Genomic DNA, 530,427 nt, shown 5'->3' on the forward strand with positions numbered 1-530,427 from the left:
GTGTGGATCATGTTCTGTTTCTTGATCTGGATGCTGGTGACACACGTGTGTTCACTCTGTGAAGTTTTGTCTTGCTCTACACTTATGACATAAGTACTTTTAAATATGTATAGATACTTCAATAAAACTGACACAAACCAAACAACTACTTAACGTCAATCTTTCTTTCTCTGAGCACCCTCCCACTTACACCAGGCTGATGATCACGATGGTTACATTTATGGAGCACCTGCTGTGTGCCAGGCTCTGCTGATTCTCATGACCTCGGGGCAAGGTGGCAGGATGCTTGCCCCATTTTATGGGTGAGGTGGCCTGTCCACAGCCCTCCCAAGCACATGCCCCTGCCGTGCAGCTCACTGCTTCTCCACTGTGCTCAGTCTCTTTTCCTCATCTGCAGCCTGGGTAAGTGGTCCTTTGCCAAGGATGTGGCACTTCCCTGTCCCCTCCCCTCTGCTGCTGTCCCCAAGATCCAGGTTGGTAATGCTGAGCAGCTGCCGCCATCGCCAAGCGCCCCAGAGGGCAACATGTTGTTCCTTGATGACAAGCCTCAGGGAGCCATGCAGTCACTGCCGGCCACACGGGGGTGGTCTAGGATTCTGGAACTTGTTCTTCCCCTTGTGCCAGTCTCTCCTGAGAGAAGTATGGGCGGTGCTTGAGGGATCTGCCAAGCCAGGGCCCACAGGGGCAGGGAGGGAGGGCTTGTATCCAGGACTAGCCCCTTGTGGTTACCTGCACTGTTGCACCATCTCTGGGGAGAGTAGGTTCAGAGCCTCTGGTTAGTCTAAGCCCTTGTACCCCAGATGGCTCATAGAGGACACTCCTGATGTCCTTGGGGAGGACCCTTCCCCAAGCTTTGGGAATATTGTGCAGGTGCATGTGTGTGTCTGGTGTGCTCCCTGAAGGCAGGTACTGCCTCATTCTCCCCTACCCTCAGACTGACACTGGCAGTGCCTGGCATCAGCAGAATGAAAAGAAGTGCCAGGTATGGACAGATGAGATCAAGAAAGATACACTGTCCCTGCCCTCAAGTAGCTTATAGCATTGGTGATGATAGCAACTGACATTAAGTAATTTATTTATTTATTTATTTATTTTGAGACAGAGCCTGACTCTGTCACCTAGGCTGGAGTGCAATGGCACAATCTCAGCTCACTGCAACCTTGGCCTCCCAGGTTTAAGTGATTCTCCTGCCTCAGCCTCCCAGTTTGCTGGGATTACAGGCACCTGCCACCATGCCTGGGCTAATTTTTAGTAGAGACGGGGTTTTACCATGTTGGCCAGGCTGGTCTTGAACCCTGACCTCAAGTGATCCACCTGCCTTGGCCTCTCAAAATGCTGGGATTACAGGTGTGAGCTACTGCACCCGGCCCACAACTAACATTTATTGAACACTCACTATTTGCTGAGCACTGTTCTAATTTCTTTCTTTTCTTTTTTTTTTTTTTTTTAGACAGGGTCTTACTCTGTCACCCAGGCTGGAGTGCAGTGGTACAATCATGGCTCACTGCAGCCTCAACCTCCCAGGCTCAAGCAATCCTTCCACCTTAGCCTCCCAAGAAGCTAGGACCACAGGCATGTGCCACAATGCCTGGCTAATCTTGAAAAATCTTTTGTAGAGATAGGGCCTCTATGTTTTCAAGGCTGGTCTTGAATTCCTGGGCTTAAGCACTCCTCCTGCCTAGCCTCCCAAAGTGCTAAGATAACTGGTGTGAGCCACTGCGCCCAGCTCTTATTTCTTCATAGACGTTGTCTCATTGAGGTCTTAAAACAACTCTTTGAGGCAGGTCCTATTGAGTCTCATTTTGCAGACAAGGGAACTGAGACTTAGAAGTTTAAGGGACCTGTGGTAAGCAGCCTCTGAGAGGGCCCTGGCATCCCACCACCTTATATTCATGCTCTCCTACAGTCCCCCTCCAGTCCAGGGTGGACTCTCTCCTACTGAGCAGAACAGGGCAGAGGTAGTGGGATGCTGCTCCTGAGATTGTTACTCAAAGACAGTGGCCTCCATCCTGGGTGCTTTCCCACTCTCTTGGGTCACTTGCTTCAGGGGAAGCCCTCTGCCGTGTTGCTAGGCAGTCTCACGGCGATACCCTCACGAGCGAGCTTGGACCCCGTTCCTCTCTTAGTTGAGCCTTAAGGTGGCTGCAGCCTTGGCCTGCATCTTGACTGTAACCTCATGAGAGATCCTGAGCCAGAACCACCCAGCTAAGCTGCTCTCAGGTCCCTGCCTGACCCACAGAAACTGGGAGACAGTAAGTGGTTGCTTTAAGCAGGCAAACACTGGGGTAATTTGTTACATAGTAGTAGACAGCTAACACTCTTGCCTGTCCTCACAAGGCCTGTCTCTGATCCTGCTGGAATCTGAAGCCAGTTATGTCTGACCTCAGCATCCATGCTTTTTAAAAAAATTTCAAATTTTATTATAGATTAAAGGGTACATGTGCAGGTTCGTCACTTGGGTAAACTGCATGATGCTGAGGCTTGGGATCTCAACAATCTCATCACCCAGGCAGTAAGCATAGTACTCAACAGGTGGTTCTTCAGCCCATGCCCACCTCCTCCCTCCCCTCTCTAGTGATCCTCAATGCTATTGCTTCCATCTTTTTCATGTGTATTTGATGTGTAGTTCTCACTTATAAGTGAGAACATGCAGTATTGGTTTTCTGTTCCTGCATTAGGTCACTTAGGATAATGGCTTCCAGCTCTATCTATGTTGCTGCAAAGGACATGATTTCATTCATTTTTATGGCTGCATAGTATTCCATGGTGCATACGTACCACATTTTCATTGTCAATTCAGTTGATGAGCACTTAGCTTGATTCCATGCCTTTGCTATTATGAATGGTGCTACAGTGAGCATACAGGGGAATGTGTCTTTTTGATAGAATGAACTTTTTTCCCTTGGGTGTATACCCAGTAGTAGGACTGATGGGTTGAATGGTGGTTCTATTTTAAGTTCTTTGAGAAATCTCCAAACTCGAGTCCATGATTTTTTTTTTTTTTTTTTTTTTTTGAGATGGAGTTTTGCTCTTGTTGCCTGGGCTGGAGTGACCTTAGCTCGCTGCAACCTGTGCCTCCTGGGTAAAAGTGATTCTCCTGCCTCAACCTCTGGAGTAGCTGGGACTACAGGTGTGCACCACCATGCCCAGCTAATTTTTTGTATTTTTAGTAGAGACAGGGTTTCACCATGTTGGCCAGGCTGGTCTCGAACTCCTGACCTCAAATGATCCACCCGCCTTGGCCTCCCAAAGTACTGGGATTACAGGCGTGAGCCACTGCGCCCGGCCGCATCCATGCTCTTAACCACTCCCCTATACTGCTTCCCCTGCATAGAAGAAACATAGTCAGTGCTGCTTGGACTGAATTGAGACTACCCTGAACTGATGAGAAAGCTGAGGGATGCCTAACTCCGGGAGATTCTTAACCATTCGGGGCCGCAGTTTTCTCATATGAAAGATGAAAATGATAGGTTATTGTGAGGAGTAAACAAGTTTATAATTGTGAAGATGAAGGTCTTCGAGCAATAACAGCCATTATTAGTATTAGATGAAATAATGTACGCAAACTTTTTTTTTTTTTTTTTTGAGACGGAGTGTCTTGCTCTGTCACCAGGCTGGAGTGCAGTGGCACAGTCTCGGCTCACCAGAACCTCCGACTCTCTGGTTCAAGTGATTCTCCTTCCTCAGCCTCCCGAGTAGCTGGGATTACAGGCATGTGCCACCATGCCCGGCCAATTTTTGTATTTTTAGTAGAGATGGGGTTTCATGATGTTGGCCAGGATGGTCTCGATCTTCTGACCTCGTGATCTGCCCGCCTTGGCCTCCCAAAGTGCTGGGATTACAGGCGTGAGCCACCATGCCCAACCTAATGTATGCAAACATTAAGTGAAATAATACTTGGCTCAAGCTCCTCTGACAATCAGTGTTCTCCTTTGCAAAATGGAGATATCAATATTGTCATTCCTTGCTGTCGGGATTAGATGGACTGGCCCAGTGCCTGGCAAATACTAGAGGCTTAATAAATGGGCCAGGTGAGGTGACTCACATATGTAATCCCAGCAGTTTGGGAGGCCAAAGTGAGTGGATCACCTGAGGTCAGGAGTTTGAGACCAGCCTGGCCAACATGGTGAAAACCCATCTCTACTAAAAAAAATAAATAAATACAAAAATTAGCCAGGCATGGTGGCAGGCATCTGTAATCCCAGCTACTTGGGAGGCTGAGGCAGGAGAATTGCTTGAACCTGGGGGCCGGAGGTTGTAGTGAACTGAGATCACACCACTACATTCAGCCTGGGCGACAGAGTGAGACTCCGTCTCAAAAAAAAAAAGTTAATTAATTAATTAATTAATTTAAAAAATGGCATCCACAACATGATACATCAACAGATTTTTTTTTTAATTTTTTTAATTTTTATTTTTAGAGATGTTGTCCTGCTTTATTACCCAGGCTGATCTCTAAATCCCAGCCTCAAGCTATCCTCCCACCTCAGCCTCCCAAAGTGCTGGGATTACAGACGTGAGCCACTGCACCCAACCCATTGACTGATGTTTGAAGGGCAGCACGTGGCAGGTGAGTGATCTGTAATAGCTGTTACAGGGCACCGCTATGGATCCTGCTCATTGGAGACACCCCATTTCCCTGCCCTAGAGTCTGGGAGCTGGCTGAAGGTGGAGGGCAGGGTGAGGGGTGTGGCATGAAGAGCTTGTGGTTCGAGGGACATCTAAGAGGCTTGGCCCTTCCTCTTGGGCCTTGGGAATGTGCTCCTTCAGAGGCCCACAGCAGGCCCACTGTGCTGGCTGCTGGCAGGACCCTCGACTCTCCAGTGAAGGGATTATGTTAACAATCCCAAGAAGGAAATTGATTCCATGAAAATCCCCAACCCCTGGGGCTGGGAAACTTAATGAGTCCCAGCACAAACGAGTCCCTGCCATTTCTCGTTCCAATTGGATCTTTCTTGCAATGGCATGGTTTGTGCTTCAAATGTGCTCCAAAAGAAATAAATGAGTAAATAACACAAAAAAGATGGGCCTTACTCTGCAGCCCTATGTGGAAACGTTTGGGAAATTGTGATGACCATCTTTATTCAAAGATTTGGAGATTTGTGAAACATGCTTGTATAACTTCTTTTGCCAACTTCTTGTTGAGTTTTTTTGGCATATTGAAGTATGAAATATCATAAAAGGGAAAACAAAAAACACATAGCCCCCAAATGACACTGGAACATACTTATTCAAAAAGTTCATCTGCAGAGCACCCCAAACTTTATCATTTTCACTGAGGTGGATGTTGGCTGTGAACTTAAGGATGGGAAAGGTGAGTTGTGATCTGGCTGGGACAGATCACTTCCCTTCTTGAATTTTCTCATCCACTAAGTATCAGGCTTGGACCTGATCAGTGGTTTTCAAACTGGGTTCCTTGAAGCTCCTAGGGGTGCCCTGAAAGGGCTGCCAACCTCTTACATCCATTAGAACTGTTTCCCTTTCGTCAGCCTCACATTTTAGAGATGAGATTCTCTAACTGGGAAAAGGGATTTTCCTGCTTAGGAAAAAAAGGCTCGAAACTTTCTTAGATCATCTGTAAGCTCCCGTGAAGTTCTGATATTGTGAGTCTGTGTTCAAAAGAGGGAAAAGGGATTGAAAATGGGATGCAAAGTATAAAGTCAAACTCAAAAAAGAACTTCCTAACAGCAAACAGCATAAGTCTCTGTCACAAGCAACGTGGAAGGAAAGCTGAGGAGTTTTCGTTTGCAGGGCTCTTTGAGGAGAGCAGCAGAAGAGTCTGGACGCAGTGAGGAAACTGCCCGTGGCTGGAGGATTCCATACTCCTGTGAAATTTCTAAGTGGGCCGAGCAATTCCTAAAAGGGGAAAGGCCTTGCAAGCCACAAGGCAAAGTCTACTTTTCACATTTCTTTCCTTCCACCTGGACTTACTCCTCCCATATTTCCAACTCGAGTTGTGCCCTTGACAAATGTTTGCTGAGTGCCTACTACCTGCCTAACGCGATGCGCGTGCTCGGGAGACAGCGCTGAACAAGTCAAGAATCGCTGCCTTCTCGGAGCTTCCCTTCTCTGGAGGCAGAACCGGAACTACCAGCCACAGTCACTTAGCGATGCCTGTGCCAGGACTCAGAGGGAAAAACATAGAGCAACAGAACATTTCCAGGGAAGTCGGACACAGAGGGCTCCTGGGATAGGCTTCCCGGAGAGGTGATGTTTGAGAGAAAACCAGAAAGACAGGTGAGAATTAACCAGGTGGAGAGGGAAGGATCCCTGCAGCGAGTGAGAAGCCCTCTCCAATGAAGGAAGTTATCGTGGCGCCCCAGAGATGGCTTCTCTGATGCACACATGCTGACCATGCCTTGTGGGTTTAGCTCGTTTACAAGTTCCAGATCAATGGATCTTGTAAACGAGAGTTGTCTCGCTATCTGGATTAGCTCCCTCCACCTCCTCTCAACCTGCTGCAGACCTGCCTGGCTTTTCTCTGTGGCTCCCTGCCTCCTCCTGACTTCTTATTTTGGCTGGAACCCGAGGAGTCCATTTTCACATGGTTGTCACTGCAGGGACCAGGGACAGGAGACAGAGAAAGAACCAGAGAGGATAAGGAAGGCAGGGGTGAAAAACAAGTGGGTTTCACAGATGAGCAAGCTGCTGGCCCGAGTGGGGGCAGGATGGACCCCATGGGAGTGAACTCCGACACTTGGAGGGGCTTTGAGCTTTGGAGCTTCTCCCACCTTTGGAGCCCAGGACCCCTTCCCAAGCCAAGGGAATGACTCCATCCGAGGCTTTTAGAGGCGCCTCTACGGAGCGGGCATGTTCAGTGGATATTAGCAGGGTTGCTGTGCTGTGAGACACTTAGCCAGCATGGCAAGTGCTCAGTACAACATAGTTCTTTTTTTTTTTTTTTTGAGATGGAGTCTTGCTCTGTCACCCAGGCTGGAGTGCAGTGGCGCGATCTCGGCTCACTGCAGCCTCCGCCTCCCAGGTTCCAGCGATTCTCCTGCCTCAGCCTCCCAGGTAGCTGGGATTACGGGTATGCACCACCATGCCCGGCTAATTTTTTGTATTTTTAGTAGAGACAGGGTTTCACCATGTTGGCCAGGCTGGTCTCGAACTCCTGACCTCAGGTGATCCACCCACCTCAGCCTCCCAAAGTGTTAGGATTACAGACGTGAGCCACAATGCCCAGCCCAACATAGTTCTTAACAACAGCCACAGTAGCGGATCTGGCTGAGAAACCGATCTCATTGCGGAGACTGAGCCAGGATCCCACCTACCTTGCCCAGCTGTGAAAGCAGAGGCAGGCAGTAGGACTTCTGTTTTTGGCTGTTTTGTTTTTGTGTTTGTTTTTTGGGTAGTGAAGATTTAGGAAACAGAGATCAGCAGCATAATTAAAAGAAGCTAATAACAAAATCAATCTGCCATGTAATTATATATGTAGCTGCTTTTTGCTGCATGGTAATTAGTCATAAATAATAAACAGTCAATAAAAACAAAGGTAACTGATTTGCCTTTCACACAGCCAGGCCATGGTCACAGCCTTCCTCCTTTTGTCTTCTTAGTGCCCCTAGACTGGCCATGGATCAGGGCTGAGTGTTTACCTGATGCCAGGGAGCGTTCAAGCATACTCAATGCTGACACTCATCCGTTGTGCCTCAGTTTCCCCTATGCCCCAGGCCATTCCTTTCATCCTCTCATCAACCCCAGAACCTGCCCACATCCCCCCACCATGGGGGTGTCTCTGGCTCCATTCAGCTGCCCCTTTGTGTCTGCTCTGACCTCAGGCTGCCTTCCTCCTCCAATGATCAAGCACTCTGTGTGCCCCCCCCCCCCGATGTGCCAGGCTCTGCAGCAGGTGCTGGAGGGACAAAGGTGAAGGATACCAGTTAGATTATCAGGAGAAAACTGTGAAACATTTGGGTGTATGATGATGAAATATTCTTGTTCTGTGATGTCTCTATACACGTACATATTATTGCTCGTGACCAAGATATTTTTGTAGGACTCAAAAAGGGTTATTTTAAAAGAGAGAGAGAGAGAGATGAATAAGATCCAGTTCTTGATCAAAAGGAGCCAATAGGCTGGGAGAGGAAACAGCCTCTATACAGCTCATCCCGACGCCCATGCTAGAGGGGCGTCTACAAAGGCCGCCGAAGCAGATGTGCAGGCAGTGTTTTCACCTGGGTGAGAAGAAAGGGGTTGGGAGACAGCTCAGAGCAAGTTTCATTGAGTTGCATCTTGAAGGATGAGGAGTTTGGCAGGTGGCAGAGGAATTGTAATAATAGCTCACATTTATTGAGCACTTATGAGGCACCAGGTGCTGTTCTAAGAACTGTATGTGTGCTGACCCATGTAACCTTTGAAACCACGCGGTAAGGCAGATGTTATTGTCTTCATTTTTAGAGGAGGAAACGGGGTGTAGTGAGTTGAGTTTTGTTCCTACCAAAAAGATGCGTCTAGGTCCTAACTCCTGGTCCCTGTGACTGTGACTTTATTTGGAAATAAGGTCTGCAAATATAATTAAGGATGGAGATCTCATTTTCAGATATTAAGATCTTATTATGAGATTACAATCTCATTTCTTGATGAGATAATTTTGATTTAGGGTAGGCCCTAAATGCAATGACTGGTGTTCCCATGACAGAGAAGAAAGGAGAGGGGGATTTAAGGCACAGAGACACAGGAGAGAATGCTGTGTGAAGGGAGGGGCAGATACTGGAGTGAAGCTGCTGGAAGCAAAGGAAACCTGGAGTCTCCAGAGGCTGGAAGCGGCAAGCAAGGGTTCCCCCTAAAGCCTTCAGGGGTAGCATGGCCCTGCCTGTAGCTTAGTTTCAGAAGCCATAGAACAAGCTCTCCTCTGGAGAATTATTGGCTTGAATCACTGTGAATGATCACCACCCCTTTTTCTCCCTCCCCCCAATAGAGGTCTTTCAGTTCCACATCAACGAAGGGTAAGGCTACCCCCTTTCCCCAGGGTAAAAATCAATGACCCAATGAACCAGGTCCCAGACTTGCTTTAATGCACTACAAACAAGAACCCTATGAGCTGATGATCCTTTCCCTGAACAGCAGGCTGTTCCCACTAGTGTGTGCCTGGGCCACCAGCAACAGTTTGACTTCAAGAGTCACTCAGTAGGGGCAGTCCTAGGGCTAAGGGAGCCCCCTAAGTGGAGAGACAGGAAAAGGCTGGGCTCCTGCTTTGGGGAGGAGTCTCAGGGCTTTAGGCCAGCAGCAAGCTTGGCTGCCTGTCCTGTCAGGAAGAAGAGAGACTCCCTTGCAGGCTGGTCCACACCTCTAGTGCCACTGGACTATTCAGATGGACGGTGCTGGAGCAGGCAGAGCTTTCAGGTGGACAGTGCTGGGGCAGGCAGGGCTTTCAGGTGGACAGTGCTGGGGCAGGCAGGGCTTTCAGGTGGACAGTGCTGGGGCAGGCAGGGCTTTCAGGTGGACAGTGCTGGGGCAGGCAGGGCTTTCAGGTGGACAGTGCTGGGGCAGGCAGGGCTTTCAGGTGGACAGTGCTGGGGCAGGCCAGGGGGCGGGACTTGGGCAAGGGGCATGTTTCTGCATCTCCACCGTGTTTTTGTGTTTTCCCTCCTTTGTCCTGATTCTCAAGGGACGGCTGGGGACTGGCTGTTTTTTTCTAGGGAAGTCAAGTCTTGCGGTAGCAGGAAGGAGACTTGGTGCTTTCATGGGAGGTGAAAGCAGCAGCCAGGACCTGGAGAACCCGAAGATGAGGGCGGGCAAGGTTTGGAAGCCTGTGGAAAAGAATCATATCATGTTTCCTGGGCCCCTGAGCGCTGGGCTTGGGAACTAATGGACCACAGGGACACGCAGGTGCAGGTCTAGAAGCCCGTGAGTGTGCTGAGCAGCTCCACTAACCTCTCAGTGGGAATTACCCCCACGGAGGGCCAGCTGCCCAGCTCAGGGCCTTCATAGGGCTGAATAGGACTGGACTCCTGTCAGGGCAGAATGCAAGCAGATTTCCTCCCTTCTTTGCTTAGATTCTCCATCTACTGGTCCCTGCCTGGCATGCCTTCCCCTCCCAGGGTAGCTATTACATTTCTGCCAGGGTCTAAGCAAGAAAACAACATGGCTCCATTGTGTCAGGTTCTGGGAATTCTTTTTGTGAGCGTCAGGGTGTCAGTGTCCCTAGGAGGGGCTGAAGGAGCCTGCCAGTCCCAAGGGAAAGGGACTCAGGCTGCAGGTGCAGAAGGAGCTATATCAGGCCCTCAAGGCTAGCACTGAGCAAGATGGCAAAAATGAGGAATAGAGATGTGGGGGTTTTATCATTTTATGGGCACTTGAATGGATTGCTTTATGTTTGTGACGACAAAGGGAAGAGGATTTCATTGTTGAGCGCTTACTTTCTCTGTGTGATCAAAAGATTGACTTCAAAACGAGAGTTCTATCTCCAGGCATTTGCCTATTGCGGGAGTTGTTTGGGCTCTGCCATCATGTGGTGCTCGTGGGTAACCAGCTTGGGGGCCAGGCTGGGCTGCTGCAGCTGAAGTGATTCAAGATGGTGAGAGAGGGGCTGAATGCTCAGCATGGGGCACTGCAGCCTGGGAGTTACAGTAAAAGCAGTAGAATTAGCACAGTCATGAAAGGTGTAAGTTCTGGAACTCCACAGCCTCCCTTTATAGCCAGGCTCTACCACTCACCTGCTGGGTGATTTTGCACCAGATATTTAACCTTTCCTCAACAATTCCTGTTTCTTCCTCTGTAAAATGGGAGTCTAACAGTATTGATGTTGTAGAATTATTGGGATAATTTCAGGAGTTAACGCATGTGAAAAATATGAACAGTGCTTGACACAGTACACGCTGAGCAGTATCAGCAGTATCCCCTGTGGTCCTGGGCAGGGGCAGACACCTGGCTTTGGGGATTTTGGGGGAGGAGGGGGAAGCATGTCCTGAGATCCTGGGTGACTCCTGGGTGGAGCCCAGCCTGGGCCTGACTAGTGCCTAGCAGCCCGATGAGTCTTGTCACTTAGGGGAGTTCCTGTCCTCAAGGGTCGGAGGCATTGGCACCTCTGGGCCCCACTGGGGGTAGCCTGTGCACACGTGCTATGTCCTGGGACCACAGAATGGGGAAGTGGCTGAGGTTTCTGCAGGGCCAGGAGAGGAGGCCACAGTCTCTGCTCTCCACTGAAACAAACTCAGCTGTCTTTGACCATTTCATGAGCTAGGGAACAGGGCAACCCTGCAAACGAGGTATCACTTTCTCTCTATTTTTTACATAAAAGAGGCTCAGGAAAGTGGTGAAGACAAAAAGTGGAGCAGGAATCAAACTCAAGGCCCAACTCCAAAGCATCACAAGGCTCTGTCTCCAAGGAACCAGGCAAGGGCTGGGAGATTGGTATTGGGCAAAAATAGAACCACATAAGTCAGTGATATAGGGTACTCAAGAGGGGTGCGAGAAGAAGGGAGATAACTCAGAAGACTGAAGAGTGAAGAGAATGAGAAACTGAGGGAGGAAAAGGAGAAATGAGGTCTCTGCTCTGTCTCTGCTGGAATGGAAGGCCCTAGGTATGTGGAGCTCTAAATCCAGAAATCTCCAAGGCCCAGGCAGGGAACTCAAATGAACGCACAGGCCTGGTGAGGTGACCCGGAGAACCCATTGGTAGAAAGGGGACAGCCTCCACTCAGTCCCCGCGGGTGTGCCGAGGCGTGCAGGAACCACGCCCAGGCTTGCCGGAGTGCCACATCTTCTTTCAAGAGAAGCAGGAAATTCATTTTTTAAAATGTGAACTCTCATAATTTTAAAATGCTGGTAACCAAAACAATTTAAAATATCATTTTAAGAAAAACAAAAACAAAAACAAAAAGCCCACCGGCTGCGAGGATACAACTTCTGCTTTATGCCACTTGTTTACATGAGGGGCTCATGGTCAGATTGCAAGTCAATCCAGGGCTTCTCAAGACCCCGGGAGGAGCAGAGTGTGTGTGTGTCAGGGCGGTGAGAATTGAGGACTCTGAGGAAGAAAGCATCCAGATTTCCAGAGAGAAGGAAACAGTAAGACCAATGCATTGCTACCAGAAAATGCAAAAGGGACATTTGCCTTTGACCACCGAGGTGCCTTCCACCAGCCCTTCCCTGTCACAGTGGGGCAGGGACTTCAGCTCCACTGGAGGATATGAGGATACCCGTGCAGAGAGGGCTGAGGGAGGCAGGGAGGAGGGATGCTTGGGGGCGGTGGAAGCCGCTCAGCTGGGCTGCTGAGGAGTGAATCACATTTCCATGTGATAGGTGCAGTTCACACTTTGTAAGGGAGCAGGGAGCCTGACTTTTCTAAATATACCAGGCGAGCCAAACAGCCACCTGGCTTGGGATTGACATTCCTGACAGGAGGCTGGGCAAGCCCTTGGATTCCATATCTGTAGGCTGCGCCTCAGGATGCTGCTCTGACTGGGGGAGAGTGGCTGAGGCAGGAGCTGGGCCTTCTGGAAGGTGCCCACAGATATCAGTTCTTGGGTAAATACATGTAGGAAACTTGGGAAACTCTCACAGGCCCAGATTAAGCTGCGCAACCACGAGCTTCCAGAGGGGTTACTGGAAACTCCTGGCGGACTTCCCTCTTTCTGTTGCCCTCAGTCCTCCCAGGGCTGCCTGAAACAGTGGTCCCCTGGTTGTGTCCTCCAAGCTTATTCAAGCAGTATTCACGACATCCTTCTCAGGGCCTGGGAGGAGTCCCCTCTAAATCCACAATCTCCCGGAAAGTCCCCACCTGAGATCACAGTGTGGGCAGCCTTGACTCTGCCTGCCTTTGCAGCAAGCTCAGGTCCCTGGAGGAGTAGGAAGTTACCTACTTGGCTTACCCTGAAATGCCCGGCATGCCATCCTGCAGGCTGTAGGGTGGGGTGGGGGGGATGAGGAGTGGCTCCTATCCCTCTGTTGCCCAGGCTGGAGTGCAGTGGCGCAATCTCGGCTCACTGCAAGCTCCGCCTCCCAGGTTGAAGCCATTCTTCTGCCTCAGCCTCCTGAGTAGCTGGGACTACAGGTGCTTACCATCATGCCTGGCTAATTTTTGTATTTGTAGTAGAGACAGGGTTTCACCGTGTTAGCCAGGATGGTCCTGATCTCCTAACCTTGTGATCCACCCACCTCGGCCTTCCAAAGTGCTGGGATTACAGGTGTGAGCCACCGTGCGTAGCCAAGTGGCCCCTATCCCTCTTGGCATCAGTTTCCAACTCTGTACAAGTGGAGACTGAAGGTGACAATGCCAGTCTGAGGCCCCTTCCGCGCCTGATATGGCATCGTTCCCTCAGGTACGATGTGGGCTGGGGGCTTGTGGTGCTGTAGCAGGTAGGGGCAGTCTTCCATGGAGCGGGTGGGGCTGCTCCTTGGCTTACTTTGGGCATGAGGTAAAGCAGCCCGAGCTGTGGGCAGGCAGTGTCAGTGTCTGCTGCCGGGCCCAGAAGGGCTTTCAGGGAAAGCTGGGGCTTGATGAGCTGTCCTAATGCTGGGAAGAAGAGGCAGCAATGACCCAAAGAAACATAGGCAATGTAGGCTTTAGGCCGTGGGCACAGGTGCCCCTGGCATGGCCCACCCAGCCCAGCCCTGGGGAGGGGGCTTGGTCCCAGGCTGCTGCAGATAAGGACCTGGAGGCCTGTGAGAATCTTGTGAGCAGAATCCGAGCTGCCAGCAGCTCTGCTAATGACTGGTACCCGAGGGTGATGCTGGGTCCCAGGAAAGTCAGTAAAGTTTGGAGCTCAGATGCCCAGTGCTCCGACTGCAGCAGCCATGGAACGGCGCTGCAGCCTGGGCTCCAGGAAGTGGGGTCCTCCCAGCACCTCGCCATCTTATCACATTCACCGTGCTTGTCAGGAGCCGCAAGGGCTCAGAGAGGACTCCAGTCTCTAAGGAGCTTCTGCAACCTTTGAGAGGCTGCCTTGGTAGGCAACTCACATGATATTCTGCCACAAATGAGGCTTGACCCTGGTGGAGGGAAACAGTTGTGGGCTTTGGGGTCAGTGAGATCTGGTTCAAACCCTGAGTCACTCCTCAGAGAGACTTCACCTGACCACACTTTCTAACACACCGGCTTTCTAGGTTTCTTCACAGTCCCTTAAACTACCTGATTTAATCATCTGTTTATGAGCTTCGTGACATCTCCCGAACCCCAGTGAAAGGCTGGGCCCTGAGAATACAGTGGGAAGCAAGTCTGATGAAGTCCTTACCCTTGGGGAGCTTTCCGTCCTTGGTGGGCAAACAGGTAAGAGGCGGCAACGAAGACTGTGACGGGGAAACATGCTCATTGTCACAGAGCGTTAGCAAATTATTTAAAGTGTTTTTTTTTTTTTTTTTTTTTTTTTTTTTTGAGACGGAGTCTCGCTCTGTCGCCCAGGCTGGAGTGCAGTGGGGCGATCTCGGCTCACTGCAAGCTCCGCCTCCCGGGTTCATGCCATTCTCCTGCCTCAGCCTCCTGAGTAGCTGGGACTACAGGCGCCCGTCACCACACCCAGCTAATTTTTTGTATTTTTTTTAGTAGAGACGGGGTTTTACCATGTTAGCTAGGATGGTCTCGATCTCCTGACCTCGTGATCCGCCCACCTCGGCCTCCCAAAGTGCTGGGATTACAGGCATGAGCCACCGAGCCTGGCCTAAAGTGTTTTTAAAAAAATTATTATGTTTTTGTAGAGTCAAGGTCTCACTGTGTTGCCCAGGCTGGTCTTGAACTCCTGGGCTTAAGTGATCCTCCTGCCTCAGTCTCCCTAAGTGCTGGGATTACAGGTGTGAGTCACTGCACCTGGCAAATTATTAAGCATGTTGCTGGACACACACTTATGCTAAAAAATTCTTCATTATTGTCTGAAATTTAAATTTAGCTGGGCTTATTTGTTTTGACAACCCTGGCCCTGTGGGAGCATCTAGGAGGAGCACCACAGCCAGTTCTGGGACCTGGGACAGGTATTTCCTGGAGAAGGGGGCCCCAGCCACACCTGAAGGATGGAAATGAATTAGCAAGGTGGAGGGGGAATGAGTCTTCCAAGTAGAGGGAATGTGGTGTACAAAGGCTAGTACGTGAGAGCCAAGCACGCTGAGAGCCTGATAGGCTTTCTCAGGATGGGGAGCGGAGGGGCTAGGGACACAGGCAGGCAGGCACAGGTTGATGAAGGTCTTAGGTCATGTTCGGGAGTCTGGACTTTGCCCCAAGAACAACATACTTACTGAAGGCTTTTAACTGGAAAAAACATGATCATCTCACATTTTGTTTTGTTTTGTTTATTTGGGTTTTTTTATTTTGAGATGGAGTCTCGCTGTGATGCCCAGGCTGGAGTGCAATGGCTCAATCTCTGCTCACTGCAACCTCTGCTTCCCAGGTTCAAGCAATTCTCCTGCCTCAGCCTCCCAAGTAGCTGGGACTATGGGCATGTGCTACCATGTCTGGCTAATTTTTATATTTTTAGTAGAGATGGGGTTTCACCATATTGGCCAGGCTGGTCTCAAACTCCTGACCTCAAGTGATCCACTCGCCTTGGCCTCCCAAAGTGCTGGGATTACAGGCATGAGCCACCACGCCTGGCTACATCCTGCATTTTTAAAAGTTGATTCTGGCTGCTGTATGGAGAATGAATTTGGGAGACCAGAAGTGGAAGGTGAGAGGCTGGTTAGGAGGCTTCAGCTGCCGTCCAGCTGAGAGATGATGGTGGCTTGGACAAGAAACGAGGCAGTGGAGGAGGGAAGTTGATAGATTTGATAGATTCAGTCCATCCTCAGCAGACAGAATCAACAGGATTTAGCTACTGATTCAAAGTGAAGGGGGCTGGGGGCCAATCAGGGAGCGGAAGAGGAAAAGTGACTCCCAAGTTCTTGACTTGAGCAACTGGATGATGGGATGCCATTCAGCGAGGTGGGGGAGACAGGAGGAGGGGAGGAGGAGGAAGAGGAAGAAAAGATTGGTGGCAGAGGAAGAGGAGGGTGCTTCATTTTGGATAGGTTGAGCCTTTGGTGCTCATGGCATACCTCAGTGGCGATGGCCAGCAGAAGTCTGAAATGATGCAGGCTTAGACAGAGGCCTGAGACACTAGCATGGAGATGCAGCTGGAAGCCGCGGGAGCCTTGCTGCTCCTCTCCACCTCCTGCTTCAGAAGCCTGCAAGGCTGTCTGGGCAGGGACAGGGCTGAACCAGAGTCTCTGGACAGGAAGCACTGGGGCCTAAGCTGAACCCTTTCCCTAGTGCTCCATCCAGTGGGGCAGCTCCCCCTGGTCCTTGCGGATGCCTGACAGGTAGGACTGTGGACTCCTGCAGCCTCATCTTCTGATTTTTCTTAGATGGTTACGTGATGTATCTCAGTTTTAAAGTTTTTATAACTGATTCCATTTTAATACAATGTGGGCAGAACAGAATACATCTACGGGCCAGATCTGCTCTGGGGACCACTGGTCAGGGGCCTGGGGTTTGAAGTGAGAGGAGATGCTGAACAAAACCCTCAGGATCAGGCACCTTTAAGGCAATGTTCCCCCAAATTAACCCATAAGCCCCTGCATCAGAATCACCCATGGAGTGTGCCTAAAAATGGAACCCCAAGCTCTGTCTCCAGCAATTCAGATTCAGAAGGCCTGGGGAAGGTCCAGGAATCTGATTTTAACCAGCGCCATAGATGCACACTCAAGTCTGAGAACCTCTGAGTTGGGGAGTTGGCAGGGGAGACAGAGAAAGGTTGGCTTAGGCAGGAGAAAACCAAAAGAGCAGGCTCTCAAAAGAAAAGGTCATTTCAGGAAAGATGGCCGGCTGATGGGAGGGAAAGATGTTGGCTTCCTGGGAAGGATTCCAAAGTCCATCTTCATTCTTCTCCAACACATCTTCGTTCCTCCCTAAGGAAGAGGAATGTTGATCTTAATGTTCAGTTCTGAGGTTGTGATGGAGCTGCATTTGCTAGTGGGAGTGATGGAGCCAATGGGCATTAAGAGGTCTGTGCACAGGGGTGTGGTTCCCTCTTCTGTCTCTCCAGTCCTAAGTGGTAAGTGGAGCGGGGTGGGCGCTCTTCTTGGATGCTTTCCTGTCCTTCCTGGCCCTGGCCCCCACCAGCTGAGCATGGTGGCACATGCACTCAATCTTTATGAATTTCTGTCCTGGAGCTGGGGGTGTGTCGGAGCAGCCTTTCTCCCCATTTCAGTGGATAAGAGCTAAGTGCTAGGATGGAGAATGGGATGGGGTTGGGTGAGAGGTGAATTGAGCAGGTCTCACAGTTTCCTGTGCTGAAGCCACTACCTCTCATTGGTTTAGGAAGCAGGAGTGTTCTTCTATGAGGTTCTGCCCAGACTACCACAATCCTACCCTAGGGCTCAAGCCAGTTAACTGCAACACTAGTTTGCTTGCTTTCCATTGATTCTTTTGTATACAACTCCACTGGGAATGCATCGAGGAGAAATGAGAGTTCTGGGCTGGGACTGGGCATTGTTGGGCCCCCCAGTCTACTCCAAAACCGTATCATTATTTCTAACATCCAGCAGGACTGCACCCCAACTTCAACCATAAGACAGAGACTAAAAAGTGTGCACTGGCTTTCATAACAAGGTCATTAGTGACCTTGAACAGAGAGGGATGATAGGAAAAGCCAGGCTAGAGTGAGACAGGAAGAGTGCCAGATAAGAAAGAGAGAAGTGGGCTGGGCAGGGTGGCTCATGCCTGTAATCCCAGCACTCTGGGAGGCTGAGGCGGGTGGATCCCTTGAAGTCAGGGGTTCGAGACCAGCCTGGCCAACATAGTGAAACCTTGTCTCTACTAAAAATACAAAAATGAGCTAGGTGTGGTGGTGCATGCCTGTAATCCCAGTTACTAGGGAGACTGAGGTGGAATCGCTTGAACCGGGGAGGCAGAGGTTGCAGTGAGCCGAGATCGTGCCACTGCACTCCAGCCTGGGTGACAGAGCGAGACTCTGTCTCAAAAAGAGAAGTGCTTCATAGGTATCTCTTCCAGAGGACAGGAGAGAGGTGGAAGTAGCGGAGGACATGGGGTCAAGGCCAACATGGGAAGAGCTGGCAAAAAGGAAGTACAGAGAGAGAGAGAAGGATAATCGACAGAGTGAGGTCTGTGAGGAGAGGGAAAGATAAAAGCATCCGGAGCACAAGGTAGGGATTAGTTTTGGCGAAAGGTCACCCCATCCATTCTAACAGCAGGAAAAGGAAAGGATGATCCCAGCATGGGCAAGTTTATAGATTTGGTGACAAAAAAAGTGGAAGGAATTACTATCTGATGGCTCTGTTTTCTCTGTGAAATTCGGGGTGATATCCTGAGCTGATAGTAAGAGATTGAAAGATGAAGTTTAAAGGGAATTACAGTGTCCCAGGCAGGCAGCCCCAGGGTGAGGCCCAGCAGATTGATCCCAGCACCACAGCTGCTGCCAGTCCCAGCCCAGTCTGCTCAGACAAGTTCACATCAAGTGGAAGCCTCCAGCCAGTGCTGCCGACACCTGGGTTCTCAGCCTAATAATTCAATTACCTATTTGATGATGGTGATTTCTATATATTTTTAAAGCCCCAAGGGGCTGGGCATGGTGGCCCATGCCTATAATCCCATCACTTTGGGAGGCCAAGGCAGGAGAATAGCATGAGCCTAGGAGTTTGGGGCCAGCCTGAGCAACATACCGAGACCCCAGCTCTACCAAAAACCTCCAAAATTATTCAGGTGTGGTGGTGCACACCTGTAGTCCCAGCTATGGGGGAGGCTGAGGTGGGAGGATTGCTTGAGCCTGGGAGGTTGAGGCTGCTGTGAGCCCTGATCATGCCACTGAATTCCAGCCTAGGTTATAGAGCAAGACCCTATCTCAAAAGAAAAAAAAAGATCCCTAGAAACAACAGAGCAGAAACAAGGAGAAATCTTCCTAGAGCCCAGGCTAAACCCCCACCTCTCATTTTTCCCCTTGGATAGGTCAATATTCCCTGATGGGGACAGCTACCACCGATAGATTCGTATTTTTCAAAGTGTGTTCAAAGAACTTTAGCCCTGAAGATGTTTCAAGGATAAAGGTGAAAAACAGGTTTGGAAAATCCTGCATTAATACTCCTCTTGGAGGTTGCATTCATATACAGAAAGATCTGAAACATTTAGCAGGAGAGAAAAACTTTAATTTTTGTTTCAGTGTTTTAAACCACAGACTCCTCTCCCTAACATGCCCATGTTCCCATGATCACTTGGAACTAATAGTCTGTGGATTTCACCTTAACATACATTCGTTAAGTCAGCAGATCACTTGAACATGACTATCAGCCCAAGCACAATCAACTAGTTGTGGTTAGTGAAGGACATTATCCATTTGGTATGTCCAAAGTGGTTGTCATTTAAACAACTATCTCTTGAGGAAGATTTTCAGCCTGTTGCAGAGTGAGAATAATCTGTGGCATGAACAGAAGTATTTTAAATCTGTGAGAAAACTCACAGTCCAAGAGTCAAGTTAACTGAAATCTACAGAATAGACTGAACATGCTGCAGACAAGCATTCTTGGTCCAGACACCGCCTTATAAGGTGGCCTGACATTTTCTCATGGCCCAGGCCACCCTCCAAAAATATCCAGAGACAGAATAAGAGTGGGAACTGGCCTCCCTGAACGTTTCAAATATGAACAAGCAGGCTCTCCATGAAATAGGAGGGCTGACACCTGCTTTGCAAGCCAGCTCCAAAAGCACTCTGCTTTTCAAAACCAAGTAGTTGCAGGGTCTGCGATGGGGAGGAGGGCTCTGCAGCTGGGAGAAAATAGATTGAGCCTTGAAGCACGCACCCAAGCTGGTTTCTTTGCTCCAAAAAAAGTGTTATTTCCTGTACTACTCCAGAATATGCTTTAAAATCTGTCTTTGCTTTATATGGACAATAAAAGATCCGTGACTGATTTTCATTAGAGTGCCTCTGCCCCTTTCCGTGTCCTTGGGATGAAGCTGTTTCCCAAACTCCTTTGGCTCTTAAGGCCCCGATCGCTTGTGAGGTGCTGCCCCCCAGCGGGGAAGCCTGGCTACGACAACACCGAGGGGGAAATACAGATCCTGGCTTTAACCAAGTGCAGCATCTGGAAACACATCTGGATTGCCTCCACCCAAAGCCAAAGACAGATGTGGAAGCACTACCATGGTAACAAGTCTATGCTCTGGAATTAGGGAGCAGAAAGCATGACTTCCAAACATGAAAATATTTATGAAATGGGCACTCTAGGTGCTTATATACACAGCCTTTCACATTCTTATTTTTGCTCACCAAATGAGATTTTTAGGGTGAATTGCCTTTTGTGGGAAGGATTAATTTTGGTATCGAGACTTGCCCTCATAGCACTAATATATCTTTAAATTAAAAGAAGTATTGGTCAAATAACCACACTGCTCTCTTTTCTAACTCTGGTTCTGTTACAGGCAGAGAAATGTTAATAGGTATGGCTAATTTTGGTAATAGTTGCTTAGACCAGTTTCTTCACCATTAAACTGTATGACAATGAGCCAGGCTATTTGTGAGGCTGGGATTTTTTTCTTTTCAATAATAAAAGGAATTGCAAAGCTAGTCCTCATTCTTGTTAAAGGGAACAGAAAAACACAGCAGTATTTTTGGAATGCTGTATAACAGTAGGTCTCTTAATTATACCAATGGTAATTCCTCCAGGCTAAGGCTTATATTAACATAGTACACATAATTGCCACAAAATATGACAATGACAAATTGGAAAGCTCTGGTCTCCATTACCATGATAACATTGTAAAGGTTGTGTTTTCTGAGTAGCCTCTACTATTAACTTTACCATCTGTTCCTCAGTTTCAGTTGCAATACTTTTTTCATAAATGAAAAAGCCAACCTCTGAAGCTGAATAGGCTCTACACAAGGAGAGAGGTGGTCTAACCTCTGAGCTGGGAACATCTAGGCCGCGATCAGATGGCATTTAGAAGGGAAGTGTTCTCCTTTGGAACACAGACCACACTCTTAGGCTGTGGTGATGATCTGAGAAGGAGCCGGCAGACTCAGGTGGGGAGCACATCACTGCTGCAGGCACCATGATCAAGACGTCACTGGGAAAAGTGACTAGGACATATCCAGCACCAGAGGCCTAGAGCTAGATCAGCTGTGACCCAGCGGAGGACACCCCAAGGCAGTGTCCTTCCCACCACTTCTTACTGCGAGCCTGAGTAAGGGGGGGCCACTCCTGGGATTCCTGTGTTTGGAGGCATTTTCAGAATGAGGTACTTGAACTTCACCACATTTTGCTTTAATATAAGATGAACAGTGCTGGGCAACTTCTGTTAGAAGTTGAACTTCTGAACTTCTGTTAGAAAAGTTACACTAACAGGCTGGGCGTGGTGGCTCACATCTGTAATCCCAGGCGTGGTGGGAGGCCAAGGCGGGTGGATCACCTGAGGTTAGGAGTTCGAGACCAGCCTGGCCAACATGGTGAAACCCTGTCTCTACTAAAAATACAAAAAATTAGCCAGGTGTGGTGGCAGGCACCTGTAATCCCAGCTACTTGGGAGGCTGAGGCAGAAACATCGCTTGAATCTGGGAAGTGGAGGTTGCAGTGAGCCGAGATCGTGTCATTGCACTCCAGCCTGGGCAACAACAGTGAAACTCTGTCTCAAAACAAAAAAAGAAAAATTACACTAATAAAACCCCAGCTTGTTATAAGCAAGGGTCCTCAACCCTGTGCTGATTAATATCTTAGATTCCCCGGTCACTTGCATGAGGAACCCCTTGTCCCTCTGCAGCCAGCTTGCAGACTGGCTTAGCCTGAAGACTGACTGGCAGGGAAGGACTTTTTGGAAACCTCTTAATATAATCTGTCTTTCCTGTAAGTGCAGAACCATTATGAATAGCAGAATTAGATTTTAAAGTTGTCAAAGAGCTGGAGTCCATAATTGAACTGAAATTCTCCCATATTCCTGCAACACCACATTCAGGCCTACTGACTATGAAAAATCACTGCACTCACTGGTAGGTATTTCAAATCCAGGCAGAGCACACACCAGTTTATTTTGAAATGCAACACAGATCAGTATTTTATGAATACAACTTATTACTACATTAACATTATCAGGTAAAAACAGCTTTCAAATGCATGCATAGAAAGTTAAGCGTAGTCTCTGGACTCCTTATTTCTAAATATACAAAAAATACATTTAAATTATATAATTTTAGTGAATCAAAGACTTATAAAATTACAATTTTGGTTTTCACAACATAGAAAAAATACAAAAATGACTATATATACGGTTGTATAATTTTTTACCCAAATTTCAAAGGAGCAGTATGTATTGAATTTAATGTTTTATAATGTTTTATCTGAAACTCAGAACTGCAAGTAATTTGCAGGTTGTACCACATCAATGCCAACCTTTTATTATAAATGAAAAACCAAAAAAGTAAGTGAAAAATGAGGGCACGATCTCTTCTTACACCTCTTCAACTCTCCAGCATCTAAACCTTTCCTGTCAGAAGTCTGCTCTGGAGACTTTTTTCATCTGCAAGGACACTGCTTTATTCCATGACTAACTCTCCATGGTGCCTCTGGATAATGGTTGGTACGTGTTAAATGAATGAGCCCAACCTCAGCAAACAAAACGCAGCAAGATGTAGATTAGCAGTCTGTGCTGACAAAAGCACTACTGCGGACCTCAAAGAATTCTCTCCGTCAGAAGGCCCCCACGGGGGGATCTGAAACACATAATCAAGTGGGTAGTTGGGAGGATGATGCCTTTGACTATGCCCTGAAATGAAACCTCTAAGTCTGACAAAATACCCACAAAAACACAACATTCCTTGTTCACACTTTATAAGAAGGTGTGACATTTGGTGGTGTGGTTGTTCTCAATTTATAAAATAATAAATGACTTCAAAGGAGAAATGAATTCATGTTAGGGATAAAGAAACCAGTTACTGAGAGAGGTTATTGAAGGACACAGTGACATGCCTTACTTATCTGCCATAAGTATTCTAAATGTTGATGTACAAAAATACACACTGGGGTTGAGACCCTTTTTGAAAAGGGAGCTGTGTGCTGTGTTCTCATTGCCAAAGTTCAATTCAATGCAACACCACTGTTTGCAACAGAATGTTTTTTATAAGTAGTGACAAATTATAATAAGGAGGCCCAAATAAAACCCGCAGTCCAGCAACCCTGGAAAAGCTGCATTTTTCATCCTGATTTCTAGAATTTTTCCAAAAACAACTGAAAAAATCTAACAGAATAAAGTAATATGACAAATATAACCCAAGTTGATTCTATTTTATAGTAGAAATACATTATGGAAGAATAAAATGAGAGAAAAGGCATGAAAAAAATCTTTCCCACATATTTTGTCTATCAAATATTAGAACAGATTCTAATTTCAACATGTCCAAGTTGAGTGCTGACTTTAAGAAGCAGAATTTTAATGTTCAATTCAAAAATAATTTATTACACACCTGCCTGCATTAATTCAAAGTTGTATAAAAATAAGCACTTAAAAATTTAGTTTTCCAGGGGTTGGGCACAGTGGCTCATGCCTGCAATCCCAGCACTTTGGGAGGCCGAGGCGGGTGGATCACGAGGTTAGGAGATCGAGACCATCCTGGCTAACACGGTGAAACCCCATCTTTACTAAAAATACAAAAAAAATTAGCTGGGTGTGGTGGCGGGCACCTGTAGTCCCAGCTACTCGGGAGACTGAGGCAGGAGGATGGCGTGAACCTGGGAGGTGGAGCTTGCAGTGAGCCAAGATCGCGCCACTGCACTCCGGCCTGGGCCACAGAACGAGACTCCGTCTCAAGAGGAAAAAAAAATTTAGTTTTCCAGTATGAGTTTTCTGATATTCGCAATTATATTTTAAATGACAACTACTCAATAAGCGAAACTTTTAAACTCTTAAAGTTCAACATCAACCCCAAAAAAAGAAAAAAGGAAGCTGCAGGGGATGGGGGAGGAAAAAAGGCTCCATAAAGAAGATACCGTGCTATTTAATACTTAATGCACATCTAAACTTGGACTTTCACATTTTCATCCAACTCTTTCTTTCTTATTTTCTTTCAGTTTACCTACAGTTGCAGTACCAACCCTTTCTTGAGGAGTTTTAAATGCATGGTTGAGCAATTAAATTGTATGAGGATGTGACATGGATTAGACAATGTTGGTAGTACCAAACTATTTCTTGGCTGCTCCAACATGCGGAGATGATACTGCTTTTAGCTCATGATGGCCCAAGTGGAATGTTTTACTGACTATAGACTTATAGCTTGGTGGAAATTAACATAGGACCTTAATTAGCAAAAGTATCCAAACAGAAGAGTGAATGAAAATTAAAAAAATAAAACAATAATGGTGTATAAATCTATTCCTGAATGTTTTTCCTGACTACCTTTCTAAAGCAACACCTTCCATGTGCTTTCACTAACAGAGCCTCCTCTCCTATGTGACTGGATTGGCTTCTTCAGGGCCATCAGTGCATCAGTGAGAATAGCTACCGGCAAACACGTTACTCAGAGGTGTTCTGAGAACGGTGCTGTGAAAAGGACTTGTCACTTATGAGCTATTAAGCTCCCATTTTCTGAGACCTGTCATTTTGTTAAGACATGATTGAGGCTGAGCTCCAGATAAGATATATTCTTTACGGTATACACATACTTATTAGATTCAAGCACGTTTCTTAGTGGCAGGCAGTAATGACTCAATTGGAAACAAACAAAAGGGTTCTAACTTGTTTTCTGATTATGGGCACTACCCCGAAGCTTCATAGACATATACATTTTATAATTCATTCATTAGATATGAGGGGATAGGTCCCAGCCATAACTTCAGAGCATTCCAGAGAACAGAGTTTGCCACTTCAAAAATACAAAGTTTCCAGCATGCAGTCAAGCACTTTGACAAGGGAATGCTAAACACACTGCAGACTGAAACATAACTATACTGCAAGCTGGGCTATTCAGCTGGTACGACTTCATTATTCAGACTGTAACTCTCAAGTACGTAGTGTTACAGGTCTTCATTGATCAGATACATGAAGGACACAGAAGGACATAAAATGCCAAATCCCTTTCTAGTGCCATCATAAATGTTAAGAACTTCTGGTTGAAAGAGCATGCTGAAATGAACTGGCCAGGGTGTTTTATGTAACAACGTTTTTCTAAAATAAAATCTCAGGCCCATGTGACACTGGATTTTTGTTTTAGTTTTGTTTGAATATTTTAAAAATAGTTCTTACTTATTTTCTATGAAACGTATTGGGAACTCAAAAAATCTGCAGCATTTTTTGATCATTGAAAAGTTTGTTTTGGTGAGAGGTGCAGAAAGCAGGAACTATTCAAATTTCTTGTGTTCTTCAGTATGAGAAAGGATCTTTCTTCTCTGGTGTATCATGTGGAAGTATAACTGGGGAAAAACTGAAAAGAAAAGAAAAATTGGTTAAGAGGATGGTTTAAAATTGCATATGCTCTATTTAAAGCATATGAAGTTGAGGTCCTCTCTGACCCTCTGACTAATTTCTCATCCAGCAACCAAGGAAGGTAACAAAGTGGGCTTGGAGAAAGGAAGAAAAAACACAGAGAGACTTACCTCCTTTCTTTTCCTGCTTTAGCTGAGGGAAGAAGTGGTGTGGAATACAATGACAGACACTATTGTCACTATCATGACCTATATTGATGCCACAGAACAGCCAAATAATATTCTTTACACTCATTCATGTATTATCTCCACATTTATTCTGATTAACTTCACAACAACCAGGTGAAGAATTCTAGTGATGAAGTTATTATTCCTATTTCAAAGAGGAAGAATTTGAGCCCCAGAGAGGGTAAGCAACTTGCCTAGGGTCTCACAGTAAGCCACAGACAGAGTTGGGTCCAGGCTGTTGGCTCCTGACCCTCAGCCTAGCCCCATCTGGTCCCAGGACAGGTGATTCTTTGGGAAGAGCAACCTCTCTTGGGAAGTAGTTTCGGGTAAAGACTTGAGGAGGAGGAGGAGGAATGCCACAACATTTGCTTTGAACACAACTAAGCCAGGTTTGGATGTAAAAAAAAAAAAAAAAAAGCCTTATGAAAAGCAAGCCAGTGTCTTAGGCACTGGGGATTCTTCTGTTCTTGGTCATTTCATAGAATACTTTAGAAAGCACTGGTTCTCAAATGAATGGGATAGTACTGTCTCCCTCGGAACTATTTGGAACTATTTGGATAGTCTGACTATTTGGAAATAAGGGAGAAAGGGAAAGGTTACTGGCATTTGGCATATGAGACCAGGGATGCTAAAACATGCCACAATGCATGACAGTACCCACTACTAAGAAGTATCCCACCCAAAATGCCTATAGTGTCCCTGCTAGGAAATACCACTTTGAGCCACCTGGCCTTCACAAGGTTACTGTGTGTAAACAACTCCAGGTGAAATGCTCTTTGTTGTACAACACCCTTCTTCTCATCTCTCCAACAGCTCCAATCTCTATTTTATTGTTATTATTTTTTTAGACAGGGTCTTACTTTGTCACCCAGGCTGGTATGCAGTGGTGTGATCTTGGCTCATGGCCTGGACCTCCTGGGCTCAGTCAATCCTCCCCACTCAGCCTCCTGAGTAGCTGGGACTACAGGTGCACACCACTTCACACCCAACTAATTTTGTATTTTTTGTAGAGATGAGATCTCCTACGTTGCCCAGGCTTGTCTGGAACCCCTGGGGTCAAGGGTGTGCCCGCCTCAGCCTCCCAAAGTGCTAGGACTATAGGCATGAGCTACCAAGCCCAGCCCAGTCTCTCTTTTTTATACTGTCACAAATATTTTTTGGAAGATAATTTCTACTACTCCCAACTCTCTCCTGACAAGTTTCTTCCTTTTTAAAAATGGGTTCCAAGCTGGCCAAATTTCAAATGATGCTCCCAAAGTACGCCGGGACACCAGTGCATGTGTGACAAAGATCTGCTAACCTGCAGAGGAGGCAGCATGTGGAACAGGGCTGCCATCCACGCCACTGCTACTGCCAGGCAGGACGTTGTTCACAGAAAAGACCCCACTTAAGCATATAATTCAACAGGCAGAGAACTATTTTGGCACGAAAGCCAGAAAATCTGACAAGCTCTATAATCTAAAAACTGGAAGTAAAGATATAATTAAACCATAAGGAATGTTAATGGTAATCATTTAAAAATGTGGGGCCAGTCCCATTTCTATAGATTGACTGTAATGAAGGGAAACTGTGAGCTGGGCATGCACAAGACCTTCCCACTGGTTGCATTTGTGTTCACACAACCCCACAGCGGGTGGCTGCAGTCTCACAGCTGGTTCAGAGGGCCCGGGGAAGGAGAATGACCTGGAAGTCATGCATTAAGCCCTTGGTGGCAGTTCAAGGAGGAAGATGGCCACACAGACCTTCATTTCCATGGGCAGGGCCTGCCACCTACCAGAAGGGTCAGATGATGGCGCTTTCACTCCTTTACATCTCCCAGAGATTCCTCAGTACCCAGAGAAAGGAATGTGGATGGGAGGCCAAGGGCCTAGGGTGTCTGGCCTATTCTCCACAGTTCAGGCAGTGGCTTCTGGCTGACCAGAACTGTGATTCTGTCTCCATCTGAATCACCTACATGTTCAGACTGAACCCGACCATGAGACTGAAAGCTTTTCAGATGCACGGCTGCTACTTTTAACAACATGAGCTACACTGAGGAATAGCACTGAAAAAACCCCTCAACCCAACAACAGGCTATTGAGAATTCCACCTTCTGCTCTCCCAATTCAGGGAACACAGAATGGGGACACTGCTGGGCACGTGTGTGTGTCGGTCCCTGTGTGTTGGGGATGAGGGGGGTGTGGGTGCTGCTGGGCCCTCGTTTCTTTAAGAAGATGGCCAGCCCTCTTGGGGCTCTATTCCCCTCTGGGGAGAGAACTGTGGAGGACGACAGCACCAGATATGCTCTCTGCCTGGGCCAAGTCTCCTTGGTTTCTCTAAAAATCAGAGGTGTGGTTACAGTCACTGACAACCTGGAAAGCGCCAGCTTCTCCAGGTCCTCACCCCTCATCAATGTATCTTGCCCTTTTTTGGCTCCCTCCACCATAACCAATTTTCACCAATTTGGGGGTGGAATGTAAACAGGCCTTAGACATCTACTGAGTCCTGCAGGGACTGTGTTGTACTAATCCTGTATATATTGCAACTACAGCAGAACAGGAGAGGAGCACCTGGCCAGGGCACCCCAATATGAGGAAACTCCTGGGGTCAAGCCTCATGAGCCACAATTTAGGCTATGTGTGCAACAATGCAACAACGGATGAGGCCCATGAAAAGGAGGTGTTACTTTATATAATACATGTGTATCATCAACTTGCCACTAAAGATTAAAAGAACGCTACCTTGTTTAGAAAGAAAACCCAATTTGGTAAAGGAGACTGCATGTCAACAGCAACCTCTCCTAATTCTGCATTTTCTTCTGATAAATACAAAGCTTTGGAAAGTTGGAAATGTGCAGCTGGCCAGAATGAACTGTACACTCTGGCCTCAACAGTAACAACCTGAACCACTGAGAACATCCAGAGCTGCTGGCTCAGGCCAGAGCACAGTGAGGCCAGCAGGCACCAGGGTGACTCGCATCAGGAGAGGTGGTCTGTGTGCCATCTTGAACCTGGGTGAGGAGTCAATGGTTTGCAGGGAATCTTTTAATCATTATTTGAGATCCGCCCTTTTCTCTGGTCTACAAGAGGTGAGCTGCCTTAGAAAAAGAAATTATGTTAGACTTTAACTGATCCAAGTTCTCTTACGAAAAGGAGGCTGAGACTGCAAGGGGGAATTACTTAAGGTAAAGAAAGCAGATCTGTTGGGAGCAGAGTCCTTCCCTACTCTCTAAAAGAGGGGTCCCCAACCCCCACCTGTTGGAACAGAGCTGCACAGCAGGAAGTGAGCGGTGGGCAAACGAGCATTACTGCCTAAGCTCTGCCTCCTGTCGGACCAGCAGTGGCTTTAGATTCTCATAGAAGTGTGAACCCTGTTAAACCGCACATTCAAGGGATCTAGGTTATATGTTTCTTATGAGAATCTAATGCCTGATGATCTAAGGTAGAACAGTTTCATCCTGAAACCATCCCCCCCCACTGCCCAGGGAAAAACTGTCTTCCATGAAACTGGTCCCTGATGCCAAAAAGGTTGTGGGGACTGCTGCTCTAAAAGACAGCTGGCTCTGGGGTCAGTATCTTCTCTTTCCTCTATCTCTTTCAAGACCAAGATGAAAAGCTCACAGGAGTGGGTTTCCCTCAGGAATGCTATCGTCATGGAGGCTGCCTGTGGTACCCAGGCACTGTCACTACACCAAGAGCTCAGAAGGAAGAGGCAAAGCTCAGCACTGGTTGGCTACCAGAGCACAAAGAGACAAACATGCACAAAGAGACAGATGGAGGCTGCCCTGGGGAGTGGTTCCTGGAAGGAAGCCCTGCTTCCTAGAGAGGTTGGAAGTCTTGCAAGAACTCTCAGGTAGGAACCCCTAGATTTTTGTCAGTGTGGAAGCAGCTTGTTATGGATCTGATTTCATAAAAACCTTCCTGCCCCTTTCCCAGTCACCCAGTATGGTACATATCTCCTATTCATTTGACTATGGTGAATTCAAATAAAGCCTGTGGTGCCCACTGGGATAATACGTGTTAGTTACTCTGGGTGTGGTAAAACTGCAACTGTGAACTGTTACTCTAGAGACTGGAAAATGAAACTCTAAAAAAAACAAAAAACAAAATTAGGTGAAAAACTATTAGTTAATTTTTATTACTTAAAAGTTTGGATGATTTCACATTTATCATCTGTTTGAAAATCAACTACTTTTTACATTTGAAAAGAGATGGCCGCTGGTCGCTATGATTCCAGCACTAGAGAGGAGGACTCAATCATGAATAAAGAGTGGAAAATGAATCATGAAGCAGAACTGCATCCAAGAATTTCTGCAAGATAAACACTCACATGAAATCTGGATGTAGTTTTTTTCTCACAATGCATGAAATGCAATTTTCCACAGAGGGACACATGTCGCTTTGTTAGGGTGATTCATTCTGATGATGCCGTGGAATGAAGAGAAGTCAAACCCTGTTTGAATTTAACCTGGGGTTTAGGGAAGAATACAGTACCTTTTCTAGATTAAAATAAGATTCAGAGTTACAATGGTTATAGAAATAGCAAAATGAGAAGAACCACTAACATTGTATGTCCTTGGTTATAAGAAGATCTTTTGGTATGTAGAAATCAATCATAGGATTTATAATTGAACATCAGAATTCCAGCAAAGGACTAAACTCCTCATCCTCAGAAAGTAGGGCTCACTTCACAGAGACATCAAACATGTCTTTTTCTCTGTCACTGAATACACTGATAGGCACATTTGATTATCCATATACTTAAATCTTCAGCAGTACTATTAAAATAATTGGAAACCATCTTGAAGAGAACACTGTATCCCAATCAGTGCTCAACAAGAAAATGAAAAATTTAGAAAAAAAAAATCTATTATTATTTTGTTATGTTTCTAGTTAACTACCAATCCCTTCAAAATGAAGTTAAATGTCTATTTCGATATAGTAACCAATGCAAAAATCTTTTTATCATGTTTTTCAAATACCGTAACAAGCAGTTCTTGTTACACAGAAAACTACAATCAAGGTAAGGCCTTTAATGGCTTTTTTGTTTTCCATTCAGTACTTTCCCCAATATATACTTAACCTAGCCTGGCATTCAGTTTCAAACCTACACGCTGAGAAGGGCTGCACTTTGGCAACTGTATTGAGAAGGGTTCATCTTTATTCAATTACTACTGGAAAAAATTCCTTTTGATAGTCAGCATTCAATAAAAACCAAGAATTCCCAATAAATGAGATTTACATTTACTTGGATATAGTGCAAAAACAGTCAAAGATATTTAACTCTAGTTATTGTAGAGCCAAATTTTAAAACATAATTAAATATACACATAACTGTTTACTTACTTGGAATGTAGGAGATCATTATTAGAATCAGGAATGCATAGTAGTCAAAAGAGAAATTGTATTTGTTGGGTAAACTGATGGAATATAGGCCAGCTTGTCTGACAAAGGGCAGAGCTGCATATATTGTGAGCAGTTCTCCTGACACTCCCATTGGGTACAGCACAATGAAAAGTGTGTACCTAAAACGAAACAAAATATTCATTACTGAGGCTCAAAGTCAGCTTTAGGAGGAAGCTGCACTTCCCACCCTTCTAATCAGTACTGGTCTTTTAGAAAATGATTGTTTATACATTTTCCTGTTTACCTGCTATTCAAATTCAGGTTTTACAAGCCAGTTTTTGAAACCAGCCTACAGCAGGTATACGTTTCCAAATGTTCTAACGACAAAATAAAGGCTGTTCAGGCAGCCTCAAAATTTGGTCTGACAAAATAAACAACTCTTCAAAATTATGCTCTAAAATAACTAAAGTGATGCCAAATGCTGGTAAAGTAGGGGAACTGAGTCATGGTTTATACTGAAGGGTCCTGCCCTGTGGGTCTTGGGATGGGGTTGGGGTGGTAGTGGCGGAGGTGTTGGAACATGTGGTCTAGGAATTCCACACCACACACAAAGACTGAACAACAAAAAAAATAGCACAAGCATCTGTATACTGCTACTATTTTTCAAATGTTTGTACATGCTATTGTGAAAAATCAAATATATGCAATTAAAAAAATTTAAAATTCATAATAGCTTTTGGTTACTATGTAATTTTCCAATCAAAACACCCCACAATTACAATTATCGTCACATGGGAGGGGAATCTGCATAATTTTTTTCTCTTTAAAAAGCAGTTCTCCATATTCCACAAAGAATTCAGAGAGCAGTCACTGCCCCATGGAACTGTAAGCCACTGTAAGTATTGCTAAAGGAATCATCAGCTCAGACTTTAAACAGCCTTTGGCTGTTTGTGGCTCACAATGTGCAATGGACTACAAACTTCTGGGCACAGGAATTGTGATGAAAATCTCTGAAGTGGAAGGGAAGACATATTCCCCACTGCCAATTTTAGCCACACTAAGTAGGATGGTGGAAAAAAATCTTTCAGAGGCCATGGAGAACAGTGGATGAAAGAATCTTTCTCCAACAGTAAAATCAGGGCTTGGTCAACAGACTTCCCTAACAACCAGGGTAAAAAGCTTTCACAGTGGCTGTCCAGGTTGGTTAGTAACTGCTATGTTTCCCATTCTTCCCCTTTCCTAATAAAAATGTTCATTGCAAATGAGAAAAATAATAAAATAACGGAGTTCCCATACTTGAAATGTTGGAAACAATCAGATTATTTCCCTAATTTAATTACTGAACTCATAAACAGTCTAGGAACCACTGCTTTCCTTCCACCAAATAAGGCATTTCAGCTCCAGGGACAACTTGGATCCTTCTGCTTTGTCACTCTCCCTCAAAGTCCTTCCCAGCTCAGAAAACTGACTACAACTGTCTCATGGACTCATTAAAGTAAGCAGATGAACTACTAGCCTTTTACCAAAGTCATCATTACTTGTAAAAACAATCAAAGCAAAATAAAAGTGATAAGCTAAAACTGCCATGTAATGTTTGTCATTACCTAAAAATTAATTTAAGAGTCACAACTTCTTGGCAAAATTGAGTCTAGGAGAATAGGACTTGGTCCAAAAAAACCCATCACAATGGCAGAAGCTCATCAGTAAAATGTGATGATGTGGACAAAAAAGGGATGTTATGGCAAATCTGTATTGACTGCTACTTGGTGATGAAATTTTCTTAAAAAAGAAAATGCTGCATTAATTTAATTGAAAAGAACTGATCCCAATTAAAATAATTTAAGTAAAATATAAAAACCTTAAAACAGTATTTCCGTTAGTCAAAGTTAAGTACAGACTCCTATTCTGATGAAATCTACAGACAAGATTTCTACCCAACCCCTGTCTCAATTTTATTTTTAGAAACTTGGAGGCAATATTTAGGCAATAAAGGGCAAATGCAATGACAGATCATTTCAAAAGTGAGCCTTTTGAAATGTGCTTTTTTACCTGGCCCATTTGATGAGGTAAGGCAGATGGTTTAATAGACTGAATGTATAAAAGGAGTAACGGATGATTTCCGTGATCGTCCAGGCAATAACAAACAGGAGGACACTGTCTTCACTCTGTACCTGAAGGAAGAGGAAAACAAAAGAAAAAAAGCACACAGACAACGTTAATGAAGACAGTGTGCAGCACCCAGCACAGCCAGGGAGTGAGTTGGCACAGCCGCTGGTCTCTATCCTCAGGACCCCTGTACAGCAGAAAGAGCTTACATGTGGAGCTGGGGCCTAGGATGACAGCTGTGTACATCCCAGAGATGAGGGCCAAGTGCGAAGGGCCTCAGTCACCAGAAGCGAGAGCAGCAGGGTGGGGGTAACAAACACGAGGGGTGGGGATTTGCAGTTTTGCCAGCCTCATGCGGAGAATGTGGACTGATGTCAGCGGTCATGCCTGTAATCCCAGCACTTTGGGAGGCTGAGGTGGGTGGATCACATGAGGTCAGGAGTTTGAGACCAGCCTGGCCAACATGGTGACACCCTGTTTCTACTAAAAATACAAAAAATTAGCCAAGTGTGGTGGCGCATGCCTGTAATCCCAGTTACTCAGGAGGCTGAGGCGGGAGAGTCGCTTGAACCAGGGAGGTGGAGGTTGCAGTGAGCTGAGATAGCGCCACTGCACCCCAGCCTGGGTGACAGAGTGAGACTGCCTCAAAAAAAACAAAACAAAACAAAAAAAGCACAACTGAAGATGAGGCTAGCTCACAGAGCAAGAAGAATTCCAGTGCGGGGAGGGCTCGGGACCATCTGCAAGGCAAGAGCCCATTTATTTCCTCCCATTAGAGACTTCCTCCCCCAAAGGAGGCCTGCATTAACTCCTCCATGATTAGGGAAGCTTCCATGCTGTTCCCAGGAGGCAGTTAGAGCCAGAGAGCTTTGAAATCCCCAGCCTCCTCTGAAGTTGTTTTTATGCTGAAAAAAATAATAAAGGTTTAAAAGAGCCCCTAGGTGATTTTTAGGAGGTATTCTCTTGTGTTGAAAATTTACTGCCGTGGCTTTAGCTTTCAGCACCTCCCCCAATCCCTTCCCAGCTGGGTTTGTAATGACCTTTTGTGCTTGAAAATCAGCAAGAAATACCCTTGCACCCCAATTCATATTAGTTTCCATGCATCAACAAAACAAAACAAAACAAAACAGTTCAAGAGTCGGACGTAAATAAGAAATCCCACCCCATAAACCGAACAATCTTGATGACAAGATGGACTTTCTGTCCCACTCCTAATACCTAATACAGCAAGGGAATGGCATTCTAGCCTTAACTTTTGCTTCTTTCCATTTGCAATGTTAATAGTTTTTAGCACTTATATTCTTCCTCAGAAAGTGTACATGGAGCGATCCACCTACACAATGAAATAAGTAGTCATTTACATATCTATTAACAAAATTGCTCTGACAAAGAATTTCATAAATGCAGTTACTATTCTCTAAAAATAATAAGAATTTTATACTGTCAAGAGCAAGAGTACTTTCTGTTTTCCTGGTGCTCTCATATTAGCCAAAGTAAAGCAAAAGCTAACCATCTCTAAAGCTTTCATGGTGAGCTTTTTCAGTCTGTCTCCAAATCCTTACTTGAATACATCTATAACAAAATATAATATAAATATAAAAGCACACTGTGCTTTTTGATGTATTTTATAATCCTCCTTATCTTAAGGAGATATGTTTTTCCAGCTATGAGTGGAAGCTTTGCCTAAAGAGCTCTGGGTTATAATAGGAAGTTCCTCTAATATTTTGTACTGTAAACATCTTGAAAGCAGGGAACGTGTTTTATTCATCTTCTGTTTTCCAAAAACACTTTGTGCTTTTCACAAGTAAGAGCTCAATAAATAATTGCGGAGCAAATGAATTCAGTCCTAATTGGGTTACTCCGAGACTCAGTTCCCTTCTTTATGGTGCCTGATAGCTTCTGTGTAGTCTTAGTGACCTTCAAATAGGTAAAAAACAAACAAACAAAACCTGAAACCGCCCAAAACCTCCTGCTATGACCCAGCCTAGAGGTTGGTTATTATTCACCTCCCATCCATCCCCAAGTTAGACCTTAGCCAAAAGAACTATGACAAACTCAGACTCAGGCTAAGTATGAAAGCAGTCTGTTCCCCGAGTCCAGCTGTGAAGACGATGGCATAAGTCTTTTAAAAAAGACTAGGGATGCAGGAAATGACCATTTTGTGCAAAATAATTTCTCCCAATCAATAGGAAATGCAACATTGTTATCAAGAAGGGATTTGGATAAAGAGATTGACCTTATGTGATTTATAGATAATTGTACAACCAATAACACAAAATGGACAAATGTAATGCATAAGTTAAAACCAGTATGATCAATGAGACTCGAAGAGATATTTGTACACTCATGTTTATAGCAGCATTATTCACAGCAGTCAAAAGGCAAAGAAACCCAGGTGTGTACTGATGGATGGATAAACAAGATGTGGTCTATACATACAGTGGGATATTATTATATACATACAGTGGAGTATTATTCAGCCTTAAAAGGGAGGAAATTCTTACACATGCTACAACATAGATGAACCTTAAGACATCATGCTAAGTAAAATAAGCCAGTCACAAAAAGGTGAATACTGTGTGATTCTACTCATATGTGGTACCTAGGGTGAGGCAGAGACAAAGAGTAGAGACAGAAGGTTGCCAGCAGCTGGGAAGATGAGAAATAGAGAATTATTGTTTAATTGGTATGGAGTTCCAGTTTGGAGGATTAAAAAAGTTCTGGAGATGGATGGTGATGACGGTTGCACAACAATGGGACAGTATTTATGCAACTGAACTATACACTTAGAAGTGGTAAAATGGTAAATGTTGTATGTATTTTACCACAAAAAATAAATGAAAAAACCCCCAAACAACCCACAGTAACATAAATTTAATAAGTCTAAATGTAATTACATGACTTAGCAACAACAAAATGACTCCAGATCAGAATGGAGAAGACCCACCTCATGAAATCAAGAGATCTGGAGTTTTTGGTGAACCATAAGCCTCACAGGAGCCAACACGGTGTGAGGTGGCTGTTCAAACAAACAACACTCCAGGATTCAGCCACATTAACAGTCTTATCCCAATTACTACACTGTAAATAGATGAGACCCCATTTAGGGAAGAGTCTGCTAGAAGAACTCTTCAACTAGCAGAGCTGACTTTGGAAAAGGAAAGAGAGGGTAAGTACTTTAAAATATGTAAAAGGATACCATCAGCAAGAGGCATATGGACATGAGACTGGTAAAACTGGCAGGGAGTAAAATGCTGGGTTCAACCTAAGAAAAACTGAGTAACAAACCAGGTGACTAATCACATAGGCCACCACACAAAGTTGTGTGCTTGTAGGCCCTGGACATATCCAAACCAGGACTGCCCAGGAAGGTCCTACCAAGGACAGGGGGCTGAGCTGGCCTGGGGCAGCCAGGGTTGCTGCTGTTCTTTGGAAAGATGTGTGCCCATGATCCCTCCACAGGCAAGGTGTGAAACGCTGGCTAATACTGACTTCCTTGCATGAGCTGAAATTATTCTAGTTGGTGAAAAAAATGGGTAGAGGCTTTGATAATGCTTCTTAAAAATAATTTTTTCCTTCATCCAAAAGGCCAGAGAGGAGAGAATAACTGACATGCTCTCCTGTCATCATTACTGACCGCTGAGCATGTGAAATGTGAACAGTTCTCTGGCAATTACTCCCTGCTTGATGGCAAGGTCTTCAAGGGCCCAGGTCTCATCATTTGGCTTCCTCAGTCCTGACACAGGTCTGGACACAGGGATGTGTGGAATCAATGCCCCTTAAATTGGATGATAACTTATATTTTTCTTTTCCTCCCCATTTTTTTTTTCTTGAGACTGGGTCTCATTCTGTTACCCAGGCTGAAAGGCAGTAGCACAATCACAGCTCACCACAGCTTCAACCTTCAACCTCCCAGGACAGCCTCCTCAGGACTGATCCTCCCACCTCAGTCTCAAGAGTAGCTGGGACTACAGGTGTGTGCCACCACACCCAGCTAATTTTTTTTTCTTATTTTTTGTAGAAATGGGGTTTCACTGTGTTGCCCAGGCTGGTCTTGAACTCCTAGACTCAAGTGATCCTTCCTCCTCGGCCTCCCAAAATGCTGGGATTACAAGTGTGAGCCACTACGCCTGGCCACTTTTCTATTTTGAAAGCAACAATTGGGAACATTTTTATAGTAAGTGGGGAGCCTCCTTTCTATTAAGTGCCAGTGACTCATCAATAGCCTCAGAGAATTAAGAAAAGCTAATTTAGCTCAGGAGGGGCAACGGATTTGGATTATAAGAAGTTCTACTCAGCTGCTTTTTGAATTTATAACTAGAAACATATAAACATATGATTTTATTAATTATCAACAATAAGAGGCTCATGACTGAGTGGCTCCTGCCTATAATCCCAGTGTTTTGGGAGGCTGAGGCAGGAGGATCACTTGAGGCCAGGAGCTGAGATCAGCCTGGGCAGCATAGTGAGACTCCGTTTCTACAATAAAATTAAAAAGTAGCCAGGGTGGTGGTGCACCCCTGTGGTCCCACCTACTTGGGAGGTGAGGTGGAAGGATTGCTTGAGCCCAGGAATTTGACGTTAAAGTGAGCTATGATGGTGCCACTGCACTCCAGCCTGGGTGATGAGCAAGACCCTGTCTCTTAAAAGAAGAAAAAAGGAGATTTAATAAGTCTGCTCAAGATTTTAATGCAAATGTTCATAGAGTATTAGTCATAATTGAAAAGTGAAAACAACCCAAATATCCATCAACTGGTGAATGGATAAACGACAAGTGATATATATATATACCTGTACAGTGGAATACTATTCAGCAACATAAAGGTAAGAAATATTGACACATGCTACAACACAGACAAGCCTCTAAAACATCATGTTGAATGAAAGAAGCCAAAAGCAAATCATCATACATTATATGATTCCATTTATATGAAATATCCAGAAAAGGCAAATCTAGAGACAGAAAGTACAATAGTGGTTGCCAGGGGCCAGGAGTCGGAACTAATTATAAAAGGGCATAAGGTCTCCATGATGTGCTTATTTCACATTGCATCCCTATATCAAAACATCTCATGCACCCCATAAATACAGATACCTACTATGTACCCACAAAAATTTTAAAAAATAAAAAAAATTTTTAAAAAGGGCATGAGGGATCATATTGGGGTGATGGAAATGTTCTAAAGTTAGATTATGGTGATGGTTGCACAGCTTGGTACATTTACTAAAAACCATTTAATTATACACTTAACATGGCTGAATTTTGTAAATTATACTTCTGTAAAGTTATTTAATAAAAAAGTATCTGGGAGGCTGAGGTGAGAGGATAGCTTAAGGCCAGGAGTTCGAGACCAGCCTGTGCAACATAGTGAGACCCCCCCTCTCTTAAAAAAAGAAAAAAAAAGGAGTTTGCTTTAAATACGTATTATTGCCTTTTAAGAGAAAAGGGGCATTTAGGGCAAAAAGGGAGAAGGGAGATGATGAAGATTTACCAAGGATTACTAAGGGGAAGAGGGAGACAAAAGCCAGGTTTAGGATAGGTTGCCAAAAATGCCATAAAGCCATGTTTCAAAGATGCATATTCAGAACGATGGGCACAAATAGGGGAGCGGGTACCATGAAGCCCTTCCTGTTAGGGAATCTTTCTTTGCCTGGCACAGTGAGCTGTGTATTGGATACTCCACGCTGCAGACGGAAGGTTTCCACCCCCTGCTCTAAAGCGAGGGAGGAGGCGGCTGGGTGTAGGCGGCTTGTGTAATTTAGCCAAGGGAGTTTACATAGAAATTCAAGCTGGAGAAACAAATGGGTGCAAGAGAAAAACCTTTACACACAAATAGCATCATATGTTTGACTTTAAAAGGCGCAGGGAGTATCAGTACATGAAAAGCTGTCATTTTTATTACAGTCAAAGAAAAACAGATGGTGCCACATAAGAAAACCACTATTGTAGAAACCCTATTCTTCTTAGCATTTTGGAACCCACTGCTTACTGCGCTGGTTATTTCAAAGAAATTCCCTGACCAAGCTTTACAGCAAGCATTCTTTCCTCTTCTTAAAACCCCTTTCATTTGTGAAGAGATTTGGTAAAATCTAAGAGGGTAGGACTAGGCTTTGCTATTGGAAAAACTGTACGTTTGTCTTAGTCTGCTCAGGCTGCCATAACAGAATACCACAGACTGGGGGGCTTAAACAAGAGAAAAGTATTTTCTCACAGTTATGGAGGCTGGAAGTCTGAGATCAGGATGGCAGCATGATTGGTTTCTGGTGAGGGGTCTTTTCCTGACTTGCAGATGGCCACCTTCTAGATGTGCCCTCCTTCACATGGTATCTTTTTTCATAAGGGTGCTAATCCCATCATGAGGGCTCCACCTCCTCATGACCTCATCTAAACTTATTTCCCAAAGGTCCCATTGCCAAATACCATTGCATTGGGGGTTAGGGCTTCAAGGTATGAATCTTTTGTGAGAGGAGACACAATTCAGTCCATAGCAATGCTCTAGACTAGGTGTTGGCAAACTTCTTCTGTACAAGGCTAGTTAGTAAATAATTTAGGGTTTGTACCACATGTGGCTGTTGTAATATATTCATCATTGTTTTTTAAACCCTTTAAAAAATGCAAAAACTATTAGCTGGGCATGGTGGCATGTGCCTATAGTCTCAGCTACTCAGAATCACCTGAGCCCAGAAAGTTAAGGCTGCAGTGAGCTGTGATTGCACCGCTGCACTCCAGCCTGGGCAATAAGCAAGACCCTGTTTCTAAAAAACAAAACAAACCCCACCAACCAACAAAAAAAGTAAAAACTATTATAAATTGCAGGCTAGATTTGGCCTATAGGCCAACCTCTGTTATAGATTCATTTAACCCCTCCAATCTTCCCCTTCCTGTGACTTTTTTTTTTTTGAGATGGAGTCTCGCTCTGTTGCCCAGGCTGGAGTTCAGTGGCGTGATCTCAGCTCACTGCAAGCTCCGCTTCCTGGGTTCATGCCATTCTCCTGCCTCAGCCTCCCGAGTAGCTGGGACTACAGGTGCCTGCCACCATGCCTGGCTAATTTTTTTGTATTTTAATAGAGACGGGGTTTCACCGTGTTAGCCAGGATGGTCTCGATCTCCTGACCTTGTGATCCGCCCGCCTCGGCCTCCTAAAGTGCTGGGATTACAGGTGAGCCACCGTGCCTGGCCCCTGTGACTTCTTTAGCATACAAATGTTATTCTGCAACATTTCTTTGACAGATTGTGTGGGGAGGTGGGGAGAAGGGAGTCAATGTCTATCACCAATGGACACTATGGGGGAAAAAACCTTGTAAGAACATGTATAGGTAGGTTTTTCATCTTACTGTCATTTTAAAATCTCAGTAATTTCTTTGTGTGTGTGGATAATATAAAATAAAATGTATCATTTAACAATTTTAAGTGCATAATTTGTTGGAATTAAGTACATTCACCATATTGTGCAACCATTACCACTATCCATTTCCAGAAGGATTTCATCATTCCAAACAGAAACTCTGTACCCATTAAACAATCACTCCACATCTCCTCACCGCCCCCAGGTAACCACTATTCTATTTTCTATCTCTAAGAATTTGTTTATTCTAGGTGCCTCATGTAAGTGGAATAATACAGTATATGTCTTTATTTTTTTGAGATGGAGTCTCACTCTGTTGCCCAGGCAGGAGTGCAGTGGTCCAATCTCGGCTCACTGAAACCTCCACCTCCCGGGTTCAAGTGATTCTCCTGCCTCAGCCTCCCAAGTAGCTGGGATTACAGCCACCCACCAACAAGCCCAGCTAATTTTTATATTTTTAGTGGAGACAGCATTTTGTCATGTTGGCCAGGCTGCTCTTGAACTCCTGACCCTCACATGATCTGCCCGCCTTGGCCTCCCAAAGTGCTGGGATTACAGGCATGAACCACCGTGCCTGGCCTAGTATGTGTATTTCTATGTCTGGTTCATCTATGTGGTAGTATGTATTAGAATTTCCTTCCTTTTTGTGTCTGAAAAATATGTCATTGTTGGTATATACTACATTTTGTTTATCATTTGTTGATGGACATTTGGGCTGTTCCTATCTTTTTGGCTATTATGAATATGCTGCTATGAACATTGGTGTATAAGTAAGTTTAAGTACTTGCTTTCAGTTCTTTTGGGTATATTCTTAGTAATGGAGTTATTGGACCATATGGTAATTTTATGTTTAACTTTTTGAGAAACTGCCAAACTGTTGTCCGCAGTGGCTGTACCATTTTACATTACATCCCTACCAACAGTGCGCAACAAGAGTTCCAATTTCTCCACTGCTCATTTGCTGTGTTTTTTTTTTTTTTTTTTTTTTTTTTAAATAATAGCTGTCCTAATGAGTGTAAAGTGGTATCTCACGGTAGTTTTGATTTGCACGTCCGTAATGACTTGTGATGTTGAGCATCTTTTCATGTGCTTATTGGCTGTTTTATATCTTCTTTGGAAAAATATTCAAATCCTTTGCCCATTAAAATTTTTTTAGTATCTCTTTTTAATATTTATGGTGACAGCAGTAAAAATAATTATACCTAATTGTTACTGAGCTCTTACTATATGCCAAGCACTTTTTAACATATATTACCTCATTGAATCCCCATTTTACAGACAAGTACAGTGAGGTTTACAGAATTTGAACCCAAGGTATGTCTCCTAAACCTGAACAGCTCTGACTTGTCTTCTAGGGCTTGGGGTCTCACATGCATGTGCACACACACACACACATACACACACACACGTTATGTGGTAACAATTATCTTTCAAAATCAATAACTATTGGAAGGAACCCTACACAAGAAGAGCCTAGAGAACAGATAAGGTAAATGTGATGTTTACTTAGTGTCAAGAAAGCCATTAGTTCTCCAATAAATGTTGCCTACCTCTGAAAAGGGAATAGAGAATAATAGGATTTGGACTTCAGGGACTGAGTGGAAGAGGTTTACTGAGAAAGACTGAGTAAAGCATAAAAAACTACAGGTCACTAGCACCCAGAGGTATCTTTAATATGTCCATGAAATGACTTCTAGTTGTGCATCAACTGACCCAAGTTAAAACACAACATGAGAACTTGAAACAAACCCTAATGAATTACCTAAAGTTAATGTGAATCTTCTTCCCTGAGTCTTGTTTTGCTAACATCATTTCTTTTTTGTTTTGGCCCTCCTATGGTTAGGATATTTGACCCTCCAAACCTCATGTTGAAATCTGATCCCCAATGCTGGAGGTGGGACCTGGGGAGAGGGTGAGTAAGTCCTTACTGTTAGTTTCTGATCTGCTGGTGAAGAGCCCATCGTCACCCCCTAGCTCCTCTTCGCCTTGTGACCTCTGCACAGGCTGGATCCCTTCACCTTCCCCCATGAGTGGAAGCAGCATGAGGCCCTCACCGGATGCAGGTGCTGGCGCCATGCTTCTTATACAGCCTGCAGAACCATGAACCAAATAGACCTCTTTTCTTTTTAAATCATTCAGCCTCAGGTGTTCCTTAATAGCAGCACCAATGGACTAAGATGAGCCCTGTTTATTTCTGGATTTAACTTATTGTCAAGTCCCCTAAAAATCTATCTCGAAAGCTTGTTTCTCTTTTCTATCTCTGCTAAGCAGAAATTGAAATACAAAATATGATTTCAATTCAAAATGAAAAGAAACTCATAAATACAAATATTAAAAAAAGAAAACAGGAAAAAAGGAAGAATGAAATACTTCACTAGGCAAGCTTCTGGTTTTCCAGAGACCAGCCCAATCATCTCAAATATGTCTTTGGATAAGACTCACCTGAGACTCACCTCTTTCCCTTCCCCATGTGAAGGACACAGTACGGTGGCTGAAAACTCAAGGTGGTGAGGACATGGAGAGGTGAGGGAAGGTGGTGGGCTAACACAGGTATGAACCAGAGGCCTGCAGTTGAGAATGGGGGTGGTGAAGGAGAGACAGAGGTGACAGGTGGAAGAGATGGCCAGTGTGGCTGGAAAACCAGTTACATGGAGCAAACAGGCAAACTGAGCAAAAAAATCAATATATTAAGAAAAATGGACTTCTTGCTGTTGGAGGAGGTATTAACAAACATGGAAGGGAAAATGCTAGAAAGAACACTGAGGTATTAGACTGTGGTTGGAGGGATCAGTATGAACCCATGATTTATATACACACACAGCTATATAAATACTTCCAGATGTAAATGTGTGTGAGTGTATATGTGTGTATATGTATATGTACCCAAGCTTTCTCTAATGAGAGGGTCTAGAAGCAATGACATCTCAGTAGCAGTGAGCACCTCATCTACCCAGATCCTGGATCCTAAGTTACCATCCTCTACTAAAAGGAACCAGGCAGGGCTCTTTGGTAAAATGGCTGATTCCAGGGCTGGGGCTGGGGAAGTACAAGATGAATCTGGAAATCTTTTTCTGCCAGATCATAAGGAAATACTCAATGGATGATGGAAGGAAGTTAAGAGGACCAGGAGGAAGAACTCCCACTGGCCAAATCCTAGATAGTTTTAGCATCAAAATAAATAATAGACTATAACCCATTGAATTATACAGGAATTCATGAGTCCAAACAGATATAAATAAAATAAATGAATGGGAGAAAGGGAAAGCTATTTCTTATAGAATGCCAACTCCTATGTGTAAAAGAAACGACAGAAATAGACAGTTGCCATTTGATAACCATCACAGAGGTGGCTGACACAGGCAGGAGTTATTCCCACAAAATACGAATTAATAAAAAGGAGGTGAACTGGAGGTGGAGAAACCCGGCAGATACTAACAGGAGCAAGTGACAGAGGTCAACGTCACCAGGAGTGGGAAGGGTAGTCATGGCGTGCCTCCTGAGAAGAGCAGGCATGGCTTGAATTGGTTATCAGGGAACACTGAATGGACCTAGGCTGAGAACTTACAGCCTGTACTCTTTAAAACTGGCACAAGGCCATGAGGGACAGGGCAAGGCTGAGGAGATCGTCCAGACTGAAGGAGTCTGGAGAGACCTGACAAAGAAACATCACACAGATGTGGCAGGAACATCACAGCAACCGCGTGTCTCCTTCTCCCATGAATCCCAGTGCTCAGCACAAGACCTGGAACGCAAAAGATACTGATCATTTTCTCCATTCCAGAATGGAGAAAAAAGACATTGTTTGGACGTTTAGTGGAATTTGAATGGAGCATACTGGATTAGACAGTAGTGTTGTATCAAGGCTGATTTCCCAATTTGGAGAGTTCTATGCAGGTAACATAGGAGTGTCTAGAACACATACTCAAGTACTTATGGGTGATAGGATGTTACACACAGGTTGCTCTCAAAGTTCAGAAAAAATAAATGATAATGCATATAAAAACACAGAGAGGCTGAATATGGTGGCTCATGCCTGTAATCCCACCACTTTGGGAAGCTGAGGTGGGCGGATTGCTTGAGCCCAGCAGTTCAAGACCAGCCTGGGCAACATGGCGAAACCCTGCCACTAGAAAAAATACAAAAATTAGCCGAGCGTGGTGGCAAGCGCCTGTGGTCCCAGCAACTCAGGAGGCTGAGGTGGGAGAATCGCTTGAGCCCAGGAGGCAGAGGTTGCAGTGAGCCAAGATCTCGCCATTGCACTCCAGCCTGGGGCACCAGAGTGAGACTTGTCTCAAAAACACAAAAAACACAGAGAGTAGGAAACGAAACAAATGAAGTAAAATGCCAATAATTGGGGAATCTGAGTGAAGAGAATATGAGTTCTTTGTACTGCTCTGGCAACTTTTCTCTAAGTTTGAAACTACTTCAGAAAAAATTATTTTCTAAAAATCACCTAAATACTAAGCAACCACTCTGGGGATACAATGAGAAGGAAATATAACTATTATCTGGTTTTCTAAACATATTATTTTGGGTGTGAGGCCTCAGGATCTGCTGGAAGAGGTGGGTTTTATAACCATAAAGACACAACATTTATAAGAAAACATATCAACAAGGGTACACGAATGGAAGGTGACTTGAGAGGGAACAGCAGAATGAACACTGGCCCCAATCTACCTCCCCATTAGTATTGTCTTAGACTGTAAACAAGCCGAAGGCAAGGTCACAAACTTGCTTTGAAGAAGGGCTAGCTTAGTTATAAGGCAAAATCAAATTCTTAATAAATGCTTTAGATTGGGATAATAATGATGATTAAGATAATGATAGTTCCCATTAGCAGGGCTAATTATTCCTTAAGAATGATAAAAGTAATTATGCATAAATTTTCACCAGCTAACTGTGAAACTATTTTAGTATGTATAAAGAACATATTCAGTTCTGTGTGAAAAGCCAATTATATCTCTGTTAGAAACCTCAGGACACAGAATTCAAAACAGTTATACAGAAATTTGTCATTAAATTTTTGGGGAAAGATTAGGTTACATTATACCCAGTACGTAGCTAAGATTTATTGAGCACTTACTAAGCACCAGGCACTGTTCTAAGTGCTTTGTATGTGTTAACTCGCAGACCACCCCATGAAGGGAACCACGGGGCCTGGGAGACTGGCACAGCTCCCGAGGAACCGGAACAGCCTACTCCGCCCTCAACTGGGCAACTGAGGGATGACCCAGGGGTCACAGCACTGTCATCCCTCTGCCTTAGCAGTTATCCCACCATATGGTGTTTGCTGTCTGCTGGATTCTGCTTGACTCATACTAGGCTGGAAGCCCTGTGAGGGCAACAACTGCATCTCTCCTTTTCTCATGTGTCTTACTTAGTGCTTAGCACAATACCTGGGGCACAGAAGATACTGAATAAATATTTGTTGAGTGAACAGGAATGAAGAAATAATAGATGGCGGCAACCCAACTGCAGTCTCAGCAAATGTGCTGTGACTCAGCTGGAACAGCCTTGGGTGGGAGGGCAGCTCCTAAGGGGCTGCAGTGCTGGTGCCAGTTGGTCCGTCAGCTGAGGGCTTGGGCTCGAGAACAGGACAGTTCTGACGACAATCTCGGTCCTTTCTCTAACTTGATTAAGCTTTTTTGAACAAAAATATAAGTCATTTGGTTATTTATCTAAAACGAATTTCATCCTTGATACTGAAATGTAATAGTAATAGATACACACATGGTGGTTTAAAAAAAAAAGATATTTGGATGAGTATGTTGGGGTTTTTTTTTTTTTTTGAGACGGAGTCTTGCTCTGTCACCCAGGCTGCAGTGCAGTGGCACAGTGTCAGCTCACTGCAATCTCCGCCTCTCCAGTTCAAGTGATTATCTTGCCTCAGTCTCTGGAGTAGCTGGGGACTACAGGTATGCACCACCATGCCCGGCTAAATTTTTATATTTTTTTGGTGGAGACGGGGTTTCACCATGTTGCCCAGGCTAGTCTCAAACTCCTGATCTTAAGTGATCTGCCCTCCTTGGCTTCCCAGAGTGCTGGGATTACAGGCATGAGCCACCGCGCCTGGCCTAGTATTAGTCTTTTCACACAACAATTTTATGTATAAAGTGTCCTTTGTAATTTATTAAAAATCCATGATAAAGTGCCTGCTAAACAAAATACTATTCCTATTTTATGAAAAATGTGAGTTATAAAAATATTAATATTTCTTCCCCTTTAAAGGAGAGAATAATGTGCAACATAGTTTTTTTTTTTTTTTTGAGATGGAGTCTCGCTCTGTCACCCAGGCTGGAGTGCAGTGGCGCGATCTTCTGCTCACTGCAAGCTCCGCCTCCCGGGTTCACGCCATTCTCCTGCCTCAGCCTCCCGAGTAGCTCGGATTACAGGTGCCCGCCGCCATGCCCGGCTAATTTTTTGTATTTTTAGTAGAGATGGGGTTTCACCGTGTTAGCCAGGATGGTCTCGATCTTCTGACCTTGTGATCCACCCACCTCGGCCTCCCAAAGTGCTGGGATTACAGGCGTGAGCCACCATACCCGGCCAGATTTTTAAAAAAATCCTACAGTGACAAAGGAAACTGGTTAAAAAGTTCTTACCATTACAACACCAATCACTTAGAACTATTTTTTTGATGTGAATAATGGCCTAGTTAAATGTTCTGGCCTATCAAAACAACTCTTGGTCACGAAGTAAACTTTTCTGAACATGCAATGAAAAGATATATAAGCATGCAATCAACAAGCGATACATGATCGAGTCTGCATTTATGACAGGCCAGACATGCAGAATGCTAAAATGTTCCCATTAGTCCAACTTTAATGGTTCCTATGTGTTCAGCCTGTTTTCTGGAAAACATGAAGAAAGGATGGTCGGTACCTCAACTAGCCTAGCTTCACCACCACTGGCCTCTACTCCAATTGAGTGCAACTCTGGAATCAAACAGATCTCCAGACTTCCTGGCTGCATGTCCTGAAGCAAGTGACTTATCCTCTCTGATCCTCAGCTTCCTCATTTGTAAACTGGAGAGGTCAGAAAAACATATTAAGTGCTTAGCAAAGCCCTTGCCATTTTAGCAGTTACCATTATTATTCCATGAAGGGAAAAATTCAATTTACTGAGATCCTACTATCTATGCTAGTCACTGCTGAGACTCCATACAACCTGATGGCTGTCTCTTAGGCTTAATTACAAAGAAATGCTTTTTGTTGTTCTTGTTTTGCTTTTTGTTGCCTAAGTATTGTTTAAAAGATGCCATCTCTCCCTCTACTTGAAGGTTAACATACATCTACCAACTCTGAGATGTCTAAGGATCTCACCAGCTGCTAGTCTTTCCCAATATTCCTCCTTAGTCCTGTTTGATTTGCTCACCTCCAAAAAGCGTGTTACTAACTGAAAAGCTTTCATGCAACTATTACCTTCAACTCAATTCAAACACAGACACTGCATCAGAATGGAGTCATATTTAATCCCAACCTTCATCACATATATCTAATCCGGTCTAAATATTCTACGAAGTGATAGTCCTTTAACTCCAGCAATGATAGCCCAGAGAACAATATTCTCAGCAATTGGTGACTGTGGCCCCAAGGAAAGAGCTGGGGCCTACTCATCCCACAGTCCGCCCCCAAATCTCCAAATGCAGTATCCCAATGTGCCCACCCAACACTCCAGAGGGGAGAAGATTTACCACTGACAGAAAGGTAAGTGAAATGTCAAAAGAACACGAAACTGGCAATGTATTTTGTGAAATGTCATGGTTCTTTCTGTTCTATGACAGTGTAATAATTGCAAAAATTTCAAAAGGTGGGGAAAAAAAGCTATGAACACCATCTCTTGGAGCAGAAATATCAAAATGGTGACCTACGGTCCCTGACCACAGATGTTCTGTTTGGGCTTGTACAGTGCTTTAAAAATATTTGAACCAGTTTTTAAAAATTAGGGGATTTCTCATTTTAAAAATCGACATTTCTGCCTTTTCTCAAAAAAATTAGATTTTGCACTACTGAATCTGCCTGGCAGTCTCTAGCAGAGGTGCACACTGACTGCTTGTGTGAGATGACATGCACCCTCCAGTCACCATGCTTTTCTTCCACATTCTTTTAAAATCCTGTGGGACAGACCTCTGCCGCCAGTAGATAGCCTCTGCTACAGATTGTAAAGTGCTACACAAATGTCTTGCAACATATTTGAAAACTCTAAAGTTTTAAAAACTTTAGTTATTTAAAAGTGTTATTTAAAAGTCTGATTAGTTTTTACACTTGAGGCTCTGAACATACTTTTCTTTAAGGCAATGACCTTGGCAAAAGATTCTTTAAACCTGACCTAACAAGTCAGCACCAATGCAGAAGGCAAAAGAGATTCACAATTTTCACATTTTGGGTTATTCTGGCAATAAGCCAGAGCAAAGGCCGGGCGTGGTGGCTGATGCCTGTAATCCCAGCAACTTTGGGAGGCCGAGGCAGGCAGATCACAAGGTCAGGAGTTCAAGACCAGCCTGGCCAATATGGTGAAACCCCATCTCTACTAAAAAATACAAAAATTACCCGGTGTTGTGGTGCGTGCCTGTAAGTCCCAGCTACTAGGGAGGCTGAGGCAGGAGAATCGCTTGAACCAGGGAGGTGGAGGTTGCAGTGAGCTGAGATCACGTCACTGCACTCCAGCCTGGATGACAGAGTGAGACGCCAACTAAAAAAAAAAAAAAAAAGCCAGAGCAAGAGGAAGTGAGAGGGAGAAGGTGCCAAAACTTGTTCTGCTAAAAAACAAACATTTAAGGTCTGAAGAAAACAAAAGCTAAAACTCTTTAATGTGGCAAGCCTAATAATTAATTTTTCTGAAGAAAACAAAAGTTAAAAATCTTTAGTGTAACAAGCCTAATAATTAGTTTTTCTTCCCCTCTAAAATGCAAAGCATCCCCTTAGCATGCATACACACAAATCCACACATGTACACCAAGGCACATCTTACAAATTCCAGAAGTACACCAGGGTTTTACTCCAGACTTGAAAGAGTCCTCTCTCTGGAAAATGCAGACAGCTTAGTCACATGCTTTATTTTTTCTGTGATGCATCTCAGTTTGCGGTGAGAGTGTTTGACTACAGGGCTTCTTGATATGGGTAAGTTTAAAAAGGTTACTCAACTCTCTTCCCTGAAGAAATGGAAATACACTGTATGGATATTTCACAGGAGTGATGGGGGATAACTTTTTCAGGTTCCTCTATGGTCTTTAAGATTCCCAAAGAGATCAGTTACCTGACTGAATTCACTGTGCAGGACAACTATCAAGGGTTATAGGTACTGGTATTCTTGTCATATTTATGTATTTTTAATTAAACTCTCTGATATCCCCTATTAGTATTTCAAAATAGATTTATTTTGAAAAGCTACACTACATAAAGGACTGACATTTTGGCAAAGAAGCAGGTAATGAGAGAGTTCCTCCTCCCGTAAGTTTTCAAATGAATATTAATCAATGCTTTAAAAATGCCACCTATTGTACCGTGGAGCACATCTGCTTAAAAGTAGTTTACAGGTAATAGTTTCTAACTTTTCTTGGCTTTGCTGACACAGTTTAACATGCTCACGATGCATGCCAATCACCTCACTTTTACAGTGAGAAATGAGAATCTTCAAACTCAGTGGGATAATAACGCTGACTGTACACCTATGGCATATTTTAACTCAAATAGGAGAGAAAAGGCATATGAAATGGTTTCCAACAAAGGCAAACTTATCAGGTGAATCCATTGCAGAGGCCAAGCTGCAGCCCTCTGAGAGGTGAGGCCTGTATGGCCTCCTGACTCACCATCTAACCAACTGCTACCTCTGCAGTGCATGAGGAGAACACCGTCAACATAATTTCCCACACCTGCGATTAGGATTTTTATGACAATTTAATCTAGAGTACTAAAAAAAACCCTTAATTTAAGGAATACAACATACCAAACATACCTTATAAATTTTCTTTTGTTCCTTTAAAAGAAAAATTATACAGTCATTCACATACACATAAGATAAAATATATGAAAACCGAATTGCCTAAAATCAAGAGAATGGTAAATAATGTCATACTGAATAGCCAGAGCTACACTGTCTAATAGTGCAACTTCTAGTCACATGTGGCTATTTAAAATACAATTAAACTGAAATTCAATTCCTCAGTCACATTAACCATATTTCAAGTGTTCACATATGGCTAAGAGCTACTGTATTGAAGAATGCAGATACACAGAACATTTCCAGCAATGCAGAAAGTTCTATCGGACAGTGCTGGGGTAGAGGAAATACCCACAGCAAACATGTTGGTAACCAACATCTTTCCATCACTGTATGGTACTAAAAAGTTACTTTTTTGTCTTGGAATAAACAGTCTAAATAAGCACCTTAATTCATTTCACTTTGAAGCCACGGATTAAAGCTGGTTTGAATGTCAGGATTCACTTACTGGTGACTCCCCACTGATAATACAACTTGACAACATAGTTTAAACATAAAGCCTTGTTTCCCCGTGCTATTCATTAATTTAAGCTGATCACATATAACTAAAGCTAAAACCACACAGGCTCCTAGCCTGGAAATCTCGTGTGCTTATTTGGAGAACTACTATTTTAAGCCCAAGGTAATGATTTTTTTCTTCCTTCACTCTCATTCCTTTGCTATGACAGTTTCCTAAAGTGAAAAGTCAAGCATCTTTGTTAATCCCAGAACTGCAAGTAACCAGATTTAGCTCTAAACAGGCTTCCCACTATTGGAAAGTAGCATCAATACATATGTTAAGATACCACCCAACAGTATAGACACATCTTATGCTTGAAGAGAATGTGTTCCAACAAGCTTGTCAAAAATTTCACCATCAAAAATAGGAGTAATGTAGGAGACCCCATGGATACATCCAGAAGATAAATTAAATGAGAGGGGGTTAGTATCGTATTTTACAAGGCTAACCAAAATGCTAAATGCACTGAAAAACCTATAATCTGGAAGTCCTGGGGCAGAGGGAGAGGAAGAAGTTGATCAGTGCTCAAGCCTGAAGGGACTGGCGTCTGCCAGGACAGTCTGGAATGGGGTAGGCTAGGGCAGGGACAGCTCTGAGTCCTAGGGGAACCTCAGGACAGTGGGACATTTTTCTCTGGGGCTACTAGGTCAGGACCTGGCCCTTCCTCTCCTGAATGAGATTTCCCCAAATTAAGATAACTGTGCAGACTTCTGGTATAAACGTCCCTTCTTGCGTTAGAATTGACAACTAGGAATGGTGTATAGCAGATTTTAGCCCTTGAGGTGAGAGAGCCAAAAAAAAAAAAAAAAAAGGCCCTGAGAAGCTTCCCACGTCTAGGTGTTTTCAGGAGCAGAGTCACCACGGAGAGGAGGGTGCAGGGTGCAGTGGAGGTGAGCCCAGAGCAGAAAAAGATTAACATTAAAGACAAGTGAAACCAATTTCCTGACTTTGCTGAGCTTGGAACCTATCCAACTATTACTTGACAAAGAGGTCCTGTATAAAGTACTGTATAAAGTGGTGGTAACATTGGATTCTGTGGTTTAAGAAGACGCTTGCTTGCTTTCTCTTTCTTTCTTTTACATGTAACTAACTAAATTATCATCAGGGGATATTATATTTTAAACAACAACTGAGTTCTGGTGGAATTTTTCAAGGGCTATAAAGGAACTAAGACAACAGGAGAAAGATGCAACATGGGATGACAGAAGTGAGCCCCCTCTTGGCCGGTGTGGTGGCTCATGCCTGTAACTCCAGCACTCTGGGAGGCCGAGGCAGGAGGATTGTGTGAGGCCAGGAATTGGAAATGAGCCTGGGCAATGGTTCCAGACCGTGCCTCTACAAAAATAAATAAATAAATAAATAAAAAATTAGCTGAGTGTGGTGGTGTGCACCTGTAGTCCCAGCTACTCAGGAGGCCAAGGCTGGAGAATAGCTTGATCCCAAGAGTTTGAGACTGCAGTGAGATGACTGTGTCACTGCACTCCAGCCTGGGTGATGACAGGATGACAGAGCGGGACCCTGTCTCCAAACAAAAAAAAAAAAAAAAGAGAGAGAGAGAGAAGTGAATCTACACTGAACCTAAAAGATCTAAATATTTTTTCAATATTTTGAAATAAAATCTTCATACACAGTACAAGGAAAATGTTGGAAAGGGACAGGCAGAAAAACACTGAGAGAAAAATAGACATTCTGATTTTGCCAAAACCATCTATGCTAAATATAGGTAATGGCAAAAGGATCCAGCTAGCTATGAGATAACTAACACAATCTTTAAGTGGAAATGCCACTAAGTGCTGCTGCATTTGTCTAGGAGCTGCCTCAAGTTTGACAGTGTCTGATTAACAATCAAATAAGGAGAGTTTTTTTTTTTTTTTTTTTTTTTTTTACCTTTAAGAGAGGTGCTATTTTAAAATGAAGGTGATGTAAATCCACCTACAAGAATATTTAAAATAGAAAGTAACCAAATAGATGGAGTAGGGTGGAGGATTTTAGACATTCAGCTTTTAGGGGGGACAAAGGATACTGAATATAACTCAATGGCCTTTGCTAACTGAGCTGCAGTGTCACTGTGGAAAGGGCACTGGGGCTAGACAACAGGATGGCACAGCTTTGGTCCAAGCACAGGGCCCAAGGAAGAAATGACGTGCCCCTGATACAGCATCTCATCTCCTCATCGAATGATGGGGGTAAGAAGCTGCCTTTCTGCCTCACCATGACACCATGTTCACAGATGGCGCATGCTGGGAAGTCCACAACACAGCCATCAGGGATAACACAGAAGGCGTGCGGCCACAGGAGACACGCCAACCAGGGAAGTGGCCTCAGAGGCAGGAAGAACACGAGCACACTGTGACCCAGCTCGAGGACCCAGCAGGGAGGAAAAACCCCAACAACGAAAACAGGTCTGGAAGCAGGGGCATTAGGACATTATATATCTGGTGTTTTGGCTTCTACAAGAGTTGAACAGAAGAGGGAAAGAGGAAGAAAGGAAAACCGTGTTCTCTCCCTGAAGGAAGTGGCACTCCTCTGCACATAAGCCGCTGGCTGCTTTGTAAGGGTTTCAGAAGCTGCTCAGTGAAAACCTGCATGCTGGAGACCTTGAGTTCTCTCTCGATAACTGGCACCTTTTTCTCATATATCCTTCTCACTTCATCTTCACAAAAACGGCAGTATAGCAGACAGGTCAGATATTAGTAGTATTATTTTACAGATGAGAAAAATAAGACTCGGCAAGTTGAAGTGCTTCATCCTAAGTCACAAGGTAAATGTTAAAGCCCAAACTCGTCAACCCTTCACCTAAATTTTGGGTGCTAAACCTCCACGTTCTACAATACTGAGTTCTAATTACCTAGAAAAGAATAAAACTGTCCAGGTGAGGTGACACTTTTGAGGAATCCCAGGAAGAGGTGTCGGCACTGTGTTACCTCAGGTGGGAATGGCCTCTGAACCGATCTCCCTGACGGCTGGCCCACAGCATGAAGCACGTGCCCGCTACAGACCCTTCACAGCAGCTCCACCCCAGTGTGAGGCAGCTGGATTCCTTGGGCCTCTCTCTTAAAAACAAACCAAAGCCAGTCTTGCTTCTTCAGTGCAATGATTTCAGATCTTCCTCTGCCTTAAGGCAGGCTCCTCAAGCTTCCTCTTACCTAGTCATCAGTAAAGACGCTGGATTTTGGACACAGCACCAGAAATTCCACAGTATCTTTACTTAGCAGTTTAAGGGAACTCTAAGGTTTTCATTCTTCAAGAATGAAACAGTGGCTCTTGGAGTTAGAAAAGAGATGCTGAGATTGGGTTAGGCTTCAAGTAAACTAAGTAGAAAAGTAAATTAAATCAAGGGAAGGTCACAAAAATTACAGCATAACACATAGGTATCTTAGATCATTTCTCAAACCTTGGAATTCTTAAAATTATTTGAGAAGCCTAATAAAGATTCAGATTCCCTGGTCTTACTCCCAGACATTCTGTATCCAGTGTAAGGTGGGTCCTGGAATATGCGTTTTTAATAAGGCCTCTGAGTGATTCTCGTCCATACATCCTAGTTTGAGAAAGAGTCTTAGAACTTTTAAGGAGAAAGGCTAATTGGAAGGAGTCATCTCAGAGCACTTGAGCAGTAAAAAAACAGAGAAGCAATGTGTTGCAGATAAGCACCTAGGGCCCACAATTGATGTGTACATCTGATGTACAGATGATTTAGCAGGAGAATCATATCCTAATGTGAATATGGCATGGTGGAACTGTTGAGGAGGAAAAGCACCTATGGATCTTACACAGGCATTTCCACTCCATAGGGGAGTGACAGAAGTCAGCACAACAAAAGTTAAAAACATGTTTACGTCAGGTTTTCTTGTTTTTTGTTTTGTAGAGATGAGGTCTCACTATGTTGCCCCAGCTGGTGTTGAACTCCTGCCTCAGCCTCCCAAAGTGCTGATATCACAGGTGTGAGCCACTGTGCCCGGCCGTCATCATGTTTTTCAAGGGTGATAAGGTGGCAGCTCTGATGCAGCAGAAACACCCTGGATTTAGAATCCAATCCTGACTCTGCCATTTATTGGGTGTGCAATAGTCATTTTGCTGCTGTAGCTTCCAAACTCTAAATGGAGACTACAAGCTACCTATCCCCATGGTTGTTAACAGAGAATGATCATAACGTACTTTAATAAAGCCCTCTGTAAACTATAACATATCAAACAAAAACCAATGCTATTATAAAAAATATAAAGGAGGTTACTTTCTTAAACACTAATTACAAGATTTTTGCAAGCATCCTGCTGAAAAGTTGGTGAGAATGGTAAGTTAAGTGTCACAAAGCCCAGCAGTAAGCCAGAAAGGGGCGAGACACAGCTGACTTGTTTTGCCAGAGCTTTTGTTTGTTCACTTATATGGTCTCTTGGAAAGGAAAAAGGTGGATGGGGTATTTGCTATGTTAGGTCAAGGAAAAGCATTTGAGCATATGGATCACAATTCTTTTTTTCTTTTCTTGCCTCTGTGTATTGATTCAAATTTTTTCATTAATATCCTGCTGATCAAGGTGTCACACTAGCTGATGGGTAGATCCTTATACATAAGAGAAAACCATCTGATCACTTTTTAGTTTCACAATGTACATGATGACATTTATGTGACTAGCATTCCATGGGGTAGAGAATTAAAACGACAAGCAATGATGCATGTCCCATAGGGCTTCTTAAAAGGAAATATACCTCACGTGAAAAAAGTAGAGTCTAGTCTGAAAAGCTTATATAGGCTACACCCTAGCACATCATGTACAGGTACAGAAAAACAAGGGAGATGAGCAAAGGAAACATGCAGGGCAGAGGGGGTGGAGCAGGATTCCAAATTCACATGCAATGTGATTAAAATGAAGAATTCTTGTCCACTTTAGAGGGGAATATGATATAAAAAGAAACTGAGAAATGATAGTAGTGTGAAAAGAATTTGAACATTACTACAAGAAAGTGAGATATATGTGATTAAGCAGTTATTTCTAAGGTCAATTTCCTTATGCATTAATTATACGGTTCCCACCATTAAAGTAAGCAGAGTTGAATATTAAGGAAAATAAAGATATTTTTAAGATGCTTCAGGAAATCGAAGAACAGAAGTCATATGTGATGTTGTACAGAACAAATTGAATTATAGCTAATATGAAACTCCAAGGCAGAAAAATAGCATTTGGCCAAGAGAAGGGCCCAGGGAACAGTTGACAGAGAGCAAGCACTGGCCTCTGGGGGGCCACAGCAACAGGCTTTTCAAGGTGACATATAGCAAGTACTGGCCTCTGAGGGGCCACAGCAACAGGCTTTTCAAGGTGACATACAGCAAGTACTGGCCTCTGAGGGGCCACAGCAACAGGCTTCTCAAGTTAGCTGTCGAAGACATAGGGCAGGGATGAAGGCACCTACTGCTCTAAACAAAACCATGAATGAGGAGTTCTGTGCAAAGAAAAAGAGAATGAGGAGAAAAGAACCATGATCCTAGGACAGCAGAAACGCTCAAGTCCAATTACAAGTGAAAAGAGTAAGTCAATTCATCAACAGTGCATATGTAAAAACAAGAGGATCCAAAAGGCGATGAGAAGACAATAAAATATACTGAAGAATGTACTACATTCTTCAGAAAATGATATGCCTTTTCTTTTTCTTTTCCTTTTTTTTTTTTTTAGCAGGTAAAGAAAACGATATGTTAATGTTAGCAGAAATTGAGTCACTCTGGTTGTAGAGAAACAATTTTGAATATGGAAATGTAATGAGTATATTACAAATTACTGTAAAGCTCAAATGTGATAATGTATGTGAAACCGTCTGTTATATGTTAAGTCCTTTGCATCTGGCAGGCAGCATGGTTATGGAGGATGACACCAAGTCCATGTACCTATAATCCACAGAGACATTTAATAGCTTTGCAAGCCAACCAGTTTCAATGATCTACACAGGAAATCCTGGCAAATGTTGCTAACAGCAACTTGACTAATAGAATTGCTTGATTTGAGTTGTAAAGCATTTTTGACGTACCTGTCTACCTGCTTTGGCAGATGTGCTCATAAGCCGAGGAGTGGTCACTAAGTGGAAGGGAGGAAGCAGAGCCCATGAAGAATCTATCAACTGGTGGATTAGCACCTGGACAATTAATATTTGACTATATTGGCAAAGTGATTGGATATTTCATAGTGAACAATGCTTTGACTTCATGTACCTAGCACTTAATTACTGAAACTACATTAATTATCTATTTAAGAATGTAAATGAGTTACTACTAGGAAGAAGTTTTAGGTCACTGGAGACTATTGGAAGATAAAATTATGAGTTGTTGGTTAAAATGAAAAGGAAATGGTATCTACACAAAAGTATGAGAGGAAGAAATATCACAGTCCTTGCTTATCTGGAGTTTCACTTTCTGTAGCTTCTGTTACACCTGGTCAACCACAGTCCAAAAATATTATATGGAAAATTCCTGAAAGAAACAATTCCTAATTCTTAAGTTGTACACTGTTCTCAGCAGCATGATGAAATCTCATGCTGTCCCACTCTATCCCACCTAGGACACGAATCTTCCCTTTGTCCAGTGTATCCACACTGTATATGCTACTGGCCCATTAATCACTTAGTAGCTAACTTGGTTATCAGTGCTTGTGTTCAAGTAACCCTTATTTTATTTAAAAACAGCCCCAAAATGCAAGAGTAGTGATGCTGGCAATTCAGATATGCCAAAGAGGAGCCATAAAGAACTTCCTTGAAGCGAGACAGTAAAAGTTCTCAGCTTAATAACGAAACAAAACAAACTGTATGCTAAAGTTGCTAAGTCCCACGGTAGGAACAAATCTTCTATTTGTGAAATTGTGAAGAAGGAAAAAGAAATTTGTGCCAGTTTTGCTGGTGAACCTCAAACTGCAAAAGTTGCGGCCACAGGGCATGATAAATGCTTAGTAAATATGTAAAAGGCATTACATTTGCGGGTAGAAGGCATAAACAGAAACGTGTTTCGGTCAGCAGCAATCGGGTTGTGTGCTATCCATGGTTTCTGGTATCCAGTGGGGGTTTTGGAATGTATTCCCCTTGGATAAGGGGGAACTACTGTATAGGTTTAAAATGATGACTTGGGCCAGGTGTGGTGGCTCATGCCTGAAATCCTAGAATTTTGGGAGACTGAGGCAGGCAGATCGCTTGAGCTCAGGAGTTCGAGTGGCCTGGGCAACATGATACGAACAAGATATCAGAAAAATATAACTGAGTTGCAGACCACATCCACACCATCTGAACCTCCATGAGAACTCAGATTACAGGACTTTACCATTTAATCAGTCTTCTCTTTAACAACACTGCATATCTGGGATATGTTTCCCACTATTAACCCAGTTCCTACAGTGAATGTGAGCTTTATCTCAGCTATACTGACATGACCTGGAACTCTGACCTGGAACTCTTTAGCCATAACAAACATGTGAATCAGAAAAGCTGACTAGTGTTTGTTAGTGTTGACATTATTTTAGTCTATATAAACACTTACCTCTTTGACGCTGTGTGTTACTGCCCATATTAGAAAAACTCTTGACATCACCTGGAAAGAAGTCAGGACAACAGAAGATGGAACAATTCCTGAAAGAAATTTTAGGATGGATAAATAAATGTACTGTACTAAGTTTCAATATATGATATATTTTCTAAAACATTCCAACTTAAATGTTTAGAACCAAAACGATCTTGAGCAACTGAAAGGTGTCTATATTGCTATAGAAAGTTTTCAATGTAGTCCGCATTAAAACAAAGCTTTCTCCCTAAAAACAATAATATTTTTAATGGTATTACAAAACCATGGGATCCAGGTACCTTTCTTAAACCTCTCAAAACCACTGACCAAGTACAATATTTTTTACACTTACTGTATAGATGGAGAAAGCAAAACCACTACCTAAACTTTAAAATAAGACTCATTTTACAATATGGGTTTCAAAACAAATAGGAAACAAAGGATGAGAAATCAATCCTATTCGTGTCTAATGAGTGCTGGAAGCTCATGGACATCAGACTTGATACACTATCTAATGGTTAAGTTAGGTATCTTTTATTATCTACTTGAATATTTTGCCAACAAGCATAACAACATAAAAGACTATCTTTAAAACTGTTTTTTTTTTTTTTTTTTTTTTTTTAATCACCTTGTTCATTACAAGCCCTGGCACAATTATCCTCCCAATGTCCTCGAGTTATAACACTGGAATCATCTTTGATTATTTATTTATTTTTTGAGACAGAGTCTTACTCTGTCACCCAGCCTGGAGTGCAGTGGTGCAATCTCAGCTCACTGCAACCTCCACCTCCCAGGTTCAAGTGATTCTTGGGACTCAGCCTCCCAAGTAGCTGGGACTACAGGCATGTGCCACCATCGCTGGCTAAGTTTTTGTATTTTTGGTTAGAGATAGGGCTTCACCATATTGGCCGGGCTGGTCTTGAACTCCTGACCTCAGCTGATCCGCCTGCCTCGGCTTCCCAAAGCGCTGGGATTACAGGCATGAGCCACCACACCTGGCAGTGAGTTATATCTTAACAAAGCTGTTACTAAAAAAATAAATGGCCAGGAACAGTGGCTCACGCCTGTAATCCCAACACTCTGGGAGGCTGAAGCAGGAGAATTGCTTGAGTCCAGGAGTTCTAGACCATTCTGCGCAACATAGTGATACCTTGTCTCTACTAAAAATAAAAAACATATTAGCTCGCCATGGTAGCGTACGCCTCTAGTACCAGTTCTAGGGAGGCTGAGGCAAGAGGATTGCTTGAGTTTGGGAGGTTGAGGCTGCAGTGAGCTGTGATCATGCCACTGCACTCCAGCCTGGGTGACAGAGTGAGGTCCTGTCTCAGAATAAATAAATGAGTAGAAGTAAATAAATACATAAATAAATGTATAAATGAATTACAAAACCTGGTTATATAATTGTGTAATACAGCTAAAAAAGCTAATTAGTAAGTCAAACATTTAGTGAATATATTTAGCCACATCACACTTAGATGGGACAATATGCAGTTGTGGATTTCCTCTAGAAACCAATTTAAAAAAAAAAAAAAACATATTGAAGATGGAAAGCTCATATACTGCAAAACAAGGCTTATGTTTTAAGCCATTCTTGTAAAATAATGTTTAATATTTAGGAAAATGGCAGAATTGTACTCTTCCATATTTCTATTATAATAGACCTATTTTGAAAATCATATTTTGCTTATTAACATGTTAAGTTTCATTTTGCTGGGAGAGGTGGATTAATGAGGTTGAAGCAATAACTACCTAGGCACCTGTAAGGAAAGCACCCATATAGAGGAAGCCTTTGATTTCTTTGATTTCAAACAAACAAACAAAAAGAAAAGAACTGAGAATTAAAGGATTTCTTTTTTTAAAAAAAAAGACCAGATTTCACTCTGTCACCCAGGCTTGAGTACATGACGCCATCATATCTCTCACTGCAGCCTCAAACTCCTGGGCTCAGGCCATCCTCTTGCCTCAGCGTCCCAAGTAGCTGGGACCACATGGTGTGCCACCATGCCCAGGTAATTTTTTTTTTTTTGGGATGGAGTCTCGCTCTGTCGCCAGGCTAGAGTGCTGTGGGGTGATCTCGGCTCACTGCAACCTCCAACTCCCTGGTTCAAGGGGTTCTCCCACCTCCGCCTCCCGAGTAGCTGGGATTATAGGCATGTGCCACCATGCCCGGCTAATTTTTATATTTTTAGTAGAGATGGGGTTTCACTATGTTGGCCAGGATGGTCTCGATCTCCTGACCTTGTGATCTGCCCACCTCGGCCTCCCAAAGTGCTGGGATTACAGGCGTGAGCCACTGCACCTGGCCTGCCCAGGTAATTTTTTAAAGTTTTTGTAGAGACAAGGTCTTGCTATGTTGCGCAGGCTGGTTTCGAACTCCTAGGCTCACACAATTCTCCTGCCTTGGCCTCCCAAAGTGCTGCGACTACAGGCGTGAGCTCCCATGCCCAGCTAAAGTAACTGTTTTTTTTTTTTGTTTTTTTTTTTTAGATGGAGTTTCGCTCTTGTCGCCCAGGCTGGAGTGCAATGGCACAATTTCGGCTCACTGCAACCCCTGCCTCCTGGGTTCAAGTGATTCTCCTACCTCAGCCTCCCGAGTAGCTGGGATTATAGGCACGCGCTACCATGCCCAGATCATTTTTGTGTTTTTAGTAGAGACGGGGTTTCACCATGTTGGTCAGGATGGTCTTGATCTCTTAACCTCATGATCCGCCCGCCTCAGCCTCCCAAAGTGCTGGGATTACAGGCGCTAAGAGTAACTTTAAACAAATGGAACTAGAAGGTCTAGGGGCAAAAACTGCAATTCAGCTGAACACAGGTTTATTAATTATTCTCTCTCCACTATAAATCACCCTTCTCTAGGGAATATCAATTTGTATTTGTCTCCCTTTCAAAAATGCCATACATAAATTAACAGTGTTTTTCTTTTCTTTTTTTTTTTTTTTTTTTGAGACAGTCTTGTTCTATCGCCCAGGCTGGAGTGCAGTGGCACGATCTTGGCTCACTGCAACCTCCGCCTCCCAGGTTCAAGTTATTCTTGTGCCTCAGCCTCCTGAGTAGCTGGGATTACAGGCATGCACCACCACGCCTGGCTAATTTTTGTATTTTGTTAGAGGCGGAGTTTCAGGTCATCTGAAACTGACCTCAGGTCATCCACCCGCCGCCTCGGCCTCCCAAAGTACTGAGATTACAGGTGTGAGTGAGCCATCACACCTGGTCAACAGTGTTTTTCTTAAAAATGCTTTAGTATCCACACATACACACAATGATTTATTTAGTGTATTTCTCACCAGTCTTTTCCTCTAAGCATATTTTAAGTCAGTTTAACTTCTACTGTTTATATTGTCTTTGCTTTTCTCATTTAACATTTTAAGAATTTTCCTTCTCTTCTTCAAAAGATTTTAGCTTAAATTATGATATTCCTTTGAGTTAATATATTTGTTTATTCTCCTTCTGTGGGACATTTAAATTGCCTCAAATTTCCTGATACTATAAATGAAGTAATGAAGCATTACAAATAACACTCAAAATTTGAGGCTTAGACCTTTTTTTAAAAAAAGGATTATTTCCTTGGGACATTTTCCCAGAAGTAGAAGTACTAGGTCAAATGGCATGAATGTTTTTAAGGCTCTTGAAATGTATTGCCAAATTGCTTTCTAAGAAGTTTATTATCAATTTATACTCCCATCAGCAATATACAAAAGTGTCTGTCTTAGCACACCTTTGACAGTAAATTTAAATCTTAATAAGTAGTGAACAAAAAGCTGATCAATACTTTCTAATTGATGTAGATGTCAAGATGTTTCTGGCCTTGCCTGCAGGTGCTCCTACCGTCTCTATCCAGTGAACTCACCTACTTAGACACCTTAATTTTCTCCAAATCATGTCATTCAGACCAACTGTCACTTAGTTTCTCTGTAGCATAGACAACTACTTCAACCAGTCACCCAGCAAACAGCAGTTCAGGCCCTCACCTGACAGCACAATCTCAAAATGCCTGCTCTACTGGACCAGTCAAAAGGCCAAGAGCTCTATCCCTGAATTTAAGCTAAAGAACAGAAGGCCACATAGGTGGACATTATCTTAGCTCTGAACAGAACTGGCATCATCAAGTTGGGCTTATCATTATTATCAGGTGAATTTCATAAGAAACTGTCAAAAAAGGCCAGGTGCAGTGGCTCACCCTTGTAATCCCAGCACTTTGGGAGGCTGAGGTGGGCAGATCACCTGAGGTCCGGAGTTCGAGACCAACCTGGCCCCTGGTCAACATGGTGAAACCCCGTCTCTACTAAAAATACAAAAATTAGCCGGGCATGGTGGCAGGCACCTGTAATCCCAGCTACTTGGGAGGCTGAGGCAGATCTCTTGAATCCAGGAGGCGGAGTTTGCAGTGAGCCGAAAACGCGCCACTGCACTCCAGCCAGGGTGATAGAGTGAGACTCCGTCTCAAAAAAAAAAAAAAAAAAAACTGTCAAAAAGTATTAATATTACCTTATTTGCCGTAGGAACAGTGTACAGTATAATGTCCACCCTATCACTCAAAGCCTCTCATACAGGTAGGACATGTTTTAGAGCTCAATGTTAAGAATTGAACAATGAGAACACATGGACACAGGAAGGGGAACATCACACTTCGGGGACTGTTGTGGGGTGGGGGGAGCGGGGAGGGATAGCATTGGGAGATATACCTAATGCTAGATGACGAGTTAGTGGGTGCAGCGCACCAGCATGGCACATGTATACATATGTAACTTACCTGCACATTGCACACATGTACCATAAAACCTAAAGTATAATAATAATAATAATAAAATAAAAAATAAAAAATAAACTAAAAATAAATAAATATTTATCCCTCTAAAAAAAAAAAAAAAAAAAAGAAATGTTTGCTCCTTTCCAATAATAAGAATTATATAACTCAGTCACCCTCTTTAACTTGGTAGCCAGAAACCTTCACGCCAGATCTGAAGCATACTATAGTGTGATATTTTGTGTATGAGCTACCACAAATCCTTGTAGAATGTGGAATACAGATAGACAAGACAGACTAGATTCTCTCTTTGATTAGACAGGGTCTCACTCTGTTGCCCAGACTAGAGTACAGTGGCACAATCATGGCTCACTGCAGCCTCGACCTCCTGGGTTCAAGCTATTCTTCTGCCTCAGATTCCCAAGTAGCTGGGACTACAGGCATGTGCCACCACACCCAGCTAATTTTTGTATTTTTAGCAGAGACAGGGTTTTGCCATGATGCCCAGGCTGGTCTCGAATTCCTAAGCTCAAGTGATCTGTCCGCCTCAGCATCCCAAAGTGCTAGGATTACAGGCACGTGCCTGGCAGATAGATCCTCTTTCTTTCTGGCACTTCTTGCAGTCAATCCCACTGTTTTTGCATTTACATGCCATTACTTCTTATTTGAACACAATGGCATAGCATGTTAAAACCCAAACTACAGATATTTTTCTTGTTGGCTACTTAAATTGGTTGTTTACAGATGACAGAGAGATTCTGGAATCTTACTAGTAAACTTTCACTAGCCTAAAATTCATTCAAAAAAGATGTACTAGACATTTACTATTTGTTAATATTTGTGGAGTGCCTACTCTGTGCCAGATACCACTCTCCACACTGGGGATGCAAAAGGAAGACAGTGTCCCTGGTGAGCTCACACTCCCAGGCTATGACTGATATGTTTTAGCATAGTTCTCAAAAATAAGACTTTTTCCTGAAGGTGACGAGGGGTGACCAAACATTTGTAAACAGGAGGACGGCATGATTACATCTTGGTTTCAGAAAGATATCTCTGTCAGTAGTGCAAATCTTTGGCAAGGCAAGGTTATAACTTGAGAAATAAGTTATGGGAATTTATGTTGAAAGGGCAATGAACTTTTGAAGTAAAAACACTGGCAGATAAAAGAAACATAGCGGTGTTTGTGTGTGTGTGTGTGTGTGAAGCAAAAGCTGTATAAAGGGGATCTGGCAATTGGTTGCTTGCTTCCCCAGAATGAGGGTGCTCTGAGGACTCCCCAAACCACTGAGTCCTGCAAAGCTGGGCAGCACTAGAAATCCTCCCTGCCTGGTGCAACCTTCAGATGGGGCAGGTTAGTGAAGTTGGGAGACTGGCTATGGCTATACCTGACAAACACCAGGTTGACAGTTGAGTACAGTCAAGCACCACACAATGGCATTTTGGATAACGACGTACTGCATATATGATGATGGTCCCATAAGACTGTAATGGAGCTGAAAAATTTCTGTTACCTAGTAATGTCCATTGTTAACATTATAATGCAACTCATTACTCATATGTTTCTGATGGTGCTGGTATAAACAAATCTAGTGTGCTGCTAGTCATATAAAAATATAGCACGTCATATAAAAGTCATATAAAATATAGCACAGTGCATTATATACAGTACATAATACTTGATAATGATAATAAACGACTATGTAACTGGTTTATGTATTTACTATACTGTAATTTTTATTGTTACTTTAGAGTATAATCCTTACTTAAAAAAAAGTTAAGTGTAAAACAGATTTAGGCAGTGTAAAACAGATTCCAGTCCTTCAGGAGGTATTCCAGAAGAAGGCATTGTTATAGGAGATGGCAGCTCCATGTATGTTATTGCCCCCGAAGACCTTCCAGTGGGACACGATGTGGAGGCAGAAGACAGTGATAGTGATGATCCTGTCCCTATGTAGACGTAGGCTTGTGTGTGTGTGTGTGTGTGTGTGTGTGTGTGTGTGTGTGTGTGTGTGTCTTAGTTTTTAACAAAAAAGTTTTAAAGAGTAAAAAAAGAAATTAAAAATAGGAGAAAGCTTATAGAATAAGGATGTAAAGTATTTCTGTACAGCTATACAATGTGTTTGTGTTTTAAGCTAAGAGTTTTACAAAAAGCAAAAAAGCTAAAGAAAATTAAGCTTATAAAGTAAGAAGGTTACAATAAGCTAAGGTTAATTTATTATTGCAGAAAGAAAAATACATTTTATAAATTTAGTAGCCTAAGTGTACAGGGTTCATGAAGTCTACAGTAGTGCACAGCAATGTCCTAGGCCTTCACATTCCCTCACCACTCAATGATTCATCCAGAGCAACTTCCAGTCCTGCAAGCTCCATTCATGGTAAGTGCCATTTTAAATCTTGTATACCATACTTTTACTGTGCCTTTTCTAAGTGTAGATACACAAATACCAGTGTGCTACACCTGCCGTACAGTCCAGTAACCTGCTGTAGAGGCTTATAGCCTAGAAGCAACAAGCTAGACCATATAGCCTAGGTGTGTAGTAGGCTAACACGGTAACAAGAGAAATCAGATCACAGAATCTCCCTAACCAAATACGAAATATACTGAATCAAAAGTAATAACATTAAATCACAACAACAGCAACAACTACAAAAATTACCAGCAGCAACCAAAAAGGAATAGGCACAACTTAATGCCATGTATTTTAAAACATGCTAGTCAGGACAAGAAAGAGATTATGGCACAGTCTCTTCCCCCAAAAGTAATATTGGTGAATCAACAAAATCCTGAATGTTCATTAATGAGCCACATTTGGAGAGAAATACAAATTTCTGGATAGAGTGTAACAGAACTGGAGGCTGAACAGCAATGGTGAAGTGGGGGAAGTGACTAATTAGGAGCCACCTCATCCATGCTGAGCCTTCCAGGCCCCAAACTGAGTCGGAGACTGATACAAAATTCTCTATGGGAACCAGGGACACTTCCTTCAGGGTTGAGGAATCCTACAACAGGGCAATTAAATCTCAGAACAGAAAGCAGTGCCCACATATTTAATACATAGCTCATTCATGTTGCTTAAGATTCAAGAAGTATAAAAAGATACACAGAGAAAATTCTCCCTCCCAATCCCATCACTACCCAGGTCCCTTTTCCACAGGTAACCAATTATTAATTCCTTGTCTAGCATTCGGAGATAAAGTATATAAAGCAAATATGCAGGTGAATGTATAAAGACACATTTATATACATTCTTTTTTCAATTTTTTATATAAAGGAAGCATTTTATACACATTCTTCTATACCTTGCTTTTCTTCCCTTAAAATTTATCCTGAAAATCTTCCTATATCAATATGTAAATTTTAATGACTGAGGCTTTATAATGTTTTCATAACCATACACTCTCCTAACCTGTACCCCCATGTCCTCAGGGTGTAGAAAAATGTGTAAAACAGAAAAACTCAAATCCTTAAATTGTAGCTCAGAGGGGAAAACAACTGAATCTTCAATACTGTGGAAATGCAGGCAGGGAGAATTTGGTAATACCTCTATCAGAGCAAATAAAATTGCTGGACAGAACTGCTAACACTTCAACAAGATGAAGAGACATGGCAACAACACAAACCGAATACAAGAAAGCAAGGAAACAAAAGGAAACCACCCATTGCATCCAGGGGGAAAGTCAAAGATTAAGGCAACTGGAAGACACTATGGAAAACGAAGACAACCCAACGTAAGGATAACTGTTATCCCCAACGTCGGGGACGCAACATGGAACAGAAACCTGAAATGAAAAAACTAAATCTGCACTGAAAGAATACACTGTGTTCCACGTAACAACTGATAGTGAATGACTAAAAGTGAGAAATTTCTTGGTTACAAAAATAATACTTCAGAGATCCAGACCAAAAAAATTACCTATGAAGTAGTAAAAACTCAGCCTGAGTTTAGACTTCTCCACAGCAACATCCAAAGTAAGAAGGCAATGAAGCAACACTATAAAGGTCTGAGGCAAAGAGAGTATGTTCGAGGATATCATACCCACCCAAGAGGTCATTTCAATACTACAATAAGGCAAAAGGTAGACATTACCAAATATGAAAGAACTTCATGTATAATGCTTATGTGACCTTGAGAAACACAAGCTGTCAGAAACTCAGCCAAATGAAATAAATCAAAATAAAGAACTCAGGAATGGAGAAGTCATAATAAAAATGCCCATGGTGGGCACTAAATCCATTCAAATATAATATTAAGACTAAACAATTATGGTAATTATGGTCATAGACTATATTATAAATGCTATGAACAATAATAAATTAATAACAATTTAAAAATAGGAGTGAGGGAAGAGATACTAATTTCCTTAACAGAATTAAGAGTATTGTCTAAATGTCCTTAATAAAGAGATGTTATGTAAAATGAAAATATAGGTAAACATAATTTGAATCTAGAATTTTCAAAACTTTTTTCTTAGATCTTTTAGTAAATAGTGTTGCCAGGCATGGCAATCCCGGCTCTTTGGGAAGCCAAGGTGAGACAATCACTTGAGTCCAGGCTGGTTTGAGACCAGCTTGGATCACACAGTGAGACTCCACATCTACAAAAAATTTTTTTAAAAAATAGCCGGGCATGGTAGCGTGTGTCCGTAATCCCAGCTACTCAGGTTGAGGTGGGAGGAACGCTTGAACCAGGAGTTTGAGGCTGCATTGAGCTATAATGGCACTAACTGCACTCCAGCCTGGAATGACAGCGAGACCCTATCTCAAAACAACAACAAATACAAACACACACACACACACACACACACACTCACACACACACAAACACACGGTTAAAAAAAAGTTTTAAATTTTTTTTTTGATGAACAATGTTTTTAATGAAAAATGTCTTTTTCATGATAGTATAAGCTATGTCTGTCTGCCTACTTTTTCTTTCTCATATTAATATATATGTGAAGAGAATGCTCTCTGGAATGACATTTAACTAATACTAATGAAGATTAGCTCTATTGATAGAATTTAGAATAATTTTAAACTCTCCTCTTTGTACTTTTCCACATTGCCTACTTTTAAAGAACACAAATTAAATTTTCAAAATTAAAAAAAATCATTATTCTTAACAATAAATTAAACTTTTGGCACTAGCAAAAAGATAATTCTAAAAGTGAACCACTTCTAATCTTAAACAGGAATTTTCTTTCTTTCTGTTAGAGTACAAGCTAATCTCAGGGTAACAGAAAATATTTCTGACCAAAACGGAGAAGGATGGGATATAAAACAGGAGCCAGAGCAGATTCAAACATCATGGGACTCAGAGAAGAGGATGGCTGGTGTTTTCAGGGGACTGACAGAGGGCAATTCTCTTTTCTTTTTTCCCGCAACATAGAAAACTGGCCATGTCTCTCGGAGTTGCAGCTCCCGAGCACCCCCAGAAAGCAATATTCAACACATTTCACATAACCACACTTAGGTTATTGGGTTCTGACAAAAGAAATTTGTCTTAGACTGAAATCAATAGCAAAACTATGGTATTTATAAGTTCTGTGGATTTACTTGAAGTTGGCATTTCTGAAATATGTACTAAACTTTAAAAGGGCATTATATTTTCTTTGTGCTAAAAGGATAGTGTTACTACATATATTCATGCTTAATTGTAATGTAACAGAAATGAATATTAATGGAATATTAATGGAATATTAAATGAATATTAAAGGAATTATGTTCCTTCTTCAGAGTTCTACCAAACTATGTAGGCAGGGAAAGAAGACTGGAGATAATATTTAGCTGTACTAGAAGGTTGTGAAAAAAGGCATCCATGGGAAAGATTCTCTATGTAAGACAGCAAGGAACTGCTGGGGTTAAATATGGTGCTTTTTTACTAAGAAAATGTTGGCTGTCAGAGTTGGAAAGGATCCAAGCGATCAAATTCAGTTCAACACTTGATAGATGTGAGGTTGGGAGAAGGTAAAGTGACTTGCCAAGCTTACATAGATAGTTCAATATAACAAATTGGTATGTATGTTTAACATTTGGTGGTGGTCACTCTCTAAGAAGGTAAATTAATGGTCTTTATATAACTAGGACAAAATCAAATATTTGCAACCAATGTTTGAAATGTTCACAATGTAAAATGCTTGCAACGAATATGACAACAGATTAACATTTAAAGTAGATAAAGAATACAAATTGTTTTTATCTTAATAAAATCAAGATGCTAATATGCAAATGAGCAAAGGGCATAAATAGACAATTCATATAAAAATGGCCACAATTAATAAACAAACATATGGAATTATATTCAACTCCACAATTAGCAATAAAGCGCATCAAAGAAACTATTAATACTTATGATTTTTCTATAAGTAACTTAGTGAATATTAAAAAAGAATCATAATACCCAAATGCTGGTACTATGTTGAAACAACCATACTCACATTTTGCAAATGAGCACAATCCTTTGGGAATTGAATCTGGTAATATTATTTAAGAGTTAAAAGTATATTCATATGTTTTGAATTAGTCATTACACATAAAGATGTATGCTAAAGGCATAAGCCAAAGACTAAAACATCTATCTATCAACAGAGATGCCAAGGGCATAAGCCAAAGACTAAAGAGTGTATATTATCGACATAGACATTGGTTGAAAAATTATTTCTAATATTTTAAAAATGAGAACAACCTGTTCTCCACTGAGAGAGACATGATGATACATCTCATTATCAGGTATTTTGTAGTAATTTAGAAGTATTAGTGAATACAAGATGAGCTGAAACATTCTGTCATACCAGAAAGCAGAAAATTATTAAAGATCACTGGGGTCCTTTCAAAAAGGACTCAGAAGATAATCTGAAGATGCTCCAACTGGCCAAGAATGGGCTAATATGAGCATCAGAAAGAATCGTTAAAATGGATGGAATCACATCAAATATGTTAAAAGCTATGAGATTATGACAAAATAAAATGAAAACCTTCACTGTCCCTTTGACACTCTGATTCTTGCTGTTTTGGGGGAGGGTGTGTGTATACGTCAGTATTAGTGCCTGCCTGAGTTGGGAATATTACATTCCAGGTTCTGTACGAACAGAGGGCTGTATAAAGCAACAGGAAACACTAGCCCTCATTCTGTTTTAAATTACAGACCAATGTAAAACTAATTTAAGCTGGATTTCCCCCCCTCAAAATGGAAACAGTTATTTTCTTTTAGAGTTAATGAAGTATTGGTAGCTGAAGCCAATATGACCGTCAACGGATGAGAGGCATTGCTGTCTGATTTCAAACTAAACCCTGAACCTTTTTTTAAAGAAACCAATAAAACACATTTTACATGGAAAAAGAAACCCTACACACTTTCACTGGTCTTCTTTAGAGGATTCCAGGAAACCAACACATTATCCTGAAAACTTGTAAACCAAGGGAAAGAATCAAAGTAAAAAAAAACAAAGAATATTGTTATATCACAAGAAATGAGGAAAAACTGTTACCTCTGGGGAAGGGCACTGGATGGCTGGGGGACTGGGGTGGGAGAGAGACTCACTTTCCACTGCATACCCTTTTATAGCTTTTGCATTTTATACCATGTGAATGAATTACTTATTAAAAAAAAAACTCATTTAAAGTGTCACTATAAAGGATCACATAACAAAATGGAAAAATGATTATAATAAAGGAAAAAAACTGTCAGAATCCAAATGATAGCTACTCGAATTATAACAACATAGACACTGGATATGAATACAGACCAGGTCTAAAAGGAAACACAGAAAAATAAAAATTATTGACCAGAATTGCAGAATATGCGGGCATTTTTTCTTTTTATTAAAAAGAATTCCGTTGCTATATTTATAATTTATTTGTCTAATAAGTAATGTTACAGTGGCATTTAAATGGAAAAATACAGTCTTTTTTCCCTTTCTGTCATCTATACTTTTAGGAAAGCTTGGCTTTTTGAATCTTGAGCCCATAATCAAGGCACCAAGAACTGTTTGGGGTAACAACTCTGAGTGCAGGCGAAAGATCCAAGAAGGATAAAAGAAAGGGCCTCTTGAGTGCTGTTCACACAGATGTTAAAAGTACAAATGACTTTGCCCAGCTCTGCTTTCCCATGCTGTACTAATACGGGGGTGGTGGCAGTGGTGGCATTCCCCGAGTAGGAGGCCCACAGAACATGGAAAGAGCCTGTCGACAGCGCATAAAAGACATACACTGAAAACACTGCTTGCAGGAGGAGTGAAGCTTGTCAAAGTACTGCAGAGGCTGGGAAAGTGAAGAGAAAGAGCAATTATAGCCCGCACCTAACAATTCCTCAGCTAAATTTAACTGGAGAGGTGGAATATATCTGCAGCTTGAAAACGATAGGCAAATGAATGTTCAGGTACAAGAAGACCCAACCCACACAGAACATTAAATGGTCATTGTAAAAAAAGATATTTTTTCATATCAATCATCTGCTATTATTCTGATATTTCCATTGTCATGCCCCAAAATAAATAAATGGCCTCAAGAAGGAATAAGGAAATCCTAGGCTCAGAGCAAAAGCTTTTATTTCTTCTTAGAAGATAAATCAAAATCAATAAGAATTTATCAATGTCAGATTTTTTCAGAAATGCTACCTAAAAAATTTCCAGCTATAAGTAATGGAAATAAAATGTTAACTTTTATTTACTTTTTGAAGGTTTCAATGGAATTATTTATCTAAAGTTTTTCAAATTTTTATGTCAAGAGATATCTCAGCTAATATACTTATTCATACTGAACTATGTTCACCAAATAATTCCAAATATAATTTCTAAATTTCAAATGCCATTTTTGTTATGCACAGAAATGTATTTCAAGATGGTAACAGAGGCAGGAGGAATGCTTCAGCTCAGGAGTTTGAGACCAGTCTGGGGAACATGGCAAAACCCTGTCTCTCCAAAAAATACAAAAACTAGCAGCGTGTGGTGGTCCCAGCTACTCAGGAGGCTGAGGTGGGAGGATTGCTTGAGCCCAGGAGGTCGATCCTGTAGTAAGAGAGACCCTGCCTCAAAAAAAAAAAAAAAAAAAGATGGTAAAAATATAATTATTTCTGAGTAATGAGATCAAGAGTGTTTTTTACCTTCTTCTTTAGTACTTTGGTACTAGCTGATTTTTTTTTTTTAAACAATGTGTATGTGTTACTTTTATTAGAAATAAAGTCTTTTGGCCAGGCGCAGTGGCTCACGCCTGTAATCCCAGCACTTTGGGAGGCCAAGGCAGGCAGATCACTTGAGGTCAGGAGTTTGAGACTGGCCTGGCCAACATGGCAAAACCCCGTCTCTACTAAAAATACAAAAATTAGCCGTGCGTGGTGGCACATGCCTGTAATCCCAGCTACTCAGGAGGCTGAGGTGGCAGAATTGCTTGAACCCAGGAGGCAGAGGTAGCAGTGAGCCAAGATCATGCCACTTGCACTCCGGCCTGGGCAACAGAGCCAGACTCAGTCTCAGTAAAAATAAATAAATAAATAAATAGAAATAAAGTCTTTTTACTTTAAAAAAAAAAAAAAAGACCACAACTTGATTTAATAGCCACCATATTGCCAATTCCGTTAAAAATAAAAATAGGTACAATTTCCACTGAAACAATATACAACAATCATTTTCATATACAACTTATTTACAATCATTTTACCAAAAATATATATAATAAAAAGATTTTTTTTTTTTTTTTTTTTGGAGACAGTCTCCCTTTGTTGCTCAGGCTGGAGTGCAGTGGTGCGATCTTAGCTCACTGCAACCTCCACCTCCTGAGTTCAAGTGATTCTCCTGCCTCAGACTCCTGAGTACCTGGGATTACAGGCACGCACCACCATGCCCGGCTAACTTTTGTATTTTAGTAGAGATGGGGTTTCATCATGTTGCCCAGGCTGGTCTCGAACTCCTGACCTCAAGCAATCTGCATGCCTCAGCCTCCCAAAGTGCTGGGATTACAAGCATGAACCACTGTGCCTGGCTCAAATATAACAAAAAAACATCGAAATGGAAACAGCTTTTGGAAGAGTTTATTTATTCAACTACCCCTTATTATTAATGAGAACTTTGATGGGAGGAAAACAAGATCACGTACAAGGTCATTATTGAGATTTATGACCACGTATATTACCTAGGGGTAAACTACTCTGTGTTTTTGCTTCTGGATTCCAACACTAAAGATATAGAGCTGATTCACTACTTACACTGAGTACTGTACTATCACTATGTGCTATTGCCAAGTGGATGGACTCATAGATTGCTCTATCGGCTCAGGACTTGAGCAACCATCCAAACCCTTGTGGCAGACAATACCATTTGCTTACCCACTATACAGTGTCCCTTTCTGCCTCACTAACAGAACACTGATCTCATCTGGGTTAGCAATTTACCCTGCTAAAACACTAGCTTTCTTGGGATCCCATGCAACTTGAGGAAGCCACCTAAGCACATTTCTGACCAAGGAAACATAAACCAAGTTTCTGGAAAGCCTTGCACTTTCTGCCTGGAATGTAAACATGACACCATATTAACTCATCACAGACATCTTATAACTATGAGACTACAAGTAGAAAGACAGAAGTCCCACACTAAGGATAGTAGAGCAGAAAGGCAGACTTCCTGTTGTGTAGGAAAAATAAATCCCTATTTCATTAAAGCCACAGCAGTCACAATTCTGGTATGCATAACCAAATGCAATCCTACTTACCCTTTTATAGTTGAGAAAATGAACTCAATATCTGAAGAGAATCTGGGTGGACTTAAGAAGTCAAACCATCAGAGTGCAGGACAAGGCAACACTTTTAAAAGAAGCCATTTCAATTACACTTTTCAGTCATGGAAACTAATGACATCAATAAGAAAAAATATGGTGGAAATTTGGTGTAATAATTTTTTTCTGGTAAACAATCTTCTGAATCATCTATAAAACAGAGTTCATATCTAAAAAAATTCGCTAGTATATTATGTCCAAAAATTTTTAAAAACCTGCTTTCTCTTACAATTTTGACATGTAGTATTCATGAACATCTTTTAAAAACATCTTTCTAGAGCCAAGAATGTGGCAACTCAATGCCAGGTCAAGATCTACCACATATAAATGAAGTATTTAACGAATGTACTTAACTATTATAAATAGTTGATTGCCCTTTAATAAATAATTATCCTTTAAAAGTGTTGGAATTGTGATTACGCCTTCCTCCACACAGATTATTTTAAGGAAAAATTTTCCACCCATAAGCATTATACTCTAACCAACTAAGCAAATCAGCCCCAGATCTAAGATGAAAATGTTATATGAATAAACTCTAAAGAGCTAGGACATATATATTTCCCTTGATTCTGCACAGTAGATAAAGTACTGTGGGAATTACTTTGCTTTGAATTCCAAGGACGTTTCATAAATATTTACGGACTGAAAGTGTGAGTGAACGTGGAGAACACTGAACACAGCTCACAGGTCCCAGAGCAGGTTCCTGTCAAGTTTAGGAGGAAGCCCTTTCCAAGTGAGAGTTCTGGAAGGGAAAGGGATATTCCTTACCATGTATCAATAAGAAGCTAAGAGCCCTCACATGCCATACCACTACAGGTGGAGTCTGCACTGAGAGTCATCAGCCCACTTGGCTCCTACCATGTATGACCTACCAGGATGACCAGAGCCTGTATGAGGTGGTATATGTTAGACCAAGCATTACGTTAGATTACATAGAAATAAAGGGAGAAACAAACTGGGCTATATTGCTGTTCAAACAACAATAACGATACTAAAAGTTAACATCTATTAAGAGCATTCTATGTATCAGGCCCGGATCTACATCTTTTACTTATATTAATTAATTTACTTCTCACACACTTCTGTGAGGTAGGCGCCATTTTCCTCAACGCATACATGAGGGAACTGAGGTCCAGAGAAGGCAACTCACACTTATTAAAGCACACAGTAAGCAAGTGGAAGAACCAGAATCAAAGCCAGGCAGTCTAGCTTCAGAACCATGCTCTTAACTACTAAGCTGTACCACCTTCAACCTAGGAAGAAAAAAATCAGGAAAAACAAGCCTGTGGTGGGTGGTGCTAACAATACGTCCATGAATTCTTTGATACTCCTCCCTTCACAAGGTAGAGCCTAATTATCCTCCGCTAGGGCGTGATGTGGGCTTAGTAACTTGCTTCTAACAAATAGAAAACAAGCAGAAGTAATGGTATGTGACTTAAGAGACTGGATCATAAAACGCACTGCAGCTTCCTTCTTGCCCTCTCTTAGACCTCTTCTCTTCCTTGAGGAAAACCAGCTGCTATGTCACAAGGGACATTCTAGCACGTGGTGAGGAGCCAGGACCCCCTGCCAACAGCCACCCCCAGTTCTAGTCCAGTCTGCAGATGACTACAGCCCTAGCCAACACTTTGACTGCGACTGCATGAGAGACTGGGCCAGAACTACTCAACTAAACCGCTCCCGAATTCCTGACCCACAGAAACTGAGAGATTGGAAACATTTTGTTTTAAGCAACTAAGTTGTAAGATATGTTTTAATGTATCAATAGAAAACTACTACTACTACTATCCAAAAATAGATTACAACAGGCAGAACCTTTTATCAGTGCCAGTTTTCTTTTTTTTCTTTTTGAGATGGGGTCTCCCTTGTCACTTAGGCTAAAGTAAAATGGTACAATCACAGCTCGCTGCAGCCTCCACCTCCTGGACTCAAGCAATCCTCCTAACTCAGCCTCTCTGAGTAGCTGGAACCACAGGTGTGTGTCACCATGCCTGGCTAAATTCTTTGATTTTTTGTATATATAGGGCCTCACTATATTGCCCAGGCTGGTCTTGAACTCCTAGGCTCAAGTGATCCTTCAGCTTTGGCCTCCCAAAGTGCTGGGGTTGCAGGCATGAGCTACCGTGCCCAGCCCAAGATTTTCAAGATATTTAGATCAGCTATAAGTTGTGTAATTACTTAATGAACTCGTATGTTTGCTCACTCCCTGGAGGCAATACCATTTTGACCATTGCAGAAGGGTAGAACAACATATCCTTTATGTCCCTTCAAAAGCATAATGAATAGAACTAATTAATATCTGAAATTCTACCCTACTTACTTTATTAAAATTAAACAAGGAGTATATTAAGGTTAAAAGATTATTCCTGCCTTAAATTGTCACATATTCGCTTTTTTAAGTCAATAAAAAAACAATATATTCCACCTCCAAAAATCTATAAGAACAAGCTGTCTATTCAAGGTGCTAATCTGCCATTATTTATAGACCCTTGACTCCCCTCTGAGCAGCCGTCATTAACAGAACAATTTAGGAGTTCAAAATACTCTTTATTGAACTCAACTGCCTTCTGAAGTTATTAGTCATACTTCTCAAGGCTACAGTGTGATAAGTGCTAAAGATGAACCGCATCTCAAGAAGGCTGTGAAGAAGAGCCACCATCAAAAGCACCAAGATCAGGGCTGGGAGCGGTGGCTCATGTCTGTAATCCCAGCACTTTGGGAAGTCAGGGCAGGCACATTTCTTGAGCTAAGGAGTTTGAGACCAGTCTGGACAACATAACGAAACCCCGTCTCTACCAAAAATACAAAAATTAGCTGGGCGTGGTGGCATCATGCACTTGTGGTCACATCTACTTGGGAGGCTGAGGTGGGAAGATTGCTTGAGCCTGGGAAGTTGAGGCTGCAGTGAGCTGTGATCACGCCACTGCACTCAAACCTGGGTGACAGAGCAAGACCCTGTCTCCAACAACAACAACAACAACAAAAACACCACAAAGATCAGCTGCTGCTTGCAGACTGACATACCTCTAAAGCCCTCCTTCCTGATCATTCAGGTATCTTTTATTAGGTTTGAGGATTTCTGGGGGTGTTTTCTGCCTCAAAATTATAACTGTAGTCTTCAAGGCACCCCAGAGTTGTCATTTGGGAATCCAGGTACGCTCAGAGGACAAATACTGGCCTACCTCTTGGTGTAGAAGGGAAAGAGAAAACAGTAAGTTGGATTTTAGTCTAGAAGTATTTAAGGCTGAGTGTGGTAGCTCACACCTATAATCCCAACACTTTGAGAGGCTAAGGCAGGAGAATTAATTGAGGCCAAGGGTTCCAGACCAGCCTGGACAACATAGTGAGACCCTGTTTCAACAACCACAACAACAACAAAAAAAGTATTTGATACTTTGCTTACCCCATTCTCCCATGCCCCAGGCTTTAGAAATGGCCAGCCTCAAGCTGTCCCATCGAAACTCAAATCCCCTAAAGGAAAAAGAACAGGAGCAAGATCAAGATTGGTATCTGGGCAGTGAGGACTGAGGAGAGTGTGAACAGGGAATGAGAAGGAACCACTAGAAAAGCAAGAGGAAAATGAGAAATGGAGAAAATGAGCAGCAATGAAGCGGCTAGAAAAAGAGAAAGAAAGGGCAAGAGGGAAGAGAAAAGGAGGAGATTTAGAGTAGGGGATGAAGGCAAAAGAGGTTTTGTTTTTTGTTTTAAAGAACAGAAACACAAGTGGCAGAGAAATGATGTTCCCTGAAAGGAAAAGAGGAAAACAGAGAGGGCAAATGGTGAAAAAGACAAAGGCTGACACCCCAGGTTCCTGATTAGGAACGAGGTAGAAACTGGTCGTGCCACTAGCAGATCCAGAGTACAGAGGAGAGCAGGCTGGGGAACAATGATGAAGTGGCTTCTGCACATGTTGAGTCTGCGGTGTCTGCAGAGGAACCATGTGGAGATGTCCAGGTGGGCAGCTGGGACAGAGATGCAGGAGAAGGATGTGGCCCAGAAGTGGTATGTGGGAGCCACTGAAGCTGTGGGAAAGTACAGTGGGACCATACAGGGAGACTGCAGAAGGGAAGAGAAACGTTATGGGCCAGAGCCCATGGAGCACCATTTGTGGGATGCAGGGAGAAAGAAGAACCCATGAGGGAATCTCAGGACAAAGGCAGGTGCCTAAGGTGCAGGATGAGAGCTGGGAGAGAGACTGGTAGGGTGGGAGAGTGAACGGCCTCACTCACCTTGAGTGGCAGCAATGTCCTCAAGGAGAGTCAGATTTTCATAAGGTAAGAAACTGAGGATGTTCGTACTCTGTGAGGACAGAGGTGACCTTGTTTATAATGGAAAAGGGTTCCAGAAAGCCCTGCAGCCTTCCTTCTGTGTTCCTCTACCTCTTTGAACTTACCCTTTGGGCGAAACATTGTCACACTGTCCCTCTGTGCTTCATGTTTACCTCCTGGGCTTAAGGGCAGGTGTGGGTCAGACCGAGTTTTGTATCCTCGGTGCTTTGTCAGTGCCATGCCTGCCACCCAGCAGAAACCCGATAAATGATAAATATAGGTCAGGTGTGGTGGCTCACACTTGTAATCCCAGCACTTTGGGAGGCCAAGGTGGGTGGATCATTTGAAGTCAGGAGTTTGAGACCAGCCTGGCCAACATGGTGAATCCCCTCTACTAAAAAAAAAAAAAATACAAAAATTAGCCAGGCATGGTGGCGGGTGCCTGTAATCCCAGCTGCTCGGGAGGCTGAGGCAGGGAATCCCTTAAACCTGGGAGGTAGAAGTTGCAGTAAGATGAGATTGTGCCATTACACTCCAGCCTGGGCGACAGAGTGAGACTCTGTCTCAAAAAAAGAAAAAAAAAAGAAAAATTAATAATAAATACTTGTGGGTTTTCTGGAGGGACACTGGGAAGTCTATATTAGTAAAAGCCTTTAAATATATAACTTTTGACCTATTTCTGGAAATTTATCTATAGAGATTAATCACAGCTGTGTAAACATTAAGCTACAAGTAGTTATAATCTGCACACTTTAAAACCACCAACATATTTAACAAATAGACAACTGGTTAAAAATCACAATATATCTACATAGCTGAATATTAGAAATCCTCCAAAAATCTACACAGATCAACAGTAACAAATACAAGCATACAAATCCCACATCTTCAGCACAATTAATTGACACAGACTACAGACTCAATACACCTGTAAGTAAAAATAATAAACACCAAATTCCAAGCACAGCTATCTCCTGAGGTCCCACTGCAAATCTTTTTGGAAAGTGAGGAGAATTTGGAAAAATGGCATGGAAGAGAGAAGAGCAGAACAGAAGGCCTAAATCTGAGCCAAAATCACTCCTGAAAGAGACAGTCTACCCTAATTATAAAAACACTGAAAAACATCTTATTTGGAGCACTAACCACAGGGAAGAGACAGAGTCTGTGGGATGCTATGGCAATCTGAAAAAGGCATTGCTTCTAAGGAAGAAATGAGTAAAAAAGAAGGGAGAGGAGGTGCCCTCTAGTGACTGGATGGGGAAGGAGAAAGAGGCAGGAGGAAATTTAGATTCCTGTAACACAAAGGCGAGGTAAAACAATCAGGGGCATATAATTCCTCCCCCACCGACCTCTTCAAGCAAAAAGCCATCCACTAAAGAGACTATACTTCACAGCATTTAAGGATTACAGTGTTTGCAAACTAGGGATCTTATAAACCAACCCAAACTTCCAATCTTGTCTACAAAAGGAACAGATGCAAGTAGTTTACAACTATACAAAACCATTTTCAGGAGAAAACAGAAAAAGAAGATCAAAACATTTCAGCTAATGAAAATGCCCTCCAAAAAATCACAAAGGAAACTTTAACACAATAACCCAAACTGAATTAAATATCCTTAAATAGGCATTTGGGCTATGAAAAAAATATATGTTTAATCAATTCAAAAACTGAAAATAGAAATGGGCTAAAAGTGGGCAGAACTGAACAAAAAATTGATTGAATCCAGTAAAAAAAAAGAAAAAGATAAAATTATATCTGAAATGAAGACTAAATTTCAAAGCGCCCAAAGGAGAACAGATTCAAATAAAAATGTAATAAAGAAAATTGAATAATAAAAGCAAAATAACTATGAGAATGAAAATAAGATAAACGAAGAAGAGGGATCAGAGATAAAGCAGTTGAAGGGAAGGAGGCAAAGAAGATCCAACACACATATGTTTGGAATCCCTAAATTAAAAGAGAAACAAAATAATGAAACAGAACTAAAATTTAAAACTATAGTCTAATAACATTTTCAGAAACAAAAGAAGGCCCAAATCTACATACTGAAAGGGCCTATTGGGTATCTGGGAAAATCACCCTGTGAAGCTCAATTGAGGCATGTCCTAGTAAAACTATTAGACTTTAAAAAGTATGTATATTTACAGAGACAGAGAGAGAGAAAGATCTCAGAGTTTTATGATAAAAAGACCACATATCTCAAAAGGGTAAGATAATTAGGTTGGCATCAGACTCCCCAAGGGAAACATAAAAACAAGGTGACAATGGAGCAGCATTTTCAAGAAATTTAAGGGAAGAAAAAGTCAACTAAGGATTTTGTATCTAGCAAATCAGTCCTTCAAATATCAAGGCTACAGAAAAAGTCTTAAACATGGATGGACTCAGAGAATACTATGCCCACAGCCCTTCTTGGGAATCTTTTGGGGACAGGCATTCTGCCATGGGCCCTGGGCATTCCTGCTAGGTATGCCAAAAAAGGTAAGCTCCTGACTGCTCTTTTCCCAGGTCATTTCTTAGGCTTGCGTTTTCAAGGAGCAAACTGGAGGGATAAGGCAGCACTGATTCCCAAAGAGCTTCCGTTTACTATAAAGACACTAGATTCCTCAAGTGCTCTAACATAAACCACTGCATATTTAGATATTCATCTGGATGCACATGTGTCATCCCCATGGGACTTGGAGGACGTGGAGAAATGATGCAAATGAAGAAGGTGTTCTGGCTATTGTTTTTGCCATGAGTAATATGGCAATATATTTGTATCTGGCCCAAGAGTCTCATGTTTTCTGTCAGGATCCATGAAACGCTAACAAACTTACTAGCTTGTGAGTAAGGTGACATCTCCAATGTGTCACAGTTCCTGACACTACTAGAGAATGAGCTTCATCCAACTAAAAGAATAATATATATTATTCTTTTATATAATATATATTATTCTTTTATATAATATATATTATTCTTCCCCTGACTTTTTCTTCCCTTAAATTTCTTGAAAATGCTGCTCCATTGTCACCTTGTTTTTATGTTTCCCTTGAGGAGTCTGATGCCAAACTAATAATATATATTATTCTTTTATATAATATATATTATTCTTCATCCAACTAAAATCATAATATATATTATTCTTCTGCCCTATCCCAACCTTTGTTTTAGTCTTAAGACCACATTTAAATATATTAAATGTTCACTGTCTGTAAATATATTTAAATGTGGTCTTAAGACTAAAACAAATGTTGGGATAGGGCAGAAGAATAATATATAAATGTTATATGTTCTGACAAACTATAAATAATGTAAGTTTAAAAATGGGAGAAGGGAAAGAGGAAAGTAGAATAAGCTCACTGTTGTACTGGCAATAGGTGGGAGTTAAAAGACAACCTTTAAAAACTGACAAGCTTGAGAGTAAAAAATTAAATAAGAAAATAGAGGACTAAGGGCATTTAAAAAGATATAAAGACATATCAGTAGCTGGACATGGTGGTACACATCTGTAGTCCCAGCTGCTTGAGAGGCTGAGGCAGAAGGATCGCTTGAGCCCAGGAGTCCAAGGCTAAAGTGTGCTATGATCACTTATATGAACAGCCACTGCACTCCAGCCTGGGCAACACAGCGAGACCCCATCTCTTGAAAAAAAATAAAGAAAATAAAGAAAACACATCAGATAGGCAAATACAGCAAATATAACAGAGTATGTAGCAATTATAACATAAATGTAACAGAGTAAGATAAACATATCTGTCATATCAAAAACTATGAATGGGCTTAACTCACCTATTATATGAAAGATTTTCAAACTGGCTCACAAAACAAAACCCAACTCTATGCTAATATTAAAGTGATTGATTAAGGGACACAAAATAAAAGAACGCACAAGGGCATATCAGGCAAATGGAAACAAAAGAAAGTAGAGGGTCATGATTTTGATTCAGATAAAGTAAGATTTAAGACAAAAAAGCATTAAATCTGACAGACTTTTTAAAATGCTAAAGTCACAACTGACAATGAAGAAATAACAGTTACAAATATTTATGCATCAAATAACATAGCAACAACTTTTGCTAAAGCAAATGCTATAGAAGATGCAAGGAAAATTAGAAACACATTAATACTTCGAGATGTTAACAACATTATCATTCTAAGTGCAAGACAGGTCAAGCAGACAAAAAAATAAGGATACAGAAGAACTTAAAAAAATAGACATTGAATTTTATACTCTGATAGTAAAAATGAAGTAGAAAGTGTATATGCCTTCAAAATTGGTTGGGGAGAAAACTGAGCTAGGAATAATTTTATCTTATTGAGTAAAGAATATGAAGAATGTCATACTGGAAGTCTTAGCCAGTGCAGTAAGACAAGAAAAAGAAATGAAAGGTAAATAAACTGAAAAGCAAGAAATAAAACTGTCTTTGTTCAAAGATGACATGATTATCTAGAAGATCTCAAAGAATCTACAAACACACACACACACACACACACACACACACACACACAATCCTAGAACTAATAAGCAAGTATAGCAAGGTCACAGGATATAAAATTAATATATGAAGGTCAATTGCCTTTCTCTATACCAGCAATGAACCACCAAAATTTTAAAGTTAAAAAAAAATCATTTATACTAACACCAAATAAAAACACATATAAATCTAACAAAACAGAGAATTGCTATGTGAAAAACTGCAAAACAATGATAAAAGAAATCAAAGATCTAAATAAGTGGAGAAATATTACATGTCTGTGGATTGAAAAAGTCAATATTGTTAAGATGTCAATTATTCCCGACTTGCTCTATAGGTTCAACACAATCCCACTCAAAATCCCAGGAAGCTATTTTGTAGATGTTGACAAAAAGATTCCAAAGTTTATATGGAAAGGCAAAAGACCCATACAATACTGAAAAAAGAAGTAATAAAGTTAGAGGACTTCTACTACCAGATTTTAAGACTTATAATCAAGGTAGTCCTGGTATTGGCAAAATAATAAACACACACATCGATAGAACAGAGGGGCCAGAAATAGATTCAGCAATAACTGATCTTTGACAATGGCATAAAGACAACGCAATGGAGAAAGAATAGACTTTTCAACAAATGGTGCCAAACAACTGGATGACTATATGTAAAAAAAATAAATAAATAAAACTAGACACAGACCTGACACCTTTCACAAAAATTAACTCAAAATGGATCACAGACTGAGGCGGGAGGATCACCTGAGGCCAGGAATTTGAGACTGGTGTGGGCAACACAGCAAGACCCCATCTCTAAAAAATAAATTGAGGCCGGGTGCAGTGGCTCATGCCTGTAATTCCAGCACTTTGGGAGGCCAAGGCAGGCAGATCTATTGACCCCAGGAGTTCAAGACCATCCCCGGCAAAAGTCCCATCTCTACAAAAAGCACAACAACTAGCCAAGTGTGGTGGTGTGCGCCTGTAGTCCCAGCTGCTTGGGAAGCTGAGGTGGGAGGATCACCTGAGCCCTGCAGATCAAGGCTGCAGCGAGCCATGACCATGACACTGCACTCCAGCCTGGGTGACAGAGCAAGACTCCGTCTCAAAAAAAAAAAAAAAAAATTGATATACAATAGATGTGCATATTTTCAGGGTACATGTGATATTCTGTTATATTCATGTAATATGTAAAGATCAAATCAGGGTAATCGAGATATCTATAGTAACAAGTTTTTAGACACAATACCAAAGCACAATCCATGAAAGGGAAAACTGGTTAAGTTGTACATTATTAAATTTAAAAATCTGTGCTTCCTCAAAGACATTATTAAAAGAATCAAAAGACAAGCCCCAGAGCAAGAGAAAATATTTGCTGAACACCTGTCTGATAAAGAATTTGTATCCAAAATATAGAAAGAATTCTTAAATCTCAACAAAAAAAAATCCAACTGAAAAATGAGCAAAGACCTAAATAGACACCTTGCCCCAAAAGATGATAAATGAGCATATGAAAAGATGTGCCATAGCATTTGTCATTAGATAAATAAAAATTAAAACAACTACCACTACACACCTATTAGAATGTCTGAAGTCCAACAAACTGGCAAACTGGACTTGACTAAAATTAAAAATTTCTGCTCTGCAAAAGATACTGTAAAGGGAATAAAAAGACAAGCCTCAGACCGGGAGAAAATATTTGCAAAAGATAATATTTGACAAAGGACTGTTATCCTAAACTTAAAAAGACCTTAAAACAGGGATCCCCAGTCCCTGAGCTGTACAGCAGGAGAGCAGCAGGTAAGTGAGTATCACTGCCTGAGCTCCACCTCCTGTCAGATCAGCAGCAGTGTTAGATTCTCATCGGAGCACGAACCCTAGTGTCAACTGTGCATTCAAGGGACCTAGGTTGAGTGCTCCTTATGAGAATCTTATGCCTGATGATCTGAAGTGAAACAATTTCATCCCAAAACCACCCCCTCCCCTTATCCCCAGTCCATGGAAAAAATGTCTTTCATGAAACCAGTCCCTGGTGCCAAAGAGGTTGGGGACCACTGCCTTAAAAGATACTTTACCAGGCTGAGGTGGGAGGATCACTTGAGGCCAAGAGTTCAAGACCAGCCTGAGAAAGATAGCAAGATCCCATCTCTACAAAAAATTAAAAAAATTAGCTGGGCATGGTGGCTCACACCTGTAGTCCCAGCTACTTGGGAGGCTGGGGCAGGAGGATCACTTGAGCCCAGGAGTTCAAGGCTACAGTGAGCTATGATTGCTCCACTGCACTCCAGCCTGGGTGACAGAGTGAGACTGTCTCAAAAAAACAAACAACAACAAAAAACACCTCATCAAAGAAGACCTACAGATGCAAATAAGCATATTAAAAGATGCTCTGCGTCATGTATAATCAATACACCACTACACACCTATTAGAAGGGTAAAAATCCAGAGCACTGACAACACCAAACGCAGCAGAGGATGTGGAATAAGAAACTCTCATTCATTACTCTTGGGAAAGCAAAATGGTACAGACACTTTAGAAGACTGTTTGGCAGATTCTTACAAAACTAAACATACCCTTAGCATATAATCTAGCAATCATGCTCTTTGGTATTTATCCAAAGGAGTTGAAAACTCGCATCTGCACAAAAACCTGCACACAAATGTCCATAGCAGCTTTATTCATAATTGGCAAAACCTGGTAGCAACCAAGATGTACTTTACTAGGAGAATGGGTAAATTGTGGTACATCTAGACAACGGAGTATTATTCAGTGCTAAAACGAAATGGGCTATCAAGCCATGAAAAGACATGGGGAAAACTTAAACACATATTACTAAGTCAAAGAAGTCAGTCTGAAAAGGCTGTATACTGTATGACATTCTGGAAAAGGCAAAACCATGGAGACAGTGAAAAGATCAATGGCTTCCAGGGCTTTGGGGGATAAACAGGTAGAGCACAGAAGATTTTTAAGACAAGCCCCAGAGTGGGAGTGAAAACACTCTGTATGACAGTATAATATTAGATATATGTCATTATAAATTTGTCCAAACCCAACGACTGTATAATGCTAAGAGTGAACTATGGGCTTTGGACAAAAATGATGTGTCAACGTACACTGATCAATTGTAACAAATGTACTACTCTGGTTGGGGATGTTCATAATGGGAGACTATGCATGTGTGGAGGAAGGGGGCGTATGGGACATGTCTGTACCTTCCTCTCAATTTTGCTGTGAACCTAAAACTGCTCTAAAAGAAAAACACATTTTTAAAAATTAATGGAAAGATATTTACAGTGAATGAAGAGAAAAAAATCCTCTCCCAAGAAAAGGAAACTGAACTATAAAAATGACATATCACGGTCATACAAACTTTCGGAAGTTTTCTTGCTCCCTTTTAACACATTGTAACCATTCAACTCCTGCCACAGAAGCATAAATCAAATCATTCTTTGGCTAAAAGATGACTCAAGCTTTCACTTTTTGGTTCAACAGGATTTACTTAACTTGGTAACTACTTGGTGTTTCCAACTTTGCAGAACTAACCTTGCTTTTGAAGCTAAGAATAGGTGGAAGGTTGACTTCAGACTATCACAAACCATCGCACCAAAGAACTGCGGAAATGTGGCACCCCTTTTCATCAAGCAAATCAAACTCATCTTGGATTTAAAGGTATCTTATGCTTTACGATTAAGAAATATTTATAAAATAATCTCCCTCAGGGCAATGTAGAAAGCTCCAGCTTTTCCTTACCTCGAATCTTAAGGCTGAAGTCATCAGACAGTGATAGAAAAACATCCATTTCTATTTTCTCTGGTTAACTTGCTCATTCCTCAGTTTCAGCTATTGATTAATTACTATCTATTTTTATTAGAAGTCATCCCGAAGCCCTGTAATTTCTAAGAGAAAAATCTCCTTACTAATACAAGGGTGCCATCTAGTGGTGACCATAGTAAATGTCTGTTACAGAAAACGTGTATGTGCGTGTCCTCTCTCAATTCTGCATTCTGATGGGATTTTCAGAATTTATCTAGAGGGGAAAAGGTAGTAGAACTACTGTACTTGAAACGAATTTCCAAACACTCATGCTTTGGCACATTTAAAAATCTAGCGTACCCTCCTTTTACATCACTCCTCAGATCATTGACATTCATTTCTGAAGCAACATCACATTTACAGGTTCACAGAATTTCAGAACGAGTGGCTGTAAGGAATGATAGAGATCATCACGTATTCAGTCCAATGCCCTCGTTTTTCACATGTGGAAACTAGGCCCAGAGGGAAGGTGCCTGACTTGTCAAACGACTAGTAATGTTTCCAACAGGGTGTGCCCTGGGTTGATTTCTGATGGACTGGACAGCCAGCTAATATTATCTTATAGAGAAGGCACCTTAATGTCTCAATAATAGGTTTCCATTCCAAAGAAACACTCAGTTGTTCCCGCAGGGACAGCAGAGGATAAAATTCCCTGATCTGGGCTCTCTTCATAGCTTTCCCTTCTGAACTCCAACTAGGCACAGAAATCCTCGGGGACTGTTTTTGCCTCATACTTGGGTGCTGCTCACTGAGTGCTTGCAAAGTGCAAGGTACCAGGTGGTATATACCTGGGTAAGTCTTCCACCTTCCCTGCTCAGGCTCTTTAGGCTACAAATGAGCATGCTCTATTTCTCTCTTCCTTTCCTTCATCTCAGTTACATTCATACAGAGCAGGGAACAACTAACAGAGCTTGGTGTTCCAGGCCAAGGAAACCATATGTACAAAATTATGGAAGTGTGAAAAAGCAAGGTTTATTCAGAGAACAGGGGCTGAAGCTTTGTGTATCAGGAGCACAAGATGCAGGTGCATTTTCTTCTCTCCTTATCTGGAGGGGAGCAGGGAACATTTGATCAGGAGACAACAGAATGAACCAGAGCCAAGGCAGAGGGAGGCTACTAAGCTGGTCTGGTCTGAAGGGCTTAACTGATTTGGGAAAGATTAAAGTTTGAATATGACCACTTATGGTCTTGACTGTTAGAGCTCCATTGTCAGGATGCTGGAAAACTACTGTATTTGAATAAATGACAAAGGCAGAATTAATTGCAAAGAAGGGGAAGGTTGGATTTGGCAACCTCCTACCCAGGCCTCCAATCTCCCCAGGCGGCTCTCCAGGGGTCAGCGTTAGAAGCCTCTAAGCAGGGGAGACAGGCTAGCTTGCCTGGCTAGTTTACAACCCTTTCTCCCCCATCCCCCTGCCATCTCCACCACTAAACATGCTCCCAGGCAGAAAGCAATATTTAAATCTGAATAAGAAATGCTTGTTATCCATATTTGTGACAGGGGTCCCGGTAAGAACAAAGCTTAAAGAGAGCCAGCAGAAGCTGTGCCAGCCCCCAGAAACTAAAAGGGAGTTAGAGCTTTGGATCAGAAACTTGTTCTTTGGGGATGGTGGTTTTTATACTGTACTGTCTGTATTTTAGGTAATTATTCCCTTTTGTCTTTTTCTTATAATTTGGTAGGGTTCATTTTTAAAATGTCAGCTAAGTGGAAACAACACAGTAATGTTTCTGTGCCCAGCCACGCTGCTGAAGGCTGGGCACAGGTGTGAAAGCAGAATTCCAGGAGAGAGAAATTTGGAGGAATTCCCCCCTTCCCTCTAAGATGCTCTCCTTCCAGAGTTCTCTTCTGCTAAAATTTGGTGGGTTCTGTGTCTGGTTTTAAAAATAAGTGATGGCAGTTCCTTTACAATATTGCATTGTGAATGACTGATAAAAGCTTGGCCCTCTCAAAGTAGGGGGGCAGAGGAGGGAGTGTTATAGTTCAAGGGAGGATTTAGTTAGCTCTAATTAGTGGGCTGGAAAGATTTTTTTGGTAGGAAGAGACGTGGGTCTCCCTAGCGGCTGCTCTGCTTCCGACCTGGCAACCTTTGTTACCTAATCAAATCAGTCTGGAGCCATATGCTACCAATGAATATTAAGGCGATTATGATTTTTTTGGAATTCACTTAAAAATTTTTAATAAAGTGTCTTCTGTTTGAGGGAGGAGTGCAAGCTGGCACACACAGCAAATATCTGAAACCACAAATCCAGGATATCCAAAGTGAAAGGTCTTTTGTCCCTGCCTGTTGATGAAATTAAAGTGCGAATACTAAACTTTAGATATAACTCTCTAGGCTGTGACTGAGCTACAATTTTCTATCAAAAGAAAACTTCTAGAGTTGGTAGTACAATTTCTGACATGAAAGTTCACTAAATGCACAGTGTTACATCTTACCAAGAGTATCTTCTTGCACTACCTGCACCTCTAATTCCCATCCACAAAGAGGGGAACCACATTGCAGAGTCAGCTGAGAACCATAGCCCCCATGCCTCTTTCACAATCTAATCTTGAAGACGACACAGAAAAGATATAATACTTCTTCATACTTCATTCAACACAAATCACACCACATGAATAAAAAACCACAACTCTTCTTTGCCGTATTATGGAAAAAAAAAAAAAAAACGTATCTCAGGGTGGGTTTTGGTGTCTGTTTATTTTTTGAGACAGGGTCTCACTCTGTCGCCCAGGCTGGAGTGCAGTGGCACGATCTCGGCTCGTTGCAACCTCCGCCTCCTGGGTTCAAGTGATTCTCCCACCTCAGCCTCCCGAGTAGCTGGGACTACAGGCGCCTGCCACCATGTCCAGCTAATTTTTGTACTTTTTGTAGAGACGGAGTTTCACCATGTTGGCCAGGCTGGTCTCGAATTCCTGACCTCAGGTGATCTGCCCACCTTGGCCTCCCAAAGTACTGGGATTACAGGTGTGAGCCACCATGACTGGCCTATTTTTAAAAATTCTCATTTCTAAAAGGAAAAACACTGAATAAATATAAAAGCTTTACAAATCTTAGGTTGAGGGCTGCAGCCACAGCATTTGAGAAATCCCATCCTTCTATTATCAATACAAAACAAACCACCTACTTTGAAAAAGTTGAGGTGTGGGAACTCATTTATAGCTACACAGAAACGAGCCCCTCCATGGATTTTAGCTGATTGTTTCTGGAGGCCGTATTTGCCAAGTTGCATTGTCACAACCGTGAGGAAGATGCAACTCCAACTCATACTAAGAATGAAGGGCCCTGAAGTGCTCACTTGCAAACAAATTATAATTTAAGAAAATTAAGAACATGAAAGAGTTACATTTATATATATCTAAATATTGAACATTACAGGAACAATAATCTTTTAATATTCTATGAGATTATGTTGCTTAAGTAATAATAACAGCTACCATTTTATTGGGCAATTTTCAATACAGCCATGTTTCACACATTGTGCCGAGTGTTCTTCATGAATTTTTCCATTTAATTTTCACAGCAACCTGTGAGGTAGGTGTTCTTATCCCCCTTTTACTGATAAAGAATTAAATGAGCACAAAAATTGAGTTACTTCCTGGAATCACACAGCTAGTGAGTAACCCTAGTCTGACTCAGGTCTATACTTTTCATCAACAATATGTAAACTAAAGGTATCTCAAGGCTTTAAAATAAGTTTCTGAAAGACTAAGTTGTTGTAGTGAAAACTTTCAGAATGCTACCGAAAAATAAACCATCGTTCCACAAATAAACTTAAGTGATCTAAGTAAAAATGAAGCGTTGCCTTTAGGTTAATGCTAGAAACAGCTTACTCCTTATTGTTATCTCTAATTCCTTTAAGGAACTGAAATCACTTTGAAATAAGTTTTGGAAATTCCCACCAGAATTTGGTAAGATGATGATCAAATATTCACCAAACTCCTGCTAAGTGCTATGTACTTACTGTTAGGTACCAGGATACAGAGATCAATAAGAAACAGAAAATATTCAGTGGTACTGGTGGGGACATGCGTGCGGTGCCAGACCACACATAATACATTGTGGAAGGTATAATACTGAGTGAGGTGCAAGGTATTATGGAAGAGTGAGGAAGGGTCCCTACTCTAGCTGTGGTAGGGAAGTTTACTGGAAGAGATGCATAGAGCTGGCCAGCTGAAGGGGCTGGGCTGCTCATTCCAGGCAGAGAGCAGAGCCTGGGCACAGTGTAGATGAGCATGGAGTGGGAGGCAGGGAGTAGGCACTGGAAAGACTGGAGAAGTGGGCAGGGCCCAGATCATGAAGAAATTTAAACCAGCAAAAGGTTTTAAGTAGGCAAATGACATGCTCAGAATGGTCCTATAACTAAACCCACAAGAGCAGTGTGGAGCATGGACTTGGAGCCACACAGCCATAGGTTCAAGTCCTGGGCTAGGGCTTAGTGCTGTGTGAACTTTGGCAAGAAATGATACATTTCTTCTTTTTTAAATTGACAAAAAAAAAAAAATATATATATATACACACACACACACACACACACACACACAAACTTATGGTGTACAACGTGATGTTATGAAATATGAATATACTGTGGAATGACTAAATCAAGCTAATTAACATATGCATCACCTCACACATTTATTTGTGGTAAGAACAAAGACAGGAAACCTTCTAACCCTCAGTCGCAGCTGGAAAATGGGAAGTAAATGAGATAATGAATATAAAGCACTGGAATACAGTAAGTATTCAAGAAATGGTGGCTCTTATTATTATTATTATTATTGCTATAAGCCTAGAAATTCAGGAAGATACATGGGAATCCAGATGAGACATACTGAGGTCCCAAGCAGGGATGAAGAAACAAGACAACCTGAAAGACATTCAGGAAATTGAATTGACAAAACCTGATGAGTGCCTGGCTACAGGCATGCCGGTGAGAGAGGAGGAGACACCATCGACAAGGTCTCGTCTGGGATGAACGACTGAATGGCTGGTGGCCGGTGGCAGCCCTGACAGACAGAATAGTGAGGCAGAACGAGTCTGGGAGTGTGGGTCATGCTGAGGAGGTGCCTGTGTGCACCCAGGAGCAGACGTCCAGGAAATCAGTGGACAGGGCTGGAGTCTGGGATGCAGGTATGGCTTGGAATTGGAAAAGTATGCATACCTCATGCCATGAGAAGAGATCACCAACAGAGGGTATGTTCAGTCAGAAGGGCAATGAGCTAAGACAGAACTCCAGAAACACTCACGATTAAGGGACAAGGAAAGAAAGAAAAGCACCCAAAGAAAGAAAAGGACCACAGAGGACAAGGTATTCCAGCAGGGCTCAGTACAATGAAGGCTGAAGGACCAGGATCTCCAGGAGGGAGTCATCAGCGGTGCCCCATGTAGCTAAGTCCAGGAACTTCCAACAGTGTCCTCAGAATCCAGTAGAAATTGTTGCTGACTTTAGACCAGAGGGTGATTTTTTGTAGAACAAGGGGAACAGACACCCAACTGCAGGGTTCAGGTATCGATGGGCATGAGGAAGTAGAAAGAGCCTACCATAAATCTGGGAAAAGGGACGGAGAACAGTTATATAGTAGTATAAGGGAAATACAGGGTCAATGGTCAGGTTAAAAGATTTTTAAGACAGAGTGCTCTGAGCACTTTGTGCACTGAGAAGGAAAAGGCAGATAGCACAGGGTGATGAGGCAGGAGCAAGAGATGCACAACAGAACAAGGTCCTTGAGGATATAAGAAGGATCCTGCCACTGGGCTCTGGGGATGCAGAGCTTAATTAAACAGAATCTGCCTTCAAGGAGCTCAGAGTCTGAGGGGGAAGCAAACCTGCCAACCCTCTGAGCAGTATGTGATGTGCACACCAGTCCTCAGGATGCACTATACCAGAAGAACTCAGGGGATGCCCATCTGACTGTGGGTTTCCTGGACCTAAGTCGGAGCCCATTCACCTCTCTACTCCCACTGCCCAACAGCCTCTGGTACGCACACATGCTAGGCATTCGATAATTTTCTTGGTGTGAATGAAAAAATATACTTGTCAGAAACTTTATTTCCAGGGGTAGAGAAATTTTATAAAGACATATAAGGGTATATTTTAAGACAGATAAAGGGATTTGGGGTATTAAAATAAAACTAACATTAAGTAAAAATCATAGTACACATGCTTGGTGCTGTACCCTGAATATCTGTGTCCCTCCGAAATTCCTATGTTGAAACCTAATGCCCAGTGCAACAGTGGTGGGGTATTTAGGAGGCGATTAGGTCACAAGGGATCTCATGAATGGAGTTAGTGCCCTTATAAAAGGCCCAAGGGAGCTCACTTGCCCCTTCCACCATGCAAGGACACAGTAAGAAGCTACTGTCTATGAGGAACAGGCCCTCACCAGACAGGCAATCTGTCAGCACCACCTTGATTTTGGAATCCCCAGCCCCCAGAACTGTGCAAAATAAATTTTTGTTATTTATAAGCACCCAATTTATGGTATTTTGTTACAGCAGCCAGAACCGGCTAAGATACTTGGAAAAGACGCATCTGAGAGCTTTATACAGAGACAGCTAAAGGTTAAGAGAGTTGAGGAAGAATGAGGCAGGGTTCAGTCATGTGGAGAAGGCCTGAGAGGTTCCAGAACTCTCTCTGGCCAAATATATCCCCCAATCTGCTAGGCTGTGCTTAAGATTTATTTAACTATTTATGAAAGGATAAAATTTTTCATTTCAAAATTATAAAGGACTAAAAAGGAAATGTGTGTAAGACTGCACAAAAGTTAACACCCATTCATCATAAAATGAAATCAGGCAGGTGTCAGACTGACCTGTCTCCAAATGAGCTTCCCCATTTACCAGCTGTACGAGCTGGGCCAGGCCACTAGTCTTCTCCGGGAAAGCAGACCATGGGACAGATAAGCCCCCAAGCTGCTTTCAAATCTACCATTCAAAGGTTCTAAAGCAGTATTTCCTAGCCTTTTGGGAATCACAGACTCCTCAGAGAATCTAATTGAAGCTATGAATTCTCTCCCTACCCGCCCCTCCAAATAAACACAGAAACATACATATAAAATTTTGCACATCATTTGAGGGGGTCCCTGGACTCTCTACCCATAATCCCAGGTAAGAAGTGGGAAACCAGCAGAGGTGCAAATCTTTTAAATCCTTTTTTTATTTTTTAAACAGAGATTCACTCTGTCTCCCAGGCTAAAATGCAATGGTGTGATCATGGCTCACTGAAGCCTCAACCTCCTGGGCTCAAGCCATCCTCCCACCTCAGCCTCCTGAGTAGCTGGGACCACAGGTATGCACCACCACACCTGGCTCGTTTTTTATTTTTTGTAGAGATGGGGTCTCCCTGTGTTGCCCAGGCTGGTCTTGAACTCCTGGTCTCAAGTGATCCTCCTACCTCAGCCTCCCAAGGTACTGGTATTACAGGCATGAGCCACCACACCTGGCCCAAGGTGCAATTCTTTATAAGGTTCTTGGCCAGGCGTGGTGACTCATGCCTGTAATCCCAGCACTTTGGGAGGCCAAGGTGGGTGGATCACTTGAGGCCAGGAGTTTGAGACTAGGCTGGCCAACATGGTAAAACCCCATCTCTACTAAAAATACATAAATTAGCCAGGCATGGTGGTGCACGCCTGTAATCCCAGCTACTCGGGAGGCTGAGCTATGACTGCATCAATGCACTCTAGCCTGGGACCCTGTCCCTAAAACAACAAACAAAGAAGGTAATGGAGCCAGATATCGCAGTGACCTCTGCTAGACCCACAGTGGACAGTTTGGTGTTCTCTATCTATGTGCCCATCTGAACTGTAAGTTTCCCTGAATATAGCAACTACTCACTTTAGTTATGGATTAAACTGATGGGGCCATAATGGTGTAGATTTGCAGTTCTCAGATTTTTAGACCTTCAGTGCTTCTGACTAAGTATCAACTTCAAATCCTCCCTTTGGGAGACATACCTGGAGTGCACAGCAATCACTACGGGCTTGCTCTATGGGGTCTATCAACTTTCCAAGAAGGGTCTAGCCACCCCAAACTAGACGTTATGCCTCTATTCCACAGCAATATTTGATAACTCGTCCCTCCCCACAAAAAGAAAAAGAAAACATATTGTATCCGCTTTTAGTAGAAATCCCCTACATTTGTATAACCCTTTATACTTAGTACTTTTCTAATCCCTCTCACAAACATGTAATATTCACCTGGGAGGTAGGCAATACTCCCATTTGAAAGATAAGGAGAGAGAATGATACCATTTAAGTGATCACAGAGAGGGCTTTTCAATATAGCCCAGCACCAGAACTCCAGCCACATTTTTATAAACATGCTAATGTTTCTATTACCCTTGCACTGAGAAGGTGGGAGATACCTCTTTTAAATTAACAGAACAAAATAGCTGTGACCTTTAATAAAGTGTTCAGTCATAACATCTAAATAGTACCTATGATTTCAGAAACTGAAAGCCACTCTAATTTCAGCAATTTCATATATGATGACTAAATCATTTCATTTTTTCAATATTTAATAGAAATCAATCAAGCCTATCATCTATGACTTTTTAAACAAGCAGAATTCACTGTACATAGTAGGGGGGAAAATCCATACTTACCTATAGCACAATGTAAAATCTAGAGGAAAAAAGGGAAAAAAGAGGAGAATTAGTAAGAATCAAGATATTAAAGTTTTATTTCATATAAACTAATGTTTCAGTAAGAATAGAGCAGCGTCTGCCAGCAGTATTAAATATGAAAAATGAACATTCCATTTTTAAACTTGGCTGCAGGCTATTTAACAAAGTGTAAATTCTTGCTCAGTTTTGTTTGTTCACTTTTAGTTTGTGTATCTTTGAAGGATTTTCTGAGGAATATTTACTCTTCCTGCTCAGTGGTTTATCAGATATCAAGGGCTCTTTTATAATGCACAAACTTGTAAGAGCAATAAGTGTACAGCATCTCCATGTCCCATACGCTATAGAACAGAACCACCACGGACTCCGGAACACGGGGTGAGAAGGGCCTTTGTTGGCTCTTCTTGCCTGGCAGGCCCTTCAATGCAGACATTCATTCTACTAAGTTCCACCCTCAGTCCCCATCTTGCCTCATTCAATGATCTCACTGCAGAGGTGCTCCCTGGTCCAATCCAACCCTGTCTCCTGGGGATCTGGGCCTACATCCCAAGCTGCCTCTGGACAGCTCCATCTGGGAGTCACAGCAGTGGCTCAAACACAGCCTTAGTGGGAAGCACACGCTTTCCTTCCATCCCGCCCGTTATGACTCTTGATAAGCAACCTCCCAGTCTTTGGGGTTCAACAGTCCTTCCTTCCCCTTATCCTCAAGTACAACCAATTTCTAAGTCCTGCTGATGATTCTGGGGTCTGATGATTCTGGGGTCTGTCTTCCCCATTTTTATTTCCAGTGCCTTGAGTGAGACTGCCATCTCCACTCCATCTCAATGGCCATCCAACTGGCAAATTAAGTCCTTCTAAATCCCCTTCCAACTCATCCTTTATATAGCAGTGATTTAACTCTGGTGGTGGTGGTGGCAAAAAAGTAATTTGAAGCCATTTATAAGATTGATTTAATGACCAAAGCTTTTCTAGATGCTATAACCTAACAGCTATTGTAGGGCATTTCAGAATTTTTACATTTCTCTAGCAGTCTTTATATCGTTTGATCCTAACAATTACCTGGCAGATAGGCAGAACAGAAAATCTCTATTTGCAGATAAGAAAACCAAGGCTCAGAGAAGCCACACAACTTCGCCAGGGCAGTAAATGATGGTCAGGACCAAGAACTTAGGTTTTACTTCTATTCTATCATATTATTTCATTGTGCATTAGTTATGAGAGATCTACAGAGTCAGAACTTGACAAGACTTAGCTTATCTAAAACACGCCTGAGCCTGATAAGGCTCTGTGCTCAAAAACTACTATTTCACTCAATTTGTGGGGGAGGGAAGTGGGGAGATTGGATTGAAAAACCAAACCAAGCTGCACAATGTTGCTGGTAACTGACAGGAGAACAAAATAATTACCACATTGCAAATCTTACCATCTTTTTCAATAGAAAACACTGTTAAGTAGATACTAAAGTGTAAATATGATAAGCTACACCTCCTGCTGCAAAGTTGAGGAAAACTAAAAGACAGATCTAGATCAAAATGGGGAATGAAAAACATTCTTTGCAACAAGAAGACAGATGACAGCTTCTCGACAGAAAACCTGTTCTTTTTTTTGGACACAGGATCTTATTCTGTCACCCAGGCAGAGTGCAGTGGTGCAATTACAGCTCCCTGCAACCTCAACCTCCTTGGACTCAAGCGATCCTCCCACCTCAGCCTCCTGAGTAGCTGGGACTACAGGCAATTGCCACCATGCCTGGCTAATTTTTGTATTTTTTGTATGGACAGGCTTTCGCCATGTTGCCCAGGCTAGTCTTGAACTCCTAGGCTCAAGTGATCCACCAGCCTTGGCCTCCCAAAGTGCTGGGATTACAGGCATGAGCCACTGCACCCGGCCTAGAAAACCTATTCTGTCCATGTATGCAGCAAGACACCCAGACTGGCCGGGCATGGTGGCTCACGCCTACAATCCCAGCACTTTGGGAGGCTGAGGCGGGCAGATGACCTGAGGTCAGAAGTTTGAGACCAGCCTGGCCAACATGATGAAACCCCATCTCTACTAAAAATACAAAAAATTAGCTGGGCATAGTGGTGCATGCCTGTAGTCTCGGCTACTCAGGAGGCTGAGGCAGGAGAATCGCTTGAACCCAGGAGACAGAGGTTGCAGTGAGCCGAGATCGTACCACTGCACTCCAGCGTGGGCGACAGAGCAAGACTCCGTCTCAAAAAGAAAAAAAAAAAAAGACATCCAGGCTGCTGATTAGCAATAGGACACTGCAGGAGAGGACACACAGCAATGAATGGCTAGCATGTCTTCTTTGCATGACAGAGCAGTAGGTCTGTCCTCAGATGCACTCTCCCCTTTTTAATCACACATATTTTATAATGCCTCCTCTACCATTCTGAAAAGAAATTCATAGATAAAATGACCTACCTACACAAAATTTTCAAAAGCAAATAAATACAATGTCCCAATTGATATGCAAAGAAGAAATAAAAAGAAAGTAATTTATTTTTCAAAATATGTATTTCAACTTGTAAATGATGCATAATGATGCAGTCAGATGTACATAGTAAGTTATGATAGATAAGTCTGGATTTAAAAATGAGAGTAACAGAAACCACTGTGGACAAGCATAGGAAAATAAAAGGGCAGATGTAGAAGTACAGCCTAATACTTGGAAAAAAGAGTATTAATAATAGAAATAAAGAAGTAACCTTATACGAAGTTGGAATAATATGCTAAAGTAACAGTCAAAGTAGAGAAATTGAAGGAGTACATTACTGTTTCAAATCAGCTAGGTCTTATTTATTTATAAAGTGTCAAAATAATCTAAATAATCTCCTAGTTTATGTCATGGGATGGGGTCGGAAGAGAGTATCACAGAAAATCTATCCTTCTGCCTTGAAATCCTATTGAGACATACAACCAGTGTACGGTCTGTAAAAAGACCTTGAAAATGTATTCTTTAAATGGTACAATAAGGAATAGAAGAGGAATTAGATGTAAAAAACTGTAATGCAAGAGGCAATAAAGCCGTTGTGTAACAGAGGATACTTTTAGGACAAAACAGAAGATGAGCTATCCCAAAATAAAATTTACATTTCACAACCTAGATTTCATACCATTACACACACACACACACACACACACACACACACACACACACAGGCAATAATATGAAATATTAGTCTATATTAAAGAAATCCAATGAAATCCCTACATATCATGTGTCTCCAATAATTTAATAATTGAAGTCTAAACAGGAATCTGAAAACTGATTTTCAATGATTTTCACTACTGTGCTGAAATCCTTTTCAACTAAATATGCAAACTAGAAATGCTGTAATGCTTACAGAACAGAATGTGCAGAGAGAATAAATTACTTAATTATTTTGAGACAATATCTTCATTTCACTTAAGCTTCTCGCTTCATACCAATGATGGTGGTAGGGCAGCATTCTTAAGGCGATCCCCCACAATTACTGTTCCTTGGCTATTCAATCAAACACTAATCTAGGTACTGCAGTGTAGGGATTTTGCAAGTGTAATTAAAGTCTCAAGTCAATTGATTTGAAGATACATATATTATGTGGGTGGACCAGACCCAACCAGATGAGCCCTTTAAAAGCTGTTTCCTCTGGCTGGTGGCAGAAGGGGAAGTCAGAGATATTCAAAGAACAAGAGGGATTCAGCAGGCCACTCTGGCTTTGAAGCTGCAGGGGAATCATGTGCAAGGCCTGGAGAGCAGCCTCTGGGAATGAGGAGTAACCTCCTACTGACAGCTAGCAAGGAAATGCGGACCTCACACCTACAACTAGATTCAGCCAATAACCTGGATGAGCTTGAAAGTGGATTCTTCCCCTGAAGCCTCCAGATAAGAAATCAGCCAGCTTGGCTGACAACTTGATTTCAATCTTATGAGACCCCCGAGCAAAGAACCCAGTCAAGCCCAGCTTCTGACTTACAGAACTGTGAGCTAATCGATGAGCACTGTTTTCAGCTGCTAGGTTTGTGGTATTTTTGTTTTACAGCAACAAAAACTAAGACCACAACCTTCTTCTAACTTAATAAGCTTTTTAATTTCTCCTGAAGATTTTTCAGTATTAATATGTACTACAAAATGGTCAATTTATATTTGTAGAGGGGTTGGCCTGGGGAGATATGCAGAAGCCAAGGAGGATGCAGAACAAATCTTCATGAAGTTGGACTGTCTCACATATCGTAGGACATCTAGCCAGTAGCATCTCCAGTCATTGTGGCAATTGAACTACCCTCACAATTTCCAAAATGCACTCTGAAGTGGTGAAGTGAAGTGGTGGCACTGCTTTGTTGAGGTCCACTAAGAATCACTGGACAAGAATAAGCACACCTCATCAAAAAAAATTTAGATGACTTGCCATATTCAAAATCTCCCTTGAAGATACATGTTGGACCAGGCACAGTGGCTCATGCCTGTAATCTTAACACTTCGGGAGGCCAAAGCAGGAGGATCACTTGAGGTCAGGAGTTCAAGACCAGCCTGTACAACACAGTGAGACCCCATCTCTACAAAAAATTTTAAAAACTAGCTGGGCCTGGTGGCAGGTGCCTGTAGTCCTAGCTACTTGGAAGGCTGAGGCAGGAGGATCACTTGAGCCCAAGAGGTTGAGGCTGTAATGAGCTACAATCATGCCACTGCACTCCATCCTGGGCAACAGAGCAAGACCCTGTCTTAAAGAAAAGAAAAGAAAATATGAACCATAAACTCCTCTCTCCTCTTGTGTCCCTTCCATTTCCATTGGCAATAAACTGATTTTAGTTTTAAAATTTAACCTCAGTGTAAAAATGCCATTTGCACAATAAATTACTTGGAAACATCTTTTCAAAGTTTCTAAAATTTGAACTAGGGGAATTATTTTTGTAGGTTACCAACAATTCTGTTCAATTTCATTTTTAATCCAAGGTAAAACAATAACAAAGCCCTAAAACGTTTAACAAGTCTCAAAGGGAATAGAAACCCAAGCAACTTTCAAGACCTCAGCTGCAGCCCATGGACTTAATGTGATTCAGCTATAGTGATTCCCCATCTCTGCCTTTCAATTCAAAATTCCAAATTCTTGGGAGGAAAAAAAAAACTCGACTAGCCCACTTTGGGTCAGTTAAGCACCCCTGGATCAGCCAGCTATGGCCTAAGATGCAGAATCAGGGAACAGAGATGTAGCTGCTAAGGGTCCAGCCTTGAGAACCAGACAAATTCCAGAGAGGATACGCTGAGCTGGGCAGCTCCACAGACATGTCCACCACACTTGTTTTACGGTGCAGAGGTCCATAACCAATTTGACTTACATCTACCCATATTTGATTTGTTTTAGGAATTATCATATTCTACACATATATGATTTCATTCTTGCTTAAAACTTACCAATAATAATAATATATAGTCTTCAAGGATAGAGACCAAAATGTTAACAGTGGTTACCTTTAGATTATGACTGCTATGCATTTTCTTCTGCATCTGAGTTTTTTCTACAATGAATATATAGTACTTATTACTGGGGAAAACACCTTTCCCCTCTCTTCTGGTTTCTATGAGGATGGATTTCCACCACATAGTACTAGTCTCCTTTAATTACTTTACCTCTGGAAAGGATGACTCATTTGAGCGTAAATTTGGGAAGAATAAATGGGGTGTGTTCAATTCAGCTCCACTCAAGAGGTTTCATAGAGAACCTCAAGTTTTCATGGTTTCTTCTAAGACAGCCCATCTGCTGCTGCTCAGGACAGGGTGAGTGGTGAGTCTAACTGTGGAGTTCAGTTAGCAAACCCATTTGACTCGCACACTAAAGCATGTCCTCAGCCTTTATCACTAATAAAGGTGATTTTTAGGATCCTTATGTAACTCCTTTGAGTTATTGCTCAATGTTCAGAACATAAACAAGAAAAAGGGTGTTGGTTATTCATTGGGCTCCCTCAGACTCCAAACATGTTTTCAAAATCCTTTTACATCCAATTTTTAAGGAGGAAATAGGTAAAAAGATTCCTCAATTATCATTATTTTTCCTTTATCACTTAATTTCACCTTTCTTGCTATTTCCACCCCTATAATTTACAAATTCATTATTTGCTTAATTTTCATATTTTGATAGTGAAATGTTGAAGTCTCACAGAACTTAGAAGTGGAGAAAAATGTAAGGTCATCTAATCCAGTGTATTCACTGCACATAATGAATTGAGGGCGAGAGAGGTTAAGATCAAGGTCACAGGGCTAATTAATGGCAAAACCAAGTCTTCATACCCAAACCGTGACACCTCTTAAGAACAATTCTATTTTTTAACTTCTATAGCATTTCTGCCAGCTTTTTACATATTTTGTTTCTCTGTTCAGATAATCATTCATTCATCATATGATTTCACCAACATGTGTCTCCCATGTTTTTGCTACTGACAAACTGTGAACTAAGGTTCTCTTCAGCTTCTGCTCTGAAATCAACTTTATCTTATGCTGTAACTGGGTAGTCCTGCCTTTCTTGACACTTGGTCATGGCAAGCTGGTTTGTCCCTTAGTAAACTTAAAGTCAGTCTCATAAACAACAGATTGTTAGACTTTAGTTTTTAACCAGTAACCATCATTTCATCTTTTTATCTTGATAAATTTAATCAGTCCATTTGCATAAACATAAAAAATGATGCATGTTTACTATACTCTATTATGCTATAGGTTTATTATTATTCTCCTGCCATTAAAAAAATTAACAGGATTTGTAGATGTAAAACTCTATTTCTCTTTAAATAAAAAAATAAACTAAGTTGCCTATTGTCTTGCTTTTTCAAAAAACTTTAAAATCTTATTTTCCTCATTCATCTTGTTTTCAATTACATATAATATAGAATTTTATTTTTAAAAATTATATGTTTCATGTAAGTGATACATAAATACATACTAAAGTATATTAAAAGTGGTAATCTTTTACTCCCCCCTTGCCCCAAAATACCACGCCCCTCCAGAGGTAAGCTCTAATTAACAGTTTGATATATACTCTTCCATACCTTTTCCAGTATCTGCAATTGTGCTTTTATTCCCTATTGATTTTCCTAATCTGAAAACATCAGCATATAACTATTCTCATTATCATCAATTTAAAAATTTATAAACTCTGGAGTGATACAGAATTTACATCGTTATGTTTGTCCTCTTTCCCACTTCATTCTATCCTGGTAAAATCTGAAATCTTATGGGATTCCACATGATCACACTGCATTCTGTACCGTGGTCTAAAGGCTTACCCTGTGCGGCCACTAGCCATATGTGCCTATTTAAACTTAAATAAAGAGTAAAGAATTTTCATTTTTTTTTTTTTGGAAAACAAGGTCTTGCTCTGTCCCCTAGACTGAAGTGCAGTGGAGTGACGATAACTTACTTCAGCCTGAAACTCCTGGGCTCAAGCGATTCTCCTGCCTTAGCCTCCCGAGTAGCTAGGACTAATGTGCGTCACTGTAGCCAGCTAATTTTTTAAATTTTTTGCAGAGGCGAGGTCTTGCTATAGTGCCCAAGCTGGTCTTGAACTCCTGGCCTGAAGTGATCCTCCCACCTTGGCCTTCCAAAGTGCTGGGATTACAGGTGTCAGCCACCACTCCTGACCAAAAGTAAATAAAATTTAAAACTCAGTTTCTCAGACCCACTAGCCACATTTTAAGTGACTAGTGGCTACTGTTTTGGACAGCGTTCCAACGTTATCATTGCAGAAAGTCCTATTGGACAGTGCTAGTCTGAAAACTTGGTTAATTTTATTTATTTATATAACAGTTACTCTTTGATAACAGCTAACTACTCCGATTAAAGTTAAATACTCTTTGGTAAGGTGCTTTCAAAGTTCCATTAGTTTTTCTAAGTGTTTTCAAAATGTTTCCAACTGTAGGAAACTGCATGATCTGTTATCCAGGAACCTAATATTTCCTACTACACGGGAATTTTTTCTTCTTTCAAGTTTAAGGTCCCAAGTTGTTTTTAACTATTACATTTTAAAATCTGCTCTTTTATGCTGGAAATCGTTTAAGTACTCAGGAAGGGAAGAAATTTTTTTGTTGTGGAACACCATAAACTCTCACTAACCATAGTGAGGTGGCCTTTCAGTTCAGCAAAGTTTTCTATAACTTTTCTCCTTGATTATTTATAAGCTGTATATTCCAACCTTTTCTACTTCTTCTGGTAGTCGTACTTTCTGAAAGCTTATACACCCTCATCAGGTATTCTAGATACATTGGTTCTATACATATTGTTTTTCTGTTATAATGTTTTATAATGTTTCTTTTACATGCTGAACTTTGAAAATTTCCCTATGACTTCTGTTCTGCAATTGATTTTATATGAGAATGTGAGTGGAAACTCCCGCCTTTTTTGAATCCTCAGTATCACCTATTTCTTGCACTGTGGCTCCTTCCTGCCCTATATTGCCACCACTGATATTTTTAGTTCCTTTTTTTTTTTAATTTCAGCACATTCCTTTCTACAGATGTTAGCTATTGCACCTCTTTGAGTACCACATCATTTTGCTTCTATTTGCTTGAGTCACCAAGCAGTAAGGCCTGTGTGGGTGAGTTCCTGTTTCCTTGCGGCTCCCTCTTCCCTTCTAATGTTGTGACACTTATTAATTTTAATCAAGTTAGAGTTTTCCTCTGGTTTTCACACTGTTTGAGAAGCTGGTTTTTCTGGGATTTGTTGTCATTCCTATTTGTGTTAGATATCTCCACTATGACTTGCTCTTGCTAGCTTTTCAAAAGCCTCTTTTAGAGATGTGTTTCCTCAAAATGGGTCCAGAATAAAAGGAGCCTAACATATGCATGTAGCTTGCATTTCAGAAGTTCCTTTTTGAGACTATTACTGGGAAATCAGAATGTTTCCACAAGAAGGAAAAATATAACAGACAATGGTTATGTCCTCAAACCAGTTCACAAAAGCAGTCTGAAGCACAATACCTCCATGGCAAAAATCAGTTAGTGTTTGAGCCATAAAGAAAAACTGGCAGGGAGATAAGAAGGGATCTTTCTTCTTAAGGACACTGCAAGTTCCTAAGACTTTGCTATATTTTATAGAAATACCCAAAATCAGTTTCCTATTCATTAAAGGATCTGAAGAGCATTGTGAAGCGAGGTCTGCAGAGTGAGACCGGAACACACAGATGGGGCTGAGAAAGTGGTGGGGTTAGAAGACTAACAAAAGCTGTCTGCTGTCTCCCACCACTTCTCCAGACCCTGCCCTAGATCAATTCTAGGACACGATCAGAAATGAGATTGGGTTGTTTATTCATTTTTGTAGATAAGGGGTTTTAAGCCGAAGAAAGATCTGGAAGAGAATGGGAAGAAAAAGGAATTCCTGTGGTCCATCAGGCAGTCCCAGATGCACAATGGTAGGTAAATGACATATACAGCAATGTACATATGTTGAAGACAGCCTGTATCAATCTCAACAGTTAACCTCTTTGCAGAGCAATCTTTAACCCACTTGAAATCTCACTGCCAATCACAGGGGCGTATCCAATCATGAGTATTTGAAAGTGTCTTTAGCCGGGCGTAGTGGCTCACGCCTGTAATCCCAGCACTTTGGGAGGCCGAGGCGGGTGGATCACGAGGTCAGGAGATCGAGACCATCCTGGCTAACACGGTGAAACCCCATCTCTACTAAAATACAAAAAAAATTAGCCAGGTGTGGTGGCGGGCGCCTGTAGTCCCAGCTACTCAGGAGGCTGAGGCAGGAGAATCGCTTGAACCTGGGAGGCGGAGCTTGCAGTGAGCCGAGATCGCGCCACTGCACTCCAGCCTGGGCGACAGAGCGAGACTCTGTCTCAAAAAAAAAAGAAAGTGTCTTTGCTATAATTACAGTCTTATGTTAACCAAAGATATTTAGAAATCCAAATTCTCTCAGACATAATTTTAAACTGCCATAACTGCATTAATCCGCTAATTTTTAATCTAACTATACTTGACAAATATGCAAAGATGAGATCTGCCTTATCAATGAATATCATGGACTCCAAAAAATGAATAAAGTAGAAAACACCCACAGCTCATTACAGAGGAACTCGTTTTTTAAAAACTGACATATAATTCACATGCCACAAAATTCACAATTTTAAACTGTACAATCTAGTGGTTTTTAATATGTTCACAGAATTGTGCACCCACCACCGCTATTTCAAGAAAAATATCAACACCTTAAAAGGAAATCCTGTACCATTAGCAGTCACACCCCACTCTCTCTCCCCACAGCCCCTAACAATTCCTCTACTTTCTGTTGCTATGGATTTGCCTATTCTGGATATTTCTTATAAATGAAATCACACTATTTGTGACTTTTTGTATCTGCCTCCTTCCACATGCATTTTTTCAAGATTTATCCAGGCATACCATATATCAGTAATTCATTTGCTTTTATTAATTTTATGAATGTTTATACCCATAGACCACATTTTATCCATGAGTAGCATTTTATTTATAGATACTTTTTTTTGGAAATGGGGTCTTGCTCTGTCACCCAGGCTGGAGTGCAGTGGCATGATCATGGCTCACTGTAGCCTTGAACTCCTGGGCACAAGTGATCCTCCCGCCTCAGTCTCCTGATTAGCTGGGACTACAGGCATGTGCTACCATGCCTGGCTAATTTTTTAATTTTTTGTAGAGATGGGGTCTCGCTATGTTTCCCAGGATGGTCTTGAATTTCCGGCCTCAAGCAATCCCCCCATGTCAGCCTCCTGAAGTGCTGGGATTACAGGTGTGAGCCACAGTACTCAGCCAGGCTTCCTTTTGTACCTCACTACTACATGCTCCTTTGTACTTGCTGGGTAAATGTTTTTATGTCTTTTAAAAAGCAAAGTGTTATTATTTTCCTAAGAAGATGTGAAATTGGAGAACAAGTAATTTCGATTTCCTTTTTAAGTAAACTCCCACAGAACCTAATAAAGAATAACATTTAGCATAAAGAGATATAAATGAGTAGCTGCCTTCCCTGGATTCATTTTCTCCTCCTGTAAACAGGATATATGTCAACACTAATAATTCCCATCAGGATAACTTATGTGTAATTAAACAGTACCACACACATCTAATTATTACACAGCGTAGATGGGGTAGGCAATGAAAAACTCCTCAACCACAGAAATTGTGGTTTTAGCAAGCCTGCTCTATCGCCCAGTCCAAGGGATTACTTCCATCACTGACCTTTGCAATGTTAATTGCCTGCATGTTCCTGGGAGTCTTCACTTCCTTATGCACAGACCTTTTCCCAAAATCAAATCCAGGATTTGTCACTTAATTGGTTCTTAGTGGGGATAACAGAGATAAAACCAAAAATCCAAGATATTTTCCTAAATCCCTATTAAAAATTCTATAAGGATAAACAGGCTAATCCTTCAAAGTCTAAGACTTGGTTCCTCAGTGGATTTTAAAGTATGACACTGTTTAATGTCCCTACCTTCCATAAGATATACTTAAATTTTAAAAATTATACTTCTAACATTACCAACTTTTTTTTTTTTTTTTGAGACAAGGTCTCACTCTGTCATCCAGGCTGGATTGCAATGATGCAATCATAGTTCGCTGCAGCCTCAAACTCCTGGGCTCAAGCTCAAGCCTCCCATTTCAGCCTCTCAAGTAGCTGGGACTACAGGTACCCACCACCCAGCCCAGCTAAAAAAAAAAAAATTTTTTTTTTTTGTAGAGATGAGGTCTTGCTATGTTGCTCAAGCTGGTCTCGAACTCTTGCCCTCAAGTGATCCTCCTGCCTTGGCCTCCCAAAGCTCTGTGATTGCTGGGACTATAAGCATGAGCCACTGTGCTCAGCCCTAATATTATGATGTTTTAAAGAGACAGAAACCCCTTTAAATTATTGAAGTATTCCAACTGGGGACAACCCCCTACTATATCAAGTACTGGGAGTCTAATGGTCTTGACTCCAAATTTGCTTCTCTGTAGCTTGTGGGAACTGTACTGGCCAAGGCTCTGAAAGAGAAAGTACTACTTATTTACTAGTGTCCGCTTCCAAAAAAAGTTCAAGCCTCTAAGTTTAAAAAATGGTTCACATTAGGATTTGTTAAAATTTCCTCACACTCAAATGGTTAGGGTAGTAAGGGACTTTAGAAATCTACTTTAACTTAATTATTTACAAATGAAAAGGAGGTGGATAAGAGAGAAAAGACTCGCCCAAATCTATAGAGTCAGTTGGGAAAACTATTATACTTAAAATAAAAAGGTACTCAGGCTTCCAGCTGGAAGCTCATTTCATCATACCACCTACTTAAAATGCCTAAGTATGGACACTATTGAAATTCCTCTGTGTTGCAGTGAGCCGAGATCCCACCACTGCACTCCTGCCTGGGCAACAGAGTAAGGCCCTGTGTCAAAAAAAAAAAAAAAAAAAAGAAAAAAGAAAGAAAGAAAGAAATTCCTCTGCCTTCTAAGAGAAAAAAACAAAAGCAAAATGGATAACTTTCTGATCTAGAAAGTGAGAGTGGATCCAGCCTGGGCAACACAGCCAAACCTCACCTCTACCAAAAATATAAAAATGAGCCAGGCACGGTGGTGCACGCCTGTGGTCCCAGCTACTTGGGAGGATGAGGTGGGAGGATGAGGTGGGTGGATGGCTGGGGCCTGGGAAGTCAAGGCTGCAGTGAGCAGTGATCACACCACTGCACTTCAGCCTGGGTGACAGAGTGACCCTCTCTCAAAAACATAAATAAATAAAGTGAGAGTGGGCTGGGTGCAGTGGTTCATGCCTGTAATCTCAGTGCTTTGGGAGGCTGAGATGGGAAGACTGCTTGAGCCGAGGAGTTTGAAACCAGCCTGGGCAACACAGGGAGACCCTGTCTCTATGAAGTTTTAAAAATTAGCCATGTATGGTGGTGCAAGCCTGTGGGCCCAGCTACTCTGGAAGCTGAGGTGGGAGGACTGCTTGGTCCCAGGAGTTCAAAGCTGCAGTGAGCCACGGCCATGATTGCACCACTGCACTCCAGCCTGGGCGACAGAGCAAGACCCTGTCTCAAGAAAAAAAAAAATTGAGAATGAAAGGTAGAGGTATCACATTTCATTTCATAAGATAAACAATTTTTTTTTTTCTTGAGACAGAGTCTCGTTCTGTCGCCCAGGCTGGAGTACAGTGGTGTGATCTCAGCTCACTGCAACCTTGCCTCCCGGTAGCTGGGACTACACGCCCGTGCCACTACACCTGGCTAATTTTTGTATTTTTAGTAGAGACGGGGTTTCACTGTGTTAGCCAGGATGGTCTCCATCTCCTGACCTCGTGATCCACCCGCCTCAGCCTCCCAAAGTGCTGGGATTACAGGCGTGAGCCACCGTGCCCAGCGAGATAAATTATTTTTTCTTAAGTATCATTCCATAGTTCAGGTTTTAAAAGCTGCCAGTAAAGTATAAATGTTATGATGGTCTTGCCTGGAGGCTAAGCAAAATGAACCAGATCTTCCCTGCTATCTGAAGGTTTTTCACCATAATGAACTATGGCGGCTATTGATTTTGTGTGCCCAAAGCTATCCCCATCCCTCTTTTTCATAAGCAAAGTCTATAGTCCCTTGGACAGAAGAACGGGCATGTGTCCTAAGATTGGCTAATCAAGCACCTCACATCACTGGCATAGTCTAAGTAGGGCCAACCAGAATCCTCCCTGGGAACTGTGTGACACAGATGCTGAGAAAAATAAACACCCTCCCTGTTTCCCACCATGTGGAGAGCCCAAGACCAACATTCAAAGAAAAACAGACAAGCAGAAATGAGAGAAAGCAAGAGAATCTGGCAGTGTCAACTCCTTGGTTCTCATTCCTGAGCTAGTTTCTTTGTAAATTAATCCTGTATCTGTATCAACTACAGAGGCCAGAAAATTCCTTTTTTGCTTAAAATAGTTTGAATTGGGTTTTTGTCCCTTGCAATTCCAAAATCCTAATCTATACTTACCCCAAGAGAGAGGGCTGGATATACATTGCCCTTAATTCAGGGAAATCAATACATTTTTGTTAAATTTTTAAAATTTGGACGCCTCTAGACAGGCTCTCTATAATGTCTTCTATCTATCACTTCCAATATCCTACACTCACCAACTTCACTATTTCTATTACATAAACCCTGAAAGCATCTGATTTTGCCAGTGCTTCCCCAGGATGTCCCTAGAATTTTTTAAAATCCTCATATAAGCTTGTTTCAGTTGATTTCCCAAAAAAGTCGAATATAAAATACATTCAAGGTAACATAAGTTAAATGAGATTTTACCCAATCTAGAACATCAAAAAGCCTAGGTATCAACACTTTATTTAGTATGTGCGGAGGCAAAATTTCAAAATTTAACATGAATCCAACGGGGCTATGCTACTTCAGTATAATTTAGTTGCATGTTTTTCTTTATACCAATGGAAATCAATAACAACAATAAATCTCAGGACCTACCTCCAATAAGGCTCCAGTTTGAAAGAATTTCAAAGGCTTTTCAATTGAATAATAAAGGCTATGGTAGCTACCCTTAGCCAGGTAAGCTCGGACCAGACCAACCGCTATAACCAGCCACCTAGTAAAAGAGAAAACAGCAATCAGGAAAAAATAAAAATAAAAAAAAAGTAGAATTTAGGTTAATAGACAATAAAAGATATTGTCTTTTATGTGGCAATAAAAGATATTGCTAAAGGTGACCTCAAGCATGAGTAACCTGGATTTATGGACGATAGCTCTCAAATGCCACGCTGTAATGCACTGAAATGCTGCAACACCAACAGCACCTTACCAAGAGGGCTCAGTGAAAGCATAGTGGCACCTCACCCATCTGGAGCTCATTTTTTGGCAACTTTGCTATTGAGATCAAGGCCAAAAGGAAAGGAATAAGCTAAAATGGTCCTTGTGCCGCTAAATTAGGTGCCAAGAAAATCTAAGACGAGAAAAAAACAGTTAAAGGAAAATTTTAAACAGCCTGTGCAGTTAAAGGGTTTTTAATAATTACAGGGTGGAAAGAAGATGCTTTAAACTATTGTTATAATTGTCTCACTGGAACAATTACCCATACCTTAAAATCTATCCTTTTAAAATTAAGAATAAAGGGCTCTTGCTAAAAAAAAAAAGTTTTTTAGCCAAATTTCCTAAAATCAATGCAGAAATGAAAGCCAGATCAATACAAACCACAAAACAGGAAAGCACTTAAGCATACAGCTGTGAATGTTATATTTTTGTTCCACTGTCCTTCTCAAAAATAAACATAATGTTTTGTTAAGTTCCATAATAAAACAAATGGACCTTTTTATTAAGGTATGTCTCCTGGAAGGATTTAGATAAATGTATAGTATCAACTAGGCAATGGGGTGTGTGTGGTCTATGCTATTTCCAAAAACTATCATATAAGGACATCAAATAAGAGTTTGTAAAAGAAGAAATTATTTAATGGTGTAACTGGTACAACCATTAACAGCCTTAAAAAAAAAAGCTTACTTTGCTCTCACGATCCCAATTTATCTTCCTGGTTTAAGACACCACTCCTTACCCTCCACCCCATTCTCTATGTTCATTGCTCAGGAATAGACTTCTTTCTTCTTACCAATGTACCTCAAAATCCTTCTCCAGTCCAATGCCCTCACCGGCTCTTGCTAAGACAACAAGAATTTTATATATAAATATTAATACACACAGTGAGATTCCTGGATGTTCTTTTAAAAATCAATCTATGTGACCACTGATGTGATATAAAGCTTGTAACTGTACTAGTTCTTCATTGACCTGTGAGTCAAGAGAAATGATTTCTAGATCTGGAACTTCTGCTAACAAGTTCTATGATCTCATGCAAGTCACAACTTCTCTGAGCCTAGGTTTCAACACCTACCATTTCTAATACTAGCAATACATATATGATCCTCCCACGATATATTTTCTTTTTCGTGAAAAAAAAGCAAGGTGCTGAATTGTAAAAATATATTGGCATTTGTCTTATTTTAAAAAGGGATAGGGGGATGTATAAACATATTTGCTTGCATCAGCATCTTAAGGATACACAAAATTAACTGCCTCGAGGGAGGGGAGCTGGGTAGAAGGGAAAGGTGGGAGGAAAGATTTTCACTGTATTCCCTTAGGTTTTTCATTTTTAACCCTACCAATGTATCACCTACTTTAAAACTAAATAAAAATGGATGTTCACTATACAATTCTTTCAACTCTTCTGTACGTTTGAAATTTTCATAATAAAATGTTAGGACTTCTTTAAAAATTACAAATGAAGATAACTTAAAAATATATAACAAATTGTCTGATGCTGTGATCCTCCTCACCAAAATGACGAGATAAAGAATTGCAGAGCTGAAGAAACCTTCATCTCCCAGACCAGCCCTTTAGTTTTACAGATGAAAAAACGGAGGCTAGAGAAATAAGATGATTTATCCAAAGTCACACAGCTAGTTAGTGTCAGAGCTTGAACTAAAAACCCGCCGGGATAAGGGATGGACTGAAATGAGGGAGACAGAAAATGGGTAAAACCGTTTCGAGGGTCTATTCTCCCCCTTCCCAGGAACTCTGCCTTCTACTCCCCAGTTTCTTCCCCACCCCAACCCATCCTAAAAGTCTAAACTCATCTAAAGCCCAGCTCTGCTCATGTCGCTGGCCAAAAACTTTGAACGCTTTCCCAATACCTTTCAGATTAAAGCGCAGCCCAGATTTTGAAAACAGCCGCCCAAATGAATGGTCACTCTGCAGCCACAGCTCCTCCACTTCCCACGCTGGCGCCGTTCACCATCCGAGTCTGGCCGCCCAGGATGGGCTCCGCGCCGCAGGTCGTCCGGCCGCCGCCCCCGGCCCCGCACCTGTGGCCAGCCCCACCTTTCCTCCCGCGGCCCTCGCGAGCCAGCGCCCGGCAGCCGTCCCCGCGCCCCAGTGCCTGGGAACTTGGCTCGACCCCCAGCGCAGGAGGGAGCTCGCGGGCAGCCACCAGGGCCGATTCAGCGCTCGGCCGCCCTCAGCGCCCAGGTACCGGGTCTCGGGCACCGCCCGCCGGGAATGCACTGCCTGCGGCGGGCCGCGCCGATCCTATCCACCCCGCCGCTGGCCGCAGGGCTCCCTTCCCGGCCGCGCTGGCTCCCCGCCTCCCCGAGCCCCAGCCTCACCCGGCTGTCATCACCACATTGTAGATGACCAGGTACGCCGTGGCCAGGGGCCCCGGGCCCTTCTTCTTCCTCGTGCCGCTGGCGTCCCCGGCCCCGGCCCTGCCACCGCCGCCCCCATTCCCCTTCGCCGCTGCAGTCGCCGCCGCCGCCGCCGCCATGTCAAGTGCCCGAAGCCCGCTCTCCTAGCGCGAGCGCTTCGGGCCGGACTATGCGAGGCGAGGGGGCGAAGGGAGGGACGAGGGGGAGGCGGGGCCAGGGCCGCGGGGAGGAGCCGGGACAGGGTCCACGGCAACCGCCATCTTGGCTGAGGGCAAAGACGCTCCTGGAGCTCCCGTCCTTCGGCTTGCCTCAGTTGCCACTGCCATCTTGGATCAGGGTAATTCCCGCCTCTTGGGCGCTCCCGGTTACAACTTCGGCGCCATCTTGGATTACTTCAATGTGGCCATCCTCGCCAGGCCCGCTGCTTCTGCCAGCTGGATGTTGCGTCGTCCCTCGCTATTCGCCCTCCTATAATCACTGCTTCCATGTTGAATCAAAACAATTATGCTTTCGTTCTCCCTTCTTCAATGGCCCTATCTTCACACCCAAACACTATTGCTCCGGCATCCTGCCATTTTGGATCAGGGCGGTTGACGGTGGATTCGCTTCCCATCAGCCCTTGAGGCTGCAGAGACCAGCCCTTTGCTAGGTGCGCTTTGCTTCCTAACCCGTAGCCGGTTTGGAGATTCCATCTCCGAAGTTTTCTTTCTGACTTTTGATTTTACATTCCTAGTACAGTGGAGAAGCCTAGGCGGCCTAGAATCCAGTGTCGTCCGTGAGTGCTTGGCAGGTGTTCAAGTGCATCTTCCAGCCTGAGACCGCGTGGACTCGCTCATCGTGAGGGCGAGAGGAGGATAAGCCCATTGGGCTGTCGGCTGAGAGTGAGGTGCGGGGTAAGGGAGTAGATTTATAGCTATAGTGACTAAAAATAAAAGGATGTTGGCTTAGGTGGAAAACCTGTCTGCTTTGGGAAGCTGGAGCAGCTTGTGGGCATTGCTTCAACCAGCTGACCCCACTTTCCATTCATTGCTTTGTTTCAGGAGGTTCTTTATTTGTAAACGTCCCCTGCAATTTTTTACACACCCAAGCAGCTCCTTAAATGTATTACTGTATATGTGGTAGTATAAAATATTTATGGGTTCATTCCAGCAAGTGTTTATGGAGTGTCCACAAAGTTGCCCTGGAGTTCATGGCACTAAGTGAAAGAGACAAAGTCATCAGTCTCCCAGGGATTATATAGAGCAGCGGCCCCCAACCTTTTGGTCACCAGGGACCGGTTTCGTGGTGGGGGGGAGGGGTGGATGATGGTTTCAGGATGATTCAAAGGCATTACATTTATCATTAGATTCTCATAAGGAGCACACAACTTAGATCCCTCCAATGCGCAGTTCACAATAGGGTCCCTGCTCCTATGAGAATCTGATGCCACCGCTGATCTGAGGGAGGCAGAGCTCAGGAGGTAATGCTCCCTTGCTTGCTGCTCACCTCCTGCTGTGCCTCCTGGTTCCTAACAGGCCGGGGACTGGTTCTGTCCGCAGCCTGGGGCTTAAGGACCCCTGAGGGAACCAGACGAAAATGCTCGTATTAGTTGGTGAAAAGTGGTATCAGGAAGTTATTACAATAATCCAGCCATGGTGATAGTGGTGTGGGCCAGAGTGGTGGAGATCGAGGTGATGAAAACAACAATGAATTCTGTGCGTATTTTAGAAGTAGAATCATAAGATTTGTAGATACATTAGTTTTGGAGTGTGAGGTCAAAGGCGTTTTGAGCAACTTGTAAGAAACCATTTTTAAGGCGGAAGTCAGGAATTTTGTTTTTTGTATGTTGAATTTGAAATCCTTATTAAACATCCAAGTGGAGAGGCTGCATAGACAATTAGATTTAGACCCTGAGGTTCGGGAAGGAAGTCCAATGGGCTAGAGATATAAATTTGAGAGTTGTCAACCTAAAATAATAAAAAAGGTAAGAATCTAGTTTAAAAGAAGTTTATTCAAGCATAAAGGTTGAAGATGGCTACCTGGGAGCATAGATTCAAGTTACCCTAAATATACACTCTGATTAGCAGCAGTTATGAGTGGGTTTTTAAAGGAAAAAGAGGCAGCTTCTAAGTTGTTTACTAAGAATTTACATTAAAATTACATTAGCTATTGATTGGCTATAAACTATTCTTTGTATCACAGATTCCAGGAACATGAAGATAATGGGTGAGGCTGCTAGTCAGGAACAAAATGTCTAAACAATTTCCCCCAAGCAAACTCTTGTCTCTCTGGGCCTGATAAGTTTTTGCATACTTCACATAGCTCAGACAGCTCAGAGCTGTCTGAGCTATTATCTTTTCTCAGAGTTCTGAGGGTGGTGGTGGTATTTAAATCCATGACATTGTAATCACCCAATACGTTCTTCCTGCCCACTGCACAGACAAAATCAATTCATAGAGACCATGGCATTACAATAAAGAATTTAATTGACATGAGATTGGTCATGGAGATGGAGTTATTACTCAAAATCTTCCCCAAAATTCAGAGGGTAGGGTTTTTCAAGAATAGTTTGGCTAAGATCTGAGAGCTATAGTCAAAACAAAACAAAAGAAAACACACACACACACACACACACACACACACACACACAGTTTGGCAGGCAGGAGGCTGGAGGAATGGGTGCTGCTGATTGGTTGGGAATGCAATTATAGGGGTGTGGAAAATGGTCCCCCTGCACTGAGCCTGCTTCTGGGTAGAGGCCACAGGACTGGTTGAGCCAAGAGTCAAAGGTCTCAGTGGGGTCGTCAGCCATCCGAAATGCAGAAGCCTGAAAGATTATCTTAAAAGGCCAATCTTAGGTTCTACAATAGTGAACTGGGGAAGCTGCAAATCTAGTGACCTCTGGAATAGTGGCTGGTAATCATTTAACTTAACGAAGCCTATGTCTTAGCAGAATTCAAGCTCCTCTTATCCTTCTAACCTGGTGGCTTTTCATTAGTTTTACAAAAGTGGTTTAGTTTTGGGGAGGGGCTATTATCACTTAAACAGTAAAGTTAGCTTGGTGCAAGCCCAGGAATGACCAAGGGCAGTTTTGGAGGTTAAACATGAGAAAGGAAAATCCCAGATTCACTGAGCCAAAGGGAAAAGTCAAGCTGGGAACTGGGTCACACAAACCTGCCTCCCATTTGGTTCCTAAATAAGATAGCTACAAAGATAAAAGCTATATACTTCCCTCACATTTTACCCACAAGGAAATTCCTTTTAGGCCCAAAGATCTTTACTCTAAAACAGTTCTGTTGAATTTCAGCCTGACAATGTAAGTTGATATCTTCACAGGTATGGGACATAGGACAGAACTCAAAGTCTTCCCTCTCCTCACCTGAGACAAATGCGTATCTGATTGCTTCCTCTGCACTATTGTCTACATTATCTTATGTAAAAATACAGATTAACTGAGCCAGACTAAGCCATGAATATTTCCTCCACTCCCAACTCACATGAAAATTGTGTATTCAAAAGGATGCAACTGTTTTATCTTTTTATCTACTGACACAATTTAAAAATATTTCTTGGCTGGGTGCGGTGGCTCACGCCTGTAATCCCAGCACTTTGGGAGGCCAGGCAGGCAGATCACGAGGTCAGGAGTTTGAGAACAGCCTGGCCAGTATGGTGAAACCTCATCTTTACTAAAAATACAAAAATTAGCTGGGCGTGGTGGCACGTGCCTGTAGTCCCAGCTACTTGGGAGACTGAGGCAAGAGAATCGCTTGGAGTTGGAGGTTGCAGTGAGCCGAGATTGCGCTGCTGCACTCCAGCCTGGTGACAGAGCGAGACTCCTAAATGATTGAGACTTGCCTTGATCGTGTTCTTTGATTTACAGAGTCAAGATGGGGACTGGTTAGATCAGATGTCTCTCAGTCATAATTTTCTCACTGTTAGAATTTTTGCAAAAGAAGTTTCAAGACCTCAAGAGATGAAGTGAGAGGCATAAGTTGACAATTGTCAGAGTTCCATCCTTTCCCGCCATTGCAGATTGTTTAGAGATTCTGTTGCTTTGTTTTCCTGAAATTTTTTTTTTGGAGATGAAGTCTTGCTCTTGTCCCCCAGACTGGAGTGCAACAGCACAATCTTGGCTCACTGCAACCTCCGCCTCCCGGGTTCAAGCAATTCTCCTGCCTCAGCCTTCCAAGTAGCTGGGATTACAGACGCCTGCCCCCATGCCCGGCAAATTTTTGTATGTTTAGTAGAGATGGGATTTCGCCATGTTGGCCAGGCTGGTTTCAAACTCCTGACCTCAGATGATCCACCCGCCTCAGCCTCCCAAAGTGCTGGGATTATAGGTATGAACCACCACACCCGACCTTCCTGAATTTTTTAAAGAGAAAGTTGGTGAGCCCAAATTGCACACTGTGATCAGAGGGCACAAAAATTTCTTTGCAAAAGAAATAAAGAAGTGAACCATTTTACAAAACCAAATAATCATCTAAAAGCTTCTTTCATTCATTTGACTGATTTTTTTTTTCAATATAATCTACTTAATGGGAAAGTAGGAGGAGGCAGGAATGCATAAAGTTCTGTTCAGTTGGAAATCGATTTAAAACTCAATGTATCTTCTTGCAGTCACTTAGGCCCAACTCCAGTCTGTTCTTTATAGCAGCAATCTCCAGCCTTTTTGGCACCAGGGACTGGTTTCATGGAAGACAATTTTTCCATGGACTGGGGAGGGAATGGTTTCAGGATGAAACTGTTTCACTTCAGATCAGCAGGCATTAGATGGAGGCTGCAACCTAGATCCCTCGCATGCACGGTTCACGATGGGGTTCATGTTCCTATGAGAATCTAATGCTGCTGTTGGTCTGGCAGGAGATGGAGCTCAGGTGGTAATGCTCACTTGCCTGCTGCTCACCTCCTGCTGTGTGGCCGGGTTCCTAAAAGGCCATGGACCTGTACCAGTCTGTGGCTCAGAGGTTGGGGACCCCTGCTCTACAGTACAGCCAAAGTGATCTTTTCCACATACAACCTTGTTCGTGTCTACTACCTTCCTCTGCCCCACCCCTGAAGATATTTAAATGGCTTTTGATGACACTTAGGATAAAGCATAAAACATTTAATGTGGTATACAAAAATCTGCATAGACTAGACCCTACCTGCCTCCTCAGTCTCACCATGCCCCTCCTAGTCATACTGGCCTCATCTTAGGTCTTCCATCGAGCAGTACTCCTTTTTTGCCTCAGGGAATTTGCACATGCTATTCCAATCATACCTTCCCAACAGTCCCCCAAAGTCTTAACTCATTCCAGCATTAACTCAAAAGTCCAAGTTCAAAGTCTGATCTGAGACAAGGCAAGTCCCTTTCACCTACAAGCCTGTAAAATCAAAAACAAGTTAGTTACTTCCAAGATACAATGGGGGTACAGGCATTGGGTAAATTTTCCCACTCCACATGGGAGAAATTGGCTAAAACAAAGGGGCCACAGGCCCCATGCAAGTCTGAAACCTGGTTGGGCAGTCATTAAATATTAAACCTCTTAAATAATCTCCTTTGACTCCATGTCTCACATCCAGTGCATGCTGATTGAAGAGGTGAGCTCCTAAGGCTTTGGGCAGCTCTGTCCCTGTGGCTCTGCAGGGTACAGTCCCAAAGGCTGCTTTCATGGGCTGGAGTTGAGTGCCTGAAGCTTTTCCAGGTCCAGGGTGCAAGCTGTTGATGGATCTACCATTCTGGGGTCTGGAGGACAGTGGCCCTATTCTCAGATCCACTAGGTAGTGCCCCAGTGGGGACTCTGTGTGGATGCTCCAACCCCACATTTCCCTTTTGCACTGCACTAGTAGAGGTTCTCCGTGAGGGCTCCGCCCATGCAGCAGACTTCTGACTGGACATCCAGTCATTTCCATACATCCTCTGAAATCTAGGCATAGGTTTCTAAACCTCAACTCTTGGCTTCTGCACACTTGCAGGCCCAACACCACATAAAAGCTACCAGGGTTTGGGGCTTGCACCCTCTGAAGCAATGGCCCAAGCTGTACCTTGGCCCCTTTTAGCCATGAGCTGGAGTGGGTGGGACACAGAGCACCATGTCTTGAGGCTGCACACAGCAGTAGAGCCCTCGGCCTGCCTAGCCCAGGAAACTATTTTTGCCTCCTAGGCCTCTAGGTCTGTGATGGGAGGGGCAGTTCTGAAGACCTCTCAAATTCCCTGGAGACGTTTTTCCCCATTGTCTCAGCTATTAACATTCGGCTCCTTGTTACTTGTGCAAATTCCTGCAGCCTGCTCGAATTTCGCCCTGGAAAATGGGTCTTTGTTTTCTACTGCATGGTCAGGCTGCAAATTTTCCAAACTTTTATGCTCTGCTTCCCTTTTAAACATAAGTTCCAATTTCATATCATCTCCTTGTGAACGCATATGACCGTTTGCTTTCAGAAAAAGCCATGTGACATCTTGAATGCTTTGGTGCTTAGAAATGTCTTCTACTAGATACCCTAAATCATCTGTCTCAAGTTTAAAGTTCCACAGATCTCTAGGGCAGGGGCAAAATGCTGTCAGTCTCTTTGCTAAAGCATAGCAAGAGTGACCTTTGCTCCAGTTCCCAATAAGTTCTTCGTCTCCATCTAAGACCATCTCAGCCTGGACTTCATTGTCCATATCACTATCAGCATTTTGGTCAGAATCATTCAACAATTCTCTAGGAAGTTCCAAACTTTCCCACATCTTCCCCATGTCTTCTTCTGAGCCCTCCAAACTGTTCTGACCTCTGCCTGTTACCCAGTTCCACACTTGCTTCAACATATTCAGGTATCTTTATAGCAGTGCCCCATTCCCAGTACCAATCTTCTGTATTAGTCCATTTTCACACTTCGATAAAGAACTACCTGAGACTGGGTAATTTATAAAGAAAAGATGTTTAATTGACTCACAGTTCTGCATGGTTTGGGAGGCCTCAGGAAATTTACAATCATGGTTGATACAATTAGGCTTTGTTTCCACCCACATCTCTTCTTGAATTGTAGTTCCCATAATCCCCATGTGTTGTAGGAGGGACCCAGGGGGAGGTAATTTAATCGTGGATGCGGTTACCTCTATGCTGTTCTTGGGATAGTGAGTGAGACTCATAAGCTCTGATGGTTTTATAAGCATCTGGCACTTCCCCTGCTTGCATTTGTCTCTCCTGCTGCCATGTGAAGAAGGATATGTTGGCTTCCATTTCCACCATGATTGTAAGTTTCCTGAGGCCTCCCCAGCCATGCAGAACTGTGTCAATTAAACCTCTTTCCTTTATAAATTACCTAGTCTCAGATATTTCTTCATAGCAGTGTGAGAAGGGACTAATACAATGGTGGACAGCAAAGGAGAAGCAAGCACCTTCTCCACAAGGCAGCAGGAGAGAGAGAGAGCAAAGAAGGAACTGCCAAACACTTATAAACATTAGACCTCATGAGAACTCACTATCACTAGAACAGCATGAGGGAAACCATCCCCATGATCCAATCACCTCCCACCAGTCCCTCCCTCAACACGTGATGATTACAATTTGAGATGAGATTTGGGTGGAGACACACAGCTCAACCATATCACTCCTTTTTTTCATTTATAATTTTTAAAATATCACTAATTCTTCCCCCTCTACTCACTGGAATTTGTACATCTTGCTTCTCTTCTTTTATTGGTTACTATAGAAATTACAGAATGGATCATTAACTCGTTAAAGTCTAATATTAATCAGTATCTTTATCATTTTCCTAAACAATACATAAACCTTTCAAATCTGTCTGGTCATTTTTAATAATCCCTTGTTCCTTGCCTATATGAATTTTTATGAATATATAATACCATGTATCTGTCATGGCACATTGTACATAATAGTTTCACTGCCCTAAAAATCTGTGCTTTACCTATTCATCCCAAACCAGCCTCCTCCCACACCCATAGTAACCATTGATTTTTGACTGTCTCTACAGTGTTGCTTTTTCCAGAATGTCATATAGTTGGAATTACACAAGATGTTGCCTTTCCGTTGTTTTTTTTTTTCACTTAGCAACATGCACTTAAGGTTTGTCTGTGTCTTTTCATGGCTTGACAGCTCACTTCTTTTAATCAGTGAATAATATCCCATTGTCTGGATGTACCTTCTTTTTTTTTTTAACCCGTTCACCAATTGAAGGACATCTTGGTTGCTTCCAAATTTTGGCACTTATGAATAAAGTTCCTATGAACATTCATGTGCAGGTTTTTATGTGGACATAAATTATGTTTTTTATTTCATCTTTTATTTTCTTAAATATTTTATACAGGCTTATTTTATTTTCCCTATATGATAATTCCAATATTTGAAGTTTCTGGGGGACTAAATCATTTTTTTGTTGTTGTTGTTCACTGACTCATGGTGGCTTAATCTCCCTGTAATTTTTTATTGTAAGTTTGTTTTATTGAATTTAAATCAATGGAAATTCCAAGGGCCTACACTTAGGATGCTTTCCTTCAGAAGGACTTTTATATACCTCTGCTAAAAGCCAGATGGCATCTGGACCACTTTAGTGCGCCCTTCAAGGATCCTGGAGCTTCAGCTTCCTCATATTGCCATGGCTCCAGGTTTAGCTTCTCATTCGCAGAACTGGTTTTGGCATTTGCAACATAGTGAAAACTCCCATATCTAATTTTTTAAAAAATAGAAATTAATACAGAAGAATATGACTTCAAAGGTATAGAATTTTAAAACTATCAATATCACCAACCATAAATGAGAAGATTCGTACATTTGACTATATTAAAATAGAGAACTTTTGTTTGCCAAAAGATAGCATGAAATAAGCAAAAAAGCAAGATACAGAGTACAAGATATTTGCCACATGTATAATTGATAAAGAATAGCCTCCAGGATATATGAAAACTCTTTCAGATCAATAATAGACAATCACATTGAAAAAAATGAGCAAAGACTTGAACAGAAGAAAATATAAATGGTCAATAAATGTGCAAATATGCTCAGTCTCTTTATTAATTAGGGAAATGCAAGTATAACCACAGTGAGATACCATTAACTGTCCTCTAGATTGGCTAAAATTCAACAGTTTGATAACACCAATTGTTGGCAAGGGTGTGATGCGGCAGAAACTCTTCAGACTGCTGTTGGTTAATTGGTGTGTTCAGTTTGGGAAACAATTTGGCATTATCTAGTAAAGTTGAAGATACATATATCCCGTGATGGTTATTCTACTGCCAGGTCGATGACCTTAAAGACCTCCTAGGATACGTGCATCAGGATATTCAAAGCAGCATTGTTCATCATACCCCACACTGAATACAACACAATGTCTACCACAGTAAAATAAATAAATACATCATGGTACATTCCTATGATGGGATACTTTAACAGCAATGCAAATGAACAAATTGCAGTTCTACTCAACAACATGGATGAATCTCATAAACAAAATATTGAATGACAGAAGTAAGGCACAAAAGAATATACACAGTATGATCCATTCATCTAAAGTTCAAAATGAGGCCAAATGAAATGATGTTATTTAGGGATACAGACCCAGGTGGTAAAACTGTATAGAAAAGCCAAGAAAATGATTATCACAAAAGTCAGGATAGTGGATACCTCTGATGAAGATAGAGGAGTTTATGACCAAGAGGGGGCAAATAGCAGGGACTGGGAGAGGGTATGAGGAGGGGTTCTGGGAGTAGGAAATGTTTTATTTCCTCACGTTGGTATGGTTCTGTAGGTTTTCCTTTCATGATGATTCATCAACATGTGTATTTATGTTTATGTCAGTTATATTTCATAATTGTTTTAAACAAAGGAATGATCAGCACAAGGAGAGGCAGAGGTATGACATCCAGGAAAAGTGCACAGGTAGCTTCACCATTGTTGGTGATGTTCTTAAGTTAGGTGTGGATTCATGAGTGTTCATTTTTATGCTCATAACTTACATATACTTTATATGTTAGATACATCTTATATGTTAAATATGCATAAGCAATTTATAATAAATTAAAAGCAGAGAGGAATCCTGATAGTAGGAAATAGGATGGTTTGCATCAGGATTGTCATCTAGGGAGCTATCGTATAGTTAATCTGGACATAATAAGAATGTTAGAGACTGGAGTCACTGCCATCTCTTTCAGGGAAGCCCTATTGACAGACAGGGGCCATATTTTCCACCATATTATTCTCATTCCCCTGACTACATACATAGATGCTAAGACTATACAGCAAAACCATGAAATGTTTATCACAAAAGTCAGGATAGTGGATACTTCTGAACTGGAGGTGGGCACCCCTCTTTCTTATCTTTTTGTCTTCATAGAAAAGGCACAAAAAGACGTATGTACTAACGAAATTTCCAGGTTCCTAAATAATGGAGACTAACTCTTGGTTAGTTAGAGAGAAAATGAATTTATTGAAAGGACATTAGATAGCTCACAAAATTGATGGAAAAGCTGAAGAATGAGGCTTGGAACTTGGAAAGGAGCCATGGGAAATTAGGCAGCCAGAAATAGAGACCAAATCAATACACATGAAGCATCTGGTTAGTATCCAACTGCGTCTGTCATTGGCACAACCACCATTGGACATTAGACAGTACCCTTATTGCTTCCGCTTCCACCTCTGGAAAGATTCTAAGTGCCATTTGCTTCTTTCTGTTACTCCAGAATCAAGGTCTTATGTAGGAGTGTCTGATTGGAAGGTCCTGTGCCCAAATTCTAGAGATAAGGGATCTGGAAAAGGGGATATTTGTCCATACTTGAGCTTCTTTATTGGAATTTTTTCCAAATAGGAAGTGTGTTTAGATACTAGGAGGCCAAAAATGAAAAACTCCTATCACAGGGAATATTAGAAATAAACATATCTGGCCTCTGCCTATTCACAGCGAGGAGAAAAGATTAATAGGATCAGTTAAGATCTGTGAAATTCACAGGGCCATGCTTTTACTTGGAGACAAGGGATTCTGCATAGTCACTGAACTGAAAGGCAGCCAGGCTTTCTCTTCCTTCTGCTTTGCAGTGCACCACTCTTTCTCTTTTCTAGTCTTTCTGCCTGTGATTGGCAGTGGGAACTTGGGTGGAATTCTGATCAGTCCTGTCAGGCCAGGAAGCTATCTTCAATTCAGGAAGGTGAGATGTGACCCTGCTGCCGTCTCCAAACTGGCCAGCATCAGAGAACTCTTCAAGGGTATGTTTTTGGGTGCCTGACCAACCATGAAGACAACTGACATTTGGGCCGGGCATGGTGTAATCCCAGCACTTTGGGAGGCCAAGGCAGGAGGATCGCATGAGCTCAGAAGTTTGAGGCCAGCCTGGGCAACATAGTAAGACTTTGTCTCTACAAAACATAAAAATATTAGCTGGATGTAGTGGTACATGTCTATAGTCCCAGCTACTTGAGAGGCTGAGGCAGGAGGATGGCTTGAGCTGGGGAGATTGAAGTTGCAGTGGATGGCAGGCAACAGAGCAAGATCCCATCTCAAAAAAAAAAAAAAAAAAAAAAGACAGCTGACATTTGGATTCTTGTTTGGCTGATGATCTAGTTTTTCTGTCATGCAAAACCCTGGAGGAAAAGAGGGATGGGTGATAGGATTCAGACTCTAAATTCCACCCTAAACTTCCAGTTAGTGGTCCCTTAGACTGGCTGGTGATACAACATAATATGAAATGGCTATATCAGATTCATCTCTTTGAGAATCTGAACTTGGAAGAACTGAGCCCTCAGCAGATGTGGGGAGAGAAGAGACATATGTGAGAGGCTGTGTGATAGTTGCCTTAGTATTTGATGACTCTGCGATCAGCTGCAGGCCATAGTCTCCCTACAAATAGTTAATGAACACACTAATGAAGTTCAATCACATTTATGAATAAACACTGATTAAAACAATGAGATAGATGTCTTCCTCTTCTTCTTTTTCTTTTCTTATTCAAAGTGTCAGTGACACTGTTGGCAGGGGTATAAGAACAGTTGTGTTCTTACACTTTGCTACTGAAAGTATAGATTGATAGACTTTCTGGAAGACAGCTTGGAAATACATAAATGCATACCGAAACTTTAAAATTATGCGTGTCCTTTGACTCAACAATTACACTTCTTGGAACTTTTTTATTTTTATCTGTTTTAGAGATAGGATATTGCTCTATTGCCCAAGTTGGCTTCAGACTCCTGGGCTCAAGTGATTCTCTCACCTCAGCCTTCTGATAACTGGGACTACAGGCAAACGCCACTGCACCCAGCCATTGGAATTTATCCTAAAGAAAGAATTTAGGATGTGAAAAAAGATTTAGTTATAAAAGTTCATTCATCACTATGCTATTTACAATAAGGATATTTCCAAACTGTTGGAAACAATCTAAATGTCCAGCAGTATAGACTGACTAAATTATGATGGACGCTTAAAATAGTATATTCAGCCATTAAAAATGGTTTTGCAGAAACTTACTTTTAAATGAGGCTTCTGAGTCAAAAACAAAAACAATTAATCATTCATAGCAAAAGCAGCAGCCCAAGCAACATCCTATGTTAGTTTCCAAGGGTCATCGTGAGGGCGAGATGGTACCTGCACATGCAGTAGGGTGCATTACAGGAGAGGAGCCCTGTAAAAATTAGGAAACTCTGATCTTATATATAACTGCCAGAGACCTGCCCATCATCCCCTCCAGAGAGAGAGAAACCTTAGTTTACTCTGGAATGTAAGCAAGTCTTGTCCAGAAAGGGAGGAAGAAGAGTTCTTTATCTTTACTGTCCTGGACCATCTCCAGGGAGGTAAACATCTCTACGCTTTGCTATCCTGAGATGTCTCCTTATATAAGTATTCTTGAATTGTTTGCAATTGCCTTTGATCAGAGGACCTGAGCCATGCAGAAAAGTGAGATGTTCAGGGTAAATCTTCTAACATTGTTTATATGTGAAGGGCATAAGAGTGTTTATGAAACTGTCAATTTTTTTTCTCAGTTTGAAAAAGTTTTTATGTTTTATTTCCTATTTTTTAGAGACAGGGTCTTTCTCTGTTGCCCAGGTTAGAGTACAGTGGCATAATCACAGCTCACTGCAGCCTTGAACGCCTGGGCTCAAGCCTCAGCCTCTCAAAGTGCTGGGATTATAGGCATGAGCCACCATGCCTGGTTTTGAAAAAGTTTTAAGAGAAAGTTTGGGAAAATAATATTGCATAGATGTATTTGACATGGACGTTGTTTAGAATATGCTAAGTAAAAAAGTGGATTATACATGGCATGTAGTAAGATCCCATTTTGTAACAATTAGGTACAGGTATTTGTCTATGGCGAAAAAAATCTGGAAGAGGGTATACCAATATATTACTAATGTTTATTTTTGGGTGAGAGACAGCATCATTTATTTTAAAATGTTCTTTCTGTTTTGCTTTTTCTCCAATGAATGTAGTAGTTTTTGTGATTAAAATTTCTTTCTCTTTCTTTTCTTTTCTTTTTCTTTCTTTTTTTCTTGACAGGATCTCACTCTGTTGCCCAGGCTGGAGTACAGTGGTGCAATCATAGCTCACTGCAGCCTTGAACTCCCAGGCTAAAGCAATCCTTCTGCCTCAGCCTCCTGAGTAGCTGGGACTACAGGTGCATACCACCACATCTGGCTAATTTTTAAATTTTTTGTAGAGACAGAGTCTCCATATGTTGCCCAGCTGCTCTTGAACTCCTGGGCTCAAGTGATCCTCCTTCCTTGGCCTCCCAAAGTGCTGGGATTACAGGCATGAGTCACTGCACCTGGCCTTAAATTTTTTCTTTGTATCAGAAACTATAATTCCTCTTTTTCTTTCTATCTTCTATTGAGGGTAGATATCAGTAATATGGGTTTTTTGTTTTTCGTTTTTTATTTTTGCTAGTTTAGCTAAATCTTGGATAAACTTAAACTTCCCTATATGAGGGAAGAGAAGAGGGTAAGAGGAAAATAACAATACTAAGAGAGAGGATGGAGGCCGGGCAAGGTGGCTCACACTTGTAGTCTCAGCACTTTGGGAGGCTGAGACAGGTGGGCTGCTTGAGTCCAAGAATTTGAGACTAGCCTAGGCGACATGGTAAAACCCCATCTTTACAAAAAATACAAAAATTCGCCAGGTGTGGTGGTGGGCACCTGTAGTACCAGCTACTCAGGGGACTGAGGTAGGAGGATAGCTTGAGCCCAGGAGGTCGAGGCTGCAGTGAGCCTTGAGTGGGCCACTGTACTCCACTGCACCAGACAAAACCAGAGAGAGCATGGGGGAAAAGTAAAAACAGGGAAACTTGGGAGAAGACGCAGGTCTTGCGGGGGTTTGAAGCGAAATGCTGATTGATATAAACTCCTTTATCCACATCCCTTACAAAGTCAGTAAATTCTTTGATGTTTTTGTATGAGTGGAATTTTTAGTGGGAACCTCAGAGAAAAGGAAGAGGAGACAATAGTAATACAGGTTGCATTTTGGGTGTTGTATAGGAGCTTCAAATGAATGTGCTTAGCTATATTTAGATTAAATGATCACCTAGAATAGTGGTTCTCAAACTCTTAAAAGTTATTGAAGATCCTAAAGAACTTTTTCTAATGTGACTTAGAACTCTGTATTATTTATCATATTAGAAATTAGAACTAAGAAATGTAAAATCACAAGAAAATATAAGCCCTCAGAATGATGACATCGTTACACATCGGGTAGACTGTGGAAAACTCCCTTCTACATTTGTTGGTGAAAGAGGGTGAAAAAGACAAATAACAAGTTAGCATTATTATTAAAATAGTATTGACTTCATGTTCTCCCTAAAATGCTCTTGGAGTTCCAAACCACACTTTGAGAACCACTGACCTAGAAAATTAATATTTTGTGAGGTAGGATATTGACTTCTACTTTTGCCCCATTTTCTCTTTTCTCTCTAGTGTTCTGTTGTTTGTATATTGGACCTCTTCTGATTCTTTTATCTTTTCTCTTCCGTTGTTCATTGTCGTCTTCTTGTTTTTCTTCCCCTCCCCCCACTCCTTCTCCTCCTCCTTCTTATTTTTTCTTCTTCCTTTTTCTTCTTTCTTCTTCCTCTTCTCCTTCCTCCTCCTCCCTTCCTAATCTTCCTCTTCCTGCTTCTCCTTCTCCTCCTTGTCCTCCTCCTCTTCCTTTTTTTCTGAGACAGGGTCTTACTGTGTCACCCAGGCTGGAGTGCAGTGGTACAACCACAGTTCACTGCAACCTTGACCTCCTGGGCTCAAGTGATCCTCCTACTTCAGCCTCCCAAGTGGTTGGAACTACAGGCACACACCACCACACCTGGCTAATTTTTTTTTAAAATTTTTTGTAGAGATGGGGTTTCATTATGTTACCCAGGCTGGTCTTGAAATCTTGGGCTCAGTTGATCCGCCTGCCTTGGCCTCCCAAAGTGCTGGGATTACAGGTGTCAGCCACTGTGTCTGGCCTCTTTTTTTATTTCTTCCTGGGAGATTTCTATAATTATGTTTTCCAACCTAATTCTTTGAATGCTTCTTTAATTTTTCATTTTTATTTTTTGTATATAGCATCCTGTTTGGTTTTGGTTATAATATTTTCTTACATTTCTTTGAGGATATGAATTATTGTTTTCCTCTCCTCCCTATATGATCTCTATTTCTTCCAAGTTCTTTTTAATGCTTGTTGTCCTCTTTGTCTTTTGTGTTAGAAAATTTTCCTCAAATATCTGATGTTATTTAGTTGTTTGCCTGTATTTAAGAGTGAAGCACTAAAAACTGAAACTGTGTGACTAGCTGGGGCCTGTTTACTGTGGGCCTTGCTGTAGAATGCTCATAGTCATTAGAATGACCTTAGCACTATCTGACAAATCCATGATAATGCAGAATTCAGTTGGATGTCATTTAATGTCCACAGGGGTGTGACCCTACCATAAAGAAGGGCATGAAAACATTTTGGGATTCTACCAACTCCAAAAAGGTTTTAACAGACTGTGATGGTTAATATTGAGTGTCAACTTGATTGGATTGAAGGATGCAAAGTATTGTTCCTGGGTGTGTCTGTGAGGGTGTTGCCAAAGGATATTAACATTTGAGTCAGTGGACTGGGAGAGGCAGACCCACCCTCAATCAGCTGCCAGCGCTATCTAATCAGCTGCCAGGGTGGCTAGGATAAAAGCAGGAGGAGGAAAGTGGAAGGACTAGACTGGCTTAGTCTTCTAGCCTCCATCTTTCTCCTGTACTGGATGTTTCCTGCCCTCGAACATCAGACTCCAGGGTCTTCAGCTTTTGGACTCTTGGACTTACACCAGTGGTTTGCTGGGGGCTCTTGGGCCTTTGGCCGCAGACTGAAGGCTGCACTGTCAGCTTCCCTACTTTTGAGGTTTTGGGACTTGGACTGGCTTCCTGGCTCCTCAGCTTGCAGACGGCCTATTGTAGGATTTCATCTTGTGATTATGTGAGCCAATACTCCCTAATAAACTCCCTTTCACATACACATTTATCCTATTAGTCCTGTCCCTCTAGAGAACCTTGACTAACACACAGACTTAAATAAGAATCCTGAGGATCCAATGGAATGACCATAAGTATCTTTACAGGTAGTTGGAAAACATTACATATCTAAGGAGAATTGAAGAAATGTAAAACCAAGTAGTGATGAAAGATGTTAGCTACAATATTTTTTTTGAGACAGGTTTTCACTCTGTCACTCAGGCTGGATACAGTGGCACGATCATGGCTCACTGCAGCGTCAGCCTCCTGGGCTCAGATAATTCTCCCATCTTAGCCTCCCGAGTAGCTGAGACTACAGGCACACACCACCACACGCAGCAGTTTTTTTGTATTTTTATTTGGGACAGTGTTTCACCATGTTGCCCAGGCTGGTCTCGAACTCCTGGGTTCTAATGATTCACCTGCCTTGGCCTCTCAGTGCTGGGATTACTGTGCCTGTCCTAGCTACAATCTTATTTGGGGTTGCAAACTCCAGGAATAAAGGAATGTTTAGGACTGAAACTCAAGAACTGGATTTTAGAATCCAAAATGTAGTGACTACAGAAAGGAACTTAGCTTGGCAATCAGAGTCACAAGAAATATTTCCAGGGTGTCTTATAATTCCAAGTCTCTTGCTCAGCTGAAGTGTTTGGTCAGAGTAAACTCAGCCAGCTGAGAAGTTGATGTTCCCCTAAGAGGAAAGGCAATGTTTCTTCAAATAAACAACTTTCTTTAACTTTATGAAATTTAGAATTTAGAAAAATTACAAAGTAAACATATGGTATTAAATGTTAGTTTAAAATCCTTATTTTAGGTACTCCTTTTTATTCTTTTTTTAGAGATGGGGTCTTGTTCTGTCCTGTCAAGGAGCAGGTGTCCCTGAGAACCCAAACATTCCAGAGAGTATCTGAGAACCTACCTGGGAAAAAAGTCCCATAACACACACAGTAGGCAAAGAGCCAGAAAATTAGTTCAAAAGCAGCATAGGGATGGGAGGCAGCATGGGTCTCTACAGCTGTCCTGCTGCTGTGCGGGAGTACCTCCTATATAAGTCCTAATAAACTCATCTACTTGCCAAACTGGACTTGTCTGAGTCATTTTTTGGTCTCTTGGCTCCCTCCCAACTTGGGGGAAGGTTTTTCTATATGATTCCAGGTTTTTCTCATTACAGGCATGATATCCATGCCTGTAGTCCTGAGCTACTTGGGAGGCTGAGGCAGGAGTATTGCTTGAGTCCAGGAGTTTGAGGCTGCAGTGAGCTATGATAGCACCACTGTATTCCAGCCTGGACGGTACCTTGCTCAAAAAAAAAAAAAAAAAGGGCGTATTAGAGAAACAGATTAGCCTGTGATTCCAATTTAACATATAAATTGTGTAACTGACTTAGATTTGGGATTCAAGATTTAACTCTTACTAAATTTATAACAGTATTAGACCATTTAAGAGACATTAAGTCTTTTTGTATTTATAAATTTAATTACTATGAGACTTATTTCATTTGAGAAGTTATTTGTCGGAGCTTTTCTTGGGAAGTTTTGTTATAAGCCAATTGAAGAATTTAAAATGAAAATGAAATTATTATACACTAGTAATAATTTTCATTTGTTTGTTTGTTTGTTTTGAGATAGGGTCTCACTCTGTCACCCAGGCTGGAATGCAGTGAGGCCATATCAGCTCATTACAACCTCTGCCTCCTGGGTTCAAGAGATTCTCCTGCCTCAGCTTCCTGAGTGGCTGGGATTACAGGCACACACCACCATACCTGTCTAATTTTTTTATTGAGACGGAGTTTCACTATTTGGCCAGGCTGGTCTTGAACTCCTGACCTCTGAAAGTGCTGGGATTACAGATGTGCACCACTGCACCAGCCATGTTTGTTTGTTTTTTGAGACAGTCTCACTCTGTTGCCCAGGCTGGAGTGCAGTGGCACAAACATAGCTCACTGCACTCCTGGCCTTAAGCAATCCTCCCACCTCAGCCTCCCAAGTAGCTAGGATTACAGGTGTTTATTACATTTATCAACATGATTTAAAAATGATTAAGGGAATTAATTAATTAGATGCTAAAAGTTCCCTTAAAAGTTAATATTGCATTTTGGTAGATTTTATAAACCTACCAAATCAGATCTGGAAAGTGAATTTAAAAGTTTAAGGAAGAACTAGGTTTTAAAATTTGCAATAGGTAAAATATGAATTAAAAAGAACAAAATGGTCTCTGAATAATTTTTCTGTGTGCAAAAATTGCCATTAAATGCATAAAGTACCCACATTGACAATTTGATGAGAATTGGATGTTTTTATTGAGAAATTCCCATATGACAGTATATGTGGGTCATTTCTCTAGATTGTCCAGTTTCCAAGAACAGTCCTTCAATCCCTTGCCTGTGCAGGAATAACCTGCAGCAGGGCTGGCTTCATGGGCCAGCATCCCATGCAGTCTCACAGGGCCTTGCTCTTAGAAGGACCTGACACTTGTTCTAATGCTCTGCTCAAAAAAAAAAAAAAAGAAAAAAAAAAAAGGCATATTAGAGAAACAGATTAGCCTGTGATTCCAATTTAACATATAAATTGTGTAACTGACTTAGATTTGGGATTCAAGATTTAACTCTTACTAAATTTATCACAGTATTGGACCATTTAAGAGAAATTTTGCCATCTTGAAAATTTTATTTTAAACAAGGAGCCCTACATTTTTATTTTGCACTGGGCCCTGCAAATTCTGTAGCCAGTCTTGCCCTGTAGTCAGAGTTCTGGCAGCCAAGCAGTAGGAGAGGGCTGGAGTTTCAAAGGTCAGTGTGCAGACTCTCCCCAGTCCCTAAGTTTTCTCAGTTGCCTCCCTCACCCGCCAAGTTGTGCCTGTTGTCCACTAGTCCGTGGTCTCTCCAGTCCAACTTTAAAAGATCCACTTTCCTGCCAGGGTTGGGGGGAGGGACTGTCAGCTGGCCATATGGGCTAGAGGAGGAGGAGATGAGGGGGATATCCAGTTCCTCTGCTTTTGCTAATTCTGTGGTAGGAATTACCTTGCCTTTTTCATTTGTGTTTTTGAGACAGGGTCTCATTCTGTTGCCCAGGCTGGAGTGCAGTGGCATGATCATAGCTCACTGAAGCCTTGAACTCCTGGACTCAAGTGATCCTCCCACCTCAGCCTCCCGAGTAGCTAGGATTACAGGTATGCACCACCACACCCAGCTTGAATTACCTTGTTTTTGAGGCTTTCTCCCCTGCAGACACTTGCAGAATGGAAAAAGTTGAAACTTAAAATTAATTACCAATTAGCCTATTCCAAAATTTTGCTGACATCTCAACTCTAATGTATCTCCTTTCTCATTCTTTGCCCTTATGGGTTTATGCCTTTTGTACCTTTATTAAGGTTTTGGGAGAGACAGGAGAAAATGCGGGTGTTCAATCTGCCGGGCATGACAAGTAGTCTCAATTTAGCTTCCATAGAAACAACTACTTTTCTCCTTAGTACTCGATTTTTGTTGCTTTATGTAATACTTAATCAAATGATATAATTACAATGACAAGTACAACTGGCATAAATAAGTTTAAGAACAAACCCATTTTGGCTGGGTGTAGTGTCTCACGCCTGTAATCCCAGCACTTTGGGAGGCCAAGACTGGCAGATCACGAGGTCAGGAGATCGAGACCATCCTGGCTAACATGGTGAAACCCCGTCTCCACTAAAAATACAAAAAAATTAGCCAGGCATGGTGGCGGGCGCCTGTAGTCCCAGCTACTTGGGAGGCTGAGGCAGGAGAATGGTGTGAACCTGGGAGGTGGAGCTTGCAGTGAGCTGAGATTGTACCACTGCACTCCAGCCTGGGCGACAGAGCGAGACTCTGTCTCAAAAAAAAAAAAAGAACAAACCCATTTTGACTCTTGGTAAATATGCACCTCAGTTAGTGGGGACAGAAGTATGCGGGCATTAGTCATTTTACAGAAGGAGTGAGAGTTGTGGTTAAGTTGGGCAAGTTGGATTAAATGGAGATTAGTCAGCTGAGTTTCTGTTTTAAATAAATGAATATAAGGCATTCATTAAGAGGGTGCATTATTGAAAGTCTAAATGATTTGGCTTCTTGGACAACCAATTTAACTTTAAAGAAGCTAATCTGTCTTTTTTTTTTTCTTTAGAAAAGAATGGGGTTTCATTCTTTTTGCCCAGGCTGGAGTGTAGTGGTGTGATCACAGCTCACTGCAGCCTCAATCTCCCAGGCCCAAGCGATCCTCCCTCTTCAGCCTCCCAAGAAGCTGGGACCACAGACACATACCATGACATCCAGCTAATTAAAACACTATTTATTTTTGTTTTTATTTTTTTTTGTAGAGACGGGGTCTCCCTATGTTTCCCAGGCTGGTCTTCAAGGCTCAGGGAATACTCCTGCTTTGTCCTCCCAAAGTGCTGAGATTACAGTTGGGAACCATCGTGCCCGGCCTAATCGGTCTTTTAAAAAGCCTTAAGCAAACAAATGCCTTTCTGGGATCGGAGTCTTTTCTGCACTTTGACATGGGTAGTATCGAAGAGTCTAGAGTAACCTCCTGATTCTTAGCCCCTGCTCTGTCCTAACTCCCAACAATCCCTGCCTCTGCCTTGATCTCCTAGTGGACTTTTGAGCTGCTTTGACCTCAAAGACCTTGGTTTGCATGTATGAGTCATACCTTGTGAGGCTCCCTTTCATAGGTACCTGGCTGTCTAGCCTCTAGCCTTTGGGGAATTCAGGGCAGACTGACTTGTCTTTCTATTGGCTTCCTCCTATGCAGGATGTTAGCTTCAGTTTCTCTGCTCTACGTCAGTTATCCATTCTTTGTTTTCCATCTTCCATAATTCTGATATTTTCCATCTGTCATCACCCGTATTTGTCTTTATATTTGAAGAATTTACATCTCCCTTTATTTTATTTTATTATTATTATACTTTAAGTTTTAGGGTACATGTGCACAATGTGCAGGTTTGTTACCTTCATAGGTGGGAATTGGACAGTGAGAACACATGGACACAGGAAGGGAAACATCACACACCAGGGACATCTTTTTTAAAAACATTGTTATCCCTTTACTATCAGTTTAATGAAAGTTCTGAGGGGTAGAAAATCACTGCTTCTCTTGAGTAATTCATGTTTGACTTTCTCTCTACTGTGGTAGGTTCCTATTTCCTAAGCTGATATTTCCTTGATCTCTTGATTCTTCTGAAAACAAGAGTCTCAGTTTTTGGCTTTCTAGACAATTTGAAAAAGACATCTACTCAGCCTTCAGAGCCCTATTTGTTCTGGGATAATATGCAGCCAGAAAGAAGTCAATGTAAGTCAGCTTTTGCAAATATCAATTAGAACTTAGGGGATGTGTCAGGATAAAAGTTAAAGCGTAATTAGTTTAAGTCAAGCTAACTCTGGGAACTTTCCTCTTGATAGAAAAATAATACTCATAAGGTCAGATGAGCTTTTCTCCTTTGACTGTGAAGAAGGGAATATTTAGGGACTGGAAGTTAAAACTTTCCTTAGAACGAGATTTAGATTTGTAACATTTCCTAAACTCACAGCAATTGTTTTTTTGTACAATTGCATGGCACTTTCAGTTTCAAAGATCCTTTTTTTTGGGAGGTGGGTAGAACTTAAAATAATACCTTCCATCTTTAGTACAGTTGTTGGTGGGGTATTGGTTCCAGGACACCCCCACAGATAACAAAATCTGCAGTTGCTCAAGTCCCTTATATAAAATGGCATATGTAGTATTTGCATGTAACCTATGCACATTTTCCTGTATGCTTTAAAACATCTCCAGATTACTTATAATACCTAATACAATGCCTACACATCACTTCTTTCGCATAGATTCAATGTAGTACTAGGTGAGCAGTAAATTCAAGTTTTGCTTTTTGGAATTTTGTGGAACTCCCCACCCCCAAATATATATATATTTTATATTATATATATATAATATATATATTTTTATATAATATATATATTTATATAATGTATATAATTTTACATATATAGTTTATATATATATATATATATTTTTTTTTTTTTTGAGACAGCATCTCGCTCAGCCACCCAGGCTGGAGTGCAGTGGTGTGATCTCGGCTCACTGCAACCACTGTCTCCCGGTTTCAAGCAATTCTCCTGTCTCAGCCTCCTTAGTAGCTGGGATTACAGGCACCTGCCATTATGCTCAGCTAATTTTTGTATTTTAGTAGAGACAGGGTTTCACCATATTGGCCAGAGTGGTCTTGAACTCCTGACCTCAGGTGATCTGCCCACCTCAGCCTCCCAAAGTGCTAGCATTACAGGCATGAGCCACCATACCTAGCCTCCCACCAAATATTTTTCATCTCCAGTTGATTGAATCCATGGATTTGGAACCCATGGATACAGAGGGCTGACTGAATATAACTTTTTCACATATTTGGTTTTTTTTTTTTTTCTGCAGAAATGTAATCAGTTCTTTCAGAGTAGAGATTGTTTCTGATACATCTTACCATCTCTGAGTGCCAGAATGAGGGCGTACCATAAGGTCAGGCACATAGAGCTTGTTTAATCTTTCTATCAAGCCATGAGTGAGGAACTACTATAACTCTAATTTTGTAGCTGTGGAAACTGAGGCACAAGCTACACAGCTGTAGTAAGAGGTAGAGGTAAGAGGTAGTAACTTATTTTACAGAGGGAATGAAAATGGTGGGTAAGTTGGACAAGTTGGTTCCTAGGATAGCACCAAGAGGAACTGACTCCACTGATTAACCAGCTTAGCTGCCTCCTACCCAAGCACACTGCAGGATTTGCCTTCAGTGACAACATGCAAGGTGCTTTCTGGAGAGACATATCTGGGACTTCATGGAGCTTGCAGAATCGGTTGTATGACTGCTGGCTAATAGGTGTTTGACAAGTTTGGCCTGAGACTATCTCTGAAACATACCACCTGAAGCGTGGTTGTGGAGAAGCCCCATAGCTCAATCTATATCTTAACTATTGGAGGCTACTGATACCTGCCTTAAAGATGTTATTAATAATAAATATGAATGACCAAATTGACTTAGGTTAATTTGTAACCTCCTTCTCCCTTAGTTATCTCCAGCCAAAAGAAATCTAGTCTAAGAGAGTCACAAAATATCTTGTGAAAATTTACCACAGGCCTCAAACAGAGACTCGGGGGGCTGAAGTCTCTGACATGAAGCGCTTCCTGCAGGGTATAAGCATTTGGAACACGGGTAAGGCCTATGGGCTAAAATCTCCAACCAGCAGCGGTTAGAAATTCAATGTTGTCCCCAAGCACTATAGATCTCCTGAGTGTTTTGAATTCCAGTAGGAAGGGAGTTCTGATAAAAGGCAGCTGAGTTTGGAAGGATTGTAGCCTCAGGATGGCTCCTCTCCCTTTTGACCCATGGTTGAGGAAATTCTGCCTCAGCAGCCCTGTCTCTCTCCCTTTCTGCATCCATCTCATAGTCCCTACTGGTGATCCCCCATCTCAAGTAGCAAATTCCAAAGACGTTGGAGAATGTTGGCCTTGTTGGTTGTCTCATATCAGAAATAATCTGAGTTGCTTGTGAATTGCAGGACTATTTAGATTTTGAGGTCAGAAGCGTAGAACTGGTACTTGTTTTTTGTTTTTTTGAGACGGAGTCTCACTCTGTCACCCAGGCTGGAGTGCAGTGGCGCAATATCTGCTCATTGCAAGCTCTGCCTCCCGGGTTCATGCCATTCTCCTGCCTCAGCCTCCCGAGTAGCTGGGACTACAGGCGCCCACCATCATGCCCGGCTAATTTTTGGTATTTTTAGTAGAGACGGGGTTTCACCGTGTTAGCCAGGATGGTCTCGATCTCCTGACCTCGTGATCCGCCTGCCTCGGCCTCCCAAAGTGCTGGGATTACAGGCGTGAGCCACCGCGCCTGGCCAGAACTGGTACTTTTAAAATGTCTTTTTATTTTTTAATTAATTTTTTTTAAAGAAATAGAGATGGGGTCTTGCTATGTTGTGCAGGCTGGTCTTGAACTTCTGGCCTCAAGCGATTCTCCTGCCTTGGCCTCCCAAAGTGCTGGGACTACAGGTGTGCACCACTGCACCCAGCCTTTAAAATGTCTTAAAAAGTGAAAAACTATATTTGAATATAAATAAAGAATTAAGAGCAACACTTGAGTATTGAGACTATATTATCCAATACAATTGATGAAACTATAGACCATACTCTCTAGACTTTCACACAAGCTTTTCAGTTTTAATTTCACATAATTTGAAAAGTGATGTACATGTGACTATAGAGCATTTGAAATGTAACTCATATAACTGAGGAACTGAATTTTTTATTTTATTTATTTTAAGTAACTTAAATTTAAATAGCCACTTGTGAGTAGTGGCTACCATCCTGGTCACCACACATCCCGAACATGGTGATAAGCCTGTATCAGGACAGTCTAGGTTATGTTGCAGCCACAGAGAACCCCAAAATCTTGGTGATTTATAAGAAAAAATGTTTATTTCTTGCTTGTGTTATGTCCCCATTTTGGGTTGGCTAGAGACCCAGATGGCTGCAGCAGCCACCATCTCATGTGTTGCTAGTCATTATGGAGAGGCTTGTACCAGCACATAAATGCTCTGGTCCCGAGGGTACATACATCACTTCTGGTCACAGCTCACTGACTAGGACTAGTCACATGGCCCCATCTAACCAGGAAGCCGAAAGTGAAGCCCTAACTCTGTGCAGAGATCCTTAGCAACAACTGCCACCAACATTAGCCCCCCCTTTCAAAATACAGAGAAGGAGTCCCAAGGGATAAAGAGAGTAGTGCTACTTGTGTTTTCTTGAAAAATGGAGAATTGGGTTTCTCACAACTCAATTATTTATTACCTCCTATGTACTCATTAGCACAGATTTATCAAAAACGGGTGAGGTGTGGAGCAAAAAGCAAATTTCAAACATTTTAACAAAAATAAAAAATCTTTACATAAATTTAGAGCTGACAACAGTCAGCATGTCTTATTAGTTGCAAGTAGGAAATATCTTTTAATAAGATATGCAATGCAAGGAACAATCAATGGATTATTTTTTATATGTTTGGGATGAAAATGAATGGAAGAAACTATATCTGTTATTTTTCCCAGTGCAGCATATAAATTGTACATTTTTCACTAGCAAGGAATAAAAAGTCATTTTCTTTAAAAATAATAAATTACTAGGGACATTTGTGGATTGTGATTGTCTTAAAAATGAAAACACTAAATATTTATTAACTGGACAATGGATTGTTTCTTTCCAGACTACATCAAAGAATCAGAGAATTATCTAGCCCTACATTTAACAGCATGTCTTAAACTCTTTCTAGACCATCCACAATATTGTTTGAACATCTGAAGACATGGGGGACTCGCCATCTGATATCTGATAACAGACTTCCTGTAAAGCAGGACTGGTAGTTTCCTGATAGCAAATTCTTCAATATGAAGATATGGATAAAGCATTTGGCTGCCAATAATGAATTGCACCAAAGTCACCAATTCAAACCATGCCCTGGTAAATAGTATCAGTGATGATGATGATGATGATGATAATGTCACGTGTTAAAAATGTCATATAGATTTTAGCATTTTGAGAACTTGATACTCTGTAACAGTGGTCCCTAACCTTTTTGGCACCAGGGACCACTTTCATGGAAGACAGTTTTTCCATGGACCAGGAGAGGGGGTGGTTTTGGGATTATTCAAGCACATTATACGTATTGTGCATTTTTTTTCTATTATTATTACATTGTAATAATAGATTTTATTATAATATAATAATTTTATTATTATTACATTGTAATAATAATAAAATAAGTATACAACTCATCATAATATAGAATCAGTGGAAGCCCTGAGCTTGTTTTCCTGCAACTAGACTGTCCTATCTAGGGGTGATGGGAAACAGTGACAGATCGTCAGGTGTTAGATTCTCATAAGGAGCGTGAAACCTAGATCCCTCACATGAGCAGTTCACAATAGAGTTTGTTCCTGAGAGAACCTAATGCCGCCGCTGATCTGACAGGAGGCAGAGCTCAGGCGGTAATGCAAGCAATGGGGATCAGCTGTAAATATAGATGAAGCTTTGCTCACTTGCCCACTGCTAACCTCCTTATGTGTGACCTGGTTCTTAACAGGCCACGTACTGGGGGTTGGGGACACCTGCTCTATAAGATATCCTTCTAGAATGATATCGTACTAAGCTGATGCTCAAGAGAAATTTTGAACTAAATGTGTAAATTCGGCTACCTATAAAAACAAGAACTTCCTAAATCATTCTGTTCCATAGTAAAACACAACCACATAAGCCAGTTCTTCACATCTAGGCACCACAGTGTTTGTTTGTTTTTCATTTCCAAGATATAGCTGTGTCCTTTACAACTGGTAGCATGGAAAGAAAGAGAAGTCTGCAAAGATTGAACAAACAGCATGCACTGTGGTATCCTTTATTTAAAAATTGTGAGCTGACTACAGTTGTAGTGTTCTCATTTACCATTCTGATGGCATAATAAACCAAGAGAATATTAACACAATTCCAAGAAGGCATTAACCTGTAACACACATATACGCCACACATGCACACACACAACATACATGCACACAAAGGTTATATTCTGAACACAAAAGTGATAGAAAAAAGCTTTGAATGCTCTAAATCAAATAAAAACCCTTTATTATAAGAAACTGTGGCAATACTGTGGCTATTATGAAAAATATTGTAACTATTTTAAAAGCAAAAGGAAAAATACTGGAAGTTTGAAACTAGCAGCAAAAAGCAGATAAAAATAGAATGGAAGATAACATAAGACTAATATCAAAATTCTAATGTTGATACTGTGTAGGATTGCACTGAAGTAATTTTAAATTTGTTCTTAAGGAACTCTTAAAAAGTCCCTTAAAAATATTAAATTGTTGCACCTTACAAACAGTGGAAAAGAAAAAAAAGTATGGAATGTTACACACACACACACAGAGGAAATGTATTAGGTCTATCAATTATGGTCTTTGTTTATGACCTTCAAAAAGTTTTATAAAGAAAAAATTTAAGTGCCAATGTAGTGAAAGAAAGTTAAAAATTCCTAAAGACGCAAGTCTGAGTGCATTTACCAGGTCTAAGAATATATTTAAAGGTTGGGGGCAAGGCATGATTGATGCACATTTAAGAAGAAAAATATGGAACCCATAAGGTAGGTCAAGTTCTTTGGAGAGTGTTGAGAATGAAGACATATTAAACTCTGGCTATCTTGGAGGAGATTCCAAAGTACATGGAGTTCTCCAGCTCTTTATCAGTTGAAATCTGTTTCATCGTGGCCAATAGATAATTAAGACTAACTTTTCAGCAAACTGATTTCTCCTATATTCAAACACAAAAATCTTTACCACACATTCAGAGCTGATATTCTATAACAGCACAAATAAGAATCCTGGTTTACAAAGGAAACCACATTAGCAAGGATTTTTTTTTTTTTTCTCCATGGGTTTTAACCAAATGTCTGAAGCTGCTAGATATCTGCAAAGAGGGGATAAGTTTAGATTTCCTACTGATTTTGGAAGAAAAATATTTTCCTAAGGAAGCCGGAGTCATCCATGAGCAGGGACCTGTCTTCAGAATCTAAGAAGCATAATGTCCTTAATGCTTAAACTCATGACAAGTTGAGATTCAGCAAAACTGGCAGGTGGAAGGGGAAAGAGAAATGGAGAGTTTGAACATCTGCAGTGTACTTTGGAATAAAGTGGCTCAACTGCTTTCAGAAATGAATTGCTGGAGTACTGGGAGAAAACCCAGTTCTCTAGAGTCGGGGGTGGGGAGAGAGAGGCCTCCCATCTCCAGGGACCCTCTGGGCTGAGCTGTGGCCCAGAACCCTTATTTTGGCCTTATTTTTCATGAGCGCATTCAAGTGGAGAATTTATGACTTTGCCCAGATAAATATTTGGTTTGGTTACTTTCTCTCTAAAATCAATTGGTCAGCCAAGTTACTGGTGATTTCCCTAAATGAAATCTAGCTGCACTAGTATCTTAAGGTGCCAGCTAATGTAGATTAATGCCCATCAATAACGCTGCTAGGTATCAACTGCTGTTTCTGAAGAATCAACCCACAAATGACCTAACTAGATAATCTATCACACTAGGTGCTTTTACTATCTTGAGTTTTTTTGTTTTTTTTTTTTGAGTTTTAGAGAAATAGTCCTTTTAATATGACTTAGAAACTGCTTTTCTCTGGCTTTGTTTCACTCTTCTTCCTCTTCCCCTTCCCCTTCGCCTTCCTCCATCGTTTCCACAATGAGCTCTGCTGTGCAGGTGGCTTCTCCAAGACTGTTGACAGCCTTGCAGGTGTACTTGGCATCGTCATCCCCGCAAACATCACTAATAATTAAAGAGCAGTTCCCGTCCTCATCGTAGTCTATCTGGAAGTGGCGGGACTCCCTGATTGACTGGTCGTCTTTGAACCAGACAACCTCAGGGTCCGGGTATCCTGCATCACAGGGAGAGAACACAAGTTGCAGGAACTGTTATTCAAAATTTCTTATCAACTCATGCAAGCAACTCGTAAGCTACCACTATTGATTAAGGTGGTTAAGGAGAAAATTTTGATGTTGGCCTTTATCAACTGTTTTGATATCTACCTTAGAATATGGACATGTCTTGTAAATACCAATATCTGGAACCCCAGATAGAATATTTTAAAGTTGTTCCATTTCCCACACATGTTGGACTAGCACCACATCCCACCTATTAAAAAACTTAATTTTTTTTTTTTTTAAAAGTGATGAGTCTCACTCTGTTGCCTAGGCTGGAGTGTAGTGGCATGATCATAGCTTACTGTTGCTCAAATTCCTGGGCTCAAACGATCCTCCCTTCTCAGCCTCCTGAGTAGCGAGACTATAGGCATGAGCGACCGTGCTCAGTTAAACATCCCACCTTTCACTTTTTGGGGGGTAGGGGGGCAGGGTCTCGTTCTATCACCTAGGCTGGAGTGCAGTGGCATGAACATGGCTCACTGCAGCCTCAACTCCTGGGCTCAAGCGATCCTCCTCCCTCAGCCTCCCAAGTAGCTGGAGCTATAGGTACATGCCACCATGCCCGGCTAATTTTTTAAAAAGTTTTTTTTTGTAAAGACAGGGTCTTCCTTTGTTGCCCAGGCTGGTCTCAAACTCCTGGGCTCAAGTGTTCCTCTGACCTTGACCTCCCAAAGTGCTGGGATTACAGGTGTGAACCACCACACCCACCCATCTTTAAACAGACATAGAGTACTACCTGAGGCTAGGCATGGTGGCTCACACCTGTAATCCCAGCACTTTGGGAGGCCGAGGTGGGCAGGAGTTCAAGACCAGCTTGGCCAACATGGCAAAAAATGAAAATAAAAAATAGAGTACTGCCTGAAATACTGCTCCAACTCCAACTCTACACCCAGATCTGAATACCTTCTTAGATTGAAAATACAATTTTCTTTTTCTTTTTTTTTTTTGAGACAGAGTCTCACTCTGTCACCCAGGCTGGAGTGCAGTAGCGTGATCTTGGCTCACTGTAACCTCCACCTCCTTGGTTCAAGTGATTCTTGTGCCTCAGCCTTCTGAGTAGCTGGGATTACAGGTGTGTGCCATGACACCTGGCTAATTTTTGTATTTTTAGTAGAGACAGGGTTTCAGCATGTTGACCAGGCTGGTCTGTATCTCCTGACCTCAGGTAATCTGCCTGCCTTGGCCTCCCAAAGTGCTGGGATTACAGGTGTGAGCTACCTGTGCTCAGCCGAAAATACAATTTTCTATCTTTTTTTTTTTTTTTTTTTTGAGACAGAGTCTCACTGTGTTGCCTAGGCAGGAGTGCAGCAGCATGATCTTGGGTCACTGCAACCTCCAATGTCCAGGCTCAAGTGATCCTCCCACCTCAGCCTACTGCGTAGCTCAGACTACAGGTACACACCACCACACCCAGCTAATTTTCATATTTTTTGTAGAGATAGATAGGGTTTCATCATGTTGCCCAGGCTGGTCTTGATCTCCTGGACTCAAGTGATCTGCCTGCCTTGGCCTTCCAAAGTGTTGGGATTACAGGCGTGAGCCACTATGCCCAGCCTAAATTTTCAATTTTGTATAATAGTTTAAGTTAAATAATTTAAATGAAAAATAAGAGTCAAAACAAAATGGGAACAAGGGATCTTTTTGGAGTGATGAAAATGTTCTAAAATTGGATTGTGGTATAAATTCATTAAAAATAATTGAATTGTGCATTTAAAATAGGTGAATTTTATAGTATATAAATTATAACTCAATAAAGCTAATAACAGGTATATAAAACAATTTAAAAGAGCTGATAATATTGCTAAGAAGAAGAAAGCAATATTTGTCTTAGTCTGATCCAAAGCAGGTAATTTGCCTATGGACAATTGGAAATGAACCTCACCAATGAGCCTTTAGGCATTAGTCATATCTCTGCAAAGTTCAGCATTAAAAAATAAAATACACATGCATATAAAATATATATTATATATGTTTAATGTGTATGTGTACATATATATGTACAGAAGCATTACCAACATTATGCATTTTGTTTGCAGGTACATGGTATATACACGTACCCCGCTTTCAAAGTCATATATATACATACCTTTAAAACTATACAATATATTCCACCTGACTTTCTCTTAAATGTTGGAGAAGTATTTTTACAGGAAAAAAATTGTAGCCCTGATACGGTTTGGATATTTGTGCCCCCTGAATCTCATGTTGAAATGTGATCCCCAGTGTTGGAGGTGGGGCCTGGTGGGAGGTGTTTGGGTCATGGAGGCGGATCCCTCATGAATGTCTTGGTGCCCTCCCCGAGGTAATGGGTGAGTTCTTGCTCTGTCAGTTCATGCAGATCTGGTTGTTAAAACGTGGCACGTCCTTCTCTCTCGCTCTCTCACTTGCCATGTGACATGCCTGCTTCTGCTATGATTAAAAGCATCCTGAGGCCTCACTGGATGCAGATGCTGGCCCCAAGCCAAAGAAGCTTCTTTTCTTTATAAATTTTCCAGCCTCAGGTATTCCTTTATAGCAATGCAAACAGGCTAATATGAGCCCTAACCAGAATAAAAATTATACATAAGAAATCAAGAATTCTAATGTTTTCAATGTTGTTTTTTCAAAATAATTTTAGAAATTGTTTTTTCGAAGTAATTAGGAACACCCAGACCATGAGGAAAATTGGGTCAGGAAGAGCTGGTCATAAAGTACCCTGTACTCCCATGCCCTGCACTCTCAGTGCAAAAGTTTCAATTTTGTTTTTATCAAAACAGCATCCATATGCTTTAATTTCTCATCAGAGCTCCAGGCAAAAGTTACATAAATATCAATGAAACAATTCCAAAGAGAAAATTAAGTACAAAACAATCCCAAAGAGAAAATTAAGTACAAAATGATAATCATTATGTTATTTTAAAACATTCAAAAAGGAAAAGAAACTTCAGAAGACCCAAAGGCAATGGTAATGGTGAGAATTGCAAGCAGTGGCTCCAGAGCCTTCAGCAGAATCCCCAGTCCGAGAATTTTCATATTATCAAAGGCAGCACATCCACTTTCTTTTAATTGAGTGAGGAAAGGAAAATGACTATGGTAGGTGAAGCATTGATAAGGCACTTTGATAATATAAAGATGCAGAAGAAAAACTACTTTTTCCATTCCTAACTTTCAGTTATTTTACTCAAAAGGCATTGTCTAGTCACATTTCTGGAGAATCAAAGAAAGTGGCAGGCACAGTTTGTTCTGACTGCTGTACTGTACTATGCGGCCTTGGGAAAGCTGCCTAATAAACTTCTGTGCTTTATTTGGTCAGACCAAAATGGGCGATAACCCGCCACCCTGGTTGGCAGGTGAAAGTCACAGACTTGAAGCAAAGAGCCTGTCTTATCTTGTCCCTTCTCTTTCTAGACGGTTGCAATCTATATGAAAATGGAAACGCTTTGTGTCATCAACTTTGCTCATTTCTCAGGTGCTATGCCATGACCCCTTAAGGTCCCTTGAGCTCTGACCACTGACAGGTCTGTGGCTGCATTATTCCCAGGGGACAGATAAGCAGCCTGGGGAAGATGGCGCCGGCTGAGTGCTTTGTCCCGGGTGCCTGGCTCCCAACTGGCTTCGGTCTGAAGTCACAATGCATGCGCTCTCTGTACCTGCCAGTCCCACAACTTTTCCCTTTGCTCTGTGACATCTTTACAAGATCTAAAATGTTCCCCCTTCTCACATATGTCCCCTCACAGAATCCCCAGAGCCACTCCATGACTTAGCTATCATCTTACAGCAGAGGGACTGTAACTCAGGGGAGTTGGACCACCGTCCAAGGTCACACAGCCTGTGGATGAGTAGCAGAGCCTGCCGACTCCACATCCTATGCCTTTGTGCCAGCCTTCCTTTGAGGGCCTCGTATGGGCAAGTCACATGCTTTTCAGCAGTTTGCAAAGCTCATTTCACTAAGCATGTTCCAAAGCCAGGTAAGTCCATGCAAGGCCATTTCTAAACTTAGGTCTAGTGGCTGGTGTAAGTAGGTGAAATTTCAAATGTGCCCCCTGGAGAAGTGACTGAAGGACACACCTTCAGGAGGTGGGAGTGCAGGGCATCGCCCTTTATGAGCAGCTCCTGCTGACCCAGTTTCCCCCAAAGCTTGGTGGTTCCTCATTGTCCCCAGCTGCACAGAACTGACATCTTGCCCAGGGTGCATGGTAGGGACCCTACCATCCAGCCACACCCTATTCATGGTGAAGAGAAGCACAGCTACAACTTACCTTCAATCTTGCAGTCAAATCTAGCAGCACTTCCCTCCACGACTTCTAAATCACGAATGGTCTTAGAGAAATAGGGTTTTACATGAGGCTTTTCCTCAGCAACAGCCTCAAGGAAAGCTTGGGACACATCTTCTAGAAGACAGAGAAGAAGACCAGGTCATTTCTTCATTCCTTCTTCTCGCCTCGCCTCTAGCTTAAAGAAACTAACTTTTAAAAAAGTTGCTATGATTTAGCAAAGAAGGCAGCTTTGAGAACTGAATCATAAGCACGCCCTTCTCCTGGGGACAGGTTGGCCTGCTGCCAAATGGTTTTTGGCAGAAGAAGGAACTGTGCCCAAGCTGAGGAATTGATCAGACTCCCCCTTCCCCTTATGCTGACATGTTGAAAGAGGAAATCATCTTTAAAAAGGATTTCTGGCTGCATTTCATGCTGCTTTAGGATTCAGCTGAGGGTATCTAAGCAGGGCAGGACCTCACCAGCCTTCCTAGTCTTGATATCCCTCTGCCTTCCTTCTGCAGCAGATGTTCCACCTGCTTTTTACAAGGGAGGAGTCAGGTCCTAGCCGCATCTTCAGCTTCCAGTGGCTCTTTCTCCATGCTCACACTGCCTTCATGCTGTGTGACTGTGGACCAGGATGTGGGATTGGTTCAGGGAAAAGTTGTAACTTGGAGGGACACCTATATCTCCTCCCTCCCCTTCAGGCTATGTCTGGGTCATCTGAGGAGGGGCAGGAGTGGCTCAGGAGGGACCAGGCCTGTGTGCTGCAGTCTCTATCCCTGGTTGCGAGGAAACTTCAGAGCAGGCAGTTGCTGGCCTCACCAATAACCCTACCTTTGCTCACCAAAGGGATCTAAACTCAGATTCTCACCTGTGGACACAAAAAGCACCCGGCAGGGAGGGACAGAGGGTGTCTCTGGCCACATGAATAAGGGCCTGGCCCTGCATGCACCTGAAGCAGGAAAAGGCTGGGGCTTTCACTGAGGAGATGGACGGGACAGCATCTAAGACAGTGAGCAAGTAACTGACCCTGTTAGTCTCCAGGAGGAGACCTGCCAGTCCCAGTCTGCCCAGTTCAAATGACACGATTCAGCATCACGAACAATGCCAAAGAATGTGGACCATATGAGTTAATTTTTATTTAAAACAAAACCACAAAGATGATACAAAATAGAATATTTTATAAATCTTACACAACTACATGTAATTTTAATGTTATTTTTGCCTATTAATATAGCATATCACTTTTGCCATAAGAACAAAGGAAGATTTTAATAAAGTCTTTGTTAATTTTAACACAAAATATATGAAAAAGCATAGCTGAGGTCATCTAATTCTATTAGACAAATAACTTTCCCTCTGAAAATGGTTAAGCTTAAGGTTAAACGATTAAGAATAATTATTAGACTTAGTAATTTTCAGGGAAACCCAAAATTACTTCTGAATTTATCTTTGCAGGGCATATTAAAAAAAAAAAAAAAGAACAAAACCAACCAAAACCTCAAAATGCCCCTTTGTTCCCCAACCCTTTCTTTCTCACCAGCTGGCTGGAGAAACTTCTCCTTACCTTCAGATTCTAGTTTTTCTGCATTGAGCGGGCTGGTTGGTGACCCTGTTGAGGATTTCCTGCCACTGAGCCCTGAGATCATTGCCATAGAGGACAGTCTTCCAATGGCTCTCACAGCATTGCCCGTTTTCTGGAAAATAGACACGAGGGTTGGACTCAGGCGTTGTCCCTGGTTCCAGCTGGGTAGTGCGAGGGGCTGCGGGGAGTAGAGCCCAGGCCTGGAGGAGCAGCTGTTCCCCGGAACAAGGACCTCCTGAGAGCCGAGGTTCTGCCAGAGGAGCGAACCCAACCTTGCTCTGCTCAGCACTGTCAGTGTGTCAGAAGATGTTCAGAGAATGGAATGGGGCCTGGAACTGATGTGTGCGTTAATGTGACTAAACAAGGTCAACATGAGACAAAAACCCTTTTCATACAGTGCTTCAACTCCCATAAAAGGGATAGTTTATATAAAGCAACTGCAGGCTGAGACAGCTCCAAAGACTTATTGCTGACTGGGCCTAGCGGGGCTATTTCTCGTAAAACAATGCCAGTGATGTGATTATAATTGGCCAAGAGAATAGTTACTACAGATCCCACAAGTCCTGATGCAAAAATAATCATAATAATAATAACACAGCATCCTGTTGACCTTGGGCAAGTCACTTAACCACTCTGAGCTTCAGTTTCCTTCTCTAGAAGGAGGGGGCTGGACAAGATGATCTCCAAGGTCCCATTTAGCTCTGTTTATAATTCAGAGACTTAAAAGATTTTGAGAAACACTCTGGCTGGCCCCAGCACAAGTCTGTGATGCAGTGAAGCTCTGGAGGGGAGCTCTTCCCTGGTGTGCATTCAGGCACCAAAAGGAAGCATCGAAGAAATAAAAGGCAACGGCACTTTGCTTCTCAGTGACTAGACTTGGGAGAGGAAAGAATTTCTGCTGAAAAGGATCAGAACTTGAGATGTAATGTATTTACATTGCGAAAATTCTACCAAGCATGGGATCCCTAATAATGTACAATTGTGTCTTATTGTTTCTTATCTTTCAATAAGTTTTTCACCTTTTTTCTAAGGTTAACAGGAATGACTAAGATAAGAAAACTAAGGCACAACCAAGTCTTTCCACCCCTGCACCCAAAGCATCTTTTTTAGGCATCTAAAAGCTGTGCATCCAGACAACAGATGTCACCGCAGACTGGCTACTTGTCCCCCCGAGAGAGGAAGGAAACAGCCTCTTCATAGGCAAATGGCTTGTACTCATTGCACCTCAAACTCTGCCGGCAAAGCCATTTTCCTCCTCAGTTCACTTCACATGCTCAAGTACTTCAGTAAAGCCTCACAATTTAGGACTAGTTGGAAAGCCAGTAAGCTTCAGTAAAAAGACTGATCATTTTGAAAGTAAATAACTTCTGGGTGCTAAGGAAACATACAGAAAATTGTGTGCGTGTGTTTATGGTTAAAGAGGAGACCTACTGTGGTGAGCGGGATGACCTTACTGTCATGCCTCCTGCCGTCCTTGCTACAGACTGCTCTCATGCACTTTGGACAGACATTCCACCTTACTCTGTCCCCTGGCCATCCCTTCTCACACACATCACTCTGTATGGTGTGGGTATGTTTCTGGCCTCTGCCACCAGAGTGAGGCTGGGTCGCTGAACAGAATCCACGCAGTCCCAGGTGGAGGTGATGAGGAGGGGAAGATGGTGAGAGATGAAAACTGAACAGCTTAACTGTGCGCAGAACCACCGTGTGGCCCTGCGGAGAATGCCTCTGCAGGCTCAGGCCACGTGGCAACCTTTCTTGCTTTTCTGGGAGATGTTACTGGTTCAACCTGTTTGTTGTGCTAGCCAGAGTGTAGAGAGACCCATTTCTTCCCATGGGAGGTTACCCTGCCCTCAGGAACAGGTAAGAGGTGGTACCAGCCATGGCAGCCCTCCCTATGTAGTCAGTGTCAGACCAGCCTGCTTCCTAATCAACCCGATTCTCAGACTCAGCCCTTCTCTTCTGTCCATTCCCTTTATCCAGCACAGATTGGTTTGTCCTGGGCTAGGAGCCTCTAAACCCAGAGGGTTCATTTCCAGCAAGGGACAGGTTAGTTCTCTAACCCTAATTGCTGGGAGACCTTGTGCAAGTCAGTTCCCCTCTCTGGGCCTCAGTAGCCTGGGAACAGAAGATTCTAATCTTCCTGCAGTTCCAGACCTCTACAGAAAGACTCTGGTTTATATCCATAAACGTGTAGCAAGGAACACCTGCCTTGAGCCCATGGGCTCCCCAATTCCAGACATCAGGATTGGGACTGATCAGGACTGTCTTCACCTGTGTGGTGTGGCGAGACAATGTCTTTTTTCTTCCAGATTTTATTTCATAACAAAATGACTAAAATGAAGCTATCAGAATGAGGAAACAAAAGAGTTATGGTATTTCAGAGGAAGTAGTAAATATATTAACAAATAAATATGTCTCACATAGGGAGAACTTTTCTAAAAGATAGAGATATCCAGCATATAATTTCTAAAACACAGAAAAATATTTGGAAATTGATTTGTGAAAAAAATTGCTGAGGAAGTTATTTGTCAAAACTAGAAATGAATATATCAATATGTTCTAGTCTTCCAGTTTTATGCCTTTGAGCTGACAATTGGTTGTTGCTTTACTGACCAAAGACCTTTGGAAATTTTTGGAACATGAAGATAGCCAAGTTTTAATTTTGTAATTTCTCCCTTTTTCTTGCTTGAGGGCAATTGCCCAGGCTGGGTTCCTGTGTCGCTGGTGAGCAGTATCTGCACCAGCCTCCTTCATGCAGCACAAATTCCCTGCCCCTTGGAGAGCTTGTGGGGCCAGCCATCCTGGCTTGCCCAGGCAGGCTTGTGGAGTTTCCCAGGATTAGGGTCTTTTGGCACCAATACTAAGACATTCCCTGGCAAACATACAGCAAGCTGGTTACCCATCAAAGCCCCCCATATATACCAATAGCCCCAAGACTACAGTTTCCCCTGAGCAGTGCATACCATCCAAATGGGATGGCCAAGAATACTCCATGCTATACTGAGTCCAGTGTTTTCTCCCCTAATGCCCTTGGTCCATACTGCTGGGGTCTTTATGGTTCCCAGAAAATAAAGATGGCTACCTACGGGCCTCTGATGTCTAGTCTTTTGCTTCCAGTGTACATGCAGAAACCCTGTTAATCTGCTCAACCTACCTGCTGCCCCCATTGCTACACCTTTCCAACATATCTTTGTAAAATTCTTTTAATATAAATTTAAAATATACCTTCTTTCGGAATAACTTCATTCTAAGATGAGTAATACGATTAGTCATCTATACCCAGCCTAGCTTTGCTTGTAGGGATTTGTTCCCATGTCACTTCATTCCTTCTAGGGCTTTTTATGAAAACCACACCAGAATAACAAGAAGGTGCCTTCTCTGGCACAGCTGCAGAGAGTTCTGGGCCACCTGAGCCTGCTCTTCCCCTCTCCCTCTGCCCCCGCCCACAGCCCACTCCTTCCCATTCCACCCCACTGCACAGAACCTTGGCTGCTGCAAGAGGGAACCCCCATATTCCAAGGGGAGCTAAGGCCCTGGTGATTGCAGTTAAAATGCAGAAAATGTTTTCCTGAGGGAGCAACGTAACATGAAATGGTTAGAGCTGTTACCAGGGAAGCTACTCTTCAGGGAAACTACTTGTTGAATGGGATTTTTGTGGACAACTTTTTGTGTGCAATTTTGTGGAAAAATCATTTCCAAATGTCGCCATCTATACTAAAATATAAAATTAAGGTTCATTCTCTGAATTCTACCCTTTTCGTCCCCTGCCCTTCCAGAAAACCCTATGGCTAATAATGCCGTAAACAAGAAGAAAAAAAATTGATTAAAATATCAGCATAGGCTGGGCACTCAGCACTTTGGGCAGCCAACACAGCAGCATCGCTTGAGGCCAGGAGTTCAAGACTAGTCTAGGCAACATAGTGAGACCCTGTTTCTACCAAAGGAGAAAAAATATTAGCTGGTCTGGTGGCATATGCCTGTAGTCCCAGCTACTCAGGAGGCCGAGACGAGAAGATTGCTTGAACCCACGAGGTCGAGACTGCAGTGAGCTATGATTGTACCATTGCCCTCCAGCCTGGGTGACAGCACGAGACCCTGTCTCTTAAAAAAAAAAAAAAAAAAATCAGCACCACTATGATTCCCTGACTGATTTAACTGAAAAATTCCCTTTGCTTCCTCTCCTGTTTCCTCATCTCTTCTCTGCTTCTAGCCCCTGGGTTTAGGCGTCCTCCTGGCTTTAGTTCATCTGCAGACGTTCCCAGGTGATAAGGCTGCCCCTTAACCTATAGCTTCAGCCAAGCAATATCCACTTAGACTCACTGCTCTGAGGACTGCCCCACCCTGACATCAGCTTCCCTATCCTTTGCAGAAATATTTCTTTGAGACCTGCTGGCCACAGGATTATTAATACAGCTGACTTTGATTTTGTAGATCCTCCCCCACTTTTTTAAAAAGAATATTTGCTACTCAGATCCTAGTGGCACCAAAAGGTAAGCAGCTACAGATGTTTCAACTCACCTTGCGATTGAGGGAGGCCTGGAGACCCACCTAAACCTTCCCATGAGGGGTGTAGCCAGGAACTGACTTCCATGGTGGAGGAGCACAGCTGATATGTGCTCGGGATGGTGGTCACTTAAACTCCACACTTGTGGCCCCCATTCACCTTTGCTCCCTCTTTCAACCTCTGAGTGACACTCTACTTTTTGAGGCAACCGATTTAGTCACCTGGTGTGGTAAATGACCAGTGTTCCAGTTGCCTCCAACACAGTGATTTCCCTTTTCTTTGCCACCCAGGCAAAGTCTCAATGCCCCTGGGTCCCTTGAATATCCAGCTAAAAGACTCTGCTCCTGTCCAGCCAAGCCCAGCCGCAATGGGTCCGGCTCCCACCTCTGTGCCTTCTCCTCCACCTGTGCAGTCCTCTTCTCTGTATTCTGACTGAGGTTCCACACCTAATTCAAACTCCTGCACCTGGGAGCATTTCCTCATAATCACATCCAACTCTGGTTGCGACCAGGTCCGTTCTATCCATACACACCCATGGCTATGGAGAACTATCCAGGTAGTTTATACATCTTGGTGCGTGTTATATCCTTTCATGTCTAGTTGCTTCAGTTCCCCATTGCACTACGTGGTTCTTGAGTATGGAAACCATGTCCTCTCAATCGCTTGAACCTGGGAAGCAGAGGCTGCAGTAAGCCGAGATTGTGCCACTGCACTCCAGCCTGGGTGATGGAGTGAGACTTTGTCTCAAGAAAAAAAAAAAAAAAAAAAATGAAAGAAACCATGTCTTCTCCAGCAGCCTAAGAATTGTAATTCTAGGTCAGGAGCGGTGGCTCACGCCTGTAATCCCAACACTTTGGGAGGCCGAGGCGGGTGGATCACGAGGTCAGGAGATCGAGACCATCCTGGCTAACACGGTGAAACCCCGTCTCCACTAAAAATATTAGCTAAAAAAATTAGCGAAAATATTAGCTAAAAAAACCCCGTCTCCACTAAAAAAATTAGCTGGGCGTGGTGGTGGGTGCCTGTAATCCCAGCTACTCGGGAGGCTGAGGCAGGAGAATGGCGTGACTCCAGGAGGCGGAGCTTGCAGTGAGCCGAGATCGTGCCACTGTACTCCAGCCAGGGCAACAGAGCGAGACTCCATCTCAAAAAAAAAAAAAAAAAGAATTGTAATTCTAATTGTGGTAATAAAAATGATAAAATAGGTGATGATGGTGATAAACTGTGGTTTTGGATAATAATTTTATCCACCCATGCCTTTTATCAGAGGCAGTCTTGGGGTTAAGACTATGTGTTTTGCAGTCAAGCTCTGGGTTTGAATGCTGGCCCTTCTGCTCATTAGCTGTGTGATCCTGGATGGTTTTCCTAACCTTTTCTCTGCCTCAATTTTGTCTGTAAAGTGGGGATAATAATAGTACCTGCCTCCTAGGGTTAAAAGATTTAGTGCATAGATAGTTGCTTTAAATTGTCCCTGACAGATGGCCTACCTTAATACCTATTAGCGACTGGGATCGCTTCTAGACACTCACCATGTGCCAGGCATTGTACTACTAAAGGCCACATGAGGATGATCTCATGTAATTCTCATAATTATCACAACAATGCTGTGAAGTTGGTACCACTATTATCCCCGCTTTATAGATGAGAAAAATCCACAGCAAGGTTACGTCATTTGCTAAGGACACATGGCTATTAACATACAACCTTCCTAGATGGTGGGACCATGTCTCTGTCTTTAGATCATGTGCCCTCCTCCTTCATCATAAAGAAATGTGAGACCACCATACTACCATCCCATTCTCAGGGTTGACAAATGGACCTTAAAGTGATGTTGCTCATCCCAAGCCATGAAGACACAAAATGTCATTGGCTTAACCTGAGTAAGGGTTTACGGTCCCCTGGGGCAAAGGTGAGCAGGAATAGAGAGACAGCTAAGCTAAGAATCCATCCCATCTCCTCGAGAAAGGGACTCTGCACTCAGGACTAAGCACACCACTGTACCTTAATCAGCTGCCTAAATTGGTCCCAGACTACTTCAGAAATAAATTTAAACTTTCTTGGTGTGAGGCCAGGGCAAGCTGGGAATGAAAGTGGCTTGAACAACACAAATATGAGGGGCAACATCCCAGTCCAAACTGACCCTCGCATTACCTGCCATTTCCTTCTTGCCATGTACTTCTTCATCCTGTCCTTGGAGAGTTTCTTGGCCTCCATGTTCTTGGTATCTTTCATTAGCCATGGATGCTGAAGGCACTGCGTGCAGTCCAGGCGGTTTCTGACAGAGGCAGAGATCAGGAGATTTTTGTGCAGGAGGAGACCTCAGAGACCACTGGTTAGTTCAGAAATGGGAGGCCACCTGTCCGTGGTCACGAGGGCAGAGCCCAGGGCCCCCTGCTCCCGGACCAGCCACCGTGATCAGGATCACTGTGCTCTTCACCTTTCTCCTCACTTGGTCTGGGTCACACTAACCAGAACCAGCATGGGTTGGTGTTATGAAAGCCCAAGCACCAAGGAAGTGACTGGGCTCCATGGCCTGCTCTTGGGATCGAGGAAGAGTAAGTGCTGCAGGACAGACGTTTCTGGGATCGGCTGGCACCCTATTCCAGGGTGGCGTCATTCTGCTGCTCCCATGAGGGCTGGGGCCCACAGAGCCTAATCCTCCTTCCTGCCACCCTATCTGGAGGAGGGGAGAGTTAAACCCTAGGATAAAATCTCCGACAATCACTGAACTTCCATGTTTAATGTCTTACGGTGTTGTTGAATATCAGGTTTTTCCTGTTACAACTCAAAGAAGTAGGTCCTGCCTATAACCTATGAATTATGACTGCTTTAGAACTGCACTGAAACTCACTTCATCTTTCTGAAAGCTCTGGGGATCTAGAAACATTTTAGAGCCATTGCCTTAACTGTAACAGGACTAAGAAAGCCTAAAGAACCAAATGCTAACATACATAGAAAAATGACTGTAAAGAAGTATAGCAAAATGTAGTGATCTTTAGATAAAGGGATTATAGATGATTTAAATTTTATTATATTCTTCAAATCCTCTATACTTTTCATGCATTACTTTTATAGGAGGAAGGAATTTTTTTTTAAAGTGCTGATAGGTGGTGATTTCTGGTAGAAGAGAGGCTGGGTATAAGAGTTTATGGGAATTTAGTGTCTTGGTGTATTTGAATAAGATCAGTTCTTTGGTGAATCCATTTTATGAGCACAGAGGGATCCAATACAGCCTGTTACTGACTTAATTCAAGGTCAGATGAGAAAATAAGATATATACACACACAATACCTTGTTTACCAAATCTTCAGTGAATAAAGCTTGGAGGACAAAAGCCATCCTTGTACCAGAGTTACTGAGGAGGTTTCCATCTCCTGAGGCACCTTGGGTGTGGGGGTCCCTCATATTGGAAGAGAATTTAGACTTCCCACAGTATCTCAGTTCTCCTTGGGTCATGCCCATTTCTGATACAGACTGTGACAGCAAAAGGCTAAAAAGATCTCATTGTCAAGGAGTGTAGAATGTGGCCTCTAGGGGAGTTTGGCCCTGAACTGGCTAAAAAGGACTGAGAGTGGGGTGCATCACAGGAAAGCCTGACAGAGCCATCTGAGACACTCCAGTATTGCTCCTTCAGCAACTAACTGCACCTTCCTGCCCCGAACAGCCATTCTTCCTCGGGGGAGCCATCGGCAGCCTCGCAAGGCTGCAAAATCACCTGGGAGTGCAGAGCCTCCTGCCTGCCCTGGAGCCAGGCCCCTCCCCTTCTCTCTAGCACGTCACCCATGTCAACACCACCCTTCTTGGCAAGGCTACAACTGCTCCCTGGGATTGCCAAGTATAGCTCCAAGCTCCTCAGCACCCCTACAGTCAGACCCTGCCTCATCTAGTCACCTATTTGCAGAGTGGGTGAGCTGCCCAATAGGCCAGCTGTTCTCACCTGAGTCCCACTGCTCCCTTTCCCTGGGCAGCTCTCCCTACACATGCAGAGCCCAGGACAGTTCCTTCCAGGAGATTCTGTCTAGGCACACCCACTGCCCACCTTCAGCCAACCTCCCACTCTGGTCTCCTCTACAACTTCAAGCTCCAATCTTCTACTGAAACCCGGAGGGCTTGAGTGCCTGACCTTTCCCCACAGCCCATGCATGCTGACCTCCTACTGTTCACTTCCCTGTGTTCACAGCTGCAGCAGGCACAGGTGGGGAACCTCAACAGAGGAAGAGCTGGGAGAGGGCTAAGCCCAGTGGTCTGTGATCATAGCCTCCCTTTGGCCAGATGTTAGAAGGTACCTGGCTGTATTCAAGCAGGCAGTTATTAAATAACTGAGATATTAAAAAAAAAACTAAGCCAGAATAATAATAATAATCTGGGGATATGATCAGGACCCACAGAGAAGTTCTAAGATGCCCGTGTCCTCTGCTCTTGCTTGTTGAGAGGGTCTTTCCCCTGCAGCCCCTGAAGAGGGCTGTGGCTGGCCACAACTGTATCCAGAAAATAAGAAGGGCAGTCATTATTCATACAGAACAGCTGCCCCTCGCTCTGCAACGTGGTCAAGTGTCGCTTTTCAAGTCAGGTGTCTGAGCCTCTGAAGGTGAATCCCATGTCTAGCTCCAGGGGCCAGGGCCTAGGAAGTCGCCTCCCCGACCCACATGCACTCGGGTCTCTTACCATGCCCACCCTCCCTTCCTCAGGGAATGCTAGGAACGACCCAAGGCGGGGTGGCAAGGAGGGCGCCCCAACAGGCAAAGGAATCCCCCTTTGCTTCCCAACACTGGGCAGGGAGTAGGGAAGCAAAGACTGAAATCCCAACTCATTACTTCATATCTTTCTTCAGCAGATTGCTGATGAAATCCTTGGCATCGTCGGAGATCTCATCGAATGCCTCGTCGTCGAAGTCCCAGGTGGCTGACGTAACGTTGGCCAAGGTTTCATTATCGTTGTCTCCCATGAAGGGGGAAAGGCCACTGACTCTGGAGAGACAAGAGCAGGAGAGCAGGTGTGGTTAGGAGAGGGCGCGACGACCAGGTGAGTGCTAACTGAGGTCAAAGGCGAGGGCCGGCCAGCCTCCCCACCCCCAAACTCATGCTCTGTGGGCCTTGCACCTGCCTTTCTTCCACTTGTGGAAAGAAAAGGGGGTGTGGTTCACAGCCCTGTCTTTTCTTGGTCACCTGCCTCTTGGCACCACCTACCTGTGAGGCTGAGGTGCAGCGGGTTGGCTTTAGATTATGGGCTTCTGCAGGGTACGGGGCAGGGCTGATAAGTCCCTCTGTCCCGGTCTTCTATTATTTCCCAAAGCCCAGGCTAGAGCCTTCTCCAAGCCCCTTCCTCCCGTGCTCCTGCCTCCTCTCTGTGGACTGGGCACATGGTAGTGATCACTACTGCACCCTTCTGTCCCCTCCCTCCCACCTCTCTCCACACACCTTCAGCTCCAAGAAGAGGGCCCAGCAAATAGGAGAGGCTCAGCAAGTGAAGTGTGTGCCCAGTGGATAGGCAGACTTTGAATCAGCAATGTAGGTTCAGGGAACTTGAGGCATTTACGCCAAACTAGAAAACTTCCCTATGAGGTGCCATGGCAGAGGACAGAGTGCAGCCTCTCCGCTTGCTGGATGGCCTTGGACAATTTCCTGATCTGTGTCAGTTTTCTCCTCTAAAATGGAGAAGCTGCCATTTAACTATAGGGTGGTGACTTCTTCATCCTCATCATCATGATGGCAGCAGACATTCATTGAACTTTTTCTATGCGCCAGGCACTGGGTCAAGTGCCTAAAACAAGTGAACTCACTTAATCTTAACACTGCCCTATGATGCAGGTAATTCTTATAACTTTGTGTTACAGATGAGGGAATTGAGGCACAGCCCAGGCTCAAGTAACCTGCCCAAAGATTCGCAGCCAGTGAGATTGGAACCCAGGTATCTGCCTCTAGAGCCTGTCCTCTTAAATGCTATACTATCCTAACATTTCTGTGAAGATGAAGTAAATTGCAGTGTTCAGCACTGGCACCAGGCCTGGTCCACAGTAAGGAGGCAGTCCATGCCTGGAGATCTCATGCAGTTCTGCTGGGTTTCCTCCACTGCCCCACCAAGCTGTGAGTGCAGGAATGACTTTGTGACCAGCAGCTTAAGTCAAATAAACTTTATAAGGTAAAGAATTTCAAAACAAAATAGATCACATTTGTGGCTTATTGACCTTACCTCTCACCTCTGTGCACCTCACCTTCATAGCAACAACTCACCCCACTGTTCATGCGGGCCTTGTGAGTCAGCCTCATGGGTGTTTGACCAGCACAGTTGCCCACAGTCCCACCCTTAGACAGGCCCTGTGCTTGGTTTAATGCTCTGTTGCTGTCATCTCAAGATTCTCAATAAGGTTTGAACAAGTGGCCCCACCTTTTATGTTGCAAATTATATAGCTGTTCCTGCCCTGATCTCAGCTGAGCCGCATGAGATGGGTCTAGGGGCCAGGCGTGATGGCTCATGCCTGTAATCCCAGCACTTTGGGAGGCCGAAGATGGATGGATCACCTGAGGTCAGGAGTTTGAGGCTAGCCTGGCCAACACGGTGAAGCCCTGTCTCTACTAAAAATACAAAAATTAGCTGGGCATGGTGGCAAGCACCTGTAATCCCAGCTACTCGGGAGGCTGAGGCAGGAGAATCGCTTGAACCCTGGAGGTGGAGGTTGCAGTGAGCCAATATCGCACCATTGCACTCCAACCTGGGCAACAAGCAAAACTCAATCTCAAAAAAAAAAAAAAAAAAAAAAAAAAAAGAGAGAGATGGGTTTGGGGCCCTCCTGCCATCAACCTGTCAAGTTAGGGCTTTACCAATGTCCCTTCTCTCAAATGCTTATGAATCCATCATCATAAGCCAAGCACTGACAGCTTCAGGAGTAAGGCTTTGGTTGAGTTTGACAGAACAAACCCCACTTGAAATATTGGGAGAAAAAGCTTGCCATGGGAGGAACCCTCTGGTGAAACCTTTTGTAAAGAGAAGAAAGCTTTTACAATGTGAATTATCTCATCCTAATCAACATATTTGTGTTTCTGAATAATAGATTTTTGTGGATGGGATTTTTTTTAAAGCAAGACCCTGATTTATATTTTAAGAAGGCAAAGAGAATCATTCTCGGTCATGTCCCCATGAGGGAAGGGTGGGCATTTACCTGTCCCCAAGTCTGCACTGTTATCTGCTGCTCCTTTCTCCTCTCTGGGCCTCAGTTTCCCCTTTTTTTTTTTCTTTTTTTTTTTTGAGACAGAGTCTTGCTCTGTTGCCCAGGGTGGAGTGCAGTGGTGCGATCTCCGCTCACTGCAAGCTCTGCCCTCTGGGTTCGTGCCATTCTCCTGCCTCAGCCTCCCGAGTAGCTGGGGCTACAGGTGCCCACCACCACACCCAGCTATTTTTTTTGTCTTTTTATTAGAGACGGGGTTTCACAGTGTTCGTCAGGATGGTCTCGATCTCCTGACCTCATGATCCGCCTGCCTCGGCCTCCCAAAGTGCTGGGATTGCAGGCGAGCCACCACACCTAGCCAGTTTCTCCTTTTATACATCAAGGGGACTGGGCTAGATTTCCTAGGGGCCTCCCAGCTCTCTCTGTCTCTGTGACCCTGACCCCCATGTGGCCCATGCAAGCCCCATCAGGAAGCAGCCTATCTCTTGCCTGTCAGCCACCTGCTGCTTCTTTACATTTTCCACTGGAAACAGAGAGGGGGGATGTCCGGCAGTACTCCAAAAGATGGCAGGAAAAGCAAACAACCCTGCTGTGGAATGCAGAAAGTTCCCCTTCTGCAAACCTCCTTTCCTTATTAGGAACTATAATCCTGCAAAGATAGGTCTTAATCTCTGCAACTCTGGGCACAGTCAGGGAGAGCCTCCTTGCCTCTGGCACTCCTCCTTTCTGGCAGCCTATCCATCTGAAATACTCTCCTCACCCTGCCTGGCTCCTTGCCTGCCCAAGTTCCCCCAGCATTCTCCCTATTAAAGAGCACGTGTCTAGAATAAAAAATATAATACATACACAGCATGTTGACAAAGAGGGTGTTTGAATTTTCAGTAATGCTGTTGCTGGGTGGTGGGGTTTTACAGGATTTTTAAAAACCTTTTTGGGGAACTTTTTCTTTATTGCCAGAATTTGCATAAGGGATCATGTCTTTTAATTTTTTTTTTTTTTTTGAGATGGGTCTTGTTCTATTGCCCGGGTTGGAGTGCAGTAGTGCGATCTCAGCTCACCGAACCTCTGGCTCAAGCAATCCTTCCACCTCAGTCTCCTGAGTAGCTGGAACCACAGGTGCGTGCCAACACACTTGGCTAATTTTTTGTATTTTGGTAGAGATGGGGTTTCACCATGTTGCCCAGGCTAGTCTCAAATTCCTGAGCTTAGGCAATCCTCCCACCTCTGCCTCCCAAAGTGCATTACAGGCATGAGCTACTGTGCCCACCCTTGTCTTTTTATTTAGATAATAATAATAATAATTATTATTATTATTATTTTATTTTTTTTGAGACAGAGCCTCGCTCTGTCACCCAGGCTGGAATACAGTGGCATGATCATGGCTCACTGCAGCCTCAACCTCCCCAGGCTCAGGTGACCCTCCCACCTAAGCCACCCAAGTAGCAGGGACCACAGGCGCACACCACCATGCCCAGCTACCTTATGTATTTCTTGCAGAGATGGGGTTTTGCCATGTTGCCCAGGCTGGTCTCAAACTCCTGGGCTCAGGCCATCCACTCACCTTGGCCTCCCAAAGGGCTGGGAGTATAGGCATGAGCCACTGCGCCCAGCTAGATAACAGTAATTATTTGTTAAAAAAATCAACCGGTCAACAAATAATGTTAGCATTAAAACACCTCTTTATCTCCCTGGTCTTATCTAGTTTTTAACTAATGGATTGATCTGTTTTTCACAAAATTGTAATCAGTCTGGGCAAGTCCTTGGATGCTTTACTTTTTCTTCACTGGATGTATCAAGTACAGCCAGACTCTACATGTTGATTTTTAATGGTCAAATATTAGTCTTTGTGCTGATGAAACACAATGGTCATGAATGCAGGGCATTCTGATTTCTTAATTCTCAGCTCAATGCAAAAGAAATTTCCCAAGGGAATCTGATGTGGAGGCCTGTTTGGCTGTGGGGGCAGAAGGTTAGGAGAGCAGAGGGTGCAGAAATGCCTCTTGGACTACACTTTCTGTGTGTGTGTGTGCATGTATGTGTGTGTGTTTTAAGAAATGGGGGTCTCGCTATATCAGCCAGGCTGGTCTTGAACTCCTGACCTCAAGTGATCCTCCCATCATAGCCCCCTGAGTGGCTGGGACCACAGGTGCACACTACTGCACCTGGCTTCTGTGTTGTTTCAAGCAGCAGACAGATGCCCCGACTGTACCAGTGGCCAGCTAAGGGGACCACACATCTGCTAATGGAACTACTGACTGCTAGGAAGGGGTTAGTCTTTTATCCATATTAGCCATCTGATACTCTGGTGGGAGAGCTGAGAGGGCTGAGTAGGTCCACAGGAAGAGCTGTGCATCATTTTGTGGACTGGCCGAGGAAGCAGCGACCTGGGGTTTAGTTGTGTTAGTAAAAGTTGAAGGTGGTGGCTGGGCTTGGGGAGGGAACAGGGATCCTAGGGCTGGAATCAGAGCGTATTTCCAGGCTCAGCAGCAGAGAGGGCAGCGGCAGTCCCAGGTCGGGAAGGCAGAGGTTACTGGATCTTGCTGAGGAGCCCTGCAGTCAGACCCCGGTCTGAGGACGCCCCCGATGCCCCGGCACTGTGACCGCTCCTCAGCTGACTGGGCAGCTGTCACCAGAAGAGCTGACCTGCCTCCCCGCCATACACACCTCTCCTCCCTCCTGGCATCTCCCGACCACACACCAGGGTGGGGAGGGACAGCTGACAGCTGTCTGCACCACGGTGGGTGTTGGACAAACAAGCATGAATGGGAAGGCTGTGCTGCTGGGCCTGGTCAGGAAGAGGCAGGAGGAGGAAGCAGAGCAGCCACTGCTGGTTCACTCTGGCTTGAGGGAGGCTGGGAGAGAAGGCATTGTGGAGTAGGGTGAGGGAACGGCTTGGAGAAGAGCTGTTGTGGCCTCCCCACAGGCAGCAAGGGAGTACCAAGTCCAGGAAGTAGGGGAGGGAGACAGCAGCAGGAGGAGGGCTCTTAAACGGAGATGGGCTTAGGATTTCTTCCGTATGGAAGTGTGGCCTCCAGCTCTCTGGTATTCTCGCTTCTTGCCAGAAACCACATGGCTATTGCTAACTTCAGAAGGTCTCTAGGTACTCACACAACCTACTATCTCCTTTCAGGATCCAGGGTAAGAGTGTGGGGGCTCCACGACCCCATCCTGCTCCTTCCCTATAAGGCCAGGAACTGCCCTGATGGCTGGGCTGGGTGGGAGAGAGTAAAGTCACATCGTCCTATGGTGACACGGTCTGTTGCCTTCCCTTCCAACTCCCTGGCCTCTCCATCTCTCACTGGCCCCAGAAAGGAGAACAGGAGGGGCTCTCTGGAACAAAGGTAGAAGTCGCCCTGACAGGGACTGCCTGACAGATGACTAGGCTCCAAAGAGAGGGATAGAGTGGGCCAGAGGATGCCATGAGGGCCACCAGAGAGCCTCTTTTGGGTGCTCTCAGCAGTGGCTCCAGAGTTCTGCATAGCAGGCGCTTAAAGGAAACCATCTCCTTGGCACCAATGTTTGTTTTCAGCACCACTCTCTGCTGAGAGCCCTGGCTTGGGAGGGGAACTCCCTGACTTCCATCCATGCTGAGAGAGCCAGCCTGGAAAAGCCCCAGAGGGCAGTGGCTCACAGTGGGGGTCCAGGAGCTAAGATGTGGCACAGGATTGATCCAGGCTGAGTCTGTGCCACCTGGCCTGGGTCCTTGCCACACACACCCCTCCTCCCTCCTGACACCCTTCTGCCCAAGCACCGGCAGCATCAAAACTATCTTCTCCCCATTTCCAAAACTCTGCCCTAGTTCTTGGTCTTTGCTTTAAAAGTAATCTGGTAAACAAGGTAGCATAGTGCCCAAATTACTATGTTCCTCCACCTAAAAGAACTCTCATTTGACAATAAAGTGCCCTATAACCCAGTTATTCTAGTTCTAGATTATATATCCAACAGAAATGTACAAATATATTCACTGAAACACGTGAACCAGAATGCTTCCAATGGCCAAACTGGAACCCACTCAAAAGCCTATCAAAGCAGAACGGATAAATTAACTGGATTATATTCACACAATGGGATACTACATAACACTGAGAATAAACAGTCTACAATGACACATAGTACTATGAATGAATCTCGCAAACGATGTCAAGCAAAAAAAGCCAGACACTTCTTTCTGTATGATTTCATTGACATTAGCCATGAGGATAACGGTAACCTCTAGGGGTTGGTAACAGCGAGGGGTGCCAGAGGGCTGTGGGGGCCTGGCAGTGCTTGGTTTCTTGATCCGGGTAGAGGTTACACCGGTGAAAACTTAGTGAGCAGTCTAGTCACTGCTCTGTTACTAACCAGTAAAGAAACCAACTGTCCTGGTTTGCCTGAGACTGTTCCCATGTTAGCACCAAAAGTCCTGTATCCTGGCAGACTGGGACGACTGGTCCCCTGGCCCGACTGTGGGAAGTGGGCAGCCACATGGGCTTCCTTGGCCCCTGTCACCTCAACGCCACATGAAGATGGAATCCCTGCCATGACCCACTCTTGGGTTTGTTCTGAGGATCAAACAAGGTCCTATGTGAAAATCTGTAGCTGCAGAAGATCCTGACGCCATGGCAGTGGGAAAACCCACTGAAGAATAAACAGCAAGGCAAGTCTCCATGACGGCTGGAGGGGGACCCTGGGACCAAGCCAGCCCACAGGGCAGCTGGGGCTGAACAGAGAGAGCTGACCAAGGACTGCTTCTCAAGGGTCTGGTGTTTTTCCCAGGGCCAGAGGTTAGCACTGCCCAGGCCTGGGGCCGCCCTGAAAGGGGCAGGCTGGCCCTGCCCCCTACCCTGCTGTTCCTTACTTATCTAGGGAGCCAGGAGTCAAGCTCCAGTCCAGCTGCTGTCTTGTCAGTGCTCCTTCTCCAAGAGGGGGCGGGGCAGGGAGACAGGCAGGGAAATGTACACCTGGCCCATGGTTTTTCTGCTGATCTGGGGAAGGCTGTGGTGGTGGGGCTAATCCCAGGCAGGAAACAGGATAACTGTCTGGGCTACAATGCCTGTGGCACAGGTTCCACTGAGGGGACTGTCCTAACAGGCCACAGTGAGTAAAGCTCCTGAGCATGTGAAAAAGTCACATTGCACAAAAGTCACCCCACTTCTGCTAAAGTTTTTGTAACACTGGTTTCTAAACCTGGCTGTGCAAATCGCCCAGAACCTTCTCTCACACTGGAGTCTGAAGGCCCCAGGGGTCTAAGAAAGTATTCACAGAGGTCTTCCTCATTTTCTATGAAAATGGTAAATTTTTCCTTTTGTTTTGACAGTAAAAACATTATCAAATGAAAGCATACGCATCTGCATCTTTGGGGACACCATCCCATAACTGCATGTGGCCACACAGGTTCAGGGGCTGCCACACAAGTTCTGCGGCTAATGACTGTCCGCACCCTGGGGCTTCAGGGACTAAAGCAGCCAGACCCCACCGAGAGAGTGTTCTCAAGCCTTGTTACTCAGAGCGCAGTCGTTGAACCAGCACATTCGCAAACCTAGAGCCTGTTAGAAATGTGGCTTTCCAGGTCACCCAGACCTGAACAAAAACCCTGCAATGTAAGTAGCCGCCTAGGTGAGTCAGGCATGCTAATGTTTGTGAAGCGCCGGCCTAGATGGCTGGCCTCCCCTCTCCTGCATTATTGTTCATTGAAATGGCTTTGGATTTCCCACCTGATTTTTCAGTTCTAATTACTGTGTTACTTTCTTTTATCTGTTAGTCCCATTGAAGGCTCGATCATCAATAGTGTTTATTAATTCATCCATATACTAGACTCAGAGATGAGGCTGGTAGTTGGGGTCCCCATGCCATGGGGATGGAGTGCTATGCCCTGAAGACAATGAGGATGCCCAGAGATTCGGCCCTGGCCTCCTGCCCTCCTTCTTTGTGGACCCACACAAGTGAGGTTTTATTACTTGGTGCCAGCCACATTTCCCACCCTCCTGACCAAAGGCCCCAGGCTGGCCAGCCTTGGGGATGGTGAGCGCCCAGAATGGGGATCTTGGCATGTGTAGCTACATGATGCTACAGAATATGCATGCTACTGACTTCCTGGGAGCCCAGGAGCAGGGTGGGCTGCCAGGGATGGGAGGGGAGCCTGCCACCTTCCTGACTCTGGGGTGGCTCCCCATCATGACAACGGCAGGGCAGCCTGGGGACCCTCCTGTGGAACCCTCAGCCCCCACCCACCGGTCCACCAAGTGGTCCACCGGTCCACCAAGTGCCCCGGGACTCACAGGATGTAGCAGATGACCCCGATGCTCCACATGTCTGTGGCGTAGCCGATGGGCTCATAGTTGATCACTTCAGGAGCCACAAACTCCGGGGTGCCAAAGAGGACCTTCAGAGACCCCGCGTTCTCTGAAACCAGGATGGAGAGGGATGAATTGCCAGCACATCATGGAGCCAGCTTGAGGCCAGCAGCTGCCCAAATCTGTGTGTTGACCCCAACCTGGGAGGGGCCAGACACAGGCTTCGGCACAGAGAACAGGCACAGAGACATCTGACCTCTTTGTTAAACAGGTGTGTCAACACGCCAGTGAAACCAACAAACTGCACACTCACCTCAAATGTCCTGTGCAGGGTGGGCAGGGGGAGAAGAGGCCGTTAAAGCACCCGCCCCTGAATGGTCTTTTTGTGAGTCTGTCTCTCTCATGAGTTAGTTCCCCTAGGCAGGGACTGTGACTTATGCTTAATAATAATCTCTAGCATTCACTATGTCCTATGTACCCCACCGGCAGCTTTATAAGGGTTCTTACCCACCCTAAGGGGTAGGCATAATGCCCGCGCTACTGAGGACGTGAGTGAGGCCCAGGGAAGTGCAGTGATTTCCCCACCCGGTTAACAAGTGGTGGTCAGGACTCAAGCGCAGGTAGTCTAACTCCTGAGCCATGCTTACCACCGCTCCTCCCTCCTGCCTCTCCTACTCCTCACACAGCTTCATGGCTGTCCTCCAGGAGCTGCTGGGAGGGTAGTCGGGAGAGGCTTCAACCCCAGGGTGGTACCTTTTGGCCATAAAGGACCAGAGATGCCTGTTAATATGTGCAAAAGGCAGGTACCTGTGGGCTATATCTGGTCTTGCTTAACTTCACAGAGCTCACAGCAAATGTTCTAAAACAAAGCATTTAACAGCCCTCAGATGTGAAAGCTCTGCTCCAATTCCTGCCTCTCAGCCCTTTCTGCTACATTTTAGCCACTTCTCAGTTCTCTGGTCCTTGATGGACACGGTTGTTCCCACAATATCCCTCACCAGTGGAACCTGGACATTGTGTTCCCTGGGCTCTGACAGTGCTGACTCGTGAGGACAGCAGCCTCTCTATTCGTTTAATTTATTGATGGTCACTGTTCAAAGGCAGGCCCTGTACGCCAGACACTGCCCCTCCTGTCCTGTTAGCAGGAGTGAGCAGAGCGGGCACACGCGCCCAGTGCCGAGGCAGGTTTCTCACCTGACTGCGCTGACCACCAGACCAGTCATGGTCTATCGGAACCTCGCCCCCCGTTGCCCCTTTCCTCTTTATGACCAACACAGCCTCAGCCAGCACTGAGCGTCCTGGGAGATGTTTATTGGTCCCTCCTTTCTACTCCCCGCAGGGTGGTGAAATAAAGTCAGCTCACCCCAGCCCTAGGGCTCCTTGCTAGCAGGGCAGTGGCTGAGAAGGGAGGATGAAGCTGTTTCCTCAATCACTGGGACATCAAAGGGCTGCAGAGGCAGGCTGGATGCAGGCGGAATGTGAGCCAGGCAGGCACCTACCAAAGGGCTTTCAGGGCTGGCCTTGAGACCCTGACCGCCTCCCCTCTGTGACCTCTCTCCTGGCTAGCACAAGAATCAGAGGTGCTGCAGAGCACCCTGAGCAAGGTCTGGGGTCCTTGTTCCAATCCCAGCACATCCCCTGGCTCACAGTGGGACCTCCTGGGCAAAGCTATTGTAAACCTTTGTTTCCTAGTCTACAAGTTGGGGCTCATAAAATCTACCCTGCTCACCTCATGGTGAGAATCATAGGGATTATTTTTTATGTGAAAGTGCTCTAGAGACTGTACAGTATGATGCAGATGTGCAGAGCCACCATCACCAAAATGACTTTTGCTGCTAATGGCACCAGAGTGAAAAACAAAAGGGGATAATCATCATCATATATACAGCTAACACCTAAGCAGTCTCACTATGTGCAAGGCACTCTTCCCATCCCTTTACCTATATTAACACATTTGATCCTCCTAACAAATCTGTGAGTTAGGTCCTACTATGATCCCACTTTTCTGATGGGGAATTTGAGGCTTACTGTCACATCTAGTATGTGGTAGGGGTAGGATTCGAACCTGAGAAGTCTTCATGGTCTCGGATTTAACCCCAATACTGTATGTTTCCTCTCACACTCAGTGTGAGAGGAAACGGCCACTGCAATATACACTGGTGTCCATGGGAGAGGCAGATGAGCCTTACCCAGCCTCCTGGCCAGACCAAAGTCGATGAGCTTGATCCTGGTGCCCGTCTTGTTGACACACATGATGTTCTCCGGCTTGAGGTCCAGGTGCACGATGCCCTGCTTGTGGATGTACTCCACCCCCTCTGAGATCTGCCGCATGTACTTGATGCACTCGCGCTCCGTCAGCTCAAAGTCCTCGTCAATGATGCGCTCAAACAGCTCACCTCCTGACACGCTGCGGAAACATGTGTACGGGGTGGTCAGGCCACAAGCTCATGGAGGCCAGGCTGGCAGGGAGTCTGGCCAGGGTAGGCTGGGGGTAGGAGAAACTGGCAGGAAAGCCCAGGGAATGGGGGTGATGGGCAATTCCTGAATCCCCACCCTCCAACATGGGAGAAGGGTCAGGGCCTCCTGGTTTCCCGTCAGGGAACCCTGCCCTGCACCCTCTAAGCTGCTGGGGACTCAGGGAAGCATCTACACTAGGCAGTTTCAGAGGTGGGTGTGAACACAGAGATCCAGACATGATCTTCTTAGCAAAAACAGTGCCCTCTAAACAGTCTCTTTCCCTCAAATGACCACACATGCCTAAGGGAACATTCTTGTACCCTAGCCGTGTCTTTTAGTCACAGGGAACTCAAGTTCAAAATACTCACAGTTCCCACAAGCATTTGTTCTGCATAGCCAGGAATGGAAAAATATCTTCAATCTTCAATAATGAGCCTCAGCAAATTTTCCAAAATTAGTTGGCTTTAACTCATTATACCTACAGCTGTGGCAGATTTGCTTACTCTGGCCAGGCCTATAGTATTCGTTTACTCCCTGGAGTCATAATTAACTGGTCTCCCTTGGACCCCTTCCTTACCCCAGCTGTGTAATCCTTTCTACCTGGATAGGCTTTGGATCCTGGCTATTTCTAGTGAACTTTGCTTCTGCAGCCACAGGCATGCATGCTCTGCTAGGGACTGCCCCCGGGGTCTCAGCCATCAGCATATTGCCCTTCAGTGCAAATGCATGGCCCCGCCAGCTGAGTTGCACGAGTCCTCTCTGTTCCCCTGTCCTAGCCCTCTGACCCACCTTTCTTGGTCTCTGCTTAGCAAGTTTAAAGCATCTCTCTGGTAACTTATGCAGCACCCAGATATCAGTAAGCTTGCTTTTCTGTTTTTCTTTTTCAATTTTTTTTTTTTTTTTGGTAGAGACAAGGAGTTCAAAGTTATGTTGAGCTATGATCACACAAGCCTGGGTGACAGAGCAAGACCCTGTCTCAAAAGCGAAAGAAAGGAAAGGAAGGAGGAGGGGAGGGGAGCCCAAGCTGGTCTGGAACTCCTGGTCTCCAGCGATTATCCCACCTCAGCCTCCCAAAGTGCTGGGATTACAGGCATAAGCCATCATGCCTGGCCTATAACCAACCAACCTACCTATCTTCCTTCCTTCCTTCCTTCCTTCCATCCTGCCTTCCATCCTGTCTGCCTCCCTCCCTCCCTCCCTCCCTTCCCTCCCTTGCCTCCCTCCTTCCCTCCTTCTCCCCTCCCCTCCCCTCCTCCTTCCTTTCCTTTCTTTCGCTTTTGAGACAGGGTCTTGCTCTGTCATCCAGGCTTGAGTGCAGTTCTGTGATCATAGTTCAACATAAATTTGAACTCCTGGGCTCAAGCGATACTCTTGCCTCAGCGTCCCAAGTAGCTAGGACTACAGGTATGTGCCACCGCACCTGGCTAATTTTTTTAATGTTTTGTAGAGACAGGGTCTCTCTCTGTCACCTAGTCATAAGCTCATGTTTCTGCAGTGGCCTGTAGGTCCACCAGTTGAACAAGGCCGGGTGGGTTCTGGACCTGTCCTCTTGCAAGGTTATTTCCTCTCCTACAGAGAGTCCTCACGAAGAGGAAAGGAGCTGAGTTTGAATCCTGCTGCTGCCTTTTATGAGCTGTGTGACATTGGGCAAGTTGCTTAACCTTTCTGAGTCCCAGTTTCCTTATCTATCCCTGCCTCATAGAGTTTTTAGGAATGTAAGAGGCTTTGTAAAGTATCATGCCTAACACACAGAAGGTGCTCAACACTTATTACTTATCGTTTGATAAGCAGTGGTGGGCTAGGTGGATCTTGTCACTGACCCCTGCAGGAGACAGACAGGGATGCACTGTGGGGCCCAGCATACCACAGCCTCTGCCACGTGACACACACACTCCTGGAAGGGCTGAACTGGAGAAGGTCAGTCTGTGACAGTGACAGCTGGAGGGAGCTAGAACTCACACTTTAAAACCCATCTGAGAAGAAGGTCCCCAAATGGCCAGCAGGTGGCGCTCTTGTCCTTATGCCCTCCATTTCTATTGCTCTCTACCAAGTCAAACTCTCATCTGTATTCTTAGGTCTCAGCCAGTTCTTAACATCTCTGTGCTTCATTTTCCTCATCTGTAAGATGCAGATGAAAAACAGCCTCACCTCAAAGGGTGGCTCCAAAGACTAAATGAGTCAACACAGGTAAAGTGCTTGGAAGTGTCTGGCACACAGTCAATGCTCAATATTAATGATCAATTTTCTATGTAAAGTATCACTTGGGGCTCTTATTAAAAATACAAATTCCCAAGCTCTTCCTCTGGAGATTCTGATTTAGAAAGTCTTGGGAGAGATCTGAGGATCTATACTTGTAATAATTACTCCAGGTCATCCTTATGATCAGACAAATTTGAGAAATACTGGCTTACTCAACTACCACTCCTGGGAGGCCAGCTTGAAATCACGCACTCCGAAAACGTCACTCCCCATTTCTTCACATGGAATGATCCTTCCCTCACTGGGCATCCATGGCCTTATGTCCACAGCCTTGTCTCTGCACTTTCCATGGCCTTATGTCCATGGCCTCGTCTCTGCACTTTCTGTATCAAGTTGGCTTTGCCTTGAAGTTCTGAACACATGACAGGTGGCAAGCTCATCTCTAGACCCTTATTTGCCTCCGACTATATCTGGCACAGACAAGGTGCTCCAAAATGTTTACATTTAAATTTTAAGTATTCTGAAAAAGCAAGCAACCATTGTTTTCAATGCCCTTGGGAACGTCTGAGGCAACGAGTGGTGGGAATCTGCGCCATGGAGATAATTCCTGCTGCATTTCTGGAGGAAACCCATTCAATATAAATTCAAATAGGTTCAATCCTATTCAGACATACTTATTATATTTTGAAAACTGTTCCTATGGTTCAACTTTCTAAGATGGAAGGGGTTAAACAGGCAGGATTAATGGTTCTGTGGGTTTCTCTTCAAAATACTCAATGCTATGGGTGGAAAATATTGGTTTGATAGAGAGAAACTGCCACCCACAGAAATGGGATAATGCCAAGGGCCAAGATTAGACTTAATAAATTAATGGTGAGTGAGTGAATGACTAAATAAATAAGTGATCCCTATCTTAAGGAATCAGATTCATCCCCCAAACCCTAGACCTTGGCTAGCCCTCATAGGAAGCAAGAAGGAATGGTGCTATCAGGGGACTTGAGACCCTCTGCTCCTTGCCCTATGGCAGCCAGCTGGAACATTCTTTGATAAATTTTGCTAATAGTAGCACAAACATGAGATGAGCCATGGATGACACAGCTTAAACTTCACATTATCTTCAATGCTCAGGGTCCCACCACCACCTGGAATGTCCAAAGCACTTCCAAAAGGACAAGCCCAAGTAGGCCAGGGGCCTGAAGGAACCGCTGTGTCAGACCAACTGCTATATGGTGGGGGCTCATCCAGTAATCAGAAGTCAGAAAGGCTGAAGACACATTCATTACTATTTCCCACTAGACCTGAGGCAACTGAACTTAAGGCTGGGACCCTGGAATATATTTCCATTGCCAGGCATCATCCTTCTTTTTTCTATCGCCAGGCATCATCCTTCTTTTAATCTCAGTTTCTCCATCCAACAAGGTTAGCACACTGCACTGGTGAAAATCATCCTTTCCCTTCTCAGTGGTCAAATCTCAGAGTGTTTAAGCCGGAAAGGATGGCTAGGAAAGTATGTATAGATGGAATATGAACCTGTTCCCTTAGTTCTTACCAAGTTCCTACTCTTGGCGACCTGACCAAGGTCCCAAGTGCAGGCAAATCTTCTGGTGTCTGGGCATGGAAGACCTGCTGCTGTCCACAGGGGAGGCATGGGGTGGAGGGATGAAAGCCAGACCAGCTGAAGCTTTCTTACATTTTCTCTTTGCTTTTTCCATCCAGCTTGCCAACTCCCAATTCCAAGCTAAGTATGGTATTCTGCCCACTGGTGCTGCTGCCTGGCCTTCCCCAGGCCCTGTGACTCCTGCCCTCCCTGCACCCTCTCAAGAACTTGCTCAAGGTTTAACTTCTAAAGATAAGACATTTCTTCACATGTCCTCACATGCCCACAACTGCCTGGACTAAGCAACCTGTTCTGGAATAAATGTGAAAAGATGCAGCCCACGGGGCTATTGTGAGGGTATAAAGAATGAGGCCACAGACGTGGGCTACGTATTTCCTGAAAATGGGGAGGAACATTTGAATTTGGGGCTGAATGTAGATTGTAAGATACGAATGGAAATTCTTCACCGCATCTTTTATGGTTCCATGACATAGTAGAATCTTATAACCAAAAGGGGCATCTTGAGATTGACTGTTCTAATCCAAGTACTTCTTCGTGCTGGTAGGATTTGACAGTTGCAAAATCATGACTCAATAGTAGCAGAAACTGAAGCCAGGCTTCCTGAATACTAGGGAGGATTTGTTCCACAACACCTTGTTGGAAGTTAAATGCTCAAAAAGTCCTTTTAAGTGGAAAAAAATACAGGATACAAAAGAAGTCAATGTATCATACTACTAGCAATAACTCCCCATTATAGAGCACTGTGCCCTATATGCATTATTGCATTGAATCCCACAGCGTTCATGAGGTGGGCGTCGTATCTACATTTATGGATAATAAAACTAAGGATTGGTACAATAGAATAACTTACTCAAGGTCAAATAACAAGTTAGAAGCAGAGCTGGGATTTGAAGTAAGGTTCATCCGACTCAAGCCTACACTCGTAACTACTATTGCCTTTCCTAAGGAACACATATGGAAAGGAAATGCTTGTGTGCCAGAATGTTAATGACATGAGGGGAGAGAAAAGACTAATATTCCACTCATATATACAGCTTGGGGATGTCTTACTGGCCTCGACTTTCCTGGGAAAGAATTTCAAGATGCTGATAGAGCCCTCACCAAGGACAGAGACCCCCGAAGTTCAGGATGAGCATTTCAAGGATGTTGAAAGCAATTTCACAATATCTCTAAAGATTTCAAATGTGCATACCCTTTAATCCAGCTCTCCCTCACTTCTGGGAGTTTATCCTATAGATATTCACAGGCATGAGTGAAAAGATGTGTGTACAAGGTTACAAACGATGCTTGTTTGTAAAAGCAAAAGGCTGGAAACCACTCAATCTCTTATCAAAAGAAGGCTGCTTAAATAAATTGTGATTTTCTATACAACAAAACCCCATAGAGCTGTGAGAATGAGGAAGCTCACTAGGTAGTGAGATGGGTCTAACTCCCATACCAATTTGCTGAAAAAGCAAAGTAGGTTGGGTGCGGTGGCTCACGCCTGTAATCCCAGCACTTTGGGAGGCTGAGGCAGATGGATCGCTTGAGCCCAGGAGTTCGAGACCAGCCTGGGCAACATGGTGAAATCCCATCTGTACAAAAATACAAAAATTAGCTGGGCAAGGTGGTGTGAGCCTGTGGTGAGGTGGGAGGATCGCTTGAACCTGGGAGGCGGAGGTTGCAATAAGCTGAGATGGCACGACTGCCCTCCAGCCTTGGCGACAGAGTGAGACTCTGTCTCAAACAACAACAACATCAACAAACAAACCAAACTAAAAAAGCAAAGTATATGATAGTGAGTATAAGAAGTTACTTTTTGTGTTAAAAGGCAAGAAAATAAGAATATGTGTGTGTGTGTGTATACACTTATATTTTCATAAAGAAGCTTTGGAAGGATAGAGATAAAAGCCAATAAATCTGTCCATTTGTGTTGGTGATGGTCGTGGTGTTTAGGAAAGGATAGACAGGAATAATGGTGGAAATTAGACTTTTCACTGTGTATTTCCTAACATTTTTTGAGGTGATTGTAGCATATATTCTACAAATTCAGATAAAAAAGGAAACTGTTAAGAATGCAGATGCTGTGGGGGATGCCTGGCTTGCTGATGCCAGTGTGCATGCTTGACTGTGTGTGTGTGTGCATGTGTGTGTGCGTGTGTACACACATGCACCAACAGCTCAGAGGTGAGGGAGGTAGAGGATTCAGGTGCAGAAGAAACAATGGATTCTGGGAAAGGCTTGGCTGGAGGTCATCTGATAGTCCCCCTGCCTTTGTACAACCCCATAGGGAAAGCATCACTCTTTAGTGAATGAGACGTCCAGAGAGTACAAACAAGAGTAGACCAGGGGCACGTGGAGACACAGGAGGGGACTGAGGACCAGAGCGAGGCTTCCATCCTGGATTTCGAGCCCCCAGCTAGGGGCCCCCTTATCTTTCATAGGGAAGTCAGGAAGCTGCCCTGTCCCTCCCCTAAACCACCTTCAGGTGTGAATGCCCCGAATGAAACCAAGGAGCCTAGGGATAGCTTTGGCCCTTTCATGGGGAGATGAGAGTGAGAAAAGTGCCAGGGTCCTCAAAGATCTACTGGTTTGTTTTGGAAATAAGCACAGGGCTGCAGCTGGGCTGGTGCTCAGAGGCTCAGGGCCAGCACTGTGCACAGACCTTCGGTTCTGTTTGGTCAGTCCTAGCTGTATGACTGGTGAGCATCTTACATATCACACTCCTGTCTGCAGTGCTTTCCATCTTGGGGCAGAGGTGGCTGGGGTAGGGCAGTAGGGGAGACACATTTGGGGGCTCCCTGCGGTGCCCAGGCTGCTGGCAGTGAGCCACTCACATCTCCAGGACCATGACGATGTTGGCCTTTTCTTCGAAGGCATCCACACACTGGACCAGCTTGGGGTGGTGGAGGCAGTTCATGATGCTGATCTCCTGCCGGATATTCTCTTTCTCTTTTGCTGAATATGCTTTGAAGAACTTCCCTGCCCAGACTTTTCGAGTTTGTTTTTCTACAAGTCGAAAGACCTGTCCAAATTTCCCACTGCAAATGAAAAGGGGAGGAGAAAAAAGCCACATTTAGCCAAGCTTTCCACTAACTTGGGGTTGGCAAATTATGGCCCATGGGACAAATCTGGCCCACCTCCTTTTATAAGTAAGGTGTTATTGGAGCACAGCCCTGCCTGGCTGTTTGCGTGTTGTCTATGGCAGCTTTTGTGCTACAGTGGCAGAGCTAAGTAGTTGTGACAAAGGCATATCGCCCATAAAATCTAAGATATCAGCCTTTATGAAAGGCCCAGACTCCTGCTCTAGAGCAATGAGGCACATTTGTTTTTTCTTATCTTTAAACATTTTTTTTTTTTTTTTTTTTTTTGTAGAAATGGGGTCTCGCCATGTTGCCCAGGCTGGTCTAGAACTCCTGGCCTCAAGCAATCCTCCCACCTTGGCCTCCCAAAGTGCTGAGATTACAAGCGTGAGCCACCACACCTGGCCTTTGAAGCACATTTCTAATGTTGACAAACCTACTGTCAACCTTGGCTGACAGCATCTCTTCCCCTCCCTGTAGTGGAACCCATGAAGATGGGTGAATTCAGCCCTTCCCAAATGCAGAGAATTACTGAGCAGTTGCCTTCCTTCCTTCCACTCCCCCTACCACTGATCCCCTGGTGATGGCCCAGGCAGGGTCCTGCTTCCCACTGCTGAGAGAGGGGAGAGTGGGGCTCCTCTGTGATGGCACCGACTCCTTTCTGACACTGTTACCCAGTTTGCATCACTCCTTCATTTCCCAGAAACCACTGGAAATACAAGTGGAGTCCCACTCATTTCTCTCCCACCTCTTCTATTCCTCCAGGGACAGGGCTAAGGGCAGATGAACAGCTTGGCTCAGGGTTGGGGTCTGAGCCCACTCTATCCTCCATGCCCCAGGGAGAAGCCAGAGTAAGCAGTGCGAGCCAAGTTCATGAGGGAGCTTGATGACTGCTGCGCATTTAATGGAGCACTAACGCAGGCATTGCTTTACAGTGAGCACTGATCAGGCTCCACTGACTTCTGTGGATCAAATGGAAGGGATACCAAAGATAATCTGATCCAGTCCTCTCATTTTATTTTATTTTAAAAAGTATTTTATTTTATTTTTTTAAGTTCCAGGGTACACATGCAGGATATGTATGTTTGTTACGTAGGTAAACGTGTGCCATGGTGGTTTGCTGCACCTAACACCCCACCACCTAGGTATTAAGCTCAGCATGCATTAGCTCTTCTCCCTAATGTTCTGCTCCCTGCACCCCCTGCCCTCCCCCGACAGGCCCCAGTGAGTGTTCCCCTCCCTGTGTCTCATTTTGGTCCTGGGCTCTGAACAGAGGCGCAGAAAAAGAAAGACTTGCCCACAGCCTTTGTAGAGCTGGGACGGTGCAGGACCACATGGGCAACTCTGCAGAGAGTCCTGGGTGAGTGAGTGATGCTTTCGTGGGTCAGTCCTTTGGATCCTGCAGGACTCTCAGTCTGGGGAGGAGGCAGGGCCCAGGGAGCAACAGGAAGCTGAGGCACTGAATCTAACTGTGAGACCCGCACCACCCTCACCCTGGGAGCCCAGAGGCAACTTCCCACCCCACTTACGATCCTAATCTCTCTTCAATGTCGTAGAAGTCAGATACTTTTTGTTCAGTATTGATTGTCACTGTCCGGTAATCAACCTCGGGCTCCTTCTCATCTGTGGGGCACAGGTCAGGGTTGGTGCGAGTCTCAGATGCCCCCACTCAGCCCCCTCCACCCCAAGAGCCTGACCCGAGGACGGGGGCTGCACTCACCATCGTCTGACACCTCCACTTCATCCTTCGGCTCTGGGGGGGCACAAGGAAGGACAGAGAGGACACAGGTGATTAGTACTGAAGGCCCACTGAGAGCAAGATGTGCTGGGGGCCCTGCCAGGCCTCAGCCTCCCCAGGCAGACGACTACCAGGCCCAGAGCTCTGGGCATCCCCTGGGGCTGGTCAGTCCACATAGCAAATAGGGCCTGGTGCAGACTGGCAGGTGCCAGCCTCCTCCCTCCACTCAGCTCCACTTCTCCACCAGGTCTCCCCTCTGTCCCATCCTCTCTAGCCTCATGGTCCCCAGATATACCCTTCTCCACATCTCATCCAACCCTTCCTGACCTTCAGAACCTACACACAACTGTGACAGTCTCTTTCTGCCCTGGCTCAAAAGTCAGCAACTTATAATTGCTTCTAGTGTCAAATCCATGTAGCCATTCGTTGAACGTTGTTGATGGCATCCCAGCACTGGACCAAGCATCTTGAATGCCAGTTATTGTGGGCATTCAAAACATACTACACAGAAGGCATGGTCTGTCCTTTCTTGTAGCTTATAATTTAGTTCAAGAGGCAAAAACATATATACTTGAAGTAACAATTTACAAAGTGTACCATAATCACGCACATATCACCATGGTTCAAAGTGAATACACAACAGAGGAGGGTGACACAAAATGGGGCAATTGTAAGTGAGAGCAATTATTCTTAGAAGAAATAGCCTTTGAGTTGTGTCTTACAGGAAATGATGGAATACAATGAAGGGGTGAGTGACGTCACACAAATGAAACCAACAGGTATTTGTGAGGCAGGGCAGGGAGGGACACAATCATGCCAGCTGCTCCCATGGCCGTGTCAGGAGTGAACAGGGTCTGGGGAACAGGAGGGGTTCCCCGGAACAGGGGGGCATCCAGCACAGCACACCCACTTCAGAGCTCCAGGCCTTCCTTTGCCTTGATACAGGTTTGTTTGTTGATAATCGAGCCACTCTGGCTTCCTGACCTTGGCTGATTGCCTTTCCCTTCCTGGGCCTTGGTTTCTCCGTCTGTAAGAGGAAGGGTTGCACCTGATGTCTCTGGCCCTGGCTAGCTCTGGATGCCACGCTTCATTGTGTGCTGTGTGTTCCTCAGCCATCGTCTGGGCTGCATCCTGGCTGACAGCTGGACAATGAATGGGAGGTTTCCCGAGGAAGCAAAACAAAGACAGGAGCATAGAGAGAGGAAAAGGATTTTTTTTTTTTTTTTTTTTTTTTTTGAGATGGAGTCTTGCTCTTTCACCCAGGCTGGAGTGCAGTGGCGTGATCTTGGCTCACTGCAAGCTCTGCCTCCCGGGTTCATGCCATTCTCCTGCCTCAGCCTCCCGAGTAGCTGGGACTACAGGCGCCCGCCACCGTGCCTGGCTAATTTTTTATATTTTTAGTAGAGACGGGGTTTCACCGTGTTAGCCAGGATGGTCTCGATCTCCTCCTGCCTCGGCCTCCCAAAGTGCTGGGATTACAGGCGTGAGCCACCGCGCCCGGCAGATTTTTAAAGTGTGAGTGTGTGTGTGTGTGTGTGAGAGAGAGAGAGAGGTGGGCATATGAGTGTAAGTGTGGGTGTATCGGTGTGAGTGTGAATGTGAGTGTGTGTTTAGAGTTCTTAAAATGCTGCTGACAAAGCTTAGTTTAAAAAAAAAAAACTAAAACTAAACATGAATGGGATTGGAAAGTATATTTTATCATAGAAAGGAAGCTGCCATGGAAAAATAAAAAAGGATGAGATAGACAGGGACACCCAGTAGAGTCTAGCTGAAGTATCAGAGGTGGGTTTCACAGTTACTGTCGGGATGTGGGCCTAACTGGTCAATATTCCTAAATTCACATGTTGGAGAGTTAAGAGTGGCATTGTCCAATTCACAGGTGGAAAGGATGACCTGAGAGCAATGCAACTAGAAGCCAGGAATGGAGTTAGTGTTCAGGAGAATCTGATCATTCTACCTTTTAGGGTGGTGAGCCCTAAAGTACATAGTTAAAACCCAAGACAGAAAGAGCAGCTCCTCAATCTACTGCTCGGGCTGTCAGATGCCGTCATAGGGCAAAGTGTACATGGGCCCCCAACAGGGGTGAGTACTGGGTAGCTGTTGAGAGCGCCCTGGGCGCCTGCCCCGGAGCTCTGGCTGTCGGCAGTCCAAAAGCCACGATGGAGCTGGAGGTGGCATGCAAGGCCACTGAAGGGAGGGGCTACGTCTTAATCAGAAAAGATGAGGCCTCTGAGGTTGGGAAAGAAGTCTAAAGAGGACATGACTTTAAAGAGAATCACACAATCGCCAAGGGTGAGATGAGGGTTTCGGACTTTTCATCAACTCATGACTATTGCACCTTGGGGGAACCATTTAGTGTTCTACCTCACGTAGGAGGAAGGCTGGAGGGATATGGAACTCACACATGAGAAGTACCACTAGAATAATAAGTATGTTCAACAGACATTTAGGTTAGTTCAGTGATGATATTATAAACAGGGTTTTAAGAGAACCAAAAATATTGGAGTCAATGAGTGATGGGACACCAGGTGGACCAGTCACTGGACTAGGTCTTTGACACAGAATCATCCTATTTACTGTCAGGGAGGCCCCTGTCTTGACCTGTGGTGCTGCTGCCTGATATAGTGGTTCACCAGTTGAGTCATCCTTTATTTCTTGTTCCTGTGCCACATTTTCCCGGCATGGCATGGAGACCAGTGTATTCTGAGCAGCAGAGTGAGAGGGAAAGGAGAGGGCAGCTTTCCTGGCATGGTGTCAGGAGGAGCAGTCTTGCCAATGGCCCGGCAGCAGAGGGCTTTCCCTGCGTGCCTTGAAGGGGGCATCCAGTCCTAGAGCTGGCCTCTGCCTGCCTGTCACTGTGAGTCCAGGTAGACAACCACAGGGCTAGCCTCTGGCCTCACTCATGAGCCCACATCCACGCCTCACCTTCACCTCTCACCCCAGAGGTCTGCGGCAGATCTGATTCTCCTGCTAATGCTCTGGGGGAAGGACCTAGATCATTCTCAAGGAATTCCAGCCCCTCTTTCTAGTGCACTGTGTTCCTTTATGCTGTAGGAAACTCGGATCAAGAGTCCGGACTAAGCCGGGAGCAGTGGCAAGTGCCTGCAGTCCCAGCTATTCGGGAGGCTGAGGCGGGAGGAATGCTTGAGTCTAGGAGTTCAAGTCCAGCCTGTGCAACAGAGTGAGACCCTATCTCTTTAAAAAAGAGAAAGATTCCAGGCTGCTCCATCCCCTTCTGCTTTTCCGTTCTTGTCCTGCTTCTCTTCTATTTGACCACAACGGGAGGAGTGAGAGAGAAGTAGAGGAAAGACCACGGTTCAATTAGTAGAGCTCTTGGTGCATAAAGGGTTGTTGAGAAAGGTGAACTGGTTTCCATCTTTCCACTAGGGAAGGGTCTTCCACTGAACTTAAAAAGAAAAATCTGTTCAGAATGAGCATTGAGATCCATGAGCTAAGTGGAAGGCTATTTGGAAGATGGTTCTGAGATATTTCTGCAAACAGATGAGAGTCTTGTTACCCTGCAGTGTTTGGGAGAGGATCAGCTGAGTGCTCGGGACCCTCACATGGCACAAGTCCAGTCAGTCCCCTGGACAGAGTATTGTCCCTTCCTGCAGCCAAGGACTGTTGCACACCCAGAGAACACTAGAGGGCACCCCAGCCCCGGAGACGGCCTCTGAGGCCAGGGTGTAGCTGCAGCCTGGGATGGGAGCGGTACAGGCTTTATATCTCGAACTGTCCTGGGGATTGCAAGAAGCCTCAGTCACAGTAGCTGTTTTGCTAACAATTATACAGACTAGAACAAATTAGGGTTAGGAGCAGGGATGGAGTGGATTTGAGTGACATCAGGATTCGAGGAGGAGTACAGTTCAAGACCTGGCTGGGCTGGGAGGGAGCAGGGCTGTGGTAGGGTTCTGGCTCTGTGCACTTGGGTTTGGGAGTGCATTGTTAGTTCAGGGACCCTAGTCTTAGGAGTGGCTCTGGCATAGAGAAGCCACTGGAGCTCCATGGGGAACCCATGCTTTGTCCCCCACTGTATCCCCAGTGCCCATGGCAGTGCCTAGAACACAGGAGGGGCACAGAACACATGGTGAATGGATGTGGGATGAGGGCTAGGGTACAAACAGGGATGGAAATGAGGCATGAGAATGAAGTAGAAGAGCGAGAGGCAGGAGTGGCAGTGGCTGTGGTGGTAGTGGTGAAGGTCAGAGCCAACATTAGCTGGGCTTCATGGAGTGTGGGTTAATAAGCACTGCCTTTTTAATATGATCCCACCCCAACTGCTCCACAGAAATGACCTACAATGACCTCTCACTTGATCCCACCTCTCTGCCAACACACACACACACGTGTCTGAACACACACGCCACTTCCCTGAGAGCCATTTCCCTCTTCAGCAGAGGGATGGCCTATGAAGCTTTATAACTAACAAGCATCTGAGCAGACCGCGGAGGACTTTTGCCTGGAATCCCCTCAACCAGAGTCCTCTGCCCTGAGGCCTAACACTTGCCAACTGTTCTGCCCTCTTCCTCCTCCCCCTTGGTAATCCAGCCAGCCTCAGCTGGGGAGTAGCTTCCTGTCTGGAAGCCCTGGGTGGACTGGACCCCTCCTCTGGATTTCAAGTGATTTCAACATTGCCCTTTGTCTATTCCCAGCTGGGAGGGATGGAAGCAGGGAAGGGGAGTCTGAAGGTCCACAGAGGGTTCAGCGGGCTGATGGCAGGGAACAAAGGAGAGGCCACTTGCCCCAGAGAGGCAGTCCCAGCTCTTCCTCCCAGCAGAGTCTCCCCACAGCCCTGGCAGCAGCTGTCCTAGACCCCTGGGGGCCACATCTTGCAGCTCCCGTGGCCTCTGGTCCTGTTGCCTGGGGTTAGTCAGGGATTCTCCAGTCTCTCCTTCTTTACACCATAGCAGAGACCTGGACGATTTCCTTTCCAGCCAATGAACATCTTCACACTGAAATCTTATTCCTTTTCCTGTCACTTTTCCAAGTAACATCCTAACAACACAGACTGGAACTTGATTGCCCCCTGGGACCCACACTCTATGCAGCCCCCACTCTGCTCATTTCAGAGGAACGTTGTGTGTGTGTGTGTGTGTGTAAGAAGACAGCGATGGCAGTTTTGTTACTCGGTGTCCCCCGACAGACATTTGGGAGTGGCTAGTGGTTGGGTTCCCTGTGAAAGCTGTCCCAGGAGCAGGCATCACGCCTCCGTGACTTGCACCATATCTCTCAAGGAGACCTGCTCTACGCATATTGACATGGCTCAACGGGTAAAGGCCGCCTGACACACAGCTGCTAGCATAAAATTGTAAAGTTGGTATGTTTTCCATTGGTACCCTAACTTTCTTTCTTTCTGGAGCCCTTGTTTAATTGAAAGTAAAGTTTTAATACCTGTTTTGTACCTAATTTTCAAATTTTTTTCAAAACTAAACAGGGTCATTGAATCAGATGACAGTTTCCACACTCACAATGGCTCTAGCTCCCTGGTGATGCCAGGCCTGCTTGCTTTCTCGCTTTCTGAGCTTTGCTCAGGTTCACTATTTGCCTCACTTGATTTCTAATTCCTTGTAATTACAAGGAGTCAAATACATTCTCACCTAGTGATCAGTTTTGGTTTTCAAGTGACACTCTGCATGTGGCGCTCAGTCTCCTTTGATACTTGAGTCTTCTACCATCTGCCTCACAACTCTACATTCTCCTGTTTCCAAGAGCAATCTTCCCTTGATGTCCCTCCACCTTCTCTTAACCCCAACCTTTTCTTATTCTATATTCTTTAATTCATTTTTTTTTTTGAGACGGAGTCTCACTGTGTCACCCAGGCTGGAGTTCAGTGGCGCAATCTTGGCTCACTACAACCTCTGCCTCCTGGGTTCAAGTGATCCTCCTGCCTCAACCTCCTGAGTAGCTGGGACCACAGGCGCATGCCACCATGCCCAGCTAATTTTTTGTACTTTTAGTAGAGATGGGGTTTTGCCGTGTTGCCCAGGATACTCTTGAACTCCTGAGCTCACGCGATCCACCCGCCTCAGCCTCCCAAAGTGCTGGGATTACAGGTGTGAGCCACCACGCCCGGCCTCTTATCCTAAATTTACAATGTCCTTTTCCTGTTCTTCACGTAAAACTTCTTGAAATAATATTCCATGCTTCTGGCCTCTCTTTCTTCCATTTATCCCTTTAACCAGGGCAACCATCTTTTCACTCAGTGGAAACTCTACAGACTTTGATCACAAAGATCACTACAAACCAAAGGACTAAATCCAAAGACCGTCTGAGTCCTCATCTCCTTCATTTTTATTTAGCATTGGATGCAGTTTATGAAGCCCTCTTTGCACCTTCTCCCTCCCCCGTTTCTTTGAGACTCCAGCCTCCCCTTGGTTCTCTCCCCTCTCAGTCCTTTCTGCTGGTACTGCAAGTTCCTTCTTTATGGTGTTGGTATTGACTTTCTCTACCACACTCTCTGTAACCTTATCAATGCCCATGGTTTCAATTATTAATTAAATAGTGAAGACTTCCAAGCCTGCAACACTAGCTTAAACCTTTCTCCTGGGCTCTAGACCCAACAGTCTTAGGATACCTTCCCTTGGCTAGCCCTTAGATGCCTCAACTCAGCAGGGCTGAAACCACAGCTCCCCTCTCCTCCCAGACTCCCTGTTACGTAACCTCCAAGTCACTCAAGTCAGGAACCTGGAAGACAGCCTGACCTCTTCCCTCAGTCTAACCAAAGGAGCACAAGCTTCAGGCCAGACAGCTCTGAGCTCAAGCATCAGCTCACCAATGACAAGCTCTGTGACTTTGGGCAAGTAGCTTCTCCCCTCTAAATCTCATTTCTCCTATCTGTAAAATGAGGGTAATAACAGTATCTGCTTCATTGGGCTATTGGGATTGGATGAAATGATGCATATAAAGTGATTAACACATCGTAAGCTTAGAGTAAGTGCTCAATACATGTTAGCCACGGTGAATTATAACAATAAACCTCTAGCTGGCTCTTGAATTTGTTTTCAGTTACCCCAGCCAGGAACTGTAAGTCATCTCAGAATCTTCCAGTTCTCTTCCTCAACTCTCTATGCAAAAAGTCATCAAGTATGGTCAATTCTACCTCCTGAGGCTTGAAGTTCATGCCCTTTCCATCCCTCCCTTGGGCTGTCATCCCACAGGCCCATCTGGTATGGCTGACTGCAGTCTCATCTCCTCTGACCCATCTGCCACTCCAGTGCTTCTCAAATGTTCGTGTGCGTCTGAACCCCCAAGCAGTGGATCATTTTCAGTCAAGGCCCAGAAGGGCCTGAGGGAGTCTGCTTGCTAAGAAGCTCCCAGGATGCCAAGGCTGCTGGTCCACAACTGCACTGTGAATAGCAAAGCTTTGCTCTTTCCCTAGTTCTCTAAAAACCAGATCTAATCATCTTGATCCCCTGCCTGAGAATCTTTGATGAATTTCACTTTACCTAAAATGCCCTTTTAGTCTTACTTCCTCCTGTTCTGTCTCACACAACATATGCCTTGGCCACACACGAGCATCTGAAAATGCCACACACTGCCATGGCTTTGTAACCTTTGCTCATGCTGTTTCCTCTTGTAGAGTGCCTTTCCGTATCTTCCCTGCCTTTTAGAATCCTATCCCTTTTTCCAAGACTCAGACTAAGTGTCACCTTCTCCAGAAAGCCTTCCTTGGTCTCCATGGAAAAATGCTCCATGCATTCTGTTATGTCCCCTTGGTTCTTTTTTTACCCAGCTATAATAGCATGCATCCCTTCTCATTATAGTTAGCCATACACACCTCTGTTCCTCTAGATTTTAAGCTCCATGTCTTATCTTTGTGTTCCAAGAACCTGACACCAAGTAGACACTCAAATATGGATACAAGAGGAGGAGAGAAGGGGTGGAGGGTGGAAGAAGAACATGAGGCCTGCTTGAACTCCTATGCTCCTGAGTAACACACCATCACCCCCGGTGGCAGCATGCCAAAATTGCTGGTTCAATGTTTTTTGAAATGTCCTAAGTATTAATACCTTTTTTGAAGAATGGCTCAACATCACTGTCTTGGAAACCAAGACCCCAAAAGACCCTGCCAGTCATCATTAATGTTTCCTCAGTTCCTTTTCACCCCTTTCAGTACAGTCTTTACATACACAAGGTCAGTCATGCACATTTATTTCAAGCCACTGATGAAGTGATGGCAGCCTACCTTCAGGTTTCTCTCCTACCGTTGTGAGTTCAGACTCCTGGCTTGGCTCACTGGTTCCATACACATTGATTGCACGTACACGGAACTTATATTCGTGGTCAGGCAGCAGGTCCTGGACGTTGAAAGAGGTGCTGCGGCATGTGGCTAGTTCCTTCCACATCTTGTTGGCTGAGTCCCAGATCTCGATGCTGTAGGACTGTACAGCGCTGCCCCCATCATATGAGGAGCCGTACCAGGACAGGGTCAGTGAGGAGCTCCGAATGTCAGAGGCACAAGGTGTGCCAGCTGGGGGGTCTGGCTTATCTGGGGATAGAGAAGCACAGCATCACCCACACTTTCCAGAATTGCAGGCAAAGGAAGTTTTTGAATTACCTGTGTCATGGGGGGAAGGCAGCCTAGAGAACCCACTCCGAAGTCCCTGGTCCTGCGTCTCTTTCCCTCATCCGCACATCACAGTTAGAGCTATGTACAAACCCACCTGTACGGAAAGCCCCATGTATAACTATTTGCTCCAAAAAAGGCCCCCCCTTTTTTTTGCTAGTTTTCCAGTCTACATGCAAGTCATGATTTCCTGTACTTTGCCCAAGTCATAAACATATTTGTCAGAGTAAACAGATCTAGGAAGCTGCCCAGAAGGCGTGGACTATTTCCCATCGAAAACATGTTTTGAGAGACAGAGTTCAACATGAGTGTGTGTGTCTGTCCTTCAGGCCCTTGGCCAATGACCTGTGACATAACTAGGGGTCTGCCTCTACTTTCTCTGGGTCTTGAGAAATGCCTGCCCCACCAAGGGGCGGTATAGTGCAGTGTTTGTGCTCTGAAGTCAGACAGATTCAAGTTTGAACACAGATCTGTCCCCACACAGTAGCTGTTAATTGCCCTGTGCCTCAGTTTCCTCATCGGTAAAATGTGAATAACAACAGCACTTGTATCACAAGTGGTTGTAAGAAATTCTTAGAAGAGTGGCTGGTTTGACTAGTCATTACTATCAAGATTATTGTAGGAGTTTATTTCTAACTTTATATACTTAAAAATTACTCCTACCCTACCTCTTTTATTCTTAGAGGGCTGTTGAGATATAAATAATTTCAACAGCAAACCGCAATAGCAAATCACAGCCATCCCTGACTAATGGACAGAAAATGAGCTGAGGACACAAATAAGAAGTGGCCCTTTTGGCTGGCTGCCTTCTCATTCAGATGACCTGGCCTCAGAACTAGCAGTACTGCCAACTTCAAGTCAAATCATGTAGCCAATACTTTAATGAGGCTCTTGAGTTTTGCTGATTTTATTAGTTGCTTATCTGAGCAAAACTCTCCTATTTTTCAGATTTAGTTTTTGCAGATGGTTGGTTAGTTACAGATATCTGTGTTCATTAACCCTTCATCTCCCTCAATGCTGTTTGAGTTCATGAAGCCTCACAAACTAGCAATTGAAACCATGCTTTTAAGCTATGTCAGCCCCAGCAAATTTGAAACTGGTTTGTTTGCCTGACTTTCTCATTCAGAGAATGGTGCTAATATGTTCCTACCTCTTAGGGTTTTTGCAAGCATCAAGTAAGCAAACATAGATAGATAAAGTACTTGACGGCTACTCTCCCACCCCCAGCAAGGCAGGAAGGCCAAAGGCAATTCCTGCAAATGACCCTGTGTATATAGAGAAGAAAAATCTGCATGTATATACATGTGTATATGAGTATATATACTCATACTCATATTCATTCTTGTCCCCTCTCCCAGCCCTGCTGATCCACATTCCAGCCCAGAATGCACTGCCCAGAAACTGTCTACCCCAATAACCAAAGCCCTGGGAATGATTCTGGGATTGTGACAGAGCCACTTCCCAGTGCTGGCAGTCATGCCAGAGGCCTCCTGTGATGGAACCACTTTCGCTGGCTGTTTAATATGTTCTCTTAGAAAAACTGTTTGTTCTGAGAGATATATTGGCCTTTTTTGAAACATTTCTGGTTTTGGCTAAGATGTTTATTACTCTAAACTCTCTTAAAGACAAGTGGTTCAAGTCCTCTCAAGACCCAGCTAAGGAAGTAAAAAAACCTGAAGAGGGATGGAAGACAGACCCACTACTCCTCCCAGAGAAGGCTGCCTGGAAACCATGTGATTGGCCACGGTTGGAGTCCTGTGGGCTTATAAATGAATGCACTCTGCCAACTGATCTTCCTTCTGCTTTGGTCAAGAAAATAAAACTGAGAAATAGGTGTTGCAGAAGAGGTGCCATTTGTACCCTACCCTGTTACAGATGTCTCTTGGCTGAAAATGAGAACCTATACATGACATATGTGATATGTAAGACTTGTCACACAAGAGAAGATGCAAAATTTGGGGAGAGGGACTTTAATTCCAAGTAAAACTCCAACACTTTTAAGGAATTTGCTACCAAATTAAGGAGTTCAGAAAAGACCCAAGTCAGAAGTCCTAGGAGATTGGAGGCCTCACACCCCTCCACCTGCCTTTAGAGCTGTGGGCTGCACCTAATGCTTTCTGTTCTTTCTAAGCTACAAGCCCCATGCAGTGGCTGAACTAGTAAAGGGATGAAAACCTTCAGAAAAGAACAGACGTCCTTAGAACAGGGAGCTCCTGTGAGCCTGTCCTCCACGGCGACACACTCAGACTGGGAGGGAGACCCTGAGCGTCTCTGGGCAAAGGAGACTCCACATTTCCTCTGAATTCTCCCAGGGCTCCCTGGAGGCTTGACTAACAGAATAGGAAACTCAGCTGAGTCTAAGACAAGAGTCTCCAATGGCACCAGCTCCAGGATTTTCTCCTCAGCAAATGTTCTAATTCCCAGGAAAACGGAGGATCCTGTCCTACAGCTTCCCACTAGAGTAACTGCCCTCGAGGTCTCTTGGTGCTCACTTATTTGAAGATGACCAGTGGCTATGCCTAGCCCCACCTGGATGTCCCTTCCCTGGGACTTCAGCAGCTGCTGGAAGGGCCCCCAAAGGTCATCTACCTGGATAATCCTAGCCCTTGGGAAATGGGTCCTCAGCAGCTATGGCATTTTTCTTATCAAGAAAACCCAGTAGTCAGTGGCAGAGCCAAAAGGAGATTCCAAAAAGCCTCTGGACCCTCGCTCCAGGGCTCAAGACTTTCCAGGCTATCAGGCAGAATGAGCTCAAGAAGGCATCTTGCTTAAGCCTGAGCTGAGCATTAAGATGGGAAATCATGCAAGCTCCAAACTCAGTTAGTATTTGGGGATTATTGGGTATTTGGGGTTCTCTCTACTTTGTTTTTCTCCTGTAAAGATATGAAAAGAGACCTGCTTTTCTCGTGCTGGGTGAGTGACCTTAAGGAATCCATCTGGGTGTGCTGCTCACTGTCCCCTCCCTCATTCCCCGCAGGCCAAGACCAGGGGCACATGTGCAGGAAGAGGCTCTGAGCATTGCAAATTCCTGGGCTGCCTTTTAAAATATAACAATAATAAGTCTCCAAAATAGCTAAATATCACTCATTTAAGCTAACAGAGGGAAAGGCTAGTTTTTATTTTTGTTTGAAAAATAGGAGTCAGAGATGATCTGAAAAGAAAGTGGCCCTTTAAAGAATATACAATAAGAGAAGTTTGCTGCTAACAAGAAGGAGTTGTATTAAACTGGCCTTATTTAGCTGGTCTGTAAATGCATGAAAACTGTCCGGAGCAGACCAAGTGATTCCTGTTTTACCTCATGTACATTTTACATCTGCTTAATAAACCCTGATCAGAGAATACAGAGATGTCCCTGGAGATGCACAGGTAAATCTGAGCTTCATCCAGGTTTACTTTGAACTAATTCTAAGTGCATGGGCTCTGAATGAATGTGGCTTTGCTGTATCCATCAATGTGAGTCCTATTTTATTGAGCAATTCTATTCTTAGCTCTTTGAGGGGGAGGCAGACAGAAAGCCTCGGTTCCCCTCCATTCCATTCCCCTCCCAGGACGGCATTTAACATGCTGCTCCTGCCAGCTGGCAGACAGCCACGCCAATGGCCCTGTCAGCACTGGCCGCAGAGAATAAGAAACTAAACCATAAAAGGCCAGAACTGCAGCCCGTGCAGTGGTGATCGGAGGAGGGGAGTGCATGGCACCGCGCAGGAGCTGGGCATCGTGGGGGCTGGGGGGAGGGACGGCTGAGTACAGAAAAGCAGTTCAAAGAAGCTGACCCCAAAGTTGCTTAAGGAGGAGCAGATGAGAGAGAACATCAAAGAAAAGTTTAAAGTGATGCTTGCTGATAGGACGGGAGTACAGAGCCAATCAGTGCTTCAGAACAGATCTAAATGTACCAGTAAAGTGGATCACTAGCACCAAGCCTCCACAGGTTCCTGACTCCTTGGGAGGAAATTATTCAAATAAACACCTGGAGTCACCAAAAAGAGACAGAGCGAGAAAAGGGTTGTTCTTCTCCTTTAGAAATGAAAAACCCATTCTCTGACCCCTTTGTACACCAGTCTTCCCCGATCTGAAACTTCTAACTGAAAGAAACAAAAGAACGGGGGTCAGAGGAAGGAAGACAAACAGAAAAGAGGGGACACGGGACAGGGTGACAGACACTGAGAAATGGCTGAAACAGAACACGGGGTGAAGAAACAAGGCCAGGGAGAGGAACAGAGCAAGAGAGAAGGTAAAGAGAAATATGGACAATTGGGGGTGGGGAGTGGATGCTGGAGCTCAGTCCTCTGTGAATTCCCTCTCCCGGGTCCCCTGTGTCCAGGGACAATCTTCCAGGGGGCTTTGCAGTACTTCCTGTCCGGGGAGTCGGGCCAGGATGTGGAACCTGTGGTCTGTTCTGGTAGCTGGCATGGGCGCAGCTCAATGGCCACCTAATTTGTCTTCCCAGCTCTGTATTACTTTGACCTTTATCCTCATGTCTTCCCTATTCACCTGGTTGGACGAGGACTTCTTCTTCCCCAACTGCTTAGGGGCTGGAGGGAAGTGCTACAGGGCTTCCTAAGGCTCAGCATGAGAAAAATGGAGGCACAGACATCAACGACTCCCTGGCATGTGGACAGCTCCCCAAAAGGCTTGCATGTCCCCCTCAAGATGAATTTTGCAGCCAGAGTGTTCCTTTACCTTTTGGGACATTCTGTACCTACTTCACACTCCCATGAGTGGCACTGGAGGACAAGTGTTTGAAAGTTTAGAACTAGTTCCCATGTATCCCCTGATGCACTATGTTACTTTGTTCAGATTAGGCCTCAGTTTCTCCTGCGTAAGGCTGGAAACATCCGTCCTGTCCATCCTAGTCCTAAGGTGAGGGTACGAGATGAACATAGGGGAGAAAAACTGCTTGAGAACTAAGTAAGGAATCAAAGGAATCACAGAATGTCAGAGAACAAAGTCAAGGAATCACAGACGACCAGAGAGCAGAGGTGAGGAACTGTAGAATGTTAGAGAATAGAGTCGAGGAATCAGAATGTCAGAGAATAGAGTTGGGGAATCATAGAATGTCAGAGCTACAAGAGACCTTAAGAGTCAATGTCTCCAACTTCTAACTTCATGTCTAGATACTTCCATAAGAGAGATTCTAGGGGAAGCCTTCTAACCACCATAGCCACACAAGCCCTGTTACCAACAGATCCTTTTGTTCTGTGTGCCCACGTGTGTGTGCACCAGGAACACACAGGAAAGGCTAGGAAGTTAAGGCTGGGATCAGCACACACAGCTGAGAGTTTTGTGCACTGCATAAAAGGGGCCTAGTGGGGGCATCTGGGCCAACCTGTCCTCCCCAAGGCCAGGTCATGAGCTCTGAGGTGAGGCTGGGGGTGCTGTACCCTTTTCACTCTGCCCAGCAAGGCCCCTTTTTCTAATTTTCACAAATGTATCCTATAAACTTGAAAGCCAAGGACAAATGGAAAACCCGCTAGGGTCTCGTGCACATATCAATAAATGCCAGGTCAAAGGCTTTCACATGCACAACATATGAAGGCCCACAAATGCACGAGGCATAGAGTCTACTCTCTCTCTCTGTCTGCTCCTCTGCCTGCTCATTCTTCTGCTGTCCCAAGTGCCTGCCACACGGGGAACAACTGGAGCAGAACATGACAACAGCAGGAGACTGGTTAGAAAACTCTCTTGATGCTCCAGGAGAGAGCTGACCAGGTCACGAAGACAGTGGTAAGGGAGGAGAGGAAAAGTGAACTTGAGAATCGGTCTGGAGACGGACCCCACTCAATCCTGGGATGAAGGAGGTGATAAGGAAAAGCCAGTGGAGTCAGGATTGGGAGGTCATGGTGACCTCAGAAGAACAGTCCCTGCAGACGAATGGGGAGTGGGGGTGAGGCCATAGGAAGCTGGAGGGTGCTGGGGGATGAAGAAGCAGAAGTGCAGTAGAGACTCACCCCTGTGAGAGACAGAAGGTAGGGTGGCTAGAGTGAGAGAGAACATTGCAGGAGTTATTAATGCCTGTGCATCTGGCTAAGATGGCGACACTTATGGGCTGCTAGAAGGAGCCAGGAGAGAGGAAGAGGTTGAAGAGAGAAGTAGGGATGGTGGAGCCCCCAAGGACCTGGGGTCCAGAGCACAGGAGAAGGGAGCAGCCTTCGGCGGAACCAAGGTGGGCCATCCCCAGAGCCTGGAGGGTGGAGTCAGGATGGGGACAGATACAGACACCTGTGGCGTGGGGGCCAAGAAGTTGACCAAGTTTATGCCTCATGTCCCTTATTTCTCAAATAAGCTAGATGCCAAGGCTTGAGGGTGGGGAACTCCAGGAACAGCTATCACAGAGAGGTGTTGATAGAGACAGGGAAAAGGATTTCTGCCCAGCTTTGGCCCCTCTGCTGAGCCTGGAGGTCAGCAGGGTCTAGCAGGGAGTCTGTGGGTTGCTGTGATCTTCTTTCTGTGGTGCCTTATAAATCAGGCACAGGACTGGTGAGAGATAATGGGTGATGAAGTCCTGAGGCCCATGTATCTTGCCTGGGGCCTCCCTGCCTTCCCGTTGCCCCAAGCTCCATGCCGCCCAGCCACCAGACTCACCCACGACAGTGAGGTTGACCTGGGCCTGCCTGCTGCCCAGCTTGTTCTCCACCAGCAGTGTGTAGCAGCCGCAGTGCTCCTGGCGCGCGGCCAGGATGGTGAGCTTGCTGCCATTCTCGCTGCTCTCCACCTTCATGTGCTCGCTTTCCTGGATCTAGGGGCGGAGGATAGAGCAGGTGCTGGAGCCTTGGGCCCTTGGGCCAGGAAAGGAAGGGGGCTCCTCCCCATTCCCTACTTCCTGAGGATGCAGCTGGACAAGCTGTGGGGGGCTCGGTCTGGTCTGGACTCTGTGCTTCCCCCTGAGGCCCCTTCTCTCCTGCATCCAGAGTCCGGCTTCCCTGAGGGTGCCAGGTCTGGGGTGGGCAGGGAGGGTGTGGAGCAGGGGCAGGATGGATGAACTAGCTGAGCACTCACTGCTCCCAGAAATATCCTGGTCTCCCTCTACCTCTCTGGAATGGGATGATAGGAGAACACATCTCAGCAAAGTCATTCATAAGGTCCACTCCAGTGGGTTCTAACCTCTTCTGTGCTGTCCAATGCTGTAGCCTCTAGTCACATGTGGCTATTTAAATTTTAATTAGTTAAGTGGAAACAACCCAGATGTCCATCAACTGATGAACAAATAAACAAAATATGGTCTATCCTGACAATGGAATATTTATTATTAATTCATTTAAAGGAATGAAGTACTGATTCATGCTACAATAAGAATGAGCCCAGAAAAGAGTATGCTAAGTAAAAAAAAGACAAAGCTACACAGAGAGAATGACATACTGTATGATTCCATTGATACGAAATGTCCAGAATATGCAAATCCATAAATACTGAGAGTAGGTGAGTGGTTGTCAGGGCCTGGGGGAAGGAGAGGAATGTCTGCTAATGGGTCTGGGGTTTCTTACTGGGATGATGAAAGTATTCTAGAATTAGATAATGGTGATGCTTGCACAACCTTGTGAATCTACTGAAAACCACTGAAGTGTACACTTCAAGAGGGTTAATTTTATGGTATATGAATTGTATCTTAACAAAGCTGCTATAACAATTTTTAATTAATTAAAATTAAATATTCAGTTCCTCAGTTGCACTGGCCACATTTCAAGTGCTCAATAGCCCCATATATATGGCTGGTGGCTGCCATATTGGATAGCACAGAGATAACACTTTCATCATGGCAGAAAGTTCTGAAGGACAGAGCTGGGACTTGGCTAAATGTCTCTGAAAAGTGATGAGACTCCATCTTATTTCAGACAACAGTAGTCCAGATGTCGCTCAGGGCAAACATGCTCTGGGATGCTAAAGGCGAACTTCTCATTTCCACCTTTTGAGACCAACCCTACTTTCCTCCCTGTTAGTACTAAGTGTTCATCTCTGGGGCTAGGAGAATTTGAGTGATTTTAAAACAGAGCAACAGAGGGCTCAGAATAAATCTTCACAACTTCCCACTCCTGTGCCAACCCACCATTCCAGGGTCTCTGCTGATCATGCATACGGGCACACACTACCACCGTGGATTGGTGGAGCTGCTGGGCTCCCCAAGTCGTTTCAAAGATGGTTGTCTGGAAATTCAAACATTTTTCCATAGGAACCATTATGATAAATTGTAGCTAGATTTCTGGGTCAGTTAGACACAATTCTATTTGTCATACAATTCTATCCAAATACTCACATTTGCTTTTGTCTCTTCAGCATGTGGCAAGTTTAAGTGGTTACAACAGGAATCAGTGGGCTGGCACAGAATCACAGCAAGCTCATGGAGTCTAAGGGTCATCTTGGGTCACAGGCTCGACTTTCCTGACTCTGAATAGGATTCTAGACTGTGCTATCAAACCAGATGAGGGCCATGGATGGTTTCTACTTTTCCCCCTCACACTTTTCTCTATTACACAAATTGTCTACAAAGGCAGGGATTATTGGTAGATTCAGAAGCAAAGGTTAGCAAGAACTCAGGTTTGGCAGGTGAGCGATGGGTAGGGGAGTGGCCTCTCCCATTTCTAAAGCTATGAAGAGTGAGGCCATCTCCAGCATGGCATTTCTCATCCCTTTCAGCCCAAAGGCTGTGTGGGTTATTCCCAGCACCCCCAATGCCCACCCCGTACCGTCACTGACCTGCTTTCGGAACTTCATCCAGGTACAGGTGATGGGCTGAGTGCCTGTCACTTTACCAAACAGCTCCACTGACTCTCCTGCGCGTACCTTCTGGTCCTCGGGGAACTGGATGATCTGAGGGGGCATTGCTGAGGGAGGACAGGGAGAAAGTGAGCGAGGCAGAAGGGTCTCAGGCATTCTGATCACATTTGACGCCATTGTCCACAGTGGTCTGTTGGCTTCTCTCTTGGCTTCCGGAACCTTCAGGGTAAGACTGAGGGGCAGTGATCCTGCTGCAGGACATCCAAGTTCATGGACCTGCTAGGTTTGTTCACCTCTTCATTCTGATTCCCTCAGAAGTGACCCACACGACTTACATGGCATGATTCTCCATTTATGGGTTGTACTGGAATTTGTGTCTTACCCTAATTTTTTGAATTGAGGTCCTAACTCACTTATGAATTAAGCAGCACCTTGCCTTCTAAACTCCAGGTCACCCTGGCTGGCAGGCTTGATTCAAGTCCTCAAGTGTCATCCAGTGGAAAACAGACAAGGGCTCCATATAACAAGGACACACAGAGCCGGGCACAAAAATAGCCCTGAGAGGGTCATGTACACAAGAGTAGAGCAGAGGATGGACGGCAGGGCAGAATTCGTAGAAGGGGCAGGCAGGAGAGCTGCTAGTCCTGTGTGATGCCATCAACATGGGAGGCAGATGGAAAGATAAAGCTGTGGAAGGGGAGTGGGAGCCAGGCTGTGTGCAGAGGCTCTCTACGAGCAAACTCAGCCTGAAAAATGCAGAGCTGGAACTGAGGGTGGGGGTAGGGTTGCAGTGGGGTGTCTCCGGGATCACATACCCAGGTGTCAGTCTAGCAAGGTAAAGGCAAAACCCCCATGGTAGATGACTTCTTTGACCCCAGATAGTGCCATGGCCAATTACCTGCCTTTGGAGGTGTCTTGGGGGCAGGTTTCTTTTTCACAGTCGCATCACCTGAAACAAAGAAGTCCACAAGTTATTTCCTGTAGTTCTGTTTTTTTCACAAAGCTCCCGATCCTAGGAAGATGCAGTCTTGTCCACTGGACCCTCATCCAGGGAGGACTCTTACTTGAACATGTCTTTTCAGGCTGAGCACGGTGGCTTACACCTGTAATCTCAGCACTTTGAGAGGCTGAGGCAGGTGGATCACTAGAGGTCAGAAGTTTGAGACCAGCCTGGCCAGCATGGTGAAACCTCATCTCTACTAAAAATACAAAAACATTAGCTGGGCATGGTGGTGTGCACCTGTAATCCCAGCTACCCAGGAAGCTGAGGCAAGAGAATCGCTTGAACCTGGGAGGTGGAGGCTGCAGTAAGCAGAGATTGCACCACTGCACTCCAGCTTGGGTGACAGAGTGAGACTCTGTTTCAAAAAAAAAAAAGAAAAACGAAAGTAAATGAATATGTCTTTTGAGGGATCACCTTGCCCTTTCACACAGACAACCTCACAGACAAAAAAGAATATCAGTTCTCAGGGACCTATGAAAGGGTCCCTGAAGCCTCCAATGAGATTAAAAACTCTCCAGAATGCTTATGCTCCCATAGCCCTTTTTGAAGATGATAATGCCACACTCATTAACCACTCTCTCACCCTAACTTTCAGGAAACTCAGAAAGGAAATTATGTCATGTCAGATAAACCAACTAAAATTAGCCTTTGGTGTGGATCCAAGGGTCGCAAGCTTCCTTTGGGTCACAGACTGTTGACTGGTGGCTTTCATTTTTTTAAAGTTTGTTGGATGGATGAATGGATGAATGAATAAATGGTCTCCTCCCTTCTTACTCCTACTTCCTCCAAATAACTCAAATGAGAAAAATGACTCAAACAGAAAAGTTATGCAGCACAAACCTATTCACTTGGCTAAATCACAATATAATGCATGTGCAAAAACATCTTGAGCTGTCTTCACGGCTGGTTTCATATTTCTTCCAGTTCTTTGCTCAAAAGCCATCTAACCTATCTATCCAAATGAAATGAAAACCTACAGGCACACAAATACCTGTATGCAAATATTTGCAGTGGCCTTATTCATAATTGCCAAAAACTAGAAGGTATCCAAATGGATGAACTGTGGCACTTTGATGCCACCAATAAAAAGGAAGAAACTACTGATACACAGAACATGGATGAATCTCAATGATTTATCTTTTTCTTCTGCTCAGAGAAGCCAAATTCAAAAGGTCACATACTGTATGATTCCATTTATACAACATTCTAGAAAAGGCAGAACTATAGGAAGGGAGAACAGATTAATGAATGGTTGCCAGAGGTAGGGTGGGGGAGGGGTGGGCTGCAAAGGGGCACAGGGAAATGTTCTGTGGTGACAGAACCAGATCTGCACCATGCTGGGAGTCACATGATGACATTAATTTATCAAGACTCACGGAACTGTGCACTAAACAGGGTGAAGTTCGCTGCAGGGAAATTATACCTTAACATAAAAAATGAGGAAAAGCCACTTCACCAGTGAGGTCTTCCCTAACCACCCCATACAAATGGCAGCCCTGCCCCCAGCACCCCTCATCCTTCTCATCTCGCTTTATGGTCCCCCCACCCCATAGCACTTATCATCATGTGAAAAACTATATCTTCACTTATTTATTTACTGTCTGCCCTTCTCCTCCTCCTAAACTGTGAGCTTTTTGAGGCCAGGGACTTTTTTGGTTCACTGCTGTATATCAATGGGCCTGGCACACAATAACAATTTGTTGAATGAATGAGTGGGCTAATATTAACAATTATTCATCCAGATAGCTTCACCTCTGCAGATGAAGGGGAAGCGGTGTCATTGGCTTGGATATGGGTTCCCCTGTGACCACAGGCAAATTAGTAACTTGTGGAACTTGTGCATTTCCATGACAGGACATGTGCTGCTGCCCAGTGAATGCCCCAAGAGGATGGCGTGAGGCAGCGATCCCTGGCAGGGGCACACTGAGATCACCGAGCTGATGGCTGCCGGCTGTGTGGTTAAGCCCAGGGTGAGGGCTTCCACCAAGTTCCCTCTGGCTCATTGTCATCATTGATCCATCTGTCCATCTCCAAAAAGTTACTCAGGGCTTACTGTGTGCCAGGCAAATGCCAGTCAGTACACACGACTAACCTGGGTACTGAGGAGGAAACCAAACAATGTAAGAAATCAGGCCTCAAGGTCTTAAATGTCAAGACATGTGGTCCACAGGAAGGAGAAAAGGCTTTTTTTTTCTCTTTTGCCATAAAGGACATTTATAGGATAACTGGCAACATCTGAATAAGGTTAATAAATTAGAGGATAGTATTGGATTAGTGTTAAGTTCATGTTTTGATCATCAAACTGTGGCTTTATAAGAGATTGTTCTTGTTTTTAGGAAATACACACTGAAGTATTTAGGTGTAGAGGGTATCTTGTGTGCAACTTACTTTCACACTGTTCATAGTATATACGTATATATATGTGTGTATATATACGTGTATATATGTGTGGAGAAGTAGAAGGAAGAGAGAAATGGAAAAAGAGAGGGAGAGAAAGAATATATGAAAAAGCAAAGGCAGGTGCGTTGGCTCACGCCTGTAATCCCAACACTTTGGGAGGCTGAGGCGGGTGGATCACTTGAAGTCAGAAGTTTGAGACCAGCCTGACCAACATGGCAAAACCCCATCTCTACTAAAAATACAAAAATTAGCCAGGTGTGGTGTTGTGCGCCTGTAATCCCAGCTACTCAGGAGGCAGAAGAATTGCATGAATCCGGGAGGTAGAGGCTGCAATGAGCTGAGATCGTGCCACTGCACTCCAGCCTGGGTGACAGAGCGAGACTCCATCTCAAAAAAAAAAAAAAAAAAAAAAAAAAAAGCAAACATGGTAAAATGTAACCTTTGAGGAATCTAGATGAAGGGTATATACAATAATTTTTCATGCTATTTTTACAATTTTTTTCTGTGAGTCTCAAATTATTTCAAGATAAAAGTTAAATAGAAAGTTATAAAAAAAGATGTGTTATTCAGTCAACGTGATGTGGCTGTTTGAATGGAAAAAGAACACTGTTGGTGGAGGAGATGGTTAGTTAGAAGGCTGAAAGATAGGAAGTGAGATGGACCTGAAGGCTAGGGAAGGTCTGAACTGGAGAAAGGGGAGAACCCACAGGTCAGGAATAGACAGTGGCTCAGAGGTGAGAATCAGGGTGATGTTTGGTGGAGGCTGGCAGAGCACAGGGCTGATATTGGACAGCAGTGGTATGACGATAGTGGGCACTCTAAATTAAAGAAAATTAAGGTGAGTTATAGTGGCTCGGCCTGTAATCCCAGCGCTTTGGGAGGCAGAGGTGGCAAGATCACTTGAGGCCAGGAGTTCGAGACTAACCTGGGCAACACGGCAAGACCCTGTCTCTGTAAAAAATAATAGAAACAGCCAGGTATGGTGGTGCCTGCCTGTAGTCTCAGTTACTTGGGAGGGATTGCTTGAGCCCAAGAGTTCGAGATTACAGTAGCTATGATTTTGCCACTGCACTCCAGCCTGGGTGACAGAGCGAGACCTTATCTCAGAAAAAAAAAGAAAGAAAATTAAAAATTTGGTTCCTTGGTTGCACTAGTCACATTTCAAGTTCTCAACAGCCATATGTGGTTAGTAGCTATCACATTGTGTTGACATAGGACATTTCTTTCATCACAGAGGGTTCTGTTAGACAGTACTGGCCTCAAATGCTAAGCTCAGGAGCTAAGGTTTTGTCCTGAGTGAACAGCGAGTCATCACTCAAACAGCAGTCAGGCTGGGCTAGAGGTCCCTGATAGGTCTTTCCAGTTCTTGGGGGACAGATCCAATTAGGAGGCTATTGCCGTACCTTGGAAGGCACTGATCAAGATCCCTGCAGAAAAGAAGATGCAAATGAGAGGCAGAGGAAAGTTAAAAGAGTTTAAGAAAGCTGAAACTGGATCCTTTCCTTACACCTTATACAAAAATTAATTCAAGATGGATTAAAGACTTAAATGTTAGACCTAAAACTATAAAAACCCTAGAAGAAAACCTAGGCATTACCATTCAGGACATAGGCATGGGCAAGGACTTCATGTCTAAAACACCAAAAGCAATGGCAACAAAAGCCAAAATTGACAAATGGGATCTAATTAAACTAAACAGCTTCTGCACAGCAAAAGAAACTACCATCAGAGTGAACAGGCAACCTACAAAAGGGGAGAAAATTTTTGCAACCTACTCATCTGACAAAGGGCTAATATCCAGAATCTACAATGAACTCAAACAACTTTACAAGAAAAAAACAAACAACCCCATCAAAAAGTGGGCAAAGGACATGAATAGACACTTCTCAAAAGAAGACATTTATGCAGCCAAAAGACACATGAAAAAATGCTCATCATCACTGGCCACCAGAGAAATGCAAATCAAAACCACAATGAGATACCATCTCACACCAGTTAGAATGGCAATCATTAAAAAGTCAGGAAACAACAGGTGCTGGAGAGGATGTGGAGAAACAGGAACACTTTTACACTGTTGGTGGGACTGTAAACTAGTTCAACCCTTGTGGAAGTCAGTGTGGCGATTCCTCAGGGATCTACAACTAGAAATACCATTTGACCCAGCCATCCCATTACTGGGTATATACCCAAATGACTATAAATCATGCTGCTATAAAGACACATGCACACGTATGTTTATTGCGGCACTATTCACAATAGCAAAGACTTGGAACCAACTCAAATGTCCAACAATGATAGACTGGATTAAGAAAATGCAGCATATATACACCATGGAATACTATGCAGCCATAAAAAAAAATGATGAGTTCATGTCCTTTGTAGGGACATGGATGAAAGTGGAAATCATCATTCTTAGTAAACTATCGCAAGGACAAAAAACCAAACATCACGTGTTCTCACTCATAGATGGGAATTGAACAATGAGAACACATGGACACAGGAAGGGGAACATCACACTCTGGGGACTGTTGTGGGGTGGGGAGAGGGGGGAGGGATAGCATTAGGAGATATACCTAACGCTAAATGACGAGTTAATGGGTGCAGCACACCAGCATGGCATATGTATACATATGTAACTAACCTGCACATTGTGCACATGTACCCTAAAACTTAAAGTATAATAATAATAATAATAAAGAAAGAAAGAAAGAAAGAAAGAATTTAAGGGGCTAAACAAGAAGGAGGTACACAGATTACTTCGAGATTTCTTGCATAGATACACGTGGAAAGTCATATTGAAGGAATATAGAATTAGGAGTACAAGATTAATATTTCAGCTTGAATCTGTTTGTAGGTTAGAAGCCCAGGATCAGAATTCCAGAGGGAGGTTTGTGGAGACTGGAAGTGAAAGATTCCAGAATTAAAGAAGCCATTAGAATGGAAACCTTGAAGATGGGTCAGTTCTTTGGGGAAAGAGAATGCAATGAAAAGAGGAGCAGAGGCCAGGGTTTGATCCGAGGTGTTCCACAGTAAAGCAGCCGAGACACGGGAGAGGGCTGTGGAAGGACCCTGAGAGCAGGAGGAGTGTCGCCACAAGCAAGGGTAGAGGAGGACAGATGCTGGGAAGAGCGCCAGGTGTGCCCAGCATGGAGTGAGAGATGCTGATGCTGGAGAGGCCAGGTTCCATGGGACAGCATGGTCCAAAGTCAACCCAGAAGAGATTCTTGAGCAAACAGTGGGGAGTGAAATAGTCAAGGATGCTGGAGATGAAAGGACAAAGAGAAGCAAGCAAACAAGAGGGAATATGAAGCTCAGGTTTCTTCTGAGGTGAGAGAAGAGAGAAGATGACAAGGTGGAAGGCAACGGCTAGGGCACAGTGGAGAGGGAGAGCCCAAAGACACTAGAGGGAAGAGCGTGGGGAGCCAAATCCTTTGGTGGGGGAGACCAGATGGGATATGGGATGCCTGTGACTGGCTGAGCCACAAAGGCCCTGCCCCTCTTTGTCCAGGACTGTTGGGAAGAGAGAAGCCCTCCAGGGAAGAAGAGAGGGCTTCTACCGGAGCCCAGATCTGATCTCTGGAAAGAGGAGGCCATCTGTTCAGAGGAGCTACGTGGAGGGCTGTTGTCATGGGCTGAACTGTGTCTCCCCAAATTCACATGTTGAAGCCCTAACCCTTGGTACCTCAGAATGTGACCGTATTTAGAAATAGGGCCTTCAAAGAGGTAATTAAAACGAGGCCATTAGGGTGGGCCATAGTCCAATTTGGTGTCCTTATAAGAAGAGATTAGGAAGAAGAGAGAGAGACGGGGAGAGAGAGAGAGAGAGAAAGGAGCGAGAGAGAAAGAGGGAGGAAGGGAGAAGGAGGAAGGAGAGCGAGAGAGACCAGACAAATGCACACACAGAGAAAAAACCATGTGAGGACACAGGGGAAAGACTGCCATTTTCAAGCAGAAACCTCGATCTTGGACTTCTAGCCTTCAGAGCTGTGAGAATCAATTTCTGTGGTTAAGCCACCCAGTCTGCCATACTTTGTTAAGTCAGCCCTAGAAGACTAACATAGCTGTGGATGGGCATCATCAGTGGGGTGGACACCAGTGGGGTGGGCACCAGAGGGTGTGAGAAGGAGGTTGACAATCCCTGGGGTGATGAGCTAGGAGCGCAGCATGAAATCAGGGGACTCCAAAGTCCTGCCCCATACTTGGTGGCTCTGGGTAAACCCATTTGACTGGAAGAGAAGCCCTAACTAATCTTTCAGTGTCATAGTTAAATAGGATTGAAGGCCAAATTTTTATGTTTGTTCTGTAAATTTGGAGCTACCATTGTTTGAATTGGTTAGCATTTGAAACTGGCTTGGTTCCTACCAGTAAAAACAATTTTAAGTGTTAACAATGTTTTATATCCTGTTCTATACATATTTTATACGACCATCTGCTGAAATCCACTAATTGTGTGCTGGGCTTATAGGGGAAAGCACCTGGTTCTAAAACCCGGTTTCTCAGAGGGAGCGTTTCACTTGGTTCTTATCGCAATCAAACACAGCAGGGAGCATCATAATGTTTCCATTTTATGAAAAAGGAGATGGCATCTCGTAAAAGTCTGGTGACTTGCTTGGTTCATAAAACCTGATGTTCTGGAGCTGGAAATGGGACCTGAGCCTCCTGCCACCCAGGGTATGGAATAAATAAAATTTGTTGTAAAGAGTTAAGGTACATTGTAAAGAAAGTATAGCATATAGTGCATGTTCTTTTTTTCCTCTTTCTCTTTCTTTCTTTCTTTCTTTCTTTCTGTCTCTCTCTCTCTCTCTCTTTCTTTCTTTCTTCCTTCCTTTCTTTCTTTTTTTTTTTTTTCACAAGGCCTTGCTGTGTCACCCAGGATGAGTACAGTGGCATGATCACAGCTCACTGTTAGCCTCGACCTTCTGGGCTAAAGTGATCCTCCCATCTCAGCACCCACCCAGCTAATCTTTTGTAGAGACAATGTTCCACAGGCTGGTCTCAAACTCCTGAGCTCAAGTGAGCTCCCACCTCGGCCTCCCAAAGTGCTGGGATTACAGGTGTGAGCCACCATGCTCAGCCTCAGTGCATGTTCTAACATCAGCCCCTCCCCCCTCCCCACTCTCCCCTCTCTCTGAAACAAACAGATCCCCAGAGGACTTCTCTGTCTTTTGGGACAAGTTTGGCACCTTCAGCTATGTGGCGCACCACCCTGTTGGTCAGTTCAGCCTTACACTAACCTGAGAGCTCTCATGTGGCACCTGTGCTTCTTCTCCCCAGTCCAGGTCCTCCAAAGAGGGGACATTCTGCTGGTCCAGATGCCCAAACTCACAGTACTCCTTGGCTCACTAACTAGTTTCCTCTCCTCTGGAGTCACTCTTATTATCTTATTATTCCTGTCAGCCCTTTGTCTCTCATCCCCTTCTGTGACACCCTAAACTTTCTGTACCAGCCAGTCAGAGAGGAACATCCTAGAAGGAAAATAAAACCCAACCACCTTTGCAAACTCCATGATGGCTGCTGGCCATGGGACAGGCAGGAAGGGCAGAGCACGCCCTACTCAGGCTGCTCCTCTGAAGAGGGGCTCAGCCACCTCCTTTAGCCAGTCAGCCCACGCAGCACATCCTTCCTGGTAGAGCACTGCCCTGGGGTATTGTACTCACCGCTGCCCTTTGAGCTCCTCTTTCCATCCCGTATTCTCTTGCCTCCATTTCCCCTGAAGCCAGACCTCTCTCCTGAGCCCATACCAATACATCCAACTAACCATCATCTCCCAGGGAGATGCCAAACACATACTGCCAGCCCAACATGTACAAAACCAAATCCAAGACCTTTTCCCCAAACCTTCTCCCTGTCCCCATTTCTCCCAAGGCCCCCTCCCTGCCCATATCCACTGACTAATGCCTGTTGTCTACACCAACTAAGTACCTCCTCAGTCTGCCAATTTCTACCTTCCCACCATCAGCATTGTAGTCCCAACTGCATCACCTCCTAGGCTTCTGGTCCCCTGTCCCCCATCACATTTGTCACTCTGTGGCCAAAGTGATCTTTCTCAAATGCAAATATGATGTCACTTCACTGCCCGAACCTGTTCAGTGGTTGCCCACTGCCACTCAGGATCAAATTCAACTCATCTTACGAGGTCTTTGAGCTCTGTCCCTGGCTTTCATCCCCAACTTTCTTGCTTGCTTTCCCAAGAGGGAACAACTTTCATCACAACTTCAATACTCAAAATCAGTGGTTCTCAAAATTTAGCCTACATTATGATTGCCTGAAAAACTTAATAAAAACATAGATTCTTGGCTTCCAGGTGCTGGTGCTGCTACTGCTGCTGGTCCCTGCACCTTCCTTTGGGAAGTACTGCTCTGTAATCTACATGGAATGTCTTTCAGTTTCTGCAACACCAGGCTCTTGCCTTCGCTCCTTTGCACATGCTGGGCCCTCTTCTCTTGGATGGCTCTTGCATATTCTTTGGGCAGGTCGTCCCAGCTCATGCATCACTAATGCCCCACTGGGTTCATGGCCCTCTGAGGTAGCTCCATCACAGCATTCATCAGGCACTGCTATTTCAGAAACCTGTCCCCAACATGGACACACCATGGCAAGCTTCTGGGGACAGGGACAGGATCTACCTTCTGTATCTGCAGTGCCTAGCATAGTACCTGGCACATGCCTGATAAATGGCCATTAAAGGAATGAGTGAAACCCTCAAGGATTTCTGTTAACCTGGGAATTCCCAAGGAACATTCTCACCCAGCCCTGGGCACTGATGCTGAGAAATATAGCCCTGGGGCTTGAATTTTTATATAACTTTCTATGAAAAGGATCAGTCTCTGCTGTCCCCTCTGGGATCAAAACTGCCAGGTGCTGAGCCTTCCACTCTAGATAGGAGACTGATATTAGAGGAAGTGAAATAGCCCAATAAAAACATGAATCAAAGCATTGGATCTGGAAGCCTCCTGGGAAACCTGGAGCAGAGGTGGGGAGGCCAGCCTCCTAATTGTTCAGGTAATCTGTTCCAGCTGACCCAAGCCCTAACCTAGTCCTGGGGAAAAAAAAAGGTCAGTAACCCACAGAAGTTTCCAGATGCTCAGTCTGAAGGCACCTGAATGCCTCGCTCTGAAACATGGAAAATCAGCAGGGCAGAGAGACCAGAGTAAACATTTGCAAGATAGGTGCAGAGCCTGAAGGTGGGTCTCACAGAGTCAAAAGGTCTGAGATAATGGAAAGCAAAGGAGAATTAGGGAACTAGCCTTACCAGCCTTGGGTACAGGGAGGTCCCTGGATGTCTGCCTCTCTGGGGACATTTCCCTTTTTAGGTAGGTAGTTAAAAATAGACATCAAATCCTTCACAATTCCCAAAATCAGCATGAACTTTCTGCCAAAGGCTCCTGAAAAGGACTCTGGCTGGGTTGAGCATGGAGTGAGCACCCACCCCAAGAGGCTGTATCAGAGCAGGGAGGAGGTGGGGGCACCTGAGGATGGAAGGCTGAGTCCTACCACACTGGCCCTGGGTGACCTGACCCACTCCCCCACTGCACACACTGGCCTCATCCAGTACATCCTTAGAGATATGTGGAGAAATATTGGTCATTTTCCCAGAATTAACATCTCTGGGCAAATTTCTTTCTCATCTTCCTCAAAGCAAGGGCTGTCACACAAGAAGATTCCAAAGAAACACTGCTCCTCTGATTACATCCATTCCCAAACCCCCAGGACACAGAGCATCAGGATGGTTGTGAAAGCAATGCTGGCCCAGCATTGCTTGGTGGGTGCCAGCATTGCTTGGTGGGTACCCTCCATGTCCCCACTCTGGCCAGTTCACTGGCTTATGGGAGACACTGGGAGAGTTGGGAGGACTAGTGGTTGGAAGTCATAGGGTCACATACCTGTGGGTGGGAATGTGCCAGGTAGGCACTATTCCTCCTCCCAGACCCACACTTTGGTTGGGAGTAACTGGGAGTTGGTGCCAGCTTTCAGAAACATTCATGGAAATAGCCCAGCCTCTCTCCCAGGGCCCCACATTTTTCACTGTCTGTCAAGTCTTGATGCCAAATCCCAACCTCTCTTCCAGCCTTTTGAATCCCATCAGGATTGAACATTCCCCAAGACCTGAAGAGGAATATTTAAAAAAAAGATTTGATCCTGGGGAAATCTTGCATGGAAAATGGACAGTTTTTAATATCCAGAGATACTTTCAAATTGACACAACTTTCCATTTTAGAGGCAGACACATATGGGAGGTCTAGGCAAAGATATCTGAGAGTCTCATAATCTGGGATGTTCCAAAGTGACTGATGTCAGAGGCGAAGCTCAGGCCAAGGCTAGGCACGGACTGCAAAGGGATGCTCCACTGGCATCATCCCCAGTGACAGAACCAAAGTGGAGGCAGGGACCCTTGGAGCATAGGAACTTATGAACTGGTTTGAAAAATCAAATATTTATTATAAACCTACTGAGGGACCAGCTACTGAAGTTTTGGAGATGCACAGGACCCAGTTTCTGTCTTCAAGGTGTAAAAGCCCCACATGGATGCCCATTTATGTCTCTTCTGAAAGACCATCAGCTTATACAGACTGCTAGGAGGAATTCCTAGAGTCTGGTATCAAACTGGCATCACCTCATGTGCATTTCCTAAGGCCATTTCTTAAGCCCCATCAATGCCTCCTTTACACAGCCAGCATGCTTGTCTCCCCTCACACAAAATTCCCAAGAACTCCCCTGGCCATTTGGGCCCCCTCCAGCTGGGACTCCCCTAAACCTGTATGCTTAAGGCCTCTTTCCCTCAGGACACTTTTGCTGCTGTGTGACCTAAACTATACTTGCTGGAGCTTTGGACTCCTTCACACTTCAGATGATATGAAGGAGAGTTATTAATCTCAACTGAACTGTGTCACTCAATAGCTTTCCATCCAATGGGCTGATGCTGATGTCAGAGTTGGGAAAGGCCTGGGGTCAGCTGGAGAAACTCCCCATCTGACTGGCAAGGAAGCCCAAGTCCAGAGGAATGAAGGGCTTTGACCAAGGCCACATATTTAACTACTGGGAGAACCAAGACCTTCGTCTCCTGCTTTCTAGCTCATTGGCTTTCTTGCTGTGTCTTGTGCCTGAGTATTGCCATAGAACTGATCATAGTAAGTTGGCACCTGGAGTCCGACAGGAGTATTTCTGTCTCCCCATGCCCTACTCAGCTTAGGTGAAGAGTGTGGGGTGTTTCTCCCCTGGGCCTGTGAACTTCTTTCCTGTTCCATCTCCAAAGGGAGGAGAGGACCCACTCTGGGCTGGAGGAGTACATGAAGTGTTTTGGGAGTGTTATTATCAAATATTCATCAACAGGAGAAAAAGCCATAAAGAACATTATTAGAACAATTGACAATAAATGTAGATTATGAATCAATTAGACAACAGTATTGGTTCAATGTCAAATTTACTCTTTGATTTTGATTTCAATAATTGCATTGTAGTTATGTTCTTAGGACAACAGGATAGTTAGAACTCAAGGGCATGATGTCTCCAATTTGGCCTAAAATGCTAGGTACCTATCTCTATCTAAATGAATAAATAAATGAATATATATAGAGAGAATGATAAAACAGTGAAACAAAATGTAAACAATTGGTAACTCTAAATAAAGAGCATACAAGAGTTCCTTGTACTATTGTTGCAATGTTCCTGTAAATTTGAAATTATATCAAAATAGGTATAAAAAATTCCTATCAGGAGGCACACAGCGAACAAACACTGAGAGGTCTCAAGGTCCAGGGAGGCAAGCTGGCTGCAGCTCTCCTTCCCCCCAGCTTTAGTGGCAGCCAGACCTCTGCCAGCCCTATCAGCCAGTCCCCACCTCCTGCTGCCCCTGATGAGCCAGGAGACGTACTGCCCAGCCACGTGTGGACAGCACAGAGTACGTCCTGAGATTGCGACTAGCCCAGGGTGTAGTGGCCAGAACGCAGGTCAGGGTTGGCACCACAGTTCCACATCTTACTAGCTGTGAGACCCTGGACAGGGCAGTTTAGTTCTCTGAGGCTCTGTTTTGCTCATCCCTAAAATGGGAACAGCTATTTATAGCACAGTTGAGTGAGACTCAGCTGAAGTGACATAGATCAAGCTCCTAAGGTGCTCCCCGTGCACAGGCACTTGGTAGACTCTGATTTTATTCAGCCTGCAGCTGTCCTGAGACAGGTGCCTTCACAATCTTCACTGCAGCATGTGTGTGGCTCCTCCCTGTCTGCCTTCTCCCCAACTGATGTTATCATTTTCTCTCCAGCCAAACCACATAAACTACATTCCTCTCCTCCTCCTTAACCTCACCCCGTTTTCCTCATCCCAAAATCTTCCCAAGCTGCTCCCACCTCCCTCCTGCACTTGTGAGTCGGTGTCTGGCAGGTTAACTTGTACTTCTGTCCACTTTCTCTCACCCCGTCCTTGCTTGGGTTGGGGTGGATGCCCTTGGCTTTTCCCTCATGCTCCTCAGTGCTCAGCAGGGAGGGAGGTGTGCAGAAGAGGGACCTAGTCACGATCTGTTTGATGAGAAAATCACTCAGCCTCACCTCAGGAAAGATGGATTTCCCTCTTAGACTGGGTACTTCTCAGCCCTTGACACAGATGAACACACACACACACACACACACACACACACACACAGCCAGATCACTCATGGAATCAGAGGTGTCTGGGACTGGGGATGGCAAAGCTAAGAAAAAAAGGCAAGTTGCAGAGGTGTACAGACTGTGCGATTCCATCTCTGTGAGGCAAAAATCCAATTGAGGTACTTGTGCATGTGTATAAAAATGCACATGAACAAGTCACTGAGTATTTTTGGGGCATGAGTAGAACTGGTAGATGAAAGAGGACTTTCACATTGTACATAGCATATTTCTATATTGTTTAAAATGGTTAAATAAGAATGTGTGCATGTATAATATATATAATTAATAAACTAACAATTACCCTCCAAAGGGAGAAAAGAATGGGTGCAAACCTAAAAGACATCTCCAGCTGGGTGCGGTGGCTCACGCCTGTAATCCCAGCACTTTGGGAGGCTGAGGCCAGCGGATCACGAGGTCAAGAGATAGAAACCTTCCTGGCCCACACGGTGAAACCCCGTCTCTACTAAAAATACAAAAATTAGCTGGGCGTGATGGTGTACACCTGTAGTCCCAGCTACTCGGCAGGCTGAGGCAGGAGAATCACTTGAACCCAGGAGGTGGAGGTTGCACTGAGCCCAGATTGTGCCACTGCACTCCAGCCTGGTGACAGAGTGAGACTCTTCTCAAAAAAAAAAAAAAAAAAAAAAAAGACATCTCCTTCACTTCCCATCTCTGGGCAGCTGCCTTCTCAGGAGCTTCTCAGGAGGCTCCAGAAACAAATCCCAGGGCATCTCTCAGGCCCCCAGGGTACAGGCTTCTGAAGGACAAGAGTGCAGGGGTGCAAGCAGGTGGAGGGCAGCTACAGCCAGCCTGGCACGGCTCTCAGTGTTGGGGTAGCAGGTTTGGAGTGACGGGGATTGGGGGGTGGGCCAGCAAAGGGGTACAAAGTGGCCATGACTTTGGAGTGTGTAGAGACACACACTCCCATTCTTTCAGGGGCAAGATGTGTTAAATTCCAACATGGGGGCTCTGCACACAGAGTGAAATCCAAGTGGGGTCTACTGGAGTTAATCCAGTTGTGAATGTGTATTTTCTGTAGAGATGAAGCACTTGCTACCAGCCTGCTGCTCCCCTACTAACTCAGACTGAGCTTCATTCCCTGCTTCCAGTCTCTCCACCACAAGGTGCCTTGTTCTGCTCTCTGGGCAACATGATACTCTGAGGATGTTGATGTGAGGGTCCTCGAGGTGGTTCCACACTTAACAGAGGCAGCAGGGGAGACCCTCTTCTGCTTCTCAAGACCCACAGTGTGGGCACCAGGTTTCTCCCTGGAACACCTGGTTTCCAGCTTGACTGCACATGGGGTGACCTGGAGCTTGAACAAATACTGAGGCCTGGCACCCACTCCTGAGATTCTGGTGTAATTGGTCCGGGGGCAGGGGAAGCCTGCGTGGCAGTGGTTTAAAAGCTCCCCAGGTGAATATAACATGCAGCCAGGGGTGTGAGCCGCTGCTCCAGACTTGGACAGTGACAACTTGCATGGGGTTTCCACAGCCTTCCGTTCTCAGGGCAGAGAGCCCAGCTCCTGCTCTGCTCATCGTCTCAAGCTTGTTTTCCTCCTCCACAGCTCGGCTCTGACCCCATCTCACCTCCTCAGGGGCTCACTGGAGTGGGTGTGCTGGAGCTGAGGGCTGGAGGCCGCCCACCAGATCAATACCTGCACTGCAGCTTCTGCACCCAGGAGTGGGGGACAGCCATGCCATAGCCCCAATTCGCAGCCCCTGATGCTCTTCCTACATTCTCTATCTCTTCTGCTCACGGTTTTCCATACCAAGTATACCATGGGTCCAAGGAATATTTTTGGAAAATAAAATTATTAACCCATTCTCACTAGATTTTTATTGGTATTATGTATGAATTTCCAACAACTTATTAAATGTCCATTCTTGATATTCTCAGGCTATCTACCTTGGTTAAGTATCAATGAGAAATTAATTCCAATTTCTCTGCCCCAACATACTGAAGGCTGAGTTCCCCCAACAGCCTGGCTGGGGTATGTTCGAGGAACCCAAGTTCATCATTAGGAAGGTAAGAATAAAACAAAGTCACAAAACACTGCGTTGTAATGGAAAAAGATTGTAGTCTGAGTTAATCAGGCTCAATTACTTTGTTCTATCAGTATGGGCAATTAGGAGCTTATCTTGTTTTTTGTTTGTTTGTTTTAAAACACAGCATGTGCTGGGGATGTTCAAGCAACTCTGCACCCTCTGTTGAAATTGTAGGTTTCAAAGGATAGTTCTGCTGTCAAAGTTAGATTAAAAATTATAAGGGAAGCCAGGGTGACATTGTGACTTTTGAGGCACTTCTGCCTTTTAGCCCCCTCCTCCACCAAAAAAAAGTACATAGATTTAATTATATATCAAGTATTATATTTGAATTATGTAAATTACACTTTACAACTGCATGGGTATAAAGATGAATATATTCATATTATGAATTAAAACATTGTCTTTGACTTAAAAGTTCACTTTTTTCTTCTTATTTTATAAGATATTACAGCATTTGGCAGGCCTGTAAAAGCACTGTGGACCCTACGCGTGGTGCCTAATGGATGTGTGGGCTATGGGGAAGCTGAGATTCAAAAAGAGGGCGGTAGCTGCCTATGGTCATGGAGAGGCTCCTTTCTCTCTTGGCTTTTTATACCACACTGCTATTTGATTCTAAGAGAAACTGGGAAGGGCCTTCCATGAGCAAGGCGCAGCACGTGTCATTCTGAAAGGTAATCGCTTGACCAGACCCTGTACAATGGAGGAGGGAGGATGAGACCCAGATACACCTCCGTGACATTGGGAAGGAGGTAGTGGAGGAGCCGGGTGCTGACACTGTGGGAGCTGAGGTGAGGAAGAACTCAGGGATGAGGGACTTTTCAGAGGAGTTTGGCAGAAAGGTGTCCCATGGAGAGAGGTGCCAGAGAAGGCATGAAGGAAGGAACTTGGGGGCTGTGTAGTGCGCAGTGAAGAGCTCAGTTTGGCCTGAGTATAAAATAGAAGTAAAGGAGCTGGGGGCAGCACCAGGAAAGACAGGCGGGGGGCAGGCCACATGTGGGACCACGTGTGCACATGTGAGCTAGGTGTGTCCTGGGCACTAACATGTGGAGCTTTGCTACTGGGTTTTGCGGGCTCTGGGGGCCACTACATATTTCAACCAGGAGTGATGAGATCAGAGTTACAATCCAGAAAGAGCCCCTGGGAGGGCAGGGTCAGCTGGGGAGAAATTAGGAGGAGCTCTCCTAGAGTCTTGGTGGGAAGTGAAAGGGCATGAAGGAGGTTGGGCAGGGGAGGTGGACAGGAGGACAAACAAGATGTGCAACACCACCCAGGCTGGAGACAGGCTGGGAAGAGCACTGGGATGGGGTGAGAAAAGGCCACTGGCTCTGTTATTGGGAGTTCACTGGGCACTTCAGGGTGTGGGCAGACATCAGACTTCCAGGGATTCGGGCAAGAGTGAGTGACCAGGAAGTGGGGGCTCTGAGGCTGCCCTCAGTCCCTGGGGTGCCTGCCCCTGCCTCTGCCTCTGCCTCTGCCTGGTGAAGCTGGGCGAGTACTCACTCTCAGTTCCTAGCACGGGAGGAAGAGAGCTCTTGGGCCTCCGGGATTTCATCTCTGGGGCCTTGGTGTTCTCACTGGCTGGAGCATCTGGAATGAAACAGGTAACAATAAACATTAGCAGCTGCTGAGGAAATGAGCAGAGGGGGTCTCTCAGTCAAAATCCCACCTCAACCAAACTCCTCCCCCAACTCTGAGGGCCCTTTGTGCCCACTGGGCAGAACAGCGCCTGTGTCCAGGCAACCTCTTTTACCCTCCATGAGAGCATCAAAGAAGGACCGTCCACTATCCTGGGCCTGATTAATCCAGTGGGGACAGCACCGTCACCTTGGCAAGATGAGCGCACAGGCTGCCCTGGGAGCTTGGGATGCTCCCCTGGAATGCCATTGCTGGCAGAGTTACCCCTTGCTCACCTTCCCTGGCTTTCTCCTCCATCAGGCCTTGTCTCCCTCATGCTAGACATCCTGGGTCTCCTCTCCAACAGGGGCAGGAGGGGACAGGGTCCCTGCCCTTGGGCTCATGGACTAGAGGTGGCGCACAGCCTCTGATTTCTCTGACTTTCTTCTGCAGACCAAACTTTGCAGTGACAAACCAAACGGAGGCCTCTGAGCACACATCCAACATGACTCCCACCTCTGAGATGGGGTCCAGGCCCCACTGTGGGGCTTCTGCTAGCCCTCCCCCAACAGGCCCAGTGAAGCTGGGCACAGCTGCCTGCTGGGCGGACCTAAAGATGCTGGGCGGTGCCTGCCCTCAGGCTCTGCTCCACACTCCCTCTGCCAGAGGAAACCCTGCCTCATGGAGGGCAAGCAGGGCAACATCACTTGGCTGGGCTGGGCTGGGTGGAAAGGCCCTCACTGGCCCCCAGGACACTGTGGGGAAACCATCCAGGAACTGGGATAAGGAGGAGCTGGTTGAGTGGCTATCACTGGGCCCCAGCACTTTTACTGGCCTTCCTTTCCCCACAAGGAGCACTCTTTGGGGACGGTGCTGAGAGAGTCTCCCCCTTGGAGCCCCCTCCCTGGGCATCCTTTTCCTGCTCCTGAGGAGAGGAAGCTCAGTGGGGGTGGGGGTAGGTGGGGGGACTTTCCAGCGGAGGCTCCGCCACATTCCTGAGGCCTGGCTGGGGAGGAAGAGCCCTCTCATGGTCCGCCTCCAGGACTGGCAGTCAGGGCTGATCTTGCCTAGACTGGGCTCCTGGGGCTCTGAGGGGTGGGCGCAGGGAGCAGAACTGGGGGCTGGGAACATACTTCTCCCAGCAAGTGGACTCTGAGCTGCCTCTGGATGCATTTCTCCTTCTGGGAGGCATTTAGGCCCCTCGCCTTCTCCAGAACATGGATCTGCCTGCATAAGTCCCTCTGCTTATCATCACCCTGATAGGCTTCCTTCCTAACCTAGTGCCTGCCTCCTCTCTGTTATGGGTAATCCAGGGTGGAGGCCCTGTGCGGGTGTCGCAGGCTTATGGCAGCTCAGAAGCAGACAGGCCTCCGGGGGCTGTGGGGGCAATCCCCCACCAAAGACAGCCGAAAGCCCTGCATGCACCATTGTGGGCCTTAAGTAGGACTACTTAGCAGTATGTGACGGGGTGTTGGGGGGAGCAGACAGCCAAAGCAACCCTTTCAAGTAGCACTTGACACCCAAACACTCCCTTGCCTCCACTCCCCACTGCAAGCCGGACTCCTGCCACCTCCCATACGGGCAAAGGAGCCCCAGATGGCACATCAGGGGTCCCTGCTATTTGGAGTGGACACTCAAGCTCCTCAGGAGGCTGCCTGTAACCCAGCACGCCAGTTCCATGGGGACACAGAGAAGCAGAAAGCCATGGGGCAGGGATGATTTCATTTTCTTACGCTGGACATTTTCCCCAAGGATCGTGGTCATTCTCAGCTACAGAAAAATCCTCTGGACATAGTTATTTGTCAGCCTCGGTGGATCTCAGCCTCAGCTGTATGTTAGAAGCACCTGTGCCAGGGTATCACAACCCACAGGTCCTGGTTTCATTGGTCTGGGTTGGGGTCTGGGCACGATATGACCCAGAAGCTCCATGGATGACTGATATTTGGCCAACAGAAAACTCCTCGTCTCTCCTCAAGCACAGGGAGTGCACAGGGAGTGGCTCCAGGACTATTCCAAGAGGCAGAAAAACCTGGCAGTGCCTCCCCTTGATATCTGGGGATAAGGGTGCCATAAACCAGGGGCATGGAGTCAGTCTAAGCTTCCCTTGTCCAGGCCTCTCCCTTCTTCCCTTCCTTGAAGACCAGCATTTCTAACAGTCATCAATGACAATGTAAAGAAAGGTGTACCCAGTAATTGTTTTGTTTGTTTGGCTCCCTTTTTTTTTGAAATGGAATCTCACTCTGTCACCCAGGCTGGAGTACAGTGACATGATCTCGGCTCACTGCAATCTCTGCCTCCCAGGTTCAAGTGCTTCTCGTGCCTCAGCCTCCTGAGTAGCCTCTTGAGTACACGCCTGACTCATTTTTCATATTTTCAGCAGAGATGGGGTTTCGCCATGTTGGCCAGGCTGGTCTTGAACTCCTGGCCTCAGGTGATCTGCCTGCTTCGGCCTCCCAAAGTGCTGGAATTACTGGCATGAGCCACCGCGCCCGGCCCTTCTTAAGGAAGAGGAGTACACGGCAGAGTATGTATGCAGTTCTGCACTCCTTGGCTTCAGCACTTATTCTCCTGGTGAGTCTTGGAGCATAGAGGAGGGAGAAGAAGAAGGATCAGGTTTGCCTTTTTAACTGATGAGTAAGCTGAGGCACAAGAAAGCAAAGTATAAGAGGCCCAGTTTTCCTAGGCTCCTGAAAGCAGGGCAGCAGGTACTGAGACTCCTTTTGTCCTCATGGGGTTGTGCTGGGCTTTACTTCCAAGCATCACCACGGTAGAGGCCAACAGAGAACAGCTCTAGCTTTGGCTTTGTCATCAGCAATCTTGGGAACTTGGGCAAATAATTTAAACTGTCCCATGTCTCTGTTTCCACATCTGTACAAGGGAATCACTTATTTTCTCTACCTCATGGTGTTTCGAAGCCCAAAGGAGAGAACACATGCAACTGTGTTTTGGAAAGCAGGAAATGATCGTTGATCAGCCCGGCGTGGTGGCTCACGCCTGTAATCTCAAGACTTTGGGAGGCCAAGGCAGTAGGATCACTTGGACCCAGAAGTTCAAGACCAGCCTGGGCAACATGGTGAAACCCCGTCTCTACAAAATTTACAAAAATTAGCCGGGCACTGTGGCATGTGCTTACAGTCCCAGCTGCTTTGGAGGCTGAGGTGGGAGGATCACCTGAGCCCACAGAGCTTGAGGCTGCAGTGATTGTGCTGCTGCAGTGATCATGCCACTGCACTCCAGCATGGATGACAGAGTGAGACCCTGTCTCCAAAAAATGAAAAAAAAAAAAAAAAGAAAATGAAAATGATCACTTACTTATGAATTAATTCCTCTTGATAGCCACATTCCCTTACTTCCTTCTGAATCAGCTTTAAAATTTTCCACCTTCAGAAAACACTCCCTGCCCTGCCCCATCTGCCTCTGCCTCCGTCCTTGGCCCTAGGGTGCTGGGTTTTCACTGGACATGTCAGTACGCTACTCTGTAATGTGCTTTGAGTCTTATTTTTAGAAGTTCCTGCAGCACTTTATCTTTCCATCTGGCCATAAGGAAAGGGGCTCAAGCCCCGCTTTCAAACTAGGCACACCCCAGACTCGGAGCCCCAGGGGGTGGCTGTGCTCCACCTAAAGTGTCAGCACGGTGGGGCTGTGCATGCACCACAGGGCCCTGCCAGGGATGCGGAGCCAGCAGACCTCCATGCGAACTGCAGCAAAGAGTGGGCTCGAAGGGCCATGTGCCTAATCAAAACCAGCTTTGTGCTCACATGGCTGCCCAGGGGATAAAAATAATAGTAATATAAGTTTAAGAGCAGCTTGTATTTTCTATTTTAATCATTTTGTGATGAAATTAAACTCCATTTCTAGATCTAGGCCCCCAAGGCTGAAGTCCTTTGCTTGTGTCCCCAAAGAAGTGTGGGGGAGGAAGATGGAGGTGTGAGGAAGTGGGGGGCCTCTACATTGAGAGGAAAATGTGTCCTTATTTGGACAATGCCTCACCCCTTCCACTCCTGGGCTCTGGACTCAAGCTCTCTGGGCAGCATTTTTTTTTATCTCCCGCAAGAGGCTGATTCCCTGAACTCTGACCCCACACAGGGGGTGTGAGGTCTTGGGAAGCTTCTGGGAGGGGTCCAACTTCTAGGGGCCCCCAGTGGGGCAGGGCAGAGGGGCTGGGCTCCAGCCTCTCCCTGGGTTGGCTCATCCCCCCTTGCTGGCCTCTCTCTCTGACTGAGTGCAAGCAGTGTGCTAGTGTAGTAAGGAAGAGAGATCAGGATGCTTGCGCTCCTTTCTGGCTCTGCTGCTTAGGAGCTGTGAGTCCCTGGGCAAGTTCCTGAACTTTTCGGAGTCTGAGCTTCCTCACGAGGAAAACGGAATTAACACCACCTCAATAGAAGAGTGAGGGAGGTGTGGTCAAGTCGTAAGGTGACGGCTGACATTTACTGGGTATTGACTCCATGTATGCACAGTGCTAAGTGCTTTGTATGCTCAGATCAGGTTGAACTATACCATTCGCCAGTATTGAAGTGTTTTTGACCTACAAAAACAGCAATTTTATTTAGTTCCACATAATACCCATTAGTTGTCTGTGATGATTTAAAGAATAAATGTGGGCCAGGTGCAGTAGCTCATGCCTGTAATCCCAGCACTTTGGGAGGCTGAGGCGGGTGGATCACCTGAGGTCAGGAGTTTGAGACCAGACTGGCCAACATGGTGAAACCCCTTCTCTACTAAAAATACAAAAATTAGCCAGGTGTGTTGGTGGGTGCCTGTAATCTCAGCTACTTGGGAGGCTGAGGCAGCAGAATGGCTTGAATCCAGGAGACAGAGGTTGCAGTGAGCCGAGATCGCACCACTGCACTCCAGCCTGGGCAAAAAGAGTGAAACTCTGTCACAAAAAAAAAAAAAAAAAAGAATAAATGTGGGGGTGGGAGCAGACTTATTAATACAGCAGGGCCGAGGCCAAGAAAGGAGGGTGGGTCAAAATCTGCTCAGCAATATCACAAGTGCCCAGGGGCCAAGGTAACAGTGGACCACAGTGGTTAGGAACCAAGGCTTGGGTTTAACTTCCCACTCTGCTAGTTAGGGTGACCTTGAGCAGGTGACTCAGTCTCTGTATGCCTGAGATGAGGCTATTGTTACTATCACTCCCCTGAAGCCCTCTTGCAAGGTCACCAACGACCTCAATGTTGCCAAACCCAATAGCCAATGCTCAGGCTCATCTTTATTTGGCAGCAGCACCTGACCCTTCCTTTCTTCCTTTTTTCTTCCTTTTCTTCCTTTCTTCTTCTTTTTTTTTTTTTGGCAGGGTCTTCCTCTGTCCCCCAGGCTGGAGTGCAGTGGTGCAATCTTGGCTCACTGTAGCCTCAACCTCCCATGCTCAAGCTGTCCTCCTGGCCCATCCTCCTGAGTAGCTGGGACTACAGGCATGCCCCACAGCATCCAGCCAACTTTTGTATTTTTTGCAGAGACAGGGTTTCACCACGTAGCCCAGGCTGGTATTGAACTCCTGGCTCAAGCAATTCACCTGCTTCTCAAAGTGTTGGTATTACAGGCGTGAGCCACCACACCTGGCCTGGCACATTAATCTTGATCATTCCTTCCTTTTTGAAGTTCTTAGCATTTGGTTTCTGGGACACCCCCATCTCCTGGGTTTCTTCCCATCTCACTGGAGTACTTCCTTCTTGGTCTTCTTCGCAGGCCCCTGTCCTGCCCCTGCCTCTCTCTCTCTTCCTTTTCTTATCTCCACCTCTGTACTCTCCAGGGACCTCATTCAACCCCAGGGCAGTGAATGGCCTCTGTGTGTGGATGGCTCCCTGTATCCCACCTCCAACTCTGACCTCCCCCTCAACTCCAGGTTCACCTAAACACCTGCCTATGTGACAGGACCGCTTGAGAGGTCAGATGGGCATCTTAAACTTCACATGCACTAAACTCTTGATCATGCCCCCCAGCCCCACCATTGATCTTCACTCCCCCATGAAAACTAAGAGTCGTCTTTAACTTCTCTCTCTCTCTCTCCATACCCAGCTCATCAGCAACTCCTATCAGCTCTACAGCCAAAGAGGTTATGAATCTGATCACTTCCTGTCCCTATTGTGGCAACCCCCCACTGTGCTCCCTGCTTTCCCTCTGACTCATCCTGGGTCTGGTCATCACATGGACATGAGTGATCCTTCATAAATGTCCAGTGTTGGCCCATAACACTTAAAATAAAACCTCATTTTTTTTGTCATAGCCAACACTGCCTGGATCTGGTCCACGGTCCTCCTCAACCTCACTTCCTACCAACCTGCCCCTTGCTCATGGCTCCACCACCCTGGCCTCCTGCCTCCTGAAATGCTTTAAGCACAGTGTCCTCGGCTCAGGGCTATGCTCTCGTTGTCACCTTGTCCCTCTTCCTTCCCTGCTTCCTTCAGCCTCTGTTCACATGTTCCTTCCTCAGAGGGGCCTCAGTGACCACCCCCTCCAAAAATGGTATTCCCTCCCCCATTACCCTGCTTTGCTTTCTTCGTAGCTGGTGACATTACCTGAGGATATGACACAGCTGTTCACCTGCATTACTGCCTCTTTCCCACTAGAAAAGTCCCAAAAGCTGGAACTTTTCCTACTTCATTTACTGTTTTAAAACCAGCTCCTACGGCAGTGCCTGGCACAGGTGGGCACTCAGATATTAGTTGAATGACTGAGTGATGGCATGAATACCCACTGGAGTGTCCCTTCCTATCACAATCATGCATGACCCTCTGTGGTCACAAAGCCCTGGTCTCACTGGTACCAAAAGCTGGATGCCCTGGCCAGGGTAGCTGGGGACAGGAGGCCTGAGTTGAGAATGACTGGATGAGCCAGTGAGGATCTAAGGTGTTTTTTGACTCCTCTCATGGGATTCTGGCCTAGGAAGGACTTAGTTTCCTCACTGCTCATCTGGGTCGGAATGAGAGGAAAGGGGTTACTGAGTCCCACGTGCAAGAGGACCTCCCCGCAGGGAGGGCTGTTACTCAGGGAGGTCTGGATCACTCTGGGAGCGGGCCCCGCCATGGTAATTCACTGCCCAGGGAGGCTGCGTCAGGCTGTGGAAAGGAACAGGTTTCCGAGCCAGAACACTGAGTCCTGCCAGGATATTTCACATTGTAATTCACTGTGCAGGGTGGAGCCCCAACACCAGATCTATGCCTACTGTCTGTGGGGCCTGGAAGGCAGCTGACCCTTGGTGAGCCTCAGTTTGCTCACTGAGAAAGACACCCTGCCCAACTGTTGCATAGACTGAAAATGCAAAGTGCACAAGAGTCTCTGGCCAGGGCAGGCATTGAAGGTCAGCTTGTTCTCCTCCTGGGTGAGTTTTCAGGCAAGTCCATGTTTACTCTATGTTTTAGCTCCCTTCTGTGGGGCACAAGTTAACCCCTGTCTTCTGCTGAGTTCAGAAGGAAGGGTGATATGACCATAATCAAGAAAGTACATAAACACCCTTTTTCTTAGGAAAAAGACCCAAACACATGATTAAAATAGCCGGCTGTGCTGTATTATAAAGATTACATCCTTTATCTTTATGATATGAGGGAATCAGTAGTGTGGGTAATGCAGACCAGCCAATGAGCCCCATTTGCCTCATTTTTATGAGATTTTGAAAGATATGTTGGCCTCAGATGTATGGTCTTGATGGTGTTTGGCACAGGATGAATGAATGATAGTGACTTTCAGGGGCCAGGCCAGCCCTGCTGAGTAGCTGGGGAAGCCAGTCTGAAGTCAGCACCAGCTGTAGTCCCATCGCCTAGTGGAGATGGACCTCATTGCCCCATAAGAGGGATGAAGGCCTGGTTCTATGCAGAGGTCGGGTGGGCAGCTGCAGCTGGAGACAGGCTGGAAGAGCCCACACAATGGCTGGGCTTGAAAATTCAGTCATTGTTGCTGCTTAGGGCAAGTAGTTCTTCAATGTATTCTGATTCATGACTCCTTTTGAGAATTCGACTAAAAACTATGGACCCCTCTCTTCAGAAAGATGCTCCAACCCACATAATGCAACATTTTGCCTGTAATTTCAGGGGATGCACAAACCCACTGGGATCCCCAAGTCAACTATGATGCCTTGGGGAGTAGGGAGAGCTGAGGGGATGAGGGGACAGAATGAAGGCAGGAGACCTAGCCTAGCCAGTGGAGTGGAGCACCAGACGATAGAAAGGTGGCAGGGGAGCTGTCAAGGTGACCACAATCCTTTACTACTTTCCTAGAGAGGCTCTTGATGAAAAAATAAAGCTAAATGTGGGCAAACGCCCACCCGGCATACAGGATGCTAATATATCTGCAAGTATAGCAACAGGGAAAGAAGAGCAGGGGTAAGAGGTGGCCCTTATCCTTTCTGTCAACAAAACCAAACCCAATGGACTGAGAGTCAGTCCTGTTATCTCAGCTGGGCTCCCTCCTATCACTTTTCTAGCTCTTCTTCCAAGACCCAGCTCCCAATTTGCAGCTGGAGGCCTAACTCTGCATTTGAAGGAATTAGGGATAAATAATGATGGTCATCAAGATTAGTGGAGAGGACAAGGGAATCTGCCAGCAGATTCTGGGCAAACAAAGCCTTTTAAGTTGCAGAATGAATTCCCCAAACCTTATAAAAAAAAAAAAAAAAAAAAAAAAGAATCCCCAAGTGTATTCAGTAGGGGAAAAGGAAATTTCATCTTGAAAACAAATCTGGAAAAGGTGCTGACATTTTACAGATAAGGAGAATAAATTGCTCTCCTGCCTTCAGCTAGCCATGTAAATAGGACCTAAAGAGGCTCTGAAAGCCAATAACCTCCTTCACTAGCTCGGGAACCAGTGTGAGTCCCAAATGAGCAGAGGGGTGTTAGAGGTGGGCTTCAAGGATCAAGTTTTCAGAAACGCTATACTTTACAGTGCAGCACCTGTACAGAAAGAAGCAGGACTGTGATCTGGGTGGGTGACAGCCTGGGTGAGGAGAGACCCCCACACAGGAGTCATCAGCCACAGCATTCACTGTGCAGAACCTCAAAACGTGTCCCATGCCCCCTCTGAATTGACCATAAAGTTGGACCCATCAAGTCCGCTTCCTTAGACTCAGAGCGCCTATAGCACATATACGCACGATCTCCAAGGAGAAGTATACAGTATTAGATGAGTTCAGCTTACCTTTCGGCCATTAACAATTAATTCATGCTGCCATTGTGTTTTTATAAAAAAGACTTTCTTTTCCACCTCTCTCCCATTCATCATGTTCCATAGAGCTCAGCTTTGTGATCAGGAAACCGATTGTAAAGTCCAGAATGAGGACACGGGCTCTACATGGTGTGGAATGGCAGTGAGACAGGCTAGGACTTCAGAACTCAACTGATCACACGCAGTAGGGAGAAGAACAACCAAGCTGGGCTTCAAGATGCCTTATTTGGACACTAGTTTTTGATGTGTCTCTGATGGTTATTAACCAGACATTTCAAGGGCAAGAAACTATTTCCCAAAAACTACCTTTTGAGACATTTCCAGGTAAGTGCCAAATACAAAGAAATGATCCTGGGTTGTGAGTCCTGGGATGGGGTTCTGGCCCTGGCTCGGCCCTAAATGGGCCAGAGAGCCCCCCTCCAAAATGCATTTCCTCTCTGGATGCCCTCAGTTTCTCATCTGTAAAATGAGGGTGTTCATCTAAATCATCACGAGGTTCATCCTACTTCTGAGGTTCCAATTCTATACTCCTCAGGAAGGAGAGAAAAAAGAGTCATGAATGCACTTCCTGCATTTCCTTAGGACAAAGCCCAGTTCCTCGCAGCTTGGTACTGCCTCTTCCTAACACAGAAACTCCACTAAGACCCGGCAGGCCTGCTGTCTCCCCGATGTGTCCTCCCACCTCCCTCTGCAGTATTATTATTATTATTATTACTACCATTTTGTTTTGGCAGAGGCTGCCCTGTCCTCTCTATCCAGAGACTCAACCCCGACTCACCTCCTCTAGGAAGTCTCCCACATGGGCCTCGCTCTGCTCCCTCCTCCTCACGGCTGACCCTGCTGGGTCGTCCTGCCAGCTTGGACACTTGTTTGTTGTGGCTTTTGTAAAATACTCTGTAGTCATTTTCCTGTGGGTGTGTCTTTTCTACTGCCCAGTGCCCCAGCTTCCCAGCTCAGAAGGTTCTGGGTGTGGGGGTCAGGACTGGGAGGGGGACAGGACGGCCAGGGGAGGGGTGAAGCCATGTAGGTGATCAAGTAGGGCTGCCACTTTCCTTCCTGTCTCTTTTTCTTTTGGCAAAAGATATTCATTCATCCAAAATGAATGCCTTTGGGTAGGGAGGGCAGTGTTGGGGGCAGTTCTGTCTGACAGGCAAGGTATGGTAGGGAAGGGAGGGGCTGAGAAATGGGACCCCTGTGTATGGGTGGTGGCGATGGGTGGGCACGACCTACCGTCCACAGTGACTTGGCAGGAGCACTCAGCCTGGCCAGCGTCATTCTTGGCTACACACTTGTATAAGCCTCTGTCCTCAGGCAGTGCCTTCTCGATGGAGACGGAGCAGAGTGAGCCTGGGGAGGAAGAATTGTTGAGTGAACCAGGTGTGGTCATAGTACCTGCCCTGGCATCTGGAGCACAGCAGGTGAGGGTTACTCACACGGGCAGCCTCTGGGAGCCCAGAAGCCAGAGGCCTTGTGGGAACCAATCCCTCACTCCTCACCAAAGCCAGGGCACTTTCTGCTTATAACCCATGTCCAAAATAACTGATCCCTAAATACGTTCCTTCTTGATACCTCCTCCCCTACTCCAAAGAGTCCTCTTGTGGGGACATAATAGAAAGCTGCAAAAGAAGGGAGAGAAATAGCCTCTGCCTTTGGAGGCCATCCAATACAATAGAAGGAGATGCACACAGGCCCTGCCCCCGGACGTCACCAAAAGAGAAAAGGAGTCTGACACAGGGTTACAGACCTGTGTTAGGAACAGTGACTGGTGAGGGGGTCCCACTCTGTTCACAGCAGTGATGCTGTGACTGCATTCTGGAAAAGGGAGCTTTGAAGCTTTGAGCAAAGAAGTGGGTGGAGGAGGCTAGGAGCCCTTGTCCAGGAGGGGCACCGGCCTGTGGGAAGATCTGTTGGGAGATGGTGACTACAGCCAGGGCCCCAGGAGCTGACTTTTTAGGAAAGGTGTCTGAGCTGGAGAACCATGGCCAATGAGGGGCACTGGGCCTGCAGAGGGGCCCTCTAGGGCTGCCTCTCTTCAGAGTTGGGTCTTCTGGTTGCCCCAGAGAGAAGTGGGGGTGGCCTTCCTTCTCCCCTGGGCCTGCCTTCACTCCCAGCACCATCTTCTGGCCTGGTTTGGGGAAGGAGGTGTCAGCTAGGCACACACAGGAATCTGGGGTCTGGTCCTGGCCCCTGCCAGCTCTCTCATCCCAGAGCTGGTTACTTCTCCTCTGGGCCCCCCCTTGGGGAGGTTCCCTCAGGGTGTGGAAGGAGGCCTGCTGGGCCAGGCAGAAGGGCAGCAGTTCCTAATTCTTGCTTTCAGATGCACAAACAAGTAAATAGCAGGGCATCCTGCTCAAAGCTGCCCCTGTTGTCGGGGCAGCAGCCGTCACACAGGAGGACAGAGCCAGGTCCACGTGCACTTTGCTGCCTGGAGCTCCCATCTCATGTCCCACAAGCCACTGGCATTGGGAGGGAAGAGCTGGGTGCATTCTGAGTGGACACCAACTACTGTCCCTGTCCCCCATTACACAAATGCACAGCCTTGACCAGCAAATACAAGGAGCTTAGAAAGAGGAAGGGTGATATCAGTTCTGCCCAGAAAACCTCACTAAGGCTGGAAGAGGAAGGAAGGGTGTAATATTCCCCTTTACTCCTTGCCACCTGGGTAATGGTTTAAACAGAGAAACCTTCATCCTATAAACCACCTGGAGCAAGAGGGCTGATCTGCACCCCACTCCCAACTTCCTATACCCTAAACAGACCCCAAACCTCGGGAAGGCTTCACTCTGTTCTCTTCCCTTTGTAGTTAGGAGTCAGAATTTGTAGAAACTGTAACGGAGAGGATTTAGGCTGGAATTTTAGGAAGTCTGTCATAAGAGTAAGAATTGTGAGGCACAGGAGTGGGGAATGAAGATAACCATGTCCTGGAGAGAGAAATTTCCATTCATCTGGGTGGGCGGGAGGATGCCAAGATGACCCCTAGCCCCAACTAGAGGGGCTCAGAGGTTTAGCAGAGACCAATCCCATCTGGAAATTTTCCCTCAAGTCAGGGTGGGGCTAAGGCTTTAGGAACAGATATCCCACCCCCAACGCACATCCTGTTCAAATCCTTGATTTTCTTTCAGTTTCAGTCCCTCAGCTGCCTTGAGTCTTAAGTCAAAATGATACAAGCTGCAAAGACAGTACACAGAGAGTAGGGGGGCATGTGGACCCGGCCCCCGCCTCCTCTCCCGGGGCAAGGCATGGGGCAGGCAGCTTTTCCCATCTGCCCAGAGCCTGGACCCCTGGCCATGTGCATGGGCTTGGGGAGGCCCCCCTGGCAGGCTTGCAGGCTTGGCTACCCCCGATGAAGAATCTGGTATTTCCTGTGGGACAGTTCATTCTTGACCTCCAGAAGAAAAGCTGTTTCCCAGAGGTTTTTTTTTGAGAAGCCTCAACCTAGTGGGGAATTTTGAGAGGGAGATGAGGGGGATGGGAGAGGTCAGCATCACTGCAGAGCTCCGCCTGGGAGAGCCCCTCAGGGCTGTGGTGGAGTAAGTGCTCCTGGGTCTGAAGCTCCCCCAGCTCTCTCCTTTTCTGAGTTGGGGGCAGAGGGGAGGAAGGGGATGTGGATGGAGGGAGGGAGCTTCCTGGAGGCTCTGCTATAGGGCTGCCTCAGTCAGCCTACCCAGCCCACCTGGCAAGCCCAGACAGTACAATTCATCTCCAGGTCACCCCTGCAGGCATGGTGTCCTCCTTGTTCCCCCTAATCCCCCAGGCCTAGGCGGACCTCTTCTGTCCTCCCAACTCCGAGCTCATCCATGTCAAAGCACGGCTCACAGGGCCATTGTTGACCTGCATGCCTGTCTCCCACACCAGCTCTCGGAGGGCAGTGACCCTGTCTAACACCACTGTTTTTCCTAAGCCTGGAATGCAGTCACAGTAAAACATATTTGTCATTCTGAGAAGGATGAAGGCATATTTCTGTAGCAGGTGATCTGGTAGGATCTATGTAAGAAAAGGTCACAAACACTTCGTTAAATATAACTTACTATTGAAAAAGATAATATATAGTTTCTAAAAAAATAAAATTCAGAGTTCTTCAAGTGGATTATGCACACAACAAAGGGGGTTAGAATAATGCCTTGCTCATAGTAGATGCTGCATAAATCCATTTTTCGTAGGATGAACTTAACATGGGTTTTTAAAAAGCCTTTGCAAAATTCTGCCCTGAAGGCAATTAAAAATGAATCACCTATTCACAACAGCAACAAAAATGCATCCTCGTTGTTAGACTTGGAAAAGTGTTTTGCCAGGAGGAGGAGCCTGGCCTGGAGACAGGAAACAAAGCATAAAGATAAAGCCCTTCTCAGGCCACCACAGAGGTCCCCTCAGCTCACGGGACCATCGGCCTCCCACTCCTCAGCAGAGGCAGGTCCCGGAAGGGCTGGGGAAAGACTTGGGGGCAGAGGGCAGGCCCAGTTGGTGGTAACTCTGAACCCCATCAGCCCTGCAGCCCTAGGGGTGCAGGAAGAGGAAGGACACCTCCACGTGTCTGTGTCCTGCCACAAATCAACTAGTGGTGAACTCCAGCCCATGGCTGTCATACCTCTTCTGCTTTCCTCAGCATGAAAGGGGGTGAACTAAATGGGGTGATATAATCCTGTTTGGGGGGGGGTCTGTGGGCTATGAGCCCTATCTAAGCTACAGACATCAGAGAAGTCCCGTGAAACCTATAAACAGCGCGTCCACTAGCAGTTGGTGCATGCAGATACACAGGTTGATGGGGAGGGGACAGTGCAAGAGTCTCTCGTGGCCAAAGGTGGGTGACAACAGGAAGGCATCCTGGAGGAAGTGAATTTTGTTTGTAGCAGAGCTGACAGGGTGGGGATCAGTGCAGCGGAGCAAAAAGGGCTCGAAGTCAGGAAGCCAGGGGCAGGGCAGGTGCTGAGCTGAGTGTGAAGTATGCAGGACGGGAGGCCAGCAGAGCCATTCCCTCACTTCCCCTAGAAACCTCCTCCAACCACCAGCTTCCTTATTCCCACTGACACCACCACTGAGACCCCAGCCACTCAGACACCCATACTTAGTGGTCTTCCATTCCTTCATCTTCTTTACCTACCCCCACCCCCATTCTGCCCTTCCAAGCCAGGCAACAGGTGCCATTACTTCTATCCTTGCTTCTCGAACTGGTCATTCCCTGTCTGTGGTTGTGGCTACTATGCTAGTCTAGGCCTCACCATCTTCCTCCCGACCTCTTCAGTAGGCTCTGTATTTGTCTTTTGGGCACAGAGTCCACCAAAACCCCTAAACTGAGCTTCATATACAGTGCTCCTCATTCCAAAATCTTGCATGATTCCCTACTGCCTTTAGACTGGAATTCCTTGGCAGGATATAGGATGAAACTGGGGCCATGTCATCCTCTCCAGCCCAGAACAAGCTGTTAGCAGGGCGCCTCTGCTGCTGCGGGCCCCCGCCTGGAAGCCCATCCCCTCTGGCCTGCCTTCAGGGCTTAGATCAAAGTCCAGCACTCAGCTCCCTCTCTTCCCACTTCCAGCAGCTCCTCCCGACACACTCATAGCACTTGTCAGCACTTGGCTCTAACAATTTTATCACTGTGAGTGTGTCTTCTCTTTCCAGATCTATTGAGAAAAGACTCCCTCCACCTCTCAGAATGCCCTACTGCCTGAGGAGGGACCTGCTTAAGTGGTGACTGATAGACAAATCCTTAAGATAAGCTTTTTCCTTAACAAAACACCAGGCTCTTGAAGTCTTGGTGAGTGAAGGGACAGAAGGTGAGGCCGATTTTTTGAGACACCGCACTCTCCTGTATTGAAGCAAGACAGGCCCATTGCAAGGTCTGCTTCCACCACTGCAGGGAAAATACCAGAAACCTGGCAAGGCTAGGGGCACCATCAGTGTTTCAACCTTCGGACAACTCTTAACAAAATCGAGGAGTAAATAGTCATTAATGTTTTCTGTTGATAGACAAATTCTCAGCTGCCACCAGTATCCTGACAAAATAATAGGAATTAACTAAGAGGTCATATAGCACAGGGGTCTAGGCACGGGAACTCAGCCACCTGAGTTCAAATCCCGGCTCTGTTACCCCCAGCACCTCACATTTGGCGAGGTACTTAACTTCTCTGTTAGGTGGACAGTACAGTCGTTGTTGGGAGGATTAAATGGGTGAAAAGTGTAAGAGGCCTAAGATAGTGTCTAGCACGTAGTGTTCAACAGATGTCAGCTATTCTTTAAACACAATTTAAAAATATTTAGAAGATGTCTTACAGTTTGATTTGGGGCTCTCTCTGGAATCCCTTCCCACCTCTCCTGGTCTCTCTCTCCCCTCCGTGTGCAGCCTTCCTTGGATCATTTCTTCTGCTGCTGCTCTGGATCTGAACTGCTCCCTCTGGGATGGTTTCCGTGGGAAGGGAGGCTGGAGTGGCTAGGATCTCTAGGCTCTTTACCACTAAGGGACCAGCAGGGAAAACATACTGCAGGCACTCAGGGCACGAGAAGACAGTGGCTAATGGCTCAGAAGGGTTTCTGAGACCAGGCCTGGGGTCTGCCTTACATCGCTTAGTTGAGTGAATTGTTTGTAAGTGGCTGTTGATGGCTCTGGGTTTAAACCCCATGCAAGCCCAAGAGCAGCTGCCCCCAGCCGACTTAACCTCAGTTTCCCTGAGGCTGGAGCAGCCACAGACCTCCCAACACCAAGCCTGCTGAGACCCTGAAGCCCATGGGCAACGCCAAGCCTGATGAGAACCTGAAATCTGCTAGCAAAGAAGAATTCAAGAAAGACGTTAAGAATGATGCAAACTGCAAGAGAGGCCATGCAGGGACCACAGATAATGAAGAGATCAGAGAGCCAGGGGACAGCCCCAACCTTGTCCTGAGGATGGTGGATGCCACCCTGCATCCTGCCTGGAGAGATCACTGTAGGGCGACCTGGGAAATGCTCCCAGTCAGGGTTTCCAATCAGTTTTACCAAGGACTTTCCAAGTGGGAGAGCCCCACAGGGGCGGCAGCACAGGCTGTGGCGTCCGCTCCTCTGAACGTCTCACCCCAGCCCAATAATCCCGCATGCCTCAGGGGAGGGGGAATGAGCCAGCAGAGGTGGGGGATGGAGGAGACGACTTCTGCAGGACCCTGCCAATCTGAGGATATCCACATGGAAAAGTTACTGCGTCAACACATTAGCAGAAAATAACACACTTTTCTCTCTGCCAGCCAGTGTCCCCTTCACTCTTTCAGCGCTGAGATTCAACGTACTCAGCTGCTCCAGGTGTGCTGTCCCAGATGTAGAGGGAAGACGGACCCTTACTGGGGGCTGAGAGGGATCCTGTGATCTTCAAATGCTCCATTCTGCTTGTGAGGGGAAGGCAGGAGCGTTAGAAGGTGAGGGAGGGAGTGGGGAGGGTGCTGCCAGGGGACAGGGAGGGGAGCAGCCCATGGGGAGAGCACTCTGACACCTCAGCTGACTCAGATTTGACAGGACCTGTCCACTCCGGCCTCTTCTGTGGCTGCCTTCTGCCCCTCAAGGGTGAAATGTCACTTCCCAGGAGCTTCTTTGTACCCTGCCCTGGCTGGAGCCACCAGCATCGGCTCAGGCAGGACTCTGTTCTGCGCTGGCAACCTAATCCTCCGCTGGCTGCCAGAATCGGGTGTGGAGGTCGCCGGCCTCGGAGCTCCCACCCAGACTTGGGATTTACAAAAGCACTTCAAACCAAATTGAGGGTCCAGAGAAAATACTCCTGTGTCACCCCCATCTCTTCTCCAAGTATAAACTGGCCCATCTGAAAACTCCAGACCCCAAAAATCCACACAGATGGAAGGATTTGGGGCCCCCCTCCTCTCCCCACCATCCAAGAATGTGAAATACCAGCAAACAAAAGTCTCATCCAAATTAGGAAGCGAGGAGCTCTGTCTACCCGTGAGTGTGTACTGTATGGGCTGTTTTGGGATTTTGGCTTTCCCGACAGATCCCTTCAAACCCACAGTGCTATCAAGACTTAAGTTATTGTTGACCCCAACTCAGAGCTCTGTGCCATTTGGTCACTGCACACCCTTCCCCAAACCTAAGACGCTTCTCTAAACAGCTCTTTACTCAGAGCTTCTCCCTGGCTCCAGCCTCCGTGTCCCCCACCTCCAAGCCTGTGGACAGAGCCCTCTCCATGCCGGAGCTGGGAATTAACTCAGGCTCAGGTCTCCTCTGGTGAGCCACAGGTGGCGGTGCCATGAGAGGGCTCTGCCAGACGGGTGCCGAGATGTGAGCATGTGCCACAAGGACCAGGATCCCAGCCCTTAGCCCCAGCCTTGGTGCATGTACCCAAGGCCCCTGAGTGGGGACCTATCCTTGAGTGAGCAGGAAACAGGGGCACGGCCCTCCTACCCAGGCTATGGGCTGCTAACGGGTCAGCGAGACCAAGGCTCCATGAGCGAGCAGTGGCCCTGGTACAGAGGCCCCTTCTTCCCCAACCCCCACGCTCATTTACCTTCCTGGGAGAGGATGATGAACTTGGTGGTCTTGAGGGTCTTTCCATTCAGCGTCCAGGTGATGGTGGCTGGGGGGTCAGAAGACACCTGGCACTGGAGCAGCAGCTTCTTGCCCTCTGCCACACGAACATCTTGCAGCTTCTCCTTGAAGGCTGGGGCTGTCCCCTGGCTCTCTGATCTCTTTTCATTATCTGTGGTCCCTGCACGGCCTCTCTTGCAGTTCACATCATTCTTAACATCTTTCTTGAGTTCTTCTTTGCTAGCAGATTTCAGGGTCTCATCAGGCTTGGCGTTGCCCATTGGCTTCAGGGTCTCAGCAGGCTTGGCGTTGCCCATTGGCTTCAGGGTCTCAGCAGGCTTGGCATTGCCTACGGGTTTCAAGGGCCCTGAAGGCTGTGCATTGCTCAGGGGCTTGGAACTTTCCACTGCCTTGGCGTTCAGGGTCTCAGCACTGCTGCTACCATTCTCTGCTGGTAATTTCTTCTTGCCACCCAGCACTGAGCGAAAATCCGGGGTGGCAGGTTTTGGCAGTGGCACCTTCTCAGGCACGGGGGTCTTGGGAGTCCCCTTCTTGGCCAGGACAGAGCGGAAATCGACCTGCTGGGGGCTGTGCACCTTCCTCTCTTCCTCGGACACAGTCTTTGGCTTCACTTGCCGCTGCAGGTTGGCACGGAAATCCATCTGCTCGGCTGGGATCTCCTTCAGGTCGTCTTCTGATAGGGTCTTGGTACTCACCTTCTTCCCCAGGAGGTCTCGGAAGTCCAGCTGCTCCACCTCCTGCTGACGGATCGCCTCCTCAGTGTGCTGCCTCGTCTCCACGCGCCTCTTCAGCACCCCTCGCACGTCCTCGCCGTCTTCCTCCTCTGGCCAACCCTGCCCTCTTGCTGGCCAGCCAGGCCTCAGGGACCCACAGCGGTCACTACCACCACCATCAGCACCAACTCCTCCACCACAGAGGTCCTCACAGCTGGCAGGCTCCCTCCCCCTGCAACCAGTGAAGGGAAAAAGGAAAGTAGCAGGAGGAAAAGGGGCTGGGTAAGAAAGAAACGTCAGGGGAGAGCAAATCCCTGAGGGTGGGAGGGTAGAGGGGAGCGGGAGGGGAGGGGGGAGGCTGGCCAGGCTGTGTTTATAGATGGGAACATTGGTGAGAGGCGCTCGCTTGCTTAGTTGGTTTATTACATCGGTAATGACTTCAGTAGCCTTATAAGGGTGTGTGCAAAAAAAAAAAAAAAAAAAAATCACCCCCTCCTTCCCCTGCTCTCTCCCTCCCTCATTCCCCTTCCAGGCTCTCCCTTCTGGCTTTGGCAGCCTCAGCTGCAGGACACAAACAACTAGGGCTGCTGGGCTGGAGCTGCTGGGGCCAGGAGGAAGGTGGGGATGCGGGCATGGCCTGGTGGGGCAGCTCCTGGGGGCACTCACCGTGGAAGGGCTCTGGCAGAGCTGTTCTGTAACATCAGTGACACCTGGCAACTGCATTCGCCAACCCGGTTCCTGAGGAATTCCAAAGATCAGTCAAGATCAAGAGGCCCTCTGGGCAAAGGGCCTGTTCAGTGTGGACTTGATCACAGGCTGCTGGCCAGCGGGGAAGATGGAAATTGCTGGCTTGGCTGTGACATTCACCCCAGCCTTAGATTTAGGGCAGGACCCTCTCACTCTGTGGTCATCCTTTATTTTCTCAGCTCTTATTTAAAAAGAAGAAGAAAAAAAGAATGTCTGGACAACAGCTAAGGCAGGCATCCAGAAGTAGGAATACTTTTCTGTAAGTATATAATATAATCATTGAATCAATAAATCACTCACTCAACCAATAAAAGGGGAATGAGAAAGGCTAACCCTGCTGGGGACTGTGATAGAGCAGTTTGGTCTGGACAGATAGGCCCTGGTGGTGGGCCTGCCCAGTGACCTTGACTCTGACTCCATGATCCCTTAACACAGAAGTAGTTCGTTTCCCTCTCTTGCTCTGGAATGGAAGCACCCTTAACCTCCACTCATTGATAATGCTCTCAGATCAGAACTTTTTGTGTTAAAAACCCAACAAGTGTTTTCCTACATGAGTGGCCCTTTCTCTTCTTCCTTCAGGTGGGGAGGGCTCTGGATTCTTCGTGTCCATAAACCTGGTCAGTCTCCCGCTGGTGCACAGAGGCTCAGGCCCTCTGCTCAGGGGAGGGGCTGTACCCTGCCTGGCTACAGTGCAGTGGATTTGCAGCAGATTGTCCCTCCAACCCCATAAGGCTGCCACCTGCTGGCATTTCTGAGCTCTGACCAGCCAAGAAGGTTCTGCTCAGGCTAGGGGAAGGAGTGGAGGCAGGTCTGTGAGCCAGAGATGACTAGTGATGGTTATAACAACTGCATTTCATACAGCACCCTACAGCTTTCATGATACCCACACGCAATTCTTTCTTGATATCCACAGCATGCCAGAGAGGTATAGAATACTGCCATTCCCAATTTAAAGATAAGCAAAGGGGGATCTGGGGTGGGACCCTCAGGGTCTCTGACAACGGTGCTCCCACTCATGCCCCTGGATGTGGCCGTCTCACTAGCACTCAGACCCAACAGCAGATGTGCCAAGCTCTGTGACAGGTTCTTTACATGAGCCATCTCATTTAATCTTAGAACAGCTCTGTGAGATTAGAGTCAGCACTGTTTTTATAAGGTAAGAAAAATAAGGCTTATAAAGGTAAAGTAGTCCAGGCGCAGTGGTTCATGCCTGTAATCCCAGCACTTTGGGAGGCTGAAGTGGGAGGAATGCTTGAGATCACGAGTTTGACACCAGCCTGGGCAACGTATCAAGACCTCACCTCTATTAAAAAATAATAATACTAAAGGTCAAGATTAAGTAATTTGCCTAAACTCACAGAGCTTGCTAGTGGAGGGAGGGGTTGGGACCTGTGACCCTATGACCTTTGCACCCCACCCTACTGTGCTTATCAGTACAAATCTGGTCTGGGACATGTGTGCATCCATGCACATATGTAGATATCAACCATACACATGATACACACATATACTGGTCTAGCTGGTGGGCACCTGCACCTGGAGGTCCGTGTTTGGGAATATGTGCACATATGAGTTACATCCACCTGGACAGGCATCTGAGCATGCATTCTTGTGCATTCTGCTGGTGTATGTGGGTCTCCACCTCACTCTACAAGGCCTCCCTCCCAGTGGATGGACACTGGCAGCCCATGGCCTGGCCCAGGATTCTCAGGGGCTCTGGGGTGCTGCTCACCCTTGGGTGCTGGCACCCATTTGAAGCAAGGAGAAGCCAATCGTTGCTATCCTCCAGCCCTCCTCTAGCCTGCTGGGCTCCCCTCCTTTGTCCTTCTCCCCAGTGCCCTCGTGCTGTCCCAGGCTGTGCTGGTGCAGGTGCCTTCCTGACTGCCTTAGCTCTTTCACTCCTCTCTCCACCCTGGCCATGCATCCCATAGCCTGTCCCCTCCCAGCCACCCTCCTCAATGCTCAGGCTCTCAGAGGGCACAGATTCAAGGTGCAGGGAGTCTCAAGTCTGGAGAATTTTGAGTTCAGGGTGTTCCTTTGCTCAACAAACAGCAATTAGAAACCTCATGGGTGCCAGGCCCTGGGAAGATGAAGAGGTCCTCAGCGTGCCCCGAGTTCTCAACACTCAAAAAGGCTTATGGGCTTTGGGTGAGCTTGTAGAATAACCATGTGAGGTCACCCTGCTTCTGCCAGGCTGCTGGCCAGTGTCAGGCCACTCTTTTACTACTTTTAAGCACAGCCTTGTGGTGCCTGGGTTGACATGGAGCAGGAAGATGAGATGCCCAAGGGCTGTGTTTGCCTGGCAGCCCTTTCAGCATCTCCTCAGCAGAGTGTCCTCCTGTCACCAGTAGAACACAGCCCAGATGCAAACATCAGGAGCAGACACTGCCCAGATGGCTGCTTTACCCCAGCTGGACTCCTCTGAGGCTTTGGTGGTAGCCAGCCCTGTGCCCCAAGCTGGAGTAAGCTGTCTCTCCCCATGGGGGAAGCAGGTAAGGGTTTCTGTCACTTTCCATGACCTGTGCTCAAGGTGGGGAGCACAGACTCAGATAAGCCTCTCAAGGGCTCCTGCCCAATCCAGCCCCAGGCCTTACCCTGTGACACCCAGCAGTCTAAGGGGTCAGAGGAAGGTGGAGGACTTGGGATACCAAGGCTGACCCATTAAGTGGATCAGCTGGTGGCAGGGTAATAGCAGTAACTATTCCTACAGCCATACCCTTAAATCTCTGCTGGGCCTTTAAGGCAAACCATGGGTTCATTTGCAGCCTACAAAGTTCATAGTGGCCTCCTGCCTGGGACCCACATGTCAGATCACCTAAGCTGCTGGAACAGGGCCTTGGGGCCATCTTTGACATCTGCACGTACCCAGTTACAAAATCAGGGCTGGGGCTGAAGATGAGGCCCCATCCCAGGAGCTGCCACAGAGCATATGGGGCTATCATCTTATAAACTGAAACTTTCACAAACAAAGAGTCCTTTTGCCTCTGCTTACTAAGCCCTGAATAAGAGTCCCACTCTGGTTACAAAGCCTTGGATCCTGTCCCACCCTGAATCATCTACCTCTTGGATGGGTTCTATATGGAAAAATTAGTTTAAAGAACTAATTTCAGCCGGGTGCGGTGGCTCACACCTGTAATCCCAGCACTTTGGGAGGCCGAGGCGGGTGGATCATGAGGTCAGGAGATCGAGATCATCCTGGCTAACACAGTGAAACCCCGTCTCTACTAAAAATACAAAAAAAAAAAAAAAAAAAAAATTAGCCGGGCGTGGTGGCGGGCGCCTGTAGTCCCAGCTACTCAGGAGGCTTAGGCAGCAGAATGGCGTGAACCTGGGAGGCGGAGCTTGCAGTGAGCCAAGATCGTGCCACTGCACTCCAGCCTGGGCGACAGAGCGAGACTCTGTCAAAAAATAAAAAAGAAAAAAGAACTAATTTCCTGGCAAGTATCAAGTGTTTCAATTATTCCAGCTGGAATTTTGAGCTGACTTTTTGTCATTTCCCCTTTTGGTACAGTAGACAAGAGCTAGGAAGGGAAGAAAGGCAGAAACTACCCATACATACCTGCCTCACAACCCTAGCAGGGACAGGCAGGATCTGCCCAACCCTCTGCCCCTGCACACAGGACCCCCGGCTTCCTCCCAGCCATCCAGTCGTTCCCCTCGAAAGGCACCCTGCCTTAGATCTAGGTCGCTGGAGGAGCGAGGTCTCTGGCAGGCCTGCCACGTACCCTCAGGAAACTCTCCACTGACTTGCTTCTTCTCAGGTAGGGACAAAGCCAAGGCCAGGGCAGTGGCCTCTGAAAGGAATGAAGAGGCTGGACTTTGGGGAAGAAAAAGAGGCAAAGGCTGCAGGCTGGAGGCTCTAGTGTGGTTTCCCAGGTCCTTCCAGTTCCCTGTGCACTTGGGAGAAACTCCCCATGCAGAGCCATAAGGAATGGAAGAGCATCTGATTTATGTCAGAAGATGAGGGCTTGAACTTGGGCTCTGTTACTTGCCTTTGGGTGGTCACAAGCAAGTCCATGACCCTGAGACCTCAGTGTCCCCCGTTATTAAATGACGATGAGGCTGGATAACTTCTGAAGCCCCTTTCTGCTGGGACAGTCTAAATTTTATGACTGTCCCCAGCTGGCCCCAGACAGTCTGCTTGCCGACCTCCTGGTGCACGCCTCCTCTCTGGCCTGGCAAACTTCCCACAACCCTTTGCTTGACTCTGCCCCCACCCCACCCTTTCTTGCTCGGCCTACTCAACAGCTCAGCCTTATCACATTTGCCAAGACTCAGCTTTCCTTTTCCATCAAAATCCCAAAACAAGCTCATCTCCTCTAGGATGTCTGGCTTGAGTAATGTAAGTATTATCTCAAAGTGCTACTCCTTCTATACTGATGAGATCATCAGCAGGTATTTTTACACATCATCGGTTTCCATTCTTTGTACTGACCTAGGAAGTAAGCGTGTACCTTCTCCCCATTTTGGAGGCAGAGTGGCCTTCCTGGTAATAACTAGTTCAAGCATAATGCAAAGGCAGTTGATGCATTCTGAGTGTACTGCTAATAATAGTAGGGTGACCAGCAGCTCACAAGCATCCCATCACTTGACCGCAACAGGCATGTCGTTGAGCTCAGCTGAGAGCTGATTTAGCCTTGCCTAAATCAGCAGAACTTTATAGGAGACCCAAAGACTCCTAAGAAATAATGAAACTGCTTTAAAAAAAACTAGCTATTTTTAATAGTTATTAAGTATTGGGGTGGTTTGTTATGCAGCAAAAGATAACTGATACAGGTATAAAGCACATGGTCACAAAGGACCTAAGGGGATGGGGTACATATTGGGTTTTGCAGTAGCCTTGGCATTTAGCTCTAGAGCCTATTTGTAGCTCAGAGCTGTGAACATGATGGGCTCAGCATGGGGAGATGATAAAGTACAGGCGAGAAAGCCCCTTGCAAAGTGGTCAGGTACCCGGGCCAGGACAGGTTTAACCATCCTCAGGATGTGGCACAACCTCCTATTTGTAGGTTAGGTGCAACAAATCCTCTTCTTCGATGCTTACACCAACCCCAGGACCCACAGAAGGCATTCTGTCTCCATCAATCCAGGGCTGGCATAGGATTTTAAGAGACAGGGCATTTCCAAGGTAAAAGAGCATTTCTGAATCACATTCATCTAATAAATAGCTACCCAGTGTGGACTATGGGCTCGCCACTGTACTAGGCCTGGAAATGTAGCAGTGTGCCTCATGGAGCTGACCTTCCCATGTAACCTAGCAAGCCCTTGAAAAGGAGAGAAAAAAGCAATGGGGAAAGGTAACCTCCCTGTGGTAGTTTAAAAATGTCTGCAAATTCTTCTCTCCAAGAGGTGGAACTGAATTTACCTCCCCTTGAGTATGGGCTGTACTTAGTGACTCACTTCTAACAAAGTCGGAAGTGATGGCGGTGGCTTCCAAGGGTAGGTCTTAAAAGACACTGCAAGCTCCGACCTGGGCTCCCTCTTCCATCACTGGCTCTGGGGAAGCCAGCTGCCATGCTAAAAAGACACTCAAGCAACCCCACGGAGAGGTCCACAAGGCAAGGAGCTGAGTCCTCCCACCAACAGCCAGTGAGGAGCCGAGGCCTCCCACCTACAACCAGTGAGGAGCGGAGGCCTCCCACCTACAACCAGTGAGGAGCCGAGGCCTCCCACCTACAACCAGTGAGGAGCCGAGGCCTCCCACCTACAACCAGTGAGGAGCCGAGGCCTCCCACCTACAACCAGTGAGGAGCCGAGGCCTCCCACTTACAACCAGTGAGGAGCCGAGGCCTCCTGCCACAGTCACGGGAGTGAGCCTTGGAAGCGGATCCTCCAGTGTCAGTCAGGCCTTCAGAGACTGCAGCCCCTGCCGACATCTTGACTGAAACTTCAAAATCATCCAGCTAAGCTGCTTCCAAATTCCCAGCTGGGAGATGATAAATGTTTCAAGCTGCTAAGTTTCAGGGTAATTTGTTACACAGCAACAGATAACAAATGCATTCCCTCTATCCCCCTGCTTTTCCTACTTTAATCTATTCCTCCTTCCTTCATACCATATACCACATAATGGGGGAACAGGGATGTAACAAGACAGGATTCTGGGGAACTGAGCTCAAAAGGGAAGGTTCTAATGAACACTTGCTATACTGAAGTGGAATCAGCAAAAGCCTGTGAGCAGCACTGAGCCCGCACTTGCTTTACCTGGAAGTCCAAACCCCACAACGGTTTATGTTTCTTCTGGCTGCCCAGACCCAGGTTAGGGGAGCTAGGAATTTGGAGGGAAGGGTTAAGGGAGGCTGGCCGGACATGCAGACTCACTTGAGCAGGATCTCATACTGGCCGGCATGCCAGGGCTGCACCTTCTTTAGAACCAGGGTGAACACGTCCTCATTCTGAAGCACCTCGAAGTGGCCAGTGTCTTTGCAGAGGGCTTTGCCATCTCGGAGCCAGTGCACGGTAGGAAAGGGGTCACCAGCTATGGCGCAGGAGATGAGGACACTCTGGCCCAGGGAGGCTGTCACTGAGCGAGGCTTACTGATGAACCAGGGCTGGGTGCCATCGTGAGGCTCTGGAAGTTGGCAAAGGGCAGAGCTAAACAGGGAGGCCCCTCAGCAGGCAGTGTCCACTCAATTCTCCATGGAGGTGAAGGATGGGAAGATAGCATGTCACCCAAGTAACAGCTTGTCCAGAAATCACTGTGATTGGATACACAAATGCAGCACACCCTTCTCATGGCATATCCATCTCGGATACATTCTCAGAGGATATTAACATGACTGTATATCCAATGTAAAGGGAGGTAGCCCAGAAGGCACAGGGGCACCAAGCCAGGTGCTAATGATCTGTGTCCAATGCGTGTGATTAAGAGTTGTCACTCACTTTATGTGTGCTTAACTTGCCTCTCCTCTTAAATATGTTATCTAATGGCAAGGACCCTGTTAAGCCCATAACTCACCTCAAAATCTATCACTGCCAAATTGTTAAGTGTATTACAGATTTCCCTCTTAGTACTCTATGCACCTTGGCACCAGTAACCCAGAGAGGGCAGGGACTTCAGAAAGCTGGGAAGGGCAGCCCCATTCAGTCAGAGCTTGTGATGTTGGACAGGGAGCTGGCCTCTGGGGCTGGGGTGGGACTGAGGGAGGAGAGGGCCCACAGTGGGAACAAAGTAGCCTCATGTGGTTTCCTTGCCTCCAAATCACTTTTGGAGAGGCTGCAGCAGCATCTCCTTCGCACTCACTCTGAGTGGGTCAGCCTCACCTTGTACCGTGAGCATGGCCTGGGTGCGGACCTCTCCAGCGCTGTTCCAGGCCTCGCAGGTGTACGTGCCTGTGTCCTCTGGGAACACTTCCTGGATACAAAGGCTGTGCTGAGTGCCTCTCTGTTCAAAGTGGAAGTCCTCTGACTCTTGGATCTCATTCCCATTGTGCAGCCAGATGACTTCAGGGGGTGGATTCCCTGAACCAGGAGGAGGGGAAGGGGGATTGGTTAGGGAGGTCCTCCCCGGCCATGCAGCAACTCTGCACTGAATGCAGTGATATTGGATGAAACACTCCAACAACTCTCTATGCTTCCACTTCCCCATCAGTAAAATAGGAATTCAAATAGGATCTACCTCATGGGTTTGTTGGGAGGACCTTAAAATTTGAATAGAGCAACTAAGAACATCTGAGATTTGGGAAGTTCTCACATAATTGTTTTTTTTTTTTGAGATAGTCTTTGCTCTGTCGCCCGGGCTGGAGTGCAGTGGCACGATCTCGGCTCACTGCAAGCTCCACCTCCCAGGTTCACGCCATTCTCCTGCCTCAGCCTCCCGAGTAGCTGGGACTACAGGCGCCCACCACCACACCCAGCAATTTTTTTGTATTTTTTAGTAGAGACGGGGGTTTCACCATGTTAGCCAGGATGGTCTCGATCTCCTGACCTCGTGATCTGCTGCCTCGGCCTCCCAAAGTGCTGGGATTACAGGCGTGAGCCACCGTGCCCGGCCCATAATCTGGTTTTGTACCAGTCTTCAAAACCTTCCAGCTACACTTGCCACACTATATTTTCAAATTAATCTCTCACTGCTCTAGCTCTATGGCCATCTTCTTCCTCTGGATCATTTAATCATGAATCCAGAAAATCCTACCCAGAGAAGGCAGAAAAGAGAGGACAAGAGTCTCCATTTCTTTGGGTCCATCACCTGATGGTCCCATCTGATTTTCTGGTGGATCAATGATCTGAGTGGGTCCTCAGAGAGCAATACCCATTGCAACCAAGACCATTTTCATGTTAATCCCCAAGAGAGAGCTGCAGAGACAGACCTGACACTTGGACAGTCATAGTGACCTGGCTTCCATCCATGACTTTGAGATCAGAGAGGCCCTGCAGGAATACGGGTGCAGTGGGCTTGTTGGGAGCCACAGGCAGAAGGTACTTGCTCTTCCCGCTACTCTTCTTTTCTGTGTGGTAGAAAACAGAACGTGGGGTGAACATTCATGCATTCATTCAACAAACACAGACTAAATGACCACTTGGTACATGACTGTGTTGATGCTCAGGTTCCCATCAGAAACTGGCAGCTAACAGATAAAGAGTGTTTGGAGTTTCTAGAGATCATTAGGAACAAGATGCCTCTGCTTGGCAATGACAATGTTCTCGCCTGATAGCCAGGAATGAACAATGAGTTCTTATAAGTTTGTGAGTTTTAAAAAATATTTTATTTATTTTTCAGATAAATGATATGCTCACATGGCACAAAATTCAAAAGGTACCAAAGAGTATGGAAAGTCTCCCTCCCACCCCATCCCCCAGCCACCAGTCGTCTCTCCTCAGAGGCAACGAGTTTTCAGTTTCTTGTTCATCTTGCCAGAAATGATCTACGTGTGTAACATATAGAAGCAAACAGGCATTTATTTTCTTCTTAAAAAAGTAAATGAAAGCATGTTACACAAAATGATTGGCATCTCTTTAATTTAACAATACATCTTGGTGTCTCTCATAAGACAGAACTGAAGAGCTTCTTTGTCATTTTCTATAATTATATGGTGCTCCATTCCCATCCTAGGAGGTTTTAAGCACTTCACAAAAGCCAAAGACACCACACTCATTAGAATGGCTAAAAATAAAAAGACATCACATCCCAGGAATTGGTCTTGACAAGGATGTGGAGCAACTTGCAACTCTCATACATGGCAGGTGGTACAGAACCTTCTGAAAACAGTTTGGCAGTTTCTTAAAAAGTTAAACATATACTTCCCTTAGAATCTAGTCATGCTACTCCTGGGTATGTCCCCGAGAGAAACGCAAGCACATATCCATACAAAGTCTTGTACACAAACGTTCAGAGCAGCTTCATTCACAATAGCTGCAAACTAGAAATGACCCAAATGTCCATTAACAGGTGAGTAAAACAAATTGTGATATATCCACACAATGGAATATTACTCAGCAACAAAAAAGAATGAACTACTGAGGGTACCACAACAGGGATGAATCTCACAATAATTATGTTGAATGAAAGACACCAAGCTGTAGTCCCTGCTACTCGGGAGGCTGAGGTGGGAGGATCACTTGAGCCTGGGAGGTTGAGACTGCAGTGAGCCATGATCACACCACTGCACTCCAGCCTGGGAGACAGAGCAAGACTCTGTCTCAAAAAAAAGGAAGATGCCGAAGAGAGAGTACATGTTGGATGACTCCATTTATATAAAATTCTAGAAAATGCAAAGTCCAGTGACAGAAAGCAGGTCAGTAGTGGTGTGGGGCAGAGGACGGAGGGTTGGATTATAAAGGGGCATGAGGAAATATTTGGGGGCAATGGGAATTTCACTTTTAAAAATCATGGCAAAGGTTTCATGTGTGTGCATACGGCAAAACTTATCAAACTGAACACCTTAAGTCTACGTAGTTTATTGTACATCAATAATACCTCAGTAAAAACTAGGAGAAAAAATCAATTTCTCTGAGAGAGGGAGTGCGTCGGCAAGTCAAGGAGGAGGGTGAGAGGCCTGGCCCCTCATTCACATTCAGTTTCTTGTGGAGGTGGGTGAACAGCATTTCCTCAATTCTTGGAATCCCCGCCTCACAGGAGCTGAAGGGGAGGGGGCAGCAGAGTGGCTGGCCCTGCCATCTGCATCTCACAGGGGACAATCCTGGTGCAGGACAAGCCATGGCTGCCCAGCGTCTGGTCTCTCTCTTGGTCCTGTGAGCCAGGCAGCTTGACTTTTAGTAATGCCATTTTCGCGTTTTTTGTTTTTGTTTTTGGCAGGTGCAACTGTTGAGAAGGGGAGGGTTAGGATATCTCTAACTTAAACCCTAAGTTTCTGGGGAAAGGGCCACTGGCATTTTGGGTTCTTATCAACACAGGACCACAAATACTAGACCTTCTTCAGGAAGTGGAGCCATGGGGAGGTTTCCAGGGTATGTAATATATCTGGGTAGGTGTCATCTCCAAAGTTGCCACTGAATTTTTATCCACTGCCACAGAAAATGAAAGCAGGCCTACTGTAGAACTCTCCTAGCCCAGCCTCTGGGAAACTGGGTGGGGAGAGGCTGGGAAGGCCCAGGAGGCTGGAGGAAAACTTCCCCCAAAGCAGGTGCAGTTGAAGGGCATGGAGCCTGAGTGTGAGAGCAGGTAACCCCCCACGGTCCCCTTGGAAGATGGGGCTCTCAGGCCCCTGCTGCTCTCCGGTGCTGCTGACTCAGCGTCGCAGCCTTTGATGGAGGGCCGCCAGGGGCCTTGGCAGAAGCACCAGGAGCGGGCTTGGGGACACAGGATTGGAAATACATAGATCTATCTCGTTTCTCTCACTAGGCTGCAGCAGTCAGGAGAGCTGGCTGCCTCGGGAGAGTTGAGGAATTTCCTGTCTTGCACAGACTGAGAAAGCTCAAGGACAAAATGTTTTTGTCTTTCCACAGCACTCCCTGTTCCTGCCTCTCTGCAATCTCAGCGAGTCCCCAGCCTTACAGACCTTCATGCAGATGGGCTCAAATTCTTAGATGCTATGGGAACGTCACCAATTCCAGCGCACTCCCCTTTAAACCTGTGGCAGTCTCCTCTTCAACCCCACCTTCTCTGGGTTCTTCCCACCGCCCCTGTTTCCTGGGGGTTTGGCAAAGCCAAGTCACCCTGTGGGTCTCAGCCACTGGGGAGTAAAAGCCTATCTTCCTCTCCCTCCCCTGGGAGCTCAGAAGTACGCATGAAAGGGTGGCCTGGGAGCTGCCTCCCACCTGGCAGCTCACTGGTTCCACCTGCAGCTGTGGAGGGGATCCTGGCCTCAGGCAAGTCTCTGCCTCTGTCTGAAGCCCCACTTCCTCATCGGTCTCTAGGGGGGAGTCGTGGTATCATCACAGGACTTTGGGTAGTTTTAAAGAGATAATAGGTAAAAATACTTTGTACAACCATTCATTATCAATGAGAACATTTGTATGAGCCTAGCATGAGAACCGACTCACATCTATCCACTCGGGGTCAATTACTCGATTGGTTTATCAGCAGCCAAAGAACCAATGGAGTCTGAACTTCACCCAAGGATTATGGACTCATTTTTATAGGACCTGAGGCAAATACTGTTAGGAATACAAATGCGTTGCTTAAAATGATCATGGGCTATATCTCAAAGTAAATTGAGGACAAGCTTTCGTTGCACCCCCTCCAGGAGATGAGTGAGTGAACTTGGGGGAAACTGGCCGATCGGCAGACATTTAGTTCAGTGTCACTCATTGCCCCTGGCCCTGTGTTTTGTTCCCCAAAGCCCTACAGCAAGGAAGAAGGGAAGATAGAAATGATTGGGAGTGAATGTTCAGAATGAGCCTGTTCTCAGACAGGCAAGATGGGACCCAGTCCCAACTCACCATTCCACTGTACTGGTTCAGAGACAAGGAGAGACTTAACTAAGAGGAAGTGACTTGGCTAACATCATGGGGCCAGTGTGGGCAGACCCAGAGCCTTCTGACGACAAGGCCGGGATGTTACGTAGGCGTCTCTTCAAAGGGAACCCGTCTCCTCCAACGGTGCCCATGGTGACCGCTCCAGGACAAACACACTGTCAGCTGACCCACATCCTAGATCCTTGACAACTGAGAAAAACTAAAGCAGAACAGAGACAAGCCAGGTGAAAAAGGCAACACGTGTGTGTGTGTGTGTGTGTGTGTGTGTGTGTGTGTGTGTGTGTGTGTATTTCAATTCATTCCAAAGCCAAACAAATTATTCTGGCTCATCTCTGGCCTCTAGACTCTATCAGTTTCTGCTCACTCTTCTGTGGACTTAGGTAAAATACGAAGGGACAGATGGAAACTGCCATTCTTAACTCATGGCCCTGGCTGTGTGATCTGAAGCAACTTTCCCAAAGCAAGCCTCGGTGTTCTCTCCTCCAAACTTACGGCAACATAATACTGAAAAGTATAATGTCTACATCATCAATATACTGCATGGTAATATTGCAGGGTTTTAGATGATTAAAAAGTAACAATATAAAACAGCTAGAACAATACATGGCACACAAGAAGTATAAAAATCAATGTTTTCTGACTTTTCCAACCCAACTAACTCCTTTGGTTGTGGAAATTCGACCTGATAATAACTACAATGAGAAAACCCCCCAAACCAGAACTTTCACATAACGATGATTCCTTATAAAGCCCAGTGCTCCAGGATTCTAAAAGATGTTCACAGCTCATTCAGTGTTATCCTCAACATCTCGGAAGTATTGGGCAGATTGTGTCCATTTTACAGTGGAGAGAGCTGAGACTCAGAGAAAGAAGCTCGCCTGTCCTAAGGTCCTGGGGCTGCGATGCCCCATGAGGAGGGAGATGCTGCTGGCGGGGTCCTGGTCTGAGTGCTTTCCCTTGACTGTTCTGGGAGCAGAGGCAGGTCTCAATTCTGCGAGGAGCTTTCTGTCATCATTCATATTCATGTCCAGAGCTACCCATTACCCTGGGAGTCACTCCTCTCTGCTTGTCCTTGGCCTCCTTCTAGCATCATCCTGGTTTAAGGACTAGGGTCTGAGGCAAGAGGCCCCCAGTGACAAGGTTGTCTCAGAGAGCCCGAGCCTTCTTCGTCTTGGGAGGACACACACTGGTCATGGCACACAAATAGCAAGGGATGCTTTGCTGGGACCCAGTGACAGACTTGCCCAGCTCAAATGGGGCCACACTAAATATACCCTGGGTTTCCCCACAGCTGTGCTTCCTGCTGCTCTGCTGAGACTGAGCCCAGAGAGGGCCTTCTTTCTGGAGTGCAGAAAGGGCTGAGTCTCCTTGCTTTCCTTGCCTAGGATTAAGGATCTAAAGTGCATTTATCTGTTGCTCTGTTACTTGGTATTAGCCAATTCACTCCCGGACTCAGTCATTAAACTGCCACTGTCCTATTTTGACAGAATGGAAAAGGATTGATCGGGCCATCCTCCCATGGAAAAGACAAGCACAATGACTAAGAATAAGCCAAAGCAGATGCTGACAAGTGAAAACGATGCCATATAGACGAAGCTGTTAATAGGACTTAAGAAAGAGCAAGAATGGAGAAAGGGAAGAATACAGAGAGAGAAAGAAAAAGAGGCAGTGTGAGGAAGAGAGAGGGGGAAAAGGGAAGCAAAGGAAGGGGAAGAGAATGAGAGACAGACAGATAATACGCACTCTCCCCTTTATGATTCTACTGACCCATGGAGTTTTTCCGTCCTTGCCATTTTGGCTGTTTTTGACTCATTAGAAGTTGTTTTTGAAGCCAGTTCCTAGTCATGAAACTAAACATGAAATGATCGCTCTGGTGAAGCAAAAGCATCAAACGAATGACCTATCAGGATCCCAGAGCAGCCACACAGAAAGCCCATGGGCTGAAGCAGGTGGGGGCCTGGTGCTGCTGCTGATCGACTGGGCTACTGTGGCAGCTGACATCACCTCCTGAGCATCACTTTCTTCATCCGTAAAGTGAATTCGGAAGTGTCAAGTGGAGTTGTTGTGAGAATTAAATAAAACAAGCCAGCTTTTCTAGCCAATTAGACTTTTCCTATCAAACAATTCCTTCTTAAAAACAAATTGATAGTGGTTTTACTTTAAAAACCTAATATAAATTGATACCCAACATGGCGTTTTGGAAAGCTTTTATTTAGAGGAAGAGTTAGGAGCAGTTTGTTACCTCTTGCACTAATTCTTCTTATAAAATAACCAGTAAAGCCTCTTCTTCAAACCCAGCACCAGGAGTGAGGCCTTTACCTCTTCTAGGACCTGACACTAGGAACCCACTGCTGCCTTTGTCCTGGTGGCTGGCCAGGACCTGGCATCTCCTTCTGCACTACAGTAACTCTCCTGTCTTCCCTTCACAGCCCTTCCTTTTCTTTCTGTGGTTTTAGCAGGAAAAACAACTAAATTCTGAATTTCTCCTTATAAGTGTGTTTTTCTACCTGCCAACATTTGCTGGTCAACTTGCTACTTTCTGAGGACCCAAGCTCCTGGATCCAAATTTGCATTCAACACATGTTTGCCTTAATCTTGGATCTACCAAATATTTTCCTTAGGCTTTGAACATGAGCTGTATTCCTTAGTTATTACAATGCAAAATACCATTCCAGCAGCAATTCTGATTCACTCCAAACCCCGTTATACTATGGAAATTCAACAGATCACCAATTGAGGGGGCACCATGGAAGCACAGTTCCCCCATCTTTCTTTATTTGGAGTTGAAAATCCAGCATGGTCCAGGGATCACCACCAGCCTCCTCCTTTCCCTAAATATCGGGATTGTTAACTCTGGAGGATTCATCAAAGGAGAGTTACATTCTCCCTGCTGACGCGCCGTGCAGCCCCTTCCCATTTCCAGGGGGTTTGTGCAAGCTGTAAATCCCCGGGGCATCTGAATTCCCCTTAAACAAAAGGCTGTCTCCTAACCAAACAGAACCTTCTTGAAGTCAGCAAAATGGATACTTTGTGGCATAAAAAGGATTTTTCCTCCCATAGCCTTGTTTTCTTTTGGCCTCCCTTCCTCCCAGAACTTAAGAAGCAAATGGGAAGAGAAGTGTGCGAGGAAAAGAATGAAAAGAATAATGACGTATAATATCCCAAAAAAGATCTCTGACCAGTAATGATAGGGTTGCTAGCTGGGAAGCAAGGATCACTGAAACCACAGCCTTTTCACTGTCTTAGAAGCTATAATCACACTCTCAACATAAAGGTATAGCATCCAAACCACCCACTGCTCCCTCCCGGTGCGGGCCTGGAAGCCACACTCTCAGTTACACTGTCATCACACAGGTCACATTTTGCCGCTGGGAGTTCAATGCTGCGATTCTGGATGGCATTCTTGATCTGGGTCTCCATGTAATTATGACTGACTATGGGCTGTAGAGGTGGAGAGTTATAAAGCTCTATAATGGCCCTATTAGTAAAACGAGGCTCAAGTTCTATGGTATGGGCACATACGTACACGTATATGCTCAGAAGTCTTTCTGTAACACAAAGAACCCACGTGGTACACAAACCCAATTCTGTACTCAACCTACATAAAATGAAAATATTAGTTATAAATTTTAACATGTAATTAATTGCTTGCCTTCTTAGAGTTTAAAGGCTTGTGGACAGATGTTTTGAATAAACTAAGCTTCTTAATATATATAAAAAAGGCAAGTTAAAATTGGTATTTATTCTTCTTCAATATATTTTTCTGTAGCCAATGTAAGTATTTAAGAAGTTGTCAGTGTTTTTAAGCTTAAGGAGGTCAGGATCCATACATTATGCTAACTAGATAGATTGTATAGTGTCCAAAGTACCTGGGCATAACCAGGGAAGACAAAGGAGGTGGCTCCAGGCTGCCCCGCAGAGTGCCTGGTATTAATCTGAAAACAAACTCTGCCTCTACTCATTGCCAAGCAAACGCTGACTTCGCTGGTGCCTGTTGTCTTCATTAGAAGCTCTGCATCAAAACAAATACTCTAATAAATATGCTTGTTATATTTTATTATCTATTCTAGAGATCATCTTTTCATCTTTTTAACTTACCCACATTTTATGTCCTTAGATGCCTTAAACAGGCCCATCAGGCCTTCAGTTAAATAAACAAACCGTTAGGCTGAGAAACTATGTCAAAATGGGCACAACTAGCAGGCTATTAATAAATCTAGACACTTAAGAATTTTAGCCTTGATGGAGATACTCCAGGGGCAAAAAAATTTAAAATATTCTAGCCCAAGGAAGCCCCCAGCAATGACTCAGTCCAAACACTGTGAAATATATACTGTATTTCAGATATTCCTGGGCTCTGCAGGAATTTGAATTAATCATCTTTTAGACTCATCCTGGGTCAGGAGGAAAGACATTCATTGCTTGGTTAACTACAGGTGAATTTTTTTTCCCTAGCCTGTGTTGGGGAAAGAAGGAATATTTGTTGAGGGACTCTTTTTTTTTTTTTTTTTTTTTGAGACAGGGTCTTGCTGTGTCATCCAGGCTGGAGTCCAGTGGTGTGATCACAGCTCACTGTAACTGCAGTCTTGACCTCGCAGGCTCAAGCAATCCTCCTGCCTCAGCCTCCTGAGTAGCTGGGACTAGAGGCATGGGCCACCACACCCGGCTAATTTTTGTGTTTTTTGTGGAGATGGTGTGTCACCATGTTGCCCAAGGTGGTCTCGAACTCCTTGGCTCAAGAGATCCACCTGCCTTGGCCTCCCAAAGTGCTGGGATTACAGGCATGAGCCACTTCGCGTAGCCCTGTTGAGGGACTCTTTAAGGTAATTTACAGATTTCCTGCACGCCCTAATGGGCACTGAGTCCCCAGAAAAGCGAGGAATTCTAGGGAATGCCTCCCTGCACTGCAGGGGAGGTTCGGCAACCTCTGTGCTCTCATCCATTCAGGGAACGCATGCTCCCATGGCAGGCCTGCCTCTACACACAGTATGACGTGGTCCCTCCCTGCAGGGAGCTTACAGTCTGGAGAGGAAGATAATTAAGCAAGTAGAGTAAAATGAAAGTGAATTTTCACGGAGTTAATTGTTTTCTCCTCTCCTCCAGAGGCCTGGCATGGTGTGCCCCCGCCTTCTGAACTCACTTTCTATCACACTGCCCAGTCTACTTTGCTGCAGCCACAGAGGCTGCCGTCTTGCTGCTCCTCGAATGGGCCAACCTTGCTCCTGACTCAGGACCTTGCACTTGCTGTGCTGCCCACCTGGAGCTCTCTTTCCCCAGGCCATGGACACCTCTGAGGCTTCCTCACAGCACTAAAGGTACACCCTCTCACCCTCCTCGATTCACACACCCCGCTCACTGGCTTTTTCTCTTTATAATTATTCCTTTGTGACCTGCTCATGTTCTTAACAGCACGTGCCAGCATTTGAAATGAGGCCGGTGCTGATTGCTGCCGGCATCCTCATCAGAATGTAAGCACCCTGCAGGCAGGGCCCTCAGCTGTCCTGTCTACTGCAGTTTCCCCAGAACAATGCCTGGCACTGATCAATACAGGCGCGCAGCAAAGACTTGTTGATAAGTAAGTGTAATACTAGAAGCACACGGTGTTCAGGGAACGAATTCTGGGGTGATTAGGGTAGGCTTCCCAGAGAAAGTGACATTTGTGGGAGTTTCCAGGATTTGGAGAAGAAGATAGTCACTGAGGAGGGGAGGCAGAGAAAGCATGAAGGGCTGGCTGCAGAAATCGTGTCTGAGGGCTGCACCAGCAATCTCGATGATTGCAAAATATCGGCAAAAGGCGAGAGGTGAGAAAGAGCCCCTGCATCTGGCCTTTGGCACAGTATCTGCTGAGCTCTCAGAATAAGCTTGCTTCCCCTAGAGCTGCCCCTCAACCACCCCTAGAGAAGACAACTGGAGGGACACTCATTGCTGCATGGCGCCACCTTGTGGCCAGAGCCCTTGGAAGCAGGCGCGTGCGTCTATGGCTTGTATCTGGCTGGACACCTCCCTCCTCTGACTTTCTGATGGCCAAACAAACACACAATACTGTAGCAAAGTGGATCCTTTGGGAAAACCCCTCCTCAGTCTTGGCATTTGTAAGGATTGTATCTTGTTTAAAGGTGGGCTCTGCTGGACAATCATAATCACAGCACATACCTATGGAGGGTATGTGCTATCCTACGCTCTGGGGATACTTTGCACATTCATTCACTTAATCCTCACAGTACCGCGACTGTCAGCATCTCCATTTCACACAAGAGGAAGGTGAGGTCTGGAATGCTAACTAACGCCAGGTTGCAGGGCTAGTAAGTGGCAGAGCAGGACTCACACCCAGGCCGCTGGCTCCATATCCGTGCTCCCCACCGTGGCCCGGTGCCACACTAAGGGCAAGAGAGGGCTGGACCTAGGCAGCTAAGGGAGAGGTGAAGCAGCCATCAGTGCAGTAGGGAACAAACACCTCCACTGTGATCATCTCCCCCAGCCCGTGCTGTCCCGCGAGGACCCAGAGCCAATGGGGCTGCCAATCAAGTCAGAAAAACTCCACAGCAGAGGACAGTGCAGGGAGCAGCCCCGAGCCTCCTGAGTGTCTCAGGGCACCGTGCCAGGGGGTGTCACTGTGCCAGGCTCACCCTGCTCCAATCCTGTGCCAAGAGCCCAAACGCTGCCGGGCCTGAGCATGTGGCTGCGTCCTCAGCCTTGTTCACCATTTATGGTATCTGAGCCTGTCTGGTCTTTATAGCCCAGTGCATCCCCCACACTGGGAGGGGGTTCTCTCATGCAGGCCTCTTCTCAGAGCAAATCCAAACTTCCTTGGCAGAGTTTTTGCCTGGGACCTCTCTGTGCATTTTTTTTTTTTTTTTTTTTTTTTGTGGATGGGTGGTGATCCTTCAGGCCCCAGCACCCACAGGCCTGGGAGTCAGGAGGATGGCCCTAAAGAATTCTTGATCCTTTGCCTGGGACTCCCACCTCCTCGGTACTCTTAGCTCAGCTGGGTCACTCTAATCCAATCTAAACACAGGCAAGCCAGGACAGACATTGGATTAGTCCTTGGCTGCGGCTGTGGAGGGAGTATCGGAAAACAGAGGGCTGAGCCACGTGGCTCTACATGCAGCATTCTGACTCTTGCTGCCCCTTACTCGACTCTGGGGTTGGCCACACTAGCCTCCAAGAAGAGCCCCCAGGTGGAAGGTGAGTCCTGCCCCCTGACCCTCAGAGACAAGGTTCTCAGCAGTTCAGGTTTCCTCTGAAGTCTCATTATCACAATTTCCTGAGCTCCCCACCTGGCTCCCAGTGAGTCACGAAGTTAGAGCTATGAGGATAAATGAGTAAGTTTGTAAACCAGAATCTGGCTGCAAATTCCCAGAGGCCAGAGCTGGGCTCTGAACCCAGTGTGGTGGGTTTCCTGGAAGGAAGGGGTGGACAAGTTTTTCATGCTCACTCCTGGCAGAGAGCCTCACAGAGCCAGCGTCAGCCACATTCTCCATCAGTGCCAGTTCCTTCATCCCTAAGGGACTGACATCGCCCAGCCCACAGTGGCCAGTCTTCCCCTTTGGGCCAGGGGATATGTCCTCTGAAAAAGGTCAGGGCATAGGAATGAGCGCAGACTTGAAAGTCACAGGCTGTGGGCTCCAGGGTCCAGCTTTGCAGACTAACGTGATGCGCTTAGGCAAGTTACATTCAATTCCCGAGACTTCCAGAGCCTTCTGTCTGAAATCAGGACAGCATCCTTGTCCCCTAGGCTACTGAGGTCTCAGTGAGAGAATACGGGTGAGGTGAAAGTATTTAACACAGTAAGCCACAAATGTTTCTTCCCCTTTCCTTTTCCGCGAAACTTCCTCCTGCAGCCTCCCAGACAGTGGCTACTCATAAAATACAGAGATGTTCCTGACAGGCCTGAGCCCTGGGGAATGGAGAGATGTATTCTCCTGCTTGTCTGATGGGAGACCAGTCACGCTGCACTCAGTGCTAGCATCAGAGGACCCAGTCACGCACAGGAGCTGGGGGCATAGGCTCAGGGTGAGGGTGGGATCAGGCTTACCTGAAAGCCCTGGACCCAAGAAGCACTTCCATGGGAACTGTCACCAGGCCTGCTGATACCACAGCCCAGACAGATCTGTCTTGAGTCTGTGGCTCCCTGCAGTTCCTGGGGACTAAGTGCTTGGCTGATGAATGGATGACCGTGATAATCAGATTACTGGAGACCAGGCTGCTGATGTGTAAAAACAAGCCAGGGCCGGTGAGTAGAAGAGGGGCAGAAAGGGGACAACCTGTGACCCTCTGGAAGCCTCAATATGCACCCTGTGACCCAGGGGTCCCCCAGCATGTAAGGGTCGCTGGTGAGGCCGCTGACTGCTCAGGGAATATGTGAGTGCTCTCCCAAGTCTTTTTGTAGTGTGTGAGGTTTTCTTCTGACCGGACCTGGAGCTTCTGGAGCTAAGGGAGCCCTCATCTCTTTCCCCCATATCTTTCCATGGCCCCAGTGGAGTGAGGGGGTGAGGAAAAGGCCACCTCTGATGGCAGACCCTTGTCGCTGTGAACTCCTGGAGGTCATCTCCCTCACTTCCTACCTGCAGGTGCAGCACTTTTTAAGGACCCTCTCCTCTGCCCCTAAGAGGTTGCAGCAGCCACTCCTCTGTCACGGCACCTGCCGCTGCCAATGGTGTGGAGTAGTGCCATGTGCACCTCTGCTCCCTGGATTGTCACTCATGATACCATTTTCTACAAATGTGCCCTTCCTCCAAAGCAGAAGTGTCTGCAGGAAAGGTGCTTCTACCCAGGTGCCCAGAGGCTCCTACCACGGACGGTGACCCGGGCGCTGCAGGACACCTGCCCCAAGGCATTCTTAGCCAGGCAGGTGTAGGTGCCATGGTCCTCCGGCAGGGCATCCTGGATGTGGAGCTCAGCCACGCCGGCCTCACAGGTGGAACGAGCGTACTGGATGGGCTGCCCTGTGGAGGAAGCACAGGAAGGCTCAGGCCAGGCAGCACTGGCAGTAGGGACGGGAGCCCTGTCCTCAGCAGGGCTGCTGCTGTCATGACGCTGAGGCTTGTCATGCTTGCTCAGATCCATTGAGGGCTAATGATGTACCATGCACATCTCCAGCCAGCTGGACAGAGGCTTATGGGCTGGAGAAAGAGCCAGGGGCTAAGGAGATGAAGGAAAGGGAGTAATTGTGTGGTGGAGGAGGAAGACGGGGCCTAGAGGGATGGGGGAGGGAGAATCTGGAGGAATTAAAAAATGCAGGAGGGAAAGGGACAGAGTTTTGGGCATTCTGTGTTTAACAGTCTCCAAATCCACATCCTCAACTTCACAGAATTCTGAGCCTGGAGAGACTCTTACAGGGTTATCTGGTCCATAGCCCAGCCTCAGGCAAAACAGAGCTTTCCCGGGCTGAACATGGGGTGCCCAGCTCCACTTAGATGTCTCCAGAAACAATGATTCCATTTTCCACTGTAGATATTTATCAAAAAGCAATTCTGCATCCCCCACCCAATGTTGCAGTTAGGTGCATTTCTTCTATGCAATTAGGTGTATTTTAGGGTTCACAGAAAAGGTAAATATAGGGAACTAAAATGACTCGGCTCCTTTTTTCCAGAGTCCCTTCCACGTGACATTTCCAGGTCACATAAAGTCCTGCATGGAGACAGGAGTGCATGCAATGAGCTTTAGTGGTTTCCTTAATGCTCTATGTTCCTGGGAGTTTATCATTCTGGGATGTGACTTTTCATTTCCAGGAAAAAAAAAATCTCATTACTGAAGAGTCTGGCCTCGGAGCAGGAATGTGTCCAGCTGCCATATAGGAAGCAACTGTCAGTTTCTTCCCTTGCCAGGCCCCAGGGTCCTGGTTTGCACTTCATAAAAGTGGGGGTGGCCAGTGGGGGAGGGAGAAAGTACAGAAAGAAGTCGTCTCCCTGCAATGCAGTGTTTTCTTCTGCACATAGCAACACTTCATGTCTCCATGACAGTTTGGCAAAGAGACCGGCAAGCACACCATAGGACTAGAGGGGAAGATTCCTCTCAACCTATTGCATTTCATAAAAGTGGGTCCGGGGGCTGGGAAAGGCAGGGGCCTGGATCCTGCCACTGAGAGAAGTGAGCACTGCTCTTTGTTTTTACTTTTTGTCACAATGGTACCCTCCAAACCTCTCTTCCTTGACAATACCAGTGTATTCCCTGACTGCCGCCAATGTGTCTCTTCTGTCCAAACATGTGCTGACAAGCCTTTTGAGAGCTCTCCTTTAACTGGAACGTAACTCACTGTGGCCCCACAAACATGGGATGGGATGGAGGCCCCAGAAAGGAGCTGTTGGCTCAGGGCACATCACAATTGGGAGACATTAGGCTCTCCCAGCTCGGAGGCTGGGTTCAACTAGAGTTAGCAGCCAAGGAAACCCAACTTGAGCATGATCGCCCTCTAGTGGAACGGGTGTGGAAAAGCTAAGAGTCGCTGAGAAAACACAGTCTTGAGTGATGCATAAACTAGGAGACAGCAAGCTATGGCTCCTGGGCAGAATCCTAACTGCAGCTTGTTTTTGTAGCGCCTGCAAGCTAAGAATAGTTTTTACATATTTTAAACGGCCGAAAAAAATAAAGGTAATATATTTCATGACATGCAAAAATTATGTGAAACTCACATTTCAGTATCCATAAAGTTTTACTGCAACATAGCCACACTCATTCTTTCACGTATTGTCTATGGCTTATGTACTGTCTATTCTTTTATTTTTTGAGACAGGATCTCACTCTTATTACCCAGGTTGGAGTGCAGCAGCTAAGTTTTGCTAAGCCTGGCTAAGTTTTGCTTTTTTTTTTTTTTTTTTTTGTAGAGACAGTTTCACTGTGTTGGCCAGGCTGGTCTTGAACTCCTGAGCTCAGGCAATCTGCCTGCCTTGGCCTCCCAGAGTACTGGGATTACAGGAGTAAGCTACTGCGCCCAGCCTCCTATGGCTGCTTTTATACCACAACAGCAGAGCTGAGAGTTGTTAAAGAGGCTGTATGGCCTGAAAAGCTGAAAATAGCTACTACTTGGCCCTTCATAGAAAATGTTTGTTGATACTTAGTCTAGACTCCGTTATTAGTCCTTAACGCCCATATTGTGTTCCAGCCACAAGGAGGCTGCCTCCTTGAAGTCAATCACTGGATCCAGTAGGACTTCTGTCCTTTGCGGAGGGCTGGGAGGGAAGGCAGACCTCAATTCTCACGTACCTACCCAAGAACACTACATGTAGGAAGACTAGATGGCACTTCCTCTCACTCACTAAAGACAGCTTCTAGCAAAGCCTGAGCAAACTACACCAACAAGGAAGGTTCACAGGCAATACACCAATGACGCAGACACAACTGGGGACTATTTGGTGCATAAGTGTTGGGGACCACCGCTCGTTTGCTCGCTCTTTCATTTATTTATTTATTTATTGATTGATGAAGCTTTGCTCTTGTCGCCCTGGCTGGAGTGCAATGGCACAATCTCGGCTCACTGCAACCTCTGGCTCCTGGGTTCAAGCGATTCTCCTGCCTCGGCCTCCGGAGTAGCTGGGATTATAGGCACCTGGCACCATGTTTGGCTAAGTTTTGTATTTTTAGTAGAGATGGGGGGGGGGGTCTCATCATGTTGGCCAGGCTGGTCTCGAACTCCTGACCTTAGGTGATCCACCCACCTCAGCCTCCCAAAGTGCGGATTACAGGCGTGAGCCACCGCACCTGGCCCACTGCTGTCTTAAGGAGCATATTCTATTAGGTGTGAGAGTGAGCTGAGATCCCAAACCTTCTTTTCCACCCTATCTTCTCATAGATAAAGAAGCTGGTACCCCAAGGGGTGAAGTGTCCAAGGTCACCCGACCACTCAGTGGTGGAGAAGGACAAGTGCCTGTGTCTCCTGACTCTCAGCAGGGGCTCTTTCACCCTCCCTGGGGATCCCCACAGTAGTCCCTGCTCCATCTTATCAGCTTAATGGACAGTTCTCAGTCTTTCAAGGTCAGAGTTCTCCCACACTGTTGAAATTAAATGGTCCTTTAAAAAGAAAAGGGTGATAATGTACGGCAAATAATTTTTTAAAGGACCTTACTTGACAAAAAAAGAGTTGGCAAGTCTCTATAGGACTATCAGTTTAAAAAGAATAACTGGTCTGTGAGTCCCAGAACCACCTGCCACTAAATAAAAGGTAAGATCCCTCATGCGACTTTGAGAGTGGTTCATTAGTTTATTAATTTATTTGTTCATTTATTTACTCAACAAATATTAATTGAGGGCCTATTATGAGTTTGGCCATATGAAAAGAAATCCAACTGCTCATGCCCCTATGTGTCAGGCATCTCATTGACCACTTTATAGAAATGATCTAATTTAATTTCACAACCACCACCCTGCAGATAGGCAGCATGATTCCCGCCATGTAGACGGAGAACTCAAGGCTCAGACAGGAGTAGTAACTTGCTCAGCCAGTCGGGAGCAGGATCCCAGTGCCCGTGCTCTCTCTGTGCCCCGTGCTTCCTTCTCATACCACCGGGATGTCCAAGGCATAAATGGCTCAGAGGGATAAGTGAGGATTCAGGCAGCACCAAAGGGCCCAGGGGATGGGAGCAGAGAGCTGAGGCAGGAGGAACTCACCATTCAGCAGCCAAGTGATCCGGGGCACTGGGGTCCCCTGTATGGAGCACTGCAGCACAAAATCCTGGCCCTCAATGACGGTGCAGTCCTTCAGGACACTGGAGAAGGAGGGGGCCACCTCCATCACGGCAAGCCCTGTGAGGGAAAAGGACAGGTCAGCTCAGATCACAGCTTGCCCGCTCTGGTGATGCCTGCAGTCACCCCAGCCTCCCAGGCACGCCTCACTGTCCTGGACACCTGGGTACCCTCGGCAGCCTGCCTTTGCCTTATCTCTCTTCACGCTTAAGAAACAGGCAGTACCAGTGATGTAGGGACCTGGAGCCTGAAGCAGATTTACCCGCAGGGGCTTTCTCACAGTCACAAAACACCCTAGCCCTGGGGTGCTTAGAACCTGGGCCTGCCTTCTCTCCTCTGTGACTCAGGTGCCTCCTGTTTTGCCTTGGCTTTTGCTGCCCTCGAGCCTCTGGAGAGCTCCTTCCTGCTTGTTGGTCCTACTCTACTTTCTAGTGTCTCTTATCTTCTTTAATATGTCCCATCAGTGATTACACAATCTTGTGAGTATCTTTTTACTTGTATAAGCCACAGGCTCACAGGTGAGGACATCAATTTTAAATTATTACAATGATTTTTTTCCAATTCCAGGACTGAATCATAGGACTCACATGTGCTCCAGTTTTCTAAGCACAGTTTGAACCCCATTCTAGGTCAAGGGCTCAGAGCTGCCGGGGACCTGGGAATATGCAGTAACGATGCCCTTGTGTGGTTTGAATGCACATTCTGGTTGAGAACTGCTGAGCTGAACTTTCCAAAAGCCTTCTACATCAGTGAATTAGGGGACATTTTCTAGTTTGGGGACCTTAATTAAAAGCAATAGGGATAATCTCTTCTATGACAACCAGAACATGCTGTACATGTGTCAAGGTGGCTGATAGCTGAGAAAAGGTGGAACTGGATTTGGTGCTTAGAAGATATATCACTGGTGCTTTTCAAGAGAGCCTATTCAATACAGAGATGAGAGGAAATGTCATATTATACTGCAGGGGTTTATGGGCAAGAAAGCTAATAAGATTTGAGGGCCTACTATGTGCCAGGTACTTTTCCAGATGTGATTGTGACAATGCTATGAGGTTGTTCTCTCGAGTTCATTTTACAGACGAGGTTACTAATTTCCCATAGTTGAACTCGATGCTGAAGCCAAGTTTTACAGCCAGCTCTGACTGTACAGCTGCGCTTGCTCCTCCAGATCCTAGGGGAGGGTAGGTGATGGGAGAGCAGCGACAAGACAGAGTGATGGTGTACCTGGACAGGCCTGGCACTGAGGAAGGGTCAGACAGACCACCAGGAGGGTGTGGGGAGGCACCCTCTCCATCCCTTCCCTTGGCCAGTGTTGAACTCCCTCATTAGAGAAATGCCTTTGGGAGTTATCAAAAAGGATATAGGCTTCCATGCCAGGTCAGTTTGGGTTAGAAATACGCTCTCTTTTTACAAGGCATGTGAACTTGGACAAGTCATTTAACCTTACTGAAGATCAGTATTCTCATCTAGAAAATGGGTATGATTTTCTTGTAAGATTGTTGGGATAACTAAATGAAACAATTCAGGTAGAGCATTTAGCACAAAACCTAGCATAGCACATCCTCAGTGAGTGTTAGCTGTTATTATCAAGTAGAAGCTGTGCATAGAGACTCTACTTGTGGCAAATATAGTCTAGGGATGAAAGAGAGTGGAGGGATAGAGTAGGAGCTCGAGGGGCTCTCAAGCGGAAGGAAGATTTTCTTTCCTTTTTCAGCATAGGGACAACTAGAGCATGCTTGTAGGGAGAAAAAAGAGGTCTCTCAATAAGGGAAGGGGAAAGATTGAAGTGGTGGGAGAGTAAATCATTGTTAGATCAGATCCTTGTGAAGACGGGAAGGGCAGAAAGAGAAGTCTTGGGAAGGGAAATAGACAGGTATTCTGTAGTATAGGAAAACAGAAAGAGAGAAGTATGTAGGAGGAGCTAAAAGAACACCCATCAGATGACCTATTTCGTGGTAAACTCATCTTCCAAGAATTAGCTAGGATGTTTAGGAACTGGAGAAGTTTTAGAAAAGCGAGTGTCTTCATCAAGAAGATAGGATGTGGAATGGCAAAGTAAAGACCTCTGAAGATCTACTCCTCCATAAAAGCAACAACAATACTGGCAAAAAGAGTCAAAAGCAATGGTTTCAGGAGCCAGAAATTAACCACAGGCTTGCAACATTCTGAGGAGCATTCAATAAAAACAAACAAACATCCAGGAGTGGTGGCTCACGTCTTTAATCTCAGCACTTTGGGAGGCCAAGGCAGAAGGATTGCTTGAGCCAGAAGTTTGAAACTAGCCTGGGAAACATAGCAAGACTCTTGTCTCTACCAAAAATAAAATTAAAATATTAGCTAGGCATGATGGCATGTGCCTGTAGTCTCATTTAGTAGGCTGAAGCAGGAGGATTGCTTGAGCCCAAGAGTTTGAGGCTGTAGCAAGCTATGATCACGCCACTGCACTACAGTCTGGGTGACAGAGTGAGACTCTGTCTCTAAAAAGTAAAAACAATAAACAACAACAAAAGACCCCAACAACAATACCCTGCCCCTCCACCCTCCCAAAAAACAAACAACAACAACAACAACAAAAATATAGCTGAATCTTGGTAAGAACAGCAAGCTATGTGCTTTTTCACTCTTGTGCCCCTTGCCCCAGCTCTGGGGTAACTCTGAAAACCAACAGTATCTATGGTACTTGTGAAAATCAGCCACTTAGCAAGGGGCAGGATGGGTTCAGAGCTCCTGAAAAACCCCATCCATAAGAGAATGGTCACTATTTGCCCTGTCTGGCAGCTCCTTCAACAACTCCATTTTCAGGGTTGTCTTTGTTTAACCCGACTCAAAGTTTACTCTGTGTGGATGGCCCTGTCTCCAGGGTGTTTGTCAAAATCAATCAGTAGCAATTGTTTAATATTACAGCTACTTGAGACAGCAATATCATTCGGGGCTGAGAAGAGTCTGACCAAAAAACTTAAAAGGAAAAACTGGGGAATGAGATGTCCAGGACTTTGAAAAGCTCTGACAGATTCCTGAGAACTGAGAAGCCCACATGGATGTGCAGGGCTGTGAGCCTGCCCAGGAAAGATGTAAGAAGGCCCTCCTGTCTCACCTCTGGCTGACTTGGAGCTTTGGTGCAAGCAGAAAGTAAAGGCTAAAGCAGAGCTGTAAACTGCTGGCCAGAGCACTGAAAATGGGCGTAACACACACACACAGCCCCTTGGCAAAGGCTGGGAAAAGTATTAGTTCAAGGTGTTTAAGGAACTCTCCATCCAATCAATTAGCTGATCACTAAACTAACTAAGCAGGGACTTCTGTGGCCACACATGACAAATAATCCAGCCTTTACAGAATGGGAGAGGATTATTGTAAATCATGTCTGGTAAATGACTTGTATCCAGAATACATAAAGAACTCTTGCAACTCAACAATAGAAAAGTAAATGATGCAATTAAAACATGGGTAAAGTATTTGAATAGGCATTTCTCCGAAGGAGATATACAAATGTCCAATAAGTATATGAAATGATGTTCAAAATCACTAGTCATTAGAGAAATGCAAATCAAAATTGCAGTCAGGCTGGGTGTGGCAGTTCATGCCTGTAAACCCAGCAATTTAGGAGGCTAAAGTGGGAGGACTGTTTGAGCAAGGAGTTCAAGTCCAGCCTGGACAACATACTGAGACCTTTTATCTACAAAAATAAACAAAATTAGCTGGGTATAGTGGCATATTCCTGTGGTCCCAGCTACCCAGGAGGCTGAGGTGGGAAGGATCACTTGAGGCTGGGATGTTGAGACTGCAATGAGCTATTATCATGCCACTGCACTCCAGCCTGGGCAACAGAGTGAGACCCTGTTTCCAAAAAAAAAAAAAAATCATAGTCAGATGATTGTGAATGGCTATAATGAAAAAATAGAAAACAGGCTGAGTGCAGTGGCTCATGCCTATAATCCCAGTGCTTTGGGAGGTTGAAGTGGGAGGATCACTCAAGTCTAGGGGTTTGAGACAAGCCTGGGCAACATAGTGAGATCCCCGTCTCTACAAATAATAAAAAAAATTAGCCAAGTGTGGTGGCAAGCACCTTTAGTCCCACCTACTCAGGAGGCAAGGCTGGAGGATTGCTTGAGCCCAGGAGTTCAAGGTTACAGTGAGCTATTATCATGCCACTGCACTCTAGCCCCATTGGCAAAGCAAGACCTCGTTTTAAAAAAAAAAGCAAGCAAGCAAGCAAGCAAGCAAGAAAATAACAAGTGTTGGTGAGAATGTGGAAAAACTGCAACACTTGTACATCGCTAGAAGAATGTCAAATGGTGAAAAACAGTTTGTTAGTTCCTCAGAGGGTTAAATCCAGAATTACCTTATGACCCAACAATATATGTGGTCTAAACATCAAAATTGAAAACAGGTATTGAAAACAACTCATACATAAATGTGCATAGCAACACTTTTCACCACAGCTAAAAAGTAGAAACAACCACATGGACCTTAACTGATGCATGGATAAACAAAACATGCTATGTCCATACGATGCAATATGATTCAGCCACATGGATGAATGAAGTACTAACACCTGCTACAACATAGATGAACCCTGAAGACATTAAGCTAAGAGAAAGAAGCCAGACACAAAAGGCCACATATTGAATGATTCCACTTAACACCAAATGTTCAGAAGAGGAAAACCCATAGAGACAAAAAGTAGATTAGTGGCTGTCAGGGGTTGTGGGGATGGGAGAACAGGGAGTGACGGCTGATGGGTAGGATTTTTTTGGGAGGGGTAGTGAAAATGTTCTGAAATCAGATGATGGTGATGGCCACACAACTCTGTGAATATATTAAACACCACTGAATTGTGTACTTTAAAAGGGTGCTTTTTATGTTATGTGAATTATATCTCAATAAAGCTGTCACACAAAACACAACAAGATAGGGAATCAACCTGAGATGTATTACCCCATGACGCGAACAGGCTAAAAATAGTCTTCTATGAGACTTAGATAAATTCACAGCAGAAGAAGCCACAGGAGAATCTAGGCCCTCTGGATACCCCATTAACCTGTGGTGGACCTGACACCATATTTCTGTCCCCTGTGCAGGGATAGAGACCTGGCCTGGATGATGAGGCTTGATCTCCTAGACCTGTGAACTTTGCCTACCAGCACTCCCACCTGCAAATGGCATGGATAATATTTCTTGTAAAGGAATTCACAAGGATAGTAAAAATTCCAGTTAAACAATAGTTAAAATCCCAGTGAATCAATAGTATATAGTGAAAAGTAAGATGCCCCATTCCTTCCTGTGGACCCCTGGTTTCCCCTTCCTAGAGGGACTTTTGTGCTCTTCCAGAAATGATTTGTGCACACACAGGCATCTTTTGCATGTGTGTACACAGATCTTTTCTTCCATTTACACATGAGCCTGTACTTTGCTCCTCTCCCTTCCTAGTGCATCTTGAACATGTTTTAGCATCAGTCTACAGGATATTGTCTGGCATTCTACTATATGGATACATCACTAAGTCTTTTTTTCTTTTGGAAATGTGCATTTTGAAAATTTTCAAACACACACAAAAGTAGACAAAGCAGTGTAGTGAATTCTTATGTACCCATCTCTCAACTTTCATTTATATCAATATTATTTCATTGATACCTCTGCCAGTGCTCCCGAAACATGAATTATTTCTAAGTCAAATATAAAAAGCCATATCATTTCACCAGTAAATAACTCAGGATATATCTCTCAAACAGACGAACTTATAAAAAAAAAAAAGTAACAAGACCACCATCACATCTTAAAACACCACGAATTCCTTTATATTAAATCTTATCAGTGTCCAAATTCTCTTGATGTTCCCACAAAAACTTTTTAAAGATTATCTCAGTCAGGATTGGCAGAAGATTATCAAAAATTATTGTAATTGTTGATGTTACTATATACCTTCTAATATAAGTTTTCTATAGGTTGTCTTTTTTTTTTTTTGCTTGCAATTTGTATGTGGAAAAAAAATGGGTGAAAGTTATTTGTTCCACAGTTTCCAGCAGCCTGCAATTTGCAGATTCTACTCTTGTGGTGTTTGTTAATGCATTTCTCAAGGGTATGGCATGGGCCTGGGGCTTACATATGCATTTAGAGTAAGGGGGAAATTTTATAGAGATAGACAGGTACAAGAATATTTATCATAGGTATGTTATAATAGTGAAAAATGGAAACAATTATTCAACAAATAACAGCATATCTAAATTAGATACAGTCATTCCATGCAATATTATATGGCTACTAAAAGTCATGCTTTCCAAGAATTGTATAAAAAGATGTTAATATCACATGAGCAAATTAGGATAGAAAGCAGTATACAAATACCACAATGGTAAGTTTGTATAAAAACCATTAAAATATAATTTATTTCTGAGTCATAAGATTATATATTGTTTAAATTCCCCACAATGAACATGCATTACTTTTATAAAAAGACAGTACAATAAACATAAAAGATGTGGGATCCCACATCATCTCACATTACTCTAAACCTGTATATTTAATGAATACTCAGTTCTCTGTGGTTACAAACGTGAGTCACAGCACTATTCAAACAGCTGAGGGACCTAGGAAAGGTAGCTGTCAGTTGGGCTGGGCGTGGGGCCATGCATGTTTATTTTGAGGTGATTCTGATGTAAACTCATGATTATGAATCACGGGCCTAGAGCAACACACTTGGCCTTGGCATGTGATTGGGGGTGACATTTCTGTCGGGCTGTGCACCAAGGCAGGGGGCTGTAGGAGATGAACCATCTGCAGAAGGTGAAGCACCCCATGAATGGTTGTCCCACAGAGAATGCAGGGTGACCCGGAGAAGTGTACTCACTTTCCACTTGGAGGGTCCAGCTACAGGACACCTGGCCTTGGGCGTTGGAAGCAGTGCAGCTGTATTTCCCACTGTCCCTGGTCCGGGCTTTCAGCAGGCAGAGGTAATGGGAGCCAGCATCTTCATAAACCTCAATGCTGCCTTCCTGTCTCCTCACGGGGGTGCCTTCCAGGAACCAGGCCACTTCAGGCTTTGGAGTCCCGGAAACTACAGGGCCAGGTAAAGAACATGAGCTCCCTATGCCCTGGAGAGAACCCCGTGATTGTGAGGTAGGTGGGGAAGGCGTGAGCTGGAGGAAAGGGCTCAGTTTGGTGTGGAGCTGCCCTCCCACCTCTGAGTCTGCTTCCTCACCCTCAACCACACTCCACAAGACAAAACCTCCTGAGAGAGTCAGGGGCCTTGAGGAGGATGAATACAAGGTGATGGGCCAGGTCTCCAGGTCAGCCAAAGCCAGGCAAGGGGAAGAAAGGGCAGAGGACACCATGAGGTTTGCTTTCTGATGTTGGCGATAATGAGGGTGTTTCTTCTAGGGTGGTAAGAACTAGGGCCAGTGCCAGTACTCTATCCAACAGCAAACAACAGGCTACTGTTAGGGGTCTCCCTAGAATAAAGGGCATTTCTACAATGAGTCCCTCCTAAGGGGAAGGCCCTTGTAAGGTGGTTTTCTAGGGGAGCTAGTCCAAGAAGATGAGTGGATATAGGTGGTGCAGACCAGCTGGGTGCTGAAGGAAGGGAGTGGCCACCAAGGGGCTACATTTTGGCAATAGGTGACCCTAATTACCTCTACTCACCTTCACATCTGAACTTGACAGTTTGATTTTCCCTGACCTCCTGGCTTTGGGGCTTGCTCTCAAATTTGGGGAATGCTGAATTCCTCTGGCCCTCTATGGGGATTCTCCTGGTAGCAGCCTTGCTCACAACGTCTTGGCTCCCCAGGCCAGGCTGCCTGGTGGGGAAGGTGGCTGGACGGGGAGCAGCTGGGCTCTTCCTCTCTTCTCCAGAAGGTGATAGGACCCCCAGGCCTGGTGCTCTTGGTTCTGGCTGAACTCTTGCGGCCTGCAGGGTGATGGAGCTGGAAGTCTTCTGAAGGACCGGGGTCTGCGGGGCCATTCTGGGCGAGTCCTTGTATGACTCCAGCTTGGACTCCCTTGGGGGCTGAGGCTGGCTGTTTGCAGCCCAGGGTGGGGAGCCACCTCTCTGGGGGCTGGAGCAGTTCTTGCTTTCGGCTGCAGCCTCCAGACTGTCCAGCTTTGACTCCTTTGAGATTACATTGGTCACCTCTTTCCTGACATCTGAATTGGTGGCTTTTGTTTCTCTCCCAAATGACCTGTGTGGTGGTGAGGGTGGGGGTAGGGTGGGTGAGGAGAGGGGAGAATAGAATGATCATCTGGTTACTCACAAACATTACTCATCACAAGCACGGATTCCAGGGATCACAAAAGCCCACAAGTTAAGAGCAAGTAAGAGCATCTTTCTCTGCAGTTTGCCCAGTTTCCCAAGCCACAGCACAAGCAGCCATTACCAACACTTGCCTGTCCCGCAGCCCTGCCCAGAGCCCTCTTTCCCTACATTTCCCTTCTCCACTGGTGCCTCCCTAGTTCAACCCCTGCCACCGGTGTCCCGTGTCTACTCTGCCCTCGTTAATCTATTTTCTTTACAGCAACCATAGTTGATCTTTTGAAAACATTAATCAAATTATGTCATTTCAAGCCCGAGGATTTTTCCAACATCTTTTCCACTACTTTAAGAACAAAACTGAGCCCCACAAGAGGGCCCACAGGAATGCCAGCTCCTGATCGTACAGACATTGGCCCGCCATTCACCAGGCTGCGGCCACACTGGCGTCCTTCTGGGTCCCCATGGGCCCACCTCTTGGTTCACAGCTTGTACACGCTATCCCTGCTGTTTGGAGCACACTCCCTGAGCTTTTCTTCACCAGCTAACTTTCCTTTGCACAGGTCTGAGCTCAAATACCAAGTTCCCGAAATGGCTTCCCTGCCCCTCTATTCTAATCAGTGCCTTCCTATTGTCCTTCCTCACAGACACATCCCAGTTGGTAACGTGCATTCGTGTGGTTTAAGCCCTCCTCTACGCCCACCCCTGCACATCCAGCGTCTAGCGCTGAGCCTCACACACAGGAAAGAGGCTCCTGCTGGGTCTGGGCTGGATGAGTGAACAGACTCTGCCCTGGAATGAGGAAGGCAGCCTTCTTAGAGCAGTGTTCTTCCTCAGGATGCTAACCAGAGAAGAGACTGTGTAGATACTGAGAAAGGTGGCGACACTGAGTTTTCCAGTCTCAATATTGACAGCAACCTGAGACAGAACCCGTGTGTCATATTATAATAGGAGAACAAGACAAAACACCCAAAATAAAACAACACCCTCCAAACGGCCAATTCTTCTGCCCCATAAGATGATTCAGAAATTCAGGGCATTTCTCGATAACATCCCTTCTTTCCTTGCAGGGCATTTCAAGAGGGAAAACGTAAAAGTCACAAAGCCTAGACATACCTATTGGCGCTGTCCAAACCTGGAAAAAGGGGGAAGGGTGGAAAGACTGTTAGTAGAATGCCGTATACACCAAGCTTTCCCTCCCCAGGCACTTCCCCATCACCGTAGTTCCACCCTGCTGGCTCCTTCCAGCTTCCCTGGTGCTGAACATCTTTGGCCTTTGAATTCCCCCCAGCCCTAGAGTACATTGTCAAAGCTTCAGATGCTGTCCTTTGGGCTTTTTAATAGTGGCTGGTGCTACCATACCCTGAGGGCATGGAATCTGTTTCTGTTCACTAAACAGAAGGAAAAAAAACCAATCCAGGGACAAACAAACATCTACTGAAAATTCCAAACCCAAATGCTATAACTTACCATTGTACAGAAAAGCATATTTTTAATGTTATCCAGTTCTTCAAAGAAAAAACATAAAATACATATTTTTCCTGCTATATTCTTTCTCAAATTTTATCATGGTAAACTTCAAAATATACAATAGTAGAAAGAGATAACAAACCCTGAAAGCCATCACCACGATTAAGGAGATACCACATTTTGCCAGTCTTATAAATCCATTTTTGTTTTCTTTTGTTTATTTGTTTTTGAGTATTTTAAAACAAATATCGGGCAACATATTTTGTCATGAAGTCCATCAGGAAGGAACAGTATTTAACTCAACGTCAGGGCAGGCACACATTGCTCTGGATGTCTGGTGGCATCTCCTTATCCAGCAGTGAGCCACCAAGTCAGGTTCTCTGGTCAGGATCAGGATTTCTTGTTTTAGTGGTGTCAAGTGAAATAGAGAATACCAGCATGCACTGCACACAGTACAGTCAGGATGGTTTCCTGAAACTTGTTTACCTACGTATACACATTCTGGGTTGCAATGTACTGTGAAATATATTTCTTTCTGTAGATTGCAAAAAATACCCAGGCCAAAAAAAGTAACAAGAGCAAAGAGGAATCGTTTCTAAGAAGAAGGAGATGAAGAAGAAAAAAATCAGAAGAAAAGGGGGGACAAAGAAGGAGGAAGGACTGAAAGCCACTTCCCTTCCTGATCCCCGAGTTCTTGCTCCAGTAAAGTGACATGCAGCCCCTTCCCCATCCCTGCACTCCCTCCTCAGCCTGGACTTGAGGAACCAAGGAACTGTAAGGAGGAGATGTGTTCAACAAGACTTCCAAAGAAGAACTGACAGGGCTGACAACTCAAGGAGAAAGAGGCAGGGTTCAAAAGGATGCTGGGAAGTCCAGTCTGGGTGTGAAGGAACATGAGAACCCTGGTAGAGGGAGTCAAGTCGAAGGATCGCCGGACTTGAAAGACAGAGTAAACTATGAGTAAATTCTGGGCAGGTTAAATTTGGGGTGATGGCAAGACGTTAGCAATGTTCATTCTTCCAGTTGGCAATCACAGATACAAAAGGGAGTCCGGGTGAGAAGAAAGGACTGAAGACATGGTGGGGGAGAGTACGGGTACACAAGAGAAGGTGGCAGCCAAGCACAGGGCATCTTCCCTCGTGGCCAGGTCTGTGCTGCCCCTGCTCACCCTTTCTTCTTGTCAAAGACCTGCCCCTGGTGGCCGGGCGTGGTGGCTCATGCCTGTAATCCCAGCACTTTTGGAGGCCAAGGCAGGCAGATCACTTGAGGTCAGCCTGGCCAACATGGTAAAACCCTGTCTCTACAAAAAATAAAAAAATTAGCCGGGCGTGGTGGTGCGTGCCTGTAGTCCCAGCTACTCAGGAGGCTGAGGGAGGAGAATCGCTTGAACCTGGGTGGCGGAGGTTGCAGTGAGCTGAGGTCATGTCACTGCACTCCAGCCTGGGTGACAGAGCAAGACTCTGTCTGAAGAGAAAAAAAAAAAAAGACCTGCCCCTGGGGAGTGCCTGGGTGTGTGAGTGGGCCACGTGTATACACACACAGGTGTGCAGTGAACAAGCAGCTCCTCTAGGAGGGTGCGGCACCAGGCAGGGATCGTTCTGCACTAGCCCTCCACTGGTCAATACCTTGGATGGAAAGTTCAGCTGACATTGAGGCCTTCCCCGACCCGTTCACCACCAGGCACGTGTACACTCCCACATCATCTTGGCTGACTCCATGGATTTCCAGAACCTGCATCCCATTCTTCTCAGACATAGACACACGGGCACTCGGCTGCAGTGGAACATTTCCCTGTGGATGGCAATGGGGTAACTTGGTCATACAAATCTGCTTACTTTCTGGCTGTGTCCTCCTGCCTCCTGCCAATCCTAGTGGGACAGACTCCAGGGCCTGGGCAGCAGCGCCCTCTGCTGTGGGCCCTGTCAATGCGCTCAGAGAGCCGACTTTAAACAGTTCAGGGGCCCTGACTTGAGGTTTGTGGATGTGGTGTGGTGCTCTGTCCCACTTAGAGCAGTTGCCTGGAAACTGTTTCAAAGGAGCCTGAGTTTGAGGTAGGCAATCCCATATTCCTCACTTCAGTTTTTCCTTACCTCCCCATTCCTTTTAGTCTTTTCCTAGGGGAGTTCAAGAGAACTAGGAAGCAGGTAAAAGGTGTCAATACCCACTTTTACCCAGGCATTCCATCTCTGAAAAACCTATTCCCCTGGCCATGATTCTACCTGTTCCCCTTGGATCCTCACTGCCCTGTTTAACAGCCATCCCCAACCCCATGCCACTGCCTCCCTGCCCGCCCACCTCTCCCACTTAAGCTTCACTTCCCCCAGCCCTGAATGATTTATAAATCCCTTCTACATGGAGCCTCCTGACAATATTTTGAGGTAGGTGGTATTATTTCTATCTCACAGATAAGGAAACCAGGGTTCCAAGAAATCAAATGACTTATCCAGCTTCACAGGCTTTATAAACCAGGGAGCTGTGGCTTGACACCTAGAACCCTAACTTCACAGTCCACTCTCGAGATTGTCAGGCTTGTCTTGACTCAGAAGTTTTCTGCCATTTTGTGAGTGTGAGAATTGTCAGAACACTGTGGTCTGAGTAACAGAGGGAGAGTTGTAATAGGGACAGGAACATGCATCACTAACAAACATACAGAGAACCCCTGAGAACTGCCTGAAACAGGAGGAACAGAATGGAAAGACTCCTACTAGTTGAAAGGTCTAACCCTGAATTTTCAGGGTCCCTAGGGCTGTGATATAGTTTGGCTGTGTCCCCACCCAAATTTCATCTTGAAATGTAGCTCCCATAATTCCCATGTGTTGTGGGAGGGACCCAGTGGAGAGTAACTGAATCATGGGGTGGGTTTTCCCATGCTATTCTCATGACAGTGAATAAGTCTCATGTGATCTGATGGTTTTATAAAGAGGAGTTCCCCTGCACATGCTCTCTTGTCTGCCGCCATATAAGGCATGACTTTGCTCCTCATTCGCCTTCTGTCATGATTTTGAGGACTCCCCAGCCATGTGGAACTGTGAGTCCATTAAACCTCTTTCCTTTATAAATCACCCAGTCTCAGGTACGTCTATTAGCAGCATGAGAACAGACTAATACAGGCTGGATCAGGGTCAGGGCAGACAGAAACCTCACCTTGAGCCAGGTGACCTGCGGTTGGGGTCGGCCAGTGATCTTGCAGGAGAATCGTCCCATCTGTCCTTCTTTGACCATAACTCGGCCCAGCTTGGTAGCAAACTTTGGTGGGCACTCCCCCCAGATGCTAGGACGAGTCTCCACTGCTGGAGCTGAAAATCTATCCCTGTAAGGAAATTGGCAGAGAATCCAGTCCCAGACAAGGCAGCAATTCAACCATCCTCTCTCCACCTCACCCAAAGGCACTAAGTTGAGGTCAGAAGCCATCAAAGTGTAGCCTTCCCAATTTTATGACTCAGAAACTTTCTCATGCTCTCTCTAGAAAAATGTATGGCATCAAAACCTATTTCCTTTACCTCTTGGACATGCAGCTAGACTTCGTTTACTAGCCTTCCTTGCAGTTAGGCATGCCTGAATTCCACTGAGTTCTGGCTGAAAGCCTGGGTTTTGGCCAGGAGACCATGAGCAGAAGAGCTGTATGCCACTTCCAGGGCTGACTCATAAGAACCTCCTGTGAGGCTCTGCAGTCTCTTGTCCACTCTGCTGGTGAGATACAGAAGGCCCAGTGGGGGCTCAAGGGCCTAGGAGATGAAGCTATAAAATGGAAGAAGCCTGGGCAACTGGAAGATAATGTGGAGGGCTCTCCCCATGTTCCAGGATATCTGAATTGAACTTTCCCTGAGTAAGAAACAAACTTTCCCTGGGCTGAGCCATTGTGATTTGAGGCTTGTCTGTTACAGCAGCTACTGTTACCCGCCTCTTCTAGCCTTGCTTATTTCAATCTTCTGACTATTGCCTTGATTGTCAGAGTCCACTGCAGACTCTGGCCACCTCTCCCACTTCCTTAGCATTTAGCACCTGGGCCAGTCAAAGGGGCCAATCACAGAGGCAGCCAGGTCAGGAGGTGCTGCGTAAATGACACATCTCATTGTACTAGGCTCCCGCCCTTTGGTTATTATAACCTAGGAGAGCCAAGACTTACTCCCCAGACCTATCCTGCTCAAGTCAGCAGGAAAGCAATCCAACCCTTACTCTGCCTTGAACATCCAGGACTTACCCTAAGGTTTTGGAAACAACAGGTTGACCAAGCTGCTTCGCAAAACTTCCTGCAAAAAAAAAGGGTTGATGAGACAGGTCTGAGCCACCAACTTGGAGCAATGAAAGTAAAAAAGATTCAACAGCAGGGGTGGGTGGGATAGTGATGGTGATCATTAATCTTGACTGAGCATGGGCTGTGTCACTATGGGTACTATGGTAGGTGTTTACATACATTGTCATGTGAATTTGTTGCAATAATTTTATGAAGCTGATACTACATTATCCTATTTTTTAAACAGATGACAGAAATAAGATTCAGAGAAGTTAAGTCATCCATACAGGGTCACAAAGTCAGTAACAGTGCAGAAATTCACCCAGGTCTGCCAGATTCTAGAACTCTCAACCACCCTGCTGAGTTGTTAGAGTGGCACGATCTACCTTCCATTTTAGGGATTATTTGGGGGTGATTCAGGACCTCTCCAGAACATTTTCTCAGTTAAAGGGAGGGAGGGAAAGGCCCATGCCTATCTCTTACCACACCTACTCTTGACTGACACAATCAACACTCCATTCTTCCACTTAAGGCCTGGCAAGCAGCAGCAAGCTGAAAGAGAGCAGGGCAGGTCACTGCAGATGAGCTAGAGTGAAGCCAGCAGTTCCTGCAGAATCTGCAGTGCTGCCACACTGAACACTGCCAGTCCTGGGCAAGGCGCTGCTATGCTGGACACTGCCAGTCCTGGGCAAGGTGCTGCTATGCTGGACACTGCCAGCCCTGGGCAAGGTGCTGCTATGCTGGGCACTGCCAGCCCTGGGCAAGGTGCTGCTATGCTGGGCACTGCCAGTCAGTCCTAGGTGAGATGATGAGGCCACGGTAGGCGCTATCCTACTGGGCACTGCTGATCCTGGGTGAGCTGCTGCCGTGCTAGGCAGGAGGCCATTAAATAGCAAAGCCAGCAAGGCAGCTGGGGTTAGCTCCTTTCATCCAGCTTCTGCAGCTGGGAGGGACAATTCACAATGTGACCACGAAATAACTCTAAAGTAGTGGGAGTTTTATTTTGAGGGGTGGGGTGGGAGGAAGAGGTCATTTTTGAGAGGATGATCACCCTGAAATTTGTTCTTTTGCTGCAAGCTGGGGGTGTTTATAAAACCCTATCCTAGGGAGGGTAGAGTCATCCTCTGATGTCAGCAGACAGTTGCTGTGGGGAATTTGCAGGGAGTTTACTGCAAAAGGGTAAACTTCCTTAACTTTGACTCTGATCACATTTATATGACTGTGTAAGAACATGTGTGGAGGAGAAAAATCATGGCTGAGTATTTTCGTCAGCCACATCCGGTTTAAGATTCCACCAGAACTTTAGTGAAAAGGGAATAACAAACACTCGCATCGCATTTAAGTTGTGGCTCCATATAATTGGTGATTACAATACAGGCATTTCTGTTTAACATTACTTAGTGAGCTGTGTCTAGTTCTCATTCCTGAAAGTGTTTTGGTTTTTGTCATTCCATTCTCTATTCAAAAGTAAAAGAACTTCTAAATTGATAAAAGGAGAGACTTGTTTCGAAAGGACTCAACTGACAGTCAAGATGCTGGGCCCTCAGATGCTGCTGGAGGCAGAGCCAACTGTCCAGTCCTCCTGGAAATATTTGAGCGAGGAAAAATCATAAGCTTTAAAGATGCTCTGCTCTTGGGCCAGCACCTCCATTTCTGTGACTCCATTCAAAGGAAACGACGCTAAAGTTAGAAAAGAAAGTTTACACAGCTATTCGCTTTGATCTTATTTGTAATAGTGAAAGTTAGAAGAAACATAAATGTCACTCAGTAGGAAGAAAGTAAGTAGTTAGGTAAAATGTACAATTAGACATCTTATTCTGTCATTAAATTATGTTTAAGAATATCTGAAACGTGCAGGTACACGTTAGGATATTATCTCATTCGTTCCTCAGCACACTCCAAATGGGCTATGATCCTCTCTGCTCCACTGGGCTCCATCCCAACCACGATCTTGTCAAACCGAATGGTTGACACTCTGTCTCCATCTCACTCAGATGCTCAGTAGCAGCATTTGACACAAGGTCCCACTCCCCTTCAAAGCACTTTCTCTTCTAGACTTTCCTGCTTTTACCAGGTTATCCATCTTCTCTCAACCTCCTTCTCTGCTCAACCTTTGCATGCTGGGGCACCCTAGGGCTGAGTCCTGGGCCTCTCCCCAGCTCCATCTAATTTCCCCCAGGAGGTCTTAGTCCCATAGCTTTAAATATCATCTATATGCTAAAGATCCCAACCCATATGCCCACTGGAACTTCTTATTCACTCATCGGGGTATCCAGAACAAATCCCAGCACATTGTAGGTATTTAAATATTTGTTAAATAAATACATTTTGTGCAGCGTACAAAATTACCTATTTAATGTGATCATAATTAGTTAAAACTAAAATACCCAAAGACAGGAAAATGACCAGAAGAAAAGGTATCATGTTATTAATACTGATTATTTTGGGGGTTGTGGTACTCTGAGTAATTTTATTCAGCTGTATTTTCTAAAACCTATAAATACAATGGTAAAGAAGAAACGAAACATGGAAAATATAATCTAGTTGCAAAAATAGGGGCGGGGAGGAAGAAAGTAAAATCTGGCATCCAAATAGAGGATGGATAGGGCCTTCTAAACATGCTCTATACAACAGCATTATCCAGTCTCTAACACTTCACCACAAAATATCCGTGTACCATCCATTGTACTACCCACACTACTGTATCACTCATTTCATCTGGGAATAAAGATTTTATAAAAATTAGACTGATTAACTGATAAATGGATAAACGAAATGTGGTGCATCCATACAATGAAGTATTATTCAGCTGTAAAAGGAATGAAGTACTAACACGTGGTACACAACATGGATGGACATTGAAAAAGTGCATTAAGTGAAGGAGCTCAGACCCAAAAGGCCATGTATGATAGGATTCCGTTCATATGAAATGTCCAGGAGAGGCAAATCCATAGAGAAAGATGGTGGTTCGTACTTGCCAGGAGCTGGGGGAGGAGGGGATGGGGAATTAATGCTCAATGGGTATGGGGTTTCCATTTGGGGTAATAAACAAGTCCTGGAATGAGATAGCAGTGATGGCTGCACAACACTGTGAATGTATTAATGACAATTGTACACTTTAAAATGGTTAAAATGGTAAATTTTATGTTAGGTATGTATATTTTACCACAATAAAAAAAATTAGACTGAGCATTTTAAAAAGTCTTGGGAGCTAAATATCTTAATCCAAAAGGCTTAAATTCCTTTGTTCCTTAAAAAATAAATAAAAGCAAAAACATGGCACTTCCCCAAAGAATAGCAAAAGAATGCTGGGGAGAGAAACTTCTATGTCAGGGTAAGAGGGTATGATGAAAACGTAACACATAAAGCAGTCAGCTAAAAATGGAATTGATGGATGCTTATTTTAATATGAGTTAACAGAGAGTTCACATCAAGACAAAAAGAATTTAGGCTAAAATTACTAACAGGGTCTATTTATAGGAAATATTTGAAGTTGCAAATTGTTAGATAAGGCAAAATTAATTTTGTAAAAGTATGAAAATCTGGCAGAACAGTAAGGTTATGTAGAAAAATAAGTGGAAAGGGGATTAAAATAGAAATGCAAAAAATAGGAGAATGAGTTAAGAGAATTGGTGAGGACAGAAGCAAGTTTCTGAGAAGAAGGAGAGGCCAAGACACTGACGGTATTTGATCTTAGATTTTTCAAAGACAAGTAAAAGAGAATGCTGGCAGGTCTTAGGATTGGAAAGTTCAGTGGTGGGAGGGATAAGGTAGACCTAGCTCTGTTTGTCAGATGATACAGAAAGACTGAATTGGGTCAGAACATACTGCTCAAAAAGTGAATAATGTGATCAAAATTGAAAGGAGCTGAAATGCTTCTAAAAACGTGCGGTGATATAATTTATCATCCAAACACAGACTCTCAGCACTGACAGAGATGCAATTAATAATCATGCCAGGATAGCAGGAGAAAGCTAGGACTGTTCCAGGAAAAGTGGGGAGCAGTCACCCTACTTGTAGCCAACTTCAAAGTGTTTTTGAGGATTACTTAAAATAGTGGTTCTCCACTCTATCAGAACAAATATCCGCTTTTTATAACACGTATTAACTGATACTCCCATGAGACCCTGATCAAAATTCCCTTCTAATCACACATACACATATGTGATAATTTCTTTTTTTTATTATTATTATTATTATACTTTAGGTTTTATGGTACATGTGTGCAATGTGCAGGTAAGTTACATATGTATACATGTGCCATGCTGGTGCGCTGCACCCACCAACTCGTCATCTAGCATTAGGTATATCTCCCAATGCTCTCCCTCCCCCCTCCCCCCACCCCACAACAGTCCCCGAAGTGTGATGTTCCCCTTCCTGTGTCCATGTGTTCTCATTGTTCAATTCCCACCTATGAGTGAGAATATGCGGTGTTTGGTTTTTTGTTCTTGCGATAGTTTACTGAGAATGATGATTTCCAATTTCATCCATGTCCCTACAAAGGACATGAACTCATCATTTTTTATGGCTGCATAGTATTCCATGGTGTATATGTGCCACATTTTCTTAATCCAGTCTATCATTGTTGGACATTTGAGTTGGTTCCAAGTCTTTGCTATTGTGAATAATGCCGCAATAAACATACGTGTGCATGTGTCTTTATAGCAGCATGATTTATAGTCCTTTGGGTATATACCCAGTAACGGGATGGCTGGGTCAAATGGAATTTCTAGTTCTAGATCCCTGAGGAATCGCCACACTGACTTCCACAAGGGTTGAACTAGTTTACAGTCCCACCAACAGTGTAAAAGTGTTCCTATTTCTCCACATCCTCTCCAGCACCTGTTGTTTCCTGACTTTTTAATGATTGCCATTCTAACTGGTGTGAGATGGTATCTCATTGTGGTTTTGATTTGCATTTCTCTGATGGCCAGTGATGGTGAGCATTTTTTCATGTGTTTTTTGGCTGCATAAATGTCTTCTTTTGAGAAGTGTCTATTCATGTCCTTCGCCCACTTTTTGATGGGGTTGTTTGTTTTTTTCTTGTAAATTTGTTGGAGTTCATTGTAGATTCTGGATATTAGCCCTTTGTCAGATGAGTAGGTTGTGAAAATTTTCTCCCATTTTGTAGGTTGCCTGTTCACTCTGATGGTAGTTTCTTTTGCTGTGCAGAAGCTCTTTAGTTTAATTAGATCCCATTTGTCAATTTTGGCTTTTGTTGCCATTGCTTTTGGTGTTTTAGACATGAAGTCCTTGCCCATGCCTATGTCCTGAATGGTAATGCCTAGGTTTTCTTCTAGAGTTTTTATGGTTTTAGGTCTAAAATTTAAGTCTTTAATCCATCTTGAATTGTGATAATTTCAAAAAGAAAATAAATGTAAAGCGTTAACTAAAGCATTACGGTGATATAGAGGGAAAGTGAATTATAAAAATATGGATTTCAATATGCAACTGTTCAAGCATGACCATTTCAATACGTAAGTGCTCAGGCACATTAGATGACAATGAAATGGCAGATTCTTGCATTAACTCCTAATGCATGTTTAGATTTAAAAGTGAGTGATGAAAAATCATACTGTACAAGTAGCACAGCAAAGTGAAAGAGCACAGGTCTACAAGTGGACACTAGAATATTCAAATAAAAAGATGTATTACATAAAAATGAAAGAAGAAAATAACTTTAAAATAAGATAACATAGCAAGACAAGTTACAGACCACTGAAGTAGAGAACATTTTTAGAAAGATGATTAATGTATTAACGTGGTGTTAAAACAATTCTCCGTTTTATGATGTGGGGTTGAGTAGTAAAAAAATTATCACAGTAAAAGTTATCACAGGATTTCAAGGTAAAATCCCACCTTACCTTGAAATACACATTCAGTGAATGGTTTGGATGAAGGAACAGTGATAATACCAAGAGACTATAGAGAAGCCATGTGCTAGGATGAAAACAGCAGTCATCTCCAAAAAATAATGGAAATACATAATCTTCTTACAATACAGATTTATTACTGTTCCCCAAAGTTTTAAAAATGTGAGATGGCAACAAAATTCAATAATGCCTACATTTTATGCATCTCCATTAACTTAATACTATTTGCTTCTAATATTAAGAGTTTTAAGTCTCCTCTGATCCACATTTTCAGGGCAATAGTGTAGTAACAGCACTATCTATATATACAATTATATGAGGTAATTATATATATATAGATAGAAATGTTATATTTCATTTAGTAGAAAATTTGTGCAGAGTAAATTTTTCAAAAATTTTGGAGCTATAGCTTCATTCCTTTTAATCTTCCCTCTAAACGATGACCATTTCTTCAATTACTGGGCTTGTTTTACAATGTCTTGAAGACTTTTTTTTGTATTATTGAAGACTAAGGAACCACCGATTTATATATTTGTGGTGTCTGTTCTGGTAGGACTGTGAGGAACTGGGAAAAGATTCTTGCTGTGAAGCCCATCCTGTACCCCTAGTGCTTGCCCCCTAAATCTGGCAACACTCCCAATCACTTGGAAACCAAAAGGGCCCCCATGAATCTCCTAAGTGCCCCCTAGAGGGTGGTACTGTCTCTGTTTAGGGCCAGTGGCTTAAGAAAACCTCTGGAGAAGTGCCTAGAACCAGAATTTCTCGTTGAATATTAAACTTGGTGTTGAAGAAAAAAGGAATGAAAAAAGTTAAAACTAAAGGTCACTGAAATTGCTCAATGTGAATAACATTTTTGCCAAAATTCTCCTCTTTGAAGCACTCTGCCTTTCTTTTAAGGCTCAGATATTATTCTGGATTTTGTTGTACATGTTAGTCTACTTGTTGAAGCTCTGACTAGTGCTTATATATACTAGGAACGGAATCCCTTTCTTAGTACAGGGGATGAAGTACCAAAGGCAGCTACGGAGGCAGTCAACAAATATTTACTGAGCTCTTTCTACAGGCCAGACCTATCATGGCTCAGGCCCTGTGCTAGGTTCCTTACACTGGGGATTCAGTAACTGATAAAAAGAGACATGTCTTGCCTTCATGGAGCTTACGGTTCTAGTGGAGAAGAAAAACATTTAAAATACTTATTTATAATTTATTTATTTATTTTTATTTTTTACATATTTTTGAGATGGAGTCTCACTGTGTTGCCCAGGGTGGAGTGCAGTGGTGCAATCTCGGCTCACTGCAACCTCCCCATGCTGGGCTCAAGTGATTCTCCTGCCTCAGCCTCCTGAGTGGCTGGGATTATAGGCACCCGCCACCACATATGGCTAATCTTTATATTTTTAGTAGAGAGGGGTTTCACCATGTTGGTCAGGCTGGTCTCGAACTCCTAACCTCAAGTGATCTGCCCACTTTGGCCTCCCAAAGTGCTGGGATTACAGGCATGAGCCACCACCATGCCCGGCTTTATTTACAATTTAAACACAAATAAGTTCAAGTATAAAGAACTGTGAAGCCAGGCATGGTGGTACATGCCTGTAGCCACAGCTACTCAGGAGGCTGAGACAGGAGGATTGCTTCAGGCTAGGAGTTTGAGCTTTATTGTTCTTTATATCCCAGCACAAAGTTCAATAAAATCTGAGGAATGAAGAAGAGGCTAGAACTAAGAGCAACTGGGAAAAGCCTAAATCCACAAAAGGCCAGGGGTGGAGATGGGAGAAGGAGGTGGAGGAATATGAGATGGAAAAAGAAGGAGGCAGCATCAGTGGCAAAAATCTAAGTTGGGCCAGCAAGGGCAACCTGTGTGTATTTTGGAGGGAAAAAGAGGCAAAGGCAAAGTGGATGGTGAAGATAAAGGAGGGAAGAGATTCCAGCTAAAGGAAATTTGGAAGTCATCCTTCAAGAACAGAATGAGACCAAGTAACTTTCCAGCTAACTCTTTTGTATACTAAATGAGTAAGGCTGCTTCTGCAAAGGCAGTCTTGAATACACAACTATTTTACAGCAAAGAGTCTGTGGGGCAAAAAGAATAATTTTCCTTTCTATCACATTTGTATTGTTAACTTTAATGAGACAGAAAAGGACAAAAACTCAGAGCATTTTAAGATTCTGCCTAGATTTTAAAAAATAGGGTATATACCCCTAGAAATTGAAGTCATTGGGAAGTTTTAGAGGTTGAAAAAACATTTATAAAGAACATAAATGGGAAATATAATTATAGGTCCTTCCGATGGGTAGAAAAGTTAGATAAAGGAAGACAGCCCAAAAGAAATAAGAGCAAAAAGAACCAAAAGAAGAACCATGACAAACATCCAGGAGGAACACAGTAATTTAAAACTCAGCCAGTATAAATAGACATGGCCTAAAATTGTATAATGTCATCAATCCAACCCAACATGAAGATAAAAGGAGTCTGAGACATCTGCCCCTGAAAATGGGGAGTGGCAACAAAAGATGGCACAGGAGCATTTCCTATGAATTCAAGGTGGCCCAAGAATCCTGGTGTCAGTGGCACCACCAGAGCTGCATTCGTGGTCACCAGGGCTACTCTCCTCCCTTAAATCTCGTGACAGGGGGTCATTCTCCCTTCTGCTGTCACAGTCTAGGTGACCCGCTGGCTGGCCCTCTCTCTCTCATATAGTCAGAGCCTCAGTCTGCACCGCAGTGGTTTCATGTGGGTGTGGATAGCAGGAGCTGCGGCACTGAGGGCTGGCTGGGGGTAGGGAGGAGGTGTGCTTGGACCATCTGGGAGGGGAGAGCCAGGCAGATGGCTCCAGCCCAGTGTTTTCAGCAGCCCTCCAGGTGATTCTGATGGATGCTCAAGTTTGAGAATCACTGTACTAGGTGGAATATATCACACATGTAATTAAACCCCTCCTTGCTACTCCAAGAGTGGTCTGTGGACCAGCAGCATGGCATCAACTGGCAGCTGGAAATGCAGACTCCCAGGCTCTGCTCCAGACCTATGGAATCAGCGTCTGCATTTCAACCAGATTCGCCAGGTGATTTCTATGCACATGCATTTGCACTAACCAATCCTGTAAGGTGGGTGATCCATTTGAGGTCTGGATCTCCTCTGGGGGCTGCCAGTTTGGCTTTCCCTGGGCTCCTGTCCTTAAAGTTAACCTTTTATTACCTGAAGTGACTCTCTGGTCCTTGAAGAGTCAAGGGCCTTCTCAGATTGAGACCACTGGGGCTGGGGCACACCCAGCATTTGGGCACTCACTCCACCTCATGTCCGAGGCTCACTGTGCGGATGTGTGATGACCCAGGACTACTCACCACCTGTTAGTCTGTTCTTGCATTGTTATAAAGAAATACCTGAGGCTTGGTAATTTACATAGAAAAGAGGTTTATTTGGCTCGTGGTTCTGCAGGCTATACAAGAAGCATGGCACCAGCATCTGCTCTTGGTGAGGGCCTCAGGAAGCTTACAATCATGGAGCAAGGTGAAGCAGAAGCAGAAATGTCAGATGACAAGAGAGGGAGGAAGAGAGAGAAGGGAGAGGTCCCAGACTCTTTTAAACAACCAGATCTCACGTGAACTAACTGAGCGAGAACTCACTCATCACCAAGGGGATGGTATTAAGCCATTCATGAGGGATCCATCCCCATGATCTAATCACCTCCCAGCAGGCCCTACCTCCAACCTTGGGAATCACATTTCAACATGAGACTTGGAAGGAACAAACATCCAAACCCTATCAACACCTGTTCATCCATGTGGCTTTCTCTTTTTGCTCTGTGTAAACCTTGTTTATTCCTATTCAGGTGGCAGCTTCTAGAACTGCACTATTCAAAAGAGTAGCTGTTAGCCACTTGTGGCTATTGAGCACTCGACATTATAGCTGGTCTGAAGTGAGGTGTGCTATAAGTGTAAAATATATCCCAGATGTTGAAGAATGTAAAATATCTCATTAATAATTTTTATATTGATTATACATTGAAATGGTAATATTTTGGATATAATAGGTTAAATAAGTATTTTATTAAAATGAATTTTACCTGATATCTTAAAATGTGGCTACTAGTAAACTTAAGATTACACAAGCCTGGGCAATACGGTGAAACCCCATCTTTAAAAAAATAAATACATAAGGCCGGGTACGGTGGCTCACACCTGTAACCCCAGCACTTTGGGAGGCTGAGGTAGGCGGATCACAAGGTCAGGAGTTCAAGACCAGCTTGGCCAACATGGTGAGGCCCCATCTCTACTAAAAGTACAAAAATTAGCTGGGCGTGATGGCACACGCCTGTAATCCCAGCTACTTGGGAGGCTGAGGCAGAAGAATTGCTTGAACCCAGGAGGCAGAGGTTGCAGTGAGCCAAGATCGTGTCACAGCACTCCAGCCTGGGTGACACGGCAAGACCCGGTCTCGGAAAAATAAATACATACATACATACAAATACATAAATTAGCCCAGTGTGGTGGTGCAGGCCTGTAGTTCCAGCTACTTGGGAGGCTGAGGTAGGAGGATCGCTTGAGCCCAGGAGGTCGAGGCTGCAGTGAGCTGAGATTACACCACTGCACTCTAGTCTGAGCAACAGAGCAAGACGTTGTCTCAAAAAAAAAAGATTATATATGCGGCTCACATTAAATCTCTACAAGACAGGTCTGTGGTCCTCCACTGGAGAGGAAGTTCTCAGAGGGCAGGTACCACGTCTCTTCCTTGCTCTGCACCAAGCCTCATGACCTGTCCTCTGGAGGTGGGCAAGTGTCAGAGCTGTCTTCAGAGAGTCTTCCAGGGGCTCAGACCAAGGTTGATTTCCATCATGTAAGGCCCTGAATAACTGCATGGCCCTCATTAAGGCACTCGTTCTCTTGGGGGATCCTGAATGTTTCTTGGGCCTGATCACTAAATTAAAAGTCAGATGAGGAATCTTTCTCTCTTGCAGATTTCCCTTTTTAAGTAGCTCTAAGGATGCTAATGCCAGTTCAAACAATGATGAAGCTACCACTTTCTGGGTGCTATTTCCTACTAGCTGTGCTTATCCTTATACCACACTGTGGGGCAGCCATGAACTCCAAGTCACAGAAAAGGAAGTAAGGCTTAGGAAGGTTGATTTCTCCATAGTTAGAAATTAGTAGAGCTAAAATTCAATCCAAGACCATTTGACTTTCTTTCCATTGCACAACACTGCCTCCTAAACTTGACCACTAAAGGATTACAAAACTCCACATATGAATTACACTCCGAATTCCTGGATCTCTGCTCACTCCAAGTAAGAAGCATAGCACAGAAAGCTGGAGGGAAGGCAGGTGGGCTGCTAGGTTTCCTTTGTAAAGGGTTGGGCTAGCCTGGCACAGCCAACAACTTATCCATGGCAGAAGGGCCCAGAGTGGACTCCTTCAGGCCTAGGTCTGTGGGGTGGCCCCAAATCACACATTAGCTTAAAACCGGTCTTGCTGCAGAAGCAGAATGTACATAGGACTCACACACATTTAAAGAGCTGCAACCTTTAGGCTGTTCTCTATCTCCTAGAGTTAGAAGACAGAAAGCATCTTACATTTTATCTTAATTTTATTTTAATTAACTGTATTTTAATTTTAATTTGAGGGCCTGAGTCTCCCCAAATGAAAACCAAAGGGGAGGGGTGGGGTTGAGAGCCTTAGCCTGCTCTCCTTCCTCTACAGCCCTCAGCCTGATTTCCTTTCCCCTGCCCTGAGTACCATGAGCTACTAAAAATTTTCCTGCTTGGTCATGACATCAGATCTCACTTCCTGAACAGTGGGGATTGAAGAAAAGGTTTTCATATTATCTAGGTTTTATATGCCTCCCCTGTATTCCTAACAGACTCCAGTCTTCCCTTAATTGGATCATAGAAAACAAGGGCTAGTCCAGGTTGTAGAGACCACCAAAGTCAAACCCTTTATCCTGCAGAAAGACAGGTGCAGAGGTTTAGAGTCACACATCTTATTGGCGCAAACTCATAACTCAGTGCTTTTTCAACTTCCCCAGCTCTAAACAGTACTCAGAAGAGGGAACAGGGTAATTTTTATTTGTAGGCATCAACACAAAGTTCAGGCATTGAAAGGGGGTTCATGTAGGGGAAAGCACAGCACCAGGATGGCAGAGCTGAGGTCCATCCTGAGGCTCTGAGTAGGGGCCACTTTCCATCTGGAATGCCCCAGCCACAAGCACTCAAAGGTCATTAGAGTAAGTGAGTCACTCAGTTAAAGAATTTAAGGAAAGCATCCAAACTATGCATGCTCCACTCTGTGAAACAGCCTGTTGGCCCTTCTGTGGTGTGGGGAGACAGGGTAAACAGGGCAAAGGGCGGCCATTGGCCCAGGTGCACCTCGCCCCCTTCTGGAACCTTCCCTGACTACCTTAATTCTCCATCTAGTGTCCCCTGAAAACCAGATTGGGAGGACAGTCTTCTGAAAGAGGAGAAATGAGTCTGAGCCTTGGTTTATAAACTTACAGTCTTAGAAAGACCGGGAAGGGTCAAGGGAACCTTGTGTTACTTCTGAGGGGCTGACAGACCCCATGTCCTTCCTGATATCAAGGCTTTAAGTGTCAGCCAGGGGCCTGAACTAGAGATACTCTTTCCAGTGGAGTGGCTTCAGCATGGCAGAAGGACACACTAGTAGCAAAAAATATTTTACTTATGGTCCAATGTTTCTCCTAGAAGTTTTAAAGTTAACAGAATTTTTTAAAGTACAGAGTGGGGAAAAAGACAAAAATATTAGGTTGGTGCAAAAGTCATGCGGTTTTTGCAATTACTTTTAACTAATATGTTAACACATTGATGTGTTTACTTCCTACGTATTTTTCTGAGTTACATAATTTTTAACAATGAGCATGTATTATTTCATAATGACGCTAAAGATGATGTTAATGAGGATAAAAACATTGTTCATTCATTCCTCAAATATTTCAGTATCTACCATGTGCCAGGAAGCTTTCTAGATGTTGGAGATAAGGCAATGAGCAGAGAAAGTCCATCTCCTCCTAAGTCTTCCATTTAGTGGTAGGGGATGGAGGAGACACTGCAATGTGAGATGGTAATATGTCCTAAAAGAAAAACCTCGAGTGGGGTGAGAGGATGGAGAGTCATAGGGCTGGGATGGTTGGGAAAGGGCCTCTGAGGAGCAGACATCTGAGAACAGACTTGAAGGATGTGAAAGGAGCGTCAGGTGAGAGGCTGAGGGAAGGGCTCTGCTTTTACAGAAGGAACAGCAAGGGTGAAGGCCCTGTAGCCTTGCTCAAAGAAGGGCCAGAATTGGGTGTGACCACGGTGGGCTGAACAGGTGCAGAGTGGCAGAAGATGGGTCTGAGAGCTAGGGAGGGGCCAGATTGGGTGGGGCTCTGTAAGACCATCCTAAGGAGTCTGATTTCAGCTGCAGTGTGAGGGGACGCCATGGTAGGGCTCAAGCAGGAGACAGGTGATACCTAGTTTGACAAACATTGTCTCCTGGATGCCTCCCTTGTTCGCAGGGACCACATCTCTCCCATTAGATTGGAAGGTCCTGAGTTCAGGGATGGGGTGTGTTTTCTCTTGTCAGTTCCTCCATCCTTCAAGAGAGGGTTAAGGCAGGAGCTGCAGGCCTTGGGGAAACTGAGAGCTCAGCTCCCTCCTGGACTCGGGCCTCCTGGGACTCACCTTCTACTGTCAACTCCACTGTCACCTGGCGAGCACCACTGCCATTGGTGGCTTCACAGGTATACTTTCCCCTGTCCTCCTCATGGACAGCATGAATCACAAGGCTGAAAGTCCCCCGGATGCCACAATCCAGCAGGAAGCGGCCCCCGCTGGTGATGGGTTGCCCGTTTCTGTGCCATGTCACCTGGGGCTCTGGGTAACCCCGGACCTTCAAGAGAAAGAAGAAAGGGTAAGAGCCTGTATTTCCTGAGTATTCTCTCTGTGTCAGGTATTGTTTGGAGTGCTTTACATGTGTTAACTCATTTAATCCTCATAACACCCCCATTTCATCCTTATTTTACAGATAAGGAAATCAAGGTACAGAGAGTTTTGGCGATTTCCCAAGGTCTCAAAGGTAGAAGGTGGCAAAGTCAGGCATCCTGGCTCCAGAGCCCACTATGCAAATGACTCTCAAGCCCGGCTGCATTTTAGAATCATCCAGGGGAGCTTTAAAAAAACACTAGTGCCCAGGTCCCACTTTAGACCAATTAGATTAGAATCCCAGGGGGCCAGGACTGAGTACAGGGATTCTAGACCAGTGCTTCTCACTCTAACATGCTAATAAATCACTTGGTGATCCTGTTAAAATGCATATTCTGCTTCTACAGGTCCGGGCTGGGGCCTGAGATTCTGCAGTTGGGACAAGCTCACAGATGCTACTGATGCTGCTGGTCCCTGGAACTCACCTTGAGTAGCAAGGTTCAGGACCTGCACTGCCCAGCACGGTAGCCACTGGCCACAGGTAGTGATGGAGCACTCGAAATGTGGCCAGTGAGACTGAGTTGCACTGTAAGTGTGCGTTACACACTGGGTTTCGGAGACAATACAAAAAAGGGCAAAATATCTCAATAATTAAAAAAATGGATTGGATGTTGAAAAGTAGTATTTTTGATAGGTTGAATTAAATGTATTCAGATTAATTTCAGTTGTTTCTACTTTTTAATGTGGCTACTGGAAAAGTTACAGCTACACCCAGGCCTTGTGACAGTCCTATGGGGTAGTGCTGCTCTATAGACCACTTGCCTTTCTCTAACTGTAGTTAGCAGCTGACATTTGCTGAATGCTAAGTGTTCAGCACTTCTCTAAGTACTTGGCTTATCTGAGTTTCCTTTTTTTTTTTTTTGAGATGGAGTCTTGCTCTGTTGCCCAGGCTGGAGTGCAGTGGTGCAATCATCTGAGTTTCATAGCAACACAATCAGAGAGAAGACATCTCTCAAAAGAGGGGAAAATGCAGAGATAAATTCAAAGAAAAGAATTCACTTTGAGTTTTAGAGAAAGGAAGTCCCCCAAGGGCCTTCAAACACTTGAAACTCAGTAGGCTCTTCAGAATTAACTCATCTTTGGAGGAGTAGGGTTCAGAATGGCTCACTAATGCACAGCCAAGGACCCAGAATTGGGGATTTTAGCACTGGAAAATAGAAGGCATCATAGGAGCTTCCTGAGAACAAAGTTGTTTGCATTACAAAACAGTGGTAGCAATAGTTCTATCCATGTATCCACTTCAAGAAAAGAGAGAATGGATATGGATGAAACAAAACCAAAATTCAGTGAATGACCCCCAAATTGCATTTACAAAGAAAGGCTTCACTGATCTGTAGCAATAATCCTCCTCACACCCCTCTGCAAGGTCACAGAGTGATGCTATATTGGCACATGTGCACACAGGCCTGAGCATCCAAATACAGTCTCTTCCCTAAGCATACTAAGAGAGGAAAGGGCTATGCTAAAAAGTGCCCGTCGTTGTCTTTGGACTGTGCTCAGTTTCCTTCCCAGGTGTTCAGCCCCTAGCCCACCCTTAGACCACAGTCTCAGTAACCAGGATGCAGATTTCTTCCTAAGGAAGGAAGCCTTGAATAACAGGGAAAACTCCCAAAGTGAACAATCCCTCTTTGATTATTCCATATAGTCACCCCTCAGTGCCAGTTTGTGAATCTCGCAAGACTGCCTTTCTGTCCCCACTAATTTGGGGTCAAGCTTCAGTGAAAAAGAAACAACAACGAAACTCCAAATCAATATGGTCTATCTTATTTACAATGTCTGGAAACAAAAATATATCCCTTTCCTATCAAAATCTAAACTATACTCATGACGGAGATTGAGTACTTTGGAGGAAATGCTGAGACTCTGGAGTGGATTCCCCAAAAGCCATGTGAACAATGGCTGAAGCCATTGTAGCCTCACCAAAACAAGTGTTCCAGACCTTAGGCTGACAGTGTTGAAGGAGACCGCATCCACTGGGATACACAGGGTCTCACAGCCACTGTAATATAAAATGGTGTGTTAACAGCCGTCGTCTCTGGGTGGTTAGGATTGTGAGTCTCCTCCTTTCTTTTTAGTTAACTATTAGTTTCTGAGAGTTCTGCAATAGTACACCTGGTCTTTGCAAAACAGAAAAAAGAATTTTACTTAAAAAATGCATTTCTTTTATATTAGTGTGCTGTATAATGAATGTATATAGCACATTCATTAATTTGTTAAGGGCCTCAAGGAATTTAAATCTAGTAGTGGAAATAAAAGAGCCATGCAAATAAATGTTATGCATGTTTAAAGGTGACAGAGGTCATGCACCCATATAAAATCATGTCATCTTGTGGCCCTAAAGGCAGAAAGGTTCATGCATGGGAACATCAGACAACAATTACACTGTTAAAGCATTCTTCTCATGTGAAACCCTTTCCTACAGAAGGTAGCCCCTCAGGACTCTGCTCATACAGTGAATCTGCAAACCATCATTGTCTTCTCCCGCACTCCATTAGGCAGGGCTGGTCTACCGGTCAGAAGATGATCACGCAGCCCCCTATCAGCTTCAGAGAAAGGGAGCACCAGGCACTGCAACCAGGAGGAGGTAAATCATTAACTGCGCCAAAGGCGTCCTGGCATTCCATTAGCAAGCATACTGGCCCCCTGCAGCAGGGCCAGCTCTGGTGGCTTACTGGGCTCTGGGGCATCAATGATTAACTGGGGACATTGCAAACGTTCCAGACCTCAGGAACACGATCCTTCTGTCTCTTTCTCTTTTCCTCTCACTTTCTACACATACCCCAAGCTTACCTCTGAAATGCCCTCTTAAAATAAATATTTAGGATTTGAAAATATGCTGAAACTGGCATCACTTAAGAAAGTTGCAGTTCACTATGATACTTTTATAGCACATTGGACCTGAAGCAAGGGCAGGAATTTTTGTGACATCGTTCAGTTCCAAGGTCTGAATGATTTGAAACTTTAATACTTGCCCTCCCAGTATGGAAAATCAATCTGTTTTTACTGTCTGCCACTACCCTGGACCTCTGGGTGGTGAAGGAATAAGCCTGGGTTCACATCCTTGGGATGCATGACAACAGCCCTGCCCTCCCAAGTTGCCTTATCTGCTGTCATCACTGGCCTTCCACCAAGAAGTCATAGCTGGGATTTTTACAGTCAGGATCTTCATCAAGAGCACAGTAAAAACTCTTTGATCCTGTAGTTTTCAGAGGGCTGCCATGTATAGACTCTTACTTGATTCCTGCAGCTATGAGGGAGATGTCTTTGGTTTAGATACCCAGAAGCAGAACCTCAGATAGGGCTTCAGAGACCCCTGCCTGCAAGTCCTCGCCAACACTCACAGCAGCTGGGAATGGGCCTAATGAAGGTATACGGGTAGGGCACCAACAATGTCCACAACAGCTCACAAAGCCAGTCGTATTACTGGGCCCATGTAGCCTAGAAAAGAGGCCTGGAGAAGTAGATGGTTTGCCATGATCTCACATGGCAGCTTAAATGGCAGATTGGAGACCATAATTTTGGTTTCCAGGTTGAGTGGTTGTCTCCATGCCTCATCGTAAATTCATGTTTTTGGTGAGGTAAGTTCTGTAGAACTAAAAGTATTCATAAGCGTCTATCTCCAAGAGACACCAAATCCCTTATAGGTTAAAGCAACAACCGCTCCCCACTTTCAGAAAATGTCAAATGGTTCACCAAGGTTATACTCACACCATAAGCAAGTCTTAGGTTATTCCCTTGTTTTCGTAATAGGACAGGATTGGTGCCTGCCAGATGTGTACCTAAGACACCCCTAGGAGAGTCAGTGTGGTACAGAGATACTAGTATGCAAGCCAGGGCCTGCACACTCTGGGCATGGCTTGGTGTCCTAGCTTCCTTGGGTTGTAATTCCTCCCTTGTATTAAGGAGGAAATTGCTGTTGGTATCTAAGGTTCCTCCCATCTCTGAAGTATTATGGTTTTAAATGGTGACCCACTTAGCTTCTTAGAGAAGATTCTTTCCTTTCCCCTGCATTCTCCTCTGGGTCCAACCCACAGCCTTAGTACCCTCTAATCTTCCATATGAGAAAACCAAGTAACCACAAGAAGAAATGCTCACAAACATGAATAGACAGCCCTGAGTTTTCACCACAATGAGTTTTGGAAATGGCCCCAAAGAGGGTCACTCTAAGGAGAGAATCGCATTCTTGACACAGTAACCACATTTAATTGGAGGTTGTATTCTCGAACAAAAGCCCGGTATCAAATAAATCAAGGGTATAACCAACAACTTGTCATAAAAATAAAGATATAGTCACCATAACCCCTATAATAATTTTAAATAGTAAAACTGTGCTCCAGCTTCATAAAATGTCCTCAAAAAACTTTATGGCCTCAAAAGGCCTTTAAAAGGAATGAGGGCTCATTCTGTGCTTGCTGAAGGTTGAGGAGAAAGCTGAGCTGAAGGCAGGCAGCCGCTTGGCCACTGCATTCTACCTGCCTGTCTCACTTGAGAGGCAGTTTCCAGAACCTGGTGCTGCCTTGAGATTTACTTAATGACTAAAATCAAAACATCTGTTGGAGGACTAAACATTTTGGTTTTTCTGTAACATATATCAAGGGCTTTCAACTTATCCCCAGTTGCTTAGGACAGACTACCATAGCCTGTGCTCAGAGCAGTGGCAAATTCTTTGTCCCTATAGCTCCTCCAAGACTCAAAGCAACATATCCATCTTCTCCAAGCTTGGTGAGTAGCAGAACGGAGGTGATTGTGCTGATTCTGCAGATCTGCTGCATGTCTTTTGTGTCTGGCAGGGCCTGGCGCAGTGCACGCACTACAAACCCACACAGCTGCAGGGCACAGCTGCGGTGGCCCAACTGCAGATAGGTCACATGAGCAGGAAGAAGGAACTGAGGCTCTGCCCACATCAGGGATGGAGGAAGACCAGGAAGGAGAGAAAGCAGGATTGAGCTGAGGCCAGGGAGAAAACAGACTGCCCAGCAGGGCACTGGGGATTGGGAAGATGCACCAAGAAGATATGAGCAGTGAGCTCAAGAATCTTTAGGGCTAGGAATAACAGACCCGAGGGGTTGCCAATGAGTATTTACTTGATTGTTAAGTAACTGAAGGGATGCTGGGAAAGGCTGGGCCTGGAGGAGGGGACATTAAGGAATTCTTCTAGATGGACATCTCCCCTAAGCTGACAAAGCCTCATTCTGCGACACTGTCTATGTATTCATGATTGTTGCCTGCCTGCCTGTAACACATTACTCTGAACTTCTCACCCTGTTACAAGTGTTGTTTCTCCTATGATAAAAGACTAGAAGAGGACTGGTGATTAAAAACTGAAAAATAGTAGGAAATAAAATCAATGGTGCTGAGGGATTAGTTGAAGAAGAATCAATCTTCTTCTGCCCCATCTCCAAGTATAAGCTCACTCAGATAATAAATGGACGTGGTTGCACACACAAAAAGAAGGAAAACATTAACACCCCAAACAAATCAGACCACAGAAAATGTCTATAAAACTTACCTCATGGGTATGTTATGAGGGTGAAGAGTGAAGGGTGAGCCAGGGGCATGGCATGACCAAGCTTCAGAGCCTGCCTCTGTGTCAGCAACTGGCACTCAGCCCCATAAGCAGGCAGGCACTTAATTAAGGCTTTGAATAATCCCATTGCCAACAGTCAAAAGCCTTAACTGAACCCACAGAACCCATCAGGAAGAGATCATACCAACTAAAAACAGCAATTAGTGAGAGGCTTAAACTGCTGGATGCTCCCCACCCCCATGTCCAACTTGTAAACCAATGAGGACAAAAGTGCTTCTGTGGAAATAAAACCAGAATGCAGAGAATTGTTCCTCTGAATGGCTCAGCAAACACCATGTGGGTCTCCAGGGACAGATGCTCAAAGTCTCTTTCTCTGTGATCAGCCACTCTCCCTTCCTATATGCTTTCTTTTCCTATGACCCGAGACATAGGAATCCCTGCACCTCGACATCTGCAAGGCTGAGGACTTGTTTCTGTCACTGAAAACACAAGGCAAGTTATAGCTCTGTAGCTGAAGGTTACAATTCAAGCCCTTCTGGACCGCTTAATCAAAAAGATCTATTTCCTTTTATCAAGACCAACCTTATCAATACATGCAACTTTTTGATTCCCTTTTAATGATATAAGCATCTAAAACCCTCTGGAGCAGCCAAACAAAGACACAGATTTTTCTTTCTTTCTTTCTTTTTTTTTTTTTTTTCCTGAGACAGGTTCTCACTCTGTTGCCCAGGCTAGAGTGCAGTGGCACAATCAGCTCATTGCAGCCTTGAACTCCTGGGCTCTGGTGATTCTCCTACCTTAACCTTCCAAGTAGCTGGGACTATAGGCATATGCCACTATGCCCAGCTAAGTTTTTGTACTTTTGTAGAAATGGGGTTTTTCCACGTTGCCCAGGCTGGTCTTGAACTTCTGGTCTCAAAAGATCTGCCTGCCTTGGCTTCCCAAAGTGCTAGGATCATAGGCATGAGCCACTGTGCCTGGTCAAAGACATAGAATTTTAAGTGTGATGGGCAACCTCTCACGTTGATACTTTCCTTGTTCCCCCAAATGCATTGTTTTCATAGCAAAACAGATGTCCTTCTGGTTTAACTCCCAGCCCTTCTGGGATAGTTGTGGGGCTCCAGGCTTTCCAGAACCTCTACACAAAACTTTGGGGTTCTGGCTGTACTCTCTCTCACCATGGGTCTCCACAGATACTGTGTCTTCAGCTGGAGGAGCAAGCCCAGGAGATCACTCTTCTGTGGCAGCTCTCCAGTTTCTGCTACCAAATAGAGATGCACTCTCAGACATATCAAGTATTAATGAGAGGCATGTGGCATTGCAGAGGTTTAACAAATTAATGTTGTGGTTTGGCGTGGTTTTGATTTGCTAGGCTCTCCTGCCTGCCAGTGTAAGCAGCATTCCTCTCCTTTGGAGGAAGTGCCTCCTCCCTTTCCACCCATTATGTGTGAGACCCGGTGGGGATGCCAATTGGTAAAATGCCTCCTGGCCAAAGCACTTGGTCTCAAACAATGGGCATATGTTCCAAGCCAGCCAATGAGAGATCTTCCCTGCAACTTTATCTTTGAATATTGAGAGACCAAAGCTGTCTCTTTTCACAGAGACCCAAAACTGGGAAGATGTAAGACTTTGGCTATCTGCAGTCATTCTCTCCCAAGCCCCATTATCCATTTTCTTGCCTCCTCCCAAAAGGAGGAAGCCATCTGGAGAATAAGAGCTGATACATACAGTGAAGAGAAGAAATGGAGACAGAGTTGACAGAGTTGTGGTAGACTCTGGACTCGCTCAGGTATACGAGACAATACATATCTTTTGCTTAACCTAGCTGGAGTTTCTGTCACCTGCAAAAAAAGAGTCCCACCTACTTACTTCAGGAAGGTATATGGCCTTTGGAGTCAGACACATCTATGTGTGGATGTGGGCTGCATCAATCATCAGCTGCCTGACATTGAGCAAGTTACTTATTTGGCTCTGAGTTTACGTAACTGCAAAGTGCAGATGATATCAGAATCTACTTCCATGGAGAAGTATGTATGTATGTATGTATTTATGAGACAGAGTCTTGCTCTTGTTGCCCAGGCTGGAGTGCAATGGTGTGATCTTGGCTCACCGCAACCTCCGCCTCCAGGGTTCAAGTGACTCTCCTGCCTCAGCCTCCTGAGTAGTTTGGATTATAGGCATGCACCACCATGCCCAGCTAATTTTGTATTTTTAGTTGAGCCAGGATTTCTCCATGTTGGTCAGGCTGGTCTTGAACTCCTGACCTCAGGTGATCCATCCGCCTCGGCCTCCCAAAGTGCTAGGATTGCAGGCATGAGCCACCACGCCTGGCTGAGAAGTTTATAATTAAATGAGATAGCACATGTACAATACCACATTATAGATTCTAAAGGTTAGACTCTTCCTCTCTTCTTTTCTTCAAAGTCAACATTTTTTTTTTTTTTTATAATGAGGTACCCTAAACTCCATTTTACTCCCAGCTCTGTTAATGGCATGAAACTACTTCTGCCCTAAGAAATATCAGAACATATAAACTTCTTGGCTTGGTATGCCTCATCTTACACAACTTTCATTCTTATAGACAACTTCAAGGCATCACACTCTTAACTAAGTAAAAATCTAACCCTTTAACTGAGAACATTCTGCTCTGGTTGAATTGGCTTATTATTTTTATTTAAAGACCAAAACCCAATTTGAAAAGTGATCCTTGTTTTTATGTATTATTAAAAAACACATTTTAAAACAAATATCCAGTCTGCAGTTTTACTGTGCCATTTTATTCCACTCCCAAAATACCATTTGAGCCTTGGAGACAGAGACCATCCCCTGGATTTCTGCCTCACTGACTAATGCAGCCCTGGAATTTCAAGAGGGATGGGTGAGTGTCAGGAAATAAATCTGGATAATAAATGTGGAGTTTTTAGCCAGTCATGATTGGACCTGGAGAGAGGGAGAGACATACTTCACTGGCAGTAGGGATGGAGTAGAGGGCTGCTCCCCAAACAACACAGAGACTATAACCCCTCCATCAGCAGAGCCTGCTGCCCAAGACTCAGACACTGGCCACAGATTGTTCTGTCTTATTCTCTGACAATTTCTGTTTAAAAGCAGGGATGGGCAAAAATGACCTGAGGGTCTCAACACCCTGAGAACATCATGACTTGGCTTCCTTGGCTTTGTTTCAGAATTTCTGATCTCTGCAGCCTGTCTGTGTGACCCAACACCTGCTCCATGTTGGGTCAGAATCCACCACACAAAGCATGCATTCTGCTCACTCTCCCAGGTGGCAGCTCTGAGGGACGGAGTAGAGCAGGTGGGGCTATGAAAGCAGGATCTTTTATGCCACCTGTATCCATGTGGCCAGGAGAGCATCTCTCTGACTCTGTTGGAAAATACCTGGCACACGTGGCAGACAGCAGCCTCATGAAAATGTCTCTTTATGCTTGAATGTCTGCCCCATGTCCCAAGCTGCCCAAAGGCATCATGATTTGCATAGAGAATCATGTCAGAGAAGGAATCAAAAGTTGTTTCTCATGCAATGTCAGTGTCTGACTGGCCATTAGGCTAAAAAAACCCAGATCTTTATTAAAATATTTTTATTCTCAGCCAGACGCAGTGGCTCACGCCTGTAATCCCAGCATTTTGGGAGGCCGAGGCAGGTGGATTGCCTGAGGTCAGGAATTTGAGACTAGCCTGGCCAACATGGTGAAACCTCGTCTCTACTAAAAATACAAAAAATCAGCTGGGCATGGTGGCGGGCACCTGTAATCCCAGCTACTCGGGAGGCTGAGGCAGGAGAATCACTTGAACCTGGGAGGTGGAGGTTGCAGTGAGCCGAGATCATGCCATTGCACCCCAGCGTGGGCAACAAGAGTGAAACTCTGCCTCAAAAAATATACATATTTTTATTCTCACCAAAACACCCATACATGGTTAAAATGTGAATTGGTACTATAAGTCATAAGAAAGCAGGCCGCCCTCCCACTCCCATTTCCACTTCCTTGAGGGCAATCACCTTCAACGCTTTTAGTCATTTTTTCTGATATTTCTTCCATTATTCCTAAACAATAGTCTTACATAAATATTATTCTTTTTTTTTTTCTTTTTTTGAGATGGGGTCTCACTTTGTCACCTAGGCTGGAGTGCAGTGGCAGATCTTGGCTCACTGCAACCTCTACCTCCCATGCTCAAGCGATCCTCCCACCAGAGCCTCCCAAGTAGCTGGCACCACAGGCACATGCCACCATGCCTGGCTAATTTTTCATATTTTTGGTAAAGATGGGGTTTCACCATGTTGCCCAGGCTGGTCTCGATCTCCTGGGCTCAAGCGATCCACCCACCTTGACTTCCCAAAGTTGCTGGGATTACAGGTGTGAGCCACTGCACCTGGCCTACATTATTCTTTTTAATTTTATGCATTATCTCTGCTATGGTTTGAGTATTTTTGTCCCCTCTAAAGTTCATGTTGAAACTTAATCATCAATGCTACAGCATTAGAAGGTGTGGCTCAGGTGTGGCTCATGAGGGCAAAGCCTTCATGAAGGGGTTAAGTGCCCTTAGAAAAGGGCTTGACAGAGGTAGTTTGCCCCTTTTTGCCCTTCTGCCTTCCACCTGAGATGACATAGCATTCATCTCCTTTGGAGGATGCAGCAACAAGGTGCTCTCTTGGAAACAGAAAGACTGGCCCTCACCAAGTGGTGCATTGATCTTAGACTTCTCAGCCGCTAGAGCTGTGAGAAATGAATTCCCATTGTTTATAAATTACTCGGCCTGTGGTATTTTGTTATAGCAGCACAAACTTTAAATGGACTAAGACAATCTCTTAAGTACTCTGTATGGAATGTGAACTTCTAGCTCTCAAATCTGCCCCCACATAAATCCATCCCTTACCCCTGCAAAATGATATTACACATTGACATGACAAAAACTGTGGTCTTCACTACATTCTAACTTTGCTCACTGCCATGCCACATAGCATATTACAAGAAGTATCTTGAACTTTTTATTTTTCCTGGAGTTAATAACTGCTTTACTTTGATTTCCTTCATTTTTTAAGGACTGCAACTTCTTCAGAGAATCATAAATTCTTCTCAGTAATGGTCACATGCATCAGATAATTCATCAGTTGCTGTTATTCTTTTCTTCTTTAGAGATATCCCACCTGGAACATTTTGTCATCCTCCTCTAATCTAAACTGGATGTTTTCTGGGCTTGATGCATAGTGGTCCTGGGATATTCCTTCACCAACCTCTTGGAAATTTCTCGTTCTATGCCACCGTTTTGATAGAATACCATTCCAGTAGTTTCCTAGGAATGAATGCATGGAAAGTTAAAATTTTTAGATCTGGCATTTCCAAAAGTATCCACAATCTACCTTCATACTCAACTGACATTTTGTCTGGAGATGGAATTTTAAGTGGAAACCTTTTTTTTTCTTCAGAACTTTGAAGATACTGCTTCGTGGCATTTGAAGGCAATTCTAGCATCCAGTGTCGCTGTTTGAGAGGCATAATGCCACACGGACTCCCTGATCCATCATCTGTGACCTATTATGTGTGTGGGGTTGTGTGTGTGTTTTCCTTTCAAACTTTTAGAATCTTCTTTTCATTCTGATATTCTAGAATTTCACGATGACCTGACTTGGTGTGGGTCTTTGTTCGCTGTCCGTCAGACCGTTGGTAGATACTTTCATTACTGGTAATGCATGTCTTTCAGTTTTGAGGAATGTTTGTGTTTTAAGAATTCTCTCTCTACTGTTTTCCTCGATGTTCTCTTCATGGAACTCCCATGAACTGGACATGAGCCCTATTAGACTGGCCTACATTTCTTTTCACACTTTTTCTCAGTCTTTTTATTCTCTCTGGGAGATTTCTTTGACTTTATTTTCCAACTAGTATATTGAATTTATTATTTTGGCTATCATTAACTTCAAAAAACCCTTTTTCAGTTTTTCAAAATTGTTTTGAATTGTCTTCTCTTCTTGCTTAATGGACATAACATCTTATCTCTGAGGTGAGAGAAACTTCTTTGAAGTTCTGTTTCCTGCAGTCTTCCGTTTCTTCTTGGTTCCTTGTTCGGTTCTTTATGTCTGTTCCGTGACAGAGGATTCCCTTGGACATCTGATGATCCTTTACTGAATTTTCCTGTATGTAAGTGAGGAAATACAAAGATCCAGGTGCACAGATGGGACCTGTCAATGTGTCAGACCTCATGGTAGAGGGATTGAAATTAAAACATCAACATCAATATCTGCAGATCTTCTCCCCTGAGATGATCAGTTTCCATAAAAAGGCATCTTCCTAGTTGCCGCTTTGGTGGTGTGGGGTGGAGGGTGGGTATAGCAATTAAGTCTGTCTACCAGCATTTAGTACACTGAATGCGGGAAGACCATGGCAGGGTGGGAAGGTAAGTTGGTTATTTTCCACATGCTGACTTTCACTCAGCCCCTCTCCCTTTTGAGTACAACGCTTCGCCCTGCCTGCAGCTGTACCTCACATCCAGGACGTGAGAGCTGGTCAGCTTTGGCCTCTCCACGGAGGAGCTTTTGGTCTCCTTGGGTGTACGGGAGGAGAGGGGCCTGGGGCATGGACTACACGGGGGAACTGGGGCCTCACTGCTCCTTATCAGACCTTTCATCTTCTCGTTTTCAGCTTCACTTCGCAACCCAGGCTCTGGAAGTATGTCATCTTCCAATTTGTTCATCATTGCCTACTCCCCTAACCACAGGCATTGCACATCAGAAGACTGAAACCCAACTCAGCCAACCATCTATTCACGTGCCGTCATCCACCAGTTTGTTGACATCTCTCATTTGCTGTTGTCTCTCCTCATTCTTTCTGTCCTCATAGGTTTATCAGTTTTCATTTTCTTTCTTTAAAAACTCATTTTAAGCACATCGTTATTTTAAAAAAAAGCAATAGAAAATAACAAGTATGGGCAAGGACAGGGAGAAATTGGAACCGTCGCACACTGCTGGTGGAAATGTAAAATGACAGAATTCTTCAAAAAATTAAAGTTCAATTATCATATGATCCAGCAATTCCACTTCTGAGTATATACTTAAAATAATTGAAAGCAGGGACTTGAACAGAAATTTGTACATCCAGGCTGGGTTTGGTGGCTCACACCTGTAATCCCAGCACTTTGGGAGGCTGAGGCAGGTGGATCACCTGAGGTTAGGAGTTCGAGACCAGCCTGGCCAACGTGGTGAAACCCCGTCTCTACTAAAATTCAAAAATTAGCTGGGGGTGGTGGCGCATGCCTGTAATCCCAGCTACTTGGGAGGCAGAGGCAGGAGAATTGTTTGAATCCAGAGGTTGCAGTGAGCTGACATTGCGCCATTGCACTCTAGCCTGGGTAACAGAGTGAGATTCCACCTCAAAAAAAAAAAAAAAAAGAAAGGAAAGAAAAAAAAAAGAAAAAAGGAATTTGTACACCCACAATCATGACAGCATTATTCACAACATCCAGATAGTGGAAGCAACCCAAATGTGCATCAACAGATAAATGGACAAGCAAAATATGATATATGTGTACAATGGGATATTACTCAGCCTTAAAAAGGAAGGTTCTGTGGTTTGGCATTACATGGGGAAAAATTTAAAAAGGAAGGAAATGCTGACATATGCTACACTGGTGAACCTTGAAGACATTATGCTAAGTAAAGTAAGACGGTCACAAATACTATATAATTCCACTTATGCGAGGTACCTAGAGTAGTCAAATTCATAGAGACAGAAAGTAGAATGGTGGTTGCCAGGGGCTAGAGGGAAAGGAAGTAAGAAGTTATTGTTTAATGGGTAGGAACTTTCAGTTTTACAAGGTGAAAAGGTTCCAGAGATAAATGGTAGTGATGGTTGTGCAACAATGTGAATGTACTTAGTGCCGCTGAACTGTCCACTTGAAAATGGTTAAAGTGGTAAATTTCATTTTATGTATATTTTACCACAATAAAAAAGTCAATGAGCCAATATATAAAAATCTATTTCTGAACTCTCTGTTCTGTTTCAATTAGCTATATGTTTATCCCTTTGCCAAATGTTACACTACCTTATAATAAATAAATCCGACCAAAGCCACCTCTCTGTTTTGAAAATTTCCAATGAGTTCTCATTGTGCTATGAATAAGACCTGGCCTGCCTATTTCTCTCCACCCTCATTTCCCCTTCTCTGCCCCGTGACCACACAGGCCTTCGCTCCAGGCCACCCAGAAGTGGCTCGCAGCCTCGAGGCCCACAGCACATGCAGTCAGGGCTGTGTAAGAGGTGTGTGCTGAGGACCATGGGAGCACGGAGGAGGGTGAGGGCTCCGTAGAGGTGTTGCTGTGAGTTGAGCAGGAAGGTAGGACCACATCTTAATACAGCATTTGCCCCAGGGGAGCAGCAGTAGGGGTGACTTACAGGGCTGGGGCTGGCGCCCAAGGGTTTGTAGGGGAAGGGTGAACCCAGTTTGCACTAGATGCGAGATGGCTCCCAACAGCCCTGCCCACCTTAGGAGGGGTCCTCGGAGACCCCAGGTTGTGAGCCGAGGCAGATTCCAGGTCGTGCCAGCACATAAACAGCTCTTGCTAAACCAGAGTATCTCTCCTCAGCCACTTCTGCCTGATCTATTGGCTCTTGCCAACTTAGTTCCACAGGGCACAGCCCTCTCACAAGCTATTGCTCAGGAATTTTAGGGCAGTGGCCCAGGGGTTGCAGAAAAGAAAAGAAACACATACCAGCAACCCTCCAATCAGGACCCATTGTGAGCAAACCCTGCCTGTGGTTGTTCTCTGGGTATTTGTTGGTGGCCTGTTTGGGGGCTGGGGAGCCCCAAAGGGGTCAGAGTCCTGGTTCAAAACACACATTTAAAGCAGAATTAGACTTCCCAGTCCATGCCACTGAAATCTCTTTTCTAAAGAAGCATCTGGAAAAATGGAGGGAAAAGCTGCCCAGTTATGTAGTAAAAAACAAAACTCAAACTTTCCTTTCCCCCTCCCGCCAGTGTCCCTTTCAAGTCTGTGATCCTCAGGGAGGAAGAACTGGCGGGGCTGGGGCCCGGCTGAGCCACCGTTAGACAAAAGCAGTGGGTTGAGAAGCCTGCAGGTAGGGCTTGGTCTCAGTACAGACAACTGCTCGACCACCCAGCTCAGAGAATTTCAGGCGCAGCGCAACCCATTCTTCATCTGTTAAAAACAAATGCATGAGGCTGGGTGTGGTGGCTCATGCCTGTAATTCCAGCACTTTGGGAGGTCGAGGTTGGCAGATCACCTGAGGTCAGGAGTTCGAGACCAGCCTGGCCAAAATGACAAAACCCCGCCTCTACTAAAAATACCAAAATTAGCCAAGCATGGTGGCTTACGCCTGTAATCCCAGATACTCAGGTGGCTGAGGCAGGAGAATCACTTGAACCTGGGAGGTGGAGGTTGCAGTGAGCCAAGATTGTGCCACTGCACTCCAGCCTGGGCGACAGGGTGAGACTCTGTCTCAAAACAAAAACAAAAACAAAAACAAATGCATGGCTGGTGCCAGGGCTGCCCTAAGGCCTTTGCTGCACTAAGCATGTTAGCCATAGTGACCTCCAGGTCTGAGGAGTGGGGAAGAAGTAAGGTTGGGTGGGTGTCAGTCCCACGGGGGTGTCAGGAAGTGACAGGGAGAAGTACTTGCTAAGGATGAATGATGCCTGCGGGTGTCTTCAGGGGAGTGGGCTGCTGAGAGAGGCCTGGTGGCTCTTGAGAAGATGACTTTATTTTGTGTTGTTAAAAGGGCCAGCTTCAGGTTAGGAATTGGAAGGGTCTGTAAACTTGTTACACTCTAGAGAGTCCTCTTCAGCCTAAGGGAGCCTGGACTCCCACCATCACCACTTGGCTTCTGAAGGAGCCCCTAGGCTCTGGGAATGCTGACCGAACTCCTGGCCTCTCAGCAGCAGTTTCTCACAGTGACCACTTGGCCGACACTGCTGTCCAGCACGGCTGTTGCCCTAGAAGCTGAGGGGAACCAGGACAACCTGCAGCCCAAAAGAAGCAGGCATGCCTGGAGAGCCCTTCGCCCGCAGCTGCAGGACGCAAGCATGAGAGCAGCGCTTATTCCAAAGCCGTTTTCTGTCTTAAGAGCTTTACAACTGGGTCCAGGGTCAGGTTCCCATTTCCAAGCTCGGTGTTTTTCCCTTCCTTTTGCTGGACAGGGGGAAATGAAAAAAGCAATATTTCCCTGGCCCTCAGCTGCTTCTTCTGCCCCTGGGAAGGACTGCCACCAAATGCAGGTGAGGACAGAGTCAGAATTCTCAGCACTGACTGCTCAGCTATGTCACCTGAAGGGAAGACCCACTCAATAAGGACAGCCCTGACCTGAATGACCCACCCAGCCCCTCTCTAAGGCAAAGACCCCTAACACCGTGCAGGGCTCAGGCCACTGCTCCTCCTGGCCCCTGGCCACAGTGGGCCTAGTTCTCTAAATACACCTAGAGATTAGATACTGGGGACCCAGATTCACCTCTAAGTAGGTAGTATTTGTTTGTAAGGCTGAACAATAATATTCTAAAGCCAGGGCTAAATGCTGATACAATCAATTTTCACTTACCTCCTTGTCGCAAAAGGAGATAATCATAGTTCTATTTCTATTTGTCTATGGGATGTGTCACACATCAGATTTTTCCTCCTAATTGTGTCCTTTCGAAACATCTTCACCATACAATGTCTGGTGAACAGGATAGGGGCCTTAGAAATGTGCACTGCTGGCAGAGCCAAGCGAGGAGCAGTTCCAAAAGGCCACACAAGTGCACTCTTCCCCTCTCTGCCTGCTCCTCCAGGACCACTTGCTCTGCCTCTAAAGAGCCTCCCCAGTTACTCTGGCTGCCTCTGATCTTTCCCTGCTTCCACCTTGCAGCACCTACACTATTATCCACAGTGATCACATTTTAAAAACGAGTGCATATTGATCTGCTCACAGTTCAGACTACTTAAAATCAGACCTGTCCCAGAAAATCTGAGACAATTAATCACTATGACATCACCTTCCACATTTCTCTCTGCCCTACACCAAGCACAGGACCATATTTTCCATTTAAAAAATCAGGATATATTATCTGACGAGAGATTTACGAGCAGCCTCCAGGTGCAAGAAGGAGTTGGTGCTATAAAAGTTTCAACATCAAAATACTGGAACTCCAAGCATATTTGGATGACTTTACTGGAAAAATGAGAATATTTTAAACCAGAATGGCTCATGACAATCTGAGGTGACAGCCCTTATGCCAGTAACACAGGTTATGTTTTTATTCATTCCAGGTATATCTGGCACAACTTACTGCAAGACTGTGACTTACTCATGAGAGGGAAACAGGCATTATACCTATTCTGAACTTGTCTCCACACTCTGAATGGCCACTTCCTTTTGGCAGCACTGAGTGGCTAGCTGACTGATGTCTCTCCTCTCCAATCTTTATATCTCGGCCTGGGTGTCACTTCAGAGACACCTTTGTTGATTTCCCAAACTAAGTCCTGCTGTTATGCTCTCATTGCACCCCGGGTTTTCCTTCAGTGGGCCTCATCACGGCTTATAATTCATCTGTGTGCACAGTCACTCCTGCCTGTCTCATCACACTAGACTGTAACTGTCTGTGGAAAGAGCTACAAAGCTTTGGCTCACCAATGAATTACCAATTCCCAGCACAAGGACTGGCACAGTAGGTGATCAATGAGTATTTTTAAATTAATGTCATGGTCTCTCTGGTAGGTCTCAGGACTTCCTATTTTGTTTTTGTTGAACATTTTTATTCCGTTGAATTTATTATTATTTATTATGAATTTATTACTTGAATGGACTGCAAGGCTGCTCACGAGTACTAAAGTTGGCATTAATCCTGGGAGTATACATATTGGCTGATACAATCAATGTTCTAAAAGAACAAAGTCAGGCCGGGTGCGGTGGCTCATGCCTGTAATCCCAGCACTTTTGGAGGCCGAAGCAGGTGGATCACCTGAGGTCAGGAGTTCGAGACGAGGCTGATCAACATGGTGAAACCCTGTCTCTACTAAAAACACACACACACACACACACACACACACACAAAATTAGCTGGGCGTGGTGGCGGGCACCTGTAATCCCAGATACTTGGGAGGCTGATGCAGGAGAATCGCTTGAACCTCAGAGGCAGAGGTTGCAGTGAGCTGAGATCATGCCATCATATTCCAGCCTGGGCAATAAGAGTAAAACACTTTCTCAAAATAATTATAAAACAAAGGTCCGAATCAAGATATATTAGGAGAGAATAAGTCTTGTGAAGGTTCTAAATCATCAGCTAGAAAAAATTAGGGTGGAAGGGCAGCTCACATTGAAAGGAGCTGAGCATGAGTCTTTTAAACATTATTTAACCTTAAGCCGTATTAACAGAGCATGGTGCCCACACAGGGAGTGGGCAGTCCCATTCCACATGGGCATCACTGACAGACTGCGTCCAGGTACAAGTGCCACATGTTAATAGGATATTGAGGAAGGGGCTCATGGTGTGTGAGGGGGTGATGCCCAGTGCCCGGCTGGCACCTGGTAGGTGCTCAACAGATATTTATTGAAGGAACATAAAGTATAGTTGATGGAAGTTGGTCTATTTAGCCTGGAGTAAAATACACCAAAAGGAGGGCATATCTGTCTTCAAATATATGATGAGCTGTTGTATAAAAGTCTACATGCTATGTAGTGCCAGAGGACAGACCAAGGATAAATGGGTCATAATTCTCCAGAGGCAGATTTAGGTTCACATAAGTAAGACCAACAATGCCTCAACAACCAAATGGACCAATTGTGACATGGTAGATCCCCGTCTCCAGAATGTTCATAAGAAGGCTGGAGAGCCATCTGGCTGGGATGTTGTCAAAAGAAGCCTTCCTACCCTCTAAGATGCCTTACAACCCCAATCCTAGTTTTCCAAGAATTTCACAGAACTGAATGTATAAAGGTGAGAGAGACTATGAAAGAAATATTCCATTTCATACTGTAAATAACCTTTGTGCTACAAATACAAGGCTTGGAATGATCTACTCCTTGAAGGTTTTAATGAACTCATCTATAAAACTATGTAGATCCAGAACTTTCTCAGGACATATTTCTTCAACTGTTTCAGTTTCTTCCACTGAACTTTTCAGGTTTTCAACTTTTTTTAAGTTAATTTTCTTAGAAAAGCATCTACTTCTTTCAAGATCTTCAAATCAGAGTTTTACCTGAAAATCTCATTTTTATCAACTACAGATCAGTGGTTAGAGTCCCATTTCCAAATGTTAGGTATATTTTCTGTCCTTCTTTGAATGGCCTAGTAGGGTTTGCCTATTTCCTATTTCTAAGACCAGTCCTTAAGTTTATTCCTAAATATTGTTTTTCTCTTTGTAATAAACTCATTTCTCCTTTTATATAAATGTTTTGCTTCTGCTTTCCTTCGGCTTGTTCTAGTCTGATTTTGTGAGTTGAATGATTGGCTCACTAATTTTTAGTAATTTTTGTTCAATGATAAAAGCATTAAAGGCTATGCATATACAGATGCTCCTTAATTTATGATGGGTTACATCCCAATAAGCTCATCCTAAGTTGAAAATTTTCGAAATTGAAAATGCATTTAACATAGTGACTCCATCAAACATCATAGCTTAGCCTAGCCTCCCTTAAACATGCTCAGAACACTTACATTAGCTTACAGTTGGCAAAATCATCTAACACAAGGCCTATTATATAATACAACATTGAATATCTCAAGTAATTTATTGAGCACTGAAAGTGAAAAACACTGGTTGTGGGGGTACTTGAAGTGTGGTTTCTAATGAATGTGTATCATTTTTGCATAAAGTTGAAAATATAAAGCTGAACTATCATAATTTGGGAACTGTCTATACCTCTGATATTGGCTTTAGCCAGTTATAAACTACTCAAAAGTTAAAACTGTTTTCATATCTAGTAGCTATTATGATTAGGAAAGGTATGCACATGCACTTCACCTAGGAACAAATTTAAGAAATGTGAAGATCCTATATAATTAAAGTTTCAAAACTTTCTGAACAACATACGAGAAGTCTTGGATATATAAAGAGAAATACTTTGTCCTTGTATTAAAAGTAACCAGTAGGATTATATGATTAGATATGGAATGTTAAAAAGCAACAATTATTAAAGCCATTTTGGTTCGCATATTGACTAATGAAATAGTCCAGAAAAATGCTAAAACAAACTCTATACATAAGACTTTAGTATACAATAAAGGTGACCTCAAACTAATGGGAAAAGAATAGATTATTCAGTAAGTATGGATAACTTGAAAAAAATCCTATTCAAGATCCCTTCCTCACATTATACACAGAAACATCCATTTTGATTAAAATGTTAAAAGTAAAAAAAGGTAGAAGAAATGTGGATATAATCTTAGAGATTCCAGGCATGACACTAATAGTGGAAAGCATAAAGATATGTGACCACTAAAATTTAAAACTTGTGTACAAAAGTAAACTTAGGATAAAAATTAAAAGGTAAACAAATTAAAAATATTTCAAATATATGTGTAAAAAAAGTGAACTTTTTAAGATATAAAAAGTTTACATGACTAAATAAAAAGAACACATAAGGAAAAAAGTAAAGGACATGAACAAGAAGTTTCTGAAGTAGCCAAACATATAAAAATGTTTAATTTAAAATTAATCAAACAAATGTAAAATAAAATGTGATATGTTTCATTTAAAAAACGTGTTAATAGGTAAAGTGATAACTAGTGCTTATGAGTGTGAGAAAGTTAAATTCTTAAACATTGCTGAAGGGAGGGTAATAATTTAAACTTCATTTTTCTTACCTATAAAATTGGCACAGTAATGTTGACCTTATAAGGCTATTTTTGACAATTTGGAAATAGCTATCCAAAGACTTAAAAAGATTCAATAATTCTATTTTTAATATCTCTTAGGAACTATCAAAGATGTCCATGAAGATGGATATAAGTTTAATTTATTTAACAGATTAAATATTAGAAATCAAAATATCAAAAACAGTCTATTTGAAATAATTATAAGACCAAAATACTACTCAACTATTAAGATTTACCTTGAAGAATTTTAAAGAATATGAGAAAGCATTAAGTACTAACTAAAAAGGCAGCATATAAAACCAGTTACTTAATATCCATAATGTAACTTTTAACAATATACTTTCTCCTTGTTACAATAGAAAAAAAAAGAAATAAAAAGGAAATCTACCAATGTGTAAATAGCTGTCATCACTGGATGGTGGGATTGTTTTCTATACTTTCAGTATGTCAAAACTTTTAAAGCAAGGAACATATTTTACTTTTATGAACTGTAAAAAAGTTTAAAAATTTTACTTACTGAAATTCAAATTATGCAAATTTACTAGGAGCACATTTTTAGAAAATAAATAAAACAAGAGACTGGCAGTGACTAAATGTCCCTTTGAAATGAAAGAATAAGGGAGTGGCACACCATATTTGTCTTCAAGAAAATTCAGCTGAAATCGACATGGTTGGTGAGTAGTTGGGATAAAACCAAACGGGCTTCAGCTGTAGCAAAGCTAGCAGCCTTCCGATAGAAAAGCCTCTGTGGCAGAGGAGGGTGAGGCTTCCGAATGGACATATGGGAGGGCTGTGCTTTGAACAGTATCCTCATTCTCTAGCTGGTGCCCAGCAGGACAGCTGGGAGGACTTCAAAGGACAACGCAGCCCATCCATCACACAACCAGTAGGCAGCCCACACCCCTGCCACGAAAACGTTGCACTGGTTAACTCATCCTGCAAGAACTCAAGTCAGTGGCTAATTTCAAGACCTGGAAGAGACACTGACTGGTGGCCTGGCAAACTCCTGGCTTAACTGGTTTTGATCTTTGAGATGGAGCCCCAAGCTGGGCAGAGCCACTGCCTGTCCCCAGCTGAGGCTGCCAGAGCCCTTGGCAGGGTTCTGGGGCTGAGCTCAGTCCACTGAGCGGGACAGCTCTGGGGCATGGAAAAGCAAGGAGAGGCTGGGCGCCAACCTTCTCCCCAGCTGTTTTCAATAAGGCTCCACTTCTGAGGTTGCTGGCAGACCTCTGGAAAGATCTGAACCAACCTCACATAATGTTTTCCATCAAACCCACAATTAAGTAATATTCTCTTAACTCATAAACTGCATACAAAACCTTTTTCCTGTCACTTCTCAGCTCTCCTCCTAAGCAACCTACAAGCAGGTCAGGCAGAGGTTACAATACTTTTGCAGGGTCAGTGGAGACTGCATCACAGGCCTCCAGAGGCAATTACTCCTCCCCCTGCTGTACAAGCATGGACGGCGTTGGGTGTTCGTTCTTGGGAAGTACAGGCTACATTATGCAAATCATTTCAGTTAATCCTCCCAATACCGCTGTAAGGTCAGTGTTACCATACTGATTTTATAGGTAAGAAAAAAAATCTCAAAGAAGATAAGTAATTTACACAAGGTCCCCAAATTCAGGCTTGTTCCTCCATAGCTCACTACTTTTCAGGGGAGTCAAACAGAATCACGGGCAAGAAAGTTCCAAGTATCAAAAAGTTATGGCAAGGCTTCCTAGTCTTTTGGCAAGATATTTCACCAGTGTCCCCTCAGGAGTATTCTTCGAGAGCACTGTTAAACACCACACCCTTATTTTGTAATTGAATAAATTAATGACTCCTAGAAAGGCCTAGAATGAAACCGGCCTTCTTCATGAGGTCTTCTGAATGCTTCTTTCCTATACTTTTTGTTGCACATTTTATTGTATTAATATACTGACCACACAGCATAGGGTCTTGTTCATTACTAGTGTTTGTTTATGTGCTAGATAAAGGCTCATTGAGCACCCTTCACTGTTACTGTGCTAGACACTGGGGATGCAAAGAAGGTTAAGGATCTAGTCTCCTCCCACAAGGAGTGCCTACTCTAATAGGGGAGATGGAAAAGACAGATTCAACATGGTAAATTTTTTTTTTTAATTTTAGAGATGGGATTTTGCTCTGTCACCCAGGTTGGAGTGTAATCATAGCTCACTGCAGCCTTGAACTCCTGGGCTCAAGTGATCCTCCCACCTTAGCCTCTCAGTAGCTGGGACTATAGTTGCATACCACTATGCTCAGCTAATTTTTTTTATTTCTATTTTTTGTAGAGACTGGGTCTTGCTTTGCTGCCCAGGCTGGTGGTCTCGAACTGCTGGCTTCAAGCAATCCTCCCCCAACAGCCTCCTGAAGTGCTGGGATTATAGGCATGGGGTACCTCACCTGGCTCTCAGCATTGGCAGATCTTACAAAACACATATAAGTTCAGGAAAGTGTGTGCATGCACATACATTTTAGTACTTCAATCAGGCTGCATTAATGCTTAGTGAGCAAGAACTGAGTCTTTGCATTTCATGCCTCTTAGAACCCAGCTCTGTATTTGTTGTGCACCTATTTTAGAGTCGGTACAGTAGATGTGGCACCTGCCTTAGGATGCTCACTCTCTATTAGGGGAGACAGTATCCAACCCAAAGGCTCCTAGTCTGGGGCCCAGTGAAGACAAATTGACAAATATACTCTGAACAAGAATATGAGTTCAATGGAATGATTAAAATTAATGACTATGTGGGCCAGGACCATGATGAGCAGAGAAGAAAAGAGAAAAAGGGGAACAACAAGTACCAAGTAATTCAACATTTGACCCTGTGTGGCTGGAAGAGTCTCTTAGCTTGAAATTATGAGGTCCTCTATCAGTCAGTCAAGGTCAGTGAACCTCTGGGAAGAAGATGGTTCTCCTTGCACTCACGGCTCTCTCACTGCCCAAGCCTTTGGTTTTCACTTCTTAATCACCTACTGTGTGTCAGGCATCATGGTAGGCACTGAGGTCTCCTGAGCCCTGGGCTGTCTTGATCTTTCTGACGACTAGGATGAAGAGGCCTGATCTCTGAGTCTGCTTGCTGTTCTCGCTCCCTCTGCCACCCCAGCAGACGCCATTACGGGTCTCAGCTCTCACTGGACTCTCTGGCTTCCTGCCTCCCATCCTCCTGACCGCCTGGTACCTGCAGGCCCTGCTGGTCCCCGTGTGGCACCAGGACAAGAGGCCAAGCTGCAGGGCAGATACAGACTGAGGTCTAGTGAAAGATTCTTGGTTTGGAGGGAACCAAGCTATGAGCTGGGGCAGGAAGGAGCTGGTGGAGGGAGGTGCCCCAAATTGACAAGGCGAGTTTGAATTTCACAGATCAGGGAGCAGGTGGGCCATGAAAACTGGTGCTATGTCTTCTGCCTTACTGATAACAATGCAAACTGAAGAAGACAAGCCTCTTGGAAAGTACTTGTGCTTAAAGATGTCCGAATCCTTGTACCATTCACCTCTCTTCTGCCAACTAATCAATCCCAAGGAAATAATATTAAATATGGAATTAAAAACTTCATGTATAAATATGTTGATGAAAATTTAATTTATAAAAGGAAACATTGGAAACCATCAAGATAACTGCCAACAGAGGAATGATTCAGTAAATGGTAGCATATCAAATTTAATGGAATATTCACCATTAAAATTATGGTGACAGAGTGATTTGAAAAATGCTATGTTGGCTGAAAAAAGCAGGACACAAAACAGTATGAATAATTTTAGTTATGACTAAAAGTTACTAAGCACTTATATTACATATGCAGCAAAGATATTTCACTTAAGTAATGCCATATTATAGGTAGTATTATCCCCATTTTATAGATAGGAGCATTACCTGGAGAGTTGGCAAATTACTCATGATCACAGCTGGTAAAGGATGGGATTGAATTAAAAATCAAGCCCCACCCATGGCCTGTGATGCTTCCACAAGCCACTCTGCCCCTGTAGATCCTGTAGTTATCCCTATGCTGAAAACAAAAGAAACCCCCAGCTTAGAAAATAACTATAGGACAGAACGATTAAACAAAACAATAATACAGACTGAGAGCAAAGCAACCATAGGTAATTTTAGCCTTCTTTCTACCTTTGCTTATCTGCTTTCTTAAGTAGAATATTGCATTTTTACTTTAAAACATTCTCAAAGTAAGCCGTTTAGAGTGGTGCTGTGGACAGATCAGTGATCCTGATTATATTACTATAGTACTATGATGCCCATCATTTTATTAGGCAACTGCTATGTGTTGGTGCACATCTGCCATTGCATCAACCCTCCAACTATGCTGGGAAGTAGGAATTATTATTCCCATCTCAGCTATGAGGCCTAGAGAATGTAAGCAGAACAAATTCAAACTCAGATATCCTGGTACAAAATCTGTGCTTTCTATTCTTTCCATGGCCCCACGACACAGAGTTTCTTGATTTCCTGCCCTGATGTCTTTTGATCATTTGAGCTCTGGCAAGTCCATGTTTATAAGCACGGGGCTGGCCACTGCTCCCTGAAAAAGAGGTCAAGGTGAACTGGTCCTCCCTGAGGTATTTACCCACACTCTGCCACAGCTCGAGTCTTGCGCTCACTCTCTCTTCCCCCCTGAAACTTTGGAGAGGTTCAGGAAGCATGACCAAGTGTAGAACAGAGACCTGAGGGCCACAAGGCAGATGAGGCGAAGAGCAGTGAGAAGGGGCCTGAGCCAGTTTGGGAACAGGGCTGAGGGTGTGGAGCAGACGATAGTGGTGATCTGAGTTCAGGGTAGGAGGGGAGATAGAACATAGAACAATGACAGAGCCAGGGGTCTCCAGTCTTCTGCCCAAAAAGCATCTCCTACCACCTTTAGCATCCAGACAGTTCCTTGTTTATGCGCAAGGACATGTGTATATACCCACACGTGATCTCCAGAGTTCCCACTAGGCCTTTGACTGCATCTCCTGAGCAAATGGGCTTATTTTTTAAAGACAAAATGATTTCCAGAAAGCTAATAGTCACATTTGCAGCCCATCTCTAACAACTATAATACAAGACTGTACAGTGCTTATTTCTGTATGCTATTCTTACCCCAGGTTTATTATTTCCTACCCATATTTTCCCTTCTCTATTCTGACTCCACACCTCTACTCCAGAAGATTCTAAGCATTATAAAATTTAATCTATATGATGCATTCTCAAGGGGGTAATATCATCCCTAAGTTGGGGGGGGGGATAATTGGTTCTCAGGAGTAAGGGGCAAAAAGTCTTACTCTTTTTACATATACACACAGATATACTACAGTACACATATACAGTATAGAGTATAACTGTGGTATTAAATTTGCACTAGAGGATTCCTCAGGAGGGTGATAATGGGGAGATAATGGTGATAATAAGAATCATCAATCCCCATCTCTACTAAACAAAATACAAAAAATTAGCCGAGCGTGGTGGCAGGTGCCTGTAGTCCCAGCTACTCGGGAGGCTGAGGCAGGAGAATGGCGTGAACCCGGGAGGTGGAGCTTGCAGTGAGCCAAGATTGCGCCACTGTACCCCAGCCTGGGCAACAGAGTGAGACTCCATCTCAAAAAAAAAAAAAAAAAAAAAAAAAGAATCACCAATCTATAAGTCAGCAATATGCTCGAGCAGCCCATCAACAGAGAGCCCCTTCCCAGGGCCTGAGATTGTCAGACCCGCCACCCTCAGAAGTAAAATCAGGCAAGACGCAGAAGCCCAGTCAACCCTTCCTCCACTGCCCAGCCACTTCCCACGTGCTCGCCCAGGGGCGGCTGAAACCTGCAGGTGTGATCTTTGCTTCCATCTCTGGAGACTAACAGCTGTCCCTTGAGTGGCTCATAGAAGAACCTGTTTAGGGACAGTGTGGTCAAGTGCAGATTCCTTGGTCTCACCTCAGTGGGTCTGGGTAGGACCCTGCAGGCACCCAGTGGCTTCTGCAGGATCCCACCTTGAGAAACCACTCTCTACAAAGTGCCTCCATGAATGATTCCAGCACTAAGGTGTCCAGAATTTCACTTCAAACCCCAAATAGCTATGTCCTGGCAGCTAAAAATGAAGAGTGGGGGTGGGGTTGGGGATGACTTGACTTTATGACAAAAGAGCTTTGTCTCAGATAATTCATTAATTCAGTACCAGTGTTCACTGTGCATGTGGGGGACTGACTGGCGCCAGTCTGCTCCAGAAACAGTCTCTCCCCACTCCTTTCGGGACTGAGCCATAGCAGCTCTCCCGCCCTCCAGCCCAACACAGTATGGCATTTGATGGGGTTGTGCCTGCACCTGAGCGGACTGGCTGGGGGATGGTGGCCTGGGAACCAGTCTTCCTGGGCCCGACGTCCCCTCGCTGCGCACGGATGAGGCAGGCCCAGCATGACAGGCTGTGGAAAGTATGTTCAGGTGCCTGGCTCCCCTCAGCCTAATGCCTTTTAAGTCAGGATCCAGATTTGATTTGATTTTCCTTGCCTTCCTGGCTCCAACTCTTCCAGGCTCATTTTTCACTCCCCTGTCAGGCTTCCCAGCATTTGGTGGCAGGGTTGAGCCAAGTTCTTCACACTCCACAGACAACCTCCTTCCCAGGCTTGGGACTCTGTGCTCACCATCTAAACTCCAGCTCTCAACAGGCTCTGCCCTGCCCCCACCTTGTCCTGCCGTAATCCCTGCTGGAGTTTTCTGAGTGGCTGAGAGGGACCTGCAACTCTTAGAGGAGTTGCTCAGGGACTCAGCATGCCACCACATGAGAGAAAAACAAGTGAGTCTATTGCTCATCCTCACCATCATTATCAGGACACAAGTCTGTTTTCACCATCACCATCTCCTACCCGCTTTTATTTCAGAGTTCTTCAGCAGAGGCAGGGGACACGGATTAATTTGAAGGAAACATCAGGTCCAATGTGTGGCATCAGAACACGCTTCCTCATTCCCACACGACATGCCAGCACTCAAGGTTGATGTGCATGTAGTGGGTGTGGAAAGTGCATATTTAGAGCCTCAGCAAGTTGAGGATGTCAAACCTTTGAATACAGGGACAGTGTCTTGGTTTTCTTTCTTTTTTAAAAAATTTTATTATTATTATACTTTAAGTTTTAGGGTACATGTGCACAATGTGCAAGTTTGTTACATATGTATACATGTGCCATGTTGGTGTACTGCACCCATTAATTCGTCATTTAGCATTAAGTATATCTCCTAATGCTATTCCTTCCCCTCCCCACACCCCACAACAGTCCCCGGAGTGTGATGTTCCCCTTCCTGTGTCCATGTGTTCTCGTTGCTCAATTCCTCTGTCATCTGTTTATTGCAGGAGTACAAACATCCTGCATACCATTAGTGTTTACTGAAAAAACCTGCAAACTAGTCACTTAAGTCAGCCTGTCACTTAAGTAGCACTGGGGTCAACTGGTAAGCATGCTCATAAAACCACCAGGTCCCTACTCCAAAATCTCGTTTAAAGTTTATTTTTATGGTTGGGCGCGGTGGCTCATGCCTGTAACCCCAGCACTTTAGGCAGCCTAGGCAGGTGGATCACCTGACATCAGGAGTTTGAGACCAGCCTGACCAATGTGGTGAAACCCTGTCTCTACTAAAAATACAAAAATTAGCCCGGCATGGTGGCATGTGCCTGTAATCCCAGCTACTTAGGAGGGTGAGACAGGAGAATTGCCTGAACCCGGGAGGCAGAAGTTGCAGTGAGCCGAGATGGCGCCACTGTACTCCAGCCTGGGCAACAGAGCGAGACTCTGTCTCAAAAAATAAAATAAAATAGAAATAAATGTATTTTTATGAAACCATGTTATGTTGGAACAGGAAGGGGCATCACAGTCATCTGGTTCAACTCTCTCATTTTATAGGATGAGGAAACTATAGCCCAGAGGACAGAGTTAATTAGAGACAAAGACCCAAGCACATGACACCAGAACTGCCCTCCTTCCAGATCACACTGTTGGTCTTAAGAGAGGCAGCTTCTTAGGATAGCCGAAAAGCTGCCCAGTAAATGCGTTTGCAAATGACAGCACTTTGGCATCACAGGGCTGACTGCAGTGCCCCAGAGTATTTAAATCCATCCCTGCTCAGCCATCACCTAACCAAGTCTGACTGAATATCTACCACGGGCCAGGCACTGTCCTAGGTGCTATACAGAACACAAAGATGAATAAGAGATTGTCTAGAGGCTCACATTCTAGAGACAAGTACTTAAATAACCAGAACATAAAGCCAAAGATACACAGTACAGGAAAGCCCCAGGGTGATTCAGCAGGAAAGAGAACACAACCGGAAAGGAAAAGCAGGATGGGCTCCCTGCAAGAGGTGATATTTGGAAGAAGCAGGATAGCACTATGATAGATTAGGGGTCCAGGCTCCAGTTAGAAAGGATGACGGAAGTCCAAGAGGCAAATCCCGGGACCTCCTCAGGGAATGTAGGGCCTGGCAACTGGGAAGAGTGCTGGTCTGGGGAACTAGACCCACATCGTGGAGAAAGGCAAGTGCCAGGCCAGGAGTCTGCAGTCAGAACAACTGGAGGCTTCTGGCCAGAGATGAAGTGCTCCAAGCCAATTGTTGGGAAGACCCTCACAGTAGATGAAGCCTGGAAGGGACTGAGGGAGGAGCTCTGGGAGCACTGGGCCACCAAGTCTCCAGTAACTCTGCCCTCCAGTGGCTGGACAAATGGAATCCTGAGGGGGTCACTAGAGGCCTGGCCTCATCCTTCAGTCGAGCTCTCCTGGAGGGTGCTGTGCTCTTAGAGGCACTGGCCCTCCATGCACACACTTCCCTCCATTTCATTCTGCATATCTTTCCCCAAGTGCTGACAAATGGGAGAGGGGGTAACTAGCACTCTCTACCCTCTAACAAAACTAGAAGGGGTTCTGTAAAATGCCACACAAACCTATGGCATATTATTAAAAATCAAATGTGATCAGAACAAACCACAAAGAAAACTCCAACACCAACTCCAATACAAATAGGCACTGAATAAAATAATAAAATGTTGAAGATGGGAGCAACGGTCAAGATGATTTGGTCCAACTCTCAGCCTGATGTGTAGATCTCAACACCACAGTCCTCACAAGTGATGGCCAGCCCTCCCCAAGCACCTCCTCAAACCACAAACAGCCTACACAGTAGCCAGCTCATGGTAAAGTGCTTCATAAACATTACTTGAATGAATCAAATCTAAACACTCAAGATCTATCTTAAATAAAAACAGAACATTAAGGAGACAAGAGATTAATATTTAGAAAACTTACAGACTGAATAAATAATCTCTTTTTACTGGGCATCTACCAGGAGCTGGCACCGAGGTGTGTTTTATAAAAACGAGGCATGTAAAACAGAGAACACACACTACAACAGAGAAATCATAGAATTTCAGATGTTGAAGCGTCTTAGGGATCATCTGAATCATGATTTTATAAGAAGGAATGTGAGACTCGGGAAGGTTTAGTGGTTTGTAGAAAGTTTAAGGCAACTATGTGGGAACTACAACCCCAGTCCAGGGCTCTTTCCACAACACACTATGTTAATTATCTAATTAAAATCTAAATTGTGGAGTGCAGAATACAACCCTCTTGGAATATGGAAATGGAAAGCAATGCAATGAGGTAGAAGAGCTAGAAAAGGCTTCATAGAGGAAGGAAAGTTTAATTTTCTGTTTTGATATTGAGAATTCATTAGTTGCAAGATCACTGAAGACAGCAATCATGTTTTATTTTTCTTTGTGTCTCCAGAGTCTGGAGCACAGAGGAGGCTCAACTCACATTGGTCATTATTTATGAAAGTAGTGTCTTACTTATTAACTTTACTTAGAGTTGGAAGGAAGATAGATATTAGAAGGAATCTGAATATCCTGGGCTCTCCAGAAATTGTATCTATGTGAACAAATGAACCAGACCTCAGTGCTATTGCTCATGCCTGTGTAGATCCCCTACACCACTTTGAGTATACAGTTAAGAGGAAGAAAACCCCAATCTGGTCTCTTTATCTCTCATCAGTCATTTTACCACTCAGCTTTGTTTCCATTTCAAGGCAGACAGTTGAGATAATTGGAAACACGTTAAAACAATAGGAGCCTAAGGCCTTATTAGTAGAGAGACAGACATATCTAGACAGCGCCAGCCATCTAGTAAGTAAACCTCACTGAGAAATTTTAAAAACGCAGACACTTAAAGAACTTACAACAAAAAATAATTCTATTCATACAGTTCCAAATACTCTTCTAATTTTAGGTAGTGAACATATTGATGGATTTTCTATGGTTGTGATCAGAGTGTGCACAGTGTTTGTTCTACTTTTCTTCCTACTTTGTTATTCACACGCATTTTCATTTATGGATATAGCTACCACAATGACAGATAGGTGATTATGTAATATCTGCCATATTGATGTGTTTGTATAATAATCTATCTCCTTTTGAGTACAAACTAGTTCCTTTTTTGTTATTAAAAATAGTGCTTTGGACATCTTTGTAGCAACCACATTTTTTCTTCTCCTTTATGAGTTAAGTTATAGTGTCAAAAGCAGAATTCTTGGCAAGGCACATCAACAGTTTTATTGCCCTTGTAACATTCTGCCAATCTAAGCCCCAAGGAGGCTGAACCAATAATCAGTACTTCCAACAAAGGAAAACCTCACCTGTTTCCTCACAGTCCCAGCAGTGGGTCTTGGTATCTTATTTTGCTAGTTTTTTAGGTGCATAAATACTTTTAAGGTATTTTGATTTCCGTTTGTTTAAATGCCAGCAGAGTTGTGTAATTTTTAAAATGCAGTGTTATATATTTTCCATGCCCGGACTTTGTCTACACTTCTTTCACTGTAAACTGTGTATTCATCTTTGACAATCTGTCAAATAGAATCTGGACATTGAACTCAGAGAGCTGTACTGAGTCTTCTTGCAGGCATTTTTATTGTGCTTTTAAAAAATATACAGAAGTAATTCCTGCCTACTGTTTACAAAAAATTCAAGCAATAAGAATGTGTATAAAGTAAAAGGTGAAAGTTGAGGGTATAAAATGGCTAAAGGTTTCTTTCCTTTTTTATCTTTCCCCTCCGTGCAATAGTATTACTTCTCAGCTATAACCCTTGACATAATCCATTTTTCTTTTAATTATTTTTATTTTGCTCTGTGTCTATTTCTTGATTGAAGAATTTAGACAGCACTTAGTGGAGTTCCACAGGAGTGATGAGAAACTTCTCTGGCTTACGGTGCCTCCCTCTTACTGGCCTTGACTTGATTTTTAGATCTTTTATTGGACATTTATAGCATAATCACTAACTCCAATGCCTACAGGGGCTGGGCAGGAAACACAGGTAGGGAATGTGGGCTGGGACAAGAAATGTCACGAGGCCCTTGCTGTCCATTTCCTGCTTTCCCATTATGAATATAGTCTTGGCTAGGAGAAAAGCAAAGCCCTCACTGGCAACAGGCACTTGTCCTTAGTGTTGGGAGATGCCTTGGAATGGTGGGGACTATAACGACCTGGAAACTAATGCCAGACACAGTGATGGCACCCTCTGGGCCAGTGTGGCCATGTGGAAACATTGCCAGCTCTAATTTGTAAAGAAAAGCCACTTATACACGAGTCGTATGTGTACATCTTCCATTTGCAAATCTTTGCTCAAACTTTTTGAGAACACCACTGGCCAAACACAAAAGGTCTGTGTGCCAAATACGGCCCATGAGTTGACTTCCTTTTTTTTTTACCTCTGTCATTATGGTTTTAAGTCACATACTTAAACCTGTTATTTGACCCATCCATTTTAGACGGAATCTCTTTACTTCCCACTGTGTAAGATAGGGACATTAGTATCACTATATTTTTCTCTTCCTCTGTTTTTCTGTCTCTACCTTACCATTCACCATCCCTCTACTTCTGGCTTGTCAAAACTTACATGATTTACTTTCTGTTCTGTAACTATAATGAACACTTTTGAGTTTTGTCTATGGATTGATTTTTAAAAACAACAATTTTCTTGATAGCAATATTATATTGTATAAATGTTGTTTTCAGACATCTGGTGTCCATGAATTAACTGTTAACCATCAGTGGCTGAAGAACTAGTTTCCAAATGCAGGTGGCTTCTGTGGGTTTTCTACCTCTTAGGAGTAGTCCTATCTCCCTGAATGAAGGGGCGGACTGCAAGCCCCACATGGAGAATGTCTATTAGCAGTCATGGTCACAGGCTTGATCATGGAGCAAGTGGACAGATGATGGCACATCCAACACACTTCCATCCTGTTTCTTATAAACTAACATCTACAGCAGGAGCTTCAATTCTCTCCATATACATGTTTAGTAAATAGGCTTTCCTTTAATCACCCCGACTTCTGCCCTACATCCACTCCTAATCTCCAAATCCTTTAATCTCAAATATATGGCTGAAGCCTCACCCCTTAACTGTTCTGCAGGCAGAGCTAATATGTCCTTCAATGCAATGCCAAGAAAATCTCTCATCCACTAATGTCCCTCTCACGTTTTTAGCGCAGCTATGAATGCATTCTCTTTGGACCTCTTCATGTTTATTTCGATGTCATATTTGTCAGGAAGGGAAGTTAATACGTCTGTTCAGTCCACCATTTTGAACCCAAAGTGACCACCAGCTGTTGACTACGGTAAACTTTCAGTAATACTTGCCCTGCCACTTCTCATACTTCTGCTTTCCCTTTGAGTACTTTGGGAACTCTGTGACACCTGGTCTACCAGCCACATGGAATAGACACCTGTGGAAAATTTGGGAGCACATTCAAGCTTGCTGGGATATCAAGGTTAGCATTCTACAATGAAGATGAAGGACAAAGATTCTCTCATCAACAGATCATATTTTTCTTTGAATGAATCTTGAGAATTCACGTAATTCTCAAGAATGTAATGCCTTCATTTTATTGTGAATGGAACAACTATTTCCAGTCTATCTTCTAGCTGTGGGTTAGTGTTATACAGTATGCGAAGTGGAATTATGTATGAGAATGCTCTCGATCAGCCCTGTCTGAAAGGACATTCTATGATAATGGAAATGTTCAAGAATCTGTGCTGTCCAATACGGTAGCCATTAGCCCCATGTGACTATTGAGCACTTAAAATGTGGCTGATGTGGCTGAGGAATTGAATTTTCAATTTTATTTAATTTAAATTCATGTTAATTTAAATTTAAGTAGCCACATGTGACTAGTGGGTAGGTATCCTATTGGACAACGCAATTCTGCTTGAACAGCTCACTGTCATTGAAGAAGCAAAAGATAAACAATAATGGATCAAATTATAAATTGATTTAAAAACTGATAAAGAGTAGGCTGGGCATGGTGGCTCACGCCTGTAATCCCAGCACTTTGGGAGGCCGAGGTGGGCAGATCACCTGAGGCCAGGAGTTCGAGACCAGCCTAGCCAACATGGTGAAACCCTGTCTCTACTAAAAATACAAAAATTAGCCGGGTGTGGTGGCACACGCCTGTAGTCCCAGCTACTCAGGAGGCTGAGGCAGGAGTGTTGCTCGAATCTGGGAGGTGGAGGTTGCAGTGAACCGAGACTGTGTCACTGCACTCCAGCTTGGGGCAACAGAGTAAGACTCCATCTCAAAAAAAAAATTGATAAAGAGTAAAAATAAGTCTCATATATATATATATGTATTATAGGCGTTCAGAGAAGGGAAGAATTGAGGGTTAGAAAGTTCAGGATTAGAGGTGTGAAGTGGATCTGTGTGCTAGTGTGAAAACAAAAACACCGAAAGACATTCAGTAAAACGAGCAAGTTGCAGATGGTTACTAGAGGCTGGAAAGGGTAGTGGGAGGGTGGGGGTGGGGGAGGAGGGGGGGATGGCTAATGGGTACAAAAAATATAGAAAAAATAAGACCTACTATTCAATAGCACAACAGGGTACCTATAGTCAATAATAATTGTATTTTTCAAAATAAAGAGTGTAATTGACTTGTTTGTAACTCAAAGGATAAATGCTTGAGGGGATGGATACCCTATTCTCTACAATGTGTTTATTTCACATTGCGTGCCTTATCAAAATATCTCATGTACCCCATAAATATATATTTCCTACTATGAACTCACACAAAAAATAGAAAGAGCAAATTGTAGGTTATTATGCATACATGGCCCATTTGTGTATATATAAGAACATTTAGATATATGCTCATATTTGTATAGATCATTTCTGAAAGGATACTCAACATTATCAATGGTGGCCACCTATGGAGAGTAGAAGTAAGGGCTAAGGCAAATAACTTTTAACTTTGTCTGAATTTTTGTTTTAAAAATAGTTTAGCATTTAAATCATGTTTTTCTCTGTAACAAAGTTATAGGCACAGAGATTATTAGTGAATAATACCTTTTTAAAAGGCCAAAGTAGTCAACTCTTTCCTGTGGCTATTAGTCAAGAATGATCTTATATGATTATTGTGAATTTTCTACATCCTATAACCATGGCTCTTCTGTACTCTAATGAAGTGCTTTAAAAGGAAGCATAAGGAAAGTAGCCTGAAGGAGGTAGAATTTAAATCAGATCCTGAGGCTGGGTAGAATGGAAAGAAGGAAGGGCATTCTTGATATAGGCACAGGCTGTGGAGGAGCAGGAAGCAGGTGCACAGGGGTGTAGCTGGTGCAGAATGAGGGCTCTGAAGCCAGGCAGGGAGTGCTGATGGGGTAACAGAGACACAGGACCCTAAAAGAAATACAGGGTCAAATCCTTATGGGCTTGACTGGCAAGACACCGGGAGTCTTAGACACTTCACCACTGTGGTTCTCCTCAGGGGCACCAAACACTGCTTGAGCATTCATCATATGGCAGGCATTCATCTTATTCAAAGATGGATAAGAAACAGTCAACGCGTTCAAGGAACCAGATGAGACATGTGAAGGGGCAGTGTCATGCGGCAGGAGGAACATGAGACTTAGGTCCATTAAAACTGGCTCTAACACTTACTGGTGTAAATGTTATAATCCCTTGGAGTCCCCAGGTTTTCTTACCCTATAAAAATCAGGATAAAAGCTGCCTTGCCAGGAGGATAAAATGATTAAGATTGTAAGCCTGGCACCAATAAGCCATTAACAAATATGTTAGTCCCCTTTCTATCATATCTACCCCATTCCTAACCCCAAACCAATAGGAAGATAAAATATGCTTCTTGTTTACCCTTTCTCCACAAAGGTGGGGCCAGAGCAAAGGATTTGCACTGTGCCTGTGTGGGCCAGGGGAGCAGGACCATCACCAAAATACATCAGATGGAAGAAGGGAGGGAAAGGCGACAAGGCTGGAGGGTGAGGAGCTGGTCATCAAAGGCCTTTTAAGCAGTGCTGCAGAATTTCATTCAAGGGGAACCATCCAAGGTTCCAGCGTATAAAGCAGGAGGTGGCACCGTCAGATCTACGTGGTAGGAAGATCACTTAAGTAGCAGAAGGAAGGATGAACTGGAAGGGCAGAAATCAGAGCAGGAAACCAGTCTTCAAGCCACTCCCAGCCTCATCTTAATCTCTCAATTCCTATAGTAGAAACTATTTCTTGAAGAAATTCAAGCACCTAATTATACATTGTTATATCTTGCTGTTCTATATGCACATTCTTCTCCAGAACCACATCATTAAGACTCCTGAGGACAGAAAGCAAACCAGACATTTCTTTCAAATTTCTCAAAGTGCTAAACATGGTGGCTGACTGCTTCTGAGCTGGAAGTGAACTGAGTTGAAAGTCATTGGGAGACGGATACACTACTGTTTAAAGTGGAAATTGAGGAATTATTCATGCTTCCATGGTTCAGTATTTTCATGTTCCCTTCCTCCACCTTCCACAGCTTAGAAAGAAACATGCCTTGACAGGGCCAGGGCTGGCTCTTTATCACAAAGCCCACTTCAGCAAACGCTAAGGCCAGCAGTGTGAGCCGAAACCTCATTTGGGCTGTACTTCTCAAGAGACACTAAAGTATTAGCTCATCTGAGTCATAGCACAGCCAAGGCTTGTCACCACGTTTGCTTTTTTTTTCTGATAAGAATAAATTCCAGGGTAGAAGGGAAGAAATCTCCAGTAATTTCAGCATTTTTCCCACCATTGCTCTCTTTTCATACTTGACTCTGGTGGGGAAAGCAGCCCATCAACACTTCAGCTGCCAGCATGGGCAACAGAGCAGCTAGGGGTGTTTCCACCAGCCCCTGGCATTCGTGGAGACCTGGCTGTCTATACATGGAAGCCCCCAGCCACCCCTGAGGCCCAGCAATGAACACCAGACAGTGGCGCAGTCCTGTGCACTTCTCGCCCCATCCTACTTACATCCTGTTCTACTAGGCACGTGAGCGGAACACAGAGCCCACGTCTGAATTTTCATCTATCTCACTGTCCTCCCAAGCAAACAGCTGCCCTTTGACCCTGCCCCCCAAGGCCTAACAACATCTTCTCATGGGAAGAGGCCTACACAGGTGTTAAAAGTGTGCTCAGGGCCATTTGGTAAAGAATTCCTGGGTCCTGGGTGCCCAGCACATGGGGGAGGTTTGCTCCGGTGGGCATATCCCTTGGGCAGACAGACAGGTCTCCTGCTCTGCTGCTCTATGGAGAGAGAACAGCTGGATAAAGGAACAGGGGCTTCTAGGTTGTGGGCACGGGAAGAAGGATCTGGTTGCCTGGGTCTAAAGGTGGAAATGAGATAAAGTTGTATTGATTCCTGAAAATATAGTCTCCTCAAGCTTTGGGCTGGCAAAGCTAAAAAAAAAAAAAAAAAAAAAAAAAGGAACGGAAGGGAAGGAGAGGGGAGAGGAGGGAAGGGGCTTAGGTCAAATCAGTAGACACTAATCAAATAGTAGTTGTTGACTTCCTCTCATAAACCCTAGGTCCTGCTGGTTCAAGCCTAATGGCCACAGCCAGGGAGTGAATGAATTCTTCGAGAATGATTTCACTGCAGGACCACAATCAACTTAGAAAAAGGAACCCCCATCCCTGTGCAATGTCTTCTCTCCTATTCATTCCCTTCATTTAAGGAGCCACTATCTCCACATGCATCTCGCGAGCTATTTATCAGTTAGGAATACTTTCTGTAACATTTCCTGTGTGAATCACTGCAAAGATCGTATCTGGGACACGCTTTGAGCTTTAGGATTTGTGTCTCTTAGCTGCTGGTTCTTTTCACTCCCTCCATTGCTGTCCCCCTACCCCCAAACAATCCTTAGTGTGCAGGCTTGTTGCCTCATGGTTTTAATCTGGCTGCCCAAGCACCAGGCATTACACCTGTATTCAAGGCAGGAAGCAAGGGAAGGGTGGAATATGAGAGCACCAGTGATGTCTTTTTATCTTCCTTTAATCAGAAAAGCAAGGGCTTTTCCAGAAGCTCCCTATCTGACTTCAGCCCAAATGTGTCACTGGGCTACCCTTAGCTGCAAAGGAAGCCTCTACAGTGGACCCCATCATGGAACAGGGCAAAGGCAAAGGGGCCTGGTCATGGGTTATGTGTTGGCTACCCAGTGTATCTCCCACAAGGTGGAAAAGCCCTAAAGGCTGTGAGGGACTGAGCCCACAGAGATGAACATCTCATCGTTTGGAGCTCCTCGGAAAGAGGCTTGAACCACCAGGGGGTGCCTATTATCCCATCTTAATGTCACCCAAGTCTCTAGGTAGAAAGAGGAGCTTTATTGAAGGAAGTGGTTCATTAAGTCCTTTGTCTAAAAATAGGCATAAAAAGGAAAAGGGGCAGAGTAGGCAATGGTTCTTAACGTCTTATGAGAATAAAAACCAAAAGCACACATTTGAAGAACTTCTGATTGGCAGCTCCAAAGGCAGTAGGAAACAAATCTTTAGAACTTTGTCACATCTGTGGTGTCCACTGTGCTTCTCAGTGATGGGAGGGTCCCTGAACCTCTTTCAGAAGAAGCTGGAAAGTCCTAGGACCCTCCACTGCCTCCACTGTGGGGGCAACTTCACGGAGGAAAGCAGGCAGAGGTGCTGTGGACAGAGGCCAGGAAGAAGATTCCTGTCAGCTGTGATGGGGACCAGCCTGGGCCCAAGAAGTTGCTTGAAGGCATACTTTTTAAGTTAGTCACTCATAAGAGGTTCTGCAAGAGCTCAGTTACCAGAGAAATGTGCTCCTGAGGCCATCCTGAGAGTGATACCAGGACTGGTTCTGTGACGACTGAGCACCTAGAACAGGACCTGGAGGGAGGGGTGTGTCCCAGGACCTGGAGGGAGGGGTCGGCTGCAGGCAAGGTCAAGTGGCCCCAACAGTGAAGGCTGACATGCATTGAAGGCAGATCACCACTGACTATGCCCAATAGGGAACTGCAAGTTTTGAGTGTTTGGAGCTTATTATAACCAGCAACTCCTGCTCAAAAACCATGCCACCTCAGGCTAACACCACCTAACTTTTCACTTCTTTGAGGTCACCAGGTCAGAAACACCCCCTGTTTAACTTCGTCTTTGGTATCAAAACAACCAGCTCTCTTCTTCTGGGATCATGTGATGTGGCCCTTCCCTGATGCAAAAATCTCTTTGTGTTGTTTCCTACACTAACAATACACACTTGCAGCATGCTAGCTTCCAGGGCATTTTCTTCTACAGTTTCTCTGTCTGCATTTGTCTCTGCAAGACAGCTGGATGCTTTCGACGTCTCTCTGGAATAGTCTTTCTTCTGTATACACCAGTGTGCTGCCAAGGCATTGTTCTGGGTTAATTCAAGTCAGGTGGTAAGTGGTCAAGTAGTACTGCAGTCTGACTCATAAGGAACACATGCATTTTGACATATAGTCCACATGTAATAGACAAGGTCAACTATTTCATCCATATAAGAAAAATAAAATTTTCACATAGAGAAAGCTACATTTTAAGAATACTGCAGTCAACACTGAATTAAATGACTCTAAATTGTTCACGTTAAAATGGTTAAATTTATGTTATGTAAATTTCAACTCCTTAAGAAAAATACTGTCTTACCAAAGTATACTTTCTAACTTTATGAAGTACTTTCACTATCTATCAACTTTTCTTCTTGCACCCCTGTGGGCCAGAAATACAGAAAAGCCAGTTGTCTTTTCTCAGAGAAGGAAACCTTAGCCACATAGAAGGTGTGGCTTGCCAACCAGAGGACACTGAGCTCCAGTGTGTTGGCTCCTGGCCAGTGCTCAGGAGATGGAAGTTCCAAATCAAGTCACTCAAGGCATAGTTCTTTCATGACACTAAGGTCAGCAAAGGAAGCAAAGGCATCATCACATGACATGGAGGCTGCCGTCTCTTCCTCTCCACGTTTGTTTGAATTGAGGAAGGAATTTGCGTCTCAGAAGCAGTATGGCAGGAGAGTGGGTGTGCAGTTAAGATCTATTTTGCTGTCTGAGTCATTTCTCAAATGTTTTTACTTTTTAATTTTCTAAGCATATAATTCAGTATTTTGTAAGTACTGTACATTAAAAAGTTGTACAACCACCACTACTAATTTCAGAACATTTTCATCAGCCCCAAATAAATCCTGTACCTATCAGCAGTCACTCCCCATCTCTTTTCCCCCCAGCCCTTGGTGACCACCTTTCTACTTTCTGTCTCTATAGATATTCCTATTCTGGACATTTCATATAAATGGAATCCTATAATCAGTGGCTTTTTTGTGTCTGGCTTCTTTCACTTAGCATAATGTTTCATCCATGTTATAGCATGAGTCAGTACTTCATTCCTTTTTATAGTCATCTAAGTCATTTATGAGCCCCCAGCGATTCTTCCTGTTGCTTCTTTCCTGTTAGCTATGAGGGTAAAAGGACAGAGGGAACCAGAGTCAGGGCAACAGAAGACAGCCTTCATCCTGGTAGTGCCCAGAGAGAAACAGACTCCTCAGGAACATCACTAACATCCCCAACAATCTTCTGGTAAAAGATATGAAGGGACTAGTAGGTCAGAATCATTAGCAAACAGTCTTGACTACACAGGTCCATGCACAGCATGCAATTCAGTACAGCCCCAGGCCATTTTCAAGGCAGCAACCCCTGCAAACTCTCCAGACAACCACGTAGCCAGACCCGCCACTTACACAGAGGTAAGGTCTGGCATCATACAAAAAGAATCATCTGCCTGACCCCCTCCTACAAACTTTCAGGAGCTCCCTCTTAGACTGCTGAGTCATAGTGCAACTATTCTTCAGTGTTCTCTTCTCCTTTGAGTACAAGGTAGAAAAGGAATGATCATGCCTATTTGTAGAAGAGGAAGTGGAGTCCCAGTAACAGCAAGGGACCAGTATTCATTTACGACAGGTGACAGAAGTGAAATGAGAGGTCCTATTACTGCTCCGGGTATACCAAGTGGATGTACAAGAAGGTCGGCTAACTAAACATTCCTTCCACGGAAAAAGCAAGAGAAAAATTACAGTCAATTCTCAATTGTCCAGATTTGAGGACATATATAAACCCAAGCTGTATTCTTCCTGCCACTGGACCGTGTTTTCTTTTTCTGTAATACGTAGCATGTACCCAGAACACAACCTACATTAACAGCAAAACATCACAGGATGGTCAACTTGCAGCGTCCTCCCCACCCCCAAGTTCTCCAGCACAGACCAAAGCCCATCACAAACAAAAGAGAAAAGTGGCACAGGTTCATTTTACATGAAGGTCCAAAAGAAAACTGAGCCTTCTATTAGATCCAGCCGGCCCAGGAAAAGGCTTGACAAGGAGCAGTGGTCCCTGCCCATCCTTCCCCACAGCCTCCCCATCCAGCCACACTTCTTACCCGCCCTTCGAACTTGGCGGTGGCTCCTTCTTTGATGCAGAGGTTCCGAGGGGGCAAAATGAAAGCAGGGGCCTCTGTCAGGGGCATGGAGTCAACTCTTGAGGGATCCACACTGAGGGAGGTTTTGGAAATGTGTGACGAGGCAACCAGTTTCACATCCCCCATGGTCTGCAAAAAGGAAGGAAGAGGACCAGGTCAGATGAGACAAAGCACAGCCCTGTCTTCCCTTCAGGCATCAGGTGTGTCCAGTCTGGAGGTGTGGCTTTTACGTGGAGCAGATCCCCAGTTAGGTCAGTGTCCATCCACAGCTCCTCTGTGAAGATGAGAGGCTCTGTCTTTTATACACAAAGTGCCAGGACAAGGCCGAGCCCATCCCAGACAAATGTTCTAGTTCCCAGGGCAATGCCCTGCCTCCTCAAAACCCTGTGGGGAATTTCCCATCTTTTCACTGACCCCTTCTTCTAGAAAAGGGGAAGCTGGGGACAAGAATGGAGAAATAGTTCTTATAATAGGTATCTATAATCTGTATTTAATAGTCACTAACTCTTCAGGACCAACATCTACATTAAGCACTTCTGGTAGAAAGTAGAAACTGCTTTAGCCTGAACTGCAAGAGCTCGCAGGCTATAGAAAGATGGGATCCATACTCCAAGAGAAGAAGGTAGTTTGGGGTTAGTATGGCAAGGACCCTGGGTGAGGTAAGGGGAGAGTCTTGGCTGAGTGAAGGGAAGGAGGCAGGCAAGGGGGGACATCCCACCTCTGAGGAGCAGATTGTGAACAAGGCTCCAAGATCACAGATCATCAGAGAAGGGGGGTGTTTTCAGATTATCCAGGCTAATGCCTCTGTTTATAATTGAAGCCCAGAGAGGGTAAGTCACTTGCCTCAGGAGACAGAGCAAAATGATGGCATCACTGGCAAGAACACCTTAAGCCCTGACTCCTGGTCCAGGGCCTACTGGAGACTAGATAAGATGTGACTGGGGCTGGCAAGGGTAGCAGAAGAACGGGCTGACGTGAGAAGTAACAGATGACTACCCATTAGAGCGATCGTCAACTCTTTTGTGATATTTTATTATTCTTAATTTTAAATACATTTCATCATAAAACTTGAAAATTACCAATATGTAAAAATAATAAGTTATCATTTATTGAGAATACATTCTGTTCCAGGCACTGTATCAAGCACTTTATACATTATTTCATTTGTTTTAATCCTCAGAACAACCCCATGAGGTATGTATAGTCATCATTTTGCAAATAAAGAAGCTGAGGTCAGACAGATGGAATAACTTGCCCATTACACAGCTATTGAGTGGCAGAAGTGGAAGTTAAACCCAGGTTTATCAGGCTCCAGAGTTCTTTTAAAATGTGAAAATGTGAACCTGAAATAAAAGTTTTTTAAGTGAAAATATCCATAATTCTATTATACAGAATGGTGGTACATTTCCCTCCAATTTTGTTTTTATCAATATAGAAAAACACATATCTCACATGGTTGAAAGCATACTATGTACATAATGTTTTCTATTTTTTCCCTACAACTTTTCTTAAAATAAGGGGGAAAAGTTGCTTTTAAGAAATTTGATTTTCAAATATCCATCATATTGATACATGACTTACATAACTATCTCCCTACTGCTGGCCATTTGGATAGTTTCTAAATCTTTTATGATGCCCGGTGATGAGCCTACGTGTGCTGAAATCTATGCCTGAATTCCTAAAGATTTCCTTAGGAATGATTCCAAAAGTGGAATTATTATAAATACATATCTGAGTTCTTGATTGCAAGCAACAGAAGCTAACTCTGGCTCTTGTAAACAGAGAAAGGATTTGTTGGAAAGATAGTGGAGTTTCAGGGGGAGTTTCCAAAATCCATAGAAAAATCTGAAGAACCAGGCTGGGAAAATGTTGCAGTTAAGAAGAGCTAGGTGGTCGGACTCCAGTCAAGGCCATTGGACAACCATTGCCACCACCTGGAATACATCCTAAGTGTCCCTGTCCCAGGTTCCAAGTGCAGGTGGGGACAGCTCCAGGCTGATGATCACTTCTTACCACAAAATCCCTGGTGACCGGCCCAGACATGGGACACACATCTGCTGAACTGAAGAGAAGCCATATTCCTAGATTTGCTTTTCTGTTCATTTTCTTTGGCTGTCTGGTCACACACTTAAGTCCTATGCTGTGAGTCAGGTAAGCTGACACAAATGAACAATGCTCTCTGGGGCATGTAATTAGTTTGTTTAAATTTAATAATCTCTAACAAAAATAAAATGGGGATATCTCTTGTGAAGTTCAAGTGAAAGCAGCAAAGGGACTAGGCTCATTTGTAATAGGGCACATCCCCTGCTTGATAAACCCAGCTTTCTCTTTCACTGATAAGATATTAGCTTTGCAAACAAAATTCCTTTCCGAATGGTAAGACTCACAGGTTCCCTGCAGTAGGTAACAATAAAAGCAAACACTTGTGTAGCACTTACTAGATGTGGGGAACTCTTCCAAGCCCTTTATAAATAATAAATAGCTCATTTGCTCCTTACAACAGCACTATAAGACAGATAATCTTGGTATCCCCATTTTATGGATTAGACACCTGAGGCACAGTGAGATTGAGAAATTTGTCCAAGTTCATGCATTTAGTAGGGGGGCAGAACAGGCATTTGAACCCCAGCACCTGGCGCCAGAGCCACTATTCTTAACCACTAGGCCCTCTTGCCTCCTGTAAGCAGTCAAATTGGCTGATGGGAAAGGAAAAGTAAAAGTTGGGATAACAAGGGGAAAAGTTGAGAGCCACTACCACAAATGTATAAAATTAAAATATTCTGTAATACTATCAACAAGATTAAAAGATGGGTGATAACCTGGAATAAAATGTTTGCACAAAACAAAGGTCTTTACATATCAGAAGAAAGCAGCCCAACAGCTCAATGGGCGGATGATATGACCGGAACAGTGCACAGAAGATGTACCACTGAACACTGCTTGGCTCCAACAATAATCCAAGAGTGCAAATTAAGAATAAGCTGTTACTTTTAAAAAATGAACCAAAACATTTCATTTAAATGACACTTAAAAAGAAACATAACATATACTGCTGGTGAGACCATGATGAGATGGGCATGTTCATACTCTCTGTGGGGAATAAAAACTGGTGTAGTCTTTCTGGAAAGCAATTTGGTAAAAAGATTCTAAAAAATATGTCCATGTCTTTTCCCAATAATCCTACATTTAGAAATATATTATTGGGAAAGAATCAGAGATACAGCCCAAAATTTATTTATAAGAACACTATTTGCATCATTTATGACAGAAGGTAGACCATATTTTAAAAAATCCAACAGTGAGAACTGGTCAAATACAGTGGAATACCAGGTGGTTTTATGGGTACATATTTACAGGGAAAATAATGATAAGAATTTGATGATATAGAAATTTTCAATTTAAAAAATTATTATGGAAAATTTCAAACATACAGAACAGTAGACTTGAATGATAAAATGAGCACCCCAAATACCTATCACCTAGATTTAACAATTAACATTTTGCCATATTTATAGCATCTATAGCATTTATAGCATATAGTGTATGTTTGTAGAACCATTTAAAAGCAGTCATACTACAATTTTAATGGCAAGCATCAAGATATATTCATTCACTCAATTAAAATATATTTACTAAATATCTACCATGGGCCAAGCTAGAGACTTGATATACAGCAGCAAACAGTTACATGAGTGGGGCATGTGTGTTCTGTGTTTGTGTGGAGACCGCAGAAACACAGGGCTGGGGAAGGAATGGGCATCTGATATTCCACATATCTACCCCAGTAAGAACACTGCTCCCTGTGCCCTCCTCCTCTGCCACAGAGGTGAAGTGACAGATACACTGTGCAGCCAGGATCAGGTGGAGACTTGGGATGAAGGTGGGGACAGGTATCATGAGGATCAGACTTTTGTGACCCTGCCACAAACCCGGGGACACAGCCACTTTCCAGCTGTGAGCTAGGCAGGGTGCTCCAACTCTCTTGGCTTCAGTCTCTTTCTCTGTCAAATGGAATGATCATATCAGCCTCATAAAGTTGAAGGGAAGGTTTGAATGAGAGTGTATGTAACACCCATAATATAGCATAAAAGGCATTCAATAGCAGCGGCCGTCAACATCATTATCATCCAGTTCCCAAAGGGATGCCCGGCTCTCCACCCTGAATATAGATATAGACCCTTTCACCAAAGACAGCAAGAAGCCCCAGTTATCTTCAGGCAAGGGTCTCTGAGTGAGATGACTGGAAAACAGTAGCAGGAAGCAGATGGCAGAATTCCCTGGGAAGGTGGGGAGGAGGGCCTGAGGCCCATGGGCAGCTTCCTGCAGCACCTTTGTGTCTGTACTAGCAGCACCATTTAATAAGCAAGGTGTACATGCTGACATCATGCTGGGCGCCCATCTCAATCAGAAAGAGCACTTCTAATGATCACCCCTTCACAAATGAAGACACAGAGGCTCAGAAAGCCAACTACTCCTGTCTAAGGTCACACAGCTAAAAAGTGAAAACCAAACCAAGGTCTGATTACAAAGTCAAAATCTGCTGGCTTCTCGGAGGCCCCCACATCTCAAATGAGGTATTTCTTGCCATCCCCAGTAATGAGAGATGCAATAGGCAGAGGGTTGGGAGTTGTACAGAGGAAGAGGAGCAGAGCATGTGCCTCCCCCTTCTGCTGTCAGGCCTGGCTTTGAAGACACAAGACTCTTCTCTACCTTTGCTTTCAGGGGAGCTGGAAGCTAGGAGTGGTGAGATCCTCCTGGAAGGCAGGAGTGGCTCAGGACCCTCTGTGCAAGTCCTCTTCATCTAAAATCAGAGGTCCATGGAAATCTCCTGAAGGCCCCAGATGTTCTCATCAAAATGCACCTGCTTGATCCCAACAGCACATTAGACGGGAGTCATCCATCCCTAGGAGAGGTCTGGCTTCAGGTTAGAAAAGGAACAGGCAAATCAATACAGCAAGGGAACATCTAGTCCCTTGCAAAGCGGTTTTGTGGGGAAGAGTTACTCAACTATCATGCGGGCAGGACCAGAGCCCAGCCACACCAAACAGCTCTGCTCACCCTCAGCCCATCGCCCCACCCACTGCCATCATCAGCATAAACAGATTCCTGCCACACAATTAATGGTTACTGACATATGTGGAATGCTCTATCAGAAAAAAATATTAATAACAAAGTAAATTAGACCAAACCTTGTTCCTCCCTAATCCCTTGTCAAGCCTCTGGACTATATTCCAATCCAGAAAACCAGAGAGGTTGGGTGATTCCTGCAATAATTTCTCTAATGCAGAGCAATGCTCAGTGGCTAGAATCAAACATACCCAGCTAGGGGGTCTTATTCAATACAAGCTAAACACAGATCAAAGGGGAAACACAGAGAAGTAAAAAAAAACAGGGGAGAGGGTCAAAAAGAGCAGTGCTTCAAGAGCTGGAAACTCCCCCTTACCCCCCTTACCCCTCACCCCATGATGCTTGGGCCAACGCCCACCTCTAAATGAGGCTTTCATAAGTAACATAATTTATTAAATATTTGAAGCAGCATTGAGTTAATTGGACTTTAATTTGATCAAAAGCACTTTAAATTGTCTCTTGAACCCAGAAAGGAACACTTTCAACTATAGCGAAAAGAGAAGGCAACTATAAGGCAAATGACTCAGAAAAAAAGTTTAAAAAATCAGGGCTCAAGTAATACCACAGAACAAGTTTAGAGAAACCAGTTGTCCCCTTCCCTACCCAAAGTGTACACATTTTAAATGATCATTGTCTTGAAGCACCTGGTCAGTTTGCCGGGCATCTTGGAAATACCATACCTTCCCTAGAGGGAGGGGCTCCCAAGCAGGCTCCGCAGTCCACCGTGAACCCTACCTCCAACAATGGCACACATCAGAGGCAGCAAAACCACCCACGTGCAAGTGCCCCAGGCACTGACAGCTCCGCTCTCCCACCTTAATCCTCTCTGCAATGCATTCAAATCCTGACAAGTTCTCTAATCACTCCTAATTCCGGAGTGCGCTGCTCCTCGACTGTGCCAGGCTGACTTGCTGTGACCTACCAGAGCAAAGCTGGGCAGGGCCACACACCAGTGAACGGGACACACCTTACCGCGGCTTCTTCCCCGGCAGCTCTCACATGAGTCAGGATGCGAGGCAGCCACACTTCACCACCACCATACTGCAGAGGTTCCTGTCCAAGGTCCAGCCAAGAATGGAGAGCGAAGGAGTGCCGGGCGCCACAGAGCCCAGGGCCAGACCGAAAAAGTTAAGGGGCTTTTGTTCTGACTCTGCTCGCAGATGTTGCAACTTGCCTTCCTCTGAGCAGCCAACTTCACCCGGTCCGGGAGATCTGTTGTTCTAATCCGCCCAGCTGGGGTGACCTTTGAAACCTCTGGCTGCCACTGCAGAGGCTCTCAATGGAGTCCTGGGGGAGCCAGGGGTGGAAGCTCACAGGTTTTTATTTTTACTTGTTCAGAGCTGCAGATTCTAATCTGAGTGTGGAGCAAAGGGAGGACCCTGTCAAGCAGAGAGCTGAGCCCTCGGAGGGGCTGGGCACTCTCCCAATTCCACATCTGGCCTGGAATGCCACTCCAACCCCTTGGCACATCTGGCCTGAGATTACCACCCAGGGCTCATAAGATATTTCCTCCTGAGACCCAGCTCTTTCTTCAATAAGCAGAAGAAACACTGTTTATGATCCCTAGAGCAGGATGCAAGCCCAGCAAGCAGATGGATGGAGAACTCCTGTGCTGTGTTTCTCATAAGGAATTGCGCTGATGAGGGCCAGACTCCACAGACTGTGTTCATGTTGAGCACGACTTTGCCTCGCTGGTCCAGAGCCCTGGAGAGCTTCAGGAATGATCCTTGGAGCACTCCTCTAAAATGAGGCAGCAAGGTGATGCCCTGTCCAGACCTTTTCCTCCAGCGAGAGAAGGTATTTTCATAGTTCCAAAGGAACATCCTATGCAACTCACACCTTGGGGCAGACTGTGGACATCCGAATCCGCAATGACATGAATTTAAGTTTTCCCTTGAATCATATCTGATTCTTGAAGAGCTGGTATTCTTTTAACACCTAGGAGACCCCCTACCTGCTTTCCCAGTAGTTCTCAAACATTTTTGTCTCAGGGTGGGCCCCTTTATGCTTCTAAAATGTATTGAGGGCCCCCAGAGAGCTTTTGTTTGTGAGTTATTGCTGTCAATATTTACAGTATCGGAAATTAAAACTGGGAAATATTAATTCATTTTAAAACATCAATAAGCCCATTATAGGCTAACATAAATAACATTTTAAGAGAAAAATATATTTTCTAAGACAAAAAAGAACTTAATGAGAAGAGTTGCTCCTTTTTGCAAATTTCTTTAATGTCTGGCTAGTAGAAAACAGCTAAATTTTCACATCTGCTTTTGCATCCAATCTATTGTGGCATCACAGCTACTAGAAAACTCCACTGTATGCTTGAAAGAGAATAAGAGTGAAATAAAGCAAATGATGTTTTCTTACAAAAATAATTTGGACCTCAAGGGCCCCTGGAAGAGTCTCAGGGACACCCAGGGCACATTTTGAGAACCACCACATTAGCCTATCTCCCTATTCTCTCTGTTACCATCTACTCTCATTTCTGTCCTTCTTAAAATACACAAGGAGAAAGGGAAAAGTGGTTTTCTTTATTTTTTAACTTTTACTTTATTTTCCCTTTAAAAAAAATTTTTATTCTAGAGTAAGGGAGTGCATGTGCAGGTTTATTACAAAGGTAGATTACATGATACTGAGGCTTGGGGTATGATTAAACCCATCACCCAGGTAGGGAGCATAGTACCCAATAGATAGTTTTTCAGCCCTTGCTCCCCTCCCTTTTCCCTCCTCTAGCAATCCCTAGAGTGTCTATTGTTCTGTTTTTATGTTCATGTATACCTCATGTTTAGCTTCCACTTATAAGTGAGAACATGTGGTATTTGTTTTTCTGTTTCTGTGTTAGTTTGCTCAGGATAATGGCCTCCAGCTATACCCATGTTGCTGCAAAGGACATGATTTCATTCTTTTTTATGGCTGCATAATAGTCTATGGTGTATATGTGCCACATTTTCTTTATCTGCTCCACCATTGATAGGCACCTAGTTTGATTCCATGTCTTTGCTATTGGGAATAACACTGTGAAGAACATACAGATGTATGTGTCCTTGTGATAGAATGATTTATTTTTCTTTGACTATATGCCCAGTAATGAGATTGCTGGGTCTAACGGTAGTTCAACTCCTAGTTCTCTGAGGAATCTCCAAATTGCCCCAGTGGCTGGACTAATCTACATTCTCACCAACAATGTATAAGTGTCTTTCTTTTTTTCTCCACAGCCTTGCCAACATCTGTTATTTTGGACTTTTAAACAAAAGCCATTCTGACTGATGTGAGATGGTACCTCATGATGGTTTTGATTTGCATCCTTTCTACTCTTTGTTTCTCAGTCTTCCCAGCTGTGAAATGGGCACAATCATAGCCTGCCCTGGGTACAATCTCAGGGCTTCCTGCTGGCATCCTTGAGTGACTTGGATGCAGGTCCCTGGGTTCCCACATGAAAGCACGCAAAGCCAGCCCACTCTTGTCCCAACAGCTGAATTCTTCCCTGAGCCACCAGGCAGACTCTCCCTCCCCATGGCTTCCTGGGCCTTTCCTCTTGCAAGACACATTAAAGGAGAGGCTGGGCTTCTGCAGGCAGACAAGCTGCCCACATCAGCTGGGCCACATCAGCAGAGCAGCAGACCATGGGTGGGAGGAGCATGTCTGCTCAGCAACACAACCCTGGTGCCCACATCTTTGGCAGAAAGTTATTTTTAAATTTTCTTAAAAGGGGATGACAACAACAACAACAACACACAGACACATGCACACAGATCTAATCAAATCCACACACCTAACCTCACACACAGTGTGAAGGAGCAAGGCCTGGTTTCCTGGAGTTGTTCTCTTCCTGCTGGAATTCTTGGTTTATTTGGGATTTGATGGGAACAGGCTGAGAGAAGTTTTCTGCAATACAAGTCATATGCAAAAGAAATTAAAGCCAGAACCAGAGCCCTGCTTACAACTAAATTAGCAAAACGCACACTCCAGCTATAATCCTAAAGTTCACTCACTTCATTCTTAGGTTTCACCCCCTCAGGATTAAGTTTGGGGTATCAAGCATACTTATTGAACTCCTACCACCACTGTCTCCTTCTCAAATACCATGCTCCCCACTCCATTCTGCCAAGCAGAACTGTGCCTTGTGTTTTAAACCCTATGAGATGAGGTGTGAGTACTCAGGTAGGGGAAGCCTCACAACCGTTAGCCCACCGAAGCCCAGGAAATCGACTCAGGGAACAAGAACCGAGCTCATGGCTTCCAATCCCTAGGAGGGTGGCTTGAGGCAATTGACAATCTCTCAAAATCTTAGTTGATTCATCTGCAAAATGGGGCTACTGCTAATACCCTCCTACCTGCAAGATTCTTACGAGGGTCAGCAACGTGCATAAAAAGCGGCCTCAGCCTAGTCTCTCACACAGAATAGGAGCTGAATCTATGATGGCTGCTATCGCTAATAGTGTTATTGCTTTTATGATTTTAAAGTTTCTGTCAGAGGCTCAGAGAATAAAGGCAACCTTGCTCAAAGTAGGGGGCACAGGAGAAATCCGGATGGCACTGGAGTGTGAGATAGCACAGAAGAGTCAGCGACTCTCATGCTTATTATGGTGCTGCCACCCAAACCAGCTGTGTGATCTCAGGAAAACCACCTTCCTTTTCTGGTCCTCTCTACACGGCCTGAAGGGTCTCTCTGGGCATTTCCTGTCCTAGTGCACCTTTCTCTAAGACTGCCACCAGCTCTCCACAAGACATGTGGGCAGGTAGGAAAGTTTCCAGCAGGGGGAGCCAAGCCCAGGCAGGGACGAGCTGCTGCAGGACCCCAGGAGAGGGGGCAAAGCTTATCCAACCGAAAAGACTTCTGTTGGGGCTCCCTGCACAGGGCTGCCCGCCAGGCAGGCAAATCAGGCAGGCACACCTGGTCCTCGAGGCACACCTGTGAGACAGTGGCATAGACTAGGAAGACTCTGAGGGCTGGGTCAGTCCCGACCCACACCTGTGCAATGATTCTAGCTCCTCTGCTTCTGGCCACCTCCCAGGTGGAGCCCTCTGATTGGATGTCTGTCCAGAGAAGAGCTGGGGCTGGAAGAGCTAAGGGAAAATCCCAGGGGAAAAAGGAGAAGAAGCGAGAACCAATAATAGTTGCCATGTACTCAGCACTTACTGTCAGGCATTAGACTAAGTACTTAAGGTGGCTTAGAACTCATTTAATCCCTTAGCAGAATGGCAAATATTAACAGCAAAATTAATGGGGCAGGATGTTGGGGAGTATCATTTGCTCATAAGGTAAATGGAATATACTCCCTGTCTGTCAATCACTTCATTCTTCCTCTCCCTCCCACTCCCTCAATTCTATCAGCATTTGGTAATTTGAGTTATTTTGAAACAGAAATCTTGCAGGGGACAGGGAGGGAAGCCGGGGAGAGGGCTAGCAAGTGGGTTTGGGCAGCCCATGGCAGTAGGGTGTGCTATTGGTGCTGTAGGGTCACAGGACTGAGAGGAGACCCAGAAAGGAGAGGGAGTAAAAAGGGTCACCTCTCTGTGGCAGGAGTCTGCCTTGCCCTCCTCTCCAACAGTGGTCTGTGCAAAGCCTAGGAAAGCCCACTTGGGAAAAGAAGGTGCAGGAAGGAAATGCACCTCATGATTCTGCAGATCACACGCTTCCCTGGAGCAGGCTGTGAGCAGGTTCTCTACCTGCAGACTGTAGATCCCATTCCTTCTGTCTAAAATGGCCTGAAATACACACTGCCTGTCTGCTTTCTGCAGGGAGCTGGTCCTGTGGGGATGATCTTAAGGGACAACCCCAGAGGATACTTTGCTAGGAAGACCCTTAGATTCTGAGGTCATGGGCACAAGTGAACTGTGAGAGAAGCTGCGCAGACCTGGCTTCTAAATGTGGCCCCTGCTCCTCTCTATGCAGTTTAGGGGAGGCACCAGGTCCCATGGCCTGTTTCCCCAGGGAAAACATTAGCTCTGTGACTCAACTAACACCTGACTGATTGGAGGAGAGGGAAGAAGGAAGGCGCTTCTGTGTGTCTCCTCCTTTCCATGTGAGCCTAAGCCATTCAGCTGGAACAGGTCTTCCAAGGGGAGAGGGAACAGGAAGCACTGCTGACAGGAGGGGCTGCGGTGACATGGTTGCCAGTAGGATCCCAGACTCTTATCAAGTGAAGACTGTCACCAGCCCCAGCCGTCCGCAGCTCCTGCTGGACCCCCTGGGGCCAAAGGCAGTTGCCATCACTCGTCTGGCTCTGGTGCATCCATGGTTGACTCGAGCTTCCATTACTGAAAGGCCTGGGGATACTTCTATTCTAAATCCTTCCCCGTGTGACACAGCAAAGGAAAATGAGACATGAGCCAACCTGGTTTATCAACTCCTTTGGGACCTGGGATTTGAGAAGCAGGTTTGCAGTTTTCTAATTACATCCATCAACACAATCTGCCTCCTGTGGCTGAAGCCCAAAGCCTGGCAAACAGTGTTAAGGATTTCTAGTTTTACTTTCACCCTTGGTTAGCACCCAGAGGAGAGGGCAGGTGCACAGGGAGGGAAGTGAGGAGGGAGTCGAGACTGGGTTTCTCCAACACGCCAGAGGAGGAAAGGTGCTAAATCTAGGGGGAGGTGTTTCCCATAAAAATCTAGGGTTTTTTTCCCATACAATTCTCAGGCTGGCTGCCTCAACTAGAGAGAGAGAGGGCCAATTCCTAATTCAGGGTCAAGTCTAGAGCTGTATCATAAACACAGCTGGGGTAGCCACCAGTCCTAGGAGAGTAGTAACAACAGATTGACAACCTAAGAGGAAGCACAGTGGTGACCGCAAGACAGAGGACTTGGGTGGAACCATCACGTCACAGGCTTTGTTGTTACACACACCTAGACTTGAACCCTGCTACGCCACACAGTGGCTGGATGACCGTGGGTGACTTACTTAACTTCTCTAAACCTCAATTTCCCCATCTGTACATCTGCAGGGTAGTATGATTAGCAGCAGCTTTAAGCATCTATCAGAAAGTAGATACTCAAAACACTCAATTCATTGTAACTGTAATAGGTAATTTCTAACCATGTCTGGCATGTAGCAAGCACTCAACAAATGGTAACAATTTGATAAAGTCAGTTATGATGAAGACTCAGGTATCACATTTCACTTAAATGTTTTAGTTCATTTAAATATTGCTACAAACGTTGCCCTATATATCACAAGGAACAGATTATTAATTCATGCTTTTATTTTTATTTTATTTTTTAATTCATGCTTTTAAATTGCTTTTTTAAATCAATTACTTATAATTGGTTGGACAATATGCATTGCTCTCATCTTCTCAGATTCTAGGTTACTGTTTGCACACTGAAACATGGCTGGACTGCAGAATGTCAGGGATGAAAGAGAACCTAAATCATGTAGTCCGCTCCCCTATTTTATGGATGAGGAAACTAGGGTCCAGAGTGGACCAATATATCTTCAAAGACTGAGTTGAGATCTCTGAAGCTGGTAAAGCACAGAGAACAGGCCATGGTAATCTAAGCAGGTGAGCCCTCCAGTATAGAGCTGATCTAGGGAGATGGTGGTGCTTGTATATAAGAGCAAGGAAACTCATCTGGTAAAGGGATGGGTCAAGAGAAATGTTGAAAAATAGTCATTACATTGATTGAGACTAGCTTGTGGAAGGCCTAGAGGATGGTGATGCTTAGCTAATGTTACCAAAAGGGTTTTTACTTAAAATGAACATTTAGCTACTTATTTAACAACTTATGAAATACTTTCCTAATCAATATCCCATTTCAACTTCACAACATACTAAGATATTATTTATTTATTTATTTATTTATTTATTTATTTTTTGAGATGGAGTCTTGCTCTTGTCACCCAGGCTGAAGTACAATGGCATGAGCTCGGCTCAATGCAACCTCCACATCCTGGGTTCAAGTGATTCTCCTGCTTTAGCCTCCAGAGTAGCTGGGATTACAGGTGCACACCACTACACCTGGCTAATTTTTTTGTATTTTTAGTAGAGACGGGGTTTCAGCATGTTGGCCAGGCTGGTCTCGAACTCCTGACCTCAGGTGATCCACCCACCTCGGCCTCCCAAAGTGCTGGGATTACAGGCGTGAACCACTGTGCCTGGCCAACATACTGAGATATTTTATAGCACCACTTTATGGATGGAACACCTGAAGCTTAAAGACAAGGTAAGTCTTGCCTAAGGTCATATAGTTCATAAAGCAGTACTGGAATCCAGTCCTTCTGAACTTCAAATCCAACTTGGCAACACGCTTAGAAAGGGTTTATCAAGATATGTTAAATCTTATGGCCGGGCGTGGTGGCTCACACCTGTGATCCCAGCACTTTGGAAGGCCAAGGCGGGGGCATGACCTGAGGTCAGGAGTTCATGACCACCCTGGCTAACATTGTGAAACCTCCTCTCTATCAAAAATACAAAAGTCAGCTGGGTGTGGTGGCAGGCACCTGTAATCCCAGCTACTCTGGAGGCTGAGGCAGGAGAATCTCTTGAACCCGGGAGGCAGAGGTTGCAGTGGGCTGAGACAGTGCCACTGCACTCCAGCCTGGGCAATGAAGTGAAACTCCACCCTCTCCCACCAAAAAAAAAGCTATGTTAAATCTTATTATAACAAATACCTTACACAACAGGAAATTTCCAGTGTAACAAATGTATTGATATCCCCTTAGATTTTTATTGTCATGACATCTGCTGAGTATGAATTTGACTAAGTCATCAGTCCCTTGCCCAGGGAAAATCCTTACATTTGCCCTAAACAAACGGGGTGACTTCATTTGAATCTCTCATGCCTGAGGAAGAGACCATGCATACTGGCAAATTTGTGCAAGGCTGACACCACCATCAGCAGATACTCTTTCCCCACGCACAGAGAGGTTCCCAGAATGTAGTTAGAGATTGTTCCCATTCACAGGCCAGAAATCTCTGTGTTCTCTCCAAAAACTTGCTGCCCTTCTCCAGACTCCCTCAACTCTCCTCCCACTGGCTGGGCACAAGCCCAGACCCCAGCCTTAGGTGCTGCATCAGAACAGCCAGGAGGCCTTGGCAGTGTGACAAGCTCTATGTTTCCACATGCAGTTCACCCCCTGCCCTCTCTGCCCTCCTGAGATATGAGGGCTCCTCCCCAGACAGTCTCCAGCTGTGGATGAGAAACAATGGCTTAGTGTTTCCTGGAAATTACCTGGGGAGGTGGAGAGCTGCCAAGCCAACCCTGCCAGGGTCATCAGCCCAAGGGCTGACAGTCAGGCCCAGACACAGCCCGGCTCTTCCTCCAGCCTCCTTCACCCTTCACTGCAGAGGGCTGTCTCTCTCCCTGTTTCTGCTAGTTCCACTTCCACCCAGCCCTGTCCATTCTCACCAGGGGCAGGGCACAGGGATTCCACTTCTCAGGTTCCTTTAGAATTCTTTGGTACCAACCTTAGGTCCTCTGAGGATGAGACTCACTTACTCTAGGTGCCTGGAATTTCAGAGCTGGAAGGGACCTTTGAAACTACTTTCAATCCCACCTCCAGCCCACAGGGTGTGGCTGTATGCCCTTTGGGATATTTGAGGCTACCTCACCCTAGAACATCAACTGTACTCAAAGATTTGGGTGAAGCATTTTTATATTACAACCAAAAAATTCAGATCATTGTATAGGATACCAACTGTAAGTAGATTTTACAAATAAATAGGATTCAAAGAAATGCCAGGCTTTCTGCAAGCTGCTACAGGCTACACCCCAAGCCCCTAACCCTAGAATACATGCCCTTTCTCTACTGTCCTCAGGGATGGCTAAGTCAGAGAAGCACTGGTCCAATTACAGAAAGGAAGCCTAAGGTCCAGACAAGTGCAGTGACTGAACCACACATCGATTGTCACTAATACAAACAACCCATTTATTGAATGCTTATTGAGGACTAGGTACTGTACTGAGGGCTTTATCTAAGTTTACTGTAATTTTCAAAGTAATTCTATAAGATACAAACTGTATTACTTTCATCTTAAAGATAAAGGAAGGACTCAGAAGTTGAGTAATAGTAGCCAAAGTTCTCAAAGCTAATAAGTAACAGCTACTTATTATCAACTGGATTTGAACCCAGGTCTCTGATTCCAGGCTTCAGACCCTTGGTGACAAGGTCACATTGTTAGAGATGCCACATGGAAGAGCTGGGAGTGGACTGGAGTTCAAAGGTCCTGGTGTCCTGTCCTGGATCTGCCGCTAGATTGCACACAATCACAGAACTCAGACAGCCCTTGGCTCACCCCTTCTCAGTCTATAGATAAGAAAACCAAGGCCTACAGAGAAGAAACTGACTTACGGCCACAAAATTTCAGGGACAGGGTCTGCTAACAGTGAGGCCCTGAGGGAGTGTCCTAACCTCTCTGGGGTTAGAAGACCTCTAAACAGGGCAGGCGTGGTGGCTCACACCTGTAATCCCAGCACTTTGGGAGGCCAAGGTAGGTGGATCACTTGAGGTCAGGAGTTCGAGACCAGCCTGGCCAACGTGGTGAAACCCCATCTCTATTAAAAATACAAAAAGGTAGCCGGGCGTGGTGGCAGGTGCCTGTAATCCCAGCTACTTGGGAGGCTGAGGCAGGAGAATTGCTTGAACCCAGGAGGCGGAGGTTGCAGTGAGCCAAGATTGCGCCATTGCACTCCAGCCTGGGCAACGAGAGTGAAACTTTGTCTCAAAAAACAAAAACAAACAAACAAAAAGAAGACCTCTAAACATATAATCTTAGGTGCACATCCTGGCAGTCTCTCTGTGAGCTCCAGCACCCGCAGAGCCACTCGCACACTCTGCTCTGCAGACAGCAGCTCAGACACAGTATCCTAAACCTCTCACCAGTAGGCAGGATGAAGCATACTAAGGAAACCCATTTGACAATCCCAGTTGCCCTGCTTCTGAGACTAGCTTGTCAGTCTGCTAGTGATGAGCTAAGCCTTGTATTACAGGAAATAGGACATACACGCAGTAGCCAAATGCCACAGCCACAACACACAGCCCTCTCAGCAAGGAAATTCCAGAAGTTCATTATTTCCTGCGGTTCTTATACATAGGAATCCTCTTCCATATTCCAACTTCTTAGGCCACTGTTGTTTGTCTAAAAGGCCTACTCCACAGCTGGACAAAAGGATTGAGAAGATGGGACTCTCCTGACTATTTCGAACAGTTTACCTGATCATGGTTCTCAAGCTTTATCAGGTTTGTGCTCTCAGCAGAGCAGGAAGAACTAGGGCCTAGCTCAGAACTCATAACCTGTCCACACACCCATCACTGTGTATTTACTGAGTGCCCACAATACCCGCTAGGACTATAAATAAGGTGAGAGGTTCAACTACCTCCTCCCAACACAATGACATAAGCGCTGTAGGTGAAATGCAGACATAGGCCCCAACCCCAGACCTCAGGACAGAATGGCCGTGTTTCCCACGGTTCCCATAGTCTCCCTGTGACGTCCCTCTCCTCCCCTGCCCCTGCTTCCCTTCCCAATTGAGGTGGCCACTCCCTGAAATGAAGAGTTCAATCTGCATCCCCCTGTGGGCCATGGGTGAGCAGGGTGGCCCTGGGTCTGGAGCTGGCGCCTGTTGAGCCTGGGCCTTTCTGGGACTCAATCTCAGGCTTGGGCCGGCCCACTGTGTCAGGGTTCAGCCCTCTCTGCTTCATTTCTGGCATTCAATAGAATACAAAATGAGGAAATGTAAGCCAGCTCTAAGCCTGGCCCTGGCTCTGCCAATGGGGATGACAGTTGTGTCTCTTCTAGATGAACAGTCCCCCCAGACAGGCTCAGGACACTTCTCACCTTCTCTGTCGTTGCCTTCAAGTATTCATTGAATATTCAAGCAACTGCTGCTCCAATCTAGATTCTGAGATTCAGCAGGGACCAAATCCAGCTCCATCCCAGCCAGCTGGGAGGAAGGAATCACAGCAATATACCTGAGGAGCACGACAGGGAAGGTGAGAACTGTCCTGAACTCGTTGCGGGGATTGTTCATCTAGAAGAGACACAACTGGCATCCCCATTGGCAGAGCCAGGGCCAGGCTTAGAGCATCAGGTCAAGGCTGCGTGGACTTCGGTCAGCTCAGCTTTAAAGAGCTGTGGCTACAGGAGAGACTCCAGCAACTCCCTAGAGAAGTTAGGGAAGACTGAGACTCAGGGAGCGGCCTTGGAAGGGGCATATTCCTCACTATGGCTCTGAGGAGGCCCCTGGACCTCGGAAACCCTCAGCCTACTGGAGAAGAGGCAGACAAGAAGAGAGCAAGGAGCTCGTGGTCACCTGCCTGTTTCCTAGCCACCCAGCCCCTCACTCCCCTGACATTCCCCTGAGCTGGTCTGCAGGTTGCTGGAGTCTCTCCTCTAGCCACAGCTCTTTAAAGCTGAGCTGACCAAAGTCCACGCAGCCTTGACCTGATGCTCTAAGCCTGGCCCTGGCTCTGCCAATGGGGATGCCAGTTATGTCTCTTCTAGATGAACAATCCCCCCAACAGGTTCAGGACAGTTCTCACCTTCCCTGTCGTGCTCCTCAGGTAGGCAGGTGAGCCCTCTTAAGCACCAGCTGCGTGCAATGCCTATGGCAGGACTGGCCGGGAGTCCAGTCAGACCCTTGGCTGTCCTCATGTGACTCGCACAGGCCCTTCCACACCATGCCCTGCCTATCTCCCAAAGGACACCCTCCAGTTCCAGGGTCTCTGCAGGGCAGTCAGTGATGTTGCTGAGAACAACTGATTTTTGCCATCTGCAATGATGGGTGATAACGGAGATTGACACACTTTTCTCCCTTAACAGTCTCATTTTTCTAGCAATCATGGCTACCTTTTTCTCCTCACACTTCACCAAAAATACTAATGAGGCTAACACATGTTTCTCCTCTTCTCCCAGACCTAAATCTCTTCTAGAGTGGGGCTAACTAGAAAGAAAATGGTGACCTCTGGGAACCTGGAGAAGGCATGGAGAAAACCAATGACCAACTGAGAGCACAGCCCATCAGCAGGAACACAAGGAGGAACTTCTGCTCGGAGGTGTCAGCTCAGCGGGTTCCCAGTTGAGAGGAGAAAGTGCGTGTCCCCTCTAAACCCTCTCTGAAACAGGGAGCCATTTGCACTTGGGGTGAGGGAGCACTTCCACACAGGATCCTCCATCAGCTACAAGGGGGAAGTACAGGCAGATGCAGGGCCAACAGGGAGATCAATGGACCACCATCAGCTATTAGCTGCACTCATACCTGGCTCAGGGAGAACGGGCCTTGAGCATATGAGGCTCAACTTCCAATAGGGAATTTGGAATCCTATTGGAGAAAACAGATTATCAAAGAGAAAAATAGAGCCCCAGGAGCCAGGAAAGTGGGATGGAAAATTAAAAAGCCAATGGGGCATTGGCCTGTTCAAAGGTCCTAAAACCCTTCATGCTTGTCTACTCCTGAACTTGAAATTCCACACCCTACTGGGGACACTGTGCTAAACAAAGGCGGCAGTTCATTTTTTTTAGCATGCAGCCTGGAGTGCCTAGCATTTATTCAGTGTTAGATGCTCTCTCTCGCCAACAATAACAAGATTGGTATAGTGCTCTGAAGAGCAGTATGTTGTTTACCATCCTTGTAAAGCTTTGAAACGGCAATTCTAGTGCCAGAACATTTTCTTTCAAGCAATTTAGGTAAGCTTCTACCCGGTAGACACAGCAGCCAGCCAGGTAGGCCCCTCCAGGTATGATTCATTAGGCCAGGAAGCAGTACTTCACGTACGTATTTGTATCATCTTTCTATAAAACCATATCTATTAAATTAACAATTCACTTCTAATTACTAACCACCATTTCTAACAGTTCTATAACGTTGAACAGAATGCTATCACCTGGAGCTTTTATCATTAACGCTCAATATAAAGAATCCATTTTTAATCTCACTCTGGTTTTTTGTCATTACCCAATATGGAACTGTTCTTAGAGAAAGCAGACCCCTGGGACTTCTCAGAGTCAGCGATAGAGATTCAGGACGCCCACACTGAAGAACTCTTGCCCCCCAGTTCTGTTCCCCCTCATACCTATTAGTCAGGGCTGGGTTCCGTCACCTTAGTGGCTTCATCCCTCTCTGCTTCTGGGCTCAAGAGAAAAATTGAATTCATTATTGACAGCACCTGTTCCTTGTGATGTAAGCTTAAACCAAATGAGGGGCAGTCAGAACCATCTTGCTTACACCTGTTTCAGTTTAAGACTTTGCAGTGGTACTTTTTCCCCCATTGAAAGTCAGGTTTCCCCACCCAACCTCTCTAGGGAGCTATGGTTTGACATTAGCCCATGCTTGCTCAGGTGTCCTCTCCACAGATACCAGCCAATTCCATATCTAGCCCGGCCTCTAAAGCAGAGCGTTCTCTCTTGAGTGAGATGGTGGTTTCCCCTTCTCTCTTAACTAGAGACTTAAAACAGTGTCCAGGTGCCAAAAGGTAATTTCCTGCTTAAGTCCAGGAAAAGCCAGAGTTTGCCCCAACACTTGTCACCTGTGCCCCTCAACCAACCAACTGAACAAAATGTCTATGAAAGATCTAGATGTCTCTTTACTTTGGCAATCCCTGAACTGTTAATCTGTTTGTTCACACATCCAGTCAGCTGTGCCTGTTATGGCTTCTCCGTTGATTGGGGGCCCCACTGAGCTGAGGCTGTCTATGAGGAGATACTGTGTGAAGGTCTTTACCTTCTGTTTCCCAGTGCTCCCAAGATGTCCAGCCAGGCATATTGGGGCACTTAGGGTCACACCAATCCTCCTGTGGGCACAGGGGAGGGGGCCTTCTCCACAATCCCACCCCACTTTTCTTGCAAGATGAACCTAGGCTTGGCTCCCAGGCTAGATCACTGATGGTCAACTTGGCAGTCTGCTCAGTAATGGGGTTCCCAAAAAGCGTGCCTTGACAGAGCCGATAGAAGAAAGGGCAGACAGCAGGAAGTAAACAGAGCCCACTCAGGCCAAGTCCCTATCTGCTTAAAGTTATCATCCTCTACCATTTGAACTGATTTTTGCACTAGCCATACCAGGGCTTTTTCATGAAAAGTCAAGAACTTGCTAATGCTAAAAGGTTGCAAATAGGGGAAGGTTCAGCTGGCAAATTATTTACCCTCACTTAAGCTTCTGCTTATTGAGATTTTAATGGTCATGTACCAGGTTTGTGGGATGGGGCAGGAAGACTGCAAGGGGAAAAGGGGCTCTTGGGTCAAAGTTAAATATGAATTCTAGCCACATGCTGGGGCAGCTTGGGAATAATTACCTTGGTTATCTTAATCAGGATAGATAGCAGAACTGTATTCATCTACAACACCTGGGCCACTTCTCCATCAGGCTGGGCCCACCTCTGCATCAGGGAATCTTAATTCACTCTCTCTCTCTCTCTCTTTTCTTTTCTTTTTTTCTTTTTTCTTTTTCTTTTTTTTTTTTTTTTTTTGAGGTGGAATCTTGCTCTGTTGCCCAGGCTGGAATGCAGTGACGTGATCTCGGCTCACTGCAACCTCCACCTCCCGGGTTCAAGCAATTCTCCTGCCTCAGCCTCCCGAGTTGCTGGGATTACAGACATGTGCCACCATGCCTGGCTAATTTTTGTATTTTTAGTAGAGACGGGGTTTCACCATGTTGGCCAGGCTGGGCTCGAACTCCCAACCTCAAGCAATCTGCCTGCCTCAGCGTCCCAAAGTGCTGGGATTACAGGCATGAGCCACCACACCCGGACAATTCATGGCCTCTTAAGCACTAGAGGCAACCAACAGAGCAATTGTCATCAACCCAGAATGTCCTCCAACCTCCCTTTCAATAATTAGGGTGACCACATAACATATTATCCAAATGAGAGCTCTTGAGAATGGAAAGGGCTCTTTGAATACTCATGCTGGGACTATTCAGGGGAGCTGGGGCCACCTCTACCCTAATCACTCCCATGTCTCCCTAAGTCTAGACACAAGACATGACTTCAAAGATATCTTCCCCATGCAGCTGTGTCAAATTTGGTGCCTGCCCTGCCTGTGTAGGCACTGACCCAGAAGGCTGCCACAGAAACACTGACTCATGGGCCCTGTTCTGTGTCTCGGGCTCAGGGATAAATTTGGTTACAGATACCAAGCCTCTAGAAAAACAAAAGACAAAGGTGTCTTCCCCGGCCACATTCACCCTATTCCGGCCAAGCTCAGGCTTCATGTGCCCTCTGTCCAGGAACCTGTTATTTCACACTCCGGGTTATTTTGGACATGTTCTCATAGCTGTCCTTACTCCTTTGCTAGACAGACAGTGTCTTGGTTTCCGACTCTTTACAGGAATGTTGAACTCACCCGAGTTCCCTTGTCTCATCATCTTTTGTCATTCATAAACAAATAAACAATACTGGCTAAAAGTTTGGTTGTGAGTAGGATTACAAATGACTTTTCCCCCAATATAAATACTATAATTTTCTGTAATATTTTTCCAATCTGTTTCTATGTATGTACTTTTAAAAATAAAATTATATATACAAATTATCATTGCCTTCATTTTTCATGCTTTTCCTCAGATATGGAACACTCTTCATAAATCTTATTTTCAGTGACTATATCATATTCTAGCAAGTAGACAAGCCAAAACTTAATGATGCCCCTGTCATTTACTATTTAGGTTGCTTCCAATTTCATTAAAACAAACAAACAGTTTCATGGACATAAACTGATCCTTTATTTCTTTCTTTTTCTTTTTTTTTTTTTTTTTTTTTAGATGGAGTCTCATTCTGCTACCCAAGCTGGAGTACAGTGGTGCAATCTCGGCTCACTGCAACCTCCACCTCCCAGGTTCAAGCAAGTCTCCTGTCTCAGCCTCCCGAGTAGCTAGGACTACAGGCACCTGACACCATACCTGGCTAATTTTTGTATTTTTAGTAGAGACGGAGTTTCCCCTTGTTGGTCAGGCTGGTCTTGAACTCCTGACCTCCACCCACCTTGGCCTCCCACAGCGCTGGGATTACAGGCATGAGCCACCACACCTGGCCCCTTTATTTCCATAATAATCCTTTGGATTATTTCCCCAAGATACATTTCAAGAACTTCAATTACTGAGTCAGAGTGCATGGGATTTTATGGCTCTTGCATCCAGGTCCTCTTGATTCCTGTCAACTTGCCTGGTGCTGACTTGTGGCTCCCCAGTATTTTACTCTCCTGCCTCAGCCTCCGTTTAAGCTTGTTCTTCTTGATCTGGTGCCAGAATTCAGGCAAGTATCAGGTCCAGGGATTCCTACATGGTTTGAAGGGGTGTACACTTAGATACCCAATCAAGTTAGGCAAGTCTTGGGAAGTGAGGCAAGTATTGAGTAAGACAGAAAAGGATCCAAGCTTCGAGAAGTCGTGAAGTTCAAAACGATTGCTATCAAGCAAAACATGAGGCTTCTGCCCTCTCCAGTATAATCCTGCCAGTGGGGGCAGCTCTGGAATGCCTCCCACGGTCTTTTCCACCCAGCTGAGTCCTACTCCAACCTCAAGGTCCATCTCTTCTCTAAGCCCTCCCCACCCAGCAGGATCTAAGAGCCTCTAAAGCCCTATCTATGACATGGGTCCACAAGCACCCCATCCGTCACATCGTGCCCACCAATCTATGAAAAGTAAGAAAAATGAAGACAACATGGGGAGCTTTTTATACAGCTTAATGTATATAATTTAAAAGGCTGTCCTCTAATCTCAGTTTATGTCCTTCAAACTTTTTAGAAATTCACATGTTCTTTCATTTATTTGTAAAAATGTAAATGGCTTTGTTTAATTAGAAGTTTGTTCATTCATCACGTTTTTGAGAGCTTACTACCTGCCAGGTGCTATAATAGTCCCTGGAGACATAGCAGTGAACAAAACAGATGAAGCTTCCCCTGCTCAGCCCAGCTCAGATTCTGCAGATCAAGGCCTTGTCTCCCCAGCTGCAATGCCTATGAGCAGGACCTGGGTTTGTACATCTTTGGATCTGCACACAGTAAGTTCTTAATACACACTTGCTGAGGACAGAGTTTTATAGTGATATCAACACTTCCTGGGAGGATGGTGGGAGCACTCGTGTGCACATCAGTATGCATTGATGGCATACATCCTATGGGTCTCCCATATGTATGATGTATGGCATATGTATGTATGGCATATGTATGTATGGCATATGTATGCATGCATGGAAGCATGAAGTAGGCGTTGAAGTCAGCCAGCTCTGGCACCACACTGCCTGGCTTCCAGCTCCAGCTCTGCTGCAAGACCTTCAGCAAAGTTCTTGGACCTCTTTCAGCTCACGTCCTCCCTATAATAGGGGGAAGATGGTAACAGCACTTGTCCCAGAGGTCATGAGGATTGAAGTCCTCAACACAGTGCTGGTTCCCTGGAAGCCCTCCTTAAATGTGGCCTGTTGCAGCTATAACCATAGCACCAATCAGGTGCTAAATGAACCAGCTATTAGGCGACAGAGTCAACATTAAACCAGGAGAAAACTTCCACACTACAGGGAACCAATCTGAAATTGAAGATGTATTTGACTGGTTGGCCAGAAAAGTTAATAACATAAGACAGAAATTTTCATTTGTACATAAAAGAGAGGGAAAAAAACTAGACAGACTTTCTCCTCCTTCTCCAAAGATGCCAACAATAGAAATATGGCACAATGCCCCTACCAAATCCAGGTTTCTGTAATGATGGGCACGTGCCAGAACTTAACCACAAACAGCCAGGCTGAGTTGGGGGGAGCAGAATTTGGGAATAAGCACACACAGATCGGGGACTTTCCTGAAGTATGGACATTCCACAGACAGATCATTTCCGGTACCACAGAGAGCTTCGGAATTTAAGAAGTCTAAGAGAGGGTGCAGTAGGGTGGGAAACAGAGCATGGGCCACAGCCAGCAGAAGGACAAAGGCCCAAGTTTGTAGAGGCTGCTGTTAGCACTGAGATTTAAGTGGAATGCTGTGCAGATTTAATATCAGTGGCGCAGATAAAATAATGTCAGCAGATTGGGTAATTAAAGCTTCTTGGCTCACTTCCTCACTCTCTCACTTTCTGGAAGGATGTTCAGAGGGAAAAGAGATGGGTGCAATAAACCAAGAATTCCTCAGGTTATGAGGATATTTTTAGTTTCTCCTGACATCTAGGATAGCAGAGACATTATTTCAGGATCAGATCTTGACTATGCCCTTTACACTGGGCTAAGCATCACTCTTTAAAACCCTTTGATGAAAATGAGATTCTTTTAAAGATGTCCACAGACTAATTAAGACTACTTCTGGGGAGTCTTTAGCCCCCAGCAGAGGCCGTTTCTAGGAGAATGGAACATATACTGTGAAGCCAGTTGCCACCATTCCTGTTTCTTACCATCTCCCCAAATTCCTTTCCCTGCCTGCCCAGGGTTCCCCTCTGGGCCTGCATCTGGATCAGATCTGCTCAGCCCAGGCCGACAGCTATACCAGGGGAGTTGTCAGGGGGCCATAGCCAGGTCATCACAGAGCAGCACTGGCCCAACTACCTGTTCCCACTTGCTTTTTAAAGCTTGGGCTGCTTGACAAGGAAAAGAGTGAATCACAGAACTATAGAATCTTATTCTGTCCCAAACTGGCCAACAGTGGGCCTAATGTGTGCAATGAGATTTGCCAGGGTATAGCTGAGCCATGAGGCTGGTGATTACAGGCTGATAGCAGGTAAGGAACCAAAAATAGAGCAGGCCTGAGAGTGCGAGGAGCTGCAGCACTAACTCCTCCAGATCCTTAGGGTGGTCCTGGATTCTCAAGAGGTAAGACACCCTCCTCACACATGCAGAAACCATCTCTGCGCATGTCCAACAGACCTGAGGCCTGAGGCTCCAAGAAGGGAGGGGGGCACGGCAGGGGAAGGAGTTCAGGTCACTGTTAGCAGGGTCAGCTCTCTTAGGAAAGGTCTAGAGAACCTCATTAGGGCCATCCTCTTCCATTGCCCAGCTCCTACAGGGGCTTATTGTGGGGACCTTGACAGAGCCCAGACAGCACATCTCTGAAAGGTAACTATTGAGTTACCACCCTCACAGGTAGTCCATTCCCATATGATGTCAGGGGGCACTGTATTATTCAAGAAATGGTTTTTGCTGAGCCATGATATGCCTCCCCCTAAATGGACCCAATTCTGCCTCCTGCAGTCACACAGAGTGAACTCTCCTCTTCTATAAGACATGCCTGCAAATGTTTGAAGACAGGCATCACTTATCCTTTACCGTTCTGCAGATTAAACACGCTCAGTCCCACTTCAACTATTTCTACTTGGCAGTTTTCAAATACATCCACTTCCTCTGGGCACACATTAGTTTGACTATGACCCTCTTGCTATGACTCTGAGGAATGAAGAAAGAACACAACCACAGGGCGCCTGTAATCCCAGCACTTTGGGAGGCCAAGGCAAGTCGACCACTTGAGCCCAGGAGGTCGAGACAAGCCTGGGCAACACGGCAAACCCCAACTCTACAAAAAACACAAAAATTAACTGGGTATGGTGGTGCATGCCTGTGGTCCCAGCCACCCAGGGGGCTGAGGAAGGAGGATTGCTTGAGTCCAGAAGGCAGAGGTTGTAGTGAGCAGTGATGGCACCTCCGCACTCCAGCCTGAGCGAAAGAGCCAGACCCTCTCTCAAAAACAAAAACAAAAACAAAAACCCACAACTCACAACCACGCAGTGGTTAAACGTGCAGATTTGAATCTCAGTTCTGTCACCCCCTGTGCCTCAATTTCCTCAGCAGCACCTGATAATCTTAGTTGTGGTGAATTAAATCAATCAATTCATGGAGAGCTCTTAGAACTGTGCTTGGCACCTGATAAGCATCTAATTAAGTTTTAGCTACTTCTTAGCACGATGCTTAGCATATAAGAAGTACATAATACATACACAAGTCCTCCACCTAGATATTCCAGTTCCCTGACTCACCAGCTTCCTTACCGATAAAACAACAACAGTACCACCACTGGGCAAGGCTGCTTTGGAACTTTGATGAGGCAAGAAATGAGAAGTCTCCTGGTCAGTGCTTGGTGCATAACAAGGATGCAATAAACATTAGCTTCCTCTCCCTTTTTATTGATGCAACAGTTGGGAGACCATTCTTCATGTCTCTCACAGTTTTGCACATCTTGCAAGCAGAGGCACTGACTGCCTTTGTTCCCAACAATCTTTTCAAGAAGATTTGCATAGCAAACAGTGTTCAAAGAGAGTTTCTCTCAGGATGGAGCAAAGTGCAGGCACACTTACTCTTCATTACAGAACTCTCAAGTTCCCTAGGCTCAGGAATTCTCTCCACTGTGTGTGCAGGTATCACCTGGCCCTCTTGGTGTCAACCTGTGGGGGTTGGAGCTCAAAGAACCAAACACGAAAATGATGATGTTCTGATTACTGTTACTGTTGTGAATCATAAAGTCCCTTATCTCTACCCCATGAGTCTCATCTTCTGCCAGCATGTATGAAACTGTGGCAGGTTAACTCCTTAACTTGAACGTATGTGAAATCTAAGACCCTTCACAGCTATTAGCAAAAGCCTATAGAAAAGATAGTGGCAAAATAAACTCCTTTCCCACAGTCTTTATCTTAAAATGTCATCTACCCCTTCACATCCTATCAACGTTTAGCTGACTTTTTAAAATTTTTAAGTAAAGAATGTTTCCTTATTTATTTTCTTATTATTCCTGTTGATTTTCATCTTCCGGATTCTAATTCAAATTTCTGTTCATTTGAGATATTTCTAAGGCTCCTTTTTTTTTTCTTTTTGCAGGGGGCATTCTTTTGAATTTGAAGACTCCTCTTTTTAAGTTCCTTTGTCTGAGATGCACAGACCATCATCTCTCCTTACATCCCATTCATTCCTCCCACCAAAACAGGTGCACCACCCTCCTTCTAAATCTAGTCTCCTAACTGTAGCATCAGACACCAGGTCTGTACTGAATAAAACTTATGGAGAGCTTACAACTTCATTCAATTTGTTGGCAAGAGAACTGAAAGTTCTACCATCATCCTAGGGTGCTCTTCTCCTCTCCCTTCATCCTTCACTGAGAGCACAGAGCAGGGCTCTCATGCTAACAACCCTGCCTGTAAAAGGTGGGGATGCATGACCTGAGGGTGTGACTCAGGCAAAGGCCAGCAGGACACCAGCTGTTGTAGTTGGGCAGAACAGTTAAGAACAGAAATCTGAGAAATCTGGCCTAGAACAGCTGACTAGCCCACATCAAGCCAGGATCTGAGAACATGGTTGTATGAATGGGAGCAGGGAAGTACAGATATTGCCAGACTCACCTCAGGCACTAAGAAAAGGAGGGAACACAGTTAAGGATGAGGTTATAGAAATGCCTAATACAATTTCTACTCACCTCAGGCAGCTAAGTGGAAAGCTGGTAGACACAGAAGTGGTCATGGCTCCACATCTTTTTCAGATACCCTAAATTAATGGGACATGGTCTTCACTCCTGCCTCCTACCACTACTTCCACTGCCACTCATTTTTAGATCGAGGATTTGTGTGCATGATGAAGTCTAGCTTGCAGATACCCACTGACTATTCAGCTAAGCTACCAGTGACTGATTTCCTCCCTTCCTTCCTTCCTTCCTTCCTTCCTTCCTTCCTTCTTTCCTCTCTCTCTCTCTCTCTTTTATTCTTTTCTTTCTGACGAAGTCTCACTCTGTTGCCCAGGCTGGAGTGCAGTAGTGCGATCTCGGCTCACTGCAACCTCTGCCTCCCGGGTTCAGGTAATTCTCCTGTCTCAGTTCCCCGAGTAGCTGGGATTACAAGTGTGCGCCACCACACCTGGCTATTCTTTTTTTGTATATTTAGTAGGGACAGGATTTCACCATGTTAACCAGGCTGGTGTTGAACTCCCGACCTCAAGTGATCCACCCACCTCGGCCTCCCAAAGTGCTGGGATTACAGGCATGAGCCACCATGCCCGGCTGAGCTACCAGTGATTTTCAAAGTTTTCTCTCTTGCTTTCTATAATTACCCTCCCTCCCCACTACAAAACTGGTATATCTAAGTCTCAGCAACTGGTATGAAATTATAACTTATGATTCTTTTAAAAATAAATAAAAAATTCAAAAGCCAACAAAACTCTTGAACCATCATGCTTTGCTATTATTCATCTTTTTTAATGTATTTTGGGTTTTATTTTTAGATTTTACTGTCTAAAGATCTCTTACAATATTTTTTAAGCAGGGCAGGGTATCCCAAGACCTCAACAGCTGGTCATAAGTTACTTGCAGAACTGTAGCATAGTTTTCTTTCTTTTGAAAAATAATTAGTCTGTGATGGCTTTAATGGATAGCAAATGAATAAAAACAACTTTTATCTTAACGTAGTTTTAGCAGTAAGAATGAATTTTATCAGGACCCATGATCAGGGATTATCTGGAAACATTTAGTAATAAGTTCCAAGAAAAACTCCATGGGATGAACCCTTGATCTGCAGGCCTCCTACCAGCTTAAACTTTACAGGACTAGGGGTTCACCTTCATCCCACACCCAGGGTCTCCTTTGTGTTGTAGGGGCTCAACTGCTGGTCCTGCCTCCCCCAAGATGGCTTTCCATTTCGTCAGTGTTCACAAGTGCCCCAACCAGAAACTACTCTTATGCTTTCCTATGATACTATGGGTCATCTGCTTTCATTATGTTTACGTAAGAGACAGGACAAGATCCAAACCTCATCGTAATCTCCCAATTGCCAGAAAACCCAATCCTTTACCTATATAGATTAACTTCCAGTTTGTCCAACCCTGTAGGGGGTTGCTGTGGTTTGAATGTGTCCCCCAGAATTCATGTTTTGGAAACTTGACTCCCACTGCAACGGTTTTAAGAGGTGGGACCTTTAAGAGGTGATTAAGTAATGAAGGCTTTGTTCTCATTAATAGATTCATGTTATTTCAGGAATGGGTTCATTATTGTAGGAGTGGGTTTGTTATTTAAAAAAAAGTCCAACCCCCCTCTTGCTCTCTTATTCTCTCTTGTCCTTCTACCTTCCACCATGGGATGACACAGCAAGAAGGCCCTGGCAAGAAGCCAGCCCTTGAACTTGGACTTCCCAGCCTCCAGAACTATAAGAAATAAGTCTCTATTCTTTATAAATTACCTGGTTTGTGATATTCTTTTATAGCAGCATAAAATAGGCTAAGACAGGGTCTTCAGGCTATTCCACCACAGATACTGCCTCTAGTCAAAAATGGCCAGACCCTCAGGCCTGGGTACTCCCCATCAATACAGAGAAATGAAACCTGGTCAAGAGAAGAGGCCACTGCTGTCCCAAAGCACAGCCCATAGAATTACTCCCCAGACACAGGTACCATCTGGATTCTCCAGTCTTTATAAGAACCTGAACTGGTAGTTCTGAGTAAGAAACCTTCAAGGGAAGCCATGAAGGACTCCTCCATCCTTCTTCATCTGCAGCAGGGGGTTACGTGTACTTTACAGAGTATGGTAAAGAATCCCACTGCTGCATCAATCAGTGGGCAAAGAGCCCATCATGACCCATCACTGTCTCTGCTTCCTCAGGTTGAAGTCCTATGATCACATTTGTGGGGCTGACAGTTTCTGAAGTTAAGAATCTGACACATTTGTGCATCTGTCCTACTCCTTCCATCTGTCTTCTCCTCTGCCACCCAACCCTTCTACTCAGAGTTGGGACATCAGTAGCCTCTTCTGCCTAGGAAGGGACTAGTCCTGGACCTTCCTTGTCATCACTGTCCCCACACCCCCCCAATACACAACTCCAAAAGTAGCTCCTCAGGAAACGTCACTTCAGGCCTCAACCTCACACTGCAGAGCTTTTGGAGTGAGGCAGTTAAGGCACAGCTTTGAGTGGCTCTGAGTGCAAACAGAAGAAAGAAATCATCCCTGGCTTCAATGAGGTTCCAGTTTAATGGGGGAAGATGAGGTCCACGAACACATATGAAAGCAGGAAATCACCAAGAGAGCATCATTCCTTGTGTGATAATGGGTTTAAACACCTCATGGCTGCACTAACACACTAACACAGTTAATCACCACCCCTGCTTCTTGACAGACTTTCTTCCCTTGCTTTCTGGAATGCCATACTCTCCTGTTTTTCTTCCTACTTCCTTTTCCTGGTCTCTAAATGACTGGCATGCTCACTCCTGAGGTGATCAAATCCAGTCCTGTGGTTTTATACACCATCTAGAGGCTGGTGATCTCCACACACATTTCTTATCCCACCCTCTCCACTGACCTCCAGAATTTGACATCTCACTGTCTACTTCAGATCTCAACTGGTTTATCTAACAAGACATACAGGACCTCTCCATTTCCTCCAGCCAAATGTGCTCTTCTCACAGCATTTCCCATCCAGGCAAAAGGCTCCACTGTCCACCCAAGTGCTCAGGCCCAGAATTCATCCCTCACTCCTCTCCCTCCACTTCCAATCCATAAGCAGCTCTGACTGGTTCTAACTTTAATCTTACCACTCCCCTCCACCTCCACTGCCACCAGCCATCCAAGGCACCATCGTCATGCTTTTAGACCACTGTAGCAGTCGCCTATCTTCCTCCCTAATTCCACTCTCACTTCCCTACAGTTAGCTCCCTCACACAGTCAGATTGTGGTGCTCCCCACTCAACACCCTCCAACGGCTGCCCACTCCACACAGAATAAAACCCAAACCCCTTACCATGGCCTACAAGGCCCTGTGTCACCCAGCTCTGGCTCACTGCTCCAAACTCATCTCCTATTAAGCTCTGCCCTCCCACTCTTACACTCACTGGCCTGCTTTGCTGTTCCTCCAACCACACCAAGTTCACTCCTGACTCAGGGCCTTTGCAATGGACAGTTTTCCTACCCGGAATAGTTTTCTTCCTCCAGATCTTCTCAAGACCCCCTCCTTTACTTTATTTTATTGTTTTCTGCTTACATATCACCTCCACAGAGGGGCCTTTCTTGACTACTTGACCATCCTATATAAAATACCCCTCTACCCAATCTCTTCATCCCCTTATGCTCCTTATTGTACTTTATTGTTTCTTTTTTTTCTTTGAGACGGAGTTTCACTCTTGTCCCCCAGGCTGGAGTGCAATGGTGCGATCTCAGCTAGCCGCAACCTCTGCCTCCTGGGTCCAAGTGATTCTCCTGCCTCAGCCTCCTGAGTAGCTGGGATTACAGGCCTACACCACCATGTCCAGCTAATTTTTGTATTTTGAGTAGAGACAGGGTTTCACTATGTTGGCCAGGCTGGTCTCGAACTCCTGACCTCAGGTGATCCATCCGCCTTGGCCTCCCAAAGTGCTGGGATTACAGGTGTGAGCCGCAGCATCTGGCTCTTACTGTACTTTAAAATCACTGCTGGATGTTACTGTCTTCCTGTTCCACCAGAATGAAAATTACGTGAGAGCAGGGACTTTGCCTCACTCATCATTCAAGGAGCACTTGTTAGATGAATGAAAGTCATGCCTGGTAGAATGTCAGGTCATGTTAGCCACATTGATGGGAGTTACATTCTTTTCTGGGGAAGGGGACTGAATTTTTCATAGAAACAATAACATAAGAGATGGTTACACTATTGATCAAGGTCCTAATGCCCACCTTCTAAAGAAACATGATCAAACCCCATATTTAACTACAAGTTATATATCAAGCAATATAGAGCTCTCTAAAATACATGTACTTTCATTAAAAAAAGAAAAATAATAATGAAGCATATGTAAATATAATTTGATATGATATATATCATAATTCTTGTTCAAAGTTATTATATCAAAAGCAGAATTATCATCTTCATTAAAAACATGGAATTCATAAGGCTGGGTTTGTTGGCTCATGCCTGTAATCCCAGCACTTTGAGAGGCTGAGGTGGGAGGATTGCTTGAGCCCAGGAGTTTGAGGCCAGCCCTGACAACACAGCAAGACCCCATCTCTACAAATAATTCAAAAGCTGGATATGGTGGTGTGTGCCTATAGTCCCAGCTACTCAGGAGGCTGAGGCAGGAGGATTGTTTAAGCCTGAGAGGTCGAGGCTGCAGTGAGCTATAATTGTGCCATTGCACTCCAACCTGGGCAACAGAGCAACACCCTGTCTCAAAAGAAAAAAAAAGCCATAGAACTCAGATAAGAGACTTTCCACTGACATCTCTGAAAATACCTATGGAGGAAACTACAGGTTACTTGCCCTTTTGAAACATCTATTGAGAAATGTTGGTAGGGAGAGTGTTAGAAAGTAGCAGGGCATGGAGACACACCTGTGGTGTCCAGGAGGGCAGCATGGAGCCACCCAACCTCTGCAGCTCTATCTCCCCTGCCAAGATTGTCTGGAGTCAGGAGAGACTTCTTGTTGCAAGGAAAAGGTAAGCAGAAGATCCCCACCCGTCCCCATTGGCATTGCAAACACCTACAGTCCTTAGAACAGGAGAATCCCACAGTCCTTACAAGTCCTGGGCCCAGTTTGGAGAGCCACTGGAATTCACACAGCCACATTGCTCTGAATTAGGAGCACAAGGTATGCACTTCCCATCTCTCCCATCCCTTGTGAGCCAAACTGCTGCAGCAAGGCACAATCTTGAGACCTCAGCCACCTCTGGATTGCATCCTGCTCTGGGGGCCAGTAACTACTGCACCTCCCAGCACTGGAGCTCCATTTTCCTTACACCAAGCTTACATGGGTGGCTGTATGCCACAATCCCAGTTGCATGGGCCCAAGATCAGCTGTGGCTCTGGTCCTGTACAGCAGGGAAACCAACCCCTGCCATTGCACTTCCAGCCAGAGGAACAATCTGTCAGTTCTGCCTGGGGCAAACCCACCCTTGAGCCAGCCAAATGGTTGCATGCCCTCCTCTAAATAGGAGAGGCCCCTGAGCCTTCAAGCAGTTGATATGCCCCTGCACCAGCAAAGTGGCTATGCACCCACACTCAGGACCTGAGAAACAGCTCCATAATAGCATCCCCCCTTTGCAGGCATGTCCCTGGCCTGCCTAGTGGCCCTGTACCAACCCCACCCCCAAAAAAGGGCCTAAGAAACCCACAGGACATTCCTGGCAGGTATGCCGTTATGCCAGCTGAGCAGCTTTGCACCTGTGTCCCAAACCTAAGAAACAATGCTGTGGACCACCCCCAGCAGATATTCTCCCAGGCTGGCTGAGCAGCTGTCCGTCCATGTCCCAGCCTGAGATATAGCCTTGTGGGCCACCTCTGGCAGGCATGCCACCACACCAGTTGAGCAGCCTTGTGCCTGCATCCTGGGCCTAATAAGCAGCTGCATGGGCTGCCCCTGGCAGACACATCACCAGGCTGGCTGAGCAGCTATAAGCCCATGTCCTGAGATGAAGAAAGAGCCCCATGGGTCATCCCCAGCAGACATGCCCCCCAGCCAAGCAGGCAACCATGCAGCTGTGTCACAAGCATGAGAAACAGACCTGTAGGTAGTCCCCAGCAAACACAACCAGAGTCCAGCCAAGTGGACTTCTGTCAGCATCCTGTCCTGAGTCTGAAAAGCAGCCCCACAGACCACTCCTGACAGGCACACTAGGTTGGCCAAACATCTGCATGCTCATGCTCCTGGCCAAAATAACAGCCCTGGGCTCCCAAACCCAGCAAGCTAGACCCAAATTTGGTCAATCCATCATTTACATTTATATCCTCTAACCTTAGAAAGAGTCCAGCAAGCCCAGCCTGGCAAAGCTCCACCACTGTCACCACAAACTCTTTCAGCCTAGGTCACTGAGAAATCACAAATGCCACTAGTGTGGATTACAGGTGAAGAAACTACACGGAGACTACACTAATGCATCCACCTAGAACCCAGGGAAATGCACCCCACTGAACCGACATCACAAGACACATTCATATAAGTCTTTTTCTACAAAGCCTACTTCATAAAATTGGAAGAGGCAACTTTTCCACCAGATGCATAGAAATCAATGTAGAAACACAACCATAAAAAAATCAGAAAACATGTTACCTCCCAAGAAAAATAATAATTATCCAGTAACAGACTCCAATCATAAGGAAATATATGAAATGCCAGAAAAACAATTCAAAATAATAATCTTAAGGAAAATCAGTGAGATAATCTGATGAAATCAGGAAAATAATTGAAGATTTGAATGAGAAATTCAACAAAGAGATGGATATCATTTAAAAAGAACTAAAAGGAAATCAATTAATGCAATAAAAATTAGCAGAAAACTTCCTAAGTCTTAGGGGAGAGATGGACATTCAGGTCTAGAAAGCTCAAAGAACCCCAAATAGATTAAACCCAAACAGGTCCTCAGTAAGGCACATTATAATCAAATTGTCAAAAGTCAAAGACAAAGAAAGAATTTTAAAAGCATGAAGAGAAAAGCACCAAGTTACATATAAGGGAATCTCTATTAGACTAACAGGAGATTTCTCAAAAGGAATCTTACAGGCCAGGAAAGAAGAGAATTTAAACTATTGAAAGAAAGAAGGGAAAAACTCTGTCAGCCAAGACTATTATATGTCAGCAAAGCTAACCTTCAGAAATGAAGAAGAAATAAAATATTTCACAGACAAGCAAAAAGTAAAGGAATTCATCATCACTAAACTGGCCTTACAAGAAATGCTCAAGGGATTCTTACATCTGGAAATGAAAAGATGAAAAACACTATATATATATGTGAAGACTCTACCAAAAAACTTAGAACTGATAAACAAATTTAGTAAAGTTACAGTATACAAAATTAATATACAAAAATGAGTAGCATTTCTACACACAAGCAACAAACTAGCTGAAAAGAAATCAAGAAAGCAATCCCATTTACAATAGCTACTAAAAAAAAAATAGGAACAAATTTAACCAAGGAGGTGAAAGACCTCTACAAGGAAAACTACAAAACACTGATGAAAGAGATTGAAGAGGATACAAACAAGTGGAAAGGCATCCTATGCCCATGGATCAGAAGAATTAATATTGTTAAAATGACAATACTATCCAAAGCAATCTACAGATTGGATGCAATTCCTATCAGAATACCAATGAAATTCTTCACAGAAATAGAAAAAAAAAATCCCAAACTTTATATGGAACAATGAAAGGCCCTAAATAGCCAAAGCAGTCCTGACCAAAAATGACAAAGCTGGGGGTATCACACTACTAGACCTCAAAATATACTACAAAGCTGTAGTAACCCAAACAGCATGGTATTAGCATAAAAACAGACACATAGACCAACGGAACAAATAGAGAACCCAGAAATTAATCCACGTAGGTATAGCCAATTGATTTTTGACAAAGGTACTGAGAACATCTTTGGGAAAAGGATACTCTCTTGAATAGATGGTGCTGGGAAAACTGGATATCCAAATGCAGAAGAATAAAACTGGACACCCCACCGCTCATCCTACACAAAAATCAATTCAAAATGGATTAAAGACCTAAATGTAAGACCTGAAATGATAAAATTACTAGAAGAAAACATAAGGAAAATGCCTCAGAACATTGGTCTGGGAAAATATTTTATGAATAAGACCTCAAAAGCACAGGGAACAAAAGCAAAAATAAACAAATAGTATTATATCAAATAAAAAAGTTTCTGCATAGCAAAGGAAGCAAATAAAACAAATAGTGAAAAAACCTACAGGATGGGAGAAAATATTTGCAAACTACTCACCTGACAGGGGATTAATATCCAGAATATACAAGGAACTCAATTCAACAGCAGAAAAACAATCTGATTAGAAAACGGGCAAATAATATGAACAGACATTTCTCAAAAGAAGAAATATAAATTGCCAACAAATATATGGAAAAATGCCCAACATCACTAATCATCAGGGAAATACAAATCAAAACCACAGTGAGGTATCATCTTATCCCAGTTAGAATGGCTATTTTCAAAAAGACAAACAACAAATGCTGGCAAGGATGAGGAGAAAAGGAAACTCATATACTCTTGGTGGGAATATAAACTAGTATAGCAACTATGGAAACCAGTATAGAGGTTCTTCCAAAACTAAAAATAAAACAACCATATGATCCAGCAATTCTACTACTGGAAATTTATCCAAAGGAAAAAAGGAAATCATATCGAAGAGATGTCTGTATCCCCATGTCTACTGCAGCACTATTTACAATAGCCAAGATATGGGATCAATGTAGGTATCCAACAGAAGATGAATGGATAAATATAATGTTGTATAGATACACAATGGAATACTATTCAGCCATAAAAAAGAATGAATCCTGCCATTTGCGGCAACATGGATAGAACTGGAGGACATTATATTAAGTGAGATAAGCCAGGAACAGAAAGTTAGACACGGTGTGTTCTCATTCCTATGTGAAAGCTAAAAAATGTTGATCTCAAAGAAGTAAAAAAGTAGAACAGAGCATACTAGAGGCTGGGAAGGGTAGGAAGAAGGGTGGGATAGGGAGAGATTTCTAAAGGATACACAATTACAGCTAGATAAGAAGAATAAGTTCTACTGTTCTATACCGTGGTAGGATGACTATAGTTAACAATAATATATTATATAGTTTCAAATAGGTAGAAGAGGATATTGAATGTTTCAAACATAAAGAAATGATAAATGTTTGCAATGATGGATATGCTAATTGCCCAGATCTGATCACCATATATTAATTGTATCAAAACATCATTATGTACTCCATGAATATGCACAACTATTATTTGTAAATTTTTTAAAATTAAATTAAATTTAAAAAATGTTTACATCTTGTTAAGGAGTCCTGTATTACCTATGAGTGTCCCGTTGGCTCAGACTTTAAGGGACTCACAGAGAAGGGCATGAGTTCTAGACTGCCTTTGCACTGACCAGATGTATCTCAAGAGCTTTGCTCACATGGCCCCAATGATGCGAAGAAAGGAATACTGGGTGAGTCCTATGGTGTCATGTGCCCCTAGGCTTTAAAACTGAAGTTTTATCTCATTTTTATTTACTTCTTTTCCTCACTGCAAATGTCCCTGTCACAGCATAAAGTAGGTGACTAAACAAAGAGGGCTTCTGGCACAGCCCACTCACCAGTACCAGAGGCACTACTTTCATTCTGACCAGGCAGATGTGTCTTTAAAATAGAAGGGACTTGCATTATTTTGTGCATCCTTTGATCTTCTACCTATGGTGCTTCACAGTGTGAAAAGCCTTAAGGCTTTCCTTTAAAGGACGCCTTGCTCATATGTTCAGTGTTCGCTTTGGTCCAGCCTCCCACAAATCCTAAAATAAAGCCCCCATCTGAGCCACATATGCTGTGTTTTCTTTCAGGCAGTAGCAGGACACTGCTTTTCCCTTTATCAGCCATTTTAGAGTCCAACCTCATAGTCACTTTTTTAAAAATTCCTTTAATGTTATGGGATTTATTTCCTTAACAAAAGAGCAGGCCCTACATACTTCGATATGTCTTTCAAAGTAATCTAAGAAGCTGTTCCCTCAAGTCAATGATGGGGTCATAGTTCAAAGCAGGTTTAGCACCATGGGGGAAATAATCAGTATTATTTTTTTGAAATCACAGACCACACTTCCTGTTATTAATTCATGCCTCCCCATGTCCACCACCCACCAACCTTCTCACTTTCTTTGTTTCACTGGTATTGGTTTTGGCCCTGCCAGCCTCCTCTGCACTGAGAGTTAACTGACACCCTCACCCCAGGCTGATGTTAGCTGAGGACCCCTGAAGTGCTGTAGTAGTTAGACCCTAAGGAGGGGTCAAGTGTAGCAGCGGGAAACCGCCTTCCTCACTGCTAAAGCTGCAGAAAGCAATGGAAACACCCTAAGCCCCAAATTACACATATGAAATCCCAAACGATCACCCACATTTTGGAATATTATTTAGAATATTTACTATTGTATAGCTGCCCAAAGAAGGCACTGTCTTTGTTAAACAGGCTCACTCTACACCTATTATCACACAGGATTTCTCACCAAACAGAGTGCAGGTGACCAGGTTATGGACAGTGCTCTGGAAGCTGCTCAGTCCCACAGGACTAGCTATGGTTATGGGTCCAGGTAACACAAAGTTCCACCTGTGTCCCATCCCCAACAATGCCTGCTTGCCAAGGAACCATGGAGTCAAAGGAGAAATCAAAACCAGAGTTAGCCAGAGCAGCCTCCTGGAGCAACAGGAGGAGAAAGTTTTCAGCCAGCTTGGAAGGTTGGAGTACCAACCACAGTGTGCAGTGTGAACAGTTTCTAGCAGCAGCCTGGGCAACCCGCAGGCCCTTAATCTTGTTTCCTGGCTAGTTCCAATGATGATTCCCACCACCTTCGCCAGTTCAAGAATTCTGACCAGCTAAGCCAAGATCAACAGACAATGCTACAGCATATGCCTTCACTCCTACCTGCCTGGGCAGCTGGCCAGGTGCCATCTCACCTTGGGGGCAGCAGTCTCTCCTGGGCACCTAGAAAGACACACAGCTCCCCTCTCTGCAGCCTCCCCAGGGTGGACTGAGGAGGAATGGTCAACAGCATAATGTAAACTCTGCTCACTCACCACCGTCTTCTCTGTTGTTTGTTGTGGCAACTGGGCCAGCAGGACAGGAAAGGCGTCCTGAAGCTCTCAGCTGGGAAGCTCCTGAAGTTGCTCTGAACTGCAGCAGAGGCAGCCGGGAGCCACCTGGGTGGGTGGGAAGGAGAAAAGGAAAGCCAAATCAGAGACAGACACGCAAAAGGGATGTGGGAGCAGCTGGGAGGAGTACATCACTCTGGGACAGGCTATGTAGAAATAGGGAAGTGTCCCAACAGTGACGATGGGTGGCTTTTATTACCGTGTGAGGGGGTTATACGTTTAGAGTTCAGGAACAACAGTTACAAGGAGAACCAGAACGAGGCACTTTCTTCCCCCACAGAGGACAGACGCAGAACCATGAGGGTGGTACTCAGGGTAGGCTGCAGGGTCTAGGGAGAGGCCCCGGCCGGGGAGAGGGAGGAAGGCCATGCGAGCTGCCTTCCTGCAGGTGAAAGGCAGTGCAGGTAGGTGGCTGTTGGGGCCTTCTGGAGGGAGCTGGCTCCTGGCTATCAGAGATGTGGCTTTGGTGACATGGCCAGGGGAATAAAGGGCTGACAGGGCAGGAAAAAAAACACCAACACACTGGGAAAGCACTGTGCTTCTAGAGGAGTGTCTCTCCTACCTTAACTGCCCCAGGGCTGGGTCAATATGCTCTGTTCCCCCAGCACCACACCAAGGCAGAACACGGGACCCCCCACTCAGCCTGGCCCAGGCTCCTGAAGTTCCCCCTTCTCCTCCCTTCAGAAACTTTTGTTTTCCTCTGAGGGCAAATCTCACTTCTTAAGAGGGAAACAAATACCTACAGTAAGTAGCAATTCCATTTCCTCAGAGGGACAAATAACTTATTTCAGAGCCCTCCATAAGCTACCCATCCAGATGGTGTGTTAATTTGAAAAGGACAGTTTGAAAATCCAAAGGAAATCAAGCCCTCACAATGGCATTTGCTGTTTTTGAATGTTTTCTGTTCCCTCCCAAAATTTATGTTGAATCTTAATCCCTGATGCAACAGTAAGAGGTAGGACCTTTAGGAGGTGATTAAGTCAGGAGGGCAGAGCCCTCGAGAATAGGATCAGCAACCTTATAAGGGGGCTGGAGTGAAGTGGCGAGGCCCCTTTTTGCTCTTCTGCCTTCTGCCAAGTGAGGACAAAGCAACTTGGCACCATCTTGAAAGCAGAAAACAGCCCTCACAAGACACCAGATCTGCTGGTATCTTGATCTTGGACTTCCATTTTCCAGAACTGTGAGGAAAAAATTTCTACTATTTGTAAATCACCCAGCCTCAGGTATTTTGTCATAGCAGCACAGATAGACTAAGACAGCATTTCAGCAGGGGACTTCCACACTGAAAAAGTCCTTACACAATCCCTTAATAAATCACAAAGGAGACAGAGAGGGTGGAAACCCTGAGTTTAGGGTTGTGGCTTCCCCTGACACTTTGAGGGACACTTTGAAAAGGAAATGGGAGAGACGGGGCTCTCAAAGAAGGGGCAGGATGAGGTGGAATTCCCACCCCATTACAGTCCCACAGCCAGGTGCTCTTTTCCACCTGGACAGGAAGTGTCAGCAGAAAGTTCATTTCAGGAATGCCAGCCTTGTCTGCACCCAGTTGCTTCCTGTAATCTGTTTGGCCACAGGACCAAATGAGAGCTAAAGCAGAACAGGTGTTTCTATAAGGAATGGTTTCCACATGTCTCATAAGCTAATCCAGGCAATCCCAGCAGGACTTCTCTTGACCTTGAAGAGAAAGGTCAAGCTCAGGACATCTGCTGCCACCCCCGTCAATGTATATCCATCTCTGGTGAGGGTTTAGGGATACCTATCACTTCTTAGTTCCTTAACCTTGACCCCACCTCCAGTGAGCACACCTGGCCCTTCATTCTCACCAGCCCCCTTCCACTTTCTACCAGCCAGAGGAGCCTCCAAACCTGCTGCTCTTCCTATCCTGAGTTCACTATCCTGCCCCATGCACACGGAAGGCCCCTGGGTGCTCTGTCATTCCCATTCTTTTGCCCAGCTGATTAGGCCACATCTGGCTATTATATCACAACTCACCTGCACCACAGACACTTAATACTCTCCTGCTTCTCAAATAATTAGAAGCCACTCACGAGAAAACAAAAAATAAAGCTGTTAATTATTTAAAAATTAAAACTATATAAAAGCTGATAATATAGGCGAAATGATTTTCTAAGCTAATTTTGCAACCCTATCAAGCATTACATCTATCCCCGAGTTCCCTGACACTCATGGCAAAAAAGGAAACAGGAGAGGTCACACAATTCTCCTTGTCAGATGAGGACACGAAGCCACTTCATCAGGTAACAGGGCCCTCCAGTGCTAATCTCCAAAAGGTCTCTCTCCAGAGAGAGGACTGAACAACACAATGGACAATTCTACCAACAGAGTTTTCAAAAGGAAACATTTGGCATTTCATTACTGTTTTTTGTTTGTTTGTTTGTTTGTTTTTTGTTTCTTGGAGACAGATCTTGCTCTGTCGCCCAGGCTGGGGTGTGCAGTGGCGCAATCTCAGCTCGCTGCAACCTCTGCCTCCCATGTTCAAGTGATTCTTGTGCCTCAGTCTCCAAAGTAGTTGGGACTACAGGTGCACGCCACCATGTCCTGCTAATTTTTGTATTTTTAGTAGAGATGGGGTTTTACCATGTTGGCTAGGCTGGTCTTGAACTCCTGACCTCAAGCGATCCACATGCCTCGGCCTCCCAAAGCACTGGGATTACAGGCATGAGCTACTGCGCCCAGCCTCAGAGTTTGGTAACTTTTTAATATCAACATTTGATAAAAAGGAAAATAATAAAATATGTCTTGGGATTTTTGCAGGGATCTAAAGCAAAGGTCTGGACAGGTAATTTAATAAAGGTCTTGGTGGTTCTCAGTGGAAAGTTGAGTTGCCCTCATCACCCATCCTGGAGGTGGGGGTGCAGGTGGGTAAAGGTGGTGCAGGCAGGTTGCATGGGGTTAAGGGTTAGGGGGATTGAGGGAGCATTGGGATGTGCAGTGGGATTATTGACTGTCACAACCACTTGAGAACAAGGGAAAGGAGCTGAATGTCCTACATTAAATAGAATGCTCATTATAAAGAGCATTATAAAGCATTTTGTCTTGCCTAAAATGCTAATAGCACCCCTGGAGAGAAACACTGGAAGGGAAATCAGTAATTAGCATGACTCTTCTAGTACCTCCTCTAAAATGCCAATTAAGTCTTTACAGGGAGTTGACGGCAGTGACCACAAGAATGTCTGCTCTGGGAAGTAGAGATGAAGGAGGATGCCAGGTTCCTGATGTGTCAGCTCTGCTGGTGGTAAAGTGCATATTGTCTTATGAGGCATAACAAGCCTGAAGGGCATTGTTGGCTGGACAGAGAGCTGGGCAATGGTGCACTATAAGCATGCCCATGGAAAGGAACATAGCTCTCCTTTTATTTCTTTATATGTCTAAATGAAGACACAACTGGAACACAAAAACTACACATCAGTCCATCATAGGAGAAACTATTTTAGGATAGAGCAGTGTTTCTCAAAGTGTGGTCCCTAATTAGCATCACCTGGGAACTTGTTAGAAATGCAGATTATTGGGTCCTACCCCAGACCTGCTGAATCAGAAACTCTGGGTGTGGGGCTGAGAAACCTGCATATTGACAAGTCCTCCAGGTGACTCTGATGCAGGCTCAAGGTTGAGAACCACTGGTCTAGAAAGCCTGAGGTTCAATATGGCAATCAGTCACAAGAGAGATTTTAGAAATCCTGCTTCATCCCTGTGTAGAGTTTCTATTAGGCTCAGAGACGGAGGGGAATATTTCAATATGTCTGTGGTAGGCAACTGATCAGGGGTGGAAGACCCGAAGACAGAAGACCCCAGGGATGAGAAATAAGGACAAAGAGTAAATTATCAAGGGCCAATCTGAGCCTCAAGTTTGATTAACCATCCTAGGAAGATTTTGTTTTAATTTAACTTGTATTCCTGTTTGAATAGCAAATACAGTTATACGGTTTGAAATTGTTTTGGGGCTCAGAAAACAATACCCCAAAATGAAGGCTTCAGAAGCAGCCTCAGAAGCAAAAGTTTCTCTCTGACCTTCTCCTTCCCTCCTGTCTCTGGCCACTCATTCTCCTCCAGGGACACTAGAATCCCTCTTCCCCAAGGCAGGTTATAGAAACCAGAACCCCTTTTCCTTAAAGCCAGCCATGAAACCTAACAATATTACTCTAACTTCTCCCCCTGGCCTTTCTGTGTAAAAACTGGCCATAAAGAAATTATCTGACCTACCTTGTTTGACTGTAGGTCATAAGAGCCCCATTCCAGAGAGAGTCTTGCCCCATCAGAAGGAAGAAATGCTGCACAGAGAGGAGGAATACAAACAGAAAGGCCTTGCTGAGTTTCCCTACTCAGTCTACTAGCATTAGATTATACCCTTTTTGTCCAATCATATTTTTATACAGTTGTCCACAGTTTATTGAACCTAAGCATAAAAATGAACAGTTTCCTTTGTATCTTTGGGTCTTCATTCTGAAGGCTCCCATGTCATGGAAAACTATGATCAAATAAATGTATGTGCCTTTTCTACTATTAATCCACCTTTTGTCATTTGATGTTTAGTGAACCTTCAGAGGGCAAAGGAGAAGTTTTCCCTTGCCCCTTCAACTGAAAAGATACAAAAGTATATAGTGAAATGTCTTTCACCCACACCTGCTTCTAGGTACCCAGCCCCTAGGTATCCAGCACCAACTTCTCTTCCAGAATCAGCCATGTAATCAGCATCTTCTAGAGATATGTTTTGAAAATACATGTATATTTTTATACCCACTTTTTCTTAAATACAAATAATAACATATTATACACACTCTTCTACACCTTGCTTTATTTCGCTTAATATATTTTGGGGGTTATGCCATACCAGAAACATCAAGAAACACTTAGAAGTGTTCTGAGTGTCTGGAAACATACAACACTCCAGGGCATGGGTATCTTTCCTGCAGATAAGGAGCACCTGCTAGGCTACCACATGATGTTTGTGGATTTCTTAGTGAACCTCCTGTAGGAAAGCTGTACTAAAATTCTCAGTTTGGAGAACTCTCCACAGGCCTACTTGTATTTTGTTTTATAACAGAAGGAGGTAATATGGAAACTCTCAGCCAGGTCATTAAAATTCAACAGTATCACTACCAGATAACACTAGTACCTGGTGGGTCAGGCGTCCAAGGACACACAGTAGAGAGGAGTTTGACCACTAGGTAGAACTCAAAGAATCAGGATGACTTGGAACTTTTAAAATTTATAAGACTAATAACTATAAATTACAAAACACATGGAAAGATAAAGACATGGACTAATTAAGAACACTTACTACTTAATAGAGTCATTTTCCAACACTTAGAATCAAGTATGTAACACGGGACAAAATAATAATTCCTATCCTTCCACCAGCTTCAGTTATAGTAACATTTCTTTTTATTTTTTTGAGAAGGAGTTTCGCTCTTGTTGCCCAGGCTGGAGTACAATGGTGCAGCTCACTGCAACCTCCACCTCCTGGGTTCAAGCAATTCTCCTGCCTCAGCCTCCTGAGTAGCTGGGTTACAGGCATGCACCACCATGCCTGCCTAATTTTGTACTTTTAGTAGAGACAGGGTTTTACCACGTTGGTCAGGCTGGTCTCGAACTCCTGACCTCAGGTGATCCACCCCCTTGGCCTCCCAAAGTACTGGGATTACAGGTATGTGCCACTGCGCCCAGCCTGTAACATTTCCTTCAGAATTATTTTTGTTCTATACACCCTTCAGCACCATCAGTAAGATGTCTTGCTCCTTCCTGATTCCTACCACAGTTTTATCAATGTAGCCTTTGAACATAAAAGATGAAGTTGTATATATACATATATTATATATAATATATATTATATAAGTTATATATTATATATTATATATATTACTTATATAATATATATTATATATATGCTCTATTGAGATATAATTCATATACCATACAATTTAAAGTCTTCGAATCAATGCTTTTTAAGTATAGTCAAAGAGTTGTGCAGTGATCACCTCAATGAATTTAGTGCACTTGCATCACCTGTAAAAGAAATGCCATACCTATTCACAGTCACTCCCCATAACCTACCCTAAGGTTTCCCAACCCTAGGCAACCAATAGTCTACTTGCTGTTTCTATGGATTAAGGATGCCTTCAACAGGCTCACAAGCACACTCAACACAACTGCGGAAACAAAATCAGTGATTTTGAAGATGAGTCAACAGAAATTATCCAAACTAAAACACAAAGAAATAAAAGAGTAGGGGGAAAAAAAGAAAACAAAGAATCTAAAAGCTATGGAATAATATCAAATGGTCTAATATCAAATGGTCTAATATGCATATAATTGGAATCTCAGAAAGAGAAGAAATAGAGGATGAGTCAGAAGAAATACTTACATAATAATTAAGCATTTTCCAAAAATAATGAAAGACATCAAACTACAAATCCAAAAATCTCAGAGAACTCCAAGCAGTATAAATACAAACAAAAACAACCAAGCACACCTAGGCATATAATCTTCAAGTGGCTGAAAATCAAAGGGAAAGAAACAATCTTAAAGGCAGACAGGGTGAGGGAATACATGAAAGCATACTTCTCATCTGAAAAAGTGCAAACCCAAAAAACAACAAAGGAAATCTTAAAGGTACTGAAAGAAAGAACCCTGTCAATCCAGAATTCCATACTCCAGAAAATATTTCTCAAAAATAAAAGAAAAATACAGACTTTGGAAACTAAATGAAAAGCTGAGAGAATTCATTATTAACAAACTTGCATAACGAGAACTAGAAAGAAACTTCTTCAGGCAGAAGGGATATGTCAGACAGAATTTGAATCCAAACAAATAAACTAAGATCTCCAGAAATGGTTAAAATGAAGGTAAATATATAAGACATTTTAAAAAATGTTTAATTGCTCTAAAAGATAATTGACTTTTTAAAGTAAAAATAGTAGTAATGTACTATGGGTTTATAGGGTATGTAAAAGAAAAATGCATAACAACAACAGCACAAGAGTCGAGAAGGAAGAACTTGGAGTATAATATTCTAAGGTTTTTATACCATACGTGAAGTGATACAATTGGAAGGTAGACTGTGATGAAAGATATATGTGTAAACACTAGAGCACACATTACATTTTTAAAAAGAAGTATAATAATAAGCCAATAGTGGAGATAAAATGAAATAATAAAAATTCTCAGCTGGATGTGGTGGCTCATGCCTGTAATCCCAGCACTTTGGGAGGCTGAGGCAGGCAGATCAACTGAGGTCAGGAGTTTGAGACCAGCCTGGCCAACATGGTGAAACCCCATCTCTACTAAAAATACAAAAATTAGTCAGGCATGGTGGCACATGCCTGTAGTCCCAGCTACTTGGGAGGCTGAGGCAGGAGAATTGCTTGAACTTGGGAGGTGGAGGTGGCAGTGAGCAAGATTGCGCCACTGCACTCCAGCCTGGGCAACAGAGTGAGACTCCACCTTAAACAAAACAAAACAAACAAACAAATCTCAATAAATACAAAGGCAAGCAGAAAAACAGGATAAAAGGGACAAGAAAAAGATGAAACAAAAAATATTTATGGTAGTTTTAATCCAATCATATCAATAATTGCATTAATTATAAATGGTCTAACTACATGAATTAAAGATTGTTAGACTGTATAAAAAAGTAAGACCCAATTATATGCTATCCACAAAAAAAGCTCACCTTGAATATAAAGACACAAATGGGTTAAAAATAAAACAATGGAAAAAGATATAAATGTAAGCACTAATCAAAAGAAAACTGAAATGGCTATATTAATATCAGACAAAGCAGATTTCAGGAAAAGGAATATTACCAGGGATAAAGAGAGTAATTTCATAATGATAAAAGGATCAATTCACTAAGGAAATGTAACACTCCTAAATGTGTACACATCTAACACAGGGTTCCAAAATACATTATCCAAAAAGTCTTAGGCGTGAAAGGAGAACTAGGAAAATCCACAATTGTAGTTAGAGATTTCAACACTCCTCTCTCAGTAATTGATAAAACAAATACACAGAAAATAAGTAAGGATTTAGAAAGGTGAACACCACTATCAACCAACTTGACTGAATTGACACTCAACCCAACAAATGCAAAATACACATTGTTTTCAAATGCATATGAAAGATTTACCAAGATAGACCATATTCTGGGCTACTAAACAAACCTGAATCAAATTAAAAGAAGTGAAACCACATAGAAATATTCTCTGATCGTTATGAAATTAAACTAAAACTTAGTAACAGGAAGGTATCTAACAAATTCCTAAAATGCTTGCAGATTAAACAACACATTTCCAAATAACTCACAGTTCAAAAAAGAAGTCACAACAAATATTAGAAAATATTTCAAATGGTCCTTTCAAAAAACCAGCTCCTGGATTCATTAATTTTTTGAAGGGTTTTTTTTTGGTCTCTATTTCCTTCAGTTCTGCTCTGATTTTAGTTATTTCTTGCCTTCTGCTAGCTTTTGAATGTATTTGCTCTTGCTTTTCTAGTTCTTTTAATTGTGATGTTGGGGTGTCAATTTTGGATTTTCCTGCTTTCTCTTGTGGGCATTTAGTGCTATAAATTTCCCTCTACACACTGCTTTGAATGTGTCCCAGAGATTCTGGTATGTTGTGTCTTTGTTCTCGTTGGTTTCAAAGAACATCTTTATTTCTGCCTTCATTTCGTTATGTACCCAGTAGTCATTCAGGAGCAGGTTGTTCAGTTTCCATGTAGTTGAGCAGTTTTGAGTGAGTTTCTTAATCCTGAGTTCTAGTTTGATTGCACTGTGATCTGAGAGACAGTTTGTTATAATTTCTGTTCTTTTACATTTGCTGAGGAGAGCTTTACTTCCAACTATGTGGTCAATTTTGGAATAGGTGTGGTGTGGTGCTGAAAAAAATGTATATTCTGTTGATTTGGGGTGGAGAGTTCTGTAGATGTCTATTAGGTCCGCTTGGTGCAGAGCCGAGTTCAATTCCTGGGTATCCTTGTTAACTTTCTGTCTCGTTGATCTGTCTAATGTTGACAGTGGGGTGTTAAAGTCTCCCATTATTATTGTGTGGGAGTCTAAGTCTCTTTGTAGGTCACTCGGGACTTGCTTTATGAATCTGGGTGCTCCTGTATTGGGTGCATTTATATTTAGGATAGTTAGCTCTTCTTGTTGAATTGATCCCTTTACCATTATGTAATGGCCTTCTTTGTCTCTTTTGATCTTTGTTGGTTTAAAGTCTGTTTTATCAGAGACTAGGATTGCAACCCCTGCCATTTTTTGTTTTCCATTTGCTTGGTAGATCTTCCTCCATCCTTTTATTTTGAGCCTATGTGTGTCTCTGCGCACGAGATGGGCTTCCTGAATACAGCACACTGACGGGTCTTGACTCTTTATCCAATTTGCCAGTCTGTGTCTTTTAATTGGAGCATTTAGTCCATTTACATTTAAAGTTAATATTGTTATGTGTGAATTTGATCCTGTCATTATGATGTTAGCTGGTTATTTTGCTCGTTAGTTGATGCAGTTTCTTCCTAGTCTCGGTGGTCTTTACATTTTGGCATGATTTTGCAGCAGCTGGTACCAGTTGGCCTTTCCATGTTTAGTGCTTCCTTCAGGAGCTCTTTTAGGGCAGGCCTGGTGGTGACAAAATCTCTCAGCATTTGCTTGTCTGTAAAGTATTTTATTTCTCCTTCACTTATGAAGCTTAGTTTGGCTGGATATGAAATTCTGGGTTGAAAATTCTTTTCTTTAAGAATGTTAAATATTGGCCCCCACTCTCTTCTGGCTTGTAGAGTTTCTGCCGAGAGATCTGCTGTTAGTCTAATGGGCTTCCCTTTGTGAGTAACCCGACCTTTCTCTCTGGCTGCCCTTAACATTTTTTCCTTCATTTCAACTTTGGTGAATCTGACAATTATGTGTCTTGGAGCTGCTCTTCTCGAGGAGTATCTTTGTGGTGTTCTCTGTATTTCCTGAATCTGAATGTTGGCCTGCCTTGCTAGATTGGGGAAGTTCTCCTGGATAATATCCTTCAGAGTGTTTTCCAACTTCATTCCATTCTCCCCGTCACTTTCAGGTACACCAATCAGATGCAGATTTGGTCTTTTCACATAGTCCCATATTTCTTGGAGGCTTTGTTCATTTCTTTTTATTCTTTTTTCTCTAAACTTCCCTTCTCGCTTCATTTCATTCATTTCATCTTCCATCACTGATACCCTTTCTTCCAGTTGGTCGCATTGGCTCCTGAGGCTTCTGCATTCTTCACGTAGTTCTCGAGCCTTGGCTTTCAGCTCCATCAGCTCCTTTAAGCACTTCTCTGTATTGGTTATTCTAGTTATACATTCATCTAAAGTTTTTTCAAAGTTTTCAACTTCTTTGCCTTTGGTTTGAATTTCCTCCTGTAGCTCGGAGTAGTTTGATCATTTGAAGCCTTCTTCTCTCAACTCGTCAAAGTCATTCTCCGTCCAGCTGTGTTCCATTGCTGGTGAGGAACTGCGTTCCTTTGGAGGAGGAGAGGCGCTCTGCTTTTTAGAGTTTCCAGTTTTTCTGCTCTGTTTTTTCCCCATCTTTGTGGTTTTATCTACTTTTGGTCTTTGATGGTGGTGTTGTACAGATGGGTTTTTGGTGTGGATGTCCTTTCTGTTTGTTAGTTTTCCTTCTAACAGACAGGACCCTCAGCTGCAGGCCTGTTGGAGTTTGCTAGAGGTCCACTCCAGACCCTGTTTGCGTGAGTATCAGCAGCGGTGTCTGCAGAACCGTGGATTTTCATGATCTGCGAATGCTGCTGTCTGATCGTTCCTCTGGAAGTTTTGTCTCAGAGGAGTACCCGGCCGTGTGAGGTGTCAGTCTGCCCCTACTGGGGGGTGCCTCCCAGTTAGGCTGCTCGGGGCTCAGGGGTCAGGGACCCACTTGAGGAGGCAGTCTGCTCGTTCTCAGATCTCCAGCTGCATGCTGGGAGAACCTAGAGAGAAGAATCAAATACACGCAATAAAAAATGATAAAGGGGATATTACCACCGATCCCACAGAAATACAAACTACCATCAGAGAATGCTACAAACACCTCTACGCAAATAAACTAGAAAATCTAGAAGAAATGGATAAATTCCTTGACACATACACTCTCCCAAGACTAAACCAGGAAGAAGTTGAATCTCTGAATAGACCAATAACAGGAGCTGAAATTGTGGCAATAATCAATAGCTTACCAACCAAAAAGAGTCCAGGACCAGATGGATTCACAGCCGAATTCTACCAGAGGTACAAGGAGGAACTGGTACCATTCCTTCTGAAACTATTCCAATCAATAGAAAAAGAGGGAATCCTCCCTAACTCATTTTATGAGGCCAGCATCATCCTGATATCAAAGCCTGGCAGAGACACAACCAAAAAAGAGAATTTTAGACCAACATCCTTGATGAACATTGATGCAAAAATCCTCAATAAAATACTGGCAAACTGAATCCAGCAGCACATCAAAAAGCTTATCCACCATGATCAAGTGGGCTTCATCCCTGGGATGCAAGGCTGGTTCAATATACGCAAATCAATAAATGTAATCCAGCATATAAACAGAACAAAAGACAAAAACCACATGATTATCTCAATAGATGCAGAAAAGGCCTTTGACAAAATTCAACAACCTTCATGCTAAAAACTCTCAATAAATTAGGTATTCATGGGACATATCTCAAAATAATAAGAGCTATCTATGACAAACCCACAGCCAATATCATACTGAATGGGCAAAAACTGGAAGCATTCCTTTTGAAAACTGGCACAAGACAGGGATGCCCTCTCTCACCACTCCCATTCAACATAGTGTTGGAAGTTCTGGCCAGGGCAATCAGGCAGAAGAAGGAAATAAAGGGTATTCAATTAGGAAAAGAGGAAGTCAAATTGTCCCTGTTTGCTGATGGCATGATTGTATATGTAGAAAACCCCATCGTCTCAGCCCAAAATCTCCTTAAGCTGATAAGCAACTTTAGCAAAGTCTCAGGATACAAAATCAATGTGCAAACATCACAAGCATTCTTATACAGCAATAACAGACAAACAGAGAGCCAAATCATGAGTGAACTCCCGTTCACAATTGCTTCAAAGAGAATAAAATACTTAGGAATCCAACTTACAAGGGACGTGAAGGACCTCTTCAAGGAGAACTACAAACCACTGCTCAATGAAATAAAAGAGGATACAAACAAATGGAAGAACATTCCATGCTCATGGGTAGGAAGAATCAATATCGTGAAAATGGCCATGCTGCCGAAGGTAATTTATAGATTCAATGCCATCCCCATCAAGCTGCCAATGACTTTCTTCACAGAATTGGAAAAAAACTACTTTAAAGTTCATATGGAACCAAAAAAGAGCCTGTATTGCCAAGTCAATCCTAAGCCAAAAGAACAAACCTGGAGGCATCACACTACCTGACTTCAAACTATACTACAAGGCTACAGTAACCAAAACAGCATGGTACTGGTACCAAAACAGAGATATAGATCAATGGAACAGAACAGAGCCCTCAGAAATAACGCCGCATATCTACAAGTATCTGATCTTTGGCAAACCTGAGAAAAACAAGCAATGGGGAAAGGGTTCCCTATTTAATAAATGGTGTTGGGAAAACTGGCTAGCCATATGTAGAAAGCTGAAACTGGATCCCTTCCTTACACCTTATACAAAAATTAATTCAAGATGGATTAAAGACTTAAATGTTAGACCTAAAACTATAAAAACCCTAGAAGAAAACCTAGGCAATACCATTCAGGACATAGGCATAGGTAAGGACTTCATGTCTAAAACACCAAAAGCAATGGCAACAAAAGCCAAAATTGACAAATGGGATCTAATTAAACTAAAGAGCTTCTGCACAGCAAAAGAAACTACCATCAGAGTGAACAGGCAACCTACAAAATGGGAGAAAATTTTCACAACCTACTCATCTGACAAAGGGCTAACATCCAGAATCTACAATGAACTCCAACAAATTTACAAGAAAAAAACAAACAACTCCATCAAAAAGTGGGCGAAGGATATGAACAGACACTTCTCAAAAGAAGACATTTATGTAGCCAAAAGACACATGAAGAAATGCTCACCATCACTGGCCATCAGAGAAATGCAAATCAAAACCACAATGAGATACCATCTCGCACCAGTTAGAATGGCAATCATTCAAAAGTCAGGAAACAACAGGTGCTGGAGAGGATGTGGAGAAATAGGAACACTTTTACACTGTTGGTGGGACTGTAAACTAGTTCAACCATTGTGGAAGACAGTGTGGCAATTCCTCAGGGATCTAGAACTAGAAATACCATTTGACCCAGCCATCCCATTACTGGGTATATACCCAAAGGACTATAAATCATGCTGCTATAAAGACACATGCACACGTATGTTTATTGCAGCACTATTCACAATAGCAAAGACTTGGAACCAACCCAAATGTCCAACAATGATAGACTGGATTAAGAAAATGTGGCACATATACACCATGGAATACTATGCAGCCATAAAAAATGATGAGTTCATGTCCTTTGTAGGGACATGGATGAAATTGGAAATCATCATTCTCAGTAAACTATCACAAGGACAAAAAACCAAACACCGCATGTTCTCACTCATAGATGAGAATTGAACAACGAGAACACATGGACACAGGAAGGGGAACATCACACTCTGGGGACTGTTGTGGGGTGGCGGCGGGGGAGGGATAGCATTGGGAGATATACCTAATGCTAAATGACGAGTTAATGGGTGCAGCACACCAGCATGGCACATGTATACATATGTAACTAACCTGCACATTGTGCACATGTACCCTAAAACTTAAAGTATAATAATAATAATAATAAAAAAGAAAATATTTCAAATGGGATGGACATAAAAAGGCACAATATATCAAATTTGGGGGGATGCAGGAAAAGGTCAGAAGAAAATGTGTAGCATTAAGTGCTTATATTAGTAAGGAAGGAAAGTGTTAACTCAGTGATCTAAGCTTCTACTTTAGGATAAACTGGAAAAAGAACAAATTAAAACCAAATTTCTCAGAAAGAAGGAAATAATAGAGATAAAAGCAGAAATCAATAACAATGAAAATAAATAAAGAAAATCAATGAAGCCAAAAGTTTGGTTTTTGGAAAGATCAATAAAATTGGTAAGCCTGTAGTCAGGCTGATCAGGAAAAAAAGAAAGTTGGTACAAAAATAAATCTCAGGAATAAAATAGAGAACATTACTACAAATCCTACAGACATTATATATATATATATATATATATATATATATATATATATATGAATCCATATATATAGAACAAGTCTCTCTCTCTATATATATATAAAACAAATATATGTCATAATATAAAAACTTGACAACTTAGATAAAATACAAAAATTCACTGAAAGACACAAACTACCAAAATTCCCACAAGAAGAAATAGAGAACCTCAATTAAAGAAATCTTATGAGAGCAACATTACTTGATATGAAAATAAGATAAAGATATTATTTAAAAAACCATGGAACAATATTCTTCATAAATATAAACACAAAAATCCTCAACAAAATATTGGCAAATCAAATTCAGCAATATATTTTGAAAAAAATATATTATTATTCTGTGTGGTTTATCCTGAAAATGTAAGGCTGGTTCAACAACTGAAAATCAGTGTAATTTACAGTACCAACTTAGTAACAAAGAAAAAAACTACATAATCATTTTATTAGATATTTAAAAATCAGACAAAATTCAATTTTCATTCATGGTTCTGGGTGACTGCTTTAGTCTGAAGGCAAAAAACTGGAATTCCTTGTTTTAAAAAGGCAAAAGTTTCTTGGGGATCCAGAAGTCCTCTTATGAGACAGGTCTCAGGTAATGTTAGAAGATGGAGTACAAAGAAACAGATACATGGTGGAGACTTCAAAAATATAATGAAATTATATTCATGATATGCTGTTCCAGAAAGAGCTTGCTACATATAGGCAGATTTCTACTGAATAAAAGAGGAGCTTCATACTACAGGACCTCTGGACAAAGGCAGCAGCTTCATATTTCAGGTGGTAGATTCTTAAAACCACAAGTGTTCCAAAGGTCCTGGACAACTATCTGTGAAGGATGCTATAAAAGGTCTCCTATCTTAGATGGGAATATAGACTTGATGAATTAAAAGTTCTTCCTAGTGCTATAAAATAGTAGAGACAGAAAATCCAGTTGGCCTAATGTTTATTAAGAGCTTGGTAAGGAAATATGAGATTAATCTATATTTTAAAAGTCATATTGCCTATCTTTACATAGTTTACACTAATAATTTAGTAGAGATGTATATTTCTATGGAATACCATTTAAAAATATTTTTCTGTATATCCCTTTCTCCCTGCTTCTCACTCTAAAGAAGCTGATAAGTGATAGCTTAGTCCTTGCCTCATTAGTACCTTCAACCACTCATTTTCTGTCAGTTCCTTTTTTTCTGTCTTCAGACATCCTCTCTTAAAAATACCAACAATGAGACCTACTCCCTTTTCTAGCTGCCATCCTATTTCTAGCCTTTCTTTCCACTCATGTTTTCAATGAGTCATCAACACCTCCTGCCACAATTTCCTTTCCACCTACTCCCTCTTTAACCCCCTACAATCAATCCAGTTCTTTTATACACCACCTACAAGGTCAGAATGCTAGGGTTTAGAGAGGCTGAGAGTGTCAGCAAGATATAACATTTGTACCCAAGGAGCTAATCAGAAAAAATCTACTTAAATCATCCAAATATCCACTAGGAAGAGACTAGAGACAGGGGTTAAAAAAGAGAACTAACATTTATTAGGTATCTTCCGGTATACTGTTGTGGTAGATTATCTCCCATCATGGCCATCAGCAATTCATCCATCCAGGTACACTCATGTCTCTCCAACTCCAACTTTATCAGAAATCATAATAAATATAAATGGACCAAATTCACCCATTAAAAGACAGATAATATTATTATATAATATTATATACAATATCTATCTATATCTGTAGCTATATATTCCACCTATATACTATTCATAAGATGAATCTAGAAAACACAAAGGCATTAAAAATAATAAATGAAAAAATAAGTTAGGCAAAAACTAACCATAAAAGAGTTGGAATAACTAAATTAATATCAGACAAAATAGACTTTAATATAATTAATCAGAAAGAGAATCACTACATAATAATAACAGGAGTGAGATAAAGAGGCAGAGAATATCCCTGGCATCATCAGTTTTAGAAACGGGGGTCTAGTAACTATCTCCAATATAACCGCTCAGAATCAGGCCAATTCTGCTCAGTTTAATCCAATCTCACAATTATTTGTGTGAAAACTCCCAAATTTGTCACCATGGGCAAAAAAGCTTAATCTAATAGACATATATAGAACCCTATGCCTGATAATTACAAAATATGCATTACTCTTTTCAAACACATAGAAAATATTTTCAAAAATTAAACTGCAAAAGGCTATAATGCAAGTCTCAACAAATTCCAAAGAATCATATAGTCAATAACAAAACACAAGATCAACTTGTCTGTTCATTTCCTCTGCCAATATCTTATCTCTCTGAAACTGCCTTATTTATTTGTACTTCTCTTTTGACATTGTTCAGAGACATTGTGTCCATTTATGCAAGACATTTGTATTAAATACTTACATACCAGTCACTGTTCTAAGCATAGGGGATACATTAATGAACAAAGCAAAATAGACAAAGATCTCTCCTTTGAGGTGCTGACATTTCTAGCGTCACTTCTATCACTAGACTGCAAGTGCCCTAAGGCAAGACTATGTCTAATCCAGATTTGCCTGGCTCCCAATGTGCTGCTGGGACAGACACCATGTTGGATCTGACAAGGTACAGAACCCACACACTCTGATATTTAAGACAGAGGGCTTGCTGAGGCTTAAGGTATGATCTTCGGATAGTGTGGAATACAGCTTATCAGGCAGGGACCTGGAACCAGAAGGAGTAACAGAATCAACACACCCCTCACAACTCCCCTATCAGTAATTCAACAGCTCAAGTCTCAGCAGTCCATGGGTCAAAGCAAACCAAAGTCTAAACCATGTTGTCAAAGCAGAGATGCAGAAGACCAGATGTCAAAAATACTGGAAACAATGAAATCAGACAGATTAGGGGAAATTATCATATATTTTAATATGTCCTTGCAAATTGGGGTACAGTTTAAAGAAGCCAGATAAGCCAAGTGACTAGTGACCATATCTCACAGGTCTGTCTGGTTGTAAGGGCCCTTACATCCTTCCTCTATGAGATAAGAATGAACATCTAGGCCTAAGAGCATCCAAGCTAGGGAGCAGGACAAGGAAACTATATATGTAGCTTGCTGCAACAGATTCATGTTCTAATAGGAACAGGGTAAGGTGGCTGGCTTTACAGAAAACTCCGCTACATTCCAGAATGGCAAGTTAACAGCCAGCATAACCAAGAAAGAAAAGGGCCTGAAAAAGAGAGATGCCTCCAACTGCTGACATAGGTTTAAAAGAAGACTGGTTCCTTCTGCAGAGACACATCCCTTTCCAAAGTCCATATCAGTCCAGAGAGAAAGACCAAAACAAAAGCCCCACAGCAAGAAACAGGAAGGAAGGGGAACTATTCAAATTCCCTGCCCCTCTCCTCCATAGCACACAATAGCTGGGACCTCTACTGGGGCATCATAGTTCCAAAGGAATCCCTCTGACATGGTGTTTTCTGTTTTTTAAGCCTCTGTTTGAGCACTGTCACTATGGCAACAAGGCTGGGATGCTTCTGCTCTAAGTGAGAGGGCTTATCCCTTCAAATATGCTTCTTGAGTCAGCAACAAAGGAACTCACTGAACCTCAACTAATCTCATATTCTCCTTGGAGACCTCTCTCAAAAGGCACTTTCCCTCCTTGCTCCCACAAATCTTCTGGGTTTATGCTCTGTGTTCAGCCAACAACCACATTCACATAATGATTGAGTTTACTCTCACACACCTGTCTCGACCAAGCTCTGAGGTGTCCTCTTTAGTCACATAAGCCTCTGCCATACCTATTAAACAGAGACAAAGCAAGGACCTTGGTTTGGGAGAGGCCTCCCAGGAAGGCTAGTGGACATGGGCCCCCAAGCTAGGATGGAACAGAGGAATGAGGGGTAGGAGGAGCAGGAAGCCAACTTGCATAACTTTCTTTTCCAGAGGGAGGAATCCATGGTGGCATGTAGCCCTGGCAGGCCTGATCCTCACTTCCTGTATCTGTCCTCAAACTGTCCTAGGCTAGCTGCTCTATCTTGGCTCAGGTTCCACATCATTCCCAGCCACAGCTCTTCCAAGAGTAAAAGTTGGATCTGGGGAATACATCCTCCCTGCCTTCAGAGGGGTCTTCCTTAGTCATGAGTTCTTAGAATCCTAAAATATAGACCTACCTCTTATTAGTTTTATTACCTTAGGGAAGTCACTTAACCTTTCTAAGCCTGTTACCTCATCTGTAAGACAGAAGCAATTGACCTCTCCAGAGGGTTGTGATAAAGACTGAGGGGCAGGCATATATTCTACAACTCTTAGTTCTCTCTGCACCCAGCCTATTCTTCCCTCAGAAGCAGACAGTATCTAATCCTAGGAAGGTCTGTAAGCAAAGAGACAAAAAGATGCACCAACCTCACCTTGATAGCTCCAGCTCCAGTGTGTGTCACCATTTCTGGGTAATATATAACTCTTCTCCTCAGTTTTTTTTTTTTTGTTTTTTGTTTTTGTTTTGTTTTGTTTTTAAGACAGGATCTCGCTATGTTGCCCAAGCTAGCACGCAGTGGCTATTCACAGGTACAATCATAGTGCCCTGTAGCCTTGAACTGCTGGCCTCAAGCAATCCTCTTGCCTCAGCCACCTCAGTAGCTGGCACTGCAGGCATGAGCCATGGTGCCTGACCTCTCCACTAGTTTTCAAAGCAAACAAACAAATAAGAGAGGGTATTCAGTCTCTTTTGCCTTTATTAAAAGAGACAATGAGGTGACAGCAAAGATAATCCTAGGAAGCAAACTTCTGGGTTCTAGTCCTTTTTGCTCACTGAGTTCCTCAGCCTATCCTCCAGAGGACTAACCTCCCTGTGGAAAGGGGCTGCAAAGGGCACTCTGTTAGGGTCCATTCCAACTCTAAGATCTCTGGGTCTTAGGTGAGTACCAAATGACCCATGAAATTGGAATAAAGAAGACTTTGCAGAGAGACTGATACGCTCTAGGAGTGTTCTAAAACAGGGCAGATGAGACATGCAGGACACAAAGACTAGAAGCATCATTTATACCCAGGAAACATTTACTGCAAGGACATGTCAGGAGTCCATCCACCTCAGGGACAGAGTTCAAGGTTGACAATGCTGGGGAAATAGACATGAGCGCCTTTTGGGTTTTCGTTTTGTTTTGTTTTGTTTTTTTGAGACAAGGTCTCACTCTGTTGCTCAGGTTGGAGTGCAGTGGTGCAATCACAGCTCACTGCAGCTTCAAACTCCTGGGCTCAAGCAATCCATCTGCCGTAGCCTCCCAAGTAGCTAGGACTACATGCACACATGACCATGCCCAGCTATATTTTTTGTTTTTTAGAGACAGGGTCTTGCTCTGTTGCGCAGGCTGGAGTACACTGGCAATCATAGCTAACTGCAGCTTCAGATTCCTGGACTCAAGCAATTCACCCATGTCAGCCTCCCAAATAGCTAGGACTACAGCCACACACTTCTATGCCCAGCTAATTCAAGCCATTAAAAAATTCCACCACCTCCCCACTGTTTAAAATAAATGTTTTATTTGGGAATAACATTATATTCTTAGAAAAATTTCAAACATGATACAGAGTCCCTGGTACTCTTCACTCAGTTTCCACTAATGTTAATCTATTACATTACCATGGTACATTTTTCAAAACTAAGAAACCAGACTTTATTTGGATTTCACCAGTTTTTCAACTGATGTTATTTTTATGTTCCAGGATCTAATCCAAGATACCTCATTGCATTTAGGGTAAAGCACTTTTTAATGGCGAAAGATTTCTATCATAGCGACAAAACGGATTCTTGATTAAAAGAACATCAGATACATTTGTGTCTCTTTGGGAACCCTTTCTTCCCATTTCCATGTCTTTTCCTCCCTTAAGAACCATTATAAACTCATTGTTTATCATTCCCAGACATGTTTGTGTGAATGCACAGAAAGACAGTATAAGCACAAACACTGTATATATAGTGTTGTTTTCCAGGCTTTAAAACTCATACAAACACTATTCTTTTCATATCCTTCTGTAACTTGCTTCTTTCAATGTTGTTTTTGAGATTGATCTCTTAAGAAATATAACTATAGTTCTTTTACTGCTGTATATAGTATGTATAATATTTCATTCATTTTCCTACTGGTGGAAATTTAGACTGTTTCCCATTTTTTGCTGCAATGAACACTTTAATATTAAACGTCTACTCAGGTACACGAGAAAGATTCTCCATCTAGGACTGAAATTCCTGGGTGTAAAGGGTATAACCAAATTGTTTCCTAAAGCTGTAGTACTGTCCTTCCAGCAGTGTAGGAGTCTGTCATTCCATATGCTCATCCATACTAAGAAGTATATTTAACTTATGAATTAATTTGTGGAGAACTGGCACCTTTATAATGAATCTTCCAGTTCATCAATATAGCCCTTTTCTCCATTTATGAAGGATCTCTTTTTTTTTTCCTTTCAACAACTGTAATTTTCTTCAAAAACATTCTTGTGTACTTTTTGGTTAGGTGTACTCCTGGGTATATTATGGCTTTTGTTACTGCTGAAAATGGGATCCTTTATCTATTAATTTTTCTAATTGGTTATTCCTGGTAAATAGTACTTTAATATGTTGATACTGTATTTATGGAACTTGGAATTCTTACAGTATACAGTTGGTTCTCTATATCCATGGGTTCTGCACCCATGGCTTCAACCAACTGCAAATCCAAAATATCTTTTTTAAAAATCTAATAAAAATAACAATACAACAATAAAAATAATACAAATAAAAAATACAGTATAACAACTATTTACATAGCCTTTACATAGTATTGGGTATTACATATAATCTAAAGATGATTTACAGTATACAGTAGGATACACGTAGACTATATGCAAATACTATACCATTTTATATAAGGGACTTGAGCATCCACAGATTTTGACACCCAAGGGAGGTCCTGGAACCAATCTCCCATGAATAGTGAGGGATGACTGTATTTTCCACTTAAAAATCCCAAGAAAATCTTATTGGTATGCAAGTAAGAACATTTTAATCTTTATCTTCAATATTCACATTTTTCTTGTCCTATTGCATTGGCTAGAACCTCTTGTACAATGCTGAATATAGTGATAAAGGGCATTCTTGTCTTTTTTATGACTTTATTGAAAGCAAGCCTGATGTTACTGTGTATTGTTAGGGATTGTTTTTTGCTGTGCTATTTTGATAGATGTTCTTTATCAAGTTAAGGAAGTTCTCTTCTATTCTTAGTTTTCTGGGAAGTTTGCCTCAATTGTGAATGAGTGCTAAATTCTGACTAATGTTTTTTCTGTATGTAATAGATTATAGGCATTATTAATCTGTTAATATTCTTTATGACATTAATATATTTTCTAATGTTGAATCATCCTTCTATTCCTTTCACAAACTCTACTTAATCAGAATGTAAATATTTGAAATACATTTGTAAATATTTCATAAGCATTTATGTTTATAAATAAAACTGGCCCACAATTTTCCTTTCTTGTGTTCTTCTTGTCTTATTTGGATATTTAAGTTATACTGTCATTATTTTAAAAAGACAGCTTTTCCCCAGTTTCTATCCTCTTAGACAGTTTGCACAATATTAGGATTATTTACTTCTTGGAGTTCTACATGCAAAAAACCATTTAAGCCTTAAATTTTTGGGAGAAGAAGTCTCTTAACTATCAGTTTAAATTCTTTATAATTGTTATTTTACTGCAGTTTTCTATATCTTTCGAAGTACTTATGGCAAATTATATTTGCCTAGAAAATTACCCATGTCTCCTCCTAATCCAAATTTTAACATAAAAATTTTCAGAGTATATAGGTTTTTTATTTTTATTATCAATTTCATATCAGGAGTTATATTTCCATTTCATTCAAAATATTATTTGTGGGTCTTATTTTGAAAAAAAAAAAAGCCTTACTAGGGTTTTATCTATATCATATTTTTAATCCTCCAAATGATTTTCTATTTCATTTGTCTTCCTTTGTTTCCTTCCTTCTACTTTTCCAACGATTTCTTTAGGATTTTTTTCTAGCCTCTTGAGTAGGATATATATAGTAGACAACAATAATTGCTTACACAATATTTCTAATATTCTCCCTTGTTCCATGCTAACATACCCTTATTTGGTTTGGGAAGGCAATACACCATGCTAAAAAAAAAAAAAAAAAGCTATACTTCCCTGGCTCCCTTGCAGCTAGGAACTGCAATGATGCAGTTCTAACCAATGACATATAAGTGGAAGTTATTGCACACGGCTTCCAAGAAAGCTCTCTAATTAAAGGTAGCCAACTCACTCGGCACATGCCTCTTTCAAAACCTGTCCTTTCTGCATCATGCTTGGAATGCGAATGCTAAACTGGAAGTAAAGCGGCCATTCTGCAACCATGAGGCAGCAAGCATGAGTATGAAAATTATGTTTAGATAAGTGGATAAGAGCCCAGGACCCTGATGGCATAATGGAGAATCCATATTTGCCTTGGACTACCTCGAAACTTCTTGTTATATGGCAAATGTTAAACCCCTAGGTCATTAAAGCCATGGTCATTTAGATTATCTTTTAAATATAGCCAAATAAAATTTATAGTAATACCTATTCAACATGTTATTCTTTTCTTTTTGGTAGGAATTGGGGGCAGATGGGATCTCGCTCTGTTGCCCAACCTGGAATTCGGTGGCATGATCACAGCGCACTGTAGCCTCAGCCTCCCAGGCTCAAGATATCCTCCCACCTCAGCCTACTGAGTAGCTGGGACTACAGGCCCGCGCCACTACACCCGGATAATTTTTGTATTTTTTGTGCAGACGGAGTTTCGCCATGTTGCTCAGGCTGGTCTCAAATTTCTGAGCTCAAGTGATCCACACCTTGGCCTCCTAAAGTGCTTGGATTATAGCCATGATCCACCATGCCTGACCTCAACTTATTTTTCATATTTTAAATGTTTCATAAATGCATTTAAGGCCATAAATTTTCCTCAAAGAATAGCTTTAGTTGCATGTAGTAAGACATCAGTTGTGCTGGTCCAGATCAGAAATACTACCTAGCCAACCCAAAGAATTGTGATATAAATAAAAATAGCTATGGTTTAAGTCTCTAAATTTTGGGGTGGTTTATTATGCAGTAAAAGCTAACTGATACAGCAGTTGCTTTCAAATGTGGGGTGGTGCCATAAGAAAAATTATAACATGTGGTACTGGCTTTGAAATAGTGGCTTTTCTAGTGGCGAGAAAAGCAGTAAGAAAACAGTTTGCAATGGCTGGAGAAATGGAGAAGAAACTGCTATAGCAGGCTGGCAAAATGATGGCTTGTTTTGGGTTGAGACAGAACAACTGGTGAAACTAAAGCTTGCAGTAACTTAAGAGATTTTCTTTTTTTTCTTTTTTTTTCTGTGAGTACATTTATTCATTTTTTAAATTATACTTTAAGTTCTAGGGTACATGTGCACAATGTGCAGGTTCGTTACATATGTATACATGTGCCATGTTGGTGTGCTACACCCATTAACTCATCATTTACATTAGGTATATCTCCTAATGTTATCCCTCTCCCCTCCCCACACCCCACAACAGGGCCCAGTGTGTGATGTTCCCCTTCCTGTGTCCAAGTGTTCTCATTGTTCAATTCCCACCTATGAGTGAGAACATGCGGTGTTTGGTTTTTTGTCCTTGTGATAGTTTGCTGAGAATGATGGTTTCCAGCTTCATCCATGTCCCTACAAAGGACATAAACTCATCCTTTTTTATGGCTGCATAGTATTCCATGGTGTATATGTGCCACATTTTCTTAATCCAGTCTATCGTTGTTGGACATTTGGCTTGCTTCCAAGTCTTTGCTATTGTGAATAGTGTTGCAATAAACATATGTGTGCATGTGTCTTTATAGCAGCATGATTTATAATCCTTTGGGTATATACCCAGTAATGGGATGGCTGGGTCAAATGGTATTTCTAATTCTAGATCCTTGAGTAATCGCCACACTGTCTTCCACAATGGTTGAACTAGTTTACAATCCCACCAACAGTGTAAAAGTGTTCCTATTTCTCCACATCCTCTCCAGCACCTGTTGTTTCCTGACTTTTTAATGATCGCCATTCTAACCAGTGTGAGATGGTATCTCATTGTGGTTTTGATTTGCATTTCTCTGATGGCCAGTGATGATGAGCATTTTTTCATTTGTCTTTTGGCTGCATAAATTTCTTCTTTTGAGAAGTGTCCATTCATATCCTTTGCCCACTTTTTGATGGGGTTGTTTGTTTTTTTCCTGTAAATTTGTTTGAGTTCTTTGTAGATTCTGGATATTAGCCCTTTGTCAGATGAGTAAATTGCAAAAATTTTCTCCCATTCTGTAGATTGCCTGTTCACTCTGATGGTAGTTTCTTTTGCTGTGCAGAAGCTCTTTAGTTTAATTAGATCCCATTTGTCAATTTTGGCTTTTGTTGCCATTGCTTTTGGTGTTTTAGACATGAAGTCCTCACCCATGCCTGTGTCCTGAATGGTATTGCCTAGGTTTTCTTCTAGGGTTTTTATGGTTTTAGGTCTAATATTTAAGTCTTTAATCCATCTTGAATTAATTTTTGTATAAGGTGTAAGGAGAGGATCCAGTTTCAGCTTTCTACATATGGCTAGCCAGTTTTCCCAACACCATTTATTGAATAGGGAATACTTTCCCCATTTCTGATTTTTGTCAGTTTTGACAAAGATCAGATGGTTGTAGTCATGTGGTATTATTTCTGAGGGCTCTGTTCTGTTCCATTGATCTATATGTCTGTTTTGACCAGTACCATGCTGTTTTGGTTACTGTTGCCTTGTAGTACAGTTTGAAGTGAGGTAGTGTGATGCCTCCAGCTTTGTTCTTTTGGCTTAGGATTGTCTTGGCAATGCGGGCTCTTTTTTGGTTCCATATGAACTTTAAAGTAGTTTTTTTCCAATTCTGTGAAGAAAGTCATTGGCAGCTTGATGGGGATGGCATTGAATCTATAAATTACCTTGGGCAGTATGGCCATTCTCATGATATTGATTCTTCCTATCCATGAGCATGGAATGTTCTTCCATTTGTTTGTGTCCTCTTTTATTTCATTGAGCAGTGGTTTGTAGTTCTCCTTGAAGAGGTCCTTCACGTCCCTTGTAAGATGGATTCCTAGGTATTTTATTCTCTTTGAAGCAATTGTGAATAGGAGTTCACTCATGATTTGGCTCTCTGTTTGTCTGTTATTGCTGTATAAGAATGCTTGTGATTTTTGCACATTGATTTTGTATCCTGAGACTTTGCTAAAGTTGCTTATCAGCTTAAGGAGATTTTGGGCTGAGACGATGGGGTTTTCTACATATACAATTATGCCATCTGCAAACAGGGACAATTTGACTTCCTCTTTTCCTAATTGAATACCCTTTATTTCCTTCTCCTGCCTGATTGCCCTGGCCAGAACTTCCAACACTATGTTGAGTAGGAGTGGTGAGAGAGGGCATCCCTGTCTTGTGCCAGTTTTCAAAAGGAATGCTTCCAGTTTTTGCCCATTCAGTATGATATTGGCTATGGGTTTCTTATAAATAGCTCTTATTATTTTGAGATACATCCCATCAATACCTAAATTATTGAGAGTTTTTAGCATGAAGGGCTGTAGAATTTTGTCAAAGGCCTTTTCTGCATCTATCGAGATAATCGTGTGGTTTTTGTCTTTGGTTCTGTTAATAGGCTGGATTACGTTTATTGATTTGTGTATGTTGAACCAGCCTTGCATCCCAGGGATGAAGCCCACTTGATCATGGTGGATAAGCTTTTTGATGTGCTGCTGGATTCGGTTTGCCAGTATTTTATTGAGGATTTTTGCATCAATGTTCATCAGGGATAGTGCTCTAAAATTCTCTTTTTTGGTTGTGTCTCTGCCAGGCTTTGGTATCAGGATGATGCTGGCCTCATAAAATGAGTTAGGGAGGATTCCCTCTTTTTCTATTGATTGGAATGGTACCAGCTCCTCCTTGTACCTCTGGTAGAATTTGGCTGCGAATCCGTCTGGTCCTGGACTTTTTTTGGTTGGTAGGCTATTAATTATTGCCTCAATTTCAGAGCCTGTTATTGGTCTATTCAGGGATTCAACTTCTGCCTGGTTTAGTCTTGGGAGGGTGTATGTGTCCAGGAATTTATCCATTTCTTCTAGATTTTCTAGTTTATTTGTGTAGAGGTGTTTATAGTATTCTCTGATGATAGTCTGTATTTCTGTGAGATCAGTGGTGATATCCCCTTTATCATTTTTTATTGTGTCTATTTGATTCTTCTCTCTTTTCTTCTTTACTAGTCTTGCTAGCGGTCTATCAATTTTGCTGATCTTTTTTAAAAACCAGCTCCTGAGATTTTCAAAAAGAAAAGACCCTAGTGAACTCCTAGTTGCAGCTAAGTAGATCTCCAGACAGAATTTCGAAAGTGTCATTTAGGAGCTCTTAACTGCATATGCTAAAGTATGGCAAGACAAAGGTGAGCTAAAGAAGGAAATGTTCAGTTTGCAACCAGAATTTAGATGGACTATAGAAGGTCCAGGATTTGCGGTGTTGGAAAATAAAATTGTCCCTCGTCTCCAGTCTCCCCATATTTGACAACCTTTGAGTAAAATATTCTCAGAGTAAAAGGAGGCCTTAAAAGAGCAAATTAAGAGTTGGGTTGTATGACCATCTGTTAAGGCCTCTGAAGGATTTAAGAAAGTGCCTAGCACACCTTATCTTGTCAAAAAAGCTCCTGAGAATCTTAAGGGCCTGACAGAAGCCTAATCCCAAGTCACCGAATAACTCTAGAGAAAAAAAAAAAAATTGTGGGTGTAGTTTTTATACAATGAGTTGGGCTATATCCTATTACATAGAAAGCCAACAATATTTTAAAGAAAATCATCCCAACAAAACACCATCAGCTTGGACTAGAAGGGACTAAAATTGATTAAGCTGCAAAGAGGTCTCTGGGCCCTCAACTATGGAAAGAAAGACAGATGAGAAAGGGACTCAGCTGCACTATTTCTTATGGAAAAGGAAAGTCTTTTTAAGGGGGAGAACCAAGATACTAGAGAATGGAGTCAACAGCCTTGGAGAACAACAAACTGGGAAGACACCCCAGAGAGCAGAAGGAATGGCCCTAGATTAGATGACCTGGCAACATTTGCCCCAGGGGAATTTTGATTTGTTATGGGCCAGTAACTGCTATGTGCCTTTTGTTTTTCTCCTTTTTGAAGAGAAATGCCTATTCCAGTTATCCTGCCCCTGTCTCACCACCATATGATGGAGGTGTAGGGAGCAGGTGACTTGTCATTTTAAATTCTGGATCAAGAGCTGCTGTATCCAAGGAGCTACAGCTGAGGACCCTCTTTCATATCTGAATGTGATAAGATCATGGGATCGTAGACTTCCAACCTGATGCTATAAATAAGACAGAGAGCTTAGGATAAGGATGAGCATATTTTGCATGCATGAGAAATGTGGCCAAAGAGCAGACTCTGATAGACTCCAAAAACACCCATAAATTATTTTACTTCTGTCAAGATGTGGAGTCTATTTCTCTCCCCATTGAATCCAGGCTTGGCAATGTGACATGCTTTGACTAACAGGACATTAGCACATATAACATAAGCAGAGGCTTAAAAAGTTTTTGGACAGTTAAATCCTTCTCTCTTGCTGCATTTGGCAACCTGGGTCTACCATGTGAATACCCCAAGGTAGCCTGCTGGAAGATGAGAAGCAATTTGGAAGAGAACTAAGACATCCAAGGATCAGTCAACTTCCAGACATGTGAGTGAGGCTATCCTAGATCATCTAGTCACCGGCTGACCATAGAGGCATGATAGAGTCCAATCAAGATCTGCTGAGCTGGCCCAGATTTAAAAACTGCCCAACGAACTCAAAGAATTGGAAGCTAAATAAGATAATGTTTATTTTGGGCCACTGAGTTTAGTAATGTAGCCTAACCCTCTGGGTACAATTGATGACTATAGTTTTTTCTTAAAAAATCTATAATTATTATCTTCCTGACTCTGAATATGGCTTTAACATTTTCCCCCAAAATAATCTGCACCATCTTGCTATTTTTGCCTAGTCTTCATTTTAATCATGTTTTTCAAACCGTACACACTTATGAATTTTTTGCATAGCTAACAAATAAATATATATATTTTATCAATTTCTATGTTTACCATTGCCTCTTACATTGTACATATTTTCTCACTGTTTAATTTTTTCTTTCCAAAACATATCCTTTATGGGAACAACAGACACTGGTGACTCCAAAAGGAGGGGGAGGGGGCAAGGGCTGAAAAACCTCCTATTGGATACAGTGTTTCCTATCTGTGGGTAATGGGATCAATAGAAGCCCAAACCTTAGCATCTCACAATATATTCTTGTAATTTGCACGTGTATCCACTGAATCTAAAATAGAAATGGGAATTAAAAAGAAACAAACACTCAAAATATATCCTTTAATAGTTATTTTAGTGAGCATCTTTGTATTTATATTCTTGGTCTTTGTTTTGCTCTCATTCTCCTGGGATACTTTATCTAGGTATAGTATTTTAGGGTCAACACAGAAAAGTTACTCCTCTGTCTTCTTACCTCTCTTGTTGCTGATGAAGTACCTGTCAGTCTGTCATTTATTTATACATAACTTGTATTTTTATTTTGGATTTTTAAGTTGCTCTTTTTTCTCTTTTCTGAAGAGAAATAAAAAGCAGTTTCTGCAGTTTCACTATGTCTAATTGCGGGTTAACTTTCGTTTAGCTTTCAAAGTATTAGGAGACACTTTTGATCTGAGAACTCATGTTATTACTCAATTCTGGAAAATTATTAGTCATTTATTTAAATATTGCTTCACTTCCATTCCCTTTTTAAATCTCTTTCTGTAGCTTTTATTAAATAATGTTGAAGCCTGTCATTTACCTTCCATACCTTTAAACTGTTCTTTCATGTTTTTGACATCTTTATATTTCTGTGCCACAGCCAGGCTAAACTTCTCTGTACTATTTTCCAATCTGTTAACTCATGCTTCAGTGGTAACCAGTCTCCAGTGTATCCCATCTATTGCATCTTATTTCAATAACTATATTTTTCATTTATATATGTTTTTATATATACCTGATCTCATTGTTTACTTTTTTTTTTTTAAGAGATGAGGCCTCGTCCTGTCACCCAGGCTGGAGCATGAGCCTGTAGTTCTAGCTACTCAGGAGGTTGAGGTGGGAGGTTTGCTTAAGCCCAGGAGTTGGAGGCTACAGTGAGTTATGATTGTGCTACTCCGCTCTAGCCTTGGTGATAGAGTGAGACCCTGTCCTTAAAAAAATAAATACAAGAAATTAAAAAATAAAAACAAAATTAAAATTTTAAAAAAGGAGAAGGAGATCATTTGTGAATGCCAATCATTCCTAACTGGTGCCCTAGAAGCATCATCACTTTGCCAAAGCCTCTCACTCCAAAAGAGAAGCACGGTAACCAAAGCAAACAGACCCCAATCCTGCTTTTTGCCACCGCTACCTGCCCTAGAGATTTGGGACCTTCTGCTTTTACACCAAAGCTATCACTGATCAAGCCACCTAGAGCAGAGGACTTTGTCAGGAATTTTAAAGACTAATATAACCTTTTCCATTCATTCAAGTGTAAACACTTCAGGTAGAAAGAGTGAGATGAAAGAGGAAACAGTGAATACTGCAATTTGTTTATATCTCAAAACTATAAGTCTATTCTTTCCAGAACAGAACTTGGTACACTGGGGCCTGGGCACCTAGTCTCCAGTGTTTGTGATGTTATCCTTACTCAGTTACTGGGCATATAAAGGGACAACACCTAGTTTGGAATCAACAAATGGAGAATCTATGACACTTCAGTAGTTTTTCTGCCTCTTTACCTGGAAAGGAACGCTTTGTTGCCTGAGAGTGTGGAAGGAGAAAGTTGGTTCCCAATTGGAACATTTTTCTCTGTAACACACCACTACAACCCTCTCGTTTGTGCATACACTGGGATCTGCCCAGAATTGGTCTCACCAGGGTACCAGGTTGAATGAGGCACATAAATCTCAATGCTAACCACCTAACAACAGAGGTTATTTCACATGTGTGCTTCTTTTTGGTTTCGCTTTTGCCAAGTCAACCCTAACACAGCCAGTTTTCCATTTAACCATATAACCCATTCAAATACTTATTGAGTACCTCTTAATAATAACAGCCTTTATTTAATGGGGACCTTCTTTATGTATTACAGTGCATTTTATATACGTTCCTAATTTTCACATCAGCTACTCATACAAACCAGGCAATGTTATCTTCATTTTTCAATATAGGAAACAGGCTCAGAGAAGCTCAGTGATTTCTCAAAGTGTTACACAGGCTGGACTTGAATTCACATATGACTCCCAAAACCAAATTGTTTCCATATTGCAAACTGAGGACACCTGATCTTTGGTATAAAAAAAATTGTGTGTCATGGGCTATGGCTCTGACTAAGTTTTCAATCCTGGGGCAAATCCAGCCTAATAGCCTACACTGGGCCTGTCACCCTGGTCTGTATATATTAATTTTCCCTTGCACTTCAACCCTCCCACTTGCATTTGGGGCCTATGGCCTGATGACTCTCAGCCACGGGCATAACGTAAACTGAAGGACAAAGGACTTTTGGGTACCCACTGGTATTGGATTCTGGGCCATCTTCAGTGCCCTGAGGGTTGGTAGTTTTCTTGCTGCTGCTCCTGCTACAGAGGCTCTTGGGAGCTATCTGCTTGCCATGCTTATGTTTATCACTTGCAATAGTGCCCAGATCCTGTGGTATTGTCCTTGGCCCTGAAGATGGTTTCATAGACAGAAAAATGCAGAGTGCAGCTTGGGAGAACTGAGAGGTCTCCAGAGTGGGAGAGGTCTCAAAGTACTAAGGAAAGGGAAATAGGACTAGGTTCTCCAGAAATGTGATTCCAACCTTTCACCCATTCCCTTTGTCTCTAAGGTCCCCAGACAGCCTGAGATAGCCATAGGCCTTTTAGTCCATTTTCTGTTGCTTATAATAGAATACCAGAAACTAAGGAGTAAGAAAGAAATGTATTTCTTACAATTACAGAGGCTGAGAAGTACAAGGTCGAGAGGCTACATCTGGTAAGAACCTTCCTGCTGGTGGGGACTCTTAAGATTCCTGAGGCAGTGCAGTATGCTGACCATGCTAGCTCAAGGCTCTCTTCCTCTTCTTATAACACCACCAGTTCTCCTCCCTTGATAGCCATTAATCCATTAACACATTAATCCATGAATGGATTAATCTATTCATTAACCTATTAATCCATTAATCCATGAATGGATTTATCCATTCATGAAGGCAGAGCCCACATGACCTAATCACCCCCACCAAAGGCCCCACCTCTCAACACTGACACACTGGGGATCCAGTTTCAACATGAGTTTTGGAGGGGACATCCAAAACACAGCAGCCTCCTTTCACTAAAATGTATCTGTTCACCCATATTAACAACTCTCTTCCTACCAAACTGGCTTCATCCAGGAGAGCTGTGTGCTTACCAAGAGTCAGCTGGCTTGTCCCTAAAACCAGTTATGCCCATTGTATTTATTATTGAAATTGAATGACTAAATTTACATGTAATTTAAATAGTATATAAGGTGATTAAATGTGAATATAAAAGATCTGTTTCTGTGGAAGTTAAATGATAGAAATGAATTGCTTAAAAAATTACTATTGAATTAGGTTTGGATGGGACAACTGTAAAAAACAGGGAAAAATTATAAAAACTAAAAGAGTTCTGCATTCTGATGGCTTTCAAAGTGCCTAAATTCCATTCTACACTAAAAAGATTCAACTGGAATGTGCAGAAAATGCCTTACAGGCATAGAGCAAACAAGTAAGATAACATAGGCTCCCATTAGTAAACCCAGTTGGGTCCCATAGTGAAAGTTTGGCAACTAAATGTTTAACATTATATGTTTTAAGTTAAAATGTTTTAGGTATGTATACATGAAGTTTTCATCAACTTCTCAACTAGTCATTACTCATCCTAATCACACCTCCAACACAGTCTGTCTATTCCTGATTACATCTGACTCCAAGTCCGTGACAGGTTTAAGTCCTTCCGGACATGGGTACTGAAATAACATTGTTGAAGTCACTTTACCCTGACTTAATCAGTCACAAGCCATGCATTTCCAAAAATCCAATTTATGTTCAAAAGATGAAGCTGTGTCATAACACAAGATATTAAAAGAACTGTCCATATACCACTATCATATGAAGAGCTTCTATAGCTCAAGGACAAAAAGACAAATCGTTTAATAGAAAAATGAGCCAAGGACAAGAACAAACAATTCACAAATAGCCAAAATACATGGAAACATGTCCAACCTCAGTAGTGGTAAGCACAAATTAACAATGAGATAGAGTGTATTACCCATGAGGTTCACAAAAGTTTAAATGGCTGGTATCATCTGTTTCTGGTAACATGTGGAGATCAAATTGCTGCCAGTAATTTCCCCTTTAGGTAACAGATACATAAAGTTTATATACATATATAAATTTTTAAGTGATGGATTCTTTAATATTTTCAGATGCAGTTAAAAAAAAAAAACTCCCCCTCAGAAGGAAGGAAAAAGGCATGATTCTAAACTAAACACAGTTCTAAAAGTGAAATTCCAAAAACATTCTGAGCAATGGCATCATCACTAGCATAAGTACATACTTTCTGAAGAAGGTTATTCTGAAGGACATCAGTGACTGGGATGATGCCTTCTGTTATGCTGGTTAAAATACCCTCCTTTGATTCTGCAGACAGCATAGCAGTGCTCACGTCCTGGTAGGCCCGGCACAGGGCTCCAGACCAGAGGTGTAAGGGGAGCCATGATGCTGAGCAGCCAGCATCACTGTCTCCTAGACCTGCAGTTCTTCCCTACACCCTGTGTACAAGGCCTGCGTTGCACTGGGGTGGACAGCTGGCTGCTCGAATTCTTTGATCAGGGCACTGCTGTGTCTCCAGCTTCTCATGCTGAAAGAGACTTTCTGGTATTTGAGCCTAACGCCATCCAGAACCTGGAATAAAATAAAGACCCACCTTCTCTAGAGGATCAGGGAGCCAAGGACATAGTGTTCTAGCTATACAATGAAATGCAGATTTCCCAATGAAAGGCAAAATTCTTCACTTCAGGAGATTGAATAGGATGGAAAAGAATTCCAGCTGCTTAAATTTATGGCACTGAAAAAAGCCCTGTCTGAGAATAATTCTTGTGTCTGAGCCCAAGATGCTGTCACCTTGCCATGGATTGTTAAAGTACTCAGTGTGCTCCCATCCTCAGAGCTGTGCCCTGAGACAGCCTAAATTGGTCAATAAACACAGTAGTTCTGTCTTGTTGCCTCTTCTTCTGAAATTAAGAATATTTTAGCTGAGGCAGTGTCAGAGTAAAATGCATAGGGGGCCGTATTTAGGTAAAAACTGGTTAGACACAGGCCGGGCACGGTGGCTCATGCCTGTAATCCCAGCACTTTGGAAGGCTGAGGAGGGAGGATCACGAAGTCAGGAGATTGAGACCATCCTGGCTAAAACAGTGAAACCCCGTCTCTACTAAAAATACAAAAAATTAGCCGGGCATGGTGGTGGGCGCCTGTGGTCTCAGCTACTTGGGAGGCTGAGGTAGGAGAACGGAGTGAACCCGGGAGGCGGAGCCTGCAGTTAGCTGAGATGGCGCCACTGCACTGTAGCCTGGGAGATAGAGCGAGACCCTGTCTCAAAAAAAAAAAAAACAAAAAACAAAAACAAAAACAAAAAACTGGTTGGACACTGTGTGATTGCATGTTGAGATCATGAAAGAAAATGTCAATCATCCTCCTTCCTGCTCTGTATTTGAAAAAGAAACTAGCCAAGCAGCCCCGAGGGCCTACCAAGCTAAGCTCTGCAGTGAGACAGCTGGGTTCACACCCAGCACCATCACTCACCAGCAATGCGCCTGTAGAAGCCTGTAGGTGCCCATCCTTCAGATCCCTCGTCTTAAATACAGAGGACTACCAGAGCTCCCCTCATGGGGTCATCATAAGGAGAACCTTAGTTAGCAGCTCTAAAGTGCTGCCTTCACAGTGAACACTCAAATATCGGTTATTACTGTTGGAAGGGAGAAAGTACTGGAGCTGGAGTAGACGCCAGAGGGCCTGAATGTCTAGCATTAGTGTGACAACCCTTGTAGAAAGCATTTATCCATATGACTCTGCCCAAGCTGTCTTTGGCCATTTACATCTGGCATGTACCACATACCTCTTTATGTGTGTCATTCACTAACTACATTGAGCTCCTGGTGGGCAGGAAAACAAGTGTCCTAACGCAGCACAGAGTCTCAACAGGTACCCAGCAGGTACTTGACAAGTACTTAATTGACTCTGCTTCCTGCCTATATGGAGAGTGGACTGGACTCAAAATGTCAATCCTACAAACTCCATTTAAATGGGCTTTTCTAGAAGTGGGGCTAGATCAGGACACAGTCATCAAAACCAGGGATAGACATGGGTTTCTGTGGGCCATCTGGGCAACAACACACCTGAGGGGCCACCCCTTCCGCAGGCAGGAGTATCCTCATGCTTGCTGTCAGGGAGCTCTCTGTTCACTCAGAGCAGAAGCACCTTCCCTGCCCACTCCAGAGCTCCAGGCCCATGGGGGCTCCACTGGAATCTGAGCCAGCAGTCGGTGCCCTTCCTAAGGAAGGCTCTAAGGCCATGCCGGCTCAGCGTCACCAGTCTGGGCTGCCTCCTGCACCACCTTGAGTATTTAGAGACCAGCTCAGCTCATGCTCCTAGCTTCTTACTCTAACTTCATGGCCATCTGTGCTAAAGCTACGCAGTTACACAATTTAAACTGGAGAATCCTGTGTCTCTGGAGTTCATCTGTGTATTCAGCAAGCTTTCCTGAAGGTCTACTACATTTCCGGGCCTTGACCACATTCTTAAAATACTGAATCTTAAAATAGCTGACACACCATTATTGAGTGTATGTGCCAGATACTATTATAAGTGCCCTAAATCCATTGTCTATTTTAATTCAGTGAGGTTGGTGTTATCTCTATTTTACAGATGAGGAAAAATGAGGCACAGAAATGAAGTAACTTGCCTGAGATCACAGAGTGAGCTGCAAGGCCTGGATGAAGACCTGAAGCCAGGTCTGTCTAACAGAGAGTAGGCATCCTAAACATGATGCTTGCTGACTTTCCCTACCTCTACTTAATCTATTTATCTTCTCTGGCTTTATGACTCTTGCTCATGTCACCCTTACTACCTAGATTCAAAAGATTTAGACTAGCTGTATCTTGCCTATTTCACGACTCTTCTAGACCAGGATTGATATGACAGAGAACCAATCCCCTGATGCTAAATAAAAAAGGTGAAATCCAGGTTAAGCTTAATAACATCCCCTTTCAGCAGCCCCCACCTCCCTTCTCCCCTACTTGCTCTTCCAAGTTTTTCCCTTCTTTTTTCTATCTTCTCCCCACTGTGCCCACTCAGGTATCCCAGGGCTCCCCAGCTCAATCCCAAACTGAACTCCCCTGCTTCCTGAATTCCCCACCAGGGCTTTACACTGAGCTGCCTGCATTCATGTTGAAAACCTGTCATCCACGTAAGAAGGGTTATTGTAACACAGTGGTTTAAACACAGGCTCTGCATCCAGACTGCCTGGGTTCAAATCCTGGATCTGTGTCTGCCAGGTGTGGTTACTTAACCTAGCTCTGTCTCGGTTTCTTCTTCTGCAAGAGAATAAAAACAGTACCTAACAAAAAGGAAGGTGTTTTTGCAACAAATGGGGCTGGAACAATGGATATCCACAGGGGCAAAAAAGAAATCTTGATCCCTACTTCACACTATACACAAAAATTAATTTGAGATGGATGACAAACCTAAACATAAAAACTATAGTTATAAAGCTTCTAGATGAAAACACGGTGATTATCTTGGTAATTTGGGGGTTGGTAAAAGTTTCTTTGGACACAGAAAAAAAATAGCCTTGCCAAAAAAAAAAAAAAAAGATAAATTAGACCTTATCAAAATGTAAAACTTCTGCTCTAAGAAAGAAAATGAACAGGCAAGCTACAAATTAGAAAAACATGTTTGCAAATCACGTATCTGATAGAGAACTGGTATTCAGAATAAAAAATTCCTACAACTCAATAATAAAAAGACAATTCAAATTTTTAAATGAGCAAAATACTTGAATAACACTTCAAAAAGAAAGATACATAAATGGTCAATAGGCACATAATAGCGCTTAATATCCTTAATTATTAGGGAAATGCAAATTACAACTATAATAGGATACTGCCATATCAGTATCCACAAGAATGACTAGAATTAAAAAGACTGACAACACCAAATGTTGATGAGGATGTGAAGCAACTAGATTCTGATACATTGGAAATATAGGTGTATAAATGTGGAAACAGACACTTTGGCAGTTTCTTACAAAACTAAACATAGACTCATCTTATGACCTAGCAATTCCACTCCTAGATAGTTACCCAAGAGAAATGAAAACATATGTCTACCCAAAAAGACCTATACAAAAATATTCATAGCAGCTTTATTCATAATAGCCAAACAGGAAACAAGTTTTTTTCCAAAAACTGGAAATGGGATAAGTAAACTGTGGTATAGCCATAAACGAAATACTCGTCAGCAATTAAAAGGAATGGACTGATACACAAAACAACATGGATAAATCTCAAAAACAGGCCAAATGAAAGAAACATTAAGGCAAAGAACATATACCATACAATTTCATTTATATGAAGTTCTAGGAGAGGCAAAACAAATCTGTGCCTTAAATATTAGAATAACGGTTGCATCTGGAGGGTGGGGACAGAAACTGGAAAGAAATATAAAGGAATTCTGTAGGATGATGGTAATGTCCAAATCTTGAAAGGAGTTTGGGTTGCACAGAGGCATGCTTTTGTCCTAAGTCATCCAATGGTATGCTTAAGATTTGTTAATTTCACTATAAGTAAGTTTTACCTCAAAAGAAAAAATAATATAAACAATATTCAACTCAAGGTAATGGTATGCATGCTTAAGTATTTAGGGGAACATGTACAATTTCCTAATGTCTGTGACTTAAACATATCACAAAAACAAGATGGACTGATTGACGATGGAAGGATGGACAGATAGGTGATAAAACAAATACAGGAAAATGTTAACTTTAGAATCTAGGTGGAGGGAATATATGTATTCACCATACATGTGTTTAAACTTTGCTGTATATTTGAAATGTTTTATAACAAAATTATAGAAATTAGTCCCTACAATGTAAGAGTGTTCCTGGTGCTTTGGGAGGCTGAGACAGGAGGATTGCTTGAGGCCAGGAGCTTGAGACCAGCCTGGGCAACATAGTGAGATCCTGTCTTTACAAAAAGTAAAAAAATTAGCCAGGCATGGTGTCATGTGCCTGTAGCTCCAGCTACTCGGGAAGCTAAAAGCAGGAGGATCGTTTGAGCCCAGGAGTTCGAGACTGCAACCACTGCACTCTAGCTTGAGTGACAGACTCCGTCTCTAAATATATGCGATTATTGCATCATCTTTTACATTCTCTTTTTTGTCACCTCTCACATGGCCCCAAACACCTGCTAACCTCACAATCACTCACATCCCTCCCCTTGCTGGCTTTCCTGCAGTTTCTAGCTTGGTGCAGGCCCTGGTTGCATACCTGGATTTCAAATCCTCTGTTTTGCCTATCTTTGGGGTTCCCTACTCCAATCTGGTTTGAATGTCACTGGCAGGTCAATCTTCCTAGTTCACAGCTCCTATTACATGTACTCTGCTGCTCAACAATATTTGATGACTCTTCATTAATGAATAATATCTATACTCAGTGGCCTGTAACAAGGCCCTTACATTCTAGCCTTATTCTACCATTGTCCTAGGAAAATACAGAAATTATTTGCTGTCATCAAACCAGATTACCAGTATTCCCTAACATACCATACAACTTCTATCTCCATACTCATGTCTCTTCTACAGGAATCTATTCCTAACCCACAGCTTTCAGCAGTGCAGAATATGAATGGAAACTGGTTAGAAAACTTTGGCCTTAATAGACAGGAGTTTCAAGTCTTCTTGTAGCTACTTAGCAGTGCTAAGCCAGCCACAGAAAACACCCATTCCCTGTGTTCGTGCATTCATTCACTTGCTTGCTGACTTGCTTAGTACTTATTGTGTGCCAGATAATGTGCTAAGTGCTTCAAAAAACATAAACATGGCAGACTCTGTCCTGAAGAATCTCAACTAGTGAAGAGTGAGGTAGAGAACAGGTATAATTCACCATAAGTCCTGATCTGAAGGTGGCAGATTTTTACTTTAGGTTAACTTTAGATTGGGAATGGTGAGAAAGTGGCAAGATTCCTGTGGCAGTTTTAAAACACGGTCTCAAAATCTTTGACACTCCTCCCATCAAGGTGCAGGCTTATGGCTGCTTTGATCAACAGAGTACGGCAAAAAGCAACACTATGTGACTTCTGAGGCCAGGTAATAAAAGAGCAGGGAGTCTTCACCTGGCTCTCATAGAATGCTCCTTCTGGGAACACTTGCTCCAGGAACCCAGCCACCATGCTGTGAGAAAGCCCAAGCCACATGGAGACTTCATATGTAGGCACTCTGGCTCCAGGTATCCCAGCTGAGCCCAGCCTTCAAGTTGTCTTAGTCTAGAAGCCAGATGGTAAGTGAAGAAGCCTCCAAATGATCCAAGCCCCTAACTGTTTGAGTCGCCTCAGCTTTTCAGGTCTTCACAAGCCATTCCCACAGTGTCCTGTTCAAATTCCTGACCCACAGAACCCCAGAGCATAACAAAATGATTGTTGTCTTATGCCACTATTTATGCTACTGTTTGAGAGAGTTTTGTCCTAGCAATCGATGACTGGAACAAACCCTGCAGAAATAGGTGCTACTTATGGCAGGACCCTGGGCAGTCTTGGCTAAGGGGCTGGAGCCAAGGAGGACTGAGACCTTTCAAAGACTATAACTGGTACACCCCCTTTAAATTTTCACCCCATTTATCAAGTTTACCACATCTTCATTTATTCAACAAATACGTATGGAGTGCCTGGTATGTGACAGGCATTATTTTAGAATTAGATAAAAATCCTTGCCCTCAAGCAGCTTACTGTTTAGTGGGAAAAACAGACAATTAGGAAAATACATAAAATGTAAACCATGTTGATAGGGGATAAGTATAAGGACAAAAATTAAAACTGAAAGAGGGGACATGAAATATCTGGATGAGGTTGAAATCTTAGAGGGTGGCCAGGAAAGGCCTCATGGAGAGGTGACTTGAATAAAGTCTTGTTGGAAAGACCTGGGATGGGAAATACCACATTGTCCCCTCCCCAGTACCCACCCATATCAGCTGCTCACACCTCGTCACCCTCACAGACCTCAGGACAACCCTTAGGGTCAAGGAGCTTGGGTGTCTCTAAAATGTTACCTCTCCTGTTAGAATTATATAATGCCAAACAGAAAGGGACGTCAGAAGCTATGCAATCCCTCCCTCCTCACTCTTCAATGGGGAAACTGAGGCCATGGTGTTCCAGGTAGCCTGAGACTTAACCTGAGATCTGCATGTCTGCCCAGTCCTGTTATTTCTATGACTGCCCACTGGCTCCTAGAATACCCCTTTCCCTCGGTGGCTAAGCTCTTTCTGCTGTGGCTGCATCATCCCAGCTAGAAGCACCTAATACTTATCAGTGACTAGTTTTGTGACAAATCCTTAGGGTAAGTGGGGCTGGAGAGGCCAAGAACAGAAGCAGCACTGGCCCCAGACAACTGTCCAGCATTCCCACCAGTGACACTACCACTGTCCATAATTTTCTCCACCAACAGCCCCATCCACAGTATAGTCTGTGATATGAAAAATGGACATGTTCCATTTTCCCTTCCCAATCCATCTGTCATGGGTTGAATTGTGTCCCCCCAAAAATCCTATTGAAGTCCTAACCTCTGGTACCTGTGAATGTGACCTGGTTTGGAAATAGGGTCTTTGCAGATATAATCAGGTTAAGAAGAAGTCATACTGAATTAGGATGGGATTTAATCCAACGACTAGTAAAAAACAGGAGGAAATTTGGATGCATTGGACGCAGACACACAGAGAGGAGGACATCATGTGAACATACACTGACACAGAGGGGAGAAGTCCATGTGAAGATGGACGCAGAGACTGGAGTGATACACATGCAACCAAGGAATGCCAAGGACTGCTGGCAGCCACTAGAAGCCAGAAGAGTCAAGGAAGGATCCTCCCAGAACCTTCAGAGGAAAGCTTGACTCTGTTTGAACCCTTGATTTCAGACTTCCAGCCTCTGGAGCTGTGAGGAAATGAATTTCCATTGTTTTAAGCCACCTGGCTTGTGGTACTTTGTTACACAACCCAAACAAATGCATACACTCTCCTACATAAAAAGTCACACACTCTCCTACATAAAAAGCCACACATGGTTCCCATACAGTCTTCCTCCCTACAATCCTCAGGTCCACAGCTCACAAGCAACTCCTGCCTCCCCCAGCACCACTCCTTCTTATCTACCTGCTGTGTACATGCAAAGACTCCCACAGAGCCCTACAGAAAGTGAGTTGAGAGGTCAGCCATTTCTAGAGTTTTTAGTACAGTTTGCTGATTAGCTGGGTCCTATGTCTTGCTGTAGGCACAACCTAGTTTATAAAGTTTGACTCCAACCAGTCTAGGATCTGTTGGTCTTTTTGGAAGGTGATAATTATAACCCTCAATGACTGATAAATGACTGGTATAGGCCCTCTGATGGGCTGAGAGGTTGCACAGAAGTACCACCGATGGGAGAGAGTTCACTCTCATGGGTCTAGTAGCAGCCTTTTAAATGGGAACCATTCTTCTAAAGGACTAGTTGGCAATATGGAACAAAGGCAAAAAAAGAGGGTCGTATCTTTTGACCCAGTAATGCTTTTCTTGGAATATAATCCAAGGAAATAATACAACAGAAAAAATAAACTATTTGGACAAAGATCATTATAACAGTGTTACTTATAATAATGGAATTAAAAACTGAAAACATTAATTGTGGAACAATTAAAATAGAGTATGGTAATAATACCCAACATTTTCTGAGCACTTACTATGTGCCAGGCATTCCCCCAAGCACTTTGCTTGGATTCTCTCGTCTAATCCTCACAAAAACTTTATAAGTTTGTTGTATTATCCCTGATTCTTTTTAGATAAATAAACTTGTTCAAGGTCATACAGTGAGGAAGTAGCAAGTGAGCACTAATTTATACCCTGTGCTTAGTTTGACTTTATTGTGGCCATCTGATCTTGGACAAATTCCTTCTAACTTCCCTAAGCTTTGGGTCATCAACTACAAAGTGGGAACAAGAACAATATCGTAAGATTGACAAAGATTAAATGCAAAATGTACAAGTAAACTGTAAAACATTATCCAAAAGAGAAGTATTTATAGCAAAATAATAACTGAATATTTTATGTGGCAGGCCTAATTGCAGCCTATTTTACATGCCACGTTGAATAGTTGAAATTTTGTCTTTTATGTGCAGGGGATTAACATTGTTTTTAACTAGGGGTGTCACAATGAGATCTGTGTTTCAATACTGTTTTCAGGTACAATAATACAAGATTATCTCAGGGTGACAAAATTGGAACTTTACCTAGTTCTTGATCCTTAACAAGTTTTATGAGCTCTCCAGTAAAAGCCTTGGTCTGATTGTCCCAGAAGGCAATGAGGCCTTAGTCTGGGGTGAGCAGGGCGGCCTAGGAGCAGTAGTGCCCTTAACTCACAGACTCTGCAGGAAAGCATGGTCCTCATCCCCTAACACCTGTGCAAAAGGGTCTTGAACCTTGTCAAGAGGAAAGCAGAAACCTCAGAACACATGAAAAGGTGGTGGTGTTCTGAAGGCAGTTGGAGGTGACTCTCCTCATTCCTCCCACACTGGGTGGTCATAAGGAGGGTTATTATTATCAACATGTCCAAGAGGCCTTAAATTTTGCCATTAAATCCAAGGCAATTATGCAACTAATTCCACTAAACCAGGACTGGCACAGCTCCAGGTTCCTATCCCAGTAAACCTGGCTGAACAATGAAAGACAAGAGGCCCAAACAACCTAAGGCATCATCCAGACCTAGGATGGTCTTGTTCCAGAGCAGAATCAGAGGCTTGACCCTTGAATCACCCCTCCCCATCTTTCAGCTCGGAAATATTCTAGGCAGGAAAAGGGGATCAGCACACCCTCTCCATATCCCAGTCTGCAAATGGATTCTCCCATGATGTTTTCAAGTCGTTTTGCACTTCTGTTGTCCACCACTCTGCTCACCTCTGTCAGCCCAGGAGAGAAAGTGAGGGACTTAACATACCCCTCACAACAATTCTGGGAGGTTATTACATCTCCATTTTATAAGGGAGTGAACTGAAGTTCAGAGTAGTTAAATAATGTGCCCAGATTCATCCATCTAATAAGTTCTTGAGCTGGGACTGAAACCCAGATCTGTTAGCTCCAGGCCCTTCCCATCAACTGCCCACCCAGCCCTCCCAATCAATTAGGAAAATTGGCTAAGATGGACGATAAAATCTACCTGTGCAAAATCCGTTTGTAATGCCTGTCACATGGCTCTATCTAGTCCACACTCCACAGGCATGAAGGTCATTTAGGAGCCAGAAGGGCCTGGCCCTTCCTGCTCTGCCCCTTCCCACACACAGGCACACTCCTCTATAAAAGGATCTAGAAAGCCATGTTCCTGGAAAGGGGTCAATCAAGCCCTTTTAGAACACCAGCACTGGGCTGGCACCTGGAGGCATGAATTCCTGAGCCTGCTAGCTATGGTGCCAACCACATCCCCCAGAAAAAGGACAGAGAGTAATTAGAAAGCAACGCCTCTCAGACCAAACATGAGTTACATTTCTAAAATAATCTCAAAATGAAAGATCAGCCTGGGGCCTGCAGTGACAGCACTTGAACCCAACTCCTTCACCCAACCTCCGTTTCTTCTAGGCTCCTTGAGGGACCCAAAAAGGAAGCTGCAGCAGAGTACCACTGAAAGGCACACGTGTTTCCACCCAGCCACAAAGGTTCACTAGCCATCTACCATATACCTGACAGGAGATCAGATGGCCCTATTGTGGCCCTATCCCTGAGAAGCTCATGGCTCAATGACAACGCAAGCTGAGAAACAAAGACAGGGCCAGCACAGACCAGATGCTCTAAACCAAGTGGAATTTATCTCAAGAATACAACTTGTCTGGAACAGTTGAAAATCAATCAATGTAATTCACCACATTAGCAGACTAAAGCAGGTGTAGGCAAACTATGGCCCATGGGCCAAATCCAGCTTGTTGTCTATTTTTGTAAACCAAGGTTTACTGAAACACATCCATGCCCATTCATTTACATGTTATCTATAGCTCCTTCCATGCTCCAATGGCAGGGATGAATACCTGTGACAGAGATGGTATAGCCTGCAAAGTTGAAAATATTTACTATCTGTATCTGCTTCTTTACAGAAAAAGTCCACAAGCTCCTGGTCTAAACTATTAGGAGAGAATGCTTTCATCCAACAAAACTGCAGCAACTCCAACTCCCTTTCCTCTCCTTTCTACAGACAGTATTGGGAGGCAGATGAGCATTAGGGTCCTAGACTGTCAGGGTGGGAAGACCAGGCCACTGCTTCCCATGAAAGAAACAGTCCATGGTGTGACCCTTTGCCTCCTTCCCATTGGTCCCACCCCCAAGCAGAAGCCTCAGGGCTTCCTGCTGGTAAGGCTTTTACTAAAGCTCTCCTAATAAATGCTTAGAGGTAGGAAAACTGGTTCTACACCTCCATGTCCCCTTTCCCAATCCAATTGTCCCAGAAAAAGAGAACCCTAGAAATTATCAGAAAAGAAAAAAAGTCTCAAATCAATGATCTAAGCATTCTCTTTAGCAAACTAGAAAAGGAAGAGCAACTGAATCCAAAACAAGCAGAATATATAATAAAGAAAAACCAATGAATCTGGAAACAAAAAACATTGAGAAAACTCAATTAAACCAACAAACACCTGGTTCTTTGAAAGAACCAATAAAATTCACAAACCGGTAACCAGATTGACCAAGAGCAAAGGAGAAGATACAAACTATAAATATCAGGAATAGAAAATGAGACATTACTACAATTCCTAAAGAAATTAAAAGCACAATAAGTTAATATTATGAACATTTATAAATATTCTGTCTTTTAGATTAAATAGACAAATTATCCCAAAGATACAACCTACTGAAAATCACTCAAGAAGAAACAAATAACCTGGACAGTCCTATATTTATTAAATAATTAATTTGCTGTTGAAAATCATGCCACAAAACAACTTCAGGCTCAGGTGTCACTGGCAAATTCTACCAAAACTTTCAGGAATAAATAACAACAGTTTTATGCAAACTCTTCCAGAAAATAGAAGAAGAAGGAACACTTCCCAACTCATAAGGCTACCAATATACCCTGACACCAAAACCAGACAAAGACATTGGATCACTATCCTTCATGAATATAGACACAAAAAACTTCAATGAAATTGAGTAAACCAAATCCAGCAATATATAAAAAGATTAATAATATACCACAAGTGGAGTTTATTCTGGGAATGTAAGGCTGGTTAAACATTTGAAAATCAATTACTGTAATTCCACATATCAATAGACTAAAGCAAGGATCAGCAAACTATGACTGGGAAAACTATGACCAGCAGGCCAAATCCAACCTGCAGCCTGTTTTTATAAATACAGCTTCCTGGAACACAGCCACATCTATTCACTTATTCATCTATTGTCTGTGGCCACTTTCATGCTACAATGGCAGAGCTGAATCAGAGTAGAGGAGATTTATGAGAGTTGAGTAGAGAGTTGAATAAAGTACCTTATGACCCACAAAGCCTAAAATATTTGTTATCTGGCTACTATGACCTGTTTTTAACTCCCAGAACACTTCTGACGCCCAGCTATGTGGAGTTTTTTTCCTCATACCAACCAAGTCTCTCTCTAGACACCAGCTGCATCTTACAATCCAATTCAATGCTAACACTATCAACCTTGAGTTAGTGGTAGATCCTACAGCTTAAGGGCTCAGTCCCCAAGACTGCCCCCATTTCAGATGCTGGTCACAAGTCCTGGGCCCCTCATATTTCTGACCAACCAACGATAAGTCAGGGATTCCCATGACCCCCTTCTTGGGTTTGATAATTTGTTAGAATGGTTTACAGAACTTGAGAGCCCTCTTTCCTTATATCTACCAGTTTATTTTACAGGATACAACCTTAGGAACAGCCAAATGGAAGAGATACATAGAACAAGGTATGTGAAAAGGGGCAGGGAACTTCCATGACCTCTCCAGGAATTGCCAGCACCTTGCCAGCATCTCAGTGTGCTTAGTCAATTCCGAAGCTCTCCAAACCCCTTTGATTAGGAGTTTTTACAGAGGTTTCGTTACATAGGAATCATTGATTAAATTACTGGCCATTAGTGATTTACTCGGTGTTCAGCCCTTCTCCCCTTCCTAGATGTTGGGGCAGGGTGTGCTGAAAATTGCAACCTTCTAATTACATGGTTGGTTCCTCTGACAATCAGCCCCCATCCTGAAGCTATATAGGGGCTCACCAAGTGTCACCTCACTAGCATAAACTCAGGTATGGTTGAAAGGGACTTATTATGAATAACCAAAGACATTCCTCTCACCACTCTCACTCAGGAAATTCCCAGGGTTTTAGAAGCTCTATGCCAGAAACTGAAAATAAAGACCAAATATATATTTCTTATTTTTCTCACACTGCCCTTTGTGAAAAAGTTTGCCAACTCATGGACAAAAGAAAAAAATATGATCATCTCAACAGATTCATAAAAAGCACTTGAACAAATCATTATTCATTCACGGCAAAGACAAATAAAATCTAAGCAAACTAGAAGGAAACTTCCTCAAACTGATAAAAAGTATCTACAAAAAACCTATGACTAATATCATACAAGATGATATAAGACTCAACGCCTGCCTCCTAAGATTGGAAATAAGGCAATGATGTCTGTTTTCACCACTCCTGTTTAACATTATACTGGAAATCCTAACCAGCACAATAAAGCAACAAAAATAAAGGCAAAGAAATTGGAATTGAATAAGTAAAACTCTCTTTATTCAGAGATGACATGATTATTTATGATGAAAATCTCAAAGAATCTCGAAAAAAAGCTATTAGAACTAATAAGTCAGTTTAGAAAAGTCAAAAGATATAAGGTCAACAAACAAAAATCAATTGCTTAAGAATAATTAAAAAGCTCAGGGAAATAGTTAAGAGCAGATGAGGGCTGAAAATTGATTCTATATCCCAGCCTTTTAAATTGTTTAAGTTAAACATTAGATTTAGCTAGCTACTAATCACATTAGATTTTCAAACTCTGCAAGTACATATTTTGCTGTACTTTATTCTGATTTAAATTTTTAAAAAATCCATTAAAATACTAAATCAATTGTAGTTATTAATACCAGCAATGAACAATTGGAAAACAGAATTTTACTAAAAGTACCATTAAAAATTGCACCAGAACATGAAATACATAGCTATAAACATGACAAAATATGTTCAATATTTATATGCTAAAAACTATAAAATATTGATAAGGAAATCAAAGATGACCTAAATGGAGAAATATAGTTTATTTATGTACTCAAAAACCCAACATTGTTAAGATGTCAATTCTCTCCAAACTGATTTATAGATTCAGTGCAATACCAACAGACTTCCATCAGGAATTTATGTAGAAACCAACAAGAGGATTCTAAAATTTATATGCCAGGCCAAAAAATCTGTAATAGCCAAAACTATTTTGAAAAGAAAGAACTAAGTTGAAGGGCTCAAATTTCCTTACTTCAAAACTTACAATAAAGCTACAATAATCAATACAGTGTGGTATTGTTGAAAGAATAAACACATAAATCAATGGGACAGAATACTCAGAATAGACCACACATACATGCTCAACTGATTTTCAACAAAGGTACAAAGACAGTTCAATAAGAGAAGGATAATCTTTTCACTGTGGTGCTAGCACAATTGGACATTCATATGCACAATAGAATCTCTATCTATACCTTACATCATGTATAAAAATTAACTTAAAATGGATCGGAACTAAATATACAACCTAAAACTGTAAAATGCCTTGAAGAAAGCATTGGAGAAAATCTTAATGACTCCACATTAGGTCAGTATTTCTCAGATATAACAGCAAAAGCATAACACATTTTTAAAAATTGATAAATTGAATTTCATCACAATTAAAGACTTCTGTTATGCAGTAACAGGCATTGTTAAAGAGAATCAGAAGACAAGCTATAGACAGCAAGAAAATATTTGCCAAACACGTACCCGATAAAAGATTAATGTCCAGAATATATAAAGAGCTCTCAAATCTAAATCATAAGGAAACAAACAATCCAATAAAACTTGGGCAAAAGACTTAAACAGATACTTCACCAAAGACAATATATGTTTGGCAAGTAAGTACAAAGATGTTCAACATCAGTAGTCACTAAGGAAATTCAAATTAAAAACACAATATGATAAAACTATACCTATTAGAATGTCTAAAATTTTTGAAATCTGACAATACCAAGTACTGACAAAGATGTGGAAAGTATAACCCTCATATATTACTACCAGGAATGCAAAATGGTACAGCCACTTTGGAAAACAGTTTGGTATTCTATTACATTTACCATACCTCCCAGAAACCCCAATCCTAGATATTTACCCAAGTGAAATGAAATCTATGTTCACATAAAAATCTGTTCACAGATATTGATAGTGAATTGTTCATTATCACCTCAAACTGGAAACAGCCCAAATGTCCTTCAACTGGGGAATAGGTAAACACACGGTGATACGTCTTTACAATGGAATAATACTCAGCAACAAAAACAAATGACCTATTGATATATCCACCACCATGGATGAATCTCAAACACATTAATGCTAAGTGAAAGCAGGCACACTAAAAAGCCTACAAACCATGACTCCATTTATATGACACTCTGAGATAGGAAAGAACACAGGGAGAGAAAGCAGATCAGTAACTGCCAAGGTCTGCAGGTGGTGGAAGAGCAGACAACAAAAGCTCACAAGGGAATTCTGGGAGGTGATGGAGCTCTTCTGTATCTCAATTGTGATGGTGCCTATATGACTATATATACATTTGTCAAAATTCAGAACGGAACTTCCTCATAATTGTGTACTAATTGTTCAGAATTGTACATTAAAACAGGTGAATTTTACTGTATATAAATTATATCTACTTTTTTACATGAGAAAGAAAAAGAGTCTTCAATAAAACCTATTACGATGCAGCATTGAAAAGAAAAGTTATTGTGTGCCTGGGAAAATGCTGATCATTTGTCAAACAATGGAATCAAAAGACAGTAGAAACTGCCAAATTTACCAGACCAGAATACACTGAAGCTAGGAAAAGTTGGTGTGACTGATTTATGTGCAACAGATGATCAGGTAGATACTGAATATTTATTTTTTTCAAAGTTCCCAGTTAACTTTTAGAAAAAGATATCTTTTAGCAATATTACTTATAGAAAAGCCAGAACTCAAAATTTAATCTAAAGAATACATAGATAAAACCCTGGTAGATTTTAATATTCCTCAGACTTCTTCTGTCAATTCTAAAGGTGCCAAAAATGTCAAAATTGTGGGCACATACAAAACTGGCTAAGGGAAGCAAAGACAATTAATAGTTCAATCTCACTTAGGACTACAGATGTAAAAAACCAAAATAAAATATTAGAAAATCAAAGTCACTAGGGTATTTTTTTTTAAAAAACTATACATTATGACTAAGTGTTTATTCCAGGAATGCAAGAATGTGTCAACATTCAAAAATCATGAACACAGATTATGAAAAACAGCATTTCACCTTGAAATCATATGTAACTCTGATAGATTATATCAGTTATCACATTATCATAGTTCAGAAGGATCTTTATATTTTGATTATAATGATGATGAAACTGGTATGCAATTTCAAAAATTAAGGTATATTGTAATTTAGAAACTTTTCTAAAATTGTCTATATGAAAGGAAGTGCTTTTTCCTGAGAAACTATAAAGTGATACGAATCTTAGTGCCTATAATTTGGAATAAAGAAAATATGAGAATCCATCTTTTATCATGCTATTACCTTTATTTTTTCTCCTCAGCTGGCCTAAATTGGTTTCTGTTAATTTTGAAGAATCCTTCCTAACACACAAATCAAAAAAATAACAGAAATAATTACATAGTGAAAAATCAAATCAGGTTGACATCAGAAACACCTGGAAAGCTTTGTTAAACCAGAGATTCCCTGACCCCACCAAGGTAGTCTGGGCTGGGACTGGGGAGCCATAGATTATTTTTCAAACAAGGTTCCCAAAGAGATTTTGTTATCAGCCAGTTCTGGAACCACTGCTATGAGGAAACAGAGGCATTAACATATTCTTCCCTTGATGTTTTTTCAGTATAGTTACAGATATAAAATTTTAGCATGAGAAAAATTAAACAAATGATAAAAACATACCATAATAATTTATGACTTGTCTCTGTAAAAAGAATTTTACAGGGACTTATTTCTAGAGAAGTTGAGGCTGAAAAGGTCAGAGGCAGCCTCTGGGGGCAGTATCTGACAGTTATTAGGAACTTAACTCATTCTCTGAACAAATATTTAAGGATAGAAGAACCTGTCAATCAAAGAGACAAGTGAAGAATATTCCAGGTGAGGATGAACGCACAGTCACAGTCAGAGACACATGAAAGTGTAAATTGGGCTGAGACAAGAAGTCTGGTTGTAGTGGGATCAAGGAGTGTGGGGGTGGCTGCTGTGAGACTGGGTTTGGAGGTCAGATTATAGAGGCCTGTGAACGGCTTAAGGCTGTTCTGTGTGAAACAGGGAGCCACCGGGGGTTTCTGAAGGTGGTGACATAGTCAGACTATGTTTTAGATCAACAAAGCAATCAAGTGTATGATGTATTTGGGCTACAGAGAAGCCACAGTTAATACACCAAGTGTGAGCTAGTACGGTCTGGTCAGGAAAAAATAGTAATATCGAAGTAAAACCAAGTGTTTCTCTGCCTGGGATAATCAGCAGGCCCACACGGGAGGAGCTGAGCCCCTAGGTGCCTGCCCAATCGCAACAAGAAGCCTGAGAACTCCCTAAAACTTACTATTGGGTAACATCAGTAGCAACTGCGTTGATTGTATCATGTACACCATGAGTGACTACTGGAAAGGCAGGAGCTTTTGGTAGTAATCAGAGGCAGGTTGCAAAGTAAGAACTGTGTTCCTCCAGGCATGTTCTAAAACCACCTGCTGCTTCCTCGTGAACATACTCATTTCCACAAGATTAGCAACCAAGTGATTACGAAAATGATCACCCTGTTGACACTAATAGGAAAATACCAAATGGAAATTTAACTTGGATAATGGGGAAGGTTAGGAATACATCTGCTTGAGTCATGTTCTATGAATGGACTCAGTACTTAGCTGGAAAGATGCATAAAGCTCAGGAGAAAAGTCAGAATGAGGTATACCTAGCCCTGCAGAACACATAACTGAAGAAGTGAGGTGAATGAATGGAAAGTGCCTTCTCATGGAGTGGCAGACAGCAAATCCCTTAGAATCTTCTCTGAGCACCTCCATTTACCCCATTAGCCAGTCCTTCTACCCAGAAGTACCAAGCACCTGTGGTGTGTCAGGCACGAGGCTATGAGTAAGGATACAAGATGAACCACAGCCGGTGACCTCCAGGAGCACAGTGCCTAGCAGGACACTACCCTTACGACCGCATCACAAGCACAGGTTGCCAAGCACGTGTTCATCTGCCTACGGTCTCATCAGATGAGTAGAGAAGGGCTTCTCTGTCCATTTAAAGGTGCACAATCTGAGACCTGGAGATACCACGTCACATAGCAGGAGACAGTGCTGGAGCTAGCCCCCAAACCCGGGGCATCTTCCTGGTGTTTCCCACCACCTCAGATGACATTCCATGTAGTCTGACCCCAGGAAAGGGGAACAGCACTCGGTATCCAGGGGCCCTGAAGCAGACAGATGGCAGTGATCACAGGCCAGATAAAGGAAGGGCATTCACTCCTGCTCCCCATAGGACCCTCAGACTAAAGAGCACAGCCTTCAAGGACTCTGGAGAAGCAGGTGGGGCAGATGAGGGAACCAATGTGTATCCATTCTTCCTGCCTATGTCAGGCCGTTCACCTTCCTATGCCATCACCATCCTCCACCAGGATAGACAGTGATGAGAACTCTGGCTGATGCTGGCTCTACTACTTGGATTTTTTTTTTTTTTTTTTTTTTTTAGATGGAGTCTTGCTCTTGTTGCCTAGGCTGGAGTGCAGTGGTGTGATCTCAGCTCACTGCAACCTCTGCTCCTGGGTTCAAGTGATTCTCTTGCCCCAGCCTCCCGAGTAGCTGGGATTACAGGGGCCTGCCATCACACCTGGATAATTTTGGGATTTTTAGTAGAGATGGGGTTTCACCACTTTGGTCAGGCTGGTCCTGAACTCCTGACCTCAGGTGATCCACCCGCCTTGGCCTCCCAAACTGCTGGGATTACAGGCGTGAACCACCGTGCCCAGCTACCACTTGGCGTCTTAGGCCAGAGTTTCCTATTCAGTCCACTGCAAAGATCAAGTGGACTTGACCCTTAGTCCTAACACCCTGTGATTCCAGAACTAGGAAGTGAGCTACAATATATGAGGCATGAAAAGAGAACACAGCCCCAGAAACCCAAAAGTCTTCTACGGGCCTGGGCTTTCACTCTGGCCACCCAATTGCCTCTTAATATTTTTGATCGAGTTTAAAATAAAACAATTTCAGATGTCTCAGAATTATTATTGGCAGCAGAGGGAAAACAAGGACAGAATGAAAACCACCCCCAAAATAAACCTCAGGACAAGCACACTTGAATGTTTGGGAGTGCGCTGCAAGGTCAAAGGTATTGTGCCAGGGCCCAGCAAAGAAGGAGCTGACAGCCTTCAGACACCGGAGCCAAATGTTCCTGCCTTCCTCTCTCCTAGCAAATGCTCACCCTCCCTTCCTCCTCTCCATCTTTGAGGCCTTCCCCCATCACTCGCCCCTGAATTTCTTGTCATCCTTTAATTCTCTTAATGAAACTTGGAAATTGCATGTTGTCCCTGTTTTCTAATTACCTCATATGTGTTAGCTCTCTTGCTACCCACCCAGAGTCTCTTAGCATAGGCACATTACCTTTGTTTTTTGTTTGTTTGTTTGTTTTTTGAGACGGGGTCTCGCACTGTCGCCTGGGCTGGAGTGCAGTGGCACCATCTTGGCTCACTGCAAGCTCTGCCTCCTGGGTTCACGCCATTCTCCTGCCTCAGCCTCCCGAGTAGCTGGGACTACAGACGCCCGCCACCACGCCCGGCTAATTTTTTGTATTTTTAGTAGAGACGGGGTTTCACCGTGTTAGCCAGGATGGTCTCAATCTCCTCACCTTGTGATCCGCCTGCCTTGGCCTCCCAAAGTGCTGGGATTACAGGTGTGAGCCACCGTGCCTGGCCCACATTACCTTTGTTCTATAATCCTCTACAGAGCTTGATACAAAGTAGACATCATTAGTGTCTGCTGGTTGATTTACAAGTCATTCTATAGACCTGGAGAACACTGCCCGGTATATATAATAAAAGCTATTCTTTGTTTTGTGCCTATTTATATTCCTATATTCATTTAATTTTTATAACCGCCCTCACTGTCAGATGACAAACCTCAAGTCAGCTCACAGAGGTTAAAACCCACACCCAAGAACACCCAGCCAGTAAGTGAACGGGATGGAAGTGAACCCAAGTTTAACACCAAAGATCACATTCTGCCTGGTTGCCTCCTCCTGCCAGAAACCTGAATGAGACCTACTATACATCAGAAATCCTCATCTCTGAAAACAAGAAAGGTAAACAGCATCCTCAACTATAAAAGCCCCAAGTTGCAGGTGTTCGGTTCCCCCAAAATTATGAGAAATAACCCATAAGGTCCTGGATTAACAAATTAGCATCAGATCTGAGCGCCCAGAGCCAGGGGAAAAAAATCAAGAAGCAGGTCTGAAAGAAAAGGAAATCCTCTCCTCATCCCTTTTGTCTCCAAAGGGGCTTTCTGACTCCAGAGGGCTCTGCACTGAAGACCCAGGGAAGGAGACGAGCGGAGGGTGGAAGGCGGGCAAGGAAGTACCAACAGAGGGGGGATGGGGACAACGTGGGAAATCTGAGAAGCCAGATCTACACAAAAATTTCCACTGCTCCCTAGTGGGGTGCCCATTCACCCTCAGACACTGAAGTACAGTGAGCAGGAGGGCAGGGAAAAGAAGGTGGTGGGAGCATCTGGAAACACAGCCTTACCTTCCAGCCCATGAGGCAGCAACTTTTGCTGGCTCTCCTCCTGCCCCAGCCAACTCGGCTGGCTGTCATAGTAAATTTCATGGGGGCTGCAGCCCTCACACACCAGGTGCATGCAACAAGGAGGAGGGATGCACCTGCTGGCCTGCAGTGCAAATACGGAGGTCCACCCACCTTGAGTTTGTGAGGGGAATGCATTTGCTCAACCTGTTGGCATCAAACGAATGGAAAAGTGTGCAGTCAAAACTCAAGAAAGAATAAAGAGAATCCATCTGCAGAATGGCGCAGGTGGGAGAGGGGCGTGGCTTGTACGGGCACTGCTGCTCTGCACAGCCACGTCTGCCCGCTTGTAAGGCAGGAGGCTGGGGGAGCACAGGGAAGAGATAGAAGTCACATGGCACGGGAGCTCATCACAGTGACATCGCTCTGTCCCACTCTGGCTCACTGATGGATGGTTCCTTGATTCTGAGTACTCAGGCCACCCAATAGACCCCGCTCAGGCCCGAGCATCCACATGGACATTTTCCATGCAAATGGCCTTGCCTCATATCCTCTGCATGCACCCTCTGTTGGCCAAGTTGAGCGAGGACATTGTCTTTTGTTGGGAAAGGATACTTTTTAAGTGCTGTTTCTAAATTTTACTACATTTGCTGAAAAGACAGGACAGGAAGCTTTTAAGAATGAACAGTCTCCCAGCCTGTGTGGGTTGGTTTCAGCTGTGAGAGGTGCAGCTGGGCTTCCAAGTAGGCTTATATTTCCAGACTCCCAAGAAGTATTGTTCCCAGAAAGATACTAAATAAGACCCCCCATACTCATGAGACACTGTACTCATATCCCCAAGCAAGGCTGCATTCTGAAACCCCCACCCCACCTTATGAACTTCCTAAAAGACAGACAAGCCAACTAGTTGTGTTTCAAACTCTAGGCTCATCTTATATTTTGAGGATAAAAGCAAGGGGTCATTCTCAAAGACACTGAGTACACGGTGACCCCAGTGCATTCACAATCTATGCCTCTGAGGCCAGCAAAGATCTCCCTAGCCAGAGACCCAGATCCTTTCCCCATCCTTGGAACTCAAAGGCCTCTGCCCTCTGCACCATCTGGGTCACCTCCTTCTCTGACAAGCCTTCTCAGCAGATTCCCCCCCACCACCTGCCAGCCAGGAGCCCCTACTCTGCAGTGACTGTAGCTGTCTGTCTACCATGTTCAGGCAGCAGGTGGGGCCACCTGGCCTTACTAGTTAGACTAGGAATGTTCCAAGGCCTAGTCTGCTTTGTATATGTTCTCTAAGATCTGGCCCCTGGGGAAGCAGCCCCTGATGAAGGGGTGAGCAAACCTCACACAAACAGCAACTACTCCGGCTGGATGCAGTGGCTCATGCCTGTAACCCAGCACTTTGGGAGGCAGAGGTGGGCGATCACTTGAGCCCGTTAGACTAGTCTGGACAACATGGCGGGACCCTGTCTCTACGAAAAATCCAAAAAACTAGCCAGGTGTGGTGGCATACACCTGTAGTCCCTGCTACTCAGGAGGCTGAGGTGGAGGATTCCCTGAGCCTGGTAGGTCAAGGCTGCAGTGAGCCGAGATCATGCCACTGTACTCCAGCCTGGGCAATGGAGCCAGACCCTGTCTCAAAATAAAAAATAAAAATAAAAATCAGACAAGGAAACATCTACAAGGCTGCAGCTACCCTCCTCCTCAGCTAGCCAGTTATTACACAAAAGAAACTGAACATGGGAGATAAAACCAGCATAAATGCTTCCCCACTGTGGGGTGGTTCTCCAAGCTCATGCTTCCCTGCAAATGAGGTCTAGCATCCCTTGTATCAGCAGTGAACAATGGGACAGACCTGTACATCTTGGCAAAAAAGCTCTTGTGCATGTCCCCAGAGTACCCACTACCCAATCCAGCATCCAGAGTCCAACCACTCTGGACCCAGGACCAACTGCTCAGGTTCCTCCCAGACCCAAGGCTCCTGGCCCACTGAGAGTGGGAGAAAAAGGGGAAACCTCACTCTGGGCAGGAAGGAAAATTCCATGCTGCCCTAGAGCACTGTGGTGCCAGCAGCATCATCCTCCACAGTCCCACAGTGTGCAGGCGGGGAAGAGACTAAGAGAATCACAGAAGAGAGAAGGAGGTCAACAATTTGAGAGAAAAGAAAACAGATAGTTCTATTAGAACCCAAAATGCCTTGTAGGAACCTAATAAAGTCACCAGATGCACCTACACTTCTCCCAGAGACTTGCATTGTTGATTCCTGATTCTTTGAAGTGTAGGTGGGGTTCCCCAAATGGTCCTCCTAAGCCCACCACCTGGAAAGAATTTATTGATAAGCACATTTTGACAAAAAGGATTCCATTCAGGTAGAGAAGAACACAGCCTCTCTCGGAAGGGGGATGCAGCTCCAGGGCAGGTTCTCAAAGGCTGTGGGGTGGGAGGGTCATTGCATATACTCTGGTCTTTGCACTTGGGGAGAGGAGGGATGGTAAAAACCAACGGCCTGAGGTCTGGCATCACGCCTACTGCCCAGGTGTTTCCCTACACCCACCCAGCTCCCTGAATCACAACAGCTAATTTTACTCCCTCTAGACTCTAGTAGAGCTGGGTCGTCTCCTTCTGGCTATGAAATAGAAAGTGCCCCGCACCCCAACACACACACCCCAATCTAAAAAAAAATTCTAGAAACCATTTCCCCATCAGCCCATCTTCGCATCTGCAATGCCACTCCTAGAAATTCAGTCCTTTGGGTCTTGAAGGGTTTTAGTTCTGTAAGTTCCAGGGAGGGGGTCTACCTTAACCATTGACAGCTCATATCTCCTGAGAAGTTTATCCAAAACTTTCCAACCGCAATCATCAGCGAACAAGGTCCCTCAACAATGGGACCCCAGTTAATGCGAAGGAGGCAGAGCGAGGCAAGGAGCTTAAGTGAGGAGTATGGAGTAGGAACAAGTCTGCAAAGCCCGCGCCCCAGCTTCGCCTGGGATGGCCAGGTCTGGCACTCGCGGGCCGCCTTCCCCGCCCTACCTTCTCGGAATCACATTTGGGCTGGAAGGACCTTCACGTGGCACCCCCTTCCCAGAGGCCGTCACCGAGTCCTCTAGCGAGGGTCTGGGAGCTGGGAGAAGGGTCCGCTTCTCCTCCGCCCCTCAAATCAAAGGCACCCCCTTCGGATGATTCCTAGAGAGGCAATCCCATCACTGTCCCCAAGCACTTCATCTCCCCAAAAGAAAACTCGTGCAGCCTGGCGTCACTGGGGTCGTCTCCTTACGCCCCCGACTCCTCGCCGCACCCCGGGGCCCCTCTCCATCAGGGGAGTCGGGGGGCACAGACGGTGGGGGTCCCAGCCCCCACCCAGAACTCCCACCCTCGGAGCCTTGACTTCCAGGGCCCGCGCCTGGACAAAAGCGTGGGGCGGGCTCACTCACCCGCGCGGCGAAGGCGGCCCGGGAGCCGGGGTACCGGCGCTCGGCGGGGCGCCCCGGCCGCAGGCGCACAGCGCGGGCTCCGAGCTCTCTCAGCGCCCTGCTGCCGACCGGGCGGCGCGGGGAGCCCGCGAGGCGCGTCCGGGACTGCGCAGGGCGGGGCGGGGGTGAGCGAACCGGCGAGAGAGAGAGCTAGTGGGAGAGCGGAGAGCGGACGCGCGCTGGGGAGAGCGAGTGAGGGCGCGGAGCTACGGGGTCAGCACTCAAACCACCGGCTCCAGCCCCCATGCGCTGATTTGCATGACATTTGCATAGCGCTCGGGGAGTGGACCTGCTGCCCTTCCCGCCACGCCCACCCGCCTTCTGCTTCGGAGTCGGGAGCGGAGAATCCGCAGCCAAACCGAGCGCCAGACCCGGGGCCCCCTTGCACTTACCCTGCACCGCCCCAGTTACTCCTCGCACGCGGCGGTCAGCGGGCTGGTACTGTCTTTGGTGCGTGTCTTAGTCCCAGACTGGGAGACCTAGGCGTTAGGTCGGGGGCTGATGCTAGCTTTGTGAGCTTGCATGAGACACTGGCTGCCTCTGGGCCTCAGTTTTCTAATCTGTAAAATGAAGATGTCAGCGGAACCATAGGGCTAAAGTTTTAGTGCTGGAAGGTTGTCTATGTAGTTTTTTTTCAGACATCCTCCAGTGCTACTCCCTTTGTGTGTGTTAAGAATCTCTCATTGGTTTGGAAGATACCTACAAAGTTCTTTAAATTAAAAAAAAAAGGGGAGGGGGAGAGGGAAGGGGAGGGGGAGGGGCAGGGGGGAGGAGGTGTTTCTGGTTTTGGCTTGCTTTATATTTAGTTTGCACCCAATATGAAATATTTCATAGCTTCTGATCTCTTCATTTTTGTTTTTTTTTAAAAAAACTGTTTACTGCAGGTTAAGGAGTGTTTTTTTAATTTTTTTAATTGTAAAATAAAACATAAATACAGAAAACCACAAAAAAAAATATAGACTAGTGAATTATTATAAAGGGAACATCCTTGTAATCACCACCTGGATCAAGAAATAGAACTCTGCCAGCCACCCCAGAAGCCTCTCCATGTGTCCTACCTCAATGACAACCTCCTTTCTCCCTCCTCCCAAAAGTAACCGCTAACCTGACTTTCATGTAGTCACTTCTGTTGCTTTTGTTTTTCTTGGTATCTTCCAAGGGTGCACCTTACCCCTCCCCCTACTTTTTTTTTTTTTAACTTGATTTGCCTTTTAAGTCTTTTCCTTACAATTATTTGTTAAATAACTTAAGCCCTTGATTTGTGAGGTTTTCCAGAGTCTGGGGGTTGCACATTCATGAGGCAATTCAGCATGTTTCTCTGTCCTCTGTATCGACAGCAAGTTGGCAGCTGATCCAGGGTCTTCCTCAGACTGAAGTTGGATGTCTTTTGTAAGATTATAGATGGTTGTGTGTTATTTTCATCAAGAGGTACATGATCATGATGTCTGGTGTTTGCTCCTTTTTGAGGTTAGCAGCTGTCGATGCTCAATTCCTAGATTTATTAATTAATTGAAGGTTGCAAAATTATGATATTCTAATAATTTTGTTTTCATTTATTAGTTCAGTAAGTGGATAAGGAGATGCTTCCTCTCATCTACTATTTGATTACCCTGAGATAGGAAAGGCACGATGAATACCAGCTTTTTAAAAAAAAATTTACCCAGTTTTCAAGATAATGAGTTGATTCTCTGTCATTCTTAGATTTCTTTAATATCATTATAAATTCATGAATTTAAATATATTTGATAGGTTTCCATCTACTAAATTAGAGCTCAAATTGTCCCATCTTTGGCCAGTAGGAGCTTCTTCAATATGGCTCCTGCCTCCTTTTGATAAGATTCTAGTAGTCTTTTTTTTTTTTCTCTCTCTCTCTCACTCTAGTCTGCAAAGAGCTTCAAAGACCCTAGAAGTCTTTCATAGCTTCCTTGCTATCTGATATGACAAGATGTTCCAGGCACATGTGTACATTTGCTGTCTCAAACCTGGAATCAGCCATTTCTCCAAGAAGCTCTAGTTTTTTTTGTTTTCTTTCTTTCTTTCTTTTCTTTTTCTTTCTTTCTTTCTTTCTTTCTCTTTTTTTCTTTCTTTCTGTCTTTCTTTCTCTTTCTTTTTCTCTCCCTCTTTTTCTTTCTTTCTTTCTTTCTCTCTTTCTTTCTTTCTTTCTTTCTTTCAGATGGAGTCTCACTCTGTCACCAGGCTAGAGTGCAGTGGTGCGATCTCAGCTCTCTGCAACCTCCACATCCCTGGTTCAAGGGATTCTCCTGCCTCAGCCTCCTGAATAGCTGGGATTACAGGCACGTGCCACCATACCCAGCTAATTTTGGTATTTTTAGTAGAGATAGGGTTTCATCATGTTGGCCAGGATAGTATCGATCTCTTGACCTTGTGATCTGCCCACCTCGGCCTCCCAAAGTGCTGGGATTACAGGCGTGAGCCACCGTGCCTGGCCAGAAGCTCTAGTTTCTTTTGTTGAAATTTTAAGATAACAATATGAGCACTAGGGGTATTCATTGTTACTGGGCTGGTAACTGTTTCTAGGCCTTTTCAATAGACAGAGCTAGTAAAGAATACTACATTTTTTAATATTCTAGAGAAATATTATTCTTCATAATATTTTCATTAGTTTATATTATTTCCAATTCAATTTCAGGACTGTAGTTTTTACTTAACATAGTCTATATTATATTAGGACCTCTTTTCTTTCATGTAGAGAATTCTGGTTCTCAAGGACAAAAGGGAAGATGAAATTAGAATATCCCAATTTACGAATTTGCTTTAGTTTGCATTAAACATATAATAGTAATCTCAGAATAACAATATTAATACTACCATCATCAGTTTTGATTCTTGAAAACAGTTAATTTTTTTGCATATGCTATCCATCTTTTATAGTTATACTCTATTTAAATTATCAGCTTCTATAGCCATTCTATACCATAATCTTCCTATTTAACCCTAATTTAGTCTTAGTTTTACAGTTCTACAATTCTAATCCTAATTAAAGCTCAAATATATATTTAATGCTTACCATTAGTTCTTTATGTTTATGTATCTTTAGTCATTTTGGTAGTCTGAAATCTTGTCCTCTACTAGATTCCTTAGGAAGGGCTTATGGAAAGAATATGCTCTGAGTTCTTGCAGGTTGCTTACAGTTTGTTCATGCCATTTTACTTGAAGGTCAATTTTGTTGGATACAAACTACTTGGTGTCTTGGTCCAATTGGGTTGCTATAACAACAACAACAAAAAAAACACAAAATAAGTGGCTTATAAACAAGTAACATTATTTCTTATAGTTTTGGGGGCTGGGAAGTCCAAGATCAAGGCTCCAGCAGATTCAGTATCTGTTGAGAGCCCTCTTTCTGGTTCGTAGACAGCACCTTCTCACTTTGCCTAGATGCCCAGATAACTTTATCTTTTTCTTTCAAATCCAGTAATTTTATTAGAATGTTTGTTGGTCATTCTAGTTTGAAAGTAAACAGTGTGTATTTCTTTCAAAAAGTAGTTTCAAATACATATATGTTGTTAATTTCAGGAAAATTTTCTTCAATTAAAGTCTTAAATATTTGTTCAATGTTTTGGATTGCTTTAGATTGCTTCTCTAGAGACTTCTATTATCTGCATGTTGAACCTCTTTTGTCTATCTTCAATATTTGTCACTTTCCCTTAAATCTTTTTAATTTCTTTCATTTATTTTTAATTTAATAAATTCCCCTCCTTTTTACCTTCTTTTCTTTTAAGCTTTTATTAGTTATATTTATGTGTTCTTGTGTTCCTTATAGGTCAATCTTTATTTCTCAAATGCTTTTTAAAATGTTTAATTCTAAAAAAAATTAAAAATTAAAAAATAAAATAAAATAAAATGTTTAATTCTTCTGTGAGTTCTGTTCCAATTTCTGAGTTTCTCTAATTCTGATGTATGTTGTTCTTTGATGTTTTATGTCACTCAGTGTGTATTAGCTTTTCTAGGACATTATAGCTTTAATTTTTTTGAGAATATATTTCTGGAGGTTATTATGATCTTTATTCACTTTGTTGTAGTAACTTTACATGAGAGTTGACCTTAGTATTTTTTTGTTGATCATTTTTATATGAATTTTGTTTTCTTGAACTTTTAAAAGGAGATTTGGTCCAGACAGTTTTTAAAACTTCACAAAGCTTTCCCCTTTGTTGTTTCTGAGTAGTGTCAAAAAATATATATGGTGGCTGGACTTCTGAGATTTCCTGGCTCTGTTTCCCTCACTCACTTTTATCTGGCTCTTCTTTTTCTTTCAACTTGTATTAGTCAGTTTTCACACTGCTATAAAGAGCTACCTGAAACTGGGTAATTTATGAAGAAAAGAGATTTAATTGACTGATAGTTCCTCAGGCTTAACAGGAAGGATGACTAGGGGGCCTCAGGAAACTTACAATCATAGCAGAAGGTGAAGGGGAACCAAGCACTTTCTTCATATAGTGGCAGGAGAGAGAGAGAGTGCAGGGGGAAGTGTCATACACTTTTAAACCATCAGATCTTGTGAGAACTCACTTACTGTCATGAGAACAGCAAGGGGGAAATCCACCCCCATGATCCATGATTTAATCACTTCTCACCAGGCCCCTCCTCCAATTCAACATGAGATTTGGGTGGGGACACAAATCCAAATCATATAATTCCACCCCGGCCCCTCTCAAACTTCATGTCCTGCTCACATTGCAAAATACAGCTATCCCTTCTCAATAGTCTCCCAATCTTAATTCATTTCAACATTAACTCAAAAATCCACAGTCCAAAGTCTCATCTGAGACAAATAAATCCCTTCTGCCTATGAATCTGTAAAATCAAAAACAACTTAGTTACTTCCAAGATGCAATGGGGATATAGGCATTGGGTAAATGCTCCCATTCCAAAAGGGAGAAATTGCGGCCAGGTGCAGTGGCTCACGCCTGAAATCCCAACAATTTGGGAGCCCAAGGCAGGTGGATTACTTGAGGTCAGGAGTTCAAGACCAGCCTGGGCAACATGGTGAAACCCTGTCTCTACTAAAAATATTTTTAAAATTAGCCAAGTGTGGTGGCGCGTGCCTGTAATCCCAGCTACTTGGAGGCTGGGGCAGGAGGATCGCTTGAACTCAGGAGGTAGAGTCTGCAGTGAGCCGAGATCGTGATACTGCACTCTTGTCTGGGCAACAGAGGGAGACACAATCTCAAAAAAAAAAAGGGAGAAATTGACAAAAACAAAGAGGCTACAGGCCTCATGCAAATCCAAAACTCAGCAGGGAAGTCATTAAATCTTAAAGCTCTAAAATAATCTGTTTTGAATTCATGTCTCACATCCAGGGCATGCTGATGCAAGGATGTGCTTCCAAGTCCTTGGGCAGCTCCACCCCAGTGGGTCTGCAGGGTATAGCCCCTGTGGCTGCTTTCACAGGCTGGCATTGAGTGCCTGCAGCTTTTCCAGGTGCATGGTGCAAACTGTTGGTGGATCTACCATTCTGGGGTCTGAAGGATGGTGGCCCGCTTCTCACAGCTCCACTAGGCAGTGCCACAGTGGGGACTCTGTGTGGGGGCTCCAACTCCACATTTCCCCTCCACACTACCCTAGTGGAGGTCCTCCATAAGGCCTCTGCCCCTGCAGCAGACTTCTGCCTGGACACCCAGGCATTTCCATACATCCTCTGAAATCTAGGTGGAGGTTCATGTATTAGTCCATTTTCAAGCTGCTGATAAAGACATACATGAGACTGGGAAGAAAAAGAGGTTTAATGGACTTACAATTTCACATGGCTGGGGAGGCCTCACAATAATGGTGGAAGTCAAGGCGGAGCAAGTCACATCTTACATGAATGACAGCAGGCAGAGGGAGGGCTTGTGCAGAGAAACTCCCATTTTTAAAACCATCAGATCTTGTGAGACCCATTCACTATCACGAGAACAGCACAGGAAGGACCCATCCCCATGACTCAATCATCTCCCACCAGGTCCCTCCCACAACACATGGGAATTCTGGGAGCTACAAGATGAGATTTGGGTGGGGACACAGAGCCAAACCATACTATTCCACCCCTGGCATCTCCCAAATTTCATGTCCTCACATTTCAAAACAAATCATGCCTTCCCAATAGCCCGCCAAAGTCTTAAATCATTTCAGCATTAACTCAAAAGTCTGCACAGTCCAAAGTCACATCTGAGACAAGGCAAGTCCCTTCCACCTATAAACCTGTAAAATCAAAAGCAAGTTAGTTACTCCCTAGATACAATGAAAGTACAGGCATTGGGTAAATACAGCCATTCTAAATGGGAGAAATTGGCTGAAATAAAGAGACTACAGGCCCCATGCCAAGTCCGAAATCCAGCAGGGCAGTCAAATCTTAAAGCTCCAGAATGACCTCCTTTGACTCCATGTCTCACATCCAGGTCACACTGATGTGAGAGGTGGGTTCTCATGGTCTTGGGCAGCTCCGCCCCTGTGGCTTTGCAGGATGTAGCCTTCCTCTTGGCTGCTTTCATGGGCTGGCATTGACTGTCTGTGGTTTTCCAGGCGAATGGTGCAAGCTGTCAGTGGATCTACCATTCTGGGGGCTGGAGGACAGTGGCCCTCTTCTCACAGCTCTACTAGGCAGTGCCCCAGTAGGGACTCTGCGTCGGGGCTCTGACCTCACATTTCCCTCCCACACTGCCCTAGCAGAGGTTCTCCATGACTTCCCTGCCCCTGCAGCAAACTTCTGCCTGGGCATCCAGGCATTTCCATACCTCCTCTGAAATCTAAGTGGAGGTTTCCAAACTTAAATTCTTGACTTCTGTGTACCTGCTGGCTCAACACCATGTGGAAGCTGCCAAGGCTTGGGGCTCACACCCTCTGAAGCCAAAGCCCAAGCTCTATATTGGCCCCTTTTAGCCTCAGCTGGAGCAGCTGGGACACAGGGCACCTAATCCCCAGGCTGCACACAGCACAGGGATCCTGGGCCTGGTCTATGAAACCACTTTTTCCTCCTAGGCCTCCTGGCCTGTGATGGGAGGGGCTGCCACAAAGGTCTCTGATGTGGCCTGGAGACATTTGCCCCACTGTCATGGGGATTAACATTTGGCTCCTGTTACTTATGCAAATTTCTGCAGCAGGCTTGAATTTCTCCTCAGAAAATGGGATTTTCTCTTCTGTTGCACCATCAGGCTGCAAATTTTCTTAACTTTTATGCTCTGCCTCCCTTATAAAACTGAATGCCTTTAACAGCACCTAAGTCACCTCTTGAATGCTTTGCTGCTTAGAAATTTCTTCTGCCAGATACCCTAAATCATCTATCTCAAGTTCAAAGTTCCACATATCTCTAGGGCAGTGGTAAAATGTTGTCAGTCGCTTTGCTAAAACATAACAAGAGTCACCTTTGCTCCAGTTCCCAACAAGTTCCTCATCTCCATCTGAGACCACCTCAGCCTGGATTTCATTGTCCATGTGATTATCAGCATTTTTGTCAAAGCCATTCAACAAGTTTCTAGGGAGTTCCAAACTTTCCCACATTTTCCTGTCTTCTTCTGAGCCCTCCAAACTGTTCCAACCTCTGCCTGTTACCCAGTTCCAAAGTTGCTTCCATATTTTCAGGTATCTTTTCAGCAGCACCCCACTCTACTGTTACCAATTTACTGTATTAGTCCATTTTCACAATGCTAATGAAGACATACCCAAGACAAGGAAGAAAGAGAGGTTTAATGGACTTACAGTTACTCATGGCTGGGGAGGCCTCACAATCATGGTGGAAGGCAAGGAGGAGCAAGTCACATCTTACATGGATGGCAGCAGGCAAAGATAGAGCTTGTGCAGAGAAACTCCCATTTTTAAAACCATCAGGTCTCTTGAGACCCACTAACTATCATGAGAAAAGCACAGGAAAGACCCGCCCCCATGATTCAATCATCTGCCACTGGGTCCCTCCCACAACACATGAGAATTATGGAAGCTATAAGATGAAATTTGGGTGAGGACACAGAGCCAAACCATATCAGTTCCCAAAAACTCAACTCTTGCCTTCTGTGCACCCCCAGGCCCAAGACCACATGGAAGCTGCCAAGTCTTGGGGGTTGCACCCTCTGAAGCAATGGTCTGAGCTGTATCTTGGCCCCTTTCAGTCACAGCTAAAGCTGGAGCAGCTGGGACACAGGGTGCCATGTCCTGAGGCTGCACAGAGCAGCCAGGCCCTAGGCCTGGCCCATGAAACATTTTCTGCTCCTAGGCCTTCAGGCCTGTGATAGGAGGGGCTACAGTGAAGGTCTCTGAAATGCCCTGGAGACATTTTCTCCATTGTCTTCAATATTAATATTTGGCTCCACTTATGCAAATTTCTGCAGCCAGCTTGACTTCTGTCCAGAAAATGGGTTTTTCTTTACTACCATATGGTCAGGCTGCAAATTTTCTAAACTTTCACAAGAACAGCACAGGGGAAATCCACCCCCATGATCCAATCACCTTCCACCAGCCCCCTCCTCCAATTTGACATGAGATTTGGGTGGGGACACAAATTCAAACCATTTCACAACTCTTCCCTGTCACGTTAATTTTTTCACTTTTTTATTGTAGCAAAATATACATAACCCAACATTTATAATTTTAACCATTTTTTTTTTTTGAGACGGAGTCTTGCTGTGTTGCCCAGGCTGGAGTGCAATGGTGCCATCTCGGCTCACTGTAACTTCTGCCTCCCAGTTTCAAGTGATTCTCCTGCCTCAGCCTCCCGAGTAGCTGGGACTACAGGTGCGTGCCACAATACCTAGCTAATTTTTTGTATTTTTAGTAGAGATGGGGTTTCAACATGTTAGCCAGGATGGTCTCAATCACCTGACCTTGTGATCCACCCACCTCGGCCTCCCAAAGACCTGGTATTACAGGCATGAGCCACTGTGCCCTGCCAATTTTAACCATTTTTAAAGTATACAATTTAGTAGCATTAAGTACATTCACCGTATTGTGTAACTATCTATTTCCAGACCTTTGTCATAATCCCAAACAGAAACTTTGTACACATTAAGCAACATCTCCCATTTCCTCTTCCCTCCAACACCTGGTAACTTTTATTCTACTTTCTGTCTCTATCATTTTGCCTATTCTAGATACCCCATATGAGTGTAATCATATAATATTTGTCCTTTTGTGTCTGCCTTATTTCGTTCAGCATAATGTTTTCAAGGTTTATCCAGGTAGCATATATCAAAACTTCATTTTTTTATAGCTGAGTAATATTCATATCTAGCATTATTTTGTTTATCCATTCTTCTGTTAATGGACATTTGGGTTGTTTCTACATTTTGGCTATTATGAATAATGCATAATATGAATATTGGCATACAAGTATTGTTTGAATGACCGTTTTCAATTCTTTTAAAAATAAAACATACCTAGGAATGAAATTGCTGAGTCATATAACATCTATTTTTTAACTGTTTTGAGAAACCACCAAACTGTTTCGATGGCTCTACCATTTTACATTCTCACCAGCAATGCACAAGGGTTCCAGTCTTTCCACATTCTCATTAACATATATTATTTTCTATTTTTTGATAATAGTAAACTTAGCAGGTATAAAGTGGTATTCCATTGTAATTTTGATTTGCATTACCCTAATGACTAAAATTGTGGAGCATCGTTTTTTAGTATCTTCTTTGGAGAAATGTCTATCGAATTCCTTTTCCCATTTTAAAATTGGGTTGTTTTGTTATTAAATTGTAGGTTTCTTTACATATTCTGACTATTAATCCTTTTCTAGAGATATGATTAGCAAATATTTTCTCTCATTCTGTAAGTTGCTTTGTTGTGTATGTTATTGATGTCATACCGAAGAAACTATTGCTAAATCCAATATTTCATAAAAATTTTCCCTATGTTTTCTTCTAAGAGTTTTACAGTTTATCTCTTAAATTTAGGTCTTTCATCCATCTTGAGTTAATGTTCATGTATGGTATAAGGTAAGGGTCCAACTTTATTCTTCTGCATGTGGATATCCAGTTTTTCCACCACCATTTGTTGAAAAGACTGTTGTTTACCCATTGATTTCAAACCTCATTGAAAATAAGCTGACCATATAATGCAAGGGTTTATTTCTGGACTCTCCATTCCATTCCATTGGCCCATATGTCTGTCCTTATGCCAGTACCACACTGTTTTGATTACTGTAGCTTTGTAGTAAGTTTTAAAATCAGGGAGTATGAAACCTTCAATTTTGTTGTTCTTTTTCAAGATTGTTTTAGCTATTAGGGGCTCTCTGAGGTTCCATATGGGTTTTAGAATGGGTTCCTTTTATTTCTGCAAAAACATTGCGATTTTAATAGGGATTTCATTGAATCTGTAGATCACTTTGGGTAATATTGTCATCATATCACTATTGTCTTCCAATGCATAAACACAGAATGTCTTTCATTTATTTATGTCTTCTTTAATTTCTTTTTAGCAATATTTTATAGTTTTCAGTGTACAAGTCTTTCACCTCCTTGGTTAAATTTATTCCTAAGTATTTTATCCTTTTTGATGATATTGAAAATTGAACTGTTTTCTTAATTTCTTTTTCAGATTATTTATTGCTAACATACATAAATACAACTGATTTTTGTAAGTTGGTTTGTATCATTTCCTATTATGTACATTTTATTCCACTTCTAAAAATTTCTCCTTAGTTTGGAGTCTCGTTCTAAAAAGGAGCCCGAGCTGGTCAGTTTCAAGAGTTAATGGGGGTTAGATTGTACCAGTTCCCCTAAACTCTGGCTAGTGACTAGAGACAAAGAGGATCTGCACAAATACCTGAAGAAGACCATGGTCCAAACACACAAACCTAGAACATAATGTCTGGTGTGTCAAGACAAAATAAATTTCATTCAGTGAGAAATTGTCTGTTTCCTTAGGCCTCTTGAAACAATGTAAGTTAGCCCCCACTGCCCCAAAGTGACATTAGTTGTAGAAAATTTTCCTTGGCTTGGTTGGGAGGGGGTGCCTGTTTATTTTTACTACCTTTGCAAGAAGTTTATTCTGCAAGCCTGGATCTCCCATCCGTCTATGCACATCCGCTGCACTTCCTTCCTGTCTCTGGATCCCTTCTCTGGCTTGGCCCCCTTCACTGCTTGGTCCTTGTTTAAAAATAAATAAATAAACAAATAAATAAGCCAAAGGAGAAAGAAAGGGAAGGAAAAGACGGTATAAGATGTCACAATTTATTAATCTTACATGGGTGTTGAATAATATATTAGCTCACCTTAGCTCATGAATGTACTAAATCTACCTGGATCAGCATTGGTGGGCTAAGGCTAAAAGCCTGCTGTTTCTCAAGTCTAGCTGCACAATGGACTCACTTGCAGAGCTTTAAACAAAACAAAACAAAACAAAACAAAAAACAAAACAAAACATGTATGCCTGGATCTTACCCCCAGAAATTGATTTAGTTAGTCTAGGATGAAGACTGGGGAATAATTTTTTTGTTTGTTTCCCCAGTAATTCTGATGTGGGACCAGAGTTGAGAACTACTGACAGCCTAGGTAAAACCCCCAGCAAACAAAACAATTTGCGTATTAGACAACTGTGCTTCAGTTTGCTCTTCTGTTCTAAAGGCTAATTATTTGTTTAGAGATTACTCTCTTATGGAGAAAAGGGAAGCCTTATACACTGTTGGTGGGAATGTAAATTGGTACAGCCATTACGGAAAACAGTTTGGAGGACCTCCAAAAAACTAAAAGTAGAATTACTATATGATCCAGCAGTTCCACTTCTGTGTATATATTCAAAAGAAATGAAATCACTATATAGCTGCATTCCTATGCTCATTGAAGCATTATTCACAATAGCCAAGATATGGAATCAACCTAAGTGTCCAACAGCAAATAAATGAATAAATAAAATGTGGTGCTACGGTTTGAATATCTGTCCTCTCCAAAACTCATGTTGAAATTTAATCGCCAATGTGGCAGTGTTGAGAGATGCGGTCTTTAAGAAGTGTTTGGGTCATGGATTAATAGACTAATGGGTTAATGGATTAATGGGTTATCATGGGAGTGGTGGCTTTATAAGAAGAGGACTAGCATGCTCAGCCCCCTTGCCATGTGATACCCCGGACTGCCCTGGGACTCTGCAGAGACCTCACCAGCAAGAAGGCTCTCACCAGATGAGGCCCTTTGACCTTGGACTTCTGAGCTTCCACACTATAATAAATGAATACCTTTTATTTATACATTACCCAGTTTTAGGTATTCTATTATAAGCAACAGAAACAGACTAAGACATGGTATATATAGACACACAATGGAAAAATATTCACCCTCAAAAAGAAGAAAATCCTTCATTTGCAACAACATGGGTGAACCTAGAGGACATTATGTTACATGAAATAAACCAGGCACAGAAAAACAGATATCACGTGATCTCACTTACATGTAGAATCTTTAAAAGTTGAACTCACAGAAGCAGATAGTAGAATGGTAGCTACTAGAGCCTGGTGGGGGTGTGAGGGGTTAAAATCTTTTTAAAAAAAGATCAGTTCCTTGATCAGGAGTATTAACATATGAAAACACAGACATATCAGCTTTAAAATATGATTTGTAGATTTGTTCCTATATTCACTGTACACTGATTTTCTGTACTTTAAATCCTGTTACCTTATGTATTATTCTTTAAATCTTATTATCTTATGTATTAACCAAAGGTTAACTTCTCCTATTATATAAGGATAATACATAACATAATAGCGATTTAAAGTACAGAAAAGTCATGTGGGCAGGGGCAGGGAAAATGTATTACATCCCCAAGTACTAAGCCTTTACAATTGTTATCACTTTAGATCAGCACCCCAAAATTCTATAATTACTCCCCACCTCCCACATGCATTTAAGAGGAGATAAAATCATACAGCTGATAAGTGATAGCACTGTGATTTCAACCTGAGTCTCTCTTGTTACATAGCCATTAATGAGAATGTAATTCCAAAATCTGAAAAAAGTTTAAATTAATATTTTAATCATAAAAATATAAATGTCAATTGCAAGAAAAAGGGAAAGAAAACAAACAGTATAGAAGGTAGAAAATAAAAAGTATCTATCATCTTCCCCACAGCCACAGCCTGTAATCCCCTAAGTAACTTCTATTGAGAATTTACTGGGCATCTTTCAGGAAAATACTGTTTTATTAGATCACTTATTATAATAATTCTAAAATTTAGTACAAAATATTATTTTAAAGTTCCTATGATTATTGTTGTGTTACAAATAAGTTTAAAATCCAAATAGATTATTTCAAGCTGCAGAACCCCAGATTCCAAGGAGGTGACTGAAGTTGATGAAGTGGGTGCTGGGGCCAGGACTCAGATTTCCCACCTCTTCCTTGTTCAGAGCAGTTCTGCTTTTCTGTAGTTCATGTACTGTATTGGGCTTTTGTGTAAGACTTTGCAGAACATTTAAATCCACAGTTTTAAAAAGTCTGAAAGAATAGAAATGACAACATAAACAAATATAAACTTGGGATTACATTCTATTATTTTACATTCTATCTGTCATCCTTCCTTCATATTCTACTTTTATAAACCAATAGGTTCTCCATTTGCTACCCTCAAGAGCCCTATACCTCCATTCTAAACACACTGTAGAGGTTTATCTTAGAAACAATAGGTGATCTGGGCAGAGGGGAGGGAAGCGATCTGAAAACCCAGCACAGCAAAGGCCACGTTTACAGACAAAATGAGCACATGCAAATCATGGCTGAGAAATCTATCTACTGTATAAAGTAAATCTGGAGATATTTTATATGTAAGACCTCTGATGTATACAAAGTCTATAAACTCAATTTCCTACATAATGAGAATCTATAGCCAGATGATATCATCTATGAAAAATCCCTTGTTTTGCAAAAGACAAAGTAGAAGGTAGAGGATAAGTTGTGCATTTCTACCTCAAATTGTGTGGAGGGACTATAGTTTAGTATTAACATCTGAGTCACTGAAGCTTTGTTATTAACTAGCTATGTGACCTTGCACAAGTGACTTAATTTCTTCTGGACCTGAATTTCCTAATTGTTGAAAAACAGATACAAATGAGATAAATAAACCCCATCCACTTCATAAGGTTGTTGTGAGGGTTGCACAAGAGGGCACATTGCAAAGCATATCAGCAGTGTTTGACACAGAATCATTGTTCCACAAATGGTGAGTACTTTTCTGTGGAGTACAAATTACTTAATCGTGCCATGCCAAACTCAGTTCTCTGGCCCCTGGTAGGCTAAAATTCTTTCCATTATTCTGCATTGCCTCTTTTTTGGTAACCTCTATCTGTGCAGTCTTCATTCAGTGCCAGGTTGGAGAGACTGTGAGCTGTGACCCATGGTCCCAGCCAAGGCAGACATGATGAGTGGCAGCTGGAGAGGTGGTGCAATCCAGGGGAACCTATAGGTAAGTGGAGGATTGAGATGGTGGTTCGGATTATCTACACCTGATGAATCCTAAACAGATGTGAAGTGAAAAACTTAAGTTTGAATCCAGCACTTGTGAATATCCCAGTACGTTTTCTTTTTCTTTGAAACAGGGTCTTGCTCTGTCACCCAGACTAGAGTGCAGCGGCACTATCTTGGCTCACTGTAGCCTCCACCTCCTGGGTTCAAGTGGTTCTCATGCCTCAGCCTCCTGAGTAGCTGGGATTACAGGTGCCTGCCACCATGCCTGGCTAATTTTTGTAGGTTTTTTTGTTTGCTTGGTTGTTTTTTTTTTTTTTTTTTTTTTTGGTAGAGATTGGGTTTCCTCATGTTGGTCATGCTGGTCTCAAACTCCTGACCTCAAGTCATCTGCCCTCCTTGGCCTCCCAAAGTGCTGGGATTACAGGCCTGACCCACCATGCCGGGACAACAGTACATTTTCATCTAGTTTTTTGCGTTCATGTTTATAATTGTTTATTAACAAAGTCAGAAGTTATTTTAACAAAGTAGTACCTGAGTAGACGTATAAATGGAAAGAGCTTATTTATTAGCTTTTCTGACTTTAAGATGTTTATTGTTTAATCAGTTTAGCTTCTGAATTAAAAACTTATCAGAGGTTCTTAGCTCTGTTGTAGAAAGCATTCATCTGCTAGCTTAAGTTGTCCTTGATAACTGCTGTTGGTATATGAGAACATGAACTAAGCCTTGAGTACTCCACCCTAGCTCTGCATGCTTCCTAACCCATCTCATGCTGTCACATGGTTTCAGATACCACCAGTGATCCCCAAATGTAAATCTCTAGTCTATTTCTTCTGAGTACCCAGCTTTTGGACTTCTTCACCTGGAATTCATGTCCAATATTGCCCTCTTCCCCTCATTCTCGGGAAACCTGCCCAGCCTCCTGGCTCCCAGGTTAATGACACTGACACCCATCCAGCAGTCCTGGCCAGAAACCTGGGTCTTTCTGGCATTCCCTTTGCCTCATCAGTTGCCCACGGGATTTCCTACCTATGCAGATGGCAAATTCCTCTCCTCCCCAGTTCTCACTATCACTTGCCTTACCTGTCCCTTAGGCTATTGTGGCAGCCTTCCAACTGGGCTTCCTGTCATCAGTCTTGTCCCTCTAATCCACACTGATAAAATGATTTTCTTCAACATAAATCTGTTAACGGAAGTCTCCTCTGTAAAAGTCTGTAGCTGACCAAACTCCTGATCTTTTTTTTCTGGGTTCTTCTGTAGCTACTTATCGTAACGTCAACTCCAGCCATGGGAGCACCTCACTATTTTCTGAACATGCCATGGTAGTTCAGGACTCATTAGTCTTTTCCAAGCTTGAACGATCCCTTATCTGTGAAACTGACCGAACCTCACCAGTTTGATTAAGATGTCTCTCCTCTGTGCTCCAATAACATGTGCCTCATACTGAGTAATCCATTTGTGTATCCTCAAATAGACTGCAAGCCTTTGAGGACAAGGACTAGGTCTGGCTTTTTCTATATGTCCAAGGAATAAATGGAGAGCTTGACACAATGTGGGTTAATAAATACATTTATTGCATTACTTATCTGTGGAAATAAAAAGCTATTAATTGCAAAAACAAAACAACCAAACAATATAACAACAAGGTGGAATTTTTAAGAGAGAAAGAAAAAAGAAGAAATACTTTGGGAATTTTTTGCTCTGAATTATCCCAGCATGTTTTATAACGGTCTCCCACATACCCATGTAACCACTGGATAAACTGGCTAATTAAGTCAAGAGCCCTCACATGAACAGAAGCCTGACATTAGGAGGCTGCCTAAAAGAGCAACATTCCAGATTCCTTTTATGAGTAGGTCTTCCAGGGCTCCTCTGGTCCTTCCCCCTATCTCTCAGCAAGACCATAACTGAACAGTCTTAGAAAGGTGTATATCCACTTTTTCTTCCTGGTAATATGAGAGGGAGCCTTCAACTAGGTTACGAATTCCAGCGACTGGACATTCTATCTGGAAAGTTCTTTTTTATGTTTACATAATAATTCATGTTGCTAATAAAAATCTATTCAGATTAAGATAGTGCCAAAAGTTTTAAATACTTATACATTTAACAAGATCAACTCTAGGCTTATATTTTTTTAATTGGGGAAAAACTATTAAAAGACACAAAGTATTTGAACAGATTTAAAGTCATATCATGTTCCTGGAAGAAAATACTTAATATAAAACTGTTAATTCTAGAAATTTTAATATATTAATTTAATGTAGTTCCAATTAGAATTTCAACAGGGTTTTATTGGAATTAGATAAAATGATTCTAAAGTTTATATAAAGAAAGAATGCCAAAGAATAGCTAGTAAAACTATAAAAAATATAAGAAGACAGAGTAGGCCAGGCGCAGTGGCTCACACCTGTAATTCCAGCACTTTGGGAGGCCGAGGTGGGCAGATCATGAGGTCAGGAGATCGAGACCATCCTGGCTAACACGGTGAAGCCCCATCTCTACTAAAAATACAAAAGATTAGCCAGGCATGGAAGCAAGAGCCTGTAGTCCCAGCTACTTGGGAGGCTGAGGCAGGAGAATCGCTTGAACCCAGGACGTGGAGGTTGTGGTGAGCTGAGATCATGCCATTGCACTCCAACCTGGGCAACAAGAGAGAAGCCTCATCTCAAAAATAAAAATAAAAATAAAAATAAAAATAAAAAAAAGAAGATAGAGTATACAGGGGGGCTTATTAAGATATCAGTGATACTATAACACTTATAAATTCAATTCAATATAGCATTAGCAAGAATACAAAATATATTTCTGGAACAGAATAAATAATTAATGATTACATTGTAGTTATTATTTAAATGTATGTCAGAGTGGTAGTTCAATAGGAAAAAGTTGAACTATTTTTTTTTTACTATGCAGACACAACTGGCTACTCACTTGAAAGAAAAGTGTTGAACTGCCATCTTACACTACATTAAAAAATAAATACAAATATATTAAGCATTTAAATGTAAAAAAAATTTTAAGTTGAAGAAAAATAGCTAGGAGATTATATGTACACACTATGGTTTGAGGAGCCTTTCCTTACCAAGAACTATAAAATAAAAGATAGGCATACTCAGCCACTTATAAATCACTTTTTTGGTATGGCAAATAGTACTATAAACAAAGTTAATAGCAGTCAGTGTGTCTGAAAAAATGTTTGTGCTACTATATTCATACAAAGGATCACTTTCTATACAAAGCACCCTTAAAAACTGATAAGACGGTGACTAAAAACTGACACAACTGATTAGAAAATTGTGCAAAGGATACAAACAACTTACTAATGAGTAGTATCAAAAGGCCCAACAAACATATGAATATGATTCAAGTTCACTAGAAATCGGAGAAATAAAAATAAAAGTAACAAAAAAATCACTCAACACCCATCACACTGGCAAACATAATAACAGACATAGTAAAGCTTCCAAAGATCAAACATGGGACAATGTTTAAGTATCAAAGAAAATCGTAACCGCAATGGATTCAAACACATCAAAGAAGTTTAATCCATTACTTCATAATGATACTAAAAAAAACCAGTCATCATTAAAGGATGCTAAGGAACCAATTCATTATTTTGAAAACTGGTAAATAATGGGAAAGAATCAAGCACTTATGTTGCCTTATTTATATGAACTATACCATTGGGTAACCAAACAGCAGAGGTGAGAAAGTTTTTCTCTATAGACAGTACACCTCATAAATGAGAAAGAGTAGATTTAGACTGTCACCATTTTGCAATCCTAATGAACTAATAGATCTGGGTACTGAGCATCAATGGTGTTAACATCACAAAGAGGGAGACAACCAAACATTATGCGACTCCTGATCGAGAAACAGTCGCTGCCTTTGAATTCTTCTTGCCATAAAAATCAAACCTGAATCTGATCAAGCTTTTAGATTCCATTAACAATTCACAGGCAATAAGGATGAGGAAAATCTTCCACCAAAACACAGAAATGCAACTTGCAAAATTCAGACTGTGGGAAGTTTTACAGCACCAAAAACTTGGTTCCTTCAACAAATAAATTGTATGGAGGAAAAAGAACATGGCAGGGGAGACAATCTGTTAAAAGAGACATGAAAGACTAATCAATTGCAACTTGTGTACCTTTATTTGTGTACCTCAAATAAGATGTAAATACTAGGTAACTATTTAATGAATAATTATTGTTAATTTTTTTAGATAGGATAATATTGTGCTTATCTTTTTTTAAAAAATTTTTTACTGTAAGTTCTGGGATACATGTGCAGAACATGCAGGTTTGTTACATAGGTATACATGTGCCATGGTGGTTTGCTGCACCTCTCAACCCATCATCTAGGTTTTAGGCCCACATGCATTAGGTATTTGTCCTAATGCTCTCCCTCCCCTTGTCCTCCACCCACCGACAGGCCCCGTTGTGTGATGTTCCCCTCCCTGTGTCTATGTGTTCTCATCATTCAACTCCCACTTATGAGTGAGAACATGCGGTGTTTGGTTTTCTGTTCCTGTGTTTTAGAAATACATTTATACTTATATTTATGGATGAGATAATAAGGCATCAGGAACTTGCTTTAAAACAAAATGAAACAGAAGGAATTGGATGGGGCAGGTTTGGCCATGGTTATTGGGCTGGCTGATGGACACACGTGAGTTCACTAGGCTGTTTGCCTTTTTTGTGCATGCTTGAAATTCTCCATAATAAAAGGCATTATTTTTCAAACACACACACACACACGACAAGCCACAGCATCTATTGCTTATTGCTGTTGGTATATATGAAGGAAATTTTCACACATTTATAGCAGAAGTGTAAAGTGTTACAACCTCTTTAGAAGGCAATTTGGCAAGATCTATTTTTTAAAATAAGTATATCTTTTGGCTCAGCAGTTCTACTCCTGGGACTCTATTCCTTAGAAATAGCAGTAGACACACACATGAGGTCATATGGCAATTGTGTGACAGTGTTCATAGGAGACCCCAAACTGGAAACATAGTGAATGCTCACAGCAATAGATTTGGTAGATTGGCCCACTCTCTGTTTAGTTAACCCCTTTCTTGTGTGTCTTTCTATTTTGCAGAGGCTGGAAAGCTAAAGACATATTTCCAACTCTCCCTCAAAGCTAGGACTTTAGATTGTGATTTAATCTTTCCAGATGCACTAGTGTAGATCTGACAGACACAATGTAGGTCCGGAGTAAAAAGTTCCCGTGGTAACCTCCTGATCCTCAAGTTGCAGCTAAGGTAGTGTGATTCTGAAGCCAGCAGCTGGAACAGCAGCTTCTGGAATGTGACAGAGACAGCAGTTTTCTTGGAGAGAAGGGTCTGTAGGACTGTTGTGGGCATGATTCTTTGAGGCCCAGCCTAGGGCCTGCTACTTGGGCACTTCCAGTGATTTCGTAAGTCCCAAATTCCCTACGTTAAATCTCTTTCTACTTAAAATAGCTATTTTCTGTTATATATAACTGAACAAAATGGTTGAATGAATTATGCATTATATAATATTTCCATATCATGGAATACTAACTAGCCATTGAAGAGAATAAATTAGATCCATACTAGATGACTTCCTAGTCATCGAGAGGGATTTCCCTAAGGTACTTCTAAGTCAGAAAATCAAAATACAGAAAAGTTAAATATGATCCCGTTTTTGTGAAACAACGACCAGCTCTCTCTGAAGTCTATATAAATCATGGACCTATATGACTTCATGAGCATGGAGAAAACACTGACAGTCACCCATTAGGTTATGAAGATAGGTTACAGGTGTGTGGCTAGGGCATGGGAAAGGGACTAGTATGAGGAGAGAAGGTGGTGAGAGAAGGTGTCGATGAAAAAAATAGCAAGCATGATATGATCCTATATATATAGAATTACTTGTGTATTTTTATGTGTATGTATAAAGAATGCTTAAAAGGATAACCAACTCATTAATCTCATGATGGTGGGATTTCAGGTGGGATTTACTTTTATGTGATTAGGAACAAACTAAAGGTCTTTTCATTGTGGAAAAAAAGAAAAAAAAAACCCTGGGATGTGCAACTGTAACAAAAGCTATAAGGTAGTTAGGAATAAATTCTATAAAAGTTTAACAAGATTTTTATGGAGTAAGTAAATGGAGCATTATACAATATTAATGGGTTGGAGGTTTCAATATAATAAAAATGGCAATTCTTCAAATTAACCTATAAATTCTAAGCAATTCTAATAAAATCTCAAGAGAATTTGTCACAGAATTTGATCAACTGGTCCTTCACACAGAAGAGTAAAGGCCCAAGCATAGACAAAGACAATTTTGCAGATGAATGGGGGGAGAAAGGATCATTTTACCTGATATGAAGACATTATAAATCTGCAATAATTAAAAGTATGGTATTGCACAGAGACAGGTAAAACAGATGAGAGAGAGAGAGAGAATAAACAGACCCACAGATAAAGGGGAACTGGGTGAGTGACGCAGAGGTAACATTACACATTAGTGGGGAGCACAAGATGGCAAATGAACCTGGGTTGCTAGTCTTTCAGAACCCACCATGGAAATGCTACAGAAGTGACAGGCAAGTTAATAATGGATAACAGAATATACCATAAAACTACTGAGAAACCTTTGGGGAGACAGGAAGTGATTGGTTACCAGTGGGTATATAGGAAATGTCAGCCTAAAATAGAAGGTGGCCAGGCAGAAGGTGGGCTGGGGGACATCATCCTCCCTGCATTTTTCTTCTCCCCGCACATTGTTCTGAATGAGTCATTGCTCACTTCTCACTTCTGGGGGGCAGAAGAGCAGTACTCAGGCCAGTGCCACTGAGTATTTGAGTTGCCTTATGGCAGGGCTTGAAGAACGGCTAACAACAGGTGCAGAAGACTGTCTTGACTCCTGAGCAGGCCAAATCCCTGTCCCAATTCTATGGGAGGAAGCTCTTGAAAAATGAGTAGAGCTCAGGGAAAAAAAAAAAAAAGATACAGGAAACAGGGAATGATCAAACCCAGACTGAAGTAACAGAGGTCAACACTCTAAGGAGTATTTCCTATCACTACAACCACCACCTCACATCACATACACTCAATAACTCATCAGAAGGGTCTCAGTTGGATTCTGGATTTCAGTCTCCCTTCCAGGTATACATTGTCTGTCCAGGTAGCTGATACTCCCCAAGGTAATGTAAGCTCACAGGGGAAAATAATGATATAAACCACGTGCACATGCTTAACAGTCCATGCTAAAGGTATCAGAATCAATGGACCAGAGAGGCCTGAATTTAAAATACACATAATAAATACATTTAAAAAGATAAGGGAGAGTATTGGAAATATGAAGCAGGAACAAGCAATTATAAAAAAAATACTGTATGAATAATATAACAGTTGAAATTAAGAACTCAACACATGAATTTATCTGCAGAATAGGGATGGCTGAAAAACCAATGAATGAGATGAAAGATCACATCAGGCCGGGCACAGTGGCTCACGCCTGTAATCCCAGCACTTTGGGAGGCTGAGGCGGGTGGATCATGAGGTCAGGAGATCGAGACCATCCTGGCTAACACGGTGAAACCCCGTCTCTACTAAAAATATAAAAAAATTAGCCAGGCGTGGTGGTGGGCACCTGTAGTCCCAGCTACTCGGGAGGCTGAGGCAGGAGAATGGCGTGAACGTGGGAGGCGGAGCTTGCAGTGAGCCGGATCGCGCCGCTGCACTCCAGCCTGGGCGACAGAGCGAGACTCCGTCTCAAAAAAAAATAAAAAAATAAATAAATAAATAAAAAAGAAAGATCACATCAAGAAACTTCCTCCAGAAGAGTTAAGAATAGACAAAGAAATGAAAAAAAAAAGGAGACATGAAAGTTTCAAATGGAAGTGTAATAGAAATCATAGGAGAGAGAAAAAGAAAGTAGTAGGAGGAAATATTTAAAGAAATAATGACTGAAGTTTTCCAGAATTAGAAAAATACGCAAGACCACTGATTTAAGCAGCTCACAGAGCATTAACAGGTGACATTAAAGATCAAAACCTCCCATACCCATTAGAGTGAAATTTAAGATGATCAAAGCCAGAGAAAATTCTACAAGTTTCTAGAGGGCAAAATTATGTCACCTACAAAGCAACAAGGATCTGCTCCATGACACATTTCTTAGAAGCCATGCTTAGAGCTGGGAGGCAATAGTGTAGTAAGTAAAGTGCTGAAGGGAGGACAAGTTTGAACCCATAATTTTGTATCACAACTATTATGTTTAATCTATTTTACCTTGACTTGCTTTCAATTTTGCCTTCATTTGTGAGATGGTGTAATGTGTCCTTCCATCTTTTCCCTAAGTTCTGCCAACTCCTGCTTCATCTCCTCCTGTTACCAGATCATCTTGGCCCTGGACTCTTGCTTCTCTGCTCAGTGCTCTCGGTTTCAATAAATAGCTGTTCCATTCAGTTATAAACATTCATGACCAAATACTTAGTCACAAACTTTTGTCTACTTGATGGCAATGTTTTCCTGATAAGTGGTTTTAGTTTACAGTCATATTTTCCTATTTATTTCCCCTATTTCCTAAAAATATTTTAGTACAGATCCTCTGCTGGTCTTTCTTGATGACTCTTTTTTTGAAGCAGTTAAGGAAAGTTTTCTTAGATCAGCTATTTGCAGCAAGCTTGTAAGGAGGACTGGAATTTTCCTTAATATTCAGAGTTTTATGCATTAATTTGTTTGGTGTTTATTCTTCCACTTGGGAATAGGCACCGATGCTCCCTGTCTCTAAACACACAATCTATGTAAAGCCCATGGATCCTCTCCCCATTGTTACAAACTAAGGATTTAAAACTTTTCCTGGCTGGGCATGGTAGCTCACACCTGAGATCCCAGCACATTGGGAGGCCAAGGCATGAGGATTGCTTGAGCCCAGGAGTTCAAAACCAGCCTGGGAAAGATGGTGAAACCCTGTCTCCACAAAAAAAAAAAAAAAAAAAAAAATCAAAAAAATTAGGTGGGCGTGGTTGCACACTCTTGTAATCTCAGCTATTCAGGAGGATGCCTTGAGCTCAGGAGTTTGAGGTTACGGTGAGCTTTGATCATGTCACTGCACTCCAGCCTGGGCGACAGAGCGAGACCTCATCAATAAAAAAATATAATTAAAAAAAAAAACCCTTTTCACCTCTGGGTAAACCATTCTTCTTCGAGAAATGTAGTCTGCTAGCCTTTTCTGCTATCTGGAGTCGTAGCATCCACTGTTTCCTCTCCTATGCACTCCTGCTTGATAACTCCTGCTTTTTCAGTCCTTCTAGCTATTTTGTGGTTTGGTTTTAGAGCTCTCTCCTTGTTTCCCCTGCAGGTAGAGTTGTACTCTTCTTAGTTTCTGCAAAAGGGGGAAAAGGGGCCACTTTACATTACCATCTTCACATTAAGAACAAGTGTAAATTATTTAATTTAAATGTGAGGGTAAAAGAAATGTTGGAGTCCTCAGAGTTACCATATAAAGACACTCTTCGAAATTAAAATAAGAAGAAAAATAAATATGGAGAGCATCCATGATATTAGTATGAAAGAAAGAAGGAAAGAAAGTAAAAAAGAAAGAGCAACCCAAAGCTAAAATTCTGTAAGATACCAACGTGGTAGGAGGACATACCAAAGCCACGTGGCTAGTTCCTTTGGTGTTGCGATCTTTCTTCTTGGAAAATTTAGCCTTTTGAGCTGGAATGAGTCTTTGAGATCATATCTCCTCATTTGGGAGGCACTGGGCCTCTAGGCCTTTCAAAGGCACACTGTCTTATTTGTCTTTAAATGCTCAGTATGTAGTACACAGCAGACAGCAATAAATTGTAAATGAATGAAGGTCACATAACACATAAAGACAGAATCACTAGGTCACCTGACTCTTGATCCACTGCTCTTGCTCTTCTAATGCACCATGTTATTCAAGTGAATTTTCCCACCAACTTAAAATATCATTGCCTGTTTAAGTGTTTTATATTAATCAATAATATATCATGGCATTTTCTCAAATTTTGGCCAAAGATATAATACAAAACTATAATTTAAATTCTCGTACCCTTTCTGGGTATGTTAGGAGTTCAGAGAAGTTGCTTTAAGTGTTTTGTCATCCATTATTTTTAAAATTTGACCAGACAGGTTTGTAGATGGGTTGGGATATGGGGAGGGGAGAGGTAGTGATGGTGGACTGAGTCTTTAGTGAAACAATGATCACAAGCTTTGTGTTGGGGAGGGGTGATGTTAGAATATAGCTCACTGCTCTAAATTGTGAAGACCTATTTTTTCAAATGTGATTTACTGATTTGCTCTAGTTTTTGTCTCATCTTCAATCGCTCCATCACCCTATCCTAAGATGGCAAGTGTAATCATATTGACTGACCTAAAAAAAAGAGAAAAGATTAATTTTCTCTTAATCCGTTGAGGCTCTAGGTTTGAAAATTATTTTTCCTTTACTACTTTCTTCTTGCCAAACCTTAAACAAACTACTACCCTCCAAGAAGGTCTGTTCTGCTTGTTTTGGAGCTCCTTACTTTTAAAATATTTGAATCTGGTCTCTTACCCCACTCTGGGCCTAGAGCTCACAGCCAAGTGCAAAATAATCTGGAAAGGATGGTGGGATGAAAATATGTACCTTGGCCGTGTGCTCCCTACTGAGTGGCTGACAACATTTCTTGTTTTAGATTTGAACAAACGTGTAAGTCTCTTGCTCCAAAAGGGACTGAGTTTTCCTCTTGGATAGTTGTTGTTCTTCTCCATGTCTTCTTGAGATTTCTGGGGAGAAATGAGCCCTCTTACCCTCGGGCTGAGCAGAAGATAATGCTGGGGTCCTGGAAATGTCAGAGCTCACTTTGAATGCCAGTGTCGATGGGAGAAAAACCCATCTACTTTAAAACGAATTTTAGTAATGACTTTGGTGGAAATAGCCAAGTCATAGGTGGGGAAATTGTTTTACTAGCATTATGCCACATGCTAAACAGATTTTAAGAACACTGTGTGCCTTTAATAAAGCAAAAGTAAGAACTTAAGTGTCTATTATAGTACACACACATACATACACATAGACCAACTACATGTAATTAGTAATCATTATCATCCACTTAATGTTTGTAGTTTGCAAAACATTTTCACATGTGATTTTATTTAATCCTCATGATAAATCCCAGAGGGAATTCCTTATTATTAGACCATGCTAGTAGAGAGAGAATGGCACAGAGCTAGGTCCTGGTGACAGATTTGGAGCCCTAAAGTTTCCAGTGCTCATGAGACTGAGCTGTCATCAGGAAGACAACATAATGAAGAAAGGCAACTGAGAATCACAACATCTGGTTAAGGTGTTAGGTTTGCGGCCTTAAGCAAGTGTCTTTAAATATGTCTGATTTCAGTTTCCACATGCTAGTTTTCATATTTCATTATTCATGGCCTCTAAAAGCAGACCTGGCTTCAAGGAGAACAAGCACTGAGAGTTTGTGGTAAACGTGAGCTCTTCCTTTAGAAGCAGCTGAGACCACTTATCTAGTTAGAACCTTAGTCTTCAAGGAAATGCTCATGTCTAGCTAGATGGAAACGGCCACCCGTGACTTCCTGCCCCAGCTGCCCTAACATGGTGCCACTCAACACCAAGAATGACAATGTGAATATTATCGGGAAACTAACTACAGCCCTAATATGATCCGCAGCGTGATGGCTAAGATAGCCAACTCTACCTTTGTCCATTTTAAAACTACTATAAGATTATAGAAAATGACAATCTAACTGTCATCCGCCTGGATCAGATCACATCTGAAGTTCATTGCTGGATTTACATTTTAAGGGACTCACTGACAAACTGGCAGACATCAGAAGAGGGCAAGCAGGATGGTGAGGACTCTTTAAATATTGTCATAAGTCACAGACTGTACAGTGCCCTGCAGTTTTCCAGTGCTTTGCTTACATTCATCCCTCCCAAAAACTGGTGAGGCAGGCTGGTGGGATAGATTACTCTGCATTAGTGTCATGGTTAAAAAAAAGTTTCTGTCCTAAATATTTAAGAATCTGTGGCTTCTCCACAGCGCAAGCAGCAGTGTGCAAATGTTTGCCAGTAAGTGAATTTGGTTTCAGAAGTCAGTAACTGAATAAAGAACAAAAGGCACAGGGAGGCTAATGCTAGGAACTTAGATGTGTGTAATAAAGCTATTAACAAGCTGTTTCATGAACTTAACACCAACAGAAAATCAAGTTATGCCTAGGTGATCATCTGCAGAGATTTAGTTAGGTCCAACAATAGTTATTAAGTACAAACTATATGATAGTCACCAAGGGTCATGAGAGCAGTTGAAAATGAATCAATCCTGGTCCCTATCCTCAAGAATAGAGGGTAGGAAAGGTGGATATGTAAACTGATAAAGGCATCACTAGAAGTATCTACAAGGTACAGAAGTAGTACTGTGGATTTCAAGAATAAATAAAAATTTGTCAGGAGGAGCTTGGGCAAAAGGCGGTCCAGGCAAAAGGAATACCCCTGGTGTGCTTGGAATCTTCCAGTAGTAGGTATCCAGTAGTATCACTGTAGAACAGTTCTTTTCTCTGGGTATAACAGTGAGATTATTTCTATAGTCCTTTCAAAAAGTTAACTTTTAAACCCTTCGGAAGTCTAAGATCTTATCATCTCTGGTAATTCTATGGGAGGGTTAGCTCAAGACAACAGCTTTAAATAAAATAGTGCCCGGTTCTCTACAAGTGGTAATATTAATACAACCAGAAAAGTTAAGGGGCTTTGTATTGTGTGTGTTAAGGTACGCTATAGTCTTAGAACCCACATGTTTGGGCAATTCGGAGCAGAAGGAAATCTAGAACTAACACTCGAAAAATGATTAAGGGAGTGTTAACTTACAAATCAAACCCAACTTTCCCTAGTGGTTGCTTAAATTCTGGACCCTTAAACATTATTTCTGAGAAGAGGCCTGTTATCCTAGTAATTAAAACTTAAGCCAACGTTATCACTCTTTGTTCCCTTACCCTGCTTTATTTTTCTTCACAGAACTGACTATATGTTCCTTTGCTTGTGTCCCACTATATCATAAGCTCTTTAAGGACAGAATGTCTGTCTTGTTTATTGCTGTCTTCTCAGAGCCTATAATAGTAACTGGCACATATTAGAGCTTTCATTTCATTCACTGAGTAAATGAATCTTTAGCTGAGGGAATGTGAGCACTAGTTACCTACCTGGTCAGCTGTGATGAAGCTGCATGCCCTTTTTACCTAAGCAGGTTTTACAATGCTGCCCTACTTTCCATGCAGTTGGAGCAGGCCTTTATCACTTTTAAGGCATTTGACAAGTAAAATGCCACCATCAGTGAAAAGTAAAGGTTTCTGAAAGATTTACTAAACTCCAGGGGTGGTGGGAATAAGGAAAGAACATGTGCTAAGTACTTCTTTGGTTCTTTAGTCCTGCCCCTAGGATCTCTACACTTGGTCCAATATCATCAGATTCTACCTTTTATCTTCATTGGTGTTCACAACTACTAAATTCATTGTAAAGGGTTGTCTATTACCTCCACAGATCAAAGACAGTAAAACAGTGACAAAATGCTACAGGATGGTTCTCACTCCATGCTCAATACTTATCAGGAGACACGAATTTCAGTGTGTCAGAGGTTAGGGATACTCTGGAGATCTACTAATACGCTTTTTGCACTCTGGGACATCTGAAAAGGCTGAGAGGGCTGGGATCTGGGACCAGCCTGACCTTTCTGAGACTACGATGAGGAGTAATGCTGACTCCTGCTGAGATGATCTAAAGACGATGACTGAGAATGGACACTCTCCTTCTCGCCTTTTTATTCTAATGAAGACAACTTTGAACTTAACTAAGAACTTGACTTTTCATTTTAGACATCGCTCAGTGTGTCTCAAACTGATTAAACTGAAAACCTTGGAGTCATTGATTTTTCTGTCCTCTATAGTTCCTATTTAGTCACCCAGCTGATTTAAAAATTTTCTTCAATTTGCCTCTCCTTTTTCACTTCTATTGCCAAAGGATTATGTCTAAACTACTGCAACAGCTTTCTAAGTGGTCTCCAGTCTCTCCCTCCTCTAATCCTTCTTATTTACTATCACTCTATGACATTTTAAGAATACCCAACTTCGCCTGGTAATCCTCAACTGAAAAAAAACAAAACAACAAAAAACACCATCACCAGATCCCCAAATACTCCAATGACTTAATGTTTAATGGATACTCCTCAGCCTGGAGCTCAAGACATTCCACAACTGACCCAAATCTTCTAATTGTGTTTTCTTCATTTATTATTACCACCCCCTCCCAACCTCTATTTCAGTCAGGTTGGTCTACCACGGTACATCCTAATATACCAAATTCAACCAATCTCCACATTTTGATGATACTGACTTTCTAAGGGGGAAACATTTAAGGCTGTTCACAGGATTACCCAAATCCTATGTATTCATCCAAATGAAGTTCTCTTCTAGGTCCTCCTCTACTCTTGGCTTCCTTCTGTTCTAAAGTTCTATAAAACTCACTATCTATTCTATCCATATTGCGAGGTTCATATTCCATCTTGAAATTTAACCAAATTATTGCATGTTCCTATTTCAAGTCATGTGCATGTCTTTTATCAAATACTAAGCTTCTGCTGAAGGTCCCTGAAGAAATTTCTAGTCTCATTTGTTTCTTGATCAAATTATTAGTCACTAATTAATTGAGCACACAAGCGTTTAAAAATTTCCTTTGCATATAAGGATGGCTGTTTCATGTTAAGGGCCAAATAGGACTATCTTCTTGTATTACCACGTAATCTTAAGATTTTACTTTTGCATATGAATAACAGTTAAATACTTGGGAGTAGACAGATGACACAATTTTCTTCCTTTTTAATTATTTTTTATTTCTGAACTTATTTGTTAAAGAGTTGTGGCCTACTACCTCCAAATAAGATGCCAATAAATTAATTCATGAATACTAAATAAAATTAAAGATGCTAATGGACTCTTATGTGAAATAGTTTAGAATTCACTTAATAAATTTTTAGACTTAAATCTCTATCTGGAAAATCTGAACATATCAAAGACACTACAGCTGGCTCCTACAAACGCTGTAGCACTAACACCTAAAAAAAAAAAAAAAAAAAAAAAAAACACGAAAGAAACAAAAAACATGAGGAGGTTCTGGGATTAGGAGAACACTCTTTAATGATAAAGCCTGTCCAAGTACTAAAGACAATTAGAGTAGGCAGGTGACCTGTACAAAGTATTAGTGACAACACAACATTCAGCTTCCTAAGAGTTAAAATGTGCTGCTTACATGAAGGGAGATGATACTGAGCTAAGAAGTCCTGGTATAGAGAAGCAGAGAGACCAACCTACTTCATATTATATATAAAATAGAGAACATTCTCAGCTAACATGCTGGAAAAAAAAATTCTTCCAAAAAGGCAGAATTACAATCAATGCCAAGATTTACAAATTCCATCATGTTTAAATATAAGGACAAAAATAAACATTTCTTATTTAAAAAAACCCCACAAATTTCCCAAACTATAGCTTATCTGTTAGCACTTCTTTATCAGTCTGACTATTCTTTAAAGGCCTTAAAACATGAATTTGGGATAAAAACAAATAAAAATGCCCAAGTTTTAAGAAGCCATATGTTAATTTAGGATGTTATCTATATATTTTTTAGACCAATCAATGTTTTTTAAGAGGTGTAGATACTGGTAACTTTTCTCTTTAAATAAATGTTTATATATTTCACCAACAACACTGGCCTGTGGCACACAGCATGTTTAATGAAAACACATTGCTTTAAAAAAAAAGTATATGGAAACAGAAAAAAAACCCTCTAGTTTCAATAGAAAAACTTACATCCAGAGATTCTTTTCCCATTATCTTTTAGGACAACCACAGAACTATTTCAACCTGTACCCTTAATCCAGCAGACACACCTTAATAAAAGAACTCTAATTGCTAAGTACTGAAATAAAACATTACTTACAATAATTTCCTAGTTATCTACAACTTTCTTCTTGTAGCAATTGTCAACTTATTAAGATGACTTGTTTTTATAAGCTCCTCAGTGTCAATATATCCCAACAATACATTTATTACTTGTACAATGTATTACTTCACACATAATTAATAATATAAAACATCATTTCACTAAAGAAAAATACACATTCAATATAGCCAAGCTCTAGTTTTAAAAAGAAGCACCTGATGAGTTTTCTTCTGAATTCATTTCTCCAGAAGACCAGTCCTTAAAGACTTCTGGAGCCTAGCTATGTTGGCATCTAATGCCGCAAGGCCATTTCTGAAGTCTTGTTCATCACGAGAAGTGAACGTTGAAAATGAAGAGATGCTCCAGTCAGACATCAAGTCAGAAGTGAAAACACTACCATCACAGACAGTATTGCCTTTCACTTGAAGGCTGTTGCTAAGACAACCTGATGGGCCATGACATGCAGTTTGTTCCTCTGGCTCCTTGGTGGCAGCAGGGATCTTTCCAATCGCTTCCTTTATTTTCTTGAGGAGCTGTGTGTCCTTCATATCAGATGCTCTGAAAAGTTTTTCAGGTGCATCTTCTGCTTCCTTTGTTGAAGAGGAACAGACTACAGGTGTACACAGTTTATTTTCTTTTCCAGAGACAGCAAGTCCACTGTTGCTGACTAGCTGTGTTGTAGCTGCTCTTATTTGTGGCTGAGGGGATAGTCTCTTAGAAAGTGGTGATTTCTTTTCAGAAGTGCTTCTAGCAAAAGGAATGTAAATTGTATTATCCAAATTATGATCATCTTCTATTAAAGCCATAGTTTCACTCCCTTCATCAGAATCCTGTTTTGAAACGGCAGAAATAATTCCAGGTGCAGACACTTCCTCCATGCCCCTAGTGTTACTATTTTGAGGGCCTCTGGAGGACAGAACATTTTCATACGGCTTGTCTGGCTCTATGGTTTCCTCATTTTTAATTGTAGAAAGTGGCTCTGAAGGTGTAAAACTGTAATTTGTTTCTAACTTATTTAGATAGCTCATTATGGAAGTGTGAGCAGGAGCTGGGTCATGTTGAAGTTGTTTATCATGAATGTTCAAGAGTGATTTGGTAAGGTTATTCCCAGGCTTGCAGCGAGCACTGTCCACACTAAGATCGGAGAGAAGCTTTGCCATGCTAGTCTGTAAAGTTCTGTTAAGAAGAATTCAGAACACTAATTATTATTTTTTACCTGTTTCTTTAATTCACTTATCTATACCTCCATCTTTAAAAAAAGGATTTGAGAGAAGTGTCTGGTTCTTAATATGAAAACAAGCAACTAGAAGCACAAAATCACAGAATGTGCTTTGGCAAGAGCATATAATAATTAAAATAACAATGATAAAATACATTGGTCTGTATTGAATCTATCACTATGTCTAAAAATAGAGGCTCAGAATTTTTTTTTAAGGTATGGAGATGTTTTATTCTTTTCTTTTTTTTTAATTGAGATAGTCTCATCTGTCACCCAGGCTCGAGTGCAGTGGAATGATCTCAGCTCACTGAAACGTCTGCCTCCTAGGTTCAAGTGATCCTCTTGCCTCAGCCTCCCGAGTAGCTGGGATTACAGGTGCGCATCACCATGCCTGGCTAATTTTTGTATTTTTAGTAGAGACAGGGTTTCACCATGTTGGCCAGGCTGGTCTTGAACTCCTGGCCTCAAGTGATCTGCCCACCTCAGCCTCCCAAAGTGCTGGGATTACAGGCATGAGCCACCATACCCAGCCGAGATGGTTTATTCTTGAGCAGCACTACAAATTGGGCCCTAGAGTAAAAAACTGGCCTCACAAAGGTAGGCTAAGATACAAAGGGAAACACACTATTCATTTGTTATGGATTCTGTTAGGAATTATTTCCCTCCATTATATATGTGTTTGTGTGTGTGTGTGTGTGTGGCACAATACTAGAAAAAAAGTATAGAGATAATTATCTGGCATAATAGGTACAAGCAACAGCTAGGTACCAGAAAGGTGTATAAGGAAAACCACACAAGTTAGAAGTGGAATCAAATCCCAGTGCCATCATTAGCTGTGATCCTGGGCAAGTCATTTAACCTTTCTGAATCTCAAGTTCCTCACCTGTAAAATGAAGATATTTCTGAACTACAATGAAGATTAAATAAGATAAAATAATAAGGTATAAAGGTAAAGTACTTAGCATGGTTTCAGTCTAAGTGGGTGTTTGTTTGATGGCAGCCTTTATTAGTAGTCCTATTAAAGCCATTTTTTTTTTTTTTTTGAGATGGAATCTCGCTCTATCAACCAGGCTGGAGTGCAGTGGCGTGATCTCAGCTCACTGCAAGCTCTGCCTTCCGGGTTCACGCCATTCTCCTGCCTCAGCCTCTTGAGTAGCTGTGACTACAGGTGCCCTCCACCACGCAGGGCTAATTTTTCTGTATTTTTTAGTAGAGACGGGGTTTCACTGTGTTAGCCGAGATGGTCTCGATCTCCTGACCTCGTGATCCACCCGCCTCGGCCTCCCAAAGTGCTGGAATTACAGGCGTGAGCCACCACGCCCAGCCTAAAGCCATTTTATACTAAGACTTTAGTCTATTTAAATTGAATCATATATGGTCTCAAAAATCAATGAGGGCTGGGCATGGTGGCTCATGCCTGTAATCCCAGCACTTTGGGAGGCTGTGGCAGGCAGATCACCTGAGGTCAGGAGTTTGAGACCAGCCTGGCCAACATGGTGAAACCCCATCTCTACTAAAAAATACAAAAATTAGCTGGGCGTGGTGATGTGCGCCTGTGATCCCAGCTACTCGGCAGGCTGAGGCATGAGAATTGCTTGAACCCGGGAGGCAGAGGGTGCAGTAAGCCGAGATCACTCCACCGCACTCCAGCCTGGGCAACAGGGCGAAACTCCATCTCAAAGAACCAAAAAAAAAAAAAAAAAAAAAAACCCAAAAAACCAATTTAAACAAAGATACAAAGGACATCAACAGGTAACTAACAAAAAAATACCACTAGCCAATAAGCATGCTTTAAGAGTTCAACTTTTAATCAAATAAATTCAAAATTTAAAAATGATTTTTTTTGCTTATCAAATTAGCATAGTAAAATAAGAATAATACCCACTGTTAGAGAAGCCTGGAGAGGCAGGTGCTACTGGTGGGAGTGTACAGTGGTATAACTCTTCTGGAGAGCAAACTGCCAATACATTTCAAAAGCCTTAAAAATTTGTGTGTCTCACACTCTTTGGCCCACCAATTTATACTTATAAAAATATCCTACTGGTCTACACGGAGGTTGTACCCAAAGATATATTAATAAATATATTAGTTATAATATAAAATAGATGGACATATATATATTTATCTTCAAAAAAGTGAACTGGTTCAGGTAAATTATGGTATAAATGCATCATAGCCCCTAATTATAGTCATGTTGTAAAGCATATTTATTGATAGGAAAATGTTCATTACATAAGGTTAAATTAAGAAAAGCAGGCCATAAATAACCTAGACTCAATATTTTTCTAAAAAGTAGTCACACACATAAACATAAAATGCTAAAAAGAAATCTCTATACTAAACAGTCAGCGGTGATTATATCTCTGTATATAAGATAAATTATTTTCTCCTACAAAACGAAAAACAAATTTTTTCCAACTTGGCTTACACTGTCCCCTTAAACATGCTGTATTTCGACCTCTAATTGTTTGTCAAATGGCAATGGCTCCTGCTATTTCTTCTAATATCTCCTTCTATTTTTAAAAAATGCCTCTTTCTAGGTTATGAGGAGAGTGACATCTCTTTTAATAAGTCTTAAAAATCTCCAGCAAGATGGTGGAATAAGAGTTTCCTGGCTCTGGTCCCTCTGGTCCCCCTCATAGAAATCGAACTAGCTACTATCCACAGACAAGTACACCTTCATGAATATCCCAGAACTCAGGAGTGAGCTGAGACACTCTCTGGGATCACAGAACTGAGAAAAGCTGCATTACAGGGTTAAAAGGAACAGTTTCACCCCTTTCCAAGCCAGTTAAGTACCACACAGATAGGAGTCCCCTGGGCCTACAGTTTCTACCACAGAAAAAGAAAGCTGGAGGTGAATACTCAACTTCCCCGGCATTCTGGGATGCTTCTCAGGAAGCCCACTTCTGTATTACCCCATTTGTTCCTACAGGGCTAGAACACTTAAGGTTAGCGAAAAACAAAGAAGGGGGATACGGCTCATAGCGGCTACAGCACAGATCTTGGCAATGACTCTGCACTCCTGCCAATGGAAGCATCAGACCAGAGAGACCAGTCAATAGCACTGCTTTGCAGAAAGCACAGTTGACAGGTGTGCCAGGGCCGAGTCCCTCCCACTATCACACCCAAGCCTTCCCCAACACTTAAGCAGAGTCTCAATTCTCTGCTTAAAGTTTTCCTAGGCCAGAAGGCAAGTATGCGGTGGCACCTAAGTGTAGAAGAGAACATCTGGTCCCATAAGAACTGAGAGGGTGAGCGGTAACCCCGCGCAGCCTCAGTACTCTGCTTATGGCTTCCCCAGACCCAGAGGCAAGTGAACATTAGCATAAATCTGTGGAGGTCGGCATCTGGCCCTGCCAGACTTTAGTAACCCTACCTAACTTCACAGCTGTACATAGTTTCCTGAGGCCAGGAGGCATAACTGCATCCCTGCATATCTGCGTAACACAGCAACTGGCCCTGCTCAACCTTAGCAGTTAAGCAGTGACTCCACTCAGCTTTGGAGTCCAGCCTGAGGTTTTGCCCAGGCCCAGGCAGGGAGGCAAACCTGTGACTGCATACTGTGGAGCAATCTCCGGCCCTGCCTGTCACGAGTGGCTGGGCAGCAAACCCAGCAACACTGAAACCCAGCCTGCAACCCTGCCCAATTAGATTCTAAACAGCAGTAGCACTCAGCCAGGGAATACAGCCTGCAACCCTGCCCAATCAAAGGTGATTGCAGAGCCCAGCCAGCAGCTCCACCTGACTGTGGAACCCAGTCAGTGGCCTCACTGGTTGATGGAGCACAGCCATTGTTTTCACAAGACCATGGAGTACAGCCAATAGCTCCACTGACCTCAAAGCACAGGTAGCAGCCCAGTTAGAGAACCCAACAGCAAGGTCTGCCTGCCTATGGTCACTACCAGATGGCCAATCCAGAATCTCAGGCTAGATGAAATAGTGACGGTTTATCCCCTTCACCTCAAGTGAGAGGTGGGGTAGGGAAGAACACTTGTAAAAGCTGGAAGAGGTGGCCCCTTCTTCAAGTGCACAGACACCAATGCAAGGATACAAGGATTATGAAGAACCAGAAAAATGACACCACTAAAAGAAAGTAACAAAGCACCAATAATGGACTCTAAAGAAATGAGAGACAAAGAATTGAGAATAATCCTCTCTTTAAAATGTTCAGGGAACTACAAGAAAATATAGATAAAAAATTAAATGAAATTTGGAAAATAATTAACAAAACAATAAGTTTGACAAAGAAATAGAAACAAATTTTAAAAGTCAAATAGATATCTTAGAGATAAAAAACACAGTATCTAAACTGAAAAATTCAATCAAATACTTCAATAGTATACTTGATCAAGCAGAGGAATTAGTGAGCCTGAAAAGAGGATATTTAAAATTATCTAGTCAGAAGAGGAAATAAATAAAGAATGAAAAAGAATGAAGAAAGCCTACAGGTATTATGAGATACCATCTGAGAAACAGGAGTGCCTGAAGGAGAAGAGAGAGAAAAATGACCAGAAAGCATATTTAGGAAAATAATGGCTGAAAATTCTCCAAATCTAGGGAAAGACACCAACATTCAGGTACAGGATGCTCAGAGGTCTCCAATCCAATTTAACCCAAAGAGAAGTTCACCAAGACACACCATAACTGAACTGTTAAAATTCAAAGATAACTGTTAAAATTCAAAGCAGTGAGAGATAAGAAACATCACACACTAGGGAGCCCCAATATGGCTAACAGTGGATTTCTCAACAAAAACAACCTGTCAGCCAAGAATACTTTATCCAGCAAAACTGTCCAGAAAGGAGGGAGAAATAAAAACTTTCCCAGACAAATGCTAAGGGAGTTCATCATCAGTAGGCCTATCTTACAAGAATTGCTAAAACAAGTTCTTTAAGCTGAAGTAAAAGATCACTAATTAATACCATAAAACACATGCAATTATAAAACTCAATGGTATAATACATAATCATATTCTGAATACTTTAGTACCTTAATGGTGGTATGTAAAGCAATTTTATCTCTAATATGAGGGTTAAAAGACAAAACTATTAAAAACTATTATATTACAGGATATAAATTAGAAAAAGATGTAAATTTTGAAATCAAAATCATAAAATGTGGAAGAGGGGAGTAAAAGCGTAGTTTTTGTATGTGATTAAAGTTATTATCAGCTTAAAATAGCCTAAGTATAAGATGTTTTATGTAAACCTCAGGGTAACCACAAAGCAAAAACCTACAGAATTTGCACAAAACTTGAAAAGGAGTCAGAGCATACCATTGCAGAAAACCATCAAACCACAAAGGAAGGCAACAGAGGGAGAAAGAAAGGATCTACAAAACAATTACAAAATAAATTACAAAATGGCAGTAGCAAGTCCTTGCCTATCAACAATTACCTTGAATGTAAATAGAGTAAATTCTCTAATCAAAAGACAGAGTGGGTGAATGAATCAAAAACTGTATGCTGCTTACACGAGGCTCACTCTAAGGTAAAGCACACACATAGACTGAAAGCGAAGAGATGGAAAAATATATTCCACAGGAAAGGAAACCAAGAAAGCAGGGGTAGCTATACTCATATCAGACAAAACAGACTTTAAGTCAAAAACTGTAAAAAGCAGCAAAGAAGGTCACTATATAATGATAAAGGGGTCAATCTGCAATTGTAAGAATATATGCACCCAACACTGGAGCAACTAAATAATAAAGCGACTATTAAATGATCTGAAGGGAGAGACAGACTGAGTGGGGGATTTCAGTACCCGGCTCTCAACACTGTACAGATCTTTTAGATAGAAAATCAATAAGGAAACATTGGTCTCAAATTACACTTTAGACCAGGGGTGTGCAAGCTTTTGGCTTCCCTGGGCCACACTGGAAGAACTGTCTCGGGCCACACATAAAATACATTAACACTAACAACAGCTGATAAGCTTAAAAATTTGTCAAAAAAAAATCTCATAATGTTTTAAGAAAGTTTATGAATTTGTGTTGAGCCACATTCAAACCCATCCTGGGTTGCATGCGGCTCAGGGGCCATGAGTTGGACAAGCTTGGTTTAGACCAAATAGATCTCATAGACATAATATAGAACATTCCATCCTACAGCAACAGAGTACACATTCTTCTCTCGTGCACACAGAACATTCTTCAGGATAGATCATGTTAGACCACAAAATAAGTCTTAACAAATTTAAGGAGACTAGAATCATATCAAGCATCTTCCGATTCCAATGGCATGAAACTAGGAATCAATAACAAGTGAAATTTTGGGAAATTCACAAACGTGGAAATTAAGCAACATGCTGCTGAACAACCAATGAGACAAAGAAGAAATTAAAAGGGTAATAAAATAATACCTTGAGACAAACAAAAATGAAAACAAAATATGACATTTATGGGATGCAGCAAAAGCAATTCTAAGAGGGAAATTTATAGCAATAAACATATATCAAAAAAGAAAGCTCTCAAATAATCTAATATTACACCTTAAGGAACTAGGAAAAGAAGAACAAATTAAGCCCAAAATTTGCAGAAGGAAGAAATCACAAAAGATCAGAGCAAGAAATAAATGCAATAGAGACTAGAAAAACAATAGGAAAAAATCAGCAAAATTGAGTTTTTTTTTTGGGAGAAATAAACAAAATTGACAAACCCTTAGCTAGACTAAGAAAAGGAGAGAGAAGACTCAAATGTATCAGAGAGAAAAGGAGATATTACAACTGATAACACAGCAATGCACAGAATCATAAGAAGTTACTATGAGCAATTATACACCAACAAATTAGATAACCCAGAAGAAATGGATAAATTCCTATACAGACACAACTTACCAAACTTGAATCATGAAAGAATAGAAAGTCTGAGCAGACCAATAATGAGTAAGGATATTAAATGTTCTTAATAAAGTCTCCCACCAAAGAAAAGCCCAGGACAAGACAGCTTTATAGCTGAATTCTAACCAACACTTAAAGAACACTTAAAGAAGGATTGAGAATACCAATCCTTCTCAAACTCTTCCAAACATTCAAAGTGGAGGGAATTTTTCCAAACTTGTTTTACATAGAAAACACTGAACAAGGCCAAGTGTTCTTGTTGAACACTTGAAAACACTGTTCAAGGCCAATATGACTCTGATAACAAAGCCAGAAAAGAACACTACAAGAAAAGAAAACTACAGGTCAATATCTCTGATGAACACAGATTAAAAAAACCCTCAACAAAATACTAGCAAACCAAATTCAACAACACATTAAAAGAATTATTCACCACGATTAAAGGGGATTTACATTTGAGATGCAAGGATGGTTCAACATATAAAACCGATGAATGTGATATACCACATTAACAGAATGAAGAATTTAAAACTATATGATCATCGCAAAAGATGCAGAAAATGCACTTGATAATTTCAACACTCTTTCATGAAAAAACTCTGAAAAGATTCCGTATAGAAGGAATGTACCTTAACACAACAAAGGCCATATATATGACAAACCCATAGTTAACATCATACTCAGTGATGAAAGTTGAAAGTTTTTCCTCTAAGATCAAGAGTAAGGTAAGAAGGCCCACTCTCACCACTTCTTTTCAACATATTACTGGAAATCTTACCCAGAGTAATTACGCAAGAGAAAAAAAATAGAAGATAATAAGAAAGGAAGAAATGAAATTGTCTGTTTGCTGACACGATTTTATACACAGAAAATCCTAAACACCAAAAAACTGTTTTGCTGATAAACTCAGTAAAATTGCAGGATACAAAATCAACATAAAAATTCAGTAACATTTCTATACACTCACAACAAACTACCCAAAAGAAATTAAGAAAAACAAGCAACAAAAAACAAAGTAAAATACTTCAGTGAAAATTTAACCAAGGAGGTGAACAATACACATATATTATTAGTATTTACTAAATATATATATATTATTAGTATATACTAAAAACCATGAAACACTGATAAAAGAAATTGAAGAAAACACAAATAAATGGAAGCCTACCCGTGCTCATGATTGGAAGAAATAATATTGTTGGAATATTCATGCTAACCAAAATGACCTACAAATTCAACAGAATTCCTATCAAAATTCCAGTGTTATTTTTCACAGAAATAGAATAAACTATCCTAAAATTCATATAGAATCATTAAAAAAAACCCTGAAAAGCCAACAATATCTTAAGTAAAAAGAACAAAGCTGGGGGCACCACGTTCCCTGATTTCAAAATATATTAAAAGAATTGAAATCAAAACGGCATGAACTGGCATAAAAACAGACACGCTGATCAATGGAACAGGACATAAATAAATCCATGTATTTATCGCCAATTGATTTTTGACAAAGGTGACAAGAAAACAAAATGGGGAAAAGTCTCTTCAACAAATGGTGATGGGAAAACTGGAGATCCACGTACAGAAGAATGGAATTGGATTCTTATTTCACAATGCATACAAAAATATACTAAAAATGGATTAAAGATTTAAATACAAGACCTGAAACTGTAAAACTACCAGAAAAAAACATGAGGGAAAAGCTCCATGACACTGGTCCAGGCAATAATTTTTTAGATATGACCTTGAAAGCACAGGTATCACAAACAAAAATAGACAAATGAAATCGTATCAAACTAAAAGGCTTTTGCACAGCAAGGGGAACAATCCAACAGAGTGAAGAGACAAGCCATGGTGTGGGAGAAATATTTGCAAACCGTACTTGATAAGGGGTTAATATTCAAAACATGTAAGGGACTCACGCAACTCAATAGCAAAAAAACAAATAATTAAAAAATGGGCAAAGGACATTTCTCCATTTAAATGGCCAATATGTCTAAGAAAAAATGCTCAACATTAGGGAAATGCAAATTAAAACCACAATGAGATATCATCTCACACCTGTCAGAATGGCTATTACAAAAAAGATGAAAGCTAACAAGTGGTGATGAAGATGTGGAGAAAAGGAAACCCTTGTATACTGTTGGTAGGAATGTAAATTAGTATAGACGCAATGGGAAACAGTATGGAAGCTCCTCAAAAATGTATAAATAGAATTACCATATGATTCAGCAATCTCATGTCTATGTACATATCCATATATATATCCATATATATGTATGTATACATATATACACACACATATATGTATATACACATATACACACACACACACACACACACACACATATCTATCTATACATACACACCCAGAGTACGGGCATTGTAGCATTATTCACAACAGCCAAGATATGGAATAAACCTACGTTTCCTTCAGTGAATGAATGATTATTTCTTTATAAAAAATGTGGCATATAAACATATTGGAATACTACTCAGCCTTAAAAAAACAAACAAACAAACAAACAAAAACAGGAAATTCTGTCATTTGCAACATGAATGAACCTGGAGGACATCCATATGCTAAGTGAAATAAGCCAGGAACAGAAAGACAAATACTGCATGACCTCACTTACATATGGAATATAAAAAAGTTGAACTCATAGAAGCAGAGAGTAGAATAGTGGTTACCGGAGACTGGGGTTGTGGTGGACGTAAGGTAGGGTATGGGAAATGGGGAGATGTTAGTCAAAGGGTACAAAGTTTCAGTTACATAGGAGGAATAAGTTTGTGGGTTCTATTGAACAGTAGGGTGACTATACTTTTTTTTTTAGATGGAGTTTTGTTCTATTGCCCAAGCCGGAGTACAGTGGTGCAATCTCAGCTCACCACAACCTCTGCCTCCTGGGTTCAAGTCATACTCCTGCCTCAGCCTTCCGAGTAGCTGGGATTACAGGCACCTGCTACCATGCCCAGCTAATTTTTGTATTTTTAGTAGAGACAGGGTTTTACCATGTTGGCCAGGCTGGTCTCAAACTCCTGACCTCAGGTGATCTGCCCGCCTTGGCCTCCCAAAGTGTTAGGATTACAGGCAGGAGCCACCACGTCCAGCCTAGGGTGATTATACTTAATAATAATCCAACATTGCTAAAAAAGTAAATTCCAAATGTCTCACTCCAAAATACAATAAGTGAGATGATGGACGTGTTAATTAGCTTGATTTAGTTATTTCACCTTGTTTACATATACCAAAACATCACTGCACCCCATAAATATAGTTAAGATGGTATTAATTTGTCAATTATGATATTAAAAGAAGCTAATGAGTTGTTACTACAACACAAAAATATGCTGGAGAAACATATCTTTGAAGGAATGTTGTAATGAATAATGACCCACTAATTAATTTGATCAGACTGCATACCGAAATTTTTATTTTTGTTTATTTTCAGTAAAGGAATACTTATATTGAGGTTTCTTTCCAGTTTCAAAAAAAACATTATTGTTGCTATAGATAAAATCAGAGATAAAGAAAGGAAGGGAAAATGACATTTAAAAAAGCTTAATTTCTGGAAATTAGTAGCAATTACTAATCTTCTGATGTATAAACAGAATATGACTCACCATTGTCTCTGAAATTAAAAATCTCTGTAAGTAAAGAGATATGAAAACGTATTCCTTCCTTTAAAATTTTAAAGGAAAGAATATGAGCACCTAAACAGTGACAAGTGGATATATTGGTGTTTCTATTATACGTAATTCCTTCCTTTAAAATTTTAAAGGAAGGAATATGAGCACCTAAACAGTGACAAGTGGATATATTGGTGTTTCTATTATACGTAATTCAGTTAAAGACACTGATTTTTAATACTTAGAAAATTGGCACATTTTCATAACAAATGCAGGGTTCTTTCTAGGCTACTTATAAAAATATATTAATTTAAATAACTATGAGTACTTGTAAGAATGCTCTTTGAAACTATTCACTATTTACTTAAATAATGTTATATATTATTTAATTTACATATTTTTAAATATAAATATTATTTTTATTTAATTTAATTAATTAATTAAATTAATTAATTAAATTAATTAATTTAAATACTATTTTAAATATTAATTTTCCTCACATTTTAATGGTTTTATAACATGTTATAGTAAGATCTGAAAAAAAAGTGATTCAGGCACATTTAAAATCATTAAAGGTTGGAGAAGGAAAAGAAAGATGGTTTGTGGTATTTCTTTAGACCTTGTACATGTACCTTTCAGTCCCATTACTCCTCCCCCAAAGTCTGAGAAAGGCATTCAGAAATTTTACAAAATCTCTTTTCTGAGAGATTATTTAAAACACACATACAAAAACCATATGCCTATCTGACTAAGGTGACTATGGGAAGAGTGAAGGAGTAGAAGAGCATGTAGATTCATCTGTACTGTCGGATGCTGGTGCTTTACACTCTAACATCCAAAGCAAAATTTAAATGGTCACAGCAACCCACCTATAGTACTAGAGATGTTCCTAACCAATTGAATTGCATAGAGTGTCACCAAAGAAATTATAAATCAACAATGTGGATGAATTTAGATATAATTAAGCTTAGAGACTTTTTTGTTTTGTTTTAACGTAAAGAACAAAACAGTGGCTGGGTGTGCTGGTAATCCCAGCACTTTGGGAGGCCAAGGTGGGAGAACTGCTTGAGCCTAGAAGTTCAAGACCAGCTGGGGCAACATGGCAAGACCTCGTCTCTACTAAAAGTAAAAAAAAAAAAAAAAAAATAGCTGGGCACAGTGTCATCTGCCTGTGGTCCCAGCTACTTGGGAACCTGAAGTGGGAAGATTGCATGAGCCAGGGAGGTTGAGGTGGCATTGAGCTGTGATCGCACCACTGGACTCCAGCTTGGGTGACAGATCGAGATTCTGCCTCAAAACAAAAAAAAAGTATAAAACTGACATCAATGAACGTACTTAGAATTTTGAAGCTGTTACTAAATCTTTAGAAAATGTAGGGATACTGCTAAACTCTACATGAGATACTGTGCTAAGCCTTCCCATCAAGTTTTCACAATCATTCATAAGAGTGCAGTCAATCTGACAGGTGAGCTAGTAGTCACGAGGCAGGATTTATGCCCAGCGTAAAATCGTGCTTAACAAAAATGTAAAAAACTGATAGGAAAATTCTTTAGTCTTACGAAAAGGAGAGCAAAAGTCTGTATCTAATATTCTAGACAGGGCCTTTTATAAAGGCAAATAGTAAGCAAGAATTAATGAACTTTTTCAGTTCCTATACTTCTATGTTAGGATAAATGTTAAGAAAAAAAAAGGCTCCAATTACACTTTTTCATTCTGAATAAACAATGGAAAAGGCAGACTGCATGTTATTTTGAAAGAATGAGCAGGTACAAAAGTATCTCCTACACAGGTAGAAGAATCCCTCAATAATGGGGCATCTTTATTCAGAGAAAAGCTGTCCTCTTTAAAACAGAAAGCAAAGCTGAAGACGGAATCCAAAATCCTGGCTTTGGTCCTAGTTCAGACATTAGCTGTGAAAGTCAGGTAAGTCCCTTTTTTCTTTGGGCTTCCATTTCTACTAATTTCTAGAAAAGTTACACTGTTACTCTGAAAGATTTTTCTTATGTTTTTGTTACCAATTTTCTTAGTAAATGCATTGCATATGTTGAATAGTATTGTCAACATGTGCAATGCATTTACTTAAAAAAAGACATATCTGGCCCGGCACGGTGGCTCATGCTGGTAATCCCAGCACTTTGGGAGGCTGAGGCGGGTGGATCATGAAGTCAGGAGATAGAGACCATCCTGGCTAACACGGTGAAACCTAGTCTCTACTAAAAAAAAAAAAAAATAGCTGGGCGTGGTGGGGGGCACCTGTAGTCCCAGCTACTGGGGAGGCTGAGGTAGGAGAATGGCGTGAACACAGGAGGCAGAGCTTGCAGTGAGCCAAGATAGCACCACTGCACTCCAGCCTGGGCAACGGAGCGAGACTATGTCTCAAAGAAAAAAAATAAATAAATAAAAAAGATGTATCCCTACATATGTCAGTAAAGCACTAGAATAAGCTTTTCACTTGTCAATGTGGATATTCAGTAACTAAAAATAGTTAAATATTTTTATGTATGCTTGACACATATATATTTGGAACATAATACAAAATTAATGTTTGTTGAATAAACAAACAAATCCATCCATTCATCTGTCTACCTCCCAGGTAAAAAATTATAAGGTTTACTTAGGCTAAATCAGGCATGGAGTTGTTACCATGGCTAAAGCCACTCCATGTGCAAGAGGAACATCTGGCTAGAAATTAAGAGATGTGAGTTCTAGTCCCAGCTCTGTTATTAACATTCTACCAATACTTAATTTGCGTGGCCTCAGTTTGCCCATTTATGAAAATGCAGATACTAAAATCTTCCCTCCATAGATGAGGACAAATAAAATGACATAGGAAAGACAGAACTTTGAAAAAAAAATCGAAGTACTTTATAAATAAAAGATATCAGCTTGTGATTTCATATCCATAAAGAAGCTGAATTTAGCAGTATGAAGAAAAAGATTGTGAGAAGGAAAGAAAACTACCAGAGAACTATATCCTCCGCTTCATCAGATTTTCTGCTTGGGGCTAAGAGTTGCCCCTTAGAATGAAGCAGATGCTCATAGTAACTCCTAAGCAAACTCTCATGGCACTTGACCATGCTGACTCACTACTTTTTTCTTTTCTTCCTTTTTCTTTTCTAAACAGACTGTATATCATATATAACTTTTACAAAATAAGTTTATTGAGATATTATTTTAACATATTTATTATTATTTTTTTGAGACAGGGTCTCACTCTGTCGCCCAGGTTGGAGTGCAGTGGCATCATAGTGGCTCACCACAGCTTCCACCTCCTGGGCTCCTCCCACTTCTGCCTCTCGAGTAGCTGGGACTACAGGCATGCGCCACCACGCACAGCTAACTTTGGTATTTTTTGTAGAGACAGGGTTTTGCTGTGTTGCTCAGGCTGGTCTCGAGCTCCTGGGCTCAGGCGATCCACCCACCTCAGCCTCCCAAAGTGCTGGGGTTACAGGCATGAGGCACTGCACCCAACAGATATAATTTACATACCACAAAATCTATTCCTTTTAAGTGCAAAATTTGGTGGTTATTAGTATATTCATAGAGTTGAGAACTGTCACCACTATCTAATTTCAGAACATCTGCATCACTCCTAAATGAAACTACCCATTAGCAGTTACTTCCCATTCTACACCCCTCAGTTCCTCCAGCCCCCGGCAACTACTAATCTACTTTGTGTCTCTGTGAATCTGCCTATTCTGGACATTTCATATAAATGGAATCACACCATATGTGGCCTTTTGTTACTGGTTTCTCTTAGTATAAATACTTGACACTAACAAAATTCTCACCACAAAATTATTCCTTAGAAAAAAGGAAACATGTTCCTTGGGATACCTTACAAAGACTTCCATAAGAAGGGACATTCTATTACTTTATTTTATATAAGACTGGTATAAGCCAATATTCAGAACCTCTGACTAGAACCTAATCAATTATAATTCTATGATTACAAAAAAGTCTTGCTTTTGCCATTGTTAAATAAAAGTTTGAATGCAAACATCCTATGAAATATAAATGTGGAAAAAGGGCAATATTTCCATGTGAACAGATTATTAAAGTAATTTCAAATACATTTATAAAACTAAATTAATAAATTAAATGTTACATATTACTGTTTCATATGCTTCCCTACAAGTTTATCATTCAAAATGAGGGGGGAAGTTTAAAATTCAAAATCGATCTGTTCATTGGAAACACAAGGAAGATTATTTTATATTCAAGATTATTTTATATTTGGAACTTCTAGGATCATTCGAAGACAAAGTCAGATCTGCAGATCTTTAGGCCTAAGATAACTGACTTCTCACCTAGAACTTTAAAAAGCAGTTGAGAATCCAATTCTTAGCAAATATCTCAAAAGAAAACTGAATTTTGTAAGTGAATATCATAGAAAAATTGAGTGAGGAATTTTATTTTAGAGAAATACTGTTAGGGAATGAAGTGATCTCAAGGGCTACTGCCAACTCACTCATTTAACTGATGAAATAAGGCTGAAAGAGGCTGACTTACCCAAGATCATATGGCATGAGGGCTTACCATGCTAAGTGCTTTCAATGAATGATTTCTTAGTTTCCCATGACAACCCTATTCATGTCCCTACTTTACAGCTGAGGTTTAGAGAAGTTAAACGGCTTGCTCAAAGTTACTCAGCTAATATGTGGCAGAGCTGGGATTCCAGTCAGATCTCTCTAGCTTCAGAACCAGAGGGCTCAATGGTGTTGCTATACAAGTCTTCAGCTTCTCATCAGGACCCCCTGCCCAGAATCACACGGTTTTAAAAAAAACATTTTGCCAGGTTTGAAATTTCTAAACTAATTTAATTGGAACAGAAGAAAACATCATTAGAAATTAGCAAAAACATTGGCAAAATAAAAGAAAAAGATATGGGTGAGAAAACAGGTCTAACATTATTTCAAAGTTTATAAAAACATCTAAAAATAAAAAAGGCATAAGTTCAAAGGAAGTCAATTTTACCTGGTTAATTCTCTTAGTCGAGTCACCTCAGCATCACGCTGACGTAATGTTATCCCCAATATCTGGTTTTCCTTTTCAGCAGTTTCTAACTTAAACTGGGAGCTTTTCACATTGACTAGGGCTTCCTCCAATTCTAAAACAACAAAAGTTTCAGTTTCCTTATTCCTTTTAAAAGATGTGACCATAACTACTGTCTAAATACGTACCAATTTTTATTCTTGTTATCTCAATATCATATTGCTGCTTATTTTCAAGTATAGTTTGATCTTTGTCTTTAAATATACTAGTAAATTTTTTGTTTTCATCTTTCTGATTTTCAATCACTTTTAACAGCTCTTCATTTTTACTCTGCAGTAATTCCTGGCTCTTTAGTGACTCCTCCAATTGATTTTGCAGTGACATATTCAATGACTGAAGAGAAAACACTGTAAGACAAAATGGATCAAATAGTTGTTTCTCAAACCTAAAAAGTACAAACTTGGAAAATACCTGTTTCTTAAAAAAAAAAAAAAAAGGCCTGAAATTTATTGATTTTGTTTAATGATTAATTGCATGAGCAGTTCTAAATAAATACTACATATATTTTTTAAAGTGATTGGCAGAAGTCATACCTTTCTTTTCCAGTTGACATTTTAAGCATTAATTTTTTAAACCCTTTTAAAAGAAAGAATACATAATTCTTTTAAAAGAATAATACATGTACAAAGTTAAAAAATTCAAACACCACAAAATGTCAATGATACCAAATGATTCTCAATGAAGAATCTCCCTTCCACTCCTCCTTTCTGTCCCCAGAGACAATCAGTATTAATTTTGGTATCTTTCGTGAAAACACTTTTGCATATGGTATTAATTACACTACATACACACACACACACACTATACGCAATTTCTAACTTTGCCTTTTTTTCCCCATAAGACTGTTATATACAAACACATAGATCTATCATGTTCTTTTTCATGGCAATAAAAGTATATGGCACCATTCATTGAGCAAATACATGCTCAGTGAATGCTTAATGTGTGTGAGGTATTGTATTAGAATCTGAATATACAGAGATGAACAACACAGACGTGGCCCCTGTTCTCACAGAGCTGATAACAAACAAGTAATTATAAACAGTTATGATCTCAAAGAAACAATAAGATAAATGATCAGATAATATAAATAAGAGAAGCTATTGAAAGTAGCAACTACTGATCTCCCCACTTGTCCTCTAGGCCTCCTCTCTCCTACCCTCTTCCCTCTCCTCACCTTTGGTTAACAGTGGAGACACAGTGATAATTTCTGAATCACTCTGGTGAAACTGAACACTTTTATAAAGTGCTCATTCTGTTGGGTAATCATATTTTTTTCTTATTGATTTATAAGATATATTTATACATTAAGAAGATTAAGCCTTCATTGTGTCATGTATTGTTTCTCCATTTTCCTTATGTTTTGAATGTATTTGTAATTTTGCTATGTAGAAACTGAAAAAGTTTTCTGGGGACATATTTTATCAATCTGTTCCTCTGTGGCATTTGAGTCTTTGTCAGGCTTAGGAAAAGTTCCCCTCCAAAAAAATAAAAATTCTTATCTTTTCTTCTGGTACTATTATAGTTTCTTTCTTTATTAAGCTCTGTGATCATTAAGGACAATTTGGCAATATCTGTCACAATTGCAACTGTATATACCCTTTGGCTCAACAATTCTACTGCTATAAATCTATCCTACAAAAATGCTGGCCAGGCGTGGTGGCTCATTGTCTGTAATCCCACACTTTGGGAGGCCGAGGTGAGTGGATCACTTGAGGTCAGGAGTTCAAGACCAGCCTGGCCAACATGATGAAACCCTGTCTCTAATAAAAATACAAAAATTAGCCAGGCGTGGTGGCAGGCGCCTATAATCCCAGATACTTGAGAGGCTGAGGGAAGAGAATCGCTTGAACCTTGGAGGCAGAGGTTGCAGTGAGCCACGATCACACCACTGCACTCCAGCCTGGGCCACAGAGTGACGCCGTCTCAAAACAAACAAACAAACAAAAAAAGCTGACATATATGCACAAAGACATATACAAAGATTTTCACTGCAATGTTGTTTGCACTGGGAAAAAAGGGGAAAGTACTATTAGCAAAAGACCATATTATGGTAGACCTGGATAAGCAGAATACCCAAGTAATTCTTAAAGAGAAAGATGCATAATTATGTATTTTGATAGACAAAAATGTCCACTATATGTTAAGTGAATAAACAGAAGCTGTGGAAAAGTATGTACAGTGTGATCTCATTTAAAAAAAAAGAAAAAGTACATATATAGTTCTATTTGTGCCTGGCACACAGTAGGTATTCAGTAAGTATTTGTTAAATAAATCAATTATATATGAAGAGAAGATATGCAAAAGGAAACACACTCCTGTATTTCAAAACAAACAAACAAAAAAAGGTGTATATTATTGGGAAGTGATGGCATCTTTTATTTTCCTATGTTTCTACAATATTTTAAATTTATCCCCTCAAAGTAATTACGAAAGCTCAATTCTTTATCAACATTTCCAGAGCCACAAATAATTTATCAATCCCTAAAGTTCTTTTACCTACATTCAAGGTTGCAATCCACAGCACCAGATGGTTTATGAGTTTTCTGTTGTTCTCTGAGTTGCTGGTTCAAAATTCTCAACTGCCTAAAGAAATAATGAAGAACTATGAATGCAAGAATACCAAGCCAATTTAATAGTATACATGTGATAGCCTATCAAAAAAGATAAAACATAAACCCACTAAGACGGCAGAAGTCCATCTCATCCCCAAAAGACAAAAACTAAATAAACAAAACAATAACAAAACCATACTACTATTATTATGAGGCCTGAGATAATTTTTAAGGTTGCTTGAAACAACATAAAACTTCCCCTCATGGGCCAGGCGCGGTGGCTCACGCCTGTAATCCCAGCATTTTGGGAGGTCGAGGTGGACAGATCACCTGAGGTCAGGAGTTTGAGACCAGCCTGGCCAACATGGCGAAACCCCATCTCTACTAAAAATACAAAAATTAGCTGGGCGTGGTGGCACGTGCCTGTAATCCCAGCTACTTGGGAGGCTGAGGCAGGAGAATTGCTTGAACCTGGGAGGTGGAGGTTGCAGTGAGCGAGACTGTGCCACTGCATTCCAGCCTGGCGAAAGAGCGAGACTCTGCCTCAAAAAAAAAAAAAAAAAAAAAAAAACCCTCATGAGGAAAGTGTTAATTTCTCTTTTTTGTCTCTTCAGTGATTTGTTTTTTTTCTATTTCTTTCCTTTTCTATCTCCTCATGCTGTTTCTCGTCGTCTTTCTGTGTATCTTTATCACTGTAGTTAATCATCTACTTTTTAAAAGCTTTGTCATTACTATGAACTAGAATACCTACAAGCACTGACTGCTATCAGACATCTATCTGCCTGATGTTTGTCATATGCTGAAACACAAATCTATGCTTCTAATAATTTTATTAGATGGAAAAGTTAATGGTCTTAAGTAACGAGAATATTAACAGGCTGCAAATCTGCCCTGTTACAATGAACTTCACAATATGTATCTGCTTCACAAATAGAAACATATAAAAGTGTTTTCTTTACTCCTAAGAAGTTATCGCTTATAGGGAAAAAAGCCTCTATTATCTTTCCAGAATTACTTACCTAAAAATATTTTGCCTTAAAATATTTATTTTTGGTACTGACTCTAAAATGATAGTACCCTACCTCACATCACTCACATGTATTAATTTTGAGTTGATTAAAGTGATAAAATATGTAAACAAAACCCAACTATACAAGTTTTAGGGGGAAATCTACATAATCTTGAAGTCGGGAAGGCATTTCTAAGTGAAACTCAATATCCAGCAAGCATCAAGGAAAAGAACGAAAGATTCAACTGTATCAAAATTTGAAACTTGTAGAATTAAAACCTGAAAGAAAATACCTGCACATATGTTATAGACAAGGGGTCCATAACATTTAAAGAACTCCTACAAATCAGTAAGGAAGGCAACCTAGTAAAAAGTGACAAAGGATAAGAATGAGCAGTTCGCATAAGAAATAGAAATGGCCTATAAGCATATGATAAAAACGCTCATCTTCACTAACATGAAGAATTGCAAATTTAAAAGAAGGTATTTTTTGGCCATAGGATTGACAAAAATAAAAGGAAATAACATTTTCTGATGATAGTACATGAAGTGAATTAACTCAATTCATGTGATTATATCAGTATAACCATTCTGGATGGCAGTTTGAAATGTCCAACAAAATGTAATATGTTCATAATCTCTGACAAAATTATTCTACTTCTAGGTTATCAAGCATCAGAAACAGTTTTACATGTGCAAAAGCATCTCCCACCTTGTAGATACATACAAGGATGTTCACAACAGCAATTATTTAATAGTGCCAAGTTGGAAATAACTTAAAATGTTACATAAATTATGGTACATCCATATATGAAATACTAATACACAGATAATAAAAAGAGCGAGAGGTCCATTTGTACTGACGTGAAAAGATCTCCAAGACACATTATGAAGTGAAAGCAGCAAGCTGCAGAACAACAGTATAATGTGAGCTTATTTTTGTTTTAATAAAATTCTGATTTTCTTTAAAGGTTTCCCCTTTACAACAGAAGCTTTCCTCAATAATCCTTTGGTAGGTCCCTGGTCAGATTCTTCTCTTCCCAAACATAACCAATCTAAACTTCTAATAATTCACTGCAAGCCTCTCATTCCTACCCTCCTCTTCTCAATTGTATACTTTCCTTTTTTCACTAAAAATAATGTGGTTTGGGGACAAACACAGTCATCCTTTGGTCCCAGGGTGTATCCACATGTGTATTAGCCCTCATTTTTTCCATCTAGTCTGATGAGTAGCCTCATCTGTGCCCTGAATCCCATTCTCCTCCTAGACCATCAAGGACTCTGCTCCTATCCCACTCCCTTTATCTTCTGTATCTGCAGTTTCTCCCTCTTTGCCAGTTCATGTGCCTAAGCCAAGAAACATATTAAAATTCTTCCCATATTTAAAAAAAATTCCCTCCAACCTAACTGTACAACTAGCTACTTTCATTCCTCTCATTCCCTGCTTTCAGGGCTAGGCTTGTAAAAAAATATTCTATTTAAAATGATACATGATAAAAACAGAAAAAAGGATATTTTAAAAATTGATGTTACACATGCTATTTTAAGATATGTACTAAATTTAAATATACTGGATTTTAAAAAAGGAAAAGAACTGCTGCTACTTAGGCAAATATTTCTTTTATTCAAGTCATTCTTTTTTTTTTTTAAGATAGCTTGAGATAAAACTGACATACTATAAACTACATAAATTTAAAGTGTGTCATTTTATGTTCTGCCATATGATGTAGTAAAACCACCATCACAATTAAGACATTCATCAGCAGCCATAAAAAAGAATGAGACCATGTTTTTTTGCAAGAACATGAAGGGAACTGGAGGCTATCATCCTTAGCAAACTAACGCAGAAACAAAAGCAAATACCACGTTCTCACTTATAAGTGGGAGCTAAATGATAAGAACTTATTAACACAAAGAAGGAAACAACAGACACTGGGGTCTGGACAGTAGGAGGGAGGGGAAGGTGGTAGGAGGGAGAAAAGCAGGAAAGATAACTATTGGGTACTGTGAAGGATAACATCAACCACATACCTGGGTGATGTAATAACATGTATAACAAACCTCCTGTGACACGTGTTTACCTATGTAACAAACCTTCACGTGTACCCCCAAACCTAAAAATTTTTCAAAAAACATATTCATCATCCCTAAAGTTTCCTCATAGCCCTTTTCATAACTCTCTCTTCCCAGATAAGCACTTATTTATAGTTTGCATATTCTAGAATTTTATATAAATGGAATTATGGAATATATACTCTTTTAGCCTGGCTTCTGTCACTCAACATAATTTTGGGATTCATCCATGCTGTTGCATTTATCAGTAGTTCTTACCCTTTTATTGTTGAGTAGTATTCTACTATACGGATATAGCACTATTTGTTTATCCATTCACCTATTGATAGACATTTGGGTTGTTTCCTATGAACACTCATTAACAAGTTTCTGTGTGGACACATGCTCTGGCTTATCTTAAATATCTAGGAGTGGACTGGCTGAATCATATGTTAGATATATGTTTAATTTCTAAGAAACTGCCAAACTTTTTTTCCAAAGTGTTCAAATTATTTTACATTCCCACAAGTTAATTGTTAAAACCTTCACATCCTAACATTTATTAATTTTGAATTTTAGCCATTCTAATGGGTATGCAGTGGTATTTCGTCATGGTTTTAATTTTCACTTTCCTAATCATTACTGATAAGCATCTTTCCATATTCTTATCTGATATTCATATTTGATATCCACTTATTTGGTGAAGTGTCTGTTCAAATATTTTGCCCATTTTTAAACTTGATATTTAAAAATTTATACCGTCTTAAGTTCTTTATACATTCTAATACAAGTCCTTTATCGGGTACATGTTTTACAAATATTTTCTCTCAGTCTGTTGGTTGCTTCTTCATTTTTAATGAAGTGTTTTTTGAAGAACTGAAGTTTTAAATTTTGATGAAGTCCACTTTACTCATTTTTTTCTAGTTTATATTTTTTGTGTTGTATTTTTAAAATCTTTCCCAATCCAAAATCCCTAAGATTTTCTCTTATGTTTCCTTTTAGAAGTTTTGTAGTTTTAGTTTATACATTAAGATTTGTGATTCATTTCAAGTCAATTTTGTATACTGTATGAGGTAAAGGTTGAGGTTCATTTTTTAAAAACATGACTCTGCCATTGTTTCAGCACTATTTATTGAAGAGTATTCTTTCCCCACTGAATTTCTCTGATATCTTTGCAAAACACTATCTCTATGTGTGAATTTGTTTCTAGACTCTATTCTGTTTCAGTGATCTATTTGTCACCTTTACACCACACCTCTTAGAATACTATTCCTTTATGTTTTGAAATTGAATAGTACCAACTTGGTTTTCCTTTCTCAATACTGTTTTGGGTACTTTAGATTCTTCAAATTTCCATGTAAACTTTAGAATCAGCTTCAATTAAATATTTTTAAAAAGCATGCTTGGGTTTTTACTTTAATTACATAAAATCTATACATCAATTTGGAGAGAAGTGATATCTTAAGTCTTACATTTATGGATCTGGTTTATCTTCACTTATACTGATCTTTAATTTCTCTCAGTAATATTTTGTAGTTTTCAGTGTATGGGTCTTACATATTTTTCAAATTTATCCCTAAATTGTTCATATTTTTTTGATGCTACTCTAGTACTGATTTTAAATTTAATTTCAAATTGTTCATTGCTGGCACACAAAAATACAATTGATCTTGTATCCTGCAACCTTGCTAAGCTTTCTTATTAACTCTAGCAGCATTTTTGTAGATTCCATAGGAACTTCTACAAGAGTTATCATGTCATCTGTGAACAAGACAGTTTTACTTCTTTCTTTTCCAATGTGGCTGGCTGTTATTTCTTCTTGCCTTACTGCACTTGTTAGAACGTCTAGCACATTGTTAAATAGAAATAACAATCATTATTTGCTGGATAGCATTCATACATTCTCCAGCATATGCAGAGACAAAAAAACAAATATCTAAGAAGAATTTTAAAATAATGGGATGATATTACAAATACTATTTAAAAATATTATGTATTGAATTTAGGATTACATGATTTTAATGGAAAGAAATTAACAAGTGAAACCAAAACTGACTACGCAAATATTTCTTTACTTCAAGAAATATTATTCCTAAGTAATCTAAAATTTAGGAAATAGGATATGAAAAATGCAGAGTTTGGAATTCATATTGTCAAGATTACTAACACATTCTGATCTATAACCATAATTTCCACGGTTGTCTTAGTTGTACGTATAGATTCAATGTTCACATCTGTCTACTCTTTTGTTTGAATTCATCTTTTGGTTGACTGGACTTTGCCATTCAAGTTTTTTGTTTTGTTTTTTAAAAGAGTTCAAGGGTGTTAAACTTCCTAAGTTCTTGCACACTTGAGAATATGACTGTTGCCTTTACACTAAAAGGACAGCTAGACCACATTAGAGATTCTCGGGGCATACTTTCTTTCCCTCAGAACTTTGTAAATGATATTCTGTGATCCCCTGGCAACGGAAATCACCGTGGAAAGGCTGGAGATAGCCTAAAATTTTTCTCTTCATACATAATTTTCTATTTCTTTTGAGTGTCTCCAAAAATTAACTTTTTTCATCCTTAGGGTGTAGTAACTTAAACAGCATATGTGTTGGTGTTGATTGTTTTGCATGGTTTTTCTGAGATCTTCTATGTCCTATTCATCTGCTGACACAGATCTTTTTTTTTTTTTTTTTTTTCTTAGAGATAGGGTCTTGCTCTGTCTCCCAGGCTAGAATAAAGTGGTACAACCAGAAAATTTTCCCTTTTATTTATAAATATCTTAATATTGTCTTTAATCCATTTGTTCTGCTCTCTTTTTTCAGGAACACCGATTTTATATCTATTTTCTTTTTCATATGTATTATCTTCTTCATAATAATTTTTAGATCATTATTTGCTATTTTGCCTTGTGTGATTCCCTCAAGCTTATCTACCATGCATTCAATTTAACAAATATTTGTTAGAGTGAGTGTTAGGCACAATTCCTAGCACTAGAAATATAGTTGCAAACTATAAAGCGACAAAATTTCAGCCTTCTCAAATTCAGAGACAAAAACAACAAAAAACGAGAACTTACCAGGAGGTAAGAAAAGAAAGAAGAGAAAGTTACTGTTTAATGGGTACACAGTTCATGTTGGGGATGAAAAAGTTTTGGCACAGATAGTGGTAATGGCTACAGAACATTGTGAATTTATTTATTGCCACTGAAATGTACACTTGCAAATGGTTAAAAATAAAAAGGTAAATATTATATATATTTTACCATAATAAAAATAAATAAAATTTTTTAAAAGGGTTTAGGAAGAGGAAGAAGCTGAGGGTAGTAGGAGACACTGAACTATGAATTTAGTAGCAATTAAAACAGAAAGACTTAGGGAAAAAACCTAAAAACCCAAAAAGCAACAAAACAAAAAACTTCAGGCTTCACAATACTTAAGTTCTAGTGGACTGCAATATCCCTGAGTTTGTCTGTTTATTAATTATTTTACATTTGTTTCTTTCATTTTTGTAATTTTTTTGCTTTATTTTTCTGAGTTCACTTAACTCACTTTTCTTCTCTTTTTCTTTTTCTTCTTTGAGCACTTTGTCTCAATCTCAGTCTTTCTCCCTGTAAGAGATCCTATTATCTTTAATTTCCCTGAGACTATGGAACACTGTTTTAATTTTTCTGAAGTTCTTTGAGTAATTTGTCTTGTGATATTTATTCGGGACCTGCCTTTGTTCTTGTTGTCAGTTTATTTTAATGCTATGCAAAATCTCTCCTATAAATTGTTTTCTTCCTGTGACTTTTGTGATGTCACTCTCCTAATTTTAATCTTCTGTTCTTTCCTTAAAAAGTTGTTACTCCCCAGCAATTCACCTTTCACTGTGTTCACACACTCTACCTTCTTGGTGAATATACCACTTACTTATATGCTGGCAACAAATCACTTACTTTCAATCAAATTGTCTCCAGTGTCTACAACAGTGCCAGATCTATACAAAAAGCTCAATAAAAACATGTTCAGAGAATAATTCCCGAGTCTACATTTCCATCTTGCATCTTGTTCCTGTACTCCAGACAGTCTAACTCAGCAGGTCTAAATCTTAACTCACAGGCTCTCCCATTACCTTGCCTAACTCAAAAAACATTAACAATATGAAATAAAACAAATCTGTTCTTCCTCTAGTAGCTCCCATCTGGAAGAATTATGTTACCATTTGTTAAATTATGAAGACAGAACCTGAACATCATCCTTGACTCCTTCCATTGACTCCCGTTTCATTTTTATGTTCTGTGTGGCTACATAACGGTCTCATAGTTGAGTTTAATATCAGGAGGTGGTCATGAATTCTTGGTACTCTCTAGCTCAATGGCTCTTAACTGGAGGTAATACCCACCAAGCTCCCATCCAGGAAATTTGGAAATGTGCCAGGCCTTCTAGTGGTCAAAATTAATGGGGCACTACAGACATTTAGTGGTTGGGGACCAGGAAGACTAAATGCTGAATAATTGTGTCAGAAGACACATTAAAAATGTCTAGCCTAAATGCCAAAAATGCCAAAATATCATAGAAACGATGCATCTAGCAATTTTTTAAGCCACAAGATGGCAATAAACTCCAAGAAAGTCCTAAAAGATGTGGTTAAAAAGAAACACGTAGTTTCCAAATATCTAAACAGGAAAAAAAAAAATACTTTTTTAAAAATTGAAAATGATGAGAAACACTTTTGAATGAACCAATGTATTCCAATTTTTATTTGTAATGGAGATAATGGGTAATTCTTACAAATAGATTACCAAAGTGGCACAAAATTTCCTACACTACTGCCAGAAACCTCATTCTGCTAAAAAGGATATATCTAATAAATTTTTCATTTTTTAGTTATTTCATCTTTTAGAAAGTCAAGTAAACAACAGTGGCAATAGCATGCTATATAATCTTTGTCCTGTAAAGACAGCCAGCAAAATAGCTCTGGTGCCAGTTGAAGAATGAGGTCAGACATCAAACAAATACCTTTAAAAAAAACTAGAAACAAGTGGTGGCCCATAAAACAGTAAACTTCATTTTCTTGAGTGGCTTATGAATTAGCTCCTAAGGCAATTTAAAAATGTTCTAAGGAACCGAAATAAATAAGAACCACTAATATTTTCCATGGTGACAATGTTAAAATAAAATATTCTCAGACTAAGTTTTGGTATCCTTATTTAAGAAACCAGTTATCTGACTGTCATTCCTTTAAATAATATGCTTGTTTATTTTGAATGGCTTACAATACATTCTATGTTCCACAAAATACACCTAAATAGTGAGGTATAATTAAATCTCTACTTCCTAACTGAGACAGTGTAAAAGTCTACAAGTTAAGATCACTGTACTCTAAAACCAAATTGCCTGGGTTCGAGTCTTGACTCTTAACTTCTTAGATATATAACCTTGGGCAAGTTACATAAACTCTTTGTGCCTTCATTTCCTCATCTGTAAATGCGAGTAAACAGCACCCATTTCACAAAGCTGTTGTGAAGATATAAAGAGGTGACACATATCGAGGACAATAGTCTGGCATATATAAAACATTCAATAAATGTTAGCAGTATTTGCTGTTCATTATTTTATTATTTACTCACTTTTGGTTTTAAAAATTTATGCTGGTATATTATTTATACCATATATAAATAATATACCATATATAAATAATATATATATATTTATGCTGGTATATTATTTATACCATATATAAATAATATACCATATATAAATAATTATATATATATTTATGCTGGTATATTATTTATACCATATATAAATAATATACCATATATAAATAATTATATATATATTTATGCTGGTATATTATTTATATATATATAAATACATATTTATATATATTTATGCTGGAATTCCTTAGGTCAAGACTAAAGATGATATTAGATCTTAAACCCAGCAACCCCATCTTATATCGTAGTAGCTACAGGATAATAACCTCTAGAGAAAGAATCCTAAATGAGTGCATCTCACTAGCTATCATGCCTCTACAGGCTCCAGATATGTATATTTTAGCTATGCTCCAACTATTTAACTGCTTTCCAGTTTCTTTAAAAATTTGTGTAGAACCTTGCAGGTCATATCTTACACAATGTCTATAGCTTATGGAGCTGTAATACTCTCCCAGGGCACATTCGCATTGCAGTGCTGCAGAAGCACCTGATATGTACTCCAATTTTTTGCAAAGTGTATTAATAAATAGACACTGAAGTGTTGGCCTTGATGGTCATCACTGAAACATTCAAAGTTAAGATATTATTGCTAATATGTGGGTGATTCCTTTTATATTTCAAGATTAGATCCCTGGTCTACATCTTTCCTAAACAAATTAAGAATGTAATTCCAACAAGTTAAGATGACCAAAAGAAAAAATATCAAAGAATTTTACTTTTTTCTATGTTTAAGTGTGGTGGGGCTATACTAGTGCTTACTAAGGTTCTCCTTTCCTTCCTGGGTGTATAGAAGTAAGTATATATCTGTGACATTATTTTATACATTTTCATATATACATATTGTATATAAATGTGTGTGGTGTGTGTGTATGTTTGTTACTGCATATACATACATACACATATATATATGTATATATACACATACATATATATATATTTTCATTCACAGTTCCTGGCTGTCAACACCCACAGCCCTTGTTATTCGTTAAGCAGTCAAAACCAAAAACATACCTTTTATTAAAGTATTTGGCCTTTTGTCCCTGGTTCCTGAAGCAGCTTCAGACCAGCTTCAGTGATAAAGGTGAAAGACAGTCGTTTGTTAATATTCAGGTACTTTAGGCCTCAGAAGCAGGCCTCAGAAAACAGAATCTCTCTCTCTAACCTTCTCTTGCCATCCTTTCACCTGCTCCTTTTTCCTCCCCATTGTAGGCCATAGGAACTAAAAATATACTCTAATCTTCTCCCACCTTTCTTACAGCTGGCCATAAGGAAATTCTCTGACCTACCTTGTCTGTTTGTAGGTCATAAGAACCCCATTTCTGAAGGAGACCTGCCTCATACTGAGGAGAAAGGAATGCTCCACAGAGAGGCCAAAAAGAATTTGAACAGACAGAACTTCTTGGGTTTCCCCACTCTGTCTATTAGATCATACACTTTTTGTCAAATCACATTTCTTCACAGCTGTCCATGATTCAACCATGACTATCCAATGAAGCCTCCATAAAAGGCCCAAGAGGACAGGGTATGGAGAGCTTCCAGATAAACACATGGAGCTTTCTAGAGGGTGGTGCACCCACCGAGGGCATAGAAGCTCCACGCCCTTTCTCCAATACCTTGCCCTCTGCATCTCTTCGTCTGTATCCTTTACAATATCCTTTATAATAAAGTGGTAAACTAAGTGTTTCCGTGAGTTCTGTGAGCCGCTCTAGCAAATTAACTGAACCCAAAGAAGGAGGTCAAGGGAACTTCGATTTATAGCCAATCGGTTAGAAACAAAGGCAAAATAACCTAGGGCTTGTGATTGGCATTGGAAGTAGAGCTCAGTCTGGTGGAACTGAGCCCTCAACCTGTGGGATCTGATACCATTTCCAGGTAGATAGTGTTGGAACTGAACTGGAGGACACCCAACTGGTGTCTGTTGCAGAACTGATGTTTTGCTTGCTGGTGGGGAGAAATCCCTACACATCTGGTCATATAAGTGTTCTGTGTTGATTGTTGTGGTGTGAGAGCAGAAGAAAAACCGTTTGCTTTTAATACAATGTCCCAGACCTTTCTATTAGGCAAGGCCATGTGCCTTGTTTCAGCCTATAAAATATAAGTGGTAGCAAAACGATCACTTCTGGGTTGAGCCATGTAAGACTCCCCCGTTACCATATCTACATTCTCTTTTTTCTGGACAACACATACTGAGACAGTGGCTTCATAAAATGGAGGGAGTCTGGATCCTGAGTCACACGATGAGACAGCCACCAATGATCCATGTTAGTCTTGGCATGAGGGAGAAGAAACTTGCTGTGCTATGCAAATGAGATTTAGAAGTTTGTTCCTGCAGCATAACTTAGACTAGTCTGATAAATATACAGAGGTACTTCATTTTTCTGCCTACACACTACCAAGTGACAACAGGGGTAAAATAAGTGGGAGAAAATACGTACAAGTGGGCAGAAGGAAGAGTTAGAGAATGCTGGAAATCTCTGAAAAATGAGGAAGAAAAGTAGAAATACAGTAAGACAGCAAATAAATTTTACTTATGAAGTCCTAGGTATGTCATTTGCACCTTTGTTCTGGCCAGGAGACATCTTTGCATACAGACAAAAATATTCAAAGAGCAATTCTTACCTTCGTAACTGAGCATTCTCACTTCTTAATGGTTGCATGGCCAGTGCTATCTCAACTTGAATATCTGTGTTTCCACTTACTGTTGGAAGTACAGATATACATGCCTCCATTTCTGTAATCAACCTCTGAATTTCTGAATCCTCTATAGAAGGCAACAGAAATGAGTAAAATCAATATTATATTTTTGGACAAGATTATTAGTATGTATTACTAAAAAAGAAAATCTTTATAGATATGTACATTCTTGTTATAAATTCAACTCAATTATTTATAAATTTATTATACAGGTTCCATTTTTCTCTTTCATGCTGCTGGCATTTGCTTCCTCAGAATTCTAAAGAAATTAAGTTCAGTAAACTAAAGATTAATCTTAAATCACAGGATTATTACATAAGTGATTTTTTTTTTTTTTTTTTCAGTTCAAGAGTCAAGTAGGAATGTGGCTTACACAAATCTCTTAGTCCATACTTAGAAAGGACCACAGTGGACTCCTATGATTGCTATAGGGCTTCCTATAACTGGTTATAGTATTAACATTTATAGTACAACCTTTGATCCTGGCATAAGCAAACAATTTACTTTAGGGGGTTAATATGGCAAAACATTGAGTGAGGGTCTGCTAAGATAGTTTCATTATTTAATTTTCTAAAGTAGATTGAACAAAGCAGCCACATCTCATTTGATGTGACATCAAAAGGTTGTTAATAATTGTGGACAGTAGATGTTTTTGGAGATTGCAAACAGACACAGGCATAGAAGGTAGATATTAATTCTTTTGCCTTTTATCTTTGTCCCCTCATTCCCATTCATATTTACTATGGGCTGAAAGTACTTAAAATTATTTATTAATCATCTGATAACCTAGAGGTTGAAAGTGTATTCTAAGTTACAAAAATGTATTCAGTTTCACAGATATTTTAACAACCTCATGAAAAGTATATGTACACAGTAAACAACTGTGTTCAATGATCAAGCAGTCTTCTACCAATCTTTATTTATTTATTTATTTATTTTGAGACGGAGTCTCAGTTTCCTCATCAGTAAAATGGGAGTGGTAACAGTACCACATAGGGCTGCTGGGAGGATTAAATGAGATAATGCATATAAAACACTTAGCATTGTGCTGGACACATGGTAAGTGTTCAATAAATGACAGCCAATGGTATTATTATTATTACCATGATTATGTATCTGATTGTAAAAATGGTAATAAGTTGAAGGTCTGAAAACACAGCAATTTTAATATACTAAATCTTTGGCTTAATGATGCTACATTTATATAGCATTTTAAGATTTTTTTTTTTTGTCTGCAAACATTAGGTATTCAATCAATGCTTCCAAAATCAATTACTGTGTTTCCAAGATGACAAAACTGTAACTCATTTCAAGCAAAAGCCATTACTATAGAATACATATACAGAATGGAAACAAATGAATAGAATCTGGCTCAGAAACATTTTTCTTGATTTAAGAAAAAAAGTCCTAAAAATACACTGAAAAGGGCATAAGAAGGTATGGGTTACTTCTCAAAGTGAGATCTGCTAAACAATCTAACAGTTGGCTATTAAAGAAATGACAGGAAGGAATTCTCTGCATCTTTTTAAAATAGGAAGAATAATCAGTCTACTCAGGGAGTTAATCATTTATAGGCGTTCTCCAATTAAAATTTTTATCTGTCCAAATTCTCTTCGGTTGACTCTTTTCAAGGTCTATTATCAAGTAGAATAAATACACACTTGCAAGCAAAAGACTGAATGTTTGATATTCTCAAACACATTTTAAATCCACAGGAAAGAAGGGATCAAAACCTAAAAAATAATACAATAAGTAGAACTCATTTTCTTATTAGCTTAAAACACAGTTCTATGGAAAATACCACAAACTCCATTTAAATGATAGCTAAATAATATGACATTGCTATTTAGTATAACACCATACTACAGAAAGTTATAAGTCCCATCTACCTTGTTCTGCTACCAGGGCCTTGAGCTCTCCCAACAAATATTTTATAATTCTAACTTTTTCAGCTGTCTTATTCACATTTTTTGCCTTCTGTACATCCTTCACTGTTTTTGTATCTTGCACACGTATGTTTAAATCCTTTCTTTCACTTGTGGCCTCTCTAGTTTGCTCTCTGGCACATTTTTCTTCATTAGTGGCCAAGAAAGCTGGTTGTGACTGAGTAGGGCTTCGGTGTGTCTGACTGTCCAGATGCGTTTCTTTTCCATGAGATCGAAAAAGAGACAAATATGTTTGAAAACATTTTAGTAGGTCTGTTTCCTTATGAATTCCTTGTTGTGGCAGAATTCCATTAACAAGGCCCAGTTGCTGCAATGTTGGAATAGCTGATATGTCAGTTTTGGGCAGGCTACATGGAACTCCAGGACTGGTATTAAATGAATTCCTTAGAACATCAGTACAGGTTGCAGAAACTGTTTTACCTTGTGACGCAAACTGACTGTCGCCATCAGTTTGAACTTCCTAAAGAAAGAGAAAAACAAGTCTTCAGAAGTAGGAGCACTCATTTGTAGGTATTAATTACAACAAACTCAAATATATGAAATATATTTATTAAAACATGTTTATTAATATATCCATTTTGTGAATATTTAATAAGTAGTTACTACTATATTTTGAGGATATACTATAGTCTGTGTAACTACTCCCATACGGTTAGACATTTAAGTAACAGCCAGTTTTTCACTGCTGAAACATTTCTGTAAATATGTTTGTGCAAAAACTTTTTGTATGTTTGAACTTATTTTCTTATGATGTAATTTCCCAAAGTGGACTAATTTTTATGCTTTTAAACCATCTGTGGTATTTGTAAACAGTCTGTTTTAGTCATGGCCTTGTAATGCTCCCATATTACAGGGTAAACTAAGCTTTAAAAAACAAGAATCTTTATTGCACTGAGGAAAAAAATCCAACTTACTTTTAAGCTAAAAATATTAGTAAGTTTCTCATATTAAAAACTTGCTTATTAATAATAATATTAATTGTAACAAACTCAAATATATGGTTACTACTCCTAACCATATAGTAGTTACACAGACTATGGTATATCCACAAAATACAGTATTAACAAGTTATTAAAAATTCAAAGGGTATATATTAATAAACATGTTTTTAATAAAGTATTAAGTAAAAGAAGCAGTATATAAGACTGTATTGTTCACTTATACATTTATTTTAAAAGGAAAGCAAACGTTAACAAATACAAACCAGAAACTAAAACCTGTACAGAGGATTAAACGATTGGAAAGAACTCTATCAGTGTGTCAACAGCAGTTGTACTTGGGTGCTCAGTATGGTTGATTTTTTTCTCCCTACTGATCTCTTCCCCTCTTTCTTCTTCATTATTGTCATTAATAAATAGGTAAAACTTTTCTTTCTTTTCTTTTTTTTTTTTTTTGAGATAGAGTCTCACTCTGTAGCCCAGGCTGGAGTGCAGTCGCGCGATCTCACTCACTGCTACCTCCGCCTTCTGGGTACTGGTTCAAGTAATTCTCCTGCCTCAGCCTCCCGAGTAGCTGGGATTACAGGCATGTGCCACCATGCCCAGCTAATTTCTGTATTTTTAGTAGAGGTGGGGTTTCACCATGTTGGCCAGGCTGGTCTTGAACTCCAGACCTCATGATCCACCCACCTCGGCCTCCCAAAGTGCTGGGATTACAGGCGTGAGCCACAGCGCCTGGCCATAAATAGGTAAAACTTTTATAGCAAAAAAAAAATAAACAACTGGTCTTTAAATCCTAGCGCATTCAGTTACAAGCAATAAATTCAACAGTCCTTCCTGAATTACTGCTATAAGCAAATAGTTACTTATGTAGTATACGAACTGTACGCACAGAATGAACCTTTGGAGGGCAGGGTGGCCGCTGAGGTGACCAGACTGGGGTGGAGGTACATAAGCCATAACTAGAATGAGAAGTTGCCTGAGATTCTGTAAGTAAGAGGGACAAAAAATTAGTCACATATCCTACTTTTTATAAAGTAACCAAGCAATTTAATTGGAACTTACACTCATGATTTTTAAACAGCATTCATACTCACCAGAATGAGAGGGAGCATGGCATGGTACAGCAGGAATTCCATTAGGGATGTTCTTTGAAGTCAAGTCATTCATCAGTGACATCTGAGTCTGCACATGCTCACAGAGGGCTTGGTATATTACGGGTGAATACATTCTATAATGATCTTGCAATGACCAATTTTGTTCTAGGTCTGATGTGTCTCTTTCACTTCTAGCAGAAGCTTCATTAGGTATCTGTTTCTTATTATCTGAAGATGCTAAAGTGGAAGAAGAAAAAAGTTCTTCAAATATGATTCTTCAAACTTTTACCATACGATTTTTAGAGAAGAAAGGGCTCTCAGAAGTAGTCCAATTCATCACATACTTCATAGAAGGGCTTTACCACTATCACCCCTACTAAAGAAAATCATCTCAAATTCTTTCTGAAAGTAATTAGTGTTTAAGTTTCCCCAGTCAAAAATCATCTATACTAATTATTTACAATTCCCATTTTTTATGCTACTTGCCATTTGTAAAATCTCTCCTTCAATTTTAACACTTCTTTTAAGGGAGTTATATTATCCCTAAAGTCCAGTCAAACTCCTTCACCTTTTTCCTTGTCAGTTCATGTTCTCAAGGGATAATGCAATAGGAAAGAGAACAGTTTGTACAATTCTGATGCTTTGGATCCTCAAAAACAAAACAAAACAAAACCAACCAAACACACAAAATCTTGGCCTGGCATTTAAAGTTTCCAAAGCTTGACCACAAGCTACTTTTCCAAGTATCGCCCCATCACCCCCAACTCCAATTTTTCATTTCAGGCAGGCCAATTTAGTTACCCAACAAGCTTTTCTCACCTTCCAATAACATTGTTCATGAACCATTCCTTCCAATCCAATTCTACCCATTCACCAAGGCTCACGTGAGTTTCCTTCTTCCATGAAGCCTTTTCCAATCCAATCATTCCAGTCTAGCGACTACTCTTCACCACCCCAGAGCACATATTGTCTATACAAATCATATGCCACTGACACACTGCCTTATATTGCTTATCTTTCATCCTCCTGCCTTTCTGACTAAACCACAAGTTTCTCTAAGCAGGGCTGTAATTCATTGTTTTCTCTCACAGAACCTAGTATTAGTCTATGAACAAGGTAGAAATCGGTATTAACAAAGTAATAAGTAAAAAACAACAAAGTTTTCTACATAGCACTACCTATAGATTGGTATAACAATCTGAATTCTATTTCCCTAATTAGGTCCCCTTCCCAAAGGTTTTTTAAAATACTATTAACAGAAATGAAAATATTCTGGTAAATCATAGGTTATCAGTATACAAAATAAATTTAGAAAAATATATGGATATTTGTCACACCTACCAAAGCTAAACGTACATATATTCTATGAAATAACAATTCCACTCCCAGGTATACACCAATAGAAATGAGTGCTTATGTCTACTGAAAGACATGTGCAAGAATGTTCACAGCAGCTTGATCTGCAGTAGCCCAAAGCTGAAAACACCAAAAAGCCATGAATAGCAGAAATGGATAAACTGTGGTATACTCGCAGGCTGGAATACTATATAGCATTAAAAAAACAACAAAGTACTGATATATACAACTACTTGGATGTTTAATACACTTAAGACTGACTGGAAGTAGTCAAACACAAGGGCGCACAGTGTTCAATCACATTTATAGGAAGTCATCAAACAAGTACAAGTCACAAATGGAAACAGATGTCAGGAAAATGGTTACACAGGGATGAGGGTGTAGGTGATGGTGAGTGTACTGACAGGGAGGGAGCCTTGCAGGGTGCTAAAAATTGTCTGTATCTTAATCTAGGTGGTGGCTACAGGGGTGTATACATATGCAAAAATTTATTGAGATTTATGTACTTTAAAATTATTTATGAAAAGTATTCCTTAATTTTTTAAAAAACAAAATAATTAAAAATTTAAAAGTAGAGAATCCCTCAAATATAGTTTACTGAAAATAAAAACATTACTAAAAGCGTAAAACCTCCATGTAAAAGCAAAAACAGAAAAAGTTAAAGGCAGATTAAATACTACAACCAGTGAAAATAGAAAAAAAAATTAAAGAAAAAGACTTAATATATGACTACGAAAATGACTGAAGATATCAGATGCTTCCCTTTTGACTTGGGGTATGCTTCCTTTTGAGATGATCTATTCCTATGAATGTACTTTCCAGACCTAAATATAAGCTTTAACACTTATTAGCTGAGTAACCTTGCGCAAATTAACTTCTCTTGACCTCTTTTTCCTCATCACAAAAATTTTAATAATGCCTATTTTATAAGATTATTGAGAGATGTAAATGATGTAACACTTGAAAATTTCTTAAAGCAATGTCTAGCACATAGTAAAAACTCAATGTAAAATATCACCAAATAGCTGCACTCTTACAATAGACAAGTAAATATATCATATTTCATAAATCATACTATCTGATGTCAGTAATAAACCTCTGAACACGTCCCCTCTGAGATGATTAAAATCAAAAGTAATAAGAGTTACCTTCACTATCTGAACAGATCAGCTCAAACAAAACTGGTTAATAAACTTCTGTAAAGCAAATACTATTTCTTACCGGAAATACAATTTTATAATAAATCAAATGGAAAAGTGCCCTCTAAAATATTTTAACTTTGAAATCTAAAATGATAGAGGACGAGATCATAGCCCATGGCCATCTAGCATACCACAAGTCCTTTCCTCTTGACTCCTGGGTCTTTCCTTCTGCTCTTGGATTTCCTCTGGTCCTTAAGAATTGGCTAGTTTGAAGAATTCTCAGATTTCACACACAGGTCACAGCATCAGGCTCTCATTTACTTTCTTTTCAAGGCGTGGTTTTCACAGTTTCTAATAAAGCTGAGCTACATTATGCCTCAGCCAGCAGATGTCATCAACTAACATAAATTAATAAATTCCAAACCTATTTCTTCAAAATCAAAGCCTTAGAACTAAAATGACATATTCTGCTCCTTTATAAACTCAGTCCACACAAAGCTCTATGGATAATGTTGAGTAACTTTACTTAACGATATGAAGTCTTAAAGCAAACAATCCAAGACAAGTTAGAAACCATAAGGGAAAGACTGCAGTTATATGACTACTACACAGTTTTAAAATAAAACAAACCAATGATCAAATGAGCCTGTTACTACACAAATACAAATGAAGTATATTTTCTTGCTCTTATTAATTACAACAACACACTCTACATGAAAATTTTAGCTATTGGTCTGGCAATATGTTTAAGTGATGTCAGGTGATAACTAGAGTTCATGAAAGGAAAGTATTCATTTACTCAGTCCACAAAACTTTTTCAGTCCCTGAAGTCTAGCTGCTGTGCAAGCACTGGCTGTTGCTTGGATGGACAAGCACTGTCTGACAGGAAGTTATTCCTGCCACTCAAATATAGAACAAACATCCAGTGCAGGTAAGAGCCACCGGATGCCTACTATAATTTGAAATATGTAAGAACACCTGGCCTTTATGAGTGGCAATCAATGCTCAAAGGATTTTTGCCTGTGGTTGGTTTAGTTCTCCAAGATGAAGACAGCAATGTATGTTACTAAAAGCAAAATCAAGAAAGCATTCAACACAGTTATCACATGTAAAAGTTGCTTATTTAAAAAATACATATTTTTTTTAATGCCAGAAGCACTCGCAAATAAGCTCAATACAATTCTGGAAGGGTTTCTCTGCCTCCTTAGTCCCAGAATGCATCATGGTGTGCTTACCTGACTCCATAGGCATTCAATGATCAGGTAGGCATTCAATGATCATATGATCCCAGATAGAAAGTACATAAGGAGGCCACTCCCCAGAAGACAGTTAACAGAAAATAGCAAGATAATGTGTGTTAAAAGTAAAATAATACATGGATACTAGTTAACATGCTGTAATAGATTGCTTAAAGTTCTTTATGATTACTTCACTTGGAGATGGTACAGAGAACAAGTTATGAGCTTGGATTTTGTGTATTTTTGAGCATTGTGGTAACAGAGCAAAATCTTGTATTATTGGTTAACAGCTGCCAACCACACACACACACAGTTAGAAACTAATTTCTAATATTGCAACCCTAAAGAAGATTATCCTGTGGAAGTAGGTCCTTCCTTCTGATTAAGAAAATATGGGAGAAAGAACAATAAGAATATTGCACCCTGATCACAGGCCAGAACTGCTGATTTCGCTGTAATCCCAATAAGAATTTAACGCTACGGACCCAGAACGCCAGACTCTTCCATCTGCCAATCCAAATCCACCTATACTGGTCTTCACCCTGCTCCCCCTGGAATGCTGATCCATATGGGCTGCAAAAAGACAGTCCTTCAATATGTCTTGCTGTATATACCAAAAAAGCAAGGCTTTGACCTAAACTCCTTACCTGGGCCGCTTCTCAGGGTTGTGTTTGCAGTGAGCAACCTTGAAGGATGAGGTAATCTTTCCCTCTGGGAAAGCACAGGCTTGATTACTGCTTACTACCAAAGTGATGGATTTCCCAAGCTCAGTGTTCCTCAGCTGCAACCTAAACCTAAGGCATGTGCAGCATCTATATGGGTCCACCATATCACCCCAATGGGAACTGGGGTGAATGAGAACCAACACAATATGCCGATACACATACTGCTTCCTGTGCTGTGAGTAATAAAGTCCTTTGTCTCTGACCCAGTAGTCTTGTCTTCTGCTAGCATCCATGACACAGTAAGACTAACTTACTAGCTTGAAAGAGTCAAATCTCAGACCTGATATACATCAGTAGGGCTTCAGTTGGGTTCAATCCAATGGGAGTCTTGGCATATCAACGAAAGGAAGAAGCATGAAGTCAGGATATACACTTATTCCTGCTCCCTTTCTATAAGAGCACCTTGGGCTGCCTTCGTCCTTTCAATGAAGCTCACTGCTCTTCTCAAGGTAGCATATTCTATAAACAGTATCTCTTTCTAGATCCAGTAACCTCTCTCTCTCCTAATCCCTTATGGCCTAGAGATGATAACAGCTCTGCTGCTCTGCTGCTAGCACTAGGCTTGCACGACCTAGTAGGCAAAACCTGTGGTTTTCCCATACCCTATTCATACCTTTATGAGTCCCTTTGTAAATAAACCCTCCTCAAATTACCTCAATTTGAGTGTTGCCATCTGTTTCTTGTTGGAACTCTGACTGACAGAAGCAGTTAAGTCAGGATCCAGTAAGTTGATACCATGACACCCACCGCCAGTCACATATATCGCAAATAATAATTCCTTGAGGAAAGGTGCCCTGGGTAAGAAATAGCCTGCCTACAGACAAAAAGTAGGAGACTGGAGGAACAGGTGCTACTGCTCCTTTCTTTCTCAATTGAGACCCAATAAAAAGGCCTCTGCTTTAAGAGTTAAGGCCAGGGTTTAGCACTCTTTCTTCAAAGGTCAAATAAATATTTTAGGTTTAGCAGGCCAGATGATCTCTGTCAAAACTACTCAACTCTGACACTGCAGCACAAAAACAGCTAATAAAAACACATTAATAAATTAGCTTGGCTGCATTCTAATAAAATCTTATTTACAAAATAAAATAACTAAACATTACTTATAAAACTGACTCTAGTGTGCTGAGCTTAGACCAATGCTGTCCAATAGAAATATAATGCAAACCATATATGTAACTTGAAATTTCCAGTAACCATATAAAATAGGTAAAATTACTTTTCATAATATTTAAATCAATATATCCAAAATATTAACATTTCAGTGTATAATATAAATAACTGGAATTTTGTACTAAATCTTCTAAATCTAGCATATATTTTACACAAAGCACAAACTAGATGCTAAATTCTCATCAGAAATACTTGGTCTATATTTAGATTTAATAAAATTTACACTTGAAAAGGTAGGTTTACATGCCCAAGTTATTCCAAACATACTTAAAAGTTTTATAATAACTGGATCAATTATCAGTTTTCAAATTTAATTTTAAATTAATTTAAATTAAATAACATTAAAATTCAATTCCTTGGTTGTACTAGTCATATTTCAAGTGCTGAATAGCCACATGTGGCCAGTAGCTACCATCTTGAATAGTACAGGTCAAGATAATATAAGGCTATTGTTACTGGCCTCCAAGATGAGTTAGGTTTCCCTTGCCTTAGTTCTCTACCTCGGGACTATCTGAAACATCAACCTCTAGTCCCATGAATGCTCTACTGACACTTTCTCAGCCTCCTTGCCTAAATCATGATCTCTTTATAGGGCTACTGCTTTATATGACTTTCTAAACTTCATTCCTTGCCCAAGCTGAATCTAAGCACGCACTACAGCGCTGACATTTTGGCCCACCTGAACTATAGAACTGGCTAGTCTAATTCTAGTCCATCTGAATTCCCACTGTGGGCTTTTTCATCTTCATTTTGGGCTATCTTGTTCTCTAGGCCTCCAAGGGACAACATAATCAAAACTTTCTTGTTCTAAACTAGGAAAAGTTAGCCGTGAGGGTGTAAAGTACCCTTGGCTATATTCACCATCAATCAGCAGCAGCCTCTCTTTCCTTATTCATCCGATTTTATCTTCCTATGTACCATGTATCCTAACCGTGTAGCTTGACAAGTTCAGCTTGACCAACTTAGGATATATATATATTAATATAATAATTTTAAAGTAACTACTAGAAGTATACACTTGAAATACAACCAATTGATGATTATCTATGAAAACAAGTGGCAGGGGAAACTAAGATCACTCTACATACCTCCCAAATGTCATTCTGAGTTTGAACTTTTTCTCCTACAAAACCCAGACAGTCTCTTTCTCTACTTTTCTTCTTGAGAAAATGATAGCAAGCAAAGTGGACTACTCAGTGATTAGAAGCTGAATAGAGAAAGGCATAAGCACACATAAACCTAACTAATACTGATTATTAAAATGAAAGCCAACTGTGTAATCCTGATAATTGATCAAAATACCCACAATTAAGGATTATCTTTAAATAAGAGAAAAAAGGCTTACATGTTTCTTTCTGGACTACCAAAGGAATAGTATGTTTTTCATGTCTTTTCTTTTTTGATCCATATCTTTTGCTTTCTAAAGGTCTAGAATTAGATCTGTTTTCTAAATATGCTGTTTCTGAACCTATTAATAAAACAAAAATTTGTTAACATCAAAATAATGACTTGAGATAAGGTGATCAGCAAAGAATTTAAAAAAATAAACCTGAATCTTCATTTCTCAAAATGTCCCTCAGCAAAGAAGCACAACCATCAAGCCCGTGTACAGTTTCAGCCTGTAAGAAATAAAGTCATTTAGAATACATTTGTATATAACTGTTAGTGTAGGAAAAAATATATATTATGTAGGTTTAAAATTTGTTTATTTACAAACAATTTATTATTGGTAGAAAAGACGTTTTAAAGCAACAGACTTCATACTTCCTTAGAGCAATTAATACTTTGCATTTTATTCCTACTTTTTAGCTACTATTTGAAAACTAATTAAAATAGTGTGTATTGTATCTACTCAATCTTACCTGACTTTCTGAATCAGAATGGATGGAATAGCCAGAATCTGCATTAAAATGTGGTATTTTTCTTAAATAGGTCCTGGAAAACAAGCTCATTAATATTCTTACAATATTTTTCCCAAAATATATCAGTAAATAGTCATTTTCTTTCCAGCAAAGACTAGACAAGAAAGCTTGTCCAACCATGTACAAGATGAATTTATAAACATTTTGAAGATTAGAAAGACTGTTAAATACTAAAATAATTAACATGGGTAGACATGAAAAATTGTTCCTCAGAGCTTGTGATGGCAGAGGCCTACCTAATTTTCTGGGGTAGACGACATGTCATCCAGCCCAAAGACCTGAAAAATTCCTTGAAATCTGAAGTTGTAAACGTCTTCAAGTACTTACGCTTTCTTTCCATTTGTTAATTTAGCAGGTCCAGTGGGCCTTCCTGAAGATAACACCTATGACATAATATATTATAGCAGATAAACAAATATTTTTCTATTATATTTTCAATATGCTATCTTGACAAAATTTAATGTCTTTTTTTATTCATCTTCTCAAACTGAAACTCTGTATCCATTAAACAATACCTTTCCATCCCCTCTTCCCCTGACCCTAGCAACTATCATCCTAGTTTCTATGAATTTGACTAGTCTAGAAACTTTATATAACTGAAATAATACAATATTTGTTCTTTTGTGACTGGCTTATTTCACTTAGTATAATGTCTTCAAGCTTCATCTATATTGTAGCATGTGTCAAAATTTTTCTTCCTTTTTGAGGTCAAATATATTCCATTATATGTATGTACCACATTATTCACTGTTTTAATTAATGTGATATATCCTAAAAATCCACTATTATAATTTAATTCATATATTAAATTTCTTTTATGTAAAAGGTCAAGCAAACTACACATATATTTGTTCCTTAAGTCTATTTAAGGTGAAAAGGAAATTGAGATACTATTTTAAACCAGAAGTAACTACTACACTAAGTTCAGACTATATTAATCCCAAAATATGTTCTATAGTCCCAAATTCTTTGAAACATGCAAGTTAATTCAAGATACAGAACAGAGTTCTTAACTCTGGTTCCTTTTATGTACATTCCTTAGAATGCCTGATTAGACCAGCAAGTGAGAACTCTACCCTTTCTCTTTATCTGCATCTCACTGTCTTAATCTTTCTTTTTAAATTCATATACCACTGTTGTTTTCTTAAACTTTTTTGTTTTAAAAGTGACAATAATGGACAACCTTTTGTGTAGAAAAACAGGAAAAAATAAGCATTTGCTTTTACATGCATCCAATATCTTGAGAGTTATGCCAGAAACAGTTAATCATGGTTGCCTCTGGGGAGGGAAACAGAGCATCTGGGGGACAGAGCAAGAAGGGACACTTCCCATGGCATACTATTTTATATCTTAATAACTTTATATCAGATAAATATAATCTTTATTCAAAATAATTTTAAATAGACATGAGAAAGTCCCTGATTCCCCCCAGATCCACCCTCCAGATGTAGTCACTGTTGGCAGTTTCATTTATAATTTCTCTTCACATATTTAATTTCATCTCAAGATAGCTTTGAGCTGTAACTACCAAACTTTCTAAAGTTATATGGCTTTCTATTATATGCTTGAATATGTGCTCCATCCTTCTAAGAATGTCACTGAGAATACATTTTTTAAAAAACTGGGTTGGTAAGAGTTACACTTCTTGAGATAATTTGGAATATGATGGAGGGTCATGAAGCCAGCAGTGAGAACCAACATTGTAGGAAATAAGACCTTGTATAACATCACTCCACTGGTCTCTGTATCACACTCTCAGGGTCCTTCCCTTTGGTATATTTATGTCGATGTCTTGGCTGGAATCATAATAAAAAATCCAAGCCATGACACTATAATACTATACCCTGGATCGAGTCCAAAAACAACTACCACAATTAAAGTACACTGTCTGAGGTACATGTCTGGCATAACTGTAAGATTATATATGGTGTTTCTCCAAAAAATATACACAAGGCTATATTATAGAAAATCTGGTAAAGAAAATTACCCATGATAAAAGCACCTTGAAACAGAAACTATCATATTGGAACAATTCCTTTCAATTTTTTTTTGTAGTTTCTACTATGAAATAATAGTACAAAGAAGCCCTATATATGCTTCACTCAGATTCTGTGACCCTTGACATTTTCCATATTCTCTCTCAATATATGTACACAGCAGTACTTTTTGCCTGAAACATTAGAGTTAAGTTTGCAGATATAGTACTCCTTTACTCCTAAATGTTTCCTAAAAACAAGGCCATTCTCTAACATAACCACAGTATAATTATCAAAACCAGGAAGTTAACATTGATACAGAATTACGATCTAATGTTCAGACCTTATTCGCATGTTGCCAATTATCCCAATACTGTTCATTACAAAAAAAAAAACCAAAAAACAAAAATCCCTCTGGTTCACGCCCAATCCATGCTCACATTCTGTTTCTATGAGTTTTAACTATTTAGGTACTTTATGTAAGTAAAATCATGCAGTATTTGTCCTTCTGTGACTAGCTTATTTCACTTAGCATAATGTCTTTAAGGTTTGTCTCTGTTGTTGCATATGACAGCTATTTCTTTCTTTTTAAAGGATAATAGTCCATTGTATGTATATACCATATTTTCTTTATCTGTTCATCTGTAGATAGACATTTGGGTTGTTCCCACATTTTGGCTATTGTGAACAGTGCTGCAATGAATACGAGAGTGCAAATATCTCTTCTATATCCTGATTTCAATTCTTTTGGATAAATTCCCAGAAGTAGAATTGCTGGGTGATATAGTTCTATATTTAATTTGGTGAGGAATCTCCATATTGTTTTCCATAGCGGCTATACCATTTTACATTCCCACTGACAGTGTACAAGGGTTCCAATTCTTCCAAATCCTTGCCAACACTTGTTTTCATTTTTTTAATGTCATCCTAACAGGTGTTAGGTGATAGCTCATTGTGGTTTTAATTTGCATTTCCTCGATGCTTAGTGATGTTGAGCATCTTTTTCATATACCTGTTGGCCATCTGTACATCTTCTTTGGAGAAATGTCTATTCAAATCCTTTTTTCATTTTTTAACCAAGTTATGTGTTGTTCTGCTTTTGAGTTATAGAAATTCCTTATATGTATTTTGGATATTATTTATCAGATACATGGCTTGGAAATATTTTCTCCCATTCTGTAGATTGCCTTTTCACTCCATTAATCATTTCCTGTGCTGTGCAGAAGATTTTTAGTTTGATGTATCCACACTCTTCTTATAATTCCCCTGCTCAGCCCTGGAGTTGGTCATTTCTCCAAGAAGCCATGACTCCTGAGTGGACAGTGGTACTTGGAAACCAAGATCTAGGTACTAGATGTGTTCTTTGCTATTGGGCCTTCCAATCTTTTTCATATGCATTTTTTACTTAGTCATAATACCTAGATATTTGCAATTTTAAATCCTGTGTTTTCTACTTTTAAATCTTTTTCATATTCAGAAATTTTTAATGGTTGTATAATATTTCCTTCAGTGGAAGTAATATAATATGGTCTTGGTTTGCTTCATTTTTTTCACAATTAAAAAAACAAACCTGGAATAAGCCTTTCTATCTACTGAAAACAGCCTTTTTATATTTAGGATTAAAAGGAAAATTATTTGGTGAAAGGTTATTAGCAATTTAATAACCCTTGATACAAACTGCAAAGCTGCTCTCCAAAAGGAGCGTCCTAATCACAATACAGGAGAATCAGTTTGCTTTATTTTACACTTACTTCTACGGGGTTATTATCATTAAACTTTTAATTTTGCTATTTGAGAATCATATAAGCATTTCTTAGTAGTCATATCTCCTACCAACAAGTACAAGATAATACTGCCTTTGTAGAATGACTTACAGTGTGCTAAGGTCTTTCATTTCCACTTAATCCATACCCTGTGAGTTATTATTTCTGTGAGGTGGGACCCTAAATTTCAGAAAAGTAGTTTGTTCAAAGTCATACATCTACTAGGTAAAATGTTTAAAAGAAGAGTGGACTCTGGTATCAGCTTTGTGAGTCTGAATCTTGTTTCCACAGCTGTGTAACTGCTATTTGAATCCTCCAGCCCTCGATTTCCTCATATATAAAATCGGGATAATAGTACTTACCTCATAAGGATATTGTGACTATTAAATGAGTTATTCTATGTAATACATAAAAGCACTTAGAGTAGTACCTGCCACATAAGTCCTATCTAAATGTTAGCTGCTGTTATCATTAAGATGGTGGCAAACTACGTGTTTTAAAGGGAACTAAATTTTGTTGTATGTCTACAACAACTGTGTGATCGATGTTTTTACCGGGTTCTCTTATTTAACCTTCTCAATTCTTTGAGACAGGATTTTATGCTTATTTCTGCCTATTTTGCAGCTAAGAAATAGGAAGTTCTCAGCAGTAAAAAGTAGTAGACTCTCAATCTGCAGGTGACTGAAGCTAGGAAAGGTTAAGTCACTCGACCCAGCGGCGAAGGCTGGGACTCGAACCCGGGTCTGACCCCAAAGTCGGCGCTCTAGAGGGCTACGACGATTTAAACAGAAACATCTAGAGACCGAGCGGCCGTGTTACGACGGGAAGATCAGGTGTTCCCTGCACCTCTGTCCCAGCACTTTAATGTCGCCGCATTGTCTTTGTCTTTTTTCGAGCAGAGTTTTACAAGTTCCTGGCCCGAAAACCCCCATGTCCCTCTCCATCCCCACAGCGGACTCCTCAGGTCCTCAGCCCTCACCTGGCCCGGTCGAGATCCGGATCTGACCATCTCTCGCAGCCTCAGAGAAGCCCAGACGGAGGGAAGTGAAGCCTCACGGTAAAAAGAATTAACCGCCGTGGGCTCCCGGACTTTCTTGGCCCGCCCGCCGAGCTTCCGCTTCCGGAAAGGATCCCGCCGAACGCCGCGCTTCATAGTCTCCGACGCGCTTCATAGTCTCCGACGCGCCTCCACTCCCTTTCTCCTGCCCCAGGCCCAGCGCCTTGGGCGTACGCAATAGATCCCTCCCGGCTTCCCAGCTCGTCACCCACCGGCATGGGTTGGGAGAAGCCAATAAATGGCGAACGGGGCGGGGCCGAGGCATGGCTGGGGCGGGGCCGGGGCGGAGCCGCCGAGAAAAGAGTTAAGCGGCGGTTCCAGGACTTGCGGTGGGGAAAACGGGGACAAGGAACCGCCAGCGCCAGAGGAAGGGACAGGGGTAGGAGGCGGATAGGTTTCAGAAGGAATTGAGCGCGACTTTTTGGGTTTTCGCTCTTTATTTTTAGTTTGGCATCGTGTGCCTTTTGGATGATTTTGTTCTTGATATTCTATAAAAATAAGACCTCCGGGTTGTTATCTTTGCGTGTGATGGCAATTGCAGAATTATTCCCTGTGGCCACTGATCTCAGAACGATGTTCATTAGTTGGGGTTTCGGGTTTACTTCCATGCGTACTTGTCTCCTCTTATGCTGAGGTAATTACTTTTGATGAAAAATGACACAACATTCTTAGTATTGGCATGTGCACTCATTGTAATGAGGATTTTAGTCATTGGTTTTTAAGGCATTGAGTTTTGGGTTAATGATTTAAATCAAGTTGAAGAGAGATAAATCAGTTTATTCCATTTCAACTGTCACCCAGACAGGAGTTCAGTGGCGCAATCTCAGCTCACTGCAACCTCTGTCTCCTGGGTTCCAGCGATTTTCCTGCCTCAGCCTCCCAAATAGCTGGGATTACAGGTGCACGCTACCACACGCGGCTAATTTTTGTGTTTTTAGTAGAGACAGGGTTTCACCATGTTGGCCAGACTGATCTCAAACTCCTGACCTCAGGTGATCCGCCCGCCTTGGCCTCCAAAGTGCTGGAATTACAGACATGAGCCACCATGCCCGGCCTCATTTCTTTTTAATGGAGAAAAGAGCTACCCTTTAAAAGCCTGTTACAATTAATGTCAAAGCCCAGGAACTAAAATATGTCCACCAAAATATCACACACTTATCCTGAGTGATTTTAGGAAACGAGTATTTCACAGATTTAATTTTGAATTAGATCAAACTGTGAAAACCTCTCCTTTCCTTCCCCAGCCCTCACATAACTTCATAACTTGCTGACATATTCACCTGAAATTAAGGGGTTTTTTTAGTTAAGTTGATTTTTTAAAAATTCATATTGATTTTTCTTAATACATGTTTATTTTAGAAAATATAGATAAGCAAAAAGGAAAAGACCACCCATAACCCCATTACCCATGAGTTATCACTCTGAACAGCTTGGTGCATTCCCTTCAAGATTTTTTCCACCTACGTATGTATGTATAAATGTATTACAACAATATGAAATAATAGGTATTACTGTAACATGAGTGTTTTAATATCTAATCAACATTGTTTCTCATTAATCTACAGTTATAAAATGGCTGCCTGGTGTTCCATGATTCATTTCCCTAGTGTTGGGAATGTTATGCCCCCACCCGGTTTCATTTTGTTGTTTGCTATTATAAATAATGTTGCAGTGAGCTTAGATCTGCAAATGAACTAGATAGAGAGTGGAGAGCAGAGTATTCTAAAGATGTGGAGACAGCATGATGTTGAGAAAGAGAAACCCAGACAGGTCCTTGCTGCTGAAGTATAGACAGTGGGGATGGAAATATATGTAGACTATGCAGTCCTCATAGGCTACATGATTTGGCTTATTATCCTAAGGCCATTGGGAATATGTAAAAGTTCAAGCAGGGGGCACAGTGAACTGACTGGGGTTTTACAAAGATCCATGGCTGTAGTGTAGAGCAGGAATCTGAAATCTACAGTCCCTGGCAAAATTCAGTCTGCCATTCTTGGATATAGCCTGAGAACAGTTTTTACATTTTCAGGTAGTTTTTTTTAAGTCAAAAGAATGGTATTTTGTGATGTGAAAGGTTACCTGAAAATCATCTCAGTGTTAAAAGTTTTACTGGAACACAGTCACACTAATGTGTTTACACATTATCTGTGCTACAGCTGCCAAAGTTGAGTATTTGTGATAGAGACCGTGTAGCCGGCCAAGCCTAAGATATTTACCATCTGGGACTTTACAGAAGAAGTTTGCTGATCACTAGCATAGAGAGTGCTTGGGGGAAAGGCAAGTATGGGTGTGAGCAGGTTCTCTCCTCCTGCATCCATTATCTGTCCTCTCTTTGGACTGACATCAGTCAGACATGCCCTCCAGCTTCAGGTTCTGTTTAGTCAATAGAAGAGGGAGAGAATGGGATATTCCTGCTATCTCAGCACCATTTGGCTGATGCACTGGCCCTCTGCATCATCAGGGGAGCCCCTGGAGCTCCAGTCCTCTCACACTCTAATAAAACATGTCCTTCCCTTTGTCTCTTCAGTCTTAGGGGTGATAATGGTTTGCTAGTCCCTGGGTGCCTCAACCCCGTTGTTGTTTTCCTTGTCCATTATGTAAACCTTTTTTTTTGTTTTGTTTTGTTTTTTGAGACGGAGTCTCGCTCTTTCGCCCAGGCCGGACTGCAGTGGTGCTGTGTCGGCTCACTGCAAGCTCCGCCTCCCGGGTTCACGCCATTCTCCTGCCTCAGCCTCCCGAGTAGCTGGGACTACAGGCGCCTGCCACCACGCCCGGCTAATTTTTTGTATTTTTAGTAGAGACGGGGTTTCACCGTGTTAGCCAAGATGGTCTCCATCTCCTGACCTCATGATCCGCCCGCCTCAGCCTCCCAAAGTGCTGGGATTACAGGCGTGAGCCACTGCGCCCGGCCATAAACCTTTTAATTGTCCTTAAAAATCTAGATTGTCTTCTGTTCCCTGTGAGGACCAGACTGATAGGAAGTCCAGATGAAATATGTTGGTAGCTGGGAGGGGATGAGGGAACGTAAGGGAGGTGGTGGTGAGGGAAGGTGAAGAGGACATATTTGAGAGATGCATAGGAGGTAAAATGGAGAGCACTTGGTAATAAGAGTTGGAAAGTCAGGCAAGGGGAAGGTATTTGTTGACCCTGGTTTCTGGGTTTTGTATCTTGGCGGGTGGTGGGAGAGATCCACATTTAGGAAGGAAGCTTATGAATTCATTTCTCTCCAACATTTTATTATGAAAAAAATGCAAACCAGGAAAGTCATTTTGGGATTTGTTAAATTAGGGAGTACTTTGGAGTCATCCAAGAAAAGATGTCAAGTTAGCTACTGGATAGTTGAGTCTGGAGTGTGGCAAAGACCTGTGGGCTGCAAATACACCTTTCTGAGTTGCCTGTGGCTTCCGAACTTGTTCTCAAATTTCTTCCTCAAGAAAGCCTCTCTATCCTGCCCCTGCAAACTAACTGTGTGCCCCATGCTACTATGTAGTAGCATCGTTTCTCATAATTATAAACTTGTGTTTAGTTATGTAATGTCTCTTCCTAAGTAGAATTTAATCTCTATGAAAGCAGGGACCTCACCTTGTTCAAAGGGGTATCCCCAGTGCCTAGCACAATCCCTTGCACTTGTAGAAATTTCTTAATTGTTTGTTGAATAAACCAATGAATCAACCATTGTTTGGACTGCTTTGGTGCATTGGGGCTGACAGCTACTTGAATGTCCGAGTCTCAGGATTATCCAGGACTAGCCCTTTGAGCTTGGTCCAGAGGTTTAGTCCCTCTAGTATCATGGATACACAACTCTGCTTGTCTATCCAGTCTTTCATAATTCAGCACATTGGACCAATGACTTTGCCAATTGGCTCACCTCTGAAGTGTGAAAGTCTCTGTTCAGGTTTGCCCATGTTCCAGTTTATAGGAAATGACCAAAGTTGAAAGTATATGAAGATCTAAACTAAAAACACAGATTTATGGCCAGGATCTAAGATTCAAAAAGTAAGAGGCTGTGGCTAAGAAGTCACATGTTGGGAGCGTGAGCTCAGTTCTGCTTGGAAAGTTCTGAGAGGCTGTGCTGTTGTCTTTCCTCAAGCCATTTAGTGCTCTCTGGGGCTATTTTGAACCTAAAGGTTTTTGGCCTTTTGAGATAATATACAACTTTGAGAAACGGCTCAAAGCTTTATAATTTTTTCTTCAGAAAAATGCTAATGAGCACATTTTGGAGACATAGTTACATATATAATGTTATCAGAGGCACTCAGGAGCCTCTCCAAGGATTTCAGGTTAAGATTCCTATTCTAACCTAATTCAAAACCAGCCTTCCACATTGGGGTGTCCAGCTCCTTCTGTTGCAGGGCCCTGGTGATCCTGGAAGTAGTTGGTTAACTAGGGATGGTAGGTCCCTGATGGAATAGCATCAAGGAGAGGAAGGGCATGGAGCATAGAGAAAATGGAATTGAGCCATGATCTTTGCATTTCCCACTGAAGCTTATGTATCTGCAGTCTTCGCTTTAATCAAAATAGCTTAATTTAGGAAAGAAAGAGCCTACTGTTTTTGCTTTATAAAATCCTGATTTTATTGCTTCCTGAAAATTTTTTTAAAGGAGAAATACAAACCATATGTTACAAGGTCCTTCGTTTGACAGTTTAACTGGGGTCATGCTAGGACTCTGTAGATATTGCTGATTATGATAGGAAAGACAGTGGGATGGGTCTGACAAGGATCTGTTGGCAGCAAGAATCAAGGGACCCCCTTTGTAATGATCCCATCACAAGGAAGAAATGGTTGGGGACAATGTGTCATGTTTGTGGGTCAGTTGTGAATTTTAATACAGCACAATGACAGTCACTTATTGCCCTGCAGACCCTGAAGACTTGTGCCTGACCCAAAGAGAGAAACATTAATAGTGATTAAAATGTTAAAATTTTGTTTTATTAAAATATCTGTAAGGCAGTGTAGCAGATGCAGGTGGCTTCTTATTGTGAACATCTATGACTTCCTAGCTGAGAGCCTTTTTTCTGGAGCAAAAGGAGCAAGCTGAGGCAAGCTGGAAAGGCAGAACATTAATTCCCCTGGAAGAAGCCCTCAGTCGACGACAGGTGGGGATTATCCAGTGATGGATGAAGAGCTTCCTCACCCTTCGATTGGGATGACTCTGAGATGTGTTCTATGCTGTCTCCCAGAGTTCCCCAGCAGTATTGGGGTACAGGGGTAACTGGCTGGATAACACACCATTTATTAACTTTCTTCCCATCACTATAATATCTTACTTTTCCTATCCCTATTCCCTGTTCCTGGGATCACCTCCTAAATAAACTATTTGCATGTAAATCTCTGTCTCAGGGATTATTTCAGGTCGGGGGTGGGAGGAATCCCATACCTAGACAGGCACTGAGGATATATACAAGGCATCATAGGTTTGGAGTCAGATCTGGATTCAAATTCTTTCTCACCAGTGACATTGAACAACTTAATTTATCTAAGATTGTTTCTTAGAGATAATGACACTGACTTCATGAGGTCATATTGTAAGGAAAAATTTGAGAATGTATAAAGCACTGTACACAGTGGCTTACACCTGGTAAGTGCTTAATAAATGTTGGGTATTATCATTAATACAGTATTTATAATATTGTTAATACAGCATAGCCCAGGTAGAGGGCAAAGCACAAAGCTGTTTTCCATCCTTGGGGTGGCTGCAGAAGCAGGGTGATTTGGCAGATGTGCTGTAGATACTGTGTCCCTAGTGAGCAGCTGTGGCACAGCAATATCAATAGCTTAGAGCAGGCATTGCCCCAGTGAGCCAGGGCGGGAGAGGAGGAAGATGGTGCACACCAAGTGGTGGCTCAAAAGGTGAGCAATTGGCAGTGAACAATGGTATTGCCAGTTGTGCTTAGTCACAGTAAGCACAGATAGCTACAGCACCAATAACTTCATGTCTGTGTCTAGTATACACTTGGGTCGTTGGAATTTCATTGGCCTCACTCTTGAGGGATTATGTTCAAGGCTACCAAGACTAAGTTTCTGATTTCAACCTGTTTTCCCAAATGTACAAAGGACTCCTGCTTTTGTTACATTTATGAACCTAATTTGTTATTTTAAGGTCTTCCAAATTGGAGCTGTCTCTTCTGTCCCCCTTTATTCCCTATTTTCAGACAAGACCATATTTCCGTTCTTTGGCCAAAGTGAAAGAGAAACTGAGAGACACCAAGAATCTGAGGCAGGTTAAAGGATTTCACTCATTCTCTAATCCTGATTAATTACAGTGTCAGGTTTCACCTGTAGTGCTTCAGCCTTCTCAAACAGCCTTAGGTTCCAGAGCAGATAGAAATGAGGGGGCCACTCACTTGTATATATATGCAACAAACCTGCACATTGTGAACATGTACCCTAGAACTTAAAATAATTAAAAAAAAAAAAAAGGAAATGAGGGGCCACTTTGGCTAGGAAGGCAGACAGCAGGTAGGATTAGTTGTTGCCCATCCCCTGCAGGTGCAGCCCAGTGCTGTGGGGGAAGAATTTGTTTCAGTCCCTTTTATTGTTTTACTCGGGTCAGAAATCAAGGACCATGGTAACATCCAATCACAATCTCCTCTTACCTTTAGACACTAATAGACAAATTTCTCCTCAATTGATGGAGAGAGATATATATGCATGTAACATAACACGATTTTTGAGCAAAAGCAACTTTTTTTTTTTTTTTTTGAGACAGAGTCTCGCTCTGTCGCCCAGGCTGGAGTGCAGTGGCGCGATCTCGGCTCAATGCAAGCTCTGCCTCCCAGGCTCACGCCATTCTCCTGCCTCAGCCTCCCACGTTGCTGGGACTACAGGTGCCTGCCACCACGCCCAGCTAATTTTTTGTAATTTTAGTAGAGACAGGGTTTCACCATGTTAGCCAGGATGGTCTCCATCTCCTGACCTCGTGATCCGCCTGCCTTGGCCTCCCAAAGTGCTGGGATTACAGGTGTGCAGCCACCACGCCTGGCCCAAAAGCAACTTTTAAGAGGGGATAGTATTACAAATAGAAGGGACTGACCCAGCGACCTTGGCACACCTGACATTAAGAACCATAATCACAGCCTGTTAATCTCATCTGTTTCTTTCGAGAAAGGAAAATCTTTAAGACCTTATCAGAAGGTCTTAGGCTCATGTAGGGGATTTTCTCTAGTGGGTTCCATGACATCTGTATAAGGTTTCAGAAAAATCCATTGACACACTTTCTGGAATACTGTTAGTTCTTCTCAAGGCCATTTGCATGAAAGTGATTTATGTTCATGTCTTATCTTAGTGTTAGACTGTGAGCTCCTTGAAGGCAGAATTCTGATATTATTTATTTGTATGTGCTCAGAAGCCAGCATAGTTCCTGGAATGCTGCCAGGTTTAGCAAAAAACCAAAACAAAACATTTGTTGTTTGTCTGATATTCAAATTTAACTGGGTGTCCTGTATTTTTTTCTTGCAACCCTATTCCTGGCACATAGCTAACCTCAATAAATATTGATGAGTGAGAGGATGAATGAATGACTAGCACAGTACCAACAAATGGAGAAATAAACTGGCAAAAACTTCAATTGACCATATAAAAGACACTCATCTAAATTATGCCTAACAATCACAGAACAACAACACTGTGTCTGGTTAACATACTACTTTTTAAAATATGACAGTCTGGCTTTGATTGGAGATGCATTTTCTATCCATGCTTTGTCAGCCACTTTTACTCAGTGTCCACGTGGGAAGAATACTAATCTCCTGGTAATGAAGGTGTTTTGTTCCAACAATTTCACATCTTAATTCCACACATTTCTGATCTCATATGTTTGTTTAATTGTTTATTAGTGTGTACCAGTTGTACAAGAAAATTGATTTTGGGTGGTATATGGGTTTCAGTCATTCTGAAGTACAATCATCTCTGTATCTTCCTTTAAAATTGCCAAAATTGTGCTTTTACTCCAGCCGAACCCTGGGGTTTTGGGTAAAGTCATTCACCGTGATTATACCATCAGGGCCAATTCTGTTTGGAAAAAGGTATATCTGCAGCTAGTTCATTGACAGTTAAGAAAGACAATATGCAAACAACTCTCATTTCACATTAATTCTGCTGTTGCTCTTTTTCTCTTTTTTTTATTTTGTTTTGTTTTCTGAGACAGGGTCTGGCTCTGTCATCCAGGCTGGAGTAACTGGTGCAATCTTGGCTCACTGCAACCTTTGCCTCCTGGGCTCAAGCTATTCTCCCAATTAACTGATACAGACACATGCCACCACGCCCAGCTAATTTTTGTATTTTTAGTAAAGACAGGTTTCACCATATTTCCCAGGCTGGTCTTGAACTCCTGAGCTAAAGCCATCCACCCACCCTAGGGTTACAGGTGTGAGCCACCATGCCCAGCCCTCTTTTTCTTTTAACCCTTGACTGCCTGCTTCTCCTCCTCCTCCTTCTCCACTTCTGTTCCACTCATCATAGCTAAGTGTGAGTCAGAGTTACTAGGGGGGCTTATAAATACAGAGATTCCTGGGCTCCACCCCTAGAGTTTATGATTTCATAGGTCCGGGGTGTAGCCTGAGATTCTGCATTTCTAACATGTTCTCAGGTGCTGCTGCCGCTACTGCTGGTCTCAGTAGCACTGAAAGAATTGTTTTCCTATATCATTCTTTTCCTTCCTCTTCTCCTTCCCTTTCCCCTTTTCTTTCAGATCCATATTTCATATTTCTCGCAATACTTTTCTGCTTCCAGAGCAGTATAATACAATAATCTCACTATCTTGGCCAGCTAGATTTGTTTTCCTGGTATTCTTTCACCTCCACTTGACAAAAGTTAACTTACACTTCCTGTTCCATGTAGTTTAGCATCCTGCTGACGTGTGATGCAGAGATCTCCCCATCCACTTTCGCAATATACGTGTAGAGAAACTGGAAGGTGCTGAACGGGATCCGGGGCAACCCACCATTATGGTCACATGATAAGACCTCACACACTATCTTGAGAGTTTTGGTAATAGTCTATAAAAGTTAGATAAAATGAGGAGAAAGTTACTCTTCCAGGCAATATTCCTGAGATCCGTTTAGATACAAGAAAGAAAACAAAAATATTGCTCTTATAAAATGAAGTGGGAACAATTTAAGATTCTAGAAAGCTTGAAATTTTTACATTCAAATGTCACTAATTCATTCTAAAAAATATTAAATATTGGGTATCTTTATTTCTTTCTTTGTTGGAAGACTACTCAAGGAATTAAATTTATACATTTGTAAGTACTTTAAGATATTTGTTACTTTAGCCCGAATAACCTCACTAAAGGAGGGAAGTTGACTTGCATTCTATATAATTAGAATTATTTCTTCTTATTACCCTCCAATCTTATCTCTAAAGGGCTGAGATAGATGGTCTAGCCTATATAATCCAGAAAGATACTTGTGGCAACGACACAGTAGAGGAGAAGAAGGTAAGAGAAGGGTAATTTCCCCAGGAAAATGGAGTCCCAGGAAGATACTAGAAAAATGGTCTTTAACATCAAGATAAACCTTCCTCTAAAGCATCTGGGTCCATCTAAACAGAATCAGCTAGTGCTTTATTTCATATTACATAATACTAACCCTTTTATTGCTGGGGAAATATTGGTTGACAATGAGTGCCAGGAATTTTAATAGAAGGGTTACTGCAGAAGCAAACCCTCCTTACAATGAAACTTGAACATTAAAGGAGCATGCTCAGAACTCATCTCATGTCTTTAAATAAACCCACCCTTTGAATAAATGTTACAAGCAAAAGAGTTGTGAAATGAAGGTCAGCAACAGATCTTGGTGGTTTACTGAAACTGATGATGTACGGATCATCCTGACACACTCTTCCAGGGATCAGTAAAGATCAGTCCTGAGTGGTGACTTAGGGTGAGTGAAAAAGCAGCTGCTGTATCTTCCCACATGATTAGTAGAGGAGACTTGTCCTGCCTTAGCAGTTCATGTTTGCTGTTCTCCCCTCATCCTCTCCCAGAACAGAATGATTGCCTAGATGAGGCTTCCCTAACTGTGGTGTGTGTTACCCGGGAGCATAAGTCTATGTCAGGAGGTACTGAGGATGTGAATAAACTCGTCCTTGAGTGATAGTTTTACTTGATGGCAAGTAATTTAAACATAATTTGTAATAATTATTAATTTTAATTGAGTTAATATTTCAAATTTGTTTATTTACATGTAATAAGCATTGTTATTTTATAAAACAGAATCTTCAATAAACCACATGATGTCAAAAAAAATTGAGTTTGAGGCAGGCCACCTTCCTTTCCTCTCCTCTGCCCCTGGGGGTCCTCCCATGGAAATCGTTGTGAAACACTGCATCTTCTACTCACTTTCACTTAATTCAGAGCAGGTGGGAGGGCAGGCATGGGGCTAACTAGTATATATGAGGCTGTCTGGGAGGATGGTAAGTCATGCATGTGAGATGAGGTCAGCGGGAGAGTGGTTTGGGGTAGATTTGCAAGCACACTCTGAACTTTATAATTTCCACCCACAGCTCACCCTGTTTCTGTAAAAAACAAACAAATGAACAAAAACAACCCTCTGCATCCCTAATGCTTTGTTCTGTTGCCCTCTCCCATGTAGTGCTGGTATGGGCTGAATTGTTCCCCCTAAAGTTCATGCCGAAGCCTTAACCCCGGAACTGGAGAATGTGACTGTATTTGAATATATGACCTTTAGAAAGATAAGTTAAATTGAAGTCAGTAGGGTGTCTTTATAAGAAGAGGAGTTAGGACATAAAGAGAGAGCCACCAGACATGTAGGCACAGAGGGACACAGTTTGAGAAGCTGGCCATTTTTTTTTATTATACTTTAAGTCTTAGGGTACATGTGCACAATGTGCAGGTTAGTTACATATGTATACATGTGCCATGCTGGTGTGCTGCACCCATTAACTCGTCATTTAGCATTAGGTATATCTCCTAATGCTATCCCTCCCCCCTCCCCCCACCCCACAACAGTCCCCAGAGTGTGATGTTCCCCTTCCTGTGTCCATGTGTTCTCACTGTTCAATTCCCATCTATGAGTGAGAACATGCAGTGTTTGGTTTTTTGTCCTTGTGATAGTTTACTGAAAATGATGATTTCCAATTTCATCCATGTCCCTACAAAGGACATGAACTCATCATTTTTTATGGTTGCATAGTATTCCATGGTGTATATGTGCCACATTTTCTTAATCCAGTCTATCATTGTTGGACATTTGGGTTGGTTCCAAGTCTTTGCTATTGTGAAAAGTGCCACAATAAACATACGTGTGCATGTGTCTTTATAGCAGCATGATTTATAGTCCTTTGGGTATATACCCAGTAATGGGATGGCTGGGTCAAATGGTATTTCTAGTTCTAGATCCCTGACGAATCACCACACTGACTTCCACAATGGTTGAACTAGTTTACAGTCCCACCAACAGTGTAAAAGTGTTCCTATTTCTCCACATCCTCTCCAGCACCTGTTGTTTCCTGACTTTTTAATGATTAAGAAGCTGGCCATTTTTAAGCCAAGGAGAAACGCCTCAGAAGAAAGCAATCCTGCTGACAGCTTGTTCCCAGAACTTCTGTCCTCCAGAACTGAGAGACAACAAATTTCTGTTGTTCAAGCCACGAAGTCATGGCAACAAACTAACATAGGGGCTTTCAACCCTAAACATCATCTTTTATTGATTATTCAAACTACAAACCTTCAAATTCTACTGCCTCATAAGATTTTAAAGTATTTTTAAATATTTAATAAATGGACGAGTGTACAAATAACTCTTTGGACTGGAGCTATTTGGTAAACTGACATAAACCTAAAGTAAACAGATCTTCATTCTCTTGCACAATATTTTTTTGGGATCCGCTTCACAGACGTAATCTTTAAGCATCTTGCGAGCTTCATTTTCAAAGTTAGAGGTGAAAGCCTTGAAATGTAAATCGTTTGCTAACAAAATATGTCATTTCTTCCAGTGAACATGATTATTTTCTACATACGTGATCTCTTCCTTTTTTAATAATCAGTTCAGTGGAACAGGAGGTGGCATAGACCAGTCCAGAGGAAGGAGTGCTGAAGGGAGGAGGAATATAGGTCTGCATGCCATCGCATTCTGAATAATGTGTATTAGACGCAGAGAGCTCAAGATAGAGTAAATGTACCTATTACCTACCGGAGTAAACATTCCTGTTACTAGACTCTTCTACAAGGAACAAACTGGCTTTTCTGAATGGCATAGAGATCCTGTCTTGCTATTGAATTGGCAAAGGAAAGAGAAATTCTGGGGTTGCCTCTAAGGATATATGAATTAACTAGGACGCAAGGTCTCCACCAGATGGTGACCCCTGACTTAGTCTCAGCTACAATAAAATACCTTAGACTGGGTAATTTATAAACAACAGAAATTTATTGCTCACAGTTTTGGAGTCTGGGAAGTCCAAGACCAAGGGGCCAGCAGATTTGCTCTCTGGTGAGGGCCTGTTCCTCATGAATGTTGCCTTCTATGTGTCCTCACTTGGTGGAGGGGCAACTTTTATAAGGGCACTAATCCCATTCATAAGGGCTCCACCCTCATGACCTAATCAACTCCCAGAGGCCCTACTTTTAAGGCCATCACCTTGGAAGTTGAGATTTCAATATATGAATTTTGGGAGAACACAAACATTCACACCATACCACTGATTTAAGATCCCAGAAACAGTCCAGCTCCAGCATGATAGAAATGAATATAAGGATATTGATTACTGGTTTCATAGGACATCCTTTATTTACAGATTTAACCTCCAGGCTGACTTTATCTCTAGGGGTTCTTTGACATGGGGATGATGAGGAGCAAAGTCAGATATGTCAAGGCATCTTAGAATTGGAGGAGCTCACTGTTATTCAGAGGTAGGCCTGAGGGTGTCTCAGAGGAAGCAGAGAAGTCTCAGAGGAAGCAGAGAAGTGGGGATAGAATCACAGGATGTCAGAGGTAGATGAACCTCATGGAACATTGAATCCCACCTCCTTATTTTAGAAGGGAAGTAGAAAGATCCAATTCACCTCATGGTATCCCCTCTCCAGTTTGGGAGGCAGGTACATCAGAGGAAACCTAGCATCTACACAGTGGGCTAAGCAGAGGGAGGGTTGGAATCTGACTTTCCAAAATCACTCTTTGTTACTGTGAGGTATGGGGATAAGGGAAGGACTCAGACACACCACACACTGGTGAGGTGCTGTGAAGTACACCACCAGAGCCAGGGAGCAGATAGGACAGGCTGGCAGAGAATCAAGGAGGCCCTTGACAACATTGAGAACTGAAATGAGCCAGTGGGGGAGGTATCGTCAGCCTTTCACCAGTCTGGGAGAGACGAGACCAAAAACTTAAGCTGCAAGCAGCTAGTAATCAGACAGACAGGCATTACCATGGAGACCAGAGATGCCAGGGAAGACTGAGGGATGTGAGAAACCCTTCACTTGACTGCTCTGTGGTCCTAGAGTCCCCTCTCTCCGTCTACATTCAACTGCCATCTTGGAGAAGAGAGTGTGGTGAGGAAAAACCTGAGATACTGGGAAATTTACCTTTAGGCTGTTTCAGTTACTGCATCAGACTAAGATTTCAGGATTGGATTGAATTTATTTATTTTCTTATTTGACCCTTTGTGGGTGGGGTAGACAAAGAAGATCCGAATTAACTACAGATAACATTTTAAAGGTATATTTTCCCCCCAAAACATCTCCAAATGTGGTGTGAAAAAAATCTGTAACCCTATGAAAATTTAATAAAATATGTTCATTTTTTATCTTCCCATGTGTGATTTTCCCCAGTCCTTACTGACAACTCATAGGCCTCTGCTGCTTACTTTCCTTTCCTCCTCACAGGATAGTGATTCAGTAATAAATGCTATAAAGGACAATGTAGAAAAAAAGTGCCACAAATGTCCTCTTGTTTACTTCTCTCTAAAGAAATGATTATGATGAAGACTGTAGGGGAACCTATAGGAAAAGTTGGACTACAATATTTCCACTAAATTTTCTCAGAAACAAAACTGTCAAATATATATTCCAAGCATATTTGAGAAGAACAAGATTATGTTTAGATATGCTGAATGATTCAGACTACCTTTTCATACCATTTGGTTTTGGCAGAGGCAATTATTTTCTCAATAATTTTCAAACTTGTATGTATCTCAGGGATTCTTTTAAAAAACCATGTTTTTGATTCATTTTAAGTTATTTTAACAATGTTTAGCAATGTAAGTCCACATATAAGATACCCAAGCTTTAAATATCTACACATATAAACTGATTTCAGCATCTTTGGCTTCAAAACGGTAAAATTGCTTTTCCAATATCAAACAAGTCAAATTTGGAAAAGGCATAAATCTGTATGAACATCCTGCATCCATGGAGATGTCATGACTAAATTCAGAAATAGCCTCATCTCTCTTTTCTTTTGCTTTCTTATGTCTGAGTTTTGCATCCAATTCTGTTTATTACATAGTAGTTTTCTATAAGATTGTACCCCTTTTAAAAAGTGTCTATTGATATATATTCTAGGTGTCTGGAAGTCTTTTCCTACAGTCGGCTCTTGGTTGTTTCTGGGAATATGAATGGAGGGAGCGGATTGAAAATAAATCTGAGGGCAATATTCATAAATAGTCCAAGAGCTACACTGTAGTCAACTCTCCCCAGAGCCTGACCACAGTGTTTCCCTCTCTCCTCCTCCCAACCCCTGCTACTGCCTGATGAGCACAGAAATGACCTTGCTTTAGAGAGGAGAAGGACAAGATGAGAAGAGGCATGTTGATCATCAGCCCTGGAGAGTTGACTGCGTGTATAGATGCACTGCCCTTCCAGGCCCAGAGGGAGATTTCCACTTCAGGAACAAAAAACAGTCAAACTAACTTACAACTCCCAGAGCGCTGCAAGCAAGGGCTAAAAACTTCAGCCACTCAATCTCCTCCGTGAAGTGACCCACATTCATCACACTATTAAACAGATCTGTTGGGAGATTCACCACTTTCCACATCTGGGCCAGCTCCTCTGCACGGATGGTCAGTCTGCCAGCGACCTGCAGGGCAGGGGACAGACACAACACAGAGGATGTGGGAGAAGTTGAGACAAGGCCCTGAGAAACACCCGCCCCCAGGCCAGGTCCACACCTCCCAGCACATGGCAAGTGGCGGGAGGGGGTGTTAGGAAGGTAAGGATGGCTCTGTGTGGCAGTTATCTTTGCAAATCCTAGTGAAGAGCATGCTGAAATATAATTTATTAATTGTTAAACTTTAGGTGTCAGAATTATGCAAAAGATATACATTTATATTACATTTTAATTTCTGGTGGTGCTTTTATCTGCTATTGTATTCCTAAATTGTTTTATTCTTTATATGACAGATAGAAGAGCCTGAAAACAAAACCAAGGGGCTTACCTGAGACCAGTAATTAGTGGTAAAATTAGAACAAGACATAGGTCTCTTTCTTCTAGGTTGCACTGAGTTCTTAGCTCTAGACCTCAAGTGCATCCCTCACGCTTTCCCAGGAATGATAAAGGATATGTGGCTGACCCGGGGGGATTTGGTCTGGCTGCCTAATGTTGCTTGATCCCAGGTACTTTAGAGCTCTGTCATGTTCACTGCACAAGGTACTTGGTGGATAAAAGGAGGGAAGGTGATTGGTTGTTGGCCACCAATGCAACAAGAGCACAGATGCCCGATGAAGTGCTCCAACACCTTTCCTGACCCTCTGATTCTAGTGAAATGCTAAGCCTCTGGGACCAAGATGGTTAGCCAAGCCAGTCCTAAATCACCCCAAAACTCTCTATCCTGGACCATAAAGCAGGGTATGGTGGTGCTCAACCATATTTCCCGGGAATTGGCCAAACCACAAACTTTCTCAAGCTGGACCCTCCTCATACATTAATTCACCAGGCAGCTCCCAGGATGATGTGGCTGTGAAGAGGCTCACAGCCTCTCCCTAAAAGCTAAAAGCTGTGTCTTGACCTGGGATACCTGGGGAGCTAAAATATGCCCTTCCTCAAACTGTGATTGTCATCATATTATGGTCTTGATCAGTAAGGAGACACTGTCCAGTGACTGAGGACCTGCACTTTTCTGGAGAGATGAGATTAGCATTGCATTGAGCCCCTGTACATTCTGCCAGCTTCAAGGAAATCTGGGATGACCCCACCAATGACTCAGCCTACAGCCAATTTCAAAATTATTCCCATTTGCCAAGGAAAGATTTACTTTCAGTCCACGGTTTAGTGTATTTTAGGGTGGTGCTAAGTGGTCAGCTGACTGGCAGGAGAACAGAGGGCTTTCGTCTGTACCCACCCAGCCTCAACACTGTCCCTACATTCTCCTCAATGCTGCAGCAGGGCCCTTACCTGAGAATGTAGGACTTTTAACAGCTCAGGTGTTAGCTCTGCCCAGTTACACAAAGCAGCTTGCTCAGACTGCTCTCTCACCGGAGGCATCTCTCCATGGGACAGGGCCTCAAAATAACTACAAGAAAAAAAGTCAGAGAGTAGGAGGAGCATCCTATACACCAGTGGCCTCTGGCTGTCCTAGCAATCCTTCCCCCTTCTTCTGAGGGAAGGAGGTAGAGAAAGGAACCTTTGTTAAGTGGCTTCTATGTGTCATTGTGTTTAGTTCACTTACATATGGGAAAAGCCTGAATGTGTTACTCTCCACTTAGGGCATAGAGAATGTTTAGAGAGTAGAAAGCTTTGTTCTTCTCTAAGGATGAGGAAGAACCAAGAAAAGTTTGGGTATGCAATTCCGTGGAGCATATTGGGTTCAGGTTTCTTTTTCAGTCATCTCTGAGTGTTTTATACACGCAGATGTATATTACATATGTATATATAATCTTGGGAAGAGAAGTTGGAAGAGAACTAAAAAGTAATGTACGTAAGAAAGGGGAAGGCAGCACAGGAATGGTGGCTAGGGCCTGTAATCTGGTGACTCCAGAGGCTGAGGCTGGAGGACCACTTGAGCCCAGGAGTTTGAGGCTGCAGTGAACTATAATTGTGCCACTACACTCCAGACTGGGTGACAGAGTAAAACCCCCATCTCTGAAGAAACGAAAAAGGAGGGAAGGGGAAGAGATGGAAGTGTCCTGGGGTGAATCAGGAAAGATTTCTGGCCGGAGGTAGTGAGGCTTGGGGCTTCAAGAGGGAAGGGAGAGAGGCTTGGCAGGGCAGCCTGTGAGGCTCAGGAGAAAAGAGAAGCCAAAGAAGGTTTGAGACAATCTTAAGCTATATGGTGCCTGTGAAATAAAACTGTTTCTCCATCTTCCCTCAAAATTTTCGTGAAATCTGCCTGCTCCTCAATGTTTTGTGGAGTGGACTTTGTTTTGGGGCATTGTGGAACAAGTACTGAGTTCTGTTTCAGGATTGGCATAAGATGAAAAGAGGCTGCCTACAGCAGGGAACGGACATGAGCCGCTGACATGTGGGTCACCAATGCAGCATGGCAGGGTCTGTCTCCATCAAAAGCCTGGTTATTGACGATCCATGAACCACAAATTTCTGTCTCTCCCTGCTTATTTCCCTCCATTACTTCCTCCAAATCCAGGTAGTATGAAAATAATATAGAGGAAATTTTGTAAAAGTCCATTTTAGGGTCAAGCCATACAATGATGGGCTAACGATTGCCTGTCTCTGAGCCACATAGCAAGGCAGAGTGAAAGCTAGATGGACTAAAGCAGTAATTGCCAGTCACCCCTTGGAGGTCATCAGCAGGAAGGGCAGAAGAAATGCATTAAGGCCACCTTTAACAACGTGCATGAGAAATCTCTGCACACAGATCAGTGTTGGGGTGGGTGGGGCATGGGTGCAATATGACAATAGGAGCAGGGTGTGGCCTCAGGCTTTATAACCAGACTTGGGTGGTATAAATGGGAGGGACAGAGATACACAGCACCTCATTCCACAGAAGTGCTGCCCAGGTAGAGTAACACTTAGCACCAACATCTCTGGACTTCTTGTGGAATTGGTTAGACAACCTGGAAGCAAAGCTGTACTCATGAATTTCGTTCTTTGGGTTATTGAGCTTCATTTGCAAGTGATCAGGTCCATGGTTATACACATATATTGCAAATTTGTGTTGTAACACATGCCTACCAGAGGAGAAATAAGTGCATGTCCTGCCGATGCCTGGTAAGAGGTTTCTTCGTTGACAACACATATGTAGGGAAATTCTTACTTGCAATGGATTAAAAACGTATTTTGTCTTGGAAATACTTTGCAGAGTTTTATTCTCTAAAATGCTACAGGTTTTAAGTAAGTCACATACAGCCATCTGAGAGGTGCTTTTCATGTCTGGATAGAATGGAGGGGGCTCTTAGGTCATGCCCTCCTTTTTCATTGTGGTTAAACTACAAACTAAGTTTTCATGGATGTCTAAAAAAATTATAGCACGTGATACAATATGAGAGCAAGCAGGCTACGATAGTGGAATGCCTCTTCCATAACTGTCAGGGACAATACTAAGCAATGTCATTTTGCTTACTATAAAACAGCAGCACAAGAACAATCAAATGGGTTTGAAACTAACGTATAAGATAAAGTCTGTCTATCTGACTATGCCAAAATAAATTAGTCTTATGAAGCTAAAGTTCAACCTTAGAGGCAATATATAAAATTTAGAATGGAGAACTAAACAGGGCTCATTATTAGGCAAAGCAACCCCCATTTATGTTTCTTTTTATGAGCACCATTGGCTTATTTTCCTTCCAATTGTAAAAGCTGCATCCTAATCTAGTCCAGGAGCACAGCACTGCCCCAGAGACTCCGAAAGGCCCCTCTTAGATGACATTTTGTGTCTTCTCAAAGGTGTCCACACTCTCCCCACCATCTGCACAGGACACCCACTCACAACCTCAGGCTGAGGACATCTTCCCTTCCCCAACTCACTGGCTTTCTCTCAACGGCCTCTCTCTCACTTTCCCACTGAAACCCTCCTAAGCAGGGAATCATCAAACAGTAAAAATGCCTGAAAATGGTCCGCGAGGTCTAGTTATCTTCCAACTCCTGTCTCAAGTCCTGGTTCCCCAGTTTCAAGCAGGCAAGTTTGTCTAAGAAGCAATTTCATAGCTGAGAGGCTTTCTGTGCAAAACTACTTCAATGCAGGCCCGCAGCGATTGTTGTGTAAGCTCCATCTACTGAGTCGCCTCTGGAGGTCTCTCCTGAAAGAAGGCACCCGTGTTTGAGGCACACTGTTTTCAGTCATGCCTGAGGACCCCATCACTCTGCTTGGCCTTTCCCCAGGATGCAATGTGTACTGTGAGTACATCTTTATGTTGGCAGAACAAATCAGTTCAGAGAAACACTAAAGAAAATAACAATAATTTCCTCCAAGACAAGATACAAAGGGTCTTTGGTTGGGTCCAAGTAAGAGTTTTAACAGCAGGGGAGGAAGTGCCTCCTTAAAGGGGTGAACTAGCTGGACTGGTCCCACCCCAGCCACCCAGGGCTGTCGCTTCCCTCCCCCGGTTGCACTGTTGCCATCTAGTGGTGAGACAGGAGAACGAAGAAAGGCAGATTAAGCTTCGGAGATTCCCAGCCCTTCTTTCCACGGAGAGTGGGAAAAGCAGTGCAGGGAGGAGGTGGGTGTGCATACGCTGGTGTTACCCGGTCATTTAACTCTTGCTGCTTGCCCCAGGACACGGCCTATTGACCTGGCGTCCTACTGCTCAATCTGGCTCGCTTAGGGGAGGCATCCCATCCTTGCCCAGCTAGATGTAGAAATTATGTGTGGATTTTAAAGCATCAAAGCAATGCAAGAGCTAAAACAAAGACGATGCCAGTTAGTCCTGACTTCCTAGCTGCAGCCATGACAACCTCCGCGGTTTTCCAGGACCCTCTCTCTCCGGCCGTCCTCCAAGGGGTGAAGGCGAGAAAGGAGCACGTACTCGGCTGCCCACTGGATGAGGTCCTGCGGCTGCACCCTAATGGCGGCTTTGGCAAACTCCTTAAGTATCTTCGGCAGCTCCGGCGGGATGCATGTTGGCTTATCTGTCTGAGCCATTGATTGGTTGGCCTATTCTCAGGAGAAAAAAATACATAAGATGAAAACTTCGATTCATACGAGGAGAGCAATCCTGGACAGGAGGTCACCCAGCCTCTGTTTGACACTCAATTTTGGGGACTCTGCAAGACAAATGCATTTTATTGTTACACAACGCCAAGGTTAGAAAGCCGTCTGCTAATCCCTACTTTTTGTTGTAAACAGTTATGTCCTTTACATAAAAATTACACAGCCCTTGTTCATTTAAAAAGTGGAGGTCAGCAAAAAATTCCCTAATGATATCGCCCCAAAATAATGATATCACCCCCAAAAATCCAGAATTTTTCAGTATACATATGTTTGTAAAATAAAAAAATAAGATTATACAAAACAGCTTATTTACTCAAAAGCATGTCATGAACATCTTTCCATGTCGTCCAGCACTTATTAGTTGGGTAAGAACTGTAGCAAAATTTACTCTGAACCCTCTATGAATTGACATTAGGCCATTTCCACATAAAAATAGTCATTAAACAGCCATTTGATTAGCATCTCTCTTTATAGCTGCATGTTCTTTTCCACTCTAATTGTCAGGTGGAAAATTCGTACATTTTCTCTTAAAAAGTTCCAGGATAAATTGAAACAAAATATGAAAATCCATAAAGTGTATACAATTCCCTCCACATATAAACAACAGATCAAAAGATTTTTTTCTGCTTTTAGTAGAGAAAGGGACAGACTAGATATGCTAAAAAGCTGTCCCTCTTCAAAACACCTAGAGGCCAGACAAATCTCAGTACAAAGTTTTCACATTGCCTTGCTGAGCTTGCAATGAAGTGAGAGAAATCTTCCAGTGGCAAATGAGGTGAGTAAAGCAGAACCTGCAGTGCTGGGCAAATGAAGAAACTAGGGCTCACCTTGGCAAATATAGATGGCAGGAACTTGAAGCTTTGAGATAAATGGCCAGGCAGGGTGGGTAGAGACCAAGGATTGGGCTCACAAAAGGCAAATGTCTGGACTAAAGGACTCCCCTTCTGACCTAAACTTGAGACCGGCCCAGGGACTACACCCTCAGAGTGAAAAGGTGTGGCTGAAAATATCCACGTACAGGCAGGGGTAAGCAACAAAGAAACCTGTCTCCACTGCTGCGTCTAGTCAGGAGAGAAACAATCCCCCAGGAGTTTGTAGCCACAGACTAGTTCTAAGTTTTCAATTTATACCAACACCAGCATGGCTGGGAAATCCCAAGACAAGAAACTAAAGTGGGCTTAGGTTAGTGGGACTTCATGACCTTTTACTTTATTTATGTTCTTTTATTTGGAGGAAAAAGAGGATAAAATAATGATTAATTTTAGACTTTGCAAAGTATTACAAAAGTTATAACAGTAATATAACCACTAAATCTGTAGAGAGGAAAAAAGGAATTTTTTAAAAACACAAACAAGCAAACAAAACCCTTCATCAGTCAAAAAGAAGGCAAGAAAGGAGGGGTGAAAACATAGGAAAAGTAGACGAATAACATGGTAGAAAATAATGCATACATATCAGTAATCACAATAAAAATAAATGGGCTTAAATGTGCCAGTTAAAATACAGGTATAGGTACACCTGAAAAAACAAAGACACAGAAAGACTCAAGGTAAAAAGGGTATAAATAAGCAAAGAATAACCAATAAAAGTTAAGGTAGACATACTAATGCCAGACAAAAGATACTTTAATGCAAAATGCACTATTAGGAATAAAGAGTGATAAAAGCTTCAATTGTTTTTGATAAAATGATAAAAAGCTTCAATTGTTAAGACAATAACAACAATTCTCAATGAGTATGCCATAGACATCACCGTGGAGGAGTCTCACCATGCTAGGTGGAAAAGCAATATATTGTTTCTGGTGACATATATATGTTATAATATTATAATAAAGAGTAAGGAATGATAAATACAAATTCAGAATGGTCGTTACCTCTCGTGGAGGAGGGAGAGGAGGAAGAGGGAGGATGTCATTAGGGAGATACAACAAGGGTCTCAGTACTATTAGTAATGCTCTATGTTTTAAGCTGGATGGTTGCTGCCTAGATGCTTGTTTCATTATTTTTATACTTCTACTTACATCATGTATTTAATTTTGTCGGTATGAAATATTTCATCATTTAAAAAGTTACTCTTATAAATTGTTTCTGATGACTTTTCAACCCATTTTATCTATCAAAGAGCAGTGCCTTATTTGCTCATGTTGTCTGCACATATATATATTCTTTTACTGTGTTAAAAATACATACAATTTACCGTTTTAAATATACAGTTCAGTGGCATTAAGTACATTCACATTGTTGTGCCACAATCACCACCAACCGTCTCCAGAACTTTTTCATCTTCACCAGCTGAAACTCTGTACCCATTAAGTACTAACTCCCTATTCTCGTTCCCCACAGCTCCTGGCAACCACCATTCTTCTATCTCCATGAATTTGACTATCATATAAAATCATATGGCATATAATATTTGTCCCTTTCTGTGTGGTTTATTTCACTTAGCACAATGTCTTCAGGTTCATTCATGTGGTAGCATGTGTCAGAATTTCCTTTTTCTTCGGATCCATAGTCAGATGTGTTATCCATTTTACCACTGGCCCCAACCAAGCTGAGAATTTCCTTGTTCTTAAGGCTGAATACTATTTTGTTAGATGTACCACAATTTTATCCATTCATAGGTCAATGGACAGTTGGATCATTTCCACATTTTAGCTATTGTGAATAATGCTGCTATGAACATAGGTATACAAATATGTGTTCAAGTCCTTACTTTAAATTGTGTTGGGTATATATACCCAGAAGTGGAATGGATGGATCATATGGTAATTGTATTTTAATTTTTTGAGGAACTGCCACACTGTTTTCCACAGCAGCTGCACTATTTTCTGTGTCCATGTATTTTGACAGGATCTTTTAGTTGTGCAATTGTTTGATTTCTCTCCTGGAGTCTCAGATAATCTCATGTAAATGAAAAGATGCCCCAATCCTAATTAAGGAAGCTTCCATGACAACAGTAACAATGTTAACCCTTGGTCAGTATAGAGCAAACTTAAGTAAAGCCTTTACTTCATCCCATTGCCGTTTCTAACAACTGGTCTGCAAGCTCTTTTCATTTTGGGGCAAGGAATCTCTTGTAAGTTTTCCATACCCATTGTCTTTCTCAGGGGTTGGTCCTTCTTTAACCTCTTGCAGTTTTTTTTTCTCTTCTCATCATTCTATTTTTCCCTTAAAAGTTATCAATTATGTCTATTAATTTATTGTAAGTGCCAGGTGCACTCATAACAGGACCAGTACTGTGCTAAGTACAGGACCATACATTTTTCTCAAGTAATCCTCAAAATATCCCTACGAGGCAGAATATATTAGCATTATTTCACAGATGATGAAACTAAAAAAGATAAAAGAACTTTTGCAATGACATATAATAAGTGACAGAGGCAGGATTTGAATACACATAGTCTGACATGGGAGGTGGCCTGCTAGACACGACAATTCTTTCCTTCTTGAGACTTTCTCCTCCTTTGATAGCATACGCCATTCTTGTGTGTCTATTTTCCTCAGCATTGCTCCTTTGCCTCCTTCCATAATTCCTCTTCCTCCTTCCTTGCTCTAAGCAAGAGTTAGCAATCTTCCCCCAACTCAGGTCTTCAGCATTCTTTCTGTTGCTCTTCTTGGAGAGCTCGCAGCCTCTTCACGGCTTTATCTACGACAAAACTGTGTGGATTATACTTGTTTTCCCATCCTTGACCTCTTGCCTTGTGCTTCTATTTCATACTTCCCATTGCCTCCAGGACACTTCACTAGAATCCATTGTCCATCTCCCAGCTAAATCCCTCTCCCAGGTTCTTCTCTGAACATGATACCACTAATCTCTCAGTCCTTTGGCCTCAAAGCCTGAGAGTCATCCATTTTCTTCAGTCTGTTGAATCTCACTAAATCCCACTATTTCCTTTGAAATGTGTCTTCAATTAATCCCTTTCTATTTCTACTTCTGTGTCTCTGGCTCAGCCCCTTATCACCTATTGTGCAGCCTCCTGACTAGTCTCCCTGTCTCAGGTCATTCTCTGGCCTGTCCTGTCCAGTGTGTCCAGATCTATCTTCCAAGTTGCTTTTTATAGTCAGAGAGCACTGCTCACAAAATGACAATCATATCCTGACTTTCAAGGTTTTCTATGATTTATACCTATAATTCTAAACTAAAAATTTTTTGCTACTCTTTACCAACACAAATTTCCTATACAGTCTGCTCTGGCCACTTTCCAAAAAAAAAAAAATTATATATCCAAAGCTAAACACTGTCTTGCCCACTGTTAACAGTAATCTATCCTTCTTTTCTCTCTTCCCCTCAGTATTTTGCTAATTCTAGCCGGCTTACTTGAAGTGCCCTTCTTCTTTCATCTGCTTAAACCCTATACATCCCCAGGGTTTTTCATACTGTGCTATAGGCATTCCTAGAAAACTTGGATATCATCAAATATTGTTTGTAGTATGCATTTTACCACTTAATCCTCTTCTGCCTTTCATAGCTCTCTAAAGCTGAGCTCCCCACTAGAGGCCATGGCAGAATGGGCTACAGGTGTGCCATGAAAGATTGATGGTTGTAAACTCTTTATAGTAATACAAAATTCACAACCATTTACAAACTTACAACAGTTGAAATTATATTTGGATACTGTTTGACACAGTTGGCAAACTTCCAGATTTCACTACCTATTATTTCTGTGCCGAAGGTTTTAAGTATAACACCTGCTGCCAGAGACGCCTTTATAGGGCTTTTCCTTTCAACCATCTTGTTAAAACAATCCCTGTACGTCGGATTATTACTTTAATTGCAATGCATTTTTTTATCAATGACAATGATAATCTTTATGCGTATGTGTTGCAAATACTTAGCTCTACTTTTGATTTAATTTTCTCTTATTTTTCACATTATTTTCTCCTAACAAAGAAGTTATATGATTTGTTTTCTTCATCATCATCACCATCACCATCATCATCATCATTTGTCCCTAAGAAAACAATAGATTTTGTTCACTTTTTTTCCCATTGTGACTTGATTTGTTTGTGACTTATTTATTCTTGGCTTTTGATGTTAAACAAATATCCAACATCTGATACTTAATGGACTTTTATAATGACTTATTGTTTGTTTACAAAAATAATAAACATTTGCCTCTAAAAAATAATAATAGAAAATAATTTAATTTATTTAGTAAAGGAGACTCTAGGTCTTCAGTAAAGTCTTATAAAAATATTTTTTGGCTGGGTGCAGTGGCTCACGCCAGTAAACCCAACACTTTGGGAGGCTGAGGCAGGCAGATCACTGGAGCTCAGGAGTTCAAGACCAGCCTGGGCAACATGGTGAAACCCTGTCTCTACTAAAAATACAAAAATTAGCCAGGCATGGTGGCACATGCCTATAGTCCCAGCTACTCAGGAGGCTGAGTTGGGAGGATGAGGTTGCAATGAGCCAAGATCACACCACTGTACTCTAGCCTGGGTGACAGAGCAAGACCTTGTCTCAAAAAAAAAAAAAAAAAAGAAAAAAAAATCAAAATGTTTAAATTATACTTGAAATAAATAATACTTATATTTTGTGAAAATCTAGAATTGTAATTATTAAATTAAATAATGTTTCCAAAATTCCCCCTTTACTTACCAAATGCTTAAGTTTTCAAAAATTTTATGTGATTTATTTAAAAATATTCTTAAGGACTGCCATATTTTCTTTGAAAACTGATTTGTTGTAGTCAAAAAGGCCTATAGTCTCCTTAAGTACTTTATATATATTATTTATTTCCCATCATAAAAGGTAATTTAAAATTAAATATTAATAATTTTTATTAATATTATTACAAAAAAGGTTTCCAAAGTCCTCAGGGGCATACAAAAGTTCCTGAAATCGCCACACAGTGGCAGAGGCAAGGCAGCTGTTGTGGGGAGCAGGGGTCCCTGATGGAGACTGTGTGTGCTGTTGCACTGGAGGTGGTGTTGGATGGGGGTGGGGTGCTGGCTGGTGCAAGTCCAGGTGACTTCTCTGTGCCCTGCAAGCAGGAGTGGTTGCTTAGGGTGGAGGAGGATCTGCTGTTCTCTGCACAGTGTTAGCACAAGGGCAGGTGTTGGCAGGGGTGGTGCTTGCTAGTTCTGTACCCACCCTCTGTCTGCAGTGGCAGTCAGTGGGGGTCAACAGGGGTGGACTACACTCTTGTGTGCTGGCGGGGCAAGTAAAACAAAACCTGCCTGTGCAGACATGGGCCAACAAAGTGATGTGGGTAGTTGCTGTGGGCTCAAGGAAGCTGTAGTATGGGGAGGGAAAGTACTGGCTGCAGCATGCAGCCATAGGGGCCACCTTGCTGGAACTCTCCACTGATCAGGCATGGTCCACCAGTGCAGAAGCTATGGTGTGGACCCCCGAGGCACCTGAGACTGCCCTGTAAGCAGGCATGGCCAGGCTTGGGCCTGGAAGAGGCCAGCAGACCAAGGGGTGCTCAGATCAGACCAGCCCCATCTGAACAAGACCGCCCTGCAGAGATCAGGTCCAACAGTTCCCCTACAGCTAAAGTCTCTTATTGGAGCAAGTTGAGCCTAGTGGAATGGCCATCGCTGGCCATGCTGTACTACAAACACTCCCACACCAAACTCTCTAGGCTCCACATCAGCTGGCCTGCTGCCCTACTTCTCTAAGCAGCTCTCCCTGCCACCTCAAGTTTCTGTGGTGACTGAGGGGTCCCCTCTTTCCAGAGTTCCAGTGGCCCGTGGTGAGAGCAGGTTGCTCCTTGCCAGTTCAACTCACTCGTTCCCCCAGAGCTGTTGTGGTTCAAAAATGAGCTTCAGTGTATGCTGGCCCTTATGCGGTTCCCAGCTTTCTCCCCCTTCAGCCAAGCTTCTGTGCCTTCCCTCAGTCCACTGTCTGTGCCTTCCCTCTGAAGACATGTTAAAAGCACTCCAGTCATCTCAGTTCCTCTGTGGGAGCTGTTCCGCTTGTCTGCGTCTAGTTGGCCATCTTGCCCTCCAATAAAATTTCTCATGTTTTTACATAACTCTGAAAAACGTTTAATGGATCTTCATTTCTTTTCTTATAAAAATTATGCCCTGTCTGACTTTCAAGATCTCCACAATTTGTCTTATTCATATTAACTTTGCTTCTTCAACTGTGTTTCACGGAAGCCTGGATCTTTTTCTATCCTGAGACAAACCCACGGCCAAGTCAACACAGCATTTGGATGCCAACAGCAATATTGCTAAGAGCAGTCCTACTTGACCTTGTCCTTTTTTTGAGTAGTAGTTTTTGGCTTTATTAGCAAATTTCCCAAACTTGCTTATATATCATGCTAGTATTACCTCTTGAAAGCATGAGTTCTACATGTTTATTATTTAACAAATGAATAGGTACCTCTTTTGGTTTATCTAAGCCATGCTCATATTTCAAAGATTTCCCCCGTGTTCATTCACATCATCATCCACAATTCTAGGGACACATGGCTCATTTACAGACTGGCATGTAAACTATGTCCCGTAAAGTTGTGCAACATGGTTTCCTGATTTGGGGACCTGAAGTACACACTTGGCTCACCTTGCCCTGTCTTATATAAGAGTATGAAAGTCTTTATTAAGAGTAAGTGTCATAATACCCCACACCGTTTTCATCTTTAACTTGTCCTTCCTACTTTTTTTTTTTTTTTAGATGGAGTCTCGCTCTGTCGCCCAGGCTGGAATTGCAGTGGCATGAGCTTGGCTCACTGCAACTTCCACCTCTTGGGTTCAAGCAATTCTCCTGCCTCAACCTCCTGAATAGCTGGGACTACAGGTGCATGCTGCCATACCTGGCTAATTTTTGTATTTTTAGTAGAGACGGGTTTTCACCATGTTGGTCAGGCTGGTTGTCCTTCCTACTTCTGATTTCATTATAGCATTCCTGTGAGTCAGAGATTTAAAACATACAAGCAAGGGCTCTGAGGGGTGAATGCACTATAGTTTCCAATATAAGATTAGGGCTGTGTTTCTCTTCAGTTTCCATTACCATTCCTGATGATATTCAACATTGCACTGGCCTTTCCCAAAGCAAAACATAGGGCTGCTATCCTTCGTAGCTAATTGTGGCATAACATCTAGAGGGCAGATGAAGCTGTAGTGGGGAAGCACTCTTGACTGTGAGGCAGGAGTCCAGGATTTTGGCCCTGGGTCTATTTATGACTAATTATGTGATCCTTAGGAAATCATTAATCTAACAAAATTTATGTGTTTTATTGGAATTGTGCCGAATACTGGGATACCTGAATAAATAAGTCACACACTCTGCTTCATGGAGCTCACAGTCTAGTGGAAGAGAGTGACAGGAAAATCAGTGACTCAAATAAGGTATAATAAGTGTCAAGAAGCCTGCACTAGATATAGAAGAACAGAAGAAAAACAGAAGGAAAACTCTTGCATGAGGCATCTAACATCTGCAGGTATTAGAAGGAGGTCAGAAAATACTTTCCAAAGAGTGGTGATATCTGAACTGAGACTTGGAAAAACCTGGTTTGTTCATTGCTGTATTGCAAGCCCTCAGAAGAGAGCTGGGTACAGGGCAGGTATTCAGTAAGCATATGTGCACTTATGAGAGTAAGGAGAGAATTTCATGTAGCTAGAAGGACTTAGGCAAAGATGTTGGGTTGTCAGAAACATGATGAGTTCAGGGAACTGTAATTATGGAGCTCTAAAGTGGACAAAGCAGGAGTGGTTGGGCCTAAGGCTGGAAATATAGCTTAAGGCTTGGGCTTTTGAACTTTTTGTTGAAGGCAATGGGGAGCCACTAGAAAATTTAAGCACAAGAGTCACACAATCAGTGTTAGCTTGAGATCCAGTTATCAATGTTTGCCCAAGCTCCAAATTCACCTTGTATTGCCTCCTCTACAAAAATTGAACTAGGTCCTTTAACATGTTTTCCCTTGCCAGCTGTCATAAGGATAAGCTTTGTTAGGACAGGGCACTGGAAGGACTGGAGGAGGAAGAGATTTCTCTTAGGAATTTAGGTATGCTCATCTTGCTAGGCTCCAGGAACTTGCAGTTTCTCCTATGCTGGGATCCTGTAGCACACAGCTTTTCCAGCATCTGGTTCATGCAGTGGGTGATCTTTTGAGTGCCCAACTGCTGGAGTACACAGTGGCCATCAGTGCTCCATGGCTGGCAGTGTCCCCTGTCACCTCTCTTGGGAAGCTCTATAGTAGAGTGCTGTCAGTGAGTTACCTTTTAGTGAATGGCTTCTCTGGTGTTTCAGAGAGTAAATTTTGCCTGCCTGGCACCTCAGCAATTTCTTTGCTCTCCAGTCAGCTGTGGCCATCCCCTCTGCACCAAGCTCTGGGAAAGGTTTCTTCCTTGGGTGATCTATCTCAGGAGTAGTTGTTGCCCCTTATATCTGTGATTCCTGTATATTTTAGATCTCTCCTGACATATTAGCCAATCCTTCATTACTCCAATCCCATCATTAACAATTCTTTATATTGAACTTCTCTTGTTAAAATTATTATATGCTCAAAAAATTACTATATATTTTTTTCTCTTTGTTGGACTCTGAAACACATTGACTGACAGCTGTGTGGGTGAGCCGGAGAGAGGGTGGTGAAGCTTCAGGCAGGGAGCCAGGTTAGGAGAATACGGCAGCACTTTTGACAAGTCTCAGGAGCTTCACTGCCTTGAAGTTGCAATAGGGAGGGATGTAAGAGACAGGTATTTAGGAGATAGGATCTACAGGATTTGGTAACTACTGAAGGAGGAGGAAGAGGAAGAAGAGAAGGTGGAGAAGGAGGAAGAGATGAAGGACAGAAAAGTCTAGAGTGACTATCAGTTTTCAAGCTTGGATGACTGGGTGCACAGTGGTGGTACCCTTGCAGAAATAGAAAACACTAAAGGAGGTTCAGGTCAAATTATCCCCCCATGTTCCCATTTACTTTCAGGAGTTCCATGCGCTTTTGAATCACAAAGAGTTGAAATCATAGACTCTCCGAGTTGAAGAGGCACCAAAGCCCAGCTTTTCTGCCTTTGGGCAATAAGCGTCATTTGTTCACATCAAAGAAGTGGGAGAAAGGTCCATTCTATCTTAACATTCCTCAATTCTAACATTTTGTAAAGTTCTTTTCCATTTTTAAATCTCTTGATATTGTAGGCCTTCTTCAATTATACATTCCAGAGCTTATCCATAACCCCAACTCTTTCAATTCAATGCATTTCCTCTTAAGTGAAACCTACATGCCTCTCAATGTGAAATGGCAGCCCAACATATACCTGCCAAGTGCTGACGAATGTAGGTCTTAAAATAGACTATAGTCTTGTTTCAGGGATCTCTCACTTGGTTTTATTGGTATGGGCTAAACGGGGCTTCCGTTTCATAAATGAAAGTCTCCATTACATGAATGAAAGGCTCCAGGGCAGAATCTCAGAGGGTTTCTATGAGTAGCACTTGGAACCAAGCACAGGCAACTGCACATCCCTGTTTGGGTTTGGAGTTGGAGATGGTGGGTTTGGGATGTGGTTACTCTTGTTTGGAACGCATTCTCCTCCTCTTAACAAGTTAATTCTTCCTTTGGAGGTCTGCTCAGCCTTCCCTGATTACCCTGTCAGTTCCATTGTACATACCCTTTCAGAGCAACACTTACCTATCGTTGGTGTGATTCTTTGAGTAACATGTGCCTCCCCCAGCAAACTCCACGGCAGGACTGGTCAGTTTTTGCTCACCACACCATCCCAATGCCTAGCCCAGTGCCTGGAACTTAGTGTTCAATAGATACTAGTAAAAATGAACGCGTGATAGCAGTCTATGTAGTGCTAGCTATAAAATGAACGCGAGATAGGAGCCTATGAAGTGCTAGCCATAAAATGAACGCGTGATAGCAGTCTATGAAGTGCTAGGTATAAAATAATGCGTGATAGGAGTCTATGAAGTGCTAGGTATAAAATAATGCGTGATAGGAGTCTATGAAGTGCTAGGTATGCCCATTGGTCCACATGACAATTCCCCAAAGGTATTTTTATATCCCTGTTCTGATGAAAAATCAGAGGTGTGGCTCCTCCGTGGAGGGCTCTGATTCCAGACTCTTGAGTCTCCCAACCACTGTCCTCCGGGTAAGAAACCGTATAATAGTATTCTGGGTACAAAATACGCACACAAATTGGCCAGAAAGCCTTAATCCCCCACAGTCACATTCTCTTGAAGATCTCCTTGCCTCCCCTTGCCCTGTGAACAAGGAGAGGCTCAGAATCCAGGGGGCGTCCGGCAGGGCTCCTCCCTCAGACCAGCGCAGCCCTCGGGGCGCTCAGAGCCCTGCCCTCCCTCCACTTCCCCTCGGGGTGGCTACCTCAGGCTCGCTCCCAAACCGGCTGTCTGGCTTCAGGCGACACCTGGCGCCTGGCCTCAGGCGAGAGGTGTGGGGAGAGATCCAGTGCTTCCCACCCTTCTTCTCAAGAAGGAGAGCAGTAGAACGTAGGTGGCTGGCGGGGGCCGGGGGGAGAGGCGGGGACAGCAGCGGCCAGGGGTGACAGCAGCGGCGGGGCACGACCGCCGTTAGCGTTAGACGTTAGCGCTCCGCGTTCGCCTGGCAAACCCTGCGCGGGTTCAGCTGCCAGGTCACCCGGGGTAGCGCCAGGCCCGACGTCACAGAGCCGCCCCGCCTCTCCTGAAGCGGCGGGTTCCCAGGGTCCTGCTAGGGCGCTGCTGGGGGAAGCTGAAAGCTGTTTGGGGCTTTGCTGGTGGTGGAAGGACCAGACGGCCTGGAGGGTTAAGGATAGGTCTGGGGGCGTTAGGAAACCCGGGCTGGGGGCGCTGGGGGTGGGGCGGAATGTGTAGCCATTGACCGTGCGCTTTTGTAGGTGAGAGGGCAGAAGTGGAGCTTGATCTTTGGGCTTGTGGAAAGTGGACAGGTGAGAAGTCCTCAGGAATCATAGTAATAACACTTCTTACAATGCGTTTTTTGGTGCCAGGAATTGTTCTAAGTGCATTACACACATGAACTCATTTCATCCTTACTGTCACCCCATGAGGCAAGTACTGTTGTTATCCCCGTTTTTATAGATGAGGGAACTGAGCAGAGAGGTTAAACTTGTCCAAGATGTCAGCAAGTGACAGAGTCAGGATTTGAACCTGGGTTGTGTGGTCCCAGATCCCTCACTCTTGACCTTATAATGCTAAGAAAGGGAGATGGAGTGGATAGGAACAGAGCCTGAGATGCCTGGGGACAACAGGGAAAGACAGAAAATATTTACTGGCTAGAATGTGGTCACTGTGCCACGGCACTTTTACAAACATGATGACATCAAAGTTTCACAGTAAACTCTGAAGGTAGGTATTACCTTCGCTTTGGAAATAAAAAACAGGCTCAAGGCTTCGAATAATTTTGCCTGTGATCGAACAGCTGGCAGTAGGGCCCAAGGCCCAACTTTACTCCAGGTCTTCTGGTTTCAAGACTCTGTGTGTGTGTGTGTGTGTGTGTGTGTGTGTGTGTGTGTGTGTGTGTGTGTTTTGAGACAGGGTCTTGCTCTGTTGCCCAGGCTAGAGTGCAATGGGGTGATCATGGCTCACTGCAGCCTCAATCTCCTAGGTCTAAGCAATCCTCCCACCTCAGCTTCCCAAGTAGCTGAGACTGCAAGTGCTTGCCACGATGCCAGGCTAATTTTTATATTTTTATAAACGGGGTTTTGCCATGTTGCCCAGGCTGGTCTTGAATCCCTGGGCTCAAGTGATCCACCTGCCTTGGTCTCCCAAAGTATTGGGATTACAGGTTTGAGCCACCGCACCTAGTCTCAAGACTGTTCGTTTTAAGCACCCAAGGAGGCAAGAAAAGCCCCATCTTTCTCTGCTACATCCCGTGTCACTTCACACCTATTTTAAAGGGGCCCATTGCATCATCTAATCCTTCATTCCATTTATACAACAGTGTATATTAGTCTAAATAGATTAGTTCACCCAGGGCCTTCAAAGCTTTCTCTGGTTGTGAGATGAAAGCCTTTGTCTCTCCCTAAAGCAATTTTAAGCATCAGTGAACAAGTGGGGGAACTAGATTTTTGGGTTATGCATGCAGAAAGCTTTTCACAGCCTGTTGTCATCCATTTGTAAAGAGGCCACTCTGCTGGCATTTGTCAAAATCCTGTAGGTCCTTGCACACCTGGAGAATCCTGGAAGGTCTGGAGATGGCCACTACCCACAGGGCAAGATCTGGGGATGAAAGAAACCTAGTCACTAGCTTTCACCTACCTTTCTGAGGCCTCTGTGGAGGGGCTGCCAGGTGTTGGTATAGGCACCTGACCAACAGGGTGTGCCTTAGGTTGGGAGGGGGAGGCTGGAGGCTTGAGGGCTGCAGGTGCATCTTCCAGGATAACAAGAATGCTCTGGCCACTGGGGTCTGTTCTGTATACGCACATGGGACAAAGGTGTGCCAATCTCTTCCTGCTTTCATGCGGAGTAAATAATGCTGACAGGAGTGAATAATAATGATCTTTGTGCAGAAGAAGGGTTTTTTCAGACAAAGCACTAGCAGCTGGAGATGGGAGATGAAATAGAATAGAATTTTAGTGTAGCAGGTTAAACACAAGGGAGGAATTTCATGGGACTGTCTGACTGAGGTGGTTTGATGTCTGTCTGTAGGAGAGCAGGTTGAGAGGCATAGGTTAGATTATCCTTGATCTGTTAGTCAATAAATATAACAGGATACAGTCAAGAAAATATAATTTTACAGGAAAATGATAATAACACAATTTAGGAAAGTTGCTTTCTTCCAAAACCGAGGTAAGAGTAGAGAGGGAGGAGCACATAGATGTTACTGGTAGTGGTCTAGCTTTTGGGGTGGATGGTGGGTTCATGGGTGTATATTATGTTTCAGTAAAAAAATCTGTCTTAAATATTACAATAAAATCTTTTATTAC

General features: G+C 43.0%; 4 protein-coding genes, 3 long non-coding RNA genes and 1 other non-coding gene across 31 annotated transcripts; 3 read left to right on the forward strand and 5 right to left on the reverse strand.

Moving 5' to 3' along the window:
• Positions 1-21,900: 21,900 nt before the first annotated feature.
• Positions 21,901-112,318, reverse strand: HACD2 (3-hydroxyacyl-CoA dehydratase 2). Of its 3 annotated transcripts, none has more exons than XM_054480925.2 (7): positions 112,101-112,318; positions 109,417-109,534; positions 94,984-95,002; positions 58,332-58,420; positions 32,925-33,046; positions 30,876-31,054; positions 21,901-25,322 (listed from the first exon to the last, which is right to left on the reverse strand). In XM_054480925.2, exons 1-7 carry the CDS (start codon positions 112,256-112,258, stop codon positions 25,240-25,242), a joined length of 768 nt encoding a protein of 255 aa, XP_054336900.1. In that variant the 5' UTR covers positions 112,259-112,318; the 3' UTR covers positions 21,901-25,239. The 3 variants fall into 3 exon arrangements, with proteins under 3 accessions (XP_054336900.1, XP_054336902.1, XP_054336901.1); XM_054480927.2 differs by lacking the exon at positions 112,101-112,318 and adding an exon at positions 111,630-111,775; XM_054480926.2 differs by lacking the exons at positions 94,984-95,002; positions 109,417-109,534; positions 112,101-112,318 and adding exons at positions 77,262-77,329; positions 78,088-78,159.
• An 81-nt stretch (positions 112,319-112,399) lies between these two features.
• LOC129033025 (uncharacterized) lies at positions 112,400-188,639 on the forward strand. Of its 4 annotated transcripts, XR_008501506.2 has the most exons (6): positions 112,400-112,788; positions 112,878-113,032; positions 131,581-131,698; positions 156,191-156,381; positions 157,193-157,266; positions 171,166-172,443. It is a non-coding gene; the product is annotated as an uncharacterized LOC129033025 (long non-coding RNA). The 4 variants fall into 4 exon arrangements; XR_010125687.1 differs by lacking the exons at positions 157,193-157,266; positions 171,166-172,443 and adding an exon at positions 185,792-188,639; XR_008501504.2 differs by lacking the exon at positions 171,166-172,443 and having other exon boundaries at positions 157,193-157,518.
• On the reverse strand, positions 138,929-419,285 carry MYLK (myosin light chain kinase). 12 transcript variants are annotated; one of them, XM_063661671.1, is made up of 33 exons: positions 419,053-419,285; positions 361,888-362,010; positions 323,341-323,508; positions 282,011-282,218; positions 268,444-268,492; positions 267,387-267,552; positions 265,868-266,033; positions 263,889-263,907; positions 262,169-262,704; positions 261,378-261,584; positions 254,459-254,593; positions 250,648-250,800; positions 238,288-238,425; positions 237,242-237,439; positions 236,300-236,549; positions 229,901-229,972; positions 228,481-229,466; positions 221,237-221,353; positions 210,737-210,823; positions 194,041-194,091; positions 193,122-193,249; positions 191,016-191,169; positions 184,053-184,355; positions 175,850-175,882; positions 175,659-175,752; positions 173,884-174,087; positions 166,983-167,200; positions 164,779-164,902; positions 156,174-156,326; positions 153,511-153,634; positions 146,835-146,964; positions 145,271-145,402; positions 138,929-140,986 (listed from the first exon to the last, which is right to left on the reverse strand). In XM_063661671.1, exons 3-33 carry the CDS (start codon positions 323,503-323,505, stop codon positions 140,742-140,744), a joined length of 5,745 nt encoding a protein of 1,914 aa, XP_063517741.1. In that variant the 5' UTR covers positions 323,506-323,508; positions 361,888-362,010; positions 419,053-419,285; the 3' UTR covers positions 138,929-140,741. The 12 variants fall into 12 exon arrangements, with proteins under 12 accessions (XP_063517741.1, XP_063517746.1, XP_063517743.1 ...); XM_063661676.1 differs by having other exon boundaries at positions 145,271-145,399; positions 419,053-419,259; XM_063661673.1 differs by lacking the exon at positions 419,053-419,285 and adding an exon at positions 417,855-417,872.
• On the forward strand, positions 229,045-238,776 carry LOC134739160 (uncharacterized). Its single transcript, XR_010125689.1, has 3 exons — positions 229,045-229,516; positions 230,161-230,240; positions 238,698-238,776. It is a non-coding gene; the product is annotated as an uncharacterized LOC134739160 (long non-coding RNA).
• LOC134739159 (uncharacterized) lies at positions 292,827-293,442 on the reverse strand. The gene is made up of 2 exons (XR_010125688.1): positions 293,229-293,442; positions 292,827-293,144 (listed from the first exon to the last, which is right to left on the reverse strand). It is a non-coding gene; the product is annotated as an uncharacterized LOC134739159 (long non-coding RNA).
• On the forward strand, positions 344,445-344,574 carry LOC129034415 (small nucleolar RNA SNORA5). Its single transcript, XR_008501892.1, has one exon. It is a non-coding gene; the product is annotated as a small nucleolar RNA SNORA5 (small nucleolar RNA).
• Positions 419,286-448,628: 29,343 nt separating the features above from the next.
• Positions 448,629-496,766, reverse strand: CCDC14 (coiled-coil domain containing 14). 6 transcript variants are annotated; one of them, XM_054480920.2, is made up of 14 exons: positions 496,453-496,737; positions 492,062-492,117; positions 491,675-491,747; positions 491,362-491,431; positions 491,158-491,280; positions 484,182-484,418; positions 483,977-484,071; positions 482,567-482,606; positions 482,090-482,344; positions 480,126-480,267; positions 468,703-468,785; positions 466,328-466,546; positions 466,122-466,254; positions 448,629-450,635 (listed from the first exon to the last, which is right to left on the reverse strand). In XM_054480920.2, the coding sequence occupies exons 1-14, from the start codon at positions 496,624-496,626 to the stop codon at positions 449,696-449,698; spliced, it is 2,640 nt and encodes an 879-aa protein (XP_054336895.1). In that variant the 5' UTR covers positions 496,627-496,737; the 3' UTR covers positions 448,629-449,695. The 6 variants fall into 6 exon arrangements, with proteins under 6 accessions (XP_054336895.1, XP_063517750.1, XP_054336897.1 ...); XM_063661680.1 differs by having other exon boundaries at positions 491,971-492,117; positions 496,453-496,542; XM_054480922.2 differs by lacking the exon at positions 482,090-482,344 and having other exon boundaries at positions 496,453-496,766.
• Positions 496,767-504,333: 7,567 nt separating this feature from the next.
• ROPN1 (rhophilin associated tail protein 1) lies at positions 504,334-528,153 on the reverse strand. Of its 3 annotated transcripts, none has more exons than XM_054480968.1 (6): positions 527,868-528,153; positions 516,408-516,645; positions 512,881-512,998; positions 511,405-511,566; positions 505,352-505,527; positions 504,334-504,541 (listed from the first exon to the last, which is right to left on the reverse strand). In XM_054480968.1, the coding sequence occupies exons 2-6, from the start codon at positions 516,521-516,523 to the stop codon at positions 504,475-504,477; spliced, it is 639 nt and encodes a 212-aa protein (XP_054336943.1). In that variant the 5' UTR covers positions 516,524-516,645; positions 527,868-528,153; the 3' UTR covers positions 504,334-504,474. The 3 variants fall into 3 exon arrangements, with proteins under 3 accessions (XP_054336943.1, XP_054336944.1, XP_054336945.1); XM_054480969.1 differs by having other exon boundaries at positions 516,408-516,535; positions 527,868-528,142; XM_054480970.1 differs by lacking the exon at positions 516,408-516,645 and having other exon boundaries at positions 527,868-528,057.
• Positions 528,154-530,427: the final 2,274 nt, after the last annotated feature.

The sequence above is a fragment of the Pongo pygmaeus genome, chromosome 2, assembly GCF_028885625.2.
Source record: "Pongo pygmaeus isolate AG05252 chromosome 2, NHGRI_mPonPyg2-v2.0_pri, whole genome shotgun sequence".
NCBI lineage: Eukaryota > Metazoa > Chordata > Mammalia > Primates > Hominidae > Pongo > Pongo pygmaeus.

Excerpts from the sequence above, each read along its gene's own strand:
- CCDC14 (XM_054480916.2), bottom strand. The coding sequence starts at position 496,626 with ATGAAGCGCGGCGTTCGGCGGGATCCTTTCCGGAAGCGGAAGCTCGGC. Across the intron at positions 491,432-491,674 it reads ATTCTGATTCAGAAAGTCAG|GCTGAAACTGTACACGGGCT; the intron begins GTAAGATTGAGT and ends TATTTCTTACAG. Across the intron at positions 466,255-466,327 it reads GATAACAAGAATAAAAATTG|AATTGGAGGAAGCCCTAGTC; the intron begins GTACGTATTTAG and ends TTGTTGTTTTAG.
- HACD2 (XM_054480925.2), bottom strand. The coding sequence starts at position 112,258 with ATGGCGGCGGCGGCGGCGGCGACTGCAGCGGCGAAGGGGAATGGGGGC. Across the intron at positions 33,047-58,331 it reads TAACACACAGCGTCAAAGAG|GTACAGAGTGAAGACAGTGT; the intron begins GTAAGTGTTTAT and ends CTCTTCCTTCAG. Across the intron at positions 25,323-30,875 it reads AATGATCTCCTACATTCCAA|TTTTTCCCCAGTTATACTTC; the intron begins GTAAGTAAACAG and ends TTTTCTTTTCAG.
- ROPN1 (XM_054480968.1), bottom strand. The coding sequence starts at position 516,523 with ATGGCTCAGACAGATAAGCCAACATGCATCCCGCCGGAGCTGCCGAAG. Across the intron at positions 505,528-511,404 it reads CTTGCAGCGCTCTGGGAGTT|ACTATTACCAAAACTCTCAA; the intron begins GTAAGTTAGTTT and ends TAACTTTTATAG. Across the intron at positions 504,542-505,351 it reads AACTACATGGAACAGGAAGT|AATTGGCCCTGATGGTATAA; the intron begins GTAAGTTAACTT and ends TTTTCCAAACAG.
- MYLK (XM_063661671.1), bottom strand. The coding sequence starts at position 323,505 with ATGGGGGATGTGAAACTGGTTGCCTCGTCACACATTTCCAAAACCTCC. Across the intron at positions 254,594-261,377 it reads CTGGACCCTCCAAGTGGAAA|GGCTTGCCGTGATGGAGGTG; the intron begins GTGAGTACACTT and ends TTTCCCTCACAG. Across the intron at positions 237,440-238,287 it reads TATGACTGTCCAAGTGTCAG|GGAATCCACCCCCTGAAGTC; the intron begins GTCTGTCTCTGC and ends CTCCTGGTTCAG.